At 37.5% G+C, this 426,707-nt stretch overlaps 16 protein-coding genes, 4 long non-coding RNA genes and 1 other non-coding gene across 52 annotated transcripts; 9 read left to right on the forward strand and 12 right to left on the reverse strand.

The window, feature by feature from the left end:
• Window positions 1-2,416: 2,416 nt before the first annotated feature.
• LOC106176158 (uncharacterized) lies at window positions 2,417-4,693 on the reverse strand. Its single transcript, XM_013558412.3, has 4 exons — window positions 4,282-4,693; window positions 3,833-4,007; window positions 3,194-3,370; window positions 2,417-2,900 (listed from the first exon to the last, which is right to left on the reverse strand). Exons 1-4 carry the CDS (start codon window positions 4,585-4,587, stop codon window positions 2,674-2,676), a joined length of 885 nt encoding a protein of 294 aa, XP_013413866.2. The 5' UTR covers window positions 4,588-4,693; the 3' UTR covers window positions 2,417-2,673.
• A 1,566-nt stretch (window positions 4,694-6,259) lies between these two features.
• Window positions 6,260-12,097, reverse strand: LOC106166253 (uncharacterized). The gene is made up of 3 exons (XR_015335337.1): window positions 11,666-12,097; window positions 9,592-9,733; window positions 6,260-7,363 (listed from the first exon to the last, which is right to left on the reverse strand). It is a non-coding gene; the product is annotated as an uncharacterized LOC106166253 (transcript).
• A 20,563-nt stretch (window positions 12,098-32,660) lies between these two features.
• On the reverse strand, window positions 32,661-34,813 carry LOC147760657 (uncharacterized). The gene is made up of 3 exons (XM_087016482.1): window positions 34,698-34,813; window positions 33,951-34,092; window positions 32,661-32,934 (listed from the first exon to the last, which is right to left on the reverse strand). The coding sequence occupies exons 1-3, from the start codon at window positions 34,765-34,767 to the stop codon at window positions 32,805-32,807; spliced, it is 342 nt and encodes a 113-aa protein (XP_086872608.1). The 5' UTR covers window positions 34,768-34,813; the 3' UTR covers window positions 32,661-32,804.
• A 1,968-nt stretch (window positions 34,814-36,781) lies between these two features.
• Window positions 36,782-39,372, reverse strand: LOC147760658 (uncharacterized). Its single transcript, XM_087016509.1, has 3 exons — window positions 39,159-39,372; window positions 38,298-38,439; window positions 36,782-37,250 (listed from the first exon to the last, which is right to left on the reverse strand). Exons 1-3 carry the CDS (start codon window positions 39,226-39,228, stop codon window positions 37,121-37,123), a joined length of 342 nt encoding a protein of 113 aa, XP_086872635.1. The 5' UTR covers window positions 39,229-39,372; the 3' UTR covers window positions 36,782-37,120.
• Window positions 39,373-41,938: 2,566 nt separating this feature from the next.
• LOC147760659 (uncharacterized) lies at window positions 41,939-45,425 on the forward strand. The gene is made up of 3 exons (XM_087016556.1): window positions 41,939-42,218; window positions 43,417-43,558; window positions 45,135-45,425. Exons 1-3 carry the CDS (start codon window positions 42,149-42,151, stop codon window positions 45,262-45,264), a joined length of 342 nt encoding a protein of 113 aa, XP_086872682.1. The 5' UTR covers window positions 41,939-42,148; the 3' UTR covers window positions 45,265-45,425.
• Window positions 45,426-50,429: 5,004 nt separating this feature from the next.
• LOC106176159 (uncharacterized) lies at window positions 50,430-52,851 on the reverse strand. Its single transcript, XR_015335572.1, has 3 exons — window positions 52,706-52,851; window positions 51,589-51,713; window positions 50,430-50,677 (listed from the first exon to the last, which is right to left on the reverse strand). It is a non-coding gene; the product is annotated as an uncharacterized LOC106176159 (long non-coding RNA).
• A 5,741-nt stretch (window positions 52,852-58,592) lies between these two features.
• Window positions 58,593-66,110, reverse strand: LOC106176162 (cytochrome P450 2J5). Its single transcript, XM_087016805.1, has 8 exons — window positions 65,514-66,110; window positions 64,969-65,206; window positions 62,998-63,124; window positions 61,898-62,057; window positions 61,055-61,191; window positions 60,748-60,844; window positions 60,164-60,373; window positions 58,593-59,993 (listed from the first exon to the last, which is right to left on the reverse strand). Exons 1-8 carry the CDS (start codon window positions 65,869-65,871, stop codon window positions 59,809-59,811), a joined length of 1,512 nt encoding a protein of 503 aa, XP_086872931.1. The 5' UTR covers window positions 65,872-66,110; the 3' UTR covers window positions 58,593-59,808.
• A 3,820-nt stretch (window positions 66,111-69,930) lies between these two features.
• Window positions 69,931-132,443, reverse strand: LOC106176155 (fibrocystin-L-like). The gene is made up of 73 exons (XM_087016804.1): window positions 132,241-132,443; window positions 116,478-116,561; window positions 115,833-115,956; window positions 115,340-115,436; window positions 114,731-114,788; window positions 114,381-114,468; window positions 113,703-113,759; window positions 112,921-112,988; window positions 112,422-112,461; window positions 112,039-112,109; window positions 111,455-111,568; window positions 110,788-110,874; window positions 109,930-110,070; window positions 109,407-109,531; window positions 108,960-109,051; window positions 108,151-108,310; window positions 107,752-107,860; window positions 107,090-107,230; window positions 106,359-106,519; window positions 105,978-106,178; window positions 105,550-105,683; window positions 104,663-104,817; window positions 104,221-104,372; window positions 103,855-103,951; window positions 103,509-103,657; window positions 103,046-103,274; window positions 101,988-102,176; window positions 101,553-101,639; window positions 101,172-101,293; window positions 100,577-100,715; window positions 100,023-100,218; window positions 99,465-99,691; window positions 98,879-99,079; window positions 98,289-98,465; window positions 97,362-97,859; window positions 96,884-97,103; window positions 96,418-96,599; window positions 96,017-96,108; window positions 95,314-95,644; window positions 94,464-94,664; window positions 93,699-93,845; window positions 93,084-93,261; window positions 92,538-92,694; window positions 91,970-92,126; window positions 91,522-91,601; window positions 91,175-91,304; window positions 90,588-90,815; window positions 90,200-90,340; window positions 89,304-89,944; window positions 88,387-88,873; window positions 87,948-88,062; window positions 87,409-87,637; window positions 87,099-87,270; window positions 86,373-86,660; window positions 85,740-85,882; window positions 85,281-85,416; window positions 84,819-85,064; window positions 84,361-84,543; window positions 83,528-83,782; window positions 83,047-83,244; window positions 80,696-80,899; window positions 80,166-80,361; window positions 79,439-79,593; window positions 78,707-78,875; window positions 78,147-78,388; window positions 77,592-77,843; window positions 76,452-77,305; window positions 75,931-76,145; window positions 75,361-75,520; window positions 73,988-74,396; window positions 73,231-73,415; window positions 72,840-72,957; window positions 69,931-71,965 (listed from the first exon to the last, which is right to left on the reverse strand). Exons 1-73 carry the CDS (start codon window positions 132,311-132,313, stop codon window positions 71,595-71,597), a joined length of 13,710 nt encoding a protein of 4,569 aa, XP_086872930.1. The 5' UTR covers window positions 132,314-132,443; the 3' UTR covers window positions 69,931-71,594.
• Window positions 132,444-137,883: 5,440 nt separating this feature from the next.
• Window positions 137,884-193,443, forward strand: LOC106176161 (uncharacterized). 10 transcript variants are annotated; one of them, XM_087016592.1, is made up of 71 exons: window positions 137,884-138,169; window positions 139,448-139,504; window positions 140,025-140,193; window positions 140,414-140,701; window positions 141,164-141,373; window positions 141,725-141,864; window positions 142,040-142,149; window positions 142,468-142,808; window positions 143,222-143,336; window positions 143,752-143,942; window positions 145,151-145,262; window positions 145,816-145,900; window positions 146,080-146,204; window positions 146,546-146,719; window positions 147,122-147,265; window positions 147,631-147,726; window positions 148,066-148,170; window positions 148,449-148,630; window positions 148,914-149,078; window positions 149,267-149,382; window positions 149,714-149,995; window positions 150,361-150,621; window positions 150,828-150,925; window positions 151,067-151,304; window positions 151,640-151,807; window positions 152,056-152,301; window positions 152,689-152,869; window positions 153,066-153,348; window positions 153,564-153,623; window positions 153,997-154,303; window positions 154,656-155,572; window positions 157,428-157,535; window positions 158,707-158,890; window positions 159,071-159,499; window positions 159,910-160,130; window positions 160,378-160,906; window positions 161,064-164,446; window positions 164,749-164,927; window positions 165,418-165,584; window positions 166,055-166,215; window positions 167,729-167,884; window positions 168,139-168,807; window positions 172,621-172,759; window positions 173,036-173,224; window positions 173,539-173,676; window positions 174,048-174,218; window positions 174,663-174,851; window positions 175,072-175,308; window positions 176,602-176,790; window positions 178,724-178,827; window positions 179,392-179,554; window positions 179,957-180,241; window positions 180,678-180,869; window positions 181,159-181,372; window positions 181,569-181,732; window positions 181,997-182,097; window positions 182,296-182,406; window positions 182,711-182,861; window positions 183,198-183,433; window positions 183,815-184,012; window positions 184,344-184,558; window positions 184,863-185,106; window positions 185,543-185,655; window positions 187,271-187,406; window positions 187,713-187,875; window positions 188,254-188,390; window positions 188,740-188,870; window positions 189,182-189,356; window positions 189,880-189,996; window positions 190,311-190,493; window positions 190,702-193,443. In XM_087016592.1, exons 2-71 carry the CDS (start codon window positions 139,498-139,500, stop codon window positions 190,792-190,794), a joined length of 16,980 nt encoding a protein of 5,659 aa, XP_086872718.1. In that variant the 5' UTR covers window positions 137,884-138,169; window positions 139,448-139,497; the 3' UTR covers window positions 190,795-193,443. The 10 variants fall into 10 exon arrangements, with proteins under 10 accessions (XP_086872718.1, XP_086872721.1, XP_086872719.1 ...); XM_087016595.1 differs by having other exon boundaries at window positions 187,280-187,406; XM_087016593.1 differs by having other exon boundaries at window positions 183,818-184,012.
• Window positions 193,444-194,947: 1,504 nt separating this feature from the next.
• LOC106170149 (uncharacterized) lies at window positions 194,948-223,277 on the forward strand. Its single transcript, XM_087016887.1, has 9 exons — window positions 194,948-195,499; window positions 203,399-203,638; window positions 210,773-210,943; window positions 213,098-213,658; window positions 215,231-215,400; window positions 216,136-216,283; window positions 216,571-216,707; window positions 217,099-217,225; window positions 217,634-223,277. The coding sequence occupies exons 1-9, from the start codon at window positions 195,427-195,429 to the stop codon at window positions 219,439-219,441; spliced, it is 3,435 nt and encodes a 1,144-aa protein (XP_086873013.1). The 5' UTR covers window positions 194,948-195,426; the 3' UTR covers window positions 219,442-223,277.
• An 826-nt stretch (window positions 223,278-224,103) lies between these two features.
• Window positions 224,104-236,115, reverse strand: LOC106170153 (uncharacterized). 5 transcript variants are annotated; one of them, XM_087016889.1, is made up of 4 exons: window positions 236,073-236,089; window positions 232,576-232,691; window positions 226,494-226,628; window positions 224,105-226,148 (listed from the first exon to the last, which is right to left on the reverse strand). In XM_087016889.1, the coding sequence occupies exons 3-4, from the start codon at window positions 226,587-226,589 to the stop codon at window positions 224,418-224,420; spliced, it is 1,827 nt and encodes a 608-aa protein (XP_086873015.1). In that variant the 5' UTR covers window positions 226,590-226,628; window positions 232,576-232,691; window positions 236,073-236,089; the 3' UTR covers window positions 224,105-224,417. The 5 variants fall into 5 exon arrangements, with proteins under 5 accessions (XP_013405353.2, XP_086873015.1, XP_013405356.2 ...); XM_013549899.3 differs by lacking the exons at window positions 232,576-232,691; window positions 236,073-236,089 and adding an exon at window positions 228,001-231,325 and having other exon boundaries at window positions 224,104-226,148; XM_013549902.3 differs by lacking the exon at window positions 232,576-232,691 and having other exon boundaries at window positions 236,073-236,115.
• A 4,936-nt stretch (window positions 236,116-241,051) lies between these two features.
• LOC106170154 (translin) lies at window positions 241,052-244,930 on the reverse strand. The gene is made up of 6 exons (XM_013549906.2): window positions 244,775-244,930; window positions 244,417-244,510; window positions 243,663-243,759; window positions 243,012-243,127; window positions 242,473-242,552; window positions 241,052-242,094 (listed from the first exon to the last, which is right to left on the reverse strand). Exons 1-6 carry the CDS (start codon window positions 244,850-244,852, stop codon window positions 241,849-241,851), a joined length of 711 nt encoding a protein of 236 aa, XP_013405360.2. The 5' UTR covers window positions 244,853-244,930; the 3' UTR covers window positions 241,052-241,848.
• Window positions 244,931-247,251: 2,321 nt separating this feature from the next.
• LOC106170131 (uncharacterized) lies at window positions 247,252-261,135 on the forward strand. 6 transcript variants are annotated; one of them, XM_087017785.1, is made up of 16 exons: window positions 247,252-247,898; window positions 248,046-248,502; window positions 248,644-248,834; window positions 249,152-249,293; window positions 249,514-250,064; window positions 252,483-252,836; window positions 253,154-253,295; window positions 254,785-254,870; window positions 255,352-255,589; window positions 255,758-255,995; window positions 256,148-256,324; window positions 257,510-257,571; window positions 257,740-257,977; window positions 258,140-258,627; window positions 258,889-259,003; window positions 259,374-261,135. In XM_087017785.1, exons 7-10 carry the CDS (start codon window positions 253,163-253,165, stop codon window positions 255,793-255,795), a joined length of 495 nt encoding a protein of 164 aa, XP_086873911.1. In that variant the 5' UTR covers window positions 247,252-247,898; window positions 248,046-248,502; window positions 248,644-248,834; window positions 249,152-249,293; window positions 249,514-250,064; window positions 252,483-252,836; window positions 253,154-253,162; the 3' UTR covers window positions 255,796-255,995; window positions 256,148-256,324; window positions 257,510-257,571; window positions 257,740-257,977; window positions 258,140-258,627; window positions 258,889-259,003; window positions 259,374-261,135. The 6 variants fall into 6 exon arrangements, 5 of the variants coding, with proteins under 5 accessions (XP_086873911.1, XP_086873914.1, XP_086873915.1 ...); XM_087017788.1 differs by lacking the exon at window positions 256,148-256,324 and having other exon boundaries at window positions 252,483-252,721; window positions 252,774-252,836; window positions 257,334-257,571; XM_087017789.1 differs by lacking the exon at window positions 256,148-256,324 and having other exon boundaries at window positions 252,483-252,649; window positions 252,761-252,836; window positions 257,334-257,571.
• Window positions 261,136-263,137: 2,002 nt separating this feature from the next.
• Window positions 263,138-270,452, forward strand: LOC106170105 (sushi, von Willebrand factor type A, EGF and pentraxin domain-containing protein 1-like). 2 transcript variants are annotated; one of them, XM_087018515.1, is made up of 8 exons: window positions 263,138-263,267; window positions 263,757-263,877; window positions 265,532-265,702; window positions 266,238-266,471; window positions 266,962-267,096; window positions 267,601-268,380; window positions 268,557-268,677; window positions 268,960-270,452. In XM_087018515.1, the coding sequence occupies exons 2-8, from the start codon at window positions 263,808-263,810 to the stop codon at window positions 269,357-269,359; spliced, it is 1,911 nt and encodes a 636-aa protein (XP_086874641.1). In that variant the 5' UTR covers window positions 263,138-263,267; window positions 263,757-263,807; the 3' UTR covers window positions 269,360-270,452. The 2 variants fall into 2 exon arrangements, with proteins under 2 accessions (XP_086874641.1, XP_086874639.1); XM_087018513.1 differs by having other exon boundaries at window positions 263,143-263,267; window positions 263,754-263,877.
• Window positions 270,453-275,591: 5,139 nt separating this feature from the next.
• Window positions 275,592-329,094, forward strand: LOC106170140 (fibrocystin-L). Of its 2 annotated transcripts, none has more exons than XM_013549883.3 (74): window positions 275,592-275,791; window positions 284,314-284,388; window positions 284,670-284,793; window positions 285,278-285,386; window positions 286,130-286,187; window positions 286,558-286,651; window positions 287,136-287,186; window positions 287,689-287,808; window positions 288,125-288,195; window positions 288,491-288,598; window positions 289,044-289,130; window positions 289,377-289,654; window positions 289,958-290,049; window positions 290,279-290,438; window positions 290,906-291,023; window positions 291,358-291,486; window positions 291,873-292,024; window positions 292,313-292,537; window positions 292,936-293,048; window positions 293,441-293,601; window positions 293,931-294,082; window positions 294,403-294,553; window positions 294,906-295,057; window positions 295,425-295,547; window positions 295,713-295,818; window positions 296,239-296,514; window positions 296,917-297,041; window positions 297,441-297,573; window positions 297,816-298,011; window positions 298,764-298,999; window positions 299,401-299,589; window positions 300,071-300,241; window positions 300,553-300,847; window positions 301,199-301,410; window positions 301,685-302,320; window positions 302,643-302,795; window positions 303,111-303,341; window positions 303,714-303,863; window positions 304,094-304,265; window positions 304,743-304,899; window positions 305,391-305,627; window positions 305,938-306,067; window positions 306,371-306,584; window positions 306,883-307,040; window positions 307,473-307,725; window positions 308,046-308,427; window positions 308,816-308,879; window positions 309,289-309,525; window positions 309,826-310,032; window positions 310,280-310,493; window positions 310,858-310,987; window positions 311,853-312,024; window positions 312,265-312,453; window positions 312,906-313,004; window positions 313,373-313,515; window positions 313,817-313,946; window positions 314,514-314,756; window positions 315,066-315,236; window positions 318,896-319,129; window positions 319,467-319,664; window positions 320,044-320,244; window positions 320,468-320,701; window positions 321,262-321,366; window positions 321,821-321,986; window positions 322,315-322,553; window positions 322,864-323,115; window positions 323,471-323,588; window positions 324,080-324,456; window positions 324,722-325,086; window positions 325,588-325,962; window positions 326,248-326,656; window positions 326,884-327,065; window positions 327,427-327,544; window positions 327,734-329,094. In XM_013549883.3, the coding sequence occupies exons 1-74, from the start codon at window positions 275,698-275,700 to the stop codon at window positions 327,997-327,999; spliced, it is 13,647 nt and encodes a 4,548-aa protein (XP_013405337.3). In that variant the 5' UTR covers window positions 275,592-275,697; the 3' UTR covers window positions 328,000-329,094. The 2 variants fall into 2 exon arrangements, with proteins under 2 accessions (XP_013405337.3, XP_086873190.1); XM_087017064.1 differs by lacking the exon at window positions 321,262-321,366 and adding an exon at window positions 321,428-321,532.
• Window positions 329,095-329,956: 862 nt separating this feature from the next.
• Window positions 329,957-383,996, forward strand: LOC106170107 (transcription activator GLI2.S). 10 transcript variants are annotated; one of them, XM_087016972.1, is made up of 20 exons: window positions 329,957-330,204; window positions 332,823-332,942; window positions 339,560-339,865; window positions 349,104-349,248; window positions 370,115-370,363; window positions 370,625-370,721; window positions 371,095-371,270; window positions 371,452-371,571; window positions 371,860-372,087; window positions 373,121-373,323; window positions 373,704-373,815; window positions 374,240-374,379; window positions 374,779-374,928; window positions 375,248-375,412; window positions 375,905-376,063; window positions 376,348-376,437; window positions 376,683-376,883; window positions 377,402-377,543; window positions 377,898-378,020; window positions 378,371-383,996. In XM_087016972.1, exons 4-20 carry the CDS (start codon window positions 349,167-349,169, stop codon window positions 380,752-380,754), a joined length of 4,821 nt encoding a protein of 1,606 aa, XP_086873098.1. In that variant the 5' UTR covers window positions 329,957-330,204; window positions 332,823-332,942; window positions 339,560-339,865; window positions 349,104-349,166; the 3' UTR covers window positions 380,755-383,996. The 10 variants fall into 10 exon arrangements, with proteins under 10 accessions (XP_086873098.1, XP_086873105.1, XP_086873099.1 ...); XM_087016979.1 differs by having other exon boundaries at window positions 371,860-372,060; XM_087016973.1 differs by lacking the exon at window positions 332,823-332,942.
• On the reverse strand, window positions 342,470-356,183 carry LOC106164009 (uncharacterized). The gene is made up of 4 exons (XR_015335407.1): window positions 355,899-356,183; window positions 354,769-354,845; window positions 345,156-345,220; window positions 342,470-342,796 (listed from the first exon to the last, which is right to left on the reverse strand). It is a non-coding gene; the product is annotated as an uncharacterized LOC106164009 (long non-coding RNA).
• LOC106170108 (uncharacterized) lies at window positions 383,801-386,422 on the reverse strand. Of its 2 annotated transcripts, none has more exons than XM_013549852.2 (2): window positions 386,274-386,422; window positions 383,801-385,960 (listed from the first exon to the last, which is right to left on the reverse strand). In XM_013549852.2, the coding sequence occupies exon 2, from the start codon at window positions 385,834-385,836 to the stop codon at window positions 384,364-384,366; it is 1,473 nt and encodes a 490-aa protein (XP_013405306.2). In that variant the 5' UTR covers window positions 385,837-385,960; window positions 386,274-386,422; the 3' UTR covers window positions 383,801-384,363. The 2 variants fall into 2 exon arrangements, with proteins under 2 accessions (XP_013405306.2, XP_086873108.1); XM_087016982.1 differs by having other exon boundaries at window positions 386,278-386,384.
• A 651-nt stretch (window positions 386,423-387,073) lies between these two features.
• On the forward strand, window positions 387,074-388,639 carry LOC147760660 (uncharacterized). The gene is made up of 3 exons (XR_015335541.1): window positions 387,074-387,247; window positions 387,660-387,701; window positions 388,129-388,639. It is a non-coding gene; the product is annotated as an uncharacterized LOC147760660 (long non-coding RNA).
• Window positions 388,640-390,515: 1,876 nt separating this feature from the next.
• On the forward strand, window positions 390,516-392,079 carry LOC147760661 (uncharacterized). The gene is made up of 3 exons (XR_015335578.1): window positions 390,516-390,609; window positions 391,117-391,158; window positions 391,683-392,079. It is a non-coding gene; the product is annotated as an uncharacterized LOC147760661 (long non-coding RNA).
• A 1,299-nt stretch (window positions 392,080-393,378) lies between these two features.
• LOC106170111 (tetraspanin-9-like) lies at window positions 393,379-403,604 on the reverse strand. Of its 2 annotated transcripts, none has more exons than XM_013549854.3 (9): window positions 403,132-403,604; window positions 396,875-397,042; window positions 396,497-396,590; window positions 395,605-395,741; window positions 395,175-395,249; window positions 394,783-394,908; window positions 394,396-394,632; window positions 394,086-394,169; window positions 393,379-393,922 (listed from the first exon to the last, which is right to left on the reverse strand). In XM_013549854.3, the coding sequence occupies exons 2-9, from the start codon at window positions 396,938-396,940 to the stop codon at window positions 393,773-393,775; spliced, it is 969 nt and encodes a 322-aa protein (XP_013405308.2). In that variant the 5' UTR covers window positions 396,941-397,042; window positions 403,132-403,604; the 3' UTR covers window positions 393,379-393,772. The 2 variants fall into 2 exon arrangements, with proteins under 2 accessions (XP_013405308.2, XP_086874815.1); XM_087018689.1 differs by lacking the exon at window positions 403,132-403,604 and adding an exon at window positions 398,450-398,856.
• Window positions 403,605-426,707: the final 23,103 nt, after the last annotated feature.

Raw genomic sequence — 426,707 nt, forward strand, 5'->3', positions numbered from 1 at the left:
GGAACAAATGTTAAGCCCTGTATTTTGCCAAACTGGGGTGGTCTTCAACCAACCGTTAGTTTTGGTTGTCGAAATAATCACAGAAAGAGAAAGTTTACGCAGTTATACTGAAAAACGAGACCAGGTAATATAGAAGACGAAGGATTGCATACTGTCCTGTCGTAATATATATTTTGTCTTCGGACGCCTTCTTTGTTACTATAATCTCACTTTTATTTTCATTAAAACCATCGTCTTTCTCTTCGATACATAATTTTAAATTTTATATTCCTTTATGTCACATTAAAAAACTTATGAAAAATTCCAGTTCAGTGGTTTTATCAAAAACCCGTTGTCTCCAGTCATAATATTGGACATCATCGTTTTGTTAAATGGATGCAATATTTTCCAATTAAACACCAACTTTGATTTTTTATCTGTTCGATCCAAAAACAGAGACCTTGTTGGGATTTTTATCTTTCATGCGACATAGATTGTTCGTGGTGGTCTTTTTTGCCTCTTCTGTCTGTAAGCCGCTATGAGAGTACGCGCACAGGTTATGGCATTATATATAATTAATTAGGCCAGTTTAGTCGATGAGAAATGGTACATGTATTTTAGTTCTCAGCGTGCATGACGTGCCCTCGATATTGAGTACGGAATATTCTCTTGTTAAAATATTCAATGTGAATTGAAGTTGGGAGTTGATCAGATGTTAACTTATGGCTACACGTTAAAGAGGCCGCTGCACCCACCCCTACGAAAACACGGAAGTGAGATGTGCCGTATGGATAAAGTTATAATAACTGACCAGACAACTGACCATAACTCCATTTATCACGGACCGATCATAGTGATGATCGTGTAAGTTACAATAGTGTTGTTTATTTAGGCCCAAAATAAGTCTAGTCAAGAAATTGTTGACGGTTTCTTGGAAGAAGAGATTCCAAGGATTAATCTTGTCGACTTTGCAATCATGTAAAGGTACCTTTTTATCGTGTTAGCGTGAAAAGTGGCCAAAATTCTTGGTAAGATCCTTGAGTAGATTGTGTCTGATAGAGTTGGACAAACAACAGTCATCAAATCTGATCTTCTTTCATTTCCCCTAAGTAAGTCGCGTGCCGTGTCGTTTTAAATTAAATGGCGGCCGATGCTTGTGGAGAGTGGGAATTGATGAGGTGACAAGAAGGATCGGCCTAGCTTTAGTGTACTTCGCCTTACAATGGATTTACTAGAAAAGTTAATGCCTAGACAATATTCATTGAAAAAAATTATCATAAAAAGGATAAAATAACTAACATCATAAAAGAGGACATTCAGGCTACAAATAATCAATGAAGAAAAAAAGGGATGAAAAACTAGGGATAGTGTGCATTGTTGATTATACGGGGGGGGGGGGGACTAATCTAAATTTAAATTTGACATCACTTGATGATCATCAAAATCCGTGTAATTGACAATAGGCCAAAACAATATGTACTAAATCTTGAGAAAAATAAAACGAGCATTTACTACTTTGGTATTCTTAATCGAATAAACTTCTATTGTGAAAACATGTTTATTTCGTATTGATTATCATATATCATAGAAATCTATTTATTTTTTTTTTTTTCATTTTTGAAAATATGACGCTTAACAAGCATAATGTTAACGGTAGAGTTTTTAGTGTTGACAAATTTACAGCATAAAAACTCTACTTAACTCCATGTCCTTTTCACTTTTATTTACCAGTAAAATTTTTCTTCATCACTACATTATATTGATGCATGACGGTACACTAATGTATTCGTTGAACTTTGTGTCCTGTTGTATTTTACTTTCTGAAGAAATACTTTTTACATGACAACTATGTTGCGTATCATGAAAAAAATAAGACATGAACTTCGCGATTTAGACACTTCTGTATATATTTTGTGTCAACTTAACAGTATAGGCCGCTACATTATAATAGAAAGCGACTAGAATGGTATCTAATCCCGCAAGAAAACGCAGTAGATACTCCAGCGCAGTAGACTACTGCAATCATACTGCAAACATGCTTCAAATCTGCTTCGATTTGAGAGCTAATTAGCATATTTGAAACATGCTTCTATCATGCTGCTAATCTACTGCATTAATGCTCCTCTCTGTACAAACCTATGTACTTTTTGGAGTAGAATTGCAGTAGGCTATGCTGCATTTCTACTGCAAATACGCTCCACACCACTACTGCGTTAATGCTTTTTGCTACTTTGATACTACTGCAGGATAAGTTAGGCTTCGTTCACATGCAATGTCTATTTTCTAAAAATCTATTTTCTATTCGCGCTATCTTATGATCACGGTCTGTGCCCTGAATATCCCGCCGCGTAATTACTGGCAGCGCGAGCCAGTTACTTATAGTAACTTATAGTAACTGGCTCGCGCTGCCAGTAATTACGCCGCGGGATATTCAGGGCACAGACCGTGATCACAACACATGCCGCGAATAGAAAAAAGAATTTAGAAAATAGACATTGCATGTGAACGAAGCCTTAAGGCATTTTAGTCTCGTAAACGGAACTCACGCACGTACATTACTACACATAATACTTTTAAGTGAAAAAACAAACTCCGGCAAAACTGCCTTTCTGTACATGCTATCAAAACCAATGGATGATTGACAGACTAAATAGGTGACGTCACATCACGATTAACGTCAGATGGCGCCAAGAGTCACTCGGGGTAAACCACCTGACACAAGAACGACTGCTTCTTCGTACATGGGATATCGTTCCACTTTCCTGTTGTGGGTACAAATTCCGCACAGTCTTCCATGGACCCGGAGTTGTTTGGCTCGTTTGGGCCCCAGTTGGTGTACGTCATGCTCTGACCGTTCTGCCATTTCCACTGGCCCTCGGCTGCGATGTCGTGACCTCCAAGATAGGCCATTGGCCGGCTACCTACGATAACAATATACATATATAATGCTGACAGGCACTGTTCTACCTCACTTTGTCTTTATAATCATAACACATTAAGAAGAAGACTTTTGTCAAATTGTGAAGTAATCAGCAAAATCAAACCTGAATAATGCTGGACTTCTTGAGAATTACTTCTTGAAACTTGTTCTGCGATTGGAACCATGATGTGCGATTTTCTGATTCAATTCTTAAATCATGTTTGATTATCTCTTAAATATATGATAAAGAAGACTTACACTTAGCTTGGAAGGTGTTGAGAAATAATTTCTTACCAGAAACTCGGTTCTTTAGCAAAGCTTCAATGAAACTATTTTCTTTGGCGGACGTCACCATGGCCAGGTGACCGTTTGGATGTAGTTCCTGACAGTATCTCTCCGCTTCATTCCAGGTTTTAGCTTCATTGACAAGACGGTACCAAGAGTTGGAGAAACCAGTGTTGACAAAACTAGCTACAAATTAAATAATAGAAATAAAAAAATAATGTTGTTGGTCTAATACTTGTAAGATTTTTCTCCATTATCTAGAAAAAGAAAGGATTGAAAATATGTGAATATAACTTTTTCCCAAAGAGCGTCTTAATTTACTGTAAATGTAAAAAAAATATTTATGTGCCAAACCAAGGGGCATTATTTTCACGATCGTCTGGAATATAGATATATAATATTAAACACTGTAAATAGGGTACATGAAATTAAGGAAACTGAGAAAAGTTTCCTACTTTTCACAAACTATGTTAAAATAAAACACTTTGTTGTTGTTCTAAGGAAACGCGGCATCATATTGTGCTAGAGAAGTCATCACAGTGGTTCGGCAGATGTGACCCGTAAGCCCTATCACATAGCTATTATCGCATTTATGTTCCATTGGGTTGGAATGGGGGCACCGTATAGCCCAGGAGTAGTGTGTCCTACCTCGTGACGGCAAATTGCGCATGTCACTTTGCAGCTTTCTGACAATGGCAGACAGGTCAGCCCGCTCTGAGTCATCGCCCAGTATCGCCCTCTGGCGAGAAACATTCTGAAGCTGCTCCACCTTGCTCGAGATTTCTGACAATTTCTCGTTCTGTATTCGCAGCAAAGTTGAAACCTTGTAAATATCAGTTCCATGTTAGTTGCAATGGCAAAAGTTTTGTTAAAAAAATGACCGGTGCCATGCAGTTTTCCTTGGAGTAGGGTTAATATTTTTTTTAAACTGCGGAGTTACATTATACATGTATAGGTAAATATACTTTCTTCAAATGTTTAATCAAAGTACATGTACACGGGCATCACCTAAGAAAATAAATATAGCAATTACAAACAAACAAACAAACAAACAAACAAACAAAAACATTATCAACAAGGGAGCTTGTTTCACATACCTCTGTCAAATTTTGCTGCAAAGTGTCCAGCCTGACTTCATTCGTGTCCTGGCGAGAGCCTAAATTCGTGGTCGCCACACCCGTTGTCTCCTTGACGGCCGATAAGGCCTGTCCGAGTTGGGCGATGTTTTTTCCATGATCTGCAGCGCTTCCCTGAAGCTGTATCAGAGCACCTTGCAGCTGGATTAGCTGCTGTGAGAAACCCTGTACGGTCATGGGTTGGTTGTAAGGAAGCTGGGATAACGAGGTCTTTATAGCAAGGATGTAGACACATATATGTACCGCGAAGGAAACAACCGAGTGCATTCTGAATTTTGAAAAACCGATGAAGTAAAATTTCTTGAATCAAAAGTTCTTGTTCCCTGCTACAGTACTGGATTTGCCTATGAAAGTAGAGGCGATTTTTTTCCATATGGAATGCTAAATAGGCCATGTCCTGTTCCGCATTTAATTCTGTTACCCAATACCTCATTGGGTATATGGGTCGGCGGATGAATGGTGTTTTCGAGATAAAGCGTCCTTGCCAATCCCTTTTCATCACACATTGTTTTTCTTTTTTTTACAAAAATCCTGTTTATCATGAATAAAGTTTTCTAATATTTTATTGTATTTACAATTATGATACATGTAGTTGTGATATTATGATTGTCGGTACAAAACAGGGTTTGAAAAGACTGGGTGATTTATGTCCACATTGTTATCCTGTATCCCTTCTATACTTTATACTGCATTGCAAGCGAGTCTTACACGTAACAACAAGAAGTGGTATAATTAGCCCATAACGTCTGGTCGGGAAGGATATTTAGAAATAAGCACTTGATAAAGTGATGCTAAGATGGGTTGCCCCCTACGTAGGCCTACATGTACTGCGCTGTATCCGTAGTACGGCCCAGTTTAGAATAGAAAAAAATACTATACTATACGAGGGTCGGCTTCCGAGGACCCCCCCCCCCCCCCTTCATATAATCCTGGATCCGCCCCCGAGTAGTCTGCTTACATTATTTTGAGGAAAAAAATTACACTGTGCTGTATCATTTTAATTCCGTGTTTCACCTATGAGTTGCAGTACCTATATTTAGGGATTTTATTCGTTTGGGTTCTTTTCAGTTATAAATTTGGTGAAAAAAGGGGGGCAGGAACAAAAAATGCCACGGTCAACTCAGCAAACTCAGAACGTCAAATAACGTTACAGGTCCACAACTGCATGCAAAAATATTATTTCGATGCACCCCCCCCTCCAAAAAAAGGCTTAAATTATTGCTAGTTGTACCCATCATAGTATATTTAAATTTTACATTCAAAAGAATGTAAAATACCAAGACGCAATGTTCTTATTACTTTGAGAATAATTATAAGTTTTGTTAATGTGGGATTTTTTAACTCTTAAGAAACTATTGGCGCAGCCTTTTAAAAATATTATAGTTTGGTCGAATGCCTAAAGCAAGAACATATGTCAGTTTACCAACAACGCAGTCTGTCGCTGCAATTGACCATTTTCATCTTATAAGAAGTGTACATGACATGTACAGGGACCGCAGGTGTCATTGAAGTCTTCTACTGTGAACAGTTAGGCATCGTTATGTGAGGGTGACATTCCTGGTGCTTGTATAAGAGGGCATTCCCAGAGATTTAGATCGATCCATCTGGATCGACCTAACTCCCTGGGGGTTCACGCTAAATCACAGTCAGCCGAGCGCGCACGGTAGTTAATTACCACTTTTACAGCTTTTAGTAGGCGGGACAGAAATTTAAGTCGGCTAAGCTGACAGTAATCTAGTGAGACTCCCCACAAGGATAGATCGATCTAAAATCTGTGGAATTGGGGTCTAAAAAAGCCTTTTGAAGCGTGCACAGGGCCAGAACTAAAAAAGTGGCTAAAGCACAGAAAGAGGCAAGAAGAAGAGTTAGTTGGACGTTGAATCCAGCAATTAAATGTACCACTTGACTTCACATTGTTGCTTTTTTATTTACTTTTCCGGGTTCATACAGCTAACGGCTACATGTATGTATAAGCCGCCTACAAACACAATACAAACATTTTATAGCATGAAATTGACCTGGTATATAATTCCGAAGCTGGGTTTATTTCAAAATATCCCGATGCTTGATGCGCGTATTATTTTAAAGAGATTATCAGGTTCTTGAATACTACGAATTTATTCATTGCCTTTTCCGACCAAGGGGAGAATTAATGACCTTGAATTAATGATGCTCCATTCAGATGGGTTATTTGCATTTTTGAGACTTTTCCATTACTGTCTAATCTGAGCTTCATTTTCCCATTTACTGCAACAATTATCATAATATGTTTCTAATTTAATTTATAAAATTTTCTCCATGGAAATAAATCAAAAAGTATACATATGCGTCAGGCGTACACATTACATAATTCAACACTATTCAATGTTAATAGCTAATCCACTTCATTAGAGGGACCTTCAATAATATAAATGCGACCGTCATCAACCAAATTTCGAACATCAGGCTTGAGTTTTTTATTCTTTTAATAGGCACGTTTATTATTTTAGCCAGTTTAGATCAAGTAGACATAAATGTGTAGAATCATTCCCAAGAGTTTTAGTTATCTTGGTTGCTTTGCATAAAAGTTATGATCTTCTTAAACAAATGCTCCAAATGGCCTCCTAAGCATTGAATGCACAATTGCATACGTCGCAAAAATTGTCAATTTCTCAAACACATTATTCCTTCTTCGGGATTTTCCCGATTTTTGCTGTGATTGCTCCCCAAAGTTCCCTAATCATGGAGGGTGGCTTTTTGTTCTAGCCGTTACACTAATGACACTCCCCCCCCCTTTTATAACTTTATAAAAACAATTTGAAATAAATATATTTGCCACAAAATGTGTAAGCTTTAATTAAGTATATAATCGAATATAACGTCCATATTACTGCAGTGTTTTCAATTAAAGCATGCATGTATATTCAAAACAGTTCAGAGGCATGCGATCCAGGACACCGTTACATAATACAGATGAGTGTCAGCCCAGCTTTTGATATTCACATTGAAGCTGTGAGGGGTGACGCCCGAATGGTATGCTGTTAGCCTACTATTTCTCCCATTCCTGAAAACAAAAAGAAAGAAAAATAACACTAAAGACAATTGCTACTTATATACAATCCATACTATGTACAGTCAAGGGACAATTTCATCTTTACTCCACCCAAAAAAGGAAAGACTATCTGACATCAAAGTTTCAGCTTTTGCTGATCTCTTTTGACTTCACAAAAAACTTAATGTATTGCATATTCGACGCCAATATTGGATAGCCTTAGGGAATGAAGCAGATCTTTGACCAATATGGTTTCAAAAGTAGCACGTTTGTCAAGAAATATGTCTACATGTTACTTACCAATAGGAAGAAATTAATACATTGTTTAAACAATGTATATTAAAATATACAAAATAAACATTTTATCCAGCTATCTAAATGTTAAAAAATGCATAATCAGTTAGAAAAAAGGAATAGGAAGTTAAAAGTCACATGAGATTGATACATATGCTTGCAGGCCCGGCCTATGAAAAATACAATTCCATTCCATGAGCCATACTGAAATCTAACTAAAACTTTCAACATTTGAATATCTATTTCTTTATGAATGGGATGTGCAAACTTTATGAAATTTGGTAAACTGATGCAGAGAAGTATAAATATAATTTCCATGGAATCAAAAATAACTGTAAAAGTTAAAAAAATCTATTATACAAACATACATTTATATCAATTTCCTAGGCAATTCCAATTGATTTCTGTGTAAAATTAATAAAAATCGATGTTCAAGCAGCCCTGGTTAAAAACAAGCTGGATATGATATATATATATATATATATATTTTTTTTTTTTTTTTTTTGTAGATTTCTCTGACTTCTACCAAGAACTATAACATATCCACATAAAATTGAAATCACTAGGGCAGAATTTTTTATTTTTGCATTTTTTGGCCAAATTAAGGGCATTTTTGGCAAAATTTCCATATAACGCAATGTAATAAACGTGGCATTTTTCCGGACGCCACCTCTCGAAAACGAGCTGGAGTACCCCCAGAATTTTTCTTACAATTTCCATCAAAATCGCTAGGGCAGAAATATGAAATCTTAAATATGTGAAAAACCTCCTTAAGTAATGTTCTGAAATTATTTATTGCAAACTACATGTAGGTTACAGATCGCCTGCAAGTTGAGAGGGGACTGTTTTGTAGTATCCAAAAAAAAGTTCAGCTACCGATGCTTTGGTAGAGGTGACACATGATGTTAATTTATAAGAAGGCGTTGAACCATCTTTTAAATCTGATTGGGTCAAGCTAATTTGGTGGAGTGCCTCAGGAAACAGGACTGACTACATCATATCTAATTGTGACATAACTCAATCAGATTTTCATATTTGATATTATCATTGACCATGAGAGCAGATAAAGCACTGACTAATACATGCAAATTCCTTAAACACAGGTGAAAATTGACTAAAGAACCATTTCTGATATCGTTATCCACCTAATGACCAATAAAGTTTCCTTTGTCAATACCCGGTAACTATAGTAAAAATTAAATGATATTTATATCGTCTGCTGAATGTCAGCCTTCATCGAGGAAATTAAGCTCTTTTGGCCATTTCAGACATGTAGCTAATGTAACTGTTCAGCTACCTTGTATGTTGTGCCGCGCGTTTTGGTCACAATGTAATAATTGACCAAGTAAACAAATGGCAGACTTTTGTCGAAAATTCTAAGATGGCGTCTATAACAAATAATGTTGCATTACTGTAATAAATGAAAAGGGGAAATTTAAATCACTTTAGTTAAAATTGGCCAAAGGTTTTGCCTGTCACAATAAATGCAAGCAATTTAAGATGAACTAATGCTGGTTAGAGCGATTTGGGACCAAGGTCTATCACTGGACAAAATAGGAAGAAAACCCATTTCCGAACTGTGGTCACCACTATTTCATTCTTACAGAGATCTGTCTTTTATATCACTGTCTTTTTAAGTTTGAATTGGAAATCATTTTGTTTTTAAAATATTTAAGCCCTGATTATATATACTTTCACTTATAAAATATTAAAAATATTTTAAGTAGTATTAAAATATTTTTGAACATTCAAAGTAGAATTTTTGACATTTGAAAAATATGGTTCTCTCTTCTCTTCCAAAGGAAATGGCGCAGTCTCAGTTAAAACCACAGAAAAATATTATAAATATCCCTAGAAGCAAGTCTTTTTTGTGATACGTATATCGAAATATTCTAAACAAAACCGAAAAATGTCGTCTCAGTAAAAGTATCAATGTCGTGTCTTACCAAATATCAAAGGTCGATATTGCCACCATAACGTTCGGAGTCTTTTCAAACGGTTTTTCGAAACGCACGTGCTTTTCTTGGCTCTGACACTTTTGGCTACTGCTTCTCCTACAGACGTCGCTGGACACTATCCCTGATTCACCTGTAACATGAAAAGGCGTGTGTGTGTGTGTGTGTGTGTGTGTGTCCACCACATTTTAAACTTTTTGGGTCATCATGAACAGATTTCTGAAAAGTGTTGTTGTTATATCGAAATGAAATAATGTCCTGGCCGAGAAGTTTGACAAATGTTTGACAATATACCCTTGACAAATGGAAACTGGTTGAATGCAACGTTTTTAAAGAAAAGTACATTTAGGATTGAAACCAAGAGATATACCCCCTAGCAAAAAAGTGTCACCCCTACCCCATTTATGTAAATTGCAACTAGCACCCATACCATAGGCTTAATTCCACTATGGCATAACATTAAATCGGGGATGTGAGTAATATACCCCCGTAGAAAAAAGTAACATCCATTTTTGTACATTGTGATAAGGGTACCAATAGGTTTACTTTTACTACTGCATATCAACTGGGCGACCGACCGTCGTGTAAATTGGGGATGTGAGTAAAGGGAAATTGACCTATCTAGTGTTGCCTTTGAAATACCCAACACTTAGTTTATTTAAATATGCGACTCCTAAGTGAGAGCAATACATTTTTTTTACCAAGCAGCTGACACAGGAGGGAGTTTTGGCCCGCCAAGTCCCCAGAATGATTGTTTGTGCTATGATAACCATTCAGAGGTTAGAGGGTTAGACAACATCATATGCAAACAGGCACATGGGCAAGATTGCCTGGGTAATTAGGCCCACCGAAGGAAACCACATCCAGAGAAAAGAGAATGTTAACACGTTTCCATGGTAGAAAATATCTCATGACATTTAGGAACTTGACTGCGGTATTAATTTAACTAGAATAGGGCAAACCATATTTCTGAGTTTACCGTAAGAAGAGGTCTGCAAAATCGTTGTTGTTTTGGAAGGGTTGCTGTTAGGGGACCAGTGATCACCGCCAGGAAGCGTGTACGTCGAATCAGATGGGATACCGGAACTGGTTCATTAAACTGTTCTCAGATTAAAGCATGCAGAATCGGCGTTGTCAGAAGTGATGGACGTGTAAGTGTTTGGAAAACAACTAGAAAGATGACTTCCCAATTTTCTGCCTCTGATCGAGAAGACGCACCCCCCATAATTAATGGCATGAAGTGCATTTATTACTTTGTTGCAGGCCAGCGTGTATTGGTCGACGGGAACCTTAACGCAGAGCAACGCATCCGAGCACTGGACAGGAACTGAAGAAAATCTGTGGAGAATACCTTTAAGGATCATACCACCCAGTTATATTTATTAAAATGATGCTACTCCACGTACAGCCAGTGCAACAGTAGGCTGGTTATATGCAAACCAGACCCAGACCCCCCTCCCCCCCCCCCCCCCCAAACAATTGCCACCTCAATCCTTGGAACAGAACTTCAAAGAGAATGTGGGATATCCTCGGAAATGGATAACTGAGTGATAAGCATCCGAACAAAAGTGAGCTCATCACCTTTGCACTGTATGTGGAACGCCATCACTCCTCAAACTTACGAAACTTTTTGAATCCACACACAGAGGCCTCATGTGCATCCTCTAGATCAGAATATGCTGTACAAAATACTTAAATGTGGCTTTGTTTTATTTAAATATCGTTGCCTTATTGAATGGTTGTGAAAAAAGTAAAATTTTGTGAAAAAATCCTTTACGGAGTTGAGTAAAATGCATTGGTTTATAAAATGATTATCTGCATCATTTTACGCAATGCATAAGAGGTGACACTTTTTGTTAGGGTAATATATACAGGAGAAAATTGAAAAAAGTCTACCGTCTCTGGGACGATATATAGTCTGCTTGTGTCTTCGGGTGTACAATACTGTCACATGTACTAAGTACAGGGTTGGTTTAAAAAACAGTTTTATCTAACAGAAAACAGATGGGATTAAAAACAGATGAAAACGACACCGACTACTGTCATATTTTAAAACTGTACTTACACCTGGCATCAATTAAATCTGGAAGTAGCGGAACAACCAAAAAGCAACCAAAGAAAACTCTGGAGGTCATCTTCTCGTTCTCAGTCTGAACAGGCGAGTGACTGTGACTGAGCGAACTGTGGGGCCCATGTCCTTTTATAGTTGCACAATCTGTTGCTCACACATGTCCTGTCAGTTTGTCGAGTTTCGTGCAGTTTCAGTCATGCGGGGAGGCCCAATCAAGTTCCAACGAATAACACCGAGTTTTGTTTGGCCTTTGTCTCGTCCTCTTCTTCCACGACTGTAGAGCCTTATTTTGCAATGCCCTGGCAGATATTGCATGACAGGCAGGTTCAGACAGGCGAGGAGGCAATTCCAATGAACAACACGCAGTTTTGATTAACATATCTCGTCCTTTACTGAACAAAAGTCACATGTTGTGTCACTTTATGTGTACTGTAAGAAGTGCATGTATATCCTCCTATGAAAAACTTACTAGTACACATAAACGGGTAGATTTCTTGAACGTGTTTATTAATATGTTTTGTGCACGGAGGACGAAAAAGGTCTTATTTGCCTAAAATACTGGCCTATGTGACGGACTGCTTGTATCTTGTCATTAGTACATATTTTGTTTTACACACAGTATTGTAACAAAAGCAAGAAATGTACGTCTTGTACATGTATTTGGTACTCCAATCCAAATATGAATATTCTCTTGTGTTTACCATCGGTAATTGTTAAATACATGTAAATTACAGAAAATTGAATGAAAATTGAGGGAAACGATTTAGGTTACATTTTTCATAATACCCCGATAAGGATATTCTTATAGTTATTTCGTTTAATTTATATTTTTGTTTCAATTAAATATGTCCTTTTTATTTGAGGTAACAAAAATGGGGTCAGCAACGAGCTTTTTTCTAGATTTTTTGTTACTTGTCAGTTATTTTTCAGAATGCTTCAGGCTTGGATTAAGTATGATAAACATTCATGGATAAAGCGACTACTCCAAAAAGGTGAATAATACTACTCGTTTACACTCGTTTACATTGATACGGGTTCATAAGAGGGGGAGCAGTGGGGAATTTGGGGTCGATAGGAACAATTCCAGTAGAATTTTCTATGAATTATGAGAAAAACGAAGAGGTAAAATTTCTTGGATCAAAAGTTCTTGACTCGTGCTACAGTGGATTTGTCTGTGAGAATAAATTTTTTATCATATTGAATGCTATGTCGAAATAGGCCATGTCCTGTTCCGCATTAAATTCTGTTAACCAATACCACAGCGGATGCATGGTGTTTTGAGTTTAAGCGTCCTTGACAATCCTTTTTCACCACACATTGTTTTTTAACAAAAACCCTGTTTTTTCAAGCATAGAGTTTTTTTAAATCTATTAATTAACTTAGACGTATGATACTGATAGTTGTGATATTATGATTGTCTGTACAATACTCGGTTTGAAAAGACTGGGTGACTACTGTACGCAGTGTAATCCTTTCCCTATCATTTACTGTGAGTCTAAGAGGACATTCGGAGCAAGTTAATGTTGAGTGTTATTTTGGTAGCACGAATGTATGAATGTTTTTATTTTAAGTCTGTTATGCTTGGGATTTTTTCCGTGGTACGTTATATCCTTACACCATTGATAAAGCAGTATACCGGTAAGTACATTTGCAATCTGCACAAGCAGACGCACACTCACAAAGGCAAGACACCCGTGATGAAAAATTGGTTTTCACCCCTGTGAAAGCCGCTGCATTGACAACCCCCTTCTCACCCCCCCCCCTCACCCCCACTAGGCAGCTGATGAAGGTCACGTGTTGACCGAGAAGCGCTTTCTGCAACCAGTCCACCCCCTCCCCCACCAGGCTGTACGTCTCCCGTACAACCGTCTTTTAGTCAAACTCAAACAGAGGTGAGACGCTCTCTCTACACCACGCTGAGGTGAGACGCCACACAACACGCAAGCCAAAAGTAGTACACTGTACACGGCTAAGAACACTTATTTTATCAGAGAAAATAAAAAAAAACTGATACATCAAATCCTTCCGTCACACAGACGTGAAATAAACTACCTCTTATCAGAATAACACATTAGGCTAGGTCTAAACATTAAAAGCATTTTATTGCTTCATTTAGGTAAAATGGAACCCACATGAGTACACATGCTTTTATCATAATGTAAATGACGGAGATGTACCACGTATTCATTGTATAATGTTTGTTAAGTAATTACTGTTTGCACGCCCCGTCCACGTATACCCATATTGTGCGTATAATCAAATTGTCACCAGTACTCATTTATTAGTTGGTAAGATTTGTGAATTGCAGTAGGTGAGCTTGCACAGCAGTCACAATTCATGGGTGCGCGTTTTCTCAGCCTGCAGAAATGTTTTCTTTCGTTTTAACATTGTTGGTGTGTGTGTGCGTGTGTGTGTGTGTGTGTGTGTGTGTATCCGTGTGTGTGTGTGAGCAACTGTGCCCCGTGTCCTGCACAATTGGAACCTTAATCCCTCACCTGTTTGTGAAGGCTCGGCTGCTCTGCCCTCTCTTATACATATTGTTGAACATATTTATGTTTATCGTGATGTATGCAGAATGAGGTCGTCTGTGACAATGCATTTCTACCACATGAATATTTTTTCAAAGTGTGTAAAACATAAATAGCAACAGAAATATGTCTTAATGTAGAAGCAAACGTGTCAGCTATGAAATCCATGACAGTTTATACATAAGAGAGCGGTCTTAGGCTCTATTCCCATAGATTTTAGATCGATCTATCCCCGCGGGGAGACTCACTAGATTACTTTCAGATAATCTGACTTAAATGTCCGTCCCGCCTACTACAAGCTGTAAGGGGGTAATTAACTTTCGTGTCCGCCCGGCTGACAGCTATTTAGCGTTAACCCCCAGGGAGTTAGGTCGATCTAAAGTAGGTCGATCTAATCTATGGAAATGGGGTGTTATACACAATAGTCACGGGAAATTTTAATGTACATTGATCAACTTCATTATTTTTTAAATTGAAGCTACTAGCCTTATTTAATAGAATATCAGCAATGTCCGTCCGTTGGAAACGGAGTAGATGGTCTGTAATAGAGGAAAAACCCACTCTTTTTGCCGGAAAGGTCAGCTGTCAAGCTGCTTTTTTTCTTTAGAATACCCCCCCCCCCCCCTCGAGACGATAATTGCCGGTACATGTTTATAACTGATGACATTGCGAATTCCAAGCTATGCACTTAATAGCATGATAATATCTGATCTCATCATACGTTCTATTTCATTCGTGCAGGGGGTATACTGCTTTTATAATGATGATGTTTACTGAGAACGAAATTCCACAATTGGTACATTTGATGGCTCTTTAAGCTAATTTAGGCGTGTCATGAAAATAATGATGATGTCTCTATAATTTCAAAAGATTTACTGTAAGAAAGTCACCATGGATATGAATTTATAACGCAAATTATATTTATAATTAAGAAATGCATGTGTACAGGATATGTTCTCATTACAAATGGAGAATAATATTTTGTAATAAGTTAAGGTCTGCTGGGATTTAATCAGTTCATTGATCTGCACATTTCAGGAACTAAATATGTTATTATGACACGCCATCAAAACTTTGCTTTGGAAAGCGTACACTGGCAATTGTCTCAGCCGCATAGACGTGATTTGTATTTAAATCCATTCTGAATTACAATTTTTCAATGTGACTACAACAGGATTTAGTAACTTTTAGGCAAAGATTAACTTAAACATGATTCCTCAATACGCTCATAGAAACTTAAAGTTCGGTAAAATTGTCGAAACCAAACTTATCACAATGTTGGATAAAAATAGATATTTTGTTCAGTTGTTTAGACTCTGTGCATCCTTCTCATAACTTGTTAAATCATTAAAACAAGTGAATTACACTTATTAAGGTTAGATTTCTCACCTAGTGTTATAGTGTCGACGACGCCAAGTTGAAGCTTTCAAAATGTATTTATCAACTTATTTTTCATACAAATGCAAAAGCATTAAACCCTGTATCTCCGTACGGACCCCACATTCACCTGTTTTTCGTCACATCGTCTTTTGCGTGATCATATGAATTTTCCTTTATAATTTGTCAATAACTTATTGAATATATTCTTATAGCAAATATTTGTAAGCCTTGTTTTCAGTTAAATATGTAGAATATTATATCCATTACAAATCATACTCGGATAGTTCCCAAAGCCCTGTCTGCAGTTGTCACATGTAAACACGTGACAGAAAAATTACATTTTGATAAAGAAATTATCCAATCAAATAAAACTTTGTGTGACTTTGACATTTTCCGCTACAATTAGTTTCTGAACATTTTGTTTGGTTGCTTTAATCGAAAAAATATGTTATTTTTGATAGGTGGCGCCCATTTTGTACTTGTCAAAAGGTTCAAAATAGATGCCAAACAATAAAGGGATTTCCATACACACATTAGTGCATGGTTGGGCTGAAATAGTGGTGTCAGCTAAGAACGAGGGCCTTTTGTATGCAATTGTGTATATTTCTATTGGTCATCTTGGATTTTTATAGTTGCCCAATCAGAATTTGTTTAGGACCCCATGGAAACCCCAATCAAGAAAAAAACCTTCATAGGAACAAAATTTCTAGGTTCCGAAAATTTCGCTTTGACTATAAATATAATGTTACTTTTTTAGCTCAACAAAAATGTCCCGATGGAGCCATTGACATTTTTCACATAACTCGAAAGCTATCTACTCTGTATACCTATGAGAGTTCTCGTCCAACAGTTAAGGCATGAATTGACACAGTGCATGTTGATCGTGACCGAAATTAATGCATGATCAGTGCTAGACTGCGTGTTCCGAGTAATAGACGAATTACATCAGCAGAGTAATAATTCACCTGGCTACCCTCATTTCCAGGATCTGCGGACGTTTAGGCATGAATTAACACCAACACAGTGCATGTTGATCGTGACCAAAATGTATGTAGGATCAGCGCTAGACTGCGCGTTCAAAGAAAGAGAAGAAAATTCATCGGATGTGTTATGTCATAATAATACAGTAATAATTCACCTGGATGCCCCCATTTCCTAATGCAGGTGCTCTGATAGACATCAAAATATTGGAGGTAAACCATTTTTATATTAAGCTACGAAGAAAAAACTTAAGGTGGTCCTTGTTTTTTCTTGTCAGATAATAGCTTTATGTTGCTTGCTGAAGATGCCTCACTTTATAAATGTATCTTAAGCAAGTTTGAATGATTTTCACCATTACAGTACACTTTATATTATTGCACTGTATCAACATCATCATTTTCATCACCATCATCAATTTTATTATTACTTTCATTATTACAATGATTATTATTTGCAATGTGAATATGTACAACACGCGTGTAAATGTGTGCCTTTCTTAATAATTTGCGGCCTTAGTATATGTATAATAGATGTACATGTATTTTTATTAAAAAATGGTATTGTTGTACCAGTATCTGTGATGAGAAAATAAAGATGTATAAGAGGATTCCATTAAAAATACTGTTTAAGGTGTGAACATAATGCTTTTTAAACCTGGAAGTCACTTAAAACTAAAAAAAAACTAAACAAACGACTGTCTACGTTGCTGCTGCAATGAAATCATATCAGCAGTAAAAACTGACGGATCGGCGGAAATTTGTCCAATTTTCCAACATGATTATCTCGTGTTTGGTCCTGTTTGTGCTTCCGTATCGTGCAGACAGGGCCTAAGCGCATGCTCCTGATTTGCAGCAAAACAGCATTATAGAAGAGAGCGAGAGGCAGTCGCAGCTGGTAGAACTCGATGGCTCAAGCAGAAGCGTGATGCTGAACAGAGTCATGCACTCGTGCGTGTACATGCACCTGATCGTAGTCTCTTTACTTCGCAGACCACAACCGTAACAACTCTGCCAACTGAAGATCCGTAACAATATTTAGAAGATGTGTTTTGATGCATGATGATTTAAAGAATAAGTTTAAAGAAAAGTAACACAGACTCTAAGCATGAGCAAGGTACCTTCAATCATATTAATTTAGGTAATATAAAAATGGTCCAAACTAGGCGCAAACTAGTTTACCTTTAGACTGTAAATAGTGACCATTGCAGAATACCAAAGAAATTCCATTTGAATGGCATAATATCATATAGGAAGAGGATTTTATGCTAAAAGTATGTATCAAAACAAAATGGAGATCGGAGAAAAGATAGAAATGATTTGCTCAAAATATATAGTTTGCCCCCTTTAAAGGAAATATTTTACCATGGTATACCGGTATTAGTACGTAAAAAATATGACGTGTACAATAGAAACTTGATCATCATTTGAGGCAGATAGAAGAGAAGCCCACTCTTAGACTTGCATGGTCATTATTCATTACGGTTCCACTGTTGCTCCATCTGAAATACCTATATCTTCTGAGGCAGCCACCATCTACTGAGACAATAACTTTATTCAGAAGGTGAACTTTGTTAGTCCTTCTCACCTAGAATTCAATAAAGTCTATTTAACTGGCTTGAAGGAATACCAGGAGTGTGTTGTTTCTTTGCCTGCTTTATTATCCCCGTGTCATGAATCCTATAAAAAGACGAAAAAGAAAGAGAGAAAAACCTCGTGACTGATGCACTCGCAACAAGGTGCATCACGGAGTCGTCTTCCAGTATATGCCAAGTTCATGCGGGCACTTATAAAGCACTGCCCGGAGAGCGTCAACTATCACTGGTGGGACGTCATGACAATGTGACGCAGAATGTTCAAGAGAGAAACTCCCTGCAGCGACCAATCGATGCCTGAGGCAGGAGTCTCTGCACTGAGGGAATTAGTTTCCGTTTATAAAAATTGTACTGTTAAAAGTAAGTCGATTCTGACGATTTTATTTACAGTTAATTAGTTTTAAAGTTCAATTATAGCGGAAATTTAGTTTATAATAATTATTTAAGCCTTAACTTGTTCATTCAGTGGGTTAACATTACCACGGCCAGTACCATCAGGGCAGGGTAACCTTGGTGAACGGACACAGTTGTTTACCATCTCTGTCTCCGGTCTCTCGTTATTATGTCCAAGAGCAGAGTAAGCAGTAAACGTGGGTAAGCAAAAGCGAAAAGAACGAAAAAAAATTGGCTTTTGCAGTTGTACTTCATTATTCTTCAGATTTATTTGTCCCCTTTCTGGTGCGTCGGGACTTCTTCAAACAGCCCTGTATAGCACGGTTTTCCTGTACATGTACGTGCGTTAGTGAAAAAATGTCCGTCCGTTGGAAACGGAGTAGATGGTCTGTAATAGAGGAAAAGACCACTCTTTTTGACAGAAAAGGTCAGCTGTCAAGCTGCTTTTTTTCTTTAGAATAAGTATTTGGCATTTAATTTGAATTATAATAAATCTGTTTAATTCTCTTTTATTCCATAATACCAATATCCACAGATATTGAAAACTACCCCCCCCCCACCCCACCCCCCACGTCGATACTTACCGGTACATGTTTATAACTGATGAAATTGCGAATTCCAAGCTATGCACTTAATAGCATGATAATATCTGATCTCATCATACGTTCTATTTCATTCCTACAGGGGGTATACTGCTTATATAATGATGATGTTTACTGAGAACGGAATTCCACAATTGGTACATTTGATGGCTCTAATTTAGGCGTGTCATGAAAATAATGATGATGTCTCTATAATTTCAAAAGATTTACTGTAAGAAAGTCACCGTGGAAGTTAATTTATAACGCAAAGTATATTTTTAATTAAGAAATGCATATGTACAGGATATGTTCTCATTACAAATGGAGAATAATATTTTGTAATAAGTTAAGCTCTGCTGGGATTTAATCAATTCATTGATCTGCACATTTCAGGAACAAAATATGTTATTATGACACGCCATCAAAACTTTGCTTTGGAAAGCGTACACTGGCAATTGTCTCAGTCGAATAGACGTGATTTGTATTTAAAGCCATTCTGAATTACAATTCTTCTTCTTGTGACTACAGCAGGATTAGGCAAAGATTAACTTAAACATGATTCCTCAATACGCTCATAGAAACTTAAAGTTCGGTAAAATTGTCGAAACCAAACTTATCACAATGTTGGATGAAAATAGATATTTTGTTGAGTTGTTTAGACTCTGTGCACCCTTCTCATAACTTGTTAAATCATTAAAACAAGTGCATTACAGTTATTAAGGTTAGATTTCTCACCAAGTGTTACAGTGTCGACGACGCCAACTTGAAGCTTTCAAAATGTATTTATCAACTTATTTTTCATATAAATGCAAGAGCATTAAACCCTATATCTCCGTACGGACCGCACATTCACCTGTTTTTCGTCACATCGTCTTTTGCGTGATCATATGAATTTTCCTTCATAAGTTAATTGTCAATAACTTTTTAATATGTTCTTTTAGCCAATATCTGTGAGCTTTGTTTACAGTTAAATATGTAGATTATTATACCCAGTTGTCACATATATACACGTGATCGAAAAATTACATTTTGATTAAGAAATTATCCAATCAAATAAAACTTTAAGTGACTTTGACATATTTCGCTACTAGTAATTTCTGAAAATTTTGTTTGGTTGCCGTAATCGAAAAAAAATTTGATAGGTGGCGCCCATTTCGTACTTGTCAAAAGGTTCAAAATAGATGCCCAACAGTAAAGGGACTGCCATTTACATATTTTTAGTGCATGGTTGGGCTGAAATAGTGGTGTCAGCTAAGAACGAGGGCCTTTTATGTGCAAGGGTGTATATTTTTATTGGTCATCTTGGATTTTATAGTTGCCCAAGCTTGCCAAAGTGGCAACCAATCTGAATTTGTTTAGGACCCCATGAAAACCACAATCAAAAAACTTTCATATGAACAAAAATTTCTAGGTTCCGGAAATTTGGCTTTGACTTTAATGTTACCTTTTTAGCTCAACGAAAATGTCCCGATGGAGCCATTGACATGTTTCACATATCTCGAAAGCTATCTACCTGGTAAACCTATGAGAGTTCTCGTCCAATAGTTAAGGCATGAATTAACACCAGCACAGTGCATGTTGATCGTGACCAAAATAAATGTACACGGCATGATCAGCGCTAGACTGAACATTCATCAGCTGTGTTTTGTCATAATAATACAGTAATAATTCACCTGGATACCCCCATTTCCTTATGCAGGTGCTCTGATAGACATCAAAATATTGGAGGTAAACCATTTCAATATTAACCTATTGAATGAAGAAAAAACTTAAGGTGATCCTTATTTTTTCTCGTCAGATAATAGCTTTATGTTGCTTGCTGAAGATGCCTCTTTCCATAAATGTATCTTAAGCAAGTTTGAATGATTTTCACCATTACAGTACAATTTATATTATAACATTGTATGAACATCATCATTTTCATCGCCATCATTAATTTTATTATTACTTTCATTATTACAATGATTATTATTTGCAATGTGAATATGTACAACACGCGTGTAAATGTGTGCCTTTCTTACAGGTAATAAACTGTGGCCTTAGTATATGTATAATATATGTACATGTATTAAGTGATATTGTTATACCAGTATCTGTGATGAGGAAATAAAGATGTAAGTGAGGATTCCATTGAAAATACTGTTTAGGGTGTGATCATAATGCTTTTTAAACCTGGAAGTCACTTAAAATTAAAAAAAAACGACTGTCTACGTTGCTACTGCAATGAAATCATATCAGCAGTAAAAACTGACGGATCGGCGGAAATTTGTCCAATTTTCCAAAATGATTATCTCGTGTTTGGTCATGTTTGTGCTTCCGTATCGTGCAGACAGGGCCTAAGCGCATGCTCCTGATTTGCAGCAAAACAGCATTATAGAAGAGGGCGAGAGGCAGTCGCAGCTGGTAGAACTCGATGGCTCAAGCAGAAGCGTGATGCTGAACAGAGTCATGCACTCGTGCGTGTACATGCACCTGATCGTAGTCTCTTTACTTCGCAGACCACAACCGTAACAACTCTGCCAACTGAAGATCCGTAACAATATTTAGAAGATGTGTTTTGATGCATGATGATTTAAAGAATAAGTTTAAAGAAAAGTAACACAGACTCTAAGCATGAGCAAGGTACCTTCAATCATATTAATTTAGGTAATATAAAATGGTCCAAACTAGACGCAAACTAGTTTATCTTTAGACTGTAAATAGTGACTCTTGCAGAATACCAAAGAAATTCCATTTGAATGGCATAATATCATCTAGGAAGAGGATTTTATGCTAAAAGTATGTATCAAAACAAAATGGAGATAGGAGAATAGATAGAAATATAGTTAGCCCCTTTAAAGGAAATATTTTACCATGGTATACCGGTATTAGTACGTAAAAAATATGACGTGTACAATGGGAACTTGATCATCATCTGAGGCAGATAGAAGAGAAGCCCACTCTTAGACTTGGTCATTATTCATTACGGTTCCACTGTTGCTACATCTGAAATACCTATATCTTCTGAGGCAGCCACAATCTTACTGAGACAATAACTTTATTCAGAAGGTGAACTTTGTTAGTCCTTCTCACCTAGAATTCAATAAAGCCTATTTAACTGGCTTGATGGAATACCAGGAGTTTGTTGTTCTTTGCCTGCTTTATCACCCCCGTGTCATGAATCCTATATAAAAAGACGAAAAAGAAAGAGAGAAAAACCTCGTGACTGATGCACTCGCAACAAGGTGCATCACAGAGTCGTCTTCCAGTACACGCCAAGTTCAGGCCTACTCAACTACCAGACTCGGCACCGAATGATCCTGAATTCACCGGTAGATCAGACCACACTACCCGTTTTCAAGGCGTGTGTCAGATCGCATTACACAGTATCATACCCTGAACAAATTTTGAGTGGTGATGCAATGCTTTTCAACCCCGCTGAGAATCGTCACTATCACATCGCGTACTAGGCAAGAGCGGTGTCGCGTCTGATACTGTGAAATGCGATCTGATACACACCTTGAAAACGGGTAGTGTGGTCCGATTTACCGGTGAATTTAGGATCATTCGGTGCCGAGTCTGGTAGTTGGGTAGGCCTGAAGTTCACGCGGGCACTTATAAAGCACTGCCCGGAGAGCGTCAACTACCATTGGTGGGACGTCATGACAATGTGACGCAGAATGTTCAAGAGAGAAACTCCCTGCAGCGACCAATCGATGCCTGAGGCAGGAGTCTCTGCACTGAGGGAATTAGTTTCCTTTTATAAAAATTGTACTGTTAAAAGTAAGTCGATTCTGACGATTTTATTTACAGTTAATTAGTTTTAAAGTTCAATAATAGCGGAAATTGAGTTTATAATAATTATTTAAGTTTTAACTTGTTCATTCAGTGGGTTAACATTACCACGGCCAGTACCATCAGGGCAGGGTTACCTTGGTGAACGGACACAGTTGTTTACCATCTCTGTCTCCGGTCTCTCGTTATTATGTCCAAGAGCAGAGTAAGCAGTAAACGTGGGTAAGCAAAAGCGAAAAGAACGAAAATAAATTGGCTTTTGCAGTTGTACTTCATTATTCTTCAGATTTATTTGTCCCCTTTCTGGTGCGTCGGGACTTCTTCAAACAGCCCTGTATAGCACGGTTTTCCTGTACATGTACGTGCGTTAGTGAAAAAAAATAAATGAGAAAAATACACTTTGTGATCGAATGTGCATCACCAAAAATCAAACCAACGGCCAGCAAAAATGGATAAACCGCGCATGCGCGTCATTATCTGTGGAAAGGTGAATGCAAGACCGTTTTTACACTGGTAACCCTATGTTTAACATGCAATTACTTGCTCTACTGATTTGATAATTTACTTATTTCTTCCAATTATTGGAGGCTTATTCACAATTAACTTCTCAACATTAGTATACACGTGCACACCCTTCAAACAACAATTAAAGCAAGTGGATTATACTTACTAAGGTCAGACTTCTAACTTATCTTACTTGAACATTTTTAATAGATATCGTGCGGGTAGTTACTACAGCGTATTCAGAACAGCTGATCCTCGGACTTAATATGGCAGACCAAGTTAAAAGCGATACTGCTAACCCCCTGGTGGGCTCCCTGCCTCCACACCAGCAGTCTCTGCAGGGGAGTAGCAATTAAATCTCGGAGCCGAGATTTAACCAGTTTACATGCACGCGTCGAGGCGGGGAGACCATCAGGGAATCAAGCAGCTTGCTTTTAAGCGGAGTCGGCCATATTTATTCGGCGGATCAGTTAGTTAGTTGGCCATATTTAGTCGGCGGATCAGTGGGCCATATTTAGTCGGTGGATCAATTAGTCCGCGGATCATCTGTTCTGAATACGTGTTAAGTTGGTTTTGCTACGACTGAATAACTCTCTGAACTGTGATCTGAATTGTGAACCACTAATCAAAAATATCAATAAATTGAAAGCATGGTATGACAGCTCAGCAATTCTACTAACATAATGAAGATAGACCAAAGTCCAGTCAGTGGGTCCCGTCGATACATATGCCGTTTCAACCATGTTAACGAACGCTGTCGTACACATAATTAGAAAACAAAGAGACGAAGCCAACAAAGAAACCGTGCTAATTATTTCTTTTGCCCTTTTCTCACTCCCTCTTCCAGATGTAAGTTCTTTTCGACTTTTCCTTTGAGCCCAGATGAAGTGAATTATCTTCATGTTCATTCCAGTAATGGCGAGTAACATCATGGCTCTTCCGGCGATGCGTATTGTTATTACAATCCCTAAGCGCCTTTGCCAATCTTTGTATTCATAAACGGCTACCACACATGGGGCGTCGGTGTAGATTAAGCTTGCAAAGGCGACCGCCCCACATGCTACTGTTGCGGCAAAAATCATCTGCAAAAATGAAAGAATTGTCAGCTTCAGAAATTGGTTCATAATATTATAAAATTTCTAGTAGCATTATGGGAGCTGGTAGTTATATGCTATTCAGTAAAATCATTGCTTGTAGGTTGATGTTGTGCAATGTTAAAAGAAAATAATTTATCAACTTACACTGTTGGTCAAAAAGTTTTCCCACCTTCAATAGAGGGTACCAGAGGGGACAGTAATGTGCCGGAAGTGTGACGTCAAATGGTGTAAGACGTGAACCTGAGTGGTCATTTTTATCTGGAGGTGAACGGGAATGAAGACGTGGGTTCAGAGAAAAAAAGCAGTTTTCCAACAAGAAAGTGAGATAACATTTATTTTTCTTTTGGTACTGCTAACTACTTCCTGGTTTTCACAGGGTCCTTCAAGTACTCTAAAACATCGTTATAATTGCGGCACATACCACAAACACCCAAAACAATTAGATATGGCATATCAGATTACATACATGCAAAAAGTCCACATGACAACGATTAACAGCCTTGCGGGAATTCTTTTCCCTTGACGCTATTTATCGCGCTGTCGGTCGCTGCAGCATATATTTCAAAACAAATTGACTGCAAATTAAGCACGATTTTGCACCTTCATGTATCGTAACATGTTTTCATATCATGTACCTTTTATGTCTACAAGTATAAGTATTTTCTCCCAAAAATACCAAAAGAAAAAATGTTATTTCACTATATTGTTGGAAAAAATGCTTTTTTCTCTGAGCCCACATCTTCACTCCCGTTCACCTCCAGCTAAAAAATTACCACTCAGCTTCACGTCTTACATCACTACACGTCACTTCCGGCACAATCCTGTCTCCTCCGGTACCCTCTATAACATGTGATTTTTCTTACAAATAATCACCTCACAGCTGTCAATCGTTTTAAACATTTATTTTTTATTAAGGACACCATATCTAACATGACTGATGGTACATACCGGTACTCCAAAGAGACTTTATTATAAAAAAACACTAATTTATAAAAGTGTCCCCTAAACGTTATAATAATAATAATAATAAATCTGGCAACCCAAAAGGGTTAGACGGATTCAAAGACAAATTGGCACCTTCAGGTAAAATCACTAAATGACAAAGCTAAGATATCATTACTGGTACATGTACCTGTACTTCAAATACTTACCGCTTTGAAAAAAGTCTTCCTTGCGCATATGAAACTGGTCTTGAAGGGAAAACAGACGAAAAGAAACCTGTCAAGTGTTATGACGAAGATGACAACTGCGGCCCAGTCTGACGTGAAAATATCAGAAATGGCTACCAAGTTGCAGACGGCAAGTTTTAGCGAGTATAAATTATCAGTCTGGTTAGAATTGTTCACTATCGCCAGCACTACCTCACTCAACGCCCGAAGACAGTGCGCTATGCCAAGAGTGCAAGTCAAGAAGGACTTGGTTTCTGATCTAGATTTGAGTTTCCTATCACCGACCAGAACAACAACAACGAGGATAATGTTGCTGGAAAGGGACAGCGGGAAAAGAGCGTAAACAGTATATATATATACATTTAACATCCTGGCTAATTTTTCTTGGTCCCAATGGAATCTTTTGGTCAACCAGCTGATGCATTCTAGTGGATTTGTTTTTATTACCATTTCCAGGGCGCGCGGTTTGATTTTATCCACGTCCATTGGACATACGCGCTTTGCTAATTCCTGCGTATTATTTAAAACGTCCGCCGGAACTTCACCCGGTCGGAAAGGACAGGAAAGAACTTCTTCGCGATTTATACCAAAATCTCTTGATAAATTCTGAAAGTCTGATCGGATGCAAAGATACAACTCAATAGTTGTTTTTTCATCTCCTAGTTTATTTCCGGACAAACATTGTTCTTCGTTCACTCCGTGTAGCACAGTAGCCACAAAAAGCTCCTCTGACATCTCGACTATCCCGCAGTATTCAGAATATGTACTGTTAGAGAACCAAACGTCAGCCAATCGAAAACTGTCTGTCATTCCGCTTGAAACCCTCGGTGAGCAATAGAAATACCTATCTTTGATAGCGGTTTTCAAATCTGATGAAGAAAAATCCTGATTAACATGAACCTCTTGCATTTGTGGCGATGCTTTGATGCACAAACGCGTGCTTTCGGTAGCTGTGCCCGTAGCGGTAAAGTTTTCACTTTGAGTAAGGTTATGGAGATGACTTGAAATATTTATCTTCTCATTATCGGTTTCGTAAACGATTTGAGACACGCGCTCCAGTCCATCTTGTATCAAACCGTCCACCGTTTTCCTAAAGTCAACAAATGTACTTCTTTTTGCGCTGTTCGTCAGCTGAGTGCAATTTTCTCGTTCAACGCCCATTAAAACAATACTCCTGCGCCTCGTGTCCAACATATTGTTGTAATCAAAGAGACACGATGAGTCCATCGTTTTCAGGGCGACTTCTACACTGTTGACTGGCATTCCTAATGTTGCAGTCACCTGGTCGTACCATTGCCTCGTTAGGTTGAAGTGACAAGTGGAGAGGACTTGAATTTTTCCCACTCGCCGCGAAATAGGATTTTCACCAAACAAATTGTTAATTTGAAACATTGATAGTTGCATAATGCAAATGGGAATAATGTAAAACACCATGGCTTTCGATGTAACAGTAGTTCTTAATGCGCTAAATAAAAGAAATGTGCGAAGCGTGCCTTATTTATACGGCATGCCCTGTATTAATGTAAGGATGCCTGTCATTGGTAAATACTATCAGCCTCTAATAAGCTTCAAGACAGCAAAATTCATATGCATGATGATAAACGTGAACATTCCTTGTGTAATCCCATGTGCAAGTTAATCTATTGAAAAAGAATAATAATAATAATAATAATAATAATAATAATAATGATGTAAGTCTTGAAAACGCGCTAGCGGCGCTACACATACATCTTAGCTCTGCTTACAATAACTATTACATATTAAATTTAAAATTAGTACAAAGTTTAGTCTGAAAATGATAAAAAAGTAATTAAAAGGTAAGAGATACATAAATTAGCCATATTATTCTTTGAGTAAAAAGGTTTTCTAAATTCTTCCGTTTATTTGTCGTTATTTAAGAAGACCAAAGTTAAGACCTAAGACACAAATATAATGGCACTGAAATGACAAAACTAAATGGCTCATCCACAGAAGCACGCAGTTGACTGTGGAAACAACACTCGATGCTTGCGTTTGTGGTCCATGCGCTAGACCTTCAAATTTCTCCATCTTGTTCAGGCAGCTCTAGACAAGTGCTCTCCTCACGTGGATATCATGTGCTGTGCAGGCCTACCCAACTACCAGACTCGGCGCATAAGGATCCTGAATTAACCGGTATATCGGACCACACTACCCGTTTTCAAGGTGTGTGTCAGATCGCATTTCGGGGTATCACACCCCTGAACAAATTTACTTTAGAGTACTCTATTTTATTGTCTCTATGGGGGTATATGGGGACTTTACGACATTCGGTTTGAATGCTTTAACCAATTTTTTTTTTGCACTGTATCAGATTAATGTGGCAGTCTAAGGTTGTTCTAGGTGGTTTTCAAATTAATGCACCCGGCTTTAAAATCATATGGCGATTTTACGACAATCGTTTACTATATATATATATATCCATTCAAAGTGACAGCCGAGCATGGGCTCATCCTGTCGGTGTTCTGACTGATACTCCGAAATGCGATCTGACACACACCTTGAAAACGGGTAGTGTGGTCCGATATACCGGTTAATTCAGGGTCCTTATGTGCCGAGTCTGGTAGTTGGGTAGGCCTGTTGTTGTTGAGCCATATATATATATTAACCGCCTTATATATGTCAATGTCAGTAATGAGCCAAATTCGTATTTAAGAATTAAAATCTCAGAGCGCTGGCTCAACTGAAGCATTGATAAACAGCTAGGTCACAATGTTTCTCCAATGCAATAAAGCACGCGTAAATCGTCCGTTACTTTAGTATTATATAAATACTCAAAATTTGATGACAATTCAAAATGAAGAAGAGAAATGAAAACAAAAGGAGCCAAGAGTAAGAAAATTAACAATTGAGGTTTAAAGATTTAGATCTTGTTTGCAAGTATTGATATAAAATGAAAACATAGCCAACGAAGGACAGACATGACAAAGTAACTGTAATTCCGTATGTGCTGATTAACATATAAGTGCACACACCAAAAAATATAAGAAAGTTTATTCTAAATATGCAGGGAAATGCGTTTATAAATGCAGTAGGAATGCACAATAATTAAAACCCTTCACAGATGTGCGTGAATGCGTGCGTGCGTGCGTGTGATTTCAATTAGCAAATGTTGTTAATGGTATAAAGACTCAAAGGGTAGTGTTCATCAACTTTTTCTTATTTTGTTTTATCTGTTGTAAGTTTCAGGCACACGTGTTCAAGACAGTCTAGCCACGCCAAGCTGACATCGTATTCATCAAAAGCGAAGAAAACAAAAAAGTGTGTTTTGAGCCATTTAATCCAAGTCTTCACTTCAACAAAGTGTTTTTACGTTCCAATTAAGGCGTTTCAAAAACCATGAATGATGTTAAAGTTTTAGTCTTTTCCAGAAAAACGAGCAGTTAAATCTCAGGATGATTGAGGCTACAATGGGTATAGGTATATAAATGGCCTCACATGGATTGCACAAATACCCTTTAAATAAAATGTAAACTTGATGTGTTTGAATGTATTGTTTGTCAATAAGCAAATGGTACGGAGGCACAAAGGGTAATGTTAACCATATTTTTCTCATACTGTTTTATCTGTTGTATGTATCAGACGCATGTGTTCAGGGCAGCTCTGCCACACCAGGCGATGGCCAGCAAACTCACGTCGTTGTCTTCAAAAGCGAGGTAAACAAAATGTTTGTTTTGAGCTATGTAATATAAGCTTTCACTTTTTAACACTCCGCTTAATGCATGTAATTTGATAGCAAGACTATCTAGCAAAACGATCAACTGTACTGGAACTCTGACATTTGTTTTATTTAATTTTCAGGACTCCAGTTGTTGAAAAGGAATGGATGCATTATTTGTTACGAGAATTAAGAGAATGCGACGTCAGTTTAAAGGATAAAAGCAAATTAATCGACAGTCTTTTTATCGTTGACGTGTAGACTAAATAAATGAAATGAGGTTACCTACTGATTAATCTTTATAAATTCAGGTTCCCCCAAAATTATTAATATCATGACAAATATTAAATTTAGCAATCATTCCATTTTTGATATGCCTCAAACTACCAGCAGTGCAGTAACATTCCTTTTATATGATTTTTCTCAAAGATACGTCTGTGGAGCTGTGCAAAAGCATTTCTCTTCTGTGATATTCCTCATCACGACCTCTGCGGTACACTGTTGAAGTTTTCCATTTTAACATTTAAGGCCGGTGATAGGGTTAAATACGCTTAAAATCATGTTTTTAAGTTTTTTGTGTGTTTATATTAATCAAAAAAGTATCTAACGTTGGATGTAATAATTTTTATGAATTTGCATCGCAAAATGTGTCTTTTGATGAGTTTTTCAACCGGCACGCGCCCCAGTCAGGCTGACAACTAAGCCACGCCTCTGTTACTAAGGGCCGTTGCCATGAGGGGGTCGGAGCACAGTTAATGAGTTATAAGCCGATTACGTGTGCGGTAATAGGTCATAAGTCTTACATCAGCTTAGCAGCGAAGAAGTCTAGCTAGTACACTATGGGGAAGAGAAAAGTTCGTGTTAAAAGTCCATTTCCAGAGGAAAGAAAGAAAATTTTGAAAGAGAGTAGGGCCTATGCGTGGCGGTTGGGGAAAACCGGCCCTATTTGTTCATTCGGATAACTGATTTCTGTATATCTAATAAATGGGTGAAAGAATTAATCGAATCGCCTAAATTAATTGACAAATGAAAGAAAAATCGATAAATAAATTTTAAAAAAACGCTAAAAAGGATACTTTTAGCCTAGCTCTTAATTTTTGCGATATATATCGGCGAGCGTATCTGCGACACGTTACGAAACCGGAAATGATTGTTGGTCGCCGTTTGCAAAAGGTAAATCTAATGTTGACAAAATAAAATTTTATTCTCCAAGATATGATATCATGGAGCTTGAGAGACACGCGAAAAATTGTGATGTGAATGGCCAAACGAGAGAAATCCAAGCAAGGGTTGACAGCATGATTAAAACAATAAAAATAAAAACACATGTTAGCGGCTTTGCATTTTGCGATGTTTGGAGAAAAACAATTTCAAAATCACTGATCAAGCGGGAAGAAAGAGTTCAAAATGTATCCAAAAATGAAAATCACAAAAAGACCCCGAAAATAGTCAAGACTAGCAGGTAAAAAGCAAATAGGGTCTTAGTGTCCTGTGTGTAAAAATAAAATATTTATTCAAAAGCCTTCTCTCAGCCACTTTTACCGCTGAATCTTGTGCAGCTGAGCGTCTCCCCTTTATCTTAGCTGGCATTTTGAGAAATACCGCTATGAAGTAATCACTGGATTTTTCCGTTGATCTGACGATTACCAAGTGTCGTGCAAAATAATCCTGCAGCGTTACCCGTCAAAAAACTCGTATTAACACAAGTGACGGACACTTGCTCTCGACACAGTTTTATCTGATCACTTTGCCGATAACAAAGAAGGAATCTCTCAGGTAAAATTACTCGATTGCCGAGGAAGAGCCATTGAAACGTTCAAATGCAACTTCACACCTCTTAATTGCGGTTAAACGTAATCGCCTTTGTTAGCGCTTCCTTCTACATATCCTTGACACCCTACGGGGCATCACTAGGCTAGGGCCCTCTCCAGAGCTGTCAATCAAAATGGCGGCACGCTTACATGCCTAACGAGTGGTCGGAAAATGTAACAAAAGCACGATTTTCTGCCCCTTCAAAGCACCCAAACAAAATATTTTTAGATGACAATAAGCAATGGTTCCATCTGAGCGTATAACCGATAACAGGTAAATTTGCCAGCTAAGCATTTGACTAATAAGCCCTGTTAACCAACCTGTGAACGTTTTTGGCTGTTTTAACAGCTTTCTATATTGACGAGATAAGTGAATCGCTGCCAAGTATATCTCACTATCTGAGCAACCGATCGTTACAAAAGTTGCACCTATTGTTGTTAGGAATGTGGACTACAGCATGATATCAGGGGTTTAAGAGGAAATTGTTTGTTTGAAAGTTATCGCCTTTTGAAGTGAATAACCCATTGAAATATGGGCTGATTTAACGTAAAAGATGATAAAATCAAAAGTAAATAGTTTAAGACAATTCCCTGGTACCCCGCTGTAGTGCTTTCACCCAGCTTTATGAGGCCTTTTGAATCACTTGAATAGCTGTCTTGGTTATAGAGAAAATCCCAATACCGAAAACGGCATTTTTCCCCTCAAATTGGCGCCAGAGCGTCATCCGTTGGACACTGTACTTAATCCCCGTCTTTAATTGGCCTTTTGGGAAGTTTGTTTTAATTTTTTATAAAAACTTATAAGCCCAGAGCTTTGTTTCTATGACTTTTGTCCTTTTACTATTAGTGGCCTTAACACAGGTGATGCTAAGTCAAGTGCGCACCAGTGCAGCGGTGCCTAATTTGACCTGTATTCCCATTCACTGCAAACATTGTCGAATTTTTTACACAATTTATGAATTTTCTTCGCAGAAGTAAGTCAAATAGTAACCCAGCAAAACATTCTTTTAAATATTTTAGCATGAAATAAATTGTTAATTTAGCAGAGTATGGCTTTCTGTTAATACAAAATGTATACCTTCACCAAACGATGGCGGTCAAAGATGAATTGTGTTGTTTAAATAGAATATTTTCAAAGGAGAGCTAATGCAATTAAGCGCAGAAAATAACCCTAACGATTAATACCGAAGAACTACATCTTTATTTTTTGTGTGAGCAGCACTTCATTTTTTTTTTCAATTAAGGATTAGGTATTTTTGCTCTGGATGTGTCAGATTTTATACTACATGTATCTTCCAGTAAAAGAAGTTTATAGAAATTAAATTTTAGTACTAGTGCTTTGAGATGCACAAGCTATTAAGTGCGCGGTAAAAACATTTAGTATCATTATTATTATTATTATTATTGTTGTTGTTGTTGTTGCTGTTGCAGTTGTTTATCGTTGCTACTAAAAGAACCCCTTACACATGTGACACCTCCCTCCTTATACCATTAAATTGTTTTCGAATAAATCTATTTGACACAAATCGTGGAGGTGCATGCTTTTATTAGGTATATATCAAAAATCGAAACAATGAAGTTGGCCATATGACTGTTTTACGCTGTGTCACTGTTTTCAATTTAAGCATGCGTGTGTATTCCAAAAGGTTTAGAGACATGCCATCCAGGAGACAGTGATAGAGTACATATGGGTGCTGCTCCAGCTTTTCATGTTCACATTGACGCCGTGAGGGCTGATGTCGGAGGCGTATGTAGCCACGGTACTATTTTCGCCATTCCTGAAAGTGATAAGAATAAAAATAGCAATAAAAAAGACTACATACTACATGTATATGCATCCAAAGCACAATTCCATCTTTACTCAACAGAAAGAAAGAAAAAACACTTTCTGATAACAAAGATTTCCTTTTTTGCTAAGCTTTTTTTTTTTTTTTTTTTTTTTTGTCAAGCTGCATACAATGTGTTTTGACTTCGTAAAAAAACTTAAGGCTTTGCAAAGGCGACGCTCTAAAAGGGATAGGCCTTCTTCTTCAAAAAAAATCTGCCTTAGAGAATAGAAGCACAACTTAGACCAATTCCTCTAACACCAGTGTTAAGTAAAGTTCTGAAATAAATTAGTGCAAACTGGGTAACAGATCGCCTGAAAATTGAGAAGGCCCAGTTTGGTTGGACAGGTGAAAATCTACCAAAGAATAATTCCACCCAAATAACAACACCCATACTAAAATCCACAGGCACCCAATATCTAAAGGAAGAAATAACAAAAAAAATACAGTTAAATTTTTGGGAAGAATTGCAGAAAGGAGAAAAAAGAAACTCAGAACATATGGAAAAAGTAAAAAAACTTGTGAGGCTGAACCTTATCTAAAACTCAATGTTCCTTTAGCTAAAAAAATTCGTGGCAAAAATGAGGATCAGTGATCATGAATTAGAAATTGAACAAGGGCGATATACAAAAGCAAAGACAAAAGGATATGCCCCCACTGCGGCTCAATAGAAGGTGAAGCGCACTTTTTTCTAGAATGCAGTGAACACAGAGCCGAACGGGAAATACCGTTCGCCCCATACCAGAAGTGAATTTGGCCCTGCGATCGATCCACAGTTAGTACGATAGGGTCTGGGAATGGTCCCTATGGCTCTTTTCTTTCCAAACTAAATGACGCAGTCTCAGTTAATATCTCAGAAAAGAAATTATATTGATCCATAGAAGCAAGTTTTTTATGCGCGGGATATTCTACACAGAATCAAACAATGGTGATATCGTCACAGTAAAAGGGTCAATGTTGTGTCTTACCAAATATCAAATTTCGATATTGTCACCATAACGTTTGGAGTCCTAATGAACGGTTCATCGAAACGCATATACTTCACTTGGCTCTGACACCTTTGGCTACTGCCTCTCTTACAGTAATCGCTGGACATTACTCCCGATACACCTGTAACATGAAAACACATATTTGTGTATCCTCCATATTTTAAACGTTCTGGGTCTGTATGAACATATTTCTATAAGTGTTGTTATATCAGAATAAAATTATGTCATGACTCAGAAGTTTGTTTCATCATTCAGGTCTAAGCTCGGTAAATTGAAACTGGTTCTTGTACGTGTCTACTCCCTTCAAATACATCCTTAATTGTCTTATTCTATCTAGTAAAGATTTATATTAAACGGAGTAATTTTCTTGTTTATTTATCTTTTTTTTCAGTTTAATATAAAACAGTTCCCATTCTGCTCTGGTTATCAGCGAAAAATGTTAAGAATTTATCAATCGTTTTCAAAACCATCCGAAAACATCACCACAAAAACATTAGCCACTGAGTGCATATTATAAAGGTAAATTTAATTACTAGTACTATATATATATATATATATATATATATATATATATATATATATATATATATATATATATATATATATATATATATAGTTTTTTATTCGCACTTGTCTCACCCGCAGTCTGGTTGTACTTTAACAGATGGAATTAAAAAACAGTCGAGAACGATACCGACTTCTTACAGATTTTAAAACTGTACTTACACCTGGCATCAATTAAATCTGGAAGTAGCAGAACAGCCAAAAAGCAACCAAGGAGAACTCTGGGGGTCATCTTCTTGTCCTCAGTCTGAACAGGCGACCGACTGAACGAACTGTGGCGCCCATGTCCTTTTATAGTTGCGCAGTCTTATGTTTATAAATGTCTTGGCAGTTTATCAAGTTTCATGTAGTTTCCATCGTGCGGGGAGGTCCAATCAAGTCCCAACGAATAACACCGTGTTTTGATTGACATTTGTCTCGTCCTCTTCTAAACAAAGGTGTACAGCCGTATTCTGCAATGCCCTGGCAGAGTAACAAGTTCACATATATAACAGACAGGTTCAGACACGCGAGGAAGCAAAATCAAGTTCCATTGAACAACACGCAGTTCTGATTTACATATCTCAGCCTTGACTTAATAGAAGTCATACGTTGTATCACTATATGTGTATCAGAAGTGAAAGTACATGTATATTCTCCTCTGAAAAGCTTACATATAAACATTATTTTTTTACAAGATCAATCTTATGGAGTATGGCTTCACTATATATCAGGTGCAATGGGGTAATTTGGCGAAAGAACGGTGGAAAATGCTGAAATAAAACTAACTTGTGAAAGGGGAGATGTATTTAACACGTTTAGTAATAAAGTTCGTACATGAAGAACAGGATAAAAGTCTTATTTGCCTAAAATATTGGTCCATTGACAGACTGTTTGTATCATGCCGTTAGTTCATAGTTTTTGTTTTGTATATATTATTGTATCATGATTCTTTGGTTTTCCTATGTAAACAATTAAGGGTATATAAAATTTCTTGCACGACGCACGAAAGACGTAAACATCTGAGGGTTTGCAATGTAATGATAAACAGTTTGATTTAATTAGGTTCACCAGTGTTGTCATCTAGATTTTATCTAATATGAGCACTCACAATAAAGTCAAAATTCGTGAACTTCAGCTTCATAACTCTCCATATAACATTATTATTATCATTTAAAAGAGGACATATAAATTTGAGTATTAGCAGTGCATCATTTCTATTCATTATCACACTGGGTCTTTTTCAACCATTAAAATATCTTGATTGAAAACAGGTTGCAGGATTTATATTTTACTCCAGGAATATGATTATCTATCAATAATATGCAACTAAACGTCTCATGTCCTGTTTTAAATTAAAATAATAATACTATACATGTACCTCACCGGAGTAGATTTTGAAGCTAAATAAAGATCAACTCTGTTGGTATTAGTAAAAGATAAAATATTTTATGGGCATAAACGCATATATATATACATAAAATTTCAATTTAATTTTATTTAACTATACTCAAATAGATTTGCATATCAATTCAGAACAAATAATTTTATGAAGGAGAAATGCAGAGTTGTGATTGACTTTGATTGGAACATTTTGCTTCGTCCGTAAGCATAACAAACACAATATAAACTTCTTATGTCATTTTATTAGCCTGATTCACAATCCCGTAGCTAGATCATTTTTAGGTTTTCATTCCTATTTTACTCAATGCAGACACAATTCTAACAATCGATTTAACCGATTCAATTTTCCGTAGCTAGGTTCTCTTAACATATGATTTTATTCTTAGTATGTGTTTTGTTTTAGAGAGTTTTTCAGTTTCTTCAATGTCACGAATGCAATCATAATGCCACAAAATACTCCATCCAGATGGATAACGTGCACTTTTGCAATTACTACCCAATGAATTTTATGTTCCCATTCACTGCAAAATAATTTATGAATTTTCTTCACAAAAGTAAGTAAAAAAGTAGCCCAATAAAAAAGATTTTATTTTAAGCATAAAAATAAATTGCTAATTAAGCACAGTATGGCTTTCTGTTAATACAAAATTTATGCCTTTACCAAACAATAGGGTTGAATGATGAATTGCGTTGCATAAATATAATATTTTCAAAAGACAACTAATGCAATTAAGCGCAGAAAATAATTCTAACGATAAATATCGAAGAACTACATCTTCAGCTTTTTGTGTGAACAGCACTTGTTTTTTTTGTTTTTTTTTTTCTAATTTAAATTAAAAGGTTTAGTTATTTTTGCTCTTGGATTTGTCATATTTTATACTATCTTGCAGTCAAAGAATATTATAGAAATGAAATATTAGTGCTTTGAAATGCACAAGCTATTAAGTGCGCCGTAAAAGAACATTTGTTTTTGTTGTTGTTATTATTATTTATTGTTGCTTCTAAAAGAAGCCGTTTCACATGTGACAACTACCCCTTTATACCATTAAATAATTTCCAGATAAGTCTATTTGATAAGTCAGATTTCTGCGGTGCATGCATTTATTAGGTATATGATCAAAAACCAAAACAATGAAGTTGGCCATATGACTGCTGTACGCTCAATGTTTTCAATTTAAGCATGCATGTGTATTCCAAAAAGTTTACAGGCATGCCATCCATGAGACGGTGATAGAGTACATATGGGTGCTGCTCCAACTTTTCATGTTCACATTGAAGCCGAGGGGGCTGATGTCGGATGCGTATGCATTCACCCTACTATTTTCACCATTCCTGAAAGTGAGAAAAATAATGAGAGTAAAGACAATTGCATACTACACGTGCATATTTTTGCAGCCAAAGCACATCCTATCTTTATTCAATAAAACGAAAGGGAAAATTTTCTGACAGCAAAGATATCCTTTATTTGTCAAACTGCACACCATGTTTTTTGCCTTCGTAAAGAATGGCAGAGGTAGGCCTCCTTCCAGAAAAATCTGCCTAAGAGAATAGAAGCAGATCTTATATCAATTCCTCTAACACCAGTGTTAAGTAAAGTTCTGAAATAATTAAGTGCAAACTGGGTTACAGATCGCCTGCAAATTGAGAGGGCCAGTTTGGTGGACCAGGTGAAAATCGACTGAAGAATAATTCTGAAATTGTTATCCTCCTATTGGCTGATAAATTTTCATTTGTCAATAGCCACAGAAAAAATAACTGATATTTACCAGCCAATATATCGTCTGCTGACTGTCAGACTTCATCAAGGAAATGCAACTTCATTGGCCATTTCAGACATGTAGCTAATGAAACTGTTCAACTAACTTGTTGGGATGCGTGTGCTTTAGTCACAATGTAATATTTGACGTGTTACTTTTGGAAAGGACCCATTCACTCTAAGCTCAAATGTAACCAATTTGACATTTGAAAAATATGACTGGGTTCCCATACCTAGATAGATCTAACAGGATCACGCCAACTCCAAGGGGTTTCTCTCTAAATTGCTTTCAGCTTTAACGGCTCATATGTATGGCACGCCTACTGATACTGTTAAACAATAATTAATTACCCCCTGTTACAGTAGGCGTGACAGACATCTAAGCCGCTTAAGCTGATAGCAATTTAGCGAGAATCCCCTTGGAGATAGATCGATCCACAGTTAGTACGATAGGGTCTGGTCACTATGGCTCCCTTCTCTTCCAAACAAAATGACGCAGTCCCGGTTCATATCACAGAAAAATTGTATTTATCCTTAGAAGCAAGCTTTTTATGAGTAGCGTATCAAAATATTCTACACAAAATTAAACAATGGTGGTATCGTCACAGTCAATGTTGTCTTACCAAATATCAAATTTCGATATTGCCACCAAAACGTTCGGAGCCCTTATGAACGGTTCATCGAAACGCACATGCTTCACTTGACTCTGACACCTTTGAGTACTATCTTTGTTACAGACGTCGCTGGACATTACTCCCGATACACCTGTAACATGAAAACACACATATTTATGTACCTTCCATATTATAAACGTTCTTGATCTGCACGAACAGATTTCTATAACAGTTGTTATATCAGAATGAAATTATGTCCTGACTAAGAAGTTTGTTCTATCATTCTGATAATACGCTTGGCAAATTGAACTTGGTTCTTGTACGTGTCTACTCCCTTCAAATATATTTAAACGAAATAATTTTCTTGTATTACATTTTCGGTTTGGGTTTTTTCAGTGTAGAATAAAACAGTTACCATTCCAGCTTTCGGCGAAAAAGCGAAACATTGATAATATCGTTTTTAAAACTACCGAACCAAATAACATTCTCTTAGACTGGGTTTCCATACCTGGATTGAGTTTCTCTCTAAATTGATTTCAGCTTAAGCGGCTTAAATGTCTGGCACGCCTACTGAAGGGTCTAAACGATAATATTTTACCCCCCCCCCCCCCACCCACCCCAGCGGCTTCAGTAGGCGTGACGTATAGTATAATAATGAAGGTAAATTCAGCTACTAGCACTATATACATATGTTGTTTTTTAGTCGTCCTTGCCAAACTCTCACCCGCAGTCTGGCTGTACCTTAACGTAAATGTCACTGTTGCATGTACACGGTTGGTTTTAACTACAGAATTATCTAACAAATACAGGAGGACTAAAAAACAGTCGAGAACGACCCCGACTTCTAACATATTTTAAAATTATACTTACACAAGGCATCAATTGCATCTGTAAGTAGCAGAACAGCCAAAAAGCAACCAAGGAGAACTCTGGAGGTCATCTTCTTGTTCTCGGTCTGAACAGGCGAGTGACTGAACGAACTGTGGCGCCCATGTCCTTTTATAGTTCCACAGTCTGTTGTTCACACATGTCCTGGCAGTTTATCAAGTTTCGTGCATTTTCAGTCATGCGGGGAGGCCCAATCAAGTCCCAAAAAATACATATAAACAACACCATATTAAGTTTCTGCTTTCATAATACCCGGATCTAGTCAGGCAGGTTTATCATGATTTCGTTTTACATATATTTCTGTTTACAAACATGGAGAGTTTCAAATTTTAAAAACGTCAATTTTAATTGATGTAACAGAGAGAAAATATGTGTCATCAATAACATTTTCGAAATTTTTTTGTGCTATTTTTGATACTCTCCCACAAAGAAACTCTCCGGAATACTTAACATAAACATTGTCAGTGATGAACTTTTTCTATTTTTTTGTGCTTTTATCACCCCTTCTCCCACATAAAGACGTGCCAATTACTTTTCAAAATGCTTAAGGCTTGCATTAAGTTTGACAGAAATTCATAGAAACTCCAAAAAGGGGGCAATCAGACATTTGAATTCAATAGGAACAATGCCCAGTACTTTTCTGTACCCCAGATCGCTTTTTTTTTTTCTCTTTAATTAGCGAGGGAAAGGGGCAAATTTTGGAGACATCTTTTCAGGTTAGTGCATCATTTGGGAATCAAAAGTTGGAGGCAGGTGACACCAAGGTACAGTTGCTGCACCGGTCATTTTAATACGGAAAAGCGTTGTTTATCCTTGCCCTCAACATTTTGATACAATGTAGTGGGAAGTTAACGCAAATCATGATTCTTTGGTTTGCCTATGTAAATAATTGATTATATATAAAATTTCTTGCACGAATCAAGACGTAAACATCTGAGGGTTTGCATTGTAATGATAAACTTTTTGATTTACTTAGGTTGGCCAGTGTGGTAATTAAAGACGGCTTAGATTTTATGGTGATGGTATCCAGCATTGGCACCGTGTTTTTCTCACGACATCATCAAATATGAGCATTCGTAATAAAGTCACAATTTGAAATCATTTAACAAATGTTACAAAGTGTAAAAATGAGGTAATTTTGGTTTCTTTTGTGTTGTTAATGTGCCTACAATATTTTCGCACCTTTGTGCGCTTTAGCTTCAGCGTCATGACTCTCCATATAGTGTTATTTATTTTCATTTAAAACAAGACATGAGACGTTTAGTTGCTTATTAGTGGTAGATAATCATACTCCTGGAGTAAAATATAAAGTCTGCAACCTGTTTTCAATCAAGATATTTTAATGGTTGAAAATACCCAGTGTGATAGTGAAAGGAATGATGCATTGCTAATTCTTAAACTTATATATGTCCTCTTTTAAATGATAATAATAATTTTATATGTGCTCATATTAGATAAAATCTAGTTGACAACAAAGCCGTTCTTTATAACCACACTGGCCAACTTAGTAATCAAAAAGTTCATCATTACAATGCAGACTCTCAGATGTTTACGTCTTTTGTTGATTCGTGCAAGAAATTTTATATATCCTTAATTATATACATAAGCAAACCAAAGAATCATGATTTGCGTTTACTTCCTGCTATCAAAATGTTAAGGACAAGGTCAAAACAGACACAATGTAGGAGTGGAGGAGACGCTTTTCCGTATTAAAATGACCGTATTAAAATGTACCTTGGTGTCACCTACCTCCGCTTTTCCGTATTAAAATGTACCTTGGTGTCACCTACCTCCACTTTTTGATTCCCAAATGGTACACTAACCAGAATAGATATCCCTAGAATGTGTTTCCTTCCCTCGTTAAAGAGAGCCTCAAGCATTCAGAAAAGTAAATGGCAAGTTTTGATGTGGGAGAGGGGGCGATAAAAGCATTAAAAATAAAAAACAAATACCACAGACAATCAACGTTCATGCTCATTATGAGAGTAACAGACAAGTTTCATTTTGGGAGAAGGAGTAATAAAAGCACTAACAATCTCGAAAAATGTATTGATAAAGCCTATTTTCTCTCTGTTACATCAAACATGATTTTTTAAAGATTTTCTGTAAGAGTACAGTGATGTTTCTTTAATCAACACTTACAAATATTGAATTTTTCCCTCAATTTTCTTTTTTTTTTTTTCAATTTTTCGTAATATTTAACAAATACAGATGGTAAACAGAAGACAATACTTATGTTTTGATCGGAGTACCAATTATATTTATATTGTGTAAAGAATACCTGTTTTGTTTTTGATACAATAATATATACAAATAAAAAATATGAACTAACGGCAAGATACAAACAGTGCGGGAATGGGCGAGTATTTTAGGCAAATAAGACATTTATCCAGTTCTTCGTGTACGTACTATATTACTCAACAAGTTAAAGAAATCTCCCCTTTCACAAATTAATTTTATTTCAGCATTTTCCACCGTTCTTTCGCCAAATTACCCCATTGCGCCTAATATAAAGTGAAGTCAAACTCCATGAGATCGATTTTGTAAAAAATAATGTTTATATGTAAGCTTTTTAAGAGGAGAATATACTTTCACTCTAATACACAGTGATAAAACGTATGACTTTTATTAAGTCAAGGCAGATATGTAAATCAAAACTGCGTGTTGTTCAAAGGAACTTGATTTTGCTTCCTCGCGTGTCTGAACATGTCTGTTATATATGTGAACTTGTTACTCTGCCAGGGCATTGCAGAATACGGCTGTACACCTTTGTTTAGAAGAGGGCGAGACAAATGTAAATCAAAACCCGGCGTTATTTGTTGGGACTTGATTGGACCTCCCCGCATGACTGAAACTACATGAAACTTGATAAACTGCCAGGACATGTGTGAACATAAGACTGTGCAACTATAAAAGGACATGGGCGCCACAGTTCGTTCAGTCACTCGCCTGTTCAGACCGAGAACAAGAAGATGGCCTCCAGAGTTCTCCTTGGTTGCTTATTGGTTGTTCTACTACTTCCAGATTTAATTGATGCCGGGTGTAAGTACAGTATTGAAATATGTTTGAAGTCAGTATTGTTTCGACTGTTTTTTATTCCATCTGTTTTTGTTAGATAATACTATGATTAAAATCAACCATGACATTTTAACAGTAACAGTCACCTGAAGGTACAACCAGACCGCGGGTGAGACTATGGCAAGTACGGATAAAAAACTATATATTTATATATGTAATACCAGTAATTGGATTTAACTTTATTATTATTATATGCACTCAATTTCTACCTGAGATTCGAATGAGGAAGGAGGGGCATTTTATGTCCAAATGGTGTAACGAAGGGTGATAGTATGCTTTGTTTTCGTTTGAATTCAAGTGACAATTTTAGCCTTTCTTGAATTTCAGCGTAATTTTACACGGTATACACAGCCATTAAATACCCAAAACCCCATTGGAATTTTCAAAAAACAGATATTGTCTGTACATCATGCTGCCTTTCACCCTCAGAATTTCTTAACATCATATCAAGCATTATTTATAATATTCAACCAACACAGATCATGTTTTGTACACGTGTCGTCAAATATGAAGAACTTTTTTTAATAAAAAACCATTCCCAGATCCTATCGTACTAACTGTGGATCGATCTATCTCAAAGGGGAATCTTGCTAAATTGCAATCACCTTAAGTGGGTTCGATGTATGTCACGCCTACTGAAGCTGATAAAGGGTAATTAATTATCGTTTAGCACCTTCAGTAGGCGTGCTAGACATCTAAGCCACATTAGCTGAAAGCAATTTAGCGAACAACCCCTGGGAGACAGATCTATCCTGTTAGATCGATCTACGTATGGAAACCGAGTCTAAGATAATGTTTTTGTGTCGGATGTTTTTGAAAATGATTTATCAATTCTTAGCATTTTTCGCTGATAACCAGAATGGGAACTGTTTAATATTAGACTGAAAAAAAAATGAAAGGGTATTGCAAGAAAATTACCTCGTTTAATATAAACATTTACTAGATAGATAGAATAAGACAATTTAAGATGCATTTGAAGGGAGTAGACACGTACAAGAACCAGTTTCAATTTACCAAGCTTTGTATCTGAATGATAAAACAAACTTCTTAGTCAGGACATAATTCAATTATGATATAGCAACACTTATAGAAATATGTTCATACAGACCCAGAACGTTTAAAATATGGAGGATACACAAATATGTGTGTTTTCATGTTTCAGGTGTATCGGGAGTAGTGTCCAGCGATTACTGTAAGAGAGGCAGTAGCCAAAGGTGTCAGAGCCAAGTGAAGTATGTGCGTTTTGTTGAACCGTTCATAAGGACTCCAAACGTTATGGTGACAATATCAAAATTTGACATTTGGTAAGACACAACATTGACCCTTTTTTAATATCATCATTGTTTTATTTTGTGTAGAATAAACTGCGCATAAAAAACCTGCTTCTATGGATCAATATAATTTCTTTTCTGGGATATTAACTGAGACTGCGTCATTTAGTTTGGGAAGGAGAGGGCCATAGGGGCCATTTCCAGACCTATCGTACTAACTGTGGATCGGCCATAGGGTCAAATTCATTTCTGGTATGGAGGCGAACGGTGTTTCCCGTTGGGCTCTGTGTTCACTGCACTCTAGTGTGCTTCATCTTCTACTGAGTCGCAGCGGGGACATTTCCTTTTGTCTTTGTTTTTGTATATCGCCCTCGTCCAATTTCTAATTCATGATCGCTGATCCTCATTTTTGCCACTTTTTTTTTAGCTAAAGGAACATTGAGTTTTAGATAAGGTTCAGCCTCACAAGTTTGTTTAATTTTGTCATATGTTCTGAGTTTATTGTTTTCTCCTTTCTGCAATTCTTCCTAAAAATTTAACTTTATTTTTTATTATTATTATTATCTCTTCCTTTAGATATTGGGTGGTTATGGATTTTAGTATGGGTGTTGTTATTTGGGTGGAATTATTCTTTATGTCTCCTTCCCCTCCTACTGCACCACAAACTTTTATAATTCCATTCACAACAAGAAAGAAGGGAACAAAGAATATTGGTTGTTCGATAAATGGCCAAACAAGGCCGCATTTATTATATAACCCCATTATACTAACAATGTAACAAATTGTTGAACGTTATTAATGTTATGGCCTAAGGGATAATAGTTATATATCAAACATTCGATACGACTCATCATACTAAAAATTATGATGCAATGAGTCAGCAAAAGTTTTTATTTACTAACAAATTTGCACAAATTTCGTTTGTGGGGTTGATGAAATTTGCGGAATTGAACATTCAGGTTGAAGGCCGAAGATAACTTCATGCTTAATCGTATCGTGCGCGCTAATGGAATGAACAAGCGCATAATGGGATCAGGCAGTGATGCTCCCTTGATATAATTAGCAATGAATCTCATTTGAGGCTCCCCCTCTACGGGAGAATTGAGCATGTGCGGAATGCGCATCAATAAGCTCTGGAGATTGTTGTCGCCTTAAAATGTCGTTTGACTACGCCAAACTTCTCTTTGGTCGTTTTTCACATGTTCCACCAAACTGGGCCTTCTCAGTTTTCAGGCGACCTATTACCCAGTTTGCACTTATTTATTTCAGAACTTTACTTTACACTAGTGTTAGAGGAATTGGTCTAAGATCTGCTTCTATTCTCTTAGGCAGACTTTTTTTTTTGAAGGTGGCCTACCTCTGCAATTTTAGGCACGGAGCCCTCTCTTTTAGAGCGTCGACTTTGCAATGGGCTTACGTTTTTGTACGAAGTCAAAACACATTGTATGCAGTTTGACAAAACAAAGAAAGATAAGCAGAAGCGGAAATCTTTATTGTGAGAAAGTTTTTTTTCCCTTTCTTTCTGTTGAGTAAAGATGGAATTGTGCTTTGGCTGCATATACATGTAGTATGGAATTGTCTTTATTGCTATTGCTCTTATCACTTTCAGGAATGGCGAAAATAGTAGCGTGACTACATACGCCTCCGACCTCAGCCCTCACGGCTTCAATGTGAACATGAAAAGCTGGGGCAGCACCCATATGTACTCTATCACCGTCTCATGGATGGCATGTCTCTAAACTATTTGGAATACATATGCATGCTTTAATTGAAAACATTGAGCGTACAGCAGTCATATGGCCAACTTCATTATTTTGGATTTTGATCATATACCTAATAAATACATGCACCGCAGAAATCTGTGTCAAATATATTTATTTGGAAATAATTTAATGGTATAAAGGGGTAGATGTCACATGTGTAACGGCTTCTTCTAGAAGCAACAATAAATAATAATAATAATAATAATAATAATAATAATAATAATAATAACAACAAGAACAAGAACAATAAAAATAATAAATGTTCTTTTACGGCGCACTTAATAGCTTGTGCATCTCAAAGCACTAAAATTCCATTTCTATAACATTCTTTGACTGGAAGATAGTATAAAATATGACACATCCTAGAGCAAAAATACCTAAACCTTTTAATTTAAATTAGAAAAAAAACCAAGTGCTGTTCACACAAAAAACTAAAGATGTAGTTCTTCGATATTTATCGTTAGGATTATTTTCTGCGCTTAATTGCATTAGCTGTCGTATGAATATATTCTATTTATACAACGCAATTCGTACTTCAACGTTGTTGTTTGGTAAAGGCATACCTTTTGTATTAACAGAAAGTCATACTGTGCTTAATTTGTTTTTATGCTTAAAATAAGAGCTGTTTTGTTGGGCTACTTTTTGACTTACTTTTGTGAAAAAATCATAAATGATCCTTCAGTGAATGGGAATTTTAAGTTCTTTGGGTAGTAATTGCAAAAGTGCATGTAATCCATCTAGATGGAGTATTTCGTGGCATTATGATTGCATTCGTGAAGTTCAAGCAACTAAGAACCTCTCTAAACTAATACATGCATGTATAATATCAAGAATGAAAGCATATTTTAAGAGAACCTAGCTACGGAAAATTGATTGTTAGGGTTGTGTCTGTATTGAGTAAAATAGGAATGAAAACAATTTCGAAAAATATCTAGCTACGAAATTGTGATTCGGGTTAATTTAATGCCATTAAAAGTTTATATTGTGTTTGTTGTGCTTACGAGCTAAGCAAAATTTGAATTCAAAGTCAACCACAACTCTTTATTTTTCCTTTATGAAATTATTTGTTCTGAATGGATATGCAAATCTGTTTGCGTATAGTTGAATAAAATAAAATTGACTTTTTTATGTATATTTAGTATGCATTTCTGCCCATAAAATATTTTTCTTTTACTAATACCAACAGAGTTTACCTTCGAAAAAACTATTACAAAGATTACAAAGTGATTAGTTGGATTTAAAACACTCTAGCACAAACAAAAACGTTATCTGTACAGGGGAATTGCAAAAATAAATAAATAAAATAAACAGGGTTATACTAAAAATCTTGATTAAAGCATGTTTCAAATATGGTTACAAGCTTCAAAATCTACTCCGGCGAGGTAGAGAAATACATGATGCTTCTGCTCCACTGCATTTTAATCATTTAATCAAAAAACCTGTAGTTAACATTTATCAGCAGGTAACTTCATTTCATTCATTTAGTCCATACGTCAACGAAAAAAGACAGACGATTAATCTGCTTTTATCGTTTATTAATCAAAAAATTTTATATGAAATATTCAATTTTGAAAAACCTATAAACTGCGTCGCATTCTCTTAACAAATTTTCTCATAACAAATATTGCACACACAACTCTTCAACATGTGAGGTCCTGAAAAGTATTCCTTCATTGATACTAGCACATTTGGTAAAATGGGTTCAATCTGAAAATATAATAATACATGTACATGGTATATGCGTGCATTATAACATTTTCAGATGCACCATAGCATATATTTTGGATATGCATACATGCATTTAATAGATACATGTGATCTTAAATATTTCTTATATTTGCATTTACACATGTTTGTATATGTATCAGTGGCGGATTTAGAGGGGGGGTCAGGGGGGCTGGTCCCCCTTCAGTTCCTGTAAAAATATATCACACTAATATATCACACCATATTAAAATATACAAAGCAAACAATCTATCTTAATGTTAAAAATGCATATATATCAGTAAGAAAAAAAGGAATAGGAAGATAAAAGTCACATGAGATTAATACGGCATTCCACGAGGCATGCTGAATTCCAACTGATACTTTCAACATTTGAATATCTATTTTTTATGAAAGGGATATGTAAACTTTATGAAATTTGGTTAACTGATGCAGAGAAGTATAAATATAATTTTCATGGAAGCAAAATAAGTGTACACGTCAGAAAAATCCATGATTAACATATTTATTTATATTTGCTAGGCAATTTCCATTGATTCCTATGTAAAATTAATTTAAATAATCGATGTTCAAGCAGCCCTGGCTCAAAAAAAGCTATGGTACATATTTTTTGCAGATTTCTTTCACTTCTACCAAGATGTATAACATATCCACATAAAATTAAAATCGCAAACGCAGAATTTTTTATTTTTGCATTTTTTAGCCAAATTAAGGCCATCTTGGCAAAATCCCCATATAACGCAATGTAATAAACATGGCGTTTTTCGGGATGCCTCCTCTCGAAAACGAACTGGAGTGCCCCAAAATTTTTAAAATATTTTTTACTCATACGGTGAGAAAATTTTGTCTAACAATTTTCATCAAAATATGAAATAGGGCAGAAATATGAAATCTGAAATGTGAGAGGGCCTCCTTAACATGCTACCAATATCAAACAATGCTTTTTATACCTTGTTTTGCTACAGTATATGTTTCTGGGTTTGACAAAAATTATGAACAGACGCAGAACTTGGGTTTTAAATGTTAAAAATATAAATACTTTATATTATTTAATATTTGAGATGAAACACTTTATTTCGTGTAACGAATTAGGATTACGAATCATTTTATTATAGCAATTCCCATTCTTTTTTCTTTTATATTACCGCTCCTTATCGAGTTTTTCCTCTACCACGTTTTCATCCACGGAAGTATTGCCTGGGCATACGCATGCTTCAAGATACCCTGAGAGCGATCACTTTCACGAATGTTCAGGACCGTGTTTGAACACATTTGTTTAAATATCGATATTAAACGTCATTTTAAAATACCAATAACATTACCCCATGAAATAAAGGAGAAATATTGAAAAAAAATAAAACCCACCAAGACTCTGGCAGGTTGAGTTACCTGTTATTACCTGGCTTGGGAAGTGCGGCGGTGCGTAATTAACAAGTTTTATTGTGAATGAGCTCTTGGTCAACTACCCTGCATCTACTTGTCAACTGAGGACTTGAGGCGACCATAATCTCGAATGATGTAGTTATAACCCATCTACTGTCACCGAAGTTACACCCCCGTCGCACTAGAGGCGGAATGAGCAAAAATGCCGTCGGAAAGACAATTCTTTGTGCGTCCCTGGATATTAGAAAGCATTCTAAAAATTCCGAGTTCATTCCAAATATTTTAACCATTCTTGTGGCCGATTGGAATGTTTCCTCATGTTAAAAACTTTCGAAGTGCATTCCAAGTGGAAAATTATCGAATGGCATTTGAATAGTATTCTAACTGCACTCTGTCTGCATTCTACCTGTAAATATTCTCACGTCATTCTGACAACATTCGAAACATTCTGATCACATTCGAGGAAGAACCAAAATGGCAAGACACTTCAAAACCTGCTAGAATGAGCCAGAATGCAACTCGAATGCATCTCGATCCTATTTTAGTCAGCAATCGAACTACACTCGTACGACATTCGAAGTGTATTCTAAATATTCTGACTGCATTCTGAGAGCATTATTGATATTACCAGTTTTCCAACTACATTCGAGCCGGAATGTGCACGAATCATTCCAGGCGGATTCAAGCGCATTCTGAGTATTCCAACGGCATTCTTACAAGAATTTAGGTCAGTTTGAAATTTCTTCTCGAATAGAGTACGGATTTTTAAATTTAGTCATTCCGGCTTGTTCTGCTCGATTCCTGCTGATTCCGAATAAGTGTGACGGGGGCATTAGTAAGAAAGTCACGAAAGACCGTCACAGACAAAGAAAGAACATTGTCAGCGAATGCCAGATCCTTTTCTGCTTTTTTGGTGCAGCCCACGGCAACAAACATAGGCTTAACGAAAATTGCCCAACTCCGTTCAACACAACTTTCTTAAACTTCTCTGTATTTAGCATGCAGATCAGCTAATTTTCATAGACCCTTTTCGTCTATGTCGTCACAGTACCACGTGATTCAGATCTGTTGCTTCATTTTTGCATATTGAGGTGAGATTTACTAAAACGCTTTTTTTCTACTAATACACTTTTTTAAGGGTGGGGGTCGATTATCTCTAATGTATAGATTGGGTGCTGAATCTACAAAATTCGAGAAATAGATTTTTATGTGGCTCAAGTCCTTTAAGTACAGGTTCCCCCACCCCCTAAATATATCAACTCATGGCGCGTATTAAATTTAGAAAGCATTCCATTTTTAATATGCCTCAGTGCTACCTACATGTATGTTGAGCAGTGCATTAGTATTTATTTTTATGATTTACTTCAAAGATACATCTGTGGAGTAGTGAGCAAGCATTCATTCTTTTCTGATATTCCTCAAAACTACCTCTGTGGTGTAGTGCTGAAGTATTCCATTTTTATATACCTCAAAACTACATCTGTTGAGCAGTGTGCCAGCATTCCTTTTATTCCATTTTAAATTGGTTATTCAAATGCGCACCAATGCAGAGTAGATTTTGAAGCTTATAAGCATAATTAAAACATGCTTCAACCAAGCTGGTTATCTACCGCATTGATGCTTCTTTCTGGAAAATCATGTATTTTATTTATTTTTGGCGTAGACGTGCAGCATGCCTTACTGCATCTTTTCTACAAACATGCACTACACCACTGCGCCACTAATGCTACAAAACAACCTCTGCGAGAATACCTTATTGGTCAAAATAAAGTGTATATTTATTCCATGTACCATTTGAAGATTACACGCTAAATCTTTTGCTCCAGGGTGTGTCACATTTTATACTATCTTCCAGTTAAAGGATTTTACAGAAATAAAATATTATTGCTTTGACATGCACAAGTTAAGTATGCCGTAAAAGAAAACAATTATTTTTATTATTATTGTTGTTGTTATTTATTATTGCTACTAAAAAGCCGTTACACACCCTCCCCTTTAGATTATTTACAAATAAGTCTATTTGACACAAATAGTTGTGGTGCATGCTTTTATTAGGATTGTTATCAAAAATCGAAACAATGAGGTTGGCAATACGACTGCTGTTTATATATTTTTTCTTCAATTCAAGCATGCATGTGTATTCCAAAAAGTTTAGAGACATGCCATCCAGTTGACGGCGACTCGGTACATATGAGTGTTGCTCCAGGTCTTGATATTCACATTGAAGCCGTGGGGGCTGAGGCCGGAAGCGTATGTAGTCGCCCTAGTATTTTGACCTTTCCTGAAAGTGATAACAATATAAATGGCAAAGAAGACAATTGTATACTACATGTATTTGCAGCCAAAGCACAATGCCATCTTTGCTCAACAGAAAGAAAGAAAAAAACGTATCTCACCATAAGCTTTGGCTTATCTTTTTTATTTATTTATTTAATTTTTATTTTATTTATTTATTATTATTTTTTCTTTTTTGTCTAACTACATACCATGTGTTCTGACTTCGTAAAAAAGTAATGCTTTGCATAGCCGACGCTCTAAACCCTTGTAGCTAAAGAAACTGTTCAGCTAACTTGTTGGGATGCGTGCTTTAGTCACGCTGTAATAATTGACCAAGTAAACAATTTGGAGACTAACTCTTGTCGAAAACTCTAAGATGGCATACAGAACAACGGTACTTGAGTATCATAAATGAAAATGGCACGTTTCAATCATTTAGCCATAATTGGTCAAAATTTTGCCTGTTACCATAACTGCAAGTAATTTGAGAGGGAAAATGCTAGTTAGGGCAGTTTAAGGTCATGGTCTATCACTGGACAAAATAAGAAGAAAATTTATTGTATTTTCGAGCTTGGGAACATCCCTTTTTTGTTCTTACATAAAATGTTCTTTTATAAGTCACTTTAAAATTTGAAATTATATTGCTTTAATATTTAAGCTCCGACCTTATATTTTATCATTTTACCGATAAAGTATAAAGTGTTTAGAATATGAAGTAACATTTTTGACATTTGAAAAATATGGCTATCTCTCTACTTCCAAACAAAATGACGTCGCCCCACTTAAAAATCGCAGAAAAGAAATGCCTTTTTATCCCTAGAAGCAAGTTTTTATGCGCAGTATATCAAAATATTATAAACAAAATTAAATATTGGTGGTATCGTCACAGTTAAAGTAGTCAGTGCTGTGTCTTACCAAATATCAAGGTGCGATATTGCCACCATAACGGTTGGAGTCTTTCTGAACGGTGGATTGAAACGTACATGCTTCACTTGACTCTGACACCTTACAGTAATCGCTGGACACTACTCCCGATACACCTGTAACATGAAAACACACATATTTGTGTACCTTCCATATTTTAAACGTTCTGGGTCTGCACGAACAGATTTCTATAACAGTTGTTATATCAGAATGAAATTATGTCCTGACTAAGAAGTTTGTTTTATCATTCTAATGCTACGCTTGACCAATGGAAACTGGCTCTTGTCCGTGTCTACTCCCTTCAAATGCGCCCTAAATTTTCTTATGCCACCTATCTAGTAAAGGTTTATATTTTAACGAAGTAATTTTCTTGTCTCACCCTTTCAGTTTGGGCTTTTTTTCAGTCTAGTATAAAACAGTTCCCATTCCGGTTATCAGCGAAAAAGCTAAATATTGACAATATCGTTTTCAAAACTTCCGACACAAACACCATTCTCTTATTTTAAAAATTTTATGTTTGAAGACACGCGTGCGAAATGTGATCTATTTTAAGTAATTCTGAGGGTGAAAATGCTGTTTGAAAATTCAAATGTTGTTTTGCGTATTTGATCGCTGTATATGCCGTGGAAAATTTCGTTGAAATTCACGGAAGGTTAAAACTGTAACTTGAATTCTACGGATTACAAAACGTAACATCAGCCTTCATTACAGTAAGTAAAATAGCATTCAGAAAGTTTCAAAAACGCAGAATATTACTTTGAACATAAAATGCCCGTCATTCCTTCAAATTTGACTCTTAACTAGCCATTGAGTGCATATTATAATAATGAAGGTAAATTCAACTGCGAGTACTATACAAAAAAAAAAAAATATATATATATATATATATATATATATATATATATATATATATATATATATATTGTATTCTATTCGTCCTTGCCATAGTCTCACCCACAGTCTGGTTGTGCCTGCGGGTGAATGTTACTGTTACATGTACTAAGTACATGATTGGTTTTTACCACAGCATTATCTAACAAAAACGGGTGGGAGTAAAAAACAGTTCAAAACGACTCCGACTTCTTACATATATTTAAAATGTACTTACACGTGGCATCGATTGAATCTGGAAGTAGCAGAACAGCCAAAAAGCAACCAAGGAGAACTCTGGAGGTCATCTTGTTCTAAGTCTGAACAGGCGAGTGACTGAACGAACTGAGGCGCCCAGGTCCTTTTATAGTTCCACAGTCTGTTGTTCACACAAGTCCTGGCAGTTTATCAAGTTTCATGTAGTTTCAGTCATGCGGGGAGGCCCAATCAGGTTCCAACGATTTTTGATTGACATTTGTCTAAACTAAGGTGTACAGCCATATTTTGCAATGTCCTGGCAGATTAACAAGTTCACATATAACGGACAGGTTCAGACAGGCGAGGAGACAAAAATCAAGTTCCATTGAAAAACATGCAGTTTTAATTTACATATCTCTATCTTCCTTGACTTATCAAAAGTCATACGTTGTATCAATATAACACCCCATTTCCATAGATTAGATCGACCTACTTTAGATCGACCTAACTCCCTGGGGGTTCACGCTAAATAGCTGTCAACCGGGCGGACACGAAAGTTAATTACCCCCTTACAGCTTGTAGTAGGCGGGACGGACATTTAAGTCAGATTATCTGAAAGTAATCTAGTGAGACTCCCCGCGGGGATAGATCGATCTAAAATCTATGGGAATATAGAGCCTATGTCTCAGAATAGCAAGTATATTCTCCCATGAAAAGCTTGCATACATGTATAAACACTATTTTTACAAAATCAATCTCACTACACTGATAGATACAGGTTCATGAGAAGGGGAGAATCGGAAATTTGAATTCAGTAGGAACAATGTCCAGTACTTTTCCGTGTCTTAGATCGCTCTTGCTTCTCCTTTTAAGAAAAGAAGGGAACATTTTCATTCTAGGAACAACTGCTCAGGTTAGTGGATCATTTGGGGATCAAATGTGGAGGCAGGTGACACTGAGATACAGTTGCTACAACTGTCATTTTGATATGAAAAAGTGTCTCCTCCTACCGGTGTCCTCCTAGTCATTAACATCTTGATAGCATCTTGATGAATTTTCTGTGTAGATAAGGTTATTTAAAGTTTCGTTTGTTGCATGGATCGACTAAATTTGACGTTATGATCCAAGTGTTTGCACTGTAATGATAAACTTTTTGATTTACTGAAAGTTCAAGCTCGTCGTCTTGCTTCCCAGTGCATGTCTCTAGCGTGGGGACCTCAATCATCAAGTATTAGCATTACAATAAAGTAAAAATTCAAAGAATTAAAAAAAAGATGGTGGGATATGCAAGGAGGGAAATGGCCATTGCTTAATAAAGTGGCATATTACCTCCCTGGTCATTTTTCTTTTCCTTTCAGTAGTACATGTACCTGTCCCCGTTTTCACTTTTTGTAGTAGATAAACATTGCACCAAAAGCAAGTTAATTTTTACTCGTACATACATTAAAATAAAAATGATCACTATTCATAGATTCTCACAGTGGGATCCAGAGGAGATGTAGGTGCTGCCAACACCCAAGGGACAATTTTCTGATTGCTCGCCATTTTATTTCAAACGGCCCCTCCCACTTTCTACTTGTATACTCTTAACATTCTGAACGTTTTGAACGCACAATTTAAGAATATATCATGATTCTTTTACTTTGCCTCATAAACAACCTCATATTGAGTTTCATCTCTCATAATGCACCCGTAAAGACAGTTTTATCGTGGTCTCGTTTTACTTGTATTTCTGTTTACACAAACAGAGACTAACAGATAAATGTGCACATTTTTAAACGAAACGTAAACATTGTCAGTGGTAAACGTTTGACACTAAGATACAGTTGCTAGACCTGTCATTTTGATATGAAAAAGCGTCTCCCGCTCTTTCATCTTGATAGCAAGAACTAAACACAAATCACGATTCTTTGAATTGTCTGTGTAGATAAGGTTATATAAAGTTTCATTTCTTGCAGGGATCGACAAAATCATCTTTTTTACTTCGACATTATTATCCAAGTGTTTACGCTGTAATGATAAACTCATTGATTTACTGAAAGTTAAAGCTCGTAGTCTTGATTCCCAGTGCTTGTCTCCAACGTGGGCACCGTTGTTATTTGATACTCGATCATCAGGTATTAGCATTGGAATAAAATCAAAATTCAAAGAATAAAACAGTCGTTGGGATATGCTGGAGGGCTGGGAAATGACCAATGCTGTGGCATATTACCTCCCTGGTCATTTTTCTTTTGCATTGAGTAGTTCACGTACCTGTCGCTTATATAACTTTTTGAAGTTGATGTATATTGTACGAAAAGCAAGTAATTTTATTCGTACATATATTAAAATAAAAATAGATCACTATTCATAGATTATGACAGTGGGATCCAGAGGAGATGCAGATACTGCAAACACCCAAGGGACAATTGCTTAACCCGCCATTTTGATTTCAAAACGCCCCCCCCCCCAGCCCACATTCTACTTGCATGCTCTTAACATTCTACACGTTTTGAACGCAAAATTCAAGAATATATCATGATTCTTTTACTACGCCTCATAAACAACCTCATATTGAGTTTCATCTCTCATAATGCCCCGGTAGAGACAGGTTTATCGTGATCTCTTTTTACTTGTATTTCTGTTTACACACACAGAATAACAAATAAATGTGCACATTTTAATTGATGCCACAAAACATCAACATTGTCAGTAATGAACCTTTTCGAGTTTTTTTTTTTTCTTCTTCTTTATTTATTTTTTTTAATGCCTTTATTGCCCCCTCTCCAACAAAAACTTTTCAGTTACATTGCATATTACTTGATGTCTGGATTAAGCATGGTGGACATGCATTGATAAACGACTACTCCAAAAAGGTGAACAATATTTCTAGTATACACTGACAGATACAGGTTCATAAGAAGGCGAGCAATCAGAATTTTGAATTCAGTAGGAACGATGTCCAATGTTTTTCCGTGTCTTACATCGCCCTTGTTTCTCCCTTTAAGGAAAGGAGGGAACTCTTACATTCTAGAAACAACTGCTCAGGTTAGTGCATCATTTGGGGATCAAAATGTGGAGGCAGGTGACACCAAGGTACAGTTGCTACACCTGTCATTTTGATATGAAAAAAGTGTCTCCCCCTCTCCCCTCCTACCTGTGCCTTCCTAGTCCTTAACATCTTGATAGCAAGAACTTAACAAAAATCACGGTTTTTTAATTGCCTGTGTAGATAAGGTTGTATAAAGTTTCATTTCTTGCAGGGATCGACAAAATCATCTTTTTTTTCTTCGACATTATTATCCAAGTGTTTACGCTGTAATGATAAACTTTTTGATATACTGAAGTGAAAAATAAATGTGTACATTTTAATTGATGCCATAAAACAAACATTGTCAGTAATACTTTTTGAGTTTTTTATTATTGTTGGGCCTTTATTGCCCCCTCTCCAACAAAAACTTATCAGTTACTTTTCATATTGCTTGAGGTCTGGATTAAGCATGATGGACATGCATGACTAAAGAGACTACTCCAAAAACGTGAATAATGTTTCTAGTATACACTGATAGATACAGGTTCATAAGAAGGGGAGCAATCATAAATTTGAATTCATTAGGAACAATGCCCAGTATTTTTCTGTGCCTCAGATCGCTCTTGCTTCTCCTTTTAACGAAAGTAGGGAACATTTACATTCTACAGACAAGTACATAACTGCTCAGGTTAGTGCATCATTTGGGGATCAAATCTGGAGGCAGGTGACACTATAAGATACAGTTTCTACACCTGTTATTTTGATGTGAAAAAGTGTCTCCCCCTCTTTGTATCAACCTGTGTCCTCCTAGTCCTTAATATCTTGATAGCAAGCTACAGAACTCAATACAAATCACGATTCTTTGAATCGTCTTTGAAGATAAGGATATATAAAATTTCATTTCTTACATAAATCGACAAATTATTTTTTTTACTTCGACGTTATGATCCAAGTGTTTGCACTGTAATGATAGACTTTTTGATTTCCTGAAAGTTCAAGCTCGTCGTCTTGATTCCCAGTGCTTGTCTCCAGCGTGGGCACAGTTGCTATTTGACACTCGATTATCAAGTGTTAGCATTACAATGAAGTCACAATTCAAGGAATTAAACAGACATTATGAAGTCTCGATAATGAACTAATTCAGGTTTCTTTTGGCCCTGTCCGTTTCTTTGAAAGTCCCTAAAATCTACCTTTTTCGATTTATTGAAGCTTTATCTGTGTTGTATGTTAGGGAGCGGTAATGCCAGTTTTGCTGTGAACTTGAAATACATGTTCTCACTTTTTCAACGTGGTAACTGCCAGCTTGGACACGATGTTTTTGGTTCCCATTCTTTGCTTCTAAACATCATATTTAGTTTTAGCTTTCATAAAACCTGGTATAGACAGTTTATCGTGATCTCGTTTTTACTTATATTTCTGTTTACGCAGCCAAGGAATTACTTCTATCGCCCCCTCTCCTAAACAAAAACTTGTCAGTTACGTTTGCTTGAGGCTTGCACCCCATTTCCATAGATTTTTAGATCGATCTATCCCTGTGGGGAGTCTCACTAGATTACTGTCAGCTTGGCCGGCTTAAGCGTCTGTCCCGCCTACTAAAAGCTGTAAGGGGGTAATTAACTATGGTGCCCGCTCGGCTGACTGCAATTTAGCGTGAACCCCCAGGGAGTTAGGTCTATCTAAATCTTAATCTTTAGATCGATCTAAATCTCTGGGAAAGCACCTTTGGATTAATCATGATGGAGATACAGGGATAAAACGACTACTCCAAATAGGTTAATAATACATCCAGTTTACACAGGTAGATACAGGTTAATTAAGGGGTGGGGGTCAATCAGAAATGTGGATTCAACAGGAAATTTCAAATATTTTTTGTTCCTCCATCGCTCTTTTTTCTGCGGCTTAGAGGACATTCCCATAGATTTAGATCGATCCATCTAGATCGACCTAACTCCCTGGGGGTTCACGCTAAATTGCTGTCAGGCGAGCGCGCACGGTAGTTAATTACCCCCTTACAGCTTTTGGAAGGCGGGACAGACATTTAAGCCGGCTAAACTTACAGTAATCTAGTGAGACTCCCGACAGGGATAGATCGACCTAAATTATGTGGGAATGGGATCTTAGATGCCTGGCACGCCTACTGAAGCTGTTAAATGATAGTTAATTATCCCCTTACGTCTTCAGTAGTCGTACAAGACATCAGAGCCCCTTAAGCTAAATGCAAATAAGCGAGAAACCCCCTCGGAGATGAGTCGATCCCGCTAGATCGATCTAGGTATAGGAACGGGGTCTTGGACTGAGATACGGTAAATTTCTACGTACTATGTACATGCAGATACCTGCACAATCCAGGCAGAGGTAAAAAGAAGGTAAAAAAAGGCAACCGACAGATAATCATAATATTCTTCTTTTGTTCCTATTACAACAACTCACCATTCTGTGCATCCCCGTATAAGCAGCATTATATTACGCTGCAGTTTTGGTTTAATCTAACTACTCATCTTTTAACCACCCTGTATTACCTTTGTTGGTAGTAATTAGTTCTAGTAGTAGCAATAGTCATACTTCTTTTTGGTCAATCGTGCAAAATATGTAATTTACCTTCCCTCGTGGCGCTATTCAAAAATGTCAGACCCATGAAGAAAACAATAGTAATAACAAAATCCATTTTAATCTTATTTCATTAGGCTGATTTACGATTCTCTAACTAGTTGTTTTGAGTTTTCAATTTTCATTGTCTTTATACTCCCACGATATCACTGAGCTCCAAACGGATCCAGTAACTGAAACATCTTTACACTACCACAATGCTCCTGGCAGATATGTTAATGAAAGCAGCTCAACCATGTTAATTCGAACGATGCCGCGCCTCTCTTTTACCCTGAATCTCAGGGTGTTTGAAAACCCAAATACGACTGTATTATTTCCTTATTCTTTTATTGATACTAGCACATTAGGTAGAATGAGTTCGATCTAACAATATAATAATACGTGGTAGGCTACATTAATGTGTCCACAATAACATATTCAAATGCACAATATAGTAGGCCTATATATCATGGATATACTTACATGTATTTATGTGATTATCTGAGATATTTCTTATATTTGTATGTGCACTTATTATCAGCCTTCCTTACGCTATACCTCTACATAAGCAGGTTGACTGTGAAGTTACTATTCCCGTACCCCACTCAAACACTGTGCAAAATTACTCTGCTTTTCAACATTTTGAAACAAACTATCAGCGCACCCTGTGTCCAAAGAGTACTACTACGGTCTGCAATGCGGCTGGTAAGTTCAAGTAGGAAAAATAAATAAAAGTAATATATATTTTGATGCCCTAATTGTAGACATCGCTTATGTGTACATGTAAAGACCCTGACAAGTAAAAAAATGAAAGATGTAGCGAACAGTTTAGTAGCTCATTTTAAGAAGGCAGTTCTACTTTGATAGCATATATATTATATTTATTATTCGCCTTACAATCGTCAACGTAAGTAATGAGCCAAAGTCGGATTTAAGAATTCAAACCACGTAGCGTTGGTTCAACTGAAGCATTGATAAACATCTGTCACAATTATTGTTAACGAAAACGAAAGAAAAAAAACGTTCATTTCCTCCAATACCACAAACACTCAATTATGACACTAGTTATAAATCTGTGGCCAAGGTTTCACTGAGAGGTAAGGATTATGTTAGGAATAGAGAGGTTTATATTATTTTCCTTAGTATAGCAGAGTATGTTTGCAGGTAAGATATTTATAGAGAAGCTACTACTGTAGTAAAGCGTGCGCTCTCTCTTTAACACGGTTACATTTTCTGTACAAATTCCTCCTCCATTCTGGATTTTTTAACTAAATCTCACGAATATGCCAGTGCATGTGTCCTAAAAATTATGCACGTTGCCAAAATAGGTACCTGTTCATCACATATGTACACATGTTCTTATATTCTTCAAAGTATACACTTGTAATTGCAAAGTAAGATAAAACTTTGATAAAATTATTTTCAAAAGGGACACCAAAATCTCTAGTTGAAGTTCAAAGCACGAACTGAAGAGACGTGATGTCATTTCATTTTTTCCCCAGTGTCTTCGTCCTATCAGTGTGGAGGCTGGATCCCAAGCTGCCCACTTACTCGCGTTTCTTGATATAAAGCTCGTAGTCGGGAGGGGTCGTGGTGATTCCCGCGCGTTCGGGGAAAGGTCGTGGCAGTTTGGCGCCAATGGGCGCGGAAAACTCGTACTGCTGGATCATCGAGGTCAGGAAGAGAAAAAATTCAATCCTGGCCAACTGCTCACCAAGGCAGGCACGGGGACCTACAATAAATTGTAGAAAAGTACAATATCGCATAATATATATCGCATTATATACATATATATATATATATATATATATATATATAAAGGAGGAACACGCATCGAGAGCCTTATATTCAAAACCAATGACTTATACACTTCGAGTCCATCGAACAAGAGGTCACACATACCTAGAGAGAAGGGAAGGAATGCTTTACTGGGCTTGTAGAACTCGCCTGCCTTGTTGATCCACCTCTCGGGGCGAAACTCCTCGGGTTGGGGCCACTCCTTGGGGTCCATGTGAACCGAGTAGATGTTTGCCGTACAGACAGTGCGTTTTGGTATGACGTACCCACACAACTCCACCTTATCTGTGGTCACATGGGGGACGGTTGTCGACGCTGGAAAAGAGGACGGAGAAGTTCTGGTCGTCACTGCGCAAATAAATGAGCTGAAGTATCGCACCCCCGCCCCGGCCTTATCCTGCTCCCACTCCAGGAGTACTTACAATTTGCAGTTTGTCCCCAGGAAAGGAAACCAAGGTCTATATTTAATATAATCATCGAAATAATCATGATTTAAATTTCATGATCCATATCATCCAGTCCGGTGTTAAAGATTTTTTGGTTTGAAGTTTGCGTTACGTTAAAAACAGTGTACAAGTTCTTGTGAAAGGTTAGGTAAAGTACATGTAGTCGGCTAAAATCCTGTAGTCGTTTTGTGAAACAGGCCCAGATGCTGTTCTTAAGATAAAAAGAATGAGCCATTTACCTACCAACATTAACAACCCTCATCATTTCAGAGATGAACGCCTGCACATAGGGCAGGTGCGGCTTGTCTTGGAGAGAAGGGCGGCGGCCATTGCCGATCACCTGAAACGATGGTTTGCCATTGTAAAACGGACAGGCTCTTCAATCTTGATTTAATAAAATTGTTGGCGTATTAGTGTACTGGCTATATCACTTAATTTTTTTTTTTAATATTCGAAACGGCCACCTTTTTGTTTTGTTCTTTCATAAATACATTCTGATGTGTATGTGTTTTCGTTTACACATAAAACAATGGGCCATGTTCTCTTTCACCTGCATTATTTCCTTGTGTAATTCCCTCTGGATTTCTGGGTAGCATACCAAAAAGAGGATGGCCCAAGTAGTGGAGAGAGAAGTAGTTTCTGTCCCCGCAGAAAACAGATCCACTATGGCTCGAACCATGCTCTCATCTGGAGAAATATAATAAAAGTACTATAATAAAGGTGTTATAACGACTCGCCAAAGAAGCAATTAAGCCATTCCCTGAGTGACAGGCACTATAAAGCTAGCTTGCTCACTATAACATTTCATGTGTTGGTTTTACAGTATGCCAGTGGTGACTGAGTTGATGTTGCTGATGTGGGTTATATATGAAATCAATAACGAAATCTAGAACCGGGGGGGGGGGCGTCTCGATACTCCGAAGGTTCATTGGTTCGAAGTTTCATTGGTCCGAAAAGTGGTAACATTTTCATCGATTTTTTAATCAAGGGTTCATTGGTCCGAAGGTTCTATAGTGAATATTCGGACCAATGAACCTTCGGACTATTGAACCTTCGGACTATTGCTACGGCACAATAGAAGAAATACTGGTAATTTCACGTTGGATACAAGAGGAGGCGTGTTTATCTGTTCAACTGATTACATTCATCGAGAGTCCCGACGGATTTGGATCGATCTACGTAGAACGATATTTTCATTGGGAATGAACCAAAGGCTGGGCCATGCATACTTACCTGCTGACCAAGGGGTGAATATTGTCACCCGATATTAATTTGAGTGGTATTTTTCTGACTTAATCTTTTTTTCTTTCTGACACATTAGTAAATTTAGTAATCATGAATGTCCAATGAAAAATGTTCGTCTCATTCATCCCCCCTCCCGCACATTACTTACTAGAAAATGCTTTAGTTTGCCTCTTTTCGTTATCAGATACTTGCAGGTACAGATCTACGATGTCCCGGATGTTGTCAGGGTCAAAGGTCTCCTTGTGCTTCTCCACCTGCTCTCTGACAAAATCTCTAATGTCGTTTTGGATGCGTATCATGTCTTCTCCCTGGTGAAAGAAATGACGCGTACATTAGTGGCCCTAGGAGTCTCCAAAGTAGTTAAAGGGATAATAACTCTTCGTTTCGGCCCAAAAATGAATTTTCCTGGAGTAAACATCAATTTTCCAATACTTACCAATGGTTAATGAATCCATTTTTACATTCAAAGTTAGTCCCTGGTTTATTTCTAAAAAGTTTGGTTTTTTAGTTAAAATCTCTTAAGAGATTTTAACAGAGTATAGCCACCAATGGAGGTCACGTGGTCTAAAGAGAAGCTCAGATATAAGAATAATAGCTATAATTGCCATTTTTGTAGTAAAACAGAATATATTATATTTCTATGAGTTATTCACAATGTTTTTATTGTGAAATTTAGATCTCATACGAAGAGTTATTATCTCTTTAAGCTTTGGAGGTCCCAAAATTATACCATTTTTGAAGAACTCAGTACCCCAGACAAATACCGGTAGATGTAATGTATGGGCGCGTTCCCAATGAACTAACGTTGTGAGTAGATCGATCCAACTTCACGTTGACTCTCGTTGAATGCAACAGGTCAAGAAGTTATAAAGAGATTTATAACTTCTTGTACAGGTTAAGTAAATGAGGGAATTAACTGTCGTGTGCGTTTGGTCGCACACAAAACGAAGATTAAAAGCCACACGACAGTTAATCGCTCGCATTCGCATATTAGCATCGATATACGTAGAAAGATAGTTTCATTGGGAACGCGCCCTAATTCACCAAGTCTGTTTAATGCACGTATTAAAAATAAGCCCCATCCTTAAATGGACCAAAAAAGATACTGGGTCCATGTACAAGTTTATTTCTAAAGGCACACCATGTCATCAAGTATTTTACTATGGCACAACCTCTTTTAAAATTTATATACGTACACGTATCGTGCGGAACATGTGTTCATTACAAAGACTTAAAAGTTTAGGCTACCTGTGATGATGGCAGTATGAATCTCAAAATTGGAAAAGCGTTTTCTGGAAGCGCGAGAGCATTGGTCCGAAAGAACCTCGCCAGTGAGTCCAACAGTTTTACAAACTGCTTATCTGTGTACTGGAATCTGGAAAACAACGCATGAACTCATGACTGGAATATGCTACGGAATTCAGCCTAGTAACAAGTTCTAGTACGTGTAGGATGCTGTTGAAGTATTCAACCAAGAAACCAAGAACCCAGGCGTACAGGAGCATTAGGGTTCATCATTTCGTGCTCACATGTAAAGACAACTAACAGACAAAGGACTACGCGTATCCTCCCCCCCCCCCCAACCACTACCTGTCCCCTTGAAATCATCCGTGTCCTCTACAGCTCGTATGTGCCCCTTTTAGATCCATTATGCCCCTCAGTGCTCCCCTATGCCCCATATAACTTCCCTATTACCCATATGCTCCCCTATGTCCCATATAACTTCCCTATTACCCATATGCTCCCCTATGTCCCATATAACTTCCCTATTCCCCATATGCTCCCCTATGTCCCATATAACTTCCCTATTCCCCATATGCTCCCCTGTGCCCCATATAACTTCCCTATTACCCATATGCTCCCGTATGTCCCATATAACTTCCCTATTACCCATATGCTCCCGTATGTCCCATATAACTTCCCTATTACCCATATGCTCCCGTATGTCCCATATAACTTCCCTATTACCCATATGCTCCCCTATGTCCCATAACTTCCCTATTAGCCTTATGCTCCCCTATGCCCCATATAACTCCCCTATTCCTCTATTGCTAGCTAGTTCCTCTAGCTGTCCCCAATGGCTATACCCTGCCCCTTATACCAGTAGCTCCCATCTACACCTTAACCCCCCCCCCCCCACATAGTTCCCTTAAGATGTAGTCCTTACGTACCCCGTCCATATAGTCCCTTGCCCCCTTTAGCTCCCTTTCTCCCTAACCCCCCTCCCCCCTCAAAGCTCCACTTTACCGCTTGGAAAATGTAAACATTAAGTATTTGCTTGTAGTATTAGGTTGTGTTGGAATGCAACACACGCACACACAAACACATACATACATTAGATATATCTACTTTTCCAGTATATTCCACATATCCGAAACACAACATATTATGAGTGACTTTAGATTTTTTTAAAAGAATTATGAATCATAAAACACTTAGGACTAGTCCATATCCTCTTCTATGCATACAAAGTTGCCCTTTTGTAAACACTGGTCTACCCAGTGTGTTTATATTTAGTTATTACTTTATTAACTTGGGGGCAGAGGTAAAATATCGTATGCACCGCATCGCTTGATCAGTTCGCTCTAACATTTTTCGACAACCGATAGGGTGCAAAAGCTTGTTCGATCCGCTTTCACGAGCCAAATGCACTTAATAAGTTGGTTTTAAGAGTACATGGTTTTTGAAGAGGCCAAACGCGTTTTAACCTACAAACATGAAGCATAACCTTCCAAACCTTTAAAAGAACCGCCACCAAACGAATAACCTTTTTATCATCTATACACAAGTGACATAGAAACCTGACGAAAAATGTCTTAAATTAAAATTTTAATACTGTTATAGTCTAAAGTTTTGCCACACCTATAGTAAAAAGTACGATTGAGTATCGTATGTGAAATCGAACTTTGAGTGTATGACCTCACAATGTTTCAGCGTATAAAAATGAACATATAAAACAGCCTATGAAGTTGTTTTTAAACATGTTCAAAACAATTAATCTCACTTCGAGTGTACGAACGTACACCAACGTACCTGTATGCCTGCATACTCGAGACGTATACGGGACAAGTCTAACGAACCCCTTGCGTTTGTCTGGGTATGGACAATTTTTCTCAAGCGTTAGTACTACATTTGTAGAAACGCTAGGTGTAACAGGGCCTCAGGTGTGACAGTAAGCCTACCTCTAGCTGGGGCCTCGGATGTCAACGCATGACCTACCTGTCTCCGAACGTAATAGAGCAGATAATGTTGGACACTGCGGACATTAACGTTCTTTTCAAATTAACACTCTGAATGGGTTGTGCTTTCGGCAGGGAGTCAAGTACTTCAAAGATGGCCTGGCACTCGTCCAGTATGCGTTCTTCCAGTGTTTTCTTTCCCACTCCGAAATCGCGAAGGGCTACGGCTATCATTTTACGCAGGTCGTACCAAGAGGGGCCTTCGTTCAAAATTAATCCTTAAAAAGAAGTTATATGTGACGATATATATATGTACATTGTAGTTATATGCGGTAAAAGTCATACAGGGCCGCAGCCAGGGGTTGAAGAACTTGTGGTTATAATATAGAACTGGTTGTATTTTCTTTTATATTTATAGGGGTTTGACTTAAATATAAAACCTTGAATATTTGTAATGTGCTAATTCCATCTTTGATTACCTAATAAGATCAATATTGAAATACAGTAGACCTAGAACGACACTCATGTTCAATGGTAAATAAAAAAAGTCTCCCAAGGGACTTCTTCTTAACCATACCAACTAACCTTTCTTTCCTATCGCCTTCTTCACGAAATAAATTACATCGTGAGGTCTGCCAATGAATAGCTCGGCCTTCTCGGAGAACGCCTCGTGAATGGCATCATAGCCGTTTATAATCACCATGTTCAATATCCCCAGCCGGAGTGAGAATACTGGCCCGTACTTCTGGGATATCCTCATGAATTCTTTGGCCTGCATTTTGGCCCCGGCCACAATGGGGAGGTTCCCTATTAGGGGCCATCTCCACGGCCCTGGTGGATATCTGTGGGGCTTTCTCTGAGCAACCAGGAATAGAAAAATGATCAGAAATACTAACACTGTGGGCACGTCCAGATAGCTCAGCAACAGTTGTGTGATGCTCATTTTAGGGTGCGTTCCCTGTATCCTACTGGGTAGGGTTCGGTGGGAGCCTAGTCGTAACTTCAGCTACAACTTTAGGGCTTTTCACCCTTAGTCCCTGATCACAATCTGAATTTTCGTGCCTATGAGCTTGGTAGCGGACCTCTCCTTCTTTGTGATGAATAGAGTGACCCTACACTGCGTCAAGGTTTTACAGTTAGATAACGGTGCGTCCCAAATATTGACCTTATTATTATATAGCGTATTCTGTGTGTGTGTGTTGACTCTTACAGTGTACCTAGGATCTAAAATAAGATTCTGATCCCAGAGTGTACGTTGCAAAACATATTGTTTACATGACCTCAGTCTGACGGGTTCAAAATGGAGTACTAACGGGGAAGAATTTGCTAGAATTTGTGCATGTGCAATGACTTGTGAAAGTTGAGACGTAGTTTTCAGTTTACTCAAAGGTAAATAAACTGACATGCCGCACATGTACGTGTCACTTATTCCAGACAGTCCTGTAATAAGGTCGCGCGACAAGGTTATTTTCAGTTGCACCCTGGATTACGCACGCTTGCTCCGCAAGGTGTCGCCTGTGGCGGGGGGGCAACACAGCCCATATGGTTACTGTGGCGAAGGTGACAGGTACTGCCAAAAAACATTTTTTCATAATTGTCATTTTTCCTCATTCTATTCACGAATTTGATATTTACGGCAATGGAAAATGTGGCACCGGCAAAAGTGAATCTACAATGTAGGTGCGTTGACAGGCCACACAGGTGTCCCCAATTAACCGCCGCCAGAGAAGAGACCCCAAGCATTAAACAACACAACCTGTAGGTATTGGAAATTTGGTTAAAGCTAAGCAACTGAGGCTTTATTAGATTTGGGCAGAAATCGAGGGGAATGTCCAGTGACATGCCAAACCCCTAAGTTCAAGTCTTGGCCCTGACACCAGTAACGCACCCCTTAATCAAGAATCTGAACAAATCAATGTTGGGCAGGTATGCTCTATTTTCTACAGGCGTTTTGTGATTTTATCAACTTGATTGTCAAGTGCCAGACCTTTTGCTCCCAGGTACAAGTAGCAAACTTTATCAGATAACAATCTGACACTAACCATTCTGCACTAACAGCGCTGTAAACCCAGTTATCAATGGTGTCATCTTTACCTGTATCTTTACCGGTATTATGCCAGTGGTACGTTTGATACATTTGAGTAAGGAAATATGCTTAAATTCATTTATAATACATAACAGGTTGATACGTTAGCATCAACCTGTTAATAAAAACTTGGAAACTTTCAATGTTATTACACAATAACAGTATAATGATGGGAGATGTTATGATTAAATGCTTAGGAGAATAATAAAAACAGATTAGGTGAAATATAACATGAATTGATTTTATTTGGGTTATTTATTTCAAACCAATTAATTATCAAACATGAAGCTTATTTTTAGAAACATTTGCAGATATATGAAATATAACCCTGCTGGTACACAGATCTACAGTTCTAAAATGCAAATACCAAGTACATGTTCCTTTCACACACCACTGATTAGATGTGAATAATCATATGTATATAGCAGTAAAAATATCACAAGAAATGTATAAGCAAGATATTTCTACAAGTAACCTCATTAATCAGTCAGGCAACCTCATAATGCACCCAATAAATGTAGAAATTTGAGCCAGAGAAATTCTACATACAGGCATGACAGATTTACCATATCAGGGGCGGATTTAGGCCGTCTTCTGGGTCTTCTGTAAGACGGTCAGACTTTTAAGTTTACATTGACAGGTATCTATTTTTTTCTGTTGGAAGACGGTCAAAATGGAGGATGGTAATAAAGATAATTTGGAAGACTGTCAGAAAATATTTCTGGATCCGCCCCTGCATATATTGCCACCAACCCTAAACTGAATGGGCATAGAAAGAACAAAGTGACTCTCCCTCCCATTAAAAATGAAAAATAAAAATAAATAAAAAAAACAGATACTGTCATTCTTAATACTGAAAAACAATGGCACCTTGCAGCCTTTACTGCTTCACTATTTGCAAACAATGTTCTAGTCACTGTAACTGTGTACTAATGATGAAGCATAGATGCAAGAATAACTCCTTTGAAGTATATTGTGAAGGTCTCTTTTGTCATAAATCTGCCACGTATAACCTGAATGTACATATTGCAATTCACACCGCAGCAGCTTGTCTCAGTAAGGACTCAACCAGTTGAAAACTTGAGGCACAGCTTCAGGGACAAGATCACACCATCTATCCTTGCTGTGATGATGAATCTACTAGTACATTATCTATGTCTTGTCCTCCTGGTTTCTCTAATACCATTTCCCCTGATCTATGCTCACATCAATCTCTACAGCTTTACCAACTGCTACACAGTTTTTACATCTGAAAGTATAAAGCAAAAATTGTAATAAAGCACTATCAATTTACTTGTTAGATATTGATTTGAGGGCAAGAGAAAAAGGCAGAAACCTCATATCATAATCAAGATAATTGAAAATCAAATAATGCATAATCAAATAGCTTTAATTGTATATACTACTGATGATTTAATCTTTTAAACTTCAGCATAAATTTCTCTTGTTAAAGCATAGCCACTTTATCAAAATGTGCTTGAACAAATAATAATAATAATAATAATGATAATAATAATAAACAACCTGCACACAAGATGGAACATGGAGGTCAACTGCCACAAAATAAGGTGATTTGTACTTGGTAGCCTGAGAAATAGTATCAGGTATTAATTTAAGCAGTAAATTGAGTAATAATACCGCAGAGTTAACAATGACACGAGCATACGGTGTTATGTAACAAAATTCATGCATTACTTGCTGTGGCAGTGTCCTCCTCAACCTATCGTGCACCGCAGGTTTTGATTTTCAATGTCATCAAAAAATTTTATTGTTGTTAGTTTGATCTATGTATCTGCTATTCAAATAATATCGTTTGGAAAATAACTAACTGATTTAATTTTGCTTTTGCAACATGAAATTATCATTAACTTTGCCGGTTCACATGTATACAGTACCTTGCTATCAGTGCTGCTCTTTTCTCCCCAACTCGCCACTGACAGGCTAACCACATCGTTTCAAAACAACGTTGGTATTCTCCTTTACTTTTGGTGTTGGCAGTTTCATCCCGGGGACATCGTTTTCGGTTAAAAACAACGTATCGTTTTCACCCATCTATGCATTGCTCCTGTACAAAATGGCCGCTTGTTGCCCCCCCAAGGGAAAAATCGTAGCACGTGGGTAGTTACGCAAGACCTGTGACGTATAACGCGCGCATCGTTATTGTTCAAGGCTTATTATGCATATTAGGGCTTAACGATATACACCGTAGTGTACGCGTTTGTAATTATCCCGAAAAACATCCTGAAAAGCTACAGGTACTTCATGTGGCCTTTCCTAATTAAGAACTTTAATAATTACAGAATCCCTAAACTAAAAGTACCTGGTGTCGATAAAGTTCCTTTTGAAATTTACCGGAAGACCCCGCATCCCACAGCAATGGCACGTGACTGATTATAGAGGAAAATTGCTTTCCGCAAAAATAAAAAAAAAACATTCTTACTGTTGTATGCCGTAAAGGTCACCTGTCATATGTCAAAAAATAATTCAGAGAGGTTCACGTACATGTATTGTAGTACCGTACGGTACTACCTATGAACGACAGGCTCTGTTTGAGGCTGGACAACCGACAATCGGACACTGGTGAATGTACATGTATATCAAGTAGGGAAAGCCCGATATATAGCTTCTTTTAATACTACTGTTTGGCATATTGATTATATGCGAATAGGTTAAAAAAAACTAAAATATGTTGTAGGGTTCATATGAAAAGTGCTTTCAAGCAAAATCTTCTTTCTAAAAAAATATTATTCATGAAATTCTGTACCAGAATAACTTAATTACTCACAATTTCTATACTATACAAATGGAATTTAGTTTTCTACAGTTGCCCCAGTACTGCTGCATCAAACATCAAAGAATTAAAACCTGTACGACGTTTCGTTTTTCTGCGGGGAATAAAAAAGGAATTAAAACGTGTTTTGGGTTTTTTTAATCTTTATTTTACTATCAAGCAGGTGACGATAGACAAAAACGTTGAACTACATGTATACACAACACGCGTGTCAATTGACAGCAAAATACTCAAATCAAAATGTAAGAATTAACAACAAATAGAAAAAAATATAGAAAAAATAAATAGAAATAAATAGAAAAAAGAAACAAATAGAAAAAATATAGTAATGTGGTGCAAATTTCATTGTTAGTGCCGGTGTCTCTTACTTCAACTTCTAAAAGCTTCGCAATGTATTTAAAGGTGTACATTTCTGCAGAAAATAGTTGTAAATAATTCAACGGGAATTGACAATGTGGCTGAAGCTGGTCCTGTTTGTTCTCTAAAGTCAGGTTACGTTAAATCAGCCACCGTCGAAAAACAGTAGCGAATTTGTCTTCCTCTCCCGTCTGCGGAGGAATTGAAAATACCAAAAACCGACATTGTGCAAAGTAAAGCAAAGTAACACTTCAATGATACATTAAAAATGGCAAATGGCACATTTCTCATGGAATGGACGTCTTAAGAAAAAATTAAGTTTGTAAAATACAAACGATCACAGACTATAAATAAAGACGGACAAAATCTTTTTGGCAAAATAGGTGTACGTGTTAAGTACAGACTAAGCCGTGCAAGAAAAACTTACTGTTGCAGTGGCAAAACACGCATCAAGGGGTACATAATAGCCGCATTCAACAATGTATAACTCAATCAAAAGTCAATAGCCATCTTGGTAGTAGTGAGCATATGTCAAATCATGGTGTAAAAATTAAATATAAACAAAACCCTCGTGTGATTATAAATTACTAATAAGTGGATAAAAGTACATGTTTTAATCAAAAACAAAAATTGTGCTATGGTATATTCACATTACAGAGATCTTAAAACGCAACAGAAGTGTATGAAAATATGTTTGGACGGTAGTCAAGAGAAAAAAATTGTTATGGCATATTTAATTGGCAAAAAACGGGGACGGATTCTTTCTAAGACACCTGTGCCATGGCATATTTGAGTTGGTGAAAACTTTGAGATACACAAAAATATCACAATACATTCAAAACTGCTTTCAAAAATCAATGAAACAGGAGAGCAAGCTGGCGGTTCTTCTACGTGCAAAAAATCATTTTAAATTCGATTAAAAGTGAGTGGACAAAAGTGGAGCAAGTAAAGAATGCTGCATTGTACCAAACAGAATCTATGGAAGGGCCATTTCCTGTTATTCTAGACACCAGACTAGAAGACTGTGGACGGAAAAACAGCAATACATACAGTACCAATATCACAGTGTAGCAAAAAGGATCGTTACTTTGTGAATCAAAAATCTTGGTTAAATATATCAAATCATATCATATCATATCACAGAAAAATCACGGATCAGTACTTAATTTACAAATGCCATCTCATAATTCAAAAGACTGATTTGAGACCAAATTGTGTAATAAATCAGTTCAGGAGATATTGTCCCTTCAAGATTTCATATGACAATTCTTAGCAAATTTCATCATCACCAGGATCAAATTAGAACATAACTCCCTATTACAAAACAGCGTTTCTATAGGACAACATGTCAATCAATTAATTGAAAAATACCGAATACAACAGTCTTTATCAAAGAAATCATAGTTCCAATGCTTCAAAAAGGGGATGGCAATCAATAAGTTTCATCTGGTTCATTGGGCATGGTAATGCTGGCAGGCGTGGACGACCTGGTGCTGTCAGAAGCATTGGGACCAGCGCTGCCACTGATGCTGCTGCCACGGCTCTGTCTTCCGCTGGAAGGTACCATAAGGTTGGCGGCGCTGGAATCCCTGCTGATGTTGGTGATGTCATCCTTGATCTCCAGTGACAGCGGAGTGTGGACGACGCGAGTGACCACAAGACTGTCCTTGCGTTCAATGTCGCCGTTGTACGGTTTCTTGTCTTTGCCTTTGTCCCATTGCGTAGCCATTGGAGGAACCCCAGTGATCAAAGTTTGGTTGTACTTCTGGAAGTCCGGATTTGAATGATGCACACGCATTTTTTCTGAAAAAAACAATACAGTTTAATTAGTCAAACCGAAAATACAACATTTAACCAAAGGTGATAAAAGAAAGCATACAGTCTAAGCAAATCTAAATTTAATGCCTTCGGCTTTGGCATTAGTGTCGAACATTTATAATTTTAATAATTTTAATTTTAATTTTAAAAACCACGAAGAAAACATATCCTTGCTTTTGAGTGGGTGGAGTTGGCTGGAGGGTAACGTTGAGGGGATGTACCAAAATTAAACTCGGCCAAGGTAGAGCACATATCATAAACAATAACCATCTAACCTGGTGTGTCCGGATATGGTAGTCCATTAGGAAAAAATAGTCTGCACTCCATTAATTTGTACAGGTCACAATCATCCCATATACATATGTACTAACCCCAGTACTCTGACTAACCCTAACCTGTACTAATCATATCGGTATATGGTACCCCAGACTTCGATTCCTAGGATTATTATTCTTGTTACCCCAGTGTACCACGAAAATCTGACCCCCCTGAAAGGTGACTTCCCGGTTCCCAGATTCCCCAGTAAAAATTTAATGATGAAATTTTGACTCCCCCAACAAAACTTCTTAAATTTAATTTTATTTGAGTATATGACTTTTATCTTGTAATATACATAATGGAGGATACATTGGCAATTTTTGTTAGGTTGCAGGTGAAATTTTTCATGAGAAAATATAAAAAATTTATGACTCCCCTATGAAAAAGCTATTTGTTTGATATTTGGGTAAGGGTTAGGTTTAGGGTTTGGGTTAGGGTTAGTGTTAGGAGTCAAGATTTCATGGAGGGGGAGTCAGATTTTCATTAAGAAATTCTGACTCCGGGAATCTGATTTTCTTCATGTTACACCCGCAAATTATACCTTTGTGGTACTTGAACTTCCATGTGAGCAGTCCGACCAGCAGAATGGCCAGAAGAACCGGAATGACCACAATGAGCACAATGGCCCAAACTGGAAGGGGTCTACCTGTAGCAGTTTCCTGGAACAAATGCACAGGTATAATATTTTTCAATGAATACTAGTATGGAATTCAAAAGTTCTACAACAGTTTTAGATTTTAGTCTGAAGTTTTAACTGAGAATACGATGATATTAAGTCTACTCAGGCTGGCATATAATTATTAAGCATCTTTAAAAATGCAATTATAGGTTTACCTATTAATAGTTTTAATCTATTAATCATCATTATTTCAAAGCATACAAATCGTAGGGGTCTACATACATGTACTGGTATATACTAGTATTTCACTTACCACTGAAGGTGGACCATCCAATCCATAGTATCTGACAGAGTCCACGTACATCACATCAGAACTGGTCATACTCTCACTGCCCAAGGTCAAGGTCAGTCCATTCTTCAGACTGTCCCACAGGCTGACCAGGGTGGAGTCGACATCAGCTGCCCCACCGGTCATCACAAAACTGGTGATAATGCTTCCTGTTGAGGAGTAAGGTGTAAAGGGTCACAACTGTGGAATTCAACTCAAAGTATCATGATGGATTGGTAGTAAATGATTGAGTTTAATTTACATTGTATGTAAAAAATTTTTAAGGCTTGAAGTTGCTGTTGTTATTGAAACATCTTGTGTTGTGCTTTCAGTGAAGACTGTCTTTTGTGAGGACGGCTGTGTAGACAGGCAGCCCATATACTCTGTACTGGTTTACCCTTTACTCACATCAGGTAAGTAACCAATAATCTGGGAAGTACAATGTACTTAAGTAATAAAAATTAAGTAAGTAAGGAATAAGATTTGCAATAAAAATTAAGTTTTTAAGAAATTAGAGTGGCATCTCTTCTGGTACAACATTTGGTTCTAGTACAATTGTAAAAATTACACTTTTCTAACCATAGTACAATAGTTTGAGTTGCAGTTAAAATCTTTTCCATGTTCTGGCAGTTGGTAAGAATCTTCCTTTTTTATACACTGAATTCAAAAGACTACCTGATCTATTAGTATCAGTGACTGGACTGGTCAACCCCTTCCATGGCCAGTCAAGAACAATACTCACCACTGGTGATATTAAAGTCAGACAGGATGACCCTAGGGCAGTTGGTCATAATGTGATTCCACACCAGGCCCTGAACCTGTGTCTCCTTCCCGGCGGCCATGTTGTCGTAGTCACCATTCCAGGTAATGGACACACTCCTGTTCACATCCTCACTTGGCATGGAATAGTTGCTAGGATACACGATCACTGCTTGACTGACGGCTGTCAAATCAAAGTCAGCAGGAGCAGACCACACACGGAATGACACGAAGGCGTTGACTGGACATTGGCTGGTGGTAGTCAGAATGATATCGTCCATCTGGGTTTGGCCATTATCTGAGGCATTAAACTTGCTCTGTGTGGTTCCAGAAAGTGTGGCTGGGAATGTGGTCGGCATGTGGATGGAGGCTTGCGCCTGCCATGTATGACCCTGGAGAATAGTAGCGCAGTTTGATATAACCAATATGTAAACATGTCTATCAGAATATCAGTAGCTGGGATGGAGCTACCAATGTTTTTCGTTTAGCCAAATTACTACTCAAATTTAACTTAAACAAGTCAAATCAACACCAATTTAAGTCTACCAATTTAAGTCAGTTTTAGCATCAGGCTGAATTGGCAATTGTTAGCGCTACCCCAGAGTAGTAGGTCCTCTATGGTATCACAATTGTCTCCCCCGCCTGAAATGGTCTAAATCTGCAATTTCAGATCACAAATGATCTTGCCCTGGATGGATAAGGTTATTATTAGACTGACTTCCAAATTTAACTAAAAAGTTGTCAGCTGGCAATACCTCTCCTCACAACCAGGGAATGCATAAAGAGAGACAATTGCTAAACCAGTTAAAGGGATAATAACTCTTTGTTTTGGCCAAAAAATGAATTTTCCTGGAGTAAACAACAATTTTCCCATACTTACCGATGGTTACGTAATGAATCCATTTTTACATTCAAAGTTAGTCCCCATTTTTTTTTTTTTTTTTTTTTTAAGTTTGGTTTTTTATTAAAATCAATTAAGAGATTATAACAGCTAGAGTATGGCCATCAATGTAGGTCATGTGGTCTGAAGACAAGCTCAGATATCAGAATAATACTTGAGTAGCTATAACTGCTGTTTTTGTCATAAAACAGAATACCCTGTATATTATATTTCAATGTTTTTATTGTGAAATATAGACCTCATATGAAGAGTTATTATCCCTTTAACTAAGACCATGTAAGATCATTTGTGATCAGAAATTGTAGATTTAGATCGTTCAGGTGCACTTTACCAGAATATTAGCTACTAGAATGTTATCTACAAATAACTAACTTTTATCAATTTGATATTTTAATTACAATTAGGAAGTAAACGGAACCATCATGGCAGGTCATCCAATATTATATTTCAGTTACCTTCCAGGCAATGTCAGTGACCACCTCATCTGTGACATTATCTCTGATGTCCACTGTAAATGACCCTGGCTGACCGCTAGTGGTGTTAGAAGACTGAGCTGACACTGCTGCCTTCAGTGGACGCTCGGCCACGGAGAAGGTAGCAGAGGAGATGGTGTACCTGATGGAGAAAGAATATGACATATAGAACAAGTATGTTCCCATAGTAAAAATAATGGTAGTCCCTAGATTCAAAGAAGACTTTTTGTGAGTTACCAGTGTCTATGAGCCCCCATGTGGCTAAATAGTCTAAATCTGGATTTACAACCTCTATGACATATCTGAAAATATCAGAATCTACACAGACACTAAAGGGCATGGAGACTATTCTGTGCCAGCACTCTCTTGCTACCCACATTTTATCACACCATTATTTTGAAAGATCTTTGTGTGTTCAATACAGGCAAGTGGCACCAATCTCAGTCTCTATCTGTAGTGGTTCAATAAGTTCACATTTATGTATACTGACTTCCATGCTTGCCAAAGGAATGTACTGGCTTACCTGCTTGCCACAGGTGTGTAATGACTTACCTGCTTGCCTCAGGTGGGTATGTAATGACGAAGTCAATGACGTAATCACTTCCACTGTGAGATACACCAAGGTGTGTGAATGTGGTTGAGCCACCAGTGTAGGGAACAGTGACGTTGTTGATGGTGGTCCCTCTGGCGTCTCCCGTACCAGAACGCACCGTGGCTGTCACTTGCCATGGCAATGCCACCGTACCAAGTTGTTGAACTACATCACCCTGGAAAATGGTACATGTAGAATAAGTTTTAATGGACAGAAGTTCTCTGAAAATTTAAATTTCATGGAGAGAGCCTGATCCAACAGAGATATGCCTATAATGATGTCCACCTTCAACATCATAATTACCCAACTGCTAAAAGATCTTTCTACTTAATATTTCAATATTTTTCTTAATATTAGAATGGATCATATATAATTGTTCAATTATTCTTTTAAAGGTATAAGACACATAATTATTTTATCATCTCATCCATGTAAGTCTTTTTTTATTAAAAATTGATTTATCTATTTAAAAAATACTCACATTGCTGTCCAGCATCCTAATTACAGGCTGCGTCGTGAAGCCCGTCCCCTCATGCAAAGGCACGAGCTCTGTCACCATTTCAAGCCTGGATGGAATCTGTATCGGGGAGGTCAATTCCGTAGAATTCAGAACCTGTTGCCATACTGGATCATCAGAAGGTGGCAGAGGCTCTTTCACAGAGACGTTAAGAACGGTGAGGTTGATGGCATCTCCAAACGTCCCCAGCTGCACTGCGTTGTACAAGGTGGCTGTCAGGTTGGTGAGCTGGCTGTATGGCGTTACTTTCATCTCCGTAGTATTTGTGGTTCCGTTGGTCATGAAGTCTCCAATTTCGATATCGAAAATGACCTCACCGGTTGTAGAGCGTTTTCTGCGTTTCTTGCTTTCTGCAACAATGTTGGCTATGCGGACTTTGTCCTGTGGTATGTTCAGGAAAGATGCTATGTTGCTGACAATCTGGGCACCAAAGAAGTCCGGTACTGGCAGAGGCACTTGTGAAGCACCGACAGTCAGCATGATAAACTGAGATGTTTCAATATCAATGACAGCGTCCCCTTTAAGAAGAACATACAGCAATTTAGGACCTTCCTCAAAAAAGTTATCCCCACTTTCTCCATCGGCAATGCTTGGGTAAAACTCTCCGGTATAGGTAGGATTCAGTGTGGTCTCACGATCCTTGGAGTCATACCGTGCATTGGTTGGTCGTTTGTAAACCCCGTTGGAATTTACGAGCAGCCGTTCTGGCTTCTGGTAGTGAATAGCCAAACGCACCACATCCGTAGGTTTGCTGTTCATGATCCGTAGGCGAAGTGACTGGGGGGAAGTACTGGTGAAATGGACTTCATAGTGTAAGCCTGGAATTGTGTTTAAAAAATTTAATAAAATATGAAAAGTAAAAAAATAACTTAATATTACTTTAGCAGGTATTGGGCGAGGAGTTTGATGAAAAATATTACGTAAGTTCAGAAATCTAAACTTAGCGAAATTCTTATTGTATACATGTACAGACTGAGTTTATTATTCAAAATACAACAGAGCTATAGCTAGCAATCATCATAAAACTAAGTGGCAGACAATTCTATACATACGAAGGTCTACAACACATTTTATGGTACCACAATACAGTCCATGAGCTCTTACCCATGGCCACAATAGCATGGAAAGTAGACAAACGCTTCTGACACGTGTACCCAGCACACCAGCCGTGGTCCTGTGGCCCATTGTACAGGTCAAGGTAGCCCCCGCCAAGTAACGCCACGGGGGACAGTCTTCTGGTCTCAAAGTCAGCGTCCATGCTCTCCATAATTAAGAACTGGTAGTCGATGTCATGACACGTGAATGCTCGCATCACAGAATTGTACGTGCAGTTGCCCGTCTCCACTCCCGATATTCCTGATAGCAGAATATATACGTTCTTAATTCAGATTCAATATGTGACATTTGTTCATGTGTTTTATTCTTTCTGTAAGCTAGTTTATTTTTAATAGATACTTCATGTGTATACATATATCATGCAAATTAAACCAAACAGCCATAAGCAAGAGTGTTACACCTTATTGGCATGGAGAATTTAATCAATTTACTTGACCAGGAGTTTTAAGATAAATTCATTGTAAATCCGTTATCGAGTTTTGGCACTATAGTAATATATATATTTATATATATACAAAGACATAAATAAGCAAAGATATGTACCCTTGTGTGGAGCTATCTGATTAACTGGGATTCGTGAGCCGTCCAGCGCCGTCAAAAGTGTCTTGGGGATACGATAATCACCAAGGCCGACTACAGGGTTGCCGTCCCATTCCCAGGATGAATTTGGAACAATGGCGCCAAAAGACCCAGTGCCGCCTACGAAGCCATTATCAGTGTCTTTCAATAGGAGATTCTTTTGAGCATCGCAGATCAGGTCAACGCAGTCAGCTGGGTTCACCGCCCTAGAAAACATTTTGGGAGATGTTATGACTTCTGGTACTTGAAAATAGGCACCAGAATAATGAGGTGAAAGATGATGGAGTTCTAAATGAAACTAAAAAGAAATAGATCAATTTGCTGAAAAAATGTTATATTCCGATATGGGCGTAATGCATATTTGTACTAAAAAATTGTTATTCCCATATGGGCATGCATATTATTTACATTGTATTGTAAAGTTAAAACATGACTGTAAAAGACTCTGTGTGTGTGTGTGTGTGTGTTTATTTGTTTGAGAGAAAGAGAGAGAGAGAGAGAGAAAGGGGGAAGGAAAGTCTTACTCTAGATTTGGTTCTCCATAGTAAACATGGTGGCCTACATCCACTGACACTGTTGTTGTTTGTGACATAATCAAAGGATGCAGGAGGTCCTCATTGTTGAATGTGTCAGTGATGGCAAAGCTGGGCTTATTTGAACCACACTTGGTACCAAAGTGAGCAAAGGTGTTCCCTAAAATTTATATCATATATCAGTCTATTGTCATATATATGTGGTGCATGCGTAAAGTTATCAACCTTTCAAATCTCATCTCTGGTTTGGGGAATTGAATTTTATTCTAATTCAATTTTTTTTTACTTATTTACTTATCTTTAATTGAAAGATTATGTTTTTGCATTTGCAGCACACATCAGATGCACTTAATGCTGATTCTGGTGTCAAATGCATATCACAATGAAATATTTATGAAGCTCATTTATCTCACACTTTCTAATATTAACATTAAAACAGAGCAATTTATGGGATTGTTATTAAAATAACATCATTAAGTGCACTTTGCAACACAGATACAGATGTTTAAAAATGAGAGGAAAAGAAAGATAGAAAGAGAAAAATGTCAAACCTTTCTCTTTGGATACAGGTATTTATAAATGGAAGAGAGAGAGCCAGCGATAGATGGGGAATTCAAAGTACCTAACTTCCTAATTATTGCTTCAGATATAGATATTTAAAAATGGAAGAGAGAGAGTTAACTTAGAGAGAGAAAGAGAGAGAAAGAATTCAAAGTATCGTACCTGTAGCTTCAGTGTGACCACACACAGCTGGATAGGCCATGCTGTTAGTCCACTTTTTTCTTGGGGCTTCGTTATCTCCTTCATGGAAGTTACCAAACATCATTCCAGCGACCTTACCAAAAGAGGAGCTCCAGTCTTTGCTCTGACCTATGGATCTACACAACAAAAATAATGAGAAGATACGGCACCAACTTTATATGTATGATAACCAATCCAAATACATGTCATGTACAGGAGAAGATTTATAATATTTTTGGGAAAGAAAGACCATGTTCCTTTTTATAGGCAAATTATATATGCAAAGGTCCTATTCATCCAAGAAAGTCCAATTAAAGAGAGAGTTTGTTCAGGTAGACACACTTTATATAAATAACTTAAGGTAACATTAATTTTTGAAAACTTCAAACAAAAGTTTTAGATTAAAATTTAAAAGTTCTATAATTATAGTATGGTATATATTATAACAGTTTAGTTGAAACTGCAGTTGTGCTTAATATTTTTTTAAAAGTGTAAGGTAATTAGTAAGAAATTTCAAACACCTCAAATATTTTCAATCTTGTTTTTTCATGATTTACAGTCAAGCTAATTACTCGAATATGGACTTTCTAAAACTGTTCTATCAACAATTTAAGAACCAGTTTAACCCACAAATAAAATTGTTTTAGTGAAAATTCACCATTTGAGTTGGTTCCAAAATTAATGAGTAATTACCGTATGCTTTATTTACCTTGCCTGATTACTGATCTTGTAACTGGAGACAGTTGTGTCAGGCCTTCTGCTGTCAGAGCAGTCAAAGTCAGGACTGTTGCCCACAAACAGAGAGCCGTTCACCAAAATCTTGCGATTTTCACAAATGTGATCCACTGCGCTGGGTCCCACCACTATGCTCATCAAACCCAGGGTGTTGTCAATTGACCGGTAGCCTGTTTAATATAATATAATATAATATAATATAATATAATATAATATAATATAATATAATATAATATAATATAATATAATATGGGCTTTTTTGGTCTTAGGCCTGATCCGCAAAATTATCAGTTCCCAAAATTATCAGAAAAAATGCTACAGTCAGCTCAAGTTGCATTTATTAAGAAATGTGTTTGTCCATCTATGTATGCGTATGTGTGTCCATGCTTTATCTTTCACTTAAATATAATAATTATGAAAATTTAATAAGCAGAGAATATTCATTCAAAAGTATATTTGGTATTTTATTTCATCAACTACAAAAATACATGTCACCAGACTTACTCGATAGCTCAATTTCACACGCAGACATGGTATAGACGCCAAAGTCCCAGGCATAGGCCACCATGAAGCCATTTATCCTGGCACAACGCGCTTTGCAATCGGCCACAAACATGGCGACCCCAGTGAGCATAGATCTCGCCACATTGCCAGACCAGGGCTCTATGTCGGTGTCAGTTGTAGCCGCCACGCTGCTACAGTGCTGACCTAATGAGAATAAAAAAACAAGGCAGCAAAGCTGTCAAATGTACAGACAAAAAACAGAAAATAAAGATGCAAATATGTGAAAAATTAAATTTTCACAAAAAACTGTTAAATTGCCAGAAAAATTTACCAAACAGACTGCATTGCCTATTGAAGCTGTATGTTAGACCCATGTTTCTTTCCTGTAAGTTTGAGAACAGTAAGTGACATGATTTCCCTTAAATGGTCATCATAGGAGCAGTGCCCAAAATAGGGGTTTCTTCAAATTTTGATGCAACATTACATAATGTTGAACAGCTTAATGACCATCAATTTTTAATTATAAAATATTTGTATCACAGATATTCAGAAAATGTGACTAGCAAAGGTCTTCAGGCCCATGGAACTTCAAAGTCACACCTTGAAAATGCCAAAATGTAAACAAGACAGCACTGTTCTGAAATGGGTTTCTTTCCATTTTTAACACTTTTTTAACATAAAACAAAATAAACATTTTACTGCCATTTTTATATGACCAACTAAGAAAATTGATGAGATGGGAAAACTTTCAATAGAACAGTGTTAAATGTCCAATTTCCTCCATTCTGAGATTCTGAACATAGTGGATGATTGAATCTGACAAACTGCAATGATATGAGTTTATTTCCATTTTTGACACTTTATTACACAATACATGATAACAAGTTTACCATGTTTTTCACATAATCAACTAACAATGTTGTAAAGATGCAGGAAATATCAAACAAACACTTTTAGGCATCTTATTAGTTAAATAATGAGACTGTTTACATGCCTAATAATTGAATCTGAAGACATGTGAAAAAACAGTATAACTTCTAAAATAATGGCCCGATTATGCTGATTTTCGAACTCAACCTGCGTTTTAGTAAGATTGACCACTCCTGTGAGTATAATTACAATTGGCCAATCCATTTTTCTTATATTGTGTTATCAGTGTTGCATTTATATTGAAAATAGTGAAAAAAACAGCATAAATTCCCTAAAAATGGCCCAATCATGCTGATTTTCGAACTTGACCTGCGTATTATAAATATTCATCAGTTCTGTAAGTTTCAAGTCAAAAGGTAAAATGGTTTTCTACTTATCGTGTTATCGGTGCTGCATATATGCTGAAAAAAGTGAAAAAACAGCATAAATTCCCTAAAAATGGCCCAATCATGCTGATTTTCGAACTTGACCTGCATATTATGAATATTCATCAGTTCTGTAAGTTTCAAGTCAAAAGGTAAAATGGTTTTCTACTTATCGTGTTATCGGTGCTGCATATATGCTGAAAAAAGTGAAAAAACAGCATAAATTCCCTAAAAGTGACCCGATCATGCTGATTTTCGAACTTGACCTGCGTATTATGAATATTCATCAGTTCTGTAAGTTTCAAGTCAAAAGGTAAAATGGTTTTCTACTTATCGTGTTATCAGTGCTGCATATATGCTGAAAAAAGTGAAAAAACAGCATAAATTCCCTAAAAGTGACCCGATCATGCTGATTTTCGAACTTGACCTGCGTATTATGAATATTCATCAGTTCTGCAAGTTTCAAGTCAAAAGGTAAAATGGTTTTCCACTTATCGTGTTATCGGTAAAAGTGCACGGCGACGACGGCGACGACGGCGACGGCAGACGCAGATGATGGCTATATGTACAGACACATCTGTGTCTGTACATAAAAAGGAGAAATAAATGTCACTGCATGGATCTGTAAATAGTTATGATGGAGAATATTAATGAAAGTAATTGGTATATGCATGTTTTTCTGGTATATGCATGTTTTTCTGTTTTTTGTTGATACAGCTGTGTGATCAAGTCTCCATATAGATGAAAATTACAGTTTATTTTTTATCATTTACTATGGACACAGCAGGCAAACGACATTGATTCTACGTTGATTCAACAGTGATCCACCAAAATTAACGTTGATACAATGGTGAATCAATGTTGTTTGTCTGCTGGGGATATGAGACAGAAAAACAATTTTCCATGTGAAACTCATTTGGCTGTCTAAAACATATAACATCCTGAACGAAAAAGTAGAAATGTCAAAAAATTAAAATAAAATATCTAAATAACAAAGAGGAGTAAGTCAATGAAGAGTAATTGGAAAAAAAGTCATGAAATAGTTAATATACATACCACTGATTTGATATCCGACTCTTTCCGATCCTGCGACGATGTTATCCTTCATTGTGAGACGGATGGACTCCGACACCATAATACCAGGGGTAAAATCAAAGTTGGCAAGCTCCGCTCTATTCAGATAGCCTCCAGGCCAAACTGTCATGGTGACCAAATTACGCTTAAGAGTGTGATTTGTTCCTGCGATACGGATTCCTGTAGAAATAACTTAGTATCTTAGGTAGTGCTAATTTGACAAACATCAATTTTTCAAGGGATGTATGACACAAGTATGACACAGAGATACACAAGGGCTGATTTTCATGCTGGATGCTTATCCTGTGGTTTGCTATCAAATAACAAATGCCTCTTTTGCAGTAAACACAGACACAAACTGACAATAAAATTATTCTGGTATGTTCTTTTTTTTTTAATTAGGGATCAGTAAAAGAAAAACAACAAACTAAAGCCCAAACCCTCCAGCTCCCCTACTACATACCAGGTCCTATAGTGTGATGTACCACATTGTCCTCAATCTCCAGCGCATGAAGTCTTGGGTTTTCACTATTTGTTGCAAACACACCAATGGCTGTGGCTAAACCATGGTGGAAGGCACATTTCTTCACATACGATGGTTTCTTGTCATTAACAGTCTGAGCCGACATGTATGCCAAGCTGAAACGTGGGTCGTAGTCTTCGTTGTAGCCCTCCTGCCCCGTGTGGATGAACTCAACATTGGTGAAACGAGCAAAACCTGGGAAAAGATAAGGTTTTTGGTAAGTGAGGAAATATCGATTCATAGTTGGCATCTCATAATTATCTATGCCTTTTTGCCAAAACTGACCTGAGGTTATGACAAAAACAAAATTCTAATCAAAAATGAACAAAATTTTTAAATGAAATTTTCAGTATGATTGCTCTTTATTGATGAGGTATCAATTTTTAGAAGTTTACCTCTGTAAAGCACTATACGAGTGTAAGCTAATTTTCACTTAATGTTTTAGATGCCACTTTGACTGATGCCTTTTTATCCAATGTTTAGTAATTATGATATTTTTAAAAAGGCATGTCATTTGGGTGCTGTGATATTGCTATAAACTTGATGACAATTTACATATATCTGCATTATCTTACTGCTGGTATAAGAATGAACACCTCACTACTATAAAAACTTCATATATTCTGAATTAGCTTTTTGTTTTTATGATATTGTAAGAAAGGCCAAAATGATCTATAAGGAAAAAGATATAATTAACCAAATGCACACATTTTGTGTAATACACCATGAGTAGCAATTAACCTGTCACCAAAAAGTTCAACCCAAGTACTAACCTCTGTAAACGTTGACGTTATTTTGGGAGTCCACTGTGGACTGAGTTGATACCAAGATACGAGCCCCAAACGCCTCCGTTATTAGACCACTGTACTCCTCTCCTCTAACCTTGATATTTCGGGTGAGGCGTCCGACCTCAGCTACTATACCATACGGAATGTTGTTGATGATGCCCTCCACTCCTGTATAATTCAATAGAATCTTTTCTTTATTTCTTATTCATAAAAAGAGGAGGAAAATATGTTAAAATAAAAGTCAGCTTGATTTATCAGCAATATAATTCCTTTTCATAAGTATTACTTTCAAATCTTATTCAGGTAATTGTCATATACATGTATCAATGTTTTAGAGAAAATTTTATATATCTATTTAGAAAACGAATATACTTAGGCCTTTTGGTAAAGATTACAACATTGGACATGTACACCAATAACAAGCATATAAACCACATCCTTACCTAAATGTTTATGAGCCAAAGTTGAGTTCAGCCCAATTGTATTTCCAGAAACTGATGTCAGTTTGAAGATCTCAGTCTCGTAAGGTTTGTATCCTGTGGGTGTCACCACAATCTCATCGCCAACCTCCCACTGGCTAACGTCATCCTTCAGCGTGAGGGAATTAGCTCCAGCATCAGCCGTCTGGGAAAGCTGGGTCCATGACACCCCCTTGTTATCTCCGTGAAGATCAAGCCCTCCAAATACAGCTGTGATAATAGAATATAACTTAAATCAATTAAAGATATATAAATATGCAACTGGAAATGCATCAATTTAAGACAGGCAATTCAGAATGCTTTGGGTTCGAAAATTTATGGGCATGTCTTTGCCATATAGGAATATCTGATATAAGCTGATATTTCTCAGGCTAATTACTCCCTCCCAGCATGCAAAAATGAAAATGAAAAAAATAAAATACTGACCAATGGCCTTTGAACCCACGTTGGGTGAGCTCCCGTCAGGCACGTACACTGGTGTTGCATGTGATCCCCGAAGGATGATTTCTGCCGTGCCTTTGAACACGTTGTTTGGCCAACCAACTATCAGGCGACCAGGGAACTGAAATGAATAGATTGATTGATTAAGCAGCAGATATAACCCCAGCATTCTTGAAAATGTTCTTTAAATTCTATTGTGGCATTATAATTATGCATTACCAATCGTACTTATTGCCATGCAACAATTACTTAAAGCTGAACATAACTGATTGATCAAAAATAAAAAAAAAATAATTTAGAAATCCTTATATGGATTTGCCTGCAAATCAAAACTGCAACGAAAATAAACAAGTAAATAAATTAATTAATTGATAAAATGGTCTGGAAAAATGTGGGGCATGGACTTTGGGAGTAGTACATTAGTAAATACTCTAATAAACCTACCCTGATGTAAATGATCTCTGCATTGATGACAAAGTCGTAGTAGTTATTGCTGTTAGGCATTTGGGCAAACTCCAGTTCCAACACACCATGGAGTTCAAGCTTGTCAAATCTGGGGAGAGTGGTGTCAGCTACCACCCAATCACCTGCAAAGAAGAGCATGGTAGGATTGATATGCTATCTCAGGATAATTATCATCCAGGCTTCATTTGTAATTATAAATTTTGTATCAATAGCTGTTTTACAACCAATGTGACCACTGAGTCATACAGGTATGTTATATATATATATATATATATATATATATATATATATATATATATATATATATATATATATATATATATATATATATATATATATCTTTTTCATGATTTCTATATCTTTATAATCTTATATAATCATCATTTCATAAAATCATAATCAGCTGCATGAAAAGAGATGAGATGGTCATAGAGGCCTGTAGACAGTGATTTTTGGGAGGTCTTTTTCTGAACAAGTGGCCCTTTTACCATAAATCCAAGATCAATTTTGGCCAGGGCAGACCTTTTCCTGGCCAATAAAGGCATTTTGCTTGAATCTTGAACCCGCCCCCCAGCTCAAAATATCTAAAATACTAATTGTTTTATTCTTTACCATCTACAATCCTGACATTTCCATCTGATGGCAGAGGCCCAGACCCAGTGGCTGCTCCGGACGACACTTGGTACTGGACGCCATTTTCATCAATGGTGCCTGCCCAGGTTGTAGTTGCTGACCACATCTTAGCTGTAGATGGACGCTGGTCAACTGGAGCCAGATCGTTGGGATCAGCAGGAGCTTGGCAACCAGCGTAAAAGCACTGATAGGCACTGAACCGGAGATCCTGGTTACTTCGACCTGCTTCTCTCATTGAGCCTGCTGGCTGGTTAGGAAGTCCAGACACTGGAATAATAATAATAACATGTTTTGGAGTTATAAAACTTTGCTTCTAATTCATATGTTATTATGTGTACTTTTAAGTTGAAACTTTTTAAAAAATATGTTTGGACTAATGCTGGGATGAATTGTGAACAGTCACACTAAACTTTACTGGGTTTTGCTGAAATTTCTTCCAGCTTTGCAGTCATTGTGTTGTGTTGTGCAGCCATTGTGTTGTGTTGTGCAGCCATAATGTTGTGCTGTGTGCAGTTGTTGAGCTGTGCTATGCAGTAAAGAGTGCTGTGCTTCGTACAGTAATTGTGTTGTGCAGTGCATTCACTGTGTTATGCTGTACAGGCATTGAATTGCACTGCTATTATTTCCTTTCAAAGAATCAAAATTGTGGTAGTCTGAAGGATACACCAGTGTCACTATTATCAGAACCACAAGTACACAACTTACCCATGTAACAAAGTATGTTGTCAGCATCATTATAGGAGATGTCACCATTAGTGTTGGTTGAAAAACTCAGTGGCTGTGAATGTGAACTGTCCAATGTGACCTCAGTCCCAAGTACAACCACCCTGTCTGGCTTCTGGTCCATATTCTGACAAATAATTATCTTGCAATCCTCCTGGAACCAGCAAAAAAACATATTCATTACGAGAACTTTTTCAGACATAATCAACAAAACAAATTGTTTTCAATAGCCAAAACACAATTAATGGAGGCAGTTAGAATTCAGTGAGAAACTGTCTCCAAGCTGCCTCACCTCTAAACCATACATCATTCCATCATAGGATATGTTGACCAGTTGCTGTGCGTTCACGAAGCTTTGCATGTACTGTTTCCCGCACTGCAGGTTCACCATCCAGCCCTCTTTGTGGGTCAGCCTCTTGAAAGCCCAGGGACTTAAGGTGGTGCCGTGGCTGTTGGTAAAGTTGACATCTTTGTAGTTCAGGGATGACGGATGGATGTGATTGAAGGCAAATCTGACAAACCTGTTGAAAAAAAATACACGTGAATATCTCACTGGGAAGATTGCAACAGAATGAGAACATAAGCAGAGAGGGACTTGTGAACTACAGGTGGCAATACAGTTCTTTCTTGTTCTAAGTGTTTTATAAAACATCTATATTTTGGGATTACATTACACTGCTTAAGTCAAATACCGAATGGCATTAAATAGACTTTGTAAAGTAATTGGACTCATCCACAAGAAATGTTGTTGATATACCCTAAATGGACTATAAATAGTCACAACTGAGAGAAAAAAATGTAATATGATGCAAGTTTTTGGATTGAAGTTACCTTTCTGTCTGGGGACAGATGTATCCATTCACTTTCCCTTTACTGAATTCTGCTGACTGAGAACATTTGGATGAATCCAAAGTGGGGTTATGGGCTACCACAACCGCTGCATTGCCTGAAATAATATTAAATTATTTCATTATATGATGTCCTAGTAAAAAAAAGACCAGATGAAATACAAGGTACATATCCGAGTGTTTTAAAAAGGGTACGTACTGTCCTTCATACCTACTTTGCCTCTTTCCTTGGAATTGTTTAAAAAAAGAGCTATGAAGGAGATACATGTAGCAAGAGAGCTTAAATAATTTAAAATTACTAGATTACGTAAAAGTCAGATGAACAAAAGCATTAATTAATCAATATCAATTAATTAATATGATTCATAAATTTCTAATTAACTGACAGAATAATTAATGAAGTAATTAGTAGAGTATATCACCTGTCTCTGTTAGTGTTCCGTCTGTATCATTGAGGACGCCTTCATGTGTCCATCGCCAGGACATTTTATTGGGAGTATTGACAAATGACATTCCGGAGAATCTGTGTTCCCATCCACCACACAAATTACCACACGTGCCATCTATGCTTGTCACCCTCATGAAGTTACAGGTGGCATCAGCAAAATTGATTCCCACAGTATCAACTACTTTAAGACCTTGAGCAAAAGGTAGGATTATCCCAAAATGTGTGCAGGCCTCGCTGGAATCGGACTTTCCAATTATTTTGGAGTTGCTAATCATGGGGCCTTGGTCGCTGAATACATGGCTTGTTCTCACAACACTCTTCATTTCGATGCCAGCTTTCTCGTTGTCGTACATCACAAAGTTGTTAAATTTTAACGATCCTGCCATGACCCACTCCGCACCTTTCTCACAATGCCAGGCTGTCAAACCTTCGAAAACTGCTTGTTCATTCGGGTAGTAATCCTGGAAGAAAAAATTTGTTTGTTTTTTTTCTTTTTATCTTTTCTTTTTTAAATAAAAGTAAATCAGATTAAATCAGAGTGTCTGACATTCATTCTGTTTTAGGAGATGTGTATATGGTGATTCAATATACTGAGTAGCTGAGTAATGAGCAGTGCTATGTAACCATTAAAATGCCATATATAATGGTATTAGACAGGACACCCTTTCTACAAGGCCATTTGGACAGTACAAATGGTAAGAAAAAATGGCTCCGTGGCCTTACATCCAGGGACCAACCACTTAAAGCAAAAAAAGCCACTATAAGAATGGATTTCCAATTTAGTTGGAAAAATGGATGTCTGAATTTCCAAGGCAACCAACTGGCCCAATAGGACTTGCAGTTTATGAAGATATAAATGAGATGGAATAAAAGGATAAAATATATATTTACCTGAAATATCCATATACCAAACCAGCCTTGAGAGTGCACAGTGTTGTTAGTAAACTCTCCCAGTGGTGCTAGGCGTGGAAACACATTGGGATCATAAGAGGGACCATCTGGATTCTCGTGCATTCTGTACCAAATACCGAAATGGGTTCCTCCTGCAGCAACATTGTGACGTACAGTATTGTTAGGGTTGGTGATCCAGTACGCTGCAGGGGTGATGTCATCATTCAACAAACTGGTGCTGGCTTTGACAAAGATGGCCAGGTTGTACTGCATGATGTTCCCTGTTTCTATGCCATCCTCCAGGAAAAAGGCACCGCCCATGACATTGAAGGCTACGTTATGCTCCAAAAGCACATGGTGGGTGCCATGTGTATTGACTGCTCTGTTGAAGGTTTCATGGAAGCCACAGCCACGCACATAGTTGTTCTCATAGGAGGTGTTTCCGAGCAGGTGAAAGTGGACGGGATAGCGCCCTAGTCTGAATGCCTGTCCAACATAGTTGTACTCCACATAGGAGAGCCTGGCCCTGGCACTGTTACTGTCGCCCTCTGCTGGACTGATGATTGTGTGGGCACCGAATTGGTCTGAGCCAGTTTCTGCACCAAACCGGCCTTGGAAGCACGTCTGCATCACAAACTCACCTGTAATATTTTAGAAGTTGAGGGAAATTGTATAATTTTCAATTTTGAAACCAATTTTTGATCATCTTATGTTTTGCTTGTTCTTCTAAAATTCTTCTAATTTTTTCTACTTCCATCAGATTTGTTATGACAAATAATCAATTATGAAATTTATTTTGAAATATGTGATATTGAACAATATCACTTACTTGAATGAAAAATTAATAAACAATAATGTAATACCATATCATTTTAATTGTCTAAGTAGATGCTTACCAGTGTTAAACCCTGCGGCGCATGCTTCAATTTCATCTGCCCACTGCATTGGACGGTATCCCTTCACCTTGACATTGCGCGTCAGCACTCCCACTTCTGCTCGTAGCTCCACAGTCACACCACCTACAGTCCTTGATATACCTACACATAGAAATCCATTTTACACATGGTTAACACCATATGGTTTACAGGTAGTAACAAAACCAAGTTTGCTGACATTTCCAGGTGGTTTTGACTACGACTTCTGTTTTGTTTTCATAATTTTTCAATTATTTTGTTATTATTATTTTTATCATTTCATACATAATTTGACTGTCATTGACAATAATATAACAACAGTCATTTTAAACTGAATACAGTGTTGACAATCATATGATCTTGCACTCACCCAAGTGTTCATGTGTCAGGGGCTGTGTTAGGCAAACCACATGGCCATCACTACTGACATTGTGAATTGTCCGCTTTTCTGACTCTCCCTGGCTGTGCCTCAGTCCTGTGGTTGCTATGACAATCTCGTCACCTGGCTGCCATGTGACTGGGAGCTGCAAGGTAAGACATGCTGCATTTGCCGGGGCTGTCTCATTCAGGCGAGTCCATGTTGTTGGAATAGGTATACCTGGAATGTTTATGTTAAACAAAATAAGGATTGGTTTGGGTCACATGAGCGAGTATGTGATCATAATCATAATCACTGTGATTTTGATTACCTAATCAACTACTTTGATCTTGAGCTTTCTCTGTTTGGTGCTGTGTGATATAAATAAACAGTCAGCACCAGCCAAAAGTAAATAAGAATTTTAAGGCAAAATATATCCAGTCCTTCTCATTTAATAACAAATCAAACTAAAGCATGACTAGAGCTATTCAAAGGCTAAAATAAATATAAAAACAATATTTTTCAAAAATGGGCAGAGGTATACCAAATGTATATTCTAATCAGCACCACTTTCTGATTGAATAAGCTGATGTAATTACCGTGTAGGTCCAATGTTCCATTCCTGACTGCAATCATTTTGGTTCCATAAATCGGCAGTTCTTTATCAATCAGGTCACCATGCAACATAATAACGGCATTATGTTGGAAAGGTTCTGCCTCTGTACCCACCTGATATACCAGAATATGCTAATCATAATTCAAGGACAATTGCATCAAAAAAAGTTATAAAATATTACACGATACTGATTTCCATTATCAGCAAATTTATGTCATAAAGTGTCTGAGAAAAATGAAACAAATGTTGCTACTATATAAATGTTTTAACACTCATTGTGTTACTGTAAATGCCAATACATGTTTTAAAAGAAAGTTTTTAAACTCTTACCTCAAGGCTGCCATTTGCGGTTATAAGAATCTTTTCTGCATTCAGCTGAAGATCTTGCTTATCAAACACAAGTTTTCCACCTGAAAAATTTTGAATAACATATTTATGCATTACTGTCATCCCTAAATTTGCTTCAGCAGCATGTTTGATGTTACATTTTTGCAGAAATATTTTGATGATGTCATTTCAAAAATTATGTATTAAACCAAATTATTCTTAACTTGATGAAATAAAATAATTAATAATTTAAGAACGGGATGTTAAAATAGTATAAGTTGCATCCACCAGATTTACTAGTAGCAATGAATTGATCTTAACAACACATACCTAATAAAATCATGAAGGACTACTTGAAATTATTATAACATTAAAACCTAGTAGTACATCCACATTTTAATGTAAAATACAGCTAAAACCTTCATGGTATTAGAAATCTCCAACAACAAACCATTAATAAGCAGAACGGCAAGCACAGGTGTATCCATGTCCAGCAGGATGGTCTGTCCAGCACTGATGACCACAAAGTCTCCGGCCCTAGGCAGTGGACCACCTCCCCAGGTGAAGATAGATGACCAGAGGTCAATGTAGTGGAACTGGGCGTTGTCCTGAGAGGCAGATAGGAATAAAGGTTAGTATATACAGGTGGACAGCAGGGGCAGATGGAGACTGTCTTCTGGGTCTTCCAGAAGACGGTCAGAATTTTTAAGATTACATTGAGAGGCATCTAATTTTTTCTGTCAAAAGACAGTCAAAATGGAGGATGGATCAACAAAGATAATTTGATTTGGAAGACAGTCAGAGAATACCTCTGGAATCGCCCCTGGCCAGACAGATAGACAGACGGACACAATATTGAGTATTATATTCGGTGCCTTATATCATGCCAGTCTAATCAATTTATTTTTAATCACAAACACACTCATACATGCATGCCTACTCATGAGAATGTTAACACACATGCTGTAACACACATGCCCCTGTTCACATTCTCATTAAACTAGTACCAATATACTAACCTGTAGAGCAATACCAACATCGTCCACCTCCAGTCTCACTTTGGTCTCTATTGTGCCGGAATGCTGGCCGGTTCTGCACACGATGTATGTAGCATTGGCACTCTGAATGTCACATGCTACGCCGTCTATTGTCACAACATTGTTGGACTCAGAATCCCTGTCATGAAAGATGGAAGTAGTTTTGTTATAAAATTGTGTCATTAGACAGTGACTTGGAGAGAGAGTGAGAGAGAGAGCGAGAGAGAGAGAGAGGGAGGGAGGGGAGGGAGAGAGCATGTTTATTTGGAACATGTGCGATAAAAAAATGCATATACTTCGAGCTAGAGATGTCAAATCAATATTTTTTTTCTAACTGATAGCATATCAGCTTCATGAACGTGATCTTATCTCAGTTTCTTGTCTCAGTAATAAATTGATTATTATCACATTAATGGGTTGCATCTACCGGTATTTGGAAACACCCTGTATTGAAACAATGCTGGTGTTCAATATTTTTTATATTGGACAGGTACACAAGTATACATAGAGGCAATATATGACTTATACCCAAATCTGGTTCCCTGAATGGTCAACATTGTCCCGCCTCCTGTCCCGCCCCGGGACGGGCTCACTGAAGTAATGTTTGGAGTTGAAGCAGCAACATAAACAAAGCTCTGGGAGGCGTTCACACCAACATTGTTGACGTAAACCTCTACATTACAGGTGGTATCGCCATCGCTGGCGTCTGAAACAAAGAACACTCATTCATACTTTTCTATTGATAGTGATCGATAAGGACAATAGTAAGTAATGACTGGAAAACATGATAAAATCATGCATTATTTTGTATGATATTGGTAGATTCCATAATGTGTTAAGTTTAAGAAACAGTTTTGCTATAAACAGAAAGAAGAAAAATAAATATGCAAAAAAAACATTTAACATTAACTTCAGTGATATTTTTGAACCCTTATTCAGCTTCAGTGTATTTGTAACCCCATGTAATTTTTCAAACATCATTTTATGGTGTAAAGTCTACTGAATATTTTATAGACTTCAGATAAATACAGATTACCATTAACATCATCATTATCATAGAAGAAAACTGCAAAATGTTGCATAATAAACAAAGACCAAAATGTTGCATATAAAAAAAAGACTCCTGCATTACACAACCCCTACCTTGGTCAGAGGCTGGCACTGGGCAGGCTGCACTGTTGGCCGAGGCTGTTACAGGACTACAGGGTTTGCCACAAACAGTAATTCTGGTGCTGCTACTGGAGAATCCTATGCCTTGCACTGTGAGGGTTTGGCCTCCACCAAAGCTCCCTGGTAAGGCAAATATATATGTTGCATAAATATAAAATTGCTACTCAAACAATGTATCATTTATCTTTTAATGATAACCATGCTTATATGATCATTAAATTATCCATCTAATTATTCAGTAGTCTACTTATTTTGTTTTTTATTTTCATTCACTTATTAATATATTCCCTAATCTATTTTTATATTTATCTATTTATTCCCTTATTAATGTTTATATTTATCTATTTATTCCCTTATTCTTTTATTAATCTATTAATTTATTTTTTATCTATATCCTTTTTTATTTATCCATCTCTTCCCTTATTCATTTATCTACTTGTTAATTATTTCATTTACTTATTTATTTAGCTATTTATTTTTATCTATTTATTATTCATTTATCTATTTATAATTTTACTTATTTATTTATTTATTTTTCTATTTATTTTTCATCTATCTATCTTTTCCCTACTTGATTTATCTTTTTATTCATTTATTTAGCCATTAATTTTTATCCATCTATATATCTATCTAATCCTTTTTTATTTTTCTATCTATTCCATTATTTATTTATCTATTAATTAATTTATTTATTTATTTATTTATTTAATTATCGGTTGCTGTGAATTTCTTCCATACCATTGGTTGGTGCCACACTGTCCACTTGAAGCGTGTACAGGAAGCGCTGGGTGTTGTCTGCGCGACCCAGCACAGTAATCACCTCAGGTACGTAGTCACCAGCAGGATGGTCTCCCGCCATACAGAGCACTGTGGTGGCATTCGAGTCCAACAAGAGGCAAGGTACACTATCAATTGTCACACTTGTTGGAGACCCAAGCCCTGTAAAAAGAAGCCATTTCATTTATGAATAATATTATTATTACTCTAGTGATAAGAATGCTTTGACTGATTTCTGATCCATTTCATTTATGAATAATATTATTATTACACTAGTGATAAGAATGCTTTGACTGATTTCTGAAAGTGAAATATTGTAAATGAGCAAGGACACTTATAAGCTTTACATATTTAAATATTAAACAAAATGACAAAAAGATATTCATTATATTGAGCCAAGTTTAGCTTTGATATTGTCATGACAACAGTCACAATATGTTCAGTTGCTTGCTGACCTCTTTGGAATATACCGGGTACTTGTAGATAAAATGCAAGAGTATGTACCATTCACTGCATGTGTATTCTAGCGTGAGATTAAATACTCATTTCCTATTTTCCAAGCTGGATATATCAAAATATATGTGTATATACTAAATTGATTCATCATTGTATGAGATAAAGGGGTCATAGCAATAGTCCAAAGGTTCATTGGTCCAAAAGTTTGATAGTCTGATTTAATGCATGAATAAAGTATATAGTTTACTGGCAATAAAGTAAAGTTCATCAGAGGCTCATCCAAACAATTTTTTTGGACCAATGAATCTTCAGACCAATGAACATTTGGATTTTTGAGATGCCCCCATCTTCTTACTTTGTCCTGTAATTGTGAGGTTGGTGCCCCCTATCCCAGAACTAGGACTAATGCTTTCAACCACAGGAGTAGCCTGCTGGGAGTAAGAAAACTGGAATGTTGGGAAATCTGTGGAACCAACAGCCCTCTTGGGGCGAACTTCAGTCGCTCTTCGCCGTCTGCTGGGGTTATTCTGGATCTGCACGTCGACGGAATGATCCTGTGCACTGGCAGGAGGTGGACTGCGCGCTGTGATGGAGGTACAGGTGCTGGAGACCACTTCCCAGGATGCACCACTACCCGCTGATGTGATGCTGATGTCGTCTGAGAATCCACTTCCTGTGGTGGTTACCTGAAGTCAAATTGATTGTCAAATTTTGGTGGCAGCCATTAAAAACCATGGACCATAAGCTGTACTTTTTTTAATGACCTTATTTAGTTTGCCTGGATTTAAAAGGGTTTATGAATTTGTTCTGTCATTCTTTTAATGACCTTATTTAGTTTGCCTGGATTTAAAAGGGTTTATGAATTTGTTCTGTTATTATTTAGATTTTCTTGTTACCTTCTTATTGCTTTCTTAAAAGAAGACAATTCAGCCCAAGGATGTCAGGAATTATTACTTTTTAATTGATTTTCTATCAAGTTTCTCTATTAATGAGAGAGAGAGAGAGAGAGAGAGAGCATGTTGGCAAACCTGTTTATTGTTAATAAATTTTTTACAAACCTCAGTTCTACCTTTCAGACTACCAGCGCTGATGGAGCTGTGAGATACCACATAATCACTTTTCACATGTGTGATACTTGTTGATGGGGAGCCTGAAATATTTTATGGACTTCTTCTAGTGAATGCAATCAAATTCTTCATCTGAATTGACAAACAAAAGGACAGGCAAACAGATTGCTATGGTGAATAAATGAACTTATGAACACAGAGAGAGAGAGAGAGAGAGAGAGAGAGAGAGAGAGAGAGAGAGAGAGAGAGAGAGAGAGAGAGAGAGAGAGAGAGAGAGAGAGAGAGAGAGAGAGAGAGAGCATGTGCAAAAACAATCAAAATGACAATAAAAGTTTGACAGTTAAAGAGAATAAACAAAAAAGACAGACATAAAAAAAGAGAGGATATCTTACCTTGCGGATTAATTCTCATCACCAATGGTTGCTGGCCTGCAGGAACGCATGTGATGTTACACACAATATTTGTGTCAGTAATGGTGTCCACCAGACAACCTACTCCGCCCACTGTGATGTCAACAGCAGCAGGATCTGTGCCAAATTTCGTCCCAGCTAAGGTCAGAGTTGCATGATCTCCCCTGTTAAAAAGGTTAAATTTAAATTATGGTCTAATTGATAAAAATATTAATAATGAGATGATCTTACTTTTAAAGAAAAGATTCTTCTGAAAATAAATTAAAAAAACATGTAGTATAAATAGCTTCTTATATAGTGACTCAACAATTTATTAAATGTCGTCATTTAACTAATATACCGGTACTATTAAACTAATCATAATCAATGCATATTTATCTCTCTCTTTATACATATACATAGTTCTATATATCCAATGTAGCCGAAACAAATAAAAACAATAGCATACTGTATACTAGAAGGTGTCACAGAGTCAAGCGTTGGTGTTTCAGCTGAGGAGAACTGAAAGGTACAGTTGGTTGGAGAGCATGCTGAGAGGCAGCCGTTGACCTCCACCATGACAGCACTGGTGGCGGCTTGGCTGGGGCCAGTCTCGCACACGATCCTGGTGTAATTCAAATTTGTGATGTCACATGAACCACCGCCCAGCAGACGCACCATGGAGGTATCTAAAATCAAGAATGTACAAATATAGCTTGTGTCACCCTATTATGATCAAATGTATCAGTATATTGTAATTTTTTAAGTGAAACGATGCTTCACAGTGCTGATATCATACATGTAGCAAATATAGACATCTGCATTCTCGTAGTTGTATTACTGTGCAGTATTTAGAAAACTATTCACATTTGAAGACAAATTTTCTATTTAGGATAATCATTGTTGACAAGTTTTCCTCAGTGTCTAAATACAATAAACATATTTACCTGTGAACCCAGCGCCATTTATGGTGAGATGAGTTCCACCTGCCAAGGAACCAGTGGTGGGACTAATGCTGTCAATTCTCGGGCACATCTTGAATGTCCTGGCATCAATTTCCCTCATTTTCAGCAGTGCACTCCCTCTATTGGCAATATTCACACTAAATGGCATCCTCGTGCCTGGCGGGAACTCTTGCCCATTGGCCAAACGACAAGTTATCACGGATTCATTAGAGAAGGTGACATGGCAACTGTACTGACCGATCATGACCTCGTTTTCACAAGCCTCATCACTGAATCCACGACCCTGAATGACAAATTCAGTGTCGGGTGTGCCATCATTAGGAGTGATGGAGTCAACGACAGCAGTGCTGCATTCCCAGAATGCAAAGTGGAAAGTGGAGTCGTCGTCTGATGTTGGCTTGGTGGTGTTACACGTGGCGTGTAGTGCTGTGGTGTTTTCACTGCAGGATTCGGTAGGGCATCCACTACTGACATTCACGCCTGCCATGAAATGTTTAGATTCACTTAAAGACTATGCAGCAAAATGATCTTTTTCCCATTGAATTGTTTTCAATTTTCTCATTAAGCTATACCCTACTAATATATACCTAAATTGACAGTTATCAGGATGAAAATCTGTGTACCCCATTTTTTAGTTATGTATATAAGACTAAAGTTGTATCATGATTGAAATTACCATGTGATGACTTAAAAACCAGAGAGTTAAATCTCAAAAATAAGATTATAAATTGGACATGTTATGTTTGGATGGTTTGCTGTAATTAGTGATTATACATTGTATATACACATTCAATATACCACTACTCTCTCACAGTTTCATTGCAATTTTTAATTGTTCAATCTAACTGAAGAATCACCTTGCTGGCATGTAAGGAAGATACTAAATTAATTTTCTTCATTTTTGTTTACCTGAACTGGTGTCATAGGAGGCTTCAATCGAGCCATCTGATACTCGTAGAGTAGCGGACCAGGATGTAGGTGGCACCACATGTACAGACCCCCTCATTATGGTCTGGTTCAGGCTGTCCACATAGCCACTCCAATAGGTGTAAATGCCCGTCTTACCAAACTGAAACTCGTAGACACCTACACCAGACGGTAAATAGGGAAATAGTGGATGAGCTACTAATTATACAGGTTAGGTATAACATATATATATATATTTTTTTTTATTATTTTTAAGTCATATCCATGTATGAGCACAGCTGATTTTATTTTATCGGCAGATCACATTTATTTTCATTTTATACATTTATTTGTATAAATATGGCAATGAAATATTTTTACTTATCTTAATATTCATAACCTGCTAACAAATACATTGACACTAAATTTGTTCTCTATTGGTTAAATTAAAAAGAAAGAAAGAAATTAGACCATGAAATAAAAACATTACAACTGACAACTACACATAACAATCAACAATTTTAAATACAATTTCTCTTTCTTAAATAAATCAATTTACAATTTTAAAAGGATATATATTAAAATCAACAGACCTGTTCCACTGGAGGTGGAACCACTTCTGAAGCCAGTGCCATCGTAAGCTTCTGCATTGACGTCTGCCGTCTGCTCTACACGGAATTTGTAAATGGTGATAGTGGGGTCAGTTTGCCACTCCCATCGAACCTTTTCGCCAACTCTGACTGTCAGCGTCTTTGGTTTCCAGGCAATGGATGGTTTGCCCCGTATTACTTCAACTGACGAAGAAAATAGTACCAGTGAGCAATGATTTCTGTTTCAAATATGTCCAATTGAATCAACTTATAATTGCAAAAATACAAAACTATACAAATAAATCCCAAATTTAATGCAACAAATGAAAGTAACATTATACATACATGTAGTTAAAAAGAAATGGAAGAGCAATAAAAAGAAAGTATCGTCCCTTAAACTTCATTTGTAATAAAAACTTCATTGTACTATTTCATGAAAAATGTAAATGGAAATAAGGAAATTTTTTTGACCATCTTCTGACAGAAAAAAATTGGTGCCTGTCAATGTAAACTTGAATAAGTCTGACCGTCTTCCAGAAGACCCAGAAGATGACCTCTGTCCACCCCTGGATAACTCCACACAACTCACCCTCTTTCCTGACCACATGTGTCCTGGTGCCAGGATTCATGGTGCAGCAGATGTGAGTGGTGTTCCGGCTATTTATATCACAAGTGGTGCCATTAAAACTGACCACAGTGCCACTAGTGAACCCTTGACCTGTCACAATGACCCGCGTCCCTCCTACAATGGAGCCCTGGTCTGGATGGAGGCTGACCACTTCGTATTGGCAGTCATATGTGGAAATGCTGTGGGTCCTGATGTTTGGGAAAAAAATTAACATACCCCATTAAATTGCATTCAATCTAATAACATGAATACATGTTTTTCATTGCATATAATGATTAAATTGAAGTCAGAGGGAGAATATAATTAAATAGCCACTAAACAAAATTAGATTCCATGTTATTTCATATATAAATAAAAATGCACCTTTGTAACTACCCCACACCTCATTTTCCAACTTCAGTTAAAAAATCAACTCCCAAGTCATGTTCATTAGTTGCAATCCTCACCAGAATGTGTGAAAATCTATAACCATCTTTACATTAAAAAATAACCAGAAATATCCTAACTCGTATAACATACACGAGATCCGCGCATCCTGCTGGGTCGACCCGGAGCTTGATGGTGTGGGATCCTGGTGGCAATGGCGGCAGACGTGCTGTAATTATGGTGTTGTTATAGGTAATGATGATGGCCTCCTGGGAACCTATCATCAGGGCACCAGCCCCACTGGCCTGACTGCCAAACCCTGTGCCATTGATGGTCAGATTTACACCGCCTACAAAAGTGCAATTACAAATATTATTATTATTATTATTATTATTATTATTATTATTATTATTATTATAAGGAGCATGGATCATCACTCATTATCCTTATTTTAAACTACAAGTTTCTTCATTATGGGCATTTTATTTTGAATAAATTTCTTAAACACAAAACTTCTCTGTGGAATATCTTTTTTTATTTGATACTAAGTGAGAGCTTGTTTTACCTTTAAATGTGCAAATGAGGCATCCATCAAAACAAACAAAAATGCATGCACACGCACACGTGGACATATGCACACACATGCACACTCATTCACACATGCACACAAACTCGCCCAAACATGCACACACACTCGCTGTACATACCAGTTACACAAGATGGAGTAGAAGTGAAGTCAGCGCTGTAAATCACAGGAGTCACTGAGGCATTGTAGGTGAAGTTGGCAGGACTGATGCTACTGCCTGATGCCTGTGTCACTTCAACCACAGCACTGCCCTCTGCAGCCTGCAAAGTGAAAGCGAAAGTTGACATTTTCAACAGTTACAAAGTGGGTAAGAAACAGCATAGTTTTTAGAGAAACGTAGGCAACTTTATACTGACATATCTGTGAAATCATGTTTTGGCCTTAAATCCTCAATAAACCACACAAAGATGAATCATAGGACCACTTGAGGTCCTTTGATGAAAGGTCAAAACTGCATGCCTCAGAGGTTAAAATTAGAATCAAGTCTGATCTTTTGAAATGATATACATTTCTAAAATCTTCACACAAGACACAATGACAAACTTATTTGACCAGATATTGATTACAAAGTCCTTAATTTTTTTAAACTTACCATCATCAAAAAGCTGGATGAAAATTAAAAATTAACAAGGATTAAAGAGTTGTTCAATTTTCTTCATATACCATTTATTTACCAAAAGGGTGACAGGCAAATTTAAAAAGCAACAAATACTAACGGCAGCAGGTGTCCTACAAATAATCTCTGCATATTTCTGGGTTACTACATCACAGGGCTGTCCTCCTACGTCAACACTGGCGCCACTGAATCCTGTTCCACTGATCGTCACCAAAGTACAACCTGGCAAGGACAAAAAATTTGATTGCTTAAAAGCACAATCAGAGATATTTTGACTACGAAAGCAACAGCTAATAGTTCTTCAGCTAGTAAATAAAGTCCTGTGAAGAAAAGTACATGTACATGTACTAACTTGAAAATTTAAGAAGAATTCTAATGTTTAAGAGTAGTTTTTTTTACAAAAAAAAATATTTTCTTGAATACCACGTCAGAAATTAAGACATTTCTAAATATTTATCAGTATATATTAAGTATATCCCACCTCCCACACTTCCACTGCTGGGGGAAATCCCGGTCACTTGCATGTCATATGTAAAGTTGTGAGGTCCACCAACGTGCTTGGCCAGACCTAGAATACACAAATTACCAAGCTTTATTTTGGTAATATTTAATTCTTTACATTGTCCATATATAACCTGAAGTCAATGTGTACTTCAAATAAAACAACTTACAAAAAAATTGTCAGGTAGTCAGTCAATTGTCAGTCTTGAAGACGTGAAAAAGATTATCCTAAATATCTATCAAAATGCCAGCACTTCTTCAATAATACCTTACTGAAAAAAGCAACACAAATTTTCATACACATTTTATTTTTTTATACACAATTAATTTTCATATGGATTAAATATGTTTTACAAGGATCACAAAACAATGCTTATAATAATCAATTAAAAACATATTTGGACTATGAACTCACCTTTCCCTTTAACTGTGACGGACACGTTGAAGGTCCCAGCCTGTCCTCTTCCTACTCTGCAGACAAGCTGTGACGATCCGGCACTGATGACTTCACACGCGACTCCCCCAATCATCACAGTGTTGTTGGCAGCAAGGGTGGAGAAGCCAGTTCCATCGATGGTGAGATTAGTGTCTACCAGTGCTGATCCTGCAAGGAGTAGAAAACAGTGTGTCAGATTTATCCTAGAGAGACATTGTTAAAAACCAATTGTACTTTTGGTTGCTCAACAAACATTATTGTTATTGTAAATATTATAATATTATAAATTTATAACAAATATGATGAAATGTGCATGGCCTGACCTGACATGATGGGATATTACATGACATGACATGACATGACATGACATGACATGAGGAACACCAGTCAGTGTACAGTAAAGTCCATGACATGACATGACATGACCTGACATGAGGAACACCAGTCAGCGTACAGTTCAACCCAGCTTACCCAGAGAAGGTGATGTCCCAGTGATAGACCTGACCTAACCTAAACTGACATGACATGACATGGCCTGACCTGATATGATGTAATATTCTATGACATGACATGACATGGCATGAGGAACGCCAGTAAGCATATAGTAAAACCCATGACCTGACATGAGGAACACCAGTCAGCGTACAGTACAACCCAGCTTACCCAGAGAAGGTGACGTCCCAGTGATAGACCTGACCTAACCTAAACTGACATGACATGGCCTGACCTGATATGATGTAATATTCTATGACATGACATGACATGGCATGAGGAATGCCAGTTAGCATATAGTAAAACCCATGACCTGACATGAGGAACACCAGTCAGCGTACAGTACAACCCAGCTTACCCAGAGAAGGTGATGTCCCAGTGATAGACCTGACCTAACCTAAACTGACATGACATGGCCTGACCTGATATGATGTAATATTCTATGACATGACATGACATGGCATGAGGAATGCCAGTTAGCATATAGTAAAACCCATGACCTGACATGAGGAACACCAGTCAGCGTACAGTACAACCCAGCTTACCCAGAGAAGGTGATGTCCCAGTGATAGAAGGTGTCTGTGCTGAGCTACTCCTGTATGTGCAGTTGCCTTGGCAATGGACAGGAACATTATTGATGGTTGCCTGCAGCTGTTGCTCCGTGTGGTACGTCCTCAACAAATCGCCAGGAATTGGGTCAAAGAAGGTGCCACCATTTTCTTCCGAGGCTGTGACATTAGCAGCATTAGCTGGTAGCAACCCAGAGTAGTCAACCTACAGTGATTCAATGAATCATCAAATTGCTTGATGATTTCATTCAAATACGCTTTTGTTTCTATCGATTTTTTTCTTAATTCATGAAAATTTAAACCAATATCAATTAAGGTGACTAAAAGGTGTTTGGCTACTGGTATATATATATATAGTCCATGAACTATACCATGAACTCTTCATTATCTAATATCTTTCTTCTGAACTGTGCATTTACAAGTACTTTTTTTCCCTTACGTTCAGTAATGGAATATTTCCAGCGGACTCCCAGTCCACAATCCATGTGTAGTTGTGACAGAGGTTTTCTCTTCGCACGCTCACAGTTCCAATGCCTTCCAACGTCTCCAGTCTCTCTCGAATCTTGGTAACTGTTGCATTTACTGGCACTGAAAATAACCATATTGAATCATTAATCAACCAATCAATTGATCAGTCAAACAGCTGAACAATCAGACAAATATTCAATCATCAACCTAATTTAATTTTTTTTATTTGATCTTATTGATTAATTTAAGTGACAAATTCACAAATCAGCAAACTTTAATATATCACAATTCGTGATGTTACCCAACGTCACACTCACCCTTGACTGAACTTTCACCAAGGGATACAGTGAATTCTCCCGTAATCCTCGGTGACGCACTCTGTGCTTGTGTTACTGACAAGGTCTTTCCCGAAACCTGAAATGAAGTTTGTCATGATCCAAGTGCCAATATCTTGAATGCTTATAATGTTCTTAACATAATTCTACCTTCATTAACATTAATTACCTTTGGTCACTTGATTGATCTAGCTGAGAATCTATTTGATTTGCTTTATGTGTCAAATGTGACTTCTTCTTGACAGGTATAACCATATGACAATTAAGTCTCAGACTTTGTGATACATTTAGTTGTGACAGTGTAGTGTGACAGTATATGACAGTCCAGTTGGAGATGCGTATACATACTGGTAGCCCATGGATTTGCAACAGAGGGAAGTTGTCTTCACAGTTGTATGGCATCATGCTGACGCTGAAGCTGCTGAATGACCCAGAAACTTCCACATTTGCCATCATGAACTGGCTAGAACGTGGGGGAAGAAGCCTAAGAAGGTTGACATCTGAAAAAGGAATATATGGAAATGCTAAATGTTGTACAACTATAAGCAAACATTGTTAAAAATCATAGTTACATTGCATATGGTTCAAAATAACACGTTTATTTAGCCAAATATCTATCGTGCTCCTTGCAAAAATAATCATTCAAAGAAGCTGTTTGCTACCTTCTTTTTATTTTTTAAATATTTCTGACTGCCAATTTAGTTCAGAAACAAGCTGATCCACGAACTTTGAAAATGCACACACACACACACGCACATGCACGCATGCATGCACGCACACACACACATACCTCCACTAATGCCAGCAGCTCTTGAGGATGTCTCCAGCGTGACCTGATCAAAGAAGACCTCCTCCAGAGAGGTGGTGGATGAGACAGCAATAGATTTCAGTTTTTCGGCTATGCTTGGCAGCGCGGCCTTCACGTCATGGCAGTCGTAGCGCCATCTGGAATGATGTAGAAGAAATAACCAGGTGGGTAGATTAAGGAATAACTAGATAGTACATGAATTATGGGATAAATGCGGCATAAATGAGTGACTACAGGAAGGAAGGTAGAAAAGATAGAGAAGAGAGAGAGAGAACAAGTGCCCCTAAAATGGTCTTAATCTGCAATTACAGATCACAGATGATCTTTACCTGGATGAGTTATCATTGGCTATGATTGGGTTGACTTACGTTAAGTGATCAAGCAATTATATAATGCAGGGGCGGATCCAGAAATATTTCCTGACAGTCTTCCATATTATATTTGGTTATCCATTTTCCATTTTTGACCGTCTTCCGACAGAAAAAATTAGATACCCTTCAATGTAAACTTGAAAATCTGACCGTCTTCCGGAAGACCCAGAAGACGGCCTAAATCCGCCCCTGTAATGTGTGGGGTGGGGGGGCGGACAATAGCTAAAAACATAACTGGAAACATTATCCAACAATAATCCTACTCATTGATTAAGACAATGTAAGATCATTTGTGATCTGAACTTGCAGATTCAGACTGTTTCACCCATACTTGTGGAGGGAGGAAGAAAAGAGAGGAGGGAGAGAAAGAAGGAGCGGAGAGAGGTTGAGGTGGGATAGAGGAAGAATTAAGAGGGTGGAATTAAGGTAAGGTGGAGTCAGGTATGTATGCAAATTTACAGAGAAATGGCCAAAGAGTCAGCCTAGCCATGTTCTTACCTCTCATCCCATTCTATGTTCCCCACAGTCTGTGCATGGGATTTTGTGACCAACTGTCTTCCAGAGGTGAAGGAGTATTGGATGGTGAGAGTGACCGCGCCAGCTGCTACCACTCCCCTGTGAGCAAAGCACAGCTGAAATTAAAGAACAGAAAAATCACTCGAGGTTTATTTACACAATGTAGAGACTTTAAAAAAGGAGAATATCATGTAATAAGTATGTCTGAGATATTGTCAAATTTTTATCATGCAGAGTTTGTGTTAAGATTTCTTTTTTTTTTTTTTTTTTTTTTTTTTTTTTTTTTTTTTTTGAAAATCGCAAACAGGAAAAATTTGTCATGTTTTTAATTTCTGTACACTAAATCTTCCTTGCACTTCAAATGAAATTATTCTTTTGAATTAGATATGAATTTTAAAAGTAGAACTTACAAACATGTTGGAAGGACTGAGAAGGATGTTTTGAGAACTGACGAGGTTGTTGACATTTTTGCCACTGTAGCGTCCACAGAAAGGTTCATCCATGGCCCAAGCATTGGGATCAGATTCGTAATCATTACTGAACAGGGGGTTTCCATTGGTCAGTGCTGGGTGACATCGTACACTGAACATCTCTTGCAGAGCCGACTGAATCTGAATTACAAGTTGAGAAATTAAACCACTATACGTTTACTATATAAGTATATGAACATACAAAGTGGAAAGCAAGCAAATAAATTAACAAATAAAACTAGCTGATAAACAAACAAACAAACAAACATAAATAAATAAATAAATAAATAAATAAATAAATAAATAAATAAATAAACTTGCCTGTGCAGCCGATGCATCATAATTTATTGGTGGAGAGTAGACATCTTCCATCTTGAAGTACAGTTTGTCATAGGAGGCAACACCAGAAGTGGTTTCTGTGATGGTGGCACCTTGAACACTCTGACCTTGAGGGTCTCGTACCTCCAGGTCATCAACGTCACCTATAGGAGGTAAACAAACGTAATATACTTATTTCAACACACCTGTCACATCCTTAACTTGACTGATACATGGACTGATAACTGGGAGCTTTTTTTGAGAAAAAATTATATCTAAAACAGGCCCATAGCCGGCAATTTCAAAAAGGGGGTTCTTTTTCTGAAAAAGTGGACCTTTTCCCATAAATACTTCATGAACCTAGATCAAATTTTACCCAGAGTGGACCTTTTCCCAGCTAAAGGGGCAGTTCTTTCGAACCCCTAACCCCCCTGGCTACGGGCCTGTAAAATATGAAAGTTAATAATATCACTATTTATATAACAAACGATAACTTAGTAAGTCATGACCATCTAGAGATTGACATTCAGTATCAGACTTGTAGCCTGGGGGATGGGGGTTCAAATGAAATACCCTTTTTGTTGGAAAATGGGTAAAGTTTATCTAAGTAAATGATTCACCATTTAGAAAAAGACCCCCCCTCCCCCTCCCCTCCCCCATTTGAAATGGCTGACCACAGGCCTGTCATCACCATATCAAATTCCCAGTGTCAAATATAATGTCATTCCTTATACCTTGGTCTCCAGGGAAGGTGACGTCAAAGGTGCCGGCAGTGGAGGACGCCACAGACACAGCACTAGGTTTGATACTTGGGAGCTTATTCAGCTGGTTTGCGATCACTGTTGCCGAAGTTCCTATGCTCAAATCCAACTGGGCTGAAGTGGAACAATGTTTCAAATTAAACATATTTTGCAATGTTCTCATACAAGCATTTAACTAATATTCACCACCACTGACTTTTATTTCTTTTTTTCTGCTACCCTGTGTGACATAAACTAGAATCTGTTACAGACTGTCATCTCACCCAACTGACTTATTTAACTTGACTGAGAACTATAGAATTCTGGGTTTGTTAAAATAACTTATATCAAAACCTGCTCTTAAATTCAGACAGGTAAGACTGGTAATCAATATCTATTTTGGTCCAAAGTAATTCAGTAATAGTCCACTACTAAAGGGATCAAGTCATTACTATAACTTTTGACTTGAGTAAAATTTTCCATGCAATCAGCCTTTTGTTGGTTTAAATAGTTCAGTTAAATTTCTCATGATACCCGTGTAATATTTATAAATAACTTCCACTGACAAATCAAATAGTGTTAGATCTACACACAACACAAAAATAATAATTTCAAAATTGGATTTCCTGTGGTATTATATATCCAGACCCACTTACTGGTGCAGACACCTCTAAAGCAGAGATGGAATGGCTGGGCTGGATCCACTACAACCCTCTGGACTTCTGGTGTGGCTGACCCAGCTGACCAACTCCCTACGGTGACAACCTGACACAAAGATAAAATTTAAATACATCAATAATGATTATCTTAAGTAATTTTTTTTGTAAAATCTAATGTAATAATGTGATCAGTCAGTGTGAGGTCGAGGTTTCTTGTAGAAAATATTTACCCTCTTTGTACACAGAATTAGCAACTCCTGATTTCAACAAAGATTTTCATATACGTATATACATTTTCACAGATGTTGACACTCTAACAAATATATACAGTCACACACACACACACACGTCACATGCTTGCACGCACGCACAGAGAGTGAGAGAGACTGAAACTACCTGTTTCTCAGGTTCATGTGCAGACCTCAGTTGGAAGGTCTGTTTTTCTTGCAGGGCCTGGAAGGTTTCCTCATCAGTGTGACTTGACATATTCATCCTGACAGCCACTCTCAGTCTTGCCAATTTAGAGTATTCTCCAACTACCGCTGCTATGTAGTACCTATAACATACAGAAGCCATACCAGTAGTTACCATGCCAAGTGTGTTATCATGAACTATGGGGGCAAGAGAAGAGGTCTGAGCTATATTAAATTCAGTAGTTTAGGTATATTTCTACCATTTTTAGTCATACAAATAGCAGTACATATTTAGTTTGCATTCTCAACATCTGTTGAATTTCTGAATCATACATATAACTAAGCCCTAATAAAGTAATGGAACCGACACCACCTAGTTTTCAGTTGCCAAGAATTATTTTCTTCCTTTTTTTCTATCCTGAGTATATATACATTTCAATACATGTATATTCATGTTTCACATCTACATTGTTTAAGATCAAATAAATAAGTACATTGTGTGAAAGCTAATTTCAGATAAGAATTTTGTAATGACTAATAATTAAAATTTTGGGTCTGACAGTACTAAGGGCACATTCCCAAATGAAACTATCATTCTGCCTAGATTGTTCCAAATCTCGCTGAATACAATCAGATTAAGTGAATGACACACCTTCTCAAAAAACAGCTACCTAGGGCGTGAATGCTTTTGTGTGCGTTTGGTCATGATCTAATCAAAGTAAAAAGGCTTTCAGAGGCCGAGAACACAAAAAAAGTTAATAACTTCTCCAGCAAAATACTCAATGCACTTACGACTGTCCAGCCTCTAAGGTGACCTCGCTGGACACTTGGGTAGGGTAGGTGTCATATCCCTTGGCCCCTCCTTCACAAGATGCAATCAGAACCTAGAACCAATCAGGAAGACGTCATCTAATTTTGAATTTTGCAAATCACCTTCCTGTATGCCTTAAACTGATAGTATGTTCTTCCTTCTTTTTTTTTTTTGTCATGATGATCAAAATTTGAAATTTCCAAGATACCAGTGTTTTGCGCAATTTTCTAGTTCTTAACAGTCATACAGTGTAACTATACAGACAACAAGTTATGGAAATACTGGACATGGAAAAGAAATTTTGATAGAAGAGAGGTGAAATTCCAGTGACTTAATTCTGAAATTCAGGTATGTTAAAAGTACACCTCACTAAAAATAGTACTGTTCCACTTTTCAGCTCTTTTACGCTTTTTACCCAGTATACTTACTGCATCTGCAGGGTCAGCGGAGGTGCTGAGCCAGAGATAGGATTTGTCATTTCCACGGAGATAAAATGTGTACCCTGCTGTCTTTGGTGGGACGAAAAAGCCTTTGATGCGGCGGATGAAGTTGTCTGAAAAAAATGGTGCTCAATATATCATTCAGGTGAACTGAGATGAGAATTGAGTCAACTTTTTACCTTTTAAAAATTATTTTTATGTGCCTAACATATACCATTTTGTAATACCATACACATGAAAATGCAATCCAAAAATTTTAGCCAGAACCATTATTCATTATTAAGTGGCTAGTGGCTCATTATGTATATATGCTGTGTGTGTGTGTGTGTGTGTGTGTGTGTGTGTGTGTGTGTGTGCACACACATACGTGTGTATGTTCATGTGTGAGCATACATGAATGCCTGCACGTGTGTGCTTGGGTATGTGAGTGTCTGTATGTGTGTGTGTGCATGTTTGTGTGTGCATGCGCGCACGTGTGTGTGTGTGTGTTAATAAAAGTAAACAATCATACCTTCTGTGTCGTCTTCAAACTGAAAGTCGTCTGTCCAGATAATACTATCAGGTGTCGTGGTAAAGTTGATTGCTTCTTTGGAATTGTGGATCTCGCCATTGGATTTGCCACTCCAGTGTTCCATATTTAGACCACGATTCCCTGGGGAAAAATTAATTACATTAAAGTATGTGTAACAGTTGCTGTCTATTGTTACAATTCCAACTTTATAAATGTTCGAAGTTATGCCATAAGTCTGAGTCAAGTTAAGATTCAGGCCATGATTATAGTACTATGTAAAACAAGAACATTATTAGTTTTTTTTAATCTTTTTCTTTGATATTGCTGAGACCTAGCCATGACTAAGATACTTCATATAATTATCAATTCCAAAAGGAAGCAAATATTATGCTGTGTGTATAAGTGGGGGGTACGCACCCTTTCAAATACAGAAATTAGATGCTTATATATGGAATTTGTAATAGGTCCAATGTTTCCTCTTTGTCTTATAAACTGCATCAGGAAAAGGCTGTCATGAACTAATTGTCACTGTTAATTGTCAACAGACACGGAATGAAATGTCAGAGATCTCCCTGTTTGAGAAAGATGACCAGGAGGCTGAACAGTGTGATTTTTATCATTTCTTTATTTTCATTTCTTTCCTTATTTTATTTTTTATTCTTAAATTGAAATTATACCCTTTAGTTGACCCATGTAGAGAAATGGTGAAATGGACAACTAGATCAAATTTTGAATTAGTACCAAATTTTTCCATCCAAAAGGGTTGTTGTCCAACCCCCTGAACCCGCCCCAACCCTCACCCCCTGGCCCCACCCCCACCCACAATCCCAGCTTGTGCAGTCTGCAGTTTCCCCTTACCTGGGTAAGCTGGTCTTTGAGGCTGTTCAGGGGGTGTCACGCAGAGAAAACTGCCACTTCCAAACAGCAACTGGGCACAGGGAGAATCTGCAATCAAGATGAATGTTGAAAGATAAATGAAACTCATGATAAAAATATACCATATGTCACTTAAATAAAAATACCCATTTTTTGTCTCATGACTCACCATAATGCCGTACTTGTAATCTACCCATTTTGTAAGTAATTGGATAAGTCAACTAGTTGGTACAAAGGAAACATTTTATCTGGATGGTGGTCCCATGCCTTGAATTTAATGCTACATATCACTGATGTGTTTCCTCCACAGTAAGGGTAAAGAGAATGCCTGTGGCCAGTCTGAATCAACTGTGATCTATTGTATTACACACTACTGTAATCCATATGTAGTAGAAAATGGCATATGAAAAAAGGACCCTCCTTTTATTCTTTGTCTGAACTGAATGTATGTCTATGCCACATTTTACAAGACTAAACATAAGGTTATTACACAATTAAAATAAATTAAAAACTTGCCTTAATAAACACTCACTTAATAAACATATTTTCAGAAAAAAATTAATAAAAATCTAAAATTTAATTAAAAATAAATCACCGAGCACAAAATGAATTTCATTAATTTAAATGAAAAATTGCAGTAAGGACCCACCTCCAATCTGTATCCTGGGTGGGGTGTCACCTGCTCCAGTCAGGTAGTCACCATCCACCCGAAGGTACAGTCCTCCCTCAGTGCTCCCCGTGTTGGCTGACAGGTTCCGGATGACTGAGAATAAAGTGTTCAGTGATGTATAGTTGGTTTAAAATTTTAAGAAAATCAATTATTTAAAAAACTGAACTATATAGTGATGGGTGGTTCATTTCGACTGGGAGAATTGTGAATTTAAAGATACTGTAGTTATTAAGTAATACATTCAAAAAATTGGAATATTTCTATAGAGTGGTAATAACACAACTGAAAAGCAAACTACCTTATAGTACTATTCTTTACTGTAAAGCACCAAAATGCTACACAGAAATGTGTTTTTTAATGATTCAAAAATTATGTATCTGAAAATTTGATAATTTTTCCTGATTGAAATGATCAAGCCATTATCGTACATGTTCATGTGCACACACACACACACACACACACACACACACACACACACACAGACAGAAAACAAAATAACTAATTCTGGTACATTTGTACATACCAACACCCACAAAAACACACATTCTGGCTAAAAGATTTACCTGCGTATGTTTGAATCAAATACAGGTTATCACTTCCTGACACCTTGATTAAGTTAGGTGCTGTGTATGAACTAAAACAAAAATATTTTTATCATTTGTGACATATATATATATATATATATATATATATATATATATATATATATATATATATATATATATATTGGCTCAAGCAAGTTTATTTTATTTTATTTTTCACATTTATTACAAAATGAAAAAAAGTCACTTGAAATTCTTGAAAACATATTTATACAGTTAATTCCTGCTATTTTGTAATGACAATTTACAACTCTAATAATAAATGTTGTATAAATTAGTGAATCTTCTTGGACTCTCTTGTTGCAAATAAATATAAAGGTAAACTTCAGATTTTTACAACTTACTTTCCATAGATAGAGACATAGTACATGACTCTTAAATCCCCTAAAAAGAACAATGTTTTTTAATTAACAATGGTTTTTTTAATGCAAAAAAAAATTCTCATTCTTCTTTTCTTTCTTGGTTTATTCAGTAAGTGCAGCACCGACAAAACTAACTACCAAACAAATTTTTTACCTGCCCATTTTTGATCTAATACATTAAACAAACATTGGAGAGTCCTAACATATTTTTGTCAAAAACAATAATAACCACTCTCACTTTTTGATAATAGTTAATAAGATTAACCTATAAATTTAAATGACTAGTTAATGACATCACTTAAAAATTAGGGAATTTTTTTCATACAGTTAGATTAATTATTGTCACAAGATATACTCCATAAAAAGGTATTAGATCAATAGCACTCCCTCCTTAAGGCCTGGAACAATCAATCATGTTTTATTTTTCTTTTTTTGACACAATAAATTAAACCATTGCGCTTCTAAAGAGAAAAGTTCTTACCAATGTAACCTCCCTGCATCTTACATTTGAAGCAGCCATAATCATCTTCATTGACATTTAAGCCATACCTGTATTTGTCAGATAAAAAATATAACTGGTTATAATTAATTTAGTTTTTGAACAAATATCTTCCATTTAACAGAAAAATTGTTTTTAATTTCATTCTATATTGATATTATCATTAAGTTTTCATTTCATCGTCTTTCTTCTTTTTCATCTTCTCATCAAAATTTTTGTTCTCATTCTTATTATTTGAAAATGTAAATAAATTTTTCTTTCAGCCAACTATGCAGTTAAAACAATACTTTTAACACCAAGCTGGTTTACTCTTGGCTGTGTGGTTTCTTCACTTCTACTTGGCACATCTTGTACACATGCAAGGCCAGCTGTTACTATTAAGTCTTAGGATTAAAGGGATAATAACTCTTCGTTTCGGTCAAAAAATGAATTTTCCTGGAGTAAACAACAATTTTCCCATTCTTACCAATGGTTAATGAATCCATTTTTACATTCAAAGTTAGTTCCTGGTTTTTTCCAAAAAGTTCGGTTTTTTGTTAAAATCTCTTAAGAGATTTTAACAGAGTATAGCCATCAATGGAGGTCACGTGGTCTAGCTCAGATATCACAAGCTCAGATATCAGAATAATAGTTATAACTGCCCTTTTCGTGGTAAAACAGAATATATTATATTTCTATGAGATATTCACATTGTTTTTATTGTGAAATATAGATCTCATACGAAGAGTTATTATCCCTTTAATCTTAAAAATATTTCATCTTACGCTTCAGTTGTTGCCGGGTCCACCAACTCACAAGTGTCATCTGAACTCAGTGTTGCACTGATAAAAATAAAAAAATAAACTCACAATCAAAATATGTATAAAATCATTATATTCAAAATTAGCATGATACATTAATGTAGTTACCCTAAAATTGATCATTTCACTTGAGCACAATACGAATTATTTATACCTCTGTGTATGATTATAAAACAGGTTTCCAATAAAAAGCAGTGATCATAAAAAGAGTAAACCTAACCATAACAATGGTTAAACTGTTTTCTTTGTTTAATATTTTATCTGTTCTTTACATTAGTTTTCCAACACAGCCACTTGTTTTATTGTACGCCAAACACGCATATACAACAGACTTAAGACTATGTTGCACCAGTTACCATGGAAATGATGCAACTTTCAACATGGCAGCCAGACCATACAATTGAATCCTGAACAATCATTTTTTTTTCTACAACAAGAATATTGGATCATACATTCTTGATGATGTATGTAGGCATATTACTACGGACACCTGAACGTACAGCCAGCTAAAAATGAACGAGAAAATATTTGGCTTTCAGAACTTTTTAGCCTGGACAAATAATTGTGAACATTTATGAAGGCTAAGTTAAAACTGATACTTTTGGGTTATATTTTAACTTGGGTTATTTCAACTTTTCTTACTTTCTCAATACTGGGTTGCCATCTCCTTCGATATTGCTACTTCCACTGCTATTGGTCCTCACCATTCCACATATCTCCAACAACATGCCTGAAAATGAAATGTTTAATAATGATGAACAATAGGGAAAAGCCCGAAAGTGTGTGTGTGTGTGTGTGTGTGTGTGTGTGTGTGTGTGAGAGAGAGAGAGAGAGAGAGAGAGAGAGAGAGAAAGTGTGTGTGTGTGTGTTTGTGTGTGTGTGTGTGTGTGCAGGAGAGAGAGAGGGAGAGAGAGAAAGTGTGTGTGTTTATCCTTCTGTGTGTGTGTGTATGTGTATGTGCATGCGAGCAGAAGAAAGAGAGAGAGACTCACCAGGTGGTCCTGTCGTAGCATTCAATTTATCGATGTTTGGAGTTGCCCAATCATCAATCTAAAAGGAATGGAAAAGATTTAGCATTAATTTAAAAATTCTCTGCAGAACCTTCAATTACATAGTATTCTTGTATAATCATATGACGAAATTTTTGGATGCTTTATCAGCAGTGTTGATGACGTCTTAAGCTATATGTCCTGTTTGTCAACTACCAGTACGTATATATAAATATAGGCCAAATTTTAGTTTATCCTTCTGAAACCAAGATCCCCAATTCGACTGCACGTGAAAATATCACATTTTTTTTTCACTCCACAGCTTCTAATAAAACTTTTCATACAACTTAGGAATGAGTATACCACTTAACTATTTTTTTCTGGAAAGTGCTTGATGTTGATATTTACAAAGAAGTATAAAGGAAGATGGCCGCTGGTTTTAATTACTGACCAGTCATTTTAAACTAAATCAAAAAATTAATCAAAGGTCAAATTCAAGTTCAGAAAGGAAAAGATACTGTATATGGTTCGTGAGTACAAAAAAATCACTATTTTCCCGGTAAAAATCCATTTGGCGAGAAAACCCTATGGAGTTTCCCTTTAAAGACTCACTTCAACTGTGCAAGGTCTTCCAACACACTGAAACTTGGTGCCGTCACAGCCGGTGACACTAAAGGAGTAGTCGCCCGGCAACATAGTCTCCAAACCCCTAGAATACACACCAATGATTACTATATTATCTGCTTTTTTCTTCCTATTTCTTTTACTATATTTCTGTTTTTTCTTAATTAATCTATATTTATTTATTAATGTTTTTTTATCAATTTGATAGTACTTATTATTATTATTATCCATTTTAATTTTTTTAAATTTTGACATGAAAACCTGCCAGGATATTTCAAAGCCAAATAGTCTACCCCACCTTGAGTTAAGAAAAAGTCCGATTCCATTAATTTACACAGATAAGCCTCTCCCTACATCTTGAACCACTTACGTCAGGCTTACCCTGATCTGTACAATGAAATGGAGGATGGACTCTCTGCCACATGATCCCTCAGTTTCGTCACAACCGGTATATACTATAAACTCTGACGGGAGCACTTACCTGTAAGTGACACTGATGGAGGCAGCTGAACTCCCAGCGGTGTCCACAAACAGGGGATAGGTGACCTGTACATCACTCCTGATTAACTTCACGTCATAGCCGTTAGCATTCAGGCACTCGTTGTCTGGAAGAATGAAAAGAGAAGTCATATACGTGACGTCACTTCCGTAAAATATGACGTCACTGCTTAACTGCGTAACTTGGGGAAAGAAGAGGTAGAGAATAAATCATTCTGATCTTTTTTTTTTTTGCTCCACTAATGCGTTTTCGTGTTAATCAGAAATTATTAAATCATTGCCTGTGTAATGGTATCCAACTAACACACCTTCTTCAAAACGACGAGGTGAATCTTGGGAACACGGTGCCCCCCCCTCCCTCCCAAGCTTCAGGAGTAACCTTTCTCCCCCCCCCCTCCACGCCCCTCCCCCCCCCCCCCCCCAAAAAAAAAAAAAAAAGAAAGAAAAGAAAGAAAGAAAGACTAACAGCAGTACAACAAACAAATTAAACAGGATAAAGATTGAGCCATTTTTCAGGTACCCAATCATTACATATAATCTGTGCTCGTCTACAGGGGTACTAATTGCATTCTTTTTGACATTTAATTTATTCAGCCCGACATAAACAAGGATAAATGAAGGAACTCACCAAACGTGCCGAACAGGTAAAACTTGGTCCCTCCTCTCTTGCTGCCATACTTAGGCTTGACTCTAGTTACAGTGCTTCCATCCACTGAAATGTAACATATCAAAGAATTAGTCCCAGTTTTCTGCTGACTGTTTTATTATTTTTTTTATGGTTTCCTGCGATATAAAAAGAATAAAGCGACCAACGGTTTTGTGATGATATGAATAAAAAGGGAGTTATGAACTATTTCAAGTGCCTGTGTTTAAGTTATAACACTAGGCCAATTGTTTGGTTCTTTGTAATAATGCCAGAGTCTGTCAGTAAAAATAAGGGGGGTGAAGGTATAAAAGTATCACGGAAACTTGTGTGATTTATCGAGATGATTTTGTGTTTTTCATATTTAAAGGGATGAATTTTTTTTTTTTTTTTTTTTTTTTTTTTTTTTTTTTTGCGGAGAAAGTGCCATTTAACGGATTTTCCCGGGGTAAACGACAATTTCCCCATATTTTTCAATGTTTAATGAATTCGTTCCGACATTCAAAGTAAGTCTATTGTTTTCTTTTTTTAAGTGTGATTTGTAATAATCTCTTGAATTTATTATATTTCTGTGTTGTTTACAATTTTTTTTATTTTCATTTATTTATTAATTTTTTTTTTTTATGGAATTTTTAATTTAATATGAAGAGTTGCTATCCCTTTAAAAACTGATAAGCCGATCAACGTGAAAACCAAACGCGTATCTCCATTTTCTTCCTCACAATAAAACCAATGCGCACGTTCATCTCATTATACTTTTTAAGGTACCATGTTTTTCATTTATTACACACATATAATTTAAGTCTTAATAACATTATATTTGATTATTCAGAAATGCTTTTAAGTGCACTGTAGGTCGATTACCACATGTACTGCGCAAGTATCGTAAAACGTGATAGAATTGTGTCTCAGTGGAGAATTTCGCGATAAATCACCCCTTCAACTACAAAGAGAACCAATTTCGTGTATTTGAATAATGAACGTGTGCTTGGATACACGCGCTCGCAATTGAATACATCTAAACGAAAAATTGTCTCTTCTTTAAAACTTTAATTTCGGCAAGAGAACATTTTGCATGCTTTTTTGTCATTTTTTTTTCTTTTAGCCTGAGGTTAAGGGTCTCAACAAAAGGGATGAAAAGATAGTTTATACAGAGTAAATTTAACTAGTGTAACCAAATATTTTGTACTTTGGTTTCCACAACAAATTCCCCTGGCAAAATTAACGATTTGTATAGAACAGCAGCTGGGGCGAATGAGTCAAATAAAAGAATAATAGTTATTAACAAAAAAACTACTCGTCCATGCTTGAGATAATGAGGTTATTTCTTATGTAACATTGTAAGCACCGAGTTAATATTTTCAAAGTCATATTTCGCTGTACGTTCATGAACGCAAAATCATGTGCGTACGTGAGTGTGCGCGTGAACATCAGCGTGCGCGTCTGTGTCTGTGTGTACACGTTGCAAGTAAATCAATTCAAAATATGCTCAGACAAAATCCTCTAATGAAAATAAAAGTTTTTTTCTGAAATGGTTTAATTTATTTTTTTAATCTACATCTAGTTTCAAAGGTCAAGGATCCAGATGGCAGCGAAACGAAGACCCCGTTAACAAACGCACCGTGCCGTGTCCTTGTGCATCGATTCATAAATGCGAAACAACAAATATCAACAAAAGCTACCGAAGCGTTTATGCTTTGAATAGTTCATGCATGCGATAGGCATATGTTCTTCAGTGACCCGTTCTATATTTGTGTGGTCAACCACATCTCTTTTAAAGATTAAAGAAGAAATTTCCCGGCGTCGTGAAGAAAAAAACACGTCCCCGCCTTGACATGTTGCCCCGGCATGTTGCTGGTAGAGAGATTTATTGACACAAACTCGCATCAAAGTTGACGGAAACAATATGTTTTTTTAAAAAAAGGTGTTACCCGGCTTGACCTGACAGGTGCGACGAAAGTAGCCAGTGTACTGATCAATCAAATCAATCAAAGAAAACAGTTAAAAGAAAAGAAAAGAGATTCAGTATATCGAGATGTTCTTTATGTCGGCCGTGTGCGACGAAATTCAGCGCGCTGTAGGTCGGTCCGAAGGTCAGGTCCTATATAAGAAATTTTTGACCCCTTTTCCCCTTGGAACGGGAGCAGAAAGGGCGTTGAGTACATACATACACTGGTACTTTTTTTGCCATTGTTATCATGCAGGACTTGTTAATAATCTTTTTGTGTTGATAGTATAAGCTTTTGAGAGTGATCTGAAGTTTTGGTAAATTTCTTTTACTACTGATGCTGACATATGCAAATATGATATTTGGTGTATCTTATCTTAGTCACACAATACTACGATATTTATTCATCAAAAAGGTTTTTATCCCAAAAGTTCTCGTTGCTTTCAAAGTAAAGTGACTTCAACTATATATGCTGAAATAAACTGCATTGAAATTTCAGCTATCTGGTATAACACCCCGAAAAGCCTTTCCTTCTCTTCTCTCCTTCTTTCTCTCTCTCTCTCTCTCTCTCTCTCTCTCTCTCTTTTTTATCCTAGGATTGCACCGAGCGACATCTTTGCTATAAAACTAATTTCGGTCATTTTTAAGGGTTTCCTTACACAGTCCACCGTTCTGATTTAATCTGCATCTACTCAGTATTTTGTTAAACAACAAAATAATATGTAAGCACGATATATTACAATAAAAATAACATAAGGAAAATAAGGAAAGTTTAAGTTACTGGTCATTTGACATTACAACAATAGCATATTATACAAAAGCAGACTGAAATCAAACAAACTTTAAACACAGTTATGGTTACCAAAAGTCATTCTTTCACTGAAAGAAAAAGAATTATGGTTACCTTTCGTTTACAATGGACATACATTTCGAGTACAACCTTGCTAAACAATGGAGAGGAAATGGACCTTTATTTTGGATTTTATAACTCAACTTTCAAGATTCCGTACGCGTGTACGTGCGCTTAAACTTGATCTTTCTTTCGAACTCTGTAACAATTAACAGTGAGCGTAGAGGAAAGAATAAGCAACAAATTGATTGATCACTTCAAGACATTGCACACTGAATAGAAATTGGCTAAAATTTTCCCTGCAAGCAGACGACACTATTATAGGCTGTTGGCTTTCCCGATTATTTTGCTTCTTGAATCAATCTGATTTTCACAAAGATCATTTATTAAAAGGATAGAAAAGCATTTTAATATCACAAGATCGCGAACAAAATATCCTCAGCAAAAAATAATCCGAAAATTTGTCTAAACTTTTAGATCACAACTGTAGTCTTGTTCGTATCTTATTGATCAGTAGGAGTCAAACTAAATGAAATATTGCGACTGTTTTATAACCAGAAAGACTTAACGAATGCTTTAGCTCAATGCTTACTTTTTAAATCGCTTTATTTTCAGTTTAAGTAAACCAAACCTTTGGTCTGAAAGTTTAGACTTTTTGGGGGGCTAAGGTTCTATTGCAAAAACGTTAATGGCCCGAGTAAAAATTCGCTTCGCTTTGAGTTCGGATGAATGAACTTTGCGGCTAGGCAAGCGCATGGTATCAAAGTACACAAACACTAAGGAAAGAAAAGACAGTGCGTACGCAACATTTTACCTCAAGAGCCGTTTGTAGTTCCAGAATTCCGGACAGGCCCTGCGCAATGAATGTTGTATTGTATATGAGTTGCATAACTGTTGAATAGATTTTCACTGAAGGCATTGACTCAGGTCCAGTATTCGGACATACGAACTCATATCGCCGACTTGCCTGCTACTTGAATTACCCTATTATTTCTTATTTCATTTTAATTGTTTTATTCTATTACAATCATAACTGTTATCATTATTATTATCATTAAAATTAAAATCATTATCTATTTTAGTCCGATTTTTGTGCACTGTAAATTACGACTAGTCCTGCTATAGAGTTTAAAGCAACATTACTCTACGTCAATTCAACAACTCTACATAAAAGCGTAAAAAAACGTGAACAATAGTATTATGATAGTTAGAATTAAGGCTAAGAAGCATGCCTTGTCGTTTTTCACAAACAACCACAGGGTTAAAAAACCCTCGGCGCGTAAAAAAACCCCAAAACCACAGGGGTGCTAAGTTCCCCATGTTGACATTGCAGACTTATACAAAGGGTTAAAATGTTTTTATTAACACTGGGAGAAATGTTGCACACCTGAACGGCGATCCAATTAACCGTGGAGAGTTAAAAAGATCGATTGCCTAGACGGGTTAGCGTCGCTGCGCACAAGGTCGTGTCAGTGTTCTAGAAGGCCACATATTCATGAATGACTTATGGAAAAAAACAAAATGTTATGGAAAGAGCAGTGAAATGAAAATTTCCGTCAAATGTATCCCGTTTAAAAGAACGTCAGTTTCAGATTGTCTACAAAAGTTTGAATCGCACTTTCAATGCAGCAATACAATGCCTGGCGCATGTTTACATGTAAGTTGCTTAGTGCTGCAGACGATTACTTGTTGTTAGGGGCATCATTTCAGTCCGCAGACAATTTAGAGAAAAAAATGTCCCTTTTTTCATTCCATACAGTCGGTTGGTTAGAAAATAAAGACGAATCCCAACGTTAGTCTCAAAACATGTCCGCCTTTATCATGCAATGAGGTTCAAAGATATCAAAAATCAAAATCAAAACAAAGTCCTCAAGCACTCCATATGTTGCTCTGACCTTTTGCAATTCACCAAGCTGTTGCAATTATGTAAAATAATAATAATATTGATCAGTTGCTACGACTACGACCGAGTATTTTGGACATAGCATTCCAATTTGCTTTCTTATAATTTCAATTCTGCAAGATTTCTTTTATTAGTAATAACAATGGAATATAGTTGTTTCCTATCCCAGAAGAAAATCTATTGTAAGGATACCAGGGAAGCATTTGGACCACCCCTCTCTCTCTCCCTCCCTTTCTCTCTCCATCCTACTCTCTGCCTCTCTACCTTTCTCTCTCCATCCCCATCCCTTCCTCTCTTCCCATTCTCCCTTCCAACTATAAACCTAACAAACAGGTAGAGTTTCAGCCTATCCATTTCTCTCTCCCTCCCTCCCTCTCTCTCTCTCTCTCTCTCTCTCTCATTCTTTATTTGTCTCCCTCTCAAATTCCTACGTTCTTCAACCAGAAATGATTGTTCGAGGTTATCAGAACGTAAGAAGAAATTATCGATGTTTTCTCGCACGCGATCTTCACATTTACCGTCTCTGACTTCTGTTAATAAGGACAATTTGTTTTCAAATGTACCTAAAATCTCCAAGCAACATCCGTCATAACAACGTTATATACTATTACAAAATTTTAGAAAGAAGTTTAATCCGTCGACATCTGATGATTGATACTGCAGGAACATAATAAGGTGAACAAAAACTACAACGTGAAGATCCACCACGAGCCATTCCTCAAGTCATACAAAAATATCATACAATAGTTGTTGATTTAGAGAATACCACAAATAAAACTTGTTGTCAAGCCCCCCCCCCCTCTCTCTCTCTCTCTCTCTCTCATGTTTTTATTAAAGCTAGGAGTCGATTTGGAAATGATAACGTTTGACTCCTTCTGTCACATGGATTTACCGAGAGACCTGCAAAAGTAAAAAAGAAAAAAAGGACAAAAGTGAAAAAAAACATCCCTAATTGCTCACACGACCTGGGTTGGGCCATATTTTGCAAGTCATGGATCCTATTGTGATGGCATTTTCAGTAGCACGTTTAACTTGCTGAAAATGATTCGCAAATGATTCAGCGGGCGCCGAGAAAATTGTTTTAAAGTGCGTTCTAAAATACCTGTAACGCGTGTTGTACATTTTCGCCGTCGATGCGTGATATGTCAGTTTGACAGATGCACTTTATCTGTACATAAGTTTTTTTTCGGAAAACCCAATACTGCATTTTTTACGAAAAACCTCATACGACATCTATTTTAAGAAAGTAACAAAACCCATTCGCCCCCGAATACATGTATGTATTTTTCATCAAAACCTTATGCTTATCTATGAACATGCAGATAATTTTGCAAACTCGCTCTTCAAGACGTGATAAAACTCCGACTGGGAATGTTTTTCCCTTTTTTATTTTTTATTTATTTATTTATTTATTTATTATCATTATTATTATTGGTGACTAAGGAAACCCGTCTGAAGATGACAAACATTGTCAATGTCAAACTATGTCCTTGTTTGTAATTGGAAACCACCCTTCAAGGACAATATCATAAGTGATATTGAGAACGATCAAAGAAAAGCCAAGATGTGAAAGGTTAGAACTCGTAGCGTAGGACGCTTTTTTAGTTTACTGGAGACACTTTTCTAAGGATGGGTTTCAGATATGATCAACAATACCGCGGTCATATTTACTTGACACTTTTATTTGTATACCATCTGTCAAGGACACCTCTATCATTTATTTTGCGAACAAATGGAGAAAATGGGAGGTGAGAAAAGTCGGAGCTCGTAGTGTAGGGTGCTTTTTACGTAATGGTGACATATTTCCCAAAGAAAGTGTTTCAATACAGCGAGCACTTCGGTGGTCAAAGTTAACTTGGGTTATCTAAAATTGCATATTACTCTGCAATGACTCAATCATCAATAATTTTGTCAAGGATAAGAGATAAAGCAAGGTGAAAAAAGGTCAGAGCTCGTAGGAGAGCGGTCTTCGGGTCGGCATCTGGGAGTTTGTTTCTGAAAAGCCGTTTTAATACATCGGGCAATATTCCTGTCAAAGTGAACTCGTGCATATATGTTTCACTCCATATCATTCATCAATGACGCACTAATAAGTCATTTTGCCAACAATCAGAGAGAAAGCAGACGAGAAAAGTGTGAAAACTTATATATTTCAGAAAGTTAGACATTTTCGCTCTGCACAAATTTAACAAAAGTTGTGTCAAACGGTGGAACATTTGATATCTTTATAACGGCGTCTGTTGAGTGCTGCATTGTTGTGATCACAATTCTGCTGGTTGCAGATACATTGAAAGGTGTGAATAATAGAACTGCTTAGGTTTCTGCTATAGAAATTTCTATTGTGCTGTATGTCATTTTATTTACGACTTTTTTTATGTCAAATAGGTGATCGACAGATGCTGTTATAGAACTAGCTTTTAGTCTGCAAAACACACGGTTTCGTGTTTTTTTTTTTAATTCTTTTTCATAGAATGCGTTAAGTTTAGGTATTGGTAAAACGTTAACGCGTATGTGCTTTTTTTCAAATGATATTTTGTTTAAGAAGCATTTCGCTTGCATGTATAAAAACGCACGCGTGCATGCATCCACCTTTTGCTTTCCTCTCCCTCTACTTACACTACTGCCTAATTAAATAGATAAATGCGGGATAACAAATTACTTGATGGGCAACCTCCAGATTAGGCCTCCAACGAATCAGTTTGCAAGATAGCCCTTGGGGCAACACTCACACCTTGCAAATGGTGTCGTTTCAGAACAAATATTTCAAGCTTTTGGCCCTAGGCCTTCTATGGGGATTTTAAAAAATTGATTTTTTTTTTTCAAATCCCTGAAAAAGGCCCAGAGGCCGAAAGCTTGGATAGGATATTACATCTCTTTAGTAGATTTTCATAGATGCATCATGTTGATAACTTGTTCTTTTATTAAAGATCAATACGGTGATTCATTATTCATCTTCAAAGCGAACAAATATTTCAACACCGAGGGTGCGTTTACAGCAGTTTTCTCTGTATCATTAACGTATAACCTATCCAAAACTGTCTATAAAAGTACAATGACCTATCTGCAACTTCGTTTTTGTCGAGTTTACATTCCTCATTTATAACCTCCGTAGTGAAATTTTCCAGTCTCCAAAAACAAAACCTTGACTAAAAACGTAGACACTTTGAATAAAACAAATGGTTGATAGATCGTCATCCTGTGAGCGGTTTTAGATACTATGCTATATTTCGGTATATGAAGTATTGAAACACCCAGAAATAAAGTTTTACTAAATATCGGAGTAACGCTCACTGTGTAACTTTAATGAGAAGTGATACGTGCATTATTAAAATTATTAACACCTATTCATTATCTTTGTTATGAAGACACATTAGGCGCCAGTGACGTCATTGTGACGTATCTTGCCACGGCTGAACATGTCGTTGTTATGATTTTATGGATTGATATCTTAACGACGTGATCGCTCACTTCAATTTCCAATCAAACCTTTGATAAAGTGATTCTTGAATTAAAAGAAAACTGAAACTGTTACGGAGCACTCCTCCCCCCTTTTTTTTAACATAATCGAGGCGTAGTATCGGAAGGTCCCTTGTATTGCTGACAATTCATATTCGTTTCAATTACCTAGACAGACGCCAAAATTAACTGCCCAAATTTTAATAATAATTCTAAACTTTGCCCACTCTTCCTCTACTCCCGCTTCGACCGTTCACGCTGAATGGTAGATGGTACATCCATGACCCGGTAAGATAATAAAACTACGACATCTTGAGGAACGATCGTTCCGAAACCGAGCACTGGACAATTAGTGATGTAGGCCTATATGTATATGAATAACAGAGCATTTAGGGTTTCTCTAAATTTAAAAAAAAAGGGTTTGTATTAGAAGTTACATATCAGATACGGAGTGTAACTTGACTTGATACTCGTTTTTCTTCTCAATTAGCTTTGTTCCGACTCCATGACTTATCGCACAAAACATCAACATTAAGTTCTATGCAATGTGATACAGGATACAGGAAAGATGATATTAAAAATTAGAAATTGGAGAGCTAGCTATTCGGGTCAGTTTAGCAAACAATAGCCCAAGCCGCCTTATCATGAAAGCATAATCCCCCTTGATACTGGAGTTCATAATTACGACATTCTCGTACCCACTGCGGTAACTTAGATGTCGTCACGTTGCCGTAAAATGTTACCACATGAAAAGAACTTCTGCTTCATGATTGCTTAACGTTGAAGAGAAAATGGAAAAATGTTGAACTACGGTATAATTAAATGCTCACAAGGTCGATGGGATCAGTTTATTTTGTGATCAATCAGGCATTCAATGCTCATATTATGGACAGATAGTAATTTTTATTTCATTTAGCATCATATTAGGCCCATAGACTCTGGGTTTAAATTCAACTTAAAGAACCATATATCCAGGCATTATAAATAGAAAAATTCAAATAAGTAAAACAATGTCACTTTCTAAAAATATTCTCCGCTCTGCTAAAAATCATTATGCCTCTTTCAATCTGCGAGAGAGAAAAGGCATTTCGTTGACGGCGACAGCATTTTCTATTAAACATTCCAGATCCAATCTTTGTTTCCCCTAATTTATTACGGAAACTAATACCCCAAGATTTGATACGAGTGTTTGTGTGCCCAGGGTTTGGTAGGGTGGTAATGTAAATAAACATAAGTAACCCTATCCGCAAACATAAGATAGATAGAAGCGATCTTGAGCCGCGGTGAACATTAGGACTACGCGTGGGTAGGCTATCTATGTCATCGAGTAGGCCTATGACAAGACAGCTATGAGGATTGGTGACGGGGCATTCTATTAGACCTACAAATCTCGGATGTTATATCAATTAAAATGCTAAATGAAGATATTAAGAAAACAAATTATGCGGAAACTTCTTATGTATGAAAAATATATCTGAAACCTTTGCATTTTTTATGCTAAAGTTTCTGTACTTTTTCCGTTCCATTCATTATATTCAACCCGAGATTTTGCTACCTTTCAAATGCAACATGTGAATTGGCAGTGCGGCTGTTGAAGAGGCCTATATTAAAGGAACTTTTATTAATTCGTTTGGAAAGAACGGGTCCTTGTCCTGTTCAAAAATATAAGACGGCTTACGATTTCATAGCATAGGCTACACAAAACACTGGACCCATTGACGCTTCTGAATCTGAGAGAAAATTCGCTCAGCAAATTCCTAACAATACGTCTTTATATGATTGTTATTTATTACTCAGTTTACCGCCATTTCGTCCGTTTAGATGTTCCATGCGGATCAAATTTCTTGATCGGTGTTTATTTTGCTTTTATCATCGCAAATACTAAATATGTTTTCAGAAAATAAAAATCACAAGTCCGGGCACTGAGAACAGGTAAGGTTGTAATGCAGGTAAACGAAAATAAAGGGAAAGTCAAAGGTGCTTGCGCACTGGAGATGTCATTGCTCTGTGATTGAGGATGTGCGAATTCTTACATGGGAAAATATACTTATTGGTGCTCCATTATATTAAAAGCATCCCAGACTTGATAATAATAAGCGAATCGCTGAAATTACAAAGTTTTCCTTGTGCATTTATATTTAATGCATGGAATTTTTTCATCTGTATACTTGTTTTAGAATACATTTGTTTACTTCACGCATGTTCGCGGAAAGTTGTAATAGTTTTAATAACCTCTTTTATGATGATATCACTACATTTATTCTCTGCTATCATATTCATGTTACTATTCGAGTAACGGCGTTCAGAAAGCAGAAATAACGCCCTGAGACCGTAAATGGAACTTGGGCGCCAGTAATCAATCTGTCGTTTTTTTAAATTGAAAAGAAAAAAACACCACCACCTCTTCAAATCATTTCGCTCACTGGAGCCTTGCAAACTTGAGTGGCTTATCCTTACAGAGGTCGCCATTGTTAATCCTCACGCACTCTTGGACAAGTGCGCATCTTCTATTGTACGACATTTTATCACGATGCTCTCTGCGATCGATAGCACGAGCAAAATAGATTGGCGTCGTTTCTTGTATCAATGTTGCCAGGCAACGCGACAACAAATTACATTGATTTGTCGTAATAATTGCAATTTCTGTCAAGGTTTCTATGGATAGAGCGAAGGTGAAATCGACCACGTGAATGGTTGTGTTGACAGCTGAGAATTATAACGATTTAATTTGTACTTGTTCGGGAAACTTTTCGAGCGTGGAGCGCAATACAATCCTTAAAAAACTTTGGGAGTTCTAAAAGTAGCAGCAGAAATAATTAGGCAAGTTCCGCCACAGACAGAACGTCTCTTTTCTCTCCCAAAGTCAAACATAATAAACAAATAAATAAATGCTCCCAATTCCTTCTTAAGTTACCTTAACTACTGTGCATTTTTAAAAATTATTATTATTATTATTATTATTTTGGAAACGGTTTGCCATGTTATTATTTCTTTCTTGTTTATATTATTGCATATACAGTATTTAGTCATTGAAATCAATTTAAATGAGAGCGATCGGATCCGTATGACCCGAAGAAAACCGCATGACCCTTCCGAGCTCTAGGCCAAACTGAACCATTGACCAAATAAATAACTGTGATCAGGTAAATTAATAATATTGATCAGTTGCCATGACTACAATCCAGTATTATGGATACGGCATTCAGTGAAGATTTAACGCTTCAGATTTTAATTCTGAAATATTCTATTATGAATTATTCCAGCGTGATCTTTGTTATCAAATTAACTGTAGTCTTTCTGGTTATGCTTCTTCGCCATTGGTTATGAACATCCCGGGCAAAGAACGGACCAGGACCACCCATTTTGAAACACGCACGCACGCACGTGCATGCAAACGCATGCGCACATCAGTAAAGGCTGCCCAGTCCTGGTCTGCGCTGTTTCGTGTCCTAACATTACCTATGACGTCATGTCCAATTAACCGGTTTCTTATATATCTTTAATGAAGCGGAGCGATTGAATCAAATCGGATAGAGGAAAAGAATAGGCAAATATTTCAATATTGTGCGAATCTTTGACGTAAATCGTACACGAGCATCGCAGGTCAGGGGACGTTGTAAGTTCGCGGTTGTTTCACAAAGGGCAAAGTATCACTGGTCGCCTGCCTCAACTCGCAAGAAAAACAATCAGATATATACTTGTCTCTTCAACCATTTTACATCTGAAATTCATTATGAGGGATATGTTTTTTTTCCTTTTCAGGAATAAAAAACTGATCGGCATGCGCCTTGCAAATCAATTGCTAAATTTCATTTGAAGCGTTTGAAAAGACGGACAAACTTTAAATTATGCCATTGCTCAGCTTCAGTTACTTGTTTAAGTTTATCAGCTACTTTCGTCATCGTTCCTTTAAAAACTATTTGAGCCCCACGCGGGTACTCGCATTAAACATCTTCTTTTAAATGCGTTTTCTTTTTTTTTTCTTCCATGTATCAAATGGCAGTAAATATTTTGAAGAAAACAAATCCCGTAGCGGCATTACGTGTGAACTGATTGTTGGATTTAAAAAAAGCTAAATAAATCTAAGAAGGATACGCAAAAAAGAGGATAAATGACTATGATTTGCATCTACATGTACATTATATAGTAGTCTTTATAATCATATCCTTTCATTAATAAGAATTCTATAACATTATGAAAAAATATATTTTTGAACAAGGACTGTTGGCTTAACAATGTAATTACTACATGCATTTTCTCGGTCATGGTTAGCGACAACCGCCATACCTAACAAGATAAATCAATACATTTGAAGGCAGTCGCTTGTACAAAACGTGATGCATCCGTTTTCGTAATTACACGCGGCTCTTTGCAGTCGGAGTTTGCGTTATTTTGGGAACGGTCAAATACGTTCTACTTATATGCCCTGGTCTTAGTAACCACCGGTAAAGTAAGCGCAAAAGCCGTGCATAAGTTACACAGAATTAGGGATGAAGAATCGGTAAATACACGACAAAGTCTGTACTACAAAGGAGATGACACGCTAAGAACATAACTATCAAGGGTGTTTTTCAACATCACTTTCTCACCTATCGCGCTCCGTCAACACGGACAGATAATATTGGCCACTCTATTAAAGAGTGATTGACTTTTCTGTATTAAATGTCTTCCTGACAAACCATTAGTTTAAAAGGGAGTATTTGTTGATAAACATATTATTAAACAAGCATGCAAAGACCTGACCATGCTGGATCAGAGTGCGCACGTACCGTAAGATTAAGCCACTGGCAATCATCGGATTAACCCAAATAAAATCATTAGAATATGTGTTCTAATATTAAAAGCTTGGTAAGCGATTTCATTCTTTCGAACTTGGACGAAGAAAACGTTTTATTCGTCCAAGTTTTGAACGAGGCAGAGAGAGATGAAGCCAATTATCCCTTTTCTGTCTATTTGTTCATTGAATTACTCTTGACTAGTGACTAAAGTCGTATTTAAACGTTGTCTCGTTATTTGGAGCGGCCTCAAGTTCAAGCCGCTGCTTAAGTACGCATCCACGAACGATTTCTTTTTTTGCAAGGGGGATCACTTGTCTGCATCTTTGTATTATAACAAAGACGGAGTAATTTGTTAGCTGATACGTCGAAAATAACGTACTTGAAGTATTTTTTATTGGAGGTCTTCTTTGTGTCTATGACGTGTTCATTACAGGTGCGCTCACTACACCTGTGTTTAACGCGTATCGTGTAGCATAGCGTACCTTCCTCACAATATGCATCTAGGTGCTCACCTTGCACTACAATGGGCGCATACGTTTTTTTTTTTTTTTTTTTTTCTATAGTAAATGAAACGATGACCGGTCACAGAGTGTTTAAACTTACCAGTGGTCACTACCGATACCATCTCTACATGACCCATACCGTTAGTAAGCCAAGTTAGTAGTCAACAAATGTGTGCGCGCGTGTGTATGTGTTCGCATGACGGGGTTGTAGAACGACGTAATTGGAAATTCTATACTGTTGTACATGCAGCGATAGGTTTAGAAGCAGTATGTATTGGTAAAATCTTCGTCAGGGGCGGATCCAGAGATATTTTCTGACAGTCTTCCAATTTATCTTTGTTAATTCGTCCTCAATTTTTGACCGTCTTCCGACAGAAAATATTACATACCCGTCAATGTAAACTTTAAAATCTGACCGTCTTCCAGAAGACCCAGAAGACGGCCTAAATCCGCCCCTGTTCGTGATTCCTAGTTGTCTCTGGTGATATGCTAACTTAAGTGAATCAAAATCCAACGTCGTTAAATAATCTTCAAGTGAATTGGCAAAATATTCTGTGTGTGCGTGCGGATGTGGGTATATGCGTGCGCGCGCACGCGCGTGTGTGTGTGTGAGGGAGAGAAAGGGAGAGAGGCGCAAACAAATAAAGTTTCGAGAGGCAATCTCTATCTTGTCGACGGGAAGATAACTCCATGTCATACCACATACTCGATGTCAGAAACATCTGATTATTTTCTGTATCAAAATGCCGTCCACTCTAAACTGCTGCCGGCGTATTATGTTGGCAAACTAAACTCAGGTTGGCAAAGTAAGCACCAGTTGATAGATCGTTATACGGAGGTCAGCTCAGACAAAGATAAAGCTTACTATCTACAGGACGCAGGACTATCCCTTTTTTTAAAAAAAAGATAGCGTCACATTTACTTATATCAATGACCACAAGTGAAAAACTATACAAATGTAAGACGTGTCTTCATATTTAAGTCCCTTTTCATGTAAATAGTGAAGTTCTGCACTAAAGAATGGCTCTTCGTGGCAAAACGTGCATGCATTGTCATCGATTTTTTTAGTAGGAGCACCTGGAAAAGCAACAATTCATTGAATTCATTTGGTTTCTACAGTCCACCACCCGTAAAGCGATAGGTGATTTACTGTCCTGATTGCCAAGAAAATGTGATTACATAAAAAAAAAACGCAATTCATGTTTATTATTGCTCCGATGTCAGCAACTCGTCTTGAATTTGATATCGTTTAGTTGTTTAAGTATGTAATGCCACAGAGCGTTAAACAGTGAACAGTTCTTGAAGCGAAATAAATTGAAACTCTACCGCGAGCGCGCCCGTACTTTGACATGTGACAAACATTTACATGTCATTTTTTAATATCACATGGGAGAAAAGTTCTTTTAGTTTTCTTTTTGATAAGTTTTCTACGGATACTTGCCCTCTTATCTAATCAAGCATGGGCATTTCAGTTGGAACGGAGGCAGCTGCCATGACTGCAAGCTGATAAAATGTCGAGTTATCGGACATAATTTCATACTCAGCAAAGGCGATGTTTTCAGCAGATGTGAATTCACTCTCATCCATGCTCTATCAACTGTGTAGTGTGTTTAAAACAAAATTCATATATAAGAAAGGAAGAGAGAAGGATTGGGAAGAAAACGCAATACGACAAGATATTAAACGAAGATATCTCTTCTTACACACGTTTTACAAATATAAGATTTGGAGCTTTTTTTTGCTTTGATAAAGTGAACCTGAGAAAAAAAAGACATCACTCGACATGTTAATTATTAACATTTTTCCTTTTTGTCGGCCTATCACTTGATCTTGCAGATAAGATCACATAATCAATCACCACCACACCCGTAAAAAGCTGCAAAGGTCACTCCAGGCCACTGTTTTTCGTTATTTCTTCCTTTTAATATTTCGCTTTTTTTTTTGTCACCTTCACGTTTTGCCGCGCACTTCACTTCTCCATTCACAAGGCATGCATAGTATCAACGCCTCCAATTTTTAGTGAGCCTGTCACGCGAAGGACAACATTAACACTATCAGTTTCAATGTTCTACAGTCATCCAAAGGTGGCTGCAAAAGACTGCTGGCAAATGTGAAAGTTTTGACACCTGTTATTTTGATATATTTCCGGCTTATTTTTTTGTAACCGCTCTTTTTTCGGCTATAGGCCTATGTTTTGGATGTCAATAATCGAAAAGTCTAGAACACCAAAGTCGGGATTAGCAACCATTAATTATAATGACACGCGAACGGAAAACATCCAACATTGTTACTAATGATTTATCTACCTACCTCCATCAGCTAACAGCACGAGAGACACAGCGAAAGCATACAGCAGGAGAGCAAAGCGTTGTTGACCGACCATAGCGTCAACGGCTATCTGTAGGATGAGGTCACAATGTAGCGAAGTCTATTTAAACTATCGTTAAGCAAACCTTTGACCTTGCGCACGACGGCACAATGCACCTTTGCTATTGTAGAGCCGTATGCCCATTTGAATCTTTTGTGCACCTCTATGGCCAATATAAGCTAGGGTTTTTTTACGTGGTGTGCCAAAAATTCTAGAACACTTGGTACAGTTAGGCGCAAAATCAATTGCGAACCTTCGGATTCCGCTTCTTGCACGGTAATAGCACAAAATCAATCACTAGTTTGATCCGGGTTTGCATGGTCGCGCAGCTTTTAAATGTGCAGCATTCAATATAGAGGTCGGGAAATAAGGAAATTATTTAGAATTTACGCGTAAATGATGAAATGCACGTAATTTACACTCGTGACGAAACAAACGTTTTTAACCAAATATATGCAAAATGAAAAGAGTCGAATTAAGGAAAACGTGGTTCACAAACATCATTGTTTTACTTAATTGTAAAGCTATAAAGGGCTTATAAATTATTCTGCAAAACAATCCAAATTAACAACATTTCTGAAACCCCTGTTGTGGTGACGTCACAATGTCAGTGAATGTTTGATCAATAGGTAAACCTTTGAGTTTAATTTTAAGTATACAAAAATACTGTATTTAAAAAATGACAAATGCCCTCTAGGCTCTTTGCCGAGGCAGGTGGGTCGATTACAAAGAAAGTAAATAGACTGTTTACAGAGTAATGTTTTATGAAAAAATAAGTTACTGTAACACGTACAAATGCCCTTTTGTGCGAAAGTTGCAGACAGGTGTTGAAAAGAAAGTTGGCTCGTTATTTACAAAGAGTTCGGTGCACGCTGCGGTTTGACATTGAGATAGAGTCTGCGCTCATTAGATGCAACTTTTGGAACTAGCTAAAACCGCAATTGAAGAGGGTGGGGATTGGAAGGAGGGGTAGGAAAAAAGATTAGGGTGGATTTTAACAATGCGGGTTTCACGACCTGAGTTTCAGGTCTGTTCAAAACGCTTCTGTTAGCGTTAACCAAACCCGTGCTCGACTGCACTGGACAGCTACATTCCCCTATAGCTTGCATGGCTTAAAACCTCATCTGGAAAGAGTAAATCCCCTGTTTTCAACGGGCTTCCGATCACTCAGAGAACAAATTTTGGTCCACTCTCACAAATGTCACAAAAGAAGATGATGCGATATTTAATATAAAGTACATTAACACTGGTGCAAGCGTTTGATGTTGATTATCAAATATTATCAAAGCTATTTAAGGAGGGGAGAGTGAGTAAAATCTGTTCTCTAAGCAGGGATAACAGAAGCTTAAGGTGCTATTGTAAAGGAAATCCCTTTCTCTGAATAACGGTGTCCTATTCTACCTATCATTGCTATGTTTCTTCACTTTTGCCTTTTGTACGAAGAAAGAGTTAGATAGAATAAAACGGAAGGTCAGGCACAGGCGAGAAAAAAATGTCTCAGAACGTATTAATAATTTTTCTACCTTACACAGTGGGACAGCCGCAGCCTTGACTTTATTAAAATACAAGTAAACACAATTAAAACTTTTGAAATAATATTGGTAATCCACAACAACCGCACATGACGTAAGCGCCATTGTATTCAGTGTGCTTGTGTTAGACTTTCGGGTCATCAACAACACGATAATCTCCTTCATTTTTGAAGGTGGCTTTCTTTCCGTATTTCATGTTGACTCACACTGAATGTCCTATTAGATTTTATGGATCAATGATTGTTAACCCAATTATTGATTACCTACAAATATTATTGGTATTAAATTGTCATCAGTGGCGGATTAAGGCGGGTGTCAGGGGGGTCCTGACCCCCTCCTTTCGTTTTCTGAAACAATCACACCAATGGTCCCCTCTTGAAATTAGAATTTTGACTTGCTGAATCATAGTTTTAAACCGTACCAAATGGCACCGTTCGCCCTCTAAAATACCAATTTTTTTCGGGCCCCGAACCCCACGCCAAGGGGTTAGGCGTGAGGGTCGGCTTCGCGTCCGCGGACCCTCCCCCTCCCCTTCAAATAATCCTGTATCCGCCCCTGTGTCATCATGGATGCTCTGACAAGCCAGTGACTCGATGGAAATATACCCTGTACTAAGGCCATAGACTGATTTCACAAATATGTCTCTGACCAATTTTATTTTTTACATTTTTCTCAACTGTTCAGCGAGAATTTTTTGCGTGCAATGAATGTCATCATTCAGCTAAAGAGAAGTGGAGCTGTGTTGTACGTTTGGACGGAGGGGTAGATAGGAATAACACGGGACCATGGTCTTTTTATTCCATTTTCCTTTTTTCTAGCGCATCTTAAACATTTTTTGGAACTCTGGTTCAAAATTATAACACATTCCCTAAGTATAGGTCACATGGCCACCGACCGCACTTGTTATCTCTTTCAAACAGTTATGTAGCTCACTAATAACTGAACATTCTGTAGGGAATTTTAAATAATTGGCATTGGCGAAGATACAACATTGAGACATCATGTTGTACCAGAGGCCGACGTCTGAAAAGCAAAAGTGACCAGGAAAACCAACCCCTCGCCTGTTCAGAAGAACTGGACCACTATCCTGAAATCATCTTAAACAGTAAAATGTATCTGGGGAAATTTACTGACGAAAAAGTACTGCCTGTCATCTCCTACCATGTCGTTTTCATATACTTGATGCTTCACGCCCACGCCCCGTTGTTGGCGGTAGGAAAGTGACGAGACAAGCCACACGTAGGGGCCTACTTCATGTATACGTACAGACATCCAGATCATTTTATTCCTTGGACCTTTTCAATAAAATACATACACAACGGGGGCTCCATGGGAAGGCACAGTTATCTTGGGACAACCCTTACCCTTTTTTACCTCCCCCCAAAAACAGTAAAAATAAACAAAAGTATGCTAAAGTCTCACCCCTGCGCCTAGTGCCCCCCCCCCCCCCCCCCCCCCCCCCAATTTCAGCAGTGATACTCCTGGGGAAAATTCCAAAATAGTCACTGCCTCGTCCGCCTCAACCTGATAGATACCCATGCATGGGATTCATGGGGATATGGTGATCTTTTTTTTATCAAATTTTAATCAACTTTTTAATCAACGCTCTTGCAAGTTCACGCGTTCAATTACATTTAATGTATTCAAATATTTTATATAAAAATGATAGAAAATGACAACGGTAATGAAAAGTGAACGGTCTCTTTGATTCTTAACGAAGCTGCTTAGATGTATAAACGAATGCAGAAATATTTCTATTTGTGTATTTCTTTGTGACATTATAGCCCTCAAAATCTCAAAATCATATTTCGCGTCTCAAGTATGTTTGTGTACGTCACTAGGTGCTTATAACAAAATATCAGGCAACCCCTCAACCTTACATTAAAACCACAACACATCACTAAATCGAACAGAATAAAAAATGCATTTGAAAACTGTCACTCACTTATAGGCACATACGCCTGACGTAGGTAATGAACAAATGAAATGCTGTTCGATTGAAAAACCAAACATAGAGACAAATATTGTCGCGTGTACACAGCTAGGCATCTTCGTTGTTTGGTAAAACTTGTAAATATTTATCGCCGACGTTGAAGCTGAAAAGATTTTATTTCCAATAAATTTGGGACGGAAATTTCCTCTAGGCGTCTGTCTCTACCGCGCACGGTTTCTATGGGCCCATACCCAATGAATTTTGTCGACCTAGCTAATGCCCACTTACTCCTAGGGGACTCTAGCCGATTGCAATTAGATCAACAGATTAACACATGTTTCCAACGTGCTTTAATAAACACCAACTTTTCTCTATTCTGCTCAACGCCAGGAGGAGGCGAGTAAGTCTGTTAATCTGACTGCATTCAGCGAGAATTCCGGTGGAGTTAGTGCGCATGAGGTAAGTCGACAAAGTCCATTGTGAACGGTCCCTATGTACATATGTATCTTTCCATTTCACGAGCAATCTGCGCATTTTCCTAGGCGCAGCCTACTAACAGAATTTGGGACTTTAATTAACTGGGTGATGTAATGCTGTAAACAGTGTTTGTCGTGTAAACTTTGTATTTGCTGTGGCCTCTGGGCACACGGAGTGGTTTCCAAGTTTTAGTTAAAAACAGAATAATATTACAACGCCGGGTTTTGACTTGTAACTGCAAACCAGAGATTTCATTTACTTAATCGGAAATCGTTTTGAGAATTGTTTAACGAAAAAGTTTGTTTTTTCACAAAGAAAAAGTCGGAATTCCGGCTCAAAATTTGACATCTAGACAGACTGTAGGATACTGTGGCTAAATAGCTAAAGTTTCCTACGCGGGCGTTGTTTTATGTGTTAGATAAAGAAAGGCCTTGGCCTAATTCACTCCGTCCTCAATCTCTATTTTAGCTACATTACATAGCTACATGCTCGTTATGTCTCTTCATTAAGAAACATCCTGAAAAACCCAGGAAACTCCAATAATTTTCCCCAATAACAAACACATACTCTACCCAAAACTGTTACTGTTAAGAAAGTAAAGCCTATTTTCAAATTAAAAAATGTCAAAAAACTATTTATTTTTTCTTTGAATATGATGTACCTCATTTAGTGTCAAAGTTTCCAGAAAAAAATTTTTTTTTTCGCTACACATTAGTCATATGTTGATTGTGTGTCCTAACTAAGGACCTAGACCTACTCGGCTGCGACAGTTGGTGCAATTGTATCGTATTGTGGTAGATGTGCAACACATTGACACGCACAAACACACACACATATATAGCACCTACTGCATTCCAAAAAGTGTTTAATCCTGAGCCTACTACTCGTAAAAAAAGAGGGGCGAGTTTATAACAAATAAATTATAAAAGAAATTTAAGAAAATATAATTTTGTCGAATATTTACCTTACTTTATTATAATCATAACTATCACTCAATACATTTCTGTAATCGTTAATCATTCGTTAGAAATATCCGGCGTCATTATGAAACTTTTGAATATGGGCAATCTGAGAGCAAAACGCTCACCTTGCAGCCCTTACATAAACATGATGCACCCAAACATCGTCCAACACAGGAAGACATTTTGAAGTCTAGGCCTCATAATTTTTTTTTTTTTTTTTTAGCAAACTTGTGAATAGGTAATGATTGACTGCAATTTACATCTAGACTGTGCTTCTTTGCCGGTAGTGTGATTAAACAAGAAATTTAAAATAATAATAATTAACACTGCGTTGTTAAATTTTCAAAAATGAAGCATAGACACACGAGCGGATAATATCCTATATTATTGTGTTTACTTTATCTTACCCGCGCTTATACCCGCCCGTTCAGTTGTAAATGGAGCGTGCGCTGAAATCTACATGCTGAGGTCAAAGTAGGTCAAATAGTGCGACGTTCTTGATTGCATTATATTCATCCGCATATTTCCCACGGCAATTATATATTCTTTCTCAAAGTGCAGCTCAGTAAAGATTGTTTATGAAGCACATGATTTGTTCTGTTATTCATCGATTAGGTTGCCAATGCTTCAAGTGTCTTATGTATAATGTAACATTGAATAGCGTCTGAACTTTTTTCTCGCATCTAATTTGTTATTCGGTTCCATCATGGCGTCGGCCATTTAACACATAATTTATTTTATTTGAAGTTCAAATTAAAATTATTTGCAATTCCGTTGAATGGTGTTGATCGGACTTGCCAAGGAGAGAGGAGAGGAGGATATGCAAGTGCGAGTTGAGTCTTGCTGTCATTAGCGCAGCTATAGTCTTAGAAGAGGACGCCGACTGCGAGCTCGACTGATCCTCAGTGAAAACGACCTGCCCAGCCCTCGGCTTGTCCGATTTCTTGTAGATTTCACTCCTTTTAAGGTGGGTTGCAGATAAAAATGTGTCATGTGCTTCAGAAAACCTTTGTTTGATTTTTTGAGTAGAATATCAGTCCAAAAGCCGAAGTAATTCAGTCTGTTCCGTAAAGGACTTCTCGTTTTTCTTTGTGCGGCCTACTTCATCGGCAAATCCATTTGATTGGAGAGCCATCGATTGGTTGCGCGGAGCTGCGTTGCATAGAATTTATTTTTAATTGAATGCTTGCAGGAAAGGCTTTTACTATCGTCAGTGGAGCTGTTTATTAATTTCTATCAGGCCCGTTACTGTTAATTCATGTTTGAACTAAAATATACCGGCAGTAGTAGTAGTCGTAGTAGTGCAACTCGACACTACCTATTTAGTTCGAAGATCAGACCTTACATATTGTTCGTTCCCAAACAATGAACAATTATGATAATGGTAATGACTTTTTCCACAGCTGGGATTTTGAGTTTGCTCTCTGCATTTAAAATTTACACATTATTTCTGTTTTAAAGGGGGTTGTTCATTGTATTTACTCGAGTATGTTAATAATTGGTAATAACTCAAGCTTTGCAATGATATGATTAATGTGTCTCCATGCTTGCATGTTTGCCACTAAACTTTTTTTTATTTCTGATACATAGTATTTTGTAAACACAATTATGTGTTAGGGTTTTTTTTTCTAGAATATACTCATATTGCTAGTTGATAGTGCTAGTTCAATGCAATTGCAGTACTGGCTGATACATATAAGACCTTCAAATACTTGAAGCTTGTTTTCTACATGAAGGTGGCTAATTCCGCATGGATAATTGCGGGAATATCCTTTCCACCCAACAATCATGAGAGTTTTAATTCCAGAAAAAAACTAGTGCATTCATTCATACATTGCATAGTTTCTTTAGCACTTATGATTCTCTGCATGCTGGTTTGAGGTTCATTTCCTTTCATTTCCCGAAATATTTTGAAATCATATCAATTTTTTTGCATGCCTTACAAATATCCCTCCTTGCTGCATACTCATTCTGCTTCCTGAACCCCTCTTCTTCTTCTAACTAACAGTCAGGTGTAGATGATTCTCCCTTTCTTTTTTCCCCAGTCTGCAATTCTTCCTTCCTTCTATCCCATTCCCTCATTCCTTCCTGCTAATTCTTAAATCATTCATTCATCATTTTCTTCTGAATGCATGACTTTCACCTTTGTTGCTGTCTGCTCTTCTCCTGTGACAGTATACCGCTTTTCATGATTACCTGCACTGCTTGCATTACCTGCAGTAAGCTTTGCCTCTGCTTTTTGTAGGTCTCCCTCTCCCTCCGCACTGCAAGCTTGAGTCTGGAAGATAACTCAGCATGTCAAGTAAGTGATATCATAACCAAACCAATATGTAGATCTCTTTCTAGATACTAAATCATCCATTGATAAAGGAAATCATATTCAGCATTATTTGTGTCCTCATTATCAATTTTTAGAGTGGGCAGTCATTGTTATTGCAGGAGGGTCAAATCTTATGTCATCTGACGTGATTCTAGTTAAGGACCTGCTTGACCAGGTGTTGATTATGATCTTGATACTAAATGACTGCCAGAGATAATGTATAATTTGATTTTGTGGATTAGATTGAAATGTTCTGGCTAATTATGAATTGCTGCTTTCGTAGTTTATATCCATTGATTCATACTTTTTTGGTATCTGAATTTGCACCTCTGATCATTCTTATCATATTTAGGTATGGTATTAGTCAGCATCATATATGTCTGTTCTTTTCCAAAGGTGACAAGATTGGATTAGAAATTTTGATTTGGATAAACTGAGAAATGTAATAGTTTATAACTTATTTTTGTGGAATTGAAATCAAAATTGTTGCATTGGCCTACAGGCAGAAATAGGCAGCGTTTGCGCAAGCAAGACCCAGAAAGGTCTACGCCGACACCAGAACCCCCAAGTGGTCAAGCAGTTGGAATGGAAGGTGATGACATTGCTAAGAAGGTCAGTGGGTCAAGGTCACAGAAAGATGCATCGTCTCCCACACCAGGGAAAAAGAAAAGGTGAGTAGTATATTTAAAGGGCAAACTGATATATCAAATTTGTATCATGCAGCTTTTGCTGGTTTCAGACTTAAGATTTTATTATATATAGTCATTTTGGAAAAATAAAATACTTCAAAAATGTTTGTATTATAACTAATTTTTTTTTCTTTAACATAGCTTAAATACATTAAAGTACTTAAAATGAATATAATTAAATTTCATTTTCATTACAAAAAAGAATACGGCCCCCCAAAATCAAGGTCAAAATCCCCGAACCTCCCCCGCCATCTGCACAACCCTCCACCACAGAGGTCGGAGCAGAGTTAGAGATATCTACCGCAGAATCCGAGCTTCTGGAATCTTCCAACCCGGCTTCCTTGGACTCGTCCACAGTGTCTCAGTTTGACTCCAGCAAGGAGGAGGTGGTCGAGTTGGGCGAGGATGAGGGGTCCAAGGGTCTCTCTGGAAGCACGGGCTGTCTGTCGGGTCTTGGCGAGGAGGGCGGATCAGAAGAGGGGGATCAGCCGTAAGTGTGATGTTGATCAATATTTAAAGTGTTGATTTTGTATCTCTCTTGCTCTTTTTCCCCCCTTTTTTTTAGATAAGTCAGTTTCAGTTTTTCTACTGGCAGCAAATTTGAATATCCTTTTAAGCAAAAAGAAGACTAATTATGTGAATTAATAGCCACTAAATTACTGTTGCCATCAGATATCAATTTCGCCACCAAGTTTCAGTTTTGCTTTGATCCTCTAGGTTTATATTCAGTAAACTGTGAAGGTGCTCTATGGTTCCTCTAGTCTAGGCTGTTACATTTGCTAGTGTACATGAAGAATCTGCATATATCTTTTCCAAGAATTTGAAGATGAAAAAGGGAAAGAATAAAAAGACAAGCAAGGTTAAAATCAGAACCTTTGAAAAGATATTTATGTTACCAGATCAATGTCTGTTAAGATCAATCTTCAGATTTTCAATTTTTTTTTAAATCTAGGATTTGTTCATTATGTGCTTGTGGAAAGAAGAGTCTACTAGGTCAGGGGGACTTAACACGCTATGAACCTACACCAAATTTCAATCCTTTCAAAAAACAACTTGCCAAAGCTAATCGTAGAAGCTCTTCTGAGCTGGATGATCGTTCGGGAGAAAAGAGTCCAAAACATCTGACATGGCGGCGTGCTCGTGGGCCCTTAAAACCAGGAAGGTGGGTATCAATGACCCTTGTTTCAAAATTGGAATTAGATAGGCTAGTTTTTGAGCAAGAACCAGTACAACTCAGAATCTCAATATTATATATTTGAAGGACATAACTATACACACTTTTTGTAAAATTTTGAATTTTAGATCAAAGTTAAGCCTAGGACTGTTACTGTATTTTTGTCTGTATTCAGTAACTTGGCCTTACACAGCGTTTATTTTTAACTTTGTATTGGAGGAATTCCATTACAAACTGAATTCGAAGAAACATCTAAATTTACAAAAAAAAAAAAGAAAAAAAAAGAAAAAAACATCCTATTAATCTATTAAATCTATTCTCAATGGAAATCATTTTCAGAGAACGCAGTAAATCCCCAAGACGGCCCAATCCTCACAGTATAACAGACGCTGATGGCCGCCCAATTGCCACAGTGGATGAACTGAACACAGTGGGATATCCAGAAGACACAGACATACACAGGCTATTTGAACCCTCGGGTAATAATAATTGTTGTGAAAATTTGAGATTAAATCAGTGACTTAGCAGTGAAGATGACAAAAAAGATACAGGTTATAGTATAAGGCATGTGGCATGGTATTTAGGAGTTTAGAAGCCACTATTGAAATTGTTGAGTGTTTGTCAATGGTAACAATTGTCTTCCTTTGATATCAGGTCACACTTCTGCTCACCACTGTTGTGCCGCGTGGTCAGACGGTGTGATACAAGCTGAGGACTACACTCTACAATATGTGGACAAGGCTGTGTTTGCTGGAACCAGTCAGGTAATAGATATGTTGTTAGCTGGAACAAGTCAGATATTATAACAGATGTTGCTGGATGAGATTTTATATTGACTAACAAGGTGTTGGCAAATATTTGTCTTCTTGTATTTCCTTGTTTAATGCTAACCATCATGGTTTTTGTGAATAAAGGCTTAAGCATCAAGGTAGTTGCATCTGCTAGCAAAATGAATTGGCAGTTACTGTGAGATATATGTGATAATTGTTGTATTGTTTTATTAATATGATTTTTGTGCCTTTTTAATAGGCAGTCTATCGAAAATGATGCCATATAAATATTATAATTTTTTTTCATCCCAGAAATGTGCCTACTGCAGAAAGTTTGGTGCCACTATCAACTGCCGCTACCAGAAGTGCAATAAGAAGTACCACTACCCGTGTGCCTCAGGCGGAGGCTGCTTCCAAGACATCAAGACCCTGTCCCTGCTGTGTCCAGACCACACTGACCAGGCAGTGTCCATAGCTGGTCAGGAGGCTCTGTGTGTGGTGTGTGACCAGGCCGGGGATGTCCTGGAGCAGTTGTTTTGTACCAGCTGTGGCCAGCACTACCATGGGACTTGCCTGGATCCCCCAGTCCAGGTGAACCCCATTGTGAGGGCAGGATGGCAGTGCCCAGAGTGCAAGATATGCCAGACATGCAGGTAGAAATGTTATGATATATTGTTAGGATCTTGAAACCCTTTAACTTTCGTTTTGAGGATTTTCTAAAAGAAAAATGGGAATGTGGGTGTTCAAAAATGGCGTGCATCTTCTCTTTGGAGGGTTGCTTTAAAAAAGTTTAAAAAAAATGCATGATGGTTGTCAAAATGTGATCTATAGCCAGGAAAATTGGTTGTCTCTTTTCTGTGGATTACTTTTAGAAAGAGAGATACAGAATGTGACTGCCAGTCAAATTTAAAATTCAGTTTTGAAGACTTCCCTAGCATATAGATGTGGTTCCCATAGATAATGTTCAGACATTTTTTTTTTAAACCCAGGCATGTGATGAGGAAATACAAATATCTAATGTCTGCATTTAAAATTGATTCCTAATGAATTATATTTTGTTGCCTAGGCAACCAGGGGATGACAATAAGATGTTAGTCTGTGACACATGTGACAAGGGCTACCACACCTTCTGTCTCCGGCCAGTGATGACCACCATACCAAAGAATGGCTGGAAGTGTAAGGTAAGAGTGACCAGACCTTTCATGATGCCGATGACCCCTTGGTCCATGATATATAACACTAGATGCCCTTTAATCTGTTGCCGATGTTCGTTAGATATCTCAAAATGCAGTAGAAATGTTTGGCCTTGTGCATGCCCTTAATTTGCCTGTGACAAAGTGAAATGTGGATTATGCATAGCAGGTTTGCACCACACCTTGTTGATGCTTTTGGAAGATCATTGCACATGCTACAAATTGTGTCAGTACATAAACTTTTTTCACGTTTGTTCATGTGTTAAGAAGAGTGAAATTTTTTTTGAGTGAACTTTCTTGGTTGTATTTGCATCTTTGTGTCGCAGTAGATGTGAGTAGTCTTTTTCATTTGTTTCACAGCGCCTTTCCAATTTCATTAATTCTTTTTATTGTGGTTCTCCAGAACTGTCGCGTGTGTGGTGACTGTGGTTCCAGAACGCCAGGCAGCGGTCCCAGCTCCCGCTGGCATCTCAACTACTCCGTGTGCGACAGCTGCTATCAGCAGAGAAACAAGGGTCTGTCGTGCCCAGTGTGCGGCAAAGCCTATAGGCAGTTTACGCAGAAAGCTATGGCACAGTGCAAGACTTGTAAGAAGTAAGTGCATTGGTGGCGTTGTTAGTATTGTGAAGTTGAATTATACATGTAGAGGAATGCAGAAAGCGATAACATATCGTGTATAACTTGATTCGGTACATAATTTCTATCTAGTGTAGCTGTGAAATATTCATACAGGTAGAAGAATATAATACAATTTACAGGCAGTTGATACAGAAGACTTCAATACAATTGTAAATGCTTTTGTCAAGAAGTACATAATTTCTGGTATTAAAATAAAATGAAATAAATACAAATAGAGGAATATAGTACAGTTCCTCAAATAACTGGCACAGTAAATCTTAGTATAGTGTGCAGTTGAATGGTTAGTTATAATAAGATTGTATTTATGCTAGGATGTAGTGTGTGACCTCTTCAAGGCAATTATTATGCAGATAAAAGGGTATAGGAAGAATCAGCCCAGCTTACTTGAAATGTAGTTTAGGCAGTTTGTGATCTGCAATAAGTCAGTTATGGATGGTGTTGTAATTATATGTAGATATTAAGTTGTATATTCTATGTAAGTGGTAACAGCAAGGAGAGTAATAAACTCAGAGGAACCAGTTGGAGATCATAATTTTTCCACAGGCAAAACATGATAAAAACTCACTTTTTCTAATGGTCGTTCTTTGTCCCTGTTACTGAAATTGACCACCAGGTGGTACAGTGGTCAGGACAACCCCCCTCCACTCTGCACACTTTTAAACTAATAAAGTTTTTCATAAGCTTTCATAATAATTTACTTATGCACAAAATAAAAAAAAAATGGTCTTTGAAATGATGAATATTTCTGCTGAACTAAGACGTAAAATATAGAGAACTATTGTTTAGAATGAACTTTCATGAAACCATTTTTCCTTTATTCTCTTAAGAAGACCTGATTGTGTATTTCTAATTTCATCTATTATTTCATTTTTTTTTCAAGTTTTTCCCCGTTGTATAGACTTTAAAGCAAGATAAAAATAAATTTAGAAAAGGAAAACATTGAAGCAACTTTGTAGACCACTCATTTCAAGGCTGCATAATTTAGATGCTGCTGGTAAGCAGATGTTACCACTAGCATCATCTTATAGATCAACCAGTTTGATAAATGTGATTATTCAGGTGGCGTCCTGATTTTCAGACCTTTTAATCTGAAACAATCACATTCCTAGAAAGTAGCTCATGCATGGTGCATGATGTTACTGAGAAATCATTCTCTGTTTCAGGTATGTTCACAACGACTGTGACAGCGCAGTGGACTTTGGAGCCTTTACTCCTCAGCAGCAGGCAGAGTATGTGTGCTCTGTTTGCAAAGACAGACCTCCAGACGATGTGCCGGTAAATACTGACATTTTAAACTTTTTCAATATAAGAGTAAATCATAACTATTTTACATAAGCTGGATTTTTTTTCTTCCAGCTTGTCTCAGATAGTTGTGTATTCAAATTCCAAGCTAATCAATGAACTTTTTTCTCAAGATTAGTCTGATTTTATGTTGAGATTACAATATCCAGTTATGAAGGTTTTGTATAAAGTTAACTTGAGTTATTTAATTAAAAAAACAAAAAATGAATTGTTGACAAAGAAAAACATATTCAAACATGTTAGACGCTACTAGTCTGTCTGTATTTTTGACATGATGTAGCTGGTAGGCGTAAATGTCAACATAGGTCTGTATTAGAAATGTGACTGATTGCAGAGAATAAGAACATATGAAGAACTAAATATCCTCATTTTCCAAGCCTGTCCAGAAATGCAAAAAAAGGTGCGGGTTGTGATAAAGATGATAAATTCTTCCACTTTTATCCTTAGATTTGGATATGAAACATGTATCTTATGGTGGTCATTGGAATTGCTTGTAACATTGAATTTAATTGACCTATTTTTCCAGATGGAGACCAACCTGACTGAGAGTCTGAACAGTATGATTGAGGAGACAGACCTGGTGGACATGCAGGACTTCAGTATATTTCAACGTAAGTTCAACTCCACTTTAATTAAGAGGCATATCATGGGTATTAGACGTTTTTAAAATGTACGTACAAAATTTAAATTTCTAAAAATATTTGCAATTTTTCCTTTATCAATAAGGTAGGCCCAGCCCAGAAATGTTGAGGAAATTATTATTAAGTATTATTATTGTTATCAATTCCAGAGACAGAGGGGTCAGTCAATGAGGAGAGCCTGCAGGAGGCAGACCTGCAGAGTTCCCAGGAGTCCCTGCTGCTGGATGATAACTCCATGTCCAGTATGGACATTGATCTCAACGTGCTGGAGAAGGTGAGGAACTTTGTTATATATCAAAGTTTGATGCGTATGATATCCAGAGAGTTTTACACCTATGTCAGGCTGTTGACAGCTTTTCTGTGGTTCACCTGCTCACTACAAAAATAGATAAATGAATAATAATGATAAAAGAAATATATATATATGAAATAGAATGGGTACATGAATGATTGGGTGAATAAATACATTAATGAATATACCAAGTAAATAAACAAATTTAAATTTTATAAAAAAAAGGTGAATATGTTTATGGAAAATTAAAAAAAGATATGCTGAGAAATAACTAGATTTTCCAAGTCCTATAGTCTCAGTGCCTGAACCATCTTATCTTGTAGGGGGCAGCACAGTTAGCACAGTTAACCAATCAGCAGTCCCCTCATCTGTCCGCCATGTTGAAAAGTGGCTCTGGGGCAGTGGCGGCAGCTTCCAAGATAGCAGGTCCTGGCAAGGGGAAGCCGTCTTCTGTAGGGAAGAAGAAAGTTCCCAGCACGACCACTGGGAGAGCCAGAGTATGAAGATATTAATCTTGTTTTATGTTATATTATCTTGTCAATGAGAATATATACACCATTTGTGACAGTGGAATATTAAGCAGAAATACCCAAGTTCTTTCTGTATTTGTATAGCATCCAAACTTTATATTATAAAAGCTGTAGAACATAGCTATAAATGAATTTGTCTGTTTGTATTCCTTTGTTCTGAATGAACCTTTTAAAATATAGATTGACAATTATCTCATCTAGAAGAAACAGAATAATGAATGACTTTCTGTTTTGGAAAACGCCTCCAACATAAAATATTCACTTGATTTCTGTTACATAGGGCTTGGCCCCATATAAATTCTCACTTATGTTAATGTTTTGAAATGCTCATGAAACTTAAGTCTTAAATGTATTAATTTTTTGTTTCAGAGCACTGGTAAAAAGGCCCAGAAGCGCCCCACTGGGACAGGGGAAAAGAAACGTCCGGCGGTGAAGTTAAAAAACAAAGGTGGTGGCGGGGGTGGTGCCAGCAGTGGTGCCAGTGGAGGACAGGCGGCAGCTAGCACCACTCAGGTATGGGACAGTGTTCAAAAAGAGAAAAAAAAAATTGGATTTGAAAAATGTTTATCTTAACAAATCTTTAAATTTTGATGTGTAGCTTAGCAGTATGTGCTTTCATTTATAATTTTTAATATTCAATATGCATTGCAGTTGTCTGTGGCCATGGTTATCTTCTGGTTAATAAAATTAACAACTAGAACACCACATTAAAGAAACAAAAGGTTCTTAACATGTGTATATTGATTTGACTAAGAATTTCCAACTTTTTCAGTAGATTGTATAGCATTATGTAACCACTGTATTTTTGAGACAGAGAAAAGGCCAGTAAAAAATTTTAAGATCCCCCAACTATTTTTTTCTCCCTGGTCTTCTTCCAGGTGAGCGCCTCCTCTAACACAGACAGTGGAAAGGAGGATGACCATCACTCCACTGTGGTGGTGTGCTCCAAGGATGATGACTATGTACTCAAACAGGTATGTGATCACAGCACTCGGTCTCACGGTTTTGATATGCTAAAGAAATGTATGATGTAATATTCTTTTTTCCAAATCTTTTCATTGGTTTCACTCAGAATTTTCTTTAGGGTAAATAAATTCTACTATATTGTTTGGGTAAAATAGTTTTAAACTAGGGATAGCCTGTATATTTATTCTTGTATACTGAAAAGGTTGAATTTTTTTAATCTAAAAACAATTGTATTTATCAGCAAAAATGTTCATTAGCTTGGTAGTTGGATCATAAATGAAAATTATCAAACACAAGTAAAAAAACTTTCATAACTGTTTTATACATAAAATTCTATTTCTATTCAGGATATGTGTTATAGCTGTGGTAGCTATGGTAAAGGAGATGAAGGCAAACTGATAGTGTGTACACAGTGTGGACAGTGCTACCACTCTTACTGTGTGCAGATCAGGGTGAGTTTGACTTTATTTATTTGTTTGTTTATATGACCATTTATTTGATTACCTGATATATGATATTTAAATGGTTAATTAATTTTTTTGGGCATCTGTTTTTTTTTTTTTTCCTAAAAGAAATGTTGTCTTCTTGAATAACTCTGGTATTCCTTACAATATTACAATACCCGTCTGAATTGTTGACTGTAGCTGAAATTCAGGCAGAAAATAAGATCCTTCGAAGAATATGGCGATTTTAAAACTTTGCCTTTTAATATTTTGCTGTGTTAATCCAGCCTACACAGGTAGTATTAAAGAAGGGCTGGCGTTGTCTAGACTGCACCGTGTGTGAGGGTTGTGGGAAGCCACATGACGAGGGACGTCTCCTTCTTTGTGATGATTGCGACATCAGCTATCACATCTACTGCTTAGACCCCCCTCTGGATCATGTGCCCAAGGGGAACTGGAAGTGTAAATGGTGAGTTACTGGACCCCAGAATTGTTGAAATTTGTATCCCCCCCAGTACATGTGCACTTGTGTGCATGAGTCTAGTTATTTCTATATTGTTGATATAATTCTGTTGCCTTTGTAGAAGTAATGTTATTATCATCCAGTATTAAATGCCTATGCAGTGAGAATATAATGTCACTTAACTGTAGGACATTTGACACATTTGGAATCATGTTGTGTGTGTGAGTGAGTGAGTTCTCTCTCTCTCTCTCTCACACATATATTTACTTTTTTTTCCTGTCCATTCCAGGTGTGTTATCTGTTACACCTGTGGCTCCACCACCCCAGGATATGGTGGTCAGTGGCAGAGTAACTACACCCAGTGTGGACCGTGTCATAGCCTGACCGCGTGTCCAGTGTGCAAGAAACATTACAAGGAGGAGGAACTCATTATACAGTGCTGTCACTGCGACAGGTAGTGTATTATGAATATGTTGCATTAGTTATCCAGTTGTACTTTATATACATATCAAAGTTATAAAATAAGATATGTGCATGTTGGACATGGAATGTCTATACCTATTGAAGTGCAATCTTAACTGAAATTAGAAAAGCTCTATTACATATATCCCAAACAAAAGTGTTGATTGTTTCTCCCACCAGGTGGCTACACAGTATTTGCGATGGAATGAAGAATGAGGATGATACGGAAAGGGCAGCGGATGCAGGTTATCACTGTCTTATGTGCAGACCTAAAACTGGGGCGCCGCCGCCTCCTCGTAAGTGGACACACTATGTTAAAACTGTCACTAACTATTAATAAATCAAAATTTCATTTAAAAAAAAAATTCAATCAAAAAAAAATCATCATCTACTGTTAAATACACTAAATGTAGCCTTCACCAGTCAGATTGCCACTGAAAATGTATTTGTGTCAGTAGAAATGCAGAACACTTAATTTGATCTAATTGAAGTGCCATTTGAATATATCTGGTTTTAGCATCTTCATCATTGTCTGTCCTGCTACCTGCACATCATTTGATGTATTAGATACTCTGATATCCTTTATATAATTGATATCATGTTAAACTTGCCTTTTCTAATTCTCAGCCCCACCTCCGCCACCCAAAGTTGAGTCCCTCCCAGCCTCCCCTATCCACAAGGAGATGGACACCCCAAAGAGCCCCTCTGTCCAGTTTGTCGTGGACGGGATATGTCTGTCCGAGAGTGGCATGGAGCAGATTAAGGCACTGACCGTACCTCCACCTCCAGCCAAAAAGAGACAGCGCAGACCCTCCAAACTTCCTGGGGACTCGTTTAAACACCCCCATATGGCTGGTCTGCTCAGCCCAGGGGAGAAGTCGGAGCAAGGGGACTTCATTGAAGGAAAAGGTAACTCCCATCAAGAAAATCAATAGTAGTATGATTTCAACTAGTGTGTGTGTGTGTGTGTTTTTTTTTTTTTTTTTTTTTTTTTTTTGCTCTGTAGTATTTTGTAAAGAAAGAGATTTTGTTCTTACACAACCACTATTCTCTGGTGATGTGAACTGAGTGGTTAGATGCAAGATAGAAATGCAAGAAAGGCAATGACATTTAGAAGTTGGAAGTAAAAGAAATGATGAATATAAGTTGACAGGATAAACTAGGAAATTAATTTAAAGTGATATTTGTGTTACAAAGATGTAATGTAAGGTTGTTTTCTAAGTACTTTTATAATCTTTTTGTGGCTGTTATAGTTTATTTCAATATTTTTTCAGAGTATGATCATATTATGGATGAAGAAACAAAATCCATAGCAGAAGAAACTGCTGAGATAGCAGCAGTGAAGTCCCCCGAGGTACCTGGAATACCAGAAAAGAAAAAACGACAGAGGAAACCTTTCAAGCCAGGAGTAGGGGGCTTCATTGCCAAACCTAGGGCTAGAAGTCACATGATTAAGAAGACATTGTTGGCAAAGGCTGCTGGGATAGATCTACCTCAGCAGAGAGATACCTCACCCACAAAAATGGAAGGTGGAGGTACATGTTTATTATTATTATTATGCTGAAATACTGAAACTCTTTTGAAAGTCTGATTAATGTAAATTGTGATATCACTACACTTTTATTAAGATTTAAATGTCATTCATATGCATTTAGTATTTGTCTCAAGGAATAAATCATTCTGTAAATATTTCAGAAAAAAAGCAGTTTAAACTAAAATTTTTGTTTTGTAATTATTTCAGATGGGGAAGGATTAGATGATAAAACAAAGAAAGCCAAAAGACAAAGAAGAATAAAAAAGAAAAGTAACTTGGAAGAAAATTTCCCAGCTTATATACAGGCAAGTAATTTTTAAAGAGGGAATAACTTGATTTTACAGAAGTTTTTATTTACATATTAAATGGAACCTTGTATTAGAAAACGGATATCATGTAATAAAATGTCCCAACAAAAATGTAACAATTTTTGTTTTGTTAATCAGGAGGCCTTTTTTGGCAAGATCTTATTGGACAAGAGCAAAACTCCTGACGAAGGTAGTCAGTTGGGTGGGGAAGCCCCTGCGGTGGCCGAGACAGGCGAGCAGTCCCCGCAGAAGGCGGCCAGTCTAGAGCGCAGTGATGGGTTCACTGTGAACATCTCACCTACACAGGCAGCATCAGCATCAACAGCTTCCAACACACAGAAACAGCAGCAGCAACAAGAACAAGGGGAAGACCTAGGTGAGAGAGAGAGATTTTACTGGCATAATTCAAGTATCTAAAAGAATTGCTGTTTTACCTTTTAAATATAAACCAATAGTGTATAGAAACAGAAAATATTATTGGAGTTTTATGTGCATCTTCTCGTGTCAGACTGTAAGTAATATTTTTCACATTTACATTGATTCTATCAATGTTAGCTCGCCTTTCTTACCTAATTTATATATCTGTCAGACAGTTGAGGCTGAATAAAACAGTCTGAGACCCGATTTCTTGTTTGTGACCTTATATCTCATAATTTTGACCTTATGCTATATTTGTGACCTTATCTCATGTTTATGACCTTTGACTCACAGATGACCTGAAGGACATCTTGGGTGGTGTTGACCTCAGCCACGATGTCCATGATGATGAGCTGATGGACATCTTGGACAGTGAGGACATCTCTAAGGACGAGGAATTGATGGGTGGACAGCACGGGGAGCAGGACATGGACAAGATGGACGTGGACAAAGTGCTGTCTAGTAAGTTTTAGCTTTCAAAATAACGAGGTATTGAAAAAGATAAAAATTCCAAACTTCAAAGATTGTAAATAATTCTCTGTATTTTTTCTGCTATGTAACTTTAACAGGCTCCAGTTATGATATAAATATTCTAAAAAGTTTTTTAAAAAGTAACATTTTCCTAAATGACAGGCTTATCAAGAGGGTTACTATCCCATAATTACAATATATTAAGAGGTTAAAAATACTATGTTTTTAACTGCTTTCAGGTCTTGCCCAGATTGACAGTAAAACAGTAGAGGATTTATTCAAAGGAGTCCTGGAACACAATCCCCTGACTAGTCCAGGTGCAGAGGGGGATGGTAACTTTAACCTTCCTCCTCTCATGAGTCCCACATTGCAGCAGCCTCAGCAATCACAAGGTCAAGTTCAGATGGAAGGTCAAGGTCAGGCAAGGCCAAACCAAGGTCAGCGGCAGCCAGAGACTGGGTTGCATGTGCACAGTCCAATGCAAGGTAAGCGTTGATATATATTTTTTGCCTTTCAGTGAAATTTGAGCCAATTTCAATTGTTGCACACGAGCCCTGTTGCTGTAAAATAATATACAAATGGTGTTTACATTATTAGAAATGTATAATTGTGTGGTATGGGATGAAGATTATGTAAATAACATAGCTGAAAATATAAGTAGTGACATGATAATGTTGGGTTTTTTTTTATAACATCGTTTTGTTCAGTGTATTGATAAGAAAAAGTTAAATTGCTGTTGCAGTTGCTTAAAAAAGTTAATATTTATAGAGGACTTATCGTAGCTCAATATTCCAGAACCAGGCAAACATGAATTTTTTCCAACTCAGAATATTATAAAAATTTTCACTGTCAGTGTATTAAATTCTCTGCAGGTCAGAGCATGATGCCAATGCCACCCCAGTCTGGTCACGATCAGCAGTTAAGGCTTCCAGGTCATGGACCCATGCATATGGGTCAAGGTGAAGGTCACAGTCCTGGTGGGATGTCACCAAGGTCAGGTCCACCACCATTTGGAATGCCTCCACACTCTCCATATGGAGGGGAAATGGGCAGGTCAGTGAACAGCATTGCAGCCCTGCTGTCTTTTAGTATGTTAAAGCAATCTTGTAGTGTATTCTAGTGTTTTGTTAGTTAATGAGAATTAACTGAATGACACAGCTTAATCAAATGCTTTGAATGTGTATGCTGCCTATGGTGTCAGTGCCTCGCCTTCATGACAGATGTTTACATTGTTTTAATTGTCCTTCAGTGGTCAGTTTAGCCCAGGCTTTGCAGGGGGTCCAGCCACCCCCCAGTGGCCCCACCTTCCAGGTGACGACTTCGAACCAGACAGCGCCTCGCAGAACAAGCGCAACTTGGCCAAATGGGAGCATGATGAGCCAATGGGAGACAAGGCGACTATTACACCGGTCCTGTACTGCAACATCATGCACCCTGAGCTGAAGACGCAGTACCCTGAGTGGTCGGAGAGGATTAAACAGATCACTAAACTGTGGAGAAAGGTCCCAACAGAGGAGAAGCAGCCATATTTGGTAAGTCGTTATTGTTGATGAATAATTGTCTGTGTGATATGAAGGCTGTGCCTTTCCATAGGTCTATTGAAATATGGTAATTATATCAATTACACTGTTTTACCTGAAAAAAGATTGGGGTCTAAACTTAAAATGATGTTATTAACAAGTGATGCATGAAAATCCTTACAATATCTGGATTACAATTTATGCCAAATTGATTTTATATCCAACAGCAAAAAGCCCGAGAGAACAGAGCCAGCAGTCGACTCTCCAAAGCCCAGAAGGTAAAAAATGTCAGTATCACTTTTCTTCACTTCTGCATGATTTTTATGTTTTTGTTGATTCTTGGCACTTCAGTCACACGTGCTGGTATTTTGTTAGAGTGTTTAAGATTGTGTAACTTGGAGGCTTAACATCAGAATAATTTTATATTAAGAATGCATTTGAGTTACTGTTGTTCAATCCACGCTTTTTGCTCTAACTGAAATTAAACATTAAATTTGCACTGTTCTTTCTTGACTGTTTTAGTTTGTTTTAATTTGTGAACTTATCACTTTGATGATGCTAATAATCTTTGCCACATGTTTTTGCTAATTAAAAAAACACAATATGGTATTTGTACTAGCCCACTTTCTAAAAATTCTCACACCTCTTCTCCTACTTCAGATACAGGACATCAGGAAGAAGCAGCAGGACCCCTCAGCTGCAGGAGGGATGCCACCCCCTGGTATGCCTCCCCCTCCCCCAGGGATGCCACCCACGGGCATGCTCCCTCCCCCACCCCCGCCCCACCCCCAGGCTCATGTGCCGGGGCCGAAGAGCCAGGAGCAGTTGGAGAGGGAGCAGAAGTTTCAGGAGCAGGAGAGGCAGTGGAAGCTGCTGCAGCAGATCCGGGCACAGGAGAGGAAGATGGAGTTGGAAGCCCTGAACTCGGACAGTCCACGTGGGTCCATGACTCCTGGGAGTACACAGGGTATGTTCTAGCACTATTTTAAGTATTGAAACTGGTGCTCATGACTCATAATTGTGAAAGAGTTTTTGACCACTACCCATACCCTTGGATCACTTTGATGTATGATATTGATGATGTTATTTTGTGGTCAGGAATGCCGTTTACTAAATTATGATACGCTTTCATGTGTAAGTTAGTGGTTAATTCTCTTTGAGACCAGAAAGTAATTAGATATTCGAAAGATGATTACTGTAAGACTGTATTGGATTTGGATTAGATAATGATAGATTGAAGATTGTGAAGCATTGTAGCATCAAATGTAGTCTGTACAGTCTGGGCAATGTGTTCATGAAATCTGTGGCTGATATTTTAGGTTCACCACACCCCAGCACTCCAGAGAGCCAAGGTGTGCCCCCATTTGGGCCCCAACAACAGCAACAACAGCCTCCACCCCAGCAGCAGCAGTGGGACCCTTACGCCATGCCCCCAGGGACACCCAGACCAGGTAGTCAAGATGGAGGGAACGCCAATAAGCCAGACAACTTAAACAACCAGCCAGGGGCCTCTCCCCAGTACTCTCAGTCTCAAATGGGAATGCCCCCAGGAAGGCCTGGAGAACAGAGAATGCCCCCTGACCCATACAGCCAACCCCCAGGGACCCCACAACCTGGTGGGCCACATCCGGGCCAGGGGAGGCCACAAGAGGGGTATCCAGGCCCCCCGCCACAGCAAGCCCTCAAGGGCATGCCTGATCCGTATGCCCAGCCCCCTCACACACCAAGACCCCCAGGACCTGAGGACCCATATGCCAGACAGCCAATGACACCAAGACCACAACAACAGCAGCAGCAGCACCCTATGGCTCCTCACATGCAGGGCCCACCACATCCAGGCCATGGCCTGCCCCCAGGGCACCAGCAGGGCCCTAGACCAGGAGTACCTTACAGCCAGGCCCAGGGTATGCCTCCACACCCAGGGGATCCCTTCAATAGACCCCCTGGTGGGCCTAGACCCCCTCATGAAGTGTGGCATGGGCCCCACCCTGGGATGCCCCACCCCTACAGCCAGGCAGGGGCAGTACCACACCCAACCAGCCCCAGAGAGTTTCGGCTACCAGGGCCCGGCATGATACGCCCCAAGGAGGGAGGGTACGGACAGGGTGGCATGACGCCCACTCCGCGTCCCCCTACCAGTGGTCAGAACAGTCAGCTGCAGCAGATGCTGTCCACCGCGCCCAGGTTTGCTGACCCCAACCTCCAGGGACTGGACCCCAGCACGTCCACTGCAGTCGTAAGTCATCCTGAGAGTGGTACTGTTCTTAATCGCTAACGACTGCTCTTTATACTTGCTGCAGTTAATAACTTTTTCTCTCTGGTCATCGGAAAAGTGATGCTTCATAGGCATGGTGACATTATTTCATGTCTCTGCAAATTGTAGGATATCATGGCCTTTCTTGATTATTTGAAAGGATTCTTTAAAAATTCCATTTCATTATTTGTATCAAAATGCATTCATTACATTAAGAAAATTTACGGCAAGAATCTTAACAGGGGGGGTTAATACTCTCAAATTTACATTGCCGTATGAAGTGTCACTTTGCAGGTGACCTGCTGGGGTGTTTGTCCAGTGATGGTCAGGCTTTGTCCACTTCTGGTCAGACATAAACAGCAGCAGAGCCTTAATGTGTGCCCAGTCTGTAACCTAGAGGTGGTCAGTAACTTGTAGAATCGTGTGAACTACTGGTTTAGCAGTGGGAAGTAGTTGTGTAAGCAAGTGGTGTTTTATTTTATTTATAATTTTGATGTCAGACTTGGATTTTATCTGATGTAGAGCATTGCCAGCTTCTTGGGAGGTTTATCTCCTTCAAATTGGGGGTATATATAAGATATATTGAAAATGAAATACTAAAGCATGTGTTGTACATCCATAATTTTTCAGTCAAAAACAAAAACAGACAAATCAAAATGATTTTAGCTAGCAGATCTAGTGGACTTATATCTTTGATATATTTAAGAATTCTTCGTTGCAAATCGGACATATGTATATGATACTTTGAAAATTACATTCTTAAAATATTAACCATACTTTGACCAAAAGGAACTCCACACAGTGTTGGTATATGTTATCTACCAGTTGAATCCAAGTTTGACTTTGCTTTGCTTTTGCAGTATTCGCTAACTGACTGGCGTGTCTGTTGGGGAAAATGCCGACAACGTGTCATGGTCAGCTAGTGTATGCTGAGTTGCTATGATCTAACTTTTTAAGTTTGCTTTCAGTCTGTAAGTTTTTAGGGTGTTACAGTGTTCTCCATTAACTGGTTATAGTGTGTTAAGAACATTTTTCTCTGGGGTTAGATGAGCAGATCCAGTGGGTGGACATGTTAGGGGGGTTTGCTAGCTAGACAGATTTAGTGGGCGGGCTTTTTTAAATATTATAAGTGGACATTCAGACTGTTTCAAAGGGTAGCAAAAGGCAAATAAGTCACAGATGAGACATTCTGCTAAACCATCAGTTTAATTGACTTTTTCACCACCCTTGGGGGAATCAAGGAATTTGTCCTATTTGTGATTTTTATCAAAGTTCTGGTGACATACTCTTTGGTCTGTCAGAGGAAGAGGTCAGTGAGGGACAAATGGGCCATTGCTCTTGCTCCCACTCCTTTTTGAGGTGTGTTTTACTATTTCCTCCCACACTTAGAGAGAGGATCCCCATCAGTGCGAAATAAAAGTGGTTTGTAAAATGAAGGAAAATTGTGTTCTATAATACTAAATATTACACTATATTTGATCTGGTTTGTGATTCCTTTATTAACAAACCATCATAGAGAACAGCCGACTAACAGACCCACGGATCAAATATGGCGACCGGCTTAAAAGCTTGTTGCTTAATTTCCGATAAGATACTGAATAGATGCCCTGCGGGGATTATGCAACAAGCATTCAAGTGGGTCGGTCTTATTTGATCCGCAGATCTGTTAGTCCGCTGTTCTGATTGTGCTCATAGAAAATTGTATGGAATGAGAGGGTGATACAGGGGAAGAGGAAAAGAAAAGATTTCTGTGGGTGAAGTTAATGGAGAACATTGTGCCCCCTTGTGTGTTTTTCCATCTCTATGTGTGTGCTTTCTCTCTCTTCCATCCTTCTAGCTTCACCAAATGTTCTCCAGTCAGAGGTTATATTACCTCAGTCAAAGACATCAACAGCCACAGGGTAGAAATGCCACTGACTCTACCGTGTATAAAACAGGGGCAGGGGTAAGTTGTCTCTGTGGCAGTGCATTCAATAATGTTTCTTTTTTCAACACGGCGGCCCAGAACTGTGTGAAATAGATGCATCTTTTAGGAAAAATACAGCTGTTTTGTGACTTTTTTACTCTTTGAGCAACGGAAAGATAAGGACTCACGATAAATGGATTAAGTGTATGAATATTTATCACCAGTGTTAGTTCAGAAAACACTCTTTCAGTAATGTGCATCAGTGGTCATTCCAAAATTGCATTTTTTATGAACTTTTTCTTGTCAGAATAGTCTCAGAAATTTATAAGTACACATTGCAGAAGGTATTAACTGCAGGTTCATTTAAAAAAGAAGGGAGGGGGAGAGCTTAGCTTTTAAATGTGTGAGATTAGCATGGTGGGTACAGTAGAACTAAACTCTTCTAGTGGGGCTGGATAGATAACTTTGCCTTTATATGGCAAATGGTCCTTATATGGAAATATATACCATATATAGTCATTAGTCCATATATGGCAAGATGTGGCTTAATAATCATGCTTCAAGTTATATAAAGAGAAATAGATGATTAGAATTTTTTCCTGTTTATAGTACTAACATTATTAGATGGCAGCTTTAAATAATCAAATAGTTAAGTATATATGATTTATAAATTGCCAGGTTTAAAATGTGATATTAAAGGTTTTGAAATTTCAGATATACTTTATTTCCAAATAATGAAAATCTGTTGAAAAATAAGTATCATCATGTGTCAGAGCAAACAAATTAAAATGTCCTTTGAAATAAGGGAGGTTCACAAATTGAAAGAAATGCACTTGTTTGAATAGGGACTTCATCCTACAACTAAACAAATGTCACACATGTTGATTGTCCCTTTCTTTTTTATGAATTTATCGTTGTTCAGTAAAATGAAGTGAATTTAGATTATGTTTGCATGGTATCTAGTCTACATTGACTGTTCTCTCGCGTGACTTGTAGGTAATAGTTTGCATGTGTTTTGGTTAACAGATGAAACCACACTTCATATAATAAACCTGACCAAAAAAGCAAAAGTGAGTGTAAAAAGTCATTCAAAACATTTTTTTATTGTAACACTTGGTTAAGATATTCATCATCTGTGTGATCACCTGTATAAAGCTCCATTATTATTATTGTTATTATTATTATTATTATTATTACTGTATTATAATAGCCAGGAGATGGAGATCCCAAGTCAGATGCACACCGCCAGCACCTGCGTGAGCTCCTTGCCACCAAGGCCAAGGAGAGCCAGAAACAGAAGCAGATGGAGCAGCAGTTCAGAGATGGTGGAGGAGCCAATGTACCTTTACACCATTGGCCCAGTGAAGAGGAATTAGGACCACAGCAACCACAAGGTAGTCTACTTGGTAGTCAGTTCTCAAGTTGACAGGATTACAACTGATGGATTTAACAAAGTGCCATAGGTGTACTGCATCTCTAAACTCATATAAAAGTTTATCAGTACTGTGAAATTAAAGGTTTAATTATTCAGTTTGATAATTCAGCTTTTAAGTAGTCTTTTTAAATTCTTCCAGGTTCACAAGGTCAAATGTCAGTATCCCAAGGTCAGATGCCAGTATCCCAAGGTCAGATGCCAGGCCCCCAAGGTCAGATGCCAGGCCCTCAAGGTCAGATATCAGGTCCTCAAGGACAGATGCCTGGTCCTCAAGGACAGATGCCTGGTCCTCAAGGACAGATGCCTGGTCCTCAAGGACAGATGCCTGGTCCTCAAGGTCAAATACCTGGTCCTCAAGGTCAAATGCCAGGTCCTCAAGGCCAGATGCAAAGGCCTCAAGGTCAAATGCCAATACCTCAGGGTCAGATGCCAGGTCAGATATCCGGCATGCCTAGGCCCCCACCCCCAGGGTATCCAGGTGCTCAGTTTGGCCCACGTGGACCCCAGGGAGAGGGGGGCTGGCAGGAACAAATGATGAGACCACCACACCCTGGACAAATAAGACCAGGTGAGTAGCCTCTACAGTTGATTATATATTTCAAGTTATATATCCCAGCTTGTAGAAAATTACATTTCTTTTTGTCTATTCATCTACTAAGAAAAATGGAATATTATAAACAAGCCAGCCTTATAGGCTCAGTTTTTTGCCATGGTAATTATTTAGGTTATAGCTTATTGTATATAAGAATGATGTGACTAGAAATTTGCACCTTCCATCTTGCAAGAAATCTAGATGATGGCACTTTTTCAAATGGGATTAATCAATTTATTTTGTACAATTCAAGGTAGATAGCTAATTGATGTAAAGAAGTAAGGCATTAAATAAGATAACTTTTATATTACTTTTATTTGTATTGATTTTGTTATTAATACTATTATTTCATTTATGTAATTTTGATGTGGATTTGTGTGTTCCAGATATGGAAGGTTTTGGCCCCAGGGGTCCCCAGGGGGAGGTGATGAGAGGTCCAGGTCCTGAGATGATGAGACCAGGGTACCCAGGTCAGTGGAGGATGACACCCCCTGGAATGCAGGGACCCATGCCACCCCATGGTGGACCCTATCCACAGGGACAGTATCCCCCAGGGTTTAACCCCAGACACCCGGGACAGCCCCCATGGGAGTTCCATCCTCAACATGTAAGTTGTGTTGGTACAGTGTTGTAGGAGAGTATTTTTTAACTCTCGTGGTATTATAGATTTTTCCTCCATAAAATTGAATTCTGTAGACACTGAAGGGAGTTCACTGTAAAGCTGTGCTTTGCATTGTGTTTTCTAAAGACAGTTTCGATTTCGCTAAAAAAAATAATTAGCATAATGTACATCTATATTTTTCTATCATTTCTCATATAATAGTCACCCTAAATGAATGAAATTTGTTATCTAGATGACGCCAGCTGAACAACACAGGACACCATATTTGAAGATGTTTCAGGAGAGACTGAGGCAAACACAGTTACAAGCTGCCCAACAGCAACAACAATTACAGCAGCAGCAACAACAACAACAGCAACAACAACAACAACAGCAACAGCAGCAACAACAAGGAACTCCTGGGACACCCCCTCACACCTCGGGGAATCCTCTAGACCCCTATGACCACCTGGTGCGGCAGAAGATGCAGGGAACACCCCCTGCAGTAGGTGAAGCAAGGGTACCACCACACCCGCCTTCTAGACCCTCAAGTCAGCAGGCTTCACCCAGGGGGACACCCTACTCTACACCTCCTACAACTCCTCACCCGGGTCAGTCTACACCATCTGCCAATCACGGACAGCAAGGTCAAAGTCTGCAAAGTCAAGGACAGTCAGGTCAAGGTCAGGCAAGTCAAGGTCAGGCTTTACAAGATCAAGATCAGATGACGCAAGGCCAGAGTCAGCAAGGGCAGAAAAAAGATGGATTAGATGAGTTACTGCGTAAGTATGAAATCAGTTAATGAAATTTTTGTTGAAAAGATTTGAAAGACATCAAACAGGAAGTTAACAATCACACTAGAATATAACATTATAATGTTTCAGTTCACAGTCTATTGTAATGCATGGAAAATTTAATAATTTTTTTTAACTTTTTCAGCTTCAGATAACCTGAATCTATCAGATTACTCTGACCCTGAGATCCAGAGGGCGCTTTCAGAGGCCCAAGACAAGACCATCTTTGATGAACACCTAGGTCTCAGAGAAGATGCAGAGAAATCTGCTGCAGAAGAAACCTCTGGAAGAGTGGGTGCGTTCCAGGCACAGTTCCTGGAGTTCAGTAAAAAGAACAGTAATAAGGAGAGTGAGGGAAATGTGGAAGATTCTGTAGGGCAAGAAATGCCAGGAGATAAAGCATCACCAGTTGCTGATGTGGGGAGCCAGGAGCAGATTGCAGGAGGCGAGCCTAGTTCTGCTGATGCAGATAAGCCACCTGAGACTGAACCTTCTGAGGCTTCTGAAAGCACACAGTGCCCAGACGGACATAACTGTCCTGGAGATGAAAATGGCCCTGCCACTAATTCTGGTGCTGGACAATGCCCAGATGGACATAACTGTCCTGGAGATGAAAATGTCCCTGCCACTAATTCTGGTGCTGGACAATGCCCAGATGGACATAACTGTCCTGGAGATGAAAATGTCCCTGCCACTAATTCTGGTGCTGGACAATGCCCAGATGGACATAACTGTCCTGGAGATGAAAATGACCCCACCACTAATTCCGGGGCTGGACAGTGCCCAGATGGACATAACTGTCCTGGAGATGAAAATGACCCCACCACTAATTCCGGGGCTGGACAGTGCCCAGACGGACATAACTGTCCTGGAGATGAAAATGACCCCACTACAAATTCTGGTTCTGGACAGTGCCCAGATGGACATAACTGTCCGGGTGATGAAAATGACCCCACCACAAATGCTGGGGCTGGACAGTGCCCAGACGGACATAACTGTCCTGGAGATGAAAATGACCCCACTACAAATTCTGGTTCTGGACAGTGCCCAGATGGACATAACTGTCCTGGAGATGAAAATGACCCCACTACAAATTCTGGTTCTGGACAGTGCCCAGATGGACATAACTGTCCGGGTGATGAAAATGACCCCACCACAAATGCTGGGGCTGGACAGTGTCCAGATGGACATAACTGTCCGGGTGATGAAAATGACCCTATCACAAATTCCGGACCTGGACTATGCCCAGACGGACATAACTGTCCTGGAGATGAAAATGACCCCACCACAAATGCCGGGTCTGGACAGTGCCCAGATGGACATAACTGTCCTGGAGATGAAAATGACCCCACCAAAAATGTTGGGGCTGGACAGTGCCCAGATGGACATAACTGTCCAGGGGATGAAAATGACCCCACCACTAATTCTGGTTCTGGACAGTGCCCAGATGGACATAACTGTCCTGGAGATGAAAATGACCCCACCACAAATTCTGGGGCTGGACAGTGCCCAGATGGACATAACTGTCCTGGAGATGAAAACGACCCCACCACAAATTCTGGGGCTGGACAGTGCCCAGATGGACATAACTGTCCTGGAGATGAAAATGACCCCACCACTAGTTCTGGTGCTGGAACATGTCCAGATGGACATAACTGTCCTGGAGATGAAAATGAGCCCACCACTAATTCTGGTTCTGGACAGTGCCCAGACGGACATAACTGCCCTGGAGATGAAAATGACCCCACCACAAATGTTGGGGCTGGACAGTGCCCAGATGGACATAACTGTCCTGGTGATGAAAATGACCCTACCACAAATTCTGGTTCTGGACAGTGCCCAGATGGACATAACTGTCCTGGAGATGAAAATGACCCCACCACAAATGCCGGGTCTGGACAGTGCCCAGACGGACATAATTGTCCAGGGGATGAAAATGAACCCACCACAAATTCTGAGGCTGGACAGTGCCCAGATGGACATAACTGTCCTGGAGATGAAAACGACCCTGTTACTTCTGCTAGTAGTCAATCCAATACCACTTTAACTTCCACAGTGCCAACTAGTGACCAGCATGTGAGTCCAGGCCCACATGAAGCTGCCCCTTCCTCCACCACAACCTCAGCTACAGCTGTAGATGCCCAGTCAGCCACTGGTGTCTCTGATACTGCAATACCTGTGGCTGGTGGTGCAGAACCAATGCCAGGTAGCAATGTACCAATACCAGCAGCTCCAGTATCCATGCCACAAGCCACAGTTTCCATGCCATGTGTTCCAGAGGTCTCACAGATTGGCCATTCACCTATGTCAGCTTCCTCACAAGGTGCCCAATTAACAACACCTTCTGGTGCACCGGTTAATACAGAGGCACAACATGCCATCCAAGCTACCATTGCCAGCACTGTGTCTGCACCTGCAAGTATGGAAACAACAAGTTCTCCTGCTGTACAGACAACTGCATCTACTACAGAGCATGTCGCTCAGCCTGTGGTGACTAATATGCCACCATCTATACAACCTGTGGTGCCCTCTATGGGCCAGGTAGAACACCCGGGGGGAAGTGAGGTGAAGGTTGAGCCACAAGGGCCTACAGCAGTCGGTGAACAGGTAGTGCCAGGGCAAGCTAGTGAGGAACCGGGACAGATAGAACAGAAAGTAGCTTCAGGAACTGAGATACAAAAATATATAAAGACGGAAGCAGACTTGACTGTACCTCAGACATGCCAGGAAGAGACTAAACCACCACCAGCCCTAGCTGTTGCCACAACACCTCATTCAGCTGTACCAAATACCACACATCCTCCGATGCCATCTGCTGTTGCAATCTCTGGATCTGCTGGCACCAAGCCTACAACCAATGACATGATGTCATCTCTAGCTGGCATGATGCCCACCACACCTGGCATGATGCCAGCCTCAAATACTTCAATGTCCATGGCTACTGGCATGATGCCCTCTTCAGGTGCAGGGCCTACTTCAGTTGGTATGCCAACCAGTGCAGCACAGGGTATGCATATGGTAACAGCTCACCAACAGTATGGCATGCCACATTCTAGCATGCCACACACCAGTATGCCACATACCACAGCGAGAGCATCTACGCCACAGTCTGCTGCAAGCCAGCCTCCAACTGTCCAATCCATGCCAGGTATGCCACCACTGTCCATGATGCAGGGGATGCCAAGACCTGGCATGCCAGTGGCAACATCTGGCATGGGAGCCACTCCTCATCCTGGCATGGGCCCTGGCATGCACTTCCCTCCTGGGATGAGACCCAGAATGATGCCCCCAGGTATGCATCATCAGCCAGGACCCCCCTTTCCGCCCCACCCAGGACAGTCCAGGATGCCAGGGTCAGGCATGGTGCCTCCAACATCTGGCATGGTACCTCCAACATCTGGCATGGTGCCTCCAGGCCAGCAGCCACAGTTCAGTCCACAGATGCCAGGTGGCATGGGAGCACCAAGGAAAGACAAGCCAGTGCTGCTTGAAGAACAACCGTTATTACTACAAGAATTGCTTGAACAGGTGGGTTGATTTATAGTCAATGTCTGTCACTTGTGTATAATTTGTTGTAGTAGGTTGGTGAGCTTTTGTGTATGTGGTTGCATTAAACTTTTATAATAGAGGCCACAAAGCCGATTTATCAGTAGCATTTAGTTTTGTGTCATGCTGCTTTGCTGATAATAGATTAAAGATAACCAGCCATCTTCCTCTTATTGTACAATGAAAGTGTTAAATGTGTTGTATCTATCTTGCACTTTGTTGCTATGATAGAGCTACTTTTGAGTATATTCACACACGTCCTCCATCTTGCTCTTTCTTGACAGGAGAGACGGGACCAGCAGAAGCAGGCGGAGCAGCAGGTGTTGATACAGAAGAGGGACAGCGGATTGATGTCCGACGCAGAGTTTGAGAAACGCAGGGCTGAGTTGGCCATCACTGAGAGCAGGCGGCCCCCCATGCCAGGACCTAGAATGCCAGGCATGGGCATGGAAGGGATGCCAAGGTATGATGGGTAATTTCTGGCATGGGATTGTGGTGTAACCGCTGCATCATATTCTTTGAAGATTAAAACTGAGAAACATTTAAGGAACTGTTGTGGTTCATTATAAGTCAATGTCATAAAATTATTGATCATTAGTACATACTGCTGTGTTACTGACTGTTAAAGAAGACTGAAAAACAGTCTGGCCTTCAAAGTAAAATGGTGAAGTAAGAAGGGCAACACAGTAGGCCTGCAGCAAGTTCCATTGCTGGCAGTATCTGCAGCAGAACCTGTTTATCAAACATGAATAAAGATGAGCCACAAGACAAGCTGCAGGAAGAACACTACCAAGTTTCTAATTGAAGCATTCGTTGTTATTGCAAATATTATAGCTTCTGTAGTTAGTAATCAGAATTGTATTCTTAAGAGTCTTAATTCAACAAGGTGGCAAGGTGAGCCCAGATTTATAAGAGGTGATCTTTGAATTCATCCTTTTACTGTATTCTTGCAGACCTGGTGATCAGTGGCAGGGGCCTATGGGTGGCCCCAGGGAGGGGATGTTTCCACCTCCATACCCAGGCCGCCCCCAGGGACCCCATATGATGCCCAGAACCCCCTCACCCTTTGGTAGCTCACCAGCAGAGGGAGGCATGGGACCCCGCCCACCTCCACCTCAAGGTTTGTGTACAGTTTTATACATACAGTTATTCATAACTAAGTCTGAATAAATTCCATAGTTCATATTTCTATATTTTGTCAGAAATGCAAGGAAAAGGGGGGGGGGGGGGGGATTTAAAAGTTTTGAACTATGAGTTGGTTTCTGGTCAAAATGTGTTCTAGTAAGTAATGAAAATGGTTGATCTTGATTTTGATTAATATTGGCATGATGGGTACAAATTTGTGAGTATAATATTCCTTCATTATTAGAAATATCTGAACAAAAAGTTAATAAAGATATTTATGTGAAGATGTTTCTTGCTTGGAATTTTTGTTCTAATAAAGTTGATGTATCTATATTTATAAAAGAAAACATTCACTATTTTCCTCAAACTTATGTAAGTCCTCTCAAAAGATGTGTCCCAGCAAAGAATTACAAAAATGATTTTGAGAAGCAAATGTTTATCTAGGTCATACTTGAATTTTTCCAGGCACAGATCCTCTCAGTGAGGCGGAGAGAAGAGAACAATATAAGTACGAGGAGTGGTTGATGCAGCATGCTCATCTGCTCAGTATGCAAGTCAAGTATTTGGAACAGCAGATAGCTAAACAGAGGAAGACAAAGAAATCTATACAAAACAAGCAGAAACAGGTATGCAAATAGTAGCTGATAGATGCCATGTTAGATTTGGCTGCCATTTTGGAAAGTTTATTTCCTAGCAGGATGTTTAAACAGAACTGTCTTATTTGAAAATTTTTGGTAAAAAATGGTTGTAGTTTATTTTAAGTAGTAAAAATCATTATGAGACTTAGCGTGAAAGTATTTCCATATGGAAATGCACAGTTATGTAAACCATAAATACACCATGTCCCATTTTCACAAAAAAAAAGTAAACTGAAATCAGGTTCCCTGGCTAAGAACTTAATTACCAAGGTTACATGGTCACATGGGTAAGTCTTACCCTATCAGGAGCAGTGTAACAGCACTCTCATGGGAATCTTAGTCAACTAAGTTAGGTAACTGACTTTTTTTTTTTTTTTTTTTTTTGTGAATCTGGGGCCAGTATAACCTTGTTTAAGGTCATTAACCTGAATGGTTTCTCAAGATTTCTAGTACGTCACTAGTAAAATGACTAAAATTGTCCAATAAAAATAATCTTTGAATTACTGCAATGTTACATAGAGGAGACTTGATTCAGTATAGCAGACAGGCATTTATCCTAACAGATAATTTTTAATCTTGGGTTTTCACCACTTTTCGGTGTGGCCTGACTCTGCCTCTGGTAATGGTGGTAGGTGTGAATAATTTAGCCTGAAAAGAAGTAATGCCATATTCTGCTTCTGCATAATTCATTTTGTCAGCTGAATGCAGGCAGCTGGATTTGATAATTGTTTTGCAAAAACTCTATAGGAAAAATCAAATTAAATGTATAATGTTAGATATACTTGACTTTAAACAAGCAGAAAAGGAATGAATGAGTTCACTTGACTTGAACAATCTGTGAAGAAGTATTAAAAGTTATTTTGTCAGAAAAATATCAGTTAAATATTTGGAGGTCAAAAAATATTTGTATATGATGTCAGAGAAATTTAATTTTTTTTGTGATTTGTCTAGACAAGCAGTCTCAGTTGTTTATTTTTTCCCCAATAATACTGTTGGGCATGTTAAACTTTATTTTATTAGAATCAAGTGTTATTTCTTATCACACTTTTTTGGTCGTGTCTTTAATAAAATATTCCACAGCAAAGCTAAGGCTGTGATCTGTAAAACGTAACATTTAACCAATATGCACTAAGTACCCAGAGATAGCTGTGACTAAATTGCAGACATACCAGCATATGAACAAGTAACCTTGATGCTACAACATTAATCTGTCATCTGACAGTAGTAGGGAGTCCTTTTTGTGTCACAGCTGGTTTGCTTCTTTTACTTATTTATATTCGCTGCCTGTAAAAATTTGATAGAGATTTTACTGAGTGGGTAAGTTTACACAAGGATGTGTTTATCACTGGTGTGAATATTTGTTTGTGCATATCTGTGTATATGTGTATGTACATGCATATGTGTGCATATTTGTACTTTGTATGGTTGTGGATGTGCATAATCAGTCCAATCCTGGATATTACACCAACAATCTTTCTGAAATCCATTCTTTTGCTTCTAGGCCCGTAAAGCTGGGGCGGAACTCAAGCCAGAGGAACAGCAGGACCTGGACAAGGCCAACCAGGAGATCACCCTTGTCCAGAAACAGCTTGACCAGGTCAGAAAACAGCAGAGACAACACCAGACACTCATACAGGAGTACAGGCAGAAGCAGCAGGTGAGCGCAAGGGTCTATGTGCAAAGTGTGGATTAATATTGCAGTTATGACTTGCACTTTTGAGCAGGCAAATGTACTGGATGAGGTTTCTGTTTCATGTGAAACATTTCAGTATAATTTTTCTTAAGATAGAAATTATCAGAGTATTGCCATTACATAACAAGTATTGAATTCTGTTACATGTACAAATTAAAGGATTTTGTTATTACAGAAATTATTTCTGTCACTGAATGATAATTCGCATTTGTTTCTAGGAACGGTATGGTGTGAACTGGCCAGCACCCACCCCTCCCACTAAGCCAGGTCAGAATCCCATGGGGGCACAGCAACCTCCCATGATGCAACAACCCAATCCCATGATGCAGCTGGGCCCAGGTCACATGATGCAGGGTCAAGGTCACCCTAGACCCATGGTTCCCGGGTCACCCCAGATGCAGCAACCACCTACCACCATGATGCCGCAGCCGCCATCTTCCATGATGCCACAGTCCACCACTGGCATGATGCCACAATCAGGAGCTGGCATGATGCCACAGCCGCCAGGAGGTATGATGCCACAGTCGCCAAGTGGCATGATGCCACAGCAGCCGCCACCTGGTGGTATGATGCCACAGCCACCACCAAACATACCCCAAGGTCAACACGTCCCTGTATCTTCATCTGCTGCAGGACCAGGGATGTCAGTTGCTCCCCCTAGAATGCCAGGTCAAGGCCATTCCGCCAGGCTAACAGCAGCGCAGAGACAGGAGTATGACCAGTACATGCAGCAGCGCCTTGGGCTCTTGAATCAGCCTCCCACCCCTACACAGCCGTCATCAGTGCCAGCACCATCTACTGCAGCAGCGTCCCAGCCTCTCCCAGCAGCACCAGCGGCCGGCACCACCGTGGTACCATCTGTACGTGGGATGCAGGGACACCATGGAGTAAAATACCACTTTATTACAGCATGCTATCTAGATCTAAGCTCTGTGTGGTGTGTCCGTCTTTTCTAGCGACTATACTTGTGTGTGGCTTAGTTGACAAGGCAAGGTTCAGATATTCCATAAGCAGACTGTGCTCTACTTCTGGAGAACCTGCACCTTGGCCGACTAACAAAACTAATGCAAAAAAATGTTTTTTTTTTCATTCTTCATTCTGACTTTTCTTCTCTTTGGCTGACATTTGATGTGAAACTATGGTGTATTGTAGTTTTTAGGCATGTTTCGTGATTAATGTTTTTTCCCAAAATATATATAACAAAATGGGCCTATGATGCTGAACTGAGACACAAAAGTAATGGAAAAAATTTTGACTAAAACTGTGATAAAAATTATGGCAAGAAATGTAGGCTTTTTTTATCATCTCTTAAAACAGTCAATGCCATAAATTATTCTTTGGGGAAATTTATTAAAAAAAACCTTTAAATTGTCAGCTGTTTTTATCCCACAAAGTGGAAGATCACTTTCCAATTCTTAGAATAACAAGATTTGAATGGTAGTGACTTTCTCAAAGTGGCAAAATCTATCCATGATGTGTACTGAATAGTTTTCGGCCATATTGTCCTGTGACGTGGAAGCTATTTTAACATACAAAGCTGCTGTAGTAAAGTTGTATTTCACTACTTTCTTTAACACTTTTGATTTTGTGTTTTACTCAGGGCTTGACAGAGTTCTGCTGGATGAGTAACTTGTTTTTGAAAATTTAATTGGAAGAGAAACAAGCTTCAGTTTGTTTATTTTTGGCCACCATGACCTTGTAGTTAAGAAAGTTTCCAATGTTGAGCCCTGTGTAATGCATATTTATTTATTTTGTGATATTTTTAGGGTTTAAAGACAGCAGAGATAATAACAATTTGTTCACCTTGATATAAGTTAACACAAAAATTAACAAAGGTCACTTTTGTATTTGCTTTGTGAAAAAATACTAGGGAAAGTACTAATTTTCTAACCATAACAAGATGAGATGGGTCCACATGTGAGTGTGTTATTTATACAAAAGTAGAAACAATGTTAAGAGACTTTAATGATATCAGTTCATTCTGTTAGTGGGAAATACAATAAAATTTAGGTTTTTATAAGACCATAATTTGATCCATGCCATATCATACCACAATATGTTTAAGATTGTGGTGTCATTGAATCTTGAGATTGAACAGTTTTTGGCATTTAGACATTATTATGTACAGACACAGATGTGTCTGTACATATTGCCATCACCTGCGTCTGTCGTCGCCGTCGCCGTCGCCGTCGCCGATCATGTCGCCGTCGCCGTCGCCGTGCACTTTCAGCGTTAACACCGTAAGTTGAAGACAGTTTTACTTTTTGGTTTTATATTAACAGAGCTGACTAATATTCATAAAACGCAGGTCAAGTTCGAAAATTAGCATGATCGGGCCATTATTGAAGAATTTATGCTGTTTTTTCACTTTTTAGCATATATGCAACACTGTTAACACATTTCAAGGAAAACCGATAGGCTTGTTGTCATGAAACTCACAGGAATAATCAATCTTACTAAAACACAGATCAAGTTCCAAAATCGGCATGATCGGGCCACTATTTTAGTAGTTATGCTGTTTTTTCACTTTTCAGCATATATGCAACACCGTTAACACATTTCAAGGAAAACCGATAGACCTGTTGTCATGAAACTCACAGGAGTAATCAGTCTTACTAAAATGCAGGTCAAGTTCGAAAATCAGCATAATCGGGCCATTATTTTATAAGTTATGCTGTTTTTTCACATTTCCTCAGATTCAATTCTTAGGCATGTTAACAGTCTCATTATTTAACTAATAAGATTCGTAAAAGTGTTTGTTTGACATTTCCTGCATCTTTACAACATTGTTAGTTGATTATGTAAAAATGATGGTAAACTTGTCATCATGTATTGTAAAATAGAGTTTCAAAAATGGAAAAAAAAACTCATATCATTGCAGTTTGTCAGATTCATTCATTCACTATGTTCAGAAACTCAGAATGGAGGAAATTGGACATTAAACACTGTTCTATTGATATTTTTCCCATCTCATCAATTTTCTAAGTTGATCATATAAAAATGGCAGTAAATTGTTAATTTTGTTATATGTTAAAAAATTGTTAAAAATGGAAAAAAAACATTTCAGGACAGTGCTGTCTTGTCTACATTTTGGCATTTTGAAGGTATGACTTTGAAGTTCCTTGGGTCTGAAGACCTTTGCTAGGCACATTTTCTGAATATCCATGATACTAATATTTTATTATTAAAAATTGATGGTTATTATCCTGTTAAACATTATGTAATATTGCATCAAAATTTGAAGAAACCCCTATTTTTGGCACTGCTCCCATGATGACCATTTAAGGAAAACCTGTCATTACTGTTCTCAAACTTACAGGATAGAAACATGGGACATGAATAAAGCTTCAGTGGCCAATGCAGTCTGTTTGGTAAATTTTTCTGGCAGTTAAACTTTTTTTTTTTTTTTTTTTTTTTTTTTTTTTTTTTGTGAAAATTTAATTTTTATCTATTGGCATTTTCAAGGTGTGACTTAAGAACCTCCACGAGCTTGAAGACCCATGCTAATCACATTTTCTGAAAATCCATGATACAGATCTTTAATATTAAAAACTGAGGGTCATTCTGCTGTTAAGCATTATGTAATATTGCATTAAAATAGAAGAAAACACAATTTTGGGTGCTGCTGCCATGATGACCATTATGGGAAAACCATGTTACTTATGATTGTCAAACTTTCAAAAAAGAAACTAAAGACTAAAATGCAGCCTGAGTTGGAAAAGCAGTCTAATTGGCTTCTTTTTCTGGAAGTTATACATTTTAGTAAAATATTCACTTTTATCATGTTGGCATATTTATTGTGGGACTCGAAGCTCCCATGACCATAAAGCCAAATGGTAATCAAATTTTCTACATGCCCATGCTATTTATAGTCAATAATCAAAAATTGGTGATAATTATTCTGTAATTTATTATGTAATGTTACATCAAAATTGACAAAAATCTTTTTGCACTGCTACTACAAACATTATGAAAAGAGACTGTATTACTTATTATTATTTTCAACTTACAAGTATGATTTGTAGGATTGGCATGCAGTTCAAATAAGAAAGCCAGCTCAAATGGGTTATCATTTATTATTGAATTTAAGCAGTTTTATGTGAAATTTTCATTTTTCTCATTCTGGCATTTTCAAAGTGTGAACTTAAACTTCCATGGGCCTGAAGCCTTACGCTTGTTACACATTTCACTTACATTGGTATTACCTGTTGAGCATAATTAAAATTTGATGTTGAATTTGCAGTTAAGCATAATGTACTTTTGCATCAGAATTGACAGTAGCCTATTTTGTGCATTGTTATTGTCTGCTTTTTGTCTGTACATTTGACAGCTTTGCTGCCTTGTTTATTAATTGATTGTGAAGAACTGATTGCTAAAATGTGGTTGCCATATTATTTATTTATCGGTGAGTTCAATGGCAGCTTTCAATAACATACAGGGATGAATTACTGCATGAATAATTCAGGCAGTCTCAGTATACAAGAATGAATTATTTTTAGGGCATGATGTGTTGTAATGGTGTATTTTATATAAAACTGTCTATGGCATTGGATGTATGTCATGAATACTTTATTGGTATAACATTACTGTAGTCACAGGATGAAAACAACACAGCCAGTGACAATGACTTCAGAATTGAAATGAGTAATGAATACTTTATATAGTAGGTCTTTTCACAAAGTATATTGGTCTTATTGCAGGATGAGAACAATCCATTCAGTGACACGTACATGCAGAGAGAACATCTGGTGAAGATGCAAGAGAGACACAAGCATCTTGAACAACAAAAACAGCGCATCCTGCAAGAAATGGAAAAACATGGTGCGCTGACCCCTGAGGGTAAGTGATGAAAACAAGATAGAAACTCAAACTGTGGGAATTTTGAGAACATTTTAATTCCACCCTCAAATCAGTCTTATGGTGATACAATCCAATTGTTTTTAATGGAAATTTGGATATTTTCCAACTCCAAATAGCCTCTTTACATTTAAGGTCACACCTTTGATATGATCAAATGCCCTCTTATTTATCAAACATATATTTATTTTGTGATTGAAAATTACAATGAAAGTCATTAGCAGTTTGTGTGATAATTTTGGCATTTTCTTTTGACAGAGAGACAAAAGTTCATCCAGCAAATGCAGATGTTCACCCAGCAAGTGGGTATGCCAGATCCAGGTCAAGGTCAGGGCCAAGGTCACGGGTTCCCTGGTCCAAGAATGCCCCAGGAGGGAATGCCGAGGTTTCCAGGGGATCCTTCCCAGGGAATGAGGCCCAGGTTTCCAGGGGACAGTGGGTTCCCAGGTGAGTGGCCAGGTTTGGGTATAATTAACATCATGGTCACGGTATCGGACAGTATTTCTGTGGATCACATATGCTGTTGCTTTAGAAGTATGCCCCCAGAGAGGATGTGTTGTTTCAGGATAATACAAATCCATATTGACCATGCATAAATTGTAAATCTGGCTGATCTTGATGAGTTAGGATGCATATATAAATCCAACCTTAACCTTTTGTACTTTGCTTCAACTTTTTAATAATTGTTTTGTGGGTTTCAGCCTGATAAGTGATTATCTTTGGAGGTATGTATTGATTAGATGAAAACTATTGCTTTTCAGGTCCAAGGATGCCAGGTGACCCTGGTGGTCAGTTTCGGCCTCCGATGTCTGCTGACCAGCAGCAATTTAGGTCACCATTGGATAGTCCTCATGGACAAGTGAGGTCACCTTTCAGTGGTCAGTTAAGTCCTAGCACTAGTAAGTAGTCTGATGGGTTACTGGTGTCATTTGTGACTAAAAATGACTTGTCTTATGTTTTTGTATAGTTATCTGACTTTTTATTTACTATTTGTGTCTCAAATTTGGCAAACTTTGACAATTTGTATGTGAAGTATAAAGGTTGAAGTACATAAATGAATGATTTATGCAGTTCTTCAACAATTTGCTTTGTTTCATGCAGCCATGATATTCTGTGTTGAATGTATAAATAATATATTTGTATTTTGATGGAGCCAGTGAAGTTGTATTATAATGATTGGAATAATGCATAGATATAGGAATACTTTTTATGATTTATTTCATTTATGTGAAAAAATCCTCTAAACACGTTTGATGCTGTATCTGTTAAGGTATGCCACTGCCGCCACATTTCCCTCCAAGTGACAACTTCCCCCAGTTCCCAGGGACGGAGGAAAAAACTAAGAAAAAACGTAAAAGGAAGAAGAAAGACCCAGAAGAAAGTCAACCACCTCCGCCTCCTGTGCCAGACGTCACACAGCAGTCCATTGAGCAGATTCTTGGTGAGTCTGAGAAAGAGAATTTGACAGAATGTATTCTGATTTTTTTTTGTCTTCTTTTCTGTTTTACATCAGTTGTCCTGGTTTCTATCAATTTGCTATCGTTGTCATGGTTTTTGTCATAAAAGCAGACTATTTTTTTTTTGTCACTTGTAATTCCTGTGATGACCTAGGCATGAGCACAGAAAGAAGACCCTTGCTGTGCCTTTAGTAGAGTTATCGTCATAAAGAAACGAGTTATTGACTTTATCAAAACATTGTTTGGGTTTAGTTGAAAAGGTTTTTTGGAAATTACTAGACAGTGTTTTAAATAATGTGACCTGACCACATATATGTTAGGCCTGGGCTACCAGATCTTGCTAAGTAAATGTTTTTTTTTTCTGTAATATGTAAAAATGATTTTTCCCCTTTTTGTCATCTGTAACCTTGGTTCCTATTTGTTCCTAGCCTCCATACCAAAGCTTCCCACTCCTCCTCCTGCTGGAAGTATGGGCCCAGTTGGAGGTCCGCCGCAGCGCACGCAGATGTTAGCCATCCCGGGTCCCATCTGCACTCCGTCTGTGTTCTCCATGATGCAGAAGAAACCTCAGGCTACTGCAGCACCCTCTGGTGAGCAGGAAGGAGAGAAAACTGAAGGTAGGCTCAAACTGTGGGTAGAAAGAGAAGGTTAAGTTTACATTTTTCAGACATCAGTTACTTGTTTGTTTGAAGTTATGATGGTTTGAAAATAAACATTTATGAAAATAAAAGAAATTTTGAAGTAATTAAGGGAGAAATTGAGGAAATGAATCATAAACGTGAAAAATTATTCAAAGTGCTTCAAGTCTTATTCACATTTTCCCCCTTTCCATATCAGATGCAGATCCAGAGATGCGTCCAGAACTCTTAGAGCTACGGGAACCAGCGAGAGAGGAGGGATCTGCTTCCACCCCCGACACCATCTCAGGAAGCGGCCCGTCCACTCCAATGGGACGGACCTCACTGGACGATACTCTGGACGCTGTGGCCTCTGGTCACTTTGACGAGAAGATGTACGAAAGAAAAGAAACATATCGGCCGCCCAGTGCGGCGTCGCAGGATAGCAGTGGATATGGTATGTACGGAGGGAAGAAAGGAGACAGGGGGGTAGCAGAAATGTGAGATTGGTGTGGGTCATTGTACTGAGAAGCTTGTCTAGGTTAGTAGGACAAGATTTGACAATCCAACTTGGCTTGTGTCAACATGCGATTGGGATCCATAATATCAGGGCGTCAATTTCCTATTTTTTAGAGATCTTCTTTTTTTTTTCCTATTTTCTAGAGAAAATTCCTATTTTTTCCTATTTTAAACTGACTGATGTTTTATAGGTTTGTTTACTTTTTGTCACTTGGCTAAAGCAAAGACCATACTAATAGTTATCTTCACTCCTTTAAACAAAATTTAACTTGAAACAAAACTGTAATTTTTGAGATAGGATATTATTTTATCACTAAAACAAAAGACATGGATATTGGCTGTTTAGACAAATACCATAATGTTACAAATGATCCCTTTTATGCAGTAAAATAGAGATTTGGCTATTATGACAGTGGAGTTACAATTGAGCACAAGCCACTTAGTTTAATTCTCACATGTATATTTATTTAATTTTTTTCTTTCGTAAAATTCCATTATCTTGCTGGAGATGATCGTCTGATCTCATACGTCTGCTGCCTGGTGCAGCTGGAGTGCAGTGTAGTGCAGATTGAAAACTAACATTATGGGCATCCAATACCTCTGTCGACTACAAGACTTTTTAACTAATGTTTTGTTGCATCTTTGATGCGACTGCATTTTTTTAAAAACCTTCATCTTCATGTTGAAATATACACAAACATGAGAACTTAAGTTTGGGGAAAGAACCCATAATACTTACTTCTGTAGGCACAGTTAAATTTTGAAGCATGTAAACCTCTGTTTACCAGGGTGTTGTATGCCCAACAGTGCTTTTTTGGTGCAGATTATAGGCTAGTGTTCACTGTAATTTACTAATTTTATTTTTGGTTGATTTATTCCTGACACGTACAGCACTTATTCCAATCTCTTTTGTTTCTATCTGAAAACTTAATTGAAAATGCTCTTCAAATTCCGATACCGTTAATCCAAGCCGTGATCAGTCAAGTCCTTTTATCTTTTAAAATGACTCATGTATTATCACTGTTTTGATTGGAAAGCATATTTGATTATTACCAAGGTGGAACAAGTGCTGATAAGTTATAATTATCAAATAATTTTCAATAGAAAAAAATCTAGATTCTTCAATTTTATGGGGTCATATACAGGAGAGTGTTAACAGCCACTCACTGATAAAGGTAGGTTGAGATTTCAGGCCCAGAACTTTCAAGTTTCCTTTCATTGTCACACCAAGGTCAAGGTCAGGGTGGTCAAGGTCAAGGTGGTCAAGGTCAAGGTCACATGGTGTGGCCGTCCTCGTCCCTAGACAACACCTTGGACAGCACCCTAGATGCAGTGGCTGCTGGGCAGTTTGACCAGACCCAGTATGAGAGAAAGGAGGTGTTTATAGGAGAAAGTGTGAGCTTACAGGATGAGAGTGATGGTAAGGAATGTGCTCTGGAAGATGGTGACGGAGTTGACGGCCATGTATATGTTTTAACATACACACATATATTGTTTGTGATACGGTGTTGTATTTTTGGACTGTATCTGTAAAAGTGTCCCATCTCTCTCGCATTTTGCTGTTGTATTCAGCTGATATGGACAGATTGTTTATGTTATAACTTGTGGTTTTTGTTGTTGTTTTCAGGGTGATATATGAATATATTGTAACACCCTGTCCAAGTAGCCCTTGGGACCCTGTGTAACTTTCTTGGTGTAGAATGACCTCATTCCTCTGGTGTATCCAAATTCCTTACCCATAATCTGAGGATTAATTTATTTCTCATTATTATCCTCGCTCCCTCCCCCCCCCTTTTTCCTCGATAGTTGCCTCTTAAAAATTGTAGCTATATGTAAGAATGCATGATTTTTGGAAATATGATGTCCAAGAATATTCGTCGTAGGAGCTTATATAGTGCATGGCTTACTGCATACAAGGGATATGTGTATATATTATCTTGGATGTTCTACTTCATCTGTCTTGGTGGTATTGTTCCCTTTATATTATTCTTCCTAATACGGATACTGAGTGGCAGTAAGTGAGTTTGGAAGAATGTTATTATATTCAGTGAGTGAACTTGTATGTGCACTGATCAAGTCCAAGGTGGAAGAGGACTTTTTTTTATTTGAAAGAATAAATAAAGATACACTGGGGTGGTAAGAGTGGCACAGCACTTTTCAGAGGGCATAAAAGGCAATTTAAGCATGGGGAGTTCCTACGCAGTCTCCCCCTAGTGTGTGTTTTCTTGGTATGGTACCATTAAACAGTGCATGGTGTATGGTCCAAATGTGATGTGCTCGGGTGTATGTACCTTAGGTGTGGTCTTATTAAAATTGAGGATATTTCAACAGGTAGGTATGGAATGCAGTTTACAAATGGAAAGATATTCAGATTCATGTTGTTAAAAGTATACAGAATATCTTTACATTGTAGAGAAAATTGAAGGGGTCCATATTGAAAGATGATTATGTTGAACCCAGTGTGTGTGTGCATGTGTGCGTGCATATGTTTGTGCCTGTGCTTGCGTGTGTGTGAGAGAGAAAAAGAAGTTATTTGTGAATACCTCATGCTTTTAACAGTGGAAGACTTTCATAACACATGTTCATGCATGGGTGATGGAAAAATTAGTTTGGAACAGAAAAATGGTAGGTCTGATAGCTTAACTACGAAAACCTTATTTTTTCTGCTTGTGGCACTTTTAGATGTGTATTAATATATATATGTTCTTCTGTACCATAGAATGCTCTTCAACATTGTTACTTATCATATAGTGCTTGAATTGATTTTCATTTAACAGAAGAAAGAATTTGTATCTAACATATTTCTTTGATGGGCAGTGGTGATTGCTTGCCCTGTTGTTGCTTGTAATCGGAATTATAGGCCCTTTGCAGATAGATGACGCCATGTTGACTTGTCTTGTTTACTGAAGAGCTTGTTCTCCAACATGGCAGTGTCTAGAGGTATCTAGTCACATGGCATCAACCTGCAAAAGGTCTATTACTGATTGATATTGAATACCAAGATATTTTCATGAGTTTTTCATTTACTTAAATTTTCCTTGATCGTGTGTCAAATTACTTTTGTCCAACATGAAAATGTCCAATTCATTTATGCTAATTTCTTAGTGGGTTTTGGTTCTAACATTTCTTAATAGTTCAAACATGTATAATTATTAACAGTGTTTGTGGAGCACCATGCTAACTATTATTTGGTTTGTCAGATTAGTATAATTTTATATACTTGTTGTTAAATTCTTACCAATAAAAACTTCACACTGATCTTAAATATTTTATACTGTGCTTTCTTTATGTGTCGTGTGTACTGTGCCAAGACTATTGAGATAAGATTTTATCTCTGGTGTTTTCTGTTGTAGATCCAGACAGTTCTGCCACCCAGAACCTGTTACTGAAACAGCTGTTAGCCACCACCCCCAGGGCAAACCTACCCCCTGGGGCTCTGGCTCGAAGGATGAGCGAGGCAAGTAGACGAAACTGCATTATTGTGGACATGTTGTGAAGCGGCATGTTTTTAAACAGGACATATTAAATGTCTTTTAACGTTTGATTTTTCAGAAAGTTTTTGTTGGCAAAAAATTTTGTTAGATTAGAAATCTGTTGAATCATTCTACAATGTGGTATTTTTGCTTGAAGGACATGATGTGAAAACAAATTATAATACTGGGGTAGTGCTAACACTCGCCAATTTAGCCAAATGCTAAAACTGACTTAAATTGGCTAAAGAAAAAGGGCTTGAGTTGACATGTTTTTTGCAAATTATAACTATTTTGGTAACAAATTGGCAAAAAATGTGGTGATTTGGCTAAGCGAAAAAAATTACTAGTGCTACCCCAGTAATAACTAAGACCATTGCAATGTTTTCAGTTATTTATAATGAACATAGTTAAACTTGTAGCAGCGATTGATTGTTCACCATAATCAAGCAGAGATTTCAACATGGCTCCAAAATGAATAATGGTATAATAAATGTTATCAACATGGCGATGAAGATCTCTCTGCAATGCCACCAATTATCTGTTTGTAGATCAGTGGTTTATTTATGCAGGATGACATGGACATGGTCAACCTGACCCCAGAACAGCGGCGCCAGCTGGAGGAGATCGACAACATGCCGCTGATGCTGGAGAGGGAAATATCACAGGAGGAGTGGGATTGTCTGCCAGAGGAGGAGAAATTTAGAATCAAAGGTAGAATATTGGAGAAAATGAAAGAATAAAGTATTTTTTTTTCTTCAATCAACAGCTTAATATTGAAATAGTTTACCTCCAGTGTTTCAAATATGATTGAAGAAAAAAATGATTATTCTTATAATGTAACACAGTTGAGCAGATTCTTTTCTGGACAAAACGTGTTGTGACAAGAGGAGAGAACTGAAGGAGTTCCTTTATAAGTGATGAATTTTTCATTGGGATGATCCTTCCTAAAGATTATGATTGAATGTGGTTCCGTTGAAAAAGCTATTTTAAATTTGTCTACTCAAGATTTTGGCTTTGGGACTAGTGTTACAAGCATTGTAATAAGACTGTCATGGGAGTGAAGATTCATTGTGTTGCGTACTACATAAATTTCTCCTAATTTTCTTTTTACAGAGTTGCAAAGGCAAATGCAAAAGTCCAAAGAACTGCTCTCACCAACATCCAAGCTAAAGAAAATGAAGGGCAAGAAGTCACCAAAAGAGGGCAGCAGCAGTAGTGGCAAGGACGGGCCACCCAAAAAGAGGTCAAGAAAGCCCAAACCTACAGAGGACTATGAGCAGTATATTCAGGGTATTATTCAACACTTGCGCACCATGCCAGCAGTACATCTACAGGAGCCAGAAGTAGCAGTCAATCATAGCTTGTGTCCAGCTTATGGCAGTGGAGAGGTCATGACAGGTAGAAATACTTTTATCACATAATATAATAAGAAAAGACCCCGTGCAAGCAATTTCAAAGGAAGGGGGGGGGGATCTTTTTCTGGAAAAGTGTACCTTTTCCCATGAAACCTTTTTGTGCCTTTACCAAATTTAGCTCAAAGCAAACCTTTTCCTGGTAAAAAGAGCAGTTCATTCAAACTCCCTGAACCCCCCTGGCTATGGGCCTGATTCACGTGGGATGGTTGTGACAAAAATAAAAATTCACTGATGAAAAATATTTAAGCTTTTTGGATATTCTTCAGTCACGCAAACTTTTGTTAACATATGGTGGGTATTGTACAGTATACTAGATGATTATGGGTTTGTATCTTAAATATATCAAGAAAAAATTTATCATGTTACGATCGAATATTGTTTATCACTTGGATGTTAATATATATTTTCATATTTTGTAGGAGAGAATCAGCTTCGTGGTACCTTTGGTTCCTCCCAGGCTGGAGACTTCCCTGACTACTACGGTCATTATCCCTTCACAAACGTCCACCCCTTGCCTTTGGCTCCATCTGGTGGGCACATTTCACGCTTCATGACAGAAATCGCACAAAGGCGACAGATGATGGGAGAGATTGCTAAGCAGAATCAAAGAGGTATATTAATGCTGACATCTGTTGTGGAAATAATAATTTTGCCGATTTCTTGTTTTTCATTTCAAATTGTTCTTAAAATTTACTATTTAAGATATGAGGTGCTTGGATATCTGTAATAGGTCTGGGTCTGAAATTTGTGCTCAATCTTACAAAATATTCACTTTCATGATAAGTGATAAGCACTATGGCGGCATTGTATGGGTTTGGTTTTAATGTGTGGTATTTGCCATTGTAATTGCAGTCATTTCTTTAAAAACTTTAGATGACATTCCCATTACATTGATTTCAGCTGGAGACCAGCAGCAACAGCAGCGTTATCGCCTCCTTCCAGGCACCAGTGGTGCAGCAGGAGAGGGCGGTGCAGCAGTAGCTGAAGAGGGCGCCACTAAGGAGCCAGAGGCCATAGCGAGGCTCATCAGTCGGGCTGGTAGCATCACAACCTTTGCGCCTTCACCTGTTCCATCTCCTCCTATCATTGGCCCTAGACTGGATATACCTTCACGGTAAGGGCTATGAGAACTTATGATAGAGAATAATCAAATACTGAGCTGGTGTATATTGAGATTCTATTTCGTATAAAAATATCGGTCAGTCTTAAATGAGATATGCTTGCGCATGCATACTCAATTATCTTTGAATTGGACATGGAAGACTCCTTCCTAACTATTTGCACCAGTTTCATGCACACCTTCATTCCAGGCTGAGCAACACCCCCAGTTCCATAGTGTCATCCTCATCTCCAGAGAACCTGGAAGAGGACGTGAAGTACCCTGCCCTCAGGGTGATAGACCCCGTAGATAATACTCAGGAAGATAACAGAACCTCTCCTGCCATACCTCTTATCAAACCCACTCCTGTCAGAGGTAGGGCACAGTACTGTGTTAATGGAGGAGACATTTCTATGGTGGATTCTTCATTTATTATTCTTCATTATTTAATAGTAAAATTTTTCGAACATGTTGAAACCTGTGTATTATGACTACCTGCAGATCAGCCATGAATATTTTATTGATATTTATAATTTCAACATACAATATTGTTGTTGTTATTTGAAGGCTGCCATTAATGATATATATTATGTATCAACAAGTGAGAGATAATGGAGAGATTATAATTTTGTTTACTAGCCACTCAAATGAAGGTAGAGAAAGAAGAAATGGAGGCGGAGGTTAAGATGGAGAAGATGGAGTCTGGTCCAGCGTCCCAGGCACTGGCACAGATTATAAAGGTAGAATATAATTATTATTTTAATGGAGATATTATGTTTTGTTGTTTTCTTGATTTCCATCAGTTTTCTTTAACTAAAATGCTGCAAAAGAGTTAAATTCTGCACATGTGAATTTACATTTGAAAAGTTAAATGTTAATCAATAGCTTACATACACTTAGTTTACTTGGTTTAAAACACCATGATTTTCTCCTTGAAGGATAAAGAAAATATGGAGATGATGGCAGACAAGCAAAGTATGGCCAATGAAAAATCTGAATCATTATCATCCGTCCTTGGGAAATCTTTTGCTGATTCAGTGGAGAAACAGGTGAGAATGTAGATAGCATGGAAGAAAACAGTGTGTGTGTGTGTGTGTGTGTAAGCATGTTCATGCACAGGCATACACGCTTGGGCACTTATTATTTGTTCATGTGGCAATGGAAAAGGCTGTGCTAACTCAACTCAAATGTCTCATCTTTTTGAACAGTAAAAGATCTGTTACAACTTTAAAAGATGGGCATTTTTTTCATCTGATCATCTTAAGATGAAATACTAGAAAAATTACTTAGCCCAACTCAACAAATGCTAGCAATCATTCCAACAATCATTTTACATCTGATTTGTTCCCCAAGGTTTCTGTGACCTTGACCCTGTCTGCAGCTGCGGCAGAAGACATGAGTGGTGTCATTGCGCGGTTGGCCAATCTGCTAAAGATTGCTGTTCCACCATCCTATGAAATCAGTCGGAGCCCATCGCCCGATCTTTTCAGAACTGGAAGAAAACGTAAGAAAGCCTTGCAAATTGTAAAGCAACACAATTCTGAGCTAAAAGTGAAATAGTATAGGAATGTTTAAATTGGAAGGGAGAATTAGTTACGTTCAGAGTTTAGTAAAAAGTAGTAAAAAAGTCTGCTTGAATTTTTAAAAAAAGTTTGTCATGTTTCTTATATTTTCATATTGTTATAAGAGTGCTTTAATGACTTAGACAGTTACAAATTATTTTCAGTATACAATTTTGATTGTTGTAAACCCAATGGAAATATGGTAATGTTTACTATTATTCTATGCAATTCTGTGCAATTTGTGAGAATTTTTATCCAGTTGTATGGTTATGTTTCAGATCGCGAGGAAGCCATTAACATTCAGACCCTGATCAAAGCCAAGCAGAAGTACTGCCGCCATTGTGATGTCCTCGTGCCTCGCTCTGGCATCCAGAAGAAGGTGTCAGAGATGCCGTTCCTGAGTAAAGAGGAGCAGGAGTCCCTGGACGAGGATGATGTGATGTTCTGTAGCATGAACTGTTATATGCAGTTTGCCCTCAGTCATAGGACCTCTGCCGGGACAGCAGAGTCTAAGGTATGTAGTAGTCCAGATGAAATATGGAGAAATGCTGTCATTCTTTGAGTTTTTAATTTTAGATAATATAATAATGTTAACATAATTTTTTTTTTCAGGTTTTAATACAATATTTAAGAGAAGTTGAAGCTTTTTTGGTGTCTCTTCATTACTTTTCAGATAGAATGATAAGTTATTTTAGTTTAAGTTATTTAACCAAATACCTAGTTTGCTGTGAACTTTTTGAAAATAATTAAATTATAAAGGATATCTTGCATTTGACAAATAACATTTCATCTTCACGTAATGATAGATAATTTACTGACAGCTGAAATAGTTCACATTAAAACAACATGCAACATGTAGTCTAGATGGGTACTGATATGAAGCGTTTGGTTTTAGGAGGCAAGTGACGTAGTCGAGTACAAAAGCTCCTCTGCAGTTCAAGATGACGCCAAGCTTCCACCTCCCAGCATCCCAGCCTCTCTCTCAGTGTCACTAACAGAATCGGGAACTGGGGTGGTCATCAAGAAGGATGTGAAAGCTTTAAAACACCGGCGGTCAAGCAGTAGTCTGGACGGTGTGCCTGCTACACCAAAGGTTGGTTTTTGTTCTAATAAAATGTGCTTTTGTTAAGTTTTGATAATATAAAACAGACCTAGTGATATATTTGTTTTCTTCAGATTTTGTTTATTGTGCCTTATCGCTATTTACTTGCTTGCTTTAACATGCGAAAGAAAGTGTATGGGAAAGTACAGAACAGTTGCATTAATGTGTTAAATTTGAATCCTGTAATTCAACATTTTTACGAGATTTTTTTATAATGACGAATTGAATGTGTACAGACACCATAGCTGAAGAAAAACAAATAAGGTCATGCCTTAATTTTCTAATGCACCGTGACATTATGAAATATTTCCTGTATTTCCAGCCTTTGGAGAAGAAATGGCGTGGCAAGTGCTACAAACATTGGGAACCTAAGATGGTGCCCAAGGCACAAGCCTACACACCTCCATCTGATGAAGAGCTCACCAAGCTGATCAGGAAAATTGCACTGGCTTTGGTCCCCAACCCAGTTCCCGAGGACACCAGGAAGTGTGCTTTTTGCCATGAAAAGGGGGAGGGAGAGACGGACGGCCCAGGAAGGTGAGAGAACAAATGAGTTTTGTTTTTGTTTTATCATAGCTTTGACTTGAGAGGTTACCAAAACATTGAGAGTCATCAGTGACATGAGTTGGACTAAATGCATTGATTAACAGATAGGCCATAATAAGTGAATAAATGTTGAATAGTTGAATGTTTGAAATGAAAGATGGTAATTTTTCTATTTATTGTAGCTTCCTTAGCATGTCACTAAAATGAATGAATAGATATATATATATATCAGGGACAAGATACCTGTCCAAGTGAATCAAAACTAAATGCATATTTGTATTATCCGTTACTGTAGACTTCTTAACCTGGACACAGACAAGTGGTCGCACCTGAACTGTGCACTCTGGTCGCACGAGGTCTACGAAACGTGCGCGGGTGCTCTAATCAACGTGGATGCCTCACTGAAGCGCGGAATGACATTGGAGTGCGTGCTGTGTAAGAGGAGCGGGGCGACACTGGGATGTTTCAAGGTGCGATGTACCAACATCTACCATGTTGGGTGTGCTCAGAAAGATGGTTGTGTCTTCTTCCAAGATAAGGTGAGCTGGACTTTTCGTTTACATCTGGGGTTTTTATGTTTTACTGTCATTTTATGTGAGGGAGGGGGACCTCACATGGGGACAGGCCCAGCACATAGCCAGAGATAGGGCCAAATGGAAAGAAGTGACTGTGGCCTTATGTCCCACGCGGGACGAAGAGCAATGATGATTATGTGATTAACAGGAGCTTCACTTATCAGAAAGTGTATCAAAAAAAGTTCATTATTAATTGAAAATTATTTATAATTATTTATTTTGTTCTGTATTGTTTAAGTAACAGTGAAGTTAGCTTGCTAGTGTCAAGTTTTTCTAAAAGTAGCTGCTTAGTGAAGTGTTCTCCCAGTGCCATTAAATTAAACTTCATATCAGTACATGTCTGTGTTTCTAGAATGTACAACACTAATGGACTTCACATACAAGTTATTTTGGATTTCAGACAATCTTATGTCCAGTTCACAAGCCTAAGGGGGTGATAGAGGGGGAACTGAAGGATCTCACAGTTTTCAGGAGAGTGTATATACAAAGGGAAGAGAGCAAACAAGTGGCTAGGTAGGTACCCCCCCCCCCCCCCCCCCATCATGTCACTGTTGTAGTAAAGACTAAAAAACATGTCAGAATTTTATGTTACTAAAAAAACTCTAATTGAACAGGTATTGCCTGAATGTCTTAACATCTCCAACATTTCAAATATGGCGGTACAATGTATATACTGCTGAAATATTAAACTTGGCAAGACAGTAATAATGCTGCTTATACTATTGTAATACAAAGATGAATACATAATGTACAAAAAATTTTGAAACTATGACCTCAGCTTATATCTCATGTTTTTCTGATTATATATGGTGCTTCTAGTAACTCCTATTGTGCCTTAACAAACTCGTTGCTTACTGTGCTTTAGAAACTATAAAGACATAATATGGGAAAAACTGATTGGGAATTCTTTGTCAGTTATGTGTAATGTCACTATATGATTGTTATAGAGACATAACAATCATCAATGCAGTGTTGTTCATGTAACTCAATTATTTTGGGACTGAAAACTTTGTTCAGTTTATCAAAATTTTTAAGTTGACAGTGTCCATAAACTTGAGCTAAACCAGAGCTGTAATTTGTTCTTTCTTGTGATATAAATCAAATTTCAAGGTAACAAGTTACTTGGAGCCCCGTGTATACCCTGATAACATGTAAATTGGGCATAATTACATTTTTAATTTTATTTAATGTATCATTTGAGTAAAATTTGTTGAAAAAAAAATAGAATGTCTAAGTGAATCTTTTATCTAAATTTTGAAGCACAGGCTTGTTACATAATTTTACTGTTTTGTAAGGTGTTGTTTGTTAGTTCTGCAGCAATGCTCTCCATTGGTCTCCATTGTTTTTCTTCTCATCAGTAGTCACAGGTTTCAACAGGCATTATATCTTTGTGCTACAGCTTGCTGGCTTAAGCTTCTAAAAACTGACTGATATCTTGAAATCTGCTAAGAAGCTATTAATTAAAAACCTCACCCCAACCTCCTTATAAGAATATGAAATAAGGGAGAAGTCCCTCAAAATTTTGAAACTTGGAATTTATAAATACAGCCAGTAAGGTTGTGGTTTTTGAGGGTAACCACTGAGCTCTACCTATATACAATTTTGTAATACTGAATTCTATTAAACTGGGATTTAATGGGCAAACTAACTTTCAAAATATAAACATCCTGATTATCTGTTTTTAACTATGAAAATACCAGATTACTTCCTGTTACTGTTCACAAATTGATTGGTTGGTTGGTTGATCGGTTGGATGATTGAATGAGGGGTTAGGTGGGTGGTTTGTTGGTTGATTGGTTGGATGGATGGTTGGTTGGATGGTTGAATGAGGGGTTGGATGGGTGGTTGATTGGATGGATGGCAGGTTGGTTGGTTGGTTGGATGGATGGTTGATTGAGAATGGATAATCATGGGTGACACAAACCACTTCAATAATAACTGCCTATAAGTGTATAATGGACAGGGGTTCTTCAGACATTTAAATCCATAAACTTCTGTGTGTGTATATATATATATAAATATATCATACTCATGTATTGCATACAGGTGGCCGGTGCATCACCGCTTTCTGTCTGCTGCTAGCTGCTAACTAATCATTAACATGGCCGGACCACTTTTCACCATTCAGCTTTTCCAGGATCGTTCACCGCCAGGATACCCAGCATGCTGTGCGTATCGGCTCTTTAATTCTTCACAGCGTAGGTCAGCTGCTGCCCCACCAGATAGCGAGTGGGAAGTTCCACACGCGGGACACTATATATCCTGTAAGTATTTGGGCTTCAACACTTACAAATATCTGGATATATCTTTTACTTTGATATTGAGAATTGACCATTTCTAAGGAATTGTTTTAATTACTGAAACAGTGACAAGTAGAAAGAAAGTAGTAAAGTATCAATTAAACGGTGCATTTTGCATTATGGATAAAAGCAACGAAATTTATTCTTATTTACTCATTCAGACATCATCTAAATGACAGTGAAAATTCCTGTTTACCCTTCTCCCTTTGTTGGATGTGGTAGAGTTTTGTTATGATATAGATATTTACCCATGGTTTCCTTTCCTGCCAGGTTGGATTCCGTATCACCAGGTTCTACTGGAGCATGCACCACCTGAAGAAACGCTGCAAATACATGTGCAGCATCTCCGACAAAGACGGGCATCCCGAGTTTGAGGTCAAGGTCATGGAAGAGGGAATGCCAGAGGTCGCTTTCAAAGAGGCCACGCCAAAGGGTAAATAAAGCCTACAAGATCCCCTATTTTGCTAACCAACTTTATTCAGTACTATGAATTTCTTAAAATAAATTTATTAGTCAAGATTGTAAAAATTGGCCAAAAAAAAAAAAAAGAGTTAATTTTAGTCCTTTTTAATTGACATCCACAAATTAGGTAGTGGGAAAAGACTGTCATTCAGATTCTTAAACAACTAAGATTATTGGCTATTTGGTTTCATGGGAATGGAGTTAAACTGTTGGAAAATAGTTAACATAAGTTTTCCTACTTAATGTGTATGTACCCCCTACTTATGTAAATTACATCTAGAAATTCTTAAGTAGCTTAGAATTTGTTAATAATTGAATTTGCTCATAAAACCTCTCAATATTTCCACAGAGGCGTGGATGCACCTGCTGACACCTATGGAGAAGATGAGGAGGGACGCCGACCTCGTCAAGATGTTCCCTGCTTATATGGATGGAGAAGATCTGTTTGGACTTCATGAACCAATCATTGTGCAGCTTATAGAGTCTGTAAGTCATATAGTTGGGACAGGATTCTTAAACAGTACATTATAACCAAATGCCACTGAAATAATTTTTTATGAAAGAGTCTATGAATCAGATATATGTGATTGGCCCTAGTTTTATTTGTAGCATGCTGTTTTTACCTTAAACTGTTCAGTGTAAGGGCATGACACCGAAATGGGTTTTCCTACATAGAATATAACTTGACATTTAACTTCCTGTGTTGCTAATATTCAGATAGTAAAAAAAGACAAAATTTTTTCCAGTGATTAGTAATCCGATTGAACATAAATTTGGTGCTTCTCATGCCAACATTTTAATAATTTTTATGTTTCTTTTTTCATCCCCCCTTCAGCTCCCGGGCACAGATCTGCTGCATAACTACAGTTTTAAGTTTGGCCGCAGCCCTCTGATAGAGATGCCTCTGGCCATTAACCCCACTGGCTGTGCCAGATCAGAACCCAAACTCAGGACACACTTCAGGAGGTACGTTGAAAATCACGATGAAAATTTCTTTAAATAACAAAACTTGGGCCCTTTTCACATTTTAGGTAGTTTTTTTTTTTCTACCGCACCATTTTGACTGGACTTAAATCACTCTGCCAAATCACTCTCCCAAACTTCTTCAATTTTTGACATTTCATAAGAGAATATAATATATGATTTGATAAAATATAAATGAGACCTTGTTTTTTTTTTTTAGACCTCATACATTCCACAGCAGCAATACCCAATTTTTTACATTAGATGAGAGAAAATAATCTGTAATAATGTTTTTTTAATGTTGTTTGTTTTAGACCTCATACCCTCCACAGCAGTAAAACTCACTCCCTCCCCAGTACAGTGACCGGAGTGACCAGTGAGGTGGACTCTCCATACTTCAAACAGTTTGTCCACTCCAAGTCTCAGCAGTACAGAAGGATGAAGACAGAGTGGAGAAGCTTGGTTTACCTGGCTAGGTCAAGAATTCAGGTGAGAAATTAATAGATATATTTTTTAAAAATCTTTGCGTTAACGTTATGCGTAGCTAGGTCAAGAATACGGGTAACGAAGGACTTGAAAATGCATTTATGTCTTACCTAAGAAGACCAAATACAGGTAATGAATAAGTAAATAAATAGACAAATGAAAAACATTACCTGTATTTATGTCTTACCTAGCAAAGCCAAAAATACAGGTAATGAATAAATAAATAGATAATTGAAAATCATTGCATTTACGTCTTACAATGCTAGGCCAAAAGTGCAGGTAATGAATACTAAATGCAAAGATAAATGAAAAACATTGCATTTACGTCTTACAAAGCAAGGTTAAAAGTACATGTGATGAATAGAAATAAAAAGTTAAATGAAAACATTTTTTTAAAAGTGAACAAATTAATAGATAAATAAGTAGACAAAAGTTACATATATGGTCTTATTAGCAACCTGAAAAAATCATGTAAAAAAGAAAAAGAAACGATGTATTGATCTCTTCCTCCCACCTTCCCTTCCAGGGCCTTGGCCTTTATGCTGCCAGAGACACTGAGAAACACACAATGGTGATAGAGTACATTGGGGAACTCATCAGGAACGAGACAGCAGAGATGAGAGAGAAGATCTACGAGGCCTCGGTGAGTGCTGTCTTCTCATATACATCAAGTCTTATAACCAGGTCACTTGGTTTGGTTATTTATCTTTATGCATAGCTGATCATTTTTATTAGCTGACTTGCCATTTGTCCACAAACCCATGATGGATCTTTGTACTGAGATATTATATAGTTGCTATGCTTCACTCCCTTTAAAATAGCATTTATGACTGCTTGGCTTTTATAGTGATGCTGATGAATTACAATGTGCAGTTTTTCTCCTGTTTTTAAAGGGTTTTTTAAATCACAGCCTTGTTGTGACTAGATTTTTGAAGAAAACTGAATTTTTCTCCTCAGAATCGTGGTATCTACATGTTCCGTATCAACGATGACACAGTTGTGGATGCTACAATGTCTGGCGGCCTTGCTCGCTACGTCAACCACTCCTGCAACCCCAACTGTGTAGCGGAGGTGGTGCCATTTGAAAAGGAAAGCAAAATCATTATTATTGCCAAGAGAAGAATTGCTACTGGGGAAGAGGTAAAACAAAATAAAGGAAAACAAGTGTTTGATTGATCATCAGTATTACAATTTTTTCTGATAAACAAGCAATGTACTACTATCAGATGATGATGACTACAAATTATAATTTACCTAGTTAAAGGGAATTACAAAATGGTTAAGGGAAAGCTTTGTGGCTGCACTTTTTCAGATGATTGTACACCTTTTTGATGATTTATTCTTTTAGCTCACATATGACTACAAGTTTGACTTTGAAGATGAACAGCACAAGATCCCTTGCTGTTGTGGGGCACCTAACTGCCGCAAGTGGATGAACTGAAGAGGTCACCACTTTTCAATACACTACCAGCATAGAGTTAGAACAGAAAAAAATGTGATTTGGACCAGTTCTGATTGATATTTTTTAAAAGAAAAACAAGGAGAACAATGAAAGGAACAAGAACATCCTTGGTTTCATAAGGAGATTATGTGAAAAGAATAAAGAAGGAAGAAGAGTGATTCAAGTTCGCAATCATTGGAGGGTATTTAAAAATTCATAGGGCCTGTATATAAGCTGGAAGAAAACCCAGTCAACTCAGTGTGAATATTGGCCACAAAACATGCTGCATTTCACATCTGATGTTGATTTATGAAAAACCAGTTTGCCACAAAATATCAATACTGTGGCTCACCACGGACAGATAAAATGCTACAAGGGAGCTATGGTATTGTCTATGCCTGTCATAATTCTGGAATACCTCATTATTAATCACCGAGTTAATGTATGTCTCCCTTGGAAGAGGGCAAGAGGAGTTGGAGACATGAACTTAATTATGTTATTTTATCTCAAAATTGTGAATTTTATGATATTGCAAACTGCACAATATATGATCATGCAAGAAAACAGCTGTCAAGCGCGGTAAAGCTCCAGTGAACCTTTTTTAGATAGTCTGTGGCAGAAGTTCAGTCATGAGTAATTGAGAAGGTTGTGGCAGAAGCTGACTTCTGGTGAGTTATTGGTTGGCTATGTTGATTTGTGCAGAATCTGCAGAATCCTTGTGAGTCAGCCACTTGGAGGTTACATCCCAGAAAACTTCTACATAACAGAAATTGTGATCGAGTAACAACAAAAGGGAGAAACACAGTGCGGTAACAGACGTGCAGATGCATTGAAGTGCTGGGACTGTTTGGAAACTCTACAGCTAGCGTGGGTGTGATTTGAATGCTGACTCCAGCTCAAAACAGTCCTAGACCATTGTGTTTCTTCAAAGACACCTTGCAGCTGTGGTTACCTGCTCTCTCTAGTTTATTGTCTACAGCTATGGTGTCTTTCCCTTGGATATCATTGATAAACATTTCAACATACTCTTTGGTATGCTCCTTGTTCTATAAATATTGATTTTTTTTTCAAATGTAATTTATAGCCATTGAATGGGGAAGGCATTCAATACCTTTAGAGTTTTGTCTTTTGACAAATTATTTTGCAGACATAAATTAATGTTCACAGAGTCAATATTTGTTATTTGGAGAAAACCCAGACGTCTGGATGGAATTGATGTTTGAAATTATTTCTTTCAATCTCTGTGGTATGTTATTGGCATTATTTCTTGGCACATTGTGCTATTGATTTCATTATTATATTTTCTTGCTGCCTTTATTTTCTCGTATTTTTCATTTTGTCTGTCATTTTTTGTCCAAATAGTTTCCCCATTTATTGAACCGCCATTTATATCAAACATTGTTTGAACAAGTGAATTATTTGACCTTTTTCAAATAAGCAGTAGTGCGTGTAAATATGTTACAGAATTATTATTTCTGGTTGATATTTTGGATCGTTTATTAAGCGCCTCCACACTGTGGATGGTAACTGATGACGTGGTAAACATTTTTTTGGCTGTCTTTATTGAATTTGTGAGTTTGATTTATTCTGCAGATGATCTCATCTCAATTATTTATTAATAGATTGAGTTATTCATTGTTACAACTGTTTTTTCTGGCATTGAATTTTTTGTCATTATTGTTTTTTTGGTGGGACTTAGTGTTATAGGTACCTCCAGCAGTGTTGACTTTGTTTGTTGACATTGTTTAGTAACATGTTAGTTAAAATGACTGTGTCGTAACCATGTCATTTTGTGTAAGGTTGCATTAAGCTAGCCAAGAGAATTTTTATAAAATATTTGTTTACGTGTCATGTACTTTTTTATAGGAAAAAAATAAAGAAATTTCTGCTGTTGAACAAACATGTCACAGCATTAGATGATGCAGCCCAATTTACTCAGCCTCATTAACATGTGGATTGGACAAAAAATGCGCGTTTATGTAAATGTTAATACCATGGTGGGGCAATAATTGTGGAAATGATTGCAGTCAGTAATGTTTATGTTCAGTCATTAAGGACCTTTATAAAGTGTATAAAAAACTTGTACTTTATTATGTGTACTGTAAGGCTGATGACATGTAAATTGACGTTCAGCTGTACTTTTACTATAACCTCCTATGTAGATAAACTAATAGAACAACATCTCACTTATTGCCATTGAAACTTCTGATTGGTGAAGTTGAAAGAAATTTGGGGATTTCTGACTATGGAGCCAGACAGTGTTAATGTTGTATGGTATAGCTTTCTCCACTGATGACATCAGTATCAAAACCTGTGATGTCATCATCATAAAGTGATGATGTTACAATCATGAACTGATGATGTCATTATCAAAATTAATGATGTCACCTCAGAATTGATGAGGTCATGGATAGCACCTGTGTGACTCACATTTTTGATACATTTATGGTTAAGTATGGTAAGGACAGTCTTTTCTCTTTTATTACGTTTTCCCCCCTGTGTAATATACCCCGGGGACCTGTACATAGGAAGGTAAATTATATATACACCACAAGCTCTGGGAGTCCTATTTTCTACTACCTGTTGTACAAGAATTATGTGTATAAGTATTTGTAAGTAGTACATATAATATATATATATATAAATATATAAATATAAAGAAAGATATGTATATGGTGAAGTAAATGGTGAGACAAACAGGTTATAACAGGGATGCTAGTCATCCTAATGTATTTACTTAATTATTTACTTTGTTATAGTTTAGATTTTTTGGCAAGTGGCTAAATGGCAGCATAGTCAATTTTTTTAGGGATGTTACCGACAGACACTTTAGAAATATGTAGATTTGTGTATTAGTTATTCAGTAAGCTTGTTTTTCTACAATCCATTAGATCACCCATATGCCATGTTTGAGAATTTTTTGGCCAGTAGGTGCAGACAACATTCTTAGTTAATGGACTTTAAGTGACCAGTCATAAGTGGACAAAACTGGCCATACTGGATCAGTACTGGTCAAGGAAACTGACCATTGAGGGTCAGAGAGGGAGGGTACTGAACTGGTTTGTGGGACAGTGAATGATTAATATGTCACTGGAGGTCTGCTCTGTAGAAAGCAGTTAATTATGCTAGACATGGCATCAGTATGATTAGAAACAGGTGTACAGTGAAATGCAATCATCACACTTAAAATAATAAACATTTATACTTACTGAAAAAATCTTGTTGTTTACTAAACAATATTAGCAGATAAGTTTCTAATATAATGAGTGAAGTTGTGAGAAAAGAAATTAATAGATCTAAGATCCCATTGCAAATATGCTCCAATACATCTACATTATTATTATTTTTTTTTGGGGGGGGGGGGAGTTTTTTAAAATGCATAGCTTTAATATCAGTTTCATAAGACATGACTAATTTGATTACCCTCTCTACTAACCACATTTCTAAATATTGATCGAGCCTTTCAGATAGTAAAGGAATTCCTTTTGCTCTGTGAAACTAAGAGTAATAATTTCATAGCATTTTATTTAACGTGTAATATCATAAAATCCACCCTCATGCATTCAAACTGGAAGAATCCTATCCTGAAAGGTACGAACCTGTATATTTGAATTCACTACTGCATTAGAGTTTTTGTTGTACATTGTCCTATTGAATATTAACGTATATAAATAAACTAAAATAAATATGTAAGCATAAACAATTTTGTGATTTAAGACACAATACCACAGTGCATAAATAATTTAATTTGGGTCCACTTTAGATTATTATAATGTGTCATTGAAAACAATGGATAATAAATTCTACCAGGCTGACGGCAGTCGCCCAGGTGCTACGGGGGTGGGTGGGTGGGGAGAGAGGAGGGGGTGGGGGTACAACCTGCAGTTGGCCAAAGGGCTGTTTACACAAAAGCAAATGGCACTTCCAACCGCACATCCATCACTTTATACAGCGTGGCAATTACAGCTGACTGTGTCACACTCACTATTTCATTAGCACAGCAGTGGCAACCAAGGTCGCCGTAAACTACGCAGTTCGCAGCCTCTGCCCCACAAAACTTAACTAACTAAACATTGATCCTCACTATAAGCAATGGGCTCTGACGTAATAATATGTCTGGGTCTGCGTGCATATTGCACGCCGCCGATTCCACAAATATTGAACTCTGACAGCAACTTATGTTATATGTATCTTTTTGTCTGGATTAGTCACGTAGAGAAATCAATAAAAACGAGCCAAGTTAATGTGCTCAGTGCCTGGATCGATGGAGAGTCGCCGTGCTGCCACTGCACCCAAAACATGCATACAACCTATGGACTCTCTCAATCAAAAATGAACTCGTCCGACTGTCTGGCTCGCTGTAATCTATTTCGACGGGCTAGCTTTCCGTCTGGGTAAGATTTTATCCCGAAAATGACAAAGTATCGCCAAAAATCGTAAACCAGGGTCTTTGCCTGCTTCTCCTTGACCCTCGGAGGCTATACAGTGGCCGAAGGAGAGAGGGTTAAACGAGAAGAGACGTTAGAGTGTTACTGAGCCCCGCGATCAGCTGGCGTCGGCCACAGCCACTGCTAATATCTCCTCGCCGCCATTGTATGCATCGGATATGTTGTTTTAACCAGGCCACGATCAATGGATTTATCGAGGAAAATGCTGAGTTTTGTGGCCATATTCTTACATTGTGGTTTATTACACATCGTATGGGGTAAGTGACACTGGTATTTTGCTGCTATGTTAAAGGGGCAAGCGGCCGAGTGGTGAAATCTACACTGTAAATATCCACCGATTACTTCATAAAATTAGGTCATCATCTTTCTCTCCAACTTGAAGTTCAAGTCCTTCAGCTTCCACCTAAAAATAGAATACCAGACTATTCTCATATCTTGATATCTGCCAAGTTCCTAACATATGTCTTATGATTGTGCAGTAGTTTAAATGTTTGAAAAGCTGACTGTTAATTGTTATTGGCATTTTGTGTTGTCATTTTTTTCTTGTGAGCCATATTTTTCTGGTTATAAACTGGATGTGGAAAGGCACTTGCCCTTTCCTCCACAATGTCATATTTTTTTTAATATCTGTCCAAACAAAATTGATGACAGTGTGTTTACCAAATTACCAGTGAAGAACTTTATTGATATCAGCCATGGTGTTATAAAGCTACATATGGTTACAAAATTACAATTACACAAATAAATAGTAACGTATACTGTTTGATATGATGAGTAATATGTAATGAGTATGTATACTATGTAGCAACCTTCCAGGCTCGTACCTAATACCAATATTTGAAGACCCAGCCCATATAATATTGTTGTCAGATACCATGTACTTGGTTGTTTGATGTGTGGACACAGATGATGGGGAAGTTTTGCTTGTGATCAAGGCGATAGTGTTGGATCAACCTAACCAAATGTCTCATTTGAAGATCGAAATAGCAAAACTCTAGCGATGACACATAAACCCATCTAAATAGTAAAAATTGAATTGTTACACAATTCCTGTACTAACCCTAAGCTTGGATAAGACCAAAACAATACAGTTCTTACCCAGTCGGAATCATTATCCTATATTGACATAAGCATCGACACACTTCTCCCCTCCCTCCCTCTCTCTCTCCTCCTCTCTCTCTCACACGCACGCACACACACACACACACACGCATATTAATATTGTCATTAGCATGTAAACCTCTTCTCCTCCTCTCTCTTTCTCTCTCTCTCTCTCTCTCACACACACACACACACACACACACACGACAACCAGCCATCCCCTGTGACTCTCCTCCTTAAACATAAGCACACTCTGCTTCCATACATTAACACCCTGGAAATGCGGTTATGTAATGTGTGTTTTCTTTCTGTCTCGGTCCATTCTACCACCTATTAACATACCTGTCTGCCTTGTGCTGCTGTACAATCATCATGTTAGGTGCAGAAAGATTCATTAGCAACTTAATTGTCAGTTCACACCTAGAATATACCAAATTAGTAGCCGTCTTGTAAGGGGTATTGTAATGGCTGATTTTATCCAGCTTATTTATTGGTAATAACATAAGAACTTGGATTGTAGTGCATGTAGACACCGACAGCAGCTTTTAGTATTTATGGAAAGGAATACACCACAACTGGCATTATTTTAAATGACAAAGGTGATTATGATGTATGGATAATTGGTGTTGCTGTTTTCTTCTCATACTGAATGGCCCTGAAGGCTCATTATTACATTATTTTAGGCTTGTAAGGGCCATCCTTTTTGTGTCCTCTGTATATGTAAATGATTGATATAAATATCCATATGTCTGCTGAATGTATGTATGTATATGATTGTTGTTCTTGAGGTTCAATGTCATTAGAGGTTGTTGAACTTTCTCTTGAACCAGTATTACTTATTTATTTAGAGACGAGGCTGTTCAAGGTTTCTCTTTCTTTCTTTTCAGTCATCACTTCCCTCTCTCCCTCTCTTTCTTTCCCAGGTTTTAATGTCAAAACAGAGGCGAAGTGTAAGGCATATTTAAAGAAAGACCTTTCAGCCATTTGCAGGCAGTCGACTACCCATTCTCCCTCTGAGTGGACTGCACCAATTCCCCATAAATCACATGAAAGCCCTTCATTGCTTGGCTAGGTGGATTATGCAACTTTTCAATAGATTTTTCTGACACCAGTTGAAAATAAATACCACCGACCTACATTCTGGGCAGGTTTCTTTCAAGAAATGGGTTAAGGTTTCCAGCTAGGTCCATGGACAAAGGCACCTTTCTATTTGAAAGACTTCACTGACCATGTTAAGAAAAAAATAAGGAAATAGTGAAGAGTTATTAAGTCGAATAACGGAGCTTTTTATGGGTAGAGTCGCAAACATTTGTATCTATTTATAGCAAATTTTGCAGGAAATGTTAAAAATATTGTATCCGCTTACTGAAATGGTAAAACATGCTATGGAGCTAACACATATGGAATTTTCACAAGCATTTTCGAAAACAAATTCGGTGAAGTTAGAATCAATATTCCAAGTTTTGGTAGAATTGCCTGATGTGTACTTTTTACAGAACAAGTGAATCCTTTGGGAAAAGTGCCCAGTTTAATCATTGTTCCTGAAAGTAAAACTATACATTTAGGGGATACTTCAGTGCTGCAACTAAAATGTCCCCTGTCTGTTAAGTTCCGATGAAGATGTTTTTAATTATTAATAAAATTTACATATTGAAAACAAGTAAAATCAATTAGCTGCTACAAGCAGAATTGCCAAAATTTTTTTTTTTTTTGAAACGTTCAAGTTATTTTACAACAACATTTTGGATGGTAATTACCAACAAGAAAAGAACAAGTTTTTGGTATGCCGTCACTGATTTATTATATAACAATGCATATGAAATTACATTATTCTTCTAACTTGATGGAAAATGTTAGTGATGATCGCTTTGTGAATTGCTCATTGTAAAATTTTGAGTTTCCTTCTAAAATTTAAGTGCCAGTGATATAAGCTCTAAATGATAAATGATTATTTAATGACTCCTGCCTTTTGGGGGTCTTTATTCTGATTGGATACCTTTGCACTTTGTGAACCAAGCACAATTGAAATTGCCAAGAAATAAAGATGCAATATATGTTATGTAAATGGTTAACTTTAGGAGGGTTTACACACTGGGGGTTGTTCAATCCTTGTCGAACATGGTTCAAACCTAGTTGGACTACTCTTAAAGAAGGTTCAGGTAATATCAAGATTATGTAGCAAATTTTTTTTTACACAATCTCTACAAGAGATAATGCAATCATCTTATTCTTTCCAATGTACACAGTATTTCCTCTGTAAAAGGTTGGTAGCATATGTGCTGTGTGGACTGTTCTCATTGGATGCTTATATACCACTATTTATCATTGAGTGCAGTACACATACATGCAAGATATTGATAAAACGCAGCATCTACAGAACTGGAAGTATATTTTCCATTGGTCACTTGAACTATTAGCTTTTCAAAGTTACTGGCCAGACTTTATATCCTATAGCTTAATTATGGAAATTATGGCCTGCACGACATCACATAAAAATTGTGAGAATTGGCTTGAGGTGGTGGGGTTAACTTTTTAACAATAAGGCGAAACTACACACCGAGAATGTCATCTTAGAAAGCAATATAGAAGTTACATGCAAGAAAATGTGAGAAAGTAAAGACTGTAAATCTACAGAACTTTTGAAAAAAGGGGTTTGAAGTTGAATCAGTCAAGTTAAATTGATTAAATTATGTTTCTTAAATAAGAAATTGCTCAAGCAGGCTAGTGAATAAAGTTTTAAAAAATGTACTGGAATTTCTCTCCTTGCCACCAGAAATCCAGGCTTCGTAAACCCTGCCAAAATCAGCTGGGTGACTAGTTTACATGTCAGAATAGAGAGTCACTTAAAACATCCAACTTTCCATTCTGACAGTATGTCATAACTCATGTTTCAGGGCCCAAACAATGTCATGATGGCCGTTTCCATAATATCCCCTATATAGTGCATTCCAATACATGTTTGGGGCCCCCAGTGGAAACTTGATGGCCACTGACAGTTATTTTATGGAAGCAGTGTGTGAGGAGCCTGACTCAATCTGCCTAGAGATATTATTTATGCACTGAGCACTTGTAGACTGACGCCAAGTCTTTATGCTAGGAACCCTGATGCATGTTGGATAGGGGGTGCCAGGTGGATGGATGGAGAGAGAGAGAGAGAGAGAGAGAGAGAGAGAGAGAGAGAGAGAAGGGGGGAGGAGTGACAGAGAGCGAGAAGGGGGTGGGGGAGGGACAAAGAGACAGAAAGATAGAGGGGGGCAGGGAGAGAGAGGGCTAGGGGGGAGAGGAGTGACAGAGAGAGAGAAGGGGGTGGGGGAGGGACAAAGAGACAGAAAGATAGAGGGGGGCAGAGAGAGAGGGCTAGGGGGGAGAGGAGTGGCAGAGAGAGAGAGAAGGGGGTGGGAGAGGGGTAGGACAAAGAGACAGAGAGGGGGCAGAGAGAGAGAGAGAAGGAGAACAGAAATGTAATAATCTAGTTATTAAACTACAGATTAAGCTTTGGTTCAATAAATTAAATTAAAAAGTGTATTCTGATTTGCATCTTTTGAAGGAACTTGTATCAGTTGGCATCAGCGATGGCAGAGAAGTATTAAAAATGCCATCAATATTGGTTTAAGTTAAGTACATTAACAGCTTCCCCCTGCCATCTGTAATTATTCATCACAATCAGCATGTATATGAAGGTATATCCCTCATGAGGGACAGTACTGTCAATTATCTGTACATCTTTTCTCAATTTATCTATATTCAGAATTGCCCAGTCATATTTCATGATATTATAGACAGTAAAAATTGAGTGCTTGGGATTATTAAGTGCAGGGTTTTCAGTGCACTGTCTTGATCATATTAATATTGCAATGTGCTCAGTATCTTTATTATACCTTAAAGGGAAGACTTGCTGTGGAAATGCACTATTTTGAAAGGTAGTCTGAACCAAACTTTGATCCATTTAAAACAAAATGCATAGAATTTTTTTTCACATGGTTGAATTTAACTTGACAGAATGACTAGATTGATTATCAGAACAGCCTTGCTAATAAAGGCTAAGAGCACCTGGCTTGCTGAAGAGTCTCTTTCCTAGGTGTAAACTGGACTTGCTCATCTTAATACATGCATAATGGTTCAGTTGCAATCTATACACCATTGATTGAAAAGAGCAGTAACACTTGCAAATTATGAGTGCAACAACTTGCATGAAGGAAGAGGTATATATAAGGCTTATGTGTATGTACAAACATCCATACATATGTTACAATATTGTACAAACTGTAGTGGAATCAAGAATTCGCAATTTGTAAAAAATAAAATTTGTGTGTGTTTGGAAGTGCTTGAAATATATGTACATAAAATGAACGGGCAGACCAGTGAAGAATAAAAACAAGACTGTACCTATATTGCTTAAGCTTGTGGGATAAAGTCAGATTACTTACTGCATCAAAATACAGGTAACTTCAATATACCTGTGCATTCATTACTAATGCACCAACCAGATAACAGCAGTTCAACTGTTTCTATGTGCTTTATATGAACTGGGTCTATATGAGGTAACATTATGCTCTAGTACATACTACTATGGCCCTACACCTAATGTGGAAGATGATTTACTATGGTTAAAAAGAGAAAGTAAATGTTAAATTATAGAAAAAAATTGACAATTTCAGTTTTGATTTCAACTTTCCATTTTGTTAAGGTTTGCAATTATGGCGGAAAAATTGTATTTGATTGACTGTATGTTCTGCTTAGGTACGAGGTGGTTATGGTAATTTATAGGTAGCTTGGAAAAACCTGGATGAAAGAAAGGGAAAACAAGAAATGTACGTGTTAAAACTGTGCCACCTGGAAGTTGAAAATGAATATTATACAGTGGTTAAAAAATTGAAAAGAAAATTTTAAAAATTTGGATTGTATAGAAGCTCCCATGCTAGGATCCCTCTTACACCCCATTTCCATAGATTAGATCGACCTACTTTAGATCGACCTAACTCCCTGGGGGTTCACGCTAAATAGCTGTCAGCCGGGCAGACACGAAAGTTAATTACCCCCTTACAGCTTGTAGTAGGCGGGACGGACATTTAAGTCGGATTATCTGAAAGTAATCTAGTGAGATATCCCGCGGGGATAGATCGATCTAAAATCTATGGGAATAGAGCCTTACATTTTACTGAAATGCTCTTGTCTTGGCATTAAATCAAACAATAGTCACACCATAAAAAATATTTAAAGCCTGGTATGAAATAAGGCCTCTCTATATGTACTATGTAACTGGCAGGGGGGAGGGGGGGGCAAAAGTTGATATAAAATCACATTAATATGGTGGGGCCAAGTTACACTGACGAAAAGCAGCAAAAGCATATGCAAAAAGACATCCCTATCACAAAAGAAATAAAGCAAATTTGTGCATAATAAGATGTAGTAGTTTAAACCATGGCTATCTTCTAGGCATTTCAACAAGCTATACTATTATAATTATTGATTCTGTAGTATGGATCCCAGACAGCTGCTAGTTGAGAATATAGTTTTTTTATGTCCAGCAGCCATGATAAAACTAGACTTAGCCTTGCAGCTCCATCTGCATTATAACCTTTGGGAAACTGGTTCACTCACTAGCTTCCTCCCCTTCGCCATTTACCGAATGAACTTACCCAGCCTATGAGATAATAGGCCCTGTCCAGACAGTGGATGAACTTTGACCTCCGGACTGTGGGCATTTGTGCGTCAGACCAGAAATAGAATGATGGATGCCCTGCAGAATTAAACAATTTTTTAAAGGGGGGAAGGGGGATAAGATTTTGAAGCAGCTGTGACAGATTTGAGTTACATACAGGTTATTTGAGAAAAAACCGCAATGAATAGTGATTGATTTTCTATGTTAATCTTACAATACATTCGTAAATTTGAAAAATTGTCACGTAGCATTAAAGACGCATATTAAGTGAGCACTTCTGTTCAATTATTGCTGATTAACCTGATCAAATGCCACCATTAGCTTTTTTAAGTAGTGTACTTTAAAGAAAAACACTGAGTTTTATTACATTTAATCCTGGAAAAATGGTATTACACATAGATTTCCTGCTGCCCTTCTATGCTTTACAAACTGGAGGGGTATAAATTAGTCAAATTTACAACCAGAAATTTGATGAGGGTGGTGTTTTAAAGCTATTTTCTGCTCCCTGATTAACATAGTACTTGTTACTGATGTGGATTTTATTTGTTTTGTAAGAAACTGGTAATAATATTTTACACGCATTACAGGGCACTTTCTATGTATCTCGCCTCATATGAAACTTTAAAAAGATAAGAAACATGAATTATGTATAGCAGCTATTATGTTATGTCTGTTTCTGAACTTATTCCAGAGCAGAAAAATAAAACTGTTACTATAAAAGTGCCTGTTTCATATTCATAGCTACACAAAGCATTTCATTCTTATGAGAATAACATATTGAACAGACAAGGCACAGACTGTTATATTTTGTCACACAATTATGTTTTGACCTGTACCTGAATGTATCGCTAATACACTACGCATGTATAGGTACTTATATGCCATACAGTCTGCATTGGTTAGTAGTCATAGCAGAATTACATATTTTGCATTTGCCTGCTGACTTAATAAGAGGTTATTTTTTTTTACAGGGAGAGGTGGCTGATTGTGAGGCACTGGTGGTGGTGGTGGTGGTGGTGGTGGCGGTGTGTGTGTGCAGGGGGGGGGGGGGTTAGAAATCAGCTAGGCTTTCCTCATAGAGCCGCCCAGCCGTCATTTGGGGGCCATTTGCCTCAAAAGACTATCTATGTTTCCAAAGATGGCTGGATGCCATACAAAATTTTTGGGTTGGTTGGTTGGTTGGTTGGGCTTGCTTGGGTTGGAGTCCCTGTAAATCGATGACCAAATTACAGATTCACAATTTGGACTCCCTGTACCCCAAATCCTGGGGAACGCCCTTAAAATCAGTAAATTTATAGAAACCATAGTTCATGCAGTGAAAACTGTCTAAACTTACATCATTGCAGTAAAACTGATATGTCAGATACGTAACTTATTGCGATTCTCATTTCAGGTTCCACAGAAGGCAAATACACCTACTGTGCCTATTTGGAGAACAAGACAACGCAGACAAGAGAAAACGAAGAGATGGTGAAGAACTTCTCCCGCAACGATGACCGAGTGAAGTATCCGGAACAGCCCGATGTAATGGCAGATAACAAAACTGTTCGATGTCCTGATGTATACAACAAGTGCTTCACTCTGTGGCAGGCAGGGTCCACGAACAAGACACATTTTACGGTGCTGAAACAAGGTCAGTGTTTAAAAGGCAGAAATATTAAATCTAAGGGTGCATTCCCAGAGATTTAGATCAATCTAGAGATTAAGATTTAGATCGACCTAATTCCCTGGGGGTTCACGCTAAATTGCAGTCAGCTGAGCGGGCACCATAGTTAATTACCCCCTTACAGCTTTTAGTAGGCGGGACAGACGCTTAAGCCGGCCAAGCTGACAGTAATCAAGTGAGACTCCCCACAGGGATAGATCGATCTAAAAATCTATGGAAATGGGGTGTCATACTGGACACTTATGTAGATTTGCTAGGTGTTATGTAGAAACTCCAACATTTTGCCCTTTATCAGAAGGACATCATCAGGGAACTGCAAAACATTTAGCAGATATACGTAAGTGTCCAGCATGATATTAATATTGAACATCTCTACTGGATGAACCGCTATAGTTATATTTCCCTAAAAGGTTAGTGTTTATTAAAAGGTTTTTTTTTTTTTTTTTGATTTGGTGTTACACACTAATCATTGTGCTTTCTCTACTTAAAGACGAATTTGAAGTAATTTGACATGTCAAATCATTGCCCCCAAAACCAACCAAATGACATCATATAGTTTCAAAGCCTTAGTATTTTTACTGAGATTTGTCGAGCTAATAGCTTCCATTCTTTTTGTTTACTAGTTATAACTGCAGTCAAATACAGTGGTGAAAATATGGGGCATGTATTTGTCAGGTTTTCCCCCCTTAATTTAATGATATATTTGCATTACATTACACAGGTTGCACATAATTGCCCAATCTCAAATATAATCTGGGACTGTTCCGCCTTTTCCTTGTCTTCTGTCTGAGTAATGTATACTTAGCAAGCGTGAGGCCTGAGTTGATGCTTTGAAGTAAAAGAGGTCCCAAAAAGGGGTGGTAAAGGCAGTTTTTGAGCCAAATGCATTCAGTATTATTCTGAAAATTTTTTTAGTTGAAAACACTAAAACTGTTTCATTCTGCCATTGGTTTATTTGGCTTGTGAAAAGATGACAATTCTTTTTTGTTATTGAAATTGTCATGTTTTGTTTGGCTTCTCTTAAAAATCATGAGCTACCTATGAATGTTAAAAATCTACTTCTGTTTAGAAGAAAAGTCAGAGTGAGTCTGATTAATCAAGCCACTCTTTCCAAATAAATGCGGGGATATAACTACTCTCAGGTAGACTAAAGATGACTTTATCACGCAACATCATTGATCATTCCCTCTTCCAAGAACTAGCGTCAGAAGATACCTCTGTCTTTTTTAAGGGCATTTGTACTCTTTCCTTTCAAGTGTAAGAAAAGATGATCTGGCACTATTCTGACACTGATGGCATTTAACAAAATAAGGAAGAAGAGCCTGTATGCCAAGTGGGCAACACCAACGCCATCTGGTGGATCAATTGCAGGAGTACTTTTTTCAGCGTTAATGGAAATTATCTAATATCTTCTGACCCTAGATTCACCAGAAAATGTGCATGACATTTAAAAAGTAAGGCAATCTTCACCAACGGCATTAAGTGGATTAAATATTATAGGAAAATGGTTAATGGTATATCTGTAGTCTCCAGCTTCACCCAATTAAAATGTGCGTGACATTCAAGAAGTAGGACAATCTTCAGCTGTGTTGTAACAATATGTTGTACAATTCATGTTAGGATCTGTTATACTGTGTAGTGATATTAAATGAAAATAAAATGTTTAGAATTGGTAATTAGTCCCACAAAAAGGGGGAGATACCAAAAAGAATTTTAAAATGTAAAAGGATTACTTTTGTAAAAATAAAAAAAGGAAATAATGGGTTTGTTTCTGATGTCCTGTTATAAATCATTTATGCAACAGAGTCAGGCGAAGAGATGTCATGGCAAAATAATTTTATAGAAAACTAGAGAAAGATAGAGAAAATAGAAGATTCACAGCAGTGGACTAACCAGTCCGCAGATCAAATATGGCTGACCCACCTGAATGCTTGTTGTGTAATCCCCACAGGGAACAAATTCACTAGGGGATTAGATGGCAATCTTGGGTTGCTATATTTGATCCACGGACTAGTTAGTCCACAGTTGTGAATGCAACCAGAGAGAGAGAACAGATGAAAGTCTACAAAATGCTCCAATGTTAGATACTATTGATAATAAGTAGTAGTGTGCTCTTCCTAACTAATTTCTCTCAACCATGACTATTTACTCATACTGCAGTTGGGTCGCATTGACCTCTGGTATTTATTCACATCCCAAACACAGATTTTCAAGTTCCACGGTGCGGTTCTTTTATTTGCTGGGATCGAAAAACAAATTGAATCCATGTCGGATATAAAAGCCCTACCTGTCTCGCCCAGCAGACTGTGTCTACATCTGTTAAGTATTACAGACTTAGTCAATATTTGCATTGAGGAGAGAATGCGAAGCCTTTGACTGCCATCCAGGGTAGCAGACTAGGTCAGGCGAGACTGCATAGGGCTCAAGTATGCAGGAGACTGTGCCTTGATTATTGGCAACTACTACTGACTTACCTGTGCAGCTGTAGGAAGTACAGGGGCATGTGGATCAATATAAAACAATGTTGTTTATTATCATAATTGTAATTATAATTATTATTAATATTATTTATTATTATTGTTATTATTATTATTATTATTATCGCCATCGTTATAATTTATTAATCTCTGCACTACATAATAAAATTTGAATTTCTTAAGGGATTTGGAATCGCAGTTCTTGGTGAAGAATTAAAAATTTGGGTAGGGTGGGGTGTGCTTAGTTTAGGAGATGGAATAAAAAGAAGAGAAGAAAGTTGGAAGAAATTGCAGAAAATATTAGTTTGAATTGTGGCAGTTGTTCATGTTCCTTTGCTTAAACTAACCACGTGCCTAAGACCCCATTCCCAGAGATTAGATCGATCCAACTAGATCAACCTAACTCTCTAGGGGTTCAGCTAAATAGCTGTCAGCCAAGCGGGCACGAAAGTTATTTACCTCCTTACAGTTTGTAGTAGGCGGGATGGACATTTAAGCCGGATTATCTGACAGTAATCTAGTGAGACTTCCCACGGGGATAGATCGATCTAAAATCTATGGGAATGCGCCCTTAGTTATTGGCTTATCTGTGGCAGAAGTTGCCTGTAAGGGGAGTTTTTTTCTGTCTGTCTGTATGTCTGTCAGTCCATGTCACTGAGTTTCAAACAGAGTAACGTGTGCAGCAGGTCATCATACCATAAATGTCACTGTACTTTTCTGTAATGTCCCAGCTTTCATTCTATGTCACTGTTGTACCCATGTCACATTAGAACTGCACGTCTAATCCGGCAGCTGTTGGATGATGCAGCACCACCTAAAAATACTACAGCACTAGCCTATAATGGCAGACCACAACCTAAAATGTCACTGCGCTAGCCTATAATAGCAGACTACTACCAAAAATGTCACAGCACTAGCCTGCAATGTCACAGCACTAGCCTTACAAGTATATTTTTAGATTGTGCATCTCACCACTATTTGTTTTTATTGTAAAATCCAACTTTTTAAGTTGCAAATAAATACATATTACATAATGGCAGACTACTACCTAAAATGTCACAGCACTAGCCCCTAATGGCACAGTTTCATTTGGCAGTTTCACTGATACTACAGCATCAATTGACATTGTTTGTCATTGTGAGTGATCAAGGTCATTTAATACGCCTTTTTATTGTGCTCATTAGTCTGGCACATTCATTATCACCGCGTAATATGGGCTGGAATGAAAGTTAATTAGTATAGTTATTAAAGGCAGACAGTGTGTGTAAGATTAGATTTCTTGGAAATTTCAACAATTTTCACCTAATCAGCAGGGTCTACCATGTCCAAAATAGCATTATATTAACAGCATTATGATCCATACAGCCAGTTTTGAGCTTTAAGGTTCTAGTTTTTTAGCCCCCTCCCCCAGATATAATGGATATAGATACTATCTTGTATCATTCATAACAATGAAAATGAGAAAGTTAAAACTTGAAAATGGATTTAGAGGTAATATGGTTTCCTCAGCAGCAGTATTAGACAGGGCACTCGGTGGCTGAGTGGAATTTGCATAACTATCACCAAAAAGATTTGAAGTAATTTTTTTTATTTATGTATTTATTCATTTATTTTTTCATTTTTAGAAAAACTGCAACTGCATTGATAATACGATCAGAAAGGTTGTAACCAGGCCCCAGGGAGGGGGGGGGGAGGTAATGGGTTTTATAATAATTGCCTTTTGGTCCAGGTTCTATGCCATTTCTCAAGCTAGGGGTCAACTAAGGGGATGAAAAGGACAGCTTCCCCCCCCCCCCCCCCCCCCCCAAAAAAAAAAAAAAAAAAAACTCATTTTGAAATTGTTGGCTACAGGCTTGACAGCATTTAGAGTCGGGGAGGAATTTCATTCATGTGGAATTTTCTCAAATACTTGTGGATCCAGGGTATTGAATGAAGGAACAGGGAGAAGTTAGCGTTGGGTATTACAGGTAAAATATGGAAGTTGGGACCAAAATCTATTTTTAATGTGAAGGTTTCATGACCACTGTGTGTCCCCCTTTATCATTGTGCCATGTTTGAGTGATAGACTAGTATCACGACATCCAGGTAGAGTTGCCTTGTGATGTAGATTTTTTTTTCATTTTTATATATATATATATATATATATATATATATATATATATATATATATATATTTCTATTAGTTTTTTATTTCATTTTATATATATTTCCATTATATTCACCTCCCTTTGTTTGTCTGGTGGTAACCAGCCCAGCTCAAAAAGATGGATTTTGATGTTCAAATTTTTCAGGATAGGTCACTGTTTTATGAAAGTTTTAAGTCAAGTGTGGTATTCATATTTTAGCAGACTACCACTGAATTAACCTTGATCTAAGTTGACTTAAATTCCTAGTCATCAAGTAAAGACCAAAATATTTAAAGAGGAGGGAACCGCTGTTGTAAGTACTTATGAAAAACTGGCCCCTTGACTGTCCGAGTTAGACAGTGATGAATACTAAGCAGTGGCACCCAAATGATTTACTGCGACACAATTACTAGTACATGTCAACCTGATTCAAGCACTCAGAACTTGTTTCGCAAAAAAAAAAAAAAAAATCTACTTGCCCAAAACTGATGAACCATCAGACCAAATTTTTAGTGGTAATTAATTAATTTAAGTATAACTCCTGTTTTGAAGATGATGTCAGACTAATATTTACTCTACACATTTGGATCACTGTACTAGTAAATTTATATGTCTTGGGCTGAAGTGAATAAAATTTTGGTCCAATTTTCGAACATAGTTATTTAATTAATCTGGCCCCGGTGATACATTATTGTGCCATTTAATGGTGATTTAAAGTGGTTCTTGTATATGTCAGGACGGGGTTTAAAAGTCATTGTTACTTTGCACTGAACCACTGTGTGCGTGCATGTGTGTGTGTGCGAGTGCACACTCACATGTGTGCAAAAACCACTGTTTGTGTTGCCTTGAATTGAATTTGAACACATTTGTAGGAATTGTTTTTAAAGGTTGATTTTGATTACTTACCACTGGACCACATTAAGGGAGTGGAAGTGTGTGGGTGTGCATACATCTGTGTACTTGCACTAAAATCTTAACAGATATAAAACATGAAGCGATGGCTCTAATAGACATTTTTGAAATGGTTGCATAATGAAACATCTGTGGCATTTTCTGAACTTTGAAATGACCTTTGTGACCTAAGTGACTTACTGCCACCACCTCAAACCCCTACCACCACCGCGGCCGCCGCCGCGGACCTCCTCTTCATTTGGGTTTATGAACATATTAAAAGCCTTTGTTAGTCTAAACTATATTTGCAAAGAATTTGAGCAAGCTGTTGAGCAATTTAAACCCTGGTTCAAATATAATTGATGACATAAGTTGACAGTTGGGATATGTCAGCTTATTGTCACCACCAGATAGAAGGTAGAAATGTTAACTGTTTGATGCTTGTCTTTTGGCCTTGCAAATTACAGGAATGGATGCTCAGTTAATCAAGTAAAACCATGAAACCCATAAAACATTAAGATTCCGTTTTAATGGCATGCGGGATATTGTAATTAGGCTTTCCAGAATAATTGACATAGTGTGTAAAGTTATGTTTTATTAATCATTTGTACCTGGTAACAGTGGGTTTTTATTACTCGTCAAGGTTAATGACCTCCTTCAATACAAAACATATTAGACAAACACGGAATATTTTTTCACATCGTTTGCCAACCAAAGCTAGGTATACATTTGGCTTTGATTTGGACATTAATGAGATAGGGTGTCCAACATTTGTGTTTGTGTTACTTGTCATGTTGTCTGTTGTATTTCCACAAATAGCATAATAGAGATGTTGTTTTTTCTGGACACAGGTGTTGAAAAAAAGTGGCAAGGTTAACTACACTCGGCTTTAATGTCAATCACATTAGTGCACTTAACATGCAAGATGGCAAAGGATTGCCAGTTTTGATTTGGAAAAAAAATCGGTTAACATACAAGAAGCTGTAGTATGCAGTCGAAAATTAAGCATTTCTTTGATGTGTACTGAACTCTCATGGATTGTCAACAGAGGAGTTCTATTACATAGGCTGCATTTACAATAGCAGAACATTTACCATCGTCTAATAGGAGATAAGACAGCAAGTTTTTAAGTGGCTCCCCATAATTGTTGGTCTGCAGTTGTAACTGTGGCCATAGAAAGGTGCTGTGCAACCATTATTTGCTTCTCTGACATAGCTGCTGTGACATCATACAGTTGAGGTATGACATCATACAATGGTGCTGTGATATCACACTGGGGGTATGACTTCATACAATGGTGCTGTGACATCACACTGGGGGTATGACATCATACAATGGTGCTGTGACATCACACTGGGGGTGTGACATCATACAATGGTGATACTCAGCTCTGATTCAGATTCTGGAAAGCCGTTATACGAAGAACTCATGTTTTCAAAGATAGCTGATCGCATCTCCAAAAACATGAGTTGTTTATAAACGGCATCTGCCATTTATTTTGTTTATTTAATGTTTACGATATATACATGTTGTACATGTGGTAAAGGTATACCATTATGCCTTAAATATCCACAGGTTTTTATTTGGTATATATGCTTATCATTCAGGGTGCTGGATCAACTCAGAAGACATGAACTGTCAGACCAGCAGCTGCGTGTCCTACTCCACCATTAAGAACTCCAGCATGCGCTACTGCTGTTGTAAGGGCAACAAGTGCAATATGAACATTACTATAGGGGGCGCTCCACCCACGACAGTGCGGCCCTCTCCTGGGACTGGTGAGTTGAAATCTGTTTGATGGAAATTGGATAAGCTAGATTAGCTAATTTTGCACTTATGATTTTGATGCAATTCAGAATGATAATGAGGTTAAATATAAAAAAATGCGGAAAAAAAAAACAACAACTTGTTTGACTGTTAAAGGTCTTTCTTTTATCAATTCAAATACCTGATCTTAAATGCTTCATGTATTCTATGTAACAGAGTGAATTGGCCTTTAGTATAACCTTTGTTATGTACAGACACAGATGTGTCTGTACATATAGCCATCATCTGCGTCTGTCGTCGCCGTCGTCGCCGTGCACTTTTACCGATAACACGATAAGTGGAAAACCATTTTACCTTTTGACTTGAAACTTGCAGAACTGATGAATATTCATAATACGCAGGTCAAGTTCGAAAATCAGCATGATCGGGTCACTTTTAGGGAATTTATGCTGTTTTTTCACTTTTTTCAGCATATATGCAGCCCCGATAACACGATAAGTGGAAAACCATTTTACCTTTTGACTTGAAACTTACAGAACTGATGAATATTCATAATACGCAGGTCAAGTTCGAAAATCAGCATGATCGGGTCACTTTTAGGGAATTTATGCTGTTTTTTCACTTTTTTCAGCATATATGCAGCACCGATAACACGATAAGTGGAAAACCATTTTACCTTTTGACTTGAAACTTACAGAACTGATGAATATTCATAATACGCAGGTCAAGTTCGAAAATCAGCATGATTGGGCCATTTTTAGGGAATTTATGCTGTTTTTTCACTATTTTCAATATAAATACAACACTGATAACACAACATAAGAAAAACGGATTGGCCAATTGTAATTATACTCACAGGAGTGGTCAATCTTACTAAAACGCAGGTTGAGTTCGAAAATCAGCATAATCGGGCCATTATTTTAGAAATTATACTGTTTTTTTCACATTTCCTCAGATTCAATTATTAGGCATGTTAACAGTCTCATTATTTAACTAATAAGATGCCTAAAAGCGTTTGTTTGATATTTCCTGCATCTTTACAACAGTGTTAGTTGATTATGTAAAAAACATGGTAAACTTGTTATCATGTATTGTGTAATAAAGTGTCAAAAATGGAAATAAACTCATATCATTGCAGTTTGTCAGATTCAATCATCCGCTATGTTCAGAATCTCAGAATGGAGGAAATTGGACATTTAACACTGTTCTATTGATACTTTTCCCATCTCATCAATTTTCTTAGTTGGTCATATAAAATGGCAGTAAAATGTTTATTTTGTTTTATGTTAAAAAAGTGTTAAAAATGGAAATAAACCCATTTCAGAACAGTGCTGTCTTGTTTACATTTTGGCATTTTCTTTTTTTGAACTTTTTTTGAAGTTCCATGGGCCTGAAGACCTTTGCTAGTCACATTTTCTGAATATCTGTGAAACAAATATTTTATAATTAAAAATTGATGGTCATTAAGCTGTTAAACATTATGTAATATTGCATCAAAATTTGAAGAAACCCCTATTTTGGGCACTGCTTCCATGATGACCATTTAAGGAAAATCATGTCACTTACTGTTCTCAAACTTACAGGAAAGAAACATGGGACTAAAATACAGCTTCAGTAGGCAATGCAGTCTGTTTGGTATTTTTATTTTATTATTTTTTTTTTGGCAGTTAAACAGTTTTTTGTGAAAATTTTATTTTTCACATATTGGCATTTTCAAGGTGTGACTTTAAAGTTCCATGATCTTGAAGACTTTTGCTTGTCACATTTTCTGAATGTCCATGTTACTAATATTTTATTAATAACATTTGATTGTCATTATGCTGTTAAACATTATGTAATGTTGCATCAAAATTTGAAGAAACCCCTATTTTGGGCACTGCTCCTATGATGACCATTTAAGGGAAATCATGTCACTTACTGTTCTCAAACTTACAGGAAAGAAACATGGGTCTAACATACAGCTTCAATAGGCAACGCAGTCTGTTTGGTAAATTTTTCTGGCAATTTAACAGTTTTTTGTGAAAATTTAATTTTTCACTTATTTGCATCTTTATTTTCTGTTCTTTGTCTGTACATTTGACAGCTTTGCTGCCTTGTATATGAATAATTTAAAATTCCCCTTCCTACAAGCTATATTTATATGTGGAATCTGTTTTAATTTCCAGCATTTTATTATCACGACACCAGTTACAAGGAAAAGACAATTATCATCTCTTTGACGTCAGTGTGTGGCGTGGCACTGCTCATTCTGGTGTCATACCTGGGGTTCAGGATATGGTTGGGATCTTGTAAAACACCGCCAGACGCCTTAACGTTAGTGGAAACCCCTGTAACCATACCTGTACCACGGTTTAACATGGACGACCTAAAACTGTCAAATATGATGTGTAAAGGAAGATATGGGGAAATCTGGAAAGCCTCCTTAGGAGAGATGGATGTAGCTGTTAAAATATTCACTCCAGCCCAGAAACAGTTTTATTTAAACGAGTTGGATATATACACGCTTCCGCACATGGAGCATGACAATATTGTGAAATTCTACGGAGCCGAAGAACGCCTGACTTCGGAAGGCATAATGCAGCAAATGCTGGTGTTAATGTACATTCCCCATGGTTCGTTGGCAGTTTACTTAAAGAACAATACAGTGGACTGGGCCGCCATGTGCCGCATGTGTCAGTCCGTTGCCAGTGGACTGGCGCATCTACATACAGACATTCAGAAAGGAGGTGAGTTGGTGGGGGCAATTTTCAACTATAGCATATACCAGCAATAAATGTTAATGTGTTCATCTCTCCAGTCCAGTTTTGACTTAAGAACAGGTTGACTTAATAATGTTTTGAAAAAGAAAAAAAATGTTTCGGTTATTTTTGTGCTTCTGCTCACCAGCACACATACACACACACTCGAACACACTTGGGGAAAATATTACCAAGTTGTGTTATGAGATGTTATAACTATGTTTTTAATATAAAACCAATTTGGATTGCTAGACTTCAGTTCATTTCCTCTTCATGGCATTGCCCCTGACAGCATATCTTGCAGTGTATTTATATAGATATTTTTGATTTTGCCTACAAACCGAAACAGAAATAACTCAACACTTATGAGAAGAAATTATTCCAGCATGGCAGCAGTTTTGCCCCAGTCGCATATGACCCCCTCCTGGTAATAGGCCACTGAAAGTGCAGATGAAAATGTGTGCTCCTACTCCTAATGATGCATCTAATTGCATACGGTGCCACCTCCATGTTAGAACTGTGATGCCCTTTGCATGTGAAACACGCATTGACCTCCTCAACCCAGCAAAAGCCAGGGCCAATGTTTGTAGTGCGGTGTCTTAAAGGAAAGATGACATGAAAAGTGGTAGTTTACCCTTATTAAAGAAACCAACTGTATCTTTAAGTATAAGGACTGATACTCATGATTAAAAAAATTTGTGAAAGCTTCTGTAGGGCTTTTGGCCATTACAGGTAGCCAATTATTTATCTGCCCTTTTGTTGTTTTATAAAAAACAATATTTATATAATAAAAAAGAGTGATAAGGTTATAATTTCAGATGAATAAAATTCCTATTTTTTGTGGTTGAAATTTTCCATTGAAAATTTCCATGGAATAAAAGTTAATGCTTTTGGAAATATGAATCTGATGTGAATAAATTGGTTTTTTTATGGTTATCATCTGTGCTAGCCTACAGTTTTGGGGTAATCGAGCAAAAAATACTCTGGATTTGGAGAGGAGATGGGTAAAAAACAAAGGATTTGCAAGTGCAGTGCAGCAGTGAATAATAACTGACTTATCAATGGATATTTTCCAGGTTGTTTTCTCTAAAAGTTTTGTCAAATTACAGACTTTTGCACAACAGTACATATTCACCATGTTTCTAATTTTTCTTTTGTAAATTGCTTTCTAAACAAAATTCATCATTAGCATGGATTTTCCTCCCTTGTTGCTAAAAAGTTAACACCAAATCATGTGAATTTTTGCATGTTCTCTAGTCTTTTATGATGTAACTCACTACAGAAAGCCCCCTTTTAGGTTGAATTGGATGATTTCCATTGTCAGAAACTTAACTGGTCATTTGGATAAAGTTATTCAGATTAAGTCAAATAAAGAATGAAAATAGAATCTTATATTTGACTCTCATGTACATATATTCCATAGATTTCATCAGGAAATTAAACTTAATGTCATTGTTGTCATGTCAAAATCATCAGTTTCTTCAGACAATATTTAGATTTTACTTGTTTAACTCGTAATACAAATCTTTTGAAGGTGTTTTCCCCTTCTTTGCTTTTCAGATAAAATAAAGCCCGCCATTGCTCACAGGGACTTCAACACACGGAATATACTGGTGAAACCAGACTTATCCTGTGTCATCACTGATCTCGGCTTTGCCATGAAAATACAAGGCTCAAAGTTCTACAGGAACGGACATGAGGAGAACGTAGAGCACGCTGCTCTCACTGACGTAAGTGTGCACGCACGTGAATAGTTTCTGTGCAATCGGCCAGTAATAAGATTTTGACGACTTTTGGCAGATTTTCGACGTTTTTGAGAGATTGATGGAGAGGGTCCCATGGACCTCACGCCATATTTTCAGACTTTTTCTCTAAATGGCAGTCTCAGTCCTGAACAGCTGTGATGATTTTTAAAAAAAATTTTTTTTTGTAACTTAAAAATTAGGTTAACTTGCTTTCCAGAATTTTAGTGTTATTGAGTCTGAATGGAAAGAATGAAGTTGCTCTCCTTGACCTCCATTTTCCATATGTGAGAAAGCAGGTTAATATGAGGGGGTGGAGAGACTTGGCTGCATTATTTCATTGGAGACCACAAAATAACCTCGAGCTTTGTTTCCTGAAGATTTTACGTGACAAACATTGTAATGTTGACGTGGAAAGGCCTGTGTTTGTGGTCATTGTTGGAAAGTAACTATTGAACCACATTGAATACTTTTATTCGGAGAGATCTGTGGGCATTTGTAGAAGAGTACAAAAATCTGCAGGATTTTTTTTTTTTTTTTTAATGTTAGAAGTGAGTGGGGGGTCAGGGTTCTTTTTATTTTTAAATTTCTTCCATTCTCCCGTTAGAAAGACCATTTAGGTCAAATGAAATAACACAGTAAGTAACTTGCGTTAAGTCTGTGGTGAATGGGGTTTTGTTTCAATAATATCTATGTGCAGTATCTAATCCTTCTTTTTTTTAGGTGGGAACACTGCGCTACATGGCTCCTGAGGTATTAGATGGTGCGGTGAATCTTCGCGACTGCGAGGCCTCCCTGAAGCAGATTGATGTTTATGCCTTGGGGCTGATACTGTGGGAAATAGCATCTAGATGTAGTGATCTCTATCAAGGTGAGATATAGTCCGGGCAATTTATTCTTATACTGTGGGAAATAGCATCTAGATGTAGTGATCTCTATCAAGGTGAGATAGGATAAGGTACAGTTGAGACAAAGACTTTTTGAGACCGTAAATCATGGAGTTTAGGCATCGTCAGTGGTTACTTTGTTGCCAGGGCAATTCTGTTGCCGTGGCTACTGCCATAATTCTAGGACTCTTAGTGAAGTTTGTGTTGTCAGTGGTTATTATGTTTCCGTGGTGTTTGAGTTGTCATGGTTTCTTTGAATTCATAATTCCAGGACTCCCAGTGCCAGAATATAAACTGCCATTCCAAGCAGAAGTAGGAACGCATGTGTCGTTTGAGGAGATGCAACTGCTTGTGTCACGCAACAAACAACGACCAGCATTCCCTGATGTGTGGAAAGATACAAATCAGGTGAGTCTCAGTGGTCACATGGTTGATCACATGACAGTAATAAAATTGTTAAGAATAGCATTTCTGCAAAACTGAGACCAGTTGTTGTAAGTGATACAGAACAGTCAAGTTGTAAGTAGTGGGCAAATTATGACCTTTTCTACTTATAAAAGTGCAAAAACATCAGTAACTTAATTGCTGTTTAAAATGAGCTGATGTGTAGTTGGAGCTTATTTTGTAGTCATCTCTCCAAAATTTCTTGAAATATTTTGTCCAATAAAAGAGACAAGAGAAAGCATACCAATTTAAATATAAAGAGTTTCATGCGCTCCATTTATATAGATTATTTGTTCCCTTGAAATACCCTGTGATATGCTTGACCTTGTGAGCATCTTGATTCTGCAATTTCCAGGCAATCCGTGCATTAAAGGAAACAATCGAGGATTGCTGGGACCAGGATGCAGAGGCACGTCTGACGTCTCTCTGCGTTGAGGAAAGAGTGGCGGACATGATGGCACTCTGGGATCTCAGAACCAAAGGTAGGAAGGACAGAAGTAGAACTTGAAATTGTGGTGATGATTCTCTCTTTCTCTCTCTCTTTCTCTCTCTCGCCAAATCAGTGGCTAGCAGATTCATCATGGGTGATCGTAGTTTACATTATAGTTTTTGTTCAGATTCAACAGTGTAAAGGTACAATAAAGCGAGAAAGTAAAGAAATAAATTTAGATATTTGATCATTCAGTGAGATTGAGTGGCAATTAAAATGTAGTAGACTGAAATCATATTATTGGTATTAGTAATTTATTTGATGAACTGAGATAGCAATCTTCACAGTATTTTGTTGCCTTTCATGATTTTGTATTACTGATACTTTGGTTAATGTGCACACTGTAATTGTTTGATCTTTGCATGAGAGAAATACGTAACTGTCCTTCAAACTATTCCAGGCTTATCTCCTATTGTCCCGGTGACTTCACAACTTGTAAGTTTAGGAGAAAAGACAGACGTCCAGCGTAATGCCACCATTCTGGTACCAGAGGGAGCACAAACCATGATGACCCGAGTGCCAAACTCCTCTGTTTCCGACATGGGGGCATTAGTCCATACAGTCCCTTCACGGAGTGTTGTCCACGACAGCTGTATGAGTGATCCAGTGGTGCCTCTTGGCTCCTATATGCGTCTGCCACCTAGTGGCGGGGTGAGCAGTAGTAGAGGGGAGAACAGCGTGTCTTCCTCAACTGTTGAGACTTTGTTATCACCTTCCGAAGGAGACAGCGCTCCTGGTGTAGGATGGAGAGAACCTATGTCCAATAGTAAAGACCATCTAAACATGAACTTTGCCAAATCTAACAAGATCCTTCAGCCTCACCAAGGTCGCAATCCCATCGTGGAGCGAAACACACATAAATGCAGTGATGAGGAGTTGGCTATCTTGGGAAATACTCTGGTAAAGGAGTCGGAGCAGGCTGTCAAAAGGCCGTCAAACAACAACAATATATTGAGCCAGCATGGAGCAGGCGTACAACATGGCGGTAATAGCGTAGGGGGTGGGGGTGGCGGTCACTCTAATACAGACCACGAAGTGGACTCACCAGCAGGTGGTTTTCATTCTGTTAATGAGAACTTTGAAAGCACCTCCCTAGTTCAGAACGATGTGCTGAGTCATGTGAGAAATAATCCTCCGATACCACTGAACATACAGAATGAGGTTCACACCCCGCCACTGCCCTCTACAAGACCCAAACAGGCCAACGTGCCAGGGAACGGAAACGCTCATGTTGGGCAGGCTGTAGCAAGCACTAGCACAGGTGCTGGAAAACATACGAAGCCCTCTAACACTAAGAAGTCCCGATTTGCAATGTTTGGATTAAAGTCCAAGGGGAAAGGCAAAGGAAGTAGTATTTTCAATGGGAACTTTTTATCCAAGAGCCACCAGAATATAGAGCGGAATGAATTTGTAGATGACAGTCATTCTTCCCATAGTCACAATACATCTTCCCAGAGTCAAGGTCATGGCCATCAGAGGAGTTCATCTGACGGTACGACCAGCCTGTCAAGTGCTGCAAAGTGTAACCTTGCAGCGCAGTCCTCGCGATCTCAAGGTGTCCCGACAGAGGTTCGAATGATGAATGGCTCCCCTATTGTTCGGCCAACCTCTCTCCCTGTACGCACTTCCGGACCAGCTCCGCAGAACAAAACTGCGTTAATTCCAGGCATGCTGCCAGTCATGGCGGAGCAGAATGGATCCGGGGGAGCAGAGAGCCGTCTAGCATTTGCTGAGGTGGGTGTTGCCCAGCTTCAGCCTGCCAGTAATGGCCAGGCTGCCATACTGCTGACTAAGAGCAATCACGTCAATTCTCAGAGCGTGACGGACCTAAGCCCTGTGCAACGCAACACAACGAAGGACAGTACCAGCTATAGCCTTACTGACCTGAACGCTAGGAGAAATCAGCTGCAGCATGGGAAAGATACCAAGTCTAAGACTTTAGATATGTTACCAAACAACAGGCATCCCAAAGTCAGTGAAGAGAAGATTGCTGGAGCGGAAGACAACCCTCTTGGCTCAGAAAAAATAAGAACACGCGTTAAGACGCCTTACCAGATGAAATCTGGGCGATTCTCACTCTACGATGACAGAATCATGTGTGATGGACTCTCTTTGTCTGAAAACCCTTCTAAGAGAAAGGGAGGCTGTAAAATAAGCAAGTCGCTGAGTGAATTTAACAGCGTGGAGATAGGCATGGACACGCTCTGAACTGCTTGATCTCGTTACTATTCGAATGCGCTGAACAAAAATCCTACCTGAGAGGAATGACTCGGCTTGAATCAAAACACACAATGTTTTTAAAAAAATAGCAATTTGTTTTGATTTATATTAAGGCTTGCCTCACCTTCTTGTACAACGTTAAACAGCATCTGGGATAAAGTGCACGATGTGCATAAAACTTGATCGTGTATGTTTCAATATTGTAACATGCAACTGCATGTCTCCGGTGTCTGTGACATGTTTAGCCTTCTAAGGCATACAGTGCATGGTAGACTCTGTTATGGTCAGGGCTAAACTGGATTTTCTAATGGTGCTTACTGGGAGAGATGATTTTCCCCCCCAAAGAATTTTATCCTTGGCCTTACCCATATCAAGTTTACTCAAATGCCATCATGATATCAGTTCATGTAATGTGTAATCACCTTATAATTGCATTTAGTGCAAAATTGCTAAGAATCGGTTTTAAAATACCCTTTTGGTTTGAATGTATGTGAAACACAGGTCCTTACTAGTGATTAGTGTGAGACTAGCCAGGAATTCTTCCCTTCTTGAAGATATACCACGCTTTAATACGCCTAAGAAAGTGGCAGTACACATTGGTCTTATTAAAAGATGGCTTGCTTCTGTGTAAGGCTGCTAGAGCTCAAAAGTTTTCTTGTGAAGGCAGTCGGTGTGTTCACGTTTTTAATATTGCCATCTGATCACAAAGGGGGTCTAACCCTAGAACTGTTTGAAATCTCACTGCTTACCTGTTAAACTGGGCTCAAAAAGGTGAGATGATAAAGTCTGCTATAAGTTAGTCCAAATGTTGTGAAGGCTTTTATATGTTGTACTGTTATATCTTAAAGGAGGAGCTTGCATATATGGCAAGAATGGCCTTTTGTATGTAACATGTATCGAGTAGTTTTACAACACTGATGGATATGCTGATGTCATATTTTCATCCATGATGTCATGCTTCATTGGTGATGTCATATTTTCATGCAGTATTACTGCTTTGTCATAATTCTACATTGTTATGTTTTACATATAATCAAAATGGTTGTATAATAACCATTTAAATATAGGTTTATGCATTGCCAATACTCTATTGTTCTTTATCTAAGTGTATGTTATGTAGTCAACATGTTGTTGCTAATTTGACATTAAATCTGGTATGGCATGTTTTTAACAATTTTGTTGACTAGAGTCGCAACCCTGAGTTAAGACCAGTAACATAGAGTGTATTCAAAATAGGGGTCTAACTAGGTCGAGGGTCAAATATGGCGACCCACTACAAAGCTCTCCATCTAATTCCCTAATAGGCACTAAATAGATATCCCGTGGGGAAGTATTCAAGTGGGTCGCCATTTTTGACCCTAGGACTAGTTAGTCCCCTATTCTGAATAGGGTCATAGGGTGCGTTCAGAACAGATGATCCAAAGACCTACTGGTCTGCGGACTAAATATGGCTGACCCGACAAAAAAAAAAGTCGTCTTAACCAATGATGGTCTCCCCGCCTGCGGATGTGCCATTAAACAGATCAAATCAGGGCTCAGAGGTTTAATTGCTAGGCCCCTGCAAGGACGGCGTCTGTGGAGGCGGGGGGACCATCAGTGGATTAGTTGGCTCTGCTGTAATGTTGGTCAGCCATATTTGATCCGTGTATCTGGTAGTCTGCAGATTGTCTTGTTCTGAGTGCCTTCCTAATGAAATACCTTGCTGAGGCCTTCTTTATTGGTCAAGTTATTTATTTGAATTTTTATTTGACTTTGAAGGCTAGTTAACTGCATGGGAATTGGTTATAAAAGGAGAAAAACTGAAGTTAAAAAAAATGTGCAGCATCATGTTTAAAATGGCAGTGTGGTTGGGCTGTTTACTCCTGATTATTTTCCCAGCTTATGTAGTGAAACCATGATAACAGTTGCAACAAATAAACTGAGAAAATTGGTGCTACCAAAAGTGAGCCACACAAAGCTTCAGTACTTTTATGCCAATCCTGTGTGAACAATTGTTTGAAAAAAATTAATTTTGTTGAGTGAACTAGTGTCTGCCAATAAAGGCTACAGTAACCCCTATGAAGTATCTATTATACACATTGCCAACTATGAACTTTATTTCAAACTTCAGATTTTCTTATATTGATTGTATGAATTTTTTCTTAGATGAAGTTCTGTTTGTATATTTATGTATTTGTTCTTTAAGGCTGAAAATGCAGATTTGTGGTTACTGGATTTTTTTCTGTTGGAACACAGTTGAGAGAAATATCATTGCTTCCGCCATTAGTCAACAATAAGGCTAGATTTGAAAATCAATTTGTTTGAATGGATTGTTATGTAGTGAGTGGAATATATTAAGGGGAATGTTATATTTATGCTGAAATACCCTTTCAATATACTTATGTTGTATTTTAAAGAAATGGGCAGGTTCAAAACTAAGAATGTATGAGTTGTTGTTCTCCATTCTGTATTTTAGAGTATCCTTTACATGTGTTACCAATGCTACATGTATCATTTCTTTTGACTGGTGATTTCAAAGTCACTGTATTCTATATACTTCTTAGTGTAAGAGTGACAAATTTGGTATGTGACAGCAAGTGATGGCTGAAAATAGAGCAGAACAAAAGAGAGGAGAGGAAAGTTAAAGTTTTGTAGAGGATTGGTCGAAAAATTTTCAAAATGATCATGAACCATAGGGTCTGGTTTTTTTTTTTTTTTTTTTTTTTTTTAAAATCCCAGGCCATAAATTTTGCAATTTTACTCTGCAGAGGGTCTGGACTGAGACCTGAGATTTTTACTGCTAATTTGTGAAAATTATTTTCATTCACTGCTCTCTGTTCACTTGCTCCTGCACTACTCCATATGCCAACACAGTTATCATTTTAGTTGTAATATTTATTATGTATTCTGTAAATATATATCTACAATTTGTAAACTTGGTGTACGACACCACTGTACATAGTTATAAGTATACATATATAAATATATATAGAATCATGCCATATCTATTGGATGAGATGTATTGTATGACCAATGACAAATAAGCTTACACTTGGTTGCTAGAAATGGTCAGTCTGACCAATGACAAGTCAGTTTTCATTTTGGATATGTTACTGTTTAATCCATTTGACAAATAGTATCCTTTGTATGCTTTGGTTCCCAAGACTTTATAAGTCTTAAATATTTTTGTTCCTTTTTTAATGCTGTCAATTTTAAATAACAGTTTACCTAAACTGTCCATTTTGAACAAACAAAGCTTCATTAATTTTTTTTTTTTTTTTTTTTTTTTTTTATAGCACCCGGTGAGATGTTGATGTTAACTTTCTTAATTTCTTTGTCTTGTTTTTAACTCACAAATGTTGGGTGCAATTCACATTACATACATTATGGGGGCAATTAATTGAAAATGAAAAAGCCAGAAAATGTTTGTCAGTCAAATATATAGGCCAAAGGTCATTGATGCGAATGCCATTGGTGTGAAGAATGACCCATTTATGTAGCTAATACATGTAAAAATGTAGGCTTTGTAAGAATGCTATTGATATATAGAGTAGTTGTTATGATTGCCAGTGAATGTTTTGTTAAGATGGCCTATAATATGGTCCATTTAAAAAAAAGAAGTCACAAACTAATGTGCTTTGATTTCAGCATTGCATGGGTAGTGCTGCGGGGTGAGACCCCCCCCCCCTCCCCCACCTTGGCATTGTGCTTAGATTTCAGCATTTCATGAGTAATGTTGGGGGGAACAGAATCCCCATTCTTGCATCGCTATACACTGTATGTATAGTTCGTTTTATGTGTACTGCATCTATGCTATATTCATTGCAATAAAAATTGCAGTAAAATCTTGGTCTTTTATTGAATTCTTAGATATCAGGACATAAATTGTCCATTGTAATTTTCAATTGAAAGAAACCACTTTGTAAAGGAGTAAGTTAAAAAAAAACTGGGGTGAGTTTCATCGCTTATCCACCCCTAAAATAAAAGTTTGCAAATAAAAAAAAGGAGGCAAAAAATATATTTTAGTTTGCCAATCTTTGTTTAAATGCTAGATCCCTATTTATTTGCAAAAGATAATATGATACAGTAACATGAAAAAAGAAATGTATACTAAGAGAATCTTATAAGATCTGTAAGCTAATCTGTTTTTTCTCCTGTGGAGTTGTGCTAAGAATTTAGAAAGATAAATTATGCGCCAGTGCTGCAAAATCACAATCTGACGTCAGCCTTGCTCAAAACTGTAACTCCTTGATGTGTTAGTGAAGACGGCACAAGGTCACCCGTGTTATTGTATAAAAATTAATTCCTACAAGATGGCAGGCTTTTTTTAAGTTGACGTTTCTTGTTTGTTTGAATATTTCAAAGAGTAACTTAATACTGCCTCTTAAAAATAATAGCATTGTTTAAATAAGTTCATCATTTTGGTACTGATATTAAATCATAAATGTTCTTTTGTCACAAACTGTTATTTTTTATACTGACAGATGTCATCTGTCTGAAGTACATCACTAGCTGTTAGTCTTTGGTTGGGAGCTGTTGTTGGTGACCTCCCCTCTCTCCAGCCCTCTAAATACTTCCCTCCTGTATCAAAATATATTTGGTGTAAACATTTCAATCAGGAGTCAAAAAGGAGTTTTATGACTTTTACTTTAAAAAGAAAAAAACTAAATAAGGCATCAATAAGTTCTTAATCTTTTATTCTATTGAAAATTTTCATAATTGTTATTACAAAAATAATTTTTAAAATTCTTTAAAAATTAAACATTAATTTACTCATGATCCTGAAATCTGTGGATTTTTTTTTCAAATGCAAAGAATATAGAAATGTATTCATCAAAACTCACTTTTCGTTCAGTCAAAATATACATCACTTATGAACAGTTGCTTAATCAATGTTTAATCACATCAATAAAATTTGAATATTTGTCATATAATAACTAAAATTGTTATTATAAAACCAATTTTGATCTTTAAAGTTTAATTATTTAAGCATCAAGGTTTTGCACTGAGGAAATCACAGTTTCCAGTTTCTTCCTGCTTCGCTTCACGGGGATATTGTACTGTCTCCATCCCTTAGAGCCCCCAGGATAATGTTCTGATATCTTTACATCACCAAATATGGAAGTCATTTCACTGGTCTTGGATTTAATTGCTCTCTTCTTAGACACAGGCGCCACCTTCTTTTGATTATTCCTGGCACCACCTGTTTTGGCAAGCCTGGCATTGAAGCATTTTTCACACTCACAGTTTTCAGGAATGTGTTCATAGTATGAAAATACAAATGCACGAGACACATTAGTTCCCAGCATCCATGGTTCCTCAGGGAGGACACGAAAACGTGCCTCGTTAAGTGCGGCAAGATAGGCATCCCTGTGTATGTCAGTCAGTGGCAGCAGATCTTCACTGGACTGCTGTGAAAGGTCTTCACCTTCATGAGCCAAGGTCTCTCCTATGGGTTTATTATTGGATTCAACAAAACTTTCACCATTGGCAATTTCCTGTTCCTCCTCCACTTCCTCTTCTATATTGTTCTCAAACGTAACTGTATTACTATCATCATTTTTGCTTTCTCTTTTATCCTTCTTTTGACGTTCGGAGTTTTTATCTTTAAGGATGCTTTTCAGTAAGAACTTTTCTATATCAGGTGAGACAACAGGGGGAGTGTCCTCTATGCCATAACGATTATACAGCAACTGACCCGATTGTAAATCTGACATGTTGTCCAGCTTTTCTTCATCTTTTTTCTTGCTCTTACGTCTCTTCTTCCCACAGTTCTTGCAAAGTCCCCCTCGACCCTTGCGAAACTCTTCTCCACACTCGCACCAACCACCGCCAGAACTGCCCCTTGACTGGGACATCATGGACGCCAGGCGGTCCCTCCCTTGTTTCTCCTTTATGTGTGTATACAGAAGGCGAGGAGGCGTGTCATTCCTTATGACTGGCTTCTCATTCGCTGCCTGAACTTGAGTTATGAGACTTGTTTGCGAGTCCAACCTTGATACATGTGGCTCTAACTTTTGACTGTCATCATCAGTGTAAAAGTATTCAGACTTAACACCGAACTGCACCTTTCCAGGTTTCTTTTTAGAGTTTGCCCTGCTCGAAGTCGTATTTGAGGGTTCTGTCATAGAAATGTTTGAAAGAGAATTTTCTGCACTGACTGCAGCCACTTGACTAGATTGTCCAATTTTATTACTGTTACTCACTGAGGTTTGCTGTCCATTTTCCCTCTTAGGATTAACCTGTGTAGTCACTTTATTGGTCTTAGAGATAGAGGGCAGTTTGACCACACGCTGGTCCAGTGCACTGTCCAAGGACTGACCAAGAGGTTGGCCATTTTTCCTCGACTTGGGGTCATCTAGGGTGGTGTCCAGGGACTGACCAAGATGGTGTCCCTTTGCAGTTCGCCTCCTCCATGCGTCATAGTCGTAATCGTCACTGAAATCTATCCCTGAAAGAACCATGGACTCATCAGGTGCAATTTTCTTGCTTTCTTTGGTTTTCTTCTTTTTGGTATCAAAGACCCCATCTTGGCTGTATTTGGCATGGTTTTTGCACTCATGAGAATCATTTGGAAAGAAATCACACGGGTGCTCACCCCGCACAGTACGGAGGCCATTCTTTAGATGGTCTAGAGCAGGGTTTCGGTGATGACCATCAGGATCTATATGAGAGCACCAGTATAGGTAGTCCACATTGAGGGGGTGCCGCTTTACCTGCACAAAGGGAAAAAATTATTTTTGGATTAAGTAATTTAATAATAATCACTTCATAATATGCTTTATTTTGTATTAAAAAGTAACAGCTAAGCTTTCCCAGCCCCAAATTGATAGTCAAATACCAGTATCATTATTAAGCCCATGGGCAGAGAAAAGAATTTATCATTCTTAATAAAATTTATCTTGAAACAAACATTTTATGATGTTTGATTATACAACCATTTATAAATGAGAGAATAACTATTTTCACAGTTTATCATAAAATTACTTGAAGATACCATTCAAAAAACATTGAAACAATGACACTGCATTATAAACAGGTCACAACTACTTAAAGCATACCCTGTGGCTGTGACGGACTGTTTGTTGCGACTGCATGAGCGCTGCCACACGGCGCTGCTCTTTGCGCAGCTGTGGCAAATTAAGTGGCTCATGCATCGCGAGGTATTCCTGGCGCTCATCGGTGCTCAGGTAGTACTGGAAAATGAAGTAAAAACACAGTGAGCTTTTCACAAATTACCAAAACAAAGGGCTGTACTTTGTTAGCAAGGAGGATTTGGTTGACATTTCCTTGAAAAAATGCCCCTTTATGACAACAGGTTATGGTTAGCATTTGCTTGATAGTCTCAAAATTGCCGTTTATGATCAGAATTTGGTTGCCTTGAAAAATACTTTTTATGACTAAAGGTTACGGTTAGCATTCAGCTGCTGTTTCAAAGAAAAATATCACTTCATGATCGACAAACAGGTTATGAATACAAGACTTAGTGTAGACTTACAGTTGATATTAGTAATTTCCTTTTAAAAAATACCACTAAACAATGTATGTGTATGATCGGAAGCATGCATTGACGTAACAGTAAAACATGCATTGATATAACAGCTGTTGTTTGCAACGGAGAAAGATTATCATTGTCTTTTTAGGTAAGATGAGGAGATCCTAGCTCAATATGCTTAGAAACTTCATTGTTCCACTCGTTATAGACATGAAGACACTCATTAGCACGATTCTATTTCGTATCCTTTATTTTTCATGATTTTAAATTAAAATTTAAGAATTCATTTCAAAGGAGTGCATTTTTAGATCAATAAAACATATTCACAGAAACAGCAATCAGTAAACTAGAATTACATGAACCTCATAAATGTTGCTTGTGTGGAGTCAAAAATAGTATGGATGTGGGAGTCTAATGATCTGAATGATAAAGCAACGGGATAGCTGCAGTAAGTATAGGAGCACTTCAAAAGCGAGTAAAAATACTGAAATATTGGAAATTTAGATAGAATTTCATATTAATTCAATAAAAAAGGATTGGATGCTTCCTGAAATATGTTGGAAAATGATATTCAGTTGCTGAAGGGGAGATTTCCCAAGAAGAAGTAAGATTTTTACTGAAAGAAATAAATGAGAATGGCCATATCTAACACGGAGAAAGAGAACACTGGGACAGAAATAGTTTGTCCTTCACAGTCTATAAATATGCTAATCCAATCTTCATACTCCTAGACATATTTGTTGTTAGTTTTAAAATAGTTCATTATAGCCATGGTAATGACTCAGTCTTTTCAATGGGGAAAAATCATGAATTTTGTACTTTTTCAAGATATCTCAATTTTTTCTTACACACATGCAAAAAAAAGTAAAAAATAAAAGAAATAGCATCATTAGCAGACACGGTCTACTAAAACCAATGTAAAACCAAAAGGAAGAAAATGAGTATGCAGCAAAACTCTCCTTGTTGGTTCTGTTTGAGTTTCCCTTGCCTACCTGCTGATAATTTTAATTAAACATTTGAAAGTGTGGTATACATTCAACTAATACATCTATAACATCAATGGCATTTCCTACCTGTAGCCACGTCTTTGTCTGATATGGGATACAACCCTCAGAGTGAGCTATTTCTGCCCAGAAATGGTCCATATCCATCACTGGAGTGATTCAGTTTAACAGTATGGGAGCAGATTCTATAAGTCTATCATTCAGTGACCAAAAAGCTTGGCCCTAAATTGTTTTTCAAGTCTTTGTGATTTTCCTGTGTGACATATCTCAATTTGCCCTGGTAAATGGCAGTTTGAAATATTTAAATAAAGTTCAATAATAATTAATCAGGTAATATTTCTAAATAAAAATTTTAATCCACTGCATACTATTCCCAAATGTCTAGGCAGTGTAAAAAAAATCCTATGTGCACAGCTTTGCATGTGTTCTCTGAAGGTGCTTCGTACGTTGGTTATGCTGGTGGTCCCCGTTCCGAGGGAAGCCCTTTTCAGTTTTCGTCCAAGTACTGGTTCTGAATATGTCGAAATGGTCAAAATTGATGACGTCCCTCCAGTGCAAAAGTGCAAATCTTCCGTTCTGATATGAGTGTAACAGTTCAAGCCTCTTGAGTGTTCAAGTGCAAGTGCTTAATCTACAAGGCATTTATGTACCCACTCGCCTTCTCAGACCTCTGGCAGATTCATCTGACTTGCAAATTGCCCTCGTCATGTGTATTTGACACTGGATATCAGCTCCCCACTCAACACTTACTCCAAGCACTTACAAATGACGTCAAAACTATCAAAGAGGTGTCACTTCAAGGTGAGCCTTTTTTCCCTGATTCTAGGAATGTTAGTGATATGCCTTTTTTGTAAGTTTTTTCATTCTGCTTCTAGCTTCATAGTTATCTGATTTTAGAGATAATCTGCAATGGTTTTAGAATGCTTTATTTCCTGGAACTTAATTGATTTTTGTTGAACCATGGATAAAATATGCATGCCAAATGGTAAAATGATGAATAACACATAAACAAAAAATCAATTATGATGACTCTTTGCGTGTCTCTTGCCTAGATTGGTTAATTTTTCCTTTTACCCTAAAATATCTTTTAAACAACTTACTTTTTTTTCATTTTCCCCTTCATTAAACTTATCATTCGTTTATTTTTGCTGGCATTTTTTTTAATAAACGTAAAATCAATTTGGTCATTAATATGGAAATACCACTAACCAAATATAACGCAAATAATTAGTTTACTTGTCAAGGCTGTATTTGTGCAAATAACACCCTTCAATTTTTAACACCCTATTTCCTGGATCTACTTATAATTTTCTATACTGTGTCAATGAATATGAAAAAAAAATTCACAATGGATGTAAATTACCATCAGTGCTTTATCAAGGCTGCATATATTTACACCCCGAGTTTCTGGATCTACTTATAATTCTCTATACTGTGTCAATGAATCGAAGAGCAAATTCACAGTGGATGTATAAATTACCATCAGCACTCTGATATTCAGGGTGATTTTGGAATACCAACACAAACCTTTTCAAGCTACCCTTCATTGAAAATAACACCGGTTCTCACTTGTAGATAATTACTTTGCTTACACAAACCCTAATTAACACAAAAGAAAATCCAATTAACAGCAATTAACACTAATGTCCAACTGGTAATGCCGACTTTCCAATCCTAACTCCTGTGATATTTCCCTTAAGAAAAACGGCCATTCCAACCTCCTAAAAGAATAATTAACCTTTCCTTGTCCAACACGGACTTAATTAAATATTAATTCACATCAATCAATGTTAATTTTCCCTCAGGACATGAGCCGTCTGACAAAATCCCCAGAGAGGAGGCTAACACAGCACAATCAATCTCAGTTATCAATTAACAGCACAGGCCAAAATTCCCAGTAAAGAATCAGCAAGAATAAAACTTTTGGGTTTTTTAATTTACTGATAAAACTACGACATGGACTCGGCTGTAGACTGTACAAAATGCGCTAAGTCTGACTTACTAAGAATCCCCCAGGTGAATTTTGTTTTAATAGTTGCCAATATTTTCAGTATGGTAACAAATCACTGGATAAAAAATACTGACTTACTTTACCCAAAACAGTTTTTTGTTGGTAACATTGAAAACGAGGATTTGAAACTTCCAAAAAGTGAGTTTGCTCCATATTTATGAGCAACACAGCATCTTGAAAAAATAAAATAAAAAGAAGAGATGTGATTTGAAGTCTTAGGCAATAATGCTGTAGCCACTTTCCTCAGCTGGGATGGTTAAATATCAAATTCAACTGATAAGACTGTCACCTTCTTCACCTGTGATAGATACCCCCTACACCTTCATATCTCTAATATTTGCTACTAATCTTCAATCCTAGCTAAAGATTTTTCTTAAAATGGATGCAAAGCACCCGTCATATGAACTATCAACTACTTCTCTTCGTCTGTTTATCAAGGCAATAATTACACTTTATAATTTGTTTCATTCTACTGGTATTGTTGTTAAGCAAAAATGTATGATTATACAAGACAATTACACTGAAGTCACTTTCTTCATGAAAAGATTGTGCATAAATCAAACAGCATTTCTACCATAATTTTCCTAAATCAATTTTATGCTAAAAACAAGCTCTATTTCATTGATAATTAAAATGTCTTATCTCACTGCTCCAACAAAAATCTTTCTTAAATTTAAGCTGTCTGATACAAATGTTGTTATATAAAATTTAAACAGCTGAAGTACAACAAAATTTTATAACAATCATAAAATGTCCTCAAACTAGCATCTGTCCATCTACACACTTGTGCCTCAAATGCAAGATTATCAAGTCCTTATTTTATTTGTTTCTCCTAAAACTTGGCTGCCATAAAAAGTAGATAACTTTTCAAGATGACGCTCCACTCGCCATAAACTCCCAGCCTGTTTCCAAGTTCTTGACAACACACACAAATGGGTGTGGTTTCACTTTTACACCTTCTCCATCTTCTGCGACAAACACAGCTGAAGACGTTTCATGAAATCACCATCAGCAAACATCAAATCATTTCAATAAGTAGCTCTCTTATCGCTGGACTTCAATGATACTTGTCCTTTAAAAACGGAGATTCACACCTCCCTACTTGGTGTAGCTCAAGAGAAAAACTGCTGCTTTTGGAAACAATCAACATCTAAATCATTACTTCAAAGAAGCATTCCTCATCAATGTACACCACACAGAGCTCTGGTTCCTTAGATACTGTACTTCACAATCAATTAAACACCGCTGTCCAAGAGGATGCCTTTTAAGTGCAGATCCACTTTGTTCTTTCTCGACCAGTAATTGCGACCAGTAATTGCACGTAGAAGTTATAGATTAGTCCCCCTGGCTGGTAAGTATGATCTTGGGGGAGAGGCGCAGAAAATGTAAATTATTATTAAATAAGATATGTCTGCTACGTCTTATGCCCGGATAAAACATTAATGCTTGTCATTATTGTTTTATATCTTATTTCCCTTTTCCCAAACTCATTTAAATATTTAAAAATATATATGAAAAAGCGCCTTGTAAAGCACCAAAATATCAGCTGCTTGTCTCTCCCTTCTTTTGTTAAGTGGGACTGCCATAAAACACAGCCACACAAATCAATACATGAGATAATCTGATTTAACACCTGATGTACTGTACTGCTTCAGGTTTCATCACTTTTTCCCCCCAAAAGAATTTGCAGTTATAATCTGTCCAAATAAGCAGTGAGAGTGCAGAAATGAATAAATATCACATACAGTATAAATATCTCACAAATCGTCAAACTGACAAAATACAGGAGTAGACCTGGACAAGGAATGTTTGAACAAAGAGAAACAAAATAGTACATTAGCATTTTCTATTGTGGGCCATATTTTTATAGCCCCTCCATAAAAAGATCAATAGTTTTACTGTTCTACTTGAAACACCACTAAAAGCCTGTAATTCAACAGGCTTGGGGGTGCTTTTGTAGTCCAACACATATGACAAGAGGAGAATAAATATTTCCAGACTCATTAAATAGTACAGGTGTGTTAGACAAAAAAGGTTATTGATGGAGATTCACTCTAAGGGACAAAACTCGGGTTGTTTGTGATAGGAAGACTATCATTTGAGGTACAATGGAGACGTGACAACAAATGTGTGACTGAAAATTGTTACAAATGAAGCTCTTCATCAAGCACTCAGCACTGTTCTAGGTTCGATCAAGTACGGACTGAGGAGAGAGGGATGGGGGGGGGGGGAGGGGACTAGGGCAGATGTGACCTCTCAGACACCAAAATCAACAGGGTGGAAAGATACCCTTTTGAAAAAGATGGAGGGTGATTGCAAACACATGACAAAATTTTCTGAATGATTTTTTTCTGAAGAACTCGATCAACATTTTAAAACTTTTTTTTTGACTTGGTACACATACTGAAACATTTAGCCTTTTAAAAGTCAAACCCCAATAGGTAAATAATTTTGAGACTTACATGGAATCCACTCATCAGACTCACAGACAGAAAAATGACATACCTGTTTAAATACAAACCCTACTGTCAAAACATGTGTTGATCTAGGTCTTCAGTCACCATGACAAAATACCAGTGACTTTAGGATCAAATACACCGAGCTTTAAAACACACACTTCTTTCTTCTCTCACCTGTTCCTATCTAACCTCCGTGTTCTACAGTATCACAGTCCAGCCTTTGTTTCCGCTGCTTCAAGTCAAGTATCAGGATAGAGTTACAGCAAAGTCTGTATCATCTTACCCATAATCTATAACAAATCAAAGCAAGGAGGTTAAGTACCCCCTCACACAGATGTTCACTTGTTGACTTTAATCAGATTACATGACTGTCGCGGTTGTGGATTTGGGGGAGGGGCCACTACAGGTATATGTCCTGCCTTAGCTATCGGAGGTACACATACCACCCCCCTTTACCCTGTTCTCCCTCCCAAGGGAATAATTCTGGTGAAATGTGATAAAACCAAGCAATTTTTATGTACCTCTGCCCTACATATTACACTTAATCATTTTTGACAACAGTTGTATATTATGTTACGTTTTGTGAGCAATGACATTTCCTCTGACATGTCATAAAAAAACCTTTTTGAAAGCTGGCAATTCACAATTGTTTCATTCACATGAGATTAAAAATATGGCAACTCTTATTTTCATCCAGATTTACAGCACAAAAAGATATACATTTGTATCACATCCATCAGAGAGCTCTTTCTCCTGGTAAGAATTATGCAATTAACTCTGAACAAGAGGCCTTTTTATTGGCATACCTTCTAAAAAGATAACGCTTGAAATCTCATTAAAATTTCATTTAAATGTCTAACTCCTATTGGTATATTGTTACAGTTATTACTTGAATATTCCTATGCCTAGAGACATTTTCACTTAATCTGACAGCATAATGATAAAATGACAAGGTTATCCATTAATCTTTCCTTAAGCAGTCTGGGCGAGACCTCGTCATTTTTATATCTCACCGAGACTGAATTATCCTCCTTGCGAACTAAATGGCACATCTGTAAGATGAAATTGATGGATTGGTTACTAACTTACTCATATGGAATTATGCAGCATGTTAATGTTAAACAAAAATAACTTGGGCACACTATCAACTATTGCCTTGTAAGGTAGAATATCTGCAAATCTCAAAATAAATGGACAATAATAAAATCACTTAGTTTCTGCTTGAACATAATAACTTTTTTTTCTTTTTTTTTTTTCATCCAGCTATTTCAGCCCAACCCTTGACTAAAGCTTAAAGAGGTATTTTTGAAAACCTGAAGTCTGAAATGGCTAGGGACAATTTTTTATGTCTGCGAAAGAGAACACAAATATAAATGCAAATGTTAGTGTAACTATACCAGCATGTGCACACAATTTTATGCCTTTTCATTCACCTCTCTTATATATCACCAACAAAAAGTGAATGCAAATAGACTTAGGCTTCATTCACATGCAATATCTATTTACTAAATTCTATTTTCTATTCGCGGTATGTCTTATGATCACGGTCTGTGCCCTATATATCCGGCGGCGTAATTACTGGCAGCGTGAGCCAGTTACTATAAGTTACCATAAGTAACTGGCTTGTGCTGCCAGTAATTACGCGGCGGGATATTCAGGGCACAGACCGTGATCATAAGATGCTGCGAATAGAAAATAGAATTTAGAAAATAGACATTGCATGTGAACGAAGCCTTAGAGATTCCTTTCACATAAGGGCTTTAGGCTGAAAATTGGTCTAAATTTTATGCCACAATTTCAGTCTATTTTGACCGAAGATAAATCAATAGTAGTCCCAGTAGAATGACATGCTGCACTTGTTTTTAAATCTTTTTACAACAACAAAACCATGACTAATTTTTCAGGTCAGTGCTAACTTTATTTAGGTAGATCACTATGAATACACCCAGTCTTGAACTAAAGAAGACCAAATTTTTAAGCTGAAATTCTTTTGGGAAACGCAGCCCCCAGGTCCAATAAAGTGTTAATGTGGCAAAACGTTATAATGGTGATAAGAAAGGACAGCCAATATCAGATGTTCCTTGCCATCTCATATTGGAATTAATGTACACAGGGATGAATATCAGATTAGTTGAAAATTTAATTACGTTACCAAGCCCAGCACCGCATGAATTTTAACGCCTACCTTCAATAAATAGAGATATATCCAACTCAAAAACAGTCATAAAGTATTTTTGTTAAATCTTTAATATGAAAATTTGTCATTTTTCATTTGAGAAATACGTATTTTATGTTTGATTTTAATGTATTATTTTTAATAGATTAGGAACATAAAAACCTAAAAATAGCATCTTCTTCAGGGGGTATTTTAGATTGTAAAATATCGTTTTTTATTTACTTATCATCATTACTTTTTACTTACCTATTTGTCATTACTTTTTACTTACCTATTTGTCAATTAAGTTTATTTTTTATTATTGACATTGTTGAAAATTTTGAACTATTCTTCAACTCTGCACCACCCATTCCAGTTGATTATACAGACACTTCATTGATCCAAAATAATTTCCATTAAAATGAGTCAAAATTTATACTAAGCGGACCTTTGTAATATTAATACCTAAAACAATCCATTTGTTACACAAATAACTCTGTAGAAAGCACAAGTGTAAATTTGAACAAAGACTTAACTTCCCCTCTCTAACTGCACAATGTGAGTGTTAAGAGCTTCAAGAATTGGGTTTTAAGTGTTAAGTTTTTCAGAAAGATCTAAAGGCTTGCAGGGAGAGTTAAGTATTGTGCAAAAGGAAATGTTTTGATGAGCAGAGATATGGATTCCCTGGGTTTTATCAATGCATAGGCTTTCAATGGAGGATGCTCCTGGTAAAATGTGTGGGCAAAAAGAAAGCTTTGGTCTGCTAAAAGGATAAAGGCTTGTATGTTTCTGCTTTCAAGCAACTCTGATCAAAAAGGAGCATCCATATTCAGTGTGAATTAATAAAAGAAGAAAAGAAAAGAGAAGAGGAAACTTAACAAGAAAGGCTGACTTGAGCCTTCAAAGCAGAATACATGATTGAAAAGTCTACGGATTTCACATAAAGAAAAGTTGGAGTGTGATCTTTTAAATGATTCATCAACTGTATACTATGTTTATATTGAACAAAAAAATATACTCATTTTGGTTTTTAAATAACTCAAAATATAAGTTTTTTCCGCCTGTCCATGAAAAAAAATTAATTTCTGCTAGATTTTACTTTTTTAAGCTGTTTCTAAACATTCCCCAAAATTGCTACCAACCCCTACCCCACCATTATGACTGTAAGTGAAATAGTATTCTGGGAAGAACATAGCTCCTCAGGCGTAAATGTTTTTTTCTTTGCTGTTTTTGTTTTTTATCTTTGAAATACTCATCTAACACTGTATAAAAGTCCCTATTTTGATGAATTTTAATAGCGAATCCAGACCAACCAAAAAGGCAGATCCCTTAGACCCATCCCGCCCTCCCTTAACCTCAACCAATATGAATATTTTATCATTAAATTACATAAGTTAAAGCTGCTGATAAGGTAAAGCAATGAATATTCTATAAACATTAATGGATGAACTATTGCTCCCAGCCATTTGTAAAATGTTGTTCTTTTTTTCATAAAAAAAATTCAAAAGAAACTTACCTTATTTCATCAGCAGCATGCAGAAAGCTGAAGCGTTGAAAAACTAGAGGATCAGAGAGGCGATACCGCCTCCGAATATTGTACCACCAGCTGGAGCAAGCGCATTCGTATAGACCCCCACATACACAAAATAAGGGGTGCAGCCACCAGTCTTGTGCTTGACAAGCTGTAAAAATGCAATCAACAAGAATTTTCAAAATATGCAAAAAATATATATAACTAAAAATGGTGCAATCAAAGTTAAGTTCATTGTAAGGTAGGTCAAAGGTCAATTTCAAGGTCACAGTAAATTGCCAGTATATGACTTCCTATCCAACTTCAATAGTAACTATGGACCTATCTCTGCCAGTTTTGGAGATAAAAGGGAAGCAAAATTTGCAAAGTTCAGTTCATGGTGAAAAGTAGGTCAAAGGTCAATTTCAAGGTCACAGTAAGATTGCCAGTATATGACTTCCTATTCAACTTCAATAGTAACTATGGACCTATCTCTGCCAGTTTTGGAGATAAAAGGGAAGCAAAATTTGCAAAGTTCAGTTCATGGTGAAAAGTAGGTCAAAGGTCAATTTCAAGGTCACATTTAGATTGCCAGTATATGACTTCCTATTCAACTTCAATAGTAACTATGGACCTATCTCTGCCAGTTTTGGAGATAAAAGGGAAGCAAAATTTGCAAAGTTCAGTTCATGGTGAAAAGAAGGTCAAAGGTCAATTTCAAGGTCACAGTAAAATTGCCAGTATATGACTTCCTATGCAAGTTCAATAGTAACTATGGACCTATCTCTGCCAGTTTTGGAGATAAAAGGGAAGCAAATTTTGCAAAGTTCAGTTCAAGGTGAAAAGTAGGTCAAAGGTCAATTTCAAGGTCACAGTAAAATTGCCAGTATATGACTTCCTATTCAAGTTCAATAGTAACTATGGACCTATCTCTGCCAGTTTTGGAGATAAAAGGGAAGCAAAATTTGCAAAGTTCAGTTCATGGTGATAAGTAGGTCAAAGGTCAATTTCAAGGTCACAGTAAGATTGCCAGTATATGACTTCCTATTCAACTTCAATAGTAACTATGGACCTATCTCTGCCAGTTTTGGAGATAAAAGGGAAGCAAAATTTGCAAAGTTCAGTTCATGGTGAAAAGTAGGTCAAAGGTCAATTTCAAGGTCACATAAAGATTGCCAGTATATGACTTCCTATTCAACTTCAATAGTAACTATGGACCTATCTCTGCCAGTTTTGGAGATAAAAGGGAAGCAAAATTTGCAAAGTTCAGTTCATGGTGAAAAGAAGGTCAAAGGTCAATTTCAAGGTCACAGTAAAATTGCCAGTATATGACTTCCTATGCAAGTTCAATAGTAACTATGGACCTATCTCTGCCAGTTTTGGAGATAAAAGGGAAGCAAATTTTGCAAAGTTCAGTTCAAGGTGAAAAGTAGGTCAAAGGTCAATTTCAAGGTCACAGTAAAATTGCCAGTATATGACTTCCTATTCAAGTTCAATAGTAACTATGGACCTATCTCTGCCAGTTTTGGAGATAAAAGGGAAGCAAAATTTGCAAAGTTCAGTTCATGGTGATAAGAAGGTCAAAGGTCAATTTCAAGGTCACAGTAAGATTGCCAGTATATGACTTCCTATTCAACTTCAATAGTAACTATGGACCTATCTCTGCCAGTTTTGGAGATAAAAGGGAAGCAAAATTTGCAAAGTTCAGTTCATGGTGAAAAGTAGGTCAAAGGTCAATGTCAAGGTCACAGTAAGATTGCCAGTATATGACTTCCTATTCAACTTCAATAGTAACTATGGACCTATCTCTGCCAGTTTTGGAGATATAAGGGACTAAATGTTATAATTTTGGAGTTACCATAATGTGCCATAAATTTCCTACAGAAAAAATTAATTAAAATAAAGAAAAGGTCATTTTGGTCAAAGTTCTTGAAATGGGAGGTTCTCTGAAGTTGCAGAAGTTTAAATTTGATAAAATAATGTCATTTTTGACCACAAGTTGTCTGCTTTGCCAAGCATTATGTTTTATTTTTCCGGAGTTCAAAATTTATTATCCATTACCGTACTGCACATTTTTACGGAAGCCGACTGGTGCCATATGTTGAAAAAAAAAATTATCTCGAAATTTCGAGATAGCATTTTTTTTGTTCAAATTTCAAAATACTATCTCGAAATTTCGAGATAAATTTTTTTGCTCAAATATCAAAATGCTATCTCGAAATTTCGAGATAATTTTTTTTTTGTTCAAATTTCAAAATGCTATCTCGAAATTTCGAGATAAAAATTTTTTTTGTTCAAATTTCAAAATAGTATCTCGAAATTTCGAGATAATTTTTTTTTCTACATATGGCACCAGTCGGCTTCCGTACATTTTCCTTTCACCACCAATATGTACTTTCTGATACAGCGTAACTCGAAAACCGTATGGAATACAAAAAAACCGAGACCACCTCCAGTGTTGGGCTTTACATGCTCTACAAAATGCAAAAAAGAATGGGTCTCTAGCATTAACGGTTCCCGAATTAGAGACAGTTTTCAGTTTCGGTATCTTATGGCCGCTACTCCTGTGAAAATGCACCGATTGACCCCAAATTCACGGAGATGAAAGATGACCTGAAGGGTAACACTTTCCAATAATATTATTGGTTAAGTCTGTGTGGCGTCTGAATAACAGGGCAAAAAAATTTTTTTTCGTAAAAAATTTCATTTTTTTGAAAATTTTGACCCATTTGACCTTGAAGTAAAGGTCAAAGGTCAAATCCGAGGGTATATTTGAAATCTACACATATGACTTTTGGAAAGCCGTCTATAGAAATTTTTCCCGTAACTCCTTCTGTAGGGTAGATAATTAGCATTTAATTTTGCCATTTTTAGACAAGGGTGCATTGCAATGAGTGCCACACCCAGACCCCAATACCGACAAAGCCCAAATTTTACGTGGAACGAGTTGAGATTATAGGTGACCTAAATCCATGAGATGGGTACGGGGGCCCTTACCGTCTAGGAGGAGAAGCGGTAACGGTAACATGGCGGCGGAGCCGGCGGAACGGACCGGACGGGACCGAAACCATGTGTACCGCCAGCGCTAACGCTGGTGGTAAATTTTTTTGTTCAAATTTCAAAATAGTATCTCGAAATTTCCACATAATTTTTTTTTCTACATATGGCACCAGTGGGCTTCCGTACATTTTCCTTTCACCACCAATATGTACTTTTTGATACAGCGTAACTCGAAAACCGTATGGAATACAAAAAAACCGAGACCACCTCCAGTGTTGGGCTTTACATGCTCTACAAAATGCAAAAAAGAATGGGTCTCTAGCATTAACGGTTCCCGAATTAGAGACAGTTTTCAGTTTCGGTATCTTATGGCCGCTACTCCTGTGAAAATGCACCGATTGACCCCAAATTCACGGAGATGAAAGATGACCTGAAGGGTAACACTTTCCAATAATATTATTGGTTAAGTCTGTGTGGTGTCTGAATAACAGGGCAAAAAATTTTTTTTTCGTAAAAAATTTCATTTTTTTGAAAATTTTGGCCCATTTGACCTTGAAGTAAAGGTCAAAGGTCAAATCCGAGGGTATATTTGAAATCTACACATATGACTTTTGGAAAGCCGTCTGTAGAAATTTTTCCCGTAACTCCTTCCGTAGGGTAGATAATTAGCATTTAATTTTGCCATTTTTGGACAAGGGTGCATTGCAATGAGTGCCACACCCAGACCCCAATACCGACAAAGCCCAAATTTTACGTGGAACGAGTTGAGATTATAGGTGACCTAAATCCATGAGATGGGTATGGGGGGCCTTACCGTCTAGGAGGAGAAGCGGTAACGGTAGCCGTCCGGCGGAGCCGGCGGAGCCGGCGGAACGATCCGGACGAGACCGAAACCATGTGTACCGCCAGCGCTAACGCTGGTGGTACAATGAACATCAACTTCTTTTATCTTTGATGTTAAAATAGAAATTGTCCTGTACAACAGAAAACGATGTCCCGTTCAAGACAAAGAGCAAAACTAATGTCTGAATTCCCCCACTTTATCCACTGAACAGTAGAACTGTCACCTTAATTTCCACATGTCACTTTAGAATACGGTCACTGACCACTCAAAAATGTCCACTGTGGTCACATCATGCTTTCAAAGAAGAAAAAAAAACTTGATGAATCATATTGATAACAGATGCCAGACGGTCAGGCTCCTCTTCAGTCTGGTGTACACCTGTTGTATCTTCACCCAAGTGTCCACTTCAGCTGGTAAAACACACGGTCCCCTTCAAACAGGATAACTTAATACCTTCACATTGTGCATACAAACTGCTTTCTATTGTCCAATTTCCGTCACACAAATTCTACTTACAGCAGGTTTGCCTTGACAACCCGGATAATCAGTTTTATCCTTTCCCTTAGTGCACCCAACAATTAATCCCCAATTAGCTTCAATATTAAGCATCCAAGACAGGTGCCCCCTGTTGGTTCTTTTTCGTCACTGACGAGGATTTTTAATATATGGTAAGCAATATTCAGTTTCCTGGGCCCAAATATTAAGTATGGGGACCAAACATCTGGATGGAGTCACTTTTTGAATGTTTTGATTGCCTAAGTGAGGCTCAATTTACCTTAACGTACCTTGCACAAACATTGATTGTGATTTAGTGCAAAGTGGGTGTAAACTTGGGGTTATTAGCATTGATGAAGGCAGGCCATGTTTTCAGATGAAATTCTTTGCGTAAATGTGCAGCATTGTGATTTGTTTACAGTCCGTTTGGCAAGAAAAACAAAGTGAAGCTGCACCAACAAAAGACCACTGCTTCATTAACATGATCAGAGTAAAAGCTCACATCAGATGATATTACGTATAAGACAACATGAACTGCTTCAACTTTTCTATAATCAAAATTGCTTACCAGTGACTGTGTTTGAAAAATTGTTTAAATCAAGTCGTTTTTCCCCAGGAAATAGTTGAAAAAATATCAACTAGTATGTCTGTTATTGTCATTATATTTAAAAACTTTTCATGCTCACCTTGAAAACTTATAGAAACATACATGCCCATAATCAATTAACATAATTAAAACATATTCCAAATTATAATCTCTGACATAGAAAGCATTAATAGAGTATAATGGTTTATTTCTTTAAGATTTTTTCCTGATACTTATAAAAAGGAATAAGATCTTGAGTAAATATTCCAAATAAAAACAGATGTCACTAGATCTCTTTGCATAAAGATGTTCATCAGTTGCTTGTGATTCAACTGCAAAGTTACCACAACATTCAATATTGGTCATTGTTTTTATGTTCAGTAATAATACAGACTCATTTACTGCAGAAACCAATATTAATCACCAAGGCAAATCATGGACAATAATTTAGACTAATTCTCCTTTTTCAAATCAGTTTCAGCAAGATTGTGTTAGTTGAGACAGGTCAGATTGTGCTGTACAAGATCGTCTGGTTGAGAGTGAAGCTGTAGGTTAAAAGTTGTCAGCAGAAGCCCCTACATACTTCATAATATCAATCTACAAATGTGAGTGCTCAGAAATATTCAAAATATTTTCTTTACTGTTGCTAAAAATATAGAAAAGAAGTTAATAGAATGAGGAGGAAGAAGAACTGAAGTTCATCATTTTTGAGAAACTTCACCATAATTTCCAGTGTTACAAGAGTGGAGAGTCATCCAACCTAGAATGTCATAAACCATATCAGCTGTTTTCTCATATTACCTGACTTTACACAATCTAGATTGTAGATTGACCCCAAAACCTGACCTTGACGACACTTAGGTCTGACCTTCGCCTTTTGCCTGGTCTTTATCTTCAACAGGTCTAAGACCTCTGATAGTAACATCATATACAACTTCCTCCACTTTCTTCAGATCATATTTGAGGGCATCAAACCTTTTACGTAGTGAGTCATTTTTAAGATTTAACAGTCTGAACCCGGAGTCCAATTCTCCGACAAATTTGGCAATTCTCATAGGACGGCCATAATCTCCAGCAGTAACAGAGTTGACAGCAAGGCGGGACTGGAAAAACATAAAATAAATAAATAAACATATCTGTATTTAACAGACTAAGTGGTGACCTGTTTAAATGTCCAAGAAATCTTCTCTATGTAACAAAAATATATGGTTAAAAAAATAAATAAATACAAAAATAATCAAAAAGATTAATATTTTTACTTTTTTTAATGTTAAGATAATAAAAACCCAATATGTAACAATCAGAAGTGAAAATTGACTTTCATCTGTAATTATCATACAGGCAAAAAGCAAATAAAATTCAAATACTGAAAAATCGTCAAAGAAACAAAGGTCACATATTTCATAAAATTAATCACAATTCTTCAGAATTCATCTCTCTTACTAATTATAAGTAATGTGAAAACTACTTCCAGATCTTACCAGTTCACTTGCCAGCTGCAATAGTCCCATCAAGAAGTCATCCAAATCAATATGGAACCCTTCTCCTCTGATAACTTTCACTGGAAAATAAATCTTTGACATTTAAATATGCTAAAATAAATATATATATTTTAATAAAACAATGCTCCTTTCATTCCTTGTATGATTTTGGTAAGTTAAAAAATTTCTGCATGAAACATGATAGTAAAAATCACAAATAATGTAAAATCAGCAGGCAAAAAATCCCCTATGCATACAAGTCTTACCTGAGAGCCTATGACCTCTAACTTGGTAAATCACATTGAATTGAACTGCCTTTTTTTTCTTATAAACATAAATTCATTTTCTATGAAAAAAATCTGTATCATAAACCACATACACATAAACCTACAATCTTCACTGTATGGAAACCTTTGGTGGCATAAAACTCAACTGCAATATATTTATAAAATTCAATTACACATTTTCTCAAAAGTAAAAAAAAAATTCTCATTTGAACAAAATGAAATCATAAAAGGATATATGCTATAATATCTTACCTTGTAATACACTGGCTACCTCCTCCCTAGTAACAAGTGTCTCCTGTTCCAAGTAATGAATATATGCTATAATAAAGACAAGTCTTTGACTCACAAACCTCCAGTGGTCATGGTATCTGAAAATAATAAAAAAAAACCTTAATACTGTTTACTAGAAGACTACAGACAGGGTTTGCATACTTTTAGTAATTATGTTATTAAAATATTTTAAAAAATATTTTGGATGTCATGCATATCACATATGACTTCACAGAATACAGAAGAGAGTGGCAAAAGAAAGAATGGCAAAGTAGCATGTGCAGTGCAACAATGAATAAAAGCTGATTTACTGCACCCATGAATATTTCTCTGATCCTTTTCTCTAAGGTCTTGTGAATTACAATCTATTGCACACTAGTGCAATTTTACCATGTTTTGTATCTTGCTTTAATTAGTATTTTTAGCTATATGGAAATCCAAGTGCAAAAAGTTTTGCCCTTATTGCAAAATAGTTTACCCAACCTTCAGTGGATTATTTATTTATTTATTTTTATTTATTTATTTTTTTTTTCTGTCATGCATAACATCACACAGTGCAGAAAGCCTCATTTTAGGCTAGCTTAGATGATTTTTAAAAATTAAATTAAAATTAAACATTTGATAGGACTGTACCTGTAATATTCATCCTTGGGGATCTTGGCTGCTAAATCTGCTAGCTGCTGTCTTATCACTGGGAACATGGCTCTGCTTTTAGCACACACATCAGATACTGGGGAGATAATGTCAGCATTTCATGCATCATACTAATCAAGTTTAACACCTTATCAGAATTAGAAAGACTAAATAATTATCACTGAAAACAAAATAGCCATTTCTAAACTAACCCTGAATATGTACAAAAGTTAAATTCACAAATTTGGTCTTTTTTGAATGTGGATTAAAATTGTGAATAATGGTGTACTTCTTTTTCATTCATCTATTATTTTTCACCTTAGAATGAAGTTATAAATCATGCATCTCTTTCACAATAACTGACAGAGTCCAGAGCCAACTTTTGTAGCTAAGGTTTTTACTTTAATAAATAGGACTGTTTCATATAATCACAGGAATACTCAGATACCACATTGTACAAATAATAATAATAATACAATTGCAGTGTTTATTATAATAAGAACTCGATCTTGTCAATGTTGGGAAATTGTGAATTTTAGAGATATTGTATTTTTCAAGTCATAATTTCTTGAAATTAGAGCATTCCTATCGAGTGCTAGCAACAAAATTAAAACCAGGTTACTCTATACTGCAGTACTTCCATTCTGTGCAGTAAGAGCATCACAGAAATATAATTTTTGAGATTATAAAATTATGCATCTGAAAGTTTGATAATTTTTGCCCATTGAAAAAAATGAGTCATTACTGTACCTACCATGTTTTATTCCCTCAGGCTGGTGCACAGACTGCAGGACTGTCAGCACTTCTCTAGCTGACTGCTCTAATGTTCGTACCAGCACACGGATTTCCTGAACACAAAAAGCTCTTTTAACAATCTTATAAGAGTGCTTCATGCGTCTCATGCATTACTGTGTGACTCTGTGTGTGTGTGTGTGTGTGTGTGTGTTTGTGTGTCTGTGTTAATCTTCATCCAAATACCGTGTAGAGTCAATCACTTTCAAGAATCAGTGAATGCCAATGAACTACCAGAAGAGTACTTGTCATAAAAATATATTTAAATCATGATTAAGAAAGTATAAATAAGCAATTAACAAGGAAATCTTGGAACCAACCTCTCTCATATCTTGCTCTTTTGTTATATAGTCCTGAAAAGAGGAAAAAATGTCCTGGGGCGACTTGTTTTCTGTCATCGCTGCCTGAAATTTCGATCCACATGTATCAGCTCGGTAATTAGGTCAAGTGTAGGTCCGCACTTTACAGTCCGAATCGTCATTTCGATTTATAAGAAAAATTAAAAATTAAAGTAATTTTTTAAAAACTGTTTCAGAAAAAAAAATTGTTAGTTATAGAAGGTGACGTGTTTTTTTTTTAAGTGCATTAAGTGACACGGCATTTAAACTGTCACGTATGTTACCTCGTTCGTAAGTCACGCAGACGATGCCTTAACGGGGTAAACAGTGTTTAGGCCTACTCTATATTCTTACAGCAGTAAAATACATATTCTGGTGCTTAGGCTACTGAGAGTACTGCCCGTCCCTTCTGTTTAGTTGGGACACCACGTTTCTTTGGTGGCCGAACGGAGACCATTAATGCAATATTACAAAATGCTTCATAGCAAAATCACCACCAATTTTATAATCTTTTACTGTAAAATAAAATACCAAATTTTTCGGGGTCCTTCAGAGGGGGGAGGTCAGCTAAGCATCTGCGGACCCTCCCCCTACCTTCAAATAACCCTGAATCCGCCCCTGAGTAAAAAAGGTTTTTAAAAAGGTTTTTAAAAAACCTTTTGGATAATATTCGCACCTTATTGATACGAACAAAAATTAGACTGCGCTAAAGGGGTATTACGAGATGCACATTTATTTCACTGACACATTTTGTCATCAACTTTACAATAACTGTTTTCACAGTCTAGCTGAAGATCAATTACAATGCCTGTTAGCGAAGTTTTTGCAAATTACAGCTATGAGAAGGCAGCTTCGTCTAAAACAATTAATTAACTGTGTCTTGTCTTGTTGTCGCTATTCATGGATTTAACTGAACTGAAGATTCTTTAAATGACTAAAATATTACAAAAACATCAAACAACTAAAAATAATGATCTGCGGCAAAAGACCTCAGGCATTTTTTCTCGATTTTTAAAAGCGAGGTGACACGTACCGCAACGTATAGTAGCGGTGATCTATTTAAATAAACGTAAACAAAGGCATTTTCTAAATCATCATACTCGCTTCTTGATTCTGTACTTAAGTGAAAATAAACTAGATCGATTGGAGAATGTGAGATGGCGCTGCGAACAACAGTAACGATGATTTAATTTTTAGTCCGTTCATGTTTTTCAACGAAAACATTCATAATAAGAAATTGACCATTAAAATGTAAGCCCTTTCAGCAAGTTAAGTTGTATGCTCGCCAGTGAGATGTGTAATGATGGCCACTCAGACTTATAACAATGTTAAAACACGTGCAGTTTTCAACTAAGGTTTAAGGGGACAAAGTAAACGTATAAATGTGAAATGTTTAATTTCAATTTTTATCTTATTGCCTTATTCATTATTTTTCCTTTTTTTTCTCTATTCATGCTACTGGTATCAGAGTAGTGGCAACACAGAGCCATGAAGGGAGGCGTCCGTTGTTAATAAGTGGTGGATTTGGGGGGGGGGGAGTGGGTCAGGACCTTACGATTTCTGAAAAAAAATCACACCAGTGAAAATAGAATTTTGACTAGCTGAATCATAGTTCTAAACCGTACCAAATGGCACCGTTCGCCCTCTTAAATACCAAATAATTCCTGGGCCCTTCAGGGGGCCATGAAACCCACGCCAAGGGGGGGGGGGGGTCGGCTTCTCATCCGCGGACCCCCCTTCAAAAATTCTGGATCCGCCCCTGATTACTATATCAGTCGATGTTTTATACGCAAAAATATTCATTTGTTTCTACTACCTGGTATAAGTTAATCAAGATTTTTCATGTGACCTGCTGCTGGTTTTCTTTGTTTCACAATTACTTGTTGTTCATTTTTCAGAGTAACAAATCAGTCGATTGTAAAATGTGTTTTAGAGCACTGAGGTGGCTGTATATGGCAAGTCCAGCGTACTTTCAATGTGACTCATTACAATTCACTACAATGGAAACAACCATGTTCCCTCAGGCTGCCTCGAAAATGCACTCACTTTACGCCCTATTACATTATCCACATTTTGATCATTGTTGGAATACACACGTACTATTGTGACGTGGCCTGCGAGAAGTTCAGTTTAACGGACATCGTGTCTATTATAATTTTGGGGAGAAGGTATGTTTAATCAGCAATTGTCATCAAATTTGCCTGTACATTTCGAAGTCACTGCTTAGTTTCTATTACTCTTATATTAAAATAAAGTGATAAACAGAATAATCAAAATAAAAATAGTAAATAAAAAGTGTATGTTAGTTAGATCTTATAATCAATTTTCCGCATCACTATCAAACGCCATTCCCTATGAACAAGTTGACCATTGGTGACAACAGGAACGCCACCACGTGACAATATATCACTGAAGGTATAAAAGCGCGAATTTTTGAAATTGCGTTCATTCAACGCAGACAGATCTGGAGCAACAAGATGGATGCCATGTGCTGCGCCACGTATCAAGCAAAAAGGACAAAGGAGTCGACTCCCATTTCGCCGAATGTTTTCCTCATCCCAAGCCAACGCATCGCTCATCGAAATGTTTCTTGCACAAGCAGTCGTCTGGACGGTGGATTCGACGTGTCTCTAAGCTGGCCAGCTTAAACCTTCTCTTCTCTTCTCTCCACGAGGAATCGTCGCTCAGGAATCTTCGCAGGATACATCGTCGGATTTCTGCTGTTGTGGGCTGTATTGTTGTGGTGTCATTGCATGTATTTCTATGCATTCCAGGTTTCTTCTTATTGCAGGTCCAGGAAGCAGAGTGCTGACATAGGTAGAAAATCTCATTAATTTTCCTTTTTACTTTCTGTTTACAGTCGATTCTGTCGATTTCTGTCAATTCTCGACAGAGCTCCCACTGACAACTGCAAGGAGAAGAGGGCTACATCTACACGACACATACTTCGATCAATCCTTGGTGCGAACGAGTCCTGCCATAGTCTACGAGATGGCTCCATTGGGGAAGCGTCCAGAGAGCCCTGCCACGGTCTGTCTACAAGGTGGCTGCGTTGGGGAAACGTCCAAGGCATATGGTGTTTCAATGAGATAGAAAACCGTTAAAGGTAAGCATGATTGCAGAGTAATAATAATAATAATAGCAACAATAATAAAAACAATAATAAGAATAATTATTTTGATAATCTTTATTGAAATATTGCTGACATAGGTAGGAAAACTCGTTAATTTTCCTTTTTTCTTCCTGTTTACAGAGCCCCATTATTGCGATTCTCGACAGAGCTCCCACTGACAACTGCAAGGAGAAGAGGGCCACATCTACACGTCACATACGTCGATCAATCCTTGGTGCCAGCGAGTCCTGCCTTGGTCTGTCTACGAGATGGCTGCATTGTGGGAGCGTCCAGCGAGTCCTGTCATGGTCCGTGTACGAGGTGGCTGCATATGGGTAGCGTCCAGCTTGGAGCAAGCCCTGCCATGGTCCATCTACCAGGTGGCTGCATTGGGTAAGCGTCCAGCGAGCCCTGCCATGGTCCGTCTACTAGGTGGCTGCATTGGGTAAGCGTCCAGCGAGCCCTGCCATGGTCCGTCTACGAGGTGGCTGCATTATAGGAGCGTCCAGCGAGTCCTGCCATGGTCCGTCTACGAGGTGGCTGCACTGGGGAAGCGTCCAAGGCATATGGTGTTTAAATGAGATGAAAACCGTTAAAGGTAAGCCTGATTGCAGAGTAATAATAATAATAATAATAATAATAATAATAATAAGAATAATTATTTTGATAATCTTTATTGAAATATTGCTGACATAGGTAGGAAAACTCGTTAATTTTCCTTTTTTCTTCCTGTTTACAGAGCCCCATTATTGCGATTCTCGACAGAGCTCCCACTGACAACTACAAGGAGAAGAGGGCCACATCTACACGTCACATACGTCGATCAATCCTTGGTGCCAGCGAGTCCTGTCATGGTCCGTGTACGAGGTGGCTGCATTGGGGAAACGTCCAAGGCATATGATGTTTCAATGAGATGAAAAACCGCTTAAGGTAAGCCGTGATATTAGGGAGAGAAATAGACTTAATTTTTTCGGTTGCAGTCTGTGTCCTAAACCTTTCAACTTACTGGCCATTCGGACTTCAACTTTCCTAAAATCTACCGTTCTGAATTGGGATTCACTGGTCCGAATACAAATTCCAATAAAACTGGACTGGGTTGCATTTTAATATTATTAACAAGACCTTGACATTTTTAGAATCATGATGTAACAGTTAAATTAAATTAAGTCAAATTGAAAGGTCTTATAAAAATCGTAGAAAAAAATCTGTTCATATCACTAAATTCATTCATTCTGGTCTGTCTACAGGTGGCTGCAATGGGGAAGCGTCCAGCGAGCCCTGCCATGGTCCGTCTATGAGGTGGCTGCATTGAGGTAGTGTCCAGCGAGCCCTGCCATGGTCCGTCTATGAGGTGGCTGCATTGGGGAACCGTCCAGCGAGCCATTCTAGGTAAGCATGATTGCAGAGTGCTGACATAGGTAGAAAAACTTATTAATTTTCCTTTTTCCTTCCCTTTATTTTTCTTTTCTTATTAACAAGACCTTGACATTTTTAGAATCATGATGTAACAGTTAGATTAAAATTAAGTCAAATTAAAAGGTCTTGTAAAAACGAAGAAAAAAATCTTCTGTTCATATCACTAAATTCATTGATTCTGGTCTGTCTACAGCTGCATTGTGGAGCGTTCAGCGAGTCCTGCCATGGTCCGTCTACGAGGTGGCTGCATTGGGGAAGCGTCCATCGAGCCCTGCCAAGGTCCGTCTACGAGGTGGCTGCATTGGGGAAGCGTCCAGCGAAGCCTGCCATGGTCCGTCTACTAGGTGGCTGCATTGGGGAAGCGTCCATCGAGCCCTCCCAAGGTCCGTCTACGATGTGGCTGCATTGGGGAAGCGTCCAGCGAACCGTTAAAGGTAAGCATGATTGCAGAGTGCTGACATAGGTAGAAAAACTTATTAATTTTCCTTTTTTCTTTCTGTCTACAGAGTCCCATCATTGCGATTCTCGACAGAGCTTCCACTGACAACTGCAAGGAGAAGAGGGCCACATCTACATGTCACATACTTCGATCATTCCTTGGTGCCAACGAGTCCTGCCATAGTCTACGAGATGGCTTCATTGGGGAAGCGTCCAGAGAGCCCTGCAATGGTCCGTCTACAAGGTGGCTGCATTGGGGAATCGTCCAAGGCATATGGTGTTTCAATGAGATGAAAACCGTTAAAGGTAAGCCTGATTGCAGAGTAATAATAATAATAATAATAATAATAATAATAATAGCAACAATAATAAAAATAATAATAAGAATAATTATTTTGATAATCTTTATTGAAATATTGCTGACATAGGTAGGAAAACTCGTTAATTTTCCTTTTTTCTTCCTGTTTACAGAGCCCTATTATTGCGATTCTCGACAGAGCTCCCACTAAAAACTACAAGGAGAAGAGGGCTACATCTACACGTCACATACGTCGATCAATCCTTGGTGCCAGCGAGTCCTGCCTTGCTCTGTCTACGAGGTGGCTGCATTGTGGGAGCGTCCAGCGAGTCCTGTCATGGTCCGTGTACGAGGTGGCTGCGTATGGGTAGCGTCCAGCTTTGAGCAAGCCCTGTCACGGTCCGTATACTAGGTGGCTGCATTGGGGAAGCGTCCAGCGAGCCCTGCCATGGTCCGTCTACGAGGTGGCTGCATTGGGGAAGCGTCCAAGGCATATGGTGTTTCAATGAGATGAAAAACCGCTTAAGGTAAGCCGTGATATTAGGGAGAGAAATAGACTTAATTTTTTCGGTTGCAGTCTGTGTCCTAAACCTTTCAACTTACTGGCCATTCGGACTTCAACTTTCCTAAAATCTACTGGTCTGAATTGGGATTCACTGGTCCGAATACAAATTCCAATAAAACTGGACTGGGTTGCATTTTAATATTATTAACAAGACCTTGACATTTTTAGAATCATGATGTAACAGTTAAATTAAATTAAGTCAAATTGAAAGGTCTTATAAAAATCGTAGAAAAAATCTGTTCATATCACTAAATTCATTCATTCTGGTCTGTCTACAGGTGGCTGCATTGGGGAAGCGTCAAGCGAGCCCTGCCATGGTCCGTCTACGATGTGGCTGCATTGGGGAAGCGTCCAGCGAGCCCTGCCATGGTCCGTCTATGAGGTGGCTGCATTGGGGAACCGTCCAGCGAACCGTTCAATGTAAGCATGATTGCAGAGTGCTGACATAGGTAGAAAAACTTATTAATTTTCCTTTTTTCTTCCCTTTTTTTCTTTTCTTATTAACAAGACCTTGACATTTTTAGAATCATGATGTAACAGTTAGATTAAAATTAAGTCAAATTAAAAGGTCTTATAAAAACGAAGAAAAAAATCTTCTGTTCATATCACTAAATTCATTGATTCTGGTCTGTCTACAGCTGCAATGGGGAGGCGTCCAGCAAGTCCTGCCATGGTCCGTCTACGAGGTGGCTGCATTGGGGAAGCGTCCAGCGAGCCCTGCCAAGGTCCGTCTACGAGGTGGCTGCATTGGGGAAGCATCCATCGAGTCCTGCCATGGTCCGTCTACGAGGTGGCTGCATTGGGGAAGCATCAAGCGAGCCCTGCCAAGGTCCGTCTACGATGTGGCTGCATTGGGGAAGCGTCCAGCGAGCCCTGCCATGGTCCGTCTACTAGGTGGCTGCATTGGGGAAGCGTCCAGCGAACCGTTAAAGGTAAGCATGATTGCAGAGTGCTGACATAGGTAGAAAAACTTATTAATTTTCCTTTTTCCTTCCCTTTTTTTCTTTTCTTATTAACAAGACCTTGACATTTTTAGAATCATGATGTAACAGTTAGATTAAAATCAAGTCAAATTAAAAGGTCTTATAAAAACGAAGAAAAAAATCTTCTGTTCATATCACTAAATTCATTGATTCTGGTCTGTCTACAGCTGCAATGGGGAGGCGTCCAGCAAGTCCTGCCATGGTCCGTCTACGAGGTGGCTGCATTGGGGAAGCGTCCAGCGAGCCCTGCCAAGGTCCGTCTACGAGGTGGCTGCATTGGGGAAGCATCCATCGAGTCCTGCCATGGTCCGTGTACGAGGTGGCTGCATTGGGGAAGCGTCAAGCGAGCCCTGCCAAGGTCCGTCTACGATGTGGCTGCATTGGGGAAGCGTCCAGCGAGCCCTGCCATGGTCCGTCTACTAGGTGGCTGCATTGGGGAAGCGTCCAGCGAACCGTTAAAGGTAAGCATGATTGCAGAGTGCTGACATAGGTAGAAAAACTTATTAATTTTCCTTTTTTCTTTCTGTTTACAGAGTCCCATCATTGCGATTCTCGACAGAGCTCCCACTGACAACTGCAAGGAGAAGAGGGCCACATCTACATGTCACATACTTCGATCATTCCTTGGTGCCAACGAGTCCTGCCATAGTCTACGAGATGGCTCCATTGGGGAAGCGTCCAAGGCATATGGTGTTTAAATGAGATGAAAACCTTTAAAGGTAAGCCTGATTGCAGAGTAATAATAATAATAATAATAATAATAATAGCAACAATAATAAAAATAATAATAAGAATAATTATTTTGATAATCTTTATTGAAATATTGCTGACATAGGTAGGAAAACTGGTTAATTTTCCTTTTTTCTTCCTGTTAACAGAGCCCCATTATTGCGATTCTCGACAGAGCTCCCACTGAAAACTACAAGGAGAAGAGGGCTACATCTACACGTCACATACGTCGATCAATCCTTGGTGCCAGCGAGTCCTGCCTTGGCCTGTCTACGAGGTGGCTGCATTGTGGGAGCGTCCAGCGAGTCCTGTCATGGTCCGTGTACGAGGTGGCTGCGTATGGGTAGCGTCCAGCTTGGAGCAAGCCCTGTCACGGTCCGTGTACTAGGTGGCTGCATTGGGGAAGCGTCCAGCGAGCCCTGTCAAGGTCCGTCTACGAGGTGGCTGCATTGGGGAAGCGTCCAAGGCATATGGTGTTTCAATGAGATGAAAAACCGCTTAAGGTAAGCCGTGATATTAGGGAGAGAAATAGACTTAATTTTTTCGGTTGCAGTCTGTGTCCTAAACCTTTCAACTTACTGGCCATTCGGACTTCAACTTTCCTAAAATCTACCGGTCTGAATTGGGATTCACTGGTCCGAATACAAATTCCAATAAAACTGGACTGGGTTGCATTTAAAAATTATTAACAAGACCTTGACATTTTTAGAATCATGATGTAACAGTTAAATTAAATTAAGTCAAATTGAAAGGTCTTATAAAAATCGTAGAAAAAAATCTGTTCATATCACTAAATTCATTCATTCTGGTCTGTCTATAGGTGGCAGCAATGGGGAAGCGTCCAGCGAGCCCTGCCATGGTCCGTCTACGAGGAGGCTGCATTGAGGTAGTGTCCAGCGAGCCCTGCTATGGTCCGTCTATGAGGTGGCTGCATTGGGGAACCGTCCAGCGAACCGTTCAAGGTAAGCATGATTGCAGAGTGCTGACATAGGTAGAAAAACTTATTAATTTTCCTTTTTCCTTCCCTTTTTTTCTTTTCTTATTAACAAGACCTTGACATTTTTAGAATCATGATGTAACAGTTAGATTAAAATTAAGTCAAATTAAAAGGTCTTATAAAAACGAAGAAAAAAATCTTCTGTTCATATCACTAAATTCATTGATTCTGGTCTGTCTACAGCTGCAATGGGGAAGCGTCCAGCAAGTCCTGCCATGGTCCGTCTACGAGGTGGCTGCAATGGGGAAGCGTCCAGCGAGCCCTGTCAAGGTCCGTCTACGAGGTGGCTGCACTGGGGAAGCGTCCAGCGAGCCCTGCCATGGTCCGTCTACTAGGTGGCTGCATTGGGGAAGCGTCCAGCGAACCGTTAAAGGTAAGCCTGATTGCAGAGTGCTGACATAGGTAGAAAAACCTATTAATTTTCCGTTTTTCTTTCTGTTTACAGAGTCCCATCATTGCGATTCTCGACAGAGCTCCCACTGACAACTGCAAGGAGAAGAGGGCCACATCTACATGTCACATACTTCGACCATTCCTTGGTGCCAACGAGTCCTGCCATAGTCTACGAGATGGCTCCATTGGGGAAGCGTCCAGAGAGCCCTGCTATGGTCCGTCTACAAGGTGGCTGCATTGGGGAAACGTCCAAGGCATATGGTGTTTCAATGAGATGAAAACCGTTAAAGGTAAGCCTGATTGCAGAGTAATAATAATAATTATGATAATAATAATAATAATAGCAACAATAATAAAAACAATAATAAGAATAATTATTTTGATAATCTTTATTGAAAGGTAGAAAAACTCGTTAATTTTCCTTTTTTCTTCCTGTTTACAGAGCCCCATTATTGCGATTCTCGACAGAGCTCCCACTGAAAACTACAAGAAGAGGGCTACATCTACACGTCACGTACGTCGATCAATCCTTGGTGCCAGCGAGTCCTGCCTTGGTCTGGCTACGAGGTGGCTGCATTGTGGGAGCGTCCAGCGAGTCCTGTCATGGTCCGTGTACGAGGTGGCTGCGTATGGGTAGCGTCCAGCTTGGAGCAAGCCCTGCCACGGTCCGTGTACTAGGTGGCTGCATTGGGGAAGCGTCCAAGCCATATGGTGTTTCAATGAGACGAAAAACCGCTTAAGGTAAGCCGTGATATTAGGGAGAGATATAGACTTAATTTTTTCGGTTGCAGTCTGTGTCCTAAAACTTCCAACTTACTGGCCATTCGGACTTCAACTTTCCTAAAATCTACCGGTCTGAATTGGGATTCACTGGTCCGAATACAAATTCCAATAAAACTGGACTGGGTTGCATTTTAATATTATTTACAAGACCTTGCCATTTTTAGAATCATGATGTGACAGTTAGATTAAAATTAAGTCAAATTAAAAGGTCTTATAAAAACGAAGAAAAAAATCTTCTGTTCATATCACTAAATTCATTGATTCTGGTCTGTCTACAGCTGCAATGGGGAGGCGCCCAGCGAGTACTGCCATGGTCTGTCTACGAGGTGGCTGCATTGGGGAAGCGTCCAGCGAACCGTTAAAGGTAAGCATGATTGCAGAGTGCTGACATAGGTAGAAAAACTTATTAATTTTCCTTTTTCCTTCTTTTTATTTTTCTTTTCTTATTAACAAGACCTTGACATTTTTAGAATCATGATGTAACAGTTAGATTAAAATTAAGTCAAATTAAAAGGTCTTATAAAAACGAAGAAAAAATCTTCTGTTCATATCACTAAATTCATTGATTCTGGTCTGTCTACAGCTGCAGTGGGGAGGCGCCCAGCGAGTACTGCCATGGTCTGTCTACGAGGTGGCTGCATTGTGGAGCGTTCAGCGAGTCCTGCCATGGTCCGTCTACGAGGTGGCTGCATTGGGGAAGCGTCCATCGAGCCCTGCCAAGGTCCGTCTACTAGGTGGCTGCATTGGGGAAGTGTCCAGCGAACCGTTAAAGGTAAGCATGATTGCAGAGTGCTGACATAGGTAGAAAAACTTATTAATTTTCCTTTTTTTCTTTCTGTTTACAGAGTCCCATCATTGCGATTCTCGACAGAGCTCCCACTGACAACTGCAAGGAGAAGAGGGCCACATCTACATGTCACATACTTCGATCATTCCTTGGTGCCAACGAGTCCTGCCATAGTCTACGAGATGGCTCCATTGGGGAAGCGTCCAGAGAGCCCTGCCATGGTCCGTCTACAAGGTGGCTGCATTGGGGAAACGTCCAAGGCATATGGTGTTTCAATGAGATGAAAACCGTTAAAGGTAAGCCTGATTGCAGAGTAATAATAATAATAATAATAATAATAGTAATAATAATAGCAACAATAATAAAAACAATAATAAGAATAATTATTTTGATAATCTTTATTGAAATATTGCTGACATAGGTAGGAAAACTCGTTAATTTTCCTTTTTTCTTCCTGTTTACAGAACCCCATTCTTGCGATTCTCGACAGCGCTCCCACTGAAAACTGCAAGGAGAAGAAGGCCACATCTACATGTCACATACTTCGATCATTCCTTGGTGCCAACGAGTCCTGCCATAGTCTACGAGATGGCTCCATTGGGGAAGCGTCCAGAGAGCCCTGCTATGGTCCGTCTACAAGGTGGCTGCATTGGGGAAACGTCCAAGGCATATGGTGTTTCAATGAGATGAAAACCGTTAAAGGTAAGCCTGATTGCAGAGTAATAATAATAATTATGATAATAATAATAATAATAGCAACAATAATAAAAACAATAATAAGAATAATTATTTTGATAATCTTTATTGAAAGGTAGAAAAACTCGTTAATTTTCCTTTTTTCTTCCTGTTTACAGAGCCCCATTATTGCGATTCTCGACAGAGCTCCCACTGAAAACTACAAGAAGAGGGCTACATCTACACGTCACGTACGTCGATCAATCCTTGGTGCCAGCGAGTCCTGCCTTGGTCTGGCTACGAGGTGGCTGCATTGTGGGAGCGTCCAGCGAGTCCTGTCATGGTCCGTGTACGAGGTGGCTGCGTATGGGTAGCGTCCAGCTTGGAGCAAGCCCTGCCACGGTCCGTGTACTAGGTGGCTGCATTGGGGAAGCGTCCAAGCCATATGGTGTTTCAATGAGACGAAAAACCGCTTAAGGTAAGCCGTGATATTAGGGAGAGATATAGACTTAATTTTTTCGGTTGCAGTCTGTGTCCTAAAACTTCCAACTTACTGGCCATTCGGACTTCAACTTTCCTAAAATCTACCGGTCTGAATTGGGATTCACTGGTCCGAATACAAATTCCAATAAAACTGGACTGGGTTGCATTTTAATATTATTTACAAGACCTTGCCATTTTTAGAATCATGATGTGACAGTTAGATTAAAATTAAGTCAAATTAAAAGGTCTTATAAAAACGAAGAAAAAAATCTTCTGTTCATATCACTAAATTCATTGATTCTGGTCTGTCTACAGCTGCAATGGGGAGGCGCCCAGCGAGTACTGCCATGGTCTGTCTACGAGGTGGCTGCATTGGGGAAGCGTCCAGCGAACCGTTAAAGGTAAGCATGATTGCAGAGTGCTGACATAGGTAGAAAAACTTATTAATTTTCCTTTTTCCTTCTTTTTATTTTTCTTTTCTTATTAACAAGACCTTGACATTTTTAGAATCATGATGTAACAGTTAGATTAAAATTAAGTCAAATTAAAAGGTCTTATAAAAACGAAGAAAAAATCTTCTGTTCATATCACTAAATTCATTGATTCTGGTCTGTCTACAGCTGCAGTGGGGAGGCGCCCAGCGAGTACTGCCATGGTCTGTCTACGAGGTGGCTGCATTGTGGAGCGTTCAGCGAGTCCTGCCATGGTCCGTCTACGAGGTGGCTGCATTGGGGAAGCGTCCATCGAGCCCTGCCAAGGTCCGTCTACTAGGTGGCTGCATTGGGGAAGTGTCCAGCGAACCGTTAAAGGTAAGCATGATTGCAGAGTGCTGACATAGGTAGAAAAACTTATTAATTTTCCTTTTTTTCTTTCTGTTTACAGAGTCCCATCATTGCGATTCTCGACAGAGCTCCCACTGACAACTGCAAGGAGAAGAGGGCCACATCTACATGTCACATACTTCGATCATTCCTTGGTGCCAACGAGTCCTGCCATAGTCTACGAGATGGCTCCATTGGGGAAGCGTCCAGAGAGCCCTGCCATGGTCCGTCTACAAGGTGGCTGCATTGGGGAAACGTCCAAGGCATATGGTGTTTCAATGAGATGAAAACCGTTAAAGGTAAGCCTGATTGCAGAGTAATAATAATAATAATAATAATAATAGTAATAATAATAGCAACAATAATAAAAACAATAATAAGAATAATTATTTTGATAATCTTTATTGAAATATTGCTGACATAGGTAGGAAAACTCGTTAATTTTCCTTTTTTCTTCCTGTTTACAGAACCCCATTCTTGCGATTCTCGACAGCGCTCCCACTGAAAACTGCAAGGAGAAGAAGGCCACATCTACATGTCACATACTTCGATCATTCCTTGGTGCCAACGAGTCCTGCCATAGTCTACGAGATGGCTCCATTGGGGAAGCGTCCAGAGAGCCCTGCCATGGTCCGTCTACAAGGTGGCTGCATTGGGGAAACGTCCAAGGCATATGGTGTTTCAATGAGATGAAAACCGTTAAAGGTAAGCCTGATTGCAGAGTAATAATAATAATAATAATAGTAATAATAATAGCAACAATAATAAAAATAATAATAAGAATAATTATTTTGATAATCTTTATTAAAATATTGCTGACATAGGTAGGAAAACTCGTTAATTTTCCTTTTTTCTTCCTGTTTACAGAACCCCATTCTTGCGATTCTCGACAGCGCTCCCACTGAAAACTGCAAGGAGAAGAGGGCCACATCTACACGTCACATACGTCGATCAATCCTTGGTGCCAGCGAGTCCTGCCTTGGTCCGTCTACGAGGTGGTTGCATTGGGGAAGCGTCCAGCGAGTCCTGCCATGGTCCGTCTACGAGGTGGCTGCATTGGGGAAGCGTCCAGCGAGTCCTGCCATGGTCCGTCTACGAGGTGGCTGCGTCCACTGAGCCCTGCTATGGTCCGTGAACGAGGTGGCTGCGTCCACCGAGCCCTGCTATGGTTCGTGTACGAGGTGGCTGCATTGGGGTAGCGTCCATCTAGCCCTGCCATGGTCCGTGTACGAAGTGGCGTCTGGTCCGATGATTGTCCACTGTCACAAGGTTAAAATGGAGAAAGCGATATCAGCATATGGGATTTCAAGAGACCTTGCCTAGTTGTGATACCATTGGGACTTGGGCCCTTTAAGGTAAGTTTTGGGCCAGGGTAAGGGGTGATAAATGCACTAAATTGTTATTCATACTATAGATATTATAAATTTTGTGCAAGGCCTTAGACAAAATTGCTTTAAATTACTGTTCGGAAACCGTTTTCTAGTAACTAAATGTAGATATTTGTTTTATATTTACTCAAGGAAATTGACATTTTAGAATCCAAAAACTTTCAATTTGTCACAAACTTGAAAAAAGAATTCATGCAAAATATTGACAAGCTATCGACCAACTTTCAGGTCTTCATCAGTCCTCGGTCTCCAAGTGACGTTGTTTAACTGGTCTAGAGTGCTAGAAACTAACACCCCACCACCCCAAGTGCTGTGGTTGTGGTACTAAGAGGCCATCGTACAGGTAAGCATCTGTTTTCAGCTGTTTATATGGTCGAGTTCGTTAGGCGTTTTCGTGATCCATATGCCTTCCTATATTTTTCTTATGCTCTAGTCGCTTTCTTTTTGTAGAATATTGGCACTCTCCTTTACCATGTGGTTTTCTTAAGTTAATATAGAATATATAGAAAATAGATATAGATATAGAAAAAAATAAAGTAGAAAAAACAAATTAGAAAAAAATAACCAAAGCCTTATGAAACGCCAAAATACTTATTAGTTTTAACATTAGTTTTAACAGTGTGTAAATACCAGTGTCATATCCTTTGTTGCAATTACTGCAAGCTTTCCATTGCTTTTCATACTTGAGTGAACATGTTGCATTTCATTTGTAGGCTACGAAAGGGCAGTTTTCCAACATTAATGCCCGAAAGCAGATACCAACAATCCTAGCCCAAATTTCTAAGATGTGAAACACAAAATGGAGCTAGCAACGAGCCACGTAGCCACTTTCATTCATGATCGGACGTCCTAGCTGTCTTGGTTTTTAAGGACACAACTTATCTGCCAAAAAATTAAGTGAATGTGGAACGGTAATGATACGAAGAGCAATATATTTAAGAGGAATACAATCTAATGTCTTTTGGATATTGAGATTTTTTGCGGTTCATGGGTCACGGATATGAGTCGGGTGTAATTGCATCTATCAAGTTATTTCAATAGCTTGAGAGAACTGATGTTTGGGATGATCATTAATAATTCCATAAATGGTCAATTGAATAAGATATATTGTGGTTCTGCCTCTACAGTTATTATAATAATCATAAAATGATATCCAGATGCTTTTATCCACATTCTAAATGCAGATAGGTTTTAGCTCACAAAAACATTGGTATTGCCAACACTAATGGTCGTCTGTGCTTTATTTCAATCTTAGTGATGTAGTCATTTTTCAAATTTGTGCTTTTGATGATGTGGAATTGTTCGTCAGTATAGCGTTTGAGAAGATCATAACCCGCACACTAACAACCCTCACAACTTTGTAAAATCTGACTTGATGTAAATGTTTTTACATGAAGAGGTTTTACATTGATAGCTGGTGCAAAATCTTTAATGAAATATTTTACGTTTGAGAAAATACTTCATTATATTTTTTGCACGCAGTCTGCTCCTTGTGAGAGATGGCTGGGTGCACACAGGCATCTCTCAAGATGGAGCATCCCACATTACTAACATTACTAATCTTATGATTTTCTCAAGTGTTATAGTTGACAAACATGTCCAGTTCATCACAAATGCACCTTTTCTCCGGATCAAAAAATTCATATTGAAATTTACATGGACGGTCATGCAGTGTAATGTGAGATCTCGAATATTTCGAAGCAAGCTTGCTTTATTCTTTACTTGTATCATAAAGGAAGTTTCTATTTCAGGGCAAAATGACATTTATGAAACTTCTGTTGTAAACCTAGTTATATGTCAAAGTTTAGTTTAAATCATTGAGGTGCCGGAGTTATAATCATATTCCCCGAATCTTTGTGTGTATTTTATACTTAGAAAGAACTATAATCGAGTCTTGATGGGTGTTTTCACTTGTAAAGGATTGAGTCACTTTTATGACTTCATCCCCTTGGGTACAGTTAAAGTTGGTCTCGGTTTAATTATGTTAAGACTGTAGTACATGTAAATGTCTCAATTGTACCTTGATACCTCTTTTTGTAAGAATTACTTTGGTAAATTAATTCTTGTGCTTCATCACGTGTACCAGTATAGCGTACTTAGAGAATAGATTGTAATCATGACAGAAAGACTGTTTATTCAGCCGCACCATGCTGTCTGAAACTGAATGTTTTTGAGCTGTAAAGAAACTGACATAGGCCCTATTGTAAAGACTGAAATATCCGGGCGTGGGCATTTTCCCGGCATTCCCCACGAAGGGTTTAGACGGGTTTTTCCCCACGGCCCGCAAGCATTGGGTACCAGCTTCCGACCACAAGACCAGCATTATCAGACTTTTTGCGTTGTGGTGTTAGATGATAAAGACATGAATGGAAAATAAAACTACCATTTATTGATTCATTGCGTTGACATAATTCATGACATTGAATGTTTCTGTTAAAATTGTACATTATAGTTGAATAAAAACCATAATCTATATTTTCTTTTTGTTAAAAAAACGGAAGGCGTGTACAGGTGGCAAAATAATTGAATCGACTATTTAGCTTGGTCCACCCACTCCACTTGAACAACTAGATACAGTTCACGCATTCTGCATCCCCTTTCATCTAAATATTTGCACCACTTTATTGCGAATGAATTCACCCCGATTTCGGTAACGCTCACCATCAAACGCGACATTCAAGCTGCTTCATTTTCTGTCTCGGGATCCTGCTTGTAACGCGACTCCTGACGTGCGCGCTTATTCCTTTTTCACCCTGTGTGAATATTGTCTTTTCCATCCAATCATAAAAGGTGTATCAAAACACGTTTCCTTGATAAACACATTTTACCCACTATGCCTGATCTAGAATATCTTTCATAATTCTATTTGAATTAAAACAATTGCAACAAGATTGTTGCAATTATGACAGCCAATTTATTTGATTGAATGCCTATCCCTTGCAAAAAAGTACATCTTAAATAAATAAATAAATAAAATAAATGAATAAAATAAAATAAATATTGAAAATAATGACAAAAATGTTTTGATGGACTTACAATGTATCAATAAAAGAGTGCTTGGCCAGATACTGGTTCGACTTGAACTTCTGTTTTTCCCAGAGATGGAAATCAACAGAAACATGTGATCGTTAACTAATGAGCCTGTCCCCACCAGGCAGTCATAACCCGATCATGCTAATTTCTGTCATTGCAACTCGTGACAATTTGTTATGATAAAATGTCATTATTCAGAATCAAACTTTACTGAGGTTAAAGTGTCTTTCAATATTGTTATGTAAAAACAATTATCCACAGTGTTGGCTTTCACAGCATGATGTTAACCTTGCACGTATGCGGACACCCTAAATATCTGAACTTCAGACAAAAATAATGAGTTCAGTTACGTCTATCAAAAGTTATGAAAGCATCGTTCCAAATATAGCGTGCGTTTCTGTAAACAGATTTGGAATAACAATGATGAACTAGCTTGCAAAAAATGTATACATAAACGTTTTTGTTCTCCATTCTGTAATCTGCTTGTAACATGTATCTGGCTTATACTGCCTTTTATAAGGAGTCAATAGTGCTGGTGCTGGTGCTGGGGGGGGGGGGGGGGTTCGGGGTGTTCGAAAGAACCGCCCCTTTTGTCACGAAAAGGTCCATTTTGGGTAAAATTTTATCTAGGTACACATAAGTTTCATTGTAAAAGGTCTATTTTTCAGAAAAAGAACCCCCCTTTTTGAATTTGCTGGCTACGGGCCTGTTATATACATTCTACGTGGTCCATTGGCAAGCATTGATTCCAGAATAACCGCCGATAACCGCTGTTTTGGTGATAAAAAATAGAATTTATTATATTTCTATGAGTCGTTTACAATATATTTATTGTGAAATATGGATCTCACACGAAGAGTTGTCATCCCTGTAACAAAAAAATGAAGCAACTTGCCTAACGAACCTTTAACTACCACTCCGCAGGGAAGGAGGGTCAGCATGAGGGGGGGGGTAACTATATATAACTATATATATAAACTGATAAAGTCTGTAAGCAGAGGAAATATTGGCCGGCAAGGTATCCGATTATTTCTAAAACAATTGACGAAGTAGCTTTTGCATTTCTGTTTTAAAGCATATGTGTTATACTAATGTGAAGTACCGGTACAGCACATTTTCTTTTATATTTAATTTCCCTTTATTGTAAATGCTATATGTAAAGATTTGCATTATAGGTTATTGTAAATACCGTTATTTAGTAGGAGTGTTTCTTATAAGGTATACGAGTTCGTGTAATTTATTTATTTATTTATTTATTTATTTATTTATTTATTTATTTATTTATTTATTTATGTGTTTATACTGTGCTTTTAAACTGTGTAACGTCTTGTCCCCATATTGAAAAAGTCCCGTGTTTATTGATGTTAAATGATAAAAAATATTTCCCTGCACAGCTGCAGAATATAAGACCTTTAGCTCCTGAAACTTAGAAATTAGGTTACTCGATAAGGTCGCGTCACCCCGGAACTTGAGGCTTCATCAAATCACTGGCACATGAATTAGTCAACCGCACGAATGTACAGCATATGTTGTTTTTGTGTGCAGAGTTTGAAGAAGTGATAACTAAAAAGTTGGTATGTTGATTTTACCGTTTGTTTTAAAGTGATTTGCTATTTGTTTTTAAAAGTATTTCCAGCAGTAACAGTATATATTCTTTTGCCAAATGTAATACTGAGAAGCCTCATAGAATTAACATGCATGAAGGACGCTTACAGATGGTAAGAAATTTTGCTTCCTCATATCGTCACGTATTCTTGGCAAATCTAAACAGAGGGCGATGACATATTTCAGTTTCTTTTTGTCCTGTGTTGAGGAAAAACCTTACCATATTGTATGACAGAAAAACCTTTGTGTCAGGGAAAGAGTTAATTTTTTCGATCCTCGTTGTCTGTTTCTCAGTCAATAGAATTTCCAGAAGTTCCAGTCAACAGAATACCAAGCTGAGCAATTCCCCACGATCATAACTTGTTATCAAGAAGCCTGTTTATATGTTATAGTTCTGATGTTAGGAAATCCATCACCTAATTTTGAACCTTGTACTACTAATGGTTTGTTTTCAGCAGTTTTGAAGGGGTAAAAAGCCATCCTGTGTGTGGCTGGAACTGGTGATCGGGATGGACCGGATGTCGTTAATATTGGTTCTGTGTCTGTGTGGGATTTTCTCCTCTCGCTCAGTGTTCGGGGGTAAGTTCACAATAAATAATATTAAAGGGATAATAACTCTTCGTTTTGGCCAAAAAATGAATTTTTCCTGGAGTAAGCAACAATTTTCCCATACTTACCAATGGTTAATGAATCCATTTTTACATTCAAAGTTAGTCCCTGTTTTTTTTTTCTAAAAAGTTTGGTATTTTGTTAAAGTCTCTTAAGAGATTATAACAGAGAATAGCCATCAATGGAGGTCACGTGGTCTGAAGACAAGCTCAGATATCAGAATAATATCTATAACTGCTGTTTTTGTCATAAAACAGAATACATTATATTTCTATGAGTTATTCACAATGTTTTATTGTGAAATATAGACCTCATACGAAGAGTTATTATCCCTTTAAGTGTTAAAACTCTGCTTTTATATTGTTGCACCTCAATATAGATTACAATAAGGGTTTTTTCCCACAGCTACATTAGTATTACATTCTACCATCTTTTTGGTTACATGATTAAGTAATTTGAAAACAAAACTTACATGTATTTACATGCATAGTTTTACTCGTAGATCTCGCTTTGCGGACTATCGAACTCGACAAATCGAGTCTCGTCCGCTACACGACAAAACGAACGACTCACACTATTTCTTGCTTACAGAAATTATTTTGACATATCAATTCAAACAAGAGTTGCTTACATAAATATTTCAAACTCATCTTCCATTATTGCCTTGTCTCGTGTTCGGAGAAAGAAAAGAGAAAGAGACGGGGAGAGAAAGTCCAATCACCCCACTTGTGTTCAACACGGGATTGCACTTTGTACTCTCTTAAACAGTTTGACATTTTTATATCGACCAGGAATTATTCACTACAATGCTGTCTAAATAAATACGTGGCATCAGAATATGAAAGCATTATTTTTCAGTCATAATGAAGAATTCGGCGCAAAATACATTAGCAATGCCATGTAGGAATAAAAGGATTACGAATACAGTAAAACTTTGATAGCTTTAATTAACAAGAGTCCCAAGTATTTGGCGCCATCTGTTGACAATGCAATACATGTATAGCGGATTCGGTTCTTGTCCCTTTCAAAAATTGGAAAAAAATTCTGAAAGTCTCCCATAGATTCAACCATTTTTTTCAAACCTGTGTTCCGTCATATAAATACATGTACCCTAACTCCGCCGGTGTCCATGTGCTTGTAAATGGGTATTGCAAACCCGCCATACGTTCTGACATATCTTAATAACGGAGGATTAAAGGGAAACGTTACTTGCTGGGACCCAAATGACTGCAATGATAGTTTCTAGTCATTGCAGCCCTTATCCGTGTATTTTGATCACTTCTATGGGGGTTTTCAACTGGGTTCTGATGTCACTGGTGTTCGGTAAGCCAAGACGAAGTATACAGTATTCCATCAAACGGATCGTGTTTACGATCATTTTCACTCTATGCCCAGTGTTATCATTACTTTGAACACAATAGATTTCACGAAATTCCGTTATCCCAACTGAAGTCATCTGTCATCTTTAAACTTAATAATCTGGGGGGGGGGGGTTCTATTAAGGCATAGAAAATAGTTTTATACATAGTAATACATCACAAAACTGGTCGCTTTTATTTGGCAAAAAGAAAAAAACTTTCATGTGCCGTTAAGGTTTATAGATATACCAACTGCTATATTTCAGAGTGTCTTAAACCAGGTCTGCCGAACACAGTTTTTGATCCTTCACTTAGCAGTTACTATGACGACGAGACTGTAAACGTCCTATGTGTGGCGCACCTTGTCCTCCTGACCGGAGAAACACGTTTGACGTGCAGGGAGGGGCGTTGGACTGGAGAATACCCAGTTTGTGGTCGTAAGTCTGTACCCCAAAACTATCTTTAGTGTTCAACAGTTGTGTATATATTTAAAGGTAATCTGAACGCATTTAAAAATGCCCCACATTCACATTTTTATCCGGCAGAAAAAAAAATTACATTTCCCAATTCAGACCTTAATTGGCTTAAAGACGATGAAATCTTATATTAAAGTACCGAGTGATGTTATAATCTTCTTTGCCTTTCCATGTAGCCATAACTCCTCGCAACGTCTTTATTTTACACAACATAGGTCCACGATATAAAGAAAGGCACTATTTTCTTGTGTCTTGAAGTAAAAGCGAAGCCAAAGTAAGGGAATGCAGATATCGTCCTAAAAAACTTTTAAAACTCCTATCATTTAGAACAAAATCATTTAATTTTTTTTAAATATCAAATCCAAGTAATGGGATGAGTCGGGCAATGATGCAAGAGTTTCCTTTTTTTTTCCAATAAAATTCTTTTTGGCTGGTAAATCCTATGCAGGTAAATCCTTGTGTGTTCAATAGCGAAAGTTTTCGGATTTTCTTCCAGTGCCAAAATACGTCCAGAAAGTTTACATAGATTACTACAAATTTGGTGGCAAACCTCTGCCTTCGATATCAACAGTGGAGCAATGTCTAGAAACGTGTGCTAATACCGAGTCCTGTGTAGCGATAGACTGGAAAAATGGCTGGTGTAACCATATTTCTGATACTTCGTGTAGATTGTACAAGCGAAATGGCGCTGTTCACTACAGACTGGAGAATGCAGTGGAAAGTTGTGTAGGTGCGTTGCATTTACCTTTGAATAAAGCACGCTCGGTTGTCACTTTGATTGGTGAGTTTGAGTGCGATTTGACGACTGTCTCTAGTTTGCTTTGAATTTTTTTAAAAGGCGCGTGTGGGGTATTCTTGTTTCACAACCACTCTCTGTTTTATTTATTTATTTATTTATTTTTATTTATTTATTTTTTGTTTTTATTTATTTATTTATTTTTTTGTTTTTATTTATTTATTTTTATTTATTTTTGCTTTATGGTAGACTTGTATATGGCATTCTAAGATCATTTTATGTGGTGACAGCCGAGCGCGGAATAAAGTCGATGTTGTTGCATGTCCTTTTGTGAGGGCTGCAAAACAACATATTGACATTAACCAAAATACGTAATTGTACATGTATAACGTTTTCATGGGTAGGAGCATGCATTGTTTTTACTTTAAAAACATGTACTGCAGAACCTTTATTGAAGTGTCTTGTACTTTAACCTCCAAACTAGACTTTTCCTGCTCTTCGTGCTCTGGCTCTGGTGGGTGTATACAAAGACGTAAGTATAACAATGAGAGAGGAGTACACTACAATGAGACAACCTGCGGCTGCCACCTCGGGTACATGGGGAAAAACTGTTCCCAAAGTGAGTTTTAACAATTTCATTTAGATTTATTTAATTTATTTACTGATTTAGATAAAGGTCTATCACGGGAGTAAGAATTTTGTCTAAACCGTAAATTATGCCCAGTAACTGATTTAAAAAGCATGATTTATGCAAAATGCGACTGGATAACTAATAGGTCGTTGATTTATGTCCTCGTTGGATTCTTAACTGAATGACATATTTGGTCTGTTTAATGATACAGAACTTTAGCAAGAAATAGTGGATATTGCAACCGGTTGCAAAATGCGGTCAGTTGCATGACGCGGTTCTATCAGTGGAATTGCATTTTGCAACCAAAGAAAACCATGAATACGCACATGCACATAAAAAATCTCTCGTGGCCTATAGCCTTCTTTTAAAATATAAATCAATTTGTGGTAGCAACTTTTTTCTATTCGTCATCAATTTTATAAGATGAATTTCCCTGTGTGATGGAGGCTTTATTACACAGGAAAATTAAGCATGGAACTATATTCGTTTCAGGATCATGCCAAGCTCCTGCTGCGTTCCAGCACCAAACACGTTCAGAATTACCAGGCGTCGTTCAAGTTGGCAATACGGTTACATATGATTGTGACCACGGTTTCAGATTCCCGGCTTACACAGTCCAAATGACACTCACTTGTCAAGAGGACGGAAAATTTGACAGAAACTTGACGGAATGTGCCAGGATCCAGTGTGAACGACCCGATGTCCAATCCAGGGCCGTGCCGTTTCCCGACGAAATGTATAGGAACTGGCCAAAGCCCTTCGAGTACGAAGTCCAATTCGGTTGTCAGGAAGGTTACCAGTTTGATGGACGACCACGGGAAGAACTTGTGGTGCGGCGATGTTCCATGAATGGAACGTTCGACTTGCCGGAGTGCGTACCTTCCGAGTGCCATGTCCTTAGTTTAGGAAACAATACAATTAACTCACACTCAGGACGTTCATTGCACTACCAGCAAACTTTACAAGTGAGTTGCATAGAAGGACACAGGTATACCGACGGGAATATAACAATCAATGTTACCTGTTTGGCCAATGGGAGCCTAAGCTATGGCGCTTTGGAAGATTGCCGGCCAGTAGAGTGCCTGGAGCCAAATGTGGGAAATGCTGCGATTAATTCCACGGCGTCAGCAACTGGTGTGTATCGGTACCGTGATGTCATCACTATTTCTTGTGATCCTGGGTATATATTGTCAAATAATATTATGGCGGCGTCTGTCAATCTTACATGTAGCGAAAATGGTACCTTTGAATTCCAGTCCGTGCATTGCGAAAGTAAGTCATCTCTCTCTCTCTCTCTCTCTCTCTCTCTCCAAGGAATACAAAATCCGCTCAGTTGATTACACTTACAGAAAAAAGTATACAAGTTCAAAGTGATGACAGAAAATAAAAGATTGCTTTTCTTACACTGCACCAAAGGAAAATACACTGCAGTCTTTATTTTTTTTCAGAATCCCATGGTGTTTCTTTAAACCCGATTATAGACATTCGTACCTATCTTATAGCAGGAGGTATTGTGGCAGGGATAGTGATTTTTTGTCTTCTTATAATCGCAATTTTGTTTACAGGAAGGTAGGTTCTTTGACTTAAATAAAGTCATTGTTTGCTCCTAACATTTCAAATTCTATGCATTGTATAAGCAACTAAAACTTTCATTATTTTTTTCACCAATTTTCATTTAGAAAATCGTATTTGCCAAAAGAGTTGGAAGAGCATTGAGGAAGTTATGATTAAATAAAGTATAAGATGCTTGATACGTGACGTTCACGGTTGTGTACAGTAATATAAGTCCTTTGTTGTCATAAAAAGACCGTATTAAAATTAATTATTATAAATTATATATTGACACCTTAGGAGAACTTCCCGCAATTCCAAACGGCACAGTGGTGAGTTACCAGACGTAATCTATCAGAACAGCAACCTTGGCAATACAACAGGTACCAGCCAAACCAACATTTTGCTTCCGCGAGATACACCGTCGAATACCTATTCTGCGGATATGACCGGCAGTAGTCAAACTCAACCAAGTAGTCTGGCTGGCTCGGCTGTGTATGCTGTACCGGACAAAGGAAAGAAAGCGACTGTTCAACTGAACCATGCCGAGATTGAAACAGAAACTGGTTTTCAACATGAATGTGACTCATGGCCCGACCATAGCGACATCTATAGGGAGTCAGTGTCTCCGCGGCAGTCGACAAATAGAGATGACGCAATCGAGATGATGGAGAACGACATTTATGAGAGCAATGAATGATCTAGCACAACGCCCATGATTTTAAAAGCTATATATGGTTGTTGAAATGGAAAATGGTATTTGTATAATAATAGGATACTAATTTAGCATGATACATGTACCCCGTATAATATTATGTTATGTTACTATGTGGAAAGACGATTATTTAGGCCTATACAGGGGCTGATCCAGGGTTACTTGAAGGGGGGCTCCGGGTTTTTATTACGAATGACAGGCCTCAGATGCGAAGCCAACCCTCCCACCAACCCCCCTCCCTTTGGCGCGGGCCCGCTGAATGGCCCCTAAAATTTTGGTATTTTAGAGGGCGAACAGTGACATGATTTGGTACAGTTTAAAACTATGATTCAGCTAGTAAAAATTCTAATTTCAAGAGGGGACTATTGGTGTGGCTTTTTTCAGAAACCTAAGGGAAGGGGGTCAAGACCTCCCTGACACCCCACACTCTAAATCTGAAACTTATAGGCCAGTTATGTGATGACATTCATTCAAAAGTCTTACTTTTTACAGGCCCGTAGCCAGCAATTTCAAAAGGGGGGGTTCTTTTTCTGAAAAAGTGGACCTTTTACCATATAATCCCCATGTACCTAGGTCAAATTTTACCCAGAGTGGACCTTTTTCTAGCAAAAAGGGGGGTTCTTTCGAACCCCCCGACCCCCTAGCTACGGGCCTGTTTTACCAGATGAGGTTTTAGGCCTTGCAAGCTAATGGCGAATCTAGCTTCCAACGCAGTCGCATCTGTTTGGTTCGCTATCAGGAGCGTTTTCAAAAGACATGAAACTCAGGTCGTGGAACCCGCATTGGTAAATTCGGCCTTTTCCATCCCCCACCACAAACTCCCAACCCTTGTTCCCCATGAACTGCGGTTTTAGCTAGTTCCAAAAGTTGCATCTAATGAGCGCAGACTCTACTTCAATGTCAAACCGCTGCGTGCAGCGAACTCTGTAAATATCGAGCCGACTTTCTTTTCAACACCTGTCTGCAACTTTTAAGTCTATCTAAGGTCTATAAGGTCTCCTTTCCCTTTTAAGCACAAAAGGGCATTTGTACGTGTTACAATAACTTTTTTAAATAAAACATTACTTTGTAAACAGTCTATTTACTATCTTTGTAATAGACCCACTCAGGGGCAGATCCAGGATTATTTGAAGGGGGGGGGGGGGCGCTGTTACGAAGCCGACCCCCCCCCCCCCCCCCCACCTTCCCGCCTTGGCGTGTGCCATTTGGTACGGTTTAGAATTCTAATTTCAAGAGGGGACCATTGATGTGATTATTTCAGAAATTGAAGGGGACCCACCACTGGACCCACCTGCTTCTGTTAATACCTCAGAGGGCATCTGTCTTTTTTAATTTGATAATTTTGTATACTCAAAATCAAATTGATGGGTTGTCCCATTGATCAATCGTTCACTCAAATTATGACGACACAAAGCACAGTGTTTCCAGAAAAGTTGTTAATTGGATTGTTTTGCAAAATATTTTATCAGCCCTGTATAGCTTTACAATTAAGTAAAACGATGATTTTTGTGAGCCATATTTCCCCCAATTTACTGCGACTCCTTTCATATTGCATATTGCATATGAACGGTTAACACTTGCTTTGTCACAATTGTAAATTACGTGCATTCCATCATTAACTCGTAAGTTCGAAATGGTTTCCTAATCACTCGACCTTTATGAACATTAAAAAGCTGCGTGATCATACAAACTATGATCAAACTAGTGATTGATTCAGTTTCCTGCCATTACCGAGCTGCTTCCGTGCTCGAAGCGGAATCCGAAGATTCGCAATATTTGATACTAAGTGTTGCAGAATTTTTGTCACACAGCGTAAAAAAAACCTAGCTTATATTGGCCATATAGGTACACAAAAGATCCAAATAGGACCAAGGATCTTACAATATCAAAGGTGTATTGTACCGCCGTGCGCTAGGTTAACGATAGTTAAAATAGACTTTGCTACATTGAGACTTCATCCTACAGATAGCCGTTGACGCTATGGTCGGTCAGCAACGCTTTGCTCTCCTGCTGTATTCTTTGGCTGTGTGTCTGGTGCTGTTAGTTGATGGAGGTAGGTAGATTATCATAAATAACAATGTTGTATGTTTTCCGTTCGCGTGTAATTTCAAGTAACGGCCAATAATCCTAACTTTCGTGTTCTAGACTTTTCGTTTATTGATATCCGAAACATACGGGCCTAAAGAAGAACGATAACAAAATCAGCTGAAAGTATATCGAAATAACAGGTGTCAAAACTTTTACGTTTGCCAGCAGTCTTTTGCAGCCACCTTTGGATGACTGTAGAACAGTGAAACTGATAGTGTTAATGTTGTCCTTTGTGTGACAAGCTCACTAAAATTTGGAGGTGTTGATACTATGCATGTCTTGAGCATGGAGTAGTGAAGGCGCATCAAAACGTGAAAGTGACAAATAAAATACGAAAGATTAAAAGAAATAAAGAAATTACAAAAAAAAAAAAAAAAAAAGAAAAAAAAAAAAAAAAACGTGGCCTGGTGTGACCTTCGCAGCTTTTTATGGGTGGTGATAGATAATGAGATCTTAACTATTTATCTAGTCGTTTTTGTTTTGGAATTGTTATTATCATCTTTTTCTTTATTTGGTCGAACATCTTTCATCTGTGCGCAGAGAAAATCTAACAGGGTAGTGTGAACTGTCTTATGTGATAGATCATGTAATGGACCAACAAATAGAAAAAATATTTTAAAATAAATAGCAAATGGTGTCTTCTTTTTCTTCGGGTCGACTTTATGAACCAAAATATGCTCCAAATATAATATTTAAAAAACGTGTGTCGGAGGAGAAATCTTCCATTAATATCGTGTCGTATGTTGTTTTATAACTATTTCTTCTCTCTTTCTTCATTCATATGTTTATTTTGTTTTAAACACACTACACAGTTGATAAAGCGGGGATGAGAGTGAATTCACTTCTGCTGAAAACATTGCCTTTGCTGAGTATAGAATTGTACTATAACTCGACTTTTTGTCAGTTTGCACTCAAGGCAATTGCCTCCGTTCCAACTGAAATGCTCGCGCTTGATTAGTTAAGAGGGCATGTATCAGGTTTATCAAAAAGAAAACTAAAAAACTTTTCTTCCATGAGATACCAAGGAACGACAGGTACTCAAATTATACATTATTCAATTTTTTAACATGTCGAAATACAGTCGCGCTGGTGGCAGAATTTAATTTGATTTCTCTTCAAAACTTCTTCACTGTTCAACGTTCAGTGCCATTACGTATTTGCACAACCAAACGATATTAAATTCAACATGAGCTACTGACATCATAGTAATTACAAACATGACTTGCGTTTTTTTTTTTTTTTTTTTTTTTTGCGTGGTTTTGATTCACATAAGTTTGCATATCACCAGAGGCAACTAGGAATTACGCAGATTTTACCAATTCATACTGCTTCTAAACTTGTCACTGCATGTACAACAGTATAGAATTTCTAATCATATAGTCTACAACCCTGTCATGCGCACACATGCACATACACACACACACTCATTTGTTGCGATCGGCGTCAGTCAACTAACGGCATGGGCCCTATAGAGATGACATAGGCAAAGTCAGGACCATTAGTAAAAGTTTAAACATTCTTTGACTGGTTATCGTTTCATTTACTATAGAAAAAACGTACAAGTTGATTGTAGTGCAAGGCGAGTACCGATATAGATGCATATTGTGAAGAAGGTACGTTATGCTACACGATATGCGTTAAACACAGGTGTAGTGAGCGCACCTGTAATGAACTTGTCATTGACACAAAGAAGACCTCCAATAAAAAATACTTCAATTGCGTTATTTTCGTATAACGTATCAGCTAACAAATTACTCCGTCTTTGTTATGATACAAAGATGCACAAAGATACTTTTTTTTACCAGTTCGTGGATGTGACTTAAGCAGTGGATTGAACTTCAGGTCGCTCTTAATAACGAGACGGTGTTTTAAGATTTTAGTCACTAGTCAAGAGTAATTCAATAAAAAAGATAGGAAGAAACAGGGCAATTGACTTCATCTTTCTGTGCCTCGTTCGAAACTTCGATGAATGAAATGTCTTATTCGAAAGAATGATCTATTTTATTAGTTTACCTGATTACAGTGATTTGTTTGGTCAATGGGTCAGTTTGGCATAAAGCTCGGAAGGGTCAGGCAGTTTTCTTTGGGTCATGCGGATCCGAACGCTCTCATTTAAATTGATTTGAATGACTAAATACAAAGTTTATGCAATAAAAGAAAGTAAGAAAGAAAATAACATGGCAAACAGTTTGAAAAAAATAGATATAGTAAAAAAAAAGGAATGCACGGAAGTTAAGGTAACTGAAGAAGAAAATAGAATCATTTATTTACAATGGCAAAAGAGCAGGGCAAAGATAGTTAACAAATATTAGGTTTGACTTTTGGAGAGAAAAGAGACGTTCTGTCTGTGACTGAACTTGCTCAATTATTTCTGTTGCTACTTTTAGAACTCACAAAAGTTTTTAAAGGATTGTATTCCGTTACACGCACGAAAAGTTTTCCAAACAGATACAAATTAAATCGTTATAACACCTAACTGACAACACGCCATTCGGTCAATTAAACCCTCTCGCTACCCATAGAAACCTTGACAGAAATTGCAATGATTACGACAAATCAATGTAATTTGTTGTCACGTTGCCTGGCAACATTGATACAAGAAACGACACCAATCCATTTTGCTCATGCTATATCGATCGCAGAGAGCATCGTGATAAAATGTCGTACAATAGAAGATGCGCACTTGTCCAAGAGTGCGTGAGGATAAGTCACTCAAGTTTGCTAGGCTCCAGTGAGCGAAATAATTTGAAGAGATGTTGCTATTTTCTCTATTCGAGATAAAAAATGGCAGATTGATCACTGGCGCCAAAGTTGCAATTACGACGACGGGGCATTATTTCTGCTTTTTGAACCCAGGGGCAGATCCAGGATTATTTGAAGGGGAGTCCGTTTTTTTAGGAATGACAGGTCACGGAAGTGTAGCCGACCCTCGACCCCTCCCTCCCCCCCCTCCCCCCCCCGACCCCGGGGTCCGCTGAAGGTCACCGAAAAATTTTATTTTAGAGGGCGAACGGTGCCGTTTGGTCCAGTTCAGAACTATGATTCAGCAAGTCAAATTTCTAAAAAATTTCAAGAGGGAAGTTTTGGTGTCATTTTTTTTAGAAATCGAAAGGGGGGGTCGGGATCCCCCTGATACCCCCTTAATCTGCCACTGTTAGGTACATTTATTTCCCATTTCATTATGCACATGAATTTACAAGGGAGTTGAAGTCCCAAGACGAAAGTACTTAGAGTCTATTGGTAATCCAAACATTTTGCCACTTAAATTACACAATATAGCACCAAGTAATCAAATATTTTTACTATCTCCGTCCAAAATGTTCCTATGAAATATAGCACAGGTGCTGAGCTTGCTTATGCCCAGTTTTGGTGAGCTTCATTCTGTTATATATATATATATATATATATATATATATATATATATATATATATATATATATATATATATATTTATTTATTTATTTATTTGTGCAAAATGCACGGTCGTGCTCTAGACTGCTCGAACTGCCGATCATTTATCCTATAATATTTCTGGAAGATGTGCATCAACAAAAAGCAAGGTATATCTATTCATGTATGTTTTAATTTTTTCACTGAAATAAAGGTAACATTTAGCTACACATCAGAATTAAGAAAATCGCTCATTCTCACCGCATTCAGATAAGGCTGCATTACGACGTCGGCGATTGCTTCTCTCCGTCTCAACTGTCACAATGCCGGCTGTGATTCCCTCTTCTCACCTGTAACAATTTTGCATGGGGAATCAGGATTGGGCGCACAACAGGCTAAATAGTCCCACCACACCCTCGACAAACAGAGAAACGAGACAAAAAACGTGCTTTTTCAACCCTGTACAATACATGTTACAGTAAAATTCCCCTGCTCTACTGTTTGATACCCGTCGAGCGATACTCGGCAAAATCCAAGCCTTGCCTCCCCCCCCCCCCCCCCCCGCCCGCCCGCCCGCCCCTAATCCAAATATGTGGTCCACCAGTGCAGTTATATATGGGAACGAGATTTCCGCTCACCAAATGCACTCACATCGCGTCGCTATCGTCGCCGTAAAACGAAACGCTCTAATTATGAATATGAAAGGAACCCTAGCTGCGTGTTGCATAATTCTCTGTATAACAATTGAAGCAAGCGCTAACCCCTCAGACTCGCCGTAGAACCACGGCTGGGAACGAGTGTACCCTTTGTGAAAAGGAAATTGTTACTGAAAACCGACCGAGTGGATGGTGACAGGAGGTTGTCCACGGTTGTCACCTGCAATGTTGGCTGTGCTGGTCACGCTGTTTGCGGTATGGGGACAGACGCTCGGTGCTGGAGGTGGGTTTTTTAAATCTTGTTTTCCCTCTGAAACCATCTCTCTGTCACCTAGCTGTTCAGGGTATTATATAACAAGTACATATGTACCTGGACACGTCTTTTAAATGATTAAGACCAAAAAAAAAAAAAAAAAAAAAAAAACTAGACGTTTAAAAGACGATCGAACTTGATATTTTTAAATGTTTATATATTTAGAAATATGTATGTACAACTGACTGGCATGATTGAGAGTTTCAAATACTAGTTTAAGAAGAAAGTTGAGCACAAGGAGTGCTATGATTGAAAGTTGTTTTTCCCAAAGAACTTACTCTGAAGAATATGGTCTAGAATTAGCGGATGTTCGTTTCGGTGATATTTTTTAAGTATAAATTACTTTAAAATGTTTTTCGTCGGCAAAAGATGGGCACACATCGGCATCGACATTAATGCACACCATTAGTAGTTTTGTTGTTTTTGCGTGTCTCTAAGCTTACGTGTACTGGAGTGATGCACTTTTTAATTTCTAGGTAATGCCTTAATAAGAAATACCGCAAAATCAATACACATAAAATTCAAGATTAAAATGCACTGTCATAAGTCATTGTTTTACTAAATTACATGCATTTTGCTGACATGTTATGTATATTTATATTTGCACGTACGACACAAGCAATTAAGAAACTTTATCGATCCTTTGGTTGCGTAAATTAATCTTACAGCCATGCGTGAAGAAGCGAGGCATGGGGCTTTTGTCAATCCGTTAGTTAATTACGACTGGGCAAGTCGTAGATTACGACTTTGATGAATCCTCACACTATACGCGCTCGATCTGTTTTATTTTATATAAATGTGTGTGTGTGTGTGTGTGTGTGCAAAGTTATTTGACATGTAGCCCCATGAGACCGGGTGATTTATATACTTACATATTCACATGTCACGTTAATTAATAAATAAATACTACACTCGATGTAAGAATTCCTCGTTCAATACCAGTCCCGCTATTCTTTGTAGCCAACAAAATGGTTTTTGGTTTTACTGCATCTATATTGTTAATGCCCGGTATTGATTAAGTATCGATATTTTGGGGGAATCGGAGAAAGGGACTATGTTTCTCCGTACAACTGTGTGTAAGTTTGTAAAGCATTTATGCGCTGTTACGATTTTTTATATTTCTCAACTCAATTGAAATAACTAGGAAAATAAAAAGATGTTATCAAAGTTGACTTAAAATTAAGCTTTCATTAAAATTTTGGTACGTTTTTTTTCTCAACGCGAAGCATTGTTGGATTTATGGCAACAGTGGTGAAAAGAAAAATGATTTTACCTGAACAGACGATTATTGCAACTACGGTTAAATTGAAGGCAATTCTTAAAAGAAAATGAAATATTTCTCTGCGTTGCTTTTGTGCCCAACGGCTCTTCATATGAAAACGATACAACTTTCAAGGACGTCAGGGGAATTGCAAAAAATAAAAAAAGGGAAAAAAACCCTCTTATATACAGGGATGTTAAGTATACAATGCCCTAGACCGCATAATGACCTAAAATCCGCAGGTGTCACACTGCATTGCCGTACTCACCACAATGACATTGTGAAAAAAAAACTCGATCGCTTCAGCTTGACAACTTTCGTCGATAATTGCCGTTGAAAATAGCCCTCTTGAAATAGCTCCCATTTTTCGACCTCGTAAACAATAATTTTGTTTGAATACACCAACCGAAAATTAAGTCAAGCGTGCGATTCATATTTATACCTTTGGAATGGAGAGGTATCGTTTTGCATGGTTTATGACCATGTTGACCATAGTATACCATAGCTTCGTACAGAAATACTGGCGAGGTATATTGTTAACTAGACCCATGGATTGGTCATTTAAGGCCGCTTGGGAAGCCTTGTATGCCAACCTTGATTTCGATTCTGTTAGTATAAATAATTGACGTGTTGATGACATAATGGCATGTCCGCTAACTGAGCTGGTAAACACCGCGATCTTGCCCTTGTGTCACCCGTGGAGTAAAGGCTAGAATTTAGTCTATGTATGAATAGTAAAGGTATTAATCAACAACGAGACAAAACAGTTTCTTCTTATATGATGTGAAGGTGTGAACAAGTAGATCTTAGACATGATAATTATTTTGTCCATGTGTAGATTGAAATGGAACGTGGAAGACAATGAGACATTTCAGATTTTAAAGAAAAAAAACACGAGAATGATAAGGTTTTTAAATCATAAGTCGCGAGACAAAATCCCCAAATATTTTAGCAAGATGACTAAATAACGCAAAATTGCCATCAATTTTGATGATTGAATACCAGAAGTCCAATCGCTGATAAGAACGAGAAAAGCACTCCGAGAGCGCAGACCTCCGCCAAGGCAGCAAAGTCTCCACCCAATGCCGTTTCACCCCTAAACTTTCATTCTATAATGATTTAGTTTTTATTTTTGATTATTGATTGATTATTGATTGATTATTGATCCGGATCACCACCAAAAACTTATCATCTGTTCCTTGGCCCACTTCCTGAAAATTTCATCAAAATCGGTCCTTGACTTTTTGAGTTATGTTGATGACAGACAGACGAACAAACAAACAGGGGTAAAAACATAACCTCTTTGGCGGGGGTAAAAAGAGGTATAGTCTACCAAAAGCGCATTCGTATATTATATGTAAACCTGTGACGCAGGGTTTAAAAAAATTTTGAATTTTTTTACGTAATTGAGATGCAATGAATCACGTTGGAACTCCAACAATTCCACTTAGGGGTAAACATTTGGAACAACAGAGATAAATGTTCCTTTGCATTACTGTATTATATTTGGATTTTTAAAAAAATCTGGATTAGTAATGCTTCAGAATCAGAATAGCGAAATGACATCGAAACTTAACCCTGAACGCAGGTACATGCTTTTAATGTGTCAAAGTGCGCAAGACCGAAAATATTTCAGATTAAGTGTGCCGCTCTGCAAACAGGGCCTCTGGTGTTCCTCTAAGAAGGAGAAAATTGCCTTTCATTGTTCTGCTTACTCAATTTCTTCACAATAGCAGATTATTTTTCAATTTTAAGAGTCAAATATCGATTAATTGTCTGCAATGCATTGGAAAATTTTAAAAATTGAACACTTACCAAAGAATAATTGATTGAAATGGGATGTTGGCGACAATGAAACATCTCATATTTCCAATGAAAATAAACAACAAATTATGACATTTTCACCCCAGGAATCGTAGTAAAAACACTAATTTTCTTTTTTCAACCTGAAAAAAATTCAAAATATAAATAAAACTTGGAATTAGAATTATTAATTAACAACCTTTTATTTTTTTCCCTGCTACTTTTGCGCACTTTTTGTAAAATTACAGGTTTTAATAAGTGGCTTACGGAATGAAAAATGGACTAAAAGAATATAAAAAAAAAAGAGTTGTACTTGCAACTGCATTTAATGACATTTTAAAATAATTTCAATAAAGAAGCAGCAAGGCGAGTGTTACTATTTCCGAAAAGATGTTTTTGATGCTGTTAATACTCTCACTGGTAACTTCAATTTTAATCGAATCATTCAAACATGCCTCTCCTAGTTAACAAGATAAGAAAAACCTGACCCAGTGACCCTGAAAAAAAGTCCCCGTTAGCCTTTGATCCCTGTCAATCAATAAGCTGATTAAAGATACCCGAATTTGGTGATCACGTTTGTGAAATATTTACGATGAAGACCCAGGGCGAAATCAATCGCGCTCCGATGATTGATAGTGCAGTTTGCGGAGTAATATTAAAACATGACAGCGTCTGACGCGTTCTGTCATTTACTGTCATACGGGAAATGTCAATGAAGCCTACCTTTGCCAATTTAGTATCCTATTAAGACTGTCAGCAGTTGCATTTTAACCGTGTCTATTAGAAGGTTAATTTGACCGCTGGCGTTGCAGGTGTGTGTGTGTGTGGGGGGGGGGGGGGGGGGGGGGGTAACCGCTACAAATAATAATAATAATAATAATAATAAAATAAATGAAATAAAAAAAGAAGAATTAACAACAGGGCACTTCTATAAGCTGGCCGCTGCCAGGGTTGACGTGTATGAGAACAGTGCCGCATTGTAAATCAACCTGGGCTCGTGGTATTACGTGCATGTGAATGGTCACGCAAAGTGCTTATGTACGTAAATAAACCACACTGTATCGCGAAGTGTCCAAGTATTGAGATTACGTGAATTATGTATGCAAGGCTGAAAAGGAAAGGTACGACGAATCTATATAAACGGCGAATAAACAGTGGCCCTCACGGTCAGCAAATCACAATAAGTTCAATCAGCCGGTTGTATTGACAGGACGGAGCTCGGCATTTTCTATTGATTTAAACCGTTAACTAACAGATAGTTGATGTGCACGCGCTCTATTTGACATGTTAAGTATATTTACTCGTTGTCCGGTCGTTACGACGTCGGTATCAAAAGTTTTTCTTTGTCGAGAGCTAGTGTATTACGTTTGTGTGTAATACTGTAATTCTATAAGACTGAAGCCCTTCGACTCCTACAATATATTCTGCGACTTCTCAATAATTAAGTAACTTCGGGTAATTCAAGTCGAGAAAATTGACTACGGTCGAGAGAACTATAATATTTATAAATTTCAATCAAGACGTCATAAAAAGCACGGCCATTGTTGACGGAGTCCCTTTTTCCTTTTAACTACTATTTGCTTGCCCGTGTTGACGTCCAGTTGCCATGACAACCGTAATTGTGATTGTTGGTCAAAGGACGGTTCTTTCTTTCTTGTTTTGACTTGACATAAAGCACTCTGAACAAGACCTTTTCATTACGAGTTTGATAACAAAGATGGATTTGACACCGGTCACAGATGAAGACAGACCTCACCCGGCCCCGGGCCTGGGATCCCAGTGATTGCCCATACATGTAGTTCTCAAGTACCCCGGTCTTTTTAAGAAAACCCTGTTCAGCCAAATGCGAAGTTGATTAAGCTCACATTTCAAGCACAATTCAAGCGGAAAGAAGTTACGACAGTCTTTTTTAGCTATAGCAAGCACTCGAAAACCAATAAATTGGAGAAGGAGCCACCTCGTGGTGAAAATGCGTTAAGTTTGATTAGCAAGAAGAGGTGGTTGTTCTAAACCAAGTTTACAATATTTTGGATGTTGGAATATATCCTTTTTTCAATATCTAACTTGTTTATTTAACTTGTTTATCAACAGTTAAACAAAAAGTATGTGTTTTTATTATTTTTTTTTCGTCCCTTCTTCTTTTCTCTGTTTGTTTCTTTTTCTTTTTTCCTTTTTTTTTTTTTTTTTTGAAAAAGATTGACCTTTATCTTTCAATGCTGATCTTTTTAAAAGTTACATACTGAAGGAAAACCAGCAATTAAATAAATGAAAAGGAAAAAGAACCGTTTTGGCAGCTGTCAATGTCGTCTTAATTTCCAGTTTAAAAAAACACTTAACGTGTTCTGATATCATCCAAAACATGAATTTGAAGCTGTTGTTCATCTATCCATTTATAGAAACACATTAAAATTCAAGGAGCGAGAGATGATACTGTATTTAATAATCACTGCAAGATACTTTACTTCCCTAAAAATATTTAAAGACCGTTTTTCTATCATTTGTCGAAATTTCTCCCTTCTGAGTGACTTGAAAAAGCAAGTCAACCACAAGGTCTCATTTGCTCTTTATTCTTATTTAATCTGGTAACTTCATAAACAGCCCAATTATTTATCCAACCTCACATTCCTTGGTCACTCAATTAAAAAAAAACTTCTTTAAATTACATAGCTCATGACTTAAACTGAACATTATGCATGAAAGCAGCAAGGATTTTTGGGATTTTTGGAATCAAGTGTGTGATATAAATATTTGTTATATATATGAACTGATATATGAACTGATAATTCTCGGCCGTGACGTAATCCTTATTTTTTACCAGAAAAATATTTTATTCTTTACAAGTTCAAGTTCAACTTTATTAAAAACTCATGCACAAAAATGCAGATAAAGTATATTTTGACAGTTACCATTATTTTTGAACCCAGCCCTAAATTACCATTAAGTTCCCACGGACTTTGATAATAGAATAGCGTCAAATAGTTTTTATCAAAGATGTTTATATATGAGACAATAGCTTGTTTTTTTCTGAACTTTTTACGTCAGACCAAAACACTTAATCGATCGGGGGTCCGGGGCAGCTACAGAAATAAACTTAAATTCTTAATTCATTGATTCCGAGACAAAAGCTCATACAATCTAATATAGATTGACATTTAATAAAACAAAAGCAAAAAAATCGGTAAGTATCATTTAGTCTTCAAAATCTATATTGAGATTACAAATATAGAATCAACGCAAATGTTTACCAACAATCTGCGGAGGAAAGTTTTTGTAAAATAAACCAATTAGTAAATAAGGTTAAAAACGCGAGTTAAACATTATGAAAGAAGATAGACATAGTTAGGCTACATAACGCACTTCCAAGAAAATATCAATTAGTTTTCTTGTATCGTAGTAATGCTTCCTGAAACAAACCTTGGAAAACGTCGTGAATGCACTAGCGTTATGAAAGAAGATGCACATAGCTCCATAATGCACTTTCTAGGAAATGTCAATTAGTTTTCTTGTATCGTAGTAACGCTTCCTGAAGAAAACCTTGGGAAACGTCATAAATCGAATGTACCAGCAATAGCATTTGTATTACAGGCCTATTTGGCCTTCGGGGGTTTGTCCAGTAGACACAACTGTTGCATGTATATTTAAATACAGTAGACTGGTGGAAGAGAGAGAAGTTTAATAAAGTTAAAGTGAACAAAAGGACCCGGTCTTAGCTCGAGGGTACCGTCAAAATATGCGTCATTTTTAAAGTGGTGGGACAAGTGTAAAACAATCATTTCCCATCAATTCTTGACCCACGATTGGTCCAAAATCAATATTTTACTTTGCTTATTCTTTATGTTATGGGGAGACTTTTGTTAATTAAGGTGTTCAACTGGACTAAGTGATAAGCAAACGTGCGAACGTTTCCAGTTTAAAAGTCTGTCAGAGTTTTTAAAATGTTGGGTATTTCGAATATATTTCTTAAATTACACCTTCAACATTTTCACGTCATTTATTTTATTGGCTTCCCGCTTAACGAGTATTGCTCAAAAGTCATCGTAAACGTTCCAGCAACAATACTTTGCCTCATCAAGCGTGTCGTGCTTCAGGGTCCACATTTCAGACACGTTTTTAAACTTTTAACCCATATGTCATGTAAAACAGGCGTAAGATCGTAGAGTTAACTGCAAAGGTTAGGCGGAGTGAACAGAAAGCCCATTTACTTACTACTCATTTCACTGCGTCCCTTGGGCTTGCGTCACCGCTATAGCAATCGAGCAGTCGAGCGTCGAAGCTACTGGAATATTCGGCAAGAAAACACTACGCTGGAATTAACCCTTTCATCCGCTCTCTTTGTCCAGGTATTTCATAACGGTGACCGTGTTTATATTAGACGCTATGTCCGAAAAGCAACAAAAGGGGCGAGGGTTGCGTGATGACCGCGTATAAAGCGTGCACGTCACCGAGTTATCCTTTCGTTAAATCATATTAATTCCAGGGGGAAAGATGCCCTGTCAAAAAATAGGTATCAAAACATGTCCAAAAAGGAGGCTCGCTGCCGGCCACTCTTGTGATCTAACAGCTGCCACAACAGTAGAATAATATGATTTTGATTTTGGCAAGATAAACATGTCTCACTAAAAATATGCATTTCTTTATTTTCTGACATCGGTATTTAAAAAAGCCACAAACAAAGTTCGCCGCTGTTCCCTCTTTTATCATTTTCCGAGTACATAGTGATAACACCCAAGACAACATAGGATAAACTTATAGGTTAATTGCAGGGGCGGATCCAGAGATATTTTATGACAGTCTTCCACATTATCTTTGTTGATCAATCGGGGCCGTAGCGATAGTCCGAAGGTTCAATAGTCCGAAGGTTCATTGGTCCGAATGTTCACTATAGAACCTTCGGACCAATGAACCCTTGATTAAAAAATCGATGAAAGTGTTACCACTTTTCGGACCAATGAACCTTCGGACCAATGAACCTTCGGACTATCGAGACGCCCCCGATCAATCCTCCATTTTTTGACCGTCTTCCGACAGAAAAAAATTAGTTACTCATCAATGTAAACTTAGAAATTTGACCGTCTTCCGGAAGACTCAGAAGACAGCCTCCATCCACCCCTGGATTGTAAGGCCTGCACACATATGGAAATTCAAATTATTGTTTGAATATGAAAAAAAAAAAAAAAAATACTTCTACTGTATTTCGATAGCCCTAATAGGGCCTATAGGGCCTACTGTGCGAATGAAGTTTTGCTAAAGTTGAAATAAAACAGAAAATTAACTGCTTAATCAGATAGGCGCTAGATAAACATGATTTTTTCGTAAGTAATAATAGGTCATAGTCATTTTGACCAAATGTAAAATATTTACAGCAGAACAGAGAAATCGTTCATTGCGTGCTTTTTGTAATCTGATCACGTGTTTTATCACGTTTCAGAACCGGAAGTGCATTGGATCGAACCTCACTATGGATCTGAAAATGGAGGAACTAAGGTCACTATTCACGGAGCAAGTAAGTTTTTTCAAACCATTTTAGATGCATTTAATCCGTATTTTCAATCATAACGCGTCAAAAAGTATTTAAGTGGACATAAAAACATACTCTTAAAAATATGCAGTGTAACTTTGAGCAGTTCCGTTTTTAAAGAGACGATCCTTCTAAGTTCCAAGCTGAACTCGGAAGTAGGTCTACTAGTAGTAATAATAGCAATAAGGCGCTTGTAGTAGCAGGGTAAGTAGTGGTGTTGGTTGTACTTTATTAACTTTATTATAAAATCATAATTTTTTTTTCAGATTTCGCTGCTGGCGATCCGTTCAATTACACCAACAGTGTGGAGTTTGTGTCGGAGACGAACTCGTACCCGTGTGAAATTGATCAAGCCGCCAGCGACACTGGAGAACTCATGTGTTATACCACGTACGTAGTCAACACTGACAGCTTGACACATACATGTTATTTCTAAATTTACCAAAGTATATGTTTTCTCAAGATGTTAATTTTCATTTTACTGAAGAATATGTTTCTCAGGAATTCGTCTAGCGTTTTTTTTTCTGACGTTCCGTTTTCAAGTTATTGGTACCTGGGTTTACATAAAATAAAGCAGACAAAATTGGTTTCTGTGTTATGACAGCTGTGTCTCTGTTTAGACCTGTGTGTCTATTTGGGTTCTTTTGATATTAGAAAATTAAATGAGTGTTGAGTTGCACTGTTTTGTTTGCATATTATTCCAGAGTCACAGATTCAGTTCTTATCGGCCTACAGATTGTGGGCCTTTTGTTGAGCTATTCTGACTTATTAAAACTCTTGCTACAATTTTCTTGATATAAAAATCCCAAGATTATTGTGTTTTGCTATGTTGTTATTTTGATTAATGCTAATTATTTCATAATTCCGTTTTCAGGAAAATGCCCGAGGGTAGTGTGTTTGTCCGTGTGACAATAGATGGCGTCCCAGTGCCTCTGTCCAGCCATTGTTATAACAGACCCACTGGCTCTAACTGCAGACTCATGGTGAGAACACAAAATAATTGTAGTCCAAAACTGGTCTAGGCTTTAAGACCAACTTTTTAGTCTACTTCAACACAAGATAAATCAGTAGTCTAGTTGCATGAAATACTGTGCCTGCTTAATTACAAGAAAGACGTGGTTACTTAGGCCCGTAGCCAGCAATTTGTAAAGGGGGTTTCTTTTTCTAAAAAAAGTGGACCTTTTCCCATAAAAACTTCATGTACCTAGATCAAATTTTACCCAGAGTGGACCTTTTCCCAGCAAAAGGGGCGGTTCTTTTGCCCCCCCCCCCCCAACCCCTCCTGGCTACGGGCCTGTTACTAGTAATGTTTCAGTTCTTTACTTATCTTATTGAAGTAAAATAGCATGTATCTGAACTGAGGTCTTTATCTTTATAATGATACAGAAAAAAATCAAGGTCAAAGGTCAAACTTACAGTAGTAAGTTCTATTTCATTTCTGATGAAATGGAGTTGACTCAGTTAAAAAAAAAAATTGGTTCTATTACATGGAGCATGGAAATCTTAACAAAGTTTGCCAAGAATCAAAAAGCAGGAATGGTATTCATTGTACGAGTTCTCAGAACAGTTTGAAATCTTGGATCTTTTAAAAGATGGACAGACAGAAAATTGCCCAAGTTGATCAAGTACATACCTGCTGGAGTTCTAAGAATGCGTTATCTGACACGAGGTGCCCATTACACATATATTTGTTTTCTCCTTCACTCATTTGTCTGTGTATTTACAGGTGAGATGGTGGACCACCCCTACCATAGAAACTCTGACTCCGTATACAGGAACACCAGGTAAGAGATATCAGCATACTTTGAAAAGATATACTTAGAGTGTGGTAGAAAATGGAAATGCTTACAATGATAATAATGATAATGAGGATGGTAATAATTTATAATAGTAATAATCAGATCTTTATAGCCTCAACCCACAATGTCTTCAGTATTGTGGCCATACAAAGATTTAACTTAAAAATCTATATGATGCTCTCTGCCTATATTTGTGAAAATGATTTTATAAAACCTTTTCATTCAGGCATTTAAGTGAATAGAACTAACAATTTTTTTTGAAAATAAAGAGTGTTAGTATGCTTCACTAAATTCTTCCACTCAGGAATTTATGTGAGGTGAGTAGAACTAATTCCAATATTCTGACCTCTCTAAGGTACCCGTATCACTGTGAGTGGCTATCTCTTCACTTCCCTGTACAGCACCAATGAGGAAGTCAGCACAAATGGGAAAACAGTCAATATTAGACGGTAAGTTGGACTGGCTGTTGCTCATTTTCTTTTTGATGTACAATTAATGATAGAATTGTGCCCATCCACACACACACACACACACACACACACACACACACACACACAAACACACACACACACACACACACACACACACACACACACACACACACACACTCTCTCTCTCTATTTGCATGATCACGTTGAACACATATAAGATAGATTTTGAATAACCATGTGTGATTCTAGTTAGTTTATGAAGCTTGAGTTTAGATCTTTGTCCAAGTTGTTTTATTTATATAAAATTTCAAATTAAAAAAAAAAACTTGTTTAAATAAGCTTTATGTGAGGGTTTTAGATTTAAAGTACTTGCAAATATTTGAAGATTGCAAATTTTAGAGTGTAAAACTTCTTAATATGTCAGATACATGCATAATCTTGATAGGATTAGAGGTATACACATTTTAAGGAAATGAAATATTTTTTTGTATTTTGTTTTTAGCGTGTATGTCGGAGGCCAGAACTGCAACCTGTTGAATTCTACAGGAGAAGTGTAAGTATCAGAAATTATTGAAGAGTGATCAATTAAGGTGATGACAATATCAACATTTTACTTTTTTGAAGATAAATTTGTTATAAAACCACCACATCCATTTTAAATGTTTTGCAGTTTGGTTCAAGAGTGGGTTAAGACACAAAGATACAACTAGTGTCAGCTACTTTGAAACTCTGTCCATTGAATACTGTTTGTTTTTGTTTTATTTGACCACCCAACTTCCTAATGTTGCTGTCTACAATTGGCTATCACACTGTAATATATGAAGAACATGTATACAAAAAGTTAAAGGTGCTAAACTTAAAATATTTCAAGTTATTTATTTTTTGTACAAAAACTTACACTAGAGCAATTAAACTTATGATACAAACAACATTATTTTTCTGTACATTGTTATTGGCAATTTTTATCTAATTGTTTTTTATTAACACAAAATGATAACATGAAGTGAAAATGAATTTGACAAAATTTAATAAATATTTTATTATTATTATTCCAGCATCTATATCCAGTTGAACAATGATGGCACGTCCAATAGAGGAACATTTAAGTGTGATATGATGGGGGGTTTTGTGGGCCACATTAACGCTAGTTTTATCATCAGTGGTCTATATGGAAGGTAAATATATATTGCATTCTGTTATTATGTAAATTAGCCATGTGGAAGGTATATATATATATATATATATATATATATATATATATATATATATATATATATATATATATATATATATATATATAAATTTACAACGTTATTATTTAGATAGGTAAATGGAAGGTTTTTAGTACATTATGTTATTATATAGACCAGGCATTTGGTATCTTAATCTGTACACTGTACATAGTTTTCCTTCTAAGTATAATAGACATGTATAATTAACAGTTTATATAACCTCATAATCTGTGAGTTTTTGACTTAAATTTATTTTCAGATCCAAGCCAGATTTGTCCAGTTTACGTGTGTCATCTACCAATGAACTCTACATGATTCAGACATATGCAGGTGAGTTTGAACAATATCAGGAACATGAGCATTTATGTTTATTTTTATTCCGGTAATTTGTTTCAAAAGAAGGGCCCGTGCAGGTGCTATGGTGTTGCGAGGGTTTAACATGAAATTTTCTTTATAATTCATGAAAAAGTCTCAGCAGTTTGGTAAAAAAAAAGTTACGCCTTATTAACAATAGTAGTGGTAGGTAGAAAACGCATTTAGTTTAGAAGTAGTTATTTTTTTAGCGTCATAACATAAGAGACAACAAAAACTGTTGATCGAATTGTGAATTTATTTTATTTTCCAGAGATCACCTCTATCACGCCATCTAGTGGCAGTATTGCAGGAGGTACCCACATCACAATAATGGGAAGAAATCTTGAGCAGAATGGATCACCTGTAGTACAAGTGGGAGGTATGGCTTTGGTTTTCCATAAAAAAAAGAATTTGACACAAAAACTTACAGTGTGTTTGGAATAAGATGCAAAAAAATTGTTTCCTTTGAAATGTTCAAAATTTAAATAATATATCTGGCAATTCAAACGTTATACATGTATTACAGTCATGTTACTTATACAATTTTGCAGGTATGTTTATACTTTGAACATTAGACAATCCTCATATCAGTGTCACCCTGACTGCATCTAGTATATTATGTTGGTGTCATACATATATTTACAAAATTAACATAACCGAGTATGATATTGGTAAATTCAAATTTAGATTCTCTCTTACAGTCTTGTTACATTGGCAAGTTTGACATTTTAGACATCACCCCAAGTTCATAAATCTTGCAGTGTAGCTTTTCTAGCTCCAATATCTCTCTCTTATAATATTGCATGTGGTACATATATTTCCAGGTGGTCCCTGTATTGTCACTCAGGTGGCATCTGACAAAATCATTTGCCGAACACCAGTGCAGCAACCAGGCAAAAATAACTACACAGGTACCTAGCGGGATGCTGAGGATCTTATAATGAGATTAAAGGCTCTTAAACAGACATAATTTTAAAAAAATGTACTCAGTTTTAAATGGCATATTTTTAAACCTTAATTAGCCCAGACCTTTGGGTTGATTAGACTTCCAAGTGAGGTCAGAATGTAGATATATGTTGTTATATAATGGCTTTAGTATAAAATAATTAAATTTCTTTGAACTAAATCACAACTAAATGCTGAGTTTATATTCTCAGGTAATCGTGGCCTGCTGTATGAAGACTGGGACAAATATGTGTCTAACAGCGCTGTGGGGGACGTCCTTGGCTTCACAGAGGCTACTGACGGCTATCAGCCAAATAACACGCGTATTGTAGACAACCTGTACTTCTGGACCTCGACCTCTCGCTCCAACTTCGTCTCCCGTTTTCAGGGATATTTTGTCCCTCCCCGCACAGCCGAGTACATGTTCATGATTTGGGCAGATGATTCCATTGAGCTTTATTTCAGTGATTCTGATGACCCAAGTCAAAAGGTGAGATGGCACTTATAAACAATAACTTAATGTTGGAACTTATAAATTTCTTTCACAACCAATTTATGTGCTTTCTTGAGGGAGACTTAATTTTGTCCACTGACTTCTTATCAGTTTAAAATGAGACCCTTAACTGTCTTGCTACTGCAGTTTTTAGGATAAATGTCTTGACTAATGTACTTTTTCCTCAAATTATGTAATTTATTGTCAGATCTTTACTAACAAATCTTTACTTACTAGAACAAGGTGTTGCACCTTCCTTTGTGGTTCATTTTATTGATATGAAAATTCATGTTATTGCAGAGAAAGATAGCACATCTGCACTCTTACAAGAATAACTACTGGCATTACGACTCTCAGCGATCTGAACGTATGCTGCTCACTGCTGGCAACAGGTATCCAATAAAACTTTCTTGTATTGATCAGCACAATGTAAAAATGACAAACATATATTTATTTATTTAATTTTCTATTGAATTATTTTTATAACTTTTAGTAGAATTTTCAAGTGGAATGAAAAACCCATCAGCAAACAAAGTCACCATTTTTTTCCCCGACATTTTGGCTTACTTTTCCAAACAAAAACCCAAGCCTTTGATTCTATATTTTCTGTGCTTGTTCCAGCTATTATATTGAAGTTGTTCACAAGGAAGGAGGAGGTGGTGAGGCCGTCAGTGTGGCTGCAAGGATGTTTGAGAGTGAGTACACCTCACAGCAGACGGACTATGCTGGGGAAGAGAAACAGGATATAGTGCTGACATCTACAGTTCTGCCAGAGACACAGGTAATACTTTGTCTTCACCTCATGTGTTGTTGTCAAGTATACTGACTTAGACTTCAGACACAGAAAATTGTTATCTCCATTGTTTTGTGATCAACAGTGTTGACTTAGACACAGGCACTTGAAACCTTTCGTTTATTTTGTGTTGTTATCAAGAGAATTGACTTTCCTATAATTGTTTTATATCTAAAGAATTGAGAGATGATATCTGAGCAATGACTCAAACACTTTGTATTGCATGAATTGAGCAGGGATGAGATTTTTTTACATAAAAGGCCCATCTCTGTTTAAGAATAGAAAATGACAGAATAAGGCCTAGTTCAGTTATCCCAATGTTTATAAATACTGCATATTACATATCAAGATTTTTACTACTGGCAGTTTGAACAGATTTTGAATTGGTGCAGATTGGCATGTTTATTTAATCTGCGCATTATGATTTATGACATTTTCTTCCCCTTCCATTATAGAATGTGAAGCTGTCTTCCTGGAGCACCCAGTCCAGAGTGAAGGAGGTCCAGCAGGTGGTCCTCAGCTCTATGGGCGGGGCTGGGCAGTACAGACTGGGATTCATGGGAGCCTTCACCAGTATGTGATTGGTTGATTTGATTGATTGAAGGGTTGATTGACAGCTAGTCAAATTAATTGATTGGATAATTGATTGATTGATTTGTTGATTGATGGTTGGTTGATTTGTTGCTTGACTGACTGATTGTGATGTTTGCTTTAAGTTAAGGTGGTATATTATGTCAGTTCTTGTCATAGTTTAAATCCATACCATTTATAATAAGTAACATTCACTAAATTTTATCAAATTCATTTTCACTTCATATTTTGCTTTTCTGTGTCAGTACAAATGAATTTGATAAAATTGCCACTAATAGCATTTTACATTAAAAGAACCCTGTTGTTTGTAACATAGGTTTGATTGATGCCTCGGCGGGGTCATCCACCATTCAGAATGAGCTGAACAAGCTTCCTACCATCAAGCCAGATACTGTATCTGTGTCTGGCTCTGGAACGGTCTCCGTAACATTTAACACCGACAAAGGTAGGTAACAGATCCAATGCAACTCAGCGTATTTGAGATGTACAGTTTATGGTGAACGTCAAGAGCCAGAAGACCCAGATGTGGTGTAACTTGCATTCATGCATAAAGTGTGTTTACAGGAGATACTCCATGTTTGAATCTTCTGTTTTTCTCTTTTAAGTTAAAATTTGCTTTAGGGCCAAAATATATATGCATTTGAAATTGGCTTGATCATTTCTATTTATAAAAGTATTTAGTTGTGCTTATTTACTATTTTTGAGCAGCTATGATTGTACAATATATGCTTCTATGGAGTTAAAAAAAATTAAAAAATACACATCTTTGAATTTTTTTTGTCAGTCCCAATGTCTTTGAAATAAATCTTCAAAGTAACATTGTGTTTTTAGGTGATGTGGATCTCCTAGAATACAGGGACAATGCTGGCGTGAACATCACTATTACGGAGCAGACCAAAGGTGTGCCTTCTCTAAGTAATATCTACCTAACCATGGATGGTGCCATGTCTACTGCGGTTGGCAGCTCTGCCACCAGTGATGAGGTGAGAGGCTGGACAAGTGCTTTATGAAGCTCACTACCACACCATTAGTATTAAATAGATGTAGCTTTTTTTAGTGCAGGTTTGTAGCCAGGGGAATGGGTATGAACTGCACATTGGGCAGAAAAAGTTTGCTCTTCTTCAAAATTTGATGTAGATTCTATGAACACATGAACTCTGTCGTAAAAAGTTCCCCAGCTTTTATATTGTAATTAAGGGGAAACCATTCTCAATGCCAATATATGCATTGTGTATTTTGCATTAAAATGATGGTTTGTATCAAATGTCCAGGTTGCACAGGCTGTTAAGGATCTGTTCAGTGTCCAGTGTCCCTCAGAGCTCACCAGCCCCAGCGGCGTGGGCTACGAACAGGAGTTTGAAGACCCCAGCGACAGCTCCATAACCGGCACCACCACGCTGGATGTGGAACCGTTCTGTGGGCGCAGGTCTCTGAAGAATCCACAGTGGCTCCATGATGGGAGAGCATCTCCACTCAATCTACAGCAGTATAAATATGTAAGTCTGGAGGAGGGGTTAGAAATAAAGTTCGTATTTTTTCCTCAACATAATTTAAGCTGAAGGTATCCTATCTAGGATGTTAACGTCCAATATGAGTTTTTTTGGGGAAAGAAGCAATTTACTCCCACTCTTGAATGATTGCTTGATTCATTCCTGCACTTGAATTCAATCTTTTATACCTTTTCTAATTAAGTCTTACCTAGACATTCTTTAGTTACTCTAAAATGAGGTTGATGGACATTAAGAAATGTCCCCTAGCTTTTGAAGGTTAGAAATGTGATATGTTGTATCGTAATATTGATTTCCATGTTTTATAATAATAGATGAATAAAAAACAGCAGCAACACATTTTAAAACTTTCAGTTATTGACATATTTACATAATCTCTCCTCCAGGTATGTTTTGCTCGCCGTGGCGCAGTGTCCAGGCTTCAGGTGAAATATGAGTATTTCTTGGATGCTAACACTGTGAGCAGATGGCTTACCTTCAACCTGGTGGATGCACCCAGGTGAGTGCGCCGTGTGTGTGTGTGTGTGTGTGTGTGTGTGTGTGTGTGTGTGTGTGTGTGTGTGTGTGTGTGTGTGTGTGTGTGTGTGTGTGAACACATGTGCACACGCACGCATGTGTGTGCATGTGTGCCACCGCATGTTAATCATGTGTAGTCTGCCTGCTGGGTTATATTTAGAATGATAACAAACCTAAGTCACATTCCTGTTTCATCCTGTTGCAATTTCAGGTTACTAGTTTCTTGTGCCTTTCTATACCCTAATAGCCTTTATAATTGTTTGTTGATCGGTCTGTTGATTGATTGACTGATACATTTATTTATTTATTTTATTTGTTGATGATGAGACATCAAGTATGAACAGCCATGTCACTTTTTCACAATTTTTGTTTCAGCTGGAACTACACTTGCTTTGATGCCTACACCCCTGCCAAGGCTCACTCCCCCTCTGAGGGCTGGGGGCACAAAATGGTGGAGGTCAAAGTTCAGGGATCAGGGCTCTACTATGCTGACAGTGTCCTCATTGCCTCTAGTCTCCCCTCTACTGATCTACCTAGTAAGCTGGGTGCTGGGAAGCCTTAAAAATATGAAATAGTGTCTAGGGATTTTGCACAAATATGTTTATATTTTAATTACTTTTGTATGTTAATTTGTTTTTAAGGTTTTTAAGTTGCATTATTCAGTGGTTTTGCAAAGTTCCCAACTTGTTGTTCAGGCATTTTAGCGCAGTTGAAATATATAATCTATAATATATTATACAATACAAATCAAGCTGTAGATAAACCATTTGCTTTCTGTAAAATGTCTTATCTGTTTTAACTGAATACCTAGCAATATGCCCAATGACCAATATGCTTGGATTTAAATATTCTATTTTGTTCCCAGGTCTGACAATGAAGCGCAGTCGTCCGCCATTTGTGAATCGTTTGATGGTCCTAGATGTCACTGTAACTGGGAGCTCTGGAGACTATAACATCACCATTGTCCCCTCCAACTGCCAGAGTGACTTCCCTCTCTTTGGTGTCTCTGGAGCTGTGGTAGGCTGTCTTCTTGTTGTATTTCAATCTTTTGTGGAAAATGCGGGTTTTAGACATAATATGTCGAGTTCACTGATAAGTTGGAGTGATTGTTAAGAGAGGGTGGTGTAAATTGTGGGTTTTGAGTATTGGAATGTTTTATTCAATTCAATACTTAGTCATGAAGAGCTGCATGCACATGCATTATTTGAATTTTTTTTTATATATTTCTACAGAGATAAATGATTGAAAATATTTTATGGTCAGTATGTTTGTATCAGAAGGGTTCATTTATGCAGTGATTTCAGTTCAGTGTCAATACTTCAATCTGCATGTTTTAGAACACGTCTGGAGACCCTGCCAGTAACGATGTCACCCTGAGGGGCAGCAGCTGGCCATCTGGTGTCCAAGTTGAAGTGACCAGGGTCCAGGCAGCCTCACCTCCCATTTTGGGGACATTTGACCTCCAGTATCAGAATGAACAACTTACAGGTGGGTGAAAAAAAAAGAAGTATGTGCGATATAGACAATTCCATATCTTATGTCATATCTGCAGGTAAAGGAGTTCATAAGAGATTCACTTTTGAATTCAATCTTTATTTGATAAAACTGAACCTGGATGAATCAATTAAAATACAGTTTCCACTCTTTGTAAGTTGTAATACAGTTTAACACAAACCCCAAATCCTTTGAACTGATGCGTATATATTCCTGTGATTTCTGTGATCATAGAATTATAGTTTAACACAAATTCTTTATACTTTGATGTAATACTGTAGGTATTCCTCTGAACATAGAAGAATAGTTTAACACAAACCCTAAATCCTTTGATATGATACTCTAGGTATTCCTGTGAACATTGAAGCCTCGGACCTGAGGGACTTGTTACAGACAGTGTCTGGTATGGGTAAAGTGGACGTGGCCAGAACTGGACAGTGCTCAGACTACAGGTGGACTGTCCACTGGCTGACAGCGGGCAACAAGCCTATGATGCAGGTACATGTCAATGTCTTCCTCTTCTTCTTCCTCCTCCTCAGCATCTCTTGATAAATTGATTTATCAATTTATAACCAAAAGCAATTGAGTCATTTCAAAAGAGACTAAACCTATTTTTCACCAACGATGTTTTGACACGTCATTAAAATGCCTTGGTCGCATGACTGAGTTGTTGTTATGAGGGACAAAAGAAATTGTTCACATGACTGTCATGTGACATCAAGGTATTTTGATGAAGGGGTCGAAACGACATGCCTTTTGTTGTTATAAAAAACTTGTGTAGTTTCTTTAAAAATGATTGACTGTTTAAACCATCATAATACAAGAGACAATAAGAAACCTAATTATTATTTCCTGATATCTTCAGATTGATGCCAGTCAGGCCACAGGGCTGGGTCTTAACATCACTGCAGTGCCCAAACAGGATGCCTACACGGACTTTGACCCCATCATTGGAGACATGCTCAGGACCATTGAGAACAATGTCCAGGTAGGTTTAAGTAGGAAGGGAAAAGTTTAAGAAATGTTTTAGGTGATGTGTTAGGATTTTCCTCAATTCTTTGAGACATCTTAGGAGGTTAATTTGATTGATGAGTACTTATTTTGAAGCAAATAATAATAATGGTAATATGTGTTATGTGATTCTATCCCCTAGGTGACAGTCTCAGTGAATAATCTTCCAGTGAAGTGTGATGGTGATTGTAGTTTTATGTGGAGTGAGGCACAAACCCCTCACCTCACTGCTGCTACTCCTAACTCTGGTAAGTAGTGTTGTCCAAGTTGTAGAGGATATCTAAAAATTATTTATAGTAATTAATTTAATTGAAACTTGTATTTTCAATTTCATTTTGAATTTCTATTTTCATCAGTAGTCTATTGTATTTGTAGCATAAACAACTCTTTCCAAATGTGAACTTATAGCTTGTGACAGAAATCATGATGTATATTTTGTATATGAACTATGAGTATAATATAAATGAAAATTGAGTTAGAACATAATTGAAAATTAATTGGAGGCAAATAAGGTCTTATTTGGTATCATACGATAAATTGCTAGTAGTATATATGGTACTATACGTGACTTACTGCATCAATCATTTCCAAAGCATTAATAGGCAAAAAAAAAAAAAAAAAAAAAAATTATAATTTATCCCATCCCTGCCATTGGTTCTAATTCCCAGGCTCACCTCAAGCCAACACCATCATCCAGCTAACTGGGACAGGCTTTGAAGCCAATGCCACTCAGAACACCGTCACCATTGGCGGAACACCTTGTGATGTCATCAACGCCACCACCTCGCAAATCTTCTGCGCCGTGGGTAACGGACCCGTGGGGACATTTGACATCTTGGTTAATGTGGATGGGAAGGGGTACGCCAATCACTCCTCTGGGCTGCAGCAGTTTACATATGACTTGGTGGTCACGGGGATCACACCCACCAATGGAAGCATTGGAGGTGAGGACTGGACTAAGATAGTGAAGTAGTAAATTGTCTCTATAGAGACTTAACATATTACACTTGATGCTAAGTGTTTAGAACCTTGTCATACAGTGGAACATATTACACTTGATGCTAAGTGTTTAGAACCTTGTCATATAGTGGCTGTAGAATTAGAATTTAATGTCAGTGCTGTGTTTGTTCAATTGGTACCAATGTAGGTACAATGGAGTTATGCCAAGAGACTCATACATTATGAATAAAAGTTTGAAAAAAATTATAATTTGGATTACTTGAGAGAATTTGAATAATTAATACTTTACAAAAAAAACAAGTAAACAATGTTGGTTTCCTTTGTATTTGCAAGATAAAGGATCTCATGGCAAAGTAAAGATTTCTGTTTTATCTGTATATTTTCAGGTTGTACCATAGTGACCATATCTGGTTCTGGGTTTGCATCTAATGCTACTGCTACTGTTGGCGGCTCACAGTGTAAAATAGTCTCCCAGGATTACAGCAGTATTGTATGTGAAGTCCCAGCAACAGTAAGTGCAGCACTGTACCAGTGAATACCAGTCATTATTTATAAAATGTCAGAATGTGCCAAATCTTGAAATGAATTTTCACCTTGGATTATGCCCAGTATAGTGGTCTCTTGTGTAATGATGGTAGAAAAATGACATCCTTACTTTTAGAGCCCCCATCACGGAGTAAATAATAAGATCCTTAGGTTAAGGTCCTTTGATGAAGGGTCGAAATTTAAAGCTTCATAGGTTAAAAAAAAAAAGTCTCTAGAATGTACACTTTTTACCATTTTGGTGTTTGTATTTTTTCTTTTGACAAACGTTCAATATGCGATGCTTCATAGGTTAAATCTTTTTTAGTCTCAGTCTCTCTAGAAATGATTTACACTTTTACTGTCATGGTGTTTGTAATATTCCCAGTCTGCCGCTGGACAAGCCACAGTGACAGTGACCCAGGGGACGGGGAATGCTGACAGCCCTGTTGACTTCACCTACGCTGACACCGCCACAGTGACGAGTGTGACGCTAGGGGGAGCTCTGGCTGCTGTAGAAGGCAATAATGATAATAATAATTATTATTATTAAAATGATGATGATGATGATAATTCTTCTTCTTCTTCTTCTTCTTATTATTATTCTTTACAAGTGACAATAATTGTTCATTGAAAATTACAGCCATTATCATGGTTTTCATTGGTAAAATATAACCCAAAAGTCAAAAGATTACTCAAACTTACAATCTGTGATCTGTCAACAGTTTGCTCAGTAATGATATATCGAGTTTCTCATCATCAGGAGGTACTGAGATAACCGTAAGTGGCTCTGGATTTGGCAACGCTGCCCACAGTGCCAATGCAGTGATGATTGGTGGGAAAGCGGCCACGATTGTGAGCTACAATGACTCTGTGATAGTGGCCACTCTGCCTGGGTTGTCCACAGGAACATATCCTCTGAAGATCTATGTGGGCAGTACAGGATGTGCTGATATGATGTAGGTTGAATGAAGTTTCTCTTGGGTAAAGGGGGGGGGGGGGGGGCTATTTCACAGGAAGGTGTATCTCTGAGGTCATTGTATATTAGTAATGCACACATTTTGCGTAACATTTCCCTAATTTTTTCTCTCCCTATTATTTTTGCATACTATTGTCCCCAACAGTATGGAAAGTAATAAACAGTAAAGTAATCAATAATAATAATAATAATAATAATAATAATAATAATAAAAAAATAATAATAATAAATTGTTATAGGTATTGTTTGGTTTTGTGGGTACAAAGATGTGGCTGAACAAGTTTAATTGTAGGCAAAGATTGCAATCAAGAAGAGCAACAATTTACCATGTTAAAGGGATAATAACTCTTCGTATGAGATCTATATTTCACAATAAAAACATTGTGAATAACTCATAGAAATATAATATATTCTGTTTTACCACAAAAACGGCAGTTATAGCTATTATTCTGATATCTGAGCTTGTCTTTAGACCAAGTGACCTCCATTGATGGCTATACTCTGTTAAAATCTCTTAAGAGATTTCAACAAAAAACCAAACTTTTTAGAAAAAAACCAGAGACTAACTTTGAATGTAAAAATGGATTCATTACCCATTGGTAAGTATGGGAAAATTGTTGTTTACTCCAGGAAAATTAATTTTTTGGCTGAAACGAAGAGTTATTATCCCTTTAACTTCTTTTAAACAGCTAAAAAACTTACAAAAAAATGAACATTTTGTTTTTCTTTTAGGACAAACAACATTGCAGATATAGGCTATGTGCTGAACATGACAGATGTGCAGCCCCGGCGAGGCTCGGTTTATGGTGGGACCAAGTTGATACTGCAAGGTGTTGGCTTCAGCAGCGTCCCTGAGAACAACAAGGTGATGGTTGGCTCACATCGCTGTCTGGTCTCTGAGAGCACCAGCTCTAACTTGACCTGTACTGTGGAGAATACTGCTATTACACACACTGTGACTAATGTTGGTATGTGGACTTCTTGTTTATCTTATTTATTTATTTATTTATTTATTTATTTATTTATTCATTTATTAGTACTTATTACTAGTACATTTTTACAATGAGTATGACCTTAAGAAATATACTCCATAACCATAAATGCATTTTAAGAATAACAATAACAATTTCAAAATATTTGTAAAAACAAATACTATATATTGCAGACTACTGCAAATGAAGAGTACTATATCAATATAGTGAGTAAATTCATGATATTTTTTATAAATTGATGATAGCTATTTGTATCCAGGGTGTCCTTTTTCATACCCCAAGCAGTTGGTCCATCTGTGGATCCATCCATTTGATCATGTATGTCTTCTCAAGAATGTATACTATCTAGATAATTGAGATTTGTTGTTCCTTTCCAGTGGACATTGTGGATTTTTACTGGGAGCCTAACGTCTTGACCATCTTTGTGGGCGACTCAGTGCGCTGGACGTGGTCATCACCGGAGAGCGTGACCGGTCTGGAGTTCCGTGTCCAGCAGACGGTCAGCGCCAGTTCCAGGGATTTGCCTGTGGGAGGATTCACAACTGGACCTGCCTTCACTAAAAGAGGTAAACTTTGGTATTTATTTCAGAGCTATAACCCCCCTAGCTTCCCCTTCTCACTTCAAAGGCGTTGAATTTGTCTGTACATATCTAACAATTTTAGATCATTGACATTTTACATGCATTGATTTTTTTTAACATTAAAAAAAGACTCATGATGTAACCAGATTTAAATGTAATTATAAAGACATTTTTAAACTTAATTAAAAATAAGGAGGTTACTGTTAATTAACCATTGATAAACTGTGGTCTGAAAAAGTATATATCTTAAAGATTTACCATCCTTTGTACTTTGCATCCATTAGGTTCCTTTGTACTTTGCATCCATTAGGTTCCTTTGTACTTTGCATCCATTAGGTTCCTTTGTACTTTGCATCCATTAGGTTCCTTTGTACTTTGCATCTATTAGGTTCCTTTGTACTTTGCATCCATTAGGTTCCTTTGTACTTTGCATCCATTAGGTTCCTTTGTACTTTGCATCCATTAGGTTCCTTTGTTCACCGCTTCACGGCTCCTGGTAGCTACTACTACTGGAGTGACTTCATCGATAACTACGGCACTTTCATGAGAGGCGTCGTGCACGTCAAAGCAAGACCAACGACAGAAGCTCAGGTGACCCTGAGGGTAGGAGATGTGGAGGCAGTTTATGTTGTACCAGGTAAGCTTATCATTCCGTGTACAGCAGAAGACTTGATGATAATTTACTCTGAAAAAAACACAGGTTAAGCATTCACATGGAGAAAATTGCAATTTTTTCTAAAGGTTTGATATTGAGTTATAAGATTTTAATGTCAGTTATGATGAATTTTCTAGATGTAGCTGGGGATGACAATTCAACAGCAGTGGGTAGCTACAGCAGATTTTCATGTGCAATCATTTTATTGATTTGGAGCAAAATCGCAATTTTTTTCTTAAAATTTCTGATTGAACGATTTTACATTTAAATGTCAGTTACAATGAATTTTGTAGATGTGGCAGAGGACAACAATTCAACAGCAGGGGGTAACTGCCCTGGCATCACCTCCCTCATCACCGGCTGCGTCAGCTCTGCTCCCAATGCCACTGTGACACAGGGCTTCAGCTTCACGTTTGACCAGTGCAGCAGCCCCAGGGTGGATGCCATCTCCAGGAACCAAGGGACGAGTACAGACGACATTGTCATAGATGGCATTGGATTCAGCAGCAACATTTGTGACAATGTTGTGATGTTTGGTGATTACGCCTGTGTGATTTCCTCAGTGAACGAGACACAGATAGTCTGCAGGTGAGGATGGTTGAGGTTGTTTCCTGTTATAATTTATGTGCGGACATTGCAATCCTTATGTCTTAATCTACATAGATTTATGATACACACTTACATCTTGTTTGACTGATTTTTTAAAAAAATAAAGTAAATTATTAGATGTGATAATGTGATGGTATTGAGTTAAGGAAATTTTAAAAAATGGAAATGAAAAAAAGAAAGCTACATTACAAGAAAAGTAAAAAAATTGGATATTTTCTGGAGGGCCATCATAATGTTACTTTCTGTTCCAAAATAACTTAAATAATTCAGGAAAAAAAAAATTTAATATAAACATTGATAATCATACCAATCACATTGTATTGATTATAGAGTGGATGCCAATGGCTCCTTCCCAGTGGGCGTGCCCCAAAGATTGGCAGTGTCAGTCAAGAACCGTGGCCACGCCATTGTGTCAATCACAGATGAGCAGAGGCGGGGCTTTGTGCTGCTGCCTAGAGTGGACAGTGTCCAGCCCAGTGAGGGGTCACTGGCCGGAGGAACTGAACTGATCATTACTGGAGATGGCCTCATTGGAGTGGCAGGTAAAATAGACTTATCAGTTCAGAGATATCAGTGGGATAGATGGGACCAACAGTACCAACAGTAAAAAATAACAGTCGTATTATGGGACCAGTTGAGTAGGTGATAACTTGGTTTTAACTTCAATGTTGTCTATTCCTTCAATCTCTTTTTGTTTGATTTCAAATTTGAGGCACTTGTGCCATAACCTACATTGCTAATCATAGGGTGTAAAAGATCTTTCATTGAGACTCCCTGTGAAATGTATAATATGTTGAGATAATGACTATATTTCAGGTTCAGCTCCCACAGTGTCAGTAGGAGACTATGGCGGCGTGTACTGTGACGTAACATCGTCTTCCTACACCGAGATACGCTGTCTGACCAGAGCCTCCACGCCGTACACAGGGAACGTGTCCGTCACGCTAGGTGTCCCTGGAGGACAAGTCCCAGCTGCATGCGCCGCGCCTTCCTGCGAGTTTACATTCTCCAACAACTCGACACCCATTCTGAATAGCGTTGTCCCTCAAACTGTCAGTGGAGATAATACTCTGATGAGAATCAACGGTTCAGGATTCGGGAACAACTCGGCTGGCGTCGTCGTAACCCTTGGAGACGGCGTATGCACCGTCCGAGTAATCCGCGATGATTACCTCGAGTGCAACATGAGTGCCGTTTCAGCTGGGAACCAGCCATTTTATGTGAGAGTCATAGGTGAAGGTTATGCTCAAGGTCAGGTCACTGCCTTGACCTCTGAGGCTGTGATCAACTCAGTGGTGCCCTCTGCCAGCAGCGTGGAGGGTGGTACGCCAATTTTCATCACTGGAAGTGGATTTAAGCCAGGCAGTACTAGCGTTTCGATCAAGGGAAGCGAGTGTCACATGACCAGTGTGACATCTGGGCAGATTTCCTGTGTCACTCCAAGTAAAACAGGTAAGCATGTCTGAGATTAACCACAGTGTTTGTACTGCGGTCTTTCTTATGTTCAAGACCATTACCAACATCAGATATTCATGACTATGGGCTTGGCTAATGATTTTTGTTATAATAATGTTGATAAAATTGAAAAAGAAAATGTATAAAGAGAATTGTATATTGTGTAATATACAAATAAAATTTAAAGAACTGGCATGATAGATTAAAAATCTCCAAACATGGCATTGATAGTTGATTTTATACAGCCAGTACATATTTCAAGAGAAAGCTGATCTTAAACTATTGGAAGCTGTGGAAAACACTTTGCATTCATTTCCAGGGACAGTCCAAAGAATCCAGAAGAGATCTGCAGATGAAACTGTTGACCTGATAGTCACTGTGGACAATACCCAATACCCGTCAGAGACTTTTGAATACAAAGTGGCAGCCACGCCTGAAATCACAGGAGTCACCCCCTCTACTGGTTCTGCAGGTATGGAAATTTATCGGGGAATATTATCACACCTTTTGAAGTAATTCTCCAGAGATTTTGGGAAAATTTTCAAAGATATACTCTCAAGGGACTAATGGAAAAGTTCAGTTAACACTTTTAGATATTTTTCTATAATTTTTTGTTGTTAAGACACGTGGTGTCAGCCATATTGCTAGATTAAAAAAAAAAATTACAAATCTTGTTTCTCAAATTTGAAAGAAATATGTATCCAGAAATCATGCAATTTCAAGTGCATATTTTATACATTAACTGGATACATAATAATAATTCTTTTTTCATGATGAATCCTTGTAGGAGATACAGTCGTCATCGCTGGCACAGGATTCAACTCCACACCAGCTGTGACCATAGACGGCGCTGTGTGCAATGTCACAGATTTTACGACCGTTCAAATCACGTGTGTCTTGGGTCCTCATGCTGCTGGGAACTACCCTATCAAGTTGTACACTGCTAGCGAGGGCAATGCCATGGGAACTGTGGAGTTTTCTTATCTTCTCAATGTGACCAGTGTCTCTCCAGTCACAGGTAAATGGTAGTTTGGGTAACATGAGAAGAAATGAATTAGGTGGCCAAAAGGAATCCCCTGTAGGATATTATTAAAAAAAAGGATAATGAAAAAAAGATAATTGTCATCCTTATTTTTTGTTGAATAAACAATTTTTTTTACTTTATCTGACCATGACTTAAGCTTGACCATATTTAAGTCCATTTACAAACAGAAAGGGGGCAGCACTTTTCAAGAAATTACCACCATGAAATTACGGCATCAACATCAAACATCAGAGTGATCAAGACCTTGGTTAATTGGTGCAAGCTTTAAGAAAAGCTGTCAAAATGTTCAGATATGAGCTCAATTTTTTCACTATGAAATCCAAAGTTTTCTGTTTTGTTCTCCAGGAAGTTTTGGTGGAGGTACCGTGCTAACTGTAAGCGGCTCTGGCTTCCTGGCTGATGGAACTGTAGTCGAGGTCTGCAACGCAACATGTGCCGTCAACAAAACCAGCTTTACTGATTCACTGCTGGAGTGCCAAACCCCTCCTAATGCAGGTTTGTGCACATTTTGTTTAAATTATATGAAGTAAAAAAGCAAAAAAAAAAAAAATGTTTTAAAGCTTTGTTGGGAATTTTGATATATGCAAGCACAAACTAGTGTAATGGGGTACTGTGTTTATAGCTACTTATAAAAAATACTCCAGATGCAATTAATAAGAAATCAATTACTAATGTTTATATTAAAAAATTATTATTATTATTATTATTATTATTATCATCTGTAGGTTCTGGCACTGTAGACTGTGACGTGAAGGTGGTAGTGAACAATGCTGAGAAGATCATGGCTGCTGCATTCAGATACGACGGCTCTTTGACTCCTACGGTGGACAGTGTGGAGCCATTGAGGGGAGGTACTGGCGGAGGCACCAGAATTACCATCCGTGGCACAGGGTTTAGGTATGTTAAACACTGCTGTATGTCAGGCTCTTTATTGCATTGATGAAAATAGATTTTAAAGTTTATGGTTTATAATTGGTGTTGATTTTTTTCCCCCAAAGGCAGGCCATTTCTATTGAAATTAAAAGGTAAAATTTAGGCCTAAGTAATTTTATAATATTAGACTAAATGTACAGCTTCTATCTCCTCCATACTTATATAATTCTGACTCATAACTTACTTTGAGTAAAAGCTTGAAAAACAAAATACTGTATTAAAACAGTTCTGCCTAAAAATGTGAGTTTGCCACACAAACCAGTTTCCAAGGAAGGTTTGGAGAGGAGGTCGGGAGTAGCGAGTTTGTATGTTTCTATATGTGTACCAAATGCATGTACTTATTTGGAGTTTTATATCAAATGTTTATATATGTAAACCAAGTGTTTAGATTTATTTGGATTGGTCTACAGGCAGTTCACATATCTAAATTGTCTATTCCAGCACCAACCCTGGTGAGAACACTGTATCTTTGGCTGGCACCCAGTGTGTGGTAGAGTCTGAAAATGCTACTACCATTATCTGTGTCACTGAGCCACACTCTCCATCTGTCAGGACCAGCGTCCGAGTGGAGGTGGCTGGACAGGGGGCAGCACGATCAGTATGTACTTTTATTTCTATTGTTTCATTGTATTACTATTAGCAGTGATCTACAGCTCTGAGAACTTGGGTGCTTTCACAATGAATCTATCGTACTAGGACTGGGACTTTAGCTGAATTAAATTGATTAATTGAAAGACACACCAGATCCGCTGCTGGGTTATTAATTTTCAAGTGCCTATAGTGGCACTCAAAAAAAAAAAAAAAAAAAAAAAAAGAAAAAAAAAAAAAAATATATATATATATATATATATATATATATATATATATATATATATATATATATATATATATATTAAATTTTTCAAAAGCTGAAAGAGAGTAAAAAAATTCCATTGAATCTGTAAATATGATGATATATTGAGGGGTGCTTATGAAAATTATATTCATACTTTTGAATGGAATCTTTTTGACAGTCAAGAAAAGGATTAGATTAAAAATGACACAATAGGTTTAAGAACATCTTATAATTTTATTGTACGAATATTACAGGGAAATGTCACCTACTTCTACGTTGACCGCTGGTCCAGCAGGTGGACCTGGGGTGGACAGGACCCCCCAGTGGCCGGGGACTTTGTGGTCATTCAGAAAGGACAGTCTATACTGCTGGACGTCAGTACACCTGTCCTGAAGATCCTGCTGATCCGCGGTGGAGAGCTGATCTTTGACGAGGCAGACATTGAACTGCAGTCAGAGATTATCCTAATCACAGATGGGGGTCTCTTACAGGTTAGTGAGGGGGGTAATAATAATAATAATATTAATAATAATAATAATAAGATTAAGAAGAAGAAAAACATAGAGAAGAAGAAGAAAAATAAGAAGAAAAACGACAACAATAAGAAGAAGAAGAAGATGAACAATGACTTTGACTTCTTGTTTTTGTATCTTTCATTAATGGGTTGCGAATTATGAAGAATTTTTCATGTATAGAGCTGGAATAATGTCTACACAACTTAAATTGGTTAAATAGTCCACCATAATAGATATTGCAAAAGAATTAAAATTACAATAATCCATAATGATGATCTTATTCTAGGTTGGCACAGAACAGGAACCATTCCAGCACAATGCTATTATAACCCTGTTTGGCCACCATAGATCCAAGGAGTTGCCCATCTATGGCACCAAAAACATCGCAGTAAGAGACGGACGCTTGGAGCTGCATGGTATGCCCACCTCTGTCACTTAGTTATTAGTGAAAGAGAGTAATCCTGTTCATGGTCTATGTGAAAATAATGATAATAATGATATTGGTGATAATTGATATTCAGAAATAATTATGCTGAAGTGATGATATAATAATAATTAGAAATCTGTTTTTTGCAAATTTGAAGTAATCTTCCTTAAGTTTCCTCCAAGACCCTTGGTTTTATTCCTTCTTACTTTTTTCTCACAACCTCAAATCATGACGAACACATGGTTATGTTACAAATATTATATTGTTAAGAAATATACATCTTCTTCTATAGGTCAGCATGTCCCAATCACATGGACTCACTTAGCGGCCACTGTGCCTGCTGGTGCCACGGAAATCTCGCTGATGCTTCCTGTCACATGGAAAGCTGGCGATGAGATCGTCATCGCCACCACGGGACTGCGGCACAGTCAGAGGGAGAGTGAGAAACGCACGATCACGGCCGTGTCTCAGGATGGGAGGAACGTCACGCTGAATGAATCTCTGACGTAAGATTTCTGTAAAACCCGCATACGTGCGTGGTAGACCAAGTCAGACTTGCCTGAATATTACTAGCACTCTTGGTATATTTGTACTTTAGATGATTGTCAATAGAGCCAGCAATTATAGATGGAAAAGTTTAACACACTGCTTTGCTCCATCTTAAACAAAGTAGCTTAACATTGTCAATTTGCGTTCCATCTAACCACTCTCTTTCTGTTAAAGTACGTAAGTGCTTGTAGGTGAATATACCTATTCCACCAAGTCATCAGACTACATTTAAAGTGAACATGATGTCTGTTACAGCTATTCCCATCTCGGAGTCACGGAGACCTTCTCCACTGGACAGTCCGTAGAAATGCGTGCAGAGGTCGGTCTCCTCTCACATAATGTCAAGGTCCGTGGAAACAACGACCCGCAGTGGCATGACGCCATTGAGGCTTGTCCAGCGGGCTTTAACACAGGTGAATAATCTAAACAGCTCACAGGTCACAAATTTTACTAGTTCGTGATAAAAGAAAATTTGCAATTTGATATCATTAATTACCTGACAGAAGTGTTTCAACAGCTCGCTGGTATTCGCCTTACTACAACTGTTATTGAACTATGTCAATGACATCTAAAGTATTATACTCAGACAGTGGCTTTTAACACAAGAAGTGAAAATATTAACTTTTGTTTGTAAAAGTTTCATATATCTGTCTCTGAAAAGTAAATGTTGCACAGGTATATTTTTTGATGTTATCTGAAAGGTATGTCTTGTGGAGGTGTATTTCCTGAACGTTATGTGTAATATAAGTATATTTTGATGGGTATATGCTGTGGATAATTGTATATTTTCTGTTTGTTATATATCCCATACATAACTTAACAAAAAATGAACTTCTCTGACACAGGTGAGTTTGCCACACAGACCTGCTTCCAAGGTCGGTTTGGAGATGAGGTTGGTAGTAGTGAATTCGGCGCTCACATCCTAATCCACCCTACAGTCCCTGGCGAGGAACGGGCCACGGCGCACATCGAGTATGTGGAGCTGAACTTTGTGGGACAAGCGTTCCGTCTGGGACGTTATCCCATCCATTTCCATCTGCTGGGTCGGGTCAAGGACGCCTACGTGAGAGGATGTGGTATTCATCAGTCCTTTAACAGGTACTTGAATATGATCTAGGTTTATGATATAAAAAGCTGACAGCCTGATGTAAGTGGATGTTGCTCTATTCATTCACACTGCAAAGCACCAATCACCAATAAAATCTGTACTCATATTATTAAAAAGAATAAATATGTGTCCCTTTAAAGATAGGGACTTCTTTGTATTAGTGTATTTTGACAATGTTTTTAAGACCTAATGAATATAAATCGCACTTAATGCTTAACACAGTTTTAATTATTACATATCACAAAATCCAACAGAAGGCTAAACGACAATGTTAAGCATTACATTAATATTTTGTGTTTTCTCATCTTAGGGCTGTCAACATCCACGGTTCCCATGGTGTCCTGGTAGAAAGGACGGTCATCTACAACATCATGGGTGGAGCTTTCTTTTTAGAAGATGGCATAGAAACAGGCAACACAATTCAGTATAACTTGGCCGTCTTTGTTAAACAGAGTACGAGTCTATTGAACGATGACATCACTCCATCGGCATTCTGGGTAACCAACCCCAATAATACCATTCAACACAACTCTGCCGCGGGTGGCACGCACTTCGCATTCTGGTATCGTATGCACGCCCACCCTGACGGTCCCTCCTTTACCACCTCTGTGTGTCCCAAGAAAGTGCCCATGGGACGTTTCTTTAACAACACGGGACACTCCCTGGGATGGTTTGCTATCTGGATTTTCCAGGTGACTTGAAAATGATTATTTTTATGTTAAAGTAATGAATTTTCAACTCCAAAGCAAAATAAATGAGAAAGTTGTCAAACGAATAAATAAAAATGAGTGTTTCTTTTAAAGGATTTCAATGTAATATGTAAGTTCGAATGTCAATTTTATTTTGAGATATTTTTCGATAATGTGGTATTTTTTAACTAAGTACGTTGCCAAAATAGAATTTATTTTCAGTTGGTTTTAATTCATCTGTTCTAGAATGCAGTTAATGGATTTCAGTTTGGAGTGTAAGAATTTAATGAATTTCATAATGGAACGAAATAAATTATTATAATGTTTCAGTTGAGCTTGAATATTAAAAAAGAAAGTTCAGTGTATCATAAGTGAATGTCATGTATTGTAGGACATGTTTCCTATGGAAGGGGGCGGCTGTGGCAGCAACACTCCTGTACAAGCTGTCTTTGATGGTAGGGATGAACCTGGATTACAGTTCTCCAAAATTTAGAAAAAGAAAAAAATGGAGGGTTGAACTTTTAGGAAGAATGTTTTTGAATTTGTTTCCGTTGGTAATGTGTAGCAAATCACTTGTACCCTAAATTTTAACAATTTTATCACTGTCAACCAGAAAACTCATATAACAAACTTAAGCAGAAATGTGATTTTTTTTTCAACTATCTGCAGATTTCCATCTTTTTGGGAGCCACAAATATCATTGGCCTAGGTGATCTTCTGGACCCCACACCATATTTTGAGACTTTTTCACTAAATGACAGTCTCTGCCCTGTATGATAGATTAATTTGTTTTTATTTATTTGAAGAGCACGTACCATTGTGGTAATTTTGATAGCTCATTATTTTCCTTTTCTCTTTCTCCAGGTCTCGTGTCTTGGCACAACGAGAAGGGATCCGAATGGGTGAACGGCGGCGCCCTGGTGTTCAACAACTTTGTCATGGTGGACAACGAGAAAGCTGGGATAGAGATGAAGAAAGTGATGAACGCACACCTGTGGAGCGAGACCCGAGGTGCCATGATCAACAACAGCTTGATTGTAGGACACACTTCACTAACCAGCGCCTGTACTAATGTGGGGATTATACTGCCATTTTCCCCAGGTATGTATTTATTTATTTATGTTTTGTTTTGTTTTGTTTTGTTTTGTTTTATTTTATTTTATTTTATTTTATTTTATTTTATTTTATTTTATTTTATTTTATTTTATTGTAATGGATGCACTAGGTTAATCTGGTTAAAATGCACACATCTGATAACTAATACAACAATGTGGAAAAGTTAATCAGTATACTAAATTATATTTAATATAAATAAAACTAAGATACAACCTGAATATATGGTGTACTTGTATATTTATAATTTTTAAACGTTAATTTTATAAATCAATATTCCCTCCCCAGGTCTGCTGGTCTACAATACACGCTTCATCAACTTTGACAGCAGCTGTGTGGCGTTTGGGGTGACCTCTATAGACGGCACGTGTACGGCGCTCTGCGGAGGCTGGGAGTACAGGCTGAAGAACCTCGACTTTGTCAACTCGCCTAATAAGGTGAAGTGGCGTTGGGAGCATGAGGGCGTGATGCACGATACCGACGGAACGTTTTGTGGTGAGTAGCGCAGTGTTGTGCTATATTGTACTAGGTAGGTGTTTTAACTGTAACAGTTGTGGTATTAATGTAATCTACCTTTAATATTTGTGGTATTAATGTAGTTATGGCAGATAAGTCTTTTTAAATAACACTGAGGTGAAAAAAAAACAGACTTTTCAGACAGTGTGATTGAAAACCCTTGAAATAAGTAGAATGGAGATTATATTTTATATTTTCGACACGAATCTGAATATCGTAACTTCAGGCACTGCTGGCTGTAAAGTCGTACCCTACAACCCGACTATTGACACCTCGCGTTGTGTTGATGACAACGATATGAGCGTAGGTATGCGTGGTGTCGTCTGTGAACCAACCATAAAGTTCCACAGATTTGCCTTCAATGGCGCAGTGCCGCGCTCGCTGGAAGGGAAGGACGTACTGCTCATAAACAGCCATGGCGTCTCCCATGTGCCATACAGGTTTGTGTTTTGCTCCTTTAGTATTTTGCTTACAGTCTACTGTTGTTCCTGTTTAGTTTATATTTGCATTATTAAAGTAAATAGTTCTAAAGAAAAGGTTTTAATCATGACCCTTTGCTGGTGGCACCCTTTCATAAAGAGTCAAAATAAATTGCCTTATAGGCACTTAAAGTATACTTTGATAAAGAGTTGAAATAAATTGTGAGTACTAAAAGTGTATCCATGTGATCAAAACCCATGGACAGATAAAGAACATGTTAAGTCCCTTTAAAAATGACTTTTTTTTTTATTGCTATTATGCACAGGACAATATAAATACCTATTTTTCAGTACCATCTATCTAGTTGCAATGTCTCTGTTTTAGGAAGAAGCGTCTGACTCACAAATTCGGGTGGATGATGTTGGTGGAAGATGCTGCCAGCTATAGGTTTATATTTGACAAGGAAGACCACCTGACTAATATCACTTACAGTGGAGTGTTCTATGGGTTTGAGGTATATATGGTTTATATATGTTTTATATGTTTTTGTAACAGTATTAAAGCACAAATGTTTCCAGACCAATAGCTTTTGGTTAAAGGGATAATAACTCTTTGTTTTGGCCAAAAAATGAATTTTCCTGGAGTAAACAACAATTTTCCCGTACTTACCAATGGTTAATGAATCCATTTTTACATTCAAAGTTAGTCCCTGTTTTTTTTATAAAATGTTTGGTTTTTTGTTAAAATCTCTTAAGAGATTATAATAGAGTACAGCCATCAGTGGAGGTCACGTGATCTGAAGACAAGCTCAGATATCAGAATAATAGCTATAACTGCTGTTTTTGTGGTAAAACAGAATATATTTTATTTCTATGAGTTATTCACAATGTTTTTATTGTGAAATATAGATATCATAAGTAGAGTTATTATCCCTTTAAACTAAACAACAACTGAAATGACACTGACAGTATCATTTTTCTATTATTTTCCAAAAAAGTAGCATAAAATAATGATAAAGATCAGTTCTTAATTTCGTATCAGTGCAAAAGCATGCCTTATGTATATCAGTTGTTTAAAAGAGCCACAGGGGTTGCCACAGGAGCTGCTGATATTGGTTACATGGCCATACCAGAACCTCCCAACACTTACTTATGTCTTCTCATTCTGTATCAACTCAAAACTGACTCAGAAGCATAAATGAAAGACAAACACAAGGATAATGTTCAAAATTTGGCTGGTGATGGTTGCATTTATTGGAAGGTCCCTCTGATAAAAGAACTGATAGATTTTGGTAGTTAACATTGAAAAATGTGGATAAATATAACATTTACGTGATGCTTAGGCCTGAAAAAAATTCTAACGTTCTTTCTTTATTCCAGCCTAATGACTATGTGATCATGTCCCACAACCTGACGCAGCAACCAGACAGGTTCTCCATTCTGTCATCCACCAAGACCATAGCGGAGAGCACAGCGGCCAGTCTGGACCCAGCTGTGCACGCAAGTGGGGACTATCACTTCGACGTGAACAATAAGGAGGTCTTCTTTTTGAGTAAGCTACTGACATATGGAATAATTAAATTGAATAAACTGAGAAAAGCAGTTTTTTTTTTTTTTGCGATGGATTTTTATAATGCAGATATACTTTATCTGTTATGGCGTTCTTGGTGCCAAGGATTTCTGTTTGCCAACGATTTTGTGATGATTATAACTCTTGTCATGATATGTACACGACAGAAAAACACAGGTTTATAAAAATGATATAACAATTGATTTATTGTGTTTGTTTCAGTCGAAGGCTCATCCGGCATTGCATGGAACAACATAGGGGTCAATTTCCGCGTGTACCGTTGTTTCTTTGCCGACTGTATACCGCCCCCTGACCCCAACACCATCCCCCCTGCCCGCGAGCGCCCCAGTGTGTTCCAGCCCTGGTCTGAGGGCGCCACCTGGGGGTCAGCACAGGAGGACGATGGCTTCGGTTAGTATACAGTGTGTGTGTGTGTGTGTGTGTGTGTGTGTGTGTGTGTGTGTGTGTGTGTGTGTGCGCGCGCGCGCGCGCGCGCGCGCGCGCGCGCGTGTGTGTGTGTGTATGTGTGTGTGTGTGAGAGAGAGAGAGAGAGAAGAAGTTTTTTTTGAAAGGAGGTAATGTAATTCCATTTGTTCATGAAACAGTGTGCAAGCGAAGGCAGTTAATGGATCTATACAAATTAAAACTTTCTATCAGTGTAACTTTATAAGATCCAATGAAATTATTTGGACTTGTTTAAAAGTAATGATCTTAAAGGTACTTCAAATAGTTTGGATGAAAATAAATTGAATTTTTGACATTATTTATGTTTATTTTTCTATTAAGAATTTAATAACTTCAGACCCAGGATCTTATGGACAAAATCATGTATTTAGTGGTTTATTTATTGTTTTTGTTGCTAGGCAACATGTTCTGGGTTACACAGCTTCAGGCACAAGGCGTTAGAAAGAAAAGAAGTACAGCACAGCCTCCAGATGGCAGTAATATCAAGATCAGCGGTGGTAAGTTTGTGTTACATGTTAAAGTTACTTAAAATGATGCCTTCATTTTATATGGGTTGGATATTTGTTTGCATGCTATTTTTTGGTGTGGGAAACTTCTGTCAGGTTGAAATTTTGGAAAGTTCAAAAAGCTTTAGAATTGTGACAAAAGGACATTTTAACTGAAACATTTGATGTTTTTATGAGATGTTTCCATAAAAAAGTAAATCATTTCTTACTATTATAATACAAGAGACTATGAAAAATCTCTGTCACTGTATTAAGAACAATTATTTTTTCCTAATTAGCAGCTTGCTAAATCTATTCTGTATTTGCAATCAATTGAATAGTAATTTATAGGAATATTATGGCAATTTGTGATGCTTCAGGTAACTGGATAGTGGCTGATACAAACCTCCCGATAATGGAGAGATTGTACATCTACGGAGTTCTAGAGCTGGATCACAACGTAAACGCAGCCACAGGCACCTACCACAACTTTGTCATCAACGCCACCTATATCTTTATACAGGTATGTAAAGCTCTTTAATGAGAGAATTGTGAATGATTTTTATACCAGGCATAATTTCAGTTTATCGCCAATGCCACACACATATGGTAATAAAAATTATTATCAATTAAGCCTGAAGTATAGAATTTTATTGATTGAGTAGTTTATATATTTTAAGGACTCCTGTGATATTATATACCAGTTCAGCCAGTTTTCAGGGTGTACATCTGATAGATTTTCCTTTGTGAAGTATTACCCTTAAGTTTCCAGGGTGCACATCTGGCAGGTTTTGTTTTACAAAGTGCTATCCTTTGGTTTCCAGGGTGGCCGTCTCATCATTGGCTGGGAGGACAGCCCATTCCTGGGCAATGCACAGTTAGTGCTGCGAGGACACCACCACACCCCAGATATGCCGCTGCCCAACGGACCCAACATGGGTGCCAAGGTCATAGGTAAGGGAACACTGCTCTCAGATGTGTGGCATTTTTTTTAATTTTTTAATTTTTAATTTTTGTTTTTTTAGAGTTTCATACCCATAAGAGCAACATGTGTGGTTATTGATAGAATTATAGATATGAAAACATAACTTTTGATGTCTCATGTATTCATGGTGATTTTATGCAGTTCTTCTGTTCTTCTGTCCTGAATTTTCTCATATATGTCCCTCCTTCATTCTTATTTGTTAGTATAGGATCTTTATCTTCAACTTGCAGCCGTTTCATGTCTGCGTTCACTACCTCCCTTCAAGGCAGGTCAAGGTTGACTTGAAGGGAAGGACTTTCATAATTTCATGTTATTAATAAGGTGTTCAGGCCCATGGCAAGCAATTCGAAAAGGGGTTCTTTTTCTGAAAAAGTGGTTCTTTTACCATGAAACCTTCACGAACCTAAATAAATTTTATCCAAATGGGACCTTTTCCTGGCAAAAAAGGGAATTCTTTTGAACCCCTTGAAGCCCTCCTGGCTACGGGCCTAGTGTTTTCATCTCATAAACTAATTTTTCTGTCGTCACCGTTTTAGGTGTGTTTGGAGGGCTGGATCTTCATGGCAAGGACAGATCAGTGGTGTGGACACAACTGTCCCAGACAGCCAACCCAGGCGACAACTCCATCACCGTGAAGGCCACCGTAGACTGGGAGATCGGGGACGAGATTGTGGTCGCGCCCACCACTTACACCTCTTGGACGACGGAGACTTTCAGAATTACTGCTGTCAGTGGAAACGTGATTACCCTCAATGATTCTTTGGTGTATAAACATGAAGGTAAGTGTGCAGGCTGGAAAATTGGACTGAAAGAAAATTTTGTGATGATTTGTAAAGATCCTTTGGTTACGTGTTGGTATGTGTAGTTTCCTTTCAGACTTGCAAAGCAGTATGTGGTTCTGCAAAATAAACTGTCTTACAGTATAAGATCCAATGAAATTATTTGACTTTTTGGACATTTCTGATTATAAATGATATTAAGAACAAGTTATAATGGGTGAAAGTCTTTGTTCTTGATTGCAAATTTGCATTCTGATTTATTGTATTAAATATATATCACTTCCATAATTTTTCCCCTTCTCATTTCAGTATTCAGTGAGACACTAGCCAATGGCGTAACGTACGAGATCGCTGCCGAGGTTGGTCTGCTGTCCAGGAATATCAAGATCATTGGCGCCACCTATGACAACCTCTATGTGGAATCATTCGGTGCCCGGTTGATAGTTGGTCGCTTCATACAGTCAGGAACAGAGTATAGAGGTATGAACTATACGTTATACAAGTAAAAAGGTATTAATAGTATGTTGTACAAGTCTATGAATATCATGAATGAGATTGTTTTATCACAAAAAATCCCTGAAATTATGTTTTTTCTATTACTTTTTATGTACAGACACAGATGTGTCTGTACATATAGCCATCATCTGCGTCTGTCGTCGCCGTCGGCGCCGTCGGTGCCGTCGTCGCCGTCGTGCACTTTTACCGATAACACGATAAGTGGAACACCGTTTTTGCTTTTGGCTTGAAACTTACAGAACTGGTGAATATTCCTAATACGCAGGTCAAGTTCGAAAATCAGCATGATCGGGCCATTTTTAGGGAAGTTATGCTGTTTTTTCACTTTTTTCAGCATATATGCAGCACCGATAACACGATAAGTGGAAAACCATTTTACCTTTTGACTTGAAACTTGCAGAACTGATGAATATTCATAATACGCAGGTCAAGTTCGAAAATCAGCATGATCGGGTCACTTTTAGGTAATTTATGCTGTTTTTTCACTTTTTTCAGCATATATGCAGCACCGATAACACGATAAGTGGAAAACCATTTTACCTTTTGACTTGAAACTTACAGAACTGATGAATATCCATAATACGCAGGTCAAGTTCGAAAATCAGCATGATTGGGCTATTTTGAGGGAATTTATGCTGTTTTTTCACTATTTTCAATATAAATGCAACACTGATAACACAATATAAGAAAAACGGATTGGCCAATTGTAATTATACTCACAGGAGTGGTAAATCTTACTAAAACGCAGGTTGAGTTCGAAAATCAGCATAATCGGGCCATTATTTTAGAAGTTATACTGTTTTTTTCACATTTCCTCAGATTCAATTCTTAAGCATGTTAACAGTCTCATTATTGAACTAATAAGATACGTAAAAGTGTTTGTTTGACATTTCCTGCATCTTTACAACATTGTTAGTTGATTTTGTAAAAATGATGGTAAACTTGTTATCATGTATTGTGTAATAAAGTGTCAAAAATGGAAATAAACTCATATCATTGCAGTTTTTCAGATGCATTCATCCACTATGTTCAGAATCTCAGAATGGAGTAGTTGGACATTTAACACTGTTCTATTGATACTTTTTCCATCTCATCAATTTTCTTCATTGGTCATATAAAAATGGCAGTAAACTGTTTATTTTGTTTTATGTTAAAAAAGTGTTAAAAATGGAAATAAACCCATTTCAGAACAGTGCTGTCTTGTTTACATTTTGGCATTTTCAAGGTGTGACTTTGAAGTTCCATGGGCCTGAAGACTTTTGCTAGTTACATTTTCTGAATAACCATGATACTAATATTTTATAATTAAAAATTGATGGTCATTATGCTGTAAAACATTATGTAATATTGCATCAAAATTTGAAGAAACCCCTATTTTGGGCAGTGCTCCCATGATGACCATTTAAGGAAAATCATGTCACTTACTGTTCTCAAACTTACAGGAAAGAAACATGGGACTAAAATACAGCTTCAGTAGGCAATGCAGTCTGTTTGGTAAATTTTTCTGGCAATTAAACAGTTTTTTGTGAAAATTTAATTTTTCACATATTGGCATTTCCAAGGTGTGACTTAGAACCTCCACGGGCTTGAAGACCCATGCTAGTCACATTTTGTGAAAATCCATGACACTTATATTTTATTATTAAAAATCGATGGTCAGTATGCTGTTAAGCATTATGTAATGTTGCATCAAAATAGAAGAAAACACAATTTTTGGTGCTGCTGCCTTGATGACCATTATGGGAAAACCGTGTTACTTATGACTGTCAAACTTTCAAAAAAGAAACACAGGACTAAAATGCAGCCTGAGTTAGAAAAGCAGTCTAATTGGCTTTTTTTTCTGGAAGTTATACATTTTAGTGTAATATTCATTATCTTTTTGGCATATTCATTGTGGGACTCGGAGCTCCCATGGACATGAAGCCAAATGGTAATCATATTTTCTACATGTCCATCCTATTTATAGTCAATAAACAAAAATTGGTGATAATAATTCTCTAATTTATTATGTAATGTTACATCAAAATTGACAACAATCTTTTTGCACTGCTACTGCAAACATTATGAAAAGAAAACTGTGCTACTTATTATAATTTTAAACTTACAAGTACGATTTTTAGGATTGGCCTTCAGCTCATGAGAAAACCAGCTCTATTGGATTATCATGTTTATTGTATTTATGCATTTTTTTGTGAAATTTTCATTTTTCTCATTCTGGCACTTTCTAAGTATAAACTTGAACTCTGATGGGACTGGAGCCTTATGCTTTTACTTTCGTCTGTGTTACCTGTTGTGCATAAGTTGATGTTGACTGTGCAGTTAAACATGATGTATTATTGCATCAGGATTGGTAGTCTCCTATTTTGGGCATTATGGTTTTGTGCTTTTCTTAAGGTGTGACTTATGGGCCTGAAGACCTTTGAGTGGGTCAGTCTGTAAATTACCCTTGGGTATCACTAGATTAATTTCAGAGTTATAAAGTCATTTGCTTTAATAGGCCATTAAATGAGATTAGGCAAAGCAGACTTGTTGATATTTCCCTGTAAACTCCCAAAGGTAAAGCTCTCTGCTAGATTAATAATAAGGAAGCAGTGATAATTATGCAGGTAAATTTTGTTTAATATTGCAAATAAGTTATATATATATATATATATATATATATATATATATATATATATATATATATATATATATATATATCAAACTGGAAGATTAAATGTTTGAATAGCATCTTCATTGGAATTATATTTACCTCAAGCTCTGCCAAGGGGGTTATATTTTCACCCCTGTTTGTCTGTCATCCACATAACACAAAAAGTTATGGACCAATTTTGCAGAAATTTTCAGGAACTGTCGGAAGTGGGCCAAAGAGGACAATGATTAATTTTTGGTGGTGGTCCGGATCAATAATCAATCAATTATCAATAATAATCAACAATTGCTGCTTTGGCAGAGGTCTGCACTCTCAAAGTGCTTTTCTAGTTTTGTTGTTTTCCTTTATAATTTTTTCTCAAACACTTGCATTTGTGACTTTTAACTCTCATCTGCCTGGGGCTCGTCAGATTTTCTGTATTTCTACATAAGCAGTTGTATTGTTTTTTATGTCTTTAAACATTATGTAATATTATTTTATGCACTGTCATCATTTTTCAAATATTGAGACTTTCATAATGTGAATTTGAACTCTCATGGTCCTGAAACTGTAATCTTATTGAAGGGGTGGATTGAGACCATCTTCTGGGTCTTCCGGAAGACAGTCAGGTTATTAAGTTTATATTGACTGGTATCTATTTTTTTCTGTTGGAAGACCATCAAAATGGAGGATGGATCAACATAGATACTTTGTAATACTGTCAGAAAATACCTCTGGGTCTGCTCCTGTTATTGACCATGTTACCCGTTGTGCAAGATTAAAATTCAGTGTTGACTGACAGTGCTATTATAAGCATTATTTATTATTGCATCAAAATTGAATGACCTTTTTTGCATCTTTATTTTCTGTTTTTTGTCTGTACATTTGACAGCTTTGCTGCCTTGTTTGTCTTTCAAGCTTAATGGGCCTGTGTCCACCTCTCTGCATGGAAGATTTCTTTACTAAACCAATTTGTTGCTTTTCCTCCCAGGCTATGCTCGCATTTCCAACGTAGAATTCTACCACAGCGGCCAGGAAGGCTGGATGGAGCCATGGGACCCGCGTTACTCTATAGCATGGGTCAACGCAGGCTCCAGCGACAACATGAAACCCTCCTACTTGAAGAAGAGTACCTTCAATGAGAACTTTTCTCCGGCTATTGGAGTGTTTGATACCAGTAACATCACTGTGACTGGCAATGTTGTCTACAGAACAGTCGGGGCAGGTAAGAGTGAACAAATATAATTATTTAAGTTTTTATTTCAAAAGTTTAAAACTCTTTTTTCCAAGAGCTCTCGGCCATTTTGTACAGCCTTGATCACTTTGATGAGTTCTATTGATGAGTTCTATTGATGAGTAATTTTTGTTGGTATACCTCCTACATTAAAAAATGAATAATAATATAAATAAATATAAACTCTATAGATAAAATATAATTTTTTTCATCAATTTTTAAAGGTTTTTGTCCTCTATAATACTGTCTCGCCTCCATCTGATTTGAGTAAATTCCCCTCAATATTCTTTAAATCAAGATCTTATTATGACTTGTTGCATAATTGTAGGAATCGTGGTACGAGGATCAGAAAATGTTTTGCGGGACAACTTGGTGGTCAAAGCCATTAACCAGGACAAGTGGCTGAACACTGGACAAGCACAGATCATGATTTATGAAGGCGGAATTGAAGTCGATATGGCAGAAAAAGTTGTTGTCACTGGCAACCATGTTGCTGGGGCGGAGAGAACGGCCTTCAAAATACGAGGTGAGAGGCGAATATTTGGGGGTTTTTAATGAGCAGGTGCATTTTGAATAAAATGTTTATAAAATTTGCTTTGGAATTTTAGTGAATTTCTTTTCGAAAAGTTCTGCCTTAATGTTAGAAAAACCTCACGCAGCATGGAAATAAATTGGAATTTTAAAACACTTCACTTGTTCCAATATTTTGTTTTCATGATATATTTATAAATTCTCACAAAATGTGCTTTTAGACATACATCTTGAATCAAGAATTTTGATTCTTAATTGCTAACAAGACACTGTTCAAAGAAAGATTATAAATTTATTAATATTTTCACATCTATTGAGTAATTCTTGTACTTCTCATCATCATTGCACCTTACAAAAATTTTACCATTACTCAGGCGAGACCTGTCCTCACCAAGAAAATGGCGTTGAACCTTTTGCTGGCAACGTGGCGCACTCTACACTGCTGGGCGTAGACGTCTTCTACCAAACACAAACATGCTCTGACGTGGACTGCGTCAAAATCTCAAACTTCTTTATCTACAAAGCCTGGGACTTTGGGGTCTATCACCAAACAGCATGTGATATTGAAGCCTCAGGTATGGACTTGGCAAATTATTTATATCAATTTGTTTTTATCAATTTTTCCTTTTTCTTTTGCTTTCTATGTTCATATTGCATTGTAAAGTCTACTGAGCATAATTGAATTTTAGACTCTAAATAAATATTATTTTTGTTGTATTTGTGCCATAAATTCAAAAATGAAAGATTGACATTATACCAACCCTTTTTTTAAATTTCATCAATTTATTTATCATGCAGGATTGGTGATTGTGGACAGTTCCTTTGGGTTCTTCCCTCTGGTTATAACTCCCAGTGCTACTGGCCACGCCTACAAGTTCCACTACGCCAATCTGAGCAATTCCACCTTTGTGGGCAACAGTCCCATATTCGACTGCAATGACAAAATGGACGGCAGTGACCCGAACATGGCTTTCACTGGCAACAGTCGCAGTATAGGACAGAGCAAGGGCTCGGGGACCATGAGTACTGTAGGTAAGGTGGATTCTGGACAGATTCTTTGTGATGTAAAAGTATGTCTCTGTTTATCATTAAAGAGGCATACAAAGTCAATTTTTTGTCACAAACACCGACCAAATGCCAGCATATAGTTTCAAGTAGTATAACTGAGAGAATTACCCAAAGGCACTGTTTAATTTTACCCGAAAATGATGTTTGAAAGGATTTTTCTGCTAGCATTCTATGCTGTATGTCAATGGGGCAGAAAAGTAGGTCACAAAAGTAGGTTAAATTTCTGACCTAAAATTTAAAGAAAGGAGCAGTCTAAAGCTCTTTTATGGCTGATCAAGTGATCTTTTCAATTTATCCTGTGGAATGTCAAATTTATTTGAGTCGTGTAAGAAATTAGTAGAAGTAGTTTACCACCTATGCTCGGTTCATGTGTACCTTTAAGTTAAACTTGACCGATTTATATATATATATATATATATATATATATATATATATATATATATATATATATATATATATATATATATATATATATATATATTGTGTGGAAACCTATCTGAACTTAATTTTGTGTTTTTGCATAGGAGTCAGTTGGCCTGGTTTTTATTCTGGACCTAATAAAGCACCGGGAAAACCATTTGCTGGAATAATGACCTATCCCGCCATTGCTGGGGTCCTGAATATGAAAGGTTGGTTCTGAATTTTTGAACACGGAGAGAATCATCTTCAAATATTTTGTTTTTTGCACAGGTGTCAGTTGGCCTGGGTTTTATTCTGGGAGTAATGCTGCTCCTGGAAAACCATTTGTAGGAATAAAGACATATCCTGCAATTGCTGGAGTCTTGAATATGAAAGGTTGGTTTTTTAAGTGCTGAGTTTGACACAATAAGTTTGACACATCGAAAATGCAACTTCAGTCATTGTATTATTGTGAGAGCATCTTACCAAGTAGTCCACTGAAAATGGGAGACTTCTTTAGATGATTTAGGAGTCGGACCTTTTTTAAACAGTGTCAAAATATGTTGTGTTTTATTATATTTGATAAATGTTCATCTGAAAAAGCAGTACGTCCACTTAATTCAGCTGTGTCTTAGAAGTGTCTTAGAAGTGTTTTATAAGTGTTTTGAACGCCAATAATTCCAGGCAACCATTTTGCCCACTACAAGTCGGTGTGTACGTCCAAGAGAAGTTTTGCAGTGGGAGACAACCCTGGAAACGCTGACGCCTTGCACCCCATCAGTGCCTCTGGCACCTCCTTTGAGGATGTTGAAGAAGACAGCAAAGTTTTTATCCATAGATCAAATTTGGGGTTAGTGTTATGGGTTTTATTTTATTTTGTATTTTTATATGAACTATTTCTGGCAGATTCATTCTTATATACATATAATTACATTTTATAAACATTGAAATTTTTTCCATTGAATTTAATGATTATCTGTGAAAGAGCTGTAACATGCCAAAGCATAAGACTTGTATTTTGCAAATTCATAAACAGTTGTCTTCTTGACATTTAAGTCCATTTTTCTCAAAACATTTAAAACTGCAGCTTTTTAATTCTCACTGATTCCTACGCTCCCTTCTAATTTTAGGTTTTGTATTTGTTGACTTAAATAACGTAAATACTTGTGTCTTTGTAGCAAAGTCAATCCTTCAGACTGCGTTGACATGGAATGTGACGCACAGAAAAAAGCCATGATGCGCGACGAGGACAACACCTTCCTAGCAGGCACGGGGCCCGCGGCCATCATCCCGGACTCTGCATTTGAGTGGAACGGCGACCGGCGCAGAGGACTGGGAGACTACCGCATCCCTAAGACTCTTTTGACTGAGCTTGATGGAACTAGAATTCCCGTAGCGAACATAGCACCATACAAAGGTAGGGGCATTTGTAATGGCAGGTATTTTTTCACCATGACAAATGATAATTATGAGGGTTGTTCATAAGATCCAAGTTTCTCAGAACCAATGCATTATTGGATCAGTTTGTGAAACGTCTATTACAGTAACGGGAAGCAGCAGAGTGGAGAGAAGTAACCTAAAAGAGTGAATTCTTTTGTAAAAAAATCAACTAATATTACTATATGTTTTAACTATCTACCGTTTTTTACCCGTTTGAAATCGCTAACAGATTTGAACTGTTATTGGTGGATAACAATGGTCTTTAAATATTTGCTATGATTTTCTAGGTATCATCGGAACCAGCACCTCCTCTTGTACATGGAAAGCAGCCTGGCAGGCTTATGCATGCCACGGACTGGACTACGAGATGCTGATCATCGAAAGTCTGGACGCAGACACAGAGCTGCGTCGCCTTTCACCTGTGGCCATCTTGGGTGACCAGCACATCGATCTGATCAACGGCCCTCAGGATCACGGCTGGTGTGCTGGTTATACCTGCCAGAAGAGGCTGTCCACATTCAATGCCATTGTAGCCACAGGTGAACCATGTTCATAACTTTTGAAGATTTTTTTTCTAGTGAAGATATTTTAGAATTGTGTATCATGTGTCAATATAGGATTTAAGAAAGGAATATTTATTTATTTATTTATTTATTTATTTATTTATTTATTTATTTATTTATTTATTTATTTATTGAATAGGGTGTATGTTGGCTAGGGGAAATTTTTGTAGCACAAATGAAAATCCTTACTATCAGCTGTCTCAGGCAAAACTTTTTGATTCCATTTTGAGGTAGCAATGGCAAAATAACTTTTTTCGTCATAAATTCAAAAAAGCAATAATGTTAAAACTTCTGATGTCTGTAAGTTACTTTGGTTTATTCATCTATTCAGGCAAACATTTTGAGATGCATTACACCAGCACGAGTCCTCAGAAGTCGCGCTTCTTCTTGCTGAATGCCAACGAGACGCAGGCTGTGAGGTTGGCTGTCTGGTATGCTAATCCTCAAAGGTAAGATGCAATTTACACTCTTGGTCACACGGTGACTTGTAGGCCCATGAGGCTGGGTGATGTACTCATATCACATGTCATGTTAATAAATAAATACTACTAATACTACTACTTATAGTCCTACTGTGGGGACACAGGAACAGTTTTCTACACTCTTGTGTAGCGTTCTCTTTGAATGAAGAGCAAAATCAGGCATATAGGCAGGGGTGGTCCAGGGAGTTCAAAATTAAGTACCACCCCTTAGGCCAGAAAAAGTTCATTTTTCCAGAAAAAAGCCACTCCCCCAATTAAATCACTGGCAACAGGCCTGAGAATGATCTCTTGATTGTTGCATATATATATCAACACGATAAAACAAATCAGATAACAAAGAAAAAAAAAATTGGTACTAACTTTGAAAGCTACTGTTTTGAAATAACGATAAGATGTAATTAAATGAAAAGGTAAGTGACATTTTGTTGTATAAACCATACTTTCATTTTTGCCTTCAGGTTGGTCGTGAAAGTCAATGGTCAATATATTAATGCCAAAAATATCGACTATGACAAGAACAACAGGGAAATATTTAAAGCTCCATCATTTGAAGGTGAATTTTGGCCCGATATTGCCAATGATCCTACTGGCGCCAATTTCTTTGACCGTGACACTGGCCTGCTGTACTTCCTAGTGCGCGGCAGCACACCTGTCTCCATTGACACTCTCCCAACAATCAATGTGGCTTTCAACATGCCTGCCCTCACTGTGGACGAATTCTTTGGGGAGAATATCATCAACAATCTGGCGGCATTCTTGGATATCCCCAAAGACAAGATACGTATTGTCAAAATTGTACGCAGCACGGATGGTTCTCGCAAGAAGAGAGCTACTGGTGAGGAAACTTTTACACTTAACATGAATTGAGAAATATATTATTGATTAATTTTAGACACAACAATCCCTTTTTTGACACAGAGTCAAATTCCAAAATTTTTGTTACTTCAGCATTTTCTGTGTATAGCTCATAAAAATTAATTGTGGAAACTAATAAATTGAATTACATTGTTCAAATTTATTGAGAAATTATCAGAATATGTATTCTCTGATTTGTGCTCCCTTTAATCAATGTTTTTAATGGCACCATTATTATGATTCAGGCACTATGAAGGTGGAGATAGAAATTGGCAACTTGCCCAGTAACGGATCCGTCACCGACAACTCCACGACAACCAACCCAGGCGATCTAGACTTCGCAACCCTGCAGAACGTCACCGCCAAAATCTACGACGCCACTCAGCTTGGAACCCTGTCCACCGCCATGAACGTGACTGTTCTGGATGTCAGCATTGTGGAGCCGGCACCATCGCCCTCAGACCCCGCCTGGGCCGAGGTGGCCAATCAGACATCCCCGACTGTGGTGATTACTGTCCCCACTACGTTATCAATCAGCACTCAACCTGTAGGGGGAATGGAGGGCAGCAACCTCACCCAGGCTCCTATACTGCAGATGTATGATAACACTGTAAGTGCCATTGCTAGTGTACTCTTTCTGTTTTGATCATTGTGTTTGAAAAGGGGGATACATTTTTTTTGCCTTTGTTGGTTTGTTAGTGAGAAACAACTTGGAAAGTTTTGGGTGGAATTTGAGCAAATTTTCAGCACAGCAAGGTAAGAAAAGGGCTGACATAGAATAGAGTAGATTTTTGAACTGGTGCATTTATTAATTAATTAGGTAATTGATAAATAATAATGAAAAATTGAGCTGCCTTGGCAAAGTCTGTGCTCTTTTATTGCTTATCTAGTTATATGTATGTGTATATATAATTAACCTAGTAACAGATATAAAGGTTATTTTAACTTCTGCATTTTGCATTTTTATTTAGTTACCAACTTTCAGTTTGTTTTCCAAGACCCACTGAGTAAAAAGGTACTCCATGAAGTGACCCGGCCCATGTTTACATTGCCAGTATAAATCTCAACTGTGGTGAACAAAGCTAACTGTGGTATAACATTCTGTCTTCAGGGGACTCTTGTCACCAGTCTGGGGTCCACAGCCAACCCTTGGGAAGTGACTGCCACCATTCGTGCTGGAACTGGCCACGCCTCGGCACAATTGAGCGGCGTCACCAAAGTGCAGTATAAAGATGGAATGGCGGACTTCTCAGGTCTCCAGGTCACACATGCAGGCAGTGGGTACATCTTGGATTTCACCTTCACCAAACCTGCAGAGGCCTCTGGCTTCAGTGTGTCATCCTCGACGTTTGACGTGAGTGCCATCCCCCTAGCAGCCATTGTAACATCGGTGGATCGTAATGCCACAGTGGGGGCGCCACTGTCTGCTGTTGTTCAGATTGTTGTCAATGGAACCAACGCTGTTCCAGATGACATATCGTGGAAGGTAGGTTTGGAATTATTTTTATTTTCTTGTTTTTTGTGGTTTCCTTGACTTGACATTTTTTAAAGGCCTACTTTGTTGAAAAATATCCCGTAAACGCGAGAATGAAAACATCTGAAAAAATTGATGATGTACCTGGTGTGCATCCATCTATGGTAACAAGTAAAAACTTTAACTAAGTATTGTTATCTTGCATTATCAAATGTTACCATATTTACAATGAAAACGAATCAGTTTTTTTCTTTTAATTTTTGATTACAACATGCTAACATACATATTTCTCCACAGGGTCACACCTGGACTGCCACAGCCTCCCTGTACTCCCTCACAGCAAGTGGCGCCACCTTGTCTGGTGTTACCACGGCAACCTTTAACGCCTCCAACCAGGGCCAGGCGACGTTCTCCGATCTCCGTATCTCCCACACTGCCACCTATCCTAAGAGGTACTTCATTCAGTTTGACGTGACCACCTCGCCGGCCGACTACAACTTACAGGCGGTGTCGAGCTATGTTGAGGTGCAGCCATCAGGTTATGTGGCGCCCACAGAGGAGGTCAGCCATACTGGACAATGGACTTTCCAGGCAGATTATGACGCAGTGGTGGCTGGGAAGGAGGAATACATGAAGGGAACTATCTGGAACTTCTTGATGGGCCAGTACACCAACGCCACCTTTAGGGACATTACTGTTGCCAAAGGTAAGGCTAGATCTGCTTGGGGGAAGTATACATCAATTAATGCAAGAGAAAGAGATAAATATTTAGCTCTTACAGAGGAATGTTTTGATCATTATTTTTGAACTTGGAAATTCAATTTGAAAGACAACATTAAGCAAAGGTAACCTATCTTTTTAAGCCAACAGTAACTTATGAATTTGAAGCCTTTAAAGAGAGGTACTCATTCTTGCGTATTATTTGTTTTTCAGGAAGCATCATTGTGTCATTTGTGATCTATGGAGGCCAAGCAGAGGTCAACGACACTTTGTTCAAGATGTACGATGACCTGCTGACGGGCGTGACCTTGACCTTTAACGGACAGCAGATCACAGCAGAGCCCTCTATGTTGCTGGACTCTGTGGCCTACTACGGATCAGTTGGACCTCCGACAGTAAGCTTTGCTGCACTCCTTTAACTGTTGTTGTTTCAATTTTATCATATTCAAGGGCAATTTTGAGATTGCAATAATAAAAGTAATTTTTGGAAGTGTATATGAAATATATCACAATTAATGAATCAGCATGGATGAAAGTTTCAGGATTGTGCCTGATTTCAGGATTTTCAATCTTCTTTTTGATCATTTTTTTCATATGGTCTAAAAGCATCAAGAAATTACAAGCTATGTTTTGGGGCTTTTCGGTTTTTACAACTTTCACCCATGCATCAGTTGAAGTTTGCTTTAACTAAATGTGAAAGACGGCAAAAATTCTCAAGTTTATAATTCTATAGTGCACGTAATTGCTCTATTTCAGTCTGAACCAGGTCTTGCCCCAACTGGCCTTCCTCTGTATGTCATTATAGTGATAGTTATTGTTGCCATCCTCCTCACTGTGCTGTTTGTTGGAATCGTGGTTTGGAAGCTTATTTCAAGTAAGTATTTGTAAAGATCACCTTCCTGCTTAGTCTTTGACAAATGGTGGAAAAATATGTTCAGTCTGTTTAGAAACAATTTATTTTATAACTACCAATGAAAGATTAGCATAAAATTGTATATGTATATGAGAATGTCATGATTCAGTTTGATGGTAAGTCATATGTTTACTGCTTATTTTAATCCAGACAAGCACAACATGAAGGTGGCTTCCGTAGAAGACATGCGTCACGAGGAGCCAGATGAGCGTGAGATCACACGCAGAACTAGCTACCTTCCGTTGCAGCATCTCCCTCCGTCCGACAGCCCCATGCATCTGGTGACCAGTCTCCCTCCTGCCTCCACTGCTTGGGCTGTCAAGCCGAAGCTGCCACCGATCAGAGGAAAGAGACTTCTTCATGATGAATCTTTGAGACGCAGACCATCCTTGACCTCAGATCATGCTAAAGAGTGAGGAGATGGGATTGGATGATTGAGCCCTAGGCATTGATTGGATGAAAATGAAAGGGGCTTGATATTTTTTTATGACATAGGAAGTACTTTCTGCAAACCTGTTGTTGTGATAGACTTTACTGCTATGTGATATTTTAATGATAGGACAGTACCTTAATGTCTTATTGTTGCTTGAAGTAAGTGATGAAGTATTTCATATTTTTTATACTGTTGACCCAACGCTGGCGTATATGAGTCAAATATGGTTTACATTTGATAAAACATTTTTCTTTATCCTTTTATGTTAATTCCACAGACTTGGTAACATCATAGATGTTCTAATATAAATGTTAATACTGATGCCCTATGTATATGACAGTAACTTTAAGTTTTCAACTACAGTGTCCTGGGTATATCTGTATAAGTGAATGATGGTGAAGTTGAGCTTAAAGTGACTAGATGTGAAGTTTCTGTAACTTCTTTAGTGGCACAGGAGGCTGAAGAATCTCGGTATGCTTTAAAACAGAATGTAAAACTTTAATCCGTCCTTCATACCTTCTTTTCTTTGATCTCAATGTGTTTTGCCCAAGCTGATGCCATCTTATCTGACAGAAAATTTGATTTTATATTTACATATATTTACATATGAAAGTAGTTTTATTTTTTGGTCTTATTGAGAGCTATGGTTATAGCACTTTAAACACAATACTTGGTTCTTTTAAAAAAAAACAAGAAAGATAAAAAAGACTCAATTTGCATTAAATAATCACAAAGAGAAAAATTATTTTTTGTTCACTGCTAGTATAGCTATTTACACTTGTTTTGAATGTCATTATTTGCATAGGCATATTTTCAATTTCATTGAAAACTTTTGATCCTGTGAACCGGTTACTCAAACTGAACCGCTTTGTTGTGAAGATTTGTATTTTTTCACTTTTGTAATATTTTGTCAGGCTTCACATTTGTAGAAAATACTAAACTGTTTGAGTGTGAGTTGTTTTGTAATACTGACTTGCGTCTTGGACATGGGTCGTAGAGCTTTGTGTTCGCACAACTTTGACCCATTCTTACAGCAGTGTTGTATTTTCAGAAATGAATAAAAACGTAGTGGCTTTTCTGTCTGGATTTGTGTCATTTTGTATCAATGCAGCTGAAATAAGTTTATAAACAGTATTTAAATGTGCTATGTAAGATTCCCTGCGGGCGGATTTTTTAAAAAAAATTTTGCCTTCATTTCAAGCTCTTGATTTCTGGAAAAGACAGAAAAAATTACAATAGGGACTCGCGGGGGTTGGGGGGGGGGGGGGGGGATTTCTCGCAATATGAATATGAAAATACCCACCAGGACTCTCATAATGGGCATTATCATGAAACAATATCAAACGTTAACATGGTTTCTACAAATTATCTTTTTAAAACGATGATAAGTTTTTCTAAGCACCATACAAGTGCGGCAAGGTGAAGGTTCACAGAATTTGACTTTGTTGAACTGGAATACTTACGCGAGGACCCTTTTATCTTCTGCCAAACATCAGGTCCCAAAACCATATTTCAAGGGATTGCCTGGTGGTTAGAAAAACTTGTACTTAAATGGTTTTTGCAGGCACTCGGCCAGTGATTATAAACCAGCCTTTATTATTATTAATTTAAATATAACTATAAATATTAAAAAATAAATGTAGGCCTACCTTTTTGTCCATACTAAATTACTCTGATTTTCTTCAAGAGTTTTTCTCCACGGGAGTGGACATGTGTCACAATATTTAGCTATTTTTTCATAAATTGAAGAAGTTGTTAGAGAAGCTGTCGTTACTTATTTATTTATTTATTTTAGCTTTTGAAATAGAATAAAAACGGTAAATAAAAATGTGCAGCGAAATTAATTGCATTAGTTGCGACAGCAGTTGCGTTATGAAGATACGATTGTGTCGAGATGTTTATAGATGGCGACACTGCCGCTGCGGACCACATGCATGGCTAGCTGTGCAGAGGGAGAACACAGCCAGAGATCCTGTGGCATTTTACGCTAGTTTAGTAAGTTTGGACCGCTTCCTTGAATGCTTGATTCACTACGAGTATGATGCAGTTTTAGAAGATTAGTGTGTGTGATTTGCGCTGGATTGTATAGTTTTTAGGGAAATATTAGCCCGTCGTTTGCCGGCTTCTTGAACTTCTTCGTTCACAAGCACACAACTCAAGTCTGGTAGCATACGAAACCCTGTGTGGGGTAGGTACGCGGATTTATTGGAAAGAATTGATTTGCTGTCGTTGTTGGGTTCATCAAGTCATAACGACATGTTATATTTACTGTGTTTTACCAGCTTTTTATCAAAACGTTTTATATTTTTGTTAAATTTTTTTTCAAATGTAATATTTTTAGACGTCTGTTAACGCTATATTTTTCAAAATTCAACATTGTCTATACCTTCAATAAATATGTCATAATCATTACCTTTATTTATTCACTTATTTATTTGTTTATTTGTTCTGGCCTTATGCTGAAGATATAACTTGCCTAGATATAAAAAAGATATAGGTATATCTACTAGTAATTATTTTTTGCCAATATTACGTTGAAAAGTATGAATAAGAATATTTGTTTCCAGAAAATGTCTAACATTTTAAGAATGTCGTTCAAAAACCTTTAAATTAATCCTTTAATTCACCAAGTGTGATATCCCAGTTAGTGACACCCAATCTCTCTCTCTCTCTCTCTCTCTCTCTCTCTCTCTCAGTTATATATTCTTGCCTAAGACATATTTGACAAAATTTGATCTTGTTGGATAGTTCACATGATTCCAACTGGGTGCGTCAAGAGACAGCCCAGCCATTGTGAGAAAACTGCAGGTGTAATACTATAATATTTCTTGCATTCCTTTTATCATATTGAAAGTAGTAGAACTCTCCATCTCCCACCCTGGGAGTCAAGAGTTGATGAGTTCTTTTCATGTGTCATCATTACTGAAGAACACATTAGAGTGCAGTGAGACAGCCACTTTCTTGTAACAGTTGATCTGTACAATAAGTTATAACTTCTTGATCCGTATATATATATATATATATTTAAGTGATTAACCATCTGAAATAAGCATCAAGAAGTAAGTGCATTTTAAATAAAGCAGCTGGTAAAAGAATTAATTAGCAAGAAAGCAGAGTATTCAATATGCCAGAAAACTAATATTTTTGTACATTGCTGAAGGCAGTTGTTTCAACATGAGGGAATTTCTTTTTCCCATCTTAATTTGGATGCATGGGTGAGAGTTTTCAACTTTTTAGATTTAACTGTCTCCAACTCCCCTCACCCCCCACCCCCCCACCACCAAAACTATGTTTCCTGGTCCTAGTTTTTAAAAGTTGGATCTTCAGTTGCATGCTAAAAGAGAGTATATTACGTAATATAAAGTCTTTATGAAAAACAAAGTGCTCCCCCTGTGCAAGGCAGCATTAACCTTTCCTATACTGTGAAATAACAGATAACAGCAGTTGGCTATATAATGGGCATTCCATGCTGCTTGGGCCATAATAGACTGTATTGGAGGACATGTGGATTAAAGGCCTCAAGGTGCAAGCTTTGTTCTCTGAACAACCTACATGCTTTCTGTGACAGCCTCATTTATCACGGATACCTCAGTCAGTCACCTTGTTGTGCAGGGGCAAGTTTGGGGGTATTTTATGACTTAAGTCGTGCAGGGTGTCTCATTTATTTACATATATATATCTAACCCTATGTTCTAAAGTTTATATGTTCCCAAAATAGGTGTAGGACTCGGATGTGTCTTCTGTCGATAATTCCCAAATGAGACAACTTATTTTGAAGTTATTTTTTAGAAAGGATAACCAGGTTCAAGTCTCATATGGTGACTTAATTAGAAGGCATAATTTTGATGACACTTTTTTTTTCAGTGTTTAACTGGATGTTTGCATGTCTGCATATTTGGCAGGCATAACACACATAAATCATTCTCGTGCCATCTCATTTTTTGTTACCCCATTAGGTTTATTCCTAGATTCTTTTTATACTATCTTGAAATAAAACCTTGTTGAATAAACTCAATTTTTGCTGCTTTTTATTCTCCTTAATCACGAGCACCTCTTTTGGCAGACATAAATATATCTCTATTTTGGCATGATATATATACAGATTGTGAAACGTGAGTCTGATGTAACTTCACATCAGTTTTGTTTTATACCAACAGCTGTTTTCACCAAATCAAATTTTAATTTGAGGGGAAAAATCAATATGTTCATTTCCTTGAGTCAAGCTTAATTATTTGTTGTATTTAACTTGTATTTAACTCATGCTACTCTATGCAATGTATAATAATTGAAAAAAAAAATGTTTGTAAGATGGTCCCTAATATGCCTCACCTAATTTCATGTTTGTATATATAATGCCACAGTCCTGGTGGGTGATCATCAGCACCCCACCCCCGTCCCACTCCACCCCAGCTTGGCACTCGCTTTCATCCTAGGTGTTTATAAATATCAATACCCTATATTTTCACCCCCACCCCAACCTTACCTCCCCCCTCCCCCAACTTCCAGCTCAACATTTGCTTTTTATCCAAGGTGTATAAAATGATGTCAAGATCTATGTCTTGGTGGGTTGAGCATCAACTTCCCAACAGCCTCATCCCCACCCCCCCATTTCCAGCTGAACACTCCCTTTTATCCTAGATGTATAAAATGACGTCAAGACCTTGTCTTTGTGGGTTGACCAACTCTCCACCCCCCCCCCCTCAAAACCCCCTCAGTTTTGTACTGTTGCTAACAATACAATGATTCTGACAGCAAGGGTGATTTTTGGCAGTTAGTATTTGTATATAATGTATCTGTATGTTGCAGGTTAGGAACCAGCATATGCATCTTAATTTCTGAACAAAAAAAGTTTGAAGAGTGTTTCCCAGAAGTCATTATTTATCAAACCTTCAAAGGAGATCCTTTTCAGTCTAAAGTCTCTGAACGGTAAGGAAGTTTGAAATTCATTGCAGAGATTTATATTGATAGATTGGCATTATATACAGTGATTTTTAAAAGGATGGAAAGGTAAATCTGATAGTTATCAGTTATTCAAAGCCACTATTCTCAGTTTTAAAGTCATTGGCAGTGTGTTATTACAGGTCAGTTGTAATCATGTAACTGTTTATAGTGATGTATGCTCAATTTGCTAACCTGATCATGGAAAGACATGCATTGAACTTATAAAGACACAGATTTTCTCTAAATGTGTAAAAAGTTCGAAGGTAATTCTTTCTATGGAAATTATCCTAATTTTTCCTTACCCCACCTGGACAAAACAATCCTGCATAAGGCAAAAGCATTTAGTTTGAAAAATTATACCCGGAGCTCAGAAATAGTATTCACAGTCATGAGTTGTAAGCTAAATTACCAGTTCAACTCATTTTTTAAGTATTGAGAAACTGTTTTTTTTTTTTTTTGTTAATGCAGAAGCAAGTCTTTGTCCAAGTTTTTGCCTGTTTGAAGTTTAGATAAAAAGTAACTGCTATAGAATAAAATAATTAATTAGATGGAAAATACTTCCATTTGTCTTTGTATAATTTCATGATAATTACCTGTATTTATCTATTTCTTATTCTGCAAATTCTACAGAAACAGCAATCACTAACTAAAAATTTAATATTCAACACATTTCTGTGATTTTCCCTTTTTTTTAATGATTCTCTTATAAGAACTGGACTCTGTAATTATCAAAAATTATGAATCTCCTGTAAAAAATGTATATATTTTTAATTTTTTCATGAATGGCGAGGTGCAGCCAGGCCAGTGTTTCTTCCTGGCTTTCTCCCAAATAGGCACTAGTCTCAGTTATGTGTACTGCTATATTTGAAGGCTTGATTAGTATTAGATTATTCTATTGACCTGCTGAGTCCACATTTAAACTGGGATTATGAACAGATTAAGAGGTGACAAAAAGTGTAAGGTCAACCAGGTTTGGGGCTATAGTCCTTCAATTTTGAAAGGTTCATTATTTGCTATTCTTGGGTAGTGTTGGATATGAATATTTTGGTATATTGTCATGTTTGAGATGACCAGGGAAAGGAAGTATCTAGTTTTCCACCATATCTTGCACTTTAGAATGAGGTATAATATTTGAGATTGTTTTAGGCATATTGATTCTTTAATTGATGAAAATATATGTAGATGTACTGGTAGCATGAAATGACCATGAAATCAAAGATGAAAAAATGAGATACTGACTAATTTTTTCCCAATCAAATAAAAAATTGAAGAGTACACAGAATTTCACCATAATTACTTTAATAATTTCTAAAATATGTTAGACTTGTTGCATTTTTGGCTACTTATAATACTCCACTTGTAAAATATGTGTGCAGAAATTAGTTATAAAAATGACCCCAGAACAATTGACTTTGTAGGTGCTACATATTTAGCAAACTTCATTATGTTTAGTGTTTGTAAGGGTAAGTTATTAATCAAATCACCTATGAGACTGAGGGACCAGCTATTAGTAGTGGAATTAATGTTTGTGCTGATCAAATTCATACCTGATTGTTTAAGGAGAAAATTAGTGGACTCAGGAGCTGCTTATTGGCACATTAAGAGATTACACAGGATTACGTTGTTTAGTTTTCACTTCACTGTCAACTAGAATTGCTTCTTTTTGAGTCATAGCCAAAGGTAACTTCTGAGAGAGAGAGAGAGAGAGAGAGAGAGGATTTTGATGATATATTTATATTATTAAAGTAAGTATCTGATGAACATGGTTAATAATGAGGAAAGATATTAAACAACAGTACTCTTATTAACAAATCTCAAAGAATTTGTAATCTTAAAAGAACCAAAAGTTTATATACTTGTGAGAAATTGATCATTTCTTAAGACACGTTGTTATGGTCATGAGAAATATTGAATCTTGTATGTGAGAGAGAAACGCCCAATATGCACCCTGTGGTCTGAGGTAAAGTGTACCAGACAATAACACCCTGTGCGTCATAGGTTAACAAAATATACCCTGCTGGTATGGGAATGTTTAAGGAGTTCTTGTACTTCATTATGCCAGAGGTATTTGCACTTTAATTAAAAAGTCCCTTGCATGCTCTTTACGTAACTCTCTGTGATGTAGATGTACTTAAATTAAGTTCAGCTAAAAATGCATGTAAATCTGTTTGATTTTTATAACTAAAAAATTGGTATTTTATTTTTTTATCAGCTAAAAAATAAAATATAGTTTTTTCATGTAGGGCTTGGCCTCGGGAGAGAGGCAGAGTATGATAGATTTTCGATTTCTTGTCCAAAATCCAAGTTTTTGTGTGTGCGTGCACTGCAAAAGGCAAATTTGAAAACTGATATCCAGCACATGTCGCTTCTTAGCTAAGATGGATAGATTTTAGGAGAAAGTGTGACAGATATAACACTTTACACAAAAGTGGTAATGGAGAACTCCTGCCAGCCAGTTACCTGAGATGTGTGGTATGGAGGAAAAACATCAAAATTACCTAAAATGTATTATGAGATACTTGTCAGCTGCATTCACCCTTGAAACAAATTTTCAAAAAATATGTTTAACTTGTTTTTCAACTCTCTGATTAAAAGATTTGTTTTACTTGGGTCATACCCATTATCTGATGGGTAAAGTTTGAATTTTAAAAACACAAGATATTTTTATTAGTTAATCTTCTAATAATTTTTTTTTTTGCAGTTTTACCGAGACTTCGGTCAAATGAAAAGAGTTCATAAACCTGTACTTATGCTAGTTTCAAAAATGGGATCATATGCAACATTTTAAATACCTGAGAATTCTAATCATTTATTTGAATCATCTTAGAAGATTGACGAATAATTATTTAATTACATTTTTTAATTTAATTGATGTATTCAGAGCATTTCAAGTAAAAGGATAACATTTTTCCCAACAAATTATTTTTTCTGTTAGAAAAAAACCAGAACTTTGAATATTATTAACCACCAAATAAACCAAGATTACACTTGGTGTGAAGATCTTCATGCCATGAACGCCCTGTGATCACGCCTCTTTCTCCCACATACTTCAATGAAGTATCTCATTGAATCTATCAATTTCAAAGCTGGGATCCTCAGGGTAGTGTGTTAGGACAGACAGGAACACTGAGTGAGTTTGACAGCACCCTGGGGTTCTTGGTCAATCTTTGAGCCTGATTGAACTTTGCCTTTCATTCAGGGAGAGAGAGAGCTAAACCACCCTCCGACTTGGGAATGATTAGTAAAATGTGTCAGCCCGTTAAGGGATTCAACTTCCTCGATATGGAATTGAGGTGAAATAGAAGATTTTGCTCTTGGGACTTTGGGGTTTTATAGGCCAAAGAGGCAAGTTTTTGCATCAAAATTCAAGCTGTTTGTTATTAATAACCATGACTTGGTAGAAAATATTACAGGCCTTTACACTACGTAAATGGCATTTGAATGTGTCAGATTTTCTGATCATGGAGGGTTATAGTGTGGAGAGATGATTATATTGGAATGGACCGTCGGCATTCAAAGAAGTAAACTCCATGGAGAACATGTTTGGAGACAGTATTTTGAGTAAATGAATGAAAAAAGTGAACTTGATGCCAAGAAATGAAAATGGATGTTTTTCTTAACAGTTGCATTGGTTGTAGACGTAATTCTTATACCTTTTACATTAAAATAAATAAGTAAAATTTTGAAAAGAAATCTCTACAAACGTGCTCAGATCAGTAGTGACAGTTGTTGGTTTGGAAGAAAGGTGTGTAATTTAAAAATAAATTGATTTATAAAATTTAATTATTGAAAAAAATAACTTAGATAATTTTTCTTTATTTTGATCAACTCAAATTGCTATTTGTCATTATTATTATTATTATTATTATTATTATTATTATTATTATTTTATTTATTATTTTTTTATTTGATCAAAATATGAAGGTCCGGATCTGAACATCTGTGATTAAAATTGAAAATCTCTGTAGAATTAATAGGATGTAAAGTGCTGGGAGAATATCCTGTTGAGGGAATTAACTGTTAGGAACGAGTTAAACGCAGGAGAGAGGATTAAGATCTCATCTCGTTAGGTACTTAATGATAATGTAATTATTTCAGATTAAACACCTGATTTTGTTTCCACAACACCACGCAGTGAAAAAAAAAATAATAATGAGCAAAGAAAATGCTGAGACATGAAGAAAAAAGTGCAAGTTTGAATATTGTGGTTAGGGTGTTAGAATAACTTTTTTAACCCAACATTCTGTAAACTAATTATTTTTTATCGCCGTTTCATATTGCCTCTAGATCTAGATTAAGACACTGATAATACAGATTTAATGCCCAGTGCATTCAAAAGGTTAACACTGAAAAGAACACAATCGCAGATTTATTTCCCTTAATTTGGTTTTGATAATCTTCGCGTAGTGTGCTGGAATGCCCCTTTGATGTATTCGCCCATCTGAGGATAATAAGTCGCCATTTTAATCATAGCTGTTTGAATAGGCCCCGAAGATTGAAAGGAGTCGGGTTACATATGAACCTGTTAGTCATGAAAACCGCAATATAGACTATACACAAGCAGCCTTTTATTGAGATGGAAAATTTAGGAAAACATCAAGTGTGAAAATGTGTTAGCATGTTGCTGATCTTAATTAAGATGTTCAGTTTGAAGATGTAAGTTTTTTAAATGTTTCCATTTGTTTTATAGGTTCAGCTGCAGCTTTTTTTTTAAAGATCAACATATTATGTAATTGCCCAGTGCATAAAAATACTAAATACAAAGAAATGAGTTTTCTTTTAAGATGAATTTGAGTTTTATGTGCCATGATAATAGAAATTATGAATATTTTTTATTGAAATAAATGCTTATCTTAATGTAATGAAAACACAATTTTTTAAGCAAAAAAGTAAAAAAAAATCTAATATTACAAAAATATCAGCTGAAATTATTCATGTGTTCCTCTTCAATATTAACTAGTTCTGCCTTCACGTACATGTACAATAGTTCAGTTTGCCCATATTAGCAAATAGCAGCGGTGTTGCATTAACCTTCAGTGCATTTACTGTATGTATCTGTTTGACCACCTGAGTCATAGAAATAAAAGACAACTTTAATAGAGTAGGGTACCGAGGTCCATCTAGTAAAGTGAGCCTGTATTCTGGACACAGTAGGGAAGAACCGACCAGCTTTCTGGCATATTTGTCATGTTTCCGCCTTTGCCTTTGTGTCGCTGGTTGTCCAACATCGCAAACGGCTGGAGATGACTTTTGATCTCGACAATTCCAGGTTGTTTTAGTTTAACAGATTTGCTTTGTCAGCCCTTACCACTTACAATATTTGTGCTGAGAAAATGCAAACAAAATTATACAAATTGAAAATATTTGAGTGGTGATTGGGTAAATATGAGGCTCACAGCCACCATTGGGGTGTAACAGGGCCTGCTGGGGCTCCAGTGGGGGGGGGGGGGGGGAGGGGGGACTGGGGTTAAGGGAGGGGGAAGAGAGATAGAGCCAGCTCTTTATGTTTTTGAAAAGTCATACAGTAAATATCTTGACTTGGTTTAGGTAATCGAAAACAGTAGAAAAATGACAGCTAAAGAAATATAGTTTTTTAATGAATTATTTAACCATCATTGAGGTATTAAGCTCAATTTTTTTTCTACAAAGTGAATAGGGGAAGTGTACATGTTAATCCTGTTTTGAAAATACGTACAGTCATGGAGTGTGCCATGATTTTAAACAAATTTGAGAATATTCTGTTCTCCTGAATTGCTCACCAAGTTGGGTGTTTGACCAAAAAATTAGAGAATTTAAATTTTTCAGTTGAAAGCAATCCAAATCTTAACAATTGCCTTTGGATGAATGATTGTTATTTTGCATCATTGTAAATGCTCTTTATGAGATATATATTTTAAAAATATTCCAAGAATTATTTACCTAGTTTTGCAATATAAGATTTTTCTCAGGGAAGGGCCTGATCTGGGGAGCTTATTGAGAGGTCGCCCCTGGATTTCACCCTTGGGGGCCCCTTACCTTTCTCTGCTTCTTAAAGCAGGGTTAGCTTTGTGTACCATTGAATTGATTGAAAAGATAAATTCCCCCAGACCCCTCTGATATTGTTGCCTATTTTCATTAGCCGGTCTTTGATGTTCATTCATGTGCGTATGGGATAATAGGCTGCTACTTAACAGTTACAGTTCTAAGGGTAGTGCCCCGTGCTTGTGAAGTTAACAAGTTTGAGGTGTACCTTTTGAGTTTCTTTTCGTGTTAAAGTTGGAAAAAATCTCACTTCTGGAGTGTTTTCGGTAATGTGATTTTTCTGGCAAGTGTTAGAGAGTAATTCTGATAAGAGGAAGAGGTATTTTTCCCACTGGAAGAAATGGATTGATCTTTTTGGCAAAAACACTCAAAGAGCACGAGTTATTTCTCAGAAAAATCCTCAATAAATCAGTTATTTTATGTGACGTGAATTTGTTTCTCTGTGACACCACAATGCACCCACATAGTTCCTGCAAAATCACTTACGACAAAAACATTTCTCAGGACCACATTTTCACTACAATCTGACGGCGTGTTATTCCCCTCCGTCCTCCCCTCTTAAAGTCTTCCGTCCCTTTCAGACTTCTCCACTTGGTTCACCCCAGCAGTGAGCAGTAGCCTGTGTGAATTTGATGCCTGGACTCCATGTTGTATTCCCTCCACTTGCTAACAGAACAGTCGGACCATTTCCCAAGGCACTGTGGCAGCCACGGCAGAACTAAGACGCAGACCTGACTCTGGAAATGGATTTTGCAGGATTCTCCTCATAGCACCAGTAGTTGAACCTAGGAGACTGCTTTGATAAGATCCGTCATCATTTTTGCTAGGACTGTAAGCATGGTGGTGGAGGTGGAGTGAGGAACAAGGGTGCACCACAAGCCTGAGAGGTGAGTTTTGGAGGAAATAGCTTTCAGGGGTTATTGGGGTAAAACTGTAACACAATTTCAGTCCATCTTCATATCACACAAAGATATCTGTTAGGATGTAGATTCATGAGCTAAACTGTATAATTATCATTACCATGTCTAGAAAGTAACATAACCTGTGGTTCTTGGGAAGGGTAAGGCCAAGGAATAAGGTCTAAATGGGGTCTCGAATTCCCTGGGTTTTTGACATGAAGGGGGCTAGAGAAAGTGGAAGCCTGGCAAAGGTCATACACCGATGTCATGGCCACGGCTTCTCAGTTGACTCGGTGTCAGGAAGTGAGGAGCGTTGCAAGATGCCTGGCAGTGCCAGAGTTCAACCCCAATCTCGTTTGAAGTAAACCATAATATGTGATATTCAATCCTGCCTGCACCATAGCATGGCTGTTACTGTCACTTAATGTTGAGCACTGACTCCCTGGCCAACAAGTGAGATGAGTTCATATTGATCAACAGTTGTGATGATATTTGATAGGTGAAAGACAGACAGACATGGTTAACTGTTTTGACTGTTTTAGCTCTGTTAATTAGAAGAAAAGCATTTAAAGCTGATTAGTGTTTCTAGTTCAGTGGATTTTTGCTACTACCTAAAATAAGGTAGAAATCTACTGTGTGAGTCATGTTAGACACATTGTAGAAAATTCAAGGGTGGATTGAGGCTGTCTTCTGGGTCTTCCGGAAGATGGTCAAATTTCTAAGTTTACATTGATGAGTACCTAATTTTTTTTCTGTCGGAAGCCGGTCAAAAGTTGGAGGATGGATCAACAGAGATAAAGTGGAAGACTGTCAGAAAATGTCTCTGGATCCGCCCCTGAAATTGATTAAGCTAAATTTTTGGATATCATTTATTAAATGGGCATTGGTTTGTATGTAGTTCAAGTACAGATGTGATAAGTATTTAGAACTCTTTATTTATGTGATTAAGGTGTTAATCCCCTTAGTAGAGCAACCTGGTGTGACCCCCTAACAAGAAATCAAATTAAGTGCCACAGAAAATATTTATAAACTTCTGGTTAAGGCATAAATGTATGTAAATTTTTATAAAAAATTGTTGATATAGAGTACCTGGTCAATTTTATTGAGTTAATGGTTTGATATTTCCAACTCCAGAACGCACAGAATGACTGGCAGAATGACTGGCGCTCTGGATGGTTGTCTACTGTCTTACTTCACAATATAAACATTTTTTGACAGCTCGTAGTCGTCCTGCCTCTGCATTCTTGACTCACTGGCATATTTTTGTTTTATACATTCTATATTTAGTAAAGTGGATTTTTTAAAATAAAAAACTGACAAATTTGCTGTAGTCTCTTATATTTTACTGCCTTACAAAGAAAAGTGAGGCCTTTTTGGGTGATATATTAGTAGAAGATTTGATTTTTTCATAGTGATGACATTTGATTCTTTTAATAGGGGTACATAAATAGTAATTGTGAGAAAAAATTTAGGAAAATCCAATTCATCATAAAGAATGAATACATATATTTGATTTCTGTTATTTGAGACATTTATAGGGGATTGAATTTGTTCAAAAGTTAATGAAAATTTGACTCTTTGTGCACCTTTCCTTTTCGGTGCATGAAGTCTGGTGCCATCATGGTGGTATCCAAATCGTAAAAAGATGAAAGATTTGACAGAGAACTTTCAGACATATCAAATAGAGTTAGATGACTTGTAACATTTGATTTTTTTTATTGCAAGTTTTTAAACATACAGTCTACGGTAAAGGCTTTGGTGCCTGAAAGACGAAATGAAGACTTTCCTAAGGGCAAGTCGTAGGTCTCATTTTACACCAGTATTTCCACTGTCTTCTGTCTGTGAGTCCAGTTTGAGCTTTACTTCTTTGTACCCATGTTTGTGTAATTTTTTTCATTTTTATCATTCATCATCTGAGCATTGTAAAATATGACTGAATCCAACACCTGCCCTAGCCCCCCTATCAGTTAGTATATCAGTGATCTATTTGTGAAATAAATGAATTTTTTATCAAACCCGGTTTCTGCACATATAACTTTTCAGTTCCCTATTCCAGAGTTTTCTTGTGAAAACTGCTCTTAGACCCCATTCCCATACTTAGATCGATCTAGCAGGATCGACCCATCTCCGAGGGGTCGCTAAATTGCATTCAGATTAAGCAGCTTAGATGTCTGGCACGCCTACTGAAGCTGCTAAATGATATAGTTAATTATTCCTTAACATCTTCAGTAGGCACGCCAGACATCAGAGACCCCTTGGAGATGGGTTGGTCCTACTGGATCGACTTAGGTATGGGAATGGGGTTTTACACTTGCCTAGACACAGATTTGCCCTTGGCATTCTGGGAAGGAAAAAAACAGAAATAGTTGTGAAATGTTTAAGTGCAGAAAATTCTTTGATTTGGGTCATTTGTTTTTACTGAATCCAACCTGAGCCTAAAAAAGTGAGAATTTCTTTTTATTCCTGCCACTTGAAAGAACCTGTCACAAGTTGACATAAAGGACATCTGTTTTGGCAAACAGAATTACTGTGTTTGAAAAACTCCTGCTAAACAATTTGGATAGCTGGTATTGTATTAAGGCCATGGTAGAGCACTGGTAAGGAATGAAGAATTTAACATGTACACATGAGAAAGGAAAAAATTTAAACTTGGCAGGAAATATCATGCATCATTGTTTTGTCTGAAGTTGAAGGATTTTAGTTATTTTTAAGGATCTTAAAACAGAGAGAATGGTAAATATGTTCAGTTGAAAAATAAACACTGATTTGCTAGCCTTCTTCAGATCAAATAATAGATCCAAGCATGTGAGAATAGAAATATATTTAGCTGGTAAATGGTTATTGTTGTGGAAATTTTTGTGGGTGGATCTTTACTCACCATTTATCTCCTTTTTCACCGAACATATTCATTTTAAAAACCTGAAAACAGAAACAAATTGTAGGTTACTCATTACTAAATTTTTTTTTTACATTTTAAATTTTTTATTTAATTAAAATGCACAAAATGTTGTTTTAAATATGATAAATATCTACTGAAGACTGCTTTTTGACTATTTTATTCTGCAGAACAGCCAAATTCTCAGCAGTATTGCTGTTGGAAAATAGATCCGTATTTATGATATATGATAGCAACAACATTTGTAGCTCTTGATGTTCAACTATGTATTACAGAAATGAAGTAAAAAGCTAACAAGTATGTCCATTTAATCAAGATATTTTGTGTACTGCATTTAAAAAGAGGAAAAAGTGTAGATCTATGCATCAACTACCAAGTGTAGATGATATGAAAGTTTGGAAATGTTTGCTTCAAATTGGAAAGTATATTTTTGAGGGTAACAAAAAGTCTTGAAATGGTTTGGTATTAGAATAAAAAATAAGAACAAATAAAAATGATTATTAAAAATAAAAATGTATAAAAATTTAATTATTGCCATAACCGCTTTCTCTTTGCCATGTGGGAAGGCAATGTCATGTGCAAAGGTCTAAATGCCATTTAACCATGATGAAGTGAAAAATTAAGGCCCCTCCCCCCTCCTACCCCTAAAGTGTGTCCCTGGAACTAATTGGATTCCTCTCATTGGTAGTTATATAAGGTCACTACATGTATTACCACATGCATGCTTCTCAACAGTATGGGGAATTGGAACTTTATATCCCTTCAGTTCCTTCAGACTCTCAAGAGGTTGAGAAATTTGGTACTCTCTCTCTCTCTTCCTCTCTCTCTCTCTCTCATGATTTTTCTCAAAGCTGACTAGATAGCCTTCAGAGATTACAAAAAGCTCACCATGATTATCTCCATGTCTTCCATTTTGTATAGTAACTGAAAACAGCAGCGACATCTCTGAAACTTAGGATGCCTTAGGGTAACATTGAGGGATATCATACTAAACCCTCTATCTCTCACCCTTGCCCCCTCTATGGGTTCATTCCCATTGAAACTATAGGACCCCATTTCCAGAGATTAGATCGATCTACTTTAGATTGACCTAACTCCCTGGGGGTTCACGCTAAATAGCTGTCAGCCGAGCGGACACGAAAATTAATTACCCCCTTACAGCTTGCAGTAGGCGGGACGGACATTTAAGCCGGATTATCTGACAGTAATCTAGTGAGACTCCCCGCGGGGATAGATCGATCTAAAAGCTCTGGGAATACAGCCTAGGTCTACCTAGATGGATCCAACTCCATGGGAACTCATGGGGACTCTCACTGAGTGCAATCACTTATACAGATAACATGCCTCCTGGCCTTGGGTAGAATACAGAAAAGCTGGTGATTATACAAGTACCTCGGAAACAAGATTAGTCGTGTTAAGGCTCTGTTCAACTGATTGCATTTAGCGAGAGGCTCCGCAGAGATGGTTCGATCTACATAGACCATTAGTTTCAATGGGAATGATTCCCTTGGGTAACCAAGAAAAATATCATACTAAACCCTCCCTCTCTCACCCTTGCTCCCTCTATTACTCTCACTCGTCCCTCTCCCATCCTTCTTTCACACATTCTCCTCCACATGGGCACTGCCATCAAAAATAAAAAAAAGAGAGTCTGAGGTGTAATGAGATAGCCATGCCCCAGTGAGCCCCACTCTGAACCTCTCCTACCATGGCAAACACCTGTGGCGTACCCCTGGGGGTGATTAATGACCCCAACATTAGCATCACAGGCTATAATACCTCGGTTTACCTGGCTCGCTGAATGGACATCTAATTATCTCTGTCACAGGTATGGATACATGAGAGGTGTAGAGTGCTGGGATTTTATACTCTGCTTGGAACTTAGAGCAGGGGGATCCAGTTACAAAAATGTGAGATGTCATAGGCTGTAAGGTTCAAATTCAGAACGGCAGTCAGCTTTAGTAATATTGTAATCTGCTCCTCACTGAGGCGGATTGTCAGATCGTCATTCCGCATGGAAAAGAATTTTTGTCTCTTTGATGCCCCTTTTAACCCAAAATACATAGGAAAATAAATATTTTTGCTCTCTGTTTGATCATAACTGATAAAAATATCAAAGAGTGAGTGCATGGATGAGGAACCATTATCATTACAATTAAGGATCTTAAACTGCTGTTTGAAATTTAGCTAGGGTTGAAAATTGATGGTAATAGATGAAGAAATTGCCAGGTGCATCTTTCTGTGGTAAAGGAGAGACGTTTAAAAAAAGCAAGAAATCTAAGATTTCATCATCTTTTGAGAAGCATTCTCTAGGTATAAAAGACTTTTTCAAACTAAGGAGCTCCTTTTCCACTTCTGAGAAACATATTCATAATCACTTACTTCTTCTTGAAATCATTGCCTATGCAGGAGTTGGTGCCGTCGTCATCTTCTGCTCTTGAGCAACACTATTGAAAAAATCAGATAAAGAGAAAGTAATCATCACTGCAAACAAAGATTACATGTGGCATACAAAAGATAAGATGTCTGACTAATTGTATTATGCGCCTCTCTTTCCTGTTATCTGGTACTTATCTGTGGCACGTTTAATTATAATTATCAAGCATTGCTTCTTGTTCATATATGGGAGAGTGTTTTGATGGGCACCTGTTGGTTGTCAGAGGACAGGATATTACATAGACTGCATTCACAGTAAAAGTTGATACGGCATCGTCCCCACAGGGAATCTATTCAGTGTCTATTAGGGGATTATGCGACAAGCTTTCAAGTGGGTTGGTCATATTTGATCCCTGGATCTGTTATTCGTGGATCAACTTGTACTAAATGCGTCCGTGTAGGTTGCATTCCCATTGAACCTATCGTACTAGGTAAATCGATCCAACTCTGTGGGGACTCTTGCTGAATGCAATCAGATTAACTGAATGACACATCTAGAGCAGCTAAGGGGTGATAAAATTTTTCGTGTGCATTCGGTCACACTCATAAAATGAAATGAAAGAGCTGTCATAATTCACAAAGCAGGATCAATGGTATCAAATGTATTTATAAAAATTGAGATAACATATTATTAATATAACATATTATGTAATCTTTTATAAATTCATTTGATGCCATTTGATTCCTGCTTCCGGAAGCTGAGCACAAACTTTTGTACCCAGTGTCACGTCACACAGGACAGGGGAGGGGCTGTGTGACTGCTTATCACCACCAATAGTTAGGATAAGCACATATTAGTACCAGCCTTATATATCATATACATAATAACCACTCACAGACACACACACTGTCATTATATGCAGTGAGGATGTGGGGTTCATTTTGAGATGGTGGCTGTTCCTAATGGGAATGGTCCTAGCTAAGATGGTCAGGCCACTGTAGCAGCTAGCTTCATGTGTTCATGAGTGGAACTGAGTTTGTTTTGTATGTAAGTGATTGTTTTGTTATGTTTTATGACTGTTTCATTTTTTTATGTAACCTTAAATTTATTTTAAGAGAAAAAATAATGTTATAACTGATATAATCAGGTGATAATAAAGGCATAATATTTGACCCCTTCACACTAGGCAAGATGTACAAATTTGTAATTATTGTTATGGTGAAAAGAAATGTTGAAGAAATAGCGATTAAAATTAATCATTTTTCCTTAGGTTAGAAATCTAGAAATGCACTTAAAATTGTACCTCCTAACTGAATATGTTGTTAGTGATTTAGATGGCTTTGGGAACGTGGGAAACTGTAGAACCGTTTCACACCTGTTGATACCACAAAGGGAGGATTTTGACAGCATATTTAAAGTATAGCGGGCTCAGTTGCATGTTCAGGTTAATTGTGTCACTTCTGATTGATTGGAGAGGGCTCCACATGGAGACAAGGATGTGCCACCAAGGGCTGTAGAATGAAGTAGGTGTCAAAACAAAGATGGTTCATACAGTTATGTACTGGGACAGAGCCTTGTAACCAATATCACTGTGATGGTGACAGGATGGACAGTATTGAATTATACTTAAATATTACTTAAAAGGATATACATATTACTGTATTTATGTAAAAATCATGATTTGTACCTCTGAATCTACGTCTGCCATTTTGCCCAAGAGTCTACACATCTGAAGAAATCCTTTTTACATGAATCAAAGGGGAAGCACTTCATGGTGGTGGATTGGTTTTAAGGTTGTGGAACAGCGGACACAAAGCATGTTTCGTACAAACGACATGTAACACCTTGGATCACTTGAGCCACATGAGATGTAGAAGAGGTTATTGTCCTTAGTTTGAAAGGTGTTGAGACAGGGGGAACAAGTCACACTTAGTGTGGGACACATAACACCTCTCTTGGTCCCCCCTGGGGAAATGATTGACAGGTGCCCTTCACTGTATCCAGTGATTCGTGGTAAGGGTCCCACTTGATAAGTGAACCCACCATGTCATCCATTGACCTCGTGTTAGTCTGTGTGATGTTTGGAAGGCATTTGATACAGTCTGGCAGTTTCTTAAAGCTTTTGAATGTGATATAAGAGTAGGTTGGTGAAGAGACAGTTTATTGTTCCAGTTCAGGGATTTAGATTTGGATATCTCCAGATCAACCTTAGTCTATTTTTTTGAGGGGTAAATGTGACATTATGATAAAAATCCATAAAGATATTAACTCATGTAAATGAATCACTCAAGAAAAGGTAGACCCATCAGGCCCGTAGCCAGCAATTTCAAAAGGGGGGTTCTTTTTCTGAAAAAGTGGACCTTTTCCCATAAAAACTTCATGTAACTAGATCAAATTTTACCCAGAGTGGACCTTTTCCCAGCAAAAGGGGCGGTTCTTTCAAACCCCCCGAACCCCCCCTAGCTACGGGCCTGCCCATACAAGTTAGAACAATGCCTCTTATGTCATACACATCAAGTGCAATACTAATTGAAGTGACAGAAATTTATAGAATAAAGACATTCTCTCTAATTTGCAATTCTGAGTATATGTAATAGACTTTTTAGAGGTAATTCTACTGCAGGACTGTATTAAAGAGCAACAATATTAAAGTTGAATATAAAAAAATAAATAAGATAATATGAAAGAAATAGATAGACAAAAAAGGATAAAAATGTTGTTACACAAGATGTCTGTAGGGTGGAAAAAAACTTCTGTGATACCTAAACCTTGTTAGAAATTCTGCTTTAAAAGTTTGAGGTCATGATAATGATCATTTTAACCCAATTTTGGGTCAAAGAGGTTGATTGTAATCAAGTGTTATTAACACATTACTGCTGATCATATTTACGTGTAAAACTCAAGATTAGTTGACACTTTACAGATAAGCAATTACATTATGTGAGAGAGTTAGTATACTGAGTACAGTGAAGGATGCATATGAAGCTTGGCATTGTTCCTTGACACAATGGGGACATGTTATTATTTATAAGGTACAGGTGTACAATGTAATATCAGTGTCACCTAGTTATTGTGTCATATTGGGTGAATGATGACAGCAACCTTGTCTTGGTGAAGGGAGGAATGTTATATGGATGTCAGTTTTCAATGATTACAAGGAGAGCAGTGTATAGGGTTTGTGACATATTATACAAAAAAATTGGAAAAAAAGTCTCTGTATAAGTATAATATGTGACTATAAGCACGTAGAGCTTGGCTGTTGAGTCAACCTTGTAATAGTTATAAATCTGTGAAAACTAGTACTAAAATACTGCAGTGCTTAGAAGTAGATTTTCACGTCTTAAAATCAGAGTATAGGTTGGGCACAAACTGGTGGAAGAATATGATTATGCCTCAACCTTTTCTTTGGGGGAAAATTATCAATTTTTCAGATTCATAATTTTGGAATCATTAAAAATTATATTTCTGTAAAGCATCTGTATAGAATAGAACTATAGAGAAGCCGGCTTTTTAAATTCAACCACTCATGGGGATGTTCCAAATTTAAGAATTTATGACTATAATATCTATGAAATTCACTACTGAAAAGATTGTTACTAGTACCTTATCTTATGGCACTGATTTATAAAGGTCTGCCTGCCCAAGTTGAGAAAAATGATAAATAAATGAATTAAACAAAGTTCCACTACCTGATGTTTGGCAAAATAAATGCCTTGAATTATTGCTTATTTAAAAGAGAAAAATATTTGAGTTTTAAACAACATAACAGGTGGAATATTTTCAAATGTGATTTTATGGTCAGAATGTCAAAATCTTTAAAAATATTTTTCAAAATTCTACTGTGCAATGTACTATATGATAGATTGATTCACTTATCACTGTGGCATACAATTAAGATTATAAAAACTGATGACAGTAAACCATAAAGATGATATTTTCTTTCTACTTTTCAGAGCTGGTGTGATCTGTATGACTGTGTGTGTGTATAAAGGGAAGTGAAGAGAGGCCAGCTCATCATGGATGCCAGGGACAGGGTGAAGAGGGAGATGGACGTGTCCGCGCCCAAACCAAAGGAACATGGCGCCAAGAAAGAGGAAGGTAAGTGTTGTGGATGTGTAGATTTTTATTTATCCAGGTGTAGTTTCAATCAAATTGAGAATGGAAATTGTATCTTTAACTGGGCTCTGATGTTTAGTGTTGAGCTGAAATGTTGACAGTCATAAAGATGACAGTCTTCTGGATTTATCTGGAAAAAAAAAATATAAAAATATCAAGGTGTTTGTTTTTATGATCTCAGTCCCCCTCATTTAGAGCTGCACACTTTGGGCATAAACATTTTCCAAAAAATTTTTTTTTAATTTCTTTTTCATCTTTACAATTAGTTCAGTTTCCTAATGAAGTCTTTGAGATAATAGACAAAACATTAAACTTCATACCATTATGTAAGTGTCCAGTATAACACTCAGTTTTCATTCGTAAGAGTAACTTGACAAGAGAGAGAGGGAGAGAGTGAAAGAGATAGAGAGAGGAGAGGTGTCTTCATCATGTAATAGTGTCGGTGTCATTAAGTTGTCTGATGCAGTGAGTGAGGCTGTGTAGTTTGTGATAAAGCCTGTCATGTCTTGTCACATCTGTCTGCTGTAAACTGCACTGTCAGCCATGTTTACAAGAGTTTTCACAACTTTTTGTGTTGTAACAAGACGCTCATCCATCTACATTTGTAGAGTACCATGATTGCTCTGAACTTTGCTTCATTTGTGGAGTGTGTAATGGACACCCTTTCTCTTTTTTGCTGAGACTATAGGGAAAAAATTCCCCCAATTCATATAAACCACTTTCCACTGAGATGGAATCTTTACCTTGCGACCTGCCCCTCTCAAGAACATTACGCCCCAACTGTTTGAAACAGTCGTGAAAAGTTTTGAAGATTTATACTCTGCAGTTTTGCACTTAAAACTACTGCAACTTGAAACAGCTAACGTAAATTTTTTGTTATCACACTAAACCGGACACTTCCTTCGGCAAAACCAGCCGATTATGTATCTTAAATCAAACAGAAATCTCGCTATTGATCCCATTTCCAGCCAGGGGAGAGGCAAGATCTACGGTCAGTTGTGTTAGGGGTCATCACACTTAGTCCAGCGGGCCTAGCTTAATAACCGCTTGGTTTGTGGTGGTGTGGCACACTCAAAAGGTTTAGAAAATTACTAGTTGTATCACATTACCCTCTCACTTTGAAAAGAAGCTTTATGTGCCGTTTGAATGAATCTGTCATCTTACAGAAGGATGAAATTGAAATGTATGTGACAGGAAAATAGGGCAGGGTTTGTGGATCGCCAGGGAGAGGAAATGGTGGGTACGGAATGAAAATAAAATAAAAATATTTATTTTGATGTGTTGGGCATTTTTTTTTTAATTGGTAAAATGAAGCAATCAGAAAAGTGTGGATGTTTCTTTTTAACATAGATTAGGGAATGTTTGTTTTTCATTCTGACTGGCCCTTTTGATGATTCCCCTAACATGTTTTCACTAATGAAATTGGTTCTTAATCAAAGTTGGACAATTTTTACCAAAAAAAAAAAAAAAGGTTTATTTTGTCAGTCTGAACCACAGGCAAGAAATTGCATAGAAACAGAGCATGATGAATGAAAAGCATAATCTTCTAAAAAATCTCTTTTTGTTAGGCACAGCTGTGCTGAGCTAGATTTTGCTAAAAAGAGATGGTAAGTTTAAGATGATGCCATTGAAAATTAAAGAGCATGAGTAACAGGGCACTTCTCAACGGGAGATGTTATACAGTGAAATAAGCATATGAACATGATCAACAGAAATGGAAAGTGTTAGTGCTCTTTCCAAATTCAACATTGAGACAATTAAAGAAAACTTGATTTGATAGAAAATCAGAAATTCAATTCAGACATAAGATGTAGTATGTATATTATGTCTCACTTGATCTCATCATAGTGCAGGATGATATCAGAGAGGCGTGTTAAGTGAGAGATAAATGCCCTGGTATTTCTCCTCAGTCAGGGAAGGCATCGGGTTAGGATGTAGGTTAGAATAACTACAGGTTCTTCTTAGTTATAGTATGGTAGGCACGGCCATAACTCTTCCTCTGTCATCATCTTGACTACCGAGGAATAAAAACAACATGGTCTGAAAACCAAGGAAATCTATTGGCAACCGGTAGTGCAAAAGACCATCAAAACTTCGTATGCAATCACTTATAATGGCGGGAGGCTGGATTTATGCTCCGCAAATGGTCCCCGAGTCTTTTCTTTCAGCTTTTATGTGCGGCAGTAACTGTAATAAAATATAGCCACAGTGGGTGAAGTGGGGAGTTAAAAAAGTAATTACAAGCTCGAAGAAAGATATTTTTGTTTTCTGCTGGTAAGGAGAAATACCAACTACACCATTTAAGTTGTTTTACTGAGAGCAACTGTCTATTTTTGTAATTACCCAAGTCTTAAGTGTTGAAGAGAAGCATGCGGCATGCGTTCTTAGCATCAGCAGAAGTCAGGCGCATTGCAGAAATCAGTAGTGGATTGATTGAAGAGCCCAGATATCCGTGGCACTTTGGTTGGGGCGAAAGTTTGAGTATATAATGATCTGCTGGAAAAAAACCCTTAGATTGTAAATGTGATAGCATAAAATGATTGAGATGACTGGAGCTATTTTGATTTACATCATCAGGAGCCAGGTCCTAAGTTCGCACATTTGGCATTGAAAAAAAATGGCAGCTAGAGATGGATAAACTATGTCAGATGACAGTTCAAAAGTAAAAATTAAAACTACACATTCACTCACGTTCCATTTCTCTCTTTTTCTCCCAAACCTACACGTTGTAAAGTATGTGCCTCTTTACGTGTAGGCATGCATGCACGCACACTCACTATATTTGACCAATGTTGACTTTAAAAAGAGGTGCAGTTTGATCATGAAGAGGCACTGCCGTAAACCAGGGTAAATACTTGAAAATATTATGCCATTTCTGCAATGTTTTTTCCCCCCCCCAAAAATTGCTCGGTTTCTTTAGTAGCCTATTTCCTCATGTGAAGCAGACAGAACATCCTTCACAAGCACGAATGGAGCTCTCGTGACTCACTTCAACGTCTGACATGTGTCTTCTGCAAAAATTGATCTGTGTGTTTTTATATATTCCTACGAAATAGATAACATTTACTTTGTAGAAAAGGAAACTGTTTTGTATGCACATTTCTCTCTTTTTCACATCATTTTTCTTTCTAAGTCAAGATTGTTTTGGATTTATTTTTAATAAAAGATACACAGTTTAGTAACATGAGCTGTAGCTCTGTCTTTTAACAGAGGCGTAATATGTTTCGTTCAGTTCCCCTAGCATCTCTATTGCCTCGTAGCTAGAGTACATTTTCTATGGTTCTAAAGGAGTTCTTTGCCTTCCCACAAGTCATTCAAAAGCTTCAACATCAGTCAAGAGTGCGAGCACCAAAGAGAAATTAGAAAAACAACCTCCTTTTCCTTGCAGATGTTTATATAATGAGGTCGGCACCAAAAGATACAAAAGTAATAGATTTATTTCAACAGCAGCCTCATTATTTCATGGCCCCCCTTTTTCCTTTTATACTCCTTTCCAAATTATATTGTGGCAAAGGGGGTCTGTGTGCTTTGGTGGTGACCTAATCCCCCAAACTAATTTCATGTTCCTTGCACAGCATTTTATGTTCTCTTCTTGAGTGAATGGAGGAAATGTTAGTGTTTTGTGCAAGGCTCAAGTGAAGAAGTGGTGCCCGAGGAATGATTTTGATTGACGTCTCACCTGTGTTGTAGCGAGGTTGATGGATTTCGGTGCTGGGGCATAGAAATGCTTTAATTATTGTTGTGATAATACAAACTGGCTTTAACTACGCTACAAATGTGCGGTATTGCACATGATTGGTTCACTTGGCATCATTGGTTCAGAAATACAGCAGAGAAATTGATTGTGAAAAAAAAACATTGCTTTTCACGTAAAAATTTCCTATATTCAGAACATTTTAATTTATTGAATCTCATTCTAATATCTTAAATACATTCCTTTTGACAAACTGTTTTCAAAAGTGGCATGGAATTTTGAAAAAAAAATACAGGGTAGTCAGTCCAATAATACTTGTCTTGAACATTGCATATCCACTACAGATGTCAGAACTACCAGGAGAGAGTCTTTTTTCTGCGCTCTCCCTCCCTGCCAGCAGTGACCTCTATTGGCGACCCCTGGAGACCTCATGGCCACCAGGCCCTATCTGGCCTTTGTTCACTCCTGCATGTGATAACCATAAGAGGTCGAGTTTAACAGAAGAACAGTCAAACGCTCCCCTCTTGTAGTGGCTTGACTGTGAATTCAAGTGTTATAACTGCACTGAAATTCTATGGGTCATAATCTTAAAATTTTTGGGATTTGCAGATGAAAAAAAGTCGCTGGCGAGAAGTCGATGCAAACTTCAGACACTGCTGTGGAATCAAGTGCGCTGACTGCAGTTTTCTTTTTAAGAGCAATACGTCAAGACTGAAGGTTTTTGTTCTGGGGTTTTTCACTTGCCCTCTAACAGATGTTTCAAGTACATTTTTTTTGCAGTAATTGGCTCCAGGTTTGGCAGTGTTTTGATAGTGACTGAGTCTGGTGCTGATCTTAGCCTGTCTTGTGAGACCCTAGAGGCCAATTGAAAAAATATGGCTGCCATTTGATTAAAAAAACTCTTGTGAAGACCTGAACTTGAACCACTAAATAATGTAGATGCCGCTTTGGTTTAAGAGTTTGCAACATCCGCATTCAGAGACTCGTATTAACATTTCAATGTTTTGCTAGATGCTTTGAATAATTTATTTTGGCGAAAGCAAAATCCTCAAGTTTTTAAAAAATTTTTAATGATGCAGTAAAAACAAGAATTATATTTTTGATGTGTCAGTGAAAAATGAACTTGATTGTACTTTAAAAACGTCTTTCGTATTAGTTGCTTTGTTCTGTGCATTTTATGAACTGCAAATATAAGATAAAAATGAAAATCATTTATTACTATTTAGGCCTATTCATGCAGTGTTATTGAACATGTCTAGCCTGTTGAATGAGGCTGTGCCCTCTACATCATGTCTAGGGATATTCAATTCTTAGAGAGAGTAAGAAATCAGGGGTTCATTCCAATGTATGAAAATATTTACTTCTAACTATTTTAGTCAAATTTGATATTTACTCACATTTGAATATCAGTTATATGGGACGGTTTCTTTTAGTTCAGGTAATTGTGAAAACCACTACACATTTCATACATTAACTTATCCAAAAATTGATTTCCAGAAAGTATGTCATGAGTTATTAAAAAAAAAACTGAGGGTCATTATCTGTCCTGTGAAGGAGGTTTTTTTTTTTAGTTTTAAAAAACGATTCTAAGATAAATGTGGGCTTTTCAAAACAATTGCAGTATAAGTAAAATAGATTTAAATTGTACAAATCTGTTGAATAGTACTGTGTACTTTTTTTGCATGAAAACTATTCTATCTACTGTGGACCTCTACAAAATGAAGCTTACTTTTGATTCTAAGTACTACATAATTAAGATCCAGTGAAGTTCTTTGAAGAATGGCAAATGGAAATGGTTGTGTACTTACTATGTGTACAATGACCAGTCAGAACTTGAGTTACAAATGTCCTCAGGCAAGCAAAGTCCAATCTATCCTGGCAGGCTCTAAAACAGAGATTGTGATTGGTCGATTAAATTCCAGTCTTGAGTAAACGTTTCATGTTTTTTTCTCCAGTCAGGATGGTTTCTCAATGGTTTAAGTGAACCGATGCTGTGTTGAGCCCCAACAATTGATTATAAGCAAAGACATACTTTAATAATAGGAAGGAGAAGAAAAGATGAAAAAGAAGAAGAACAACAACAAGAACAACAACAATAATTATGAAAAAAAAAGCCAAGAATAAGAATAATATCAACCTTAGAAGTTACCCCAAACACAATCATCACATATCAGACTTATGCGGTGCCTGTTTTAAACTTTCCACTGGACCTCACCCCAAATCCCACCACATCTTTATATTTAGATATATATGATATTGCATTTAGGGATGAAAAATCCAACTATTGACTGATTTCTGACTTTTTGGGAATCAAAAATATCTTTGGCCTAGGCGGTCCCCTGAACCGTGCACCATGTTTTCCAACTTTGTCACAAAAAGGCAGTCTCACCCAGTATGTACATTAAATTTGAAGAAACCAAATTTTTTTCACATAGAATTTTGTACCTGGTCATAAAAAAAAATATGTCCCTGGTTTGAACTGAATTTGTTTAATATTGGTTGCATTATGGGGTGCAATTTCTTGTTTTGCATTTCAGATACCACTGTGCCATATGTCAGTCAGAAATCAAGTCCACAACTGGCAAAGATGTTTAAATGAAGTCTTTGTGTTGTGTTTGTTGTTCTATAAGTTTTGAATTATCCAATTACATCAATAGACATAACATGTCCAGGGAGGTGTCCTTGATTGGATTGCCTTTGCTTGCCATTAAAAATGACAATAATTCCATTATACAATACCAGCAATATAATAGTTTTCATACAATAATGCCAATTTTGAATAAAACCACTTGGTAATATTACCTGTCATGTTTGTAGAGATGGATAATCAAGGGGGATCTTCCTCCCATATTGTCGTATATAGACTCAATAAAGGAAGGCGTTATCTCAATCTGGATAATACACCTCTTTTCTGGTGTAGTAATTATGAACCAATTACCTTTTTCCTATGGAGTATTGTGCCTGTCTTGTGTTGCCGTGGAATTCCTCAGCCTTCTGACGCACTTAGGCCCAAAGAATACTGGACTCAAACAAGTTTTAATAGCAGGGTGAGTTGTTGGAAAATCCAACAGCCAGCATGGCCTCTTGGGTTTCTCGAAGGGGGTCTCTGCGGTCTGATTTGAAAAAAATAACATCCTAAGTGTTCCATTGTGATCAGTTAAACCTTGAGTATTAAACTTGCAGAGCGAGTTTTGTCATTCCGTGAAAATAAGCGCAAAAACTATCTGTAAAGCATCACCGGATGTTAGAAATCTTCAAAAATTACCGGCCGCGCAGTCTGTTTTTCACCCTCATCTTACCATTTAAGGACCACCCAAGTTGGGACTGCGGTAGAGTTACCCTACCAGATTTCATCTTTGCTGTGGTTCTTAAACCTTGCACCCTGTAAAATATGTCATAATTGCCTAGGATCCTCACTGGGGAAGAGTGGGCGTGGAGTTTGCTTCAAGGACATCATTAGGACCGCTGAAAATTAATTAGGGAGGATCTGGGACCCTCAGAATGGGCCTTGTTGACCATGTAACATTATTCGGATAATGAGAATGTCAGAGGCATTACCGCACACAGAAATTATTGCCACAGATTTCAGTTGGAGAGAAGGTGTATAAACAGTTTGTAGATAGGAGAGAGTTAGATTCTTTAAGTCAAGTCAAGAGGGAATGTGGCTGAGCTACTATGTCATATTATAGGAGATTGGATTGTTTTTCACTTTTTCCATGACCTTGGCGGAAGAGTTAGTACTACAAGGAGAAGGTAAGAGGAAAGGTTTGATTTTTAAAAGAGCTATGGATTTAAAAATGGAACCCACTTTATTTTTCTCATGGGGTAGGGGGTTAGAAAATTGCACGACAGCAGGTATTATTTTGCAGCATTAATAGTTTTATTTTGAGAGCTTTTCAGTTTTGCACTGAATTTAAGACTGTGATACAACGTCACACCCAGCTAGCAAAATTGAATTTAGATAGTTGTGGGGGTAGTATAAGGGATTTTAAAATCATTCTTTGGACTGCAAACCCAAGGAGTTGTATAAATCAAGTTGTACATTTTGGTGCAAAAAAAGCCTAACAATGTGTCACTCTGGAAGAAAGTGAGTCAAAACATACGTCAGAATTTAAGTGATTTGACTACAGAATAGGACAAGTTGGATACACAGAATAGTGAAAAAAAAACACTATTGTTGTTAAAGACGGGATTTCTTTGAAATGGACAAAGACAAGTTGAGATATTGGACACACTAGCAAACATATACAAAGAGTACTGGGCTGTGGACTTGAATAAGCGAGATGGATATGGATTACAATACAAATTGCTGTAAAATATACATGACAACAAGGAATGTTTTCTATATATGGATTGCATTTTTTACAACATAAAAAAAACAAAATCCTCAGAAATATTTAACGGGGTTTGATTTCAAAGCACTGCTAGTAGAAGAAGACATGCAAAAAACACCCGAAAAGGAAAGGAAGGAGAAGAGATTAAGATGGCATCTCAAATAACTGACCACCCAGGAGTTGTCACTGTATCCCCTGACTGTGCTCTCCAAGGATTTCAATGGGCCCCAGCATGTCACCAGAGAAAGCCAGAGATTGATGGAGCAAAATATTTTTTACATCAGGGATAAATTACATAGCTGTTGTTGTTGCAATATTCGGAGTAGGCTTCTCCATGGGGAGTTAGGGAAGTGAAGAAACAGATGGATTTGACTGTTGGATTTTTGTGCCTCTGCTATAAACTTTTATTTGAAGATTGTTTTTTTTTTTTTCTGTGGAATGCACGTATTTGGATTAATAATACAGACGCTGGTCAAAGTGTTCCATTCTCAAAGAAAAAATGAAGAGAAAAAAAGGATATTTCAAAAGGACAGTTAAGACGGCAAGGAATTATATTTTAAAACATTTAGATCTTTAAATCATTATCAGTGCAATTTTATGGAGATTGCTTTTTAATGGGATCATTGGGCATGGAAAGAAAATCTGATTGATTCTTTTGCTGAACCAAGACTGTCAGGCGAGAGGCAGACATTGTTGCAAGATGCTATGTGAAGACAGGGCATCAAGAATGATGTGAACCATCACGTTTCAATATGGAGGTCTGCCGAACAGACAGGAGGCTCCTAATAGCACCATATGCATTCACCTTCTCAACACAAAGAGCAGCTGTCAACCATGTGAAAGGAGCTTTACACAGTACTGAACTTTGTGTGAAATCAAAAAAGGATAAGGTGATTTTTTTTCTTGAATTTTTTTTTTCAAAAGAGAATTAAATACGAAGTTCTGAGGGAAGGATCACGAAAGGTTGGATAATGAAGCTGTAAAGGGAAGGAACTGATAGTGGATTTTTTTCACCGAAGAGAATCAAATGTAAAAGGGTTGTGGTGGTAACAGGGCAAAAGACAGCTGCAAAAGGCTTGTGTAGTCTGCAAAAAAAAAAAAAAATCTTCCTTTCTTTCTTTCTCTCTTTCTCTGTCTTTATAATTTTATTTACAACTTCATGGAAAAAGTGAATACCAGTCCCCCCTCCACCTGTTACCTGCAGAATCAAAAACGTCAGCCAAAGTTGTCCCGAGATCAAGATGATAGATTGTCTCTGTGACACGTGTCATTGTGAAAGGAGGCGAGAAGAAAAGGGGCGACTTCTTCTATTGGTGTTAGTGTTGAGGTCTTATCGAGGGTTAGGTGAGAAGGGTTAGGCGGCACTCACTCGGGGAACTGCGTCTGTATGGTTGGAGGGGCAGAAATAGCAATGGACTGTGCCATATGTATGGATCAGTTCACAGTAGAGTTTAGACATTTTTTCGCCCCCTAGATCTAAACAATTTTCTTGTGTAAGCGTCAGAAATATGTAATAAATTGAACAATGGCAATTGGGCTTTAATTGGACAACTTGAGCCTAAATGAAGGTATAGAGCAATTAATATAGAGACATTACGATTTAACCATTTACAAGGCTAATATGTATAGATGCATACAAATACATGTTACTTGATGATTTAATGTAAGGAAGGAATGACTTTGATTTCAATCTTTAAAGTCTTACAGTCAGGCAGAGAAAATCTTATTTACAGACAATTTGCTCCTGTTTTTTAACCTGTAACCACTTCTTTCCTCCCCAAGGCTAGCGTGCATGGAAGGTGCTGATCATACTTGGGTTTAGTAGCAGAAGGTGATTAATGGGGCTTAAAAAGCAAGATGGATGGGGCATTTCAGGATAACATCTTTCTAGTCAACTAGTTTTATGAATGTAGTTGAATCAAAATTTGAACCATGACTATCACTTTTTTAGAAACAAAATATGGAAATATTTACAGCCTCCTCAGCTCAGTAAGGATATGATCAGCGTTTCTTGACCAAAACTGTGCTTGAATCACTTTGTGGTGCCATGAATACAGTAATTTCATACACAAAAGTTTTTTTAGATATTTCTGGTGACAATAACCTCTATGTTATTTTCTTTTCGTCTCCTTTCAAAGGATCAGATGTTAGCTTTTGGAATTTTTCAAAAATTGAAGAGTCTGAGATTTAGCATCCAATTATAAAAAAAAATTGTTTGATGAAGTTGCACTCTGGTGATTTTCTTCCATCTGAAATCTTTTAACAATGGCTACCCTTGAAATTACTTTCTTTTTCTGTTGACTTTAAGTCGATTCTGTTTCAGTAACAGAGGCCTCCTGCAGTTTGTCTATAAAACTAAAAAGATAACAGCAGTCATGTCTTGTTTGGCAAATCTCCTGCCGGAAAAAGTGCTGCAATCTTGGCATCTGTGACGCTCTCACTGTGTTGTCTGTACCGTAGAATAACACTTCATTTTTATTGCCGTGTTTCCAGTGAAGTTGGGTCAATCCAACCATGTACAATCCAATATGGCAGGACATATAATTGCTTAAGTTGCCATGGTGATGGGTGGGACAACAGGGAATAGATTTACTTTCTGGTGAAGTAATCGTAATCCCTCCAATGCTGATGTGTATCATGTATGATGAGACTGTACAAGATACTGGTATTTTATTGCCACAAAAGATAGTGATAGACTATAGCAGTTGGGTTTCCTTGTGTGGCCACCTACTAAAAAGAGTAAGCGGTGGCATTCTGACTCTGGCAGTTTGAAAGGGATAACAGTGGAAATGTATTTTATTGCTCACTGTTTTGAGGATATATGGCAGTTCCTTATCTTTCATTGTTCATGAACAATAGGGAGCTACTTATTTTGAAAAGTTTGGTGGAAATGAGGGCAGTTTATTTTATTTATGTGTGTAGGAATAATAGATTTATTTTATTTATAGATTAATAGTTTTTTTTCTTATGTGTTAAAGTCTATGAAGATAAGTTTTTCTCTTTATGTGCTTCACAAATTTATTATTGCATTGGGTTAGTGACAGCTATCACAAAATATATTTACAGAAGTTGCTTTTGATACCAACAGTTTGATGTTTTAATAAAGTTAAAATGCATTCAATATTTGATGAATTAAATTAAAGCCAGCCATTTTACTTAAGAAAGTTACCCGCCTCTTATGTACCAGTAAGACAAGGAAACGAGGGCTTTAAGAGAGCACGCGTGCATACAGGTAGTGGAATATCAAAGGTGTTTTGAGCCTTGGCATCAAAGGGAAAATCTGTCCCATCACCCACGTCACTGACACTTGATCTTGTTACTTCATTTAATTTCCTGTCTGCTTGCTGAGAACAGTTGACGTCTGCAGAAGGGAGATGAGAGAACCGTAAGGAGCACCTGTTTGTGGTTAACATTTTTGTATGGCCTAACTTTTTGATGAAATTTTGTTAAGATTGTCTTAAAAAAAAAAAAAAAAGGTCTGAGAAAGAGGTTGTTGAATTGAATTGAATCTATGACAGCTTATATATGTTTTTAGAATAAGCATGGAAAAGTACAGCAGGTTACTTTTTTTCTCGAAAATGAAAAGTATGATGAAAAATACTTACTGAGTTACATTTCTCAAACAAAAGCATTTCAGATCTTGAATTATGGATGATAGATTGTGAAAACGATCAGCGTCAGTATGCCACAGTCTGTAAAATATATTTATTTATAAAGAATTCTGTCTGAATTTGAGGGATGAGCGTGGGTGCCAGCAAAGTTATTTCAGGTTGATTCTGAAAAAAGTTTGTAGTCAAGGAGCTTGTGTACACAAGTGCAAGTCAGAATATGAGGAATGTGGAGGAACTTCAAAGTCAACAGTTTCCAATTTCATCAAAATGGAATCACTGACTCACTGTCTCATCTCCCTTTGTGAGACTGTTGCTGTGGTTATGGAGGAGGCTCCTCCTTTATAATGTACCTCTTACACAATGGACTTTGTATCAGAGCTGGAGAAAACCAGATATTCCTCAATACAAAGCCATCTTTCTTAACTCAGCTTGGTTCCCAGTGTAAATGCCTTGGCATTCTAGAGTATTCCACTTAGAGGAGTTTTTGACCTAAACATCTTGAGAAACTATCAGAGTCCATGTGCACTGCATCTGATCACTAATGTGCATATGTACTTTGGCCCATATACTAGTACATACAACTTGTACTTTCTCTCTCTCTCTCTCTCTCTTGCACACACACACACATTCTAAGCAGACACAATTCATAAAAGTGATGAAAATTCTTAAATGCAGGATATATTTTAAATATCCCAATTGATGTATTCTTTGAATTAAAAATGCAAATGCCCCCCACCCCCATATGATACCATACACAATACTATATATCATATAGTATACCATATACCGTACCCTATGCTTTACCATATACTGTACAATATATACCACATTCACAACCAAAGTTGATCCATGGACTAACAGATCTGTGGATCAAATGTGGCAACCCACTTAAAAGCTTACCGTGTTATCCCCACAGGGAATCTAGTTCAGGTGCGGATTTAGGCCGTCTTCTGGGTCTTCCGGAAGACGGTCAGATTTTAAAGTTTACATTGACGGCTATCTAATATTTTCTGTCAGAAGACGGTCAAAAATGGAGGACGGATTAACAAAGATAATATGGAACATTGTCAGAAAATATATCTGGATCCGCCCCTGTAGTTGGTGTCTACTAGGGGATTATGCGTCAAGCTTTTAAGTGGATTGGCTGTTTATGCTCTGTGGATCTGTTAATTGGTGGATCAACTTGTTCTGAATGTGGCCATAGAGTAACACCCCATTTCCATAGATTAGATCGACCTACTTTAGATCGACCTAACTCCCTGGGGGTTCACGCTAAATAGCTGTCAGCCGGGCGGACACGAAAGTTAATTACCTCCTTACAGCTTGTAGTAGGCGGGACGGACATTTAAGTCGGATTATCTGAAAGTAATCTAGTGAGACTCCCCGCGGGGATAGATCGCTCTAAAATCTATGGGAATAGAGCCTAAGTTCTCACATCTGTTCTCAACGTACAATGACACACCTTGAGTATCAGATATAACAGAAGACTCATACCACTATCACTAAGAGACTTTTCCCACAGATATTTAGATCGATCTATCCCCCTGGGGAGTCTCACTAGATTGCTGTCAGCTTAACTGGCTGAAATGCCTTTACCGCCTACTAAAAGCTGTAAGAGGGTAATTAACTTCCAGAAGCTGACAGCAATTTAGCATGAACCCCCAGGGAGTTAGGTCGATCCAGATGGATTTATCTAAATCTGTGGGAACCCAGTCTAACTGGGAATAACACAGAAATGCTGATTGGTTGGGTGGATTACTATAGTTATCTCTGATTCTCAGGGTGGTATGTAAGATGTGAGAAAAGCTTCTTGATGATAAAGATGTGGTAGAAATATATGCTCTTCACTTTATCTCCTGCTGGGTAACTGGGACTGGGTTGTAGACTCTTAGCTCACTTTAGGATAACATTTCTTATTGCCCAGCTGCTTTATGATTCTAGCCAAATCATAAGTTCAGTTATTACTTTTTGGCTTAATGACAAAAAGGGGGAAAATGATAATACTATTTTTGCACTACAAATGCATTAGGTTAAATTTAGCACTGTCAGATGATACAAAGCTGCTGCTTAGCATTTCTGATTACCATGTCTAAAATCTGCTACGAACAGTGAAATTTTAGCAATAAAAAATTCAACCTTTTTATTTAAAAACTTTTATAATGCTAGCACACTTAATGTATGGAAAAGTGCATGTTGCATTGAGATAATTGAACTTTATCATACATAATAGCAAGCATGACGCCATTAACTGTGAACACATACAACAGGGTCCTATATACAGAGTATGCTCTTTAACATCTGCTTTTATGTAATACTGTCCTGGAATGTGGACATCTTGAAATTGTATGTAGAGCTATATTCTTTTCCTCCTTCTTCATGTGGTGATGTTATATGATTTTGTATGATCTTGAAACCTCAGTGGTGTGAAATATGCAGGCCCATAGCCGGGGGGGGGGGATCAAAAGCACCACCCTTTTTGTCAGGGAAAGGCCCATTCTAGGTAAAATTTGATCTAGGTACACAAAGTTTTCATTGTAAAAGGTCCACTCTATTGGAGAAAAAAAAAAAGAACTCCCCTTTAGAAACTCCTGGCTACAGGTCTGATGGAAAACCAATAAAAAGTGAACACTGGAAAGAAACATGTCACAATTGATAAAATGATTGTTTTTGGTTAAAAGATGCAGATAAAAGATTTTGAATATAGAGTTGACCTCGATGTTGATTGTAATAGAATGATGGATATTTAAAAGATCCAGATGTTGATTGTAATAGAATGATGGATATTTAAAAGATCCAGATGTTGATTGTAATAGAATGATGGATATTTAAAAGATCCAGATGTTGATTGTAATAGAATGATGGATATTTAAAAGATCCAGATGTTGACTGTAAAATAACTTAACAACCAAGTAAAAAATCGTGCAGGCAGTGGTCAAAATAAAGATGTGTCCCTTTTCTGCTGAAGCCATTACTATTTCTTGGTTTTGATAGATAGGTTAATGAAAATGTGTCAGTTAGATCAAGTCTCTCTGAAAAACATCCCAATTTTAGTTTCAGAGCTTTATTAACCTCCTTTAACCTTCAGTATAAAATATGTTCCTTGCCACTTCAGAGATGGTCAAACCAAAAGGTCCCCGGGGTTAAGTAAACTGTGTTACTTAGATTATTAAGACCTGGAAAAGTGATATTTTCAAGGATTTAAGTAGATTTATCATCTGTTTTCCTCAGTTTGTGGTGCTAGAGCACTTGTTCTTCGTGGTGGGGATATTGGTATAGGCACCCCATCAGTGTGGTAGGGATATAGATGATGAGGCCTCATCATTTGGGGAAAATGAATTAGGTTATGTCATCATGAACTGGAAAGGTAATTTTGTACTTTGTTGGGGAAGATTTATGGCATAGTTTCTCCCCAATGCTTGGTGTAATGCTTGTACTTGGTGGGAGGGAGGTGATCTTGATGACCGCATCAGTACCTGGTTGGCCCATCAGAGAGCAATTAATTAGGGGATTATGTAACGGTGGACTGGAAAAGGAATTTGAAATTTGACTGAAGGAGTACATGGTACAGTAGTTGGCTTGTGTTTAGATAAAATGCTGGGAATAATTTGACAGATGAAAATTTCAAATTGGATCCAAGGTAAATTTGGAAAAAAAAAGAAATGAATTATTTTACTTTGCAAAATAAGAATATGTTTAGTATTTAGCTTTTGTTAATGTTTAGAAAGAGAGAAAAGCAGTGGGGGCAAGTTGGGTTCTTGTTCTGAAGAGAGAGAGAGCGTGGCCGTGCTTTTCAATTTGGTAAGTGGCATATTTATGGTAGATCAATTAATTTTGGAGTAAATTATGTCTCCTCCATATTGGTGGCCTGGAAAAGTTACTCTTAATTTCACCAGAGAAGATTTATTCTTTTATTTTTTCCTATTTGGGTGTTCCCTTCTGTTTGGAGTGTTCGGAGCATTTCTTATGGAAGCTAAGTTGCTGTAGTACAGTTGGAGTAGGAGCTGCCTCGGGTAGAATTTTTGCTGGAAATCTCCTCGTGAATGAAAAACCAGAAAGATCAATGAAGTGAATGATAATGGCAAGAAACTTTTTCTCTTCCCAGAAGACTTCACCTGAGAGAGAGAAGGTGAAACAAACATGAACCTTTACTGAAGTGAACTGTAAATTGAAGTAGACATTTGTGTTAATGTAGTGGAGAACTAAGTAGGAAGTCCTACAGAGACATCTAGACTGGAGTATTCAGCGAGGTTTTCTTTGATTGGTCACGGTTTCTGTGACCAAAAGACTAAAGAAGAATTTTTTGATGATATTTAGTTAATTTTGTGACATTTTGAGCAGTCAGGGTTAAAAGGTATAAATTCCAAATCGGTGAGTATTATTTTGAAAAATCTTTATTTGTTTTTGCTTATAAAATAAACTTTAAATAATTCTTTTTATTGAAGAAAAGTGAAGTATCACCAGTCCCCAAAAAAAAAAAAAAAAAAATGGGCCCAAAAATACATTGTAAACATTTGCTCATTTTTATAGTCATTCATGCATTTTTATTTTTACCTGCAGGTTAGGCCAATTTGCATGTTCACCCAAACCCCTGGAAATAAAAAATAATATATATAACTCTGGATTTTAGTAAATTTAAAGATTACTTAAAAATGCAGAAGTGACAGACTGGTGGAAAAAATTGCTCAGATTATACAATAATGTGGAGTTGAACAGATCAAGATTGGGGCTCAACGTCTTACCCTCTTACCCGTGCAGATTTATTTCCACTCACTTCAACAATGAATCCAGGTCATGTCTTTATGGGATAAACCAAAATCACTGACAGGCTTTTCAGGTACCTGACAGTTTCACTTTAGTTGGAGAGTGAACTGAAACTTTATTTCAGTTCTACCTCTGTGGTTGCATAATTTTCCTGTTTGTTGTGAGTTTCTTTAGTGCATAAAAAGGAGCTGCTTGATTATGCAGATGATCAACTAGATTGTGAAGATATGTGAGAAGGAGGGGAGGGGGCATATTTGAAAAAGTGGATTTTTTTCTCCCAACATGACCCAACATGAGAAAATGTGTGGAATCGAGATCAGTTTTTGACTCGGTGTAAACCTCTTGGGCTAAAAAAGGGGGCTCTTTTGAACATCTGAACTTTCTTGCGCATGGGCCGGTCTAAACAGAATTTGAGTGTAAAAATGGTTATTATGTGACATTGGTGAGAGCCCAGCATATTTTTACACAAGCTACTTTGTTTGCTTCAACCAATGTGTCATATTTATTTTCAAATCAAATGGAGAAAGATGTTGCACATCTGCCGTCACTTCGGAAAATAAAAAGCTCCATGTTATAAAAAATGAAAAGCAAACGAAAAAAAAAAGCTCATCAGTCTCAACAGCAGTAAAAGCTTAGTTATGTCATAGGTCACCGCATGTACCTTGCCACATACACAAAACCCTTCATCTATGCAACGTATCCGAGTATTGTTCTACATGACCCAACCAGACATTTATTATCCTCTTCCCTCTCTAATGGGAGCCTTCTGCTTTTCAACAGGGTGAGGAGTAATGGCAGGGGAGCATTGTTATGGCTTTGACCGTTTGACCTGCCGCTATTAATTCCTGAAATCTGGAGAATTGAAACCCTTAAAGGTACCCCCTTCGGCAAGTGTTCCAAAAAAGTGGTGAAAATAGTTCTCCAGGATTGGGTTTATTGAAAGGTGTCCTGTCTAGGTTTTTTTTTTTTTTTTTTTTTTTTTTTTTTACATCAAATTGAATTGGCCTTGAGAATCAAAGCTATTTTTTGCTTGTTCACAAGTCATTGACCTGTCACACGAGCAAGTGACCTTGAATGACATTAAAATATAGCCTAAAGTGACATAAAAAATTTGGAGAGTAAGGATGTCATGTTTATCAATATGCTTCAGTTTCAAAACTCTCCCCCTCTGCTGCATCTGCGGGTTGCTGTTCATGAAGTCAGAAGTGAATTCTCAATGAATGGTGGACTGCCACAACCTTTGCAGTTACTCTGCCAGTGTTTAGATTTGCCAAAACTCGGGAAAACTTTACAAAGGTCTCACTGAGAAACTGCGGAATCAGAATGTTCCTTTTGTAGAAGCCGCACTAAGGGCTTCTGGCACTTCGCATATGTACAGAATGCTTTATCATAAGTTTTGATGTTTGGCACTAACAGCTTGATCAAATTTTGCATGATTTGATTTGTAGTCTTACAGAGAGGTGTGGAAATTACTGCCAAGTTGCAGAGTGGAAATAACTGTTTGTCTTAATGATGTTCGCATATTGAGGATTAGAGTTTATTTATGGGAGAGACGTGCAAAAGAAGTAAAAAAAAGCTTTTGTGTTTTTTTTTCCTTTGTCAATATAAAACAAATAAATAATTTGCCTTGGTTTGTGAGGAGGTTGCTGGCAACAGCATGTTTTACAAAATGCACCATTGATGAACATTTAAAAAATTGTTTTGGCTTTGCCTGTCTTCTGCTAAATCAAGAATCACATGCATACCTTTGAATTTTTGTAATTTTTTTGTAAAAATGATTTTTTTAGCATTGAAGTTGTATCCTTACCTTTAAATTACTTTTTGGAAAGGGAATAGATTTGTGAGAACAATAACCTTGAATTTTGGTGCTTTTAGATGTGAAATAGTGTTTCTGGCATTGAAGTAGTTTGAAAGGGTTGGTTTCCTTATTTAAAGTTCTATATCACAAAGTGAAAGTATATAGAGATATTTTGCCAAAAAATTGCTCCTTTATCTCTGTATTTAAAACACTTGTAAGCTGTCACTGTAATGTTACCTCATAAAATAGTATTCCTGAGAAATGTAGAAGTATCAAAGAGAAGCTCCTTTTATAGTTCTACCTGCCTACAGTTTAAGCACATGGTACCATATTAGCACCCCATCCCCCCCTTTTAAAAAAGTCTCTTTTAGCTCTGTACAAGAGGGCCTCCATTTTGACATTCAGACACCATGTGTTTCCTGGGGAGTGTTGAAGGAAGTTTTCAATTACAGAACAACTCTACGTGTCCCACAGATATTTATAGGGAGAGAGAGATGAAAAGTGGGCGATAACAGGCTGTATGGGACCAGGCACCCTGCAGCGGAAGTGGAGGGTTTATTTATTGGGTGTTTTACATTGCATTCGGTGGTTCATGGTTGTCTCATTGGTGTTTGTGACAAGGAGGTTAATTGGCGCTATTTCAGCCCAATGTGTTTTGGTTTCAGTGGTACTGGTATGGGTGTTTTAAGCATTTCTTTTTTGCAGAATATGGCCTCTCAAATGATTATTCTGTCTGCTATTCTGTATTTAAGTATTGAGCTGGCTTTTTCTCTCCTTTTAAGTAGTTCAATATTAAAAAGCCAGAATGACTTTGCCATAAACTGGATCACCTATAATGTTACTTTTCACACCCAATTTGATGGATAATTAATACAAAAAAAAAAAAAAAAAGGAAAAGAAACTCTTTTCACCACTCTGCTTTTCCTCAATTTTATATGCCCCTTCATAGTTACTTGAAAAAAAGGAGAATAAAAAGAACCAACTTGACATCTCTGTATTTATAAATGTTTTCAGTCTGGTTGTGGCGTCAAAACAAGCAGCAACCATCTGTCACAATAGAGCACTTAGGGAAGTTAATGTGTTCCTGGAGAGGCTGTGTCTAAATACTGTGCCATAGATTGAACTTAACTGGGGAAGGAACACTTCTAAGACTTAAACTGTAGCTCTTTTTACAACCTAGATAAGCTGGGCCCCCCTAACTCAAAAGCCTCGTGTATTGCAATAGCGATATCACATAAAGGCTACAGTGTATTATGTGGGGCGAGTATGGGCGAGTTATGGAACTGAGACATTTGCACTCAGTTGCAGTGCACGATGCTTTCGCATTACTGAGCCCTGGACATAACTCAAATATGGTGCGACCCACTTGAAAGCATGCTGCATAATCCCTGAAAGGAGGACATGCTTGGAATGCAGGGGAGATCCATTAGGGGATAATGTGGCTTGCTTTCAATTGTGCAACGTATTTGAGCTGGGGGAAGGGGGGTCAGTAAGGCTTTGGTTTAACGAAGTTGTGAACAGAGCCTTAATCTGCCTCACGAATAATGATTTGTTGTTTTTTATTTGTAGAGTGACAAACAGAGCCTTATCTGCCTCACGAATAATGATTAGCTGTTTTTTATTTGTAGAGTGACAAATCATACACATATTAGATACTTCTAGGGTTGTTTACTTTTGGCCTGTTTAACAAGATGGAAAAAAATTGATATAGCTTCCTCAAACCATTCTTTTTAAAGTAGTTTGATTCGATATAAATACATTTTCTCAGAAAGAGAAATACCAAAAAAAAAAAAGACAAATAATTTGAACATATTTCACAAAACACATCTGCTGCCTAGCTCTTAAACACAATAACTGGTGTGGAGCAGAAGATGGTCAGACACTAAGCAAAACCAAACCTTGAGGAGCTTAAACAAACATTCCCTGAGGAGAGCACAGAGCAGGAATCTGACTAATCTGGCAACTGAATAAACATTGCTTGATCCAGAAACACATGCCTCTTTCTACTACTTCTCTGGAGTCTTCTGGTGCCCTGCAGCTCTCCCAGTGTCTCATTTCTGTTTGACCCCATTGAAATGATCTGGAAAATTATGGCCTGGAAAATTATTTTCAGGTGTCTCTTTTATATTGGGCAGTGTTAAATTTATAGAAAATGTCAGTTTCGAAAGAAAAACTTTGTTAAATGGGATGCTTTGTAAATTTTTATTGTAAGGATCTCACTTAAATTACTATAAATGTTTTAAAAGATATTTGTTTTCGTGTTTTTTGTCTTTGTTTAAAATAAAATACACTGTGAATATAGTATCTTTAAAAAAACCCACCTTCCTGAATTTTTAAAAACTAATTTTAAAAAGTGTATTAGTGTGCCTGGTATTATCTCACAATACGAAATGTCAGCAGCACATGCTGATACAAAAAATTAAGATATAAATTAATATTGTTAGATGTACAGTATTAATCATATTTGTGGAATGCAGAACTTTTAAATATTGTTGAATTAAACATTTATTGCTCAGTAAACTTATATTATATTATATTATATTATATTATATTATATTATATTATATTATATTATATTATATTATATTATATTATATTATATTATATTATATTATATTATATTATATTATATTATATTATCCACTTTCAGATCTACCGAAGAGGAAGAGTACTGGCACCTCAGCTAGTCGGCCGTCCAGTACCTTAGCTCGAGTAGACGAGGAGCCTAGCACAACCAATGGGTCAGACGACACCCACCCTCCAGAACTTATAGACCGTGGAGTGGGCCCCACCCCTCTGCCACCTCCCCATGCCCCTGAGTACCGCATCCCATCGTACCCCTTTGGTATCCATCCTTATATGGACCCTAGGAATGGATTGATGGCAGATCCACATTATGGTGAGCTATTCTGTTCTATTTCATTGTGACAAATTCTAGTCTGTTTATATCTAGTTAATGTTAAAGCGTAGTCCCAGTCCATGCATTTGCATGACTAATATACAATAGATTCTTGGTTAGAAAAATTTATCAGACAAGTGACTAATGCAAAAGTTTGAGGGGAGCAGTTTCTAGAATTTTTAGAAATGTCATTTGGTGGATTTTTTGGTTTCACTGCATTCATCCGTAGGTCATGACTGAATCACATACTTATCTTTTTAGCATTTCCATATCCATATGCACATCCGTATGCTGTCAACCATCCGTTGCCGGTGACGTCACAGACCCACGATGGACGGTATCACTGGCCACCACCAATGTAAGGAATTAACTTGGATTTGTTCTTCTTTAAATGGATATTTTAAAATCCTCAGTTAGATTATTTTAGATCTTTTGCAATCTATGTTGTGCATAAGCTTTAGTGTTTGGTATTCTGGAAAAGTTGGCAATTTTACTTAGGCATACTATGTCATGAAGTGGTCAATTATAGACAATAAATGAGTGAATTTGTAGGGACTGCTTAACAAATGGTATTCAACAATTGAAATTGGCATATAGCGTTTCTTATGTTAGCATTTGAAATATAACCAAATGCTCTGGGTAAAATCATATTTACACGCACAAAAAAAAAAAAAATTGCACATTGTTTATTAATTTTAAACCTCACACCCTGTATATCATTGACATTCCAGGTTGCCAACCAGTCCAGCTCAGTCAGACATCTCATCAATAATTAACCTAGAGAGGCGGGGTTCTGGGGAGCCATTGGCACACTTAGCGTCAAGGATACACTGGGAACAATACCAGAGGGCAGCAGCGTTCCAGAGCCCACTGTCCGCTAGGGGACTCAGTCCTGCGAGTTTGATGGGTAAGGGAACATGTAGATGGTGTGTGAAATTAACATTCCGAAATTCAGGAGTTGTAGGTCTGCGTGCTTGTCCAAACACATCTAACAGTGATTAATTTCTTTGCTTTAATGTCATTGAATATCATTTGCATCTTTATATTTTAACTGTTTATGATAAGATTTTTTGTTTTTTAACGTACAGGTGCTCCAACATATCTTCCTACAGAGCATCTACGGCCAGCGCCGAGTCAAAGAAGTTTGTTTTCTGATGTTCCCGCTACGCCGGGAAGTGGAAGTATAACTCTTCCTGGATCACTAGAAAGTAAGTCAGTGACACTGCCACGTGATTGTTTTTTTCTGTTTCTTAAAACTCTCTGTGTACTATTTTCTAAAAAGATATTGGATTTCGTTGTTGTTGTTGTTTGAAAGTAAAAATTAGCGTTTACCATCTCTCTTTTACTAATATAAAAACTGTAACTTTTTCATATTCAATATGCTGAATCATCTTAATGTTCTCTTATCGAATATTTTTCTATTTTAATTTTTGCAATATCATTAAACTTCACTGTTTTTAACTGGACAAGTGGTTAAGGATGAACATGTTCTCCAGGTTCAAGATTAACAAGTCCAAGACCATCAGTAATAGGAGGCAAGAGCCGGAAGAGGGCGTTGTCTCACTCTCCGATATCCGACTACTTGGATATCCAAAGTTTAACGCGGAGTTCGGAAGGTTCACTGCAGCTGACGCCATTGATGCACCACTCACGGAGCTCCAGTGCTGCCAGCGGCTCCTATGGCCACTTGTCAGCAGGTATGAAAATAGGCCACAGAATGGAAGGTAGGAATGACCAGGCTGAAGACGGGAGAGTAGGGGTAGATGTTCACACCAACTAGCTACACATTAGCTCTTTAATTCCTCAATCTAATGGCTGAATAGTTCCAATAGTTTATTGTTAGCTGGCTAGTAGCTGCTTTATTTGTCTCTTTGTGGGAAATTTGCATGGAGATTTAATGGCATTTGAGGGATTGATCATTTTGGGATTTCAATTTTTGTGATGGAAGAGTGTAGGGGTGTTAGAACTTCCTCAGTTGTGGAGATTTCAGATGTTTTAACTGTGAAATTGCATTCCTCATCTAAAGCTTCCATATATGTTTTCCAGCTTTTAGAATTTGAGCATGTTTATGCTAAGTGATTCAAAAGAGTGGTAATAACGAAATTTCTCACATCTCAAATTGCATCAAGTAAAAAAAATAAAAATAGATTAAAAAAGTGCATGTAAGGTCACATTTATGATAGCTACTTGTTGTCTTGTCCATCACAACTACTACTACTGCATTGCTGCCAATGGATTTAACACACCTAGCACACTTAGTAAAGTATAGTAGCTAGATCATGTGAGAAAACAAACTAAAACCTGTTTCAAATGTAGCATGAGCAATGCAGGGGTTCATGACTTACTAAGAAAGCTAAATTATTTGGATGATTTAAAAAGCATGTTGAACATTTTATAAAATAGGCAGTGTTACATTTTAGATGATGAAAGTTTTTTGTCACTATTATGGCAGCTCTGTGCTGATACTAGTCTTTATTTAAGCATTAAGATATGAAATATTTTCACATTCATAGTGGTCTTGATTAAATTGTTCTGTTGTAAAGACCAATGATAGGATACTTGTCAGTTTTGAATAAAGAAATTCATTGATTTAGGATTCTTCAACATTTTCCAGAAGAAGGAAAAATATTTCATGAAATCCAGGCCAAAATGTTAGCTAGGCAACACACAAAACGGACCAAGAGACAACTGTTATTACGTAAGCTAAAAATGAACCTTAATCACTTATTTTGTTTTCTACCTCTTTCTCTTACACAGCATCGTTTGGAACTCTGAGCCCAGCTCACGCGGCGCTGTCAAATCCATACATGCGCCATCCCAGTCTTCCTGGCTCGCCATTCTTCCCGCCAATGATGCATCCATCGCTCTATGCGCGGCAGCACTCTGGCGCAGGGGGTCCACTGCTACCGCCGGGACAACCCATGGTGCAGCCGCTTGGTGCTAGTAAACATGAATCTCAGGTAAGGAAAACAAGCACTTTTGTCTTTCTTTTCTTTTGTTTATTGATTTTTTTTTTTTTTTTTTTTTTTTTTGGTAATCGTAATGTTACATTGACATTTAACATGCAAGCCATGTGTATAGAACTCCAAACCCTCTGTTGATCATGTTGAGCTAAGTCAAGACAGAATATATTGGGACCATCTGTCTTCCCTGTGAATAACACGGGTTAACAGAGGGCCATCACTTATAAAAAATACTTAAAATGCTGTCAAACCATATCTTCAAACCAACTAATACTTGTGCCACAGATTTAAAAATATGACCACGTTTTTTTATTCACACACACACTTATGATGTTATTATATATTCATATATAACACATTATTTATCTCTCTTCCAGCCTCCCAGTCATCCACAAGTCAGAGATCCCAGTGTTAGTGTGGTCAGCAGTACTGTGGATGCAGCCGCAGAGGCCAAAAGGTCCAAAATTAAGAAAGAATATATGCCAATAGGTAAGCTTCAGCGGCCATGGAAGTTAAATAATATAGATTACATCAGTCCTTGGTAGTTAAATAATATAGATTACATCAGTATGATTTATTTCTGTATTTTCATAAGAAACTGTGATCAGAAAAATGTTTTGTTTAAAGTGCAGATCTGAAATTGAGAGTATCATTCAGAAAGAATACAATTTTTTTTCAAAATTTGGAATTGATTTATATTGGTGAGCTTTTGGGTGTTAAACATAATGATTTATGAGAAAAAAAGTTGTTTCTAAAGAGACATGCCATGTGTTCTACCTGTGAGGCATTATGTTTTAACCCCTCCTCTAAGAGTCTGGGTCACATATCTGACAATGTGAGCAAGACACAAACACACACACACTCACACAGAAATAACAATTCACCAAAATGATTTCCATATTTTTTCATTCAGATGAAGATGAGAAGCATATGATAGACACAACAGGAGAACCAGGCCGTCAGCCTCAGGAGGGAGAGCCAGACTTCATAGAGACCAACTGTCACTGGGTGGACTGCTCTCTAGAGTTTGAAACACAAGATGAGTTAGTCAGGGTAAGTGGTGGATAAGATTGGCTAGTCAGTGTAATTAGTTGACTAAAAGAGTAATTACTTGACTAAAAGAGTAATGTTGGGTTGGAATTAAATAAGATGAGTTAGTCAGAGTAGGTTTTGATTTTAAATTAGCCAAGTTAGTGTAAGAGTTGAATTAGACAAGTAAGCTATATTAAAGGATAGTTGTTGGTTTAGATTGAATAAAATACCATGAAATATGGAAAGTTATATACAGATGAGGGATGAAATTTTTAATTCACAAACCTATCAGTTTAAGTGATATGCATCTCATATAGAGAAGGTATTTGTAATGGCTATGGCATTGGTGAAAAGACATTTTCTGATAATCAACACATACTTTTAAATTACGAATTTAAACTGATGCCGCTTTGTTTTTAGCATATCAACCAAGATCACATACAGACCAATAAAAAGGCCTTTGTGTGTCGCTGGAATGAATGCAGCAGGGAGGAAAAGCCATTTAAAGCTCAGTACATGTTGGTGGTCCACATGAGGAGACACACAGGGGAGAAACCACATAAATGCACAGTATGTAGGACAGATGATTGGACAGCATTATTTTGTTTGTTAATTTTTTATTCATTTATTTTGGCAAGAACATTTTAAATAGAATTAATTCCATGTGAAATTGCCCATTATATCTGTAGAAAAATCCATGAGTTATGCAGTTATCTTATATTGATGAAAAAAGAAATATGTAATTTTGTTTTAGAAATATAAGTCTTGGAGTTGGAGTGGCCTTCTAATGAATAACTCACATAATGAATCTCTTTAACAATAAGATACAATACACAGCTTGATGTTGCATGAAAACCTTATTTTTATAAATATTCTCCATGTGTTTCAGTTTGAAGGTTGTAACAAGGCCTATTCCCGTTTAGAGAACCTGAAGACACATCTCAGGTCTCACACAGGAGAGAAACCCTACATGTGTGAATTCCCTGGCTGTACCAAGGCCTTCAGCAATGCCTCAGACAGAGCCAAGCACCAAAACAGGACCCATTCCAATGCTGTGAGTTATATGCATCTGTACTGTCTCTTCTCAGAGCTTCTTAGCTTGCTAGTGCTTTGGCTAAAAAGCTACCACCCAATATCAGAAACATATCCATAGGCTAGTAACTGAACAAATTTACAAACATTTTTTTGCCCAGCCTGTTTAATTTTACTAGTGTTTACTGTTAACTTTGCAGACTTTCAGTAGAATAAGTTTAAATCTGTATTACTTCAGACAAGGTAATTTTTATAGGTAATTGTGCATGCTTCAATTTATCAAACTGCTTCTGCTGAACACAGTTGCCCGAGTTCTGAAAATTTTACCAAGTCCATGTTTCTGAAATTACATTAATACATTTCACATCTCAGGATACATCATCCTTGCCATAGCTATGCATTATCAATCACATACAATTCATTTATTTCTACCAGTGTAAGTTACCATATATGTGTGAATCTCTCAGGTATACAAAATAGTTTTACATTTATTCATTTATTTTGTCGATTTAAGAAACCATACGTGTGTAAAGCTCCTGGGTGTACAAAGAGATACACAGACCCGAGTTCTCTACGCAAACACGTCAAGACAGTTCATGGACCAGACTTCTATGCCAACAAGAAACACAAGGGACACGAGTCAAATATGGACCATGACAAGGATGGAGAGGATGTAAGCACATATTTCTTTAATTTTGACATTGTTTTAGATCTCGTAATGCAGATATTTATTACTTATCACACACAGAAAAAAATAAAGAAAAAACAAAAAAACTTAAAAGGTGAAAGTTAGTCATTACTTTTAAGCCTGAATTTGTTCTTCTCTTTAAAACAAGAACATTTTAGTCTGTTTTTATCTAGGTTAATTCTTTCAATTTTAAAACAACATGTAAAAAACAATGTGAATCCATTGCCATTTGACTTACGGTCATTTTAAATGGACCCTTTTCCCTGCAGGAGGATAAAGACACCAAGGATAAGAAGGTGGAGGAGTGTCTGATGGTGACCCAGTTACAGGGTGTGGCAGGGGAGAGGAGGAGGTCACAGGTAACAAAAAGGTTTACACTCTAGTATGTTAGCCAGGGGTTGAATAGTGGGAACATCATATTTGTACTAAGTTCTTATGAGGCAGGCAGTGTTGATATAATCATTTCATGACCTTGAAAACAAGAATATATTTTTAAAATTTTTTGGAGGAATATGGGGAAAGATTTGAAACATTGTAAATATATTTTGAGTAATGCTTATTTAGTTTTGAGAGTCACACTGACTCGATGTTCTTTAACATTCAGGACAGTGCTGGCGCTGTCATCTCCCAGCAACAACACAGTCCGTCGTCCAGCGACAAAGACGTGGAAATCAACGTGGTTAAGACCGAGCACCCAGTTCCGAACATTGGCAATCTCCATGACGATGAGGGGATGGGTGACACCATCAGCAGCACGGTGGAGTACGAGGAAGACTTTGAACTTACAGAGGCCGAGGACATTGAGGTAGGGCAAAATGGAAAGGGGATAATAACAGTAATGAGATTTTTCCAACTGTCGGCAGATATTTTTTACTTTTTGGGAGCCAAAAAGAATAATTTTGAGATCAATGCAGAGGGCCCCCTGGACCTCCCACCATATTTTCAGATTTTTTCACTGATTGGCAGTCTCGTCCCTGAAAAGGATTTTTTCCCAATTTGCAAAATTCAGATTTCTCAAAGCTTCATATGTATGCAGAATTATTTTTTGACTCCCCAATTCCATCACTTCCAATCATAAATCAAGCCATTTTCTCCAGCAGATATGTTCCCCTGAGCTAAATTCGCTTCTACCAGTACTTTTGGTTGGCAAGACCTTTGTGATTTGATTTTTAAGGGCTGAATAGAAAAATGTTCTTGCTTCAAATCCCAACACAGTCACTCCATACAAGTTCTTACTTATAGTATAACAGCATATTTAAGTTATGTTACCAGAGTTGACTCTCAAGGATAAAACACTCAAGCTTATCACCCTATTTCCCCCAGATTCCTGGCTCAGGCAGTGGTGTGAGCACGGCTTCCCGGGTACAGAATAACAATGCCAGGAACAGACAGAAAGGACTGAAAGCCAGACTTGGGAAGAGTACAACCACCACACCTTCACTCCCGTCTTTACCGGCTTTAAATGGTAAGTCTGGAATTTGTGCAACTGCTTGTGGCTTTACTCTCATTATATTTTTTCCATAACTATATAATTCTGTTATTAATGTGACTGTGTAATAAAATTAAAGTGAGATTAAATGATAATAAATTTGCAGTCCTATTGTGTGTTAAAATAGTCTACTTTGAAATGCTATCTGAAAACTGCAACTGGACAGGGAAAAAAGTTATTTGTCTTTGATAAAAATTAACTGATTGAATTGAAAAGTGTAATTGAAAAAAATGCATTAGTACTTTAGCAAAAATGTTACTAACAGAGATCAAAGAAGTTATTATGAAAGTTCAGAAAGTATATTAACAGAGGTCAAAAATGTTGCTCCAGGTCACAAGCGTGTTGGTTCTGGCAGTGGCCAGGGGTCAGCACCGTCGCTGACTGACCTCAGTAACAGGATGACCCAGATCAAACAGAGCAATCCACATCACAAGAGGATAACAGATCTCACTGGTAAGACAGGAATTTCTATCTCTTCATATGCTGTGTATATTCAAATCTGTGTATATTGTATTTGTGTGGCATGTATATTGCTTGCACATATGTATAAGAAGTGAATGGCCATATGTGGATGTGTAGAAATATATGATGGGGTGGATCAGTTGCAGATCTGTGTTTGAGTGTTTGATATGAGAACAAAAATGAACAAAAATGGAAATTTCAGAAAAAAATTATAAGCAGTTGAATAAGAGGAAGAATGCATGACTGTTTGATTTTGAAGTGTTCATTTTAATCAGGGGTAAATTGAAAAAGCATTTTATCCAAAATATTTATCTAAGATGGTTTTAACATTATCTCTCCAGCTATTGCCACTCCAGACCAGTCCCAGGCCAATGGGATGGGCTACCAAGCAGGACGTCGTGACAGCAACACCAGCACCATCAGCTCCTACCTGAGCAGTGTACGCTCGGATGCAAGTCCCTTCCCATTTGGGAGCCAGTTCTCAAGTCGGAGGTCCAGCGAGGCGTCCCAGATCTCGGCCAGGCTCAGCATCACTAACTCCCCCTATGAGTATGACATCACTGGGAACAGACCCCATAATTCTCGAAGGTCCAGCGAGACAAGCAGTATTGGCAACGTTGCTGCACAGTTATCGCGTGCCAAGCTGGGAAGTAATCCTAACCTGATGGTGACATCTCAGGCAGTGAACTTGAGGAGTCCCTCCAGTCGGTTGAGTAACGAGAGAATTGCGCGCCTGCTGATGTCAAGGCGTGAGAATCCAGTAGACATGTGGAGGTGCAACACCAGCACCCCCTGCAGGACGCCATTACCTCACGAGATCCCCAACAGGGAAGTGAGGAGAGCCAGTGACCCAGTGCGCTGCGTGGACCCCAATTTTGCTGCTCTGAAGCAACTACAGAGGCGATTCCACAGTCTCAATGCCATGCGCCCTCTCCCAGTGCCATCCTCAATGCGTAGTCTCCACAAGAAGGCAGATAGCAATGAAAACTTTAAATCTTCCCAAAGTAGCATTGCCACCAACTTCAGCAGGGATGAGTCAGCAGATTTTGGTTCCCAGTACTTTGCAGACCAGAGCTTTGCTATGGAGACAGAAGATGAGGCGGAGTTGGAAATGAAAATGATTGAGGACAACGATGATGTCATCATTCCGGATGAGATGCGGCGGTTCTTGTATGAAAGGACACAACCGCTGATCCCAGAAGAGGGCGAGATGAGCGATTTTGCCCCATCGGAGGTCACACTGGAGGACAGTTCTCGTATGCAGTCTAGGATGGATGCTATCGAAGAATCTTACAGGCAGAATGCTGAAAATGCCAGCAATATGGAGCAGATGCAGAAACAGATGCCATCTCCCCCATCACAACAGCAGCAGCAGATACAACAACCCCCACCACCTCCAGCACAGCGGCCACCACAACCACCCTCTGTTCAACCACCACCTCCACCACAAGGTGTCCCGGGTGGTTGTTTCATGCCACCCAACCAGCAGCTGGTTCACACCCAGAACTGCAGCTGTCCTCACGGCAATATACAACAACAACAGCAGCAAGCTATGCAACAGCAGCAACTTCCTATACCGTGCCAGAATCCAAACCTTATGCAGCCATATCCCAATCCAAATATGCAACAGGGCTTTAACCAAAATGTTCCAATGCAGAATTATGGACAGCACGGTGCAGCTGGACAGATGCAATATGGCCAATCACAGCCAGTGGTACAACAGCATTCAATGAACCAACCACAGGCCATGGCACAACAGCAGTATTTAAGCCAAGGCATGAGTCAGCAGTTTAGGCCCCCAAATATGCAAGTCATGCCAGGCTCACGGATGCCCATGAATATGCCAAAGCAGGAGAGACAGAGTCCCCAGATTCAAGTTCCCTTAGTAAGTCAGTCTCAGATACCAGCAAGAGCGAAAGCTGCCAAACAACAGCAGATTGAACAGCAGATGCAGAACCAAAATAACATGCAGGGGCTTCAACAGCAGCAGCAGGGGTACAATCCCATGATGCCACAGCCACCGCAGCACATTCAGCAGCAAGGCATGATGGGATACCAAACCCAGATGTACAATGGGCAGGGACAGCAACAATTTGTGCCCCACCCTCCGCCCAATCCCCGCCCCACCATACAACCACACCCTCCTACGGCACAACCCCACCCCATGGGGGGCATGGTACAGAGGCCAGTGAATTTCAACCAAAATGCTCCCTCTGCCATGCCTAACTATGCAAATCTCAATCAGAACAACCGTCCTCCACAGTATCTTCCACCGCAAGCGCCTCTGCAGCACCAGCAGTTGCAGCAATTACAACAGCAATCTCAGCAGCAGCAACAGCAACCAGGGTCTGTCATAGGTATGCAGATGTCACCTGGCTGTAACCATGTATCAAGTTCAACTGATATTCACACACCAAAGCTCAACGACGAGGCGCCCACGCCAGTCGTTGATGACCCACTTGTGGCAAATCTGAACGCCATGACAACAGACAATCTGATCGAAAACATTAGCTCCATATCTATGGAGAACGTCAATGGAAGCATTATTAGTCCCACTGCCCTAATCAACCAGCCTTTGTCGCACCAGTCATCTAGGTATGCCACCCCGTGTATCGAGGGTAAACCTGGGCCAATGGTGGATACATCAAATATGGTGGTCAATGACATGTCGTCTGTGTTGACGCAACTAGCAGAGGAAAACAAATTTTTGAACTATAGGCAGTAGAATGTACTCTTCAACCATTGGAAATTCTATGACCCACTGTTGTTTATAATACATACTGCCAAGTGTCAGCTTTAGGACAAGTGCTGCCATCTATTGATTGTAAAATATCGAGTACTGCCATCTACACTTTGGCAGGCTTGCAGATGCATTCTCCTTTCACCAGAAATATAGACAGTGGGAAAAAATTATGCAAGTATGGTGAAATGTGGAAGGAACAGAAAAAAACCCAAAGATCTGAGTATAATGGCATAATTTCTTCAGGTAAAATATTTTCAGTTTGATATTGAGCAGTGTAGACTCAAGGCCATTAGAAGAAATCTTAGTGCCTAAGAAGATGATATTCTTCAGAGATTTTGAATGAACAATTTAGTTAATGGCATCAACATTATGAATTGCCATGGACAAAGTAGTTCTTGCTAGTTTGTATTATAGGTATTTTTGCACTACAATTTTATATAAAAAATATTGTAAAGGGATCATTGTTTTTCATGGAGAGATCATTGTTTTTCTTAGGATTTACATTAACTATGCATATTATGAATGTATAAATGCAGCTTGCCAAATATGCTGCCTGCAACATAAGTACATTTTATCAAACAAATAAAGTTAGCATGTTACTTTGAAATCTGAAAACAGGTTTTAACTGAATATAAAACTATGCAAGAGGTCCATTTGAATTATGGAGAGCAAGTGCCCACTGAAAAACGCCAATTCTTTTAACCCTATCATTGGATTCTATTCATTATGTATATCGAGTCATTTTCTAGCCTGTTATAGTTTTCATACAGATATGAAAAAAAGTGTTTAAGATTGTCTCAAGTTAATCCTATAATATGTCAAGTAGATAACCTACCAACTAGTATTTTTTGTACAAGCACCAATTTAAAATTTGTATAGAAATGAATAGAAGTAGACATGAGAATGGCGAACATTAAATGTTCCAATGATTATATCATAAAGTGAGTTTAGAGTCAAATTTGTGTATGTTTAATCTAGATCTATGTTGGATTTTATATTTCTTATTTTGTTATTATTTTTTGCCACACATTTGTAAACCCTGGAATGTTTCAGTTTGTTTTTGGACCATATGTTGCATTTTATACCCATACTGCATTTTACTTTTTGCACAATTTTTTGGGGGCATTTTAAGTCGATTTGTATGTTGAATTTTTTAAAGGACGTATAGTTCTTATTTCATGATTTTTTGTCTTTTATGAATTTCATAAAATGAAAATACTCACAATTGTACACATTACTTAAATTTATTTTGAATTTAGATTTTCAATTTCATAATGACAGAGTGTTAAGTGTTTCTTGTCACAATTTCATGACTTTTATATCCTCGTCTTCCAGTCATTACAAATTATGTACACACAAATTAAATATATATTTGCAGAACTTGCAATTGCCAATGCAGAAAATTGTAATGTCATATCAAATATGCCTCTTTCGTATGTATACAGGTACTTATGCTTCTGATGTTAAAGTTTCCATCAGCTTTGCAAAAAGAAGTTGATTATATGAATAGTCTGATGCGTATACACAGATGTGGTACCAGAGGTAATTTCCATTAGGTCTTGTTTGAAATGTGGTTAGTGTTCATTATATAATCATAAAATGTAATCAAAGACTGTAGCATAGTGTACAAAAGAAACAAGTTTTGTTGAAAGGATTGTATGAAGTGAAAGACTTTTGTTTCATCTTGTCTGTATTTAGGATAAGGAAAAGCAGTGAAGTGAATGAGGATTTCAAAGTTCCAACGCAAAAAGTTGTTTTTAAATCAGGTAGAAGGCTATACTCTGTAGTGTATACCAAACATCCGATTGACAGTTTAACTTACAAGGATGGACACAATTTGCATTTTTGTTACATTTTACAAAGCACATGAATACATATCATGTATTTAAATGTATAAGAGAGAAACCATGACATCAGCATGTATAGTGTAGTTAGTTACTCAAATATCATCAAGACTGTATCTTGCCAATCACCCATGACCATTTAAAAAGATCATAATCATATGTTTGATATATACAGCCCATTAACTGGCCTCAAAATATGTATTCACCAGTTTTATACAATTAAGTGTACATATATTTCAAGTAATATATAAGGCACATTTTGCTGTGACATGTTACAGATACCATGACGTGGTAAGATATTTTTAAGCACTTCCCATGATAAACAAATGTAGATGGAGCCACTTTAATGGGCTTGTTATTCATTGCCATGCTTGGTTTAAAAGTGTGAATGCCAATTGGTGCTTTAATTGTCACTTTTTTCTTGAAGATCTGACTTTTTTCTTCCGTATGTTTTTAATATGTTAATGATGAAAATAAGTTTTGTTTCAAGCTGATGCAGAATTCTCCTGAAGAAAACGGTGACTGCTCATCATTTAAGAAGTTTTCTCATTTTGTGAGTTTATTGAATCGATCACAGCACTAGGCTTTTCAGTTTTGTGGGAAGAGGTTACCAATGTTAAGATGACCTTGGACAATTTCAATGTGGCAAATGCCAAACATGAGTTAATTGGCTATTATATACTGTTTTTTTATAAAAAGCCAAATAATTTAGCCCACATATTTCACAAAATAGTTTTTTGAAAGGAAAAGTATGTAAACAAAATTTGGAATTAACCTCTTTGTTCATCTGATTTAAAGAGTTGCGTAATCCAGGCAAAAATTGGGATCAACTGTTTTTTATGTCTTATGTGCAAATCGAGTAAAATGATCATGGTTTGTTAATAACAGATTGAAATCATGCTTAATTGTTCCAAATTATTTTTAGAAAATTACATTGGATGAACTTGACTGACAAATTATAGAGCCAGTGGAAGTTTGTTATTGTTTGTAAGTTATTGTTACAGAGGTAACTTAAGATATTTAGTACTTAAGAAGAGGGATTTCTTTGTCATATTTCTGTCCGATTCAACTTTTTGAAAAGCAAGAAGAGCACTGATGCAATGCACTTATTTTATATTTTTGCACTATTTTACAGATCATTTACTTGTGAAAATTAGCAAGATAAAAATACAATACTCAGTACCTCAAAATACTCATTTTGTTTTAATTGTATGATATTATATTGCCACGTAATACATTATGTATTGTTGCATCACTTATGTTTGATACCCTTCGTTTGCAAGCACTTTAGTTCAAAGGTGGTATTGAAAGTGCTAGTAGATGTAGATCAAAGTTTATTCTTAATATTATGATATAAATAAACATCATTTTTCTACAGAATGTCTTCTTAGTGCATTTTTATGAAAAGGGGTTGTCCTATTGTTTTTTCCATGACCACCAATAACATGGCTGCCTGTGAAATTAACTAAATCATGCCCAAAACTGGCAAAAATAATGTGAGCCATTTTCTCTTAATGTTTTAATAATTTTGGACTGGTACAAAATTTCCTCACCACAGTTAGGTGGTGTTAGTCTCGTACTAAACAGTATCTTCTTTACCAAATAGCATTGAACAAAAAAGAGGGACAATTAATTACCAAGTATTTCCCCAATTCCTCTGTTAACACATTCACTGTAACAAAAAAATGGCATGATTTTCTCTGTTAAGTACTCCTACAAGGAAAAACATGAAAAAAAAAAAGAGGCTTCAGTCAGAGTCCTCAAACTTAACAGAATTGCTTTTGGATTTGTCGATATAAAATATTTTATTTGCACCTGGAGCCTCCTGAAACCCCAAACCAATTCCTTTGGTTGTATTCAGCTTCATCTCCATGGCTTTCTGAAACTGAGACTCCAGGGCACTGTTAACTTTCTCTTCCTCCTCCTTGTTAAACGCCTTCCTACCTCCAAGTCCACCTGCACCACTGGCGCCATCTTTAGTCGGAGTGGTCCCTTTTTTGAAACCGCCCAGCAATCGCATGAATTTCTGCTGACGGTCTGAAGATCCCAAGTTTGCTGTACTCCATTGGCCAACTGACGCCACTCCAGAGTTGGTATTTTGCCCTTCTTCATTTGCCTGGACTTTTCTAAAGCCACCCAACAAACGCATTAATTTTTCACTCCGGCTAGCATCTCCAGAATCTGCTTTTTCCTTGCCATTTAAGCTAGAATGACTTTCCTCTCTCTGATTCTGACTTTGACCATTATCTGTCAAATTCTCATTTTGTAGATGTTCTTTTGAGCTTTCTTTGTCTGCCTGAGAAGCATCTCTATTTTTCTTTTTCTTTTTGGTTTTACCCATACTATATTCAATTGGATCTGTCTGTTGCTCTAAAACTTTAAAATTATCTGATTCTTGTTCATATTTTCTTTTCTTAGGCTTTACGTGACAGTCTTCAGTAACTGCCACAACATCATTTTCAGTGCCACTATTTACTTTTTCAGAATCTTTCTTTTTCTTCTTTTTTTTCTTCTTCTTAGAAGAAAGTTCTTCAGCAATTTCAGATGCTGGGGGAGATCTTTCCACCTCCCTCTCACTTTTATCTTTCTTCTTTTTCTTTCGTTTAGAACTTGGGGTCACACCTTGGTCATGTATATCTTCAATGGCATGAACTACATTGCCTTCATCATCAGACTTTTTAATCTTCTTACTTTTAACAACCTGATTCTCAATCATCTGGGTCTCAGTCTCAGGGGCTCCATCAACTTCTTTTGCTTTTTTATCTTTCTTATTTTTCTTCTTCTTCTTTGATATCTGGCACTCTTCAACGGTAACATCATCCCCAATGCAAGGTACATTGGACACTTCTTCCATATTTTTCCTCTTTTTCTTTTTCTTCGGTTTCTTTTCTACTTCTGCACTGTCTGTTACATGTACAGGAACATGAGTATCATCACATTCCACACTGTTTTCTTTATTTTTCTTTTTCTTTTTCTTGGGAGTATCTGATTCCACCTCATTAACTGTCGATACACTTAATTCAAGATCAGTCTCTTTTCTTTCCTTTTTATGTTTCTTCTTCTTCTTTTTTGGCTCCTCTTTGAGGTCAACTGTTTCAGTAGAACTGACCAAAGATGTGTCAACCGTCCCTGGGTCTAGATCACCTTGATGCTTCAGTTTCAGCTTCTTAGATTTCTTTTTTGTTTTCGTGCAGGCTTCAGTTGGGTCTGTTTCAGTCATTCTGTAAGTGTTCAAGTTTTTTCAGTCTTTATTATTTAAGGTTGCCGACAGTGCTGGGTGTGTCCTGTCGTCTGTGTTGGCCTTCGAAATTTGACCTGCGAAATATCGATGGTTTGGTTGCTGTCTGAAATTTGGAAATGGTAAAAAATCAAATTAGCCAATAAATACAGTATATATATGCAGACCACGTCCTCAGACACATAAATAACAGGCAACAGCTCCTGTGTCACGCCTATCACACATTCACGCACGCACACGCCACGTGAAAATATTACTTTCCTTCCGTCAAGATTATATCTTACATTTTATTTTAACTTTTTTACAATTGACATATTGTAAATATAATTTGATTTCAAATTTGCGTAACCTACTCGCAGTTTAAACCTTTAAAAATTAAAGCTCTGAGAATAAACATCCAAGACCATTAAAACCCATACCAACTCTCTATTTCCTTCAAAATGCTTCTCGTTGTGTCGTTGCTGCCTTTACAGCTGATAAAATTAAAACGCACACATGGATATGGGCGCAGACATATTGGAATAGAAACGAGGCGGTGAAGGCCACCTAGTGTCAAAAATGAATATTGCAAACAGCACTAGATAGATCGGTTCTCCGATGACTGTATTACGATGACAGGGAGCCGCGTTACACTCTTTTTTTTTACAAAGATAAAGGGTTAAAACCTCATCATTAAAGAAAAATGCTGAATATGATCTCAGGAAACTAGACTTATTGACAAACAGCTACAAATAGGCATATCAATTATCATTCACAAATGCCCCGCCCCCTCATGAAGACGTTACATGTACCTTCAACGTCGCTAGGCCTACTAGTATTAATTGACTTATTGGTAAAAAAAAAAAAGGCATTTTGTTGCTTTTTAATATTTCTTGTGGAATTTCAGGTTTCGGACTGTTGAACCTATCTACGATATGAAAACTCAAACAAACAAGTGAAGAAAAACAATGAACTGGTTCATCAAAAACATTATAAAACTAGTAAAATTTTTTGAAAATATTTCTTAAAATTTTTTTATAAAAACATATATGTATAATTGAAGTGACACCGTAAAGGACCCACCGCTGGATGTTCAGCGGTGAATCCTTTTTACTGCGTAGATGAAACTGATGTTGCTATGATCTGATAAAAATCCAAAATCCTTAGTAGGCCCTATACCCTATAGGTTCTAGATTCCGGTATTGCCAGCTCGATCTTGATTTCATATATAACCCATATCAGCAAAACCGGTAATACTAGTAAAAGCGACTCCATCACAAGGTAAGCCTATATTTAACAAGTCGCAGTCCCCTCATCTTCATTATTGCCCTCGAGACGAATCGAGTTACAGCAACAAGCATGAGGCAAATAGCGATTCTGATGTGTTTTCTAATGCTGCTGGTATTCATCAACGGTATGAACTTAATTCAAATAAGTTTTTTAAATGATACTATCAGTACTCTTTCAAAATATGTAATAACGGTTGCTTTACAATTCACGGCAAAAAGTCTAATATAAGTCTTTTTTAACGTTGGCCTAGTTAATTTATAAATATGATTTATTAAAATCTGTTGATTTTAGTCCATGTAGACCTACATGATTTCTCGTTAAAATGTGAAATAGGCTACAAAATTAAGTCTGTAACCATGGCACCAGAAGTATTTGAAAGGACAGAATGGCAGTTCGGAGGATCAGGGACATACGTCTACCACGTGACGCAGAACTTTCTCTTCAGTTCTCTTTGAAAACGCATTCTTATTTTTAAACATGTAGTTCCCATTAGCAGCTGGCGACTGTAAGCTTCTTTTTCCACATATTTTTTTCAGGCACTGTATGCCAAGTTGCCAAGAGAGATGAAAAGTTCGGAGGTAGGAAACTCCCCATTTGTAATGCCTTAAGTTGAATGTCCCTGTTTTCAGTCAGATAGTTTCCGTATTTATGATTTGGTCGTGTATGCTATACGTGAGTGTGATCATCTTGTAGGCCTAACCTACAGGATATTTACAGAAATTTAATCTTATCCAAATAAGTCAGTTGTGCTGTGAAAACGGTCATGACTAAAATATAATATATTGCAAATATGTGTTAGAATGGAAAGTTAAAGTTTTAACCTTTGTTAATGGCTGGTGCCAGCAGGCAGACTAGCTCAATCCGCAGAAGATATTTTTTTAATTACAAAGTTTGTCCCACCTAATCTGTCTTTTTCGTTTCATACATTTATTTACCTATTTATTCGTTTTCTATGACAGAGAGTCCATTTCATTACCATTAATTTTACTTTCACATTCATGCCAGGCAAGCGTGACCTGAGCGCTTTCCTTTCCAAAGAGCGGGCCAAAGAATTCGCCATCGCACGTGACAGGCGTGCCAGTCAAGGGAACAGCCGCATGAAGCGGGGTCGCCCCTACTGGTACACGGAGTGCATAATCGAAAAGGGCGGAGATTACTGGGTTCCAGAATGTAGCATCGAGAAAGGGAGATAATTCTCTTGAATGAACGTCGAAATCCCAATTTTTTAGTAAACTGGGAAGACTGTCTCTTTTTCTTTTCAAAAATTCTACAATAAGAGCGGATTGCAATGCAATCAGTAGTCTAAAGTTTTTCTTGACGAACCTTGGACCCGAACCTGGGAAGTACGATGAAGTTCGCTTGTTAATAAATGGTAAACTGCTATAATTGTGTCGTTTATTTCATTGCCAAGATTGTGGCTTGTTTTAGCTTTGATTACACATTAAATGATTACCACAGAATAAAAGTCAATTTTCATTTTGAGCAAAGCATTTACAAATTGGATAATTCGTGATTAGATATTCGTTTGTACATTTATTTTATTACATTGGTAATCTTCATTTCAAGGGAAAGAGATAATGTTTATTTTACTTATCTTCTTTCATCATATGAGCCCATAACGACAATAATGTTAGGATGATGAAAAGGATTTGCCAATGTTATCATGATCAACAATTCATCAATGACCTATTACTATTATTGTGTCGACCTTCAAAACAGTGCAAACCATCATGGAGAAATGTATACGATTATGCCACCCAACCGCCCAATATTTTCTTCTGAATGGCGAATCCCCCATTAGTAGGCCTAATTTTGCATCCATCTGGTACGTTATGTGGGGGGCGTCTCGATAGTCCGAAGGTTCATTGGTCCGAAGGTTCATTGGTCCGAAAAGTGGTAACATTTTCATCGATTTTTTAATCAAGGGTTCATTGAACCGAAGGTTCAATAGTGAATATTCGGACCAATGAACCTTCGGACTATTGAACCTTCGGACTATTGCTACGGCCCCCGTTATGTGTGCAGCATAATTTTACACCGTCTGCTGAGCATGTAGAGAAGTTAATGTAACACTCGAACGCGCATACAAATTTATTCCTGCAAAAATGACGAAGATATCGACAAATGCTTCTTTAATAACGAGAGATTTGTTTTCAAGCTATTTCTGTATCATATCCTTTCCATCAAGCACCCCGCACACGGTAAGCGCGCGCCACTTGCTCTTTGCTCAGCAGAGGTGCCTCCCGGGCTGCCCCTATCGGACGCACCGCGAACTGTGGGATCATGTGATTAAGGAAACATTACATATTAGTTTTTTTTCTGAAAGTAATGGCAAATGGTGACCACGTTAATCAATCAGACTAACTATAACTGTGTACATTTTTGTTTACTTCGCTGGGGGCTGCCATTTTTCTTTGTTTCCGGCTACCGGCACATGCGCATTGTTGGCATGGCGTGAGCAATCGGCGCGCACACGCTGAGACATTTGCCTCAATATCAAACACGTGAGATATTTTCAGCCGCGCGAGAGGCAAAAATCTCACCAAAATACCCCCGCAAACGATGAGAAAACGGCGCAGCGCAAGTGGCGCGCGCTAAATGCTCACCGTGTGCGGGCCCCTTCACGCAAACATCTTCAGTAACGCAAGACGTGATACCAACATGGCAAACTGGGCCACTGTAAAGGAGGGACGGACGACAAAAAGAAATGTTCAATCAAAGTAACTTCAGGACCTCGTATAAAGAATTCAAGATAGAAGTAAAAAATCACCAAAACATTCTTATATTAATTAAAAGTGTAAAAAAAAAAAAAACTATTATAAAGGTAAGGCAACACACACACACACACACACACACACACAAAAAAAACATCCAACTTAAAGCATCTGTAATATCTAATAAAATGAACATATGGACTCCTTTCCTCTCTTGCAGATTGTTTTTTAAATAAAATTACTTACTCGACTTACCGACATTGCATGAAAGTTCAGAAGTTCAATTTTTTGTCGAATTTTTAAAACCACACTGCATTTTTCAGATGAATTTTAAAATGGAAAACATCGACTGAACGTTTGCTTTCCTCCCGCGCTTCACTCTCATAAAACAGAGAAATTGCAGTCGTTGTCATTGTTCAAACGTACTTTTTTTCATAAAATCTGCTGGAAGTTGCTAAGGCTTTTTTTTACAGAACATTGCAGCATGATCTACAGTTAAAATAATACAGCCAGAATCAATACAGCCGGGTTACAATAATTTGTAATTGCTTTAGATTTAGCCAACGTTGTGTAATGATGTAGTCTAATCTGGCATTTCATCATTAGCAAATTATCCATTCTCTGCAAATTACTGACTACAGTATAAAAACCTTGAAGTAGTGTGGTTCTCTCATCTTCATTCTTGTCCTCGAGACGCATCGAGTAACCGCAACAAGCATGAAGCGAACGGCTCTTCTTGTGTGTTTTCTTATGCTGCTGGTTGTGAGCAACGGTAAGGATATTTAAATACAAGATATAAATTTAAAAATTCAAATACTGAATTGAATGATGTCACCAGCATTTCAATTCTTGAAAGGGGTTGCTTTATAATTTACGCCAAGCTGATCTGAATGCACGTGTTTTTCTAAACATATCTACAGTAGTTCTAATATGGTCTGTTGATAGAGTCGATTTACAGTACACGACTTCGCGTTTTGGAAATAAGATTTCGAAAACAAGCCCAAATTGAGTTTTTTTTTTTTTTTTTTTTTTTTGTTACCTTGGCAACAGATATTTTGAGTGGAAAAATGCTGATTAGGGTCGAGGGTGGGACTAAAGTTGCGCACAGGATAAAAAAGGAATGCATTTTTGAGCCCTGGCACATTATATGTGATACCTAATTAGCCACCCTGAAATCAGCATAGTTTTTGAAAACGCCCATCTTTGCTGTGATGGAAACCCCTGTGCCTATAAGCAACTGTTGACCTAAAACTTCTGTAATCACGTATTTTTTTTTCAGCTACGGTGTGCCAGGTTGCCAAGAGAGATGAAAAGCTTAGAGGTAGGGAGACTCCACATTTGCAATGCCTCAACTTCAATGTGGCCATTCAGGCCCGTAGCCAGCAATTTCAAAAGGGGGGTTCTTTTTCTGAAAAAGTGGACCTTTTCCCATAAAACTTCATGTACCTAGATCAAATTTTACCCAGAGTGGACCTTTTCCCAGCAAAAGGGGCTGTTCTTTCGAACCCCCCGAACCCCCCCTGGCTACGGGCCTGCCATTTTCAGTCAGATATTTCTTTACTGTATAAATAATATGGGTTGTATGCGTGTATGTTTTACCAAGGAGGTTACGTTTTATGTTTGCTTGTTTTTTAATTAGCAACCTAACTCAAAAGTCATGCACGGGTTTTAATAAAACGGGTTCCAGGAAAAGTCAAAAACGAATTAACTTAAAATTAATTAGATTTTTTTTTTCAGTGAACCAATTATTAATCAATTGATAAAGTGAATTGAGCTGCTTTTACTTTTTGATTTATTCTCAATAGAAGAATTACACTATATATTTTATTCTTCTTGTCCTGTCAGGTGCAGATGTGCACGACATGAACGCTTTCCCTTCCCAAAAGCGGGCCTATGACGATGCCAGCGTACGCGAGAAGCGTGCAGTCACCTATAACAACCCCTAGAACCAGATAATGTACGGCGAATCTCCAGGTTGAAAAGTAAATGGAAATGACTGCCTCTGGTATTGCATTTCTCTCTGTGTGCAACATAACTATGCAAACGACAAAAACATCCTATTTATAGATATTAATCGCAGTGCTGTTATCCAAACATTCCCCCCACTTTCTTCCGTCGAAGATTCGAGAAAATTTGGAGCAAGTTTCCATGCAATCAATAGCCTATTTTTATCTTGACAAAGCCTGGATCTGAACCTGGAGGTTATGATGAATTTCGCCTGTTAATAAATGGTAAACTGCTATTATTGTGTCGTGTGTTTGGAGATGATGTCGTGTCTTGTTTTAGTTCTTATTTAAGCTTTAAATAATAACCGCGTGTAAAATACCGATTTTCATTTCGTGCAGAGCAAATTGGAACAATCCATTATTAGATATTGGTTTGTAAATTTATTTTACTGATTGGCAATTCTCATTTAAATGTTATTTAAAAATACGACCCCAGAAAATTAATAAGTTGTAAATGATGAAAAATTATTAATAACCACTGAATTAACGATTTATCAAATCTTTGGACTTCCTTAAGTGTAATGAATTATAAATAGCGTAAAATTATTTCAATAAGAGCAGAATTATTCGTACGCCGCATCTTGACCCTGTCTGCGGAAAAACTTGCCATTGAAACACTATTATATTGTCTTCGTTTCATTGCAAGATGCTGTTTTTTTAGCTCTGTTTAAAGCTTGAAATAATAAATGCAAAAAATGAGCGATTATCATTTCGTGCAGAGCATTTACAAATGAGAATAACTCGTGATAAAATATTCGTTTTTACATTTATTTAACTGATTGCCAATTTTCATTTAAATATTATTTACAAAACACGAGCACAGAAAAATAATTTAGAAATGATGAAAAAACATTTAATAAGCGTCGAATTAACGATTAATCAAATATGTGATTATGCTGACTCTAAAAATAGTACAAACCATCTGGACGAATTATATTACAGAGATACAAATTCAGATATACATTTAATTATGTCCCGTGTCAATCTAAATTGAAATAATGCAATGTTCATGCAATATGATGCGTTCCTGACGCACTAGTCTCACGCACACCACAATGCCCATCTCAAAATACAGTATATCGTACTAAAGACAGTTGCACTTGCTTTTGCGTATTAAATTTTACATAGCGTGGAGAGGTTTCCATAAGAGCAAAAATAGTCCAGTTTTCCCCTTAAAGGCGTGTTTTGTGAGAAACAACTTGAACCCCGTGCTGAAGAAGCATGTGGTTGTAACGTGTGTGTGTGTGCGTGTACAAAAGTACATATAAATACATGTATAAGTTCATTCTGACAAAAATGGTGAACATGTCTGCGAAATCTTCATTATTAACTGGAGACTTGTTTACAACTTATTTCCGTACCATTAGGCAGACGCCAAGGTAGACATGAATCAAACTTTGCGAGCCGAAAACACGAATGAAAATAAGAATCGTATGATCACAGTCAAATAAAATAGATTTATAAATCGAGCGCGGTGCACTACCACGTTTCTTGCAACTTCTGCTGCAGGGAGATCACCGCTACAATATAAAGCCGTAATATTTATACAAAAGCAACCCACTTTGACTGTATATCACAGTCCTCTGACCAACTCTGGTTTTCTTTAATTTATAACAAGTGCTATCCTTCGCGTACTAAAACAAGAAATACCATAAAAGACTAATAATAAAACATCAAATTACAATAAAACACTAATGAGTTGGTAGAATAATAATTTGTTGGCATACAAGTTTAAAACTTATTGAAATCACAAATGTAATATTCTGTTGGAACATTCCATCATTTTTAGTAAGAGTGTAAGTCACATTACTCCGCCATACTGGAGACGCCTACGTATTTGGCTGAAAGAATTCATAAGGCAATTTTTACTGGATATGCTTAATAATGTGAATACGTTGTCATTGTGTGCGTACAGAAATCACTGGCTCGTCAGCTCGAGGTCTTCGCTGCGGGTTCCGCTACTGGAGGCGGTTTGGCCGGTTGTGTCGTTTCGGCCGGTTTTGTCGGTTCGGCCGGTCTTATCTTTTTCTCGTTGTTGAATGCCGAACAGAGGAAGCAAGACAACACGACCACGCCCAACTGAAAACAAAACGAATGCGGTAAAGTGATTGTTGTCAGTGATCGTAAGTTTATTTGTCAGGTCTTGTTAGCTTTTAATGTGCAAGGGGCTAATTTTGATTTTTGCTCCTACAAATATTTAAGGCTCTTTGTGTATTTTTGCCTTGTAATTTTTTTTTTTTACCTCCACTGCACCCACGGCTATGCCGACCCCCATAAGCAGTTCACTATTGGACAGAAGGGCATCTTTCAGTGCCTGGTAACAACCCTGTAAGAAGAGAGCAATGAAATTTTTATTTCGTTTTTTATATTTACAAGTTATCATTGCAATGACAGAATGATTTGATTGCAATGAAAGAATTATTTAATAATCTACACAACTGTTATGAGATATTGAATGTTTAATCCACCCCAAGAATGTCTTTCTCAACTGTTGCGATTTTGTAATTTCCACTAATGATTTGGAGTGAACTGTACGTGATTACGAAGTTTACCTTTTCTATGTTGGCATTAGTTGTGTTCGGATTAACGAGACACGAGATGTCGACGGGTGTGACGTCAGGGAATTGCCCGTTCATCTTGCAGCAAGAGGGCGCCAGCTCCAGGCGCTGCGTTGCGTTGGGGGTGTTCAGAAGATAGTTCAGTTGTAGAGTGAAGTTATCTGAAACGTTGCGGTTCCATTGTGTTGCGTAATGTAGGTCTGTGTAATTGTTGATCCCGCAGCAATTAAACTGAAAAACAGAAAGATATCACAAAATTAAATAAAAGTTCACCATTCTTTAAGGCTTTACAACAATTGTACTAACATGACTGCCGATCGATCGATTTCAGCCCGACTTATTTATAAAGGTAGTAAAATTAGATAGTTACAATATGCCTACCGAGATTTGTAAAAAGCTCCATCCGAGGGACAATGCGCCCATATTGTCGGTGCTAATGGGGATGGGAAGACCTTGGAAATCATTCACCAGGGTTACATTGAGCCAGTCTTTTAACTGCTGATCGACCTGAAAAATATGTTGTTTTCAGTTTTTGTTTTATTTTTTGGTTTATATTTATACTCTCTCTCTCTTTGCTTCTTTTTTGCTGCTGACACTGTTATATCTAACTACCTACTACTATTACTACTAATACGACAGCACATTATCATTAAAACAATAAAATATGTCGTAAAATATGTAGCATTTCTCTATACGTACACGAATCCAGTGCATGCCACAATTCAGTGAGACGTACAGTACAGCTAGCACAATGCGATGATACTCTGGCTTACCTTGTCTTCTATGACGAAGAAAAGCACAACTAACACAATTTCCACAATCAGCAACAGCGCCACGATGCCTGCATACTGAAAACATTGAAAACTATACGATTACAAAATATGGCGGTTACAAGAAATGATTTCAAAGAAAGAAATGCTTTCATTATTCAACGAAACGACGATAATTTGATTGTCGCAGTGTCCACGGTATTCAGAACGATGAGCTTGTAGTTGCTAGGGGATAAGAGAAACAAAATGATAATTAAACTTAATTCTAAATACCTTCTTTTATCTTGTATATTGTGCATTTAGAGTTCTGAAACAATATAACACGGTTCTCCTAAAACATACAAGATAATTTCGCTTACAATCCCTTCAATTCACATTTGTAGTGGCACTTCACTGTATAAACTTTTTCTTACAAATATCTACGTATACTTACAAAGTCTATCATGCAGACGGACTTGCAGATGGCCCCGCAACAACCCAGAAAACCCAGGATAAGAACCAGCGCCCCCACGCCAATGAGGACGTACGCCCCCGACTTAAGAATCTCGCCTATAGGGAGCGAGTCTGCGCCTAAAATATGGATATTACAATTGTCTTTATGGAAAACTATTTTAATAATTAAAACTGAATGGATTTAATTGTGTGCACTTTATGTTTGTGTTCATTGGATGAATGGAGAAAAACTTTCGGATATATTGTAATATTAAACTACAGAACATGAAGTGACCATTTGGCTCACCTTATAACTACAATAATACATGGACTGCAGTCAGTTTTCACTTTCACATTAAAAGCGCTCTTTGTAAACAGTTTGAGCTTTTATCGTAAAAATCGGTTGTACATCATTTAGAATGATAAATTGAAAAATGAAAATCCAAAATTCATTTGCTGCATTTTTATGCAAAACCAAAATGATAGGGGTAGACGAGACCGTTCAATTGGCTTGATGAACATAAAGAAAATGGTAGTCTTACATGTATTAAGTTCATTTTATTGAAATACGAAATGTCTCTATGTAAAATTGACAAGAATGGTTTGTATGAGTAAATGCTTGGGGGATGGGGGGGGGGGGGAGGGGGTTGGAACATCCATTAGTTGTAATTTGCTCCCCCTCCCCCCCCCCCCCCCCCCCCCCGGATCCAGGATACGCTCGCTTTTTAAAAGCATATCTTTTCACGAATGATTACAATCTGTGACGTATACTTTTATGAGAGCGTTATTATATAATACATTATTATATAATACGATTTAAAATATGCATTAATTAGTGAATAATGTCAAAACATATCTTACAAAGTATGCACTAGTGACTGTTGCCGTCTTACCTATAGGGTTCAGTAAAGGTGCTAATGTAGAGCTTAACGTATCACCACCAAACAACACGAACAGAGCGGCAGCAAGGAGTCCGGCCCCGAGAAGCTAAACAAAAATAAATAGAATATAGCTTCAAGTAAATTTTACGGACTTGGCTAAACTGGTCTAATATTCTTTTAATTTTTCGTCGTTTTTCCCAAACTTGTGTCAAACTGTTTCAAAAATTCAGTGATGTTCTTGATGAAAATCCAGACAAAGACACAAGATTTTAATAACTCGCCCATTTTTTGACACATTTGTTCATTTTTCTGACATATTCGTTTATGTAAGCCCTTGCTGTCACAGCTCGTTGATTTTGCTGCCTTAAAACACTTTCCCCGGTAACTTACAGCAAAAATGATATTGAGGATGACCAGGAAGACCCGGATGCAGTTCATTCCGCCGCTGAGCGCCATGTTTGTTGGAGGCGTGCGCAGGCGGACGGTTTTGGTGCAGACGATTTGAGAGTTTCTTTATCCAACTGAAAGTCCACAATCAGCCTACATGGCAGTGACAGTCTGGAAAGAAAATGAAAAAGAACTGAAATTTTTTCGAGCCAATATCAAATTCATATAATCAAAATAAATTGTAAATAAATAGCCTTTCCAGTGACAGATGAAGTCTGTCATAGACTGAATTTAAGTTCTCGAACTGACATACGGATCGTGCCGAACAAAAAGGCAAGGGGACTTGTGGTTCGCAATATATGCTGCGGTGCTCGCAACAAGAATTTTAACGATCGCATCCATGAAATCGTAATTTGGCGTTCGCAACCACAAACCTGCGGCTTGAAATCACGAAAGACGGGCGTGATCTACCTGTAGTTACTAGCTGATACGGTTAAACACGGATAGCCGACTACGCAATGTCGACTAAGCGATATTGGTCCAAAATCTTTTTGCTAACGATTGGTTCATAATAAATATAGTGCAGTTACATAAAGATGCTGTAGTCAACAATATAAAGACAACAACAAAGGTTTAGTTTTAATGAAAATAGAAAAAAAAGGGTAGGATCTTTGGGATCTTTGAAAAAAACGAAGTTGTCTCTAACAAGATTTTAAAAATATTTTCCCGTCGCTACTGTATGCGTGCATGAATATTTGACTATGGATTAAGTAACACAAACCTTTATTATCTCACGTGAAACGCGGGAGGGCACACTGCGCCTCTTCAGCCAGTTAACACACCTGTTAACACGATTAATCTGTATAGTTACATGTCGCTATCTATATTTAATCACAATGTAAACACACGTTTTTTTTTTTTCGGGTAAATGCTGGTTTGATAGAGTCTCAAAGTTGATGAGTAGGCATATATATATATATATATATATATATATATATATATATATATATATATATATATATATATATATATATATATATATATATTAATACGGAAGAGTGAATAGTACACGTTAAATGAGAGGCACTCCTATGGCTATTGCATTTTTATATAGAGCTGACCATAAGGCCCATTTATACCGTAAAAGGCACTAATAAAATTATTAATATTATGGTGTGTAAAAATGTGATCAAGCATTTCATTTTTCACTCTGCGTCTCACTTATATCTAACTTAGATTATTTTATTTTACTATTTTACAAACAACACAATACTAACACCATCACCCCTCAAACACATACATTAGTGTTAGGAATGGTTCGTCCTTGATCCAACATTTTAGGAAGACGCTAGTTCTAAAAATACCTGTATCCGCAGTACCCTCTATACGCTATATTGAAGTCATATTTGAGTTATTTATTTTGACGTATAATCCTTAAAAGATTTTTGCCGTATGGGACGTATCTTATTAAAAAAGGAAAAAAAGAAGTCGCTGCGGTGATACAACTATTATGAAATGAAAGGGCTATTTATAACAGCAGAGACTAATTTTAAGCAGTCTAGACACATGTAAACTTACCCTATGACTCTGATGATCAAAGTCAGAGCATTTGTTATATATCCCTGTTATAAGCCCAGTGAATACTAGTACACGTAGGTTTCAGTGCAGATAAGATTCAGGCGATGAAATTAACTCCACAGCACGCTAACAAACTAAGCAGTTCGAATTAATTGCAATCCGGTCGTGGGTCTACGCGAGTCTCCGTTTCTCTCTATCTTCCCCGGTTAATATGATACGAGAATTGTTTATATAATACGAAAACTTGCTGAAACTTGTATTATTTACACTTTGACTTCTGGTGGAGATACCGTATATAAATCCCCCTGTATATATCCAAATATCAATCAACGCCAGAGGTTCAATCAATATTCAAAAATCCCAATCGCCTTTTACTGTTCAATTCTTCTAGTTTTGTGTTGGCAGACTTTCCAACATAGGTATGGTATAAATCGACGTAAAATGCACCTTATATTGCCTGGAAACCCTGTTTTTTAGCGTGTTCTGAAAATGCTGATCTTCGTTGAGGACAGCGTGGGAAATAGGTAGAATTAGTCACCTTTCTTCAATTAATCCCGAAAATGTCTTCCTGAAATAACTTCGAGTTACAATAACCTTTTAAGTCGCAGGTGCAAACGTCTGAGAGTTACTACTGCCAAATATTTGTAAATCCAAGACTTATTAATTGGAAAGATGTTCCTTTCGGTATACCAGTCAGTTCTCGGACTGAATCTGCAGTTGATCGCAAAATAGGACGCGATATCGGGGTTGTGGGGGTCTTGACCGTTTTTGTGCCCAGGTAAAGCTACTTTCTATCACCTGCAGTTCGGGGTTTACTAGCAAATACAACCGGAGGGTCAATATTGAATTCTGCTCCGATTTGAGGAAGTTACATTTAAATTAACAAAGCCACCAATCTGTTTGGTGATAAATATAAATGTTTATCCTTTGAGCGAATAAGCAAGAGTCGCAAACAAGATAGACATTCATAAATTCTATACCGCAGCTAGTAAAAGTGTTTTCGATAATAGACACGAAATTAAGTAAATAAAATCGTCATTAGGTGCTATGTACTTTAAAGAAAAATATTTTCATTTGGACTCTTGGTGGGACACTGGTTGACCACGGCTACGACCGGGGTTGTTTTAATCATCGGCCCTCCAGTCCTGGCTCTCTCTCTCTCTCTCTCTCTCTCTCTCTCTCTCTCACACACACACACACACACACGCCCGCGCTCTGGCAAGAAAAAAAGATACAAATGACCAATTTCGTCATCAGTGGTTCCCGAGTATTAACAGATCACAACTGTCACCCTGTACACAGAAATACTCCACTGGCGTTTAAAATATATTTCGTATACATGGCCAAGCCGATTAAAATGTTATTTATGGTTCAGGTACTCTGGCCTTACAAAAAATCTTAAATGGGTGATAAGGCAGCTTCTCATCACTGGGTGGCTATGGTAATGTGTGCAAAATGCAGTTGCTATGAAAACTTTTTAAACACTGCATATCTTCTATGCAGAGTGGAAATCAGCTCATAAGGGGCTAAAGCCAATGCTGTATATTGTTTAAGATGTTCGGTCTTAGAAAGAACAACACAAGGTAATAAAGGAAGAATGTTAAAGCCCCTAGGAAATGAAGGTGTATCCAAGGTAGTTAGCAATGCACTGACTATGATAAATGGCGTCCACGATATAAAGGAATTTGAACAATATTGGTATTTACCCGCAGGAAAAATAAACATTGTTGAAACTTATATGATTTCATAAAGAGTCATTAGAGGGTGGATTGGATAAGCTGAATTAATTAGATTCTCAAGAGGTTGGTATATTCCTAAGTGGAAAAAGGTATTTCTTTAATAAATTTTTGCAGTGTGTGTGTGTGTGTGTGTGTGTGTGCGCGCGCGCGCGTATGTTTGCATGCGTGTGTTTGCATGCGCGCGAGGGGGGGGGAAAGAGGTCAGGGGCGAAAGAGAGAGGCACAGATTTTAAATTAACTACTGTAAAATAAATGGACGGGGGTCTTCAAAGCCCATATATACAGAATTAATCAATCAATTAATAACAGCAACGCTCTTTTCTATCGTAGCTTGTTAGATATTGAAATCTCCTCAATTACCGCAACTTCGATATATTTGACTTGCATGTATTACTCCCCGGATACTATCTACAGCAAAATGTCATTTTAAGCATAAAGGGTGATATAACAAGCGGGAGTCAAGAAACTTGATCAATAAAGGATATGGGTGTATTAAATAAATGCGTTTTTGAATATTTGCACGACTATATAAATGACGTAGGCTGCCGCTGGTGATTTCGTATTGCTTGAGTATGATTTTTACAAGATGTTCTTCGTTTCTTTATTATTCAGTAACAAAACCTGCTTAGTTTTTCACTAACTTATGAATTAAGCCAAAGCTTAATGAATCATTTTTTCAAAGAGTCTCTCTCCCTCCTTCTCTCTCTCCCTCTCTTTCTTTTATTAACTCTTAATTTTCCATATTTCCCATTTGGTATTAATGTAATTGAAAAAAAAAAAAGAAATATCACCATATCTTTCCGGCTTATCTTTTATTCAGGTCTCAGCATCACGCATCCAATGTCAGTAAGGCCACACTTTTTTAATTTTATGGATGACATCCTGCGCGCGCATGGATTTTCGCCCGTTCTCCAAAAAAAAAAAAAAAAAAAAAGCCCCCCCCCAGCCCCCAACGAAGTCGGTTGTCGCAAACGTTGTTATTGCAAGGAAATGAGCTTTCTGCGCATGCGTATTTTCGCCACGTGGAAATGCGGCCACTTTGCTGTCAAATTCATCTCTAGGATTACTTTCAAATTACACAACAATAAAAGTCATAAAGAGAACGGGCGCCATCGTTTTGGATTGGTATGCCATTGATATTGGGCATGGAGATATCACCTTTTTACAATTGTGCGAAAGGCTGGCGGCGGCCGAAACATTTCTGTGACATTCTGTAAAAAGCAGCACATTAATACCAGGTTTTCTGTAGCGAAAAAAGGGTCGACAAGGGCGTCGAGGTATTTGGTGGGCTGAAGGTCGGACAGGCCACCTGACAGTTTAGCTGCTTCGTGTGAGTTGAAGTTGATAAAATGGCATCGTCTGAAATGACCTTTAATAGATTTGGTAGTATTAAGCATATCTTTGCATCATTTTTTAAACATTTCTGTGAAGTGTTCAAAATGTTTTAATATTCTGAGAATACAAATAAAGACACACTGTTTGATTGATATTTGTCTTATTGATTGCTATACCAAATGAATGCATGAAATAACCTTAAATAGTTTTGGTAATATGAAGTATATCAATTCATGATTTTTTTTTTTACATTTCTACGAAGTATTCACAATGCTTTAATATTTTGAGAGCATGGATAAAGACATATTGTTAGTTTGATACGTGTTTCTGTGGTTAAATTTGTGTTTCCAGCTGTGTACTGACAGCATTCCTTTACTTAAGCAGTTTTTTTTTTTTTTTGGACTGTTTTTTTTTTTTTTCGCCCTCTCGCACCAATTTTGGGGTACCCAGAGGATGTCATCCATAAAAATAAAAAAGTGTGGCCTAAATAGAATAGGGGCCTTTCCGATATGACAATCTCAACATCGCCAGGAAATCACAAGCCATATTTTTTTTAATTAAAAAAAATGGCGTCCGTCTGGATGCATGTGTTTTTTTATGTACAGACACATCTTTTTTAGATTTCCATAAGTTCCCTATAACTTTGCCTACATAACTATGTCTTGTCAATGCGATTTGTTACTTTTAATATAATACTGCAGTATTTTGTATATATATCTTCGATTGTACTGTAATTTTGAATAGGAAAATATTCCATTTAATTTAGAACAGTTGATCTAGAATGTCACACCAGTAAAATTCAATGTTAACATGCCTACTAAAGTTTTGCCTATTAGATGCCTCAAAAACAAACACAGAAACCAATTTTTAAGGCGAGACTCTTATGACCAAAATTGACCAATCTCTATGCAGGCAATTTTTTAATATTCATAACGTTATTTAACTTGCTATCCAGATATTCATATAAAACAATTATTTTCATGATATTGCGAAGAAATGTGCGGAAGCCTATTGCTTTTAATATCTTTATCAAGTTTAAGATGAAATATATTTTCACCGAAAAATATTAAGTTAGAGAAAATTTAAGGCATACATACTCAAATAATCGACGGCTTTCACAGAATCAAAGATAGTCATAGACAGCTTAAACCGTAAAAATTCGACCGATCTAAAAGAGGTATTAGTGAAATTTTACTTCATGTCGGAGGCAAATATGTGTACATAAATGTTGGTCCCAAATGTCTTACCAAATAAATAAATAAAATCTCACCGCAGCTGTCGTAGTGGGCATATGCCCTTTACTGATTTGGTTTTAAATCGACGAATATCAATTTATTAGTGAATTCATTATAATTAAGCGGCATGCATGACTGATATCAAGACGTGAATAGCAATTTCTTTTATAGTATACTCCAAGGAATCAGATTAAACATAAATGCATCACGTTCAACGTAAATAGTCGTAATCAGAAGCTGTCAGTTGTCAAAGTTCGCTCGTGCAGATTGGCGACTCCCTTATAAAACTCCTCTTTCGGATTTAAAAAAATCTCCCCTACCCGGAAACGGGATTTCTTTCACGCGCCACAAACATCTTTCAAGTGCCACTTACCCCCTTAGTTTTTGGTAATGCACCCTTATTCCGGCGACCTTGTTCTACCTTGTGGCTGCGTCACAACTGCAGTCTTTTCCACAAATTGTCATCTTTGCTCAGCATTCGCAACTCTCGTGTTAAAACGGTGGCCAATCACAACGTCAATGTTTGCTCTTCTTTGTGTGCCCGCGATAAGAGTTAATGAAGCTAGCATAGCGAGCGAAGTATGGGTGGTTTTCGCCGGAGATTAAAACTAAGTGCGAGCCGCGACCGGCCGCGTTCCTCCGCATTAATTATACACCTAGCCAGGGTCAATAATTTATAGGCTCGCTTTCCTGGGACTCAAATTTAATTTGCAAAGGCGGGGAAAAGAGCAATATAAAGAAAAAACACGGCGCCTTTCGTTCTTGACTGAAATTGGAGCATCATCTAATTTCTATATTTAGTTTGAAATGGGGTAGTGATTTGATTTTGTAACTTGATGCGTATCAGTGAAATTTGCTCCACAAGATCTGATCAAGCCTTTCTTCTCATTTGGAGAGTTTAAAAGCATGCCTTTCACACCTATTCGCTACCCCTTTTGCCGTCCTCTGGTTATAAAGAAATATATTTTCTTTCAATCTCCGTAGAGCCACGCATCAGTAAGCAAATGCGACAGGTGAGGTTTTGATTTCATCGAAGCCCTGGCTGTTTAGGCCGAAAGAATATTTAGAACGAATGGCAAAAAAAGTAAAACCTTTTTTTAACTTTTTCATGACAGCCAGATAAAACTTCTGCAGGGCAACAATGATATCATGATATCCCGACAGTGGAGTGAACGTTTATGTAGAGAGGACTCGTCTTGTATGACCCAACACTGTGTCTACCAATTACATTTATTATTGACATAAAATACCGTTTTGTTTGGCCTATAACTTGTAAGGACACATGTTTCTCGGTGCCTATTTTTTTCTATAGGCACTTGGATCAGTACTCGGATTTATCTATTCCATTATTTTTTTAATAAAACAATAGGAATATGTGTACGTCTATGGATGGAAAAAACATTATCAAGATACATTCTCTTTCCCCTAGAGTTGTGTTTTGTGGAAGTAATGTATCAGAGATAAATGAAACTGCATGATGGAAAACACGTGTGCAATATTTCTGAAAGAGTGTGGTGTATTCAACATTTAACAACAAGTGGACCTCATTCAAATCAAGGACGTTCAGTATACGTCTTGGTCAAATCTACATGTATTGGACCGTGAACATTCGTGAACAGTGTCAGCCCCAGTCCCCCACCTAAAATGAACCATACCTGTTCGTGATTTGCATAACAATAAGTTGCTCAACGTAGCGCGAGCTGTCTTCCCGAATGCTCACTTTCCAGTGGGACACAGTTGAGAGAAGACGCAATGTTCAACGCGTGCTGCAGTCGCAATGTAGAGCTTTTATAGGGCGTAGAAGCAAATGGATATTTCGTAAGTATCACCTTTTCTTCAGTAACCTCTGTCAGTATAGATATTAATGACGAATGCAAGAAAATTTACGACAAATATTTATTATATTATAAGATTAAGTTTTTCATTTCTATACTGACTTGAGCTGTACCTAACAAAGCCTTTGACTACTCTGTGGCCTTCCCAAGTCTGTGTTAGTATGAGGTTGAGCATGATGACATATGACAATTATTTGTTACGATTCTTTGTTACATTTTGCCTGCCGTGTCTTTTATCAGAACATTAGCTAGCATATTAGTATATGGGAATATTATTTCAAAGATGGCCTAATTTAGATGATAATGCTTGTCCAAGTTCTGAGCTTTTGATTCAGTGATATGTGTTCCCCATCAACGTGTACATAAATTCTTTGGTTTAATTTTATGTCCAAATTCTACCAAAAATTCAAACGTCTCCCTTTACGACGATCACGGTAGTTTAAAAAGAAATAAAAATTCCTTTTCATTTGAATAATCTTATGGTTACTTTTATCTCTGTGGGGCTTCGTTTCTTTTTATCAATTTAAAGTCAGTTTTATACATGTACCTGTAAAATGTTTGTAAGCAGTGTTGAAATACGGGAAAATGGTTTATAATAAAGCGAAATATAGCCCCCAAACCCGTGATGCTTAGCGACTTTAGATATTACAACATTAAATAGTAAGTAAAATACATTTAAGCCCCTAGTACCTACACGAATTTAAGAAGTGTTTTCAATGTTACTGTTTTCAAAGCAAGATATCTCAAATATCTTTATCATTAACTTCAGATCTTAACTTTGGCATAATTCAACATCGATATCGATTGCCTTTACTGGGTGCTACGTGAATCTGAGCCTGAACATCGGACAAGTCAATAAACACCCACGGCATTTCAAGTGCCATCTTGACGTAAAATGCATTACTCGTATATTTCGAGCCTGTCCGTTTAGTCAGATATTTTTAACATTACCTTTTCATTTCAGAGGTCCACTGAGATACTGAGTACTGCTCGACACGCGCCTGCTAGCAACCAAGCCTTTCACGTTCTGGAACCCTACGCACATTCATGCTTCTATTATATTAAAACTGAATAAATATGTTTGTTATTCCGTGTTTTTTTCTCTTTGATATGGAATAATAAGGGTAAAGATAGAAGTGAAGATAAAGGGAGAGGGGTAAAATTATGAAGATATGATCACTGTCTGAGCACTTTCAATTTTAATCTGCTAAAACTGATCTGTAAATATTGCGTTTGGGATTAATGACTTCTACAGTAACAGAAAATATCTTAAATCCAAAAGCTTAAAATGTTTTTAAATACGCCCAGTATTTTGTAAATAATAATAAAAAATTAAAAAATAAAAATAAAAAAGTTAGAGCATTTTCATCTTCAAGATTTTCTAACACACTTGTATAAATACAAGTTGTATGGATTTATGATTTTGGTTTTTGAAAATCTATATATTACATTTTATTCTATAGCTACATTGTTTTTATATCTCTTGGAATAAATAAGGTCGTCCTCATATCATTTTCTTAATTTAATATAGGTCCATTTTAAAAGGGCTTTGGTTTTTGCTACAGAAAATTGATCCAATTTCATTTTAAATTTGAACGAAATAATGAGAAAGTTGAGAGAATCTGACATAATTCTGAAATGGTAACAGTTGAAATTACTCCTCCCCCTAAAGAATTGGTTCTGTATATTCCAATGTATTTAAAAAATCTTATTAAAATAATATTTGAAATAAATTCATATATAATTTAATTTTGATAATTTAACTTTATTTCCACACAGTCCCAAATGTGCAGAAGAAAAGGTTACATTTTATTAAATTGTGCTGAAGCAAATTTCAGACTAATAATTTAATGTCTATTTATGCACGATACAAGTTTATTTCCTCCAAAGTTTGCTTACACAATACTTTAAAAAAATGTGTTCTTTTATATGGCTCATTGCAACTGCATTATAATGTATTTTTGTGATGATTTAACTTGCATGCACTCTTTATACTGAATGGACTCGGCCCACCTGTGACCCCTAAGATGGAATGGATTTGTCCCACCTGTCACCCCTCAAATTAAATGAAATTGTCCCATTTGTCACCCCTCAAATCAAATGGTCTCATCCCACCTGTCATCCCTCATATGGAATGGACTCTCCCCACCTGCTACACCTCAAATGGAATGGACTTGACCCACCCATCCCCCCTCAACTCAAACGGACTTGCCCCACCTGTCATCCCTCATATGGAATGGACTCTCCCCACCTGCTACAACTCAAATGGAATGGACTTGACCCACCCATCCCCCCTCAACTCAAAAGGACTTGCCCCACCTGTTACCCTTAAATGGAATGGACTTAACCCACCCATAACCCCTCAAATGGAATGGACTCGTCCCACCTGTCACCCCTCAAATGCAATAGACTCATCCCACCTGCTACTCCTCAAATGCAATGGAATCGCCCCACCTGTCACCTCTCAAATCGGATGAACTCGACCCACCTCTCACCCCTCAACTCAAAAGGACTCGCCCAACCTGTTACCCCTCAAATGGAATGGACTCGTCCCAACTGTCACCCCTCAAATCAAATGGTTTCGACCCACCTCCAACCCCTCAAATGCAATGCACTCACCCCACCTGCTACCCCTCAAATGCAATGAAATCGCCCCACCTGTCACCCCTCAAATCGGATGTATTCTACCCAGCTCTCACCCCTCAAATCAAAAGGACTCGCCCTACCTGTCACCATTCAGAAAGGATTAATCTCAACTGTCATCCACATCAATGCAGTCACACAAAGCACACCAATATATAACTATAAAACAAAGACATTCTAATGTGTTATTTATTTATTTATTTATGACATCTCACGACAGAAAATTATGATGAAGTATAATAAAGACATATTTATGCACACTTAAATTGGCATAGACTCTTGTCAAATAAAATAATAAAATATGAATTACTGACATTAAGAAAACGTGGGTCGGTTTGTATTGGAACTTGCTCCTATTACTTTCTCTTTTTGTACTGGGATTTCAACACCACCATTCATGCTTTTTACTCAAAAAATGGTGCCGAGCTTAATTAAATATTCGGGAAAAGGAAATATGTCGGTCTTTCCATGGACATTTGAAAGTATCATTAGTACTATATATAGATTATACATATAGTGCGGTATATAGGGCAGGCCAAGGGGCGACATGCTTTTTTAATTTGAGCAGAAAAAACATCTCAAAATTGGCAGATCCAGAATATATATATATTTTGTGACACATTTCAACGCATCTTGCTAACCTTGATCTCAAAACAAAATAATTTGAGTCAATTTCAACACATATTATTACAAATTTAAGTATTAGGACGTTTTCCCATAGTTTTAGATCGATCTATCCCCGTGGGGAGTCTCACTAGATTACAGTCAGATAATCCGGCTTAAATGTCCGTCCCACCTACTACAAGCTGTAAGGGGGTAATTAACTTTCGTGCCCGCTAGGGTGACAGCTATTTAGCGTGCACCCCCAGGGAGTTAGGTCGATCTAGTTTGGATAGATCTAATCTCTGGGAATGAGGTCTTAGTTTTTTCTTTACTCAGAAGCCGCAAAATATATTTCAGATGGGGGAAGTTATTAATATCACTTTGATGTCTGTGTCTTTTAGATCGAAAAGAATGCAATTATAAATATCTTGTCACGCAGAGGATCAGACAGATTTATAATAACACTTACAAATGTTGAAAATAAAAATGATTCCTATAATGCAAATTAAATCAATGTAAACAAAATATTAATTAATTAATAACCCGAACTTTAACCTGCAACATTGTGAAAATTGTATCCGAGCTTGTCCCAATTAAGGTATAATGTGAAAATAAAAATGCTCAATTATCGAGTATAATTTGAAAAGGGAACATGATCGACCTTTGTATGCTACTTTTAAAATATTAAAACATGGGGTAGTCCTAAAATGTTTTGAAAATCAAAATAAAAGCATATTCCATTTACGCCATATTGCACACGCCACGTGTTCGTTTGAACGCGTCAGTGCGTGTGTGCCCGTGTAAGGTGCCAAAATACGACTAGAAGGCTATGGAAGGTTCTATTAGTCAGAAGTATGTGCATTTTGCAGGATCATCGCAGAGTTGGCACTCCTGAAATATCAAAATAACGTTTTAATTACGATTTTTAAATGACATCCAAATGCAGTACAATGTGATCTAAGATAAAACTAGAGGATCAGAGAGGCGATACCGCCTCCGAATATTGTACCACCAGCTGGAGCAAGCGCATTCGTATAGACCCCCACATACACAAAATAAGGGACACAGCCACCAGTTTTGTGCTTGACAAGCTGTAAAAATGCAATCAACAAGAATTTTTAAACTATTGCAAAAAATATATATGGTACAATCAAATTTAAGTTCTTCGTAAGGTAGGTCAAGGGTCAATTTCAAGGTCACAGTAAATTGCCAGTATATGACTTCCTATTCAAGTTCAAGAGTAACTATGGACCTATCTCTGTCAAGTTTGAAGTTAAAAGAGAAAGAAATTAGCAGAGTTCAGTTCATGATAAAAAGTAGGTCAAAGGTCAATTTCAAGGTCACATTTAGATTGCCAGTATATGATTTTCTATTCAAGTTCAATAGTAACTATGGACCTATCTCTGCCAGTTTTGGAGATAAAAGGGAAGCAAAATTTGCAAAGTTCAGTTTATGGTGAAAAGTAGGACAAAGGTCAATTTTAATGTCACATTTATAATGCCAGTATATGACTTCCTATTCAAGTTCAATAGTAACTATGGACCTATCTCTGCCAGTTTTGGAGATAAAAGGAAAGCAAAATTTGCAAAATTCAGTTCATGGTGTAAAGTAGGTCAAAGGTCAATTTTAAGGTCACATTTAGATTGCCAGTATATGACTTCCTATTCAAGTTCAATAGTAACTATGGACCTATCTCTGCCAGTTTTGGAGATAAAAGGAAAGCAAAATTTGCAAAGTTCAGTTCATGGTAAAAAGTAGGTCAAAGGTCAATTTCAAGATCACATTTAGATTGCCAGTATATGACTTCCTATTCAAGTTCAATAGTAACTATGGACCTATCTCTGCCAGTTTTGGAGATAAAAGGAAAGCAAAATTTGCAAAGTTCAGTTCATGGTGAAAAGTAGGTCAAAGGTCAATTTCAAGGTCACATTTACATTGCCAGTATATGACTTCCTATTCAAGTTCAATAGTAACTATGGACCTATCTCTGCCAGTTTTGGAGATAAAAGGAAAGCAAAATTTGCAAAATTCAGTTCATGGTGTAAAGTAGGTCAAAGGTCAATTTTAAGGTCACATTTAGATTGCCAGTATATGACTTCCTATTCAAGTTCAATAGTAACTATGGACCTATCTCTGCCAGTTTTGGAGATAAAAGGGAAGCAAATTTTGCAAAGTTCAGTTTATGGTGAAAAGTAGGTCAAAGGTCAATTTTAAGGTCACATTTAGATTGCCAGTATATGACTTCCTTTTCAAGTTCAATAGTAACTATGGACCTATCTCTGCCAGTTTTGGAGATAAAAGGAAAGCAAAATTTGCAAAGTTCAGTTCATGGTGAAAAGTAGGTCAAAGGTCAATTTCAAGGTCACATTTACATTGCCAGTATATGACTTCCTATTCAAGTTCAATAGTAACTATGGACCTATCTCTGCCAGTTTTGGAGATAAAAGGAAAGCAAAATTTGCAAAATTCAGTTCATGGTGTAAAGTAGGTCAAAGGTCAATTTTAAGGTCACATTTAGATTGCCAGTATATGACTTCCTATTCAAGTTCAATAGTAACTATGGACCTATCTCTGCCAGTTTTGGAGATAAAAGGGAAGCAAATTTTGCAAAGTTCAGTTTATGGTGAAAAGTAGGTCAAAGGTCAATTTTAAGGTCACATTTAGATTGCCAGTATATGACTTCCTATTCAAGTTCAATAGTAACTATGGACCTATCTCTGCCAGTTTTGGAGATAAAAGGGAAGAAAAATTTGCAAAGTTCAGTTCATGGTGAAAAGTAGGTCAAAGGTCACTTTCAAGGTCATAGTAAGATTGCCAGTATATGACTTCCTATTCAACTTCAATAGTAACTATGGACCTATCTCTGCCAGTTTTGGAGATATAAGGGACTAAATGTTATAATTTTGGAGTTACCATAATGTGCCTTAAATTTCGTACAGAAAAAATTAATTAAAATAAAGAAAATGGCATTTTGGTCAAAATTCTTGAAATAGGAGGTGCTCTGAAGTTTCAGAAGTTCAAATTTGATGAAATAATGTCATTTTTGAACACAAGTTGTCTGCTTTGCCAAGCCTTATGTTTTATTTTTCCAGAGTTCAAAATTTATTATCCATTACCGTACTGCACATTTTGCTTTTACCACCAATATGTACTTTTTGATACAGCATAACTCGAAAACCGTATGGAATACAAAAAAACCGAGACCACCTCCAGTGTTGGGCTTTACATGCTCTACAAAATGCAAAAAAGAATGGGTCTCTAGCATTAACGGTTCCCGAATTAAAGACAGTTTTCAGTTTCGGTATCTTATGGCCGCTACTCCCGTGAAAATGCACCGATTGACCCCAAATTCATGGAGATGAAAGATGACCTGATGGGTAACACTTTCCAATAATATTATTGGTTAAATCTGTGTGGTGTCTGAATAACAGGGCAAAAAAAATTTTTTTCGTAAAAAATTTCATTTTTTTGAAAATTTTGGCCCATTTGACCTTGAAGTAAAGGTCAAAGGTCAAATCCAAGGGTATATTTGAAATCTACACATATGACTTTTGGAAAGCTGTCTATAGAAATTTTTCCCATAACTCCTTCCGTAGGGTAGATAATTAGCATTTAATTTTGCCATTTTTAGACAAGGGTGCATTGCAATGAGTGCCACACCCAGACCCCAATACCGACAAAGCCCAAATTTTACGTGGAACGAGTTGAGATTATAGGTGACCTAAATCCATGAGATGGGTACGGGGGCCCTTACCGTCTAGGAGGAGAAGCGGTAACGGTAGCCGTCCGGCGGAGCCAACGGAGCCGGCGGAGCCGGCGGAACGATCCGGACGGGACCGAAACCATGTGTACCGCCAGCGCTAACGCTGGTGGTACAATAACTGAATGAACATTTATTATAAACGACAGAGTCTATTCAACCCATTCCATAAACTTAACAATTAAACGAGTTTTGACTGACACACACAAGCAATATCAAACTAAAATCACAACAGGGGAGACTTATGTAAATTATCCTGACACTACCGTACATTTGCCTCGGTTTTTGGCTTTACTGCCATTTAGGTAACCTTACTGCACTAAAATGGGAACCATACGCTACAAGGTGCGACGGAGAAAACACAAAGTTTTGACGGGGTTTGGATGTTTATAACAAATACTGTTTGAGACACCAGGCGACTTGGTACATTGTAACATGTAAGGCTGAACACTTAGGCAAGCCGTACATTTACATATACAGGTACACGTACCACATTATCGAACCAAGTGCATTGCACGTCACTTCTTTCCACTTGTAAACGCTTGTAGAAGATATTTGACTCACAAGACATGTTATCTTCTATCGTAGTTCCACCAAACATGTAGGCCTACACGCTGGGTCCGAGTTTCAACGCTGAATAAATATTTCGGCTCTGTGACTTCACCAGACCTTTCCATACATGTCCTCTTCTCACAAGGCCCAGCTGTCAAGTGACCAGTTTGGAGCATAGTTCGCACTGTGATGTGTGACTTGTTGTTATGCAAATTTCAACTGGTACAGCGAATGACACGTTTTGATTGAGGTTTTGCTGTGGAAATCAGACTCAAAAGAAAGGCGAATTTATAGATTAGTATTTTACTACATGCATTTTGACTACCCTCTACCAGGGTGAGTGATAGATTTTTTACAGATATTCACAGATATGTCTCTAGCTAGATGGTCATTTTCAGCTAAACCCGCCCTGTTGAGGAATCCCATGTGGGAGCAATTATCTCTGCCCGCGCGCCAAAGGCTTTGTACTTGCTCTGCATGAGCTTCGCTTCACAACCATGTGATAACTGCTCGTTACGCAACCAGTCTAAGGCTTTTTTATCTGTCACAGAAGAGCAAGTGATTGAAGTCAGAGTAATTATCTGTCGTGATTGCTGTCACGCAGACTTAGACTGGACCTGCTAAGTGGCAGTGCCTGAGCAGTTATGCAGACGATTATCAGCCATGTAATCAGCCTTGAGATTCCTCAACAGGGTGAGTTCAGCTGTAAATGACTATCTATCTAGCTAGAGACATATCTGTGAATAACTGTAAAAAAAATCTATCATTCGCCCTGGTAGAGGGTATATTTTGACTAGGCTATAATCCCGACCCGATAAAACATGTAACCATACATCATAATTTTCAAGGACAACAGTTTATATTAAATTAAAAATAACAATGAATGAAGGTAGATGTAACAAATCAAATATTAATAAAGTAAATGATAATGCTCATACATTACTGACTTCTGTTTTTGTTGCCAATATCCTTACAATAACTTCAGTGAAGATATGAATTCAAGAATGTTATCTCCCCACCCGTACACGATCAAAACTCAGGGATTGAAGCAAGGGTTTTTATTATTATTCTGTCAGTACTGATCACTGGTCACTCCTACCCTATGCTCTCCGTTTATATAAGATTTCCTATTGAAATTTGAAATAATGCCGGATAGAAAATAAGACTTAATGCACATGTGTATGATATTTAAGGCATACCGTGCACAGTACATATCTATATAAAAGGCTTGAAAGTTTAAGCAATGTCCCATTTATCACCGAGTTAAATTCTGACGAAAATCGTTGGGAGAATGACGTAAACCTGTTTTCAAGTTTTAAATATTTAGTTCTGAACAGTCACGTGATACTAGAAAGTTTACTTTATGACATTTTTCCAGCATTATTTGTTTGTCCAACGAGGCAAGATAATTTTCGTTTTTATTTTGGCTGTCCACCCCCTTCAGAAAAATCCTGGGTTCAGCAGTGAAAGTAATGTCTAACTGTTTTCCTTGTAGAGGGCGTAGAACGTATAAGAAGGGAGTTAGTGCAAGGGGAAAACATCCGGAAAGAAATCGGGTTCATCCTTCTCACTCCCATACAGAATGTTCTTTACTTGTGGTAAACTTCTCCAGCGCAGAACCTTTTGAATACCTGGATGGAACTTGTTGAATGCAGTGGTTATGAACTTTGTAGAGACTCTGTATTCCATATTGTGTTTTCTGCTGGCATTCCCTGGAATGTCAAAAAACATGGCCTGTCTCTTAAAGGTCCGAAGCAAGTTAATATTTTTCCCGTTGGCAGTTTTAACTAAGTTGTTCTTGTCAAACCACGTTCTGAAATAATCGCGCGGTATGCGGAAATCGACAGAATCGGTGTAGGCTCCCTTTAACTTATTAACCGAGTGATGCCTTGAATTGTCTGCGTACAGTGCGTTGCAACGGACACGATTTGAATTATAAAACATCGCAGATATGTGAATGACAAAATACTGCGCAAAGAACCATGAAGTGTGATCTAAATCGGTTATGTATGGCAACATGAAGGAAATTGTGTGGCGATGGAAACCGTTGAAAATAGCATCGAAGTTGTATCTCACCCCCACTGGGACTGGAGCATCAAGGAGGTGAAAAAAATAACCTGGAAACCCAACTGCCGGTTGGAAATCTAGTAAAAACAGTTCAAATCGATCAAAAGGGTTGCTTGGTAAATTCTTTCGCCACCAGCGTTTCTTATTCTCCTCATTACGTAGCAACAAATCATCGTCCAGAAACAGGTAGTACAAGTAGCCGCCGTCATTCCTTTTAGATGCACGTTCAATTGCTTCCCAAAGCAGCCGGTTACGACCTGTGGCATGAGTGCTCTTCGGAAAGTAGATGTCGCCTGTTTTGTCTCTGTATGTGAGCCATATTATTTCTCTATTCGGCGTGGCCTTGAGACCGGGAATAGGGTGTCTTGATGCGCCTTGGACGAGATAGACAAACTGTGGCCGTTGTGTCCATACTGGAGAATCATTTTCACCTATGCTACTTGATATCAGAAACCTGGCAATCTCAGAGTCTGGGAAACCAAAGCGAGCCATATATGGCACCCACAGGAGTATCACAGAGACAATTGCAAACAAGGATACGCGCATGCATTTCTTCATTGCCATCTGAGTTTTGATCCTAAACAAAAAGAAAAAGAACAAAATTAATTTAATAAACCTTGATGTTTCTCTTCAGGAATACGCGGGACGCTATGCTAGGCACCAGTATATTTTAAATAATAAGGAAGTATTTGTATAACGCGGGTGTCTTCTTTCATTTGAGACAAAATAGATCGATTGTACTGACAAAATCATATTGGTCAGATGCTTGTGTTATTGTGCCAAATTAGGTGGCGTAAAAGATTTAAGAAAATTTTCTTTAAGGATAAATGACCAAATTATGAATGAAAACACCACAAGCCTATCACATATGTCGCTATGTGTGATGCAAATAATTTCGAATCAGTACATACAAATGGTACAGCGGATTGTTTTGAGTTTGTAAACTGGTTCATAAATATACTAAAAATGCCTCAATTCACGGCAAATAACATGTTACTCAGTCAGGGATGGATCCAGAGATATGATATGAATAACTTTGCCCTTACTAACAGTTTAACATGGAGTTCCGGATTTAAAAGGTTCATTTATTCTTTGAAAAAAAATGCAGGTAGCCGTTATTCATATTAAAATCTAGTCGTAAATTTCTAAAGTAGTCACTGTCACTGCCACCACTGTCAAACAGTGAGTCAAAGTTACTGACATCTTTATGTGATGGGCACTTGGTTGATTATAGCATCTTTTTGTAGGGCGATCTGCAAGGCCGGCTTGCCATGACCTTGCCAACAAAAATGATCCCAAGCTAGCTGAAAGATTCGACTGAGAAAGGGTACGTTTTTCAAGATTTAAAAAAATCTTCCAAATTTCATAGCAAATTTCAATCAATTTTGTACACCGAAAGTTAGCGCACTATGAAGAAAATGACAAGGAATGATTCATCCAGCAGACGGGATATTATAGTAACGACTAAGGCAAAGCTTTAGTCTAGAAAGCTAATATTCTGATGCATGTGTCAGATTCTCAAAAAAAAAAAAAAAAAAAAAAAAAAAAAAGCAAATTATTGATGAATGAAACAACAACCTGAGAAATCTGTAAAAATATTGAGTTACTTTATAACCTTGGATATCAAGAGTTTTTGTGTTATCGTGATTTCTTTTTACGCTTATAATTATATGCATCAGCTGGAACATGACAAACATGACAAGATCCTAACTTGAACATCATATACAAACAGTAAAGAAGGGTTCTAATAATACGAATGTGTTCAGGTGGCCCACAAAAACATTAAAAATGACAAGAAACATCTTGGTACGGTGAACGTATTAACTATTATAAATTACAGAGTCTATTCAACCCATTCCATAAAAAGACAAATGCTTCCACATTAGCTATATCAAATTAAAATCACAAGTTAAGAAGTATGTATATTACCCTGACATTAGCCGTACATTTATCTCAGTTTTCGGCCTTACATGGTACATGCACAGGAACTTTTACCGTACGTACTATAAGGTGTGGTGGTGGACACATTGTAACTTTTGTCAGAATTTATATTTATTGCAAGTGCAATATACGCTATATAAACAGACACGAGGCGACGTGAGGCCTTACCTGCGGTATGGGTACCTACATTATAACATGTAAGGGTGAACACTTGGGCAAGCCGTACATTTTCATACAAGAACATCTACATCTACATTGTACATGTATCACATTATCGAACCAAGTACATTACACGTAACTTCTTTCCACTCGTAAACGCTTGTAGAAAATGTTTGACTCACAAGACATTTTTTCAAGAATGGTGCCACCAAACGTGTGCAATGTCTCCAAGCTTCAACGCCGAATAAAATGTTCAGGTCAGTGACTCGACCACACCTATCCATGCATGTCCTCTTCTTATAGGGCCTTGCTGTCAAGTGACCAGTTAGGAGCATAGTTCGCACTGTGGTGCGTGACTTACCGGTATCAGGCCCATAGCCAGCATTTTCAAAGGGGGTTCTTTTTCTGAAAAGTGGACTTTTTACCTTTTTCTTCATGTACCTAGAGCAAATTTTACCCTGAGTGGACTTTATCCCCAGCAAAACAGGCGGTTCTTTCGAATGCCCCGACCTCCCTGGCTACTGGCCTTATTGTTATGCACATTACAACTGGTACAGCAAATGGCACGTTTTGATTGAGGAGTTGATGTAGAAATCAGTCTCCAAAAATGGCGAATCTATAGAAGATTATTTTTCTATTGTGACAAGGCTTTACACCTGGCCCCATAGACCTTTTTTTGACCCTATACATCATATTTCTCAAGGTCAACAGCTCATATTAAATAAAAGAAATTACAAATAACAATGAAGATAGATATTTCAAATCAAGTAATTGATAATGCTCATACATTTCTGCAGGGGTGGATCCAAAGATATTCTCTGGCAATCTTCCAAATTATCTTTGTTGACCCATCCTCCATTACCCCCACCCCCATCCCCGCACGCTCTCTCTCTCTCTCTCTCTCTCTCTCACACACACACACACACACACACATGTAGTCTCATGACTCACCGAGGTCAAAAAGAAAACCCTAGACTTCCACAGCGTACTTAGTCTAAAAGGGCGCAATACATTAAAAACACAATGTCTCATAGGACGGAAATTAGTGAAAAACATTAGAAATGTAAGGAATTGAGCTGACAAACTCAGGTGATGGCAATATGTACTGTCTGTATTATATAAAAATTGTCTCCACGCCTGCCAGTGACATATGAAGACCCACAGAGGGCTGTTAGACAGCAATTGTTTAGATGTGAAATATAATGATAACATATCAGTTTATTAAACTCCTACTTCATGTAGATAAGTATTATTCGATCTATATTCCTATTTTATGGAGCATACAATTATTAGATCTATTTTTTAATTGAGTGAAGTTTTGAACCTAGGAGTAGGAAACCCCGATGTTCTTCTATCCGTATCCGGAGGGTGGGGGCGTGTATCCGCTACCAGGGTCGCAGATAATTATGTGAGAAAAGTACCATCATTTATCTAGAGACATACCTGTGAATGTTTAGTGATAAATCAATCTGTGGCCCTGGTACTTCCAGTGGAAGAGGGTAGGAGACCTGGAATTACTATGTACCAACACTTCGTGAACGGTATTTACCGTCTCCCCGCCCGTATTCGATCAGAACTCAGGGGTTGAAGCAAGTTTTTTTTATTATTCTATCAATACTAATAACTTTTATCATCTGCTCTCCGTTTATATAATATTTCCCATTTCCCATGTCCAAAATTTACTGAAATTCGAAACACTGGAAGAGAGTGAAATACATAATACTCCTCTGTGTAGCATTAAAGGCATGCCAAGCGCGGTACATACGCGGTAAAATCGATGGGAGAATAACATAAACCTGTTTTTGAGTTTTGAGTTTTAAAGTTTTAATTCTGCACAGCTGAATGTGCAATCACCGGTTTACTTCATGAAAGTGGTTAAATTATCACTTCTTTTTCTGCATATTTCATGTTTGTTCAAGAAAACAAGATGATTTTGGTTGTTTGGTTGTGCACCCCCTTCAGAAAAATCCTGGGCTCGGCAGTGAAAGTAATGCCTATTTTCCTTGTAGAGGGCGTAGAACGTATAAGAAGGGAGTTAGTGCAAGGGGAAAACATCGGGAAAGAAATCGGGTTCATCCTTCTCACTCCCATACAGGATATTCTTTACTTTTTGTAAACTTCTCCAGCGCAGAATTTTTTTAATAACTGGATGGGTTTTATTGAATGCAGTGGTGATGAACTTTGTGGAAACTCTGTATTCCATACTGTGTTTTTTGCTGGCATTTCCCGGAATGTCCACATACATAGCCTCCCTCTTTAAGGTCTGACACAAGGTTATTTTTTCCCCATTGACGGTTTTAACTTTGATGTTCTTGTTAATCGACGTTCGAAAATAATCACGCGGTATGCGAAAATCGACAGAATCGGTGTAGGCTCCCTTCAACTTGTTAACCGAGTGATGCCTTGAAGAATTTTGAAGAACGATCTAGATTTGTTTAATATGAATTGATTATAAAAGAAAAAGTAATGGAATATATATATATATATAATATTTACTGGATGTATCAAGTGTGCCTTTATGATACGAAAGCTTTTATCTACTGGAAATAATAGGTATATATGTATATATAGTTATCGTTTTTATGTGACTTTGTGTTAGATATTAGTTGACTGAAAATTGTTTAATATAAAGACACACACACCGTATACACCTTTATTTATTCTTTATTCTTATTTATTCTTTATTCTTTCCATCAACGAATGAAATCTCCGGTATTGACATTGTAACCAGCCTGTGTCCCTGTGTAGTGATAGTATTCGATGCAATACACTGATGCTCATAAGTTAAGCAACACCCAGATTTTTTCAAAAGTTTCTTCTACCATGATCATTATTTCATTTGTTAGAGGAATTATGCATATTTCTTTCATATTTTATAAATAACCTATTCAAATTGAATATTTCTGTTAATGAAATACACCACATAGCTTATTGTAATAATCAAAATAATTTTATTAACCAAACGGTACCAAAATAGGCCAAACCATGTGTCTAAAAAGTATGCTCACACAGCATAAAGTACGCGCTGATTAAAACAGCTTATCATGAAAAAATAAAGTTCAATCATCTAAGAATTAGTTTTAATAAAAGGAGACTGTCAATAATAAATGATTAATCGTCCATTATCCTATAAATATTGGGTGTGCCTTCCCTATTTTTGAACAACAGCTTCACAATGTCTCCTGCAATTTGCCACCAAATTCTGTCAATCTTGCACTGTAAGCCTGTTCCATTCCTAAATCACTGCCTGCTGGAGCTTTCTTATGTTTCCGACTGGAGGTTGTCTCTCATTAACTGCTCTGCCAATCATATCTTTAGCATGTTCAATTACACTGAGAATTGGCGAATATTGCAGGGCCATCCAAATTTGGAATACCATGCTGTTGCAGCGCAATTTGCATGGACCTTGCTTTATGGATGGGCAAATTGTCCTGCACCAAAATGATATTTCTTCCTGGATTTGCTTGAATGTGTGATTGCAAGCGCCCCAAAGGTATTTCTTCTCTGTATCATTGACCTGTGTATCTCCCTTGCATGACGTACAGTGGCAATTTTTCATCATATGAGAAAGCGCACCATACTATGACGGGTACTCCGCCATCCTGAATACGTGGGTGATCACAATCATCCTGAAACGCTTGGTTTGGACCTCTCCAGACTCCCAGTCAACCATCTGCATACATCAAAGTGAATCTGCTCTCGTCAGTCCACAGGACTCTTCACCCAGTCCTTAGATTCTTTCTTTTTCGGCATCTGGCTTATGCCAAACTTATCTGCTTGTGTCTTTTGGTCGACGGTGGCTTTTTAGGAGGCTTTTTAGATGAAAGTCCAGCTTCTAAATGATGCCTGTTGACTGCCTGCCTACTGACTCGAGCTCTTCCTAATCCAGGCCAGATGTTTCTCAGTTGTTTGGTCGACATGAACCGGTTCTGGTGGCGTAGTCGAACCTAACATCTTCTAACACTTGCGTCGGATAATCTCAGTCCACCAGAAAGAGGCTTGTCCAATACATGATGAGTTTGGCGCCATTTTGCTACCAGCTTGGACACTTGACTTGGTGCTGCTCTCTATTGCCTTACAATCTGTCTCTCTGGCACCCCAGCACGATGGCTTCCTATAATTTGCCATCTGATTACCTCGTTGAGTCTTCTTCTAACCATTGGTTGGTACAATATAACAAATTGTGCCCATGAAACTAGCCAAATTGGAAGCTCCGCATGGCATGCCCAAACTGTGTTTTTCGCAAGTGGCACCCCTATTGCATATTCTACCCTGCCCAACAGTAAATAGTACTCAAATGTCACGGTCCACTAGTTCGAAGTAAGAATGAGATACATGTTTAGCTACTGTACAAATTTTGCCTCAATAAAAAGCTTGGTTGCTGAGAAATTTGAGAAATTAGAAAGTGTTGCTTAACTTATGAGCATCAGTGTACATGAAAAGAACAATGTCTCAATAGATGGAAATTAGTGAAAACATACTAGAAATGTAAAGAACTACACTGAAACACTCAAATGATAGCATGTAAAGTGTATTATATAAAAAAATGTCTCCATCGCTGCCAGTTACATATAAAGACCCACAGAGGGCTGTTAGACAGCAATTTTTAAGTACGCTTTGATATGCCATGTGACGATAACATATCAGTTTATTGTAGTCCTACTTCATGTGGATGAGTATAATTTGAACCATTTTTATGGAGCATATATTAAATGTAATGTATGTTGGGAGAACAACATTAACCCGTTTTCGAGTTTCAAACTTTTAATTCTGCACAGCTACACGTAAAAATTCGCCAGTTTACTTTATGAAAGTGGTTAAATTACCCTTTATTTTCCTGCATAATTTATCTTTGTCCAACAAGGCAAGATAATTTTAGTTTTTCTTTTGGTTGTTTACCCCCTGAAAAAATACGGGGTTCAGCAGTGAAAGTAATGTCTAACTGTTTTCCTTGCAGAGGAGTTAGTTCAAGGGGAAAACATCCGGAAAAAAATCGGGCTCATCCTTCCCACTACCATACAGGATTTTCTTAACTTTTGGTAAACTTCTCCAGTGCAAAATCCTTTGAATACCTGGATGGGACTTGTTGAATGCAGTGGTTATAAACTTTGTGGAAACTCTGTATTCCATATTGTGTTTTCTCTTTGCATTTCCTGGTATGTCAAAATACATGGCTTCTCTCTTAAAGGTTCGAAGCAAGTCAATATTCTCCCCGTTGGCGGTTTTAACTGTGTTGTTCTTGTTGATCCACGTGTGAAAATAATCACGCGATATACGGAAGTCTTCAGAATCGGTGTAGGCTCCCTTTAACTTATTAACCGAGTGATGCCTTTTATTTTTTGCGTACACCGCGTTGCAAAGGACACGATTTGAATTATAAAACATCGCAGATATGTGAATGACAAACCACTGCGCAAAGAACCATGAGGTGTGATCTAAATCGCTTATGTATGGCAACATGAAGGAAATTGTGTGGCGGTGAAACCCGTCGAAAATAGCATCGAAATTGTATTTCACCCCGACTGGGGCTGGAGCATGATGGTGGTAAAAAAATATCCTGGAAACCCAACTGCCGGTTGGAAATCTAGTAAAAACAGTTCAAATCGATCAAAAGGGTTGCTTGGTAAATTTTTTCGCCACCAGCGTTTCTTATCCTTCTCATTAGTTAGCAACAAGTCATCGTCTAGAAATAGGTAGTACAAGTAGCCGCCGTCATTCCTTTTAGATGCACGTTCAATTGCTTCCCAAAGCAGCCGGTTACGACCTGTGGCGTGAGTGCTATTCGGGAAGTAGATGTCGCCTGTTTTGTCTCTGTACGTCAGCCATATTATTTCTCTATTCGGCGTGGCGTTGAGACCGGGAATAGGGTGTCTTGATGCGCCTTGGACGAGATAGACAAACTGCGGTTGTTCTGTCTTTTCTGGAGAATCATTTTCAACTGTGCTACTTGATATCGGAGAACGGGTAATCACATTGCCTGGGAAATCCAAGCGAGCCATATATGGCACCCACAGGAGTATCAGAGAAACAACAGCAAACAAGGAAAGGCGAATGCATTTCTTCCTCGCCATCTGAGTTCTGATCCTAAACAAAAATAAAATGACGAAATTAATTAAATAAACCTTGATGTTTCTCTGAATAATCAGGACGCTTTGCTATCCAGCAGCACATCTGGAATAATAAGAAAGTATTTTGAGGATGTTCTCTTTCATTTGAGACAAAATAGATCAACTACACTTACAAAATGATATTCATGTTTTTGAGCCAAATGTAGTGGTGTAAAAGATTTGAGAATATTTTATTAAAGTTAAATGACCAAATAATTAATGAAAAAGCCACGAATCAATCCAATGTACCACTATGTGTGAATCAAACAGTTTCGAATTAATAAATGTAACAGAGGATTGTTCAAACAGTTTTGGATTAGTAAATGTTACAGAAGATTGTTCTGAGTTTGTAAATTGGTTTACAAAAATACGAAAGATGCCTTAATTTACGAGAAATAGCGTGTTACTCAGTCAGGAGTGGATCCAGTGATATTTTCTGACAGTCTTCCAAATTATTGTTGCTGGTCTATCCTCCACTGCCCCCACCCCACACCGGTACACTCGCGCGCGCGGTTTGGACTTACTAATGTGCCAATTTATTGAAAAAATAATCCCTGTTGTTAAAAGTCAAATGTATCCAGTTTTTGCCACTTAAGAAAATGAGTTGCTGGTTCTGATAGGGAGCTTGTCCTAGAAGATGTTGGACCAAACATCTGAACGGTGAGAGCAGGGCAGGAGGGGGGGGGGGGGGGGGGCGTCTCAACACTCTTTCGAGGGGAGGACTGCCCCAAGAAAATCTGAAGCAAATGGTGCATTTTGGTAGCATTTCACCTATAAATCAATTGATATTAATGTGAACACTACATTTTTAATCTTATTTCAGAAATTATAAATACAAGAAAATATAAAAAGAAACAACTCTTTTATCATCACTGCTCATTGCTTAATACGTTTATTATAGGCCATATATCTACCAGTCAGCCTCGAATAGTACCTCTCTCAATTGTCACAGTTATCGGAATGTTTTTTCATAGAATTTATGAACCTTTTAAATCCAAAACTTCATGTTAAACTGTTAGAAAGAGCAACATTATTCATATCACCTCATCGTAAATTTCTAAAGTGGTCACTTGCACTGCCACCACCGTCAAACCGTGAGTCAATGTCACTGACATCTTGATGTGACGGGTATGTGGCTGATTAAAGCATCTTTTTGTAGGATGATCTGCAAGGCCGGCTAGCCATGGCCTTGCCAACAAAAATGATCTACGCAAATTCTTTTTCCCCAGCTAGCTAAAAGGATCTTTGTCTGGAAAATTCATATCATTTGCTTCTTTTCTGTTTTTTAGGAAGCGATAGGTCTTTTTTGCCTCCATTCCCAGTGCTTGGAGCAGCGGTAGGTTCTAGGAAGCGAACGTGTCGTAAACAAATACGACCTATTTAAAAAGCCGGCGCAAAACATGTAAAGACGCAATGCTTGGTTTTCAAATTATAAATCTTTCGGTTGAAATGTCCTTAAGAAACAAATTAATATATTCCCAAAGCAAACAACATTTTATTTCGTGTAATGTATTACGATTGCGAACCATTTTATGAGGGCTGTTCCTAATCTTTTATTTCCTTTCTTATATTACAGCGCTTTTTCGATTGTTTCCCCAAGCACTTTTTCTTCCGCGAAAGTAATACCTGGGCATGCACATGCTTCAAGATTTTGATATGATCTAAACCACTCGAGGCGATCACAATCTCAAGACATCTATTGTCACCGAGGTTAGTAAGAAAGTCACGGGATACCATTACAGTCAAAGTAAGGTCGTCCACGAAATCTTAAATAGAAAAATAGAAAAAAAAGATGCCTGTCTAAGTAAACTTGAAAAATTCTGACCGAATTCCAGAAGACCGAGATCTTCCCCTGTCGAGTCAGTTTCTTCGAAGGGTTAAGGCATATGCTATCACAAAAAAGTACTTGTAACTTTTCTTTAGTTAACTTACCTATCACTAACACTAATGCTGATAATTATTCTGATAAATTGCACAATAATGGCCACGAGTGGGCGCAAACTAACTAATCAAACTTACATCTGTACTAACCTGTTTTTTACTAATACCAAGGTATTGTTCTTTCCTGCGTCCGTCCGGTGGTTTTCTTGTAGTATTGTACACTGTATATGACAAGATATAGTACAGTGGAGCCAAGATAAGAATCTATGTCACGATCTTTAACTATACAATGTATGAAGGGGCGGTGTCAGTGAATTATTTGACATGGATTAATAGGGGAATGATAACTTTAAACCGTTTTCTCCAATCAAATAATTTTGAGTAAAATACGTTGTTAACATCGAACCTTAGGTGATCTGAGAGAATAGATTCACAGAAGTTCCTGTTCAATTCTAATTGCGACCATCGTTTAGATATTTAAGTATTCAGAGTAACATCGAGATTAATTTAATTAATTTTGTTCTTCTTATTTTCGTTTAGGATCAGAACTCACATGGCGATGAAGAAATACATGCACGCATGTTAAGATACTTCGTAGTATATTACCTAGTACTACCAGTACTTCATGGGATAAGAATTACTACTTCATGATAGAAGACGACTTTCTGTGTTAAAAATAAGGACCCTCAGGCGACTTTGCAATATTTACCACTTCATGGGACATTTGTATCCAAGCATGTTTCAGTTCTGGTTGGGTGACGAAATTAAACGAAAAGATCGATATGATGTTTCATTCTAGACTATATCATTTTCTATTTGCTATATCATTTTCAATATTCTTTAAAATTAGACAAAAGTTTTGGTGCGTGCCTTTACTCCTGAATTCTTGATACTGCAATATCAATAAAAGGCTCTCAATCTCAAATAAAGACTCTTTTGAAAATGCGTGCTAGTGATTATGACTTGGAAATTGAACGGGTCGCTGTACATATCCAAACACCCCTACTAATCGTAAGTGCCCCCACTGTAATGACATTGAAACAGAAACTCATTTTTTTTTACTGAAATGTAAAGAGCATAGTGATAGAAAAAGTACGCTCATGATACCACCTGAGTAGAATACAGACCATGAAAAACTTGACTGGCTGCTCCAATATTGGCATTTTTAAATGATAGTTTAAAATGAAAAATCTCAAAACTAAATGGTAAAACAAAGAAGTAGCTAGGCCTTTTATTCACAGGGAGCTCTTGAAATAGAGTACATTATTTATAGAAGTTAAACTCACGGTTATATACGAAAACATATGAAAACAGCAGCTTATTAAAGCTTTTTTTAATCAAAATAAACTTGACCTAGATAAAATACGAACTATCATTTTACGAACTAATATTTTATCGAGCACTAAAATGTGTACAGGTAACATTTCACAGGCTCTTTACTATTAGTTCTATAACATGTATGTAAATACAAAATCTTAACACACGTATCCATTTTCGCTGTTGTCTCTGTGATATTCCTGTGAGTGCCATATATGGCTCGCTTGGATTTCCCAGACACTGTGATTACCCGTTCTCCGATATCTAATAGCGCAGGTGAAAATTATTCACCAGAAAGGACAGAACAACCGCAGTTTGTCTATCTTGTCCTAGGTGCATCAAGAAGAATGGGAGAGAGATTTGTCCTTTTATGATAAACTCAGGTCGTACATGTATCACCCCATTCTCATAGATTAGATCGACCTACATTGGATCGACCTAACTCCCTGGGGGTTCACGCTAAATAGCTGTCAGCCGGGCGGACCCGAAAGTTAATTACCCCTTATAGCTTGTAGCTTAAGGCGGATTATCTGACAGTAATCTAGTGAGACTCCCCGCGGTGATAGATCGATCTAAAAGTTGTGAGAACAGAGCCCTAGTATGTACAGACTATTTGAAAAGGAATATAAGGTCGAAAAATACGTCACATTTGAGTTTGACAAAATGACAAAATTACTGGTGGTAGGCCTACTGTTAAGGCAAGGTAGACCACCTATAAGAATAGAGATGGTGTGTGTGTGATGTTTGTTTTAGGGTCCCATTGAGTGTGGAAAAATACAGGACGAGAGACATTTTATATATGAATGTTCGGCTTACGTATAACCTCAAAGAAGATATTATGTCAAGAATTTTGAAGAATGACTTATATTTTTTAAAATTTGGATTGAACACTCACACACACACACAAACACAGAGAGAGAGAATGATTTATGGAAAAAATTTGGAAAATATTTAATAGATATATTAAGTGCATCTTTATGATACAAATATCTTTTATTTATTAGAAATAATAGGTACATATTTATATTTAGTTATTATGTAAATTTGTATTTAATATAAACTGATTGAAAACTGTTTAATATTA

The sequence above is a fragment of the Lingula anatina genome, chromosome 7 (assembly GCF_051362555.1).
Source record: "Lingula anatina isolate TDL-2025a chromosome 7, LinAna3.0, whole genome shotgun sequence".
Lineage (NCBI taxonomy): Eukaryota > Metazoa > Brachiopoda > Lingulata > Lingulida > Lingulidae > Lingula > Lingula anatina.

Excerpts from the sequence above, each read along its gene's own strand:
- LOC106176158 (XM_013558412.3), bottom strand. The coding sequence starts at position 4,587 with ATGCACTCGGTTGTTTCCTTCGCGGTACATATATGTGTCTACATCCTT. Across the intron at positions 4,008-4,281 it reads TGCAGCAAAATTTGACAGAG|GTTTCAACTTTGCTGCGAAT; the intron begins GTATGTGAAACA and ends GATATTTACAAG. Across the intron at positions 3,371-3,832 it reads GCGCAATTTGCCGTCACGAG|CTAGTTTTGTCAACACTGGT; the intron begins GTAGGACACACT and ends TTTAATTTGTAG.
- LOC147760657 (XM_087016482.1), bottom strand. The coding sequence starts at position 34,767 with ATGACCCCCAGAGTTCTCCTTGGTTGCTTTTTGGCTGTTCTGCTACTT. Across the intron at positions 34,093-34,697 it reads AGATTTAATTGATGCCAGGT|GTGTATCGGGAGTAATGTCC; the intron begins GTAAGTACAGTT and ends TTCATGTTACAG. Across the intron at positions 32,935-33,950 it reads ATATCGAAATTTGATATTTG|GAATGGCGAAAATAGTACCG; the intron begins GTAAGACACAAC and ends TATCACTTTCAG.
- LOC147760658 (XM_087016509.1), bottom strand. The coding sequence starts at position 39,228 with ATGACCTCCAGAGTTCTCCTTGGTTGCTTTTTGGCTGTTCTGCTACTT. Across the intron at positions 38,440-39,158 it reads AGATGCAATTGATGCCTTGT|GTGTATCGGGAGTAATGTCC; the intron begins GTAAGTATAATT and ends TTCATGTTACAG. Across the intron at positions 37,251-38,297 it reads ATATCGAAATTTGATATTTG|GAATGGTGAAAATAGTAGGG; the intron begins GTAAGACAACAT and ends TCTCACTTTCAG.
- LOC147760659 (XM_087016556.1), top strand. The coding sequence starts at position 42,149 with ATGGCCTCCAGAGTTCTCCTTGGTTGCTTATTGGTTGTTCTACTACTT. Across the intron at positions 42,219-43,416 it reads AGATTTAATTGATGCCGGGT|GTGTATCGGGAGTAGTGTCC; the intron begins GTAAGTACAGTA and ends TTCATGTTTCAG. Across the intron at positions 43,559-45,134 it reads ATATCAAAATTTGACATTTG|GAATGGCGAAAATAGTAGCG; the intron begins GTAAGACACAAC and ends TATCACTTTCAG.
- LOC106176162 (XM_087016805.1), bottom strand. The coding sequence starts at position 65,871 with ATGAGCATCACACAACTGTTGCTGAGCTATCTGGACGTGCCCACAGTG. Across the intron at positions 62,058-62,997 it reads TCATACTGCCATCATCACAG|GGAGAAGACATGATACGCAT; the intron begins GTAGCCTAAACT and ends TTCTTTCACCAG. Across the intron at positions 60,845-61,054 it reads TACACAAGGAAATAATGCAG|GTGATCGGCAATGGCCGCCG; the intron begins GTGAAAGAGAAC and ends CCATCGTTTCAG.
- LOC106176155 (XM_087016804.1), bottom strand. The coding sequence starts at position 132,313 with ATGGTCGGTCAACAACGCTTTGCTCTCCTGCTGTATGCTTTCGCTGTG. Across the intron at positions 112,462-112,920 it reads GATGCAGGGAGGTTACATTG|GGGATTTAAGAGTCATGTAC; the intron begins GTAAGAACTTTT and ends TGTTCTTTTTAG. Across the intron at positions 83,245-83,527 it reads ACATCACACTATAGGACCTG|GAATCCGTATCGCAGGAACA; the intron begins GTATGTAGTAGG and ends TTATTTCTACAG.
- LOC106176161 (XM_087016592.1), top strand. Across the intron at positions 151,305-151,639 it reads AGAACAAGGGGAAGACCTAG|ATGACCTGAAGGACATCTTG; the intron begins GTGAGAGAGAGA and ends TTTGACTCACAG. Across the intron at positions 175,309-176,601 it reads GCAGGATAGCAGTGGATATG|GTCAAGGTCAGGGTGGTCAA; the intron begins GTATGTACGGAG and ends TGTCACACCAAG.
- LOC106170149 (XM_087016887.1), top strand. The coding sequence starts at position 195,427 with ATGGATTTATCGAGGAAAATGCTGAGTTTTGTGGCCATATTCTTACAT. Across the intron at positions 210,944-213,097 it reads GCGGCCCTCTCCTGGGACTG|CATTTTATTATCACGACACC; the intron begins GTGAGTTGAAAT and ends TTTAATTTCCAG. Across the intron at positions 216,284-216,570 it reads ATGTAGTGATCTCTATCAAG|GACTCCCAGTGCCAGAATAT; the intron begins GTGAGATATAGT and ends TCATAATTCCAG.
- LOC106170153 (XM_013549899.3), bottom strand. The coding sequence starts at position 228,078 with ATGGATATGGACCATTTCTGGGCAGAAATAGCTCACTCTGAGGGTTGT. Across the intron at positions 226,629-228,000 it reads AGACAAAGACGTGGCTACAG|TACTACCTGAGCACCGATGA; the intron begins GTAGGAAATGCC and ends TTCATTTTCCAG. Across the intron at positions 226,149-226,493 it reads CAGTCCGTCACAGCCACAGG|GTAAAGCGGCACCCCCTCAA; the intron begins GTATGCTTTAAG and ends CCCTTTGTGCAG.
- LOC106170154 (XM_013549906.2), bottom strand. The coding sequence starts at position 244,852 with ATGACAGAAAACAAGTCGCCCCAGGACATTTTTTCCTCTTTTCAGGAC. Across the intron at positions 242,553-243,011 it reads GGTAGCCAGTGTATTACAAG|TGAAAGTTATCAGAGGAGAA; the intron begins GTAAGATATTAT and ends TTTATTTTCCAG. Across the intron at positions 242,095-242,472 it reads TGCAGCTGGCAAGTGAACTG|TCCCGCCTTGCTGTCAACTC; the intron begins GTAAGATCTGGA and ends ATGTTTTTCCAG.
- LOC106170131 (XM_087017790.1), top strand. The coding sequence starts at position 253,163 with ATGGGGAAGCGTCCAGCGAGCCCTGCCATGGTCCGTCTACGAGGAGGC. Across the intron at positions 254,871-255,351 it reads CGTCCAGCGAACCGTTAAAG|AGTCCCATCATTGCGATTCT; the intron begins GTAAGCATGATT and ends TTCTGTTTACAG. Across the intron at positions 255,590-255,757 it reads TGAGATGAAAACCGTTAAAG|AACCCCATTCTTGCGATTCT; the intron begins GTAAGCCTGATT and ends TCCTGTTTACAG.
- LOC106170105 (XM_087018515.1), top strand. The coding sequence starts at position 263,808 with ATGGACCGGATGTCGTTAATATTGGTTCTGTGTCTGTGTGGGATTTTC. Across the intron at positions 263,878-265,531 it reads CTCTCGCTCAGTGTTCGGGG|AGTGTCTTAAACCAGGTCTG; the intron begins GTAAGTTCACAA and ends GCTATATTTCAG. Across the intron at positions 268,381-268,556 it reads CCAGTCCGTGCATTGCGAAA|AATCCCATGGTGTTTCTTTA; the intron begins GTAAGTCATCTC and ends ATTTTTTTTCAG.
- LOC106170140 (XM_013549883.3), top strand. The coding sequence starts at position 275,698 with ATGGTGACAGGAGGTTGTCCACGGTTGTCACCTGCAATGTTGGCTGTG. Across the intron at positions 295,819-296,238 it reads TGCTGCTACTCCTAACTCTG|GCTCACCTCAAGCCAACACC; the intron begins GTAAGTAGTGTT and ends TCTAATTCCCAG. Across the intron at positions 306,585-306,882 it reads ACGCTGAATGAATCTCTGAC|CTATTCCCATCTCGGAGTCA; the intron begins GTAAGATTTCTG and ends TGTCTGTTACAG.
- LOC106170107 (XM_087016972.1), top strand. The coding sequence starts at position 349,167 with ATGGATGCCAGGGACAGGGTGAAGAGGGAGATGGACGTGTCCGCGCCC. Across the intron at positions 370,364-370,624 it reads GATGGCAGATCCACATTATG|CATTTCCATATCCATATGCA; the intron begins GTGAGCTATTCT and ends TTATCTTTTTAG. Across the intron at positions 378,021-378,370 it reads GAGGATAACAGATCTCACTG|CTATTGCCACTCCAGACCAG; the intron begins GTAAGACAGGAA and ends TTATCTCTCCAG.
- LOC106170108 (XM_013549852.2), bottom strand. The coding sequence starts at position 385,836 with ATGACTGAAACAGACCCAACTGAAGCCTGCACGAAAACAAAAAAGAAA.
- LOC106170111 (XM_013549854.3), bottom strand. The coding sequence starts at position 396,940 with ATGGCGCTCAGCGGCGGAATGAACTGCATCCGGGTCTTCCTGGTCATC. Across the intron at positions 394,170-394,395 it reads CTAATGCCAACATAGAAAAG|GGTTGTTACCAGGCACTGAA; the intron begins GTAAACTTCGTA and ends CTCTTCTTACAG. Across the intron at positions 393,923-394,085 it reads TAGCCGTGGGTGCAGTGGAG|TTGGGCGTGGTCGTGTTGTC; the intron begins GTAAAAAAAAAA and ends TTTTGTTTTCAG.